Source organism: Mustela lutreola, chromosome 8 (assembly GCF_030435805.1).
Source record: "Mustela lutreola isolate mMusLut2 chromosome 8, mMusLut2.pri, whole genome shotgun sequence".
Lineage (NCBI taxonomy): Eukaryota > Metazoa > Chordata > Mammalia > Carnivora > Mustelidae > Mustela > Mustela lutreola.
Window position 1 is genome coordinate 87,913,626 of NC_081297.1, and position 576,716 is coordinate 88,490,341.

Consider the following 576,716-nt stretch of genomic DNA (forward strand, 5'->3'; position numbering starts at 1 on the left):
ATAAATTAAAAAAAAATCTGTTTAATTAAAAATAAAAGAAGTTTCACAGGTTATTCTAATGCCAGAAAGTGTCTTTTAGCCTACTAAGTATAAAAACTACAAGTTTTAGCATTCACTATAAAGCTGTTGTCATCTAACAAATAGAATATTCAAGTATTTGTTCTCATCCACTCTCCTCTTGTCCTAATTTTGGGGATGTGAAAGCTCTCTCTTGGTGAACCAAAAACAAACACACACAGACACACAAATATGCAACTGAGAAACAGCTGGTAAATTATCTGGTACAGATTCCATGTCTTCCAGGAACAGACAAATGAAATGAAGACACATCTTTTAAGTGGGCTTTGCTTTCTCAAGTAAATGTGTTTACTTAATCCACTTCCATGGTCCTAAAAGAAACAACACATTCCATAATATGTTGTTCGGCAATCATAGCTTGCAAATTCTAAAATATCTCTATTTCTCCAGCAGTATTTTAATGGAAGGTTGGAAGAAGATGCATCATGGGCTCCTAGCTGAATGCAATTTCAAATTATAAATTAATAAGGTCTGTGAAATATATGACTTAATACATGAATGACAGATGTCATGATAGTATAGTGGTTCTATCATACTAACTTCATGCTTGAGTTATGGGGGCCAAACTGGCTTAAAAGGTATTGGGCTTCTCTCCTTATTTAGTTTATTGATTTCTCTCCTCCCTTTTCCTCTCCATTCTTTAATCACTGGTTTTATTGAGTTATAATTACCAGAGCAAATATTTTTTCTTTTATTATATACTAACCACACTTCTCACTTTAAATTTGTATGGAACATGTGTCCTAATCTTCATCTCAAATGCACAGCTATATCCTAAGCAATGCGTGCTCTCATTCCTTTTCATTTACAGTCTGTTTATTGTTACAAATACACAGGTGATTCACTGTACCATCATAAGGGTGGGAGAACTATTAGTGAAAGACCAAGAACTGCTCAAAATACCATGCTACTAAATTCACACAATGTTGTTTGAAATACAACAACCTAATTTTTTTTCTCTCCCCTTACATATGTGTTTCATTGTCTGCTCTGGAAGAAGGTACAAAATACCCATCATTATTTAAGGATTCTAAGTTTGCTTCATTTGTATCTTTTCTTCCATTTTCTGATGCCTTGGTATCTTTTCCTTGATATATTTTCTTCATAGTGGAAATTAATACAGCAAATAAAATAAGTGCTAAGAATCTTAAGCTCTCCATCAAGCCCATGAAGGTATTTCTGTGAAAAGAGAAAAAAGTCAATTTTCATGTTGAAGTATTTAGAACAATTTATAGTGTTTCTCTCCAGTATGCAGAAGACCTTAAAAGAAAAAAAAATGATGTTTGAAATTATACATAATGATAGTAAGGCAGAAATTCTAGTGATTTTTTTTATTGACACAGATAGAAATTTTAAATTATTTTAAAAGGAATATTAAGCCACAGAAACTAAGGGTGATTAACAATCTACCCAAATGCTTTCCATAAAAGTAAGGGGTATTTCGGATGTTTAACTTTCTCAAAGGCAGATTAGTTCATGTGTAATGGAAATGGATTATAAAGGAATTGACTGTGAGATCACCAAAGTGAATCCATTTAGATAGGAACCAAAATTTAGTTTAGAGGCTAAATACAGTCCACAAGAGCTGTCACGTGGACTACTGGAAGTTCTAGTGAAACTATATTAAATTACCTAGCACACATGGTCAAGTCTTGCGATTCTTAGCTTAGATTGCACATTCAAATCATCCAAGGAGATTTAGAAATCCCATGCCCAGGGCCCACAGCCCTTGACCAATAAATAAAAATTTCTGAAGATGGACAAATTTCTGTGGTCATCTTCAGAAATTTGTATTTTTTAAGGCTCTTCAGGTGATTATAAAGAACAAGAAAGATTGATAACCACTGACCTAGTAGCTTAGGAAGCACTCACTGGCCTAATGACATTGTTAATTAAATGTAGAAAAGCTTTAGGCACAAAAACCTTGAAAAATTATTAGGTTTAATTGAAGGTAAATGGGATTATATCATTTTGAATTGATTAGGCTTAAATCTTTTAAAATGACAATATAATGTTGCAGTGTACCAAAAATAACAAAAGAAATATTTTAAAATATCAAATACATTTGTCTCATTTTGGGGTTATGTCAAGTAGTTCTACCCCAATGTTAAACTTTTCAGAGTTTCCATTGAAAATAGAAAAATTACTATGCACTTTTAGTTATGTGACTGTAGCTGAGAAAACTTGAATAAAGTGGGTTTAGATTTAGGATTGATGTCATAATGTAGGTTTCAATTCCTTGCAGTAGAAATTTATTATTATTTGTCTTTGTTAGATAAAATTAATGAACAGTTATCTGGTTATCACAAAATATTAAATCCAAAAAAATCATAAAGTGACTAACATTTTTGCTGTTTCTTCATTGGGGAATACATGGCTGTTTTTAAAAATTCCACTTCAGATGATCTTTAGGTAATTACTTGTAAAGTACTTTAGGCAATGAACACAACTGACCAAAAGGAACGGGGTAAGGGCCATAAGAGAACTTCAAAGTATTAAGAGTTCTAGGAGTGTTAGTTATTTGTAGCTGGTTAGAATGGTGCCAACTTTATGACAGAAAATCACCTAGTTGGAATCATACAATATATAGCTTTTTCAGACTGCCTTCTTTTACATAGCAATGTGCGTTTGAGATTCTGCCTTATCTTTCTGTAACTTGATACTCATTTCTTTTTATTGCTGAAAAGTATTCTGTTGTATGAATATATCACAGTTTGTTTTTCCATTTACCATGGAAGACCATCTTGGTTGCTTCATTTTTTCTTTTTTACAATGATGAATAAAGCTGCTATAAACATTCATGTGCAGATTTTTGAGTGGGCATGTTTTCAGCTTATTTGGGTAAACACGAAGAGCACAATTACTTGACCATATAACAAGCCTATGTTTAGCTTTATAACAAACTCAGACTCTTCCAAAGTGACTAAATCATTTTGCATTCCCACCAGCACTGAATATGATTTCCTGTTGTTCCACATCCTTGCCAGCATTGGTAATGTTTATTCTTTTTAAGAGCTCTTTATATATTCAGAACATTTGCCTTGTGTCTGGTTGTAAGTTACAAGTTCTTTTTCCAGTTTATCTTTTGTCTTCGAAATTTGCTTAAGTTTTGTGACACAGAGTTTTAAAAATATTTAATCATTTTTTTCTACTGTGGTTTTAGGGGTGTGGGTCTTACTGAGAAACACATTCCTACTTCCTAGATAATTAAATATATTTCTTCCACCATTTTTTTCATACTCATAGTTTCATATTATAAATTTGTGTGTTTGAATAATCTCTAATTAATTTTTTAAGGCTAAGGTACTTCTGTGACTATTTCTTTTCTTGATCCAGTTATTTCTCTATGAACAGAACAATATAGAAACTTTTTTTTTCTTTTCTTCCCATTGACATATTACCAGAGCCCCAGCATCAGTTTGTTTCTTCTTAGAGAAGCCAGAAGATCATTGAATATAGGTTTTTTTAGTATTAGGAGGGATTTTAGAAACAACAAAACAAATTTTAGTACGAATCCCAGACCTTTCTCTTATTAGCTGTATGATTTTGAACAAGTTACTCATTCTCTTTGAGTCTTTGTTTCTTCATATTTAAGGAAAAAGGAGAAAAACATTCATTTCCTGCAGTTTCCAACTATTAAAATGAGATACCATGTTGCCTGATAAAATACTGAATGCAAAATTCATTAAAGGGTGGCTGTAATTATTATTATACTGAAAACGACCTTTCATCGTTTGGGAACTAATATAATCAAAGGAAAAATCAATTAATAAAAATATTTATGACAACTTACCCATATAATGTGGAATCGTATATCCTGCAAGACCCTCGCTTCCCACAGCTGCTGGTTGACCACTTCATACATGCTCTATCAATCAGAGCCCCAAAATATATAGGAGCTGGAATTCCTCCTGCAACGTGAGATGAGAAAAGGCCAATCCAAGGAATGGTTTCAAACATAACTGGGTGATATTTCTCATTGATACATTTTAGATTAAGTAAAAGTTGAAAATTTTGGAGCATGCTTCCATTGTTTTGATGTAAATTTACTCAAGGATCGAGACTGTTAGGAATCTCAAAGTCTCAAATCACATATAATAGCATAGATATCTGCTATCTCCCTCACCCTGCCAACACACAGAGGGAAGAGAAGAGGGAACATTAAATGCCAATATGCTCTGCTCTTCTTATTATTACCAATTAACTTAAGCCTAACTGGCGAGAGGGAAAATGTTGTCAGCACAGAAGTTATGTTGGTTCATATATAATTTTCCTAGGCAAGGAGAGCTAAAAAGTGTGGGAGTAGAATTGTACCTTCTCATAGAAAGGAAAGACCTCTCAGTGCAACTATTGCAAAGTCAGGAGAGTTTTCAACCCCAGTTTTAAGAAAGCTAGCACTTCCCCCCCTTGAAAAGTACAGGCCCAGTTTCACAGTATACTGGGCTCTTGACATGTTGTCCTTCTTTCTTGGCTCAGAGCTCCACTTTGTCACAATCTTGCATTTTCTCTCCATTAATTGTATGCATTTTTAATACTTCACCAAAGCAGTATAGGCTGGCCAAGTTAAGGCCTGTGGCTGAATTTTGCTTCTGTTAATGTTCTGATCACAGTACCTGGGTGTCTGGTGGTCTGTGCCTAAGCCAATTTTTATCTGTAGTGAATGATTTTTCACAATGCAGGGCTTTTTTAGAAACACAGATGTTGTCTTACAGCAGAAGCACTCATCTGCTTACGGCTATTTTAATAAACTCTGAGATACACTCCTAGTTCTAAGTATTGCTAATTTGACCAAAATTTTAGAGACATGCTGGTAGAGATCTATATTCCATATGGTATATCTGAAGTGGTCATGATTTTACTTTGTTCTTTTTGTATTTTGATGAGTGACTTTCAATTTTTATTTTGTTACATAAAAATGGTAGTGATTCATATTTCAAAATTGTATTGATTCCATTTATTTCTAAATCTCATTTTTCTAAGAAAGATAAATCTGGGATGACAAAAGACTGGTGCCTTGGGCCAAACATATCTGAGAAAAACTGGTACTAAGAAAATGTGTAAGAAATTTATAGCTTTCTACAAACAGCCACCATTTTAAAAATGAAAAATACATGTCAATAATTTATTTCTCCCATATAATGCCACTGGTTTTAATGCCAAACTTTTCATTAAATGTTTTAGGTAGCCAGCTTGGTCTTTAGTCATTACTGGAATTTTGAAACTTCAAATAATCTATTTTCCAAATATCCTTTTCAGTTTAATATGCTCTATAGACCTCCCACAACTTACACATGTGTTGTATTAAAGACAGCTTTCTGTGAATTGAAGACTACTACTCAGGAAGTATTTTTTCCAAAAAGTATTTAGGTTCTACTGTGCCATATATTGGACATATCAAAACAGTAAGCTCCCATTTAGGATTGCAAAATTCCCTTTGTTCTCTTTTACGTCACTAGAAGAATTTCCACTAGGCTCATCTTATTTCTTCATCTAAAGGGGAGTCCTAGATTCCCACATTCTCCATTGGAGAGAGGTTTCTCCATTGGAGAGAGGTATCTCCATTGTATCTGGAGGCAGGAATCTGCCAGTGATGAGGGAGCAGGAGGCTGGCTGAGGACAAAGCAAAAGCTGGCGCCTTGCACCCCCTCTTCACCCGCTCCCCTCCATATGTGTAGCATTCCTCAGGCACCCCTGACTGCCATAAAATGATAAATAGTTAACTTGCAGAGATCACAGTCCTGCAAGGCAGGAGTCTCTCTTGGTTTACAAATGTCCTTGAGATTTACAACAAAGAAGTTACCTTATCAATAGCCCAATTTCCAAAGATACATAACTCAGTTCCTCAAGCTCTAATGTCACCCTCCCCTCCATAAAAAAAACTGAAGGAGACGGAGGTAGAAGGAAAAGTAAATAAAGTTAAATTTCTTTTAAGACCTAAATCTCACTAACAAGGACGTTTGATAGCAGGAATGTAACATTCCACCAGGAGACTCCCAATAGTCTTTATGTTAGTGCCTCATTAGAGGGAAAGTGGCCTTGGCTTGATAGTAACCAGGCCTTCAATATCCTGACAGTCTTCTTTACCCCAATAGCCCTTCTGAACACCCCTTTGTCCTCACCTACCCAACTCCTGTGTATATAACCAGACACTCCTCACAGGCCCTGGGCAGCCGCATCTCTGCCTGCCCACGGGTACTGTCTCCGTGCTCTAATAAACCACCTTTTTGCACCAGAGACATCTTAAGAATTCTTTCTTTAGCTGTCGGCTCCGAACCTCACCCCACCGAACCTCACCTAGGTTCAAGAACTTCATCACCAGGACAGACAGAAATGCAAGAGCAGAGAAGGATAGAACAGAAGGCTGGGATGAGAACTAAAGGTAATCCTGCAGCACCTCCATCTTCTCTCCAAGCCCTTTATATTTCCTCTTTTGACCTTTGAGGATCTATGGCCTTCTCCCCAAATACACTTCTTGGACAACTTCTCCATTGCACTTAGCCAGAGTTCTGCTTCTTTCTGTTGCTTGCAAGGATCCCAGGGACTGGCCCCTCCCACTTCCTTTTCCTTCTGCCTCTGCCATTGCCTCCAGGCCATGGCCAGTCTTCTATCCCAATCCCTAGATGAATGAGGCTCTTTTCCTACTTCCCAGGAGCAAGCATATTATTGTTAATACGTCTTAAAGGGGCACGCACAGGAGTGAGGTCAGAAATTGTAGAGCTAACAATAGAAATCTCTGTGGTGTAAATGGCAAGTTCATAGGGATAAGGGGAAAAAGGGTGATTTCCTAAATCTTATGTTAATCATCTCATTTGAAATCTAGAAATAGAATTCTTACCCCTGAAGTCTAAGGCTACTCTTAAACAATAAAAAGCACAATATCCTGGGCTTGCTTTCATTCAGAGCACTCCCTTAGTCCAAGATGCTCAGTCCTACGTACAAATTTAGTTCCCATTTCCTCTTGCATTTTTAACTTCTGATAAAGATCAGCTTCCCCAGACTTAGAGAAGTGGCAGTGGGAAGCAGAGCAACAAAAAGTCCTCTTAAATCATGCAATCCCGGCATGACTGGATTCCCAGGCTTTCCAAGCTGTTTTGGGCATTACCCTCCTTATGTGGAAGGCCCTCCACTCTGCCTATGGGAAGTAATATTAATAAGTCGGAAAGTAGAAAAACTTTGAAAAACACCTATATTTGTGTTAGAAGGAGTGTAAAACAAATATTATGACTTTTTGTTCTAGTTAAAGATAGACTTGGACTAGAATTAATGATCAACGTCTCTTTTAAGTTACTTAGATTTCCTCTGTCTCACTATTTTTTATCACCAAAAATAACAATTATTTTTAATTACACCTTTAAATTACACCTTTAATTACACCTTTAAAAATTTCTTGTGACTGGAAATTAATTACATCCAGTTGTGAGCTTTGATATGAAAATGTATATCTTAAATTTTTAATCTGTATATTTAACATACCTAATGCTCGTATAATTAGTGAATGGAAACCCACCGCAAGGGATTTCAGTTCAGGTTGAACAGTTCTGAAATAAGATAAAGGCAAAGGCACATTAAACATCTCCAAAATACCAAACCAAGTTCAGTATCAAAACATTTCTTAGCGGCATTGTTTTTTATAAACACTGATAGCCTTAAAAAAAATAATGCATAGGGGTGCCTGGGTGGCTCAGTGGGTTAAAGCCTCTGCCTTCGGCTCAGGCCATGATCTCAGGGTCCTGGGATCGAGCCCTGCATCGGGCTCTTCAGGCCCTTGCCACCTCCTACTTTGTGCCAGGTCATCTCCATTTTCATGTCCTCAGTTTTCTCACCATGCTCTCTCCGAGATATAATCATTCCTTTCATAGGCCCTGGACTTTCCTATTCTTCCCAAGCCTTACTGTCTCAGGCAAGCAAAAATGCTTTCATCCAACCCCCACCTTTTCTGCACCTATACCTAGAGAACTGCTGGCTGGAGGAAATCATTCAAATACTCTGACTATGCTCATTTGAAACACAAAACCTCAGGACCTCCAGTACAATCCTACTATATTTTACTAGTTCATCTTTCCAGTTTATTCTCCCAGCCTTTAAGATGACTAGTTCCCATTTCCTGATCTCATCTTAAGCCTCTTATTCCTCCTTCCTCTTAGCTGATTACCTTGCTTTTTATTTAACAGAAAAATTAGAAGCAATCAGAACAAAATTTCAATAGCTTTGCATGACTAAATCTATATGTCTATCATTTTATTTTTACCACATAGAAGACATCCCCTTCCTTTTTATTTTTTTTTTAAGATTTTATTTATTTATTTGACAGACAGATCACAAGTAGGCAGAGAGGCAGGAGAAAGAGAGGAGGCTTAACCCACTGAGCTACCCAGGCGCCAAGATACTCCTTTCTATTACAGAGTAAACTCTGTGTACTTGTTATATCTCTTTTAATTGTTCTGTCTTTAATTGTTCCCTCTCTTTTCTACACTATCACTCACCTTCCTCTCTATGGGATTATTCTCATCAGTGCATAAGCTTGCTATAATATCTAGTATAAACGGAAATCTTGAGGCCACACCCCTGCTAACTTACCATTCACTTTCTCTGCTTCTTTTTATAACACTACTCATAAAAATAATTTTCTTATTGGTTATCTACATTTCCCCTTCTTGCATTTTCTCTTGATCCTTTGCAAAGTAGCTTTCTCCCCCCCCACCCCATCTTTATGCATTTTTTTAAAGATTTTATTTATTCATTTGACAGACAGAGACCACAAGTACGCAGAGAGGCAGGCAGAGAGAGAGGAGGAAGCATGGTCTCCGAGGAGCAGAGAGCCTGATGCAGGGCTCGATCCCAGGACCCTGAGATCATGGCCTGAGCCGAAGGCAGAGGCTTTAACCCACTGAGCCACCCAGGCGCCCCTATGCATTATTTTTTTTAAGGCTATCAGTGACAAGCACAAAATGAAATCCAGTGATGTCTTCCTAACCCTTAACTTCCATGACTCACGCTCTTGGTTTTTCTCCAACCTCATGGGACCTCCTTCTCCGTTTTCTTCAATAGATTCTCCTCCTCTTCTCGGTTTCTGGAGATGGAGTGCCTGGACCTTGATTCTGAAATCTTGTTTCTATCTTTACTCAGTCCTTAGAAGATCTTAAAAGTGCCATAAATTTAAACAGCTTCTGTATGTTGCTGATTCCAAAATTTATGTCTCCACTTCTAATATTTCTCCATAGGCATCTCAGATTTACAGGGATAGAACAAAGTCTTACTTCTCCACTTTCTCCAAACTACCCTTCCCTAGTCTCACTAGTTTGTTCAACAGTACTACCATCTTCTCAAAGTCGGGCTAAAACCTTGGGATCATCCTTAAACTTTCTTTCTTACCTGCCACATTCAATCCATTAGCAAATCCTATTGACATTGCCTTAAAAACAGAACAAAGACTGAGATTCATAACACTTTCTATTTCCTTTACCATCCCAGTCCTCAAGCAAACTGCCATCCTTTGATGAAGTATCATAGCGTTCTCTCCTCTCTGTTTCCATTCTTACATACCAAAAACTTCTTCTCCACTCCAAAGCCAGAGTGATCTTCTAATTGGATAAGTCAGTTGTATAATTCTAATGCTCAAATGTCTCTGTTGGCTTTTCAGTACAATTAGAATAAACTCCAAAGTTGTTACCATGCCCCACAGGGTGTGTATTTTCTGGACCATGCTCTTCACCTGTCCCCACATCAGCATTGCTCGCATACTCATTTTTTTTCAGATCTCTTATCAAATCACTTCCAATGCTCAATATCTCAATTAGTACCATTTATTTATTTGACCCCCCTTATATTCTTAAGCTGATTTATTTTTCTTCCTAATCCTTAACTCTTCTATTTTACACACTTACTTGCTTATTTATTGTTTCTTCCCTTCTACCCTGACTAGTCCCTCATCCCTCACCACCCCTGGAAGCTAGTGAAAGCAAGGACTTCATCACTTTGCTCACACTGTTCTGTCCTTAGCACCTATAATTGTGCCTGGCACACAAAAAGAATAGATTGAATCAGTGACTATTATCACTAATGCTTAGTCTAATTTTAGTAACAGCCTTATGATACAAGCATTGGAAAATTATTAATAGGCTGAGGTTTATATTTTTATTCTACAGTCTGCTTCACAGAAGTTTTCTCCAATAAAATCAAAGGCTGGTGAGAAATTAGTATATGTTTTTGACAAGGGTAATGTTTAACGTAACCTAAGTAATGACATTATAAAAGACATTAATGAAACAATGATCTCTAAAACATATATGACATTATAAGTGTATAATGTCATTAAAAATAAATATTTGAAACAAGATGGGATTGGGAGGGAGACAAACCATATGTGACTCTTAATCTCACAAAACAAGCTGAGGATTGCTGGGGGGAGGGGGGGTTGGGGGAAGAGGGGTAGGGTTATGGACATTGGGGAGGGTATGTGCTATGGTGAGTGCTGTGAAGTGTGTAAACCTGGTGATTCACATACCTGTACCCCGGGGGATAAAAATATATTATATGTTTATAAAAAATAAAAAAGTAAAAATATTTATAAATGACATTAATGAAACAATGATCTGTAAAACCCTCTTTTGCCCTGCAAGAGATCCTAAATTGAAAAGCTAAGACTTACTAAGATAAAGAACAAAATACAAATTTGTGTTCCAAATATATTATGACATTATTAGGTGTATTGATAGTCTAATATAAATAAAAATGTTTTTAAAATGTCATACTTACTTAAAAATCAGCATGATAGTAGGGGTGCTTCCCATTGAAGAGAAAAAATAATTCACGACTTGCACCAATAAATAGATATAAAATTTTTTTGTACATTGACTGTCTCTTGGGCATTCACCCAAAGTCACTGAATTATTTTTGTTCTGAACACCAGTTACTTCCACACAACTACAGTTATAAAACACCTAAAAAATAGTTTTTGAAATATTGCAGAATATATTTAGAAGATATGGCTGGGCTATAAATACATTTCATTATATTTAAAGAAGTCTCATCTATTCAAGCTAAATTATTTACAATGCTTAAAGAAAGTATTCTGAAAATACAGTTGTTTAATAGTTGAAAGGCAAAAAGTTCCTGGATTCCTCTCTAAACAACATCAACAAAATATTCAATTCACTATTAACATTTAATTTATACCTAAATTAAAAATTAGGAAAAGATAGAAAAAAATTAATGTTTGAAACACTATATATAATTTCTCATTAATATATGTTTCTTTAAATAAATTTTTCTCCCTCTCATTTGTACTTTCTATAAAACACCTAGGTACTATTCTCAACAATGCTACTAAGTGTCAGGAGCAGGAAGAGAAGGGAAGGGAAGGATTACTAAAAAAATCCAGAAAATATAGTTTTGTGGGGGGCAAAATCTGGCAACAGAGCTACCCATTAGAATGGGTCCAAGCCCAGGACCCTGAGATCATGACCTGAGCCAAAGGCAGAGGCTTTAGCCCACTGAGCCACCCAGGTGCCCCAAGATATGAGTTTTTAAGTACGGTCCTTTGGTCACATTTGTGCAAATTCATGGCCTGGCTTCAAAGAATCCAGGTGCTTCATTCTTCAAAGTTCTCAGTGCCCTTCAACAATACAATTAGTAGCATTACGGACAAGAAAAAGATAGAAAAAGTTTGAAGATCAAAGACAGAACTGTGTGGTAGAGAGCAATGATCATAGCTGATTATACTAATGTTGGTGATAAGAAAATGGCCCAGGATATGGCTCCTCAATTTTGTGAGATACTCAATAGATTGGAAATGGAATAGAGAACACGATACCCAATCCCCAATTACTGGGAATAAACTCAGAGAATTAGGAAGAGCCTATAGTCTGCATAGAAGGAAATATTTTGAGTGAAGAAGGAAATGACATTTCTGTTGAAAATGTTAGGAATAGGTAGGCAAAAGCCCAAATTATCTAGGATAGAAGTGCCACCCTTGGAGAAATCAAAATTCGAAGCCAAGAATTGGACAAAGTGAGCATGAAGTCTTGATTAATTTTTTGGAAAGTGAAAGTGTAGTGAGCCTAAAGATAAACTTGTCAGAACTACATACAAAATGGCATATAGATTTTAGTCCTGGAAAGGAAGGGAGTACTAACAAGTGGTTGGATCAGAACTTTCCCCTAATTTCCGAAGGATAAAGTACCTCTAATTTAATCTAATTAGTAAAATGAGGTGCTTCCTAGGTGTCCTAAATGCATTTAAATTCCAGAAGGTCATGTTCTCATAAACTCAAGGAGGGAAAGTGGGAATAATCTCAAATGAGATTTAAGCAACAGGAAAACCTATCTGTGTTTTGAGCAGGATTTTACGTGAGGCTTTCATTTACACAACAGCACAGCCATCACAATGACAGACAATATTAGGAGTCTTTGTCCATTCTCTTTTTACTAGAGACCTTACTTACAGATTTGATAAGTAATTGTTAAATCAAATCTGCGATGCTGATCAAGGAGAGAAGAGAGAGTAAAAACAAATACTCACCATGGAATTTTTATAGCCACTTGAAGATTTGCATCCTGCTAGACAAGGTGACATGTAAGTTATTCCATTGTCTCCACAGACTGGTTCCCAGTGACTTTCATCACAATTGCAGTCTGAGTTGCAATAAGAAAGTGGTACATTTATATGAGATGCCACTGGATTATTTCTGGAAATATAAGGTAGACACATATCAAAAAGAGAGAGAGAGAAAGAAGAAGGAGGGAAGAGAGGAGAAGAGAGAAAGAGGATGGGAAAGGAGAGCCAAGAGAACGGAGGAAAAGGAGAAGGGCGTTGGGAAAGAGAGAGAGGAAGAGGGAGGCAGCGGGGAAGGTGAGAAACAAGGAAAACAATAGGACTTTAATGAGACTGAAATCTGATGAGTGATGATGTCAAAAAGGCATTTTTATATACTACTTATTAACTTAACACCTCCTATCCTACCCAGACATAAAGAGGTTCCATAAAATTTATATGAGAGGTCTTTGTGATTCTACTGAGAAATTACTCATTAAACAAGTCACTTCGTTTCTCTGAGACTCCGTTTTCTCTTCAATAAGGTGATAGACTAAAGTTCTTCCCAGCTTACTGTAAAGTCTCAGGAATCTGTGTTCTTTAGTTCAAATTTAAAAATCTATATTTCAACTACATAAGAATTTCAGAACCCCTAAGGATCAATTTTTTTAAAAATCAAGAATAATAAAATTAGTTGAGAAAGACTAGAAATACTCTATACACTTTTTAAATGAAATGACAACATACTTTATAATGATTATCTGTAAAACACGGTTATATTTGTAAAATGTAATCTTATAATATGGCTAAAGTTTAAAAAATGAATTATTTGTATAATTAATTTTCTGATTATAGATTAAAATTCATAAAAATTCATAAAAATCTTGATATAATTGAGAAATTGATAAATTATCTTTGAATAAGGAAGTATTTTACATGAAGAAGGAGATTCAGAAATTTGTAAAGTCTCTTACCAATAATTTTACTAAAATGCATCTAATACCTAATTCTGTTTGGGAACATACAACTGGGAGATGTTAAACATAAAGATTGGGGCACCTGGGTGGCTCAGTGGGTTAAGCTTCTGCCTTTGGCTCAGGTCATGATCCTGGGGTCCTGGGATCGAGCCCCGCATCGGGCTCTCTGCTCAGCAGAGAGCCTGCTTCCTCCCTCTCTCTCTGCCTGCCTCTCTGCCTACTTGTGATCTCTGTCTGTCAAATAAATAAATAAATCTTAAAAAAAAATAATGATTAATGACCAAATCCAGACATTGCCATGAGATATTCCTGAGCTCATATTAGTTCTGCCACTTCAGGGTGTTGTGACTACTCTTCCTAAAATCAGCTTTGCCATTTGTAAGTCATAGATAATATCACCAACCACTTGGGATATTGGGGGAAAAATTCATATGGCAGTTTTCAAACCTTTTGTTCTCAGTAGCCCTTCATACTCTTAAAAGTATTGGGGACCTCAAAGGTTTTTTTGTCCAAGTGGGTTATACATATTGACACTGATAGCTATATAATCAGAAGTTAATTCTAAAAAATTTTAATACAGGAGGTGTCTAGGTGGTGCACTCATTTAAGTGTCCAACTCTTGATTCCATCTCGGGTCATGATCTCCGGGTTGAGAGATTGAGCCCCGTGTTGGGCTCTGAGCTCAGAGGGAGTCTGCTTGAGATTCTCTCTCTCTCTCTGCCCCTCCCTACCCTGGTCATGCCCTTTATATCTCTCTCTCTCAAAAAAAAAAAAAATTTCTTTTGATACATGAGAATATGGGATGCCTGGGTAGATCAGTGGGTTAAAGTCTCTGCCTTCAGCTCAGGTCATGATCCCAGGGTCCTAGGATCAAGCCTCACATCGGGCTCTCTGCTCATCAGGGAGCCTGCCCCCCCCACCCCCCTGCGCCTCTTTGCCTGCCTCTACCTACTTGTGATCTGTCTAATAAATAAAATCTTTAAAAGAAAATACATGAGAATACACAAGCTCACATCATTAGAAAATATCACTATACACTCATGAGAAAAAAAGAATGAAAAAGGCAAATACCATCCTGGTATTATTATAAAAATAGATTAGATTATTATTAAAAATACAATTAGAATGTGCTTCAGTAAGGTCTCAGGAACCCCCATAGACCCTCAGATCACATTTTGAGAACCTCTGTACTAATTCATACTTCAAAAACTTACTCCTGTTACTAGTACTTCATAAATGTTAAATACATCAATTCTGTAATTTGCTATCATTAAACTATGAGTTTCATGAAGGCAGTGATCTTATTATAAATCTTTTTGACCTTTAATGAGGCACTTGGTAAAATTTTATTGAATGGAGAGAATCCCACACAACTCTAGTTGCTTTCTTTTGAAGAGATGGCCCGGTTACTAGACTTATTTTTAGGCAACTGGCTCTAAAGCCACTCTAAAGCATGTCTGACAGCTTGGGAGCCCTTGAAACTACTGATGTGATGCAGCATCAGTTTGGAGTCATTGTATGACTACAAGTAAGTCAGTTCCCCTGGTTCTCAACTAATAAATGAAGAGGATATAAGAGGTTTGGGGCGTCACGATCTTTAAGGTTCTTTTACCTCAAAAGTTCAATGTTCTAAAGTACTGTGTATTCGCTGGAGTGGATAATGGTGGATTAGAAGGAAACTGAGAGATAATTCAAGGCTAGTTTGACAGATCTCCAAGAATAGGATGGTGTTAAGGTAAAGAAATGTAAGGAAAATTGACAAGTTCAAACTGACATCTCATAAGATCCAGATTATAAATGCTCAGAGCCAATAATAAGCAGCAATTATAGTTACTCAACTGTTATCCAAAGATCTTTCCTTGTTGTCTGAATGTGAACCTTCCTAAGCTTAAATTATTGGCTATATTCAAGAGGTGATAAAAAAAAATCTATACCAGACTCCTGCCCCTAATATGGGGTAGAACTATAGTACTAGGAATACTTCAAAAACATGATAATAACACAAAGTAAAGGTTTTATATGGTCTGACATACAATTATGTATAGGATATTTGTTGACTCTACCGCTAATAGCAATATTACCAGAATAAATAGTATTAGCTTGCAGGAAAGGAGAATTCAGTACAATATAAGGACGTGCTTTCTTATAAATGTAGTTATTAACCATTAAAATTAATGGTAGATAAGAATTGCTCAGTCACTTTTTGGGAAATGTTATTTATATTCCTCTTACAATGCAGTCAAAATTGTAGTAGTCAAGACTTAAAGTTTTGTAGTCTAAACTCCCCAATTTAACTCAGAATCTTAACACTGTTAGTTAGGTAATCTGTGTTCTCTCTAAGCTCTGTTCTCCCTACCTATGAAACGGGAGTAAAAGTACCTATCTTCATTATAGCACCCCATAAAGGATAACTATCATTATTACAACTTTTGTAGGCTTTCTTCTAGAAATAAAAGGAAAATTTTTTGAGATCTTTGACATTTTAAGATTTTGTAAATTGAAATTTCTCAAAAGAAAGTTTAGCTAAGATTTCTATCTGCACTCTTTTCCTTATAGTCTTTTACATTGGATAGCTTATACATTTTGCAACTAATATATTGATATATACAAACCCATCATAGGTCAAAGTTAGGCCAGCAACTGATCTGTTTTCACAAATTAATGCAAAATTTAATAGCTGAAATGTGAAAGCCAATACACTGGTACAAAAGGAAAATTTGGCAATTCCAAGCAAGGTAAGTTTGAATTTTTTAATAATATATCCTCCTATAAATATTCCAGTTGCAACAGTTGGTAAGGTTATGGTTCCTAGAAATAAAGGAAGAGAAAAAGATTGTGATTATATAAATACGGTTATTCTGAAATATCTTTATAAAGGAAACACAGAGCGCATCAACCAAATTCATCCCATCTTATTCCGTAAGTAGAAAGCTGATAGCCCTGGGTGGAGGTAGACCAGTGTACTACTGCATAGGAGAAAGAGAAATAATTTCTTGATGCCAATGCTGAGGATCTGGGTTCCCCAATAGCAAAAGTGACTAGGATATTTGAATGTATTAATCAATGGTTTTTATGAGGGACTTTTTTTTATCCTGGAAAACAGCAACAAAATTATTATCTTCCTGCCTGTAAGTCTTGCATCCTACCATCTAAAATCCTTTACACGCTGAACACTATATCAAAAACTAGTGATGTACTATATGTTGGGTAATTGAACATAGTAAAAAAGTAAAAAAATAAAAAAACAAAACCCTTTACAGCTCCTCAAACAGCAACAACAAATTCAGGCTGGGAACATGACCTGGGAGTCAAACTTAACTCTTACAGTTTAAATTTTTATCTAAAGCTCAATAAAAGTATCCAACAAAATTATTATTTTCTTGCTTACTAATGACCTACTCACATACCACTTGATAAATTCAGTTCAATTTATCAAATATTTATTGAGTTTCTATAATGTGTTGAGTACTGTACAGGGTAACGTACTGCTCTCCCAAGAATCTCATACTGGGGGTGAGGAAAGAATGATGTAACAAAACCTTTTCTTATATGTCATTGGAAATAGATATTATAACAAAATAACTCCTAAAATATGATACTTATTTGAATTATATAGACATCAATGATGTGTTTAAGTTGATTTTTCTTTTGTCCCATTTTTTTGTATGTAGCTGAGTCCTGATTCAAAGTGCATGAATTATGAAATTATAATGATTAAATTACAAAAGGAATTGTCTCGGGATTTCAACCTTATAAAATCAGTTATGCAGATGCTATAGCTAAATATTCCACTCACACACAACTTTCTTTTAGGAATTTATCGTCTCAAAAATAACATGAGAGGCAGCCCCAAATGCAGAGAAATGATGATGTTACGAGATCAACAGATTTGATAAAACTTGCAAAAGAATAATTAGAAATTATATTTGCTAAAATATAAAATTACCTTCACAAAGAAATGTCACTTGACTCTCAATTACTTGGTAGTATTTAGCTTATCAAGTGAATATAAATAATGTGTCTTACCAAGTAAAATGTTAGCCTCAGATGCTGACTGACCATACTGTTGCTCTATATATTTGAAGACGTAAGTAATAGCACCAATATGGCTACTGGCTAGCAGTAATGACGAAAACTGTACTATAACATACAGAGGGTTGGTAAGGATGCTTTTCAAGGACTGGAAAAAACCTATAAAATATAAAAATAAGGTATTATAATACAGCTTAAATATAGGTTAATGTATTAATTTTATAAATGTAATAAAAGTTATAAAAGATTGAAAATTACCTAAACATGTAACATAGAAAGTCAGAGTACTCTACATTCCTAACTGTCAACCATTTTTTATATTTTCCTTCATTTTCCCATATGTATATTAATATCTACTCAGTTTATTTTACCCCAAAATGAAATCATGCATGCTTGCTCAGGTCACTTCATATTTATTCTTAGCACTCTACCATACAGCAGCATATTTCATTAATTCATTTATTCCTTCATTTAACAAATATTTGGTTTTCAACTGGGTCCCAGGCAATATGCTAGATGCTCAAGAAACCAAGGTGAATAGACATACAATGTCTCTTATTTGTTAGCACTTGATATTGTTATGTTAATAATAAATTTATTAAGTAAAAATTTACCTTAAAGACAGCATAATTCAAAGTTCACAAAAATGAGAAGACTAAAGTTAAAAAAATTATAAAGTTCAATTTAGTACCAGGACTCTGATCTGATTCCTAGTAGAGAACTTTTCTACTATAAAATACTGTATCAGTAAATCTGGTAGTATTATAAATCACTTTTCTTATGGTGCAAGAAGAGGAAGAGAATAATAATGTTGCATTTCAGGTGACATTATGACAATAATAGTACAGCAACTTGTGCCTACAAACAGGTGTGTAAGAAATTATAATTTCTGTTTGTGCTAAGAATTTTGTTATCTGGGTCTGTAATCAGAAGGTTAACCAACTGTAATAGAAGTTAAAAGTTGGAGGAATTTTTTAGAAAAAATAGTAGTATCAGAGTCTAGCAAGACAGAACCAGATGTAGTTATTTAGAGAGGGACGATATGGACTTTGAAACACCTGTCTCTATAGATCTCTAAAGGTTTCCATCAGATATTGTCAGAACTAAGCTTTCATTCCAATGGCAACAAAGAAATAGTTTCATCTACTTTCACTGAAATTAATAATTCCAAATTGATTATAAATGTGAAATACTTACCAGTAATATTTTCACTAACATGCTGCCCATGATTGGTCACGTTAGCCATTTGAGTCCTTTCTTCATTTGTTTTGAGCAAGTCCAAAGATGTTTCTTTCTGTGATTTATCCAGATTTTTGGGCAGGAAGAAGAACGGTATAGAAGACATAATAGATAATGTTCCAGCCACAAGGAAACCAAGCCACCAAGCACCAACCCAACGAGAGTCCTTAGGAGTTATTCTGATATTGCCTAGAATAAAGAATTAGAAGCAGCCAGGCAAAAAATCATTTTGCAATGCAATAAATTCTGAGCAATAATGATTGTTGTCCTTCAGAGATGAAAAAAGTAAACTATATTACATCAATTCAGAGATGCTATTTTTTTTTTTTATTTTGCTCACACTTCATACACAAATAGTTGACAAAGGGCTATTGAAAAAGTGAATCCAATATTTGGAAGAATGGTGCCCTGTACTTGAAGAACATTATTATGTTACCTTGTTCTGATTATACTTACTGAGATCTACATATCCAATATCCACATACATTTTAGCAAACAGAGATCCCTGGATAAAGCCAATGATTGGACCAACCATTGATAGTGCATGCAAGGTACCTGAAAATATTATAAAACAATTTTATCAGATGCCAAGAATACATGGTTCTTTTTCAATATTTTTTTGAAAGTAACATTATACGTGTCTAAAAGTATTTTTTTAGTAAGTAAAAGAATGAAGTTAGGAACACGATTATTTCAAGGGTAGACGCAGGGAAAGTAGTCATAAAGTCTAGTATTTTCTGTACATCACCTAAATAAAAAGAAGAATGTCCTTCTTCAGCAAAATCATCAATGTAAGAAATCCCCAACGGTGCTATGGGGGTTTCCCCAATTCCACGGAGCATATTACCCAGGAGTACATATATCCATATATATGACCCAGACTCCTTTTCACAACCTATGTAGACGAGATAGTGTTTTATTTTAAATATTAATTTTAGCATTCTTATTAGTAACTCAACTACTTTAATGCCTTTATTATTTCATTTAAGATTTTTTGCTCTTTTCTAATTGTAAGAAGGACTCATATTCATGTTATAAAATTTGAAAATACAGAAAAGCAAAAAGTAAACAAGTAAAAATAAAATTATCTATAAACCCACCAAACACAGAGTTGTTCCTTGTGTTTGTTATATCCTCCACATTTTTAGTTCACATATAAATATTTATGTATTTTGTATGTACATAATATTTATGTACATTATATACTTAAAAGTCCAGCTCATATTACAATGTACTTTTTTATACTTAACACCATATTGTGTCAATTTTCCCATGTTTGAAGATTTCTTTTATACCAGAATTTTAATCACTGTATGGCAGTATGCTGAATAAAAGTTTTGTAATTTATTTAATCAATCCCTTACTTTTTACTCATGAAATATTTTTCTTAAGATCTTATTTATTATTGGATAGAAAGAGAGCAAGCATGAGTGGGATGAGGGGCAGAGAGAGAAGCTGACTCCCTGCTGAGCAGGGACCCTGAGGAGGGACTAGATTCTAGGGACTCCAGGATCATGGCCTGAGCTGAAGGCAGAAGTTTAACTGACTGAACCATCCAGGCACCCCTCATGAAACATTTCTAAGTTTCCATTTTATTAAACAGGAACACCATGGCTATAATTATAAATAAATCCTTGTGTACATTCTTGATTATTTTCCTAAGTCAATAAAAGTAGAATTGCTGATTTAAGTATATTGCATATTTTTATTCTTCACTATATTGAAAATTATCTTTCAAAGAGTTAGAAACTTATCCAATCCCAGCAATGCATAAGATGTCTTTCCCTCTATGTCATTCCTTTTTATTTTTGATAAAAATAGGTAGAAAATTTTTTTATATTTAATGTTTTTCTAATAGAAACATCTAAAGGTAAAAAAAATTATGATCATAATTTGTATCTCAATAGGTAAAAAAATATTTAATTGGTATAATAACTAGTGTTTTTCATAAAATTATATTTTTTACATATTTATACCACTCCCCTAATTTAAATGCATATATTTTTTGCCAATTTCCTACTGAAATATTCTTCTTTTCTTATTACTTCTTAAAAGCTCTTTATATGTTAACATTGTTTTTTCTTATACACATAAGATGCAAATGTTCTTCCTATTTTTAATCACTTTTGCTTATAAATATCATAATCATTTTTACAGATGTAATTAAGTTGACCAGTTTTCAAATATTTATTAGTGACACTATCAATTCTTACCTTTTTCTGCTACCTCAGGTGATGTTCTATTGAGTAACAAATTTTGATCAAATGAACAAGTTGATAAGCTTGATGTTAAATTTTCTGATGGATGAATAAGAGTTTCTTTAGAATACCTGTAACTGTAAAATATCACCAGATTTAAAATTTTGCTTATCTACTGAATAGTTACACTTTCCCAGACATACAGAGGAATTTTGTCACTTTAATTGCACAATTTTCTTCTCTAAATTATCAGAATCCTTTTTGTCAATTTCCCAGCCTGAATTTTAGGGGAAGTGATGGGTAAAAATGAAATGGGAATGCCCACTAAGACATATTATTCAATACTTCCCAGGAAAGGTGGACTATCATTCTAGGAGTGCTTATAATCTGTTCAAGATATGAAATACCTTGATTTCAGGTTTTGTTTAAAAAACAAAACAAAACAAAAAACAACCCCGCTGTGTCTATCCATCCATGAATTATCTTCAAAAGTGTTGAAGATAAGTGGTAACTTTCTGTTACCACTTACTAAATTTTAGAATGGCATTTTATAAGTCAATCTACAAACATACCAATTCATCTACATTTTAAAAAATATTTTATTTATGTATTTTTTTTTGAGAGAGAGAGGGCACATAAGAGAGCACAAGCAGGGGTGGGGGAGAGAAGGAGAGTGGCAGAGGGAGAGGGAGAAGTGGACTCGCCACTGAGCAAGGAGCCTGACTGGGGAGGGGGTGCTTAATCCCAGGCCCCTGGGATCATAACCTGAGCCAAAGGCAGATGCTTAGCAGACTGAGCCTCCCAGGCACCCCTCATCTACATTTTTTTAAATCAATAACCTGTTTGGTCTTCTTTCATAGATATTCATGCCCTCCTCCTTCTCACATACACTCAACTTTCTGAGTCTACAAAACTCAGTTTTAAAAAATTTTTGTCCAGTTTGATGAGGAAGAACTTAATAACAACAGAGATGGAGCTAGAATAGGGACAAATGCTGATCCAAAGATGCTGAGGTGTCCTGTGACCCTCAAGGGCAACCTACTGTGAGCCAGGCATTATGCTCAGCTCCAGAGAACTAGAAATAAAACACACAGCTTTTGTACTCAGGGTATTTTTACTCTTTAAAATAAACATATATAATAAAACATGGGTAAGTTTAATATAACAAGTCCTGAGTTGTCACAAAGGCAAAGGGTATGATTAGCTTTCCTTGGAGGTGGGAGAGGCGGTGGATTATAGAATTCATGATGAGGATGACATGTGAAATAAATCTTAGTAATGGATAAGAGCAAAAAAAAAAAAAAAAAGAATGGATAGGAGTTAATTAGGTAGACAAAGGAGGAAAATCATTCACGGTTATAGAAACACCATGTGCAAAAATATAACATATTATGACACATTTGGAAAACCACAAACCTAGAGTGTGGTTCTCCACCGCGGAGAACAGAGTTAGATGAAGCTAGAAAGACAGTGAAAACATATGTAAATGTGTTTAGATATTACTCCATAGGCAAGAGGCATTCAATATTTTCAACTGTGACCAACAGTAAGAAATACATTTTTCATCACAACCACAACATATGCACACATATGCACACACAATCACAAATATATGTACAATCAAAATAAAAGTTTTGCAGAACAATGTTTGTTCTCACATTGTATACTCTTCTATTTTATTCTATCCTCTACTCTCAAAAATTGTTGATTTTGATAATCTGAATTGATTTATTGGTCTATTCACAGTTCAGAATCTGACACTTGAAAAACATTGCTATAGGAAATTGGAAGATGTAAGCAGGAGTAAAATAATTAGATTTGTGTTTTAAAATGAATATTTTAGTATAGAATATGAGTTAGAATGGAATTGAGACTAAAGGCAAAAAAATCAAGACCAGAGATGTGGGAAGCTTCAACAAAGTTAGGAACAATAGGGATGAAAGAAGGAAACAACTTTGACAGAGAGGAGGTAGAATAAGCAATATTTGGTGACCACTTGCCATGTGTATTGAAATAATGAAAGAATCTACAATGAGCCCCCTTGTCTTTGGTTTCAGTTCCTTGTGGCTAAATGGGTCATTTTTGAAAGAGTGAAAAATCTGAGCCAGTTTTGGCACAGTGATGAATTTGGTTTTGAAAATATAGATGGGAAATTCTTATTGGATGTTAGGCAAGAGATACCCATGAGGTGATTGATTATATGGACCTGAGTATAAGAAAAAGTCAATATATGTGATTGCTACATTTAATGCACATACTTCATACAAATAATCTAGAATGAAAAATGAAGAAGTTTGAAGAGAGAGCTTAGGCGATACTGACATTATGGTGTTAGCAGCAGAATAAAACAGTGGGCATGACAAAGCCACAAATATAGGAAATAAATCAAGAAACATAATACAATGAAAATAAAAAGAAGCAGTACCAGGAAGAAGAAAGTACTTATGAGGGTCAAATAAAGGGGGGTGAGGAGGGAATTACTGTTGGCTTTGGCAATGACTAAGTAATTAATATTTTTAGCAGAAACAGTTCATTGTCTCTCAATATCCATTATTCTCTCCTTCCATTGTAATAGAAGTTTGGATCTTTAGCTAGGAGCATGGCAATCTGGAATAAAGTCTAGTTATTACATTGTCTTGATATTTGAATGTGAGATGTAACAAAGTTCTGGTCAATGTGACGTTAGCAGTACTTCTGAAATACTGAAAATACTTCTTAAGCACCAGCCAGCATGCACTGTTTGTTCTTGTTCTTCTTCCCTTCTTTTATCTTGTTGCATGAAATAACATTGTTACAATTTGGAACATGAGGTTGAGGGCATGCAAGGCAGAGCAATACAATAAAAAGAAGCAGGAACCTATCATGCCTGGTCTGGCTACATTACTTTTTTATGTAGAAAATAAGCTTCTATCTTATTTAAGTCATCACCATTTTAGGTTTTCTGTCATTAGCATCTGACTCTAATCGTAAATAAACCATGACCTTAACAACAATACTCTCAACAGAAATGATAGTGGGTTAGGTGATAAACTTTTATTTTTTATTATTTTTTAAAGATTTTATTTATTTATTTAACAGACAGAGATCACAGGTAGGCAGAGAGGCAGAGAGAGACAGGAGGAAGCAGGCTCCCCGCGGAGCAGAGAGCCCAATGTGGGGCTCGATCCCACATCTCTGGGATCATGACCTGAGCCGAAGGCAGAGGCTTTAATCCACTGAGCCACCCAGGCACCCGGTGATGAACTTTTATTGAGTATAAATAAAATCTTATAGACAAAGACATGAAGTATATGTTATACCAAAAAGTCACAAAAATGCATTTATTTCCTAGGAAACTGTATATCTTCCTTTGTGCTATTCATATTTCAAAATCAGCAAAAGCTATGGCTGAAAAAGCAATAATTTAGTTATAACATAGAAAATATACTTCATTTCTACACATGTTTAGTGGGTATTCTTCTCAGAAGATGATTGCTTAATTTATAAGTAAATGATAATTAATGACATAGAGCTGTTTAACACTTACTATCCCATAAAGAAATGTGGTAAAGCAGTCAAAATACTTCCAGTTCCCATAATGAAGCAACCAATTCCAATTATCTTTGGTCTGTGTAGTTTGGATCCAAAGTAACTCACAAATACAATCACAAGCAAATTTCCTAAAAAGAGAATTAAATTATTTTGATATGATTCACTATCACAAACAATGCCAGTACAATTTTGTGTCCAAAAGAATGGAAAGCCCCAGAATGAATATGAATAGAGCGCAAGACATGGTGTTTTTCCCCAAAGATCATGTAATTTAATTCAGGAGATGAAAGTATTTACATTAAACTACTCACTGTAAATTTATATGATGTTAAGAAGAAGAAGAATGAAATTTAGATAGGAAATAAAGTACCTGAATAACTTGGTCTTATTAATGAAGCAAAATTTTATTAAAGAATTGGGAGTTGACTGAATTGTTTTTGACTGGAAATAAAAAAAGCAGAAAATCTTCCTGACCTGAGAGAAAGGTGTTCACTCAAACATTTATTAACTCACTCCTACCACTCTTTAAATTCCTAGTAAGTACCTGCCATAGAGCTAGTAGCTAGAAATATAAAGAAGGGAATAAACCATAGTTTTTGTCCTCCAGAAACTTACATAACAGTGATAAAAATAAGTAGATGAACAGAGGTGCTACTGGACAACAGAAAGGAAAAGGTAGGGGTTACAATAAAGTTTCCTGGAGGAGAAGCCACTTGAGATGTAATGTAGACATAAGTTATTTAGATTAAAAAGGAGAAGAAGAGCATTCCAAGTCAAGAAGTAATGACCTGACTCACCTGGAGCTACATGTATAATAACAAATAAACAACAACCAAGAATTACTGAACATTTGATGGAGGGAAAAAAGCATGTAATAACAGCACCAAAATGAACTGGCAGATAAAGTAATCCATGGAGAAACCATTAAATAAAGAAACTAAAAAGAGAAGAATCTGAAAAGAAGCTAGTTAGTCTCTCTAGAGGTAAAAGGGTAGGTTGCATCTATAAAATAAGAACTGGCAGACAAGAAATAAGAGAGCAATAAAGAACTTCTGTAAATTAAAAACACTATTAAACCATGTACATTTTGGGACTGGATAAGATGGAAGATGGTATCAGAGAAGACGGATGGAATGAACATAAGCAAAAAAGTAGGATTTTAGACAGAAAAAGTTAAAGGAACAAAATTGTTAGGAAATTTAATATTTATCTTATATATGCTTCAGAAGAAAACACATAAAAAAATGGGGGGGGGAACAAATTTAATAATAGAAAAAAAATTCCGTTAGTTAAAGAAAGACCTAAGCCTTCAGATACAAACTTCTATATTTCTCCTGCATTAAGTAATGTAAAATAAACAAACCTGATATATGTTGGTATAATTTCTGAAATTCAGGGATAAAGAGGAGGTGCGTGACAATGACATAGATAATGATTTCTTATATGTAACACTGAATATTATAAACCAGGTTAATGTTTTAAATGTTCTGAGGAAAAAAGATTTTAAAATTTTAATTCCAAAATCAGACAAGTTATTACTTGAATATAATGGTAAAGTAAATACATTTTCCAACAAGCAAGGGCTTGGAAAATATGTTTTTTCAATTCTTCCCATGCAAAAAATAACTACTTGAAGATACACTTCACAAAAACTAAAAAAAAACTAAAAACTAAGTTAAAAAAAAACAAAAACTAAAACTCTTATAACTTGAGATCTTAAGTTATAAGATTCAGTTAACAGTGGTAAGCAAAGAAAGTAGTAAAACCTAAAGCCATGCCAACATAATTGCTGTTAAATAGCACAAAGTTTAACAAAAATATTAAGAATCTGTTCCTCAATAAAAAGAGACACATACTGAATTAGAATTTAAAGCTAATTAATAGTTCAAAACTAAAACTTTAGGTGATTTCATTAAATCTCAGAGGTGGAAGAATAAAGGACATGCAGGGAATAGTAAACTCTTAGTCATAAAAAGACAGAATTCATTATAAAAAAAATAAATGGGTCTTCCTTTATACAATTATTTTTAAAAATATTCAATAGCTAATCTGTCTTAAAATAAGTTAAATGAACAGCAAACTCATTTGTAATTAATACAACAGACATAATTTTGAGTCCCTTTGAATCACTGAAGAGTCTAAAAAGGGCCTAAGATGGCAGCCGTCATGAAGAAGGGGGCTGAGAAAATATCAATGTTATTTTTGAAGATCAACAAAAGAAGAACAAATTTGCGCTGAATATAAACAGAGCTGAAGGAAGAAAGAAGTGAAAAAAAAAAAACAAACTCTAAAATTTAGAAGATGCTTATGAGGACGTCATGCTTGCAGATAATGACTGCTTAAAGATACCTGACAAAATTGATGATGTTTTCATTAGTCATTCTCAAGAAGAAATACAGGAAATGTTAAAAGAAACAGTGAAAAATTTGTAAAAAGAAACTGATGTCAGAGAATCCAGAGTGATATTAATTCAGGGGGTATTAGCAGACTCAGTTATATACAAAGTTTGGAAGCAACATAAACCTTGAAGCTGGTGAAAGTTAAACATTTTATAATACTTTTAAAAATTTATTTAACAAACTTGAATTTTATTTAAAAATTTAAAAAAATCTATGCAGGGGAGATGGCAAGGTAATGAGCTAACATTTCATAAAATAAGAGAAAAATAATATCCAATAATTACATAAAACCTCACTGTTATTAGAGAAATCCAGATTAAAGACAACAAAGCAATATATTCAATGTTCTAAAAAACAAAACAAAACACCTTTCATCCCAAATTTTATACCCAGTTAAACAATACAAACATAACAGAGGTTGCTTCAAAGCTGTTCCTCTCCCCTCAAACCATCAGAATCATAATCCTTTCTCCAACCTCTTTTTTTTTTTTTTTTGTACTAGGATATCTTGAGAGAGGGAAGGTACAGCCCTGCAAAGCATTAGTTTGCAAGCAATGAGTTGGTATAGATCAAGGTTTCTCAACCTCTGCATTATTGACATTCTGGGCCAGATAATTCTTTGTCAGGGGTGTTATCCTATGCACTGTAGGATGTTCAGTGGCATCCCCAGCCTCCACTATAAGATGCCTATAACAATTTCTCTCCCCTCAGTTATGACCATCGAAAATAATATCAGAAATCATCGAATTGTCCCTGGGGGGCAAATTTACTCCTGATTGAAAATCAGCGCTGTAGAGCTGTATGAACAGTTTTTACCTCTGTAGATCTTGTTGCTAATAATAAAAACAGAAATAAAAATTACCGATTTCAAAGCTTCCATCAATTAAGCCAACAACTGAAGATGATATGTCAAATCTCCTTTCTATTTGAGTGACGGAACTTTTCATAACGATTCCACCTAGTGCCTTACACATAAAGCTGAATGACAGGGCCACTAAAAACATCTAAGAAAAAGCAGAAAGAAAAGAGAAAATTATTACTAAAAAGACTACAGCACTTATATATGCATCGAATTAAAAATAACTTATCTTCTTTACTTAAAAAGATTATTTTTATCATTAAAATCATACTCAACTTTCTTCTATACCGATTGGTACTTCCTAGTCCTAGTCCTTTTAAGGTTATCATCACTATATGGATAAAGCATCATTTTCAAATTTGGTTACAACATGAGATAATTAGAGCAGAGCAGTCAAGGCTGTTATTTTTCATTTTACATTACTAATTGATTTTTGAGAAGCTAGCTAGATAATGACCTGAGATGGTGGTGATGATAAGCTATTCTTTATCCCCTCCCATGATCTTATAGGTTGTGCAGGGAGTGGCTAGACATTCTCAAAGATGGCATTTCCAAGAAGTCCGCTGGAAAATGGAACTTTTTAAAAAATTTATAAAACCTCGCTATTGGGCACCTGGGTGGCTCAGTTGGTTGAGCAACTGTCTTCAGCTCAGATCATGATCCTGGAGTCCCAGGATTGAGTCCTGAACTGGGCTTCCTGCTTAGCAGCGGATCTGCTTCTCCCTCTGACTTTCCCCCCCTCTCATGCTTGCTTGCTCTCACTCTTTATCTCTCTCAAATAAATAAAATCTTTAAAATATAAAAACAGAACAAAACCTCACTATTACTGGAGATGTCCAAATAAAAATGAAAACAACAAAGCAGTATATTCAACATTCTAAAAAAACAAAACAAAAAAACCCTTTAACTTTAGTGGTTATAGATATTTTCAAACTCATTTTAACAAAATGTGTTGATTCATCTTTTTTAAAGCCCACATTTATACCCATAAGTAAATTCCTTTTACATCTAACATTAAAAAATATTATTCTGCTATGGACTGTATGTTTGTGTTCCCACCAAATACACATGTTGAAACCCTAATCCCTAATGTGATGATATTTGGAAATAGGTCCTTTGGGAATTAGGTCATAAAGGCAGAGCCCTCATGATAGGATCACTGTCCTTAGAAAGGCTTATTTCTCTCTCCCTGCTCTGTGAAGACACAAGAAGATAGCTATCTGAAAATGAGGAAGAACTTTCTCACCAGAACTCAACTGTGCTGGTGCCCAGATCTCAAGACTTCCAGCCCCCAGAACCACAAGAAGTAAATTTCTGTTTAAGCAACCAAGTATGTGGTATTTTCTTATAGCATCCCAAACTGACCTTTCTCATTACCTCCTGTACCACCAGTAGTAGCCACCATCATGTCTAACCTGGATCATCACATTAGCCTCTTATTAGATCTTTCTCCTTCTCCTCTCATCCCTGCTACAGTCTCTTCTAACACAGTAACTACAAAATTATTTCAAAATAAAAATTAGATTATGCCACTGCTCCCTGTTTTCCAATCTCACTCTTAGTAAAATCTAGTCTAATAGCCAACAATGTTCTAAATGATCTGTCCTCCCCTGATTATTCCTTCCCTAAAAATATTCCATTTTACCTTTCTGATCTCATTTTCTGTTACTCTATTCTTGCTCTTTGCTCTCCATCCACAAGAGCCTTCTTGTTTTACCTTGAGCATTCCAGGCTTATTATTTTGCCACAGGTTCTTTGTCCTTGCTTTTCTTCTTGCAGGGAAAGCTCTTCCCCATAGTTGTTCCCCTATCACTCACTCCTTCACATCCTTGAGGATTTTCCTCAATATAACTTTCAGAGTGAGGCTTTCCTTATCCATCCCATTTAAAATTATACTACATTCCCCTCACGGTATTTTATGTATGTATGTAATATACATTGCCCTCACTATAACTTTCATCAGTGAAGGATTTATTTTGTCTGTTTTGCTCACTGCTATATTCCCAGGGCTTAGAATTTTTTTTTAAAGATTTTATTTATTTATTTATTTATTTGACAGTCAGAGATCAGAAATAGGCAGAGAGGCAGGCAGAGAGAGAGGAGGAAGCAGGCTCCCTGCTGAGCGGAGAGCACGATGCGGGGCTCGATACCAGGGCCCTGGGATCATGACCTGAGCTGAAGGCAGAGGCTTTAACTCACTGAGCCACCCAAATGCCCCTATCCCCAGGGCTTAGAACAGTGTCTGCTACAAAGATGCTAAAAAGCATGTTAAACTGTTGTCTAACTAGAACTTACTACATGAAGTGCTTGGAGAAGGAGATAAAAGGTCCAATACAGCCCTTTCATGGCTGGAAAAATGTGTATACTTTCCTTCTTGTATATGGAACTTGCAGTGAAGTTGAAAGAGCTTGAGAAAAGTTGTAAATATTACAACTTATTAGAAATAACTAAGAATTCTTATATAAAATATAGGAAGTCATCTAAGAATGAAACACCAAAGGTGGAAGGGTATCAAAGTCAGTTTTGCTAAGTTGGTAAAGGGAACAACAAGGCTCAGAGGCCAAAAATAATAAATTTGTCCAGAGAGGTTAGAAAAAATTATCAATATTTTCTTCATGGAAAGCCAATTTTGACATATTATAATATCATTTATTATCTTTATAAAACAGAAAGGAAAAATTTCCAGTTTTAATCATTTCAGAAGAATCATGTTATTGACACCAGAAATTAAGAAAGGGAGATGGGAGTGATGTCCACAAGATGATAAAATAGGAATCCTCAATCTTCCTTACCCTATGGATATATAAGCTTAACAATAACAAACTGAATATCTCTGTGAGAAATCCACAAATCATTTGAAATAATTCTGCATCCCACACAGTGTGAAGCCAACTGCACAAGTTCAGTAGGAAAATCTGTGACACTCTCAACTTTCTTGCCAGGGCCTTCCTCCAACCAAGCATCACTGACGTGACTGGGACAAAACGCCCAACTCCCATATTCTGTCTGGGGAGAGAAAGGAATAGAACTTACATCCAATGTTCTGGCTTATAAAGAGGTAGCATGAGGGACCAGTTTGTATTCAAGTACTGACAAAAGTGTATGGCCAGATTTGAGAAGCTTAAAATAGACAATGAACAATGAACCAGAATCTGTAGTACCAAGGACAGACACTAGGTGGAGTACCAGTATTGTAATTTATTAAATCAGGGAGGGTGCAGTATCTTTGACACTGGGCAGAAGTCCTAACTAGACACCAGCAAACTTCTCTAATAACCCAAGGAGAACAAACACCCAGAAAAAACTTGAGAGGTCTAGACAATCTCTAGCCTGGCTACATAGTGAAACTCATCCTGTACAAAAACACAGTCTGAGAGAAATGGCTGATCCTTCCAATGCCAAATTTCTAACAACAAAACTAGTAAGACATATAAAGAAACAGAAAACCATAACACATTCAAAGGAAGAAATTAAACCTCCAAAACTGACCCTAAAGAAATGGAGATACATGAATTGCAGGAAAAGAAATTCAAAATTATCATCATAAGGATATTCAATGAATTAAAACACAGAATAGATATACCTCTAAATGAAATCAGAAAAACAATACATAAACTAAGTGAGATTATTAATGATGCAACAGAAACTTGGAAGACGAATCAAACAGAAATTCTGGAACATTACCTGAATTGAAAACTTCACCAGAGGAGCTCAAAATTAAACTTAACCAGACAGAAAAAGAATCAACAAACTCAAAGACTGATTCAAGAGGGGGGGGGGAATGATTGAATAATAATGAAGAATGTAAGGACCTATGTAACACCACCATCAAGCAAAACAGTATTTGCATTATGAGAATACCAGAATAAGAAAGAGAAAGGGGCAGAAAAATTGATCAAAGACTATAGCTCCAAATTTCCCAAATCTAAGTAAAGAAATGTACGTGCACATTTGATAAATTCAAAGAAGCAAGTCTAGGATAAATGTAATGAGACTGACACCAAATACATTATAATTAAATTGTCAGAAGTCACAGACAAAATGAAAATCTTAAAAGCAGTAGGAGAAAAATGATTCATCACATACAAGGGAATTCCCATTAAATTATCATCAGATTTTTCAGCAAAAAACCTTGCAAACTAGCGGCACCTGGGAGGCTCAGTGGGTTAAAGCCTCTGCCTTCGGCTCAGGTCATGATCCCAGGATCCTGGGATCCAGCCCCGCATCGGGCTTTCTGCTCAGGAGGGAGACCGCTTCCCCCTCTCTCTGCCTACCTCTCTGCCTACTTGTGATCTCTCTCTCTGTCAAATAAATAAAGAAAATCTTAAAAAAAAAAAAAAAAGAAAAACTTTGCAAACTAGAAAGGAATAGAATAAAATATTCAAAGTACTAAAAGAAAAAGATTGCCAAGAAAGAATATTATATCTGTCAAAACTGTCCTTTTAAAAAAAATTTTTTTTCATTTATTTGACAGAGAGAGATCACAAGTAGGCAGAGAGGCAGTCAGAGAGAGATGGGGAAGCAGGCTCCCTGCTGAACAGAGAGCCTGATGCGGGGCTCAATCCCAGGACCCTGAGATCCTGACCTGAGCTGAAAGCACAGGATTAACCCACTGAGCCACCCAGGCACCCAGGCACCCCAAAACTGTCCTTTAAGAATAAGAAATAAAGGGGCACCTGGGTGGGTCAGTGGGTTAAAGCCTCTGCCTTCAGCTCAGGTCATGATCCCAGGATCTTGGGATCGAACCCCGCATAGGGCTCTCTGCTCAGAGGGGAGCCTGCTTCCCCCTTTCTCTCTGCCTGCCTCTCTGCCTACTTGTAATCTCTGTCTGTCAAATGAAAAAATAAAATCTTTAAATAAATAAATAAATAAAAATTAAGGAAAAAAAAGAATAAGAAATCAATATTTTCTCAGATAAGTCAAAGCTGAGGGAAGTCATAACCACTGGATCTGCCTTATAAGAAACACTGAAGTTTCTACAAGTTGAAGTGAAAGGATGATGAGTAGCAACACAAAAGCATACCAAATATCAAATTCCCTAGTAAAGGAAATATAAAATACAATATAATAATACAATTTATTAAAGGGAAATGAAAAAAATAAAAAAATACATCACTACAAAAAATATAAACATGAAGAGAAACATCAAGAGAGGAAAAGAGAACAAAAAATTTTAAGACAGAAAGAAAACAAATGAAAAAATGATAATTGTTCTTTGCTATTCATAATTACTTTAAATATAACTTGATTAAGTATATTATTTAAAAGACATGGATTTCCTGAGTTGATTTAAAAAATAAGATTCAACCATATGCTGTGTACAAGAGATTCACTTTAGATCTAGGACACTTGTGATCTCTGCCTGTCAAATAAATAAAATCTTTAAAATAGAAAAAAGAATAAGAGATCCAATACCCCCACTTATAACAGTGAATAGAACAACCAGATAGGAAATCTGAAACAGAAGATTTGAATAACACTGTAAACCAATTAAACCCACTTGGACCCAGACATTTGTAGAATACTCCATCTATCAGCAGAATATACACCGTTCTCAAGTATACATGAAACCTTTTCCAAAACAGACCATATGTTATGTCACAAAACAGTTCCTAACAAATTAAATAAAACCGAAATCATACAATGTATTCATTCTCACTGACCACAGAAAAATCCACAAATATGTGGAAATTAAACAATACAACTAATAAATCAAAGAAGAAATCGCAAGAGAATTTAGAAACTATCTGGAGACAAATGAAAATGAAAACACAACATACCAAAACATATGGGTCTCGTAAAAGCACTATTAAAAATGTGTAGTGATAGATAACATTGGAAAAATAGGTCTCAAATCAACAACCTATCCTTATACCTCAAGGGTCTAGAAAAAGAAGAAAAACAACTCAACCCAAAGTTATCAGAAGTAAGTAAATAATAAAGATTTTAGAATAGAGATCAATGAAAAAAGGATAGAAAAACAATAGAAAAAAATCAATGAAACTAAGAGTTAGGTTTTGAAGAAATCAACAAAATTTATAAACACTTAGATTAACTGAGAAAAAGAGAGGAGACACAAATAGCTAAAGTTAGAAATGAAAGAGGAGACATTACAAATAATGTCATGGAAATAAAATAAGTTATGACACTACTATGAACAATTATATGTCAAAAAATTGGATAACCTAAAAGAAATGGATAAATGATTAGAAATGAAACAACCTGCCAGGATTGAGTAATGAAGAAATTAAAACTCTGAACAGACCTGTATCTAGTGAGGAGATTGAAGCTGTAGTAAGAAACTTCCCAAAAAAGAAAGCCCAGGACAGAATAGCTACACTGGAGAATTCTACCAAACATTTAAATAATTAATGCTAATCCTTCTCAAACTTGAACTTGGAAAGAATTGAAGAGGAGAGGATACTCCCAGATTCATGAGGCCACACGATCTAATATCAAAGCCACACAAAGATATCACAAGGAACTACAGTCTAGAATCCCTGATTACTACTGTTGTAAATATTCTCAACAAAATATCAGCCAATAGTAATTAACAGTGCATAAAAAGGATCACACATCATAACCAAGTGGAATTTATAAGTGGAATGCAAGTCAGATTGTTGAAAATCTAACTTATGAAAATCAATCAGTATAATACATCACATTAACAAAATGGAGAATAAAACCACATAATTATCTCAACAGATGCAAAAAAACATTTCACAAAATTCAACAGTCTTATCTTAGAAGCACTCAGCAAACTAGGAATAGAAGGAAACTATCTCGGGGCACCTGGGTGGCTCAGTGGGTTAAGTCTCTACCTTCAGCTCAGGTCATGATCTCTAGGTTCTGGGATTGAGCCCCACATTGGGCTCTCTTCTCAGAGGGGAGCCTGCTTCCCCCTCTCTCTCTGCCTGCCTCTCCTCCTACTTGTGATCTTTCTCTCTGCCAAATAAATAAATTAAATCTTAAAAAAAAAAAAAAAGAAGGAAACTATCTCAACATGATAAAGGCCATATGTAAAAAGCCTATATCTAATATCATACTCAATGGGAAAATACTGAAAACTTTTCCTCTGAGATCAGGAACAAGGTAAGCATGCCCACTGTAGCCACTACTACTCAACACAGTACTGGAAGTTCCAGCCAGAGTAATTACACAAGAAAAAAAAATTAAAAGCATACAAACTGGAAAAGAAACAAAATTATATTTTTACTATATTATTTATTTATACTTTATGTTATTATTATTATTTGTTTATGGATGACATGATCTTAGTCATAGAAATCTGTAAGGATTCCACATATAAAAAGCTATTAGAACTACTAAACAAGTACAGCAAAGATACAGGATAAAAAAGTTAACACTCAAAAATCAGTTGTTTCTACACATTAAAAATAAGCAATCTGAAAAGGAAATTTAAAAAAGAATCCTGTTTACTATAGCATTGAAGGAATAAAATATTTAAGAATAAGGAGGTGAAAGACTTGTATCTTAAATACTACAAAACATTGTTAAAGAAATCAAAGAAGATCAAATAAATGGAAGACAACTGTGCTAGTAGATTATAAGATAAAATATTGTTAAAATGTCCATGCTACACAAAGTTAAAATGTTCACATTACTAAGTGGGGTATGTTGATGATCAGGAGAGGCCTGTTAAACAAGGAAAGATGCATGTTTTCACTTACTGAATGAGTGGGATACCCAACCAACCTCCTGTCAGTTTTCCCTGGGACCTCTCTTCTTCCTGTTATCAGTGTCTTTGCCTTTGATACACACTTGGAGCAACTTCTGTGCTTTATAGTTTTCTTCTCTTGTACCTGTCTTGGACTAGAATCTCTTTCTAGTTCTTCTTACTATTTACCTTTCAGAAAATCCTCATAGTTTCTGATTTACAGAATATATCCCTCCTTGTTTTCTAACAGAGTTATGAGTTGCTTTTAGTACCTTTTAGGTTATTTATTAAAATTGGAGGAAGATATGGCTTCTGCCTTGTGCTCAGTCTGCTATGAAGAATTGGAAGGCTTGGAGTTTTGACTGTCTTCTAATGAGTAAATAGAGAAAATGTTATCAGGCTCACCATCAAACTCAGATGCCTAATATGTAATGAGGAAAGACTAAATAAATATTTTTGGATTGTTGGATAAATTATTATTCCCCCAATTCAGATTGTAAATCTGGCACAGAGTCAATGTGCAGTTAAACCTCTCATTTTTTAGTTTTCTCAGTTTTCAGATGTAGATAATTTTAGTAAAGCTGTTAGGTGGATTAATTTAAATAATATATATAAAATTCTTGGCATAGTGCTAGCCATATAGTAAGCACAGATAAATGTATTTTTATAACCATTATGAGATACCAATCATCCAGTTTTTAACTTTAGGTTCATTCAGAGCAAAATTAGACTTATCATTTAGCTAAACACAATTTTATGCCATATACTATTATAGACAATGCAGAATCAGTAATGAGCATATTGACAATATGATTTATTGATTATTGAGGAAATAGAGAAGTGAACTCATCTAAATGCTGACCACCAAAGCACTCATTTGTGAAATTAAAGAGGAAAAAATTTCAGAAAGTAACAGAACATCTCATTAAAGCAGATATAAATATAATCGAATATAAACCCTGACCTATATGAGAAGAAATTTCTGAAAGTTCAGAGAAAGTTTTTTCACAGTTCATATATGCAATCTTAAAAGGCGTAACTTAAGATAAGAGATTCAAAAAAGTGGAACTCTCATAGTACAATTCTAAACTTCTTTAAAGAAAGGAAAACGTTCATTAAATTCCACCTCTGAAACCAATAGTACACTATATGCTAATTAATTGAATTTAAATTAATTAAAATAAAAAATAAATTAAAATTTAAAAAGGAAAAAGGTAATAGATGTAAACACATAGCCACAAAAGAATCTCTCCAATGAACTGGAATTACAGAGGGATATGAAATGAGTTAATATAGACAGATTTATAAATGTGTTTTCTTTTAATCTAACTATAACCCTATAAGGTGGGCATTTTTAACCCTATTCTTAATGTAGGACTGAAGTGCAGAGAAAGAATGATATGATGATTTTTCTCAGAACTTAAAAAAAAATCAAAAGGAATAATAACACCAAAATCTTTAGTGAAAAACATTAAAAGGAGATGCCATGAGGGAGAGAATTTAAGGCTGAAAGAGTTCAAAACAATTATCAAATGGATATTATCAATTATCAAATGGATATTAAAGTATCACAGGTAGAAGGTTACTGGTATTCAGCTAAGAGATAAAGTCATCTTTACCTGCAATCATGGCAAGTTAGTTCATTATATTTTTTGGCAAGAGTTCTGGGATTGAAGTCAGGAGACAGTTCCAAGTTTCTATTTTGCCAGAGGTACAGCTATGATTAACTAGGTTAACTCATTTGAACCTCAATTCATTTACTCAGCAAACATTTATTGAGCAATTCCAATCTAGCAATTACTCTGCTACATCTTTTAGTTGAGACAGGTACAGAGTAAGAAGGGCAGTAAAGCTAGACATAATAAATGCCCTTAAAGTATTAATAACTTCCTGGGGCAAAAGCAATAAATAATGCCAGCATAATAATGTAATAATATTATAAATTTATAAAGTCATGAGTACATAGGAAAGATGATTAATTCTGTCTATCCTGGTTAAATTTTCTATAGGTGTGGTGACATCTGAACTACGTCTTTAAGAGATAATAGAAACTCAGAAATTGAAGAAGAAATAAACATTTAAAACAAAATAGGAAATAGAGAAAAAGCCCAAATAGTGAAAGAACAAAGATAAATTGAAAAAAACAGAAAGATTATCTGTATAGATGGAACAGAAGGATAGAAATATGCCAAACATTGGGAGATGCAATTGTATTTTTAAATGTAGCATAAGGAAATTAAATTTTAGAGGGTTGATTCCAGTATCTATGTAAAAGATGGACTTAGTAACAAAGAAATTTGTTAGAAAGCTGATTTCAGGGGCATCTGGGTGGCTCAGATGGTTAAGCCTCTGTTCAGGTCATGATGCCAGGGTCCTGGAATCAAACCCCAGATCAGGCTCCCTGCTCAGTGAGGAGCCTGCTTCTCCCTCTCTCTCTCTGCTGTTTCCCTCCCCACTTGTGCGCTCTCTCTCTCTCTCTCTCTCCTTCTGACAAATAAATAAATAAAATTTTGAAAGAAAGAGAGAAACTAAGCAAGAGAGAGAGAAAGAAAAAAGAAAATTTCAAAAGAAGGAAAGAAAACAAAGAAGCAAGCAAGCTGATCTCAGAAAAAAAAAAAAAAAAAAGGAAAAAAAAGCCTAATAGCTGGAAAGAAGGAAACAAAAGATCACAGACACTCTTTGGAGAAGTTTAAGAGGAAAATCAACAAGATGGGGGAATAAGGGTAATGAGTTTTCTGATTTTATTTTCTAAGTTTCTAATTTGGATAAGCGTATGTACTAACATTATTATTTGAGATGAGAAGAAGAGAAGTCTTGGGGTTAAAAACAATGAAATCACCTTTTCAAAAGTCAAGTGTGAGATTTCTAAAAATAAACATGCATCGAGTAGACACAGATGGCAGGCTTAGTGCTCAAGAGAGAGTTTTGTCTGGAGACAATAGGGAACGGCTTTATCGTTAAGCAATTTTTAAATTTATTTTATTAAAAAAACCTCCTTCCCCACTGCACTTTCATTTTTCCACAACTCTCCTGTCCTTTCCAGTAAGTTGTTTGTATTTGCTTGAATCAAACCCTATTTTTTCAATCACTCAAGTATCCTGAGCAGGCTTATGTTATTCTCGCTTTTCAATTGTTTTTTTTTTTTTTTTTTTTTTTTTTCAGGGTTTTGTTTCAGACTCTCTTCTCTTTTTACTCTACATATCCCTTCTGGGAAAGCTCATCAACTGTCATTGTAGCCAGGGTGATCTTGAAATACGTATAACCATTTCCACCTCCAAAAGAGCTCAGTAAGTTCCCACGAAACGGATCCTCCAGCAAATAACAATTATAAAGTCTAAGGGGAAACCCAAAACCACCTGGAGGAAGACACGGGAACACAGCAAACAAAAGCAGTCAGACTCTGGTTGGGAGTCGACACTTAGACGAAAAGGTATAGGATTAGTTTCTCATTCTTAGGGCTTTGAGGTGAGGCCACAGCACCTTCAAAGCTAAAACTCTAGGGCAACTGGGTGGCTTGTCCATTAAGTGAACTACTCTTCCACTCAGGTCATGAACTCCAGGTCTTGAGATCAAGCCTGCTTAGGGTCCTTTGTCTCCTTCTCCCTCTGCTCCTGCTCCCTGAATTTGTGCACGTGCCTTTTCTCTCCTAGGGGCGTGGGGGTGGGGGCAAAAACAAAATCCCTGTAGTCCTTTTAGCCCAAAAAATGAAAAAGAGGAGTTTAGGTTAACCACAGCCACCTAAAATTTGCAGGGGGAGACTCTTATAAAGGAGAGGTCCAGAGAAAGGCAGCGGGGTGGGGCGGAGGTTGTTGAGGGCGGTGTGCAGCTGGGATGATAAGAAGTAAGGCAAAAGTCAGGCAAAATTGGAAAGTAGGGTGAGTATACACTAATTACATGTTTGCTGGAATTTAATGTGAGTATATTAATTACTAATTAAATGTTTGAATTTAAATTAAGAATAAAAATGGAAATAGTTCTGTTTCCATTTTTATTCTCTTATTTTAAAAAAAACTTATTTTTCATGTTAATAAAATGACATGGAGCACTGTTTTAGCTTGTTTTACTGAAATGCAAAATTTTCATAGTTGAATACTACAAATTATTATTTGATCTTTTTTTTTTTTGCTTTCAGATATCTCTTGAAAACTATATCTAATGTTTTTCCTGCCTTTTAGAAACAAGGTATAAGGTTTTTAAATTAATCTTAATTCAATATTTGTAATGTAAATTTATTATGCTATTTGCTTTACTGAAATAAACTGATTTTTTTTTCTCATCTTCAGATAGTACTGTTGCTCAGAAGAATTTCTAGTTAGAATGCTTTGAGAATGGAGAAGGTAACTGTGGATGTGGTAGAAACAGGAAGAGAACTGGAATTAGAAGTGGAACCTAAAGATTTGACTCTATTGTGGCAATCTCCTGATAAAACTTTAATGGAAGAGGAGTTGCTTCTTATGGACAAAGAAAATGTTTCTTGAGATGGAATCTACTCCTGGTGAAGATGCTATGAAGAATGTAAAATGATAATAAAGCATTTAGAATATTATATCAACTTAGCTTAATGCAGCAATAGGGGTTGGGAGGATTGACTCTAATTTTGAAAGAAATTCTACTGTGGGTGAAATGCTATCAAACAGATAGCTGTGAAAGGAAGAGCTGACTGGTGTGGCCAACTTCATGGCTGTCTTATTTCAAGACATTGCCAAACTTCAGCAACCACCATCCTGATCAGTCAGCAGTCATGAACTTTGAGGCAAGACCCTCCACTAGCCAAATGACTATCAATTTCTGAAAGCTCAGATGATGGTTAGCAGTTTTTAGCAATATTTTTAAAAATTAAGTTATGTACATTGCTTTAGGCATAATGTTATTGCACACTTAATAAACTACATCATAGTGAAGTATAACTTTTGTATGCACTGAGAAACAAACAAATAAAAAATTATTTGACTCCCTTTGCTGCAGTGTTTGCTTTGTTATGGTGGTCTGAAACCAAACCCAAAATATCTCTGAGGTATACTTCTACAAGACTAACAGAAAACAACACTGTAGCAATAGTAAGTCTTTTCTATCAATAATTACTTTAAATGTAAATAGATTAAACTTCCCCATCAAAAGACATAAAATGGTTGAACAGATAAAAAAAAAGAAAAAGAAGACTCAACTATGCCCTGTCTACAAGAAAATCACTTTAGATTTAAGGACACACATAGGCTGAAAGTGAAATGATGGAAAAAGATATTTGATGCAATTGGTAACCAAAGGAGAACAGGAGTGGTTGCACCGATATCAGACAAAAATAGAATTTACGTAAAAAAGTCACAAGAAACAAAAAATGAAATTATATAACAATAAAAGCATCAATTGACCAGTAAGATAGAAAAATTATAAATATATATTACATGTGTATACCCAACATCAGAGTGCCTAAATATATAGTCAACATTGACAAAACAGAAAGTATCTATGGCAATACAACAGGAACATTTTTTTTTTAAGATTTTATTTATTTATTTGACAGAGAGAAATCACAAGTAGTCGGAAAGGCAGGCAGAGAGAGAGAGAGGGAAGCAGGATCCCTGCTGAGCAGAGAGCCTGATGCGGGACTCGATCCCAGGACCCTGAGATCATGACCTGAGCCGAAGGCAGCAGCTTAACCCACTGAGCCACCCAGGCGCCCTACAATAGGAACATTTAATACCCCATTTTAAATAATGGATAGAACATCCAGATGGAATTTCAATTAAAAAAATGTAGAACTTGAACATTACTATATAAAGCAAACAAACCTAATAATACATATATAGAACATTTACCTAACAATAGCAAAATATACATTGCTCTTAAAGGTACACATATCCTTCTCCAAGATATATCTGATGTTAGGTCACAAAATAAAATCTTAACAAATTAGGGAGGATTGAAATCATATTAAGTACCTTTTCTCCCCATGATAGAATGAAACCAGAAATCAACAGAAAAAGGAAAACTAGAAAATTTACAACATGTGAAAACTAAACAACACATTCTTCAACAACAATGGGTCAAAGAAGAATTCAAGGAAATAATTAGAAAATACCTCAAGACAAAAATGAAAACACAACCTATAAAAAGTTATGGAATGCAGAAAAAACAATACTGAGAGAACTTCATAGCACCTACATTAAAAAATAAAGCTCTCAAATAAACCATCTAACTTTACATGTCAATGAGGTAGAAAAAGAAAAAAACTAAAACCAAAATTAGCAGAAGGAAGGAAATAACAAAAGTTAGAGCAGAAATGACAAATAAAATAGAAAAACAATAGGAAAAAACCAATAAAACTAAAAGTTGGTTACTTGAAAAGATTAAAAAATTGATAAATCTTTAGACTAAGAAAAAAGATAACATATTTAAATGAGTTTTTAAAAAGAGGCATTATAATTGATGCCACAGAAATAAAAAGGATTGGGCTCAGTTGATTAAGCATCTGACTCTTGGTTATGACTCAGGTCACAATCTCAGGGTTGTGAGATGAGCCCAAAGTCGGGCTCAGCCAGGAGTCAACTTAAGATTCTCCACCCTTCCGACATGCATGCATTCTTTCTTTCTCTCTCTCAAAAAAAAAAAAAAAAAGAAAAAGAAAAAGAAAAGAAAAGAAAAAAGAAAAAAAGAAAGAAAAAAAGAAAGAAAAAATAAAAAGGATCATTAGAGACTACTGTGAAAGACCACTTTTTAGAGACTACTACACCAACAAACTGGATAACTTAATAGAAATGGATAAATTACTAAAAACATACCAAGACAAAATATATAAAACATATGTAATAAACAAAGTGTATATATATACATATTTATACACATAGTATATTTTTTCACAAGTTTTGGAGATTAGGACCTGGACATCTCCCTTTGAGGGCTGCTATTCTGCCCATCTGTGAATTTATTAGGTAAATGGCAAGGAGGTATTAAGGTTGCAAATGGAGTTACTAATCAGATGACCTAAAGAGATTATCCTGAATTATCCTGGTTAACCCAATGGGATCACAAGGGTCCTTTAAATGTGGAAGGGGGAAGCATAAGAGTTAGTGTTCACCTGATGCAGTTTCAGACTTTTGAACTGACCACCAGCTCTGCATATGAAAGAAAGCCTTAAGCCGCAGACTTTGGGCAGCCTCCAGAAGCAGGAAAAGGCAAGGAAATGGACTGTTACCTAGAGCCTCCAGAAAGCAACACAGCCTTGTCAACACCTTGATTGTAGTACACTGTGACCCATTTCAGACTTCTGAACTTCAGGATTCTAAGATTATTACAGAACTCTAATAACTCTAGTTTTTTATGCCATTAAAGGCACACATGTGCGCGCACACATCTACATATCTGAGTTTGTATGTCAGTGTCCGCTGGTGATAAATGCTATGAAAAAAATAAATTTGATCAATGAGTTAAGAGTAGGAAAGGGTATTTCATATGGGGTAGTCAGGGATGAGGTAATGTTTAAACAGAGATGTGAATGAAATGAAGGAGCAAGGTATCTGGAAGTAGAACATTCCGAAGGGAAAACAGCAAGTAGAAACTTCTCCAAGTCAGAAGTTTGCTCAACATTTTGACAAATTAGCAAAAGTCTAATATGGCTGATGGCTAATATGGAAAGTGAGTCAGAGGAAACCAGCAGGAAATGAATATTACTGATGGTTACATAAGGGGTGGTTATTCTGATTGTTTTTGAAGGGGGAGTGCAATGAAGGCAAAAAGGGAGGACTTTTACTTCCACCTTATTATTTATGTTTTTTGATAATGATGCATTACCATTGCCTTAAGAATTTTTGTTACAACATAATGGTACAAGAAATCTGAAGCCAGAAATGACACATGTAAAGATGAAGAATGTATCAGCAGAGTTTATGTGATGTAGTTGGTTTAGTCCAAAACTTGAGGGAAAGTGGTAAGGAAAAAAATCAAACTATGCTAGTGTTATTTATTTAGCTTTTCAAATTTTATTTTATTTAAATTTAATTAATTAACATATTATGCTGTTGTTATTTTAAGAGGTCTATTATCTATTTACACTCTGATACATTTCTGAGTTTATACATGTTAATAATATCATGTGTACATGTTTGTGCCCATGCACCTAAACAGGTTTAAGAATCCTGTGGTTGCTTGATACTGAATTTGGTCTGAAGGTGAATTTTTTAAAAACACAGAATGAGGAAGATCACTGAATCCCTACCTACCAGAACATCTGAAGGGTACTAATATAGAAAACCATAGTTACTATAGCAATGTGGAGTAGAATTGAGAGCATGGGATTTGGAATCAGACTGCCTCAGTTCAGACCTTGGCTCCAGTACTTAACAGCTTTGGGACCAAGAAGAATTCATTTACCCTCTCTGTGTCTGTTTTTTCATCTGTAAAGGAGAGATACTAGCATCTGGCGGTGGAATCGTGGTAAGGAACAAAACCACTAAAGCATGGCTAGAACAAAGTCTGACATATAATAAGTGCTCAATAAATGTTAGTTAGCTTCTACTGTTATTCTAGCTCTCTGGTCCGGATCATTAGACTGCAATTAACATACTTTGTACATACTAACTTGCAAATATGCTACAAAGGACCATTCTGGCAATTTTAATTGTTTCAGCCAGATTGATGCACAAACGAGATCATTGTAACCCTCAATGTTTAAAAGCAGAAAGAACCCAGCATACCATATTACCCTTAGACTTGCATTCACCATTACCTTTTCTTGTGACTGCTATTCTGCTTAAATATTACTCAAATATTTCATCAGAATAGACCTTATCTGTAATCTCTGAAAACAAACAAACATGTTCTCTGGACAAAGTTAAAAGGGACCTAATATAACAATATATTGCAATTGAGTCTGATTCCTGTGGTCCTTATTCAGCAACTAAGACTACAACTTTGAGGAAAACACTTAAAATACTTTAAAAGACAGGCATATATTTTTTTAAATTTTTAAAATTTCTTCAAAACTTCCCTATGGGGGTTGAAAGGTTTTGACTTGGGTTTAAGGGTTTTCAGTTACAAGCTGGATGACATTAGGCAAATTTCTCAATTTCCCTGAGTCTTGGTTTCTTCAACATTGTACTCAGGGAATACTTTTTTCTGTCAATGAAAATTCTGATACAGTCTATATCCTCTAATGTCTTACAGTTGTAAGACAAAATCAAAACACAACATTATTACTTTTATTAACTTGCATATGAAAAAATTAAATGGCTTTCCTAAGAAAGTAGTTAGGTATTTGGTTCATGTTTTTTGATTGTTATTACAAATCTCTTTTCTACCAGCCTCTATTATTTAAATTATCAGAATAAAAAATGCTGTTCTTCAAAAGAAAAAATAATCAGTAGGTCAAGACCACAAAGTGATTCATAAAACTAATGAATCTGCTCTCTTTATAAGTCAGTTCCAATAATTCATTTTATATACTATTCAATATACAGTGACTTACTTTAATGAAATTTATAAATATCTTTTGGTCCATCAAAAACCAAAGAGAAGATATCAAAAGATTTCTAAATTTTTTTAACATTAGTAAACTTTCAGCCATCAGAATTATCATCGAAGAAATTCCTTTTTAAAGACTTATTTAAATCAAGATATAGATCATTCTGTTAATATTTTAAGATATTCTTTAGTTGGAAACTCTAATTTGAAATACAATGTTCTTTTCCAAAACTGGCTTAAACAATGACAACAAACCCCCCACTTATTTAGTTTGGAAGCATGAAACTATTCCTACCTTGAATCCATTGCAGCATCTAGTTTCCCTTTCCTTGGAAGGTGTTTCTTCCACTGTCTTTTTCAAATGCTGATTTGAGTCCATCACGGAACTACTGATAGCATGTGAGTGTTTCCAACTGTCCTTGCTGCTTGGTTTGAAATGATTACCTATTCAGGGAGGAAAAAGGAGAACTTATTTCACTTTAACAATATAGGATTCAAAAATAAGAAAAGCTGCAAGGTTGACCTCAATCAATAAACCCACTAATATTCATTCAGGGTCTTTAATGTCACGAGCAGTAGACTAGGTAAATGCTAAACACAAAGGGAGGGTAAACACACACACACAGTACTAGCTTTAGGGGGATTATATTTTAATTGGGAAGATAGATTTATAAAGAGAACTTGAAACAAGTAAATAGTATAGAGTCACACACTAGATGAGATAAAAATTTTAAACCACAAAAATTTTAAATATGTTTTACCTACCTACATTATACAATTTAGGAAGGCAAATACAAGTTTAATTCATCTTTATAGTTTTACAAAGTGCCAAAGAGTGTCTTGCACATAGTAGACAGTCAAAATGTGTAGAAAAATCATGTAATGAACTGTAATTACAGTGGCTGAGCCCAGAAGTTTTCAAGGAAGGGATACTTCAAGCACCAGGTTTGAAATGCAGGTTGGATTTGTTATAGAAAGCAGAACACACTCTAAGTACATCCCAGATAGACTCTAGCCATGCCTGACCTTACCACCATCACGATCCTACTTTATTTTAATTTTGTTCATTTATTTTTGAAGAGAAAATGTATACAGTTGAATATATGTAAAATATATGTAGTTGAAAGTACAAAATACCAAAAAGATATATATTAAAGATTCTTCCTCTAGCCCTTATCCACCAGAATCTAGTTTCTTATTCTGAAGACTAATGTCAGTTTTCAGTGAATATGATCTAGATATATGATATTTATTTTTAATTAAATACATAATGGTTTCCTTTTTAACACAAATGGCAGCATACCATTAACGCTGCTCTCAACCTTTTTATGCTACCTTATATACTTTATATTAATAAATGACTTCCTTAGTTTTCTTATGGTTGCAGATTATCCCATTATCCATAATATATCTAGCTAGTTACATATTGAAAACATTTAAGTTGTATCTAAGTATTTCACATTAGGACATTTTCTTAATATGTATGATAATATCTGTAGGACAAACTCTTACAAGTGGAATTTTGAGGTCAAAATGCAAGAGTAATTTTGTAAGTTATTAAGCCTCTATTTAAGTTTTAATTTTTATTTTTTTAAATTTATTCAAATTAGAGTTAGTTAACATACAGTGTACTATTAGTATCAGGTGTACAACAAAGTGATTTAACATTTCCATACAACACCCAGTGCTCATCACAAGGACACCCCTTAATCCCTGTCACCTATTTAACCCATCCCCCATCCACCTCCAAATATATCATCAGTTTGTTCTCTTTGGTAAAGAATCTGTTGCTTGGTTTGCTTCTCTCTCTTTTTTCCCTTTGCTCATTTGTTTTGTTTCCTAAATCCCACACAGGAGTGAAATCATATGGTATTTGCTTTCTCTGACTGACTTATTTCATTAAGCCTCTATATTAAAGAGTAGTAAAATGAGCAATTTGTTCCTTAGATTTGTTCGTTAATAGTAGGTTCTTCACTGAGGTTTAGAAAATGTATTCACATTCATACATATCTGAATAATACATACTTATATATCTAAGATATTTATATATAGAAACACAAATAACCATAGACAGATAATTAATAAGGCTGCATAATTACATTGATTCTTATTATTTGTAGTACCCATGTTCTATAAAGTTGCTGCAAACAGTGAAACCTGAACACTGTTTGTTCTCTATAGGGACCCTAACCCTATTTCTCATAGCATTTTTATCAAACAATCAATTTACAACCTTGTTTCTGTGTGCTTCTGTTTAAAGACATCTAATTAAAATATATTGTTGATCCATTAATTTTAAATTAATGCCTGAAGGAAGCTTCTGGTACTCATATATTCTTTCCATCATGTGCATTACAGCCTTCTTACACTTACGCACACCGACCAGCTCTTTACAGTACTCTTGGGAGCTGATTAAACAGCAAAATCATCCAAAAAAAAAAGCACAAAAATGAAAAAGATATGGCATTCTCATTTACAATATGAAAGATAAAACAAGGATGCAGAGCCACATCTTATCTGACCTCAGTGGGGACTATGTATGTTGGACAATTCTGATTTTTTGTCACTCTGTCAGGCATATAAATGACAAAAGAGCAACATTGATTGGTGGGTTAAAAATAAATTTTAATGCGAAAGCAACTTCACAAATACTGTATCCATGAATAATGAGAGTTAACTATATATTTTATGTGTCAATTTATTCAATAAGGATTCATTGAGTCCCTATTTTATAAATATATAAAGATGATGAATATATATAATACCAATTTAATGTACAATGCAGGATATAGAAATGATAAATATCTAAAGATATTATCACTTGTGTATATAAACATATGCATCAATGCAAAAATCCATATCTATGTACATCTAAGTAAATCCTAGTTATTCTACTTTTTTTTTTTAAGATTTTATTTATTTATTTGACAGAGAGAAATCACAAGTAGATGGAAAGGCAGACAGAGAGAGAGAGAGGGAAGCAGGCCCCCTACTGAGCAGAGAGCCCGATGCGGGACTCATCCCAGGACCCTGAGATCATGACCTGAGCCGAAGGCAGCGGCTTAACCCACTGAGCCACCCAGGAGCCCGTTATTCCACTTTTTTGCATGTGTTCCAAACATGCCTGTACCTATTCAGTTACTGAATGGAGTGGAGTGAGGAAGAAATTATTAGTTGGGTGGTCCCAACATCATAAGCAGTCCTTTGATAAGTTTCATGTTTGTTTGTTTTTTTCATGAATACCTCCTTCGGTATCCTTCCCCAGAATTTAAATGTTAGAAAGTCATTTTTTACCACTTAATTCTATTATTACAGATCTCTCTCTGAATCATTAACAAGGTGTGTATATGCCCTTTAGCTTTAGTTTTGCTTGCTTGGTTGGGTGGGTTTTTTTAGCTACTGAACAAGAACTCTTGAAGGCCATTACCTGACCAGTCTAGTCCTGTTTACTGCAACTGATTAAATGCTGATTATCCTTTCAGCCTTCTTCCTGTTTTATAACTATCATATCCACCTTCAGAATCTTTCAGAGTTCTCCTATAGTGTATAGAATAAAACTCACATTTCCTATTTGAGGTTATTTATGAATAAACACAGCCCTTGTTTTTAGTCTCATTTCCCAAGACACCCATAAGCTCCTTCAGCCTTGTGGAACCACCTCTCCCTAGAATACCTTGCCCTTCTATATTCCTTCTTAACCTGTAATGTTCTTCCTCATCTCTTGGTTGTAATTCTGCCCCAAATCACCCTTCCTAGGTATTTCTCCAGTTACTCCCAGCTGAAAAACACCTCTCCACACTTTTGCTCCACTAGAGGATATAACATGTAACAAAGTCATTAATTTTCCCTATTATTTCCACTACTTACCCAGACAGGTCAATATTCCATATCTCTCTCCTAGATAATTGAGAAAAAAATATGTTGACAAAAAGTGGGAAATGTAGGCACTTTCGTTTCTGAGAACAGCTAAATTATAATAGGTAACTCCAGAGTAATTACAAAGTTGGACTATCCATTTAGGTTTGGCTTTAAAACCCCACTTTCTACTTCATCATGACATTTTAAGCCTGACGAGGAGAATTTAACTTATTTTTCTCTGGACATATTTTTTTCCTTAGAGTCCCCCAAAACTGACATTTAAATAAATCTGGGAGAAATGATATGTTTATAAAACAGGACCACAGGCAGTGAGACAGGCACTGCAATTCTTCCTTCAACAGAAGAGCCCAGTTCTGCTTAGTTTGATTGGGCTGGAGAGGAGAGCTGGATCTCACCAGCCTCTCCTTACCTGCATCAAGATTTTACTGTTCGGAAGCCACTGAAAAATAGTACAAGCCACGTGACCCAGTTTGTACTATGCATCTATGGAACCAAGGAGGAAAAAAAGGAAAAACAAATTTACTAATTTGCTGACATTTTATGGGTGGACTTTCCCCCATTTTCTACCTCCTTTGACAATAACAACTGTCTTATAAGGTAGCCACCTTCCTGAATTGGAGAAGGAAAATAATATTTATTAAATTCTTGGTTTTTGCCAGAAACCATGCTGAGCAATTTTTTTTTTTCTCATTCGATCAAAGACAAAATTATCTAGAAAACTTCTTTTTTCTTACCTTGAATCAGTCAAACAAATTGAAACAGGAATGTAGAGGTAGGTAAATGACTTTGAGACACATCCCATTTCTTAATGTTTGCTAACTAACACTCTGCCTCATATTATCCAGTTAAGATGGACTCAAAAAAATAAGGAATAAATCTAATTATCCCATGTAGTTAGTGAAAATAATTGCCTTGTGGTATATTTTGAAAAGGTAACCAGAGATCCATTTTTTAAACTTGAAGTTCCACTTACCTAGAATGTAATAGGAAAAGGGTTTCAAACTTTATTTTTAAATTACAAATGTCTTATTTTCTGTATTTTATCTTTAAGAGTATATAAACCTGAGATTCACCTATCTCCAGAAGGAATAATTAATGAGCTTTAAGGGCTTAAACCTAAGTGTGTAGAAGACAGAAAGCATAAAATGTTTAATACTTATCATTTCCATCTGAAAATTTTTTCCCTTGAAATATGTGGCAGTTTCCCACATAGAAGAAACCCTGAAATTACAGAATGTCAAAGGTTCTTACCTGGACTTAGAATCTTACAGCGGCAGCTACAAGTCCATCCTTTATCTGTTGTTAAAGCCTCTCTTTAAATAGTTAGCTTTTTTTAAAAAAATCAGTTCAATGATGATTAACCATCTTACTAGGTCATTGTCCTAGGCAGATAAAAGAAAATTAACTAGCTATCCTAGCAGTCTGTTCCAGATTCTGGTATTTTTAAAGTTATATATTTTGTGCCAGTCTCAGTCTATTAACAACCAATGTTACAGTTGGACCCCTCTGGCTGGTTCTCATTATGATTTCAAGATATCCCTCAGCAATAACAATCAGGGAACTTTGAAAAAATAAAGGTTTATTTCTTATAGGACCTGGAATTTACACAGCACACATGGGGCCATGGAGCAAGGTCATGAGTAGAAGGAGAGAGTTCAAAGCCTGGGGCTCTGCTTTTATTGGGGTTGAGATTAGGGCCTTAGCCAGCTCCCTTTCATTGGTGAATTTCAAATGTAAGAGTGAAAGCATAAAACTCAGGAAAAGAAAAACAAAAATGACCCAAAAGGTCAGTTATTGAAGTCAACCAAGATTGCTAAAACAAAGATGCCTCAGTGCTGGGGACAGTGGCCTAGCTCTTCACCTAGTTGGTGGCTGGCAGTGTGTTTATTTGAGATAGCTCTCTTTGAAGTGGATGCCTCTTTGAAACGAATGCTTTGGTAATCAAAGTTTAAGCCAAACAATTCAATTAGAGAAAAAAAAAAGTCAGACTTTACACTATATTATATTAATAATTTCTCAGAATTTATAAATTATTTTTACATAGAAGTTTAATTATTAAGCTTTGTTTCTGAGAATAACATATTTGGTTGTGTTGGTTGCATAATATTTTTTTATTCAAAATTATAATGGATTATCCAAGATAGTTAAAACTCCTCCAAATAGAAAATAATTCAAAAATAGTTTTTAAAATGTGTCTACTGGTTCCTTTAGCATTTAAGATAAAATATGTTCTTTTGGGAGGCACCTGGGGGGCTCAGTCAGTTAAGCGTCTGCCTTCTGCTCAGATTCCCTGAGTCTAGGCTCCTGGAGCCTGCTTCTCCCTCTCCCTCTGCTGCTCCCCCTGCTTGTGCTCTCTCTGTCAAATAAATAAATAAATCTTTAAAAGTATAAATTTTTTTTACTTGATAGTTTGGTACAATTCTAATATGGTATTGATGAATACTAGCTATTACATAGCACTGTATGTGTGTGTGTCTATGTATATATATATACACACACACATATGCATATACAATAATGTGAGGAGGCATATATGCCTTAATTAAATCTTTAAATAAATAAATAGAATTCGGGGATATAGTTTTTTCTAACAGATCAAAATATATCCTAAATCTCATGCATGGCTATGTTCTAATCTCCAGCCTGATCATTCTTTACTCTTTTTTTCTTTCTTTTCAACCAACTTCTTATCAATTCCTTTTTAAGAATCTTTTTAAATTTTCATCTTTACAGTCATATTTCATCCCTTCATCATGTTTACCCTCATTTTTGTATATATGTAAGTTTTTCTTTCTTTAAAGTTTTGGGAGGCAGTTTCTTCTAATAGACCAAAAGACACCCAAAATCAAATGTGTGGCTCTGTTCTATTCACTAGGTATCTATATACTTATATAGATATGTGGATATATATGTATGTATATATTTTACTCCCCCCCCCCCTTTCTTCTTCCCCTGGTTTTGGTTCTCTTCCAATTTGGTTAGTGTATTTTTTTTCTGGGGTCATTGCTACGCTTTTAATATTTTGTTCTCTAATTCATCTATCCTTATCTGGATAAAATGACAAGGTTGAAAAACACAGCTCAGAAGAAAAAGAACAAAAGGCAATACTGATGGCTAGGTAACTAATCAATACATACATTAGTAAGGTGTCAGAACTAGAGCTCAGAATGATGATTATCAAGGTGCTAGCTAGGCTCAAAAAAAGCATGGAACATACTAGAGAATCCCTTCCTAGAGAAATAAAATTCCTTTCTGGAGAAATAAAAGAACTTATCACTAAGTGATAAGGTTTATTTACTTATTTACTTATTTATTACTTATTTATTATTTACTTTTATTTACTTATCACTAAAACTAACCAAGCTGAAGTCAAAAGAGCTATTAATGAGGTATAATTAAAAATGGAGGCTATTACTGCTAGGATAAATGAGGCAGAAGAGAGAATTAGTGATACAGAAGACCAAATGATGGAGAATAAAGAAGCTGAGAAACAGAGAGACAAACAACTACTGGACCATGAGGGGAGAATTTGAGAGATAAGTGACACCATAAGATGAAACAATATTAGAATAATTGGGATCCCAGAAGAAGAAGAAAGAGACACCGGGGCAGAAGGTATATTGGAGCAAATTATAGCAGAGAACTTCCCTAATTTGGTGAAGGGAACAGCATCAAAATCCAGGAGGCACAGACCCCCCCCCTCAAAATCGATAAAAATGGGTCAATACCCCATCATCTAACAGTAAAACTTACAAGTCTCAGTAACAAAGAGAAAATCCTGAAAGCAGCTTGGACAAGAGATCTGTAACATACAATAGTAGAAGTATTAGAGTGGGAGCAGACCTATCTGCAGAGACCTGGTAGGCCAGAAAGGACTGGCATGATATATTTAGAGCATTAAACAAGAAATATATGCAGCCAAGAATACTATATCCAGCTAGGCTGTCATTGAAAATAGAAGGAGAGATAAAAACTTCCAGGACAAACAAAAAAGATTTTGTGAATATCAGACCAACCCTACAGGAAATATGGAAAGGGGTCCTCTAAACAAAGAGAAAGCCTAAAAGTAGTAGATCAGAAAGGAACAGAGACAGTATACAGTAACAGTCACTTTACAGGGAGTACAATGGCATGAAATTCATATCTTTCAATAGTTACTCTGAATGTAAATGGGCTCAATGCTCCAGTCAAAAGACACAGGGCATCAGAATGGATTAAAAAAAAACAAGACCCATTGAAATGCTCTCTGCAAGAAACTCATTTTAGACCCAAAGATACCTCCAGATTGAACATGAGGTGGTGGAAAACAATTTACCATGCTAATGGACATTAAAAGAAAGCTGGGGTGGTGATTGTTCTATCAGATAAATTAGATTTTAAGCCAAAGACTATAATAAGAAATGAGGAAGGATACTATATCATATTCAAAGGGTCTGTCTAACAAGAAGTTCTAACAATTTTAAATATTTATGCCCCTAATATGGGAGCAGCAAATTAAATAAACAAATTAATAACAAAATCAAAGAAACACATTGACAATAATACAATAACAGTAGGGGACTTTAACAACCTCCCTCACTGAAATGGACAGATCATCTAAGTAGAAGATCAACAAGGAAATAAATGCTTTAAATGGCACACTGGACCAGATGGACATCACAGATATAATCAGAACATCAGAACATCCCATCCCAAAGCAACAGAATACACATTCCTCTCTAATGCACATGGAACATTCTCCAGAACAGATCACATCCTGGGTCACAAATCAGCTCTCAACCAATGTCAAAAGATTGGGATCCTTCCCTGCATATTTTCAGACAACAATGCTTTGAAACTAGAACTCAACCACAAGAGGAAAGTTGGAAAGAAATAAAATAACGGAGGCTAAAGAGCATCCTACTAAAGAATGAAGGGGTCAACCAGGAAATTAAAGAAGAATTGAAAAAATTATGGAAACAAATTAAAATGAAAACACAACTGTTCAGAATCTTTGGGACATAGTAAAGGTGGTCCTGAGAGGAAAGCATAGAACAGTACAACCCTTTCTCAAGAAACAAGAAAAGTCTCAAGTACACAACTTAACCCTACACCTAAAGGAGCAGGAGAAAGAACAGCAAAGAAAGCCTAAACCCAGCAGGAGAAGAGACCTAATAAAATCAGAGAAGAAATCAATGAAATAGAAACCAAAAAGACGATAGAACAAATCAACAAAACTAGGAGCTGGTTCTTTGAAAGAATTAATAAGAATGATAAACCCCTGGCCAGACTTATCAAAAAGAAAAAAGAAAGGACTCCAAAAAATAAAATCATGAATGAAAGAGGAGAGATCACAACCAACACCATAGAAATACAAACAATTATAAGAACATATTATGAACAACCATACACTAGCAAATTTGACAATCTGGAAGAAAGGGATGCATTCCTAAGGACATAAACTATCAAAACTGAACCAGAAATAAATAGAAAACCTGAGCAGACACATAACCAGTAAGGCGATTTAAGCCATAATAAAAAATCTCCCAAAAAACAAAGAGCCCAGGACCAGATGGCTTCCCAGGGGAATTCTACCAAACATTTAAAGAAGAATTACTTCTTTCTCTTCTCCTGAAACTGTTCTAAAAAAGAGAAAAGGAAGGAAAACTTCCAAACTTATCTTATGAGGCTAGCATTACCTTGATCCCAAAACCAGACAATGACCCCATCAAAAAGAATTACAGACCAATATCCTTGGTGAACATAGATGCAAAAATACTAGCCAATAGTATCCAACAGTACATTAAAAGGATTATTCACCACAACCAAGTGGGATTTATTCTTGGGTGGCAAGGTTGGTTCAACATCAGCAAATCAACCAATGTGACACAATACAGTAATAAAAGAAAGAACAGGAACCATATGATACTCTGAATAGATGCTGAAAAAATATTTGACAAAGCACAGCATCCTTTCTTGATCAAAACACTCTTCACAGTGTAGGGACAGAGGGTACATATCTCAATACCATAAAAGCCATCTAAGAAAAACACATAGTGGATATCATTTTCAATGGGGAAAAACTGAGAGTTTTTCCCCTACGATCAGGAACACGGCAGGGCTGTCCACTATCACTACTGCTATTCAATATAGTATTAGAAGGCCTAACCTCAGCAATCAGGCAACAAAAAGAAATTAAAGGCATCCTAATCAGCAAAGAAGTCCAACTCTCACTCTTTGTAGATGATATGATACTTTATGTGGAAAACTCAAAAGACTCTACCCCAAAACTGCTAGAACTCATACAGGAATTCAGTAAAGTATTCAGTATATAAAATCAATGCACAGAAATCAGTTGCATTTCTATATACCAACAGCAAGACAGAAGAAAGAAAAATTAAAGAGTCGATCCCATTTAAAATTGCACCCCAAACCATAAGCTACCTAGGAATAAACCTAACCAAAGAGACAAAGAATCTCTACTCAGAAAACTATAAGTACTCATGAAAGAAATTGAGGAAGACACAAAGAAATGGAAAAACGTTCCATTCTTGTGGATTGGAAGAACAAATACTGTGAAAATGTCTATGCTACCTAAAGCAATCTACATGTTTAATGCAATCCCTATCAAAATACCATCACTTTTTTTCAAAGAAATGGAACAAATAATCCTAAAATTTATATGGAACCAGAAAAGACCCTGAATGGCAAGAGGAATGTTGAAAAAGAAAACCAAAGTCAGTGGCATCACAATTGCAGACTTCAAATCCTATTATAAAGCTGTAATCATCAAGACAGTATGGTATTGGCACAAAAACAGACACATAGATCAATGGAACAGAATAGGGAGCCTAGAAATGAACCCTCAACTCTATTGTCAACTAATCTTTGACAAAGCAGGAAAGAATGTCCAATGGAAGAAAGACAGTCTTTTCAACAAATGGTGTTGGGAAACTTGGACAGCCACATGCAGAAGAATGAAACTGGACCATTTCCTTACACCACACACAAAAACAGACTCCAAATGGATGAAAGACCTCAATGTGAGAAAGGAACCCATCAAAATCCTTGAGGAGAACACAGCCAGCAACATCTTCGACATCAGCCCCAGCAACTTCTTCCTAGAAACATTGCCAAAGGCAAGGGAAGCAAGGGCAAAAAAGAACTATTGAAACTTCATCAAGATCAAAAGCTTTTGCACAGCAAAGGAAACAGTCAACAAAACCAAAAGACAAGTGACAGGATGAAAGAAGATATTTTCAAATGACATATCAGATAAAGGACTAGTGTCCAAAATGTATAAAGAACTTATGAAACTCAACACCCAAGGACAAATAATCTAATCAAGAAATGTGCAGAAGACATGAACAGACATTTCCACAAAGAAGACATCCAAATGGCTAACAGACACATGAAAAAGTGCTCAATATCACTCAGCATCAGTGAAATAGAAACCAAAACCACAGTGAGATACCATCTCACACTAGTCAGAATAGCTAAAATTAACAAGTCAGGAAACAACAGATGTTGGTCAGGATGCAGAGAAAGGGGCACTCTCCTACACCCCTTGTGGGAATGCAAACTGGTTTAGCCACTCTGGAAAACAGTATGGAGATTCTTAAAAAAGTTGAAAATAGAGCTACCCTACAACCCAGAAATTGCACTCCTGGATATTTATCCTAAAGATACATATGTAGTGATCTGAAGGAGGCACATACAAAATGTTTATAGCAGCAATGTCCACAATAGCCAAGCTATGGAAAGAGCCTAGATGTCCATAAACAGATGAAAGGATAAAGTAGATGTGGTGTATATATATGCAATGGAATATTTTGCAGCCATCAAAAAAACCCTGAAATCTTGTCATTTTCTTTTTTTTTTTTTTTTAAGATTTTTATTTATTTATTTGACAGAGAGAGATCACAAGTAGGCAGAGAGGCAGGCAGAGAGAGAGAGAGGAGGAAGCAGACTCCCTGCCGAGCAGAGAGCCCGATGCGGGACTCGATCCCAGGACCCTGAGATCATGACCTGAGCCGAAGGCAGCGGCTTAACCCACTGAGCCACCCAGGCGCCCAAATCTTGTCATTTTCAATGATGTGGATGGAACTAGAGGGTATTATGCTAAGAAAAATAAGTCCATAGGAGAAAGACAATTATCATATGATTTCTCTGATATGAGGAATTTGAGAGGCAGAGCAGGGGGGTATGGGGGATAGAGAGGGAAAAAAATGAAACAATATGGGATTGGGAAGGAGACAAACTAGAAGAGACTTTTAATCTCAGGAAACAAACTGAAGGTTGCTGGGGTATGGGGGCATGGGGAAGGATAGGGTGTCTGGGTTATGGACATTGGGGAGGATATGTGCTATTGTGAGTGCTGTGAACTGTGTAAGACTGATGATTTACAGACCTATACCCTTGAAGCAAATAATACATTATATGTTAATAAAAAAAATTATCATGCTAGCAGGCACCTGTGTGACTCAGTTGGTCAAGTGTCCAACTCTTGATTTTAGATCAGGTCATGATGTCAGGGTGGTGAGATTGAGTCCCACTTTGGGTTCTATAGTGAATGCAGAATCTGCTTGAAATGTTCCTTCTCCTTTTCTGTCTCTCCCCCTGCTCTCTAAATAAATAAATAATAAATAAATAAATAAATGAATAAATGATTTTTTTTTTTAAAGAATGATGCTAGCTGTAGGTTTCTGTATACACAGGCTAAAGAGGTTCCCTTCTATTTCTAGTTTTCTGAGATTTTAAAATTACCAATAGCTAAAAATCAATCAAGGTAATTGACTGCATTGATCGAGTAAAGAGGAAAATCCTCTAAATTTATATTATCATTTTAAAAGGTACAAAAAATGCATTTGATAAAATTCTTCATTACTCATTATAAAAACTTAGCAAACCATGACTAGAATTTCTTTAAAGTAATGCAGATTATCAGAGTACCTATATAATCACCATAGTTCATTATGTTTATTGGACATCAATGGATAAGGAGAAAATAGAGGGACCAATAAATTAAAAGTCCAATGAGGCAGGAAGAAGGGTATATGGAGAGTAAGTGAGGGAATGAGATGATGGGGGAAAGTAGAAATCTAATTTTATTATTTTGAAACAATTTCCCAGTGATAATAAATACCAGGTACAAGATGGGGTGATGGACATGAAATGGAATAGATCTTTCCCACGGCTCAAAAAGGCATAGAACTCACAGTTATTTATTTGTGTTGAGCCTTCAGAGCAGTGCTATGTAACAGCACTTCCTATGATGATGCAAATGTTCTATAAGTGTATTCTCAAATGTGGTAACAACTAGTTGTATGTGGTTAGGGAACACTTCAAATGTGGCTTGTGTGACCGAACAACTGAGTTTCTTATTTTCTTTAATTTAGATGTAAGTAGCCACATGTAACTACAGGGTCTGCCTTACTGGGCAGCATAACTTCAGGATTATCAGTCTGTATCATGGCTGAAATGCAGCAAAGGGAAAAATGCCCTTTTCCTACGAGGGTCACAGAATCTTACACCATTTTTAAGGCTTCCACCTTTAATCTAACTCTTTCTAAGGCCTGAAATACCAAATTATAGGTTGTTAGGAAACATAGGGAATAGGCAATGAATACCCTATTACTTCTATTTTCTTTTATTTTTTTTAATTTCTCTTTTCTTATAGTATTCCTCTCTTTTCCTTCTCTTTTCTCTTCCTTTATTTTCCTGCTGTCTCTCAAGATAAGGATCAAGCACAATGTCAGAAACATTGCAACTACTGAATATATGGTAACTATTATAATAGACCTTTTCTGATTAAACAATACTGTAAGGAATATATTTTTATGTAAATATTTAAACGTATCCATGATTATTTCTATGGTGTATATCCTAGAAACAAAATGACTAAATCAGAATATAAACTTTTCAAAGTTCACTTTTCAAGATTGCCTTCTAAAAGGATTAGTAACAGTGCCTCCAAATACATTGCACCTCTTAATTCTTACCCATCAAACATATATTCCTTCAATCTTGGACAATTAATTGCAAAATGAAATCCCACTGTTTCATTTTTGCACTTATTTGATCATAGACTATGTTCATGCTAATTCTGTAAGACTTTGTGACAGAGTGCTCTAATATATTTCAAATGATTCAAATCTTCCCCTCAATTCTTTCTAGGTCTCTTTGGCTCAAACTCAGAATAATATTTTTCACACTCAAATGGCAAAAAGTGTGTGTTCTCTTGAATAGCATAAGTATAACATTTGGTTTTCTGTAATAGAAATCCTAACTAACCCTGTTTTCTAAAAGATTCTTAACATTTCTGACAGTAAAATAAATATTTTGTTCTGGAAATCACAACTATCCTAGAGAATTTTCAAGCTGTTTGCTCTCACATGACATAACAAAGGCTAGTTACAATCCCCAAGACTGTCTTTGGAGCAACAGAATTCTCCTGTCCTCAGCAATGGCTAACCTCGGCCCCCTGAAATTCCAGTCATGCCCTTACCTCCTTTGATTATCTTGCTCCTTTTCCTCAGGGTCCTCTAAGTGTGTTCTGTATTCCACAGACTTCCTTCTGGATTCATATGTCCTCTGAGATACTTGGTTCTCTGTAGCTACCTAACAATTTTCATAAGACAGCACACTTGTTAGTGTAATCACCCACTCTGGAAGGCAGGACCAGAAAGAGCTGGTTAGTTTGGGAGTAAAGAAGGCCTAGTAGGCAAGAGTGGACCTTATGCCTTTAACTCAGAAACAAATACAAAAACCCAAGTAGAAATTACCTGTGTGGTCTTGATTGTGAAATTCTCCAGCCAGTAGATGGAAGCAGACTCCTATCTGTAAAGATGAATACTATCAACAGTTCACACATCCAAGTATTCATTTAGCCGTTTGCGGTAAAAGCAGCCATCATTCTCCAAAGATCAGCTCTTTCTTGGGCAATATTTATACAGTCACTAATCCCTATTCAAAGGAGATTAGGGGCCGTCCCAAATTTAACCCATGCCTAGGATATTAAATTTCCATGTAACCTTCAGGTTAGGTGAAGTAAAAGTAATAACTGAAGAAGAAAACTCCATCTGAGGTTTCTAATGCTAATAAACGAATCATGCTATTCATGTTATGTGTTTAAATGAATTCTACTCTTGCCCCGTCCTCTGACAAAGTCAGGCTACCTGGTTTAGGGTAAGGAAGGCAAGACTGGACAATGAAGGGCAAACTCACAGAAGCAAGAAAAGGAGTAAGGAGAAGGGTGTACATTATTTAATAAAGGGGATAATGTGACCTGTGAGTTCCACAGAGGCCGGACTATATCTATGGTGGGCTAACACAGTTCTGGATACCTAGTAGATATCCATCAAATATCTGTTGAATAAAACAGTGAGTGATTAAATAGAAGTTCAAATGGTGTCTTGGGATTTGCTATCTGAGCAATGCCCCTTGTGGAATTTATGTAATATATAAAAGAAATTTGAAAGGCAGTGGAGAATGATGACATGGGAAACTCAATGGTGGCCCCCAAAGATATCCAGTCCTCATCACTGGAACCTGTAAATGTTCACTTATGTGGCAAAAGAGACTGTGCAAATGTGATTAAGGATCTTAACATAGGGAGGGTATCCTGGACAATTTGGGTTGGTTCTAACTGCAATTGGAAGTATTCTTTAAGAAGGGAGTAGAGCCAGGTTGTAGTGTAGTGTAGTGTAGTCACACTCAGAGAAGAAGGTGATGCTGTGGTAGCACAGATGCAGCAACACATTTTGACATGGAGAAAGAGGCCAGAAGCCTCAGAATACAAGTTACTAGAAGCTGAGAAAATCCAGAAAACAGACTCTACTCTCAAAGTCTCCAAAGGAGCCAGCCCTGCCAATACCTTGATTTTATCCCAGTGAAACTGATTTCAGACTTGGGACTTCAACAGCCAGAAGAGAATAAATTTGTGCTAGGGCAAACCACTGATCTGTGATACTTTGTATAGTAGCAATAGGAAAAGAACACAGGTGGTAACTGCATTCTTATTAGTCTTATTAATTAATAATTAATCTTACTTTGTTATTTCCTTCAAATACATGTGAATCTTGAACATAATCTCATTCCTTTTCTTTATCATGCTCCACTTTAGAAATGATCCTAGTCTATACCATTGTCTACACTATTGACCATAGTTCCAATAGCCCATTCTCTTCCAAGAAGTTGAATCTGCTTCCACTCTCACCTCAGAATGAGACCCTACTCCATATTGGTCATGCCACCTTAAATATCATTCACTCGACCATAGATATTCTATTTTCCCCCCCAGACTCCAACTGATATTCTTTCCATTCTTAATCACTCTGGAGATAAATTTTGATGAAGCTCCTTGAAGGAGAAACTCATATTACCTTTGAGCTCACAGACTGAATACAGATTACCTAGGCTTCAAGTCTAGCTCTTCCACTTAGGAACACTGGGACCCAGTTAAGTTCCTAAACCATATCTCACTTTTTCTCATCTGTTAAATAATAATAATGCCTGCCTTATAAGTTGTTAGGAAGATTAAACACAAGAAATATTTGAAGTATTTTTTAAAAACAATTGTGGCCACAAAAGTTGACATTTTTTAATATTTCCAGTTATGTGAAAGCTCAGAATAGACAAATTCATCAAGACAAAAAAATAGATTAGTGGTTGACAGGGGCAGCAGCAGGAGAGAGTGTGAGGAGTGACTGCTAATGAGTGGGGTTTTTTTGGGGGGGTAGTGTTGTTCTAAAATGAACAGTGATGATGTTTGCATGGTTCTTTCAATATATTTAAAAACCCACTGAATTGAACACTTTAAAATAATGAATTTTATGGTATGTAAATTTTATCCCAATTTAAAAAACAATGTGGGCACATTGTGCTGCTGTTACTTTAAATTATTATTATGGTCAGTGTGTCTGGTCATTCACTCTTACATTAAAAAGAGGTGCTAAACTGAACTGTGTTGTCCCAAAATGCATATATTGAAGCCCTAACACTCAGTATAGCTGCTTTTGGAGATTATGTTCTTAGGAAGTAATAAAGGTTAAATGAGGTCATAAGGATGGGGCGCTAATCCAATAGGACTGGTGGTTGTATAGGAAAGGAAGATAGGAATGTCATCTAATTTTAAGAAAGCCACCAGAAGTTAGATTTGAACCCAGGGTTGGCTCTGTAGACTCTTATGACTTTGTGAAAATTAGTTAACTTCTTTAAGCCTCAGTGTCCCTCTCATCTTTAACACAGGAATCATTATTTACGTATCTTGATTGTTCAGATCATTAATTGAAGGTATATGTTTATAGGAACACAATGCCTATACTTAGCGATTGATGAAAAATAATATTCTATAGAATATTTTTGGGAACTAGGGTATAATAAAAGAAGGATAAAATAGTAACTAGAGGGAGCTGTAAGATCAAGAAGGAGTTGTTCTCTTTCTCCCATTTTTTTTGCTTTAATACTTGAGAAAAAGGAACTCACCATCTAGTGGAAGGCAATATAAGAAAAAGAAAAAAAAGCTGGATACTGAAGCAGAACTTTATTTAAGACACAGGTCTTTAATAAGCATCCTGTGTACAGAAGTCAAGTGCTTTAGCTATCTTGTTTCTCCAAGTTGGAGGAATCGGAAGCCCAGAAATAACCGGCAGGAGGAAGCATTCAGGAATAGGGCCACAAGAGCGGGTACTGATGCCTGTGGCTCTATGACAAATTCCTAGGGACTGTAGAATGTTCTGATGAAGGCAAAGAAGCAGGGCGCCCCTGAAGTGAGAGGGACTGCATTCCCTCAAGTATGGTGGGGTGGACAGGAGAGTAGGTGAGGTCATGTCCATGTACAGACACGGCATTTTGCCAGCTCCCAGGCAATCCAGACCCAGATACCTAATGGCAAAGACTCCGTTTACAAATGTACAATAAACACTCATCACATGAAGAATTGCAGGAGGAGAAATCCTTTCAAAATGGCCAGGGTTCTGGTGGGTTTGTTGTTTTTGTTATTGTTGTTGTTTTTAATATGCATTTCTGAATAAGGCAAAACAGATGCACTTGTTAGCCTCCTGAATACTTTTCTGTCTTGGAATTGGAATATTTTACTACTCTGGATTTTGCTTATGAAGCATGGAGTATGTTCCAATCACACTGGCCTTAGGCATGAAATAAATCAGTGCCTGAATTTTCAAAACATGGATTTAATCCAAGCCAGACCTGGCCTTAAGCACTGCATAACCTGAGATTGGGCCGTCAAGATGTGGGAAGCTGAATGTTAGAAAAAATGCAATCTGTTAGAAGCTCTTAAGTGTAGGTACGACCGAATAACCTCAGTAGTAAAGCCCAATTAGTTGTAAATAATACCTTAATTCTGTAAAAATTCATGTCAAAGTTTGGTTCGAGAGTTTGTTAGCTTCTGGTATGTGATATTTATTTACACATTTTTTTTAACGGACAAAATTTTTTTGTTTGTTTTTGTTTTGTTATTTAATGGAGAAGAAGACTTCTATTCTAACCTCTAGACACTTCTCTCAAATCTGGGATGTTTCAGTCTTTCAGTCACTGGGTACCCATTCTGTGCCAAGATAGTTACAGTGGGGGACAACTACTTCTTGACACATTGTGGAACTTGCAGGCAACAAATAAGTTAGCAAGAGGATATATATTGATATATTAAGGAGGAATAACTGCTGTAAAGAGACATAAGTAAGATTAATGGAATAGAAAGGGGTCACACATCCTATTCTAAATAGGGTTTTCATGGAAGTTCTCTAAGGGCCAATGTTTGAACAAAGAGAGAGTGAGGGGTCAAGTCATAGGGGCAAAATCTTCCAGAGAGGGCTCAGGAAATGCAGAGACCCTGATATAGAGGCTGCTTGATGTGCTGGAGGAACATGAGGGAGGCCTGAGTGGAGCAGAGTGAGAGGGGAAGAGAGGAGGAAATGAGAGTGAGAGGTAGCTGTGTTTAAGTTATGTAAGGCCTGGGAAGGCCATGGTCACATTTAAAAAAAAAAAAAAAAAATATATATATATATATATATATATATATATATATATATATATATATGTATAGCCAAAAATTATATGTTGGATCAGTGCGGGTGCTCTATTCACAAAGTTATCAGAGTTTCTTACACCAGTTTTTATCCTAGGTTAGTCTACCTTGAACTTCAGAGGCCTTGAATCTCAACTCAGGTTGGCCAATGACAGGTACTGGCGGTGAGTCAGGGCGCCGGCCTAGCAACCCCCCACAGTTAGTAGGTAACCTGACTTTGTGGACCACGAGAGCTTTTGCTTCTGTGGTCCTACCCTCCTATCTGTTAACTGATGACTTCTGAAACCACCCAGATTGCCGGCACTCTGATTACTATGGTAGTGCGTATTCTGCTTTCCTTGGTCAGCCCTACTACCATAATGAGTTCTCTGCAGTACGTGAAGCTCTAACCCCAGTATCCCAGAATGTGACAGTACTTGGAGATAGAACCTTCCAAGAGGTGACTAAGTTAAAATGAGGCCATTAGGGTGGGCTCAAATCTAATCTGGCTGATATCCTTATAAAAGCAGGATATTAGGATAGCGGAAGAGACACCAGGGATACACATGTACACAAAAAAAAAAACACACAAAGACCTGGAGAAGGCAGCTCTCTGCAAGCTAAAAGGGAGCCCTCCAGAGAAAGCAAACCTGATAACACTTTGATAATGGACTTCCAGTTCCCAGGACTGTGGGAAGATAAATGTCCATTGTTCAAGCCACGCAGTTGGTGGTATTTTATTGTGGCAGGTCTAGCAAACTAATTCCACCCCCAAATTAGAAAAAATATTACACACGGAACACATTCACAGTTAGTATTAATAACTACCAAGATAAATAATATTCAAGGCTGTGAACATAACCTATAAGAGATGTGACCAGTAGACATACGAGTTTTAACATACGAGTTTTAACACACTAGCAAAAAGAATAAAAATCAAAACACTGATATGCCATTTTTAATGTATAAAATTGACAACTTAGGGACGTTTTATTTTATTTTTTATTTTTTTTTAAAGATTTTATTAATTTATTTGACAGAGAGAAAGATCACAAGTAGGCGGAGAGTCAGGCAGAGAGAGAGGAGGAAGCAGGCTCCCGCCGAGCAAAGAGCCCGATGCGGGGCTCGATCCCAGGACACTGAGATCATGACCTGAGCCGAAGGCAGCGGCTTAATCCACTGAGCCACCCAGGCGCCCCCTTAGGGACGTTTTAAACAGCTAATTTATCAAATGCAGTTTGTGTGACGTTCTATTGTCTTTCCCTTTTGGAATGCCACTGGTTAGTATATTTAAAACCCTCTATCTCTAGGAATCTATTTTAAAGATATAAATACAGGCAAAAGGGTGTATGCTTTAAATTTTCCTTGTGGATTTGTTTATATAGCAAAGACAAGACACACAAAAGTAATTTATTAATAATTTACATCTTACATCTTTGATTACATTAGTAAAACAATCTTGGAATTGTGATGGGGAGAGGAGATAGAAAGTAAAGACAATTTTTTGTAGTTTTATTTTATTTATTTATTTTTAAATTTTTTATTTTTTATAAACATATATTTTTATCCCCAGGGGTACAGGTCCGTGAATCGCCAGGTCCACACATCCCACAGCACTCACCAAAGCACACCCCCCCCCAATGTCCATAACCCCACCCCCCTTCTCCCAAGCCCCCTCCCCCCAGCAACCCTCAGTTTGTTTTGTGAGATTAAGAGTCACTTATGGTTTGTCTCCCTCTGTAGTTTTATTTTTTAAATTGAAACAAGTGGTAGGTCTACCGAGGTAAAATTGACATATAAAATAGTAAGATATCCCAAATATACATAATGGTGATTGTTTGATATATATCTAAAGAATCCCTCATCTACTTAATTAACACAACCATAACCTCATTTTTGTGGGTGAGAACACTTAAGTTCTATTCTCTTAGCAATTTCAATTATACAATACAGTATCGATAATAATCACCACGTTTTATATTAGATCCTCAGATCTTTCTTCTTACCCTTTTAAAATCTGTAACCTTTTACCAACCTCTCTCAATCTTCCCCACCCTCTAACCCCTGGCAACCATTCTTCTACTCTCTGATTCTATGAATTTAATTTTTTTTTTGTTCAGGTTTCACACGTAAGTGATACCATATAGTATTTGTCTTTCTCTCTTTGGCTTATGTCAGTTAGCGTAATGCCCTCAAAGTCCATCCATGGTGTCACACAGGGCAAGGTCCTCTTCTTTCTCCTGGCTGAATTATATCCCATCATATATAGCAGGTGTATACCACATCTTCTTTATCCATTCATCCACTGATGGACACTTGGGTTGCTTCCAAATCTTATCTATATGAATAATGCTGTGATGAACATGAACATGGAAATATAGGTATCTTTTCAATATCCTGTTTTCATTTCCTTTGAATATATACCAGACATGGAACTGCTGAATCATATGGTGGTTGTATTTCAAAATTTTTGAGGAACCTCCACACTGTTTTCTGTCATGGCTGCATATATTTATATTCTCACCAATAGTTTACATGGGTTTCCTTTTCTCCACATCCCTGTCATGCCCGTTACCACTTGCCTTTTGATGATAGCCATTCTAACAAAGTGTGAAGAGATATCTCATTGTGGATTTGATTTTCATTTTCCTGATGATTAGTGATATTGAACATCTTTTCATTTTCTTGATGGAAATCTGTATGTCTTCCTTGGTAAAATTTCTGCTCAGTTCTTCTGCCCATTTTTTAATTGGATTGTTTATTTTGTTGCTGTGAGTTGTATGAATTCATTATATATTTTGACTATTAATCCCTTTATCAGATATATGATTTACAAATACATTCTCCCATTTTATAGGTTGCCTGTTCATTTTGTTGTGTTTTTCTTTTGCTGTGCAGAAGCACTCTAGTTTGATGTCATCCCACTTGCTTATCTTTGCTTAAGTTGCCTTTGCTTTTGGTGTCAAATCCAAAAAATTACTGTCGAGACTACTGTCAGGGCACCTGGGTGGCTCAGTGGGTTGAGCCTCTGCCTTCGGCTCAGGTCATGATCTTAGGGTCCTGGGATCAAGCCCCACATCAGGCTCTCCGCTCGGCAGGAAGCCTGCTTCCCTCCCTCTCTCTGCCTGCCTCTCTGCCTGCCTGTAATATCTCTCTCTCTCTCTCTCTCTCTCTCTCTCATTCTCTCTCTGTCAAATAAATAAATAAAATCTTTGGAAGAAAAAAAAAAGACTAGTGCCAAGGAGCTCTCCCCTTATGTTTTCTTCTAGTAGTTTTATGGTTTCAGGTCTTACATTCAAGACGTTTAAGGTTAACATTTTAAATGTTTAACCTCATACAAAGAGTCAATGGAAAGCATTACTTGATGTTTTGCATTTTTAAGAAGAGAAAAATAGTATTAATGCATATTTATATAATTTGGGGATAACTTTAGGATAACCAATTGTAAAATATTTTTCAAATTGCTAAAGGAGTGGTTATAACTTCCATGTTGTTAGTAAGAACAAAAAGCAAAAATATAGGGATGCCTGGGTGGCTCAGTTGGTTAAAAGTTTGCATTCAACTCAGGTCATGATCCCAGGGTCCTGGGAGGGAGCCTGCTTCTCCCTCTACCTGGTTCTCCCCCTGCTTGTGCTCTCTCTTTCTCTCTGACAAATAAACAACATCTTAAAAACAACAACAACAACAAAAAAACAAAATAAAAGCAAAAATATAGCACAGATAGCATATGGAAGAATAAAGGAAAACACAAGGAAGAAAACATAAAACAAAATGGAATAAATAATATAAAAGAAGGAAAATCAAACATCAAGTATGACAAATATATTTGCTAATAGAAAAAATTTTAGATAAAGTACAGAAAAAAATCCAATTTTATCCTGTTAATAAATTTCTAACCTTAAACAGGACACAAAAAAATTTAAAAAAAGTAAAGGCAGGGCCAAAAATATATCAAGTAAACATAACCAATATAGACAGCAGAAGTGGCAATATTATTATAATAAAATTCAAAAAAAATATTAACTACAATACATTTTTAAAAATCAAGTCTATATATCACAAATACATAATAGCTATAAAACACATTAAATTCTACAAATGAAAACTTTGGAAAAATTGGAAGCAATTCATAAAACTCATTCAATCATATGAAAAGATTTTAATATACGATTACTCTCAAGCTTTAAAAAACAGTAAAGAAAATAAGTGTCAAAATATGTGAATGGCATAATTAATTGGTCTGATTTGGTAAATATATATTTAATATAGTCTTACAATCAATGAACATACTTTATTTTCAAAACCTGTACTTAATATTCATAAATTGATTTCTTTGGTTTAAGTCCTCAATTAATTTCCAAAAGGATAAATTGAATAAGCTACATTCCCTCACTATAAATGTGATCAATCTGAAAAATAAAAGACAAATTTAAATTAAAATATCCAAACAGAGAAATTTTTTTTTTTTTAAAGATTTTATTTATTTATTTGTCAGAGAGAGAGCGAGTGAGAGCGAGCACAGGCAGACAGAGTGGAAGGCAGAGTCAGAGGGAGAAGCAGGCTCCCTGTGGAGCAAGGATCCCGATGTGGGACTCGATCCCAGGACGCTGGGATCATGACCTGAGCCGAAGGCAGCTGCCCAACCAACTGAGCCACCCAGGCGTCCCCAAACAGAGAAATTTTAAGTCATTTTCCTTTCAGAGCAAAGAGGATATTTGAATCTAATAGAAAATCCAGAGTGTATTTGTAAACAATTTGGAAACATCATTGGTACTGCAGCATGGCAAACCTTTTAATTATATACAAATTTTTACATTAAAAGATATTAATGTTTTCATTATTAAGCTAGAGCATGTAATTATAAGCTTACAAGTCAAGAATTTAGGTAAAGATTTTTTTTTAAGCATGCCTAAAGAAAGAAGGAAAGTAAGAAATAAATATTAATTAAAAATAAATAAATATTAAATAGGCGACTGAGAAACAGAATCCAAAAGCCATTTCTCCAAAAATTTCAGCCAAGTCTCTGTCAAGCAAAATCCACAAAAATGAAAAACCCGAGTATAAAACTAGGAATGAGAAAAGAATATAATCTAAGCTTACTTTCTCTAATTTTATATAATTAAAAAATCTTTAAACAAACTAGAAGATTTTTCTAGGAAAAAACATAAATTTTCAAAGTTGAATCACTAAGCAGATATTTTTAAAAAGTTAAAATAACCAATCAAAAACTTTTCAAAGTATTATTTCTTTAAAAGGCTAAAACATTCTTTCAAAGAAAGATCTGTTCCAGAACTTTAAAAACGAAATCGTTTTCTAGTTAACTTTACAAAACTGCGTAAGCTTGATACCAGAAGCTGACATATAGGATAAGAAAAATGTATAAAGGAGGAAGATAAAATTGTATTTTCCTAATACACTGCAAATAAAATTACCTAGGTCCAAGACTTGTTAATACAAAGTGGATTTAATGCCAAATAAGTCTGCCAAATAAAGTTACTCATCTTTTGAAGAGATCAGCAGCGTACACCATCACATTAGAGATCCTGCACTTGTGTGAGTTATCATTAACTCAGTATATTCTAAAATTATTGAAGCATGAAACTTTTAATTATACTCATTAATATTTAAATGTGTTAATGTGCCTTTAGTGCTTGATTCATAGGAGGTCCTCAATACATGTTTTTATTCCTTTTTCTTTTTTCCTAATTGTGAGATTTCATGGCTTCACCAGTAGATGGCATCGATCTTATAACCATTTAGGCTTTTCCTGATGGAATGTTCACAGAGCTGACCACATGTGTTATTCTTGACAATGTTAAAGTAAAGGCACAGGGAACAGAAAGGAGATGAGAGTTTGGAAACATCAAGTAGAGGGAGGAAGCTCTAGGGTCTTCATTTTGCAGGGTGGGGAAACACAATATGGTTTGTGTTTCTTAAATGAGAAATGGAGGTAGTAGGGGGATGTTTGAAGAACTCAGAATAGTGACCTCACTATATACTAATTACAGGAGAGGAGAGGCATTACTCCTAATCTATCAGAGTGGACAGTCAATAGATGTTGCCCAAAGTCGATGAGTCCATAAACAGTATTTGTATGTTATTTATAATTTTTTTAACTTTAATTTTTTATATTTTTAAGATTTCATTTATCCATTTTACAGAGAGAGAGAGAGATCACAAGTAGGCAGAGAGGCAGGAAGAGAGAGAAGGGGAAGCAGGCTCCCCGCTGAGCAAAGAGCCTGATGCTGGGCTGGATCCCAGGACCCTGAGATCATGACCTGAGCCGAAGGCAGCAGCTTAACCCACTGAGCCACCGAGGCTTCCCTGTATGTTATTTAAAAACAAAGAAGTGACCATCAGAAAAACCAACAACCCAAACTTGCAAGAAGTAATTGCCTTTGAGGAACAGAAGTGAAGTTAGGAGGCAGGACTGTTACTTTCCATTTTAAATCATTCTGCATCATTTGATTTTCTTTAACCATGTGCACATTTTGGTATGTTAAAACTTTTCCAAAGTAGATGTCCAAAACTTATTTTTAGCAAAAGTACTGGGAGATAATAATTTATGGTAAAGATTAATACAGGCATAATGTGGCTATCCAAATCTGATAAAACTCAATTTAAATCTTGCTCAACCAATTACTGAGACTTGTTAGCTTTGAGTAAGTTGCTAAACTCTCTAAATCTAGGTTTCTTCCTCTAAAGATATCACTAATTATACCCAGCACATAATATTATTTTGATATTGAAATTGAGGAAATGTATCTAAAGCTCTCAGCACACATAAGGAGAATAATTAATATTATTATACTTACTAGATGTTATAAAATTATTAAAAATGATTATTATTCTCAAGGATATGTTACAGTCACTGTATTCTATCAATCTCCATTTATGTATGATTGTATAAATCTGTCATATATAAGTGGAGATTTCTTAAATGCTAACGGTCATAAAAGTTCTTCTAGTTGTTTTTCAGAGTTTCAGAGGGCTTGTTTTTATTACCTGCTTCAGAGGCCTCATGATGGAAGAGAAGGAGCCAGCACTAGTTTATCCCCCTCCACCTTGGCTAAATCATTTTATCCAATTAAACTCACTCCATTTATAAAATGACATTGCTGGAGATTAACCTGTCTGAAAGTTACAGGGAATCAGATGGTCATTTGAGGTGCTGGTCAGTTCTAGAGGCTATAGCTGTGGAACAAGAGAAGAAAGTGGACCGCTGAATGTGGAGCAATTGTGGAGACCCACGTGTTGGTCAAGGCCTTACCTCTAAATGTCTGGCCCAGGAGCTCAGGGAATTTTTTTGACCTTTGAAATGAAGTCTGGCTTGTTAGAAAAAAAAAAAAAAAAGTTAATCATATGCTTTCTGAGGCATAAAAAGCCTGCTTACTTCTGTCAGATGAATTTACTCATCCAAAATATCAGGGTCCCCTTTAGTAAATTCAATTCCCCACTAAATGATACCTTTGTGTGCCATATTAGTGAGTTTAGTTTTTATAATTCCACTGTCAAATCAATGGTTATGCATAAAAAATGCTTCCTTTTCACCAACATCCAGTACTTTTATGAAAAAAGATCATTCAATCAGCCTTCATGCCAATTTTTACTTATTTTTCAAGTTACTCAAGAGTAAATTGGATAGGATTCCATTTAGAAATTTACTTGCAAAAGAGTTATTTTTCAGAATTTTGCTACAGAAAGGTTTGAAAAATAAAGAGGATGTGGGAGACAGGATGAGGATGATGAATTTTAATTTCATCCCTTCAAAGAAAATTCTTGACAAGCGTAGTCACTCACCAACTCGGCAAATATTTGTTCTGGGTAAGACTGATACTGAGACGACAAAAAGAATTCCTGCTCTCAAGTTAGCACAGCAGCAGCAGGTCTGATGGAGGCCTGCTGGAAACAAAACATGTCTATTTTTATTTTCAAAAATAGGACAATATGAGATGATCTCACATCACTAATTCAAACGAAAATGACAACGTTAATATACATTTAAAGGAAAAAGTCCTCTGCTCTCCATCCCCAAACTTTTCATCTTGTTTTTATCCCATTCGTATTTACAGGATTGGTATGTAATGGAAAAAGGAAAATACAGCAAACTATTTTGTTTGGACTATATGATCCTTCCACTGTTGAAGACTATTGGTTTTTGTTTGTTTGTTTGGTTGGTTTTTTGTTTTTGTTTTGGTTTTTGGTTTTTGGTTTTTTTTTGTTGTGTTTTTTTTTTTTTTTTTTTTTGACTATTGCATTTTTGAACTGGGCCTTCTTGTTGGACTTAGGCTCCTAGAAACCCCTCAAACAAACTTCTTGCTGGGAGCGTTCTGATTGCATGCTCTATTTGTTGTAAAGGCTACTAAGAATCATGGTACAATTTCAAGACTCCACTGCAGTGGCCTCTACTTTAAGTCTGCTTTCTTAAGAGACCCAGGCTCCTCTCACACAGCTAGTGGAGGAAGAAACATATAGGAAGTAATAGAGCTGATGATGGAGGACTGGTGAACCTACTATATCTCCTCAGAGAAGCTCCAGGAAGCCAGCAGAGAAGAAATGCCCCAAACGAAAGAGCTATCTGCAAAGCTACAGCCCCCTGCCCAGAAGCCCTTAGACCCCATGATGAGTGCCAGATAACGCACCCAAGAACCACACCATCACTCAACCCATCACCTCCGCATTCCTCTTACACCATCTAAGCTTACTGTAGACTTTCAGAAATTCAACTTTCAACTGCATTTTAGGAACACATCATGTGTGTACATCTGAAGGAGCTTACATACATTAAAATATGGGCAGAATTAACTGTACTTCTTAATACACTGAATTAATGGAAGGGCAATGAAGCATTTTTTTAAAAAAATTATTTTTTCAGTATTCCAAGATGCATTGTTTCTGTACCACAACCAGTGCTCCATGCAATACGTGCTCTCCTTAATACCCACCACCAGGCTCATCCCTCCCCCAAATCCCCTCCCCTCCAAAACCCTCAGTTTGTTTCTCAGAGTCCACAGTCTCTCATGGTTTCTGATTTTCCCCAACTCACTTCTCCTCTCCATCTCCCCATATCCTCCATGTTATTCCTTATGCTCCACAAGCAAGTGAAACCATATGATAATTGACTCTTTCTGTGTGACTTATTTTACTCAGCATAATCTCTTCCAGTTCCATTCATGTTGATACAAAAGTTGGGAATTCATCCTTGCTGATGGAGGCACAATACTCCATTGTATATATGGGCCATGTCTTCTTTATCCATTTGTCTATTGAATGGCATCTTGGCTCTTTCCATAGTTTGGCAATTATGGCCATTGCTATGAACATTGGGGTACAGATGGCCCTTCTTCTTACTACATCTGTATCTTTGGGGTAAACACCCAGTAGTGCAATTGCAGGATCATAGGGTAGCTCTATTTTGAATTTCTTAAGGAATCTTCACACTGTTTTCCAAAGTGGCTGCAACAACTTGCATTCCCAACAACAGTGTAAGAGGGTTCCCCTTTCTCCACATCCTCTCCAACACCTGTTGTTTACTGTCTTGTTAATTTTGGCCTGACAATGAAGCCTGCTAATAATAATTTTATACTTTACCATCATGGTCACTTCAGGTGTCACACACAATGCACATATAATGGATAGTTGAAGAGCTAATAATCCAAAATTTGAATCCTCCAAGATTATTTGCCACTATATATTTCTGTGCCAATTACTAAAGTCCAAAAGAAAGGAAGTGCTTAAAATGAAATCTTTCTCTACATATTCTGGCTCTATTCCAACATCTTCATTAAGGTCATATTTGAAGGAGGCCAAGATATAATTTAATTTTTTAACAGGACTCTCTTCCCCTTGACAAGTATTTCAGTTTAAAAATTACTCTATGTATAGCTATTAGACTATCAGAACAATTGTTCTAGCAATACAGCTAATAGATAACGGGCGCAAGGCAAAATTAAGCGGAATGAGTAAATAATATATGGAATTTATATAAATAATATAAGGAAGAAATAAAAGGTTTAGATTAGCTTTATTATCTGTATTTTCTGTAATATGTTTAATTTTATTTGTTATTAGGTACATTATCTCATACTTAGAGTCAAAGAAATATTTTGAAAGGAGAAAAAAAATGACACATTAAAAACCCCTTTGATTAAAATCTATTTGTTTGCAGAATTTCCAGAAATTAGAAAACATGGCTTCAAGTCGTCATTTTTCTAAAGCTGTGTTTCCTTGCCTGGCCAGCAGCTAGGTTGTAGCAAATGATCACTTGTAATACAATTTTCCTTCCTGATTCTTGTAGACACCATTGTTCCTTCTGTCTTGGTTCTGAAGCTTCTATGTTTTGAAACACAATTTTTCTTTAAAGTGAAAAGTACCGCAATACTTAGGAAAATGGACACTGTGCCCAGCATCACAGTAAGGCCCAGATATATACGTCTAAAAGAAGAGAGAAACTCAGTCATAATTATTGCAACTATCCAACTTTAAAATGGGCAAGGAAGGTAACAGTATCATTCAGTAGATAGCAATACCAAGAAAACCAATCTATCAATGAAACTGTCACAAGGATGTTTTTTCTTAAGAATGCAAATTCAGTGGCTAAAAAAGACCTTTCTATGAACATCTGGCAGACTATTGAAGGCAGTATGCTAACATAAAGTGACTTCTTAGAGGTGCCATAATTTTTAGTTACTACTAATTACATAATCAGTTCCATCCTCTCTGTAAATTATTCCCTTAGACCAGGTGACCATATGTCTATTTGCCCAGAACAGTCCTAGCTTATGCTGGTGTTGTCCCAGTGTACTTTTTAATAGTGCCCCTTTTCACTCTCAAAAGTGTCCAGGTTGAATGATAAATTATGTGGTTATCCTACCCTTGAAACTTGCCCAGATGCACTTCTACAAAAAAAAAAAAAAAAAAAAAAAAGGCTGCAAGAAGAAATGTCAAGGGAGAATCAAAGCTAAGTAGAGCAGAATGACTTAAGAATTAGCCAAAGGTTTAAATCACCTTCTTCAATAAGAAGCCTTTAGTTCTTCATTCTATCATAAAACAAGAAGGTATGGAAGGGCAGGTTGAATGATTTATTCTGGTCACCTTGTACACATAATCAGTCTCTGATTGAAATACATTGTCTTTACATTAAAGGAAATGCCGCCTTAGCAAATGTGAGCAAAGCACAAATTCTACTGAAAGGTCAAGTCCTTTTCAAAGACCAAAATAAATTTCTCACATAACATCAAAGCCTATTAATCAAACAAACTTATTTGAGATGGTTGGCTCAATTCACATCCAACTTCCAACTTACACAGTTTAGTACCAAGCTTATTCCTCCAGAAAATGCTCAGATTGTAAATCTAAAAAAAAAAAAAAAAAAAAAAAAAAAAAAAAACAACCTTCCTGCTTTTAAGCCATTGAAGCATTGCTTTCAGCAATAAGGGGCCTAAAGTTTGAAGAACTGAACTGAATGATACCACAGTGAAAAACCCATGCCCCTCAACCCCATGCACACTCATACACACAGAAAAAACCTTTTACTTTTATGCATCTCAAGTACTGGAATAATTGAACATCAGTTTGGCAATAAAAGCTGGACAGATTTAGAGCCAAATCCAACTCTTGCCCAGGGGGATTATATCTGACGTAAATGGGACAGTTTGGCTCGGTCTGAAAAAGAATAGAATTAAACCCAAAATGTGACCTAAATTTAAATGCTTCTGTGCTTCAGAGAATTACCCCCTTGTGTGCATCAACTTGCAAAAATTCTACTATATTCTGGAATCTTTTGTGAACTTTATTTAAGAAAAGATTACTCTTTTAAAATGGGAGTCAAGATTAGGAATGGGGAAAAACTGAAAGGTCCTCTAGCCAAATAAATAGCAATAAAATTATTCTATAAAATAGAATATGCTTCTTGGTTTGATGATCCTTGTGCAGTGAAACTCCATAAGGAATGATTATTGCTCATTTCATTGTTCAAACCTGGAATGTTGTAGTGGGGAGACGCAGTAATGAGTCTAATACGGTACCTGAAAGCATTTGAATCATAGAATCTACAGGAGCCTCTACTTCCACAGCTTTTAAATCCCCATTTGAGGCACGAAGTGTCAATCAAAATTCCAAAATACACAGGAGCTGGGATTCCTGCTGTGAGAAAAACACACAATTGCTACTAAAAATATATGCCCATCTTTTGATTACTCTATAATGAATGAGTCTCAGAACCACTTACTTTCAAACTAAAAAGAAAAAAACTGCTTTGGGGGAAATGGGTACCTGTAGAAGACCAGAATACACCACCTCATCCTATTTCTCTGGCATAAAGGTTATTTTGAGCAACAGAAGGCACAGAAACCCCTAAGACAGAGCAGAAGTTTCCTTTTTGTAAGGGAAGCAACATTTATAACGGAGATCTTCATTTGTAAGGGTGTCTACATCTCTGTACCCAGAAGAGGAGGATTCCTAATCCCAAGAGGCTTTAATCAAAGGAGAAGGAACCCACCCAAATCTCCCTAACAAATCTAACCCTTGTTTACCTTACTTTTCCTGGTCACCTTCCCATTATTTAAGAATGGGTTTTACTTATTTTATGTTACACTTTTCTATTGGGCAGATAATACTCACTTCTAATGATATTAACATAATCTCTCATTTGCTTTATTTTAAAATACATAATAGTTTCAACATAATGACACCAATGTTAGTATTAAAGATAAGACTACAAAATGTAGTGAAGTTATGTGGCTTTGGTAATGATTCTGTCCTTTTAAACCTGTTTATCTTTATGGTTATGCCTCTTATTTGATACACAACAAATTTCAGTTTGTTTCAAAAATGTCTTAGTTTTTTTGTTGTTGTTTTCAATTACATAAAAACTTTGCATAATTTCATTTTTTAAAAATGTCTTCTCCCAGGGATGCCTGGGTGGCTCAGTTGGTTGGACGACTGCCTTCGGCTCAGGTCATGATCCGGGACTCCCGGGATCAAGTCCCGCATCGGACTCCCAGCTCCATGGGGAGTCTGCTTCTGACTCTGACCTTCTCCTCGTTCATGCTCTCTCTCACTGTCTCTCTCTCAAGTAAATAAATAAAATCTTTTAAAAAAATGTCTTCTCCCAGTATTTTTTAAAAGATTTTATTTATTTATTAGATTTATTTATTTATTTATTTATTTATTTATTAGAGATCACAAGTAGGCAGAGAGGCAGGCAGAGAGAGAGGAGGAAGCAGGCTCCCGTTGAGCAGAGAGCCCGATGCAGGGCTCGATCCCAGGACCCTAAGATCATGACCTGAGCCAAAGTCAGAGGCTTAATCCACTGAGCTACCGAGGCACCCCACATAATTTCATTAAAAACAATTTACTTATGTATTTAAGAGAGATAGAGGAGACAGAGCACACAGGGGGTCCATGAGTGGTGGCAGGGGAGTGTGCGGGAGAGGGCAGAGAGAGAGGAAGAGAATCTTCAGTAGACTCTCTACTGTGAACAGAGCCCCACATGGGGCTCCATCCCAGGACACTGAGATCAAGACCTGAAAAAACTATGCATGATTTCAAATTAAAAATTAAACCAGAGTTACATTTACAAACTCTACTTTCCGGTCTGTCCTCTCTTACTTTTTTCCTTCCTTCCCTTATAGGTAACCACCACCACAACCACTACCATTACTATCATCATGATCATCATGATCATCATGATGTTTTTAGTTTATACTTCTGTTGTTTCTTTTTTAAATGTTAGCAAATACCTTTGCATATATTTATAATAATTCTACCTTTCCATACTTCTTACACCAAATGTATCATAATATGAACATTGTTCTACATTTTACTTCACTTAAGGGTATAGCCTGGAGATCCCTTGGTAGTATAGACTGCTGTGTCCCTCTGAAATTCATATGCTGGAGCCCTAACTCTAATATGACTGCCCTTGGACACAGAGTTATTTTTTTTAAAAAGATTTTATTTATTTATTTGACAGACAGAGATCACAAGTAGGCAGAGAGGCAGGCAGAGAGAGAGAGGAGGAAGCAGGCTCCCCGCTGAGCAGAGAGCCCGATGCGGGACTCGATCCCAGGACCCTGAGATCATGACCTGAGCCGAAGGCAGCGGCTTAACCCACTGAGCCACCCAGGCGCCCCGGACACAGAGTTATTAAGGAGATTATTAAGATTAAGTGAAGTCTTAAGGGACTTAATTTACTAGGACTAGTATCCTAATCAGAGGAGTAAAAGATACCAAAGCTCCCTTTCTCTCCATGTGTACACAGGGGAAATCCTTGTAAGGACACAGTGAGAAGGCAGCAGTCTACAAACCAGGATAAAGGGTCTCAGGGATCTCGCCAGATACCAGGTCTGTTGGTACCTTGATCTTGGGACTTCCCAGCCTTCAGAACTGTGAGACTATAAATTTTTGTTGTTTAAGTCTTTCAGTCTGTGGTATTTTTTTTATGGCAGCCAGAGCTGACTAATGAATTTGTTAAGATTACAGGGAGATTTTTTTCCCCCATTCATCCTTATAGCTGCATAGGATTCCATTATGTGGGTTGACTATAGTTTATTCAAATATGTCATATTGATGGACAACTAGATTGTTTACTGTCTTGCTATTATATGTAATGCCACAATAATTAGACATCCATAAAATTTTACTTATTTCATAGTTTTGCTAGCAAACTTTTGGTATCAACTTCTACAAGTGGGATTGCTGGATCAAAAGATAAATCTATACATAGTTTTGTTCGTTACTGTCACATAATCATGGGGAAATGGCACCATTTTTTCAACAGCAATATGTAAGCATATCTATTCTTCATGCATTGGGAACATTTGGTACTTTGCAAATCTGATAGCAAAAAACATTCAGTATAATTTTAATTTGTGCTCTCTTTATTATGAGTTTGACTATCTTTTCATATATTAAGAGCCATTTATATTTATTTTCCATGAGATGGCTATTCATATCTTTTTACCCATTTTTCCATATGGGTGTTGGTCTTTTTGTTCTCAATACTTAGGGGCTCTCTTTGTAGTAGGGATATTATAAATAGTCTGTTACATAATTTGCAAAAAATAATTGTTCCCAGTTTATCATTTGCCTTTTGGCTTGCTTGTGATATTTTTGCCATTTTCAAGTATATTTTTACTTTTATGGAATCAATTTTATGAATTTTTAATACTTTATTTTTCATTTTTAAAATAGGCTCCATGCCCAAGATGGGGCTTAAACTCACAACCCTGAGATAAAGAGTTATGTGTTCTACTGACAGAACCAGCCAGGTGCCCCAGTGAAACATTTCTTTTCCTCAAAATCTTTTTCACAGTGTAGATTATATCTTTATCTCCAAAAGAAGTAGATATAGAAACCAAATCTAGTCAGAGATTTCCTTCAGGCTCAAAAATCTGATGTTTTTCTAGGTAAGCTCTGTTGTAGAATTAGATTCAGCCATAATGGGATAAACTTCCATATTTGCTGCTTCCCCAGTTTCACTGGGATTATACCATATCTTCATATATACCCATTTTATATCAAGATTTCTTTATTTTCAGACTTTTTAAAGATCTGAGTTTGTTTTTCTCCCTTCAGTTCTTTTCTGTTAAATTACAGAAGAACATGTGTGATTGTTTTGCTTTCTCCCTTACAATATAAACTTTGCACAAACAGAAAACTTACGTGATTCATTAACTCTATTTTCTATGGGTTTTAACTAATGCATACTGAAAAATTTATTAGTCATAAAAGAACCATTCCAATTGCATTTAAAAATTGTCAGTTCAAAGCCATACTGTTTTGATTGTATGAAAGAGCTGATCTTTCTACAAAATGATATATCCCAGCATTGAGACTAGGTCAAAAGAATTCTTTCCATTTTAACAACTGAAAAAATTATATTAAGGCTCAGCCTTTCTTACTGACTCATTTCTTGCTTTTTTCCCAGAGGGCTCTTTCATAACAAGAATAAACTTTTTGACAATAGACCAATGCTGGAAGAGACAAGATTGTTAAACAAAAAAAGTCACTATTCTCACAACATCACTTTATTATACCACAAGCACAGCATGGGCTCTCAGTTTCTAAAACAAAGGAAGGGAGAAGTTGAGAGTCGGAGGGAAGGAATAAAGAAATAAGGGAAGAAATAAAATAAATAGGGACCTAACCGACTACATTATTTAGTTATGCATGGCAATTCTGTAAAAAAATATTTAGAAAAGTATTCAAAGCACATTTGACATGGCTACCATAATTAAAACATACATTATACTTACCAAGAACTCTTACTGCTAAGGTGTAGATACCCAGAGCAAAAGACTTAAGTTGTGGCTTAATGCACCTAAAAACAACAAAAGCACTATAAAGAAAATGTAGCCCATTAAAGCAAATAGTAATATTAGTGATAATCTGCTTAACATAAATAAAATAATCTTAGAATTCAAGTAGAATTCTATGGGAGAACCCATAGTGTCCGAGCATAGCGTGGGCAAATTATGTAGCTCCATGTGCTATTAGATGCAATGCGTCAGAGAGTTTACAGTTACTATTTCCAAAATGTAAATCCCCTCTCCATGATATATTCAAATGGTATTGGATAAAGTAAAATTGTCAGTTTAATCAGCAAAACAACAAAGACTTACAGACAAAAATTCTAAGAAATTTGAGGCAATAAGGGATCAATAACCTATAACCAATTTTTGTGGCTCTTGCTCTAAAAGCACAGGACTATATTGATCCAAGTTGATACAGTCACCATTGCTGTGGCATGCTAAGTGTTTCTGTTAAATAGTGGGGACCTGAATCTTGCAGCCAAGTATAAGAATACCTAAATAACAAGAGCATCCTTAATATGACTGTATAGCTTTAACTAATTGGCCTGTCAATTTTAATGATAATAATCATGATGATATTATAATAACTGAGTGTTAAGCACGGTACCAATTTCTTTGTATGTATAATATCACTTAATCTCTACTTTAAAGGAGGTAAAAATCACAACTTTTCTCCTTTAATCCAGGGACATCTCCTTCTGCCATCAAAACACAGCGTGGTTCATCTGAAAGGCTGTTGGTGAAGATAACTCTTCCTTAGGAGCCTGATTAAGCACTTGACCCAGTATAAGTTGTAGAAGAAACACCCACCCATGAAGAACAATTCTGGTTTGAGAACTCTGGTGCAATGCTCTCCATATCATGCTCCCATTTGAAAACACAGTATCGCATGTTTTCCTTAAGCTTTTTTGCGAAAAATGTATTTGTGGATGTTAGGTCCTATTTTCTGTTTATCTTTCCTGATCAATTTCCTTAATATACTGTGGGAAATCATAGATATATACTTTTGATGAGTTTCATTGTAGAATAATGTTATATTCATCCTTCAATTTGTACATCAAGTTAAAAATCAACTAATCATCTCCTAAAAGATGGGTTTCTGATAAAATTTGACTTTTTATGCTTAATAACTTTACCAAAATTTGTAATATTTTTAGATTCTTTTATCAATTGTATAATAGTAATATTTGCATGGCTATTTCCATTAGGAAGACAATTTTTTAAAAGATTTTATTTATTATTTATTTGACAGAGGGAGAGAGAGACCATAAGCAGACAGAGAGGCAGGCAGAGGGAGAGGGGGAAGCAGGCTCCCCCTCTCTCCCAAGCAGAGAACCCATGTGGGGCTTGATCCCAGGACCCTGAGATCATGATCTGAGCTGAAGGCAGAGACTCAACCTACTGAGCCACCCAGGTGCCCCTCATTAGAAAGAAAATATTATCACTGGCAATTATCCAATACCATTTGAATATAGTTATATATAGCTATATATAGTTATAACTATATATATAGTTATAAAACTACTATTTTAAAGTTTGAATTTATATACTTTTTTATAGAGATCTATGACAGGAGAGTCAATAAGTAATGTTCAAACATAAATTATATTACAATAGAAGAGAAGCCTATAGGAAAGTTGAATTAAGATATAAGTACAAGAAGAAAGAAATATGTAACATATTCACTGTAAAAGATTTTTTTGTGTGTAATTTTAAATTAGGTAATATTGGTTACGTAATCTGTTTTCTACATTCTCACTGATTACATTTAAAAGAGTGATCTACATTTAAAATTATTATATTTTTAAATGTAAATATTTATAATGTACTGGAAATCAATGTTTACTTACTATTAAACTTAAATTTTTAGATGTTCACTTAACAATATGCAAAAGGGGTACACAGTTTTAAAAATTCTTTTAGAGTTTTTAAGCAAACACACTTGGAATCATTAACATATATTCATAGATTAGAAAATGCAATTGATTTAAAGTTATGAATACCCCCACACCCATATATATAGATAATTCTAGTCAGAACAAGAAAAATAACCTATATACTAAAATAATAAATGTGAAATGTGATATTAGATGAATCTTTAAAACTATCTTAAAATTTTATCATCCATAATTTGGTGAAACCATGCTTAATCTAAAACACAACCTAGGGGCACCTGGCTAGCTCAGTTGGTAGAGCATGTGACACGTAATCTCTGGGTTGTAAGTTTGAGTCCCATGTTGGGTGTAGAGATTACTAAAAATTAATATCTTAAAAAATAATAAAAAGACATTTAGTCTACACTGTATAATATCATCCAGAAATAGCATATTATTATTGATAATAATAATAGGATAATTATTATATTATCTAGAAATAGCGTAGTGTATTTTTTGAGTGGCTACAGAGATGTAGGTACTATAGTGGTGTAGGCTCTCTAGACCAATGATTTGCAGAAAATTTTTAACTGGAAATACTTCTCTTCAACCATATTTTTGCATAAAAACCCAAAATGGGAAGAGTCTAAAAACTAGAACAAGGATATGGGTCAAGACCCCTGAGAGAGCAATAAGGAATCACAATCCTATGGAACAGATTTTGAAATCAATGTTCCAAACGATTGTAGTACATCTTTTATTAAAACTGGGTTAGGGAGAATCAGTGTTCACCTCAGAAGCAGTATGTATCCAGGTATGCCACCGAGAGATAAAGTATAGGACGTGATGACTGAAATGACAAGGAAATACAGAAACATTTTGGGACATCCATTATCTTTTTGACACCTGCCCACCATGCCTGAGGAATTTCCTGACTTTGAGGCTGCAATCCCCACACAGGTGCAGTTATAAAATATCTGTAACACAACAGAACAAAGTCCAATTATTGAGGTAACATTTAAGTAAAATTGAAAATATATATATTTTTAAATAGACTTCACAATATAGTACACATGCATTATATAAACAGTAAGGTAAATATTCTTTTATTTCTCTGTGTTAAGCTATAGTGAGCAAAGTGAAATCTATACAGATCATGTTTTTTTCATCCAAACAGCAGCTGTTCAAACTACTGACCCTACCAAACAATACTCAGTAAATCCTAGTGCATCCAAACATACTTCATCTTCTTCTCTGCCATTTCCAAGTCTAAGCCACCATTATTCCTCGCCTTGGTTATTGCAGTGATCTCTTTACGCTCAACTTATTTCCGCTCTTATCCACACAGTAACCAAAGTGAGCCTTTAAAAATGGCAGTCACTATTCTCAGCCTTCCAGTAGCTTCTTCTTATGGTTGTATAAAATCCAAAATCCTTGCAGAGGCATACATACTCTAATGGAGCTCCTGGATTTCCCTCTGATCTCACAGCTCAGTGATCTTCCCTCTCTCCCTCTGCTTCAGCGAGACACATGGGTTTCCACTGCGCCCTTGCCAATCTTCGAACATGGTGAGTTTACCCATGCCTCACAGCCTCGCTGTTCTCTCTGCTGGGTAGCTCTTCTAGATAGTAGGAAGGCTGGTGCATGTACCCCAGGTTTCTGCTTAGTTCATTAAAGAGGGCTTACATGACCACCCATTCAAAAAAATACCCCCATCTCTCCATCCTTTATCCTAACTCATCTTTTCCTTACAGTGCTTATCATTACTCATTAGAATACTATATATTCATTTGTTTTTAAACTATATATCCCACTAGAATGAAACCTCTAGCAGAAACCATCTACTTTCTCATCATCACATATGTAGAGCCTAAAAAGGGTCCTCTTTTTAGGCATTCAACAAAAAATCTGTTAAATAAATGGGCATAAATTGAGGATGTGACTTTGTAATGGTAACTGGAGGGAAATGTCCTGACTAATAAATTCAACTAAATCTTGGAGAGGCAACTTTAATAATTCCTCATTATTTTTATAAATTTCACAAAAGAGCTTGTGAATTTTTGGTTAAACAGTGAAATAAAGCTGGCATTTCCTTTCCAAGGAAGAGTAGAAATGTTGTTGTTGTTGTTTTTTTAACTGTCAGGTAAAAACTTTTGAACCTTGACCTTGCCTCTTACTAGATACATGAGTTTAGGCACCTCAGTGCCTCAGTTCTCACATGAGAAAAATAAGATAAGTAATACCCAATTACTCGAAGATCATGATAGTTAAGTCCCATTTTTTTTTAAGCACCTCTCTTAGTTCCTGGCATGAATGTTTTCTGTAAGTGGAAGTTCTAGGTAAGGAAAACTTTCAAGCAGTTTGGAGAAAAGAGTAGAGGCTGGAAGAAAAGAAAGGAGCAGGAGGAAGGGAAAGAAGAGGAAAGGAAGGGAAATGGAAGGGAAGGGAAAGGAAGGGGAAGAGAAAGAAAGAGGGATAAAGGGAGAAAGAAAAAGAAGAGGAAAGAAAAGAAATGAAAAGAGAAGAGAAGAAAAGAAGGAAGGAAGGAAGGGAGAAAAGAGGCAGGGAGGGAGGGAGGAAAGGAAGGAGGGAAGAGGGAAAGGGGGAGGGGCAGGGGAGAGGGAAAGGGGAATGGAGGGCAAAACTCAGTTTCGCTTGGGTAGGTAGTCCCGTTCATGGTTGCTGGAGGCTAACCCTTCCTACTCTGACTAAAAAATCCAAGTAACAACAAACAGAGAAAACCAAAATCAACATAAGCCTTTGCCTAAGCATTCTTATCTAGTTGATAAGTATATGTAAATAGATGTGTGAGTTAATTTTCAGCCCTCCCAGGACTGTCAAATACAGGCAGATTTCATCACCACAAATAGACAGCAGTCTGACTGCTAGCCATATAAACAGAGAGCACAAGAGAGAGTCTATGTTTGCGACAGAAATGTAAAGGTGTGACTACAGAAATGAGTCTTTAATGATTAAAGTACACAATATCCTTCACAACTAAATTTCTTACCTTTATTTCTAACCTCATCTCCATAATCCACCCTACAGAGCTCCTTCATTCCAGCATCTACTCTTTTCACACATGGGCTGGATTTCCCAGGCAGAATGTCTCGTGCTATCAATCTCCTCAAAATCAAGTTTGTGATCCCTGGGTTTAGACCTCTCAGGCTAGAGGTTCTAACACTGACCTCTATTTGTCCTGTCCCTAAAACCTCCAACTACCACTGGCCTTGGAGCCATAAGAATTGGATCCCAATGCAGATCTTATCACTGAGATTTTCTCAGTTGAGGCTAATATTCCTCACAAGCAAAATGAGAGAACTATATCACTGTGAGGCTCTTCTAGCATGTTTCATGATTCTAATTCTTACCCTAGTTCTTTCAACAAGCCTAGTCCACTAGCTCTCCATGTAAAAGAACAAGGGTAGGGCAAGATCCAGAGCGGCGACCAGTGTGGTCTACTTCTGGGTTGGTCCCTGAGCTCCCACAGAGCGTGTGGTTTATGTAGAAGGCACCACAGGCACACACATTGGGATTTCTTACAAGAGTTTTTCCACTCCTGGTGGAGGTTTGACAACCAGCAAGACATGCCGATGCATATGTAATTCCATTTTCACCACACATAGGTTCCCATTTTGTCTCTGAACATTTGCATCTTGAGTTGCAATCTGAAAAGAGAGCTCGTTCATGAGAAGAAACAGGTTTGGTTCTGAAAAGAAATGTAACAGTATAAAATATTACCTCTTAGCAGGCAGCACCCTAAAATCTTCAAAAATCAGTGTTCTTGAGTATATAAGTGGCACTGCCAATGGAGATTGCCTTTTGAAAACACAGTGGTCATCAGGAATGCTGGTTTCTGATTATTAAATGTGAGTCTACTATTAAAAAGCTTTCTCTTGAAAGTTATCTTTAGAGGTTTACACATTCACATAATATCCAGTTCTTGGCTTATGGTTTCTATAAAAATCGACGTTCTCTAGCATCTTCTAATGTATTTCTGTGCAAAGATGGAGGAAAATGGCTAACAAAGCAGAAAGATAGAGTAAACTTCTAGAGCAACTAATGACGTTTCTTAAATGCATTGCAGGCAGTGTGTGCATGCGTGTGTGTGCTTTTCTGTCATTTTCCTTCACAACTGTCCCAGCATCAATAAAATGGGCATTGCCGATGGTGCAGTAAAAGAAAAAAACAGTCAAGCAGTCAGCATTATGTCAACAGACTTCAGTTTGGAAGAACTACACATCCTATGTGAGTGTCTTACTAAAAAAAGCACTGGCAGTTCATCTAATTTTTCTCTCTCTCATAATCTCCCATTCTACATAGCTCTTCCATATCTTATGTTTTTCTTTCTGATTCTCTTGTACATGCTTTTCAATCACTTACCCATTCATTTGTTCATGTCAAAATTTTGTGGAAGCCTTCTAAGTGCTAGCTTTATGAATGAGATGATATTTGCCCTTAAAGAGCTATCTTTTTGTTCTAACTTGACATAATTTTGATATCTTCTCTCTTTTCTCTCCCTGTTATTCTGTCTTACCTTCTCCCCTTACCTCTCCCAGAATTCCTCCTCTTTCACCTCTATTTCTTCCCCTCAACTGAATGACCTCATTTTTCTTCTTTTATTCTCCTTGTTCTTTTCATATTCCTGTATTCTTCTAGGAGGTACTTGTGCAATGATATTTCTCTTCTACTTGCAACTTATTTTTCATCCATTAGCACTCCATAATTCTTTTTGTTTTGTTTTTTTCCCATTATTTTGAATTTATTTATTTGTTTATTCCCCCCCCTTTTTTTTTAAACAAAAGTGTTTGAGAGCCTAAAAACCAAATAACAACAAAACCCCCAAGGGCACTGTCATGTACACTCAGTATGGGCAGAACAGTTTCTTTTATTCACTCCTGTATCTCCAGCAGCAAGAACAATCTGGGACATACTAGGTTAAGAAACAAGATTTCTGGTAAGTCAATCAAACTAAAATGCTATTCTATTTTGGAGGGAAATAAATGTCATTTTGGCCCCTCCTTCTAAGAGGTAAACCCCATAATGACTGCAATTATAATTTCTTAATTGATGGAATATTCCATCTAGTAGAACTGCCATGCATTTTTGGTTACTGCAAACATAAAAAACAGAAACAAAAACAAAACAACAACAACAACAAAAACAGCCCCTGAGATGTTTCCAGACAGAATAAAAGGGTATAACTAGGCCTTCTGGGAAGTCATATAGTAATATTTCATCCTGTTCTCTTCCATAAGGCATTATTTGGTAAATTAACTGAAACTATTTTGTAGTATCTGAAAGTATAAATAAGTGCCTTTGAAAGCCTAGAATCAGGCCACTATAGGTAGTGTAGGACTGAGATCTCAGAAAGTTGGTGCAGAAAGAATTTTGGGGGAGATCTAGGCCAACTTCTCAGTTGGCAGATCAGGAAAGTCATGTCCAAAGTGGGCAAATTACTGGCTCAAATTCACAATGTTTATTAGAGACAAACTTCAAAATGAGAATTCTTCCAGGCCTTTGGATTCTAAATTCTTGTCTCGCATCAAACTTACTCTCATTATTGCAGAAGAAAGGTTTCTTCCACTACCATATCTAAAGTTGTTTACAGGGTTCCTGTTGAATGTCTAGAATTAAAACAGCCTTATAGAGGCGCCTGGGTGGCTCAGTGGGTTAAGCCGCTGCCTTCAGCTCAGGTCATGATCTCAGGGTCCTGGGATCGAGTCCTGCATCGGGCTCTCTGCTCAGCAGGGAGCCTGCTTCCTCCTCTCTCTCTCTCTCTCTCTGCCTACTTGTAATCTCTGTCAAATAAATAAATAAAATCTTAAAAAAAAACAAACAAACAGCCTTGTAGAACAAAACAACTCAGGATAATCCCTGGAGAGCATGTTGTATTCTATTCTATAAAGCCAATTATTTTCTATTACTAAAAGTAAGCTAAATTTATCATCTATGACTATCTTGAAGCAGAAATTAATTGCATGCATGTTTTACAAAGGATGTGTTGACAGAATTATTTAAAATTTTAAGATAACTTTTGTCAAATATATCAGAATGTTTATATTCAAATGGGATTTGCTTTCAAAAGAATCATGTTGGGATGCAAGAGCTTTTTCCAGGGATGTTGCCATTTCTTTGGCTGCTTCCAATAGCAAAGCTACTCTTAAAGGTTAAATCTTTGCCATTGTTGGGAATATTCTGAAAAACATGGAAGGCAATTTTAGTATATTTGCTGCCGAAGCGAGAACTGGAAAGCAATTTTAAAAGAGGAGATTTAGAATGTTTTAGACAATGATAGCATTATTGTAACGCGATTGTAGTCTTTTAAGGCAATTGCTTCAAGAGCTAGTACTTCGAGGGCTAGTACTCATGCAATGAATACGCTATCTTTTATTTGTTTAAAAATATCTAATCATTTATTGTGTGAGTATACTTTTAACGTGAACCTCAAAACATTGCCACTCTTTCCTGTTTATGCGCTTACTTTTGGCTTAGAAATGCCATGATGTTGTACAAAGAATATTATACTTTGAAGAGATAACTGACCTTTCTAAATTCAGTTTCTTTTAAAAGAGGGTAACAAAACTTACCTTATAAAGATGCTTTGAGGATACAAGTGAGAAAATGAAAGTCATGATGTTTTGTAAATTGCAAAATACAAAGAAGTTTACCACTGTCCATCTACCATTAGGATCATAGGGACAGTTGAAGTCAGTGTAGGGCTTCTACTCTCTCCAGAATCTTCTTGCAATTCCTGTTTACAGCTAACGTCCTTATTCTATATTGCTGACTGTTAGCAAGGCAATGCTACTACACTCAGTTAAGTCTAACATCACTCTGGTAACTCCCAGAAGCAACAGTATATAAACTTCACAGTCACTAGTTTTCTTGGACTTTTTAGATAGTGAAAAGTATAACTGATATTCACTTAAGAGCAGGAGAAACCAGATTAATGAGGGTGATGGAGATTGGACTATGGAGACAAGAAAGACAGGTAAGCATGGAAGGAAGCATGGGAAGAAGCCTGGAAAGCAAGCAGTAAATGAATAGCAGCTGAACTAACAGAAGACAGATCATTAGATCAGGAGCACTGGCCTTTGAGGCACAGGCAGAGTTTAGGCAGTGAGGTAGTGCAGTCAGGGTGGTAGGCCTGGCATACAGTAATAGCTCAATGTTTAATTTAAACAGATAATATATATTTGGGTGGAAGAATGAAGACACCTGTATCTGGGAACTCATGTTCAGAGGTAGAGTGATGGCAAGGACTCTTCAAAGGAAAGACAGGGTAGTTCCTTCAAGATGCAGCTTCGTATTAAGACTGACAGACGCTTGGGACGCCTGGGTGGCTCAGTTGGTTAAGCCACTGCCTTCAGCTCAGGTCATGATCTCAGGGTCCTGTGATCGAGTCCCACATCGCTCCTTGCTCAGCAGGGAGCCTGCTTCTTCCTCTGCCTCTGCCTGCCATTCTGTCTGCCTGTGCTCGCTCTCTCTCCCTCTCTCTCTCTGATAAATAAATAAAATCTTAAAAAAAAAAAAAAAAAAGACTGACAGACCCTGGAAACTAAGAAAAGTAGTCATCCCTCCCATACGAGATGGCACAGGTCTGAAAACATCAATAAATATTCTCTTGACCAACTGCTAAGAGCTAAACAGAGCTGTTGTGTGGTTCACCAGGTTGAGAAATAGCATTCTCTTCTGAAACTTCACATAATTTGAGTACAACAGAGACTACAAAAAGTAGCACAGAGAACTTTTCAGTTATCCAAGTGTTCAAAGAAAAAAAATACAATTATTTACAAATGGCACATCTCTTTTGTGCCAGGCAAGTACTAATCATTTCCATGTCTATTATCTTGCTTAAATCTTATAAAATTTTATAAGGTAGTTAGTATTCTTCTTCTTTTTTTTTAATGGAAAAATTTGGGGCACCTGGGTGGCTCAGTCAGTTAAAGCCTCTGTCTTCAGCTCAGGTCATGATCCCAGAGTCCTGGGATGGAGACTTGCATTGGGCTCTCTGCTCAGCAGGGAGCCTGCTTCCCTTCCTCTCTCTCTGCCTGCCTCTCTGTCTACTTGTGAGCTCTCTCTCTCTCTGTCAAATAAATTAATAAAATCTTTTTTAAAAATTTAGAAACTATAATGAAAAATTTGAGGTTTGATTAGATTAAATGACCTATGCAATGTCATTTCACTAATGATGAACAGAGGTGAAATTCAAGGTCTGTGTTTTCCATTGTCAGGTTGACCTATACAGGAAAATGTAGATTTAATATTTTTAATAATTTCTCTTAGGCAACCAAATTCAAAGGAGATGACAAATTTTGGTGATAATAAGATCTCCCATGTCAACGTACCATCGGCTATTCCATGATAAAACTATAATTCCTTTCTCATATTTATGATGTTTACAATAAAATTATCTTATTTTGAAGCTCTATCTATAATTAATCTGATTAAACAAGCCAATCTCCTCAGATTACTTAGTAAGTAAACCTACCCTTGGTAGGAGACAGTTATTCCTGCCACATCAGAATTTTCACAGCCCAGTGCAAACAGGGAAAGGAATAGGAGGTACCCAAGAACAGATGATCCCAAGTAGAGTTTTGCAGCTCCATACACACTGATCCTGAACTTTTTCATAACTATCCCCCCAGAGAATATTCCAAGGGCCACTGCAGGTATGTTGATGAGTCCTGAAGAACAAACAAACAAACAAAAAATATATATATATATATATAATATTGTGAATCTCTAAAAGAAATTTGAGTGTGCCGACATAAACTTTCTGAGAGATTATACAAAGCTATATAATATATTATATTATATAGCTGACAGGAAGTGTCAATTCCTGACAACTTATTAGACTGGTTGGTCATTTTAAGTTATAGAAATATTCACTTACTATTATTCACTGACATATCAAGAGATTTTTGAGTGTCTAGGTTATAGATTAAGGATAGCACAACTGAGAGTCTCAGAAGCCTGCCTAACACAATATCTAGCACAGAGTTTAAAATCAATAAACACTGAATTAATCAATGAGTCAATGTCTTTCTGGTCTAATCCCAGGATTAACAGGTACAATCAAGGGGCAGCTAGGTGAAAATTAATGTTCTTTAAGTTTGTGCATAATAGAATAATAGGTACATGGAATTCAGGGAACAAAAACACAGTTATGGTTCTTTTTTTCTGGCCCAAACCAAACTTATTTTATTTAGACTCTTAGTTGCTTAGTTTGGTATCCACCCTAACAACCACAACAACAAAACAATGTATTAGTTGACGACTTTTATATTTACTATTTGCTTATAATGTACCAGCCACTTGAATAAGCATTTGATGTATCTCTCACATTTATTCTTTACCATAACCTTAGCAGATAGCCGTATTGTTATTTTCACTTCTGACAGCAATTTATTCATGGTCATGGTTAGTAAGTGTTAAAACCAGTTTCGACAATACAGAGTCTGATGTCAAATCCAACAAAGTGGTTGAGAGCTTGGACTCTGGGGACTTAACTGCCTGGTTTGGCTCTCAGCCCCATACCTTCATGGCTTTGCAATGGCAGGTGATTTCTCTGAACTTCTATAAACCGGTCACCTTATCTATAATATGGAGCAAAAGCAGTACTGAGGTGTTAACATGAAAAGTTCCTAGCACAATATATGGCACATAAATATCATTCAATTAAGTTGTTACTTGCATTTCAATCTATTAGAGTCACAAAGATGAAAATATTGGGATGGGTGCGTGGAGTGGAACATTTCTGTGTTAGAAAAGGTGGGAAAAGAGGCTCTTTGGAGACTTCTTGTTTAGATTTTAAATTGGTAAATGTTAAAATAAAATGATCATATTAGAGATCATCCCATCTTGAAGGAGGCAAGATCGCAAAGCAGTTGGGAAAAAAAAAAAAAAAAGAGGTGCTAGTTTTTTCCTCCCCAACTAAGCTGAGGTTTGTGGCTATAGCAAGCGGTAGAGATAAATGTATCCTGGGCCCCTTAAGAGCCAAAGGTCAACTATGAGGAAACTGATTATTATTTATTTTTCCAAAGAGAGGATATAATGGAAAATAATATAACAAACTTGGTTTCTCATGACCCAAGTTAATAAATGCTAATATATTCTCCCAATTTTTCTGATTTTTAAATATGGAGATCTATAAAACAGATTCCTTCTCTGTTCCAGATTCCATCTTCCTTCTCAAGAATTAAGCATTGCCATGGAGGTGATGTGTGCCATTTAAGGCCCTATTTTTACATACACATATTCACAGTACTTGACTTCAAATCCCCCTCTCACAGACCCAAGACTTACACAAAAAGGGCAGAGTCCTATTCTCTCTTTCAATTCTATCTCCCAAAAGCAATTTATAAAAAACACATCTTCGGAAAACTAGCCTCTATATCGAAACCTTGAGAGAGTGTGCTTAGAATTTCATTTATTTTGTAAAATATCAATCCAAACTTGGGACATAAGGGTAGCACAAAGGATACCCTTTGATACTTTTTGTTGGTTCATGCTGTGTGGGTTTCCCTAACTTTTCCCCACCCTGATTTGGCCTAGAAGATCTTGAGAATCAAAATGGGGTGATTCTAAGGGCATTGCTCCCTCAGTACAGAATGTTAAAAATCAGAAATATCCTCTCCTGACTGATCTCCTCTTAGAGCCTGTGTTCTCCTAAAACTTCCAGAAAGTTTCCTGTACTCTCTTGCCTCCAGTCCTTTCTAGGCAAGATATTTGCTTCACCTGATCAACATCCTTTCAAACTGTGCTCACCATCATATATCCTGAGCTCCTTGTAGTTTTCCATAAAAATGTGCCAAATGGATAAACTTTAGTTTATCCACATACAACATTTCTCTTGGATATTTTACTTTCCTATTTTAAGAAATGAATTATAACATGATTCCATAAAAACAGTAGCAGTACATTTCAAATATACTGTCAGCTTGATTCCCCCTTTCAAATTCTCTAGGATCTGTAAGCTGTCTATGCTGGGCCAAGTTGAGTTGATAGCAGATTTCCTAAACATCAAATGAGATGTGCTGCTTGCCTCCAAAAGCTTCTCCTCTTTCATCTAAAGCATTTTAAGTCCCCTAATGAAGTAAAAATGTCACTGATTTCTTCATTACACACTTCTTTTCACTCACACCATAAAATGTGCTGATCTTAAAATGTTTACCATTTAAATACTCCAAATGGAAATACCAGCTGTAATTTATACCAGCATCCACAATTTGTTTCAATTTAATTTATGTATGTCTTTTGAATTTAATATATTTACTCAAATAACAGGAAAGCTAAGAGAAATTTAAGAATGAATATGTTGTTGTTACTTCCATATACTCATTCAAGCTGAAGAACTTATTCCTTGTTATTGTTCAAAACAAGAGTTATTAAATATAAATATTTATATGTTAAATATAAATATTTTAAGATCCACAGCAGAGTTACAATATAATTTGGGAACTCTGATTCCCATACAAATGTACAATAGCCTTAGCCATTAAAATAAAATGGTAATAGGTTATAGTAATAAAAGTACTTTGGGATGTTTTAGAGCTTTTCTCCCAGCAAAGTAAAATTCTGTAATATATAATGGACCTTCACAATGTTACACTGTTAGAAGATTTACATATATGGGACTTTTCACACTCATGTAGCCAATTCGGTGTAGACAAAGAAGTAAAATTAGCCATCTTTCTTGGGTATAATAATAGTAATTTTTTCCTCACAAACTAAGATTGTTTTCCATTATTTCTCAGATTTTTAATATAACCTGACCTAATTTTAGAACATATCATAACACATATTTAATTTGCTATGCTAGCTTAGCTACAAAAAATTAATGTTTTCTATTATAAGCAACTTTCCCCAAATAATTTTCATAACCTTCCCTTATTTGTCTGTGTATCATCTTCAAGAATGGAGAATAGATCCTGCTGTCAATGAGAATCAATGTCAATGTCAGTATCATGTCCACTAGGTATTATTTTATTTAATAAAAAAAACAAGAAATTAAGAAAAATGGCTAATAAATTGCAATCTGTGTATTAAGAAGGAAAACAAAACTTAAGATCATTTTCACATAACTTAACAGTGATAGGAGAATCTTTGAAAAAAGGAGAAAAATTAAGCTATCTATCTAAACTTCTTCCAGTGGAAACTGCAATGAGGGAAAAAAAAACCCCACACACTTGAAAAAGTAAGATCATTTTGCCATATACGTCCTAGACCCTGAATTTGAAACATTTTTGTTGCTTATTTTTCATTAATTTTCTTGGTAAAATTATATTTTAATAATAATTTTAATAATTAAAATTATATTTTAATATGTAGTTAACATGAGAAAATATTAATCTAAACTTTAGAAGTATGGCCAACATGGAAAAACACATACAGCAAAAATAAATCAACATTGTAACAACTGGCCCTTGAACACGAGGAAAATTTCTGTTTATTCTTTCTGCCATGTCATGTCAAATGCCTTCTCTGAGAGCAGAGAGGAAATGTGCTTTCTTTGTGCTTCTCCCTTATTTCATCACAGAAAGGATCATTCTTTATAATTTCCCCCAGCACACCCCCCCCAAACAAATGAAGGAGGAAAGAGAAGTATGATAGAAGAAGAGAAAGAAGGGAGAGAACAGTATTGACTGAATGACAGCTATATACATTTACAATGCATTTTCTGGGTCTTATTTAATCTCTCTTTTAACCTAATGAAGCATCTATTTTCACCATTCTAAAGATCATCAAAATAAGTATTATGGATGTTGACTCATTTTCCCACTTACCCTTACTCTGCTTTTTTTCCATACTTAATGTGAAACCCAGATACATTCAGAGAAGAATCCTAGCTATAAAGATTGAAATCATTAGACACTATTAGTTATCTCTCATAAAGTACTTGAATAATCCATAGACATGACATGATGGAAACTATGAAGAATCAGAATCTTAGGTAAACTTTGATAGATGAGTTAAAAAATTCTGATGATGAGCTTGGATCTCAGGGACCATATGAGTGTAGAGAGGATTATGGCTGAAAGAAATCAACTGTCTACAACTTAAAAAACAATTAGATTCTTCTTTTCAGTTTTCCAAAAATGATTATGTCCAGAGAAGAAATATAACTCAAGGGAAATAATTTTATTCCTGGCTACATTATAATGTATGTATGCAATTAGGTAGACCATTGAATCTCTCAGAATTTTAAGTTCTTTCATCTGTGCTAATTTTTCTTAAGAATAATTTTATAGCAAAAGTATTTCATTTATTATGTACCCAATAAAGGAATGAGATTACATACAATCTCAATTTCTATTATAAATATCTTTTCCCAAACAATGCTCTTAATTTTCCTTTATGAAATAAATGTTTTTAATTTGAAATAAAAAATGAATTTATCATTCTAGTGACACCAAAATCAAATGCCCTGAAACTTTAAGTGTTATGCACATGTTGAATAATAAGAAATGAACATACACTTAAAGATGTGGCACTTCAGTGCAATTATTGGGGAAAAGATGGCTTTTTCATTTTGATAAAAGAACCTTGTATTAAAAAAATTGAAATGTATTATAACCAGCAGCACCTGGGTAGTTCAATCAATTAAGCATTTGCCTTCCACTGGGGTCATGATCCCAGGGTGTTGGGATCAAACCCCACATCTGGCTCCCTGCTCAGCGGGGAATCTGCTTCTCCCTCTCCCTCTGCCTGTACCCCTGCTTGTGTTCTCTCTCTCTCAAATAAATAAATAAATAAAATCTTTAAGAACAATCCACTATCTGAAATGTATTATAACCTAAATGTGAAAGTTAAAACACTTAGGCTACTAGTAGAAATATTAGAAAAACATTTTCATGGCCTTCAGGTTTGAGAATTTCTTAAAACAGGCTAAAAATAGCACTAATGAGAAGAAAAAGACTGGAAAATGGACTTGTTTAAAAATATGAAATGGGTTGCCAGGTGTAGGGGGTTAGGGAGAGGGTGGTTGGCTTATGGACACTAGGGAGGGTACATGCTATGGTGAGTGATGTGACGTGCATAAACCTGGCGATTGACAGACCTGTACCCCTGGAGCTAATAATACATTATATGTTAATAAAAAAATATGAAGCTCACCACTAGGAGAGTAAAAAGAACTGAAGTCTGTGAGAAAATAGTTATAATACATATATTCAGTAAAGAACTTGTATCAAGAAAAAGTACCTATCCGTACAAATCAATAAGAGACAGACAGCGCAAGAGAAACAGGCAAACAATTTGAACAATATCGACAAAGAGAGAATGTTGGAATGACTAACAAGCTTGCAAAAAAGTGCTCAACATCATCAGTTACCAGTTACATGCAAATAAATTATAATAAGATATCTTCACACCTGTAAGAATGGTTACAATGAAAAGCACTGACAATAGTGAGTATGACAGGGATAAGAGAAACTGGAATGTTTTTATACTTCTCGTGTGAGTATAAATTTACACAACCCTATTGTAAATGTTTTGGTTATATTTAATGGGTCTAAACATATATACTTTCCATGACCAACAATTCTGCTCCAAGTTACAGCCAAGAAAAACATTGTGTATACACCCACTAAAATACATATAGAAGAATCAGGCAGTGTTATATTGATACTAGTTAACACCAGAAAGCACCCCTAATAGCTACCAACAATAAAATGAACAAACTGTGGTATATTCATGTGATAGGATATGACACAGCAATGAAAAAGATCAAACTGTTATACACAACATGAGTGAGTCTCATAGATTTTACTTTGACTGAAATAAGCTAGACACAAAAGACTACATAGCATACGATCCCATTTGTATAAGTTCAAAAACCATCTATGATGACAGGGTTCAGGCAGGGTTCAAGGTAATTATTAGCTCTGGGAAAGCATATGAAGTAGGACGAGGTTTGAGAGAGCCTTCCGTGATTCTGAAATCAGTCACTACACAGGTTTTGGTGTAAACATTTATCCAGCCGAGCTACACATTTAGGGGCCGTAGAGTTAACTAGTGCTTGTAAGTTATAGCTCAATAAACACAAAGGAGATTTTGAAATAAATTTTTAAAAATGTCTCCTAAGCTTTTATTTCTCTTCTATTCTTGTTAAAGTAAGTTTAAAGTACCGACTGGCACAGATGGGGTTTTGAGGGGAATAAAACCTAAATTGTTTTTTTCAGCTCCACCATTAAATCACACAATTAACTAAATTTGAACCCATCAATGTTGAAAGCAAAAGTTGAGTGGTATAGCTTTAATATTTATAATTTAGAAGAGTAGTCTGAACAGTCAATTAAATTAGCATCTGTTAAGTGCCCATTACCCAGGATTGTTACAGGATAATTACATATTCTGAAATAAGCTCAGAGGCCTCTTTCAGAGATAGATACACAGAAAATTTTAAAAACATTTTATGAAGAAGAAATGTTTTTAAATCATTGGAGTTTCCTACTACTAAGGAATTTGTCCAAAGGAATAAGATATATTTATGCCTTGAAACAGAACCATTAAATGATGTCTTCATGGACTAAGAGAGCTAATCCAAGTTTTAAAAGTATCCAATTACTAGGAGCATGATGTTCATGTATTTGCACATTCTGGTTCTTCTTCCTTCATTTCCTCATGCTTTTCTGTGCCCTTCAATAGCTTTTTCATCACTGACTGACCTGCTCTGCTAGAAACACAGCCCTTAAAAATAACCTGAATGCCAGGACTCAGAAAAGTCCTTTAACTCTGAGCAAAAACAAACTTTGTTTTGCAATGAGCACCTTTTAACCTCTCTGAATACTCACTTTTTTATAATCCCTAGAAACGGTTCAGGTTAAATGGCCACTGTTAGGAAGTTTTGGCTACACTTGAAAGACACATACCCAGTATCACAATCTCCTAATAAAATGCATATTCAGTGTATGTAATATTCTTAAGGTTACTCACTTACAGTTGTGAATAATTCTTGCTGCAAAGTTGTACCACCGACAACCTCAGTATTTTAACTGGATTTTTTTCATTCTGATACATTTGTTTTCACTCACTTTTTGACTTCACATCTAAAATGCCATAAATCATCTTTAGTCTAAACAGGAGAAGAGCTTTCTCTAAAATACCTAAGGGTTGGGCGCCTGGGTGGCACAGTGGGTTAAGCCGCTGCCTTCGGCTCGGGTCATGATCTCAGGGTCCTGGGATCGAGTCCCACATTGGGCTCTCTGCTCAGCAGGGAGCCTGCTTCTTCCTCTCTCTCTCTGCCTGCCTCTCTGCCTACTTGTGATCTCTCTTTGTGAAATAAATAAATAAAATCTTAAAAAAAAAATACCTAAGGGTTAACAAGATGCAGCTGATGGTGCCTACTGGTGAGTGGGAAGGACAGATGAGCATACCGATAACAAAGTTGGCTTTGGAAGATGACTGCCCATACTGCTGTTCAATGTACTTGGGTTTATAGGTCACCATTCCAAACAAAGAATTGAACTGAACTGTGCTGGCACACAAATACAGCAGGTACAGTGGATTTCCAAAGAGATTCTTCAGTGATGGAAGAAAGTCTGTAAGACAAAAGTAATGTGGGAGTAATTAAAGACCATGTCACACTCAGCAGAAGACACAGTCTTGCCACCCAGGCACAGCTGGCTGGGTCCCACTGCTACAGTTAGAAGGAGCGGTTCTAGCACAGTGCATACAGACACTATGGATATGAAGCACTGGCATAAGTCAAGGCTGAGATCTGTCGGGTTCATATGGAGACACAAGCACTTGCTTCTACAGGCATATAATCTAAATTATATTTTTATTATAAATACTTTTTATTATTTTATTTTATTTTTATTATAATGAAAATTTTATTATAATTAATCAATATAGTTATAATTTAATTAAAATTAAATTATAATTTTATTATAATTACTATTATAATTATTTTATTTTAATTTACTGTAATCTAAATTATATTTAGATTACAGTAAGAGGTAGAAGTCAGACAGGAACACGTTCCTCCCAATGACATGGGTAGAAGGAAAGAGAAACAAGAATACTTCCTCCCCACAGAGCTGAAAGTCATTGGTAGGACATCAAGAACTTCAGTCTTCTGGTCTCTCCTCTTTAAACTTGCATCATGGTCACAAAGAAATATGAACCTTATCTCCATTTAATTTAATGAACTTAATCTAAGAAATGAGCTTTAGCATTCTCCCTTCTTCCTATGATGTAGCTGAAAAGTTTGGAATGTGGACATTTTCTGTAAATACTGTTTGCTGGGCCCAACTGAGGAGGGCCCTTGGTCACTTCTTGGTCACTCTTTTTCCATGTGGAAGGAATTCACGTGAACATGTCTGGCCTTGTGTCCCCCCATCACACTCACTCCTTTGGTCAAGGGTGGGAAACAGGCACTAACACATTTGTCAGATGACTGAATCTCATCTGTTAAAAGGCCACAAGATCTGAAGATTCACTCTCTTCTGTCCACCCAGACTGATGGGAAGCAGCAATCCGGATAGGGGATCCATTGCTCGGTCTAACCTGAAGTATTGTAAGGGTGGGAATGTCAGCAATGAAGGTTACCCAAACTTTGGGTCATGTTCTTTAATCTATGCTCCAGTAATAAAGTTGACTTTGTAATCTTCAATTCTGTGTCCTGTATAGTTTCTGAAATTTTCTGAACAAACGATAGGGAGAGAAGGGCATTATATATAGATCCCCTACAGAGTCTCAACAGGAAAACTGAAAGTGCTTCAAAATCAAGGAGAGTCTGGCTCACCTCTTGCCATTTCCATTATTTTTGACTTCTCTCCAAGGGATGTTTGGTAGTCTGCATGATCGTCCATAATAAACTTGGATTTCTCAGAGACGGAATTGGAATCCTCTTTACTTCGGTGTCTTGGAAGACTTTTTGGTAAACACCAGAAAGGCAGAGCTGCGAGAAGACTTACAATTCCTGCTATTAGGTAACCCAGCCACCAGGCTCCTACCCACTGGGGATCCTTTGGAGTAATGGTTATGTGATCTGAAAGACAGAGAGGATGGCTAAATTGCATATACAGCAAAGCCAGTGAGTTGAAATAAGCCTCTTCTTTTTTTTTAAATCCTAGCATTAGCTCTATCACATTATAAGAATACCTAAAAATTCATGCATGATAACTGTCTAGTCTGAACATTATCATCTTCTTGCTTTTTGAAGGAAACATGCTGCTTTATTTCTGGAGCATGATGCTTTTCTTTATTTGATCCTTAGATTTAAAATATAGAGCCTAAATCCTGGGGGAGGGGGTCTTACTCTGGGGTTTTGCAGAGGAAACCCCTGGTCCATGACAGGAAGCAAGCACCCTATGAGGGAGAATTATGGGGGCTCCAAGCCTTCTGCCGGCTACCCCCCAACAGCAACCCTTGCATCTGGTCCACATATTGAATGTCTGTCCAAGATTTTTCTCAAAGAAAGACTGGTGCCAGTCTAGTCTAAACACTCAGTGTTACTCACTAAATGACTGTAATACTCCAGAGCTACTCTAGGTCTGAAGGCAAGATTTGTATATATAAATAAAATGTCAACATCTTATTCATCAGCAAAACTTTATTTTTGATACCATTTCTTATTTGACAAAAAGGTAAGTGGTGATGAAGTTTTGTTTTTTAACCAAATCAAATGGTTTTTTTTTTTCTATATAAGAACCATAAAACTTATGATAGATCTACCTCCACTATACTCCGTGAGAACAATGAACTAAACACATGTCCTATGACGACTAGGCTCAATTGCCACATTATACTTGGTAAAATGTTCACACTGGCTCATCATCGCATCTTCATTTCTTCCCCTTAACAACTTCCCTCTGCAACACTCATCACACCTATGCCTTCTTATCTGAATCAATCTCCATGAGTGGATTTCAAAACCTCGGGAAGTCAAGCACTCAACTACTATTGTATTCACCATTTTGTGGTAGAACAGCACCTGGGATAGAATAGATGCAAAATTAATGAGGTTAATGAATAAATAAATGAATGAATAAATAAAATTTTTGGAATGTATCTTGCAGTTTATTTGATAAAAAAGAAAAACTGGCGCAAGAGTTTTGCATTTAACTTTAACACATGTGGACCTCAAAATGCAGTTTCAGAATTTTAAAAAAATGAAACCTGTTTTCCTGTTTCTGCTTTCTTGAACTTCTTAAAAAAGGAAGAAAAGTGATGTAGTGATGTCCACATCTAGGAGGTACATCTCACAAGAAAGAAACACATTAATAGCATGGAAAGATGAGGTCCCCCATTTGTTCCCTCCACAAGCACTCTCCCAGAGAATAAGGTAGCCTTACTCTAATCTGCCTCCATCTGAAAAAGATCTGTATAGTAAAGAACATTATTTTGGTTGCCAGAAGACTTTCAATTCTTGGTCTGCCTGGCAAATCTACAAAATACATTATCAACTGATGTGACTGTCATGTTGCTACACCTGAACCAACAAGAGGCCACAGTTTTTAGTCTTAACTATGCTGGAATTCACTTGAAGTGGCAAACCAGAAGTGGAAAGGGATACATCTGAATAACAAACCATGGGTCATCCAGTTCTAACCACTGCCTATTTTTCATATTCCATTTATTAATGCATGCAGTGATTATATCAATGACCAATTTTCAGTGGATTATTTTCGTTTTATGAAAGATTGCCATCCTGTCACTTTATAAAAAGGGAATTTGATATTTTCTACACCATCCCCATTAAAAATGTTCAGTGACTAAAATAAATAAATAAATAAAAATAAACTTCCTTACCTAGGTTTACAAAGCCAATGTCAACATACAGTTTGGCGCATAGTGAGCCTAGCAGGAAGCCAAAGATCGGTCCTATAATTGCAACCGTCTGCACACACCCTGCATCCAAAAAAAAAAAAAAAAAAAAGAAAAGAAAAAGGAAGAGAAGTGGCATTTTTCCACTTTTGTAAATTAATAATTTTTTAAACAAGAAATAGGAGTGAGATCCAGTTAGTAGCTGAAAATATCTCATCAACTCTTCACTTAACTGTGCTTAATTTGTCCATTTTTCAACCTTATTGAATCATGAAATAAGTCCTTCTCAGCTTTGGAAGAAGAATGAACATGTGGAAGGCGTTAATTGCCTCTTAGTAAGGAAATAACACCAGGATTCTGAAGAAGTTAATTTCCCCCAAATGGAGAAAACTTTACTCCCTAGAATTAGATTTCCCCTACTGGTTTAAAAAAAAAAAAATCAGAATTATACTATTTTGACAGTCTTTCAAAAACTTTCTATGGTTGGTTAAGTGCTGAGTCCTTTTAACATTAAAATTGATTTTTTCCACCTTAGTGCAAAAGTGCATGCATTCAGAGAGTCTGTGGGACCGTCTGTGGGAACAGATCCATGAACACAACCAGTCAGACCTGGGAGTGCAGAGGGGTGCTCTTTGGAACAATCATGACCAGCCTGGGCTGCATTAATAGGAGATGGGAGCAGATTACTTGAAAAACACCATTTCTGGTTACCAGAAAGGTAGCTCTTCCTGGCAAAGTATGTCCCATCTGCCTTTCATGTCACCACAGAACTTCTCGCACACGTATCCCTGGCAGATTAATTTAAGAAAAAGAGTCAATGTCAATGAACAGATCCTTTCCCGAAGAGAAGAGAAGAATGAAGAGAGAGAGAGAGAGCAAGGAAGGGACACCTGGACACCTGCATGCATCTCTTGGCTTGCAATTTTTCTTCCAGTCCCCAGAGTAACTGTCTAGCCCATGTGATGGAGCTTCTGTGCCAGGTCCTGACTTACACTGCAGTGTTCCATTAGAGCAGGTAACCTGTTTTTAATTACAGCTCGCCTGACTGTAAGGAGAGCCCTCTGGAGTTCTGCACGCATGGCCAGGGCAGAAATGTACTGTAGGGCTGGTTGCAGTCCCTCTCAGTGAATTTAAATCTTGTCCTCTATGCCTTGAAGGCCAGGACCTCAAAAGATTAGAACCCCAAGAAATCAAGGCTGATATGTGAAATGGAGAAAAATTTAGTTTCCAAGACATAAGAGGCACTCAATAAATGCTGCTTAGATGCACCTGGCCTTGGAATTAGAGTTTGCTCTATTGTGTGTGTGTGCATATGTGTGTGTGCATGTGTGTGTGTGATTTTAGCTGCTAGTCTATCTACTGGCACCTGTTCCAGGCATGGGTTCGCCTCAGGCCTTGCTCTCATCCTTCCTGTGTTTTTATCCATTCATGCCTGCTATTGAGATCTCAAAATTCCTTGCCCATCCTAGGAAGAAAATGCTTTAAATAGGGTTTAAAAGATGGGAAGTAGTTCCTAGGGCTCTGGAAACAAAATAAAAAATGAATATAAATGATACCTAGGTAGTTCAGTAGTACAGTTAACCCAGTAAAAAAGAACCTATGAAATCTGAAGTTCATGAAAATATTTGCATGAAGTCATACATCATGGTAGTCCATCTTCCAGTTATTTCTTTTTAACCTGATATTCTTTCCCTAATGCAATAGGTCCTTCTAATTTGAGTTTCTTCATCATCCAAATCCTCAGTGTGGACCTCTGAACATGTGAACTCAGTAAAGGAACAGAATCTGAAGGATAAAACCTTCCATGCCCTATTTAGTTTGGAGCGGAGTCAAGAAAACTGGGTACTCTGCGTCCTCAGAAGATAAATGAGGTAGGTCTTACCAATATAGAAAGCAGAATTGTCTTCACTGGCAAAATCATCAAGGTAGGCGATGCCTAGAGGCTGAATCGGAGTTTCCCCAATTCCACGAAGAAGGTTCCCCAGGAAAACATAAACCCACATGGAAGAGCTGGCATCCATTTCACATTCTTGAAAGGAAAGCAAACAAGAGGAATGAAATTATATCAGTATTGAAGTTAAATATTTATTCTGCATTTCTACAAGCTGTAGTAAAATTGGATTAGGATGTAAAAGTGAAATTTTCAACAGACATAATTTGATAGGAGTCAAACCAAGATTGGAAAATATTTAAGCTTCAGTGTTTTAGGTAGGGTAAATCCCTCAGAGATTTTGATCAAGTAACTTCTTTGATTTTTCTTTCTGATGCCTTGTTTCTAATTTTCTCTTCTCTTTCTTATTTTTATTTACACTGAGTTCTTTGAATTCCTATGCTACTATAACATTCAATATCCTGTCTGGGACAAAACACACAATTTTGAATGAAGGGTTTTTTCTTCTTAATCTTTAAACTTTTCTATTTTTCAACAGAAATCACTTGCAATGTTACTGCTGACCAACTTGTACCTGCAATTCAAAATTTTATATGGGTAATACTTCAACTTCAGGCAGCATCACAACTGCTTGACAACAAATAATGATTTTTTAGGGCTCAGGTTTAGGAAATAAAATTCACATAAAATTTTAAAACCTTATATGCTTTAGTAACTATTCCAACATAAAGAACCTTTCATCAGTATTCTTAGAATGAAATTCAAAGCTAACAACTTTTAAATGCTTTTGTAGAAGACATGTCTTGATATAATCATGTGAAGCTGGAGAATTAAGTCCCATATCACAAATGAAATACACTTTGAAGAGTTTAATCACTTTAATAAAAGAGATAATACTTTCTATCTCTGACAATCACCACTTCTGAGTGCTATTTTTCTGTCAGACACTGGGCTAAGTGATTGGCAGGCATTTTTAAAGTTAAATTATCCTATAATCCTATGAGGTGAGAGTTATTTCCACTCTTCAGTAGCCCTTAAAGTAAATTTTGAAAGTAAAATATGGTTATTTAGAACTGAGGTGAATCCTTTCGTGCAGATGAGTCAGATTGTGTGACCGATAAAGCTACTGTGTAGTTTTGTTGCTTCTAACTCTGTCTCTTCTGAAAATGTAGCCAAGTGATGAAGCATTTCTTCTTTAATCTTCTGTGGATTTCCAGTCTACCCACCCCCTAAATATAATGTGAATTCCTTTTCTGGAAAAACTGATTCTACTTCAATTCTACCCTTAACATTTTTGTGATCCCAAGAAGCTTGTTTGTAGGGAAGTCTTATAGATAGGGGAAGACATCTTAGATCTATGCTTTCCAGTATAGTAACCACACAGCACATGTGGCTACTGAAGTGTAAATTAATTAAAGTTATAGAAAGTTAAAAATTCCATTCTTCAGTCACACTAGCTGTATTACAGTACTCAATAATGACAAGTGGCTAATGGCTGCTGTATCGAACAGCATAGATACAGAACGTTTCCACCGTTGCAGAGAGTTCTGTCAGACAGCTCTACTTTCCAGTATTGTGGGGAGATGGGAGTTGTAGGTGGAGCATTTTTGAGAAGAGCCCTATATTTACCCCACTATCATTTTTAGGATGAACTTTGTGTCCACTATGTCTGATGTCCACATAGGTCTATGGCTTTAAGGGAGCAAGACCTCATTTAAATGAAAGAAAGAGATGGAGTTGTGAGTCTTATATTATATACCTGTCTAATAACTTGTCTCTCTTCCCATTAAAAACATTTTAATTCTTGCCTTTAACCCTGTTTCTCTTAACATTAAAGGTTTAAATATTTCCTAAGTAGTTGAATTGCCATTTGTATCACATCTTCCATGATTATCAAAAACAAAAAATCTCTTCAGTGACTGTACACATGTAGAGATGAAAGTGCAAGTCCTCCTCTTAGACTCTCCTCCTTCCAGTGTGCTTTTCTGCTTCTTTTCATACAGCAGGATGGGGTAAACTTTTTCATGATTACATCTTCCATACTTTGTCCCCTCAAATTTCTAGATTTTCTTTAATCCTCTGGCCCTTCCCTTCATTCAAATAACAAGACCTCAAGTGTTCAGTGCTCAGGAAAAACACATCTAAAAAAGAAGCACTGGTCAGGATATCAGGGGAAACAAAAGGTTTAATGCTATAGATAAAAGATTGGCATGACTAGCAGGTAGACAAAAGAGAAGCTTCCCGCTGCCTATACAGAAATCAATCCGGAGGCTAGGCGCAGGGAAGGAGATTGGATTGATGAAGAGGAAGCATAGAGCATGTCAGTGCTGAAGGGCAGTAGAGAGAGGACACTGGAGCTCCTGCCTCATTAGCATCCTAGACACAGGGCAGACACCTGTGGGTAGATGGTGTGGACTCCATGAGCAGGGAGAACCTGTGCTACCATGGGCATATAGAGCCCAGGAAGGTATCAAGACCCCAAAGATGAGACAGTTGTACATTGTGGCTAAACACTCCTCAGAGGGTTTCTGGATGATTCCCATGTTCCCATGGGTGGCTCACAGAATGCATTGCTATAGAATATGCCATATGGAACTCTAGACATTCTAACAAAATTCCCTGCATCCTGTCTTGTGTGGAAAATAGAACTATTTCTGAGTTTCTAAGACTGTCGCCTCTGCATCAGAGAGAGTTGTGCTAAAAAGGACATAAAGGTAGACACGGGGTGGCACTAATGTGACATGTATGACCACATACTGTGGCCGGAGGGATTTTAAATATCTAAGTTGACAGGGGACTGATAACACCAAGAGGCCCCTCCCACGACCACCCCCTTTGCTATTATGTAAGCTCCCCAGAATGTAAGCCACCCCTGGGAAAAAGGGTGAAGTTAGGGACAAATTGAGATTAAATTTTTGTCATTCAGATGAAAAGGGGCTGCACACAGATTTTCTATTGAGATCTGGTGGAAAAATATATTTCTTTCGTAGTGGAGCAATGGACTGAGATCTGTCATGTGCCAAGTTAGTTTTATCCTGATTTGATGGCCCACCTTATTAAGAATTAATCGTTCCTAATTGGAAATAATCGTTCCTAATGAGCTTTTCTCAATCACTGGTAATTAATGGCCCTTTCCATAAGATTTGAATCTCTGCATATTCTTTTAGGATCTCATCATATACTGCCTTATATTCTAGGAATTTTTATGGCACTATAATATCGCGATTTAAATGATAAAGCTTTTAACAGAAAAAAAAAATCACAGAAATTTTTGTCCATCCTAAAGCACACAAAAAGTCTTTTTTTTTTTTTTTTTTTTTAGCTTTTTAGTCAAGTAAAAAAAAAAAAATCATCTTACCATCATTTCTTTTGGATTGTGGTTTTTCTATAACCGAGAGAGGTAATTGACTGTCTGACTCCAAGAGACATGGAGAGAGGCTGAGAGTAGAATTAGAGAAAGGAGAATACTTTTCATATCTGTACCTGTACAAAAAGAATATTTTCTTTACTACAGATTCACTTAACATCATATTAAAAATATTATATGGACACTATATGACTTATTAGGGCACCTGTTTGAGTTTGCAGCTACCTGAATCACTAAAACTGAAACAGCAATTAACAGCAGCGACCTGAAGAGATAGCCAGAAACTCTGCCAGGAAGTCTGGTTCACTGGTTATTTCAACTAGATCCAAACCAATTACCCGGTGTGGTAAAAGAAAATAAAAGAAGAATCATTTACAAAGGTTCCTTTTAATGTAAAAATAATGATCCTAAATCACCTGTACAATCCTGATGAAAAAAATATCCAACACTTGATAAAATCATGATTATCTTTAAGTTAGCATAAAAGAAATAATTTAAGAACTATTTAAGAACTAGGTCTTGCATAGTGGTTTTAGAGTTGTAAATTTAGTAGAACAACTGCATTGCTGATACTAGAGAATTGATGATGATATGCGGGGTTTGGGGATTTTTTATTTAAATCCCAGTTAGTTAATATGCAGTGCAATATTAGTATTGTATATCAAGTATACAATATAGTGATTCCACACTTACTGAAACATCAGGTGATTATCACAAGTGCACTCCTTAATCCCATCACCTGTGTTCGCCTCTAGGATTTTTCTGGTTTTAGATCTCACTCACATTTAGGTCTTTCATCCATTTTGAGTTTATTTTTGTGTATGGTGTAAGTCCAGTTTCTTTCTTTTGCATGTTGCTGTCCAGTTTTCCCAACACCATTTACTGAAGACATTGTCTTATTCTCATTGGATATTCCTTTCTGCTTTGTCAAACATTAGTTGGCCATATAGTTGTGGGTTCATTTCGGGGTTTTCAATTCCGTTTCATTGATCTGTCTATTTTTGTGCTGGTAACAATACTATCTTGATCACTATAGTTTCGTTATATATATATGTATACATATGTGTATACGTATATACACATATATATATATAAATAACTGACTCTTTGGGGTCATTTGTGGTCCCTTCAAATTTTAGGATTGTTTATTCTTGCTCTGTGAAAATTGCTGGTGGTATTTTGATAGGGACTGCATTAAATGTGTAGATTGCTTTGGGCAGTATAGATATTTTTAACAATTTGTTCTTCTAATCTATGAGGATGTAATGTCTTTTCATTTATTTGTGTCATATTTAATTTCTTTCATCAGTGTTTTATAATTTTTAGAGTATAGGTCTTTCACCTCTTTGGTTAGGTTTATTCCTACATATCTTACTATTTTTGGTGCAATTGTACATGGGATTGATTCCTTAAACTCTCTTACTGCCATTTTATTATTGATGAACAGAAATACAACAGATTTCTGTACATTTTTTATCCTGCCACTTTTTGTTTATTCATTTATTGGTTCTAGTAGGGTTTTTGTTTGTTTGTTTGTTGTTTTGTGTGTGTGTGTGTGTGTGTGTGTGTGTGTGTAGTCTTTCAGGCTTTCCATTTGGAGTGTCGTGTCATCTGCAAATAGCAGAAGTTTGACTTCCTCCTTGATGAGTTGCATGCTTTTTATTTTTATTATTGTTGTTGTCTGACTGATGTGGCTAGGAGTCCTAGTACCATAGTGAATAAAAGTGATGGGAAAGGATATCCCTGTCTTGTTCATGACCATAGAGGAAAGCCCTCAGTTTTTCTCCACTGAGGATTATATAAGCTGTGGATTTTTCACAGATGGCCTTTATTATGTTGAGGTATGTCCCCTCTAAACCTACTTTGCTGAGGATTTTTATCATGAATGGGTGTTACAATTTGACAAATGCTTTTTTTTTTTGCATCTGCTTAGTTTTCATCCCTTCTTTTATTAATGTGGTGTATCACACTGATTGATTTCTGAATATTGAATCACTCTTGAAACCCAGGAATAAATCCCACCTGATTGTGGTGAATAATTTTTTTAATGTATTGTTGGATTCTGATTGCTAGTATTCTATTGAGAATTTTTGCATCCATGTTCATTAGGGTTATTGGCCAGTAGTTCTCTTTTTTAGTGAAGTCTTGATCTGGTTGATATCAGGGAAATGCTAGCCTAATAGAATGAATTTGGACGTTTTCCTTCCTTTTCTGTTTTTTGGAACAGTTTGAGAAGAATAGGTATTAACTCTTCTTTAAATGTTCCTTAGAAATCCCCTGTGAAGCCATTTGGCCCTGGATTTTTGTTTGTTTAGTGGTTTTTGATTACTGATTCAGTATCTTAGCTGATCATAGGTCTATTCAAGTTTTCCATTTCTTATTGTTTCAGTTTTGGTGATTTATATGTTTCTAGGAATTTATCTACTTCTAGATTGTTCAATTTGTGGCATACAGTTTTTTATAATATTCTCTTGTAATTGTTTATATTTCTGTGGTGTTGGTTATTTCTCCTCTCTCTTTTGTGATTTTTAAAAAAAAATATATTTTATTTATTAGAGAGAGAGAGAGTTCACACACAAGTGAGAGGGAGAGGGAGGGGAAGAACCAGACTTCTTACTGACCAGGGAGCCCGATGCAGAGCTCGTTCCTAGGACCCTAAAGTCATGACCTGAGCCAAAGGCAGACACTTACCCACTTCACCAACTGAGCCACACAGGTGGCCCTCTCCTTTGTGATTTTATTTATTTGGGTCCTTTCTCTTTTCTACTTTGAGAAGTCTGGCTAGAGGTTTATTAATATTAATTCATTTTGTCAAAGAACCAGCTCCTGATTTCATTGATCTGTTGTATTGGTTTTTTTTTCCTTTTATTAGTTTCTGTATCATTTATTTCTGCTGTTATTTCCCTCATTCTTCTGGCATTAGGCTTCATTTATTGTTCTTTTTCTAGCTCCTTTAGGTATAAGGTTAGGTTGTTTGAGATTTTTCTTGCTTCTTGAGGTAGGGCTTTACTGCTCTATACTTCCATCTTAGAATAACTTTTGCCACACCCCAAAAGTTTTGGACAATTTTGTTTTCATTTTCATTTCTTTTGGTGCATTTTTCATTACTGTTTTGGTTTTCTGGTTGACCCATTCATTGTTTAGTAGTATGTCATTTAACCTCCATGTATTTTTGGTCTTTCCAGATTTTTTCTTGTGGTTGACCTCTAATTTCATAGTGTTGTGGTCAGAAAAGGTGCATGGAATGATTTCAATCTTTTTGTATTTGTTGAGGCCTAATTTGTGACAAATTATGTGATCTATTCTGAAAAATATTCTATTTGCACTTGGAAAGAATGTGTATTTTTTTGTTTTAGAATCAAATGTTCTGAATGTATTTGTTAAGTGCATCTGGTTCAGTGTGTCATTCAAAGTCATTGTTTCTGTATTTATTTTCTGTTTAGATGATCTGTCCATTGATGTAAGTGGAATGTCAAAGTCCCCTACTCTTATTGTATTATCATCAATTCCTTTATGTTTGTTATTGTTTTATGTATTTGGATGCTTCATGTTGAGCACATAAATTTTTACAATTATTAGATCTTCTTGTTGGATTGTCCCCTTTATTATGAGATAGTATCCTTTTTTTGTTACTTGTTATAGTCTTCATTTTAAAGTCTAGTTTGGGGTGCCTGGGTGGCTCAGTGGGTTAAGCCGCTGCCTTCGGCTCAGGTCATGATCTCAGAGTCCTGGGATCGAGTCCCACATCGGGCTCTCTGCTCAGCAGGGAGCCTGCTTCCCGCTCTCTCTCTCTCTCTGCCAGTCTCTCTACCTACCTGTGATCTCTCTCTGTCAAATAAATAAATAAAATCTTTAAAAAAAAATAAAAAAAATAAAATAAAGTCTAGTTTGTCTGATATAAGTATTGCTACTCTGGCTTTCTTTTTATATCAATTTGCATGATAAATGTTTCTCTATCCCTCACTTTTCAATCTGTGTCTATAGGTCTAAAATGAATCTATTAGAGGCAGCATATAGATGGATTTTTTAATATATTCTGACACCCTATGTATTTTTATTGCTTAGTACACTTACATTCAAAGTAATTATTGACAGATATCTGTTTATTGTCATTTTATCCTTGTTTTGTCATTGTTTCCAGACATTTCTTTGATCTTTTCTTGTCTTTGTTACTTTTGGTCTCCTTTGCACTAAAAGAGTCCCTAATATTCCTTGAAGGTCTGGTCATGAATTCTTTCAGTTCTTATTTATCTAGGAAACTTTATCTCACCTTCTATTCTGAATGATGGCGTTACTGGTTAGAGTACTCTTGGCTATAGATTTTTCCCATTCAGCACTTTGAATGTATCATGCCACTCTCTTCTGGCTTGCCAAGTTTCTGTTGAGAAATCTGCAACTAGCCTTATGGATCTTCCCTTGTAAGTTAAAGACTTGTTTTGTCTTTCTGCCTTTTTTTTTCTTTATCACTATATTTTGCAAATTTAATTGCAATAGGTCTCGGTGTTGGCCTGCTTTTGTTGATTCTGATGGGCATTCTCTGTGCCTCCTGGATCTAGATGTCTGTTTCCTTCTGCAAATTAGGGAAGTTTTCAGTTATTATTTCCTCAAATAAATTTTCTGCCCCCTTTCTCTCTCCTCTTCTTCAGAGACTCCTATAATATGAATGTTATGTTTGATGGAGTCCCCAAGTTCCCTAAGCATATTCTCATGTTCCATTCTTCTTCTTTCTCTCTTTTGTTCCACTTCATTATTTTCCATTGTCTTCTAGGTCACTAATCTGTTCCTCTGTTTCTTCCAGCCTGCTGTTCATTGCAAGAAGCCTGTTTCCAATTTTGTTTATTGCATTCTTCATCTCTGATTCTTTTTTAACTCTTTTATCTCTGTTGTAAGGGTCTTACTGATGTCTTCTATTCTTTTCTCAAGTCCAGTGAGTATCCTTATGATTCTTTTTTTACATTTTCCATCAGGTATATTACTTATATCTGTTTTACTTAGATCTCTTGTTTTTTCTTTTGCAATAAATGCTTCCTTCTTTGAATTTTTTCTAAGTCTCTGCCTTCTTCTCTGTGTTAGAAAAGCCAATTATGTTTTCTGCTCCTGAAAGTAATGGCCTCATGAATAAGAGATCATGTAGTGCCCAGGTCCTGGTTTCAGGGAGTATCTCATGTATATGCTGCATGTGTTCTGGTGTTGTCTTTTATCTAAGCTATCCTTCATGCCAGTCATCCTCAGAGGCTCTCCTTGCCTTCAGTGGATAGTATTTTATCCCTGGCTTGAATACGGTGAGTTTTAACCAGGTGTGCTTTGGTCTGCTTATGAAATGAAACTTGACACCACTTCCACCAGAACTCAAGCCCTGCAGAATTCTCTGCTTGGGAGATATATGGTATGAGTAGGGGTTTGTGCTGGTCTTTCTGAGGTAGGGGCCCACTGCACCGGGACTCTGAGGCAAGCTTAACTGAGAAGAGCAGTCCTGCCAGAGTAGGGCTTGGTATATGCAATTTAGGTAGCCAGTGTCTATAGGTTGCTCTGTGTTTATGCCAAGGGACAGTGGGGGTGGGGAATGGCCAGTCAGCTCCTTTGTTTCAGAGGTGTCTATGTGAGTGCTCTCTCTCAGAGACATGCTCCAAGAAGAGCAAATAATGTCCCTGTTGTGTGCCCTAGGCATTCTTCAGATCACTGTTTCCACGCTGTATGCCCCTCGATTGTTTGCCTGCCTTCTCTCCAGGAGCAGCACAGTACCTTCTGGGTTCTATCCCAGTGAAGCCTATTAACCTTTAAAACTCCAAACTTTATGCCCCACTGGTTGCAAGAACTCATGAAGTTCAGCCTCTCTCATTTTTCAAGCCAATGGCTTTGGGGAAATGTTCTCCTTGTGTTTCCCCACTCTGTGATTCTCTTTCTCTTGCCCTTCTCTGGGACTATAGCCCCCTCTCCTCTGCCACACCTGCAATTTGATCTGTCTCTTCCCTAAACCAAGTATCTACACGTCCTACCTTCTTCAGTGTGACTCTTCCCTCCCTTTAGCTGTGGAGTTTGTTCTTTCAGTCTTCAGGTCAATTTCTAGAGTAGTTAGGATGATTTGATAGTTATCAAGTTGTGCTCATGAGAATAGGCAAGCCTAGGGTCTTCCTACTCTGCCTCCAATTTCTTCTTCTCTGACATGTGGGGGTTTCGGACCATTTATCTGGATGGCATTGTTTTCTTCTACAGTTTATTGATCTGGCTCTTAGTTATTTCTAATTCCACCCTTTCCTCTGTTATAATAACAGCTGGACAGAAGAGCAAATGCTGAATGGTAGCACTACGATAATTCAATCTCAGTTCCCTAGCCACACTGCCTCTCAAATTATCCTTCATGAGCCAACTTTTCTGCTCTACTGCACCCTCAGGGAAGAGGTGCCTAGTAAGAGGAAATCACAACATCATCTTGATTTTCCTTTTGTTCAGGTACCATGTGACAAAAGACTAGTAATCAGAATAATATTTTTAAATATTAACAACCTACTCAACCATGTAAGGAAGAGATATACTGAATTATTAAAATATTCAGTCTGATAGATGGGTCACCTTATATCAGTTTTGCATAATCTACACCTCAACGATTCCAAGAAGTTCCCAAAAAAGAACATCTTTGTAGTATGTTAGTATTTAAGGAAAGAAGTTTATAGTTTTTGTTACATTTATCAAATGGTTCTCTGACAAAATAGGTTAAGAACCACTTAGTGAGGGGACGCCTGGGTGGCTCAGTTGGTTGGACGACTGCCTTCGGCTCAGGTCATGATCCTGGAGTCCCGGGATCGAGTCCCGCATCGGACTCCCAGCTCCATGGGGAGTCTGCTTCTCTCTCTGACCTTCTCCTCGTTCATGCTCTCTCTCACTGTTTCTCTCTCAAGTAAATAAATAAAATCTTTAAAAAAAAAAAAAAAAAAAAAAAAAGAACCACTTAGTGAGGATAATTGTTTTTCAATTCTTAGCTATACAGGACAACATGTAAATCATGATAAACATAATTTTCTTTCTTTAATAATTCCAGAGATACTAGATTGTTATAATGCCTCAAAGCTCTTAAAATGAGTATTCATAATGATTAAACAGTATTATGAAAATTTAAAATTATTTGAGCTTTCTAAATTCATTCTATCAAAATGCAACTGTGTAAACATAACCATTATTTATATTTTGAATAAATAAATAAATAAAATGAAATTTTATACAAGTGTCTCCTTTGTCACTAATTACTACATATGATACTCTAGAAAAATCAATCAACTTCTTCAACTTTCAATCTTCATAGTGGTAAAATGAGGGTATCCATGTAGTCTGTGCTTCTTTAGGCTCTGTTGGATAAGGACACAGAGAAGTAGCTGAACAGGGGACCAGTGGTTTAAGTGCTTTTAAATCAGGGATTTTAGATCTGACCTGATTCCAACTCGGACACAATCTTGACTCTGATACAATAGCCTCCAAAATAGTCTCCCTCCTTCCAAGTTTCCTCCATCAGACTTATTTTTCCAAGCAGCAGTCTGAATGACATTTAAAAAAATGTAATTGAGGTCATGTCATTCTGTTCAAAGCTCTCCACTGGCTTCCCACCTCATTCCGAAAAGAAGCTGAAGTCATCATAATTGTTTGCAACTTTACCACTCAAAGTGAAGTCTACAGACTAGCAGCATCAGCTGAAACCAAACCCTATGGGAGAGCTACTGAATCAGAATCTACAGTCTACAGAGAGCCTCAGGTGACACAAATGTCATCAAAGTTTGAGAAACAACCTTGATGGCTTCTCCTTTTCCCCTTTCATTCTCCCCTTGCTCGTCCTCTTTCTCCCCTTGCTACAGAGGCCTGGCCTTCCTGCAGCTCAAACACATGCCAGACTCCCTCTTGCTGCAGGAACTTTACATTTGTCATTCAGTCAGCACAAAATCTCTCTTCCCCAGGTATCTGCAGGGTTTCCCCTTCATCTCCTTCAGTCCTTCCCAAGTGTTGTCATCTTGGTGAGCCACCCTCTGACAACCCTACTTGAAACTGCAAACCTCCCTCCCCACAACATACTCCTTATGTGTCTTCAGGAAGTTAATTTTCTCTATAGCATTTAACATTATTTGGCATACTATATCATTATTTATTTATGATTTCTCTTCTCCTCCTAAAATCCATGAGATCTTAGGATCCATGTCTCTACTCTATCCTCATTACCTAAAACAATGGTCCACTACTTGTTAAATTCATGAATCAGGTGAGCTAATACATATAAAGTTAGTTGGGGTTAGGCCCTCAATAATTGATATCCATATTATGTTTTGTTGGACATCAAAGGTATTTCTCCTAGGCAGACAGAGTATAGTTGTCTTACAGAGATCAAAAATGACATTTTGGACAAGTACCCAATTCATGCTGTGAAAAGTTGAAAAGAAGTTATTATAATAACCCTCAGCAGACAGAAAACTTAATAGATAAAGAACTTGCATATATATTTATTTCACTTTTTTCCCACTGAACTAGTCCCAGTACATGGTGCAGTGCCAGGAAAATGGCAGACACTAAATAATGAACAAATATAACAAATATAACTTTAAACATATATAAAGATAGTATATAAGAATCTGTATTTGACTCTCTGGCATCCTTTGACAGCCCTACCTGGCTACCTGTCTGATCTTTTGACTTTCTTATACCAGCATTTTATATTTATCATTAGCTTGAAGTAACAAAACTACTAATCTGAAACCAACACCTTTAAGACAAACTATTGCTGGTATCTGGTTAAAACCAGGTGGCTTAATTATCTAAGGAGGACTGATAGCAAAACTTAGCAATAATGGCAAAACTACTAGTTATATCAGGAAACTTTATAAGCGTTATAGATGTGTCATCTAATATCTGCAATGCAATTATAAGCTAGGTATTATTTTTAATATCTATAATACCTATTTTTAGGATGCATCAACTGAGGCCTAGAGAGGTTGGGCAACATGCCCAAAGTCATACAGAAAAGCTACTGATCCACTGCAGAATGAGTTATATCAAGAGTCAAGGATTTATTTATCCTCTGCAACTACTTTCAGATTTTATTTTTTTTAGTAATGGAATTCTTTTAACCCCCTGGGCAAACTGTTGCATGAGGGCTCAGGGACTAGAACGGATAATAGTGGCACAGCTATTGATCAAGCAGGGATGAGGCAGAGTGAAGACCCACTGCCTCAGCCTTCTCCTTTGCTCCTCCTTATCCATTGGCTCTGTCTAGAACCTTTGCAGAAACTCAGCGATCTAAGGAAAACCTTTGTCCTGTGAAAGTAGGTTGGACAGGCATCCAAACAGCAGACAGAAGTTCTAAAATCTCTCTCCAAGTAAAAATAAAGGGGCCAGGGGAACCATCCTAATAGGTAGAAAAAATCCCACACAGGATTCTGTGTATTACTTGTATAGACTGATCACAAAGGTAAAAATCTGACTATATAAGTAACGTGGGATTCCCAGAAGAAGTTTGGACTATATCATACCTAAGTCTCTTCAACTCTAAAATGTCATGATATAATGATCTAGAGTGGGTAATAATCAAAGTATGATTTGATATATAACTTTTATAATTATCCTGCTTCAAAGCCTCTAGGTAGTCATTTCTCTAAGTTGGCAAAGGTAACCATGGACAAGGAAGGCAACACGGATATGCATGAATAAGTCAGAATACCTGTTTCCAGTTCTATCATTACAAGGCACCTAACCTTGAGAAAGTCAGATCCTTAAATAAAAAGTAGGCTCTTCTACCTCACAGGTAAAGGTAAGACGATATAATACTGATGGTAACCTTCGGAACTACCGAAGTTGTATGCAAATGCTAACAAAAGTATTAGCAAAAGTACCAAAAGTAGACTTTAGGGTTAAAGAATACACATATCCTACTTCTATTGAGAAAATGCTATGAGATGATATTTGGACACTAAATAGTTATTTGAATTGCTAATATATCCTTAAGTCAATGATCTGCCAGTCAAGTTATCCGGCACATTGTCAGCAGCATTCATTCATTACCCATTTGACAGCCATTTGACATTTATCACAATATGGTAATTTCTTACTTATTTTACCACCACAGATAAATTATTTGAATGAAGACATCTAATGAAAATGTCCCTTTAATTTTTGCTGACACTAATCGACAGTAGTCTATCAAAACAAGTTTTTATAGATTATTGAATTATAAATAAAAGTGTAAATATTTTGTAATTTTTCCCAAAGAAGATATAGCAAAAATGAGATATAATTATTACACTTTAAGCTGTGTGTCCTTTTCTTAAATTTAAATAATTAATGGCAATTATAAAAAGGGAGGGATACAATTGGTAAAAGCAAGAAAAAGATAATTGCTTTAGACTTACTGCTGCATGAAGAACTGAGGCAGTGCAATAAGCAATGTTCCAACTCCCATGATTAGACACCCTGTTCCGATTATTTTTGGTCTGTGAAGTTTGGCTCCAAAGTAGCTTACGAATGTTATAACTAAGAGATTCCCTTGGGGCAAAGAATAAAATGTTTATCAGTTAGTTAACTTAGAAAAAGTCATCAGCATAACTAAGTGAATATAACTAAATGAATGAATGTCCTTAGCAGGTCTGGCAATGTTTTGTTTTAACTGAACTATCTCCCCACCATCTTTCCCGTCCTTTGTCTTTCTTGGCTTTAATCTAAGATGACTGTTGAAATTGCCTGCAAACTCATTACTTCAATTATCTCATCCATTTATCAAAATACTTTAATTATGAATACTATTACCTCAATTTTATCCACCCTAATTATTTGTCCTTTTAAAGTGTTTTATCAGTAAATCAAATTGTAGAAGGATTCCTTTATTGCTCTCTTAACTTTTCCTTAGTGATTTTGAAGTGAACTTTATTACTATTTCTTCATTCATTTTCTATTAAAGCTTTTATCAGTTTCCCATTTGCTCTTGAAACATACATTACATATTCTTATTTTAGCAGATATTCCTCATAGAAAAAGTAAAACAAATACAACAGTACCTCACTTTGTTAATCAAATTACGAAATTCATGTTAATACTAAGATACTTTACAATTTGCTATGTGCTTTTTACAAAAAGACTCAAAACAGAGGTAAAAATTACTTCACATAAGCAAACTTCAGGAATATACCAGTTATATAGTCTCAATGTTTACTTATAATCCAAATTTTATGAAATACAAAATTTCCATAAAATGTACCCATCTTTTTAAAAAAATAATTGACAAAATTTTTTGAAGGTGGAAATTATGCTTTCATAAAATGTTTCTAGAGAAGCATAGAATAAATTAGTTTTAGTTGATGATGGTGATGAGTTACTAAATATGATTTAGGGAAAATATTTTGCTATATAGAAGAATACTACAAGGAGGTGGTAAGGGAAACAGAAACCTTAAAAATGTAAAATCTTGGAAGCTCCCAACAGTTTCTTATTTCATGGATCTAGGGGTAGGCCAAGAAATCTGCATTTTAATATTGCTCAAATGTGCTGATGGAGATGGTTCCAGGAACATGCTTTGATAAACACTGTTTAGGATCTTAGATTTCAAAGGGCTTTTAAAGTTTCAGCTCTTTGCACTTGGAATAGTTTTTTAAAAACTGCAGTGCTAGATAGAGTAATAACTTAGCAACTCCCCAGCAATTGATTGTGATGGCTGATGGGTAGTGTTGCTTTGAAGCTCTGCCTTCAATGTTTCCAATTTTCTAGCAAGAATATGTTTGCTTACATCTGTAAGCAATCATCTAATTTACTACTGTTTGTTCACATTGCCAGCTTTAGTCAAGTGCAAAAAGAGCAGCAATTTTTATAGCCTTGAGGACAATAATGACAGTGAGAAAATTAGCATGCACAGTGGCTCTAAGTTTTATGGCTCCAGAAAGAATTAAGCTTCTTTTTTCGTAGGAAAAAAAAACCCTTGAATATGAGATTTCTCATTTGATATTTAAGCATTTAGTAGAAGTAATTTTGTGTCATATTCGTGATAATTATGTCTATACTTTTGTTAATGTGTCACAGTTAATAAACTAAAGTACAGTGAAAGCTGACCTTTAGTTTATTAGATAACGTATCCCTGCACCTACCCTCCCCACCTCCCAAACCATCTAAGCCTCACAATAAAGGACTTATGTTTCAGGCTGTTTCTGTGTTACATTAGTGGGTATGCCAAAGACCACATAATACCACTTCAGTGTCTGTGATATCTACAGAATTTTGCTTTCTTTACTTAGTATCTCTTCTGAGTTCTCAGAAGATACACATAGGAAATTAATGGTGATGAGCTCTAAAAAATTAAATTGGATATCAAAAGTCACTTCTATTATCACTAGCCTCTGGAAAAGACAATACAACCACAGTGCTTTAAAACTGTTTTACCAAACTTTTAAGTAACCGATTCTCCCCCCTTCTCTTTCTTCCTCTCTCTCTCCCTCTCTCTCCACACACATAATTTAGATAACAGAAAAGAGAGCCACCCAACTTATCTCCTATGACTTATATACCTTGAAAACAAAAACTAGAGAAGGACAATGAAAGAAAAGACCAAATGCAATTTGTTCCAAAAGTGCAAGGATATCACCAAATAAGAGGAAAATAGCATAATTATTGTCTTAAATGATAAAAGGAGAAAAAAAATCCATGGTTATCTTAATAGATGTAGTAAAAACATCCAATATAATTAACCACCCACTTGTGAGAAGAAAAATATTTAAGCAAATTAACTTTTTTTTAGTTCTTTCTTATTATGTTCAGCTAGCCAATTAACATTTAAGCATATCTACCAAACTATAGAGCACACATATTACTTAATTTTGAAATTGTAAAAGCATTTTCATTAAGGTCAGATATGAGAAAAGAACACCCATTGTCACCGCTTCTACTTAACATAGTACTGAGGTCAATGCGATATGGCAAGAACAAGAAATAACAGATCTAGAATTGGAAAGAGTAATAAAATTGCCTTCTGTTTCAGACAATATGATTGTCTATTCAGAAAACTCTATAGCATCTATAATCAATTAAAATTGATAATCAATTAAAATTAACATTTATATTAATGCATAGAAAATCCTAGAGACTGCACAAAAAAACTACTAGAAGTAATAAATTTAGTAAAGTGGCAGGATACAAAATTAATATCCAGAAATCAGTTTTTCTATATACCCCAAATTTTTATATACCCAAAATTGATTAAAGACCTATACATGAGATCTGAAACCATAAAAGTCCTAGAAGAGAGCACAGGTAATAATTTCTTTGACATTGGCTGTAGCAAGATTTTTCTAGCTATGTCTCCTCACACAAGGAAAACAAAAGCTAAAATAAACGATTGGGACTATATCAAAGTAAAAAGCTTTTGCACAGCAAAGGAAACTATTAATGAAACAAAAAGAAAACCTGCTGACTGGGAGAAAGTATTTGCAAATGATATTACCTGATAAGGGTTAATATCTAAAATATATAAGGAATTTCTATAATTCAACACCAAAGCAAACAATCTGATTTAAAAATGGTGCATAAACAATGAATGCTGGAACACTGAAAAGAAATAAAATAAAATAAAATGGAAAAAAAATAATAAAAATGGGCAGAGGACCTGAATAGACATTTTCCAAAGAAGACATACAGATGGCCAACAGACACATGAAAACATGCTCAAATCACTAATCAGGGAAATGCAAATCAAAACCACAATGAGATATCACCTTATCCCGGTTAGAATGGCAAAAATCAAAATGGCAAAATATAACAAATGTTGCAAGGATGTGGAGAAAAAGAAACTGTTGGTGAGAAGGAGAACTGGTACAGCCCTGTTGGAAAACAGTATGGAGGTTCCTCAAAAAATTAAAAATTGAAATACTATATGATCCAATAATTTCATTATTGGGTATTTACTAAAAGAAAATGAAAACAGTAATTCAAAAAGATATATGTATCTCTGTGTTTACTGCAGCACTATTTATAATAGCCAAGATATTATACGGAAGCAACCCAAATATAACCCAAATATAAATACAACCCAAATATAAATCCAAATGTCCATTTTTAAATGAATGGTTAAAGAAGAGGAGGTATATACATATGTACATGGGCACGCATGTGCACGCGTGTGCACACGCATGCACACACAGAGAAATATTATGCTGCCATAAAAAGGGATGAGATCATGCCATTTGTGACAACATGGATAAATCTATCAATGAAATAAGTTAGACTAAGAAAGACAAATATCATACGATTCCACTTAAGAAAAGAAATGAATAAACAAAAACCAGATTCAGATTCAGACCTTTAAATACAGAGAACAAACTGAAGGTTGTCATTGGGTTGGGATGGTTGGGCAAAGAGGGTGAAGGAGAGAGGGGAGATACAGGCTTCCAAGTTATGGAATGAATAAGTCATGGGAATAAAAGGCACAGCATAAGGAATAGTTGATGATACTGGAATAGATGGTAACTACACTTGTGGTTAACATAGCATAAATCATGAACTTGTCAAATCACTAAGTTGAACATCTGAACTAATGTAACATTTTGTGTCAACTATACTTAAGTTAAAAAATATTAACATAAGTTCAGCAAGGTTGCTGCATACAGATAACATTCGATATTAATATGGTACAATATTCCAGGAATTACTAAATAGGAATTGTAACAAAAATCTATTACTATAAAAGCAATGATTAAAAGAAAACTCATTGCACTGAATGCATATATTTGGAAATAGTAAAAATCTAAAGTCAGTTTTCTAGGAAACTAGAAAGAGCCCATTAAATCTAAAGTAGGTAAAAGAAAAGACATAATAAAAGTAGAGCAGAAATAAATGAAATTGAAAACAGAAACTCAGAAGAGAAAATCAGCAAAACCAAAAGATGATTCTTCAAAAAGATAAATGAAATCAGTAAGCCTCTAGTCATGCTCACCAAGAAAGAGAGAGAGAGAGAGAGAGGGAGCGAGAAGATACTAATACTAATATCAGAAATGAAAGGGGAGACATCACTATAAATTTTATGGACATTAAAAGAATAATAATGGAGTACTATGAACAACTCTATACTTACAAATCCTATAATCTAAATAAAATGGACCAACTACTTAAAAGACACAATCTGCCAAATATCCCTAAGAACTAACAGGCAATATGAACAGGCCTGCATCTATTATAAAGTTTGAACCAATAATCTAATAGCCTTCTAATAGAGAAAGCACCAGGCCCAGAAAGATTCACTGGCAAATTTTACCCAGCAGTTAATGAAGAAATTATACCAATTCTCTATAATCTCTTTTGAAAAATAGAAACAAAGGAGAAATTTCCTAGATCGTTTCTATGGGGTCAGCATTACCCTAAGACCAAAACCAGATAAAAAAAAAAAATCCCTACAAATCTATATCTCTCATGAACATAGGTATAAAAATCCTCAAAAAAATATTAGCAAGTCAAATTCAACAGTATATAGAATATGTGACCAAGTGGGATTTATCCCAGGCATGCAGGCTAGTTAAACATTAGAAAATCAAATAATATAATCTAGCACATCAACAGGCTAAACAAGAAAAATCACATGCTCATATCAATAGATGTAGAAAAAGCATTTGACAAGAATCCAAAACCCATTCATGATAAAAACTCGGCAAATGCAGGAGAGACAAATTTCCTCAACTTGATAAAGAACCTCTACAAAAACATAGAATTGACATCATACCTAATGACGATAAACTCAAAGCTTCCCACTAAATCAGGTACAAAGCAAGAATGTCCCTTCTCACCATTACTTTACATTATTGTACTGGGAATCCTACTAAATACAATAGGACAAGGGGGCACTTGGGTCACTCAGAGGGTTAAGTCTCTGTCTTTGGCTCAGGTTATGATCTCAGGATCCTGGAATCGAGGCCTGCATCAGGCTCTCTGCTCAGTGGGGAGTCTGCTTCTCCCTCTCTCTCTTCTTGCCTCTCTGCCTACTTGTGATCTCTCTCTTGTCAAATAAAGAAATAAAATCTTTAAAAGTGAAAAAAAATATAATGGGACAAGAAAAACAAGTAAAGGTACGCAGACTGGGAAAGAAAAAATAAAACTGTCTTTGCTCCTAGAAGATATGATCATCTACCTAGAAAATCCAAAAGAACTGACAAAGGAACTCCCGAAATGAATAAATGATTATAGTAGGGTTATAAGATGCAAGGCTAATAGACAAAACTAAACTGCTTTTCTATAGGCCAGCAATGGACAAATGGGATTGGAAAAGCACTTACTTTATCACCCCCAAAATAAAATACTTAGGTATAAATCTAATAAAATATGTACAAGATCTACATGAAAAAAACCCATAAAACTCTGATGAAAGAAGTAAAAGAAAAACTATATAAATGGAGATACACCCCATGTTCATGACTAGGAAGACTCAGTATTATCAAGATGCCAGTTCTACCGAACTTGATCTGTAGATTCAATTCAAATCTCAGCCAAAATCACAGGGAGTTATTTTGTGGATACTGATAAAATGGTTTCTAAGCTGACAAATTGAGAGCCAAAAGACTGAGAATAACCAACACAATAATGAAGAAGAACAAAGTTAAAGGAATGACACCACTGAACTTCAAGACATACTGTAAAGCCACATTAATCAGGATAACGGTGGTGAAAGAATAGACTAATAGATCAGTGGAATAGCATATGAAGTCCAGAAACACACCTCCATAAATATAGTTAACTGCTCATCAACGAAGGAGCAAATGTAATGAGATAGAGCAAACATCATCTTTCCAACAAACAGTCCTGGGACAATTGGACAGCCACATGCAAAAAAGATGAATTTAGACAAAGTCCTTACACTCTTCACAAAAGTAAAGGCAAAAGAGACCACAGTCCTCTATAAAATGTGAAACTATAACACTTCTGGAAGATGACTTAGGAGAAAATCTAGATGACCTCAGCTTTGGGGAGGACTTTTTAGATGCAACACCAAAAAAATAAATAAATAAATAAATAAATAAATAAATAAATAAATAAATAAATAAAAGAAAAAGGAAAAAGGATAAGCTGGACTTCATTAAAATTAAAAATTTCTTCTCTGGGCCAGATAATGTCAAAAGGATGAAAAGAAAGCTACATCAGATAAAGGACAGTTATCAGTATTATACAAAGAACACTTAAAACTCAATGATAAGGGGGCACCTGGGTGGCTCAGTGGTTAAAGCCTCTGCTTTCGGCTCAGGTCATGATCCCAGGGTCCTGGGATCGAGCCCCGCATCAGGCTCTCTGCTCAGCGGGGAGCCTGCTTCCCCCTCTCTGCCTGCCTCTCTGCCTATTTGTGATCTCTGTCTGTCAAATAAATAAATAAAATCTTAAAAAAAAAAAACCTCAACGATAAGAACACAAACAATGAGATTTAAAAGTAGGCCAAATAACAGATAGGTCACCAAAAACGATATACAGATGGCAGATAAGCATATGAAAAGATGTTCGACATCACACGACATGAGGGAACCGGAAACTGAAATGACAATGAGACACCATTACACACTTATTAGAATGGTCTAAATCCAACATACTGAATGCTGGTGAGGGCACAGAGCAAAACGAAGGCTCATTCATTGTTAATGGGAATGTAAAATGGTACAATCTCTTTGGGAAACAATTTGGCAGTTTCTCACAAAACTAAACCTATTCTTCCCACATGATCCAGCAGTTATGCTCCTTGGTATTTACCCAAATGAGCTGAAAATGAAAATATGTCCACCCAAAAACCTGAACAGGGATGTTTACTGCAGCTTTCTTCATAATGGCCCACACTTTGAAACAATCAAGATGTCCTTCAGTGGGTGAGTGGATAAGTAAACGAAGGCCTATCCAGAAAATGGATTATTTTCTGGCATAAAAAGAAATGAGCTATCCAGCTATGAAAAGGCATGGAGGAATCCCAGATGCATATTACTAAGTAAAAGAAGCCAAACTGAAAAGGCTACATACTGTATGATTCCAACTACATGGCATTCTGAAAAAGGCAAAACTATGGAGATATTAAAAATATCAGTGGATGCCAGGGGTAAGGCAAAGTTTGGGTTAATAGGCAGAGCAGAGGAACTTTTAGGTCAGTGAAAGTAGAATGCATGATACTGGAGTAGTGGATACAAACCATTACATATTTGTTCAATCCCATAGAATATACAACACAAGGAGTGAACCTTAATGTTAACTATGGACCCTGAATGACAATAACGTATTGTAGGTCCATCATCTGTAACAAATGTCCCACTCTGGTGGGGGATGTTGATAACGAGAGGCTTTGCATTTGTGGGAACAGGGTATATATGAAAAATCTCTGTAACTTCCACTCAATTTTGCTGTGAACCCAAAACTACTCTAAATAACAAAATTTTTATGAAATCTATCTGAAGATGATTAAATACTAAAATATGAAAAGCAAAACTTTTCAATATTTATAAGAATATGTGGGAAAATATTTGAAAGAGAGTATTTGGAAATATTAGGAGGTCATGATATAGAAAACATTTGTTTTTAAATTTTCTTGGCAGCTCTGTTGTTGTTGGAGAAAGACTTCATTATGAAAAAATACATGGGAAAAAATGGGGTGTCCAGTATGTGGACATGAGATAATAATGCCAAATGATGTCAGAGGATAAATGAAATTTTTCTGTAAAGAAGAAGAAATGAGAGATAGTGACAAAGGTGGGAGTGGGTCCAGAATCCTAGAAGGGAGGAATGTGGAGAGATGCAAGAGGAGTAGATTAAGCTCATGGTCAGGAAACCCACCTTCCTGAAAAATTATGGATTGCAAATATCTAGAGCATACCTGGTGATGTTTGGAATAAAGGTTTGCAGTGTAAGTGAGAGAATCTTAAGACATTTTATTGTATCTAATTCAATAAATAAATTCCATCCTTAGAATGGTCTGGAAGAATTACTACGAACTTATTCTCAGGATCCTCTGTCACTTCCTGTGAAACAGTGGTACTCTCTATCAAATACAGAATCTCTCAAGTTGCATCAGGACCTAGGGACCCAAGAGAAATTTGGACCATATTGTAAGTCTCTTTGGCTCTAAAATGTTTCTATACCATAATCTAGAATTGGCTATAGTTAATAGTTGATATATAATTTTCTATCTGCTCATTTCTTGTTCTTTCTGTGTGATTTAATCTTTCCATCTGTAACAACTGCCTCTTCATACTCATTTCTTCCTGTGATTCAGTGTGTCACTCTTACCTTGATTCAGTTTACTTTCACTCAGTTTAGGTCTATAGATAGGACAGGCATTAAGGAGGAATACATCAACTATCAAAGCATATCTAAGGAATTTACACAAGGGAGTCAAATGATCATGCTTTAGAAATTTGCTACACAAAGTATGGCCCATTGACTCAACAGCATCACACCATATGAGAGCCTGTAGAAAGGCAGCCCTATTCCCCTTCCTAAAAAATGAGCATCTGCATTTTTACAAGACTGCCCAGTTATTTGTAGGCACATTAACTATTGATTAGTACTGAGCTACATAATCTCATTCTGGTAGGATGATGACAGACAGATTTGGGAAGAAAACCCTAAAGGTAAAATGTTGCCTATTCATTCTTTTTATTCTTTCTGTGATATTCAGGGTAAGAACTGAAACATACAGTACAAACTTAAAAAGTCATTGTTGCAGAGTTAAAAATATTTCTTCACTTTTTGAAAGTTTAAGTGAGCCAAACCTGGAAGCATTAGAGATTTTTCTATATAAAGTAAAGCATACATTTGAATCCCAACAGGGAGTAAGGACCCCAGAGCTATCATTCTGTTTACTTCAATGAAGAATTAAAACCTTGTAGTTTATTATTTCAGGAAGCTCTACCTGGGATTATACTCCTCAAAGTACTTCCAAAACAATAACTAAAATCACTTGGTTTTTTTCAAGTGCCAAGAAGAAGTCTATAGTCCAATGCTACCCAAAGATACATGAGAGCAGAATTTTTCTTGCCTGCCTTGCTCTACTGTTCTCATTAATAGGCTTCCTTTATCCTCTGTGTAGACCTCTGGGCAGAAACCCCTTTTACTGTTCACTTCTTAAATCATTACAATAAATTTTTGTAGAGCCCATTTGAATTCTTCCAAATTTTGATCCACAGGGCTGTTGGGATATAGGACTCTTTTTGTAAAAAATACCTCCCAAATACTTCAAACTTAAAATCCTAATAGAACCTTCCGCTCTCCTCCAAGAAAGTCTCTCACTCTGGTTGGAAACTCTAAATTGTGTGAATCATAAAGTAGTGAACACCTGGGGCAGGAAATTTATTGTTGGTTGCTTAGAAAGAACAAATTGCCTCTACTGTAACATAAGGTCCTAGCAAATTCTGTCTCAACAGGAATTTACAGATAGAGTCTAGCAGACAAGAGAATGCAGTGAGGATGTCATTTAGTCATGCCTAGAGGACATGTACAAGTAAAACCAGGCTTCTGCAATACCTACCAATTTCAAAACTACCATCAATAACTCCCACCAATGAAGAAGGGATATCAAATCTTCTCTCTATCTGAGTGATGGTGCTCTTCAGATAGCCTTCTGCCAATGCTTTAGCAAAGTAGACGAAAGACAGGGCACCCAAAAATACCTGGAAATTAGGAGAAATCACACTTAGTCTGACTCCAGCTTGACACACAACTGGAAACTTAACTCAATAAATAGACAAACAAAATGCAAACCAAGAGCAATGTAACAAGATTATCACTGAAGATTTCTCTCAAGCATGGGTACAGGCTTCCTTCAGTCTCAAGCTCAGGTAGATTGCTAAAAATACAAATTCTGAAGCAGATTTTGTTCAGAATTTATGTTGAATTCTGTTCTTTCCCTTCTTTTCCCTTCCTCCAAAGGACATCTGAAGGAGTCTTGGCTTTGAAAGGAAAATCCACTGTATGGTGAAGCCAAGAGTGGAAGGAGCCAGTCACAGGTAAGAAAACAAAAGAAGAACCATAATTCAAAGCTTTAATATATATTTTTTAAAAGTCTGATTATATTTCAATACAGACAGTTTTTTAATAGATTTTATTTATTTGACACAGAGAGAAAAGGAGAGAGAGAGATCATAGGCAGGCAGAGAGAGGTGGAAGCAGGCTTCCCGCTGAGCTGAGAGCCTGATGCGGGGCTCAATCCCAGGACCCTGAGATCATGACCTGACCCCAAGGCAGAGGCTTAATTCACTAAGCCAACCAGGCGCCCCCAAAGCTTTAATATTTTATCATAAGGCTCGTACTCATGACTTGGGTTTCACAGTGGTGACGCATATACCAGCAGGAGACACAACAGACCAAAAAAACTACTATCCTCATGTTTAAGTTCATATTCAAGGTAAATTCATGCATTTGAATATGAATTTTTTTTAATAGCTAGCTTATATATTTTGCTAGACTTGAGTCCCTGATGGAATATCCATAGAGGAGGTTAACATTTATGTGAAAAAGCACATATAGAGGGTGCTGGGGTTATGGACATTGGGGAAGGTATGTGCTATGGTGAATGCTGTGCTATAAACCTGGCAATTCACACACCTGTACCCCTGGGGCTAATAATACATTATATGTTAATTAAAAAATAAAACATTATATAAAAAAAGAAAAAGCACATGTATTTGCTGAGTGAATGTTGGGTACAAAGAACAGGAACTTGGGAGTCACACTAGACACCATTTAAAAAGTTTCCCTGCTCCTTGTTGTGTGGTGAGGAAAAACAAAATTTTCCTTTATAAAATGGGAATGATATGGATGTTTTATAGATTAAATATTATAACTATACTTAGTATAATATCAGGAACATGGTTGAAACGAAATAAATGTTAGTTTCTTTTCTCTCTTACTTCGGTTTAGTAGGGGCATTCAAATGAGCCCAGAAAGTAATATTTAGTAATTTAATCTACATGGTAGGAAGAGACGGCTTTCACTGCCTGGTAGAGTGTGTTTTAATAAATTGCACCTAAGTCCACTTTTCAAAAAGGGAAAAAAATTCTCGCTTCTAGCTACATATGGGAAATATGTAATTGTACAAAAATATCAATTATGAAATTGCATAGCACACATCTGAATGGAGAGTCAACAACATAGACTCCACCTAATCTGTGGGCTTTTTCCTCCCATCTAATTCTTTGTTACTCTTTCGTTCACTACTTACAGTTGTTTGTTTACCATTTAATTGTTTGTTACCTTCAGTTTGCCACAGCATTCTTGCTTCTCCTTTGAGGAAGAATATTCTGTTTTAAAAGAAGGTCGCCCAACAGGTTGCACTGAACTTTTACAGAACAACTGGATATTTTCTTTGGATGAAGTGTCCATTATGAAAATATTCCTTGACTCTGATCCTGTCAAAGTAGATTTCAATAGTAAAAAACCAGCCAACCAAACAAACAAACAAAACAAACAAAAAAAAACAAAAAACGAAACAAAAATTAATTCAACTCCACCATTTATTAAATAATGTTTTTATTTCACAGTAGATCACAATGCAGGGACGTGATTTGATATGAAGCTATCTTACTTTACCACAGTCAGCTGGCAAAGTTTTTCAATTAAAATTAACCAGTATATTTGATTAACTAATCCAGCTATCAGGACTCTCTAGCCAGCATTCTTTCCCAATCCCTTCATCTTAAGCCCCATTATTGCAAAGAAGAAATTTAAATGTTGCCTTTGGAATAAATAATGAGGCAGAATTTTGCTAACTTTGTGGTCTTGCCAGCTTAAACTAGAAGCAAGCAGAAAAGGAAGAGGAATTCAACAATTTGAATATTGATTCATGAAAATTAAGTCTTTAACGCTTTTAAATCTATCTTAACAGAATGGGTAGAAAATACTGATGCTCACTGTAGTTCCCTATGGCACACTGCAAGTCCTATAGGTCTGCAGCATCCGAAGAAAGGTATAAAATATGGCAAAAAAAGAAGAGGACCATTTATATATCATTTTACTTTGACAGATAAGGAAGCAGCATGATTTGTGCCTTAGGCTTACATTTAATTCAGGCAAAAATTACTTTAGCCAGCTTTGAAGTAAGAAAGATGGCCTCCCTTCCTATGCTTAATTTCCTATCCACCCATCCTTACCAAGCCCTGGACAGATCCATATACTCTGAACCTATTTTCTCCCTATTCATATCAGTATTTATATGTCCCATGCCTTACTTTAGAATTTCATATGGCTCAATGCCTGCCTGTAAAAGTAATGTATCTGAAGAAATTAGAAAACAAAATAACTTCTAGATCACCCTAATATTTATTAGATGATGCATTTGTACGTTAACAGAAATCTGTATATTCATCACACTAATTAAAGAAATAAGATACCGAGTAAAATTAAATGTACTGTGGTAATAAAACTGAGGCTTATTCTGTCTATGAGTATATTACCTTGACTTTATGTAATTCTTATTCTGTGTTTACTAAACCTCATCCTTCACAGTTTGAAGTTTGATAACTTCTCAAAACTGAAAAATAAATTTTATTTTGAAATATGTAATTAAATATGAAAAGAAAGACCTGACACAATTAGAAGTGGAGGAGTAGCAAATGAGTTGAGAAGGGTATGGCAAAGGCCTGTTTAAAAAAATTATTTGATTTTTAGATTATTTGATGCATAAATTTAACTTTTAAAAAAAAGATTTTATTTATTTATGAGAGAGAGACAAAGAATGGGAGAGAGAGAGAGCATGAGAGGAGAGAGGTCAGCGGGAGAAGCAGACTCCCTGCTGAGCAGGGAGCCCAATGCGGGACTCAATCCCAGGACTCCAGGACCATGACCTGAGCTGAAGGCAGTTGCTTAACCAACTGAGCCACCCAGGAAGCCCTAAAGTTAACTTTTAAAAAATGGGCAGGGGCGCCTGGGTGGCTCAGTGGGTTAAAGCCTCTGCCTTCAGCTCAGGTCATGTTCCCAGGGTCCTGGGATCGAGCCCCACATCGGCCTCTCTGCTTAGCAGGGAGCCTACTTCCTCCTCTCTCTCTTTAGGAAAAAAAAAAAAAAGGGCAAAGGAAAGTCGAATTAAACAGAAAAAAGATAAAAACCAAAGAACTAAAGTAAACAAAGAACAGAAAATGCTAAGCAAGATCAAAAGATAAGAACATGAGAATACAATATTAGTGAGTTCTAAACAAAGATGTTCAAAAGTATAAAACATAAAAATTATGCATAATATATAGAAATAACTTTAAAGTCTTGACCAAATAGATAATTTTCTAGCAAGAATTACCTGTATTAATATAAACCAGAAAAGAAAAAGAGCCAAGGAAGACACTACCAAAAATACTCTAAAACTATCCCCTAACCAAAACTAATAAGGATAGATGATGTAACAGGAGTGCTTTATCAAGGAATATCCTTCAAGGAGAAAATAGTATGTAACTGAAATAGATAATAAAAATCTCTATTCATTTTAAAAAGACATAATTATTTTGATAATAAAATCTCACTGAGATAGTACAAGAAAAAAAACATTAGTCTTGAAATGTTAACATTGTAAAATCTACAATACTTCTATTTACTGATTTTCAGTTTTGGGGAGGAATCCTCATAAAAACTTTAATTCAGAATTGTCCAGTATGTGATATAATGGCAAACAATGACAACTCTTCATTCAATTGTGAAATAATACAAAGTCATGGCTCAAAAAAACAAAAACAAACAAACAAAAAAAACCACTTCAGATGAAATTTAGAGATGTTAAAATTTTAAATAAAATACTAGAAAATCCAAATGAATTTATATTCTTTAATTAAGATCTAGTTAAAAAATTTAACAATTAATATTAGAAACTTTATTCACCTAAATCATCACATTAAAAATTCAGTATGTTATATAGGTATATCAAAACATCGCATTGTATGCCATGCATTTATACAATTTTTGTCAAACACATCTCAGTAAAGCTGGGAAAAAAAGGAATTCAAAGTAAAAAATAATAAAATCTCAGTAGATGCAAAACATCAGGTGATAAAATACAACATACATTCCTGATTTATAAAAAACCCAAATTCTAAGAAACTAAGGACATAGAAATTCTTCTTTACCATCTATCTGATACCAATGGCCAACTTTGTACATTCAGAGTCAACGAAACTAGTTGTTCAGAACAACATTTTGTCAGAACAATGAAAAGGAGTTTGAAAAACACTGGTTATGCAATATTAGATAGGTTTCACACTAAAAGACTACTGAGTACCTTTAATTAAACTGCCAGAGACACATAGCTATTAATAATAATAATAATAATAATAATTTGATAATAATAAATAATAATAAAAAGTCAAAACAACTAAATGACCTAATGTCCAAAAAATTATGGTCTATTCATACAGTGAAATCTTTTGAACCCATTAGAAATTAGTATAAGAAGTAAATATAACTATATAGAATATGTTCATTAGAGAACTGATTTTAAAAATCCATACTGAAAAATAATATATATAATACTCTATTTTACAGAAGAAGCACCCATTTTCACATGTGTATATGAAACAACAAAGTTTGAGAAAATCTTTAAAGAACAGGTTAACACATTATTTCTGGTTGGTGACAATGCAGATAATGTTTTAAAAAATGCTTTGTGTGTCTATATTTTCTAATTTTTCTATAATGAACATATAATAATATTTTAGATATTATAAGTATAAACATATCACCAAGCAAGAAATACACACCAGAAAAAATTTAATATCATTCAAATTGGCCTACTCTTTCAGGGGTTCAATATATTATTTCTAGCCAGTCATAATAAAGCCAGTGGACAAGAACAGGCAAATTAATCCTTTAATAATTAAATATACTATCACTACGCTAATCCAGAATGCTAATGCTAGAGAGAAAAACAATCATGTTGAAAATTATATTAAAAACTTGAGACACTAAAACACACTATCTTATTAAACTTGGGAGGTGATGACACAAAATCACTCTAACTAGAATCCAGAAGTGATAATAAAAACAAGAGAACTATGGTCATCCTAGACGATGTGGTGTTAGGGCAAAATAATATAAAACACTGACACTGCATATTGTTACAGAAAATATAATTTCATCTTGACGGCTAATTTGCATATCATCTCAAGGATAGTATGTTTCAAGGAGGCTATGTTTATGAACATTGAGCTTTTCATCCCTCTGTGAAAAGAAACGGAAGGCAAGGTCAAGGACCTGAACAGAAAGTTCCTCCAAATTCTCTCTCTCTCCATTCATTTGCAGTCGCAGAAGTAGAGCAAGAACACAGTTATTGAGAAGGATTTGCATTTGGCAAATCCCTAATTGTCCTCCCTCCTCTTGAACAGATTCCACCAGAAAAAGAGTCATGGCAAAGTTTTTATCCAACCTGGGTTGGAGTGTATCTTATTTTGGGGGCCAAAGAAAAAGAAGCCAACCATAGATAGCAGAATAGATTATTATTAATAGATATAAAATAATATATTAATAGATATAAAACAATAGAAAATCTCTATTCCTTTTTTAAAAAAAGGAATTCTCTGTTTACATGGGCTTGAAAATCAATCTCACAGTTTTTAAAGAGCACAGACAGCCTTGGCATGTTATGACTGAGTTATGCCCAGAACTTCTGTGCTATGATCCTGTGACATAAACTCCATCCACCGTCAAACCCTAAAGATTGCCAGAGAGCAAGTCAGAAAGAGCCACCCTCTTCTCCTAGTCACCCCACACGAGGAAATCCTCTGGACTAGCTGGTCTTCTGGGCACCAAGTAATCGCACGGTACTTGCAACAAGGAGTATGTGTTAAGAAGGCTGATCTCCCCCAACCCCCATACAGATAAGTGTTCGTGTCAGATTCAGATTGAAGTTGTGCCAGGTGAATGACAAACTTTTTGCTAATTCTAAAAACAACTCAACAAGGTAAGCATCAGAATACCCATTTTACAGAAAATGATACAACTCAGAGCCATTCAGTGGTCAAGAACTATCCAACTAATAAGTTCTCAGAGTCAAAATCTGAACCCAGATCTGAGGTGACCTAACTTTAACCAGTGTCCTTTTGCTATTTCTATCAACCTAACAAGGGCCCCAACAACTTTGACGGTGGATGTGGGTCAGACGCTGGTAGTGCAGAACTAAAGGGCTGATTAGCCTCTCTCCTATGAGAATCAGACGTGAGAGCCACAAAGCAGGAAAGTAGAGAACTAAATCTTACCTGGAGGTGGAGATCAAAGATGGCCAGCTCCTCTCAGCGTGCTCAGGGAGAGGCTGGACCCCACTTCACAGGCTGAGAGAGGAAACTGGGGTGAATTCTACAGCAGCTCTGAGCAGTTGTGCCAGGTGGGGAGAGCCTGGATGGGCACAGACAGAGCAAATTAGGGGAAAGAAAAGATGAAGGGCATGGTCTCACCCTTGGGCAATTTCGACTCTTCCCTCTTTCCTCCTGGCCTCTTTTCTCTGGCAGTCTGCAAAGAACAGGCCACGCTGACAAAGCCACTGACGTGCATCTCAGCTCCCAGGGCACAGAAAGAGCTGAAGCTTTGGAGCCATTTCTTTGCAGTTTGCTGCAAGTTTAAGGCCACACGTGATAAAGCTTTCTGTATGAGAGAGAGAGTGAAAAGAGAAAAGACTACTTGTGATCTTACTTGCTGATTCCCAGAAACACAACTCTGCAGGGGGCAGAGGGGAAAGGAACAGAAGCAGGAGGAGGGGCGGAAGTTTGTAACAAAGATCCCTCCTTCTCCTTCCAAGAAGTTTTTAAGCCAGCTGCTCCTTGAGGACATCACTGGGATCCTTCGGAGAAAAAAGGAAAAAAAAAAAAAAAGGGCTCATAAGCTAAATCTTTGTATGGGTTCTTTTCCCGTTGGGATTCGAGAATCTTAGGGACCACATACCAGGTCAGGATCAAGGCTCTGTTGAGAGCTCTCTCTAGAAAGGGCCAATTCTCAGACACACGATCAGTTGCTTGCATCCAATTTATAAGGGTCTGATAGAAAAAAAGAAAAACACTGAAATTTTGGCAGCCACTTGTTTATTCTATCTAAATTCCAAGGAGAGAGAACTCCTTGCACTGAAAAATTCTAAAATTATGATAAATTCTTTTTCCAAGAGTACCATTTTAGGAGATTCTGAGTAGTATTGGCTTGAATCTCGTCTATAGGAATAAACGAATCTGCTATCGGTACTACCCGAGATCCAGCATATTCTTAAACGGCTATGACTCTGGCCTGGTCACTAAACTTTACTGAATCTCAACTTCCTCTCCATAAAGCACAATTCTTATTACAGAAAACAAAACACATTCATAGGGCTGTTTTAAGGATTTAATGATACGATGTAGTCAAAAGTATGTCTCAAATAACAAAGCACTAAATGACTGGAAAGTATCAACATTACACGTATAATTTCAGTTCACACAATGGTAAGGATCATTAACCAATAATCAAATATGATTATAAGCACCTTTTCCTACCAAAGGGAAAAAGGGATACAAGGAAAATATAATAATATTTAATATTATTAAATAATAAAATAATAGATCTTACAGTGAAGCAACGGTGCATTCAGACTCTAAAGACCACATATTTTATTTTAGCAATCAAAACAGCCTTTGCTAGTGAGCAAGCATTGCCATAGGTCTTATACTTTTCAATGCATCTAACAGGTGGCCACTGGTGCATTTAGGGGAAAACAGTGTTTACTATCCTCATTGAGAAATGCAGTTCTCCCCTGCGAATGTAATTTGGCCTATCCCCAATTTGCTCAAGTTCACTCTCTACCATGGTTCCTCTCCTGACCACTTAAGTCCACAGTTCATGTTACAGTTCTGAATGTCCATAATGCTTACTTTACATAATATTCAGAGCTCCTCATGTATATAGTCTTGCATTGGACTGTATCCTACTTCCATACTATAGACCCGGCGTCAGCAAAATTTTCCTGCAAAGAGTCAAAGAGTAAGTCCTTTAGGTTTTGCAGGCCATATAATCTCTATCAAAACCACTCGACTCTGCCACTGTGTTGTGAAATTAACCATCAATGAATGAGTTTCCCAGTGCTGCAATTACAGAGTACCATAACCGGGGTGGCTTAAAGCAGAGGAACTTGATTATCTCAGTTCTGAATGCCAGAAGTCCAAACTCGAGGTGTCAGCAGAGCCATGCTCCCTCTGAAACCTGCAGAGATCCTTCCTTACCTCTTCCCCCTTCTTTGGTGACTGACAACTGTGGGCACTGCTTGGCTTGTGGATTTACTGCTTCAATCTCTGCCTCTATGGTCACATGACCATCTTCTCTTGTGTGTCTCTGTCTTCTGTTCTTGAAAGGACACCAGTCATAGTGAATGAGGTCCCATTTCAGTGACCTCATCTTAGCTTGATCAATCTGCAAAGATCCTACTTCCAAATAAGGTCACATTCAATGATACTGGAGGCTAGAATTTCAACATATTTGGGGGCGGGCGGCACAATTTAACCATAATATTCACATTGTCATTTCCCTCCTTACCTGAGTTGAGTTTCGTACAACTGTTTGAATCACTCACTTGCACAGTATGATGGTGCATTCCCTTGTCCATTGGTCAGTTTGTTGCTCTTCCTCGGCAAACCACAGCTGAGTTAAATTCAACTTCCCGTCCACTCTGTGTTTACACCCACATAGTTGAAGAAAACTCATTACCATGCCCTCAGGGCTCATCTTTAATTCATGACCACTAACCTCACTGGGTCTTAGAGGCACTGTTAAACATATCTTTTTATAACCTAATCAGTTTTCCTTTCTCCTGAATGACTTCTCCCAAACTTTGGTTTTCCCCCAACTTTCATTACCAGCCAATGATCTTGCTTAGGGAACTCACTGATGAAAATTTTAAAATCAGGAGAGAAATACTGTATTCTGCCCTCGCCAATTTACTCCCCCTCTGTATGTGTATTCATATTATTTGTCTTCTTTCTATTCCTATGGATGTATGGTTCATGTTGCTAAGCATACACTATCATCTATGTTCCTTATCTAAAATTCCTCTTCTAGGGACGCCTGGGTGGCTCAGTTGGTTGGACGACTGCCTTCGGCTCAGGTCATGATCCCGGAGTCCCGGGATCGAGTCCCGCATCGGGCTCCCAGCTGCATGGGGAGTCTGCTTCTCCCTCTGACCTTCTCCTCGCTCATGCTCTCTCTCACTGTCTCTCTCTCTCAAATAAATAAATAAATTAAAAAAATAAATAAATAAATAAAATTCCTCTTCTATATTTCTTGTCCCACCTGTTCTTTTTTTTGCTTCTACCACTTTACCATAGCTACTTTCATCAATAACATCAAAGACCTTCACATTAATAAATCCAGAGATCAATTTCCAGGCTTCATTTTAATTGATTAGCAGAATTGTATACCACTGATTGTGCCCTTTCCTTTGATCCTTTTTTTAAACCCAGTTTTTAGAACCCCCCTCACTCTTTCGGTTTTCCTCCTGCCTCAGTGGTCATTTTCCATTAACATTCATTGCCAAAACACTGCACAGTTCAGTCATTAGAATATCTTCTTTGCTCTATCTACACTTACTCCCTTATGACCTCACCCAGGCTCATCACTTAAAGTCTCATTGATAATTTAAGATGAATGAGGTTAAGAAAAACTTTGCAGTCCCGTGTTGGAACTAGGAGTTTTCAGTCTGAATAGTACATATGCCAGATCTCTGCACTGAAAAGGTCTAAAAACTCGCGCTGGTGGGAATGTAAAATGGTATACACATTTTGGAAGAGGGTTCGGTGGTTTCTCATAAAGCTGAGCATATTCTCATATGATCCAGTAATCACACTTCTTGGTATTTACCCAAAGGAGTTGAAAACTTATGTCTCCTCAGAAACCTGCACAGAGATGTTTATAACAGCTTTATTCATAAGTGCTGAAACTTGGAAGGAACTGCAATGTCCTTCAGTCAGTAAATAAATAAATAAATGGTGGTCCTATCCTACCCAGCCATGAAAAGACATGAAGGAAATTTATTATTTTTTAAAACATTTGTTTATTTATTTTAGAGAGACACAGAGAGAGAGAGCACAACGGGGAGGGGCAGAAGGAGAGGGAGAAAGAATCTCAAGCAGACTCCTCACTGAGTGCAGAGCCTGATGCCGGGCTGGATCCCAGGACCCTGAGATCATGACCGGAGCTGAAGCCAGAGTCAGATGTTTAATAATTGTGTCACCCAGGCACGCGGACTTGGAGGAGCTTTAAATGCAAATTACTAAGGAAGAGAAACTAATCTGAAAAGGATACATACGGTATGATTCCAACTCTAAGACATTCTGGAAAAGATAAAACTATAGAGACAGTGAAAGACCAGTGGTGGTCAAGGTTAGGGCTGTGGGGGATGAATAGGCAGAACACAGAGGATTTTTAAGGCAGTAAAAATACCCCATGTGATATTATAATGATGAATACATGTCATTATACATTTGTCCAAACCCTTAGAATGTACACCACCAAGAGTAAACCCTAAATAATGGACTTTGGGTGATTTATGACGTGTTCATAAATAGTTGATTAATGGTAACAACTATACCATTCTTATAGGAATATCGATACTGGGGGACGTTGGGTGTATGGGAGCAAGGGGTATATGGGAAATCTCTACACCTTCCCTTCAATTTCATTGTAGGCATGAGTTTCCATTATGTAGAATAACTGTGTGGCCCATACACCTTCTTTATCTCCACCTTGTTCCTTATCCTATTCATAATTTGTAGAAGATAGAATTATAGCCCCCAAAGATGTCTGCCCCATCATCCCCAGAAAATCGTAAATAATTTTCAAATGTAATTTAAGGTCTTAAAGTAGGGAGATCATCTTGGATTCTCTGGGCCCAATATAATCACCCGAGTCCTTAAAAGCAGAGAACGCTCTCTAGCTGGAGATGGAAAGGATGCAGCAGAAGTGAGAACGTTTCAAAGTGTAAGAAGGAATCATGTAACATTGCTGGTTTAAAGATGGGGCTGGTGAGAAAAGCAATGCATGAAGAAAGGAAATGGCCTGAAGAAGCTGAGAGAGGTTCCCAGTGGTCAGCTGGCAAGGAATGGGGGCCTCAGCCCTGTAACACAAGGAACTGCATTTTGCCAACAACCCAAGTGTGTTCAGAAGTGGATTCTAGATACTTCAGGGAAGAGCCAGGCTGGCAAACACTGGATTTTAATCTTGTGAGAGAGCAGAAGTTGTGAGCTAATAAGTTTGCACTGTTTGAAGTCACCAAATTTGTGTTAATTTATTACAGCAGAAATAGAAAACAAATACATAATCACTAGCTGCTTTGAAGTCTCTGAAGACCAGGCCTTCTATGAATTCACCTTTGCATCTGGCAGGGAAAATCAATCAGACTGACAATAGAGCAAGGAGCCACTGTACTGAGTGCTAATGACTAAGTATGAAGCAATGTGCACCACCATGCCCGGCCCAGCCCACCCAGCTCTGACGGGTCCCAGGAGGCCAAATGATCCGAGACAGTAGGGGCAGCTGGACAATTCCTCAAATCTGACAGATTTCAGCAGAACTGGACGTGGAGCTCCTTTCTTAAGCCAGAAATGGTGTCAGAAAAAATGATCAGGACATGAAGTATCTTCAGGATTAAAGAAGCTTAAATCTGTCCCAACAAGCAGAAGATTTTCTAATGATTTAAGAATGGATTTTCTTTCTTTCTTCTTTTCATTGGTTAGGGTATATGCATATCCCAAGCCTCACCTCATGCGGTTCAACGAGCGTAGGGGAGCTGACCCAGGACACACACTGAACTGATCTTTGAGGCTTTCTATTCCTGTCAGTGGCTGTGGCTATCCCTTTGCAATGGCCTGGATCTCAGGATCCATTAGAAGATACATATCATCACCTCTCTTATTGTACCATGGGAATTCACTTTTCCTTACCTAAAACAAGTTCGACAGCACCTAATTGCAGGAAGGAGATGAAGGTTCAGGTGGGAACAGCCAGATATGGCCTCCCTTCCACTGAGGCCCATAGCATCACTGTAAGAGGATAGCCCTGGGTGTCACATCTTGGGTGTCACATCACATAAGAGTCACATCTTGAGAAGATATTGGCAGTCTTGCTCCTTTGTGCTGTCTGTGGTTGGAAGAGGGTGTATGTACACAAAGGAAGAAAGAAAATACAAGTATACAGTGTGTGTAAATACTCCACTGATATACTTTGCCCAAGACATAGAAATATAAATGATAAATGGTTATTTATTTCGGTGGAGGATAGTTTTGGACCAGAGTGAAGAAAGATATGAATACACCAAACTTAGGAGCGGGATTTTTGTATAGGTAATGCGGAAATCTGTACATGTAGCTTACAGAATTAATTCCTTGAGAACTTTGGGTAGAAATCACATTTTGCTTTGGTTTCTGAGGACTATATATTTGAGTTAATTAAAATACTCTGAATGCCCTGAATCCTTCAGAGTCCTTGAAAGCTTTCAAATACACAGAACAAAAATAATTCTGAATCTTTACAATCAAATATTCCATGTATTGGGCATCATCAGACAATCTTTATAGGACAAATTGTAGTATTTATGGGATAAAGATCAGAACCTCTTATTTTATAGGACTCTGAAGCTAAATGCCAGAAATCCTGGGATCTTGGTTATGGTATTGACTATTTGTTTAGAGAAAGGACACAGCTTAGCTACAGCGAGATGAAGATTAACACAGATATGAATCCATTGGTGACAGGGAAGGGAATGTGACCATGGGAATAGAGGCCCCCAGGAGTCATTAGGAATTGTAAAGAATGGCTTGCTACAGTGTGCATAGTCCTGGCACAAGTCACTGCATTTGGAAATGCGAGGAAAGGGTGCCTTCAAAACTGGATGGGGGACTTGGATTGTACAAATAACTACATCAAACATAATACCACAGAGTTATATTTATATTATACACTGTTTTCACATTGTAACATCCACACTGATCACCTGTGACACAATTCTTATGATTTTGAGTATATGGTTACTGTAATATTTTTATATATATAATATATACATAAATATATGTATATTTATGTATATAAATATACATACACACATACACACACACGTGTGTGTGTGTGTGTGTATATAATCTATAAAGTCAAGAGGCACTTCCAGGAATTCTGGCAAACAAGGAACATCATTGTAGTGTCTAAGCTAAAGAACAATAAAAATAAGTACAATTTATTATTTTTTTCTGTACAGATTTTACTTTTTACAAAATACTTATCAGCACATTAACTAAATTACTTAACAAATAATTATGACAGGAAGATATTAAGTATTATTACGTATATTAAGTGCAAGACAGGTGAAAGGACAAGATTTCATTGCAAAATGATCACAAGTTCAATGCTTCACTCTTGGGTTTCTAAAAGTTGATAAATTTGGGGGGTTATTAATAAACATATTCAGTTGAAAGTGGTAAGAATTACCTTGTTAAAAACTGTCATGTGCAAAAGACATCCCCTATACTGTTGTTTTGGTTGGTACTTCTTTGAAAATATTGCTTTCTAGGAATACTAAATGAAGTTTATACTCTCTGGTTCCCAAGTACTCTATGAAGTTAAACATTTGGGACATGCTAATTTAAACTTTCCAATGGCAGTTTTTTTTGTTTCTTGGGTTTATTGGCCAAGAAAAGGGAGAAATAATGACAGTCAGAACAACTACTCAGTCAGGAATAACAAACCAATTTTAACACTAGAAACCAAATCAAATTAACCAAATTAACCCCAACCAAAAATACTCTAGATTCAAATTAAAGTTCTTTCAGTTGCACATCTTAATAGCATTATAGAAAGCTAGGGAGAATCGCATTTTCATTATTTTGCACTGAAAATTTCAGAACATTTATAAAAGCACCAATTTTCATTTTGTGATATACATGATAAATATCTTCAGGAAAAAATATCAGGGAGTGGGTGGATTCAGTGATAGTTATTTCTAGTGCTCATCAACTAACAAACTTGGAACAAAAATGGTATGTGTACTTCTGTGAGAATATATCAAGAAGTAAAGTGATACTCATAAATGGAAAACAAAAACAAAACAAATCCACCAGTTAAGAAAACATAATATGGTGAAAATCCCAAGCAAATATTTCAGAGTATTAAAAAACAATGATTTTTAAAAAAAAACTAATGAACAAATATATACTAAAAGTCAGGCCAATAAACTCCACTAACAGGTAAATACATAGATGTGCTGGGTTATTATTTAAAGATAGCAACACTATGGTACTGATTATGCTTATAACTAGCTAAAACAAAATATGTGGTAGGAGTGGCTTGAGCCGTAAAAATCAGTTAACTTTTAAAAGAAGCTTGATGGAAAATTCTAACACCAACAAGTTATATACACAAATAAAACATGTTTAAACAATTACTTTTAATTTTGCATGAAATCATCCAAATATTTTGCTATAATATAGGGAGTAAAATTACTAGATTAAAAAATAAATCCTTCCCTTCAAAAGGTAGTCAAGCAGCAATTTCCAAGCTCCAAAGGCGAATTTGTGTTCCAGAGCACGTGCAAGTGCTGACTGTTGCAAGGGATTTCAGGGTTGAACTATGGATCCATTCAGTCCCTTTATTCCAGAGTAACTGATAAATAACTAAATTGGTTTGTCACAAAGATGAAGAGGTGTCCCAGGGTGATCCTTCACATTTTATGTAGTGTTCACTCCCAATCTATAGCTCCGTTTTTGTTTTTGCTTTTTAGTACCAGGGGCTGTACAATGAAACCAGGCGTGGCAAGTTAGAACTTGGGGTGAAAAGCATTTTTTCTCCTCATTATGGCAGAGGAGAAGTTGATTTTTTTTGCTTTACTACTTTGAGCATGGAAAGTAAAATTGAAGAGAATCCCCACTTTTCTCCTATGAGTCTGACTTTTTGTTTTGTTTTGTTTTGCTTGTAAGAGGGAAGGGAGGATTTCCTGCTACAGTTTTTTTTACCTGAAAGAAGCACTTCTATTGACACTGAAATTTTAGTTAAGGCAGTAAAGTTTTAAAATAGTTTTTAAATTACTTTTCTATTAATGAATTACAAATTCCAACCTACCATTTGATCAGTCTTGGGAGATGAAGCAGTGGGTGTGGATTATTGCCTGGTCAGTGCTTCATCTGTGAAAGTCACGATTAATAAGATGTAATTTTTCTTAGTAATGAAGGTAAGTATTTGGCATTTTCACTGTGTCATAACTTAGCAAAATGTAATCTACATTAATAGACCACTTATTCTAAAAACAACCTAATCCAAGATAAATTGCTGGATAATAATACATTTTTTTTTTCCTTGGGAAAACCCAGAACAACTCAGGCCTATAATTTGTACACCTAATCTAATTAAACTATTGGGAATAAATTTATTTTTATCTATTTCATGTATTTCTTGGACCCTCCATAAAGCATTTGCCTCCCTGAGGCATGACATACATTAGAAAAAAAAGAATTAAATATTCTTTCCAGTTTTCTGTTACACAATAGTAGTTCTGATTATACTAATGTATTTAGCATCTCTATATCATGGAATGTCATTTTGTGAGTTTTTAGTTAAAAAAAAAAAAACCACAATTTTTTAAACAGCTTTGGTTCAAATGCTTAATCAAATTTAAATATTCTTGATAGTACTTACATAGGATGATTTAATATTACATCTCTTTGAAGCAGTTTTTGATTGAATTATTTGCATGACCAAACTGATGCGAAGCAATGAGGAAACCTTTCTGAACAGGGACATGTTCAGTATTTATCAAGAAGGCGGTGGCTTGACTTCTCTTTTCTGTTCCACCACTCCTCAGGGAAGCAGAAATCCTTGAATACCAATGCCTGTCAAAGCAATCAACCTCAGAAGTATAATATGAAGAACTAGCTGCCCTTAGATAGGGAATTCAGCTCTTTTTAGAGCTTGAAGCATATGCCAAAAACTAATTTTGTTTTCCATCTCTACATAATTCCATGTATAATCTTATTACACTTGAATAATTTATAGTGGATCAGTATTTTGAATCTCCAGATGTGAACACTGAGTTCCACCAAATTATAAAGCTTTAATGGTCAGTTTTGGATCTCCAAATGTATTTTGCAACAAAATACCCAATTCTTCTGGGTCATCATTGTTAACCTGCTGTTAGAATGATTTCGTAATATGAACATAAAGATCACTTCAGGTGAAATAAAAGCACCATTAGGTAAGGTAAAAGCAGCATCATTTTAACAAATTATTAATCTTGACTTTCACAGATGAAAGTCAAGATTGGTGATACACAAATGGCCTACCATCCATAGTCTATCATGGAGACTGAAAACCATGTTCTTGTCTCTGACCATGGGTCATCAGTGCTGAACACGGTAAATACCAGCTAACCTCAGGTTAAGTGATTCAATGCACTGTTTCCAGTTTCATTAACTCAAGGCTATAGTCTAGTTAATTCATCCCAAACTTGCTGTAAGAATTTGGGTATTCTAGAGAAACCACCTAATATGAATATAGGACCTAAGACTTGCATAATTTGCTCTGAGTAGATGTTCTGTGAGTAATTTTATTTTGGAATGCTCTTCACCTAAAATGGTTACTTGGTTTCCTAATCTTCAGGTAGAATTTCACTGAACAGACTAACAACATCAGCAAATTCAGTTTCCTTTCAGAACAATCACGAGAGAAAGGAATGACCTAAAACAATGATCATAAAGTATTTTGTTGCTTATTAGGAGAAAAGGTGAATAAAGGAAACTCAGTTTGGTTTCAAACTATATAGATATTTTAGCTCTTGGTGGTTTGTAGTTGAGCTATTGGCATTTGAAATTTTATTGACATTTTCTTTCCATATGCAGTAGCTGATACTCTCTAGAATGAGGGGAATCTTGATTTACCCCAGTCTATGAAAGTTTACAAAACTCTGTTTTACTGGAGTCTTCTGCCAGTCTGAAAAGAAAACAGTTTATTTCCAAAGAGGCATATGAGCTAGGAAAGGCATCAAATGGGGACTCAGCGTTAGGATAGAAGAGAGGATAGTAAGATCCTTACTTTGGTTTTCATTCTTATTTTACAAGTATTTTAAAAGGCGAGGAGAGTGGAGATCCCCATACTGACAGAGAACCACCAAAAAATACCTGCCAAAGTAGGATAGAAATGAGTTTTTGATTATTCACTTCTCATTATTCAGCAGTTGCTCATCACACAAATAGCTCACTTTTGTAAAACAGTCATTTCAAACTTGAGACTTTATTTACAATGATAATTTTCATATCTTTATTACTTAGAAAATAACTTATATTTTTCCACCATTTAAACAAAGAATAGGCCTGAGTCTCATGCCTTTTGCACAGCTTTTACCGTCAAAGAAAGTTCTCTGGGCACGTGACAGGGGACACTGGGAAATCGCAAATCAAGAGAGGCAGGGGACATGAGGAAATCACAATACATACATATAATATGAACAGTCTGCATGTTCTACAATCCCTTTCCTTTAGTTTTACTGGGAATGCCCTGATTAGGGTTTGTTCGGAATTCCATCAAAATGGAAGAGACAGAATTGGGTATTCTGCCTTTAGAAAATGAGTATTTTCTTAAATATGAGGACATTCCTTCACTTGTCAGATGAAGACCAACACAGATCTATCCAAAGCTGTCTTCATCTTCTACTGAGAGCAAAACTAAGTCTTATATAAAAGACAAAAATTACAATTTTATCACTTAGAAAAAAAAAACAAAGTGGTGTTTTCACCAGGATAAAGGTTGGCTTAGATGGACTAAAAGACAAGAATGTCTGAAAAGACATTCTATGAGCATGCTGGAGATGACACCAGTGATGCTCACAGGATACCTGGTCTTTTCCTTAACAGAAACCAACCCTTAGCATCAAGGTCACCAGTTCCCAATTTTCCCACCATTGGTTTTATGGCTATCTATACAACCATTCTTTTTCCTAAATGGTCTAGAAACTCCTTTATTTGAAAGACCTGAGTTTATCTAATGGCACCTATAAACAGGCTCATATAAAAATGTAGTAAATGGCCACAAATACGCTGGCACCACAGGGAGTAAGCTCCAGAGCTGGAAGGAAACATGGGAATATTGCTGTCACCAAGGCAGGGGAGAGTATCATCGGCTGAAACCGTCTTTTTATGCCCCTAGGCTTCCTTTGGGATGTAATGAATGTGTATGAAAGCCTCATACTTGATCTTCATTCCATTATTTTGATGGACTTTTAGTTTTAATAGACTGGCAATTTATTTTTGAAGAAAAAATGGTCAATCTGCCTGGACTGATGAACTTAATTCTGGAATGAAGAGGTTCTAAGTGCTTTGGCCACCAGTACTTCATGTACTTTAAAACAAAATAAATGAAACTAGGTAGTTTGCTAAGACCTCTACTCTGACAGCCAGGCTGGCCCCTAGTTGAGGCCTCCCAGCTTTGACCAAGCTACCCTCGTAGGCTTCTAGACTCTTAACTGCTAGGCTATCATCCCACTTGCTCCACACTCCCATTTTTCCTTGACTTAATGAGTGTTTTAGACATGTATGCCATTAGGAGAAAGGGAAAAGACTCGTTTTGTTAAGGAATTAAATGCAAGAGGTATATGGGCATAATTTTTTTTCCTCCTCTCTTATTGGTAAGGGCAGGAGAACAGTTAAAGTAACTGGGGAAGCAAATGCATCTGACTCACAGTAATTTTTGCAAACATGAGACATGTAGTTGAAACACTAAGAAAATGGAACACAACTCAGTACATCCTGAATAATGAAGACCTCAAGTGTTAAGTCAAAAAACAGGAAATTATTCTCATTATTTAAGTAAAGTCTGCAATCTACTTGAGTTTTTTCATATTTTCTTACTTAATGGGAAACTTGCTTTGAAACAGTGTTTGTTTTTAATTGAATTATCTTTGCCTTGTTTGGAAAATGCCACGGTTAATGTACAATCATTGCTTTGGGCGGGAAGAATATTCATTTATGAGAAACAAAGGAATCTTTAAAATGCAAATACTCTTTTCTATTATGTCAGAGGAAATAAAAGTTAGAAATCACCATCAAGGTCTACTTAGAAACTAAGATCGTTTCATTGGTGAGCAGTTCCATACATAGTATCAAAGGACTTATGATCAAAAAGTGTTGACAAGAAATGGACACCAATCATAAAAATTCGGTATTGGTTAAGAAAGTCCTTCCGTTCGGGAGACATGGACCCTAAAATTTCCCAACAGGTAGTAAAAATTCCTAGTGGAAAAAAAAAAAAAACACTTTTTTGTGGCATTCTCATTTAATTGGCACAAAGTAACTGTATCAGGTTATCATTTAAATTAGGATAGGCAGGTAAGTGGCTGTCCATAGACCTCCGTGCAAATGAATCATCCTCTTCTTACGGGGCTTAGAGATAGATACAATGTATACAAATGGTGATTAAAATATAACTTTATAAAAACGTTTCCCTTTTCCTTTTTTTTTTTTCTTAAAAAAGAGTTTACTATCTACAGAAACAAATCTTTATATTTACATCAAGATAACTATTCATGACAAATATAATAATATGAAATAAAATATTGAAAGTGAGTATCAACTTTTTAAATAGAGGTTTGGCTCACAGCATAAACAAGTGTAGATAAACAAATTAAAAAAAAAAAGACTTCCAATAATAGGCCCAGTCCCCCCAAATCCTTCCATAATCTCCCCTGCCCAAAGGAACATGACAAGGGGCCAGACTGCAGATCGAAGCCACCCCATCCCACAGCACGTGGACCACCACAACAGGCCCTCTGTGGAAACTTGGCCACCCAAAGCCAATCTTCAACAATTGCCAAGAATCGGTCTCTCACTCTGTCCACACACACCAAACCCCGAGTTGAAATTCCCCCCCCCCCTTTGCCTCTCAGTATATATCCTCCCATAGCAGGTTCTTCTTTTGCTTTTGTTCTTGCTTTTCTTCCTTCCTCTTCTACCACACATTTTGCAGCACATTAAGACCCTGGGAGATCCAATGTATTAGAGCAATTCCCCAGGTCTTCTCTGGCAATGTTTTAGAATGCTAACCTCATGAAAAGATCTGTCTCCAGCTCCTTCTTAAGTGTTTACGTATAAAGAAGGCCATCCCCTTACAAAGGTGATTCGATCTTCCGTGAGTGACCTACTCACAAACAGCTCCTATACATTCATTAGGCAAAGAGATTGGAAAATGCCTGTCTTCCAGGTTTCAGGCTGGCAATGGAGTGCCTCCAAGCGGAGCCTGGGCAGTAGTACCAGTCACGTGGCCCGCTCGCCAGCCTGTGACTACCCTCCCTCTGGGGAGGGGTTGTACTGGAGCTACATGGAGGAAGGCATTTAGCACGACTGCCTCTCAAAGACACTCCAGAGTGAACCACCTTCTCTTTGTTCAGATGCACAGAGTCATTTGCTGCAGCTACTCTATGAGCTACTAAAACCAAAAGAATCTCTGGTACATACAGACATACACACACACAGGCACACTTTCACGCCTCTCTCTCTCTCACACACACACACGCACACACACACACACACACACGGTGTTGGCAGGATGTGTAAGAACTCAAATAATGCTCTGGAACTTTCATCCGTCATTACTAAGAGCCAAAGCTCCTTAGTTGGGAACTGACATTCCCTGCACGGTTTCCCTGCTAAGCCGCACCATTTCCTTTGTGATTTGTTTTCCTTTATTTTTTTCCTTTATAACTTATTATATCACAGTGAGCACTATATATCTTAACATGAATGTTACTAAATGGTGGTGCCAGGAAGCCTGGCTTTCAGTGTGCATGTGCGTGTGCGTGTATGTGTGTGAATATGTTTTACATGTATCTACGTGCGAGCTTATATACATACACACATATATATGTCTTCCTTAAAAAAAATCCTTAGAAGCTGGTGTTGCAAATGTGAAAGCTTCTCTGAGCAAGAGTTTTTAACAATGTACCTCACTGTAAAAATAAACCCATAAAATGCGAAGAATCCCAAAATGCAATAGCTGTTTGCTCATCTTCTCGTATTTCTACAGTGTTGTGTCTAAGTGTTGTGCTGGCTTGAAAAGAGTCTGTGACAAGTCACTCTGCTGGGAAACACAGCTCATTGTATCCACTGTCACTGGTTTTGCTCTGGAGCCGGGATCTCCTCTCCTCTGGGCTTCCCTTTCTCTTCCTCTTCTTCCCTGATGGCCTGGATCTGTTCTGAGGGAGGCGGCTGGGCGGACGGGTCCAGGGATGGGTTCTCTATGCCCGCCAACCGCTGCTCCTCTTCAATGACTCTCTTCCACATCTTGTGGTTCTGCAGGAGGTGCTGAGTTATTTGGCAGTAGATCTTCCTCCTTTTGAAAGTTTTCTTTCCTGAGAAAACACCAAATTACTTATTTGTGTGCTCAGTTATCTCTTTTCACATTATTAATAGGAGCTAAGTACCAAGTGGATACGTGTCCCTGGATTTGTTTATCACAGTAACATTGCTGGTGAGAGTGGGGAAGGAAGAGGAAGATGGCAACAATCAGTCATAAATCATCGAGACATATAGTAAACAGCATTTTAAGATTCTGTAATGCTCAACACAGTTTTGCTTGCATCTTGGCGTTATTCTCCAGTCATATCCTCGAGACTGTTCACCTTAGACTACTGGAAGAACTTCTTGTTATGTCTTCCTTTACCTTGTCAACTAATTCAACTCGCACAAGTCTACAAGACTGGTTTCTTTAAAGCTGGTTTCAGTGTTATTGTTCTGCTTCATGGGGACTAAATAATTCATGTCAAACTCCTCTCAAAGTTCTCCCACAAGGTGGCACGAGCCCACGTTTGCAGTCTTCCTTCTTCTACAGCCTGGCTTCTGTCTCTACTTCACTGTTCTCTCTCCTGTACATACAGTGAAATCTTCTGCTTTCAAGTTGGTACTGCCCTCTTTCTCAAATGCTCTTCTCAGTCACTGAAAGTTCACACCCATTTATTATTTTAAGATTCAAATCAGATTTCACTGAATTCCTCCTCTAAGAAACAATCTCTCCCCCTCCCCATCTCCTCAACTCTCATTTTACTCCACATATGCGTGCCTTTTTTAGATCCAGATTGCTTTCCTTTTTTCCCCCCTTTCTCATTATCATTATCTCTTTTTCTGATCACCAAAGTCATTGAGTGGAAACTCTCATCCCTTTTTAAATTATGTAGTTCTAGAAAAGGTTTTCAAATTCTACTCCCCACCCCCCACACTTCTGACAAAATAGCTATGTCTCAGTGATGGGTCAAAGGGTACACACTGTGACCCAAATCAGGTCAGTTGGAGTCCTTCCCTAGGATTTTTTTTTTTCCCATGGCACAGAATGAAAATGAGTCAGGGACTGGGAATTGGGGATCTTTTCTCCTCTGTTTAGTTATCTGGAATGAAGGGAACACAGAGCTGGCTATAGTCCAGTCTCATGAAAAAAGCAAAGATGAAGATCAGGCTATCAGGCAGGAGACTCCGAGACAAGAGCAGATGCAAGTAAGCGTGGATACTAGACAACATCAGGTTTACCTAAACCAATCATTTTCCCTTTTGCATATGCTCACTTGATTGGAGTCTTGTCACTTGGAACTAAAACATCGTCCTCAATAATGTGCATCCTTTAGGACATTTATCTTGTTCTCCTATATTCTAGGCATTAGCCCCTCTATTAGACTATAGCTTCTTTGAGGAAGCCTTGTAAAGACCCATAAATACCTCAAACAGAAGCAGGCTCAGCAAATATGTATTTAATAAGTAAACAAATTACATTATCTTGGTGACCCAAACATTTCCTGTTTTCAACAAAGAAGTACTGAAGCCAGTTTTTAACAAATCACATCTCTTGGTTGGGGAAGTGTAGTAAAATCAATTTCAACAGAAGAAACATAAGATATTTTAAAGAATTTGAATTGATACCATAATTCACTGTTTAGTCTTCCATTTCCTTATCTACTTATTAAGCACCTAATATGTACCAAGTAGGCCAGATTCTGGTCGCTCACTGATAGACATAATGCTTACCAGCATGGAGTTTTTACTCTAGTGGGTAGAAAGTGGAAAATCAAGTGCAATCACACTGAGACTTACAAGATCTTTTAAAGGTGGCACAAAGAGAAAAAAAAGGACTCAGCAACATGATGATGATGCCTGGGGATAGAGTGAAGGTAATAGAAATGAAAAGAAGTCGGTAAGTGTGAGATATATTTGTGAGGTTTCATCAACAGGACTTTGGCAACTGATTAGATGTAGAGAAAAAAGAAGAGGGATGAACCAAGTTAAAAAACAGAGCTACCCTATGACCCAGCAAGTGGTATTTACCCAAAGGATACAGACATTGTGATTTGAAGGGGCACATGGACCCCACTGTTTAACGTTGTAATGTCCACAATAGCCAAAATATGGAAAGAGCCTGAATGTCCAGGGACAGATGAATGGATAAAGATGTGGTGTACATGTACTCATAAGGAATTCCATCACAAGGAATGAAGTCCTAACATGTGCAATGATGTGGATGGAACTAGAGTCAGTCAGTCAGAAAATGACAAATATTGCAAGATTTCACTCTTATGTGGAATTTAAGAAACAAAACAGATGAACATAGGGGAAGGGAGGGAAGCATAAGATGAAAAATGAGAGAAAGACAAACCGTAAAAGATGCTGAACTCTAGGAAACAAATTGAAGGTTGCTGGAGAGATCAGTGGGGCAATGGTGTAACTGGGCGCTGGCATTAAAGACAGCATGTGAGGTAACGAGTGCTGGGTGTTATATTCCACTGATGGATCACTAAATTCTACCTCTAAAACTAAGAAAAATCAAATCAAACCAAAACAAAACCAAAAAAACCAACCCTGAACTGTCTGGCCTGAGCCGTTGAGTAGTATTAAGATATAGTGAGAAAGGCAAATCTTGAGATTTGAGGGGGATGCTGAACATGTAATGTCTGGGAGACCTTCCAGGGCAGAGGTAAAGTTGGCAGCTCATCTTGAGCTTTGAAGAGGGTCTGTTCACAGTCACAATGTAACTCTTGGTACCTTTATCTGAGTGACCATTGTAGACTTAGGCCAAGAATTTAGAAAGTAGGCTAAGATCCCCTGTTAGGCTATAAAATTCCCTATGGGCAGAAACCTGTATCCTCTTTTTGTGTATATTCAAAACCTCCAGATGTTAGTAAGTATTCAGTAGTAAGAGTTTACTAGATGACTCATGTTCTCCCTACCTTCTGCTCCACAGTTGCAAGTAAATGATGAAGCGTTGGTAAGTCATAAAAATGACCATAATATGAAAAGGATATCTGATCTAATAGAGACTATGTTAAGAGGTAACAGTAATAGTACAAGTTTCCAGGATGGTCAGCAGGGATATGTGGGCTTACTTAATAAAGTAGCAATGATTCACAATGTATAATCAGGAGGAGGGGGGAAGAAGAAATAATAGAAGAAAAAAAGAATAACGATAGGAAAAAAAAATCCATTTGCTCTGCGGTGTACCAAAAGAACTAGATCTCTCGGAGGCCGTCCAGCAAAATTTTTGTGGAAGTACTAGTGATTCCTTCAACAGCTTTATTTTAAAATACCACAAAAATTTCTTGCATTTTACAGGATAAGATTGATTTAAAAATACAGATCAAATAAAAGGACCTTAAATTAAATCATCTTGAATTACTTTTGAACCATGCAGACACAAAACAAAATTATTAAGCTGAAATAATGCTGGGGGAAGGGATACAAGCAGAGTCATAAGCAAAAATTTATAAAACAATTTACTGTATTCATTATTTTATTTATGAGATAAACCCACCAATCAAACTTATATCGACCACTCATTAATTGGCAAGCAATTTTCTGGATGCTATGGACACAAAGACTGATTAGTCCAGAGCTTGCCTTAAGGGAGCTTACAGTTTATAGGGGAGAGGGCAAAGAAGACAAAAAATGAAACACACATGTTGTATTTGTGTTTTATGACAATGTATGCATATGATCAAGATGGGCTTAATGTTCCCCTCAGCTTGACTAAACTTTAGATTGGTTTCTTCCAGATTATAGGTCTCTGACTTCCCTTTTCTTATAGCATTTACTTGCTAAGAGTTGAAAGTGCAAATACCTTCTCTGCTCCTGTGTAATATAAATCTTCTCCCAGCTTCTACCTAGTTTTACAATCCAAGAACATGTCTCCCACGTACCTGGGTGTGATTCCTTTGAAATGAAATCATTGAAAAAAACAGGGTCCCTAATTCAAGTCTCCATGGGAGGGGAAGTGTCCAACTTCACCAAGTACCAATTAGCAAACACAGATGGCTCTATCATATTGACCAACATCCCTCTAAGGTCCTATCCTGGATTTTCACAAACTCACACTAGTGCTTAAATATCCTCCTGCCTTAGTTTCAATGGAGTTGAATTTAATCTCTCTTCCTTATTGCAATAATCTTGAATAAAGTCTTTTCTGACACTTTTAATAAGTGCGCAGTGCAATTTCTCTCTGACACATCAAACCACGGCAACACACGACTCAATCTGCGAGGGAACAGGTAAGATTTTTTCAAAGGATAGGACACTTGAGGTGAGATGTAAATTTTGAAAATTAAATACAGTAGGTGAAAAAGGTGTGGGCAGCATTCCAGGCAGAGTGAAGGGCATGCATACGGCAGAAGGTCATAGGGTCCTGGAGCATGACATCAATTTCTTCATTTGAAAGGTTCTTAATAAGCATATACACACACACACACATACACACGCATACACTAAATTTTAAAAAATCTGAGTTATTCCTATAAAAATCAGTAAGATATATTACTACTACATTAGGTTGTTGTTTTTTTTTTCTTTTCTTTTTCTTTTTCTTTTTTTAACTATTAAAGAGAGGGAAGGAGGGCCAGAAGGAGAGAGGGAATCGGGGCTCTATCCCACGACCCTGAATTCATGGTCTGTGCTAAAATCAAGAGTCAGGTGCTCAACCAACTGAGCCTCCCAGGCACCCCTACATTAGATTTTTAAAAGCACATTTATAAAATTACTCTTCTACCAAAGCCATCTACTTGCTTATTTCTACTTTGTTTTTATTGGAGTCAGGTACAAATCAGTTTCTGTTGAGAAATTTTTAAATGTTAATGTAGTTTTTAACCTATTCCTTTGAATCAAGAGAGTTACACGTGAGTACTGGCTGAAGGATAGATCTGAATCACAGTGATACGATTAACGCTACTGCCCAAGGTGGTCATTCCATCTGACTGCTGTACACATTCACGCAGTGTATTCATAGGGAAGAGGTAACAAAAGCTCAATTTTTCTCCTTTTCCTTTCAGGGCAGCCCCTATGAGAACAGCTGTTCTCTTATTAATGCTGTTAAACGTTAGCAATAAACCTCTCTGGAATTAAACTGAATAAGGTGACGTAGAAGAAAGTTTGTACCAAATAAATTTGCGTAGATTAGAGTCTGCAGGTGGTCTAAAGCATGCCTGTATTGGAAGCCAAATTGTTCAGCACTGGAACCTTTTGAAATGAGAACAAAGAGCCTTTCATTGCTCAAATTCTAAATGCAGCTTAGTACTTCATTAGAAACCTCTTAGTTCGCTGTAGGAATCTTTCAGATTTAATTATGAGGTTGGGAAAAAGCCTTCTTTCCCTAGGATACCATATTGAAACATTTAATTCTGTGTTTCCTGGGAGATCTCCAAGTTTTGCAAATTGCTGAAATTATCAGTGCATATTTAATCTAAATTTTTTCTGAAACCTAAGTTTCAGGCTAAATCAAGTTAACCATCTCAGTCAATATGATTACAGAATTAAAATTACTAGGATTCTACAGCAGTAGAGTTTGGAGGGCTTGGTCTGGAGAGCAGAATCTGGAAGTCAGTATGGCAACTGAACCCCACAGAACGGAAAAGTAATTGAATATCTGGTTGTCGCGTTTGTTGCTAAAGCCAATGTTGACAAGTTGAGCCTGTAAAATCTCTTGGCCTGTGTCCTTTGATTCCTGATGACTGTATTATGTGTGTGCTTTTTCGATGTGTTTGAGTTCAAATAGCAATCATTGAGTGCCCATGGGAACAAGGCTTTTCCAAGAGGCTAAGCTGACAACACTTTCTAATGTCACTCATTCAAAAAAAAAAAAAACCCAAACCCAAACCCAAAAAACCCCGTCCTTTCCTTAAACAGCAAACTACAGGTCTCTGAAATGAAAACAAGTTAAAAAAAAAAAAAGGGAAAAAGGGAAAAAGAAAACCAATACATGTTTATTAAATGAGCAAATGAAAAAATAAGCCATGAATCCCAATCTTGGTTCCAAACTCTGAATCTCAGGACTAGCCCCAAATTGCTAATGGAAACCTTTTTTATAAGCACCAGAGAAATAAAATATAATTACTTCAATAATAGAATATTGAAGGAAAACAACTTTTGACTTTTTCCTTATTCTGTACCAAAGTTAATATATAGGACACAGAACTTGGGCAAAAATTTGACCTAGAATCAAAACTGCAAAACCCTCATCAGTTTATACTTAATAAAGATCTCCCTATCTTGGTAAGCTTACAGCAGAGTACTTATGTGAGGGCAAATGGGTCACCACCCATGTTAAACTGCATTTACTGGATGGCTGAGATGAACTGAGACATGAATTTTCCTGACTGTGCTAAAAAATAGAAACAGATGATGAGAATATGTCTCTTTGGTAATATTTTGGATAAGTACTTCGAAAAAATATGACTGCACATTCTTTCTGAAGGCACATATATATCACATACTATGTTTTCGTGAATGCAAGAACAGTATTTGTGCAATAGCACTGTAAGAGTTATGGGCTTTACTAATTATGCTGTTTGGGTCTCCTCCCTATGACAGGAGAAATATCAAAGAATATTTCAAGATGAGAAGAAAAAAAAATCTCTTTTTACAGTCAGATAAACTCATGTAGCCATCATGTAAACTGGCTACATCATGTGCTCCAAATGAGAGACCAGATGGAAACACTTTTCATCATCATAAACACTACTGCTCTGTCCTGTTCAAAGCCACATTCCTTTCTCACTTGGATAATTTCAATAGCCTCTTAACTTATTACCCTTGTTCTACCCTAAACTCAAGGTATTCTCAGTACAGCAGCTGAGGAAACCCATTTAAAATGTAAGCTGAATCAGCTAACTGTTCTGCACAAAATCACAGACAGCTTCCCATCTTACTCAGAGTTAAGAGCCAAACTCCATACAGTGCCCTACAGAGCCCTACCCTCACGCCCTCCATCATCTGGCTCCCCACCGCCTCTCTCCTGCTGCTCCCTCACTACCTTTCCTCTCAGCCACCCCAGCCCAGCCCATGCTTCAACACCTAGCCAACGCCCACCTCAGGACCTTTACACAGTTTGCTTTTCTCTCTTTCTTGGCACACTTTTTCCTATACTTCCATGGATAATTCCCCCAAATCTCTCAGTCTTTTTTTTTTTTTTAATCATTTTTACTTAGCCCATCTGTGGCTACCTTATCTAAAATTTTAACCTTTCTCTGCAATATTTCATATCCCTCTTCCATTTTTTTTTTAAAGCTCTAGCATTTATCAGTATCTCACATGTCAAAGACTTACCAATTGGTCTTGCTTAGTGTTTACGTACTCCACTAAAAGTCATTTAAATGGGCAACAATTTATTTATATTTTGTCTGATCTGCTCATGGCTCTATCTTCAGTACTTGGAAGAATGCCTGGCACAAAGTAGATACTTAATAAATATTTGTTACATGAATGTGTGATAGCTAACTCTTACCACTTCACACGGCTTTCCTCCAACTAAACCAACATAAGTGTGTGGTTGCTCTATAGGGTATCTGAAACTCCTCTCATCTCTAAATCATTAAGATATTCTGAAGGACAGGCTCCAACTGTTTAATTTCTTTTTACTTCATAACAGAGGCTGTATCTTTATATGAATGCGGTATTATAATAGATTCCATAGTCTATAACTTCTATTATTATATTAGGGAAGGGAGGTTTTACACAATCAGATGAAGATGGTATCTGGACACAAACTATGTACTTCTCGAGAAGCTCAAGACTTATCTGAACCTATGTTAAAAAAAAGAAACTTAGAAAAAACACCCTAGAAATAGATTTCATAAAACTTACTTGGAGTTTCATTATTTTCACAGGTTTCCTCTTCGTTTGGTGCTTCCTCCTCCTCTTCTTCTTCTGGGTCATCAGTATCTCCTGACTCATCACTATCTTCCACCCATTTCCCTGGCATTAGTCCTGCTGAATCATAGGAGTTGCACAGAGGACCCACAATGTGAGAGATGAAGGATTCCTGAAGATTGGCCAACTGAGGAGCAGAACGGTCCATGAAGGGGCTTATTGGTAACCCAAGGCTGGCCTCTTCATCACCCTAGAAATAGGAATTTATCATGAAGGGTCAACCAAAAAGATACATGACATGGAAAGTTTAAAATACTAGTAGAGGGGCGCCTGGGTGGCTCAGTGGGTTAAGCCGCTGCCTTTGGCTCAGGTCATGATCTCAGGGTCCTGGGATCAAGTCCCACATCGGGCTTTCTGCTCGGCAGGGAGCCTACTTCCTCCTCTCTCTCTGCCTGCCTCTCTGCCTACTTGTGATCTCTGTCTGTCAAATAAATAAATAAAATCTTTTAAAAAAAATAAATAAATAAAAAATAAAATATAATAAAATAAAATACTAGTAGAGTCAGCATTCACTTGGCACCTAAAATCTGCAATTACGTAAGAACCCAGACACTCATGTGTGAACTCCCTCTTTTACTTGACTGCTAAAGGATTCTACCCAAATTGCTGAGATCCCTGTAGAAATGTTTTGTTGCCATTTACCACTTTTGTGATCTTGAGGTTTTGGCTTTTGATCAAGGGGCAACAGAAGAAATGGTCTAATGTCTTAGTACATGGTATTTCTTATCATGTCACGCCTTTTTCTATTAGGCTATAAATGTACTCAAAATGCAATGCTGGGAATAATTATGAAAAAAAAAAAAACATAATCTATCACTTTTGTTCCTTTTACCTTGGCTGCTAGTAAAGCTTAGAATAATTTATTGCTCAATTAAAGATACCACCTTATCTCAGCTTTTGGTTGAATTTTATCTTCTGTGATCACATGATTTCTGATAATCTGACTTGTCAACATGTTTAATAGTACTACTGTGTAAGTGTTTTTATTTTGAAATACTTCAAATCTTTCTGGAAAAAAATAACAGACTGTAAACCAGTAGTCACCTAGCAAAATTAACAAAGGAAATATACTGAAATACCAACAATCGTTATGTCTATGTAGTAGAATTATTATAACTGGGTTATCCTTTTCCTTTATTTTTTTTGCATTTTTAAATTTTCTTTATTTTTTATTTTAAGATTTTTATTTATTTATTAGAGAGAGAGAGGAGAAAAAAAAAAACAATGGGAGGAGGGGCAGAGGGAGAAGAAGTGGGCTCCCCACTGAGCAGGGAGCCCAACATGGACTGAATCCCAAGACCCTGGGATCATGACCTGAGCCGAAAGCAGACACTTAACTGACTAAGCCACCCAGGTGTGCCCCCCACTTTTTTTTTTTTTTTTTTGGTATTTCAGTACTTGGGGATTGATTCTGAGTTAATATCATTTCTAGAAAAGGCAATATATTATTTTCTAGGAAGTACAAACCTTTTAACCTATGTATGAGTCCTATCTATAAAACCCACAAAAGTTCTTTCTAATCCCTCTTCAAGTATATCCAGTGATAGTCAATTTATTATTTAAAAAGTCACCTCATCTTATTTCTGGATGCCTTTATAATACATATTTCTTTCTCACATTGTCTTGAAATCAATCCTTCTATAACTTGTATAGACTGGTTATATTTATACTCTTTTTAGGGAAGCAGAAAGAAATCTAATGTTTCTTATAAATCAAATCCTGTGCTAAGTGACATTTACTTTTATCTCTGCAACATATGATGCACTTAATCCTAAATTTGTATGTCAGTCTTTAAAGTATCTGAAGACAGTTACTGTGACACCTCCATTTTCCCCACCACACAGGGAAATGATCTTCACTTTTTTTTTTTTTAATTTTATTTAAATACAATTTAGTTAACATATACTGTATTATTAGTTTCAGGGGGAGAATTTCATGATTCATAAGTTGCATATAACACCCAGTGCTCATTACACCAAGTGCCCTCCTTAATGCCCATCACCCATTTAGCCCATCCCCCCACCCAACACCCCTCTAGCAACCCTCATCATGTCAAATTATGCTACTGATTCCTGTCCTTTACCCATTCTCCACCACTTCCGGAATCCTCTTAAGAGAACAGATCACAGTACTCAAAACAATGCTTCATATATAATCTGATCAGTGTTTCTGTGGAAGATTCTTCGGTAGAGTGTTTACTCTCACATTATCATCTCAAATAAAATGCCTATTTATAAAGATTTTTCAGACACTGCTGTTATTGAATATTAAAAGTCAATGAACTTAATCTGATGTACATTCATTTATATAAATGTAAATGAGCTTCAATTGTAATAAATTTATTTTTTAAAAAGAAACAATATGTCAATGATCTTCCTAATGTGTCCGGTCATTTCATTATTTCATCTTCTTCTGCCCTCACCTCCACTCCCTATAATACTTGCAAATAACTTTATCTTAGAGTTTTTAGTTTTCTGATGTTAATATGAATATAAAAGAGACTGATAACACTTTTACAGCTTTTGCAAGCTTTTGTGAATTCATGAGCAGCCTATTATAAATTAAGATAAACAATTGGTTACCTGTTCATAAAATTCATTGACAATACCCTCTGTCCACTGAAGATGGAGCTCTTTGCATTTAGCTGGCCCATTGATATCAGCCAACTTTATACACATTTGGCAAACCAGGAGGCGATCATTTTCATTGGTCCAATCTATTCCAACATCATCATTCACCTGTTTGAGGGGCAAAGGTAAAATGTGGTTTGCCTCAATGAAAGCAAAAGTTGGACAAAATAAACAATACAATATTTATTATATTAACATGTAGAGATCAGAATACCAAGAAAGGAGGAACTTCTTAGCTATTTAAAATGCTACTGGCTTACGTAATAGTAAAACAGCTCATCAGAAAAATAAAATTTTAAATGATGCATAAAGTGATTGCTAAATTATGGAACTGAAAATAAATGCTATTTAAAATTAGCATTTATTACCAATGATTAGTAAATCAATACAGCTACAAATGATAAGAAATTTTTTTAAGTTAACATTTGGGTATTTATGTTTGATGTATGAAATTTTGTTTCAGGGTTTTGACCTTTTCTACTTCCAGACAAATTATGTTAGTATACCACAGAGATGAGGGCAAATAAAATTGAACAAAAAACCCAATGACAGAGAGAATTTTACTTCTTTGCAGCACAAAGTATAATATATAGGTAGCACCTCAACATCTCAGATTTCTAGATTGGGACCAAGCCCCGTATATCTGCTTCTGGTTAAACATTCTATTGCATTTCATTTTCACAGTTGACATATAAGAGGTGAGAGCAGTAAGTTTTGTTCCACACTTTGATTCCATGACATCTTTCAATATGGTCATAAAATGAAGACTGGTACAAATCTAGTTACCTTGGCATTAAATTTGGCTACAAAATCAAAGTGTTTCTTCAGGTCAGTGGCCAGAATTGCTTCAATGACAAGAAAACGAAAATGCTTAAATTCCACATGGTCAAGATTAACTAAGAAGTTGTACTCTGGCCGGGACATGAAAAGATTCCATGCAGCAGCTGCGTGATGATTCTCCAAAACTGAACGATCGTTATAGAGCACCGCCTAGGCAAAGAGGGCGAAGACTGAATGGCTTAACTTTTAAATTAAAAACAAAAAACAAAAAAAACCCAAATCATAAAAATACATAAGAATAGGCAAAGCTTTCAGGATCCTCTTTTTTCACAGGACATAGAAATGTAATCTTGTGACTGTTGGTTATTAAGAATTCCATAACGTAATTACATTGGCTGTTGATTACTTTTCTTGGTTAAAATTTCCTTTCTTTGTAAGGTGAATTTCATTTCCTTGAAACTTTATTCCAAATTCTTGCAAATGAGGGGCTTAGAGTTAGCTTTTATCAGATTTGTCTGCACAGAAATTTAACTATTAAAAAAATCCAAATATATTAAAATCCCTCTGAGGTGACTCAGTTAATTTCTGCATCTAGAATAAGAATTACCTTTCCTTAAGCATGTATAACTAATAAATAGGAATGGATTCCCTGAGAGGCTCATAATTTAAAAATTCTCATCCCACAAATATCCATAGAAGATATCACCCTCCAACTAGGAAGTAAAGGTGTACAATAAATATCTATTTGCAGGAATTCTCTAATAATGCTGAGGGACACTATAAAAGAAGTTACCTAAACACTGCTTGAACACTAGTGTGGTAGACAGAAAATACAGGAAAAAAGAAGGCATAAGGATAAAAAGGAAAAACAAAGCACATGAAAATTTCAATTGTACTAAGTAAAAATGCATACATGTGAAGGAAAATATGAATGCTAAACGGTGCTGGCAAAAGGATTTGCCCACCTTTAAGAAAAATAATTCTGGAGTATGAAGGACATGCTGAAATAAGCTAAAGTAGATAGTTGGGGAAAAAATTCAGGATACTTTTATTGTATATAGATTAGAGGAAAATTCTAGTCTAGTCTATAAGACAGGTGGAAATGGATGGGAGTTTAGTAAAGACAAAAAGCAAATAAGAAAAAAAGTAAGTATGAGACCAGATTGGCTTCTAGATCCTCTAGAAAGAAAAACAGGATCTCAGAACACTTAGTAACAGAGACACAGCTAATTAAATCAAAGAGAAACTTACCTGGTTTAATTACATAGATGGAGATGCCAAGATACTCAGTGATTAATTTTTGACCTAAATTTAAGTATATATGAAAATGGACTTCTTTAAAGTTATTGTTTTTGGAATACTATGTTCAGGTAAAAAATAAAAAATCCCTCAAATGAATGAAGTAAGTTGATGTTTAAATCCTACTAGCCAAATGTCATAAGTATCATGGTTGTTATAATAAATGTATTTCAAAGGAATGGGTTTTATATACAATGACGACTTACATAATTAAAAGTCCAAGAAAGATCTGGTTCTCCAATCTTTTCAAAAAGGGACTTTTGTATAGGTTGGATTTTCTTTGTTGAGAAGGTTCATTAATATGGATTTAACTAGTTTTTCTTCTTTAGAAGAAAACTGAGATGGGATTCCCACGGGTAATAAAGTTGCAAGCCTGCCATTAATATCTTGGAACAAATATGATATCTTTTCAAAATTAGCTTGGTCTCCACAAATTCTATCCTAGGGCTAAATATAGTTGGGCTCATATTCATCTGTTCCTTATTATAAGTCAAACTTATAAAATTAATTACCTTTGGAAAAATCTCTCAAGCAAATTATTTCTTCACATCAAAATGGAAAGATTTACCTGAGGAGCACTAGTTGCAACCAGGAAAGCATTTGTCCTTCCTGGGTGATCATAATCATGCATGGCTGCAGCCACATACAATGCCATTAACTCTAAGGCAGGGATATTCCCAGACAGACATCCGTATTTATCATCAGGCACGTTATACATTTTTGAGAAGACATATCCCATATGTCCATGAGTAAATCCACTGTCAGAATCTGAGAAGAGAAAATAAAAGTAATAGAAAATTTTAAAAAGTATTAAACTGGTACTATCTGTCTTGACTTCCTTTATTAAGGAAAAGCTTCTCTCCACTCCCTACCCGCAACAAGGGAGCACAGATGCACTTAATACGCACCTGAATCACTTGCTGACCCGGGATCATTAATTACAGTGGAGTGGCCTGGAATTGGCTGGGTAGTAAGGTACCACACAGCATGTAACACATCAGTGGCATGGATTCTGTTATGATCTGTAACCAGTGCAAAGGAAGAACAGTCATTCATTGGTGAACTTTGGGGTCCAAGGACTAAGAGTGCCACCTACTGGATAAACAGTTTAGTCTTAACATTTGAATACCCCAGTGAAAGGCAGCCAAATGTTCTAGGACAAATACTCTTCGATTACTCTTCCAAGACTCCATAATAGCCATAGCAATGAGGGTTGGGGGGAAGCACACATTACATTGATTATGCATGCAGATGTCTGAAGTGGAAAAATCTGTGTCTGGAAGAAACCGAACATCTATAGAAAGCTCACTAAGTGCAATCACTGCAATGTTTACCGTCATATTTATTTCCATGCTCCTATATAAGATTATGCAGAGGACCAGAAAGATGCATGACATACTTCAATTAGGTCAGACCAATGGTCTGTACAACCTAATATTCATCTCTGCTAAGTAGCATACAAATATAATCTGAATAAAACAAAGTAGGATTCTTTTGCAAAAATTTAAAACACTGGTAAAAATTAACAATATATCTTCTGAATATAGGTTAAATTCACAAAGCAAAACTGAAAACCACAATCAATGATATTCTCTGATCTAAAAATTCTAATTTGGGAACACAGCTCTAGGAAATACCTGAAGAGAAAAATAAAAACTTTTTTGTATATTAATGTAGGGAGTTGAGTCATTTAGAAGAGCAAAATTTACGAGAAAACCAAATCCTCTAGTCTAGTCATTACCATGGAAAGGGGGTATATTCTATACCTGCAGTTCGGCATCTACTGAACCAAGACCAAAGGCATGGTGTGCTCTCAGCTCACCTTTTTCTGGTGCAGTTCTTCCAAGTTCTTCTCTTGTTTACTGGCCCTTCAGAATATTTCATTGATTGCTATACATTATCCTAAGTATGCTAACTTTACATACTCTATTTCTAATGACCAACCATAATACAGTATCATCCAATATAGTAGATCACATCTCTGAATAATACTCAACAGATAAAAGAGAAAAGAGAAGAGAACAGTAAGAATGATAATGGAAATTGGGGAAAACATCCGGACCCTGGTCAGAGAAGAAAGAAAAAAATGAACATTTTTTCTTTTTCTTTTATTTTTTTCTTTACCTTCTTTTTCTTTTAAAGATTTTATTTATTTGAGAAAGAGAGAGAAAGACAGCCCTCTCAGGAGCCCAAGTTGGTGGAGGGGCAAAAGGAGAGGGAAAAGCAGACTCCTTGCTGAGCAGGGAACCTGGAGCAGGACTTGATCCCAGGGCCCCAGGATCATGACCTGAGAAGGCAGACACGTAACTGAGCCATCCAGGTGCCCCAGAAAAAACTAACATTTTTGGCGTTCATGGCATACAGGGGGATGTAGGTAGATGGTGCTTATTTCCCTACATTTCCAGGAACTCTTAAGAGTCAATCTTTAAGTGATGATATGTAGCTAAATTTTATGTAAACCCCCAGCATTTCAGCAGAGGGGCCTTGTAAGGACTTGAGAGGATGTGCTTATAACAGACATCCAAGGCTCCAAAGGAGGAAATGGCAAACCCCATGCCCTGTCATTGCCAGAGGAGAATACTGATATTACCTAATCATCCAAAGAACAATTTCATTGAAATTGGAGTCTGTATCTCTGTGTATAGACTATCTCAAGTCATCCAAGACCAAACATTTTAGATCCATACCTGTGCCATTACCAAACTCGTCATGCTAAGTGTCTGGATTTAGGACAGATCTGAATTTGTCTCTGTTCTAAGATCTATTACCCATGTGAGCTCGAGTGAGCTGCTCACAACTCATCTTGTAATTTTAAAAATAAAGGCATATTAAAAAGTAGTGCCTTATTTCACAGTACATTTGTGAGAATTACAGAAGAAAACATATTTTTAAATTCCTGACACAGAGTAAGCTTGCAACTAATGTAAATATAATTCATGTAAAATGCATGCTGCTGGGTCGCCTGGGTGACTCACTTGGTTAACCATCTGCCTTGGGCTCAGGTCATGATCCCAGGGGTCCTGGGGTCCAGCTCTGTGCAGAGCTCTCTGCTCAGCAGGAAGCCTGCTTCTCCCTTTCCCCTCTGCTGCTCTCTCCCTTTCATGCTCAAGCAAGTGACCTCTCTTTCTCTCTCTCTCTCTCTCGAATAAATAAATAAAATCTTTAAAAAAAAAAAAGAAAAAAAAATGATTGTTTTTGGACAAGACAGTGAGTTAGCACAGATCACTGGTTTTCTTCCAAGATCAATGCTGGATTTGTTAAGAATTGAAGAGCTAAAATAAAAGGTATGCTAAACCCCTGGGGGAGGGAGAAGGCAGAGATGACCTGCTAGAGGAAGAAAATGCCGCCACTGCCACCATTAGGGGATAGGCTGGGGGAGAGCTTCTGAGTTGAGGTCTTTCCTCCTCCTTTGCAGAAAGCTGGGAAAATTACTGTGTGCAAGTAATTACCATCACTCATTCATGCCCTGTCTCATTCCCATAGCCTGCCCAGCTCCCCACCTCTGTCTCGATACACTTGTTTTTCTCAACTTTCTCCCTATCCCTCAAGCACAGAATTGAAGTGAGCTTCAATGGGAGTTATATGTAAAATGTATAGATTTTTAGACCTATAGATTTTCAATTGAAAATTCTTTCTATGCTTCTTTAGGAAAGTGTTAAAGAAGAAAAGTGACAATTTAAATATTTTTTTCCCTTTGGCTTATAGCAAATACTGTCATAGTTGTACCTTTCCAGCTTCTCCCACGCCCCCTCAGCATCTAGCTTTCACACTGGTGGGCACGTGACACACAGCTTAACTGAACTGAACTACACACAGACGGATCAAGATTATTCTCACGGCCGCCATTCTACCCACTTCTCCAGCTTCAATAACAAGAATGAGAGGTGTTAGGAAGAATGTACTTCAGTGATGAAGGTCTCTGAAAATGGAAAAAGCACCCTCAAAACTAACTTTGAATTCACGAATGGATAAGACCTAACAATTTCTCTTCTTTACTTGCCAGTATGCCCAACTGAAAGGGACTGTGAACAACAATGAACATTATTTATTTCTCTGTGCAACTGAGTATCAAGTATACCTTAATTTATCCTAACCTTTATTGAACAAATATATATTCAGCATCATAGTTCTATCAGTGAATTGCCTATATTTATACTTCGTCCACTGCTACTCCATGAAATATCTACCTACCTACCTGTGTCCATTTTTACATCTAGATTTCTCAAATTTTAGTAAGGGCTCTGCGTACGAATTTAAAAGTCTTTATCTCTTAAAAATTGTTAAAAGTGTGCTTAGAAGTTAATAAAATTTAGTTTCTAATATTTTAGGTCATTGTCCTATTAAAGTTAATCTAATCCCATTTTAGATACTCGGGATTTTCATTTACATATGGGTTTATTTAGATAGAGCTATTAGAAATATTATCCTCTAGGAGTAGATACTAAATTAAGGAGACATATAAGAAATATTTGTGTATGATAATTAAAATTAATGATAAATAACACTTTTAATAAATACCTATATTAGTCTAAATTTATAATACTACCACATGCAAGGAATTACTATTTAAAAGGGATTACCAGGGGCACCTGGGTGGCTCAGTGGGTTAAAGTGTCTGCTTTTGGCTCTGGTCATGATCCCAGGGTCCTGGGATCAAGCCTCACATCAGGCTCTCTGCTTAGCGGGAGGCCTGCTTCCTCCTTTCGCTGCCTACTTGTGATCTCTCTCTGTCAAATAAATAAATAAAATCTTTAAAAATAAAATAAAAGTGATCACCAGTCAAGCTAAAACTTCTGTAAATGAATTCCCTTTACAAAAAATGTCTAGGGTTCCTAATAGAACAAGCTTATTATGTTATAATAGAACAAGTTTATTATGCTATAATAAAAATAAAAAATAAAAAATAATTTGTTAAATTCTTTTCATATGAAATGAAGAAGCCACTATTTCAGAAAAAAGAAACATCTATTCAGTTGTAAAATGAGAAAATATAAACATAAGTAATAAAATAATAAAATTAATAACATAAAATTTAGAATCTGGAAACTTCTTTTTACACTTAAATACTGGTCGACTTTCCCTAAGATTTTATGACATACTGCCTAGAGAAAAGTTAGTAGTTACATCAACTGGTACTTAATAGACTTGGCTATAGCTGATTATGTCACTAAAATACATTTGGAAATAGAACAATTTGTAAATTTAGTCTGATGACTAGCTGTTGAAAACTCAGTAACACTTACATCAATCACTGGCATCTAACCAGGGTGTGCCCTGGGAAAATGGTATTAAGAAAGCAAGGCTTATCTTGAGATTCTTTCAAACTGCCCCTTTTTTGTCTCTATTTCCATGGCCCTACTGCCCAGACTTTCCCAAGGGACCCAGTGCTCTTAAGTTTCTCTCTTGTCTACACCCACCCTCTTGTCTTGTCTGCATTTTGGTCCCATAGTCTCCAACAAATTTAATTTCTAGATCCAATTCTTCATTATCTTCTCCTATCACATGCCATCAGCTGTGTATTTTCATTCCAATGTAGCAGATGGATGGCGTTTTGAAAAATAGTATGTTAATAATGGATCATTAGTTTAATATACTATCCCTTTCTGGAAATACCTCTACTTTATGTGTCTCCATAGAATTTTTATTTAACATCAGCTGTTTACTATTAGAAAAAGACATGGGGTTTTGAAGTCTAAGGTGTATAAAAGCAAATTTAAAACTTACAAGTTAAAGCATGATTCGAACGACGCATTTCTAAGGTATGCTTCAACCAATGTATGTCTGACTACTTCTCTTGCTATGCATTTATTTTCTAAAAGTACCACATGATTTCTGCACATTCTACAAACTTCTCTGACTGGATTTTTGGACATTTTCTTCAGTTCCATATATTCTGTAGCATATAGGATGATTCTACTCACGTGTTCAGGTGATACCAGAAATGCTCCATATTGAAAATTCAACATCTCCTCTCTGTTCCAATTTTGTATCATAAATGACAAAATTACCTTCACAGTCTTTTAAGTTCACTAATTGGAACCCTTGCTTGTGTCTCTTCCTTTGGTCTTCACATTTATCTGACTTTTAAAATACTTCTAGTAATTTCTTCGCAACCCCCTTTGAGGTGTCTCTTTTTTTCTATTCTATTAATTAGACCATCACCCTCCCATCCCTCCACCCCCAGCCAGGTCTTTCTTATACTGAAAAAACTTCCAAGCCTTCATGAATTAACTCTACAGATGCCAGAAGAAAGGTTAAACTCATCCAATAAAAGGAGTGTATTATAAAATGAGCAATAAATTTAACATTTAATTATTTATGGACCACACACTTAAACTGGCTTACTGTGAAGGAACTATTATCACTCCTTCAGATTTATAACCTCATGTTATCCTCATAACAATCCTACAAAGCTATTATAATCCTCAAAGATATTATGATCCCCATTTTACAGATTAAGAAATGAGGCATGTAGAGGTGAAGTAAGACCCACAGTCTTTGACAGCAGAGAGGTGAAGGGACCGGATCTCTGAAACAGGCTGTAATCTCCTGGTCGAGGTCACATCCAGTGTTTACCATGTATAGTTCTCTGGTATCTGCCAGTGGTTCAATATCCCACTACCCAGAGCAAATTTGGCAGATTCGAAAAGTATTATTTCACATATAACTTATACTTACAAGGAATTTCCCTGTATCCAATCTCCAAAGCATGAAAATAATTCATAAATTCCCTAACTGGAATTTTGAAAGCTTCAAAAAGGCCCATGTCTTCAAAAAGTCTGTATGATACCTATAAAGAGAAAGACAAAGCTTTATAAAAAAACATCCCTCGGTATGTACCAGACACAAAAGGAAAAAAAAAAATAATAAAACAAATAATTCCTGGCCAGCAGAGAACTTACAGGGAACAGTAAGTCAAGTAAGTACTGAAGAACTCTGTGTGTCTAGCCCCTGTAGCCCCTGACCTCAAGGGGTATTTAATCTGCTTTTAAAGGTGTGGACATTCAACCAAGAAAACAACCCAAACAACAGTATACACTACAGAAACATATCAAGGCACTCCACTGTGTGCTATCAACTGCTAGAAAATCCTTCTTAATTCCTCCTTGTATAGTGCATACTACAAGCACTAATAAATAAGGAAAAAGCCTTAGTTTGGTCCAATTTTTTCTTAAAGAAAAACGAAGAGGATAAAGGATTCAGAGTTGTACCTTACTGAATGAAGAGTAAAGGGAAAGAATTATGAGAGAGAGAAAAACAGTTACTTTGACTAACTATATAGAGAAAACTGATTTATTCTAATGCAGTATAAATAACAACATCTAAATTATTTTTTTCCTAGCTTATCTTCTCTTTCTCCTCCAAGTATACATTCTCGTCCAATTGCATTCACAGCTCTGGTGACCCAAATCCAGTGAACACCTACACCTATGATTGGCATATTTGATGAGCAAATGATGGAGAAAAAACTAATAAAGGCACAGAAGAAGGTACTAGGGAGAGAAAATACACATGTCAGAACAGAGTATAGCACCATGTCAAGTAGCTTACTCCATGTCACAAAGGCACAGTGTTGGCTCTACCTCAGGAAACTTTAAGAAATAGTCATCATTTTTATTATCTGCATCTCTTCTTAAAGTTGTCTTGAAATATTTCCTCTCCATCTTTGATCTGCCATTTCATAGCTAAATTCCTATCTTTTTTTACTGACTTTGAATCTATTTAAATTCAGTGATATTCCTTTAATTATGTACTCCGTGTTTATCACATATATCTATATATGCATGTAGACATATATACACCTATATAGAGAACTATAATGGAATTTCTATCTAAAATGAAATCAGAGGATATAAAACAAAATAATCTCACCATGTGTCCTCAGAAAAATAAAGCTCAAGGACCAAGAGACTGATTTCCTGTAAATGACTGATTTTTAGAGAAGTGATAACATTGGAATTTTCTTAAATGATAGGGGGTTGAAGAGGAGTTGCTTCATATCAACCTTGGGAAGTTGTATTTACACGGTTTCCAGAAGCATGAACAAGAAACCATCCAGATTGGGCTGGTCTTCCAAACTAAGCGGACTTGAGCTTTGTTTCTGGTTTTGTCTGCTCAGGGAAGTTCAAACCTGGTCTCCATTTGGTTTTGACTTTAACAGACTCTAACTGAACTATCCCTTCTTTACATTCCCTGCCCATAATTATAGCCAAACCCAAACCCTGAAGAGATTCACCATAGTTTGCACATCCTAAACTGCAGTTCTGCTATTCCTGAATAAACTCATCTTTTTACAAGTTTGAGTTTGCCTCATTATACCTATTTAGGCTGACATAACTACAAAGGAGAGTTACTCATTCAGCATACAACTTCTGAGTGCCTACCATGTTCCAGACACTGCTCTGTATGAGTCATATATACAGGGGAACAAAACAAAGATCTCTTCCTTCAGGGAGCTTAGAGTCTAGCAGGGGAGGGCAGTACATAACAGATGTAATAAGTAAGGTATATACTATAAAAGGAGTAGTAAGTACTATAGAAGAAGAAAAAGGGAGAACAGGCTAGAGGACTGGGAACACAGGGAAGCTATAGAATTTGCTTTTTTCTTTTTAAGTTTGGTGGATAGAGTAGGCATATCCAGGTGATATCTGAGCAACGAACTGAAGGAGATGTAGACTGAGGTACATGGCTATCTGAGAAAAGAGGTTTTCCATATGGAGAAAAAGGCCTATGCAAAAGGCCCTGAGGTATGTCTGCTATACTCAAGAAATAGCAAGAAGGCCAGTGTAGCTAAAACAGAATGAATGAGGACAGGAGTAGAATTTAAGTTTGCAATAACACAGTGGGATGGGGCAGGGTGCAATCTTGGGATCTGACAGCCAAATTGATCATTGTAAGACTTTTGCTCTAAGTAGGTAGGAAGCTGCTGAAGATATGGGAATAGGGAAGTAACTTTATCTTACTTTTTTTTTTCTTTTTAGAATTTTATTTATTTATTTGAAAGACAGAGAGAGAAAGGGAGCCTAAGTGGAGGGAGGGGCAGAGGCAGAGGGATAAGCAGACCCCCAGCTGAGCATGGAGCCCAATGCAGGGCTCCATTAGGCCCTAGGGTCATGGCCTGAGCCGAAGTCAGACGCTTTCCTACTGTACCACCCAGATGCCCTTATTTGACTTATGTTTTAAAAGGATCACCAGAGCTGCTAGGTTGGGAACAGATTATATACTATGTACATCGACTTCTGTATACTTTTCTCCATTCTGAATGGCAAGTTTCACCCTCTTTGTGTCTAACATACCATTCCCATATCCTCTCTTTAAAAATGCAACAGGGGCACCTGGGTGAGTCAGCTGGTTAAGCGTCTGACTCTTGATTTTGCCTCAGGTCATGATCTCAGGGTTATGAGACCCAGCCCAACATTGGGCTCATGCTGAGCATGAAGCCAGCTTAAGGTTCTCTCTCTTTCCCTCTCCCTCTCCTCCACAACCTCCCCTGTTTGCTCTCTCTCTCAAAAAAAAGTAGGGGGGCAACAGAAAGTGAAGTTTATGGTTTTTGTAATATTTTAAGCTATTTGCGGGGGGGGGGGGTTTCCTCTTTACTACTGCTTTGATCTATATTTGAATTCTTGTTTATAAATACCTAATGGATTTAACTATACTTGTAACTTCAGTGACTTGTCCAAGATCACACAACAAACGTTATCAGAACCAGAATTTAAGCCAAGCCTTTGGCTTCAGATTTTGTACTCTAAACTACTTCAAATCCTACCACAATTATTTGAAAAACAATGTTATTAGGATTGCAAATGACCTAAGTTTCTTACTATTCTCTTAAACATATGACAGATGAATGGAAAAATTAAGATGACAGAATATTTTAGAGTATGATTTTAAAACAGGAGTACTTTTACCAACATGCTGTTAAAAAAAAAATCAACCACCAATAATTTAAACTCACAAATAAAGATACCATTAACCAGGTAAATATTGGTAACCAGGAAAAGTAAGCACTATTCTGAAATCTGAACCATGTCTTTTTAAATTTGTTAAACATGATAATCATCAAAAAGGCAGTCAGTATACTGAGACTGAAAAGTCATTTCCATTGCACATATGTCTCTTTAAAAATCTTTTGAAGTGAGACTTTTTCTGTGTAGTTTCAGCCAGAAGGTGATTTCTCGGAATGTTCAAGTTAATTCATCTCAGCTGTCCCAAAGTCTTACTAAGGTGAAAAAAATACGCCTTTCACCCAGTGAAAATATGACTTTGTGCTTATAAACTCAAATCAAAGAGAAAAACCCATAAAGTTTTACTCAGCAAGACAAATAAAACTGCATTTTCTCAAAGTTCAATGTTTTGTAAACTGGAAAGATAAACAGTGAATGACTAAGGCTCATGTAGTTATGTATTTCTTTTTTGGAAGGTGTCTAGAAGAAAAACACATTAGTGCATTTTACTGCAACTTAATTGTTCATTATATCTAATCTTTCTCTTGTGTACTCAGGTCCAGGGCTCTTAGAAAACATTTTGCGAAACAGCCCATCAAGTTTCACAAGCCCACACCCCCCAGCTCCCAGAACTTCAAGGGAGGCTGGTAGAGGAACAGTATTCGCTACACTGTCACTAGGGCTAAAAGACTGACTGCTACAGTAACTACTTTCCCACCGAAACTGGTTCAGTGTTTGAAGACAGAATCAGGGAATATGTTTTACAGGGGCAGGGCCGGGGGTAGTGGAGAAAGAGCTGAGGGTAAATGAAGGACGAAAGTATGGATTTTCAATATGGCTATGTCTGCTCCGATATTTACTCTACCACTTCAGATGAACGGTATATGCTCTTTTAAGCCTCAGTTTCCTCTTCTGCAAAGCGGAGATTAAACTATCTGCATCCAAGTTACTGAGAAGCAAGTTGTAGGGTTTCCGGGAGTGTGTGACATACATATCTGATACAAAACAATGTGAACCTTTTCTCCTAGGAGCCACACTCTGCAGTGAAGGAAAAAGAAGGCTTCCCAGGGGTCTGTCACCTATTTTCCAGGCACCATTACAGGAGTATTTCCAGGTAAAATCACTCCCTCAGAGACATAGCCTGCAAGTGTTTTCAGAAAGTGGGATACAAAACCTTCCAGTTTTGTATCTAAGGCTAGGGTGGACTGGATAAAAACAGCTGTCCTTATATGTCGGAGTTAATGTAGAGCACAAAATCAGCCATAATACCTGTCTCGCTAAAATATAATAGAGGCCCCTGGAGGCGACAGAAGGTTTCGGGAAGGGCATGGGCCTTTGGAATGCTAAGGCCTACAGGAACCCCCTGCTGTTGGAAAGCCGCAGGGAGTTGCCTTCCTGAAGCTTTCTCAGCCCAAAACAGCCTCTCTGAGATCTGAGAGATGTAAGCATTGTCCCTTAGGCTGTGTTTAGCAGAACTCACAGAACATTCCGATTAGCATATCCTATCTCTCCCGTAGACAGATCTTCCCAGTTTCAGTAAGACCACTTCTCACATAGCACAGGCCTGAGAAACAGTAATGAGGATTTGTGATTATCCTGAAGGACCAATAAAAGTGGGAGCAAAGAAAGGCAAAGGGTCCTCATCTCTGATCATTGACACCTTTGCCTTCTCCTCTCTTTCACAGCGAAGTTTTGAAGTAGTCTTTCAGCCACAGGTACAGGGACTGCTGGCCATTCCCTGGCACTTACACCTGTCTTCAAGATCACCTAGGGTCCCTGGGTGGTGCAGTCGGTTAAGTGTCCAGCTCTTGCTCTTGGCTCAGGTCCTACAAGCTCAGCATACAGTCCGCTTGGGTTTCTCTCTCCCACTGCCTCTGTCCCTGCCCCCCATGCCCACTCACCCTCTCTAAAATAAATAAATAAGTCTTAAATATTAAGAAGTACTTAAAAAGGTCACCTAGCATAAAAGGTGCTGCTTAGCACCAAGGATAAGGAAAAAGAGGAAAAATGGGATCATTAACTCCTAGTACAAGTGCAAGCGTTGTCATCCCAGTCCTTTAGGAGTTCATGGACAGGAGAGTCTAGAAGAGGCAACTACATGTCATACAGACTTTGTAATTATTTTGAGCTTCATAATCCATAAATCATTTTAGCACACTGCTTTTGTAGGTAGCAAGTTGAATTGTCATTATTTTCACCTGTATTTAATATCTCTATTAGTCTCTTTAAGGCAGAGGGACATACTTTTCTTCTTGAAGATTAGACTAATACTTTGTGCAAATGAGAAACAGAGGAAAAGCCCCCTCCATCTTCCTCCTCCAAACCTTCACGGATCAGGAATCCTCACCCTGAAGCCCTACACTTAAATACTTGCTGGAACGTCTGAAGAAAGCCTGTCTCTGATGCATGGAGTAGAAATCAGTGTGACAGTGGTTTCTCTTCTAGTGTTTTCCAGGGAAGCGTTCGTGGCTCCACTTAACTCTGGGTCTTGAATTCTCACCTAAATCTTATGTTAGTTTGGCAGTCTTCAGCTACTCTGCAGTGATATTTATTCCATCTATGAAAACAACCCTGAAACATCTTTATATAAGCTGATATTACTGCATCTTCCCACATGTGTGTGTATTCTGATAGATGTCTGATGATAGAGCAAATCCAGTATTTTGTTTATTGAGAACAAACATGTTCAAATTTTTAATTTCTGTGTTTTCTTTCTCTCTCAGGTTAACAGTTTAAGTGTGGGAAGCCTTGAAAGTAGTTTAGCTGAAGGAAAAAATACAAAAAGTCTCTTTGAGTGGCAATAGTTTCCATTCTGTATTTCTTGTGATACAAAAAGGTATTTTCTACATTAAAACACAGAGAACTCTATTTGATATGTTTCTTACAGCAATAGAAGGAAATGTATTTCTGCACAGCATCTTACTTTTGGAAAGACCTAAACACCATACTATTCAAAAGTTTTAAAGGTGCCTGAGTGGCTCAGTTGGTTAAGTGTTTCACTCTTGATCTGGCGAATGTCATAATCTCAAGGTTATAAGATGGAGTCCCACCTTGGGCTCTGAACTGGGCATGGAGCCTGGTTAAGATTCTCTCTGCCTCGGGGTGCCTGGGTGGCTCAGTTGGTTGGACGACTGCCTTTGGCTCAGGTCATGATCCTGGAGTCCCAGGATCGAGTCCCATATCAGGCTCCCAGCTCCATGGGAAGTCTGCTTCTCCCTCTGACCTTCTCCTCGCTCATGTCCTCTCTCACTGTCTCTCTCTCAAATAAATAAATAAAATCTTTAAAAAAAAAAAAAAAAAAGATTCTGCCTCTCTTTTGGCCCTTCCCCCCCAAAAAAAAGTTTTAAAAAATAGTCATTGGAAAAAATTACACATAAGAAATTACTGCATACGATTTGGCAACTTTCTTCTTGTGAGGGCTTGTATCAGCTTTGCTTTTGCTGAATTCTATAAATTTCAGATGTATTTCTCCATCTTACTGGTGTATCCCTGCTCTCTTCCGATTTGTCTTAAAAATTACATATTTTAATTGAATACTATGGTATTCCACTCACTTCCAGATCCAACTTTCTTTGTTAACCCAACACGAAGGAATCTGGAGAACACTGGGTACTTAAAATAACCTTTCTCCACCCAGTACCCACATCAGTGTCAAGCATGGACACAGCTTGAACCAACCAAGGGATGTTTTTTTCCTACATTTCAAGTCAAACATATTGGGGTGCCTGGGTGGCTCTGTCCATTAAGTGTCTGCCTTTGGCTCAGGTCATGATCCCATGTCCTGGGATGGAATTCCGGGGGGGGCTCCTTGCTCAGTGCAGAGTCTGCTTTCTCTCTCCCCTTGCTGTTCCCTCTGCTTGTGTGCTCTCTCCCTCACTCACTAATAAATACATAAAATCAAACATATGAATAGAGTCAAACATATGAATAGATTCCTTACCTGACTAAGAATACGGCCACATTTTCTTCCTATTTTTTCCACCAAATCGAAAATTGGAAAATTCCAAGTATTTAGCTGCTCCATAATTGAGTCCAAGTTATCCATGACAAGAGGTTCAGGAGCAAGAATTGGCTTGTCCTGTGATGAACATGAAAATATTTTAAGAACAAGCAGTTTTTCTACAAAGCAATTTGTGCTTTGATAAGTTCAACTCAACAATTGAGGTTACAAAAATAAATGACTTAAAACTTCAGGGTAAATGAGTGATCCTTAAACAAACAAACAAACAAACAAACCAAGATGAACAAGACACTGATTGCACCATAAGGAGGAAAGGGCCTAATGCTGTTTCCTATCATGGCTTTTGCATATTAGGTGCCTGTCCATTGCTGGTTCATATATGCTACCAAAAAAAAAAAAAAAAAAAAAAAAAAAAAGATGTTTCTTTCATAAGTTTATGTATCTGCTATTTACCTACTGTGGGGTTCCTAAATAAAGATTCAAGGACTTCAGGACACTCTGAAATCTTATGTAAATTTATCTCTTTATGCATTTACATAAATTTTTCTGGGAGGGTTCCTGGCTTACACTGGACTCTCAAAAGAAACCCATGAGTGGGGAGAAGGAGTTAATCACTCCCGACTTTACTTGGCTGAATTAATATATATTATTGCTTCAAAATCAGCATTGATCCTGTGGGATGATAACTGCCACATTTAACTTAGATTTTAATTTAATTCATGTGATGTATGGTTTCCAAAGAATCATGTACTATATTAATGTAAAGACATTTTCTAATTGGTCCAAAATGAGGACATTCTTAAGAGTACCCTTACAAAAATAAATAAATAAATAAAGAAAGAAAGATAATGAGGATTAGGAAACATACAAATTTATCTGGCAATCTCTTTAGAAGTATAAATGGTAAGTCAGATAAATGAAGAATGATAATGGCAGCAATTGATAATTACATGAGAGCCAACTATTTTCTGTTTGCTGTCTCCCTGAAATTAACCTGACATAAATATACACTTTCATCCATTCAAATTGTTCTCTATAAACACACAAAGTCAGTTCTCATTAAAGGCTATTTTAATGGGTAGTGTGTCAGTATAAACCTAGTTTAATATAATAAGGAAAATAAGTACTGGCACACTTTCTAACTGAAGGAGGTACTAGAAAAAAAGATTGCAGATGCCCAAAGACAACTTTTGTCACTTTTGTTGATTGATACTTATAAAATATTGCTTCCCTGGATGAAATAAGTTTTTCCTAGACATACCTACAACACGTTCAGATTCTAGGATTAAGAAGCACCTGTAATCACTTCTGGAGATGAATACTTGCATTTTTTTAATCATTAAATAAGAGAACAATAAAGAGATCAAGAAAACTTGGATAAGGAAAAATTATATTGATACACAGGGGTATGGTTACAAGGCATGTATGATCCAAAAGAGAGAGATTTGTAAATCTATTCCTAAGTCAATTCTGTCATAGAAAACATGTCATAGAAGACATGCAATTTCTTAAGTAAAGGAATGAGCAAAGTGATATGGGACTACCAGGAATATCATGGCCTCAGGCGCGTAGGGAGCACAAGCAGAAGCTTTCCTCCGAGGCTCTCTCAGGCAGTCAGTCTCATCTTCATTCTGTACAATATCACTGCTGTCACTGTTGTTGTTGGTTTCATAATCAGAGGTAACTTGAGTAGTGTCATCTGTAATGGAAAGAGAGCAGCTTATTAGGAAACTTGCAAATGGACACAGGGGTCCCATTTGAGTGAATATTCCTAAAATGCACATGGCAAATACCATGCTTAGGGACATTGCTTTCATGAGCTTACACACCAAGAATGTAAGATCATAAGCTGGGAAAATGTACTTAAAAAAAAAAAAAAAAGATTTTTATTTATTTATTAGCAAAAGGAAAGGGAGAAGTAGGCTCCCCTCCAAGCAAGGAGCCCAACGTGGGGTTCAATCCAGGGACTCCATGATCATGACCTGAGCTGAAAAAACAGATGCTCAACCAATTGAGCCACCCAGGTGCCCAGAAAAGGTAAACATTTTGTAACCTAATGAAATAGATAGAATTATGATCTGTGATTTTAGGACATTCAATAATTCCTCCATAACAATGCTTAGATCAGCAGTTTATACTTCCATAACTTTGTATTTCTTTTTCCTTTATGCATTCACCCAACACACAAAGCCACCAAGTAGCTAAGTCTAGAATGGGCACATGGGAAGAAGTAGTAGACACCCAAGCACTAAGTGGTCTGTAGGACATGGCATAATAGCTAGCATGTACTTAAGGAACTAGGAGATCCCCTGTATCCAATCTTGATCCCTAGGAATCTGTGGCTTTCTTCCTTCCCTATGTCTTCCATTGTCTCCCATTTCAGTCAGCATTAAACTACACTAACTAGAGGCCCAGTCAGGTACTATCAAGTATCTGTAGAACAGGCTTTTGGGGCAATGACCTCAAAAAAAGTTTCTCATGGCTGAGTAAGTGCCTGAATGGTTCAGTAGGTGAATGCCATGTGCTGGATACCACCGAAAGCGCTTCATTTGTCTAACCCATTTAAAAGTACACAATCCTATGAGGCTGGTTATTATTGCACATCACCACGTTTCTGATGTCCTCACATGCAGAAAGGAAACTGAGGCACAGAAAGGATAAGTAAATTGTTGAAGGCATACAGCTAATAAATTTTGCCACATGAATTTGAACTCACGAAATAGGACTCTAGTTCCTACATTCTTTACTTTTGATAAAGTCAAGCTTTTTTTTTTTTTCCTATAGGGTTTTCACTAGGATTCCTATGCAATCTTTGCCTTCCCCTAAGGCACGAACCTATTTGCTTTCAGAAGCTTTACTGTTTTAGCTTTTACATTTAGGTCTATGCTCCATCAAGGATGATGTTTCATACGGTGTTAAGTAGGGGGTGAAATTCACTTTTTCCAACTCTACTGGAATGCTCTGGCATCTCTGTTGAAAATTGAATGGGGCTTTTTAATTTGGGGATTTCCATTCTATTCTATTGGATCTATCTGCTGATCCTCAAGCTTGCACCACACTATCTTGATTACTACAACTGAAGTCTTGAAGTCAGGTAATGGATTTCCTCTAACTTTGTTCTTCTTTCTCAGTTGCTCTGGGTATTTCTAGGACTATTGTATGTCCTCATACATTGACTATCCAATTTTTCTTAAGTTGCTAGTGAATAATGTCTTTTGTTATGTAGCCTAGTGCCATCAAGAGTATCTCGTAAAACTTTTCCAAAGACCCCTTTTTCTTCCAACTTTCTCGTGCAACTTGTTCTATGTAAGAATGAGACACAGTATGAAGATGAACTTGCCAAGTTTCAATCCCCGAATTTGTAGGAAAAAAAGTGAAGAACGCTCCAAGGCCATAGTTCCATGTGAAACAACAAAGGTGATAAAGAAATACTCCCCCTATTGTATCTGACTCAGAAGATTCAAAGATGACCAGGGACATAAGGAAGGGAATATTCTGAGTCTTCAGAATGCTACAATATCAGAAAAAATGTTCCTTTTGAGTCTTCCTTGCCCATGTCTCCTGACCTTTGTACATTGCCATTTTCATAGGCAAATAACCAAAATTTATTGAGTATATGTCAATAGATGCTGAATTACATAATTAAGAATTATTACATAGCTTTATCACCCTCAAGTCTGCAATCCAGAGAGGCCAGGTTTTTTCCTACCTTGTAATCTTTCAGCATTAACAAAATAAAGTCCCTACAGTTGCATCAATAAAAATAAAATACTAATCATCATAGTAATGGCAGCAAACATGAACTATTTACAGTGACCTAGATACTATAAGTCCTTAAGTGATTTTTAAAAATTGAAGTATAGTTGACATACAATATTATGTTAATTTCAGGCATACAACATAGTGATTCAACAATTATATATATTATGCAATACTTCCAGTAAGGGTAGCTAACATATAGTTATTACAATACTACTGACTATATTCCCTCTGCTCTTCCTTTCATCCCCATGACTTATTTATTTTATAACTGTAAGCCTGTACTTCTTAATTCCCTTCCTCTAACTGCACTTTTACAAGTTTGTTCCTGTTTGTTTGTTTTCTTGCCTTCACGTATAGATGAAATGATAGGGTATTCCTCTTTCTCTGTCTGACTTATTTCACTTAGTGTAAAGCCCTCTAGGCCCATCCGTGTTGTCACAGATGGCACGATTTCATTCTTTTTAATGGCTGAGTAATATTCCATCATGTATTAGGTATCGTCCATTATCTTGGCTCTAGTAAATAATGCTGCAGTAAACATATAAGTGCATCTATCTTTCAGAATTGGTGTTTTTGTTACATGTTCCAAATAATTTAGCTCTTACAATAATCCTGTTAGGGAGGTGCTATTATTATCCCCATCTACGTATGCAGGAACTGAGGCACAGAGATTATAAAGTAGTAGGTAGCTGAATAGGATAAAACCAGGATCCATTGCCTGTGTTCTTAACCTCACCATGATACTGCCTCAAGAAACAGCATTTTTGTATACTTATAGTGATCTCAACAGGGTATTTTCTCAGTCTGCAACAGAGACCTCCAGAGTATCCTAGAATGGACAAGCTTCCAGTGTCCAAGATAATAGTTCTATATAGTTCTATGAATAGAATAGAACCATATAGTTCTATGTATTATATAAAATGACATCTAATTTAAATATATATATATATATATATATATATATATATATATATATATTTGTGTATAGGTATTCAAATCAATTTTGAACAAAATCATATCCATGCTGAACTTAGGTAGTAGGATTAGGGATGATTTTGCTTTCCTTCACTGTCTTTTTACATTTGTCATCTAAAAACTCAGAAAAAGGAGCACCCTGGGTGGCTCAGTCAGTTGGGCATCAGCCTTTGGCTCAGGTCATGATACTGGAGTCCTGGGATTGAGTCCCACATGGGGCTCCCTGCTCAGCAGGGAGTCTCCTTCTCCCTCTGATCCTCTCATGCTCTCTCTCACATTCTCTCTCTCTCTCAAGTAAATAAGATCTTTAAAAATAAATAAATAAATCAGAAACATATGTTACCTTTTAGATCAGAGGGGTAAAAACACAAGTGATTTCCATGTTGAGGAACAGAATGCAAACAGAGAATTACCTGTTCTGCTTGGTGTCCGAATGGCTCCACTGCTCCCCTCCAGGGGCCCGTCTGCAGGATTCCCTTGGGGATACGGTCTGCCACAGCTGAGAAACAGTGCAACAGCTTTAAGTATATTCTCTCTTTTCAAAAAATCACAGGCACACACCGTATACATACACATGAAGACAGATAATCAAATATTTCTACTTTCCACTTATTTGATTTAAAAAAATTGCTTTGCTTTACACATAGATGCTGATAGACTGTTTCTTTTTAGCAAGAGTGTGATCATTCTAAAGGATCAGAAGCTTCACTCAACACCCATCCTCCTCCACAGTCTAGACCACATTTGAAACCACTTTTGTTAAACATTACTTAGAGACTCCTAGGACAATCTGCTACCTGCTCATAGTAGTGACTTTGGAGGTGCTGAGGCATATTTAGTCAAAAATATCTTCCCCAATGCATACCTTTTGCACCTGAATAAAAGCCTCATTAGTAGATTTATTTCTATGGGTTAAGACATTTTATGCCCAAAGAGCCCTTTAAGATTGCATATGTGGAGATAGAAAGACAGTATGCTAATTTTCTTTTCTGCCACAAAATAAAAATTAATTCCTTTTTTAAGACCGATCAGTCACCTGCTAAAGCCCAAAGGAAAGGAACAAAGTAGAGGTACATTGTGATAGAGAGGGAGTGGAAAATTGGCTGCACAAATGCTAGCTGAGAAAAACGGGCCAAGGGTGTACACTGTGAGTAATCTAGAAAAATGAGCATCTGCATAGTCCTGGCTCTTTAACAGAGGACAATGGAGAAGGTGGGATACTTCTGTTTTCTCAACAGTTTTGACTGCTTTAAAAATTAAAAAGTAACTCCACAAATAGCCTGGCAAGTTTCTTCTCTCACTTATCTTGTTCAGACTTTAATTCTGCCTTTTGCTCCAGGGTTCTTTTCTTCTGCCTAATATTACAAACGGTCTCAGAGGGTTTTTGTTTGTTATTTAACCACGAGTACTCACTCTAAAAGGAAAAGAGGAATGGTTTATAATTTACTAAAGGTCTCATCACTTTTATTTTCCCTCAATTGTGCTTATATATGTGTGTTGTAGATCTAAGCATCTGCCAGTTAGAGATTATTTTCATCCAAAGCAAATTTATTTTCAAGCCTTAAACATAAATAGGGAAGCATCCCATGCAAAAATATTTCTAATTATGAGACCCTATCACTTTGATTTAGGGAATCAAAAGAAAATGACAGACCAAAGAAAAAAGAAAGCAGATACAAATGATGGGCTTACATTCTTGGGTGACACTTGGTAAATGGAGGGTTTATTAGTTTTAAGAATTTTCATTGCAAGATAATGCTTAAAAGGAGCACTTAAATTAGTAGCTCAAATATACTACCTCTTATGCCAAAAAACCAGCTTGTTGCATAGACATTACAGCAGCCAAAAGACTGGGATTCAATGCCAAACCCTTCGAGTTCAGCAAGGGAAACCACAATAATTAGTCGTGTGTTTCTGGAGCTCTCTGTGCCTACATGGGTGGCTGCCTTGAAGGCAATAATAGAACGTGGTTTGAATTACAGATTTATAAAGCCCAAACAAATAAAAGACACACTACTGGATTTATAAACATTACCGAACAAGTCGGCAGTGAAATTCTCTTGTTTTTCTCCAAAACTTCTTTTATAAAAATCCATTACATTCTCTAAGAGTACAAAAAATAGACCATGAGGAGAAAAGCTATGCAAGTGATAGATCTTTTTGGAACATCTCTGCTTTCTTTAGGCGACTTATTTTCCACATGTTTGGAGCCCACAGTGGGAGAGTCTCCTTAGAAATGCTGGGAGCAGATGTCCTTGATGTCAATCACTCCATTGAGCTACATAACATGTAGCTCAAAAACATGTTTCCTAAAGATGGTCCACCATAGACTAGCTCCATGGGCAATTACTTTGTGTTAACCTAAATAAATTGGTTCTGTGGTCAGATAAATTCAGAAAAGGCTACCTGAGCCAAAAACCAAGAGGTTTGCTTTTTGCAGGACTTCTCAGAGCTTTTAATAAAGTGATGTGTGCTGTGAATCACCAAGGGAAATATGGTATGTGTTTTTTTTTTTTTTTTAATTTATTTTTTATTTTTTTTTTAAAGATTTTTATTTATTTATTTGAGAGAGAGACAGTGAGAGAGAACATGAGCGAGGAGAAGGTCAGAGGGAGAAGCAGACTTCCCATGCAGCTGGGAGCCTGATATGGGACTCGATCCCGAGACTCCAGGATCATGACCTGAGCCGAAGGCAGTCGTCCAACCAACTGAGCCACCCAGGCGCCCCTATGGTATGTGTTTTATAGCAGATCATGGTTTGTGTGTGTGGGGGGAAGGGGGAGATGGGATTAATATTCCACAGAAATTATTTTATTAAAAAAAGTCTCATAGAGAGGGTCACAGAGTAACTTTGGGATGGTAAATTAATTTTCTATTCCTAGACAAATAAACTAACAAAAATGATTTTCCCTTTTAAAATATCTGTAAAGAGAAAACAAGTATATATAAAGATTAGAAAAAAGAGCATTGATTTAGAGTTCATGACTAAATGATCTGAAAATGAAATCTGTGAAGTTTAAAACAGAATATAGTAATCAAATCTAGGTCTGAGAACTAATAGGTGATATTAGATGACCAGTATGTAAACTCATTACTCCAAATGGTTATCCTCATTAACCTCAGCAAAGAAATAGCATTTCGTTCAAGGCACTCTCACTACTACACTTAGCACAAAAGCACTTAACTCTTCGAATTAAAAGAATAGTGTAATACTATTGTATTATTGTAATTATTATTACTAGTTATTATTACTAGTTATATTACTAGTAATTATTATGTACTAGTATTATTGTAATACTAGTGTAATTCCATCCTTCAAGATGAAGCTATTACCAGAGAACAACAATACAGTAATCAGTAAGAGGAGGTAATTCCTTCTCCATGGCCATGTTGTCAAAATAATTATTCTTGCCATGTGAAGCTTTTTTTCTTATCTTCTGTGAAAAGACAATGCTTCCTATTTGCAATTCTATTTAAAAATGATAGAGCAGGGACGCCTGGGTGGCTCAGTTGGTTAAGCGGCTGCCTTCGGTTCAGGTCATGATCCCTGGGATCAAGTCCCACATCGGGCTCCTTGCTCCCCAGGGAGCCTGCTTCTCCCTCTGCCACTCTGTCTGCCTGTGCTCGCTTGCTCTCTCTCTCTTTCTCTCTGACAAATAAATAAATAAAATCTAAAAAAAAAATGATAGAGCAGTACAAGCCAATTGTTTAACTGCCTTCAGAGACCCATTTCAGTACAACCATAATGTGCCATGTGTTTGCTGAGCATTTTTATTTATGTATTCATTTATTTACTTATTTATTTTAAGATTTTTAAGTAATCTCTACACCCAACGTGGGGCTCGAACTCACAACCCTGAGATCAAGAGTTGCATGCTTTTCTGAGCCAGCCAGGCACCCCTATCTGCACATTTTTAAAGTGGGGATTGCAAACCGAATATACCCTTTAAATGGAGATAAAATCCTCCTTGAAGAGCAAGTAAAAAATATTCCAACATAATATATTAAATCACCTGATACGATTTTTTAATTATATGCTTTATTCATTCTCCATTAGTAAGCAGAGGAAATACACAACTACTTATTTTCTATCACCTCCAAGGTTAGCTGTATGGACTCTAGGGACTCTATTTCTATTCACAGGAAACCATGGAAAAATCAAGTTTCTGTTCAACAGAAACATTAACCTATCCTTACTCTCATGTCAACTTCTTTGGCAAACCTACACAGAACTGTGTGGACTGGTGAGGAACACTAATAAGAGTTTTCGGACGGGTGAACCTCCAGTTAACAATGTAAAAGCCTTACCTGCTACATATAACAGGTGGAGGGAGGATCTGAGGAGACAGGTCGGGGGCACTCTGAGTATAAGTTAATGCCCTGTGAGAACCCAGGCCCAGCCTGGCAGTTGTGTTGGCAGAATCTGGAAACCGCACTGCAGAAATTTTGCTGACTGGGCTGCTGGCAGGAGTCCCTTGGGGAGGTGAGGAACAGGGCGATGAAAGAGGTGAAATTTTAGCTAGGGCACCTAGAAAGAAAAAGAGTCTTTAAATCCCGAAATCAAAAATTTTTTTGAAATTAAAAATCGCAACTCTTAAACTCCACCTCATACCCCCAGTGACTCCACCAGGATCACGTAAGCACTCAGACTGGGGAGCTGGCCCTCTCTGACCCCATCTGGAGACAAGGTGTACAGTGGGGCGTCTCCACCGTGTGAAAGGCTAAGGATGAATCATCATTAAAAATTCAGTGGCAATGTTGGCAAATCCAGTTGAAGCCTTGGTGTCCTGGAATAACTTCAGGACAGAAGGATATTATTTTCTCCTCCCATTTTTGGTTCTTCTTGTCATTCGGACCTAATGATAATAATTAAAATTTCTTCATGTGTTTGTCTTCTCCTAGGTTGTGAAATTTTTAGCAGTCACAGGATCTGCTATTGTTTTAAACATTAACTTATCTGGAGCCGACTTTGGCAGGTATTTGATGCTTAGAATACACAAAGAAGACAGATTTTTTTGAAAGGCAATTAACTTTATGAGCCATTGACATTTTCAGTAAAACTACCTTATTTGTGTGGAACAGGACTCTGATCAGAGTCATTCCCAAAGAAAACATTGAAAAACCTAAGACGATCCGTTTCCGATTAAACAATAGGTCTCAAGCCCAAATTTTAAGTATTGGTGTCTGTGCCAAACTGTGTTTACTCTCAATTGTGAAAATTTTACAGAAAACTGGCTTAGATTTCAAAGTGCCGATCTTCTGAAGGACGAGATCTTCTGAAGTTCCACTCTCTCAAACACACAAGGCAGCCCGCCTTAAATCTGAGGAGAGCCCTATCTTCAGAATAGCCATCTGCTCACAGTTTTTCAGCACTGTGGGGGGGGGCACAACAACCTACTGTAAGGCAAATGGAATGAAATAATTCGTTGTTTTCTGTTTCTTGCCGCTGGGAAAGCACACAGCCAGCAGCTCCCCCATCACCGGATGATCCGTGTAGGGAACAGGCAGCTGGGTTTGCTTCCAACGTCCAGTTCTCTCACAAGTTTTATTTGTGACACCCAAAGATTTTCCGGTCCACGGAAAGGAATATGAAGCTTGCTGAAGGGCTTTTGCAATTTTTACATTTCTTGCTGACACCCTACTTTCTTTCATTTTGTTGCACCAGATGAGAAACCCTGCTCTTTCTTTGAGAAGTCTGGAGGTCGACAGCCCTCCTACTCCTGTTTGCTCAATATGTGTATTTTTGATTCCCGATGGCAAGACCAATCCCTTCTCTTCACTGGTAAAGGAAACAACTCAGACGCAGACGTTAAAGAACCTTCCCAGGGTCACAGCGCTAATAAGTGGGAGAATATGGAGTGAGCCCAGCTGTTCTTAGTGAAAGTTGTTTTAGGCCATACTGCTCTCAGAGACTGTCCAAGGAGGAAGAGAAGTCTATCATCTGCTAGGCAGCATTTGTACTGCACTTTGTAATGACACAGCTAATGGTTTTTTAAAAAATTTCTATTTCTATTGAAAAGATTTAGCTCTTTTACCAAAGATACTGACAAACCTGCATAGTACATAATGTCCTAAACAGCCCCCCCCAAAAAGCCCCCAAAGCAAAACAAACAAAATCCCACTAAATTCTAAACTCAGTTTTCCAAAGAACCTATTATTGTGTGTAACAAAGTGGGTTACAGGTGTCCTGTGAAGTACTAATGGTTATAACTTCTTTTGAATAAATATTTTATTTGGAAGCTTCAGGATAAATTTAATTTTTAATATTATTTCTAATATTTTATGATGAAATTTTATAATTTTACAAAATGAAGGAAATAAAATTTTCATCAAGCTTTAAATCCTTTCCCATCTCTCCACTGCCCTGTAACATTATTGCATTCATACATATCATTTCACAAATAACACAACATGCTCTGATGGAAAAAGGTTGGAAAGGGCTAGTTAAATTCAGACTGTTTGTTAGATTATGGCCAACTGAATTTTCAGATAATCTTAGGAAAGCAGAATAAACATTAAGGAGTAGGCCGGGGGTGCGATGTGGTATAAACAAAGTATCTGCACAGAGTCATGATCGGTTTGCTCAACAAACACTGACTGTGTGCCCCTTCTAGAGACTAAGGACGGCGTAGTGAAGAACAGCAACACATTCCCTGAAATCATGGAGCTTCCATTCTCTTGGAAGAGTCAGAAATTTTAAAAAGAGGTGTAAGAGGAGGAAAATGAAGAAAAAAGAGAAAGAAGGAGGAGAAGGAAGGATAAAAAGAAAGATGTCCAACGGAATATACCTCAGCCTTCAAAAAGGATGAATGCCCACCATTTGCATGGACCTGGATGGAACTGGAAGGGATTATGCTGAGTGAAATAGGTCAGGCAGAGAAGGACAATTACCATATGGTCTCATTCATGTGTGGAACATAAGGAATAGTGCAGAGGGCCATAGGGGAAGGCAGGGAGAACTGAATGGGAAGAAATCAGAAAGGGAGACAACCCATGAAACCCATGAGAGACTCTGGACTCCAGGAAACAAACTGAGGGTTGTGGCAAGGGAGGTGGGTGGGGGATGCGGTAACCGGGTGATGGGCCTTAAGGAGGCATGGAATGTGATGAGCACTGGATGTTATACGCAATCAATGAAGTATTGAACACTACATCTGAAACTAAGGATGTACTATATGTTGGCTAATTGAATATAAACTAAAAATAAAAAAGAAAGAAAAGAAACCCAGGTAGTTATAAGTGATCTAAAGAAAAATAATGTAGAGAATATAGAACAGAGAAACAGAGAGGCTCTAGGGGTAAAATTTGAGCAGAGGCCTGGTGAAGTAAGAAAGATATTTAGACAAGTATTGGAGGAAGCATGTTCCAGAAAGAGGGACCTACCTGGGGGGTGTTAGAGGGTTAGTTAGGAGGTCAGTGAGGGTGCAGCTTAGCAAAGGGGAAAGAGAGGGGCAGGGAATGTGGCCAGAGAAGCTGCTGGACAAGGCTGTAGAATGCTGATAGGCCAAGGCAAGACTTTAATTGTTGTTTATTTTGAAAAAGAAACTTCTGATAGGCATTGCTTTAGGCAGTTCTTTAATTACTTGGATAGCTGACTGAATTTTTTGAAGTTTTCTATCACCTTTTTAATATAGCAAAACCTATGAGAGCAGTACCTGTATCTGTTTTAACACAACATATTTTCTAAAGGCAATTTATGAGAGGAGTGATTTTTTTCATTGCTAATTCTTCATAGCTGCCAGCTGATATTCTCAGAGAGAAGCAATTCACCCTTAAATACAAATTTAAAAATCCCCTCGATGATTAGAGTTCTTGGAACTCATGGATTAACTAAATTTAAACAAATAGCAGACCTTAAGACTCCAAACTTAGTGCCTGGGATGAAAGTTAAAATAAACCTTGTAACGGAGGAAAAGCACTTTGCTTCTGTAATACTGTTCGTCTACTATTTTGAACTCTTTTAACAAGCACGAGTGTTGGCAACAGCTATAAAAAGAGGGGTATGTGCTCTCAATCACCAAGATGGCAACAAAGGATGTGCTCGGCTTAGCTCTCCCTCAGAGGAACAAAGAACAACTACTCAAGAACAAGACACACGGAGAGAGTCCTGAACGTGGGGGTGAGGCTGAAGCCCCTGCACCACAGAGACCAAGACCAATTGCATTAGAAGGGTAAGAGAAGAGACTCAACTTGACCCCACTCCTGCACCCCCAGCCAACACAACACTGTGTGGGGAAGTCTCTCCTGAGCCTCTGGTTTCTCCAGCAGGAAAAGAGAACCCAAGAGGATAACCAGCACCCTCTTTACCCCCTGCAGAACTGTGGGTTGCTTTGAAGGAGCCTCTATTGTGATCTGTGCCATGGGGATTACAGGGACATTTGCAAGGCTCCACCACTGGGAATCTGACCGTGATGGATAAAGGGGTAGGGGCTTGCAGCAACCAGGACACAGATCTTGGCAGATCAAGTTCACACCTGCAATGCCCAAATAGTAATCTCAACCAGCAGCATTGCTCATCTGCAGAACCAAGCTGGAGGCACACACTGAACACACTGATCAGTGAACTTGGTCGGTACAGATCTGTGTGATTCAGATTATTATTATTTTTTAAAGATTTTATTTATTTATTTGACAGAGATCACAAGTAGGCAGAGAGGCAGACAGAGAGAGTGAGAGGGAAGCAGGCCCCCTGCTGAGCAGAGAGCCCGATGCGGGACTCGATCCCAGGACCCTCAGATCATGACCTGAGCCGAAGGCAGCGGGCTAACCCACTGAGCCACCCAGGCGCCCCGTGATTCAGATTCTTAAGCGAGGAGTTTCGTCAGCCCTATATGCCTTTGCCCAGGCAAGGAGGTAAGTCATAGCCTCACCCACTGCGGAGAGTGTCTCCCAGCTCCATCTCACCAAAACGACTGGTGACAATTCCCAGAAGCAGTGAGGTCCAGGGACCCTTGAGCCAAGTGGTGGGTGGCAGCATGGAACACCCCGGAACAAAGCCAGTACGGGGTGTGGAGAGTCTCAGTGCTATGCACTAGCAGGGGGATTCATTCACAGCGAAGGCTGAGGGTAGCTCCCAGCCCCTGTCAACTGGAGAACCTATCTGGGAAACTCAAAGTGGCTGGAGTGACCCCTTCTCCTCCCCAAGCAGGGGGCAGAGACAGAACCCTGCCCAGGGCAGACTGTCTTCTAGCCCCAACTGACCAGCTCCCGGAAGCTGCATGGTCTAGCAGCACTGGAGCTGAACCATGGGCAGGTACAACTGACGGCTTTCAGAAAAAAGCCCGGTTTGGTCCCAGAGCTTGGGATGGGGACAGCTTGAATTAAGACAACAAACAACAAGCTCTGTTGGCTTTCCGGCTGCTTCTCCTGCTGTGCTCAGGCAGGGAATCTAATTTAGAGCCCTGCTCAGTACTGACACAACCTATAGTTTGACTGACCAGAGCACTGGGAAAACTGCATTAATAGCCTTTTGTACAATGGCACATGAACAGAGAGCACAGCCTGTGGGTTCTCTCGTCTTCAGAGCAAAACTGATGGCCTCAGAGAACCAGAGAATTCAATGCACACTCCAGCCTGATTCAGGTCCCTAAACAAGAAGCTGCACAGGTTTTGGGTCCCTGCCAGAGCAGGGATGGATTCATAACCCTGCTATTACTGAATACAGTACCAGTCCTGACCATTTGGTAAGCCTGACCAGAGAATCAAAGCACTGCGGAGCCGACCCTACAGTTTCACTTGGGTAGGGAACCAAGCCAGCAGTCCCGTCCAACTGTTCTCAGCCAGTGGCACATCTCCTCACTCCATCCTCAGAGTTCGACCATTTGCCTCATGCAAAAATAGACACAAGGGTGGGCCCTACTGCCTAAGGACATTATGAGGAGGCATGCGCAGAAACAAACTGAGCTGACTGGGGTTAGAAGGGTCTCTGCAAAGTCTGGAACAGAAACCTGGTTACTCAGATGCCTAGATACCAACATAAGATATCAAGATCACAAAAAAATCAGGTAAATATGATACCACCAGCAGGAACAAGACATCTACAGACCAACCAGAAAGCAATGAATAAAAATGTCATGAGAAAGTTCCCACCTCTCAATAAATGCTTTAAATGTAAACAGATTAAAATCTCCAATTAAAAGACACAGAATGGCTGAGAGGATTAAAAAAAAAAAAAAAAAAAAAGATCCAACAACATGCTGTTTTAAAGAGACTCACTTTAGGGGCACCTGGGTGGCTCAGTGGATTAAAGCCTCTGCCTTCAGCTCAGGTCATCATCTCAGGGTCCTGGGATGGAGCCCCACATTGGGCTCTCTGCTCGGTGGGGAGCCTGCCCCCCCCATCTGCCTCTCTGCCTACCTGTGATCTTTGTCTGTCAAATAAATAAATTTTAAAAAATAAATAAAGAGACTCACTTTAGCCTGAAAGACACAATAGACTGAAAGGGAAGAAAAAAGATATTTCAAGGAAATGTTAACCCAGAAAAAACAGGAGTAGCAATACTTCTAGGAAATAAAATAGACTTTAAACTAAAAATGATAAAAAGAACAAAGAATATCTACAATGAGAAAAGGATCATTATAGCAAGAAGATATAACAATTATGAATATTTATGCACCCCACAGTGGAACGCCTACATACATAAAGCAAAAAACTAACAGAGCTATAAGAAGAAATAAAAGGTAATGCGGTGATAGCTGGGGACTTAATTCCCCACTGTCCACAATAGATAAATGATCCAGAGAGAGAATCAATATGGACACAACAAATTTACACAACACTACAGAGCAAACGGACCCAAGAGACATATACAGAATAGTCTACCCAACAACAGCAGAATACACATTCATCTCAAGCACACAGAGAACATTTTCTAGGACAGACCATGAGAGGCCACAAAACGAGTCTTGGCAAATTCAAGAAGACTGAAATCATACCAAATATCTTCTCTGACCACAAGGACACAAACCTAGAAATCAGTAACAAGAGGAAAACTGGAAAATTCACAAACGCAGGACGATTAAACAATAGCTTCCTGAACAACCAATGGATCAAAGAAAAAAATGAGAAAGAAAATAAAAAAGTTTCTTTGGACAAAAGGAAACACAAGATAACAGAAATTGTGGACTACAGGAAAAGCAGTTCTGATGGGCAAGTTCACAGCACAAATGCCTACATTAAGAAAGATCCCAAATAAAAAAGCTAAATCTACATCTTAGGAACTAGATAAAGAACAAACTGAACTCAAAGTTAGCAAAATAAAGGAAATAATACAGAGCAGAAACAAATCAAGTAGAGAAAAGGAAAACTACAGAAAAGATTAATCAAACAGAGCTGGTTCTCTGAAAAGTTACACGGGTTTTGGTAATGATTTGTTGAACAGGACATTTAAAGTATAAGCAATACGATCAAAACATGAATAAGTGGAACTAGAAACTAAAAAGCTTCTGCACAGCAAACGAAGCAATCAATAAAGTGAAAAGAGAAACTATGGAATGGGAAAAAATATTTGCAAACCATACATCTAATAAGAGGCTATATCCAAAATATATGAGGAAATCATATAACTCATTAGCAAACAAACAAGTCAATTAAGAAATGGGTATTTGAATAAACATTTTAGCAAAGAAGATATATGAAAGGTCAATGGGTACATGAAAACACGTTCAACATCGCTAGGCATCAGGGAAATGCAATTCAAACCACGATGAGATAATCACCCCATGCCTGTTAGAATGGCCACCATTAAAAAGACATGAAAGAAGTGCTGGCATAGATGTGGAGAAAAGGGAACTCTAGTGCACTGTTGATGAGAATGTAAATTGGTGTAGCCACTGTGGAAAACAGTATGGGGGATCCTTAAAAAATTAAAAATAGAACTTCCATAATATCCAGCAATTCTACTTCTGGAAATATAGCTGAAGGAAATGAAAACATTAACTTAAAAAAAAAATGCCACATATTCGTTGCAGTATTATTTACAACAGCCAAGACATGGAAACAACCTAAGTGAACATCAATGGATGAGTGGATAAATAAGCTGTTTTATATGCACACATAGATTTTGTATACACACACACATCTATATAATGAAATATCAGTCAGCCACAAAAAAGAAGGAAATCCTAGCAATGGCAGCAACATGGTTGGACCTTGAACGCATATGCTAAGTGAAATAAGAGACAAACACTGTGTGTTCTCACTTATATGTAGAAGCTTTAAAACAAAAACAAAACACCAGACTCACAGAAAAACAGATCAGACTTGTGGTTACCAGAGGCATGGGGTGGGAAGACAGGGCATCAGAGGAAAGGAATCAAAAGACACCAACTTTCAGTTATAAGATAAAAAACAATTAGGGATATATGTCCAACATGATGACTGTAGCTAACACTGTTGGACGATATAAAGATTTGTTGAGAGTATAAACTGTGTGAGTGCCAATCACAAGAAGAACATTTTTTCTTTTTTCTTGTCTTTCTTTTCATTGTGTCTATAAAGAGAAGATGGATGTTGTTTCAACATATGGTGGTAATAATTTCACAATATATGGAAATCAAACCATCTTGTGGTATGCCTTAAACTTATATAGTGGTGTATATCAATCATTTCTCAATAAAACTGGGGGGGAGGAAGCAGGGATATTTTATAATATAAAATATTATAATATAATTTTATAATATAAAGGTCTAAGCATATAAATTCCCTTTTTCCCAAACCAAACTACAGTGTACATTATCTTAAAGTTTTTAAATGTGAGGGGCGCCTGGTGGCTCAGTGGGTTAAGCCTCTGCCTTCGGCTCAGGTCATGATCTCAGGGTCCTGGGATCCAGCCCCACAGCGGGCTCTCTGCTGAGCGGGGAGCCTGCTTCCCCCTATCTCTCTGCCTGCCTCTCTGCCTACTTGTGATCTCTCTCTCTCTCTCTCTGTGTCAAATAAATAAATAAAATCTTTAAAAGCAAAAACGTTTTTAAGTGAGAAAGTGTTAGGAATGCTACAGAAAATGGGTACATATTTACGTTGTTAGTCTTCAAGTAGAAAGAGAGATTTAAGTGCTGAAAATAACCAAATACTCTATTTCTAGAAAGGATATACTACAAATAAAATGATATCAGAAGCAGGAAAAGGATATTCCAAGGAAACGGGAGAAGTGCCCTCTTAGCAAGCCTCCAAGAACAAGTCATATTCTAGGTTGTTTTAAATGTAATCATGTATAAAGTTAGAAAGATTAACTTTATGAGCTTTGGAGTGTCATCCGATTTCATGTTGCACATTCACACATTTACACATGCACACGTGGTGGGGAGGATTCAAATAAATACATATTCTCTCAATTTTATTTATCACTTTATATCTGAGTAATTTTAAGAGACTCTAGGAAAAAGACATAGCTTATGAAATATAAATCTTTGAATGACTCAAACTGCCCTAATGTAAAATACTTAAAGCATTTAAAAATAAAAAAAATTTTAAATGTAACTTTAAAGTTCTAAAATACCAAATCCTTTGAATAATTCAGTCTTTAATTCCTTGCTTTTGAGAGCATGAGAAAATGTGTCAAGACACTAGGAACTTTGGACAATTAAAGGGAGATGATAAACAATACTGGAGGAAAATTATTTAAGTGAATCCATCTGTTTTGTTCTGTAAAACTCTCTCAGCTTAATTTTAACTGAAGAAAAAAGGAACCAGCATGTGTAATAAGTGCATGTCTCTTTTCTATGCCCTCAGTAAAATGGACAGCCCTAATATTTTTCCAAACAGACAATGTATCTACGTATGCAAAAAGAAATGCAAAACATCCCCCATACATACACTGTGCCATAATTAAAGTTCTCTCTCATTTCAAATTTTCTGCAGGAAAAATCCTGTCTAACTTGTAGGTGTAGAGAGATCTGTACTCACTGTAAGAGGACTGTAAGAATCTTATAAAAATTAAAAGAATCTGGGAAGGGTCTACAGCAAATGCAGTAAGTGTGAACTGAAGGAATTTTAAAAGCAGAATTACAAAGGCAGCTCTGCGTTGTCAGGGGCTCATAATAAAAAGGCAAGATTAAAAATGTAAATTATATTTAAATATCCTGTTTTTATGCTTTAATCAAAGGACTCCTATGTGATTTTACCCAATATTTTATATTTACAATTGCATAATAATTGGGTTTATTTCAACAATTTAAATTAATGCTGATTGAACTAAAAGATACACTGTTTTACTTGACTTGTGCAAAGAACAGAGTTCATGAGCTCCTGCTGGAAACAGGTCATTTACCTTTCAATGTTTATTCTCCACGCTTGCATCCCCCTACCTCTTTTGCCTATCGCTTCTTTCGCCTCCTCCAATTCCCTTCACACTTTATTTAGGTTCTGCTTCCTTATACTCTTTGCCACTTAAAGAGGCTTTCCCTGGCCCCCTTCCACAGAGGCAGCACAGAGAACTCATAAGACACAGCACACTTACTTAGCCTAATCAACATCAACACACCATTACTGCAGGAAAAACAAAGATTTCAGAACAGCAGAGCCCATCTGATCAAAAAGAACTGTAACTGACTTTCAGCTCTTTTCAGGGCACCTGGGTGGCTCAGTGGGTTAAGCATCTGCCTTCAGCTCAGGTCATGATCCCAGAGTCCTGGGATCAAGGCTTACATGGAGTGGGAGGGCGGGGTGTATCTGTGCTCAGCAGGGAACCTGCTTCTCCCTCTGCCTCTACTCTGCCTACATGTCTCTCCCTTTCTGTCTATCAAATAAATAAGAATTTCTACTCTGATTCTTTATGGGCTTTTTTTTCCCTTCCAACAGACTTTCAGGGAGTTGCTTAGTTGAATTCAGCATGCATAGGGTATAGGTTATTTTATAAACATTTAGTTCTCCTGTGACAGCACTCTAAATAGGTCACAATGCAAAATCCCCTCCCGAGTAATCATGATGGGGATACCTTATGTACTTAATGGTAAGGATGGAGTGAGGCTCTCACCATGCCTATTCTAATTTCTATCATCTGACCTTGGAGTATGTTACACAGACATTTTTTTTTCTTTTACAGTTCGTTCCTTCTTCTTGGCTATAGTTTATGAATTGAAGAGTAGGACACAGAAAAATGAGGTTATTCTTCATACTTGGTTCCATCACTTGCTCTGTTATTTCCAGGGAATGCACTAACTATAATTTTCAGATTTTTTCTAAATTGACATGTAATTGACATGCATGTTACTTTCAGGTATACAACATTTGCACACCGATTTTAGTATATGTGCTGCCACAACAAGCACAATTTTCAGCTTCTTAACTTTACCACGTTGATTATTTTAATAATTTAAGTTATCTTACTTAAATGAAGAAACTGAGAGACACAAAAGCAAAACCTTCCATTATCATGTACTTGCCCAAGGAAAGGACCAAAAAAAATCCTAATTTTAAGTTACTTCAGTTTGTTGTCCTCAGCTTTTTCTAGATAAAATCATTCGAACAAAAGAAAGGATTCAGGGGACGCCTGGGTGGCTCAGTTGGTTGGACGACTGACTGCCTTCGGCTCAGGTCATGATCCCGGAGTCCCGGGATCGAGTTCCACATAGGGCTCCCAGGTCCACGGGGAGTCTGCTTCTCTCTCTGACCTTCTCCTCGCTCATGTTCTCTCTCACTGTCTCTCTCTCTCTCAAATAAATAAATAAAATCTTAAAAAAAAAAAGAAAGGATTCAGGACTAACTGCGTGAGCTTGGGCAAGTTACTTTCTATGCCTGTTTCCTCAACTGAATCCTTTTTCCAAGCTACACAAGAACATAGAAAATTTAAATTCGTATTTCATCCCTTGAGTTACATATTATTTTTGTCTAATATTTTAATTCTGCCCTTAAAAATAAAAAAAAAAATACCAGGGCACCTATATGGCTCAGTCAGTTTAGCGTCTGACTCTTGCTTTCGGCTCAGGTCATAATCTCAAGGTCATGAGACTGAGCCCCACACTGGGGTCTACCACACTGGGCATGATTAAGATTCTCTCCCTCTCTCTCTCTCTCTGCCCCTCCCCTGCTCATACTCTCTTTCTCTCTAAAAAAAAAAAAAAAAAAAAAAAAAAAAAAAAAAAAAAAAATTTTAAATAAAAAAAGTAAAAAGCAAAAATTAAAAAAATACCTATGAATACAGAAATACAACGCTTTATGCATATAACGTTTTCCTGATAAACTCATGGTTTTCAAATTTATACTAGGTCTCAGACCTCTTCTCTGCTACTACTTTTCTTTCTCAAATATATCCACCATAAACTCCTTCAGTTAAGATTTGGCAGGTGGTAAAGTTTTGATTTTCTGAAAATGTCTTAGTTCATTCCCATATTATTGTGAAATAGTTGTGCTAGATATACAATTTTCGTCTGTTATATTCTCTCAGAACTTCGAGAAAGTGATTCTAGTGTGCTCTGATGCCCTTTAGACAGTTCTGCTCTCAGAATGACCTGTGTTCCCTGAAATTTCCTTTATCTTTGGCAGACTGTAATATAATATATATTATATTTAACATATATATGTAATATATATTATATATTATATTTATACATATATATTATATTAGGTATTGTGTAGTTTTGCTATTTGGTGTCTATGTATAAATTCTTTTTATTTTCCCCTTTACTATGTTTCTCCTCAGAGTTTATATACTCTATCCTCTACTAAAACATAATTATGTTACATTGGATATTTCTTATAGTCTTCTATTTTTAAAAATCTTTTACATCTTCCTGTTTCTCATGTATGCCACATCCTGGATAATTTCTTCACATTCTCTGCTTCCCAAGTTTACTATTCCTCCCTCTAGGAGTCCATTATTCCATTTAACCTATCCTATTTCCTTGATTACATTTCCAAAAGTTATATTTAGCTGCTCTGCAATCATTTCTTTTCTCATTGCTGTTACTTTTTATGACCTCATATTTTTCTTTAAATATTTGCATATTTTAATTCTAAAATATGCAAATATTTTGTCATTTAAATATCTCAACCCTTTTAGAGATCTGTAAAGTTGCTTTTGTTTGTTGTTTGTTTCTAACTCATGGTAGTTTGTGTGTTTAGTGATGTTGCTTGCAAGCTTCAGTTTGTTCGAACTTGATATAAAGTTTCATGGCCCTTAACTGGTGATGCTTTCTTCCAAAATTATTTGCATGTATTTTTTGTAGAGAGATAAGGGTTCTACTGACCTACTGACCTAGGACCACATTAGTGACCCTTTAAAGTCTCACATTTAATGTGGAATGCTCAAATTCATTTCCTCCACCTCAGTGGAGTCTCAGATGAGCCTCCAAATTACTGAGGTAACCTGCATTTGCCCTCAGGGCTTCACACATGTATTTGCACACATTGTTCTGTTCTTGACCCTGACTGAAAGCACAGTCTTACTTCTCTGGTCATTAGTAACTTCTAAGTTATAAGGCTTAAGGAACATCACCAAAGAGCAGAGAAGACCAGATAGGTCTTTGGAAAACCAAATTATTATTATTATTTTTTAAAGATTTTATTTATTTATTTGACAGAGCGAGATCACAAATAGGCAGAGAGAGAGAGAGAGAGAGGATGAAGCAGCCTCCCTGTCGAGCAGAGAGCCTGATGCGGGTCTCCCATCCCAGGATCCTGAGATCATGACCTGAGCCGAAGGCAGAGGCTTAACCCACTAAGCCACCCAGGCGCTCAAATCAAATTATTTTTAACGGTGTCTGTCAATGATGCAACCCTAATAATATCATACTTTCTGGAGGAAGTGTCTTCCCACACTAAACAGAGATTTAAGCAAAGTTAGCACTTAAATGACTCAAAGAAACAGTCACCAACATAAAGTCAATGATCAAAGGGAAAGGAAAGTACTGAATTTTTTTAGATGTGAGAAACAACAGAAGAGTTGTGCCTCTTTTAAAATGAAAAGTTTATATTTTAAGGTAATGTCCTGAAATATCAGTGGAATGAATATCAGTACCACATCTCTAACCCTCATAGACTCGTCGCCATTTTGAGGCGATGAGTTTCTGGCTGTGATGTGGTAGTTTGTAATAAATCCATGCTTCTTCAAGAAGAAAAAGAAAAATTGAATTTAAAAGGAAAAAAAAAAGTTTTCAAGGCAAAACAAGAGGGACTAGGTTCCCAGAGAGAACAGAAAGAAGATACCCCCAGAAGGGTGAGCCAAAGTCCTAGGAACTATTCTTCCCTTCACAGCATTATTTACTGACCATTAGCATGGAGCAAAAGGTTAAGAATCTAGGCAAAGGATGCAGCTATTAGGGAAGAAAGTCAGCAGAACGTTTAGCAATGTCATGAGGCTAATGACATGAAAACTGGAGTTTGGGACTGCCGCCATGGCACCGGAACATGAATATCTAACAGCCCAGTGAGAAGCGGGTGCTTTTTCCCTGGAGCCATTTGGAAAATTCTTAAGCTGCTATAAAGGCAGAAGATTAAGAACATAAGCAGGAAGCTACTGGAAATCTCTTTAGAGTTTTCTACAGAGATCAGAGATGAAAACTTCAAGTCAGAACATTCCAAGAAGAAGTCATAATAAATACCCCAGACTCTCAAGTGAGATTCTAGGAGGGGGCAATCTGGAAACAGAATCTGACGAAAACTATATTCCAGTTTTGAGTCAGTACAGATTCTGATTAAATGGCGTATTCTTTATCTTAATCATTCACTTTCCTACCTGAAACTTCACTGCTCTTATTTTATTTTTTAAAGATTTTATGTATTCACTTGACAGACAGAGATCACAAGTAGGCAGAGAGGCAGGCAGAGAGAGAGGAAGGGAAGCAGGCTCCCTGCTGAGCAGAGAGACCAGTGTGGGTCTCAAGCCCAGGACCCTGGGATCATGACCTGAGCCGAAGGCAGAAGCTTTAACACACTGAGCCATGCAGAAGCCCCTGCTCTTAATCTTGATAGCTAAACTCTTTGTCATAGATCTCTGGGCCTCACCTGCATATCTGTTTCCATCTCCCTTTATGCTTGCCAATTTTGCCACTCACTTAAAATCTTAAGTTCCTCAAGCTTTCTCTTAGTGTGCCGGATCTTGTATCTTTCTTCTCTTTCATTATTTAAAAGTCTTTCCTCTCTTCCTCATTACAGTCTTTAACATACTTTATGGTAATGGCCGCCGACCTGTTTGCATTCCCCACTAGAGTTAAGTGAGGATTCTGTGAAAGGAGGAAGTGGGTCTGGCTTAATCACTGCCATATTCCCAAAACTAGTTCAGGGTCTGAGATAGGGATTGGTTCACAAATATTTGTTGAATAAAGGATGCTAGAGGGAAGAGAGAAGCTGATGCTTAGAAGTATATGGGTGGCACTGACACTGAGGTAGAAAACTCTATGCAGTAGTCAGACTCCAGATCCCAGATGGGAGAAATCACCTCCAATTTCATTCTGTAACAGCCTTTAGGGGAAAGAAAACCTCCTGCCCACTGTACTGGTGGGTCTTTTGGTTGCTGACTTGTGGGCTCTTCCAAAGGGCTCTCAAATATCCTGAACCGTATTTTCTCCAAATTTAAATACCTTTTCCTTTAAGTGTGTGTGTGTGTGTGTGTGTGTGTGTGTGTGTATGGCATAGTTTCTTTGAAAAGATTATAAAACCTAAAGTAAATGAAGCATTCCTTTGAACGCCAATAAATACCATAGTCCTGAAAAATAATTTTAGTAAACGCTAAAAATAAAACTGAAATTTGGGAAGTACATCATTAGCTTTTATATTATAAGATGATGCTTCCAGAGATTATCCTCCATGGTGACACCGATTTCCTACTCATCCAGTAAGTTCAAGACAGGATATCTAGCATGGCAACCTGGAAAGAATCTGTATCATCCCATCAAGAGGAAATTTAAGGAGCTAATTGGTTATTGAGGCTCTGTCTCTTTAGAACAGTCAAACCGAACACATCTGGGTATGCACTCTCAGAATCTTGTTTCACCACTTAAGAGTTAACTCCATGACTGCACACTCAGTGAGTATGAACTCTTCTCCCAACAGAATACTAACCTGGCTTTTTTGAGTTTACATGGTTAGCTGCAGAAACAGCATAGGTTGAAGTGAAGGATCTGCTTTTGGTGAGGGTCATCATCACTGGGGTATTCCAAGAATCGGGACTAACAGCACTATGAAGACAGAGCAGAAAGAAAAATGAAGAAATTATTCGTCAATTACCGGGACAGATCTTGCTAGAATGCAGTCACCATTTCCATAATTGGCTTGCCAATCTGAGTCATGGTCTAGGTTCAGTGACAGGACCACTTTACTTCCAAATGAAATAATACATTATCTGAGCTCAGTTTCTGCTGCAGGGAGACAACATTGAGGCATTAAACATACTGGGTTGATAAAAGAGGAAAGAACTTTCCTACTTATCCAGTTAGTAGGAACCAGGCCCTTCTTACTGTACTACTGTAATCATGTTCCTCTTAGATCTTCTAAACATTGATAATTGCATTATTTAAGATGCAGGGAACCTACATTAGTTATGAATGCCACGATGCTCCTTTTATACTCTTTACTATTTATTATTATTTATTATGTATATGTGCATTATAATTTCCTGGCGTTTTAAAATATATTGCTTTCTGTGGTCATTGCAACAGTTTTCAGCTTTGTATTGACCTTCACCTTTTGGATTCCTGTTTAGATCTCATGAATATGTATGTAATAATTCAGGTTCATAGCCAAAAGTAGCTTAGGGAAACCTTTACTTGGTCACCTCATTCTGAAAAAGGGAAAATTTTCTATATATCTGCTGTGGAAGATCTCAATCCCCTTCCACAAAAGTAGATATGATAATCTTAGTTCTCCTGGTAACAACTTCATCCTATGTCTGAAAAGTCTTACCAGATCCCCTAAGTTTTTGCTTGTTGTTTGTTTTTCAACCAAGTTTACATCTTCCTTTCTGCCTATTATACAGAGAAAGGGCTCAGTTCCAAAGCTGAGTTGGAATGACTAGATTATGACTTATTTCAGACTTTTTGATTTATCTCAAGCCCCCCCCCCCTTTTTTTTTTGAAGCACCCACCGGTATGCTTCTACCTCTCCACTGTGCCACAGTTCCCCTCTCCTAAGGATTCCTTGCAGCAGGTTCAGAGGCTCAGACAAGGACCTGCTTCTCAGGACATACATCTCCAAATGGCAGGGCCAAGGTCCTTCTGATCCTTAGTCTAGTGTCCTTTCTACGTGGCTGTAGTTAAAACTACCCAGGAGTCAATCAGCCAGCTAAATACTAAAGGGCATGTAAGCTGAGGACTGTGCCTAATTTTCAATTCCCACTCTTGTTCTTTTGATCACTGCAGTCCTCAAAGTCCTCAACAGAAAGACACACAGGACGAAAGAAAGAAACAAAAGGGTTGAAGGAGAAAGAGACTACAAGAGCTAAACCTCTAATCAGTTTTGAAATCAACTAATAGTGTTACCAATCAGTCTCCTAAGTTTTAACTTTGGTTTACACTCAGGGCTGGAGACAATCTGTGGCTACCTTTCCACTGTTTTCCCCATGATTAAGGAGTCAACCAAAACCAGCTGTATTTAATGGTGGTACTATTGCCACTTACATATGGTTTTCCCTCCAAATCTCTTCAGAATGAATTTCATTTCTTCATAATGGTGAAAATTTGCATCATTTTCAGATTTTGTAACTAGGACATTTATAGGACTGTGAGATAAGGGAATAGTTAAATCAGACAGGGGAAAAATGTATACTCAGGCAAGACAGCTGTATTTCTTGGACAAAGAAAATGAGTGGGGTTAGATGCTCTTCCATATCTATTTTGAAAATATTTGATTATGAGTATTTATTTCATCAAGCAGGATGACAGGATCCCTGGGAGTTAAGCTCATAAAAGTTCTTGAAACTCTCCTCATGATAATTTCTATTACAGTCCCTAATGTCATTTAACTAAGAAGAAAAAAGTATGAGAAATGAAATTTGACCAGAAGTAACAAACCATTACAGAAAGAAAGGAGACATTTAGGCACAAATGGATTTTTTTGCAGAGTCACTGTATTTTAAGAAAATCATGGAGCACTAACTATATTCTATGACAGAAATCTTGGCAAGGTGTGTTGGTAAAACAGCCTCTCTAAAGATATATACTGAGGGGCGCCTGGGTGGCTCAGTGGGTTAAGCCACTGCCTTCGGCTCAGGTCATGATCTCAGGGTCCTGGGATCGAGTCCCACATCAGGCTCTCTGCTCAGCAGGGGGCCTGCCTCCCTCTCTCTCTCTCTCTGCCTGCCTCTCTGTCTACTTGTGATTTCTCTCTGTCAAATAAATAAATAAAATCTTTAAAAAAAAAAAAATAAAGATATATACTGAGAACAAAATTCATTTTCTTAAGGAACAAACATGTAATGAGGATCCACTATCACCTCTAAGTATTCACTGCTGTAGACACTGACCACAGCCAATATTTTCAGAGGAAAATATCCCTAAGGACCTATAATCTGACCTTCAGGAAATGTCCACAAAACAAATTAGGTAACCTCCTCCTGTGGTAGCATTTGAAGTTTTACGAAAACCCAGGTAATCAGTTGGAGTGGAATTACACTGATATGTTAAAGAAAGAATCATTTGAGTTTCCTTCTGATTCTAGAGGTTCATTAGCCTATCAATGTTATTATGGAAGACACCAGTTATACATATTTTTAAATGACAAAGAAAAGTTAGCAGTCATTAAACGCATGCTTGGGTTTAAATCAATCTCAAATGGTGCTTTATTTCTATTCAAGTCCAAGTTCAGGAGAAAACCACTTGTAATATTGCCATCATGGAGTTCAACAACGATATGGTTTATTTTTCAGTCATTTTCTTCAGGGTCATTAATAAAACTGATGCAAACGTTCAAAAACCTAAAATCATATAGGAAATGTTCTCAAAATTCATATAAAGCATGCTCTTTTTATTCTAAACAGAAAAGGACAAACACAATATTGTTTTCTTCAAAAGTCTTTCTAGATCTTAACACGACCTTTCCTTTAGCTTTGGTAATTCTGGCTTTGAAATCATTTTGTAAAATTGTAATTAATATGCTAAATAAAGTTTGTTCTATTTTTAAATGGAGATATAATTTATATGTTAGTTTCAGGTGTACAACATAGGGATTCGATATTTGTACATATTATGAAGTAATCACAAAATAAGTCTAGTTAGCATTCATCACCCCACAGTTAACAAAAATTTTTTTCTGGTGATGGGGACTTTTAAGATTACTCTTAGCAACTTTCAAATGTGCGATACAGCATGGTGATAATATAAAATAATGCTGTATTATTATTATTATTATATTATTAACTATAGTTACCATGCTGATGTTATATCCTCATGATAATTATTTAAAGCTGAAAGTTTGTACCTTTTAATCCCCTTTACCCATCTGGCATACTCCACCCCCCTCCCCCACCTGTTTCTGGCAGCTACCAGTTTGTGCTCTGTCTAACTAAACTTTAGATTACCAAATGTTTGAACATACAGGCGCTCTTAGGATAATGATCTACCTTCTGATCTGATCTTTTGCCTTTCATATAATGCTAGGATAACAGGTCTGGTGGGCTGGGGAAACTCTAACAGCAATTTACAAATGTCAGGTTGGATGCTTCCGATTTCAGAATCTCAGTATCAATCTCAGGCTAGGCAAAATCTAGCTTACCACTACTCTGAGCTTGCTCCCTCTTCCCTTCCTGTCACACTGGCAGGCATTGAAAGACCCGCGGATCCCCTTACCCAAGAATCCAACACTGCCACTGGATGCAATCAGCAAGAGGTTCTTTATTGTTACGCAGGCACCTGTGGGTGGTCAGCAGCTCCTGCTAGCTGAGCACACCCGGCTGGGGTGGTGCCGGGTTTTTATAGACAGGTACAAACAAGTTTTGGGTGGGGCGCAACTGATTGGTTGACAGTTAGAACTTTTGAAAAAGGCATACGTGGAGTTGCTGATTGGCTCTAAGGACCCGCGCGCGCGAAGAGAGAGGCGGGAAGGGGGAACAAGAAGGGGGAAGGTAGGAATGCCATCATGGCGTCCCTATTATTTCTATAAGCCAAGCAGTTACAGAAGGGCAAGAGAGCAATTAATCACGCAATTAATAACCTAATCTACGCCTAAAAGCCAGCGGTTCACAGAAAAGGAAACAAGCGGTTAGTTATCCTATCTATCTTCTAGGGGAGGGGTCTTTCAGCATTACCTCAAGTCACTGTTCCCATTTATATTTAAGACCAAGCAATACAATTTAAGCCTATTATCTGATGTTAATCTGTAGAGTCCTTTGCATTTAAACCATATACCTTCATTTTCAAAGCTGGCCTCCAGCCAAACATAAATTGTTGGGCCACTCTTCTTCTGTAATTTACAATTCTTTTATAAAGGGATTTATATACATAAAGGAATTTATGTATGTAATTCCTTTATAATGGAATTTATTAATGTAATACCTTTATAAAGGAATTTATGTATGTAATTCCTTTATAAAGGAATTTATTTACATAACTTCTCTAAGAGATGTGAAACCAACAGGAGCATTGCCTAACCTTGATGGAGATGCTTCCTGCAGTTTGATGCTAGCACTCCGGTCCCTCCGTACAGGCGCAGGCTCCAAAGTGGGGAGGCCTGTGGCTGAGGTGGTGGTTGTCCAAGTCGACGAAACTCGTCTCAACAAACCAGGAGGCAAACTCCTCCTCAGGCGCTAGAAAGAAGGAGTGATTTTATTACCAAGCATATTTTTGATCACTGACTTCTATATAATACAATGGGAGAAAATGGGTTTTTAATTGGAAGTGACTTTATTAAACTACAGTGGCTGAATGTTACCTATCTAAAAACTGGGAGCTCAGGAATTCAATAAAAGAATGAATATTATAAAATTAATGTTTGGGGATCTTTATTTAAATGCTGATTGTAATGTGGAATTCTAGGAATGAGAGTCATTTACCTTTGGGAAAACTTTACAGTTACCTCAGTGCAATAGGATATACACACTTATCATATATTGTATTAGTTATTTTGGGCAAAAGCCTTTTTCTCAAAAGTCATTTGTTTGGGGCATGGATTAATTTTTACCTTCTAGCAAGACAGTCTCCACACCAAAGTGTTTATTAATTTCATTTTAATTTCTTGACTTGCAAAAGCCTGGAGCTGAAGGTAAGAGCATAACTCACAAAACGCACCACTTTTCTTGGGACTAGCATGACTTAGACATCAGGCATAAGGGTAATACCATCAGTACCAACAGAAGAGTCTGTCAGTTGACCTGCAACCCTCTCATAACTACTTCTCCTGTGATATCCTAAACAGGGTATGTGGCATCAATGGCAGGGAGGCAAGAGTCTGAGCTTACCAGGATGAGTACCAGCACTCTGAAGAGGGCCTTCAACTTAAAAATTAAAAGGAAGGTAGTCTTCTAATACAACTACAACAATATAGTACTAATAGGTAGAAGCTTGACCCATTTTTAATTGTTACTAGTTACCCCCAAGAGACCAATCATTGAGCCATTCTCTTCAAAGATGAATCCTGGTTTCCTGAAGGTAACAAAAGCTTTTGAGAGGTATATGGCACCTTGAGATTCAAGAATAGCTCAGATACTAGTTTCCCATATTTCTTAAAGATCTGAATATGCATCTTTGAAGGTAATTCAAAAGGAAGAGAAAAGGTCAAGCCCTGTAAATACCAGGACTGATGCCTAAAAATCTCACTAACTTCATGTCTATTCTGACACTGAAAGGAATCAGTTAATCTCTATTCCTTGACTGTCACATCATGCTTAGCCATACCTTTCCCAGAGAAGATGTTCCAAGAAAATTATGTAAATACCTAATTGACTAAATTGTGTGCAACACACATTCCTGAGACAAGAGACTCACAAAAGCTAAGTCATGGGTGCTCCTGACTGACCACCAGCCTGAGAGGACAGATGCCTGTTTACCAAACACATAACCATGCAAGACATGCTGGAAAGGACTTAAATTCTGATTTTTTCAGTCTTTAAAATAACCCATTTTCAACTAACGCAAGGTCTAAGCTGGTTGTAGGATCCCATTTCCTACAGCTTACATTTGTAATACTCTTACATCTTACACATAAAAAGAAGGGATTTACAAATCACTAAGGCCATCTTTTACTTGAAGTCATCCAAAATCAATTAAAACAGTTTGCGTTCAAAACGTCTTGGATTTGGGAAACCCAGGAGGATACTGTGAACGTTATCACACAAAGGAATCATGAGCAGCCGATCTTGGGGTTTTCGAGGGCAAGGGATTTTAAATAGAACCACATGAGAGGGAGCAGGGACTTTTGCCTGTCTCCAACCCTCATGGCTACATTCCTGTCTCACAAAACAGAGTCTGGCATATGGAAGTAAAAACTTCTTCAGAGTCTGAATTTAAATAAAAAAAAAAAAAAAGAAAAAAGAAAAAAAGTTAAACTTTCATTTATAGAAAGCTATAAGGTATCAGGACACAAGTCTTTATGTTTAAATTTTTATTACATTGATGTCCACAATCAACATATCTTCACTGAGTCACTGAGATGAATCTGGATCTGGGGATGACAAGAAACAGACCTAGAAGGCAAAAGAAGACGTTTAACCTTTCTAGGGATAGGTCATTCACACTTACCTTGGGAATAGCCAGCTTGTCTTTTTCAGAGCTTTCCTCAGAATCAGAACAGGTGTAATTGTCACTGAAGGAAACAGCAGGATTCATGCGGGGCTTGTGAATCGCCTGGAAGGTGAGCTGGGTGCTGAGCAGGTTGCTCACTGCCCTCAAGGATGTGCAGACGTTGGGGGGCAGTGAAGGGTCTGCCAGGAGGTCAGTAATGAGGCCGTGAGCCTCCCCCATCACGGCAATATCCACAGTAATACTGGTTCCTGAGGACTGAGACACCAAACAGATTAACACTCAAGTGAGAAAAGGCCTGAAGCTGAAGGTGCACACACTAAAAGGGGGCTTTTTCCAAAAAATGGGCTGACTAACTCTTTCAAGTTGCAGTAAAGGAACATTCAAATCCCATTTCTGTTTCAAATTTTGCCAAAATTTGCCATGGCTTTTGCCATTTTGGCAGTCATAGCATGTTTTTTAATGTTGTAACTTTGGGAGGGGCGGGGCATATTTGAAGAAATTAAAAAGATAAACACTAGCTTTTAAAAGGCAAAAAGTTGAGGTGCCTGGGCAGCTCAGTCAGTTAAGCTTCCGAATCTTGGTTTCAGCTCAGGTTGTGATCTCAGGGTCCTGGGATCCAACCCTGCATTTGGCTCTGTGCTCAGCAGGGAGTCTGCTTGAGATTCTCTCTCCCTCTCCCTCTGCTCCTCCCACCCCTCACACTCTCTCCCCCTCCTTCATTCTAAAATAAATAAATCTTAAAAAAAGAAAAAAAAAAGCAATAAGTTTCAGTGAATTGGAAAAAACTTCCTATCAGCCATTCCTTGTAAAGAGCTCAGTATTTTAATGCATGTTATTTAGAAATTTCATTCTAAAAATAAAATTAGTATACTGCAAACTTTTAATTTTAGTAATATTTTAATGTGACAGTTAAGCCTGGTATATGGTATTTTTTTTTTAAGATTTTATTTATTCACCTGAGAGAGAGAGAGAGAGAGAGAGAGAGAAAGCGCACACACACGAAGAGGGGAGGGGCAGAAGGAGAGGGAGAAGCAGACTCCCTGCTGAGCAGGGAGCCCAATGTGGGGCTTGGTCCCAGGACCCTGATATCATTACTTGAGCCAAAGGCAGATGCTTAACTGACCGAGGCACCCAGGTGCCCCATGGAAGTTACTTAATTAATGTAACAGGCCCCAAAAGCCTTTGGCTTTTGATCAGATTCACATGTTATCCCTCTTCTTGTTGTTCGTAAGAACAGTAATTTTAGTTCTGGTATCCTGTGGCACCTCTATCCTATTTTCTAAAATGCCCATCAGACCAAGAGTCCTTACACTCTCTTTGCTGAAGAAAGGAAAGCATAAAAAACAGAGGGCAGGATTGTTCCCCACTCTACTGCTCGAGCCAGAATGCCAGCAGGAAGGCATGACAGCAAGGGAGAGTATGGGCAGAGACAAGGCCAAGAAGGTAGATGAAGCTTCAAGACCGCATACAGAAGACCACGAATACTGGAAGTTGCCACAGGAAGAGGCACAAGGAACCCACATAACTCCTCAATGCAATTAGCAATCAGGGTGCAACTTCTGGAGCTAGGCTACTTACGTCTAAATTCTGACTCCTAACCCTACCACTTTCCAGCTGCATGATCTCCGGCAAGTCACTAAGATCCCGTGCGGGGATTTCTGCATCTATAAAGTAGATACAGTCATAGCACCAGCTTCAGAAGGTAATTCTAAGAACAGGGATAATAAACGTAAAGCACTCAATACTGTGCTGGCAACTTTAAGTGCTCAATACTGATAAGAGTATAAAAATTGTAATTCTGGAGTTTTTCAATAAAAGACTATTAAAAGCTTGGCTATGTATTTGGAAGAAAAATTTAGTCATTTTTTCACAACAGACTTAAAGATAAACTTCAGAGAGATGAAAATTTAAACATATATGATTATAAGTTTATTAAAAGAAAGAGCAGGGCTTAAGTTATAATGCTGGAATGTTAAAAAATAATGTGACTTCAAACTTGAGGGTCTCCTCACTTTCTCAGGAAGATTCTCTCAAACAGATCCTGATTATTTGATGACTCTTTGATTTTCCCATGCCCAGTTCTTTGTTTTTTCCCTGAGAAAATAACACCAACATTACTTTGTGGACTTGCTGGAAGGACCAAATGCAATGCTGTATACATTCGAAAGGGAGCACCTTGCCTAGATCGCGGCTGACATATTCGGCTATATATACCCTCAACCACCTCTCACCAAAATGACTAGGAGGAGGAACACCCAACAAAGGAAAAATTCAGAGACTGTGCTCTCTGCCACAGAAGTATTGGATATGGACATAAACAGTATGTTGGAAAGGGAATTCATGGTAACAATTATCCAGGCAACGACTAGGTTGAAGAAGACCACTAGGGGCAACATAGACTCTTTAAGGGTAGAAATGAGGGCTGATCTGGCAGTACTAAAAAAATGCTATCAGTGAGATCCAATCTAATCTAAATACTCTCAACAGTTAGGGTAACCGAGGCAGAAGATCAAATTAGTGATCTAAAAGACAGACTCATAGAAAATAAGGATCAGGCAGAGGCCTGGAACAAACAGCTTAGAAGCCATGAAAACAGAATTAGTGAAATAAATGATGCCATGAAGTCTTCCCACATCAGAATTATTGGAATCTCTGAGAGGACAGAGAAAAAAAGGAGACTAGAAGATATAGTTGATCAAATTCTGAATAAAAATTTCCCTAATCTGGGGAATGGAACAAGTGTTCGTATCCTAGAGCCCGCTTCCCCCTCTCTACCTGCCTCTCTGCCTACTTGCGATGCCTCTCTCACATAAATAAATAAAAATCTTTAAAAAAAAAGAAGATATGGTTTATATATACCATGGAATATTATACCTACATCAGAAAGAATGACTACCCAACTTTTGTATCAACATGGACAGGACTGGACGAGATTATGTGAGCAAAATAAGCCAAGCAGAGAAAGTCAGTTATCATATGGTTTCACTTACTTGGGGTGCATAAGGAATAACGTGAGGAACATGAGGAGAAGTGAGCTGTGGAGAATCGGAGGGGGAGACAAACCATGAAAGATTATGGATTCTGAGAAACAAACTAAGAGTTTTGGAGGGGAGGGGTTCAGGGGAAGGATAAGCCTGGTGGTGGGTATTAAGGAAGGTATGTATTGCATGGAGCACTAGGTATTGTGCATAAACAATGAATCTTGGAACACTAAAAAAAAAAAAAAATTAAATTTTAAAAAATATGAATTCATAAACTGTCAGTGAAATATATGACAGTTTGGCAGATCTAAAGACATAAGCTTCTATGTAAGCAAATATACCATAAGCAAACAGAAAAAGCAACGAGAAAGTATTTGCCATACAGAGAAGACAAAACCTATCCAAATGAAGAGCTTCTAAAAAAAAAAAATCAATAAAAGACAAATTTTGGTAAAAGGAATAACCAAATAACCCAAACACAATGTAAATAATCAAATGTATAAATTTACTTGTCTGCCTAATATTTAAAATACAAATTAACATAATGAAAACTTTTACTCATCGAAGTGACAAAATAACAAAGGACTGAGAGCACCGAGTATTAGTTATAGTTTGGGCAAGTGAACAGTGAGTCAAAACAACCCAGTGTTTGTGGAAGGGCATTTTGCTGAATCTATCAATTTGTCACTTAAATGTATATATTTTATGATCCAGGAAAACAAGGTTGACAGACGTCTAAAGAAAAACTCCAAAGATGTAAAAATACGAGGACAAAGGCATAAAGTGATACAATATCTCTCTAACAACAACCAGAGAATGCAGCCATAAATGCATATTGATAGAAAAAAATGATACAAATAAAGTTGTAGTATAACAATGAGGTGGTATATAGTTTTTTTTATAAGATTTGGGTAGATCTATAAATACTTACTTGAAAAAAATACATCATTATTCACTGGTGGGGAAAAATGTCATCAAAAAAGCGAGTATGTATTATTTTTTATAATCAGAAAAATATAAAAATTATGAAAACATCCAGCATACATGAAGATATGTAATCCTGGACCAACTATAAGTAATGGATAAATTTATGACATAGAGCAGTTATGTCATATATTATTATTCCATAATATGTATTATTATGGAATAATAATAGTAACCATCATAATCATAGTGGCAGGTTACATTTGCTCAACACAAGTCTGCAAAGTACTTCATTTACTAACTTCATTTTTATTAGTAAAAGAGAACTTGCCAGAACCCTGATCAGATAGCTGGGACATGCATCATCAGACTGTAAACAAATACTCTGGTTCTAGAGCTTAGGAGCTAAACCAGTACTCCAAAATATATGTTGAACTTTTTAATCTGATGTTCCTAAATATATCTATCTGTAATTATTTAATGCTTTAGGTACTCACTGTGCCATGCTCTTCTGTTTGGATGCCTAAATACACATGACGGACCACATAAAAATTCAAGAGTAATGTTAATAGTTTTAGGATACATAATCATGCATCCTTCACATATGCACCTACACTGTCAACTTCAAAAACATTCATAAGATATGCCACCAAAGTAAATTAACATTCCCTTTCGGAAACACGTATTTTCAACTGTACCCCTAATTATGATGCTTCTAAAAAACTCACTCAGCATGACCTTCTGAAAGAATAATATTTATACCTATCCATGCTTTTCGTTTCTTTTTTTTTTTTAAGATTTTATTTATTTATTTGTCAGAGAGAGAGAGAGAGCGAGCACAGGCAGAGTGGAAGGCAGAGTCAGAGGGAGAAGCAGGCTCCCCGTGGAGCAAGGAGCCCGATGCGGGACTCGATCCCAGGACGCTGGGATCATGACCTGAGCCGAAGGCAGCTGCTCAACCAACTGAGCCACCCAGGCATCCCACCTATCCATGCTTTTCTAATAAACTTAAAATCAAAAGTCACTACACTATTTCCCTTTAAAGGAAATAAAAAATGAAAATTTAAGTCAAACTGTTTTAGGACATAATATTTTCAGACTTTCTGACAGTGAAATTAACAGTTTATGTTCCAGTAATTAATAATTAAAGAGCTTTTCTCAAAATGTTCTCACTAAACAAAATTTACAAACCTGAAGAAAAAGTAGAGCATGTTCACTGGTAACTCGAATTATAATTTTTAATGAACTATTGGTGAGAGAATAAGTTTTTTTTTTATAATTCTCTAATTTTATGACTTTTTAGTAATGTATTTTCTTTTTAAGTACTAGATACATTTCTGATATACTAAAAAAAACTTAAAAATTCTAAGGTAACTTTAAAATGCAAATAGAACTGAACTCATTCTCCTAAGCCATTGTTAGCATTAGATAAGAATTTAGAAAAGACATTCATTATGTTTTTAATGCCTTTTATGCCATAGCTTTGGTCAAAACAAGGGTCTTCAAGCAAAAACAAAGCAATATTCATGCCAGTGAGAAGTACATGATACATGCTGGAATTGGCTAAGAAACCAAAGTGGTCATTTTTACTCTTGAAAAAGTATACTTTAATGAAGTATATTTAATACACGAATGAAATCAGGTCTTTGCTACACCAGTTTTCTGATTCAAAAATAGAACTGTACAACAGTCAAAAGTTGCATCACACATAGAAGTTACCACCACTTTTTCGCTCAAGTAACTAAAGGTTTCAATGAGGCATAAAATCTAAAACCAACAATCAGATTTGCTTGCCACAAAATTGCCAAGACTAACCACACATGACAGATGGGCCTCTCTTTCAATAAGCAGAAGGCAAGTTATAAAGACACGGAAGAGTCCAAGGAATAACTATTAAGGAATTTTAGGAGAGAAGGGCTTTGGTTGATGGTAGTTTTTTCGTCCGATGATACAAAATATAAAAAAGAGTGACTCACACAGAGGGTATTGCCATACCCTATCCAACTTTGAAAATAATGTAACTAAATTTCTAGGTATATCAATAAATACTCAGAAATATTCCATTTAACTGGTGAAATCTTCGTGTTAATAAATAGTAAAGGTTAAGTTTATATGAAAGCTACTTTAAAAGGAAAGTCTTAAGTTAACAGCCTGAAATCATCTTTGAGTGCAGTAGGGAAATATAAAACCAGTTGAGTCTTTTTATGGTAGAGATAAAACAATTTTTTTTTAAAGTGACCAAGCAATATCAGACATTCTACTTTCCAAGTTCTCCTTATGATAGGAATAGTTATATATAACATTTAAGAAGATGCAAGTGTAATTCCCTGGACATTATTTAAATGAGAACTAGATTTGGATCACCACCTTTAAAAAGAAAATCCAGAATTTAAGTCTGATAAACAGCCGAGGAAAGTGTGGTTTTATATGTTAAAGTAAAAATAGCTGATTTTCCTGGTAAATCCACCACTTTTCAAAGCACCCAGTTTTTAAAATATTTTCCCTTGTCCCTGTTATCTCTGTCCAGTCTATTTTACTCCACTTTACTTTACTCTACTCCAGGATGTGAATACATAGATGCTTTGGTATATAATATGATCTAATTGCTTCAAAGTTACTTTATGCATCATAAACCAAAGGCCAGGAAAATCTGGAATTATACATAAGAAGTTAAAGAAACAACAACAAACACACCATTAAACATAACTCCTAGAATAGGCATGTATTAACAATTCAATTATAGGAAATTTGTTTTCACTCTTACAACTGCTGCACTAAAACTCTGAAATCACACTATTAGCATGATAAAAGGGAGAGCTCTGCTTACGTACAGCAGTCACAAAGGATATGCCCTCCATGCAGGGCACCCAAGTTTCTAAAATTACCCTAAGAGGCAAATTTTGAAAAATTCCAACAAATGAATTCAGGTGATCAAATAACTCACAGCATGTATGTAAAATAAAATTATATATCTTTAAGTAGCATACCAGATTATTTAATGTAGCACTGTGTTTGGGTTTCTGTAAAAATATTATTCAGAAATGGGGAATTTCTAAAAGGAATAATTGTTGAAGAGTTTTAGGAAATAACCATAGGAACAAGGTGAATGAAAACAAAGAAGCCAACAAACACCATTTCATTTAAAGAATGAGAAGCTGCCCACAGGAAAAATCAGAAAGGGACTGGGAACACTGAGGTCAACAACAATTTGCTGTTCAAAATGATCAGGGCGGCTATCTGGTATAGGAAATGGAGCGACGGTAATGCATCTAATTCCTGATGAATTCTGTTGGAGGCAGCACCAATTCCCTCCAACAGAAGGTATAGAAGTGAATAGTTCTTCCTCCTACATATTTTGAAGCAAAGATTAAACTGATAACTTAATCAAATTAAACTGATAATTTAATCAAATTTCATCCCTGTAACTAAGCATACATCCTTGCTTAGAACTGGAAGATACATAATAACTCTCAAGTCTTCTGAGTCAGTGAATTAGTGAATCATCTGATGAGTCATTTGCTTTGGAGATTAATTTGTTTTGACTGGGGAAAAAAAGAAGAATTAGAAGCAGTATAAAAATCTCTCTTCATAACTCTACATAAAACCCAAAGATAGGTTACAAATGCCAAAGAACCAGAATCAAGGCAATTACCTACATAACCTAGTTGAGATGCTGTATGCCTTGAATCAGACCGCCATGTTGTTTAATATTTTAACTCAGCATGGTTTCCAAAACTAATCAAAGGTTTACTCTAGGCAATATTGTATCCATTGGGGGTACACAGGCTCCTCCCACTTGCAAAATCAGAGAACTGGCTTAGATCTTCCTAAGATCCTTTTCAATTCTATAAATCTAAAGCATTTTGCATCTACACATAAACACATACATCAAAGAAGAAGGAAGGAAATGATTTTAGAACTTATTTCCTGGCATTAGCAGCATTTAAAATTTTTAAAGACAATTTAAAAAGTATTATGTAGACAGAAAATTCTTTGTTTCACATTGCTACCTTTAACTTATGATTGAGTCACTGATGCTGTCTCCTTTCTACATTAAAATGCATTGAGCAATCGGGGGTGGGGGTGGGGGGGTGGGGGGTAGAGGCTATTCCCTGGAACTTTTACATAATTCTTCTCCCAAGAGTTGAGCTGTACATTTGCCAAATATCAGTTTCCTTTGGTCCCACATCTGTTCAGGCCAGTTGTATTTTGTCACTATAAATTACCTAGGCTAATATAATATCCATAAACCAGTGATAATATGAGTAAGAAACCAAAAAGTTGCTTTAAAGACAAAGTTGAATAGCTTTAAAGACTTCATAAATACATTTCATCAAAGTGAGGTCCTAATATCGATTTCTGTTAAATTAGGTAGGGGAGGTATGACTGTAAACATGCAAAGGAAAATGATAACCTATCATTGGTTATCATTTGAACTCAAAATGCTTTCAAGTACCTAAGTCACTTCCAGCGAGAAATAATTTGAAACTAGCAGTTGTGTACAATGAAGTACCATGTGGTACATAGAAGAAAGAGAACTTTCCATTCCAACTGATATGGTGAACACGTGCTCAAAGAGAAACATTCTTGGCTCCTCATCCAAAAGATTTGTGAAAGCCTGCATATTTCTATGCAGTAAGTTAAGATATATTATGAGAGGTAAAATACAGGTCGAAGTTGTAGAATTCTCTGCTTTAAAACTTTTTAAAAAATGACAGACCAACAACAGCCCTGGTTCTGTTAAGAGAGCTCCACACCATTTTAAACCCAACACCCTTCACTTGAAAGTCCTTCAGTGAAAGGAACCATTTATAATAAATAGTTACATCATAGCTATTCATTACCACCCCTGAATCCAGAAGAGAAAATAAAGTTTGGTTTATGAATTAGCACACAGGGTGCGAAAATGAACATGTGCCTTTCTTCATCGTATATGTAATACAGAAGTCTGTCTATAGGAGAAGTTGGAAAGCAAAGTTACAAAGACCTGGGATAAAAAGAGAGGAAGTTGTACTCATTCATCAATACCAAATATTTATTTTATGAATTAGTACTTGGTGCCTTTGAGAGCAGAAGACCTAGAGTTGGTCTGCCAGTATCCAAATGTTGGATCTGCTGAGATTTTCAAAAAATTCATATATCTTCCTTATTCATTTTCTTATCTCTGAGCAAGGGGTAATAATAATATTGACTGTATAGTATTGTTGATGAGTAAATGAAGTCCAGCACATAAAGACCTCAGCAGAGGTGCTTGGCCCACAGGGCATGTTAGATAAATATTATATATTACCACCATTATTATTACTGCACTGAAAAAAACTGTGTGGTAAAGGCTGCACATGCACGTGTGTTTGTCTTCCTTATAAACTGGGCCAGGAGTTTGTTCACAAATGAATGCATCATAGACACAGCATTTCTTCATCAACAAAACCAAATCACCACAACACAAACCCAAATACTTTCACTTCTTATTCTAGGTAAAGCTAAAGCTCACACTCCCTCCTCCCATATACTATAAGACTTCTGAGATTAATTTTTGGCTCTCAGAAAGTAATTGTACAAAAGTCCTGGTTTCAGTTAATATGGTTGATTGCACTGGTATAATTTACAACACAGTATGTGAAAGGAATTCTAAAAGCAGGCATCTTAGCTCCATTGTTGGAAGTTGTTCCCCCCACCCTTCCTTTCTATTTAGTCATCCTGGGAGGCACCCTGGGAGGCAAACATAGCATGGGAAGAATATTCTCAGGGTGAAGAGGGAATTGGGAGAAAAGAGGAATAAACAGTGTAAGGAATGACACATAAAAGGAACAAGTCACTCGGCCGGTTCTTACCCAACTTTGGTCCTCAATGCTGGGAAAAGATGCCTGCTGGGTTTTTGGGAGGGGTCTCCCACATCCCTAAAGCACACTTTGCCACCCCAACACTCCACATATTTCTCTGAGAGGCTGGCTGTGGTACCAGGGAGTAGCAGCTTGGTCTCCAATGTACTAAATTCACTTAGAAGGTGAGCTGGATTGATAAATGGTCTTTGGTGTATTACTGGTTCTGACCTCCAAGCCAGCAAAATTGCATATGTGTTTATACTTTCATAGGATCCATTTATAATTTTAGACTTCAAGTTGGTTGGGAAATTTTTAAAAAATGAAATCATGTGAAAATTTTGCAGTAACTCATTGTAGGCTGGACTCTGGCTAAATGCCATCCTAAGGAAGCAGATGTTTGCTTATTTTAATTTTCTGGTAGGGAATATGAGTTTACATTTGGATTTTCCCCTTAAGATAATACATGCGTACAGTAGGAGGAAAACATACACGGCCTTTCACCAAACTGATTTCCAACATCTCTGCGGGCCGCCCTTATGTGAGAGGTAAGGCACAGCAAAATGCAGCAGTTATGAGAATTCTTAACTTCCTTCTCATTTGACGTTCAAAGAGCACTCCATGTTACCAAACAGGATATAGTATGTGGCCATGTGGCCTTAGAGATTTCCCTATACTCTATCTGTAATTAAGCCAAAAATTGTTAAAGCAGTCCCTCTGTTTTCTAAGTATCTTCCAGACGCTAGCAAATTTGCTCAACAGCTTCAAAAATAACAATTAACACAGAATATTGTTTTTGTATTTAGGAAATAAAACATACTTATTAAATCACTTACTCTAGTAAGCGCCCATATTGCTAAGATAACCTTAGCTGCCTTTGACTTCCAGACTGTTTCTTCTAATTAGAAAAAGATGAGGCGGCTGGTCAAAGTATGAGGAATTCAGGTAAGGAGCTGTTCTTGTGACTGCTCGTGGAAATGAAGGCAGGAAGGCTTGGAGAGTATAAATTGCTATGTAAATAGAAAGCATTATTATTTCTGTTCGTCGAAGAAACTGGGTTTTCTGACTGACCATGAGTTTAGAATATAGAAAAATTAAAAATCTCTGAAATGAGTATGTACTTATAAAAGCTGATTAATTTTGATGGTCCTTGATCTGTTAGATTGAGAAGTGCTCTTAAACTTGAACCTGAGGTTCTGTTTGCTTAGCCTAAATACAATTTCAGTGAACAACAGATGGCAGTATTCTGCCTTTTTAAGTAACCCTAATTGTTGGAAGATCTTTTTGAATGAGTGCTGCTCCCTCATTAACCAGCAGAGTTAAGTTTCTTTTTTCACAGGAAAAAAAACAAAAAATCTAAAAAAAAAACCACCTTAAAAAAAAAAAAAAAAAAAAACCAACAACTTCCATAAAACTATTGGTAGAAAGTAACACAAAATTATAAATTGTCTTTTATTTCTCAGGACCATTCATTGTTAAAGTGAAACTATAATTGCACCATTACTAATTCTTCTCAATTACGAGCATTTCAGTTCCGTCACTCTTTCCCATTTTCATAAGGTAAATAATGTAAAGATGATTCATTTTCAGATGCAATTTGATTTAAATTTTTTCCCACATGTAATTTTCCATTGTGATGAAAATATCCATAAAACAAAACAAAACAAAAATCAAAAGATGCATTCTAACACGTTTACTTTATCTGCCCTGTGTTATCTCTCACCAGATTCTCCTGCCTCCTGGGCACACAGTCAGCTCTGCTACTGATTTGCTCCTAATGCTGCCTAACCGGTGGGATCTCCCCTCTGATTCCTGCAGTAGCATACTGCCTGCTCACCACATGAGAGCCTGGACTTCATCTGCAGAAGCACCAAAACCAAAAACAAACAAATGAAAAATGCTGGAAACTGTAACTTCAGAAGAATCTTGCATCACTGACCGGCACTCACATGTATCCTTAGAACATTTCAGTCATAAGCACTTGTGACAATTTTCAATCCAACTTCTGATGTGTGATCTTAATAAGTCTGTCTCCCTCTTTGAGGCTCAGAGTGTTAGAGGACAAAGGCAGTGCTAGTTTTCATTCACCATCTTAACCCCAGACCCTAGGTTAGGGTTAGGGTCATTGTTAGGCACTCAGTGATACTAAAAATGAGAGAAGTCATAAGGAGCGTATTCTGAACCTTCAGAGAAGTACATTTCCTCTCTCTCAGTGCTATGCCTTGAAGAATCTGAAAGGACAGACACATTACAGTATCCAAGGTATTACCTAAAAACAAGTAACTGAATTTTCTGGAAGCCATTCTAAAACATTTAACCTTCTAGCACAATTTCATGTTCTGATTTTAACTTAAATAAAAATATTGAGATTTGTTACACTAAAATTCTGGAGTTATAACTAAAATTGGTATTTAACAAACTGATTCTGGAATAACTACTGGGCAGAAAACAGTGAAACTGCTGGGGAAAACAGTGCTGATCCAAAAAAGTGACTCTATGCCTTTTTCTATAATCTGGTGTGTATATGGGAAGAGCAAGCAGAGGATTCAGGTTCACAGATGAGTATTTTGGGGGAAAAGAGTTAAAAGGCCTGGAGGGAGGGAAAGAATGGCCTTTCTTTCTCACATGAAGGAGAGAGTGCTCCAGGTTGAAAAGGATGTGTCTGTGTATAGCACAGTGATTACAGTTAATAATAATTGTAGTATATATTTGAGAGTTGCCAGGAGAGTAGATCTTGAAAATTTTCATCATGAGAAAAAAATCGGTAACGATGGTGATGGATGTTAACGAGACTGTGGTGTTCGTTTTGCAATATACGTATATATATCGAATCACTATGTCGGACACCGGCAACTAATACAATGTTGTGTGTCAATTATATTCAAATTTAAAAACAGAATTAGAAGAAAAGGATGTGTCTGAAGAGGTTTGAGGGAATACATCATGACAGGAACATGAGCCAAATGCAAGAGCTTTGATTACTCCGAGTAATGAGAAACCCCTGCAGGGTAGTGACATCATCAATCAGTACATGTGGAGGAAGGAGTGGGGCTGACTTTCAGGCTTATGTCTTGGGCAGACTGAGAGCTAAGAACCCTTCCCTAAATTAGCTACCACAGGAGAAGGAATGAGTTTTGATGTGGATGCTGAGCTATTCATCTCTGAGTAAATATGTGCTATTCGCAGGATGGTTCAAAGCTGCACATCAAGAGAGACATTGGAACTGAGGATACACATCCGGGTATCACGGACACAGATATGGTCATTTCGGTAACACCGTAGATGGACGCGTATTAAGAAAAGGAAGAGTGGACCAAAGGCAGGGCCATGATCAATACCAATTTGCAAGCGTCAGGAAGAAGAGCAATCCACAAAGGAAAACGAGAAAGGACACCTGAAAATTAAGCGTGTAGGGTCGAATGGGTCAAGAAAATGCTTTTGTCAAGAGGAAAGGAGTGGCCAGTGGCAACCGGTGAGATCTAAGAGATTAATAAATTCTGAAAAATATCTGTTAGTTTAGTATCTGGCAGGTCGCTGGTAACACTAAAGGGAACAATTTTAGAGACATGCTAAGGCTCTTAAATCACACTGCAATAAATTGAGCAAAGAAAAGAAGGTATGAAAATGGAGATAATGGAGACAACTCTTTCCTGAAAATGAGCTGTAAAGTAGAAGGCTCAAGATATGTCCATATCCACAGAACAGGCTCTAAAGAGCTGGCGAGCAAGTGAGCAAGCGTAAATGTTAAAGGGGGAGATACCACGAGTACGAAGGAGGGCTTTCAAATGTAGCAAAAACAGTGGGAGTAAAAAAGAGATGAATGGCCAAGAGAGGAAAGTAGAGCATGACTAACCCTTCACAATGAGGGTAACTTTCCCATGGTTAACAGTGAGAAAAAAAGCTTAGATTTGCAGGCAAGAAGTTGGAGTTCCTATACTTTGGCTTTTATCTAACTCTGAAGGTCAGCCTTGAGCCCACTGTTGAGAAAGTGATGGAGGCAATGTTAGGTTCGAAGTAGAGAGGACAGGGTGCCTAAGTGGTTCAGTAGGTTAAGCGTTTGGCTTAGGTCATGATCCTGGGTCCTGGGATAGAGTCCTGCATCGGGTTCCTGGCTCACTGGGGAGCCTGCTTCTCCCTCTGCTGCTGCTCTCTTTCTCAGATAGATAAATAAAAACAATTTTTAAAAAAGTACAGAGGAGAATGAAGAACATTGAAAGAAGAGCAAGAAATAGCTGGCTAGATTCTCTGGCAACACTGCCTGTCCAGCCAAGGTTAGAGACTTCAGCTCCAATATGTCATCTGCGTGCCCTCCAGTGGTACTCGGCATGAATTTTTTTTTGTTTGTTTTGTTTTAAAGATTTTATTTATTTATTTGACAGCAGAGATCACAAGTAGGTAGAGAGGCAGGCAGAGAGAGAGAGGAGGAAGCAGGCTTGCTGCGGAGCAGACAGCCCGATGCGGGGCTCGATCCCAGGACACTGGGATTCTGACCTGAGCCGAAGGCAGAGGCTTTAACCCACTGAGCCACACAGGCGCCTCCTCGGCATGAAATTTTACAAAAAAAGGCAACAAAGTGAAAACAGGAGGGGTCTGCCAGATAGGAAAGAGAGAAGACTGAACCACTGGACCCAAGACCCTGAGGAAGTGGAAGAGCAGGCAGGAAACAGAACAGTCAAGCTGAAGGAGGTATGGAGTCAGAAGGCAGGAACAGGTGTCTGCACGAGAAAAACAAATGCAGGAATCCATTAGTAGACCAATCTCTCAGGCATGGAGCATTTCTGCTTCTTATTAGCAGAAAGTAAGGTTGAAAAGGAATATCAGATACCCATGAATGAAGACAAAGTTTTCTAGTTCTATTAGTCAGTAACAGAGTGATGAAAGATGACTGAGAAGGAAAATGATGTCATCGAACAGTGTACAGTGCCTGAGGAACACAAAGGTGTGGAGAGAAGATGACAGATTTGACCACGGCTGCCACAACAAGAAATGTGGGAAACTAGGATTCTTGCAGCATGAATGACCAGGGAGCGAAGAGTCAAAGTAACAGTAAGGACCCTCAACAGCCCTTGTAAAGTGATTCAGTCCTGAGACATGGAAAAAAACAAACAAACCCCAAAACAATGTATTTATTCCTGCAGTAATCCTCTTTTACTTTGTCCACAAAATTCCCAGTTCCTTCTCTTGAAAATCTCTTCAAGTGCTCCTGCCTTCACAAAATAAAATGTGAAGAGCTCACTTGTCGGTGTATAAGATCCACACTGGGTCTCAGCAACTCAGAAAATGTTCCTTTTTGATCACGGTAGTAGTCCTCCACAGTGTAAACACAGGGGGTGAACGGATACTCTTAATAGCCCCAAGCTGTTTTAATACAACACCCAATACTTCACAAATGTATTTTTTAAAACTCAGTAAACTCCAGTTTCTACAACTAAGGAAAAATACCATAATGTAACAAGGTTTCCAAACGTGTACATAGATCAAAATTTAAAATGCTTTCAGAGCAAAAATTTGGGGGGGGGGACTTAGAATGAATTTTTCTAGAAAACTAATACATATACAGTGATGAAATTCCTAGGCCAGCTCACAAAAGCTTATACAACCACTTAATAGGTACAATAGCATTTTTTTGGCCTACATTGCAAATGTACGCTATATTCATTACAGTGCGATCTTTTAAGACAAAACACATTTTATCAACGGTGTGATTCAAAAAGGAATACGCAGACACTGGGAAACATCCATTTCTGCACCACTGACTCAACAAATATTAACTAAGCATCTACTGGGTACCTACCGGGCACTGCCTGTACCCTAGGGCTATGGAGAAGAAGGAGTCTGGTTGCCCGCAAGAAGCCTGCAGCCTATTTGAAGATGCTCAGGGGACTAAAAGGGATCAGAGGACTAAAGAGGAAGCTGGGGGGACCCTGTGATGAATCACGGCCACCTCTGGTTACAAGGAAGGAAGGAAGTTGTTTCTCAAAATGCAAGTCTCCAAACACCTACCTCTAGCAGACTTTGAAAATGCCGCCATGAATTGAGTCACTATTATCATCCATACCTCCCCTCCAAGTAGGATGAAAATAAAAATCAACTCTTCAGGGAAGAGAAGCCTGAGAAGGGAGAGGGACTGGTTGCAAAGATATGCATGATTCAAATAGAGAAATGTCTGGTTTCTTGATGTTTCCTTCAAAATCTTCAGCCCCTAGACTTCTCAAAGCCCCAACACCCAAGTCTCAGCTTTGAAACTTGGATTTCAAGGCTCTCCAGTGTCCCATTCCCTCAGTAAAGAGTAGGGAACTTGACAGTCCCTGGCCTCCCAGAGCACATTAGGCTCTGTCTGCTTCTTCCCAACTGGTTTTAAGGGATGAGGGAAGCTGATCTGTGAACCATTTTGCATGCAGAGAAGATGTGAGTAAAATATTAAAAGTTAGTAATATCCTTTCTTGATTTTCCAGAAGGCAACTCACAGCTCTACAAATTTTAAAGGGACAGACTTTCAAAATTTGAAACTAAGGCACAAAAGGTTAAATAACTCGTCCAATATTACACAGATAGTAAGCCGCAGAGGTGGAACTACAACCCAGGCAGTCTGGACCTACACTATTAATCACAGCACGCAACTGTCAGTTTTTTAGGGTGACTGTTCCTATGTCTAGTCACTTGCCTTTGAGGAAGTAAAATAGCTTTGTCAATTTGCTACATACTTACTATTAGCTTTGAAAACTCTTCCTTCAGTTAATCTTTATCCATTTGGGCTCTCCTTATCAAGGGGAACTTACTAACATCATCAGTATACTCTGAGAATTCATGTTATACTCCCTTCTTTTACATTTCTTTTGAATATCAAATTAGACTCTTCCCAGAACTAACTTCTAGGGAAGTACCCACTACTCCCGTTTCTCCATCAAGAAAAATGCCATTTATTTTTTTCTCCCTATTTCCCATCCTTCAGCCAGATCACATACAATGTTTGCTCCTGGAAGGAAAAACTGGTGGCTCTTGTAGAGACTTTTGCTGCTAAAAGAAAAGCATTTGTCTTCGTTTTCCTTTTAGGTGGTAATGAAAATAAAACTTTATAATGCATCTGTCTACAAGACTGGTTTAATTACTTCAATTTAAGAAACTGGTTTCAGTTATAATCTTATTATATTCATAATGTCATGAGACACTCACATAATAGATATGATCATCTGCAGGTCAAGAGACCCCGGTAACTCACCAAGCTATCTAACAGGCAGACATGGAGCAGGATTATAAAGCTTCTGTACAAAAAGCATTTCAAAATGATACCCTACCCCTCATGTTTAGCAACAATGTGTTGCTGAGTGAAGAGGAAATCAGGCAAGAAAAGAAGTCATTTGGTCATAATGATGAGTCACTCAACATTTATGTCACAGTTTTGTTTTCTTCCTTGCGGACATAACTGTTAGGCTCGTCAATGCTCCAATATGCTGTGAGTATAGCAGTAATAGGAATATTGAAGGAATACAAATGGCCAACAATTTCTTGAGATTCAGCACAGGGTTCTAAAGACAAAGGTTGTAGATAACTGCAAAGAAGATACAGTGACTTCAGAAATTATCTTCTGGGCGCCTGGGTGGCTCAGTGGGTTAAGCCGTTGCCTTCGGCTCGGGTCATGATCTCAAGGTCCTGGGATAGAGTCCCACATCGGGCTCTCTGCTCAGCAGGGAGCCTGCTTCCCTCTCTCTCTCTCTGCCTGCCTCTCTGTCTACTTGTGATCTCCGTCTGTCAAATAAATAAAATCTTAAAAAAAAAAAAAAGAAATTATCTTCTAAGATTATAATCTTATAAGATTAGTAAAAATGCTGATTAAAGAGGGTTCCCTCTCCTTCCCCCCTACCACCAGGGATCAAAAGGAAGGATCCACGGCAAAGCTGGTAGTGATTTTCTCTTTTGCTATCATTTCAGTCTATTTTAGTTTCACCTTAAAATAAGAAGATATGAATGGGGGGTGCCTGGGTGCCTCAGTCAGTTAAGCATTTGCCTTTAGCTCAGGTCATGATCTCAAGGTCCTGGGACTGAGCCCCACATTGGGCTCTCTACTTAGGGGGGAGCCTGCTTCTCCCTCTCCCTCTACCCTGCTTGTGCTCTCTCTCAAGTAAATAGACTCTTTTTTAAAAAAAGAAGATATGAATGCAACTATAATACAAGAACCTAATTAAAATATCCCAGAGGGAAAAAAAAATAAGTAAAGCATGATTAAAACAAACACAGAACAGAAGCAATGAATGTTTTCACGTGGTGATTTTGATGGCAAAACTTAAGACTAAAATTAATAGAGAGGGAGATCTAACTAAAAATAGCTTCAAATTGTCTTTCCTGCTGGTTTCAATATTTCTAACAAAGAATCTAATCTTACTATCACATCTTTATCATTAGCCACCCTCTACACTGGCCCAAAAGATCAAACAAATTTTAAGATGCCCACCAAGGGAGTCTTGGAGCTGTTGATCAGTCAAAAGACTTGATTGTTACCACTGCAGCATTTTACCGAAGCAAATAGGTCCAGAGATGTGCCCCAGCTCTCAACTCTCTTCAAACTATACACAGTGGACGTTGTGACTGATTCTTTATACGAATCATGGTGATTCCACCCCTAAGGGCAGGAATTTGGTCAAGGATGGGTAGTTCTTAGTCACTGTGATTCAATGAGACATGAAGGGAACTTTGCTTAGTGCTTCTAGGAAAAAATTCTTCACCCTTCAGAAGGAAGCAATGCTGCTACCAGCAGCCATCTATGGTTTACAAGTGGTGGACTCAGCTTTAGGATGAAGCTAACAGTGTATGTTGTAGCCAAGTAGAGACAATAAAGAACCTATGTCTGTTACAATGTTATTAAGTCATGAATTCACTAACCCTGAAGCCTTCTTTCTTTGAGCCTTCTTATTATAAGAGATAACATAATAAGCGCATTTCAAATTATGTGCTACCACTAATTTTTTTTTAAAGATTTTATTTATTTATTTGACAGAGAGATCACACATAGGCAGAAAGGGAGGCAGAGAGAGAGGCGGAAGCAGGCTCCCCGCTGAGCAGAGAGTTCGACGTGGGGCTTGATTCCAGGACCCTGAGATCATGACCTCGGCCGAAGGCAGAAGTTTAACCCACTGAGCCACCCAGGTGCTCCTAATTTCTTTTTTTAAAGTGTTTATTCAAGGGGCACCTGGGTGCCTCAGTGGGTTAAGCATCTGCCTTTGGCTCAGGTCATGATCCCAGGGTCCTGGGACAAAGCCCTGTGTCTGGCTACCTGCTCAGTGGGGAGCCTGCTTCTCCCTCTCCCACTCCTCTGCTTGTGCTATCCTTCTGGTAACTCAATAAATAAAATCTTTTTTTTTTTTTAAAGGTTTTATTCAAATCCCAGTTAGTTAACACACAGTGTAATACTAATTTCAGGTGTACAATATAGCGATTCAACACTTACATACAAAGCCCAGTGCATCACAAGTGCCCCCCTTAATCCCCATCACCTATTTCCTCCATCCCCACACCCACCTTCTTTCTAGCAACCATCAGTTTGTTCTCTAGAGGTAAGAGTCTGTTTCTTGGTTTGTCTGTTTATATTTCTCTCTCTCCTTTTCCCTTTGCTTGTTAGCTTCTTAAATTCCGTGAGGGAATCATATGGTATTTGTCTTTCTCTGACTTATTTCACTTAGCATTATACTCCCTAGCTCCATCCATATCATTGCAAATGGCAAGATTTCATTTTATATATATATATATATATATAAAAATAATCACCTCTTTTTTATCCATTCATCAGTTGATGGACACTTGGGCTGTTTCCATGATTTGACTATTGTAGATAATGCTGTTGGAAACACTGGATGCATAAACATGATTATAGCATAAACATGTTATAGCAGCATTATGTACAAAGTTAATGACTTTAAAGAACTGGTTTCAGTTACTATATTCAGAATATTATGAGGCAATAAAAATATGATTATCAGAGGTTCAGGAAATCCTGATAGCCTGTTGGGAGCTATGAGAGCAGAGTAATGACTACTTTCACTCTCGCTAAGTGACTCACTTTTAACGCCAGCACCCACCACACTAGCCACATGGGTGTCCTAATTGCAAATTGTCATATTTGTAATTCATGGACCTTCAACATGACTTGCAATAATCAAAGTGCCATTCGTAAACTCTTCCTGTGCAAATGTACTCTACTATCATGTGTGGATTTCGTGATCTTCTTGAAGGTAAGATTCATTTTATATTTAGTTTCTACTCCCACAGTAACTTTAAGCATACTCAGCAAAAAGGTACCTAATTACTTTATTTTATTTTTAAAGATTTTATTTATTTATTTGACAGAGAGAGATCACAAGTAGACAAAGAGGCAGGGAGAGAGAGAGAGGAGGAAGCAGGCTCCCCACGGAGCAGAGAGCCCGATGCGGGGCTCGATCCCAGGACCCTGGGATCATGACCTGAGCTGAAGGCAGAGGCTTTAACCCACTGAGCCATCCAGGCACCCTGGTACCTAATTACTTTAAATGAATTACCTTACTCCAGTTCTTCTGGGCAGAAAATATACAAAATTTATCCAATCCTTCATTGAAATTTCTAATTTAGCTTTCCACACATTTCTAAATATAGGAGAAATGTGTAATTTTTAATTTCTTCCCTACTGTTTCAGTGAAATATTTTCTTTCCAGTCCCAGTCCCTCACCTCTGTAATTGTAATCTCATTCTTCTAACATGGAGATTGTGTTTCTCCTTTTGTGTTTTTTTTATTCACTCTCTTTTTTTCTTCCCCTTTCCTTCTTCTCAACCTTAGAACATTGTTAGCATTTCTCCTGTTAACAAAATTGTTCTTTGACCCCATCTAAGATGCTATTTATTCCTTTTAAATTCTAATCTACTTAAATCTCTGGAAAGAGAGCTCTGCTCTCTCTTAACACCCTTTTTACTTATTTTTTTAAAAGATTATTTGAGAGAGAGGAAGAGCACAAGCAGGGGGAGTGCTAGAGGGAGAGAGAGAAGCAGACGCCCCTGCTGGGCAGGGAACACGAGGTGGGGCTTGATCCCAGGACCCTGAGACCATGACGTGAGTCGAAGGCAGAGGCTTAACCGACTGAATCACCCAGGCACCTCATTTAAAGAGATTTTAATCTTTTTTTTTTTTTTTTAAAGTAAAAGATATATATATATTTAAAGATCTCTCTCTCTCTCTCTTTTTAGGACACTGAATCTTCTATTCATGGCAATCTGATTTATGCCTCTGATAAATCCACTATCAAGTTAATAGCTTAACTAAAATATCTAAATATCCTACTAACATGTCTCCTCCTTAGCTGTCCTAGATGATCTCCTCAATATGCTAGCACAATCGCATGCCTTTGCTTGTGGTGTTACTTCTGTCTACCACTTCATTTCTCTGATATCCTGGTATTAATGATCAAGACCCAACTTTAAAACACAAAACACTTCAGCCCCATTCCCACACTGACGCCAAATTCATCACTTCAGCCTCAAAGCCACTCTAGTATTCTGTCCCAACATCTACTATCATATTGTGCTATTGCTTAATTGTCTGTGAATATATATCTTGCCAGACTGTGGATTCGAGGGCAAGAATGATTTTTATCCATGTTTATAACCTAGGCACCCAGCTTATCGTAAGAACTCTCAAAACCTAATTATTACATGAATTCTGCCTCCTAGCACAATCTTTTATTCTTACAAATAGTTCTTAAAAGTTTGTAGACTCTCCATCATACTATTCACTCCAAAAAGTGAGCCTTCGCCTGGTCCTTATAGCCAAAACCATCACCTTCAAGTTCTCACAACCTCCTACCAAGTATCAAGTTGCTTAAGACAACTAATTCCCTGTAACAGACACACTCAACTGACTGGCAACCACAGGCTCCCAGGAGCCAGAAACAGAAAGGGGGTGTTGAAGAAAGGGGAGGCAGCATATTCGAATTCCCTTTGGATGTTCCTGCTTATTTGTTTCAGTCCTTGACGATGGGACCTACTGCTTGTATTCAGGGTCCCTTTTTATGACTAGCACTCCAGCATACATGCACACTTGACCGGAAGTGGCTTTCTTTGTTGTAATGACACATACACATTATTGGGAAATACGAGAACACAGAAGAGAAAGAATAAGAGTGAAAGGATTTTGAAGCATTGCTGAAATAGTAGTTTGGTACTATCAACTGTATACGACTATATACAATGTTTAAATTTCTTTATTTAGTGTGGGCTAATCCCCAGTCCCTCCCAAGAGGGAATTCTGGAGATCTACAGTTAATCCATCCACTTTCTCAAAACTAATACTAACTTTTGAGAGCCTTCCATTATAATCAACACATATCATCCCATATGCTCTTTGAAGATGACACTCTTTATTCCTTCAGACTCAGAAAGCTTTTTTTTTTTTTTTTTTAAAAGCCTCTTCAGCCAAATCTTTAAATAATAAGATTTACCACCTTTCCACAATCTGACCTACCTAAGATTGTCAATGATTGCCTTTCTGCTTCGGAGACATACTAGTATCTGTGCTGAGATTGTGGCCATAAACTTTAAATACTATGTTGAAAATTAGGTTGGTCATGAAGAATTTATTGTGGTAAATATTTTTTTGCTGATGAGCTACAATAGGGAATATTAGACAGCAGCAGCTGGGAAGCAAGAGATGGTTCCAATGCAACTCAAATATCCCTAACTGACCAACAAGTTTTCAAAAGAAGCTGGCAGAAAAAGCCCTGACATTGAGAAGGACACATGAAGCTGATGGCAAGAGGAAAGTCAACAATAGGATTATTTGTCTCTCTACTCTGAAAGTACACTTCCTAGGCCAACTTCTGAGACCAATGCCTTCTCAGCCTATATCGACTCCTTTTTGGAAACATTCCAGTCTCTCCCTTGCTACAACACCTCATACTCTTCTTTAAACCCATATTCTTCTCCTAATCTCCACACCCCCTTTTAACTAGCAATTTTTCTACCAAACTTTTTAAAGAACTGTTAGTATTCGCAGTCTTCATTTTCCTACTTTTCATTCAGATCCCAATCCACTGAGCCGGGCTTCTAGAACAAAGACTATAACTGCTCTTGCTAACCCAGTGGGGTTTTTTATTCCCCACGGTGGGTTTTAAACACTAAATTCAAAGGATATTTTTCTGGCTCTGCATTATTGGACTTCTTCATAGAAGTTTACAGTATTGGTGACAAGCATTTATTGAAAACCTCATTTCCTTCAACTCCCAAGATACCATGCCTTTCTGGCTGTCTTTTCCTACATCTCTGAACAATCTTCTGTCTTCCCCCTTCATTCCCCATCCCTCAATATTTTTTTTAAAGATTATTTATTTTAGTGAGGAGGGAGGGGCAAAGGGAGGGAAAACCTCAAGTGAACTCCCCACTGAGTGGGGAACCTGAGGTGGGGCTTGATCCCAGAACCCAGAGGTCACAACCCTAGCCAAATCAAGAGTCAGATGCCTAAATGACTGAGCCACCTAGGCACCCCAGATCCCTCAACCTTCTGAAAACTATTTCTATAGGTTTCCCCTCTTAGCCTACTGCTCTTCTCATTCTACAGATGCTCTCTAAATTTGTCCACACACTCTCATGAGACCTGTATCATCAGCTAACAACCCTTCAGCCATCTCTTGGCCAAACCTCTCTGCCCAGAGCCTCCACTGTTACTGGACTCCAGGGAGATGTGCATCATGGCCTCTCAGAGCACAGCACCCACAGCTCACCGTAGTGCTTTCCCAACTACTTGTCTGACTCTAGAGCCTCCCTCACTGCCTCAATTCCCACCAATTATCTACCCTTACCTACAAAGCCTTAACTAACTCCCCTTCCTCAGTTTCATTAAGCACTGGCATAGTGTTGACCTGCTACCTAGCTTATTACTGTATTTCACTGTTAAAAAGAGTATTCACTGTGTGTTAAGGCTCCAAAAACACTTAATTACCTATGTTTTCCACATGCTATTTTTTAATCATACATTGGTGAAGATAGTTACCCTGTCCTCCATTTCTCACCACCACTTTCCTTGGTTTATTCTCACTATTTCACTGCTACTTAATTCTTCCAAAAACACGGTTCTGACTCCCTATTCTACATCAGACTGGTGTAGATACCCATCATCTGTACTCCTTTAACACCCTAATTATATTCATTATATTTATATTCATTGCCCTGAAACTGGAATGCTTTGTTTGCTTATCTGTCTATACCACCAGGCTTTACCTTCCTTAACTCTTTTATTTCTAGTGCTTTAGCCCAGCATGTGTCACCCAGAAGGTACATACAACCTGCTTACCAAATTAAGAAATGTATTTATAATTCACTGCCTTATTTGCCTAGGTAGATTTCCCTAGTCTGCAAGCAGAATACAGAACAGCCACCATGTTATGATCTACTTGGCAATTGTATTTCTCAAGGAAAGAGAGGACACTAGCTCTCGGGTTTATTTATCAGCCCCTCATGAAATAAGCTAAAATTCACAAGTTCTTGAAATCTGGATTCTCTGGGCAAACTTAGTAACTTAGTAGAAAAATAACACCTCTACCAGCGCCTCGGCTATACTCACAGGACTCAGCCCACCCCAGGCTGCCTTCATCCCTGCCTCTGATCCCCAGCAAGCCGCAGATCTGGGCCATTTGCCTCAGGCACGGGAAGGTTCTATCTGTGTGTCAGAGCGAAGATGCTCCTGCTTCCTCTTAACGTGGAACTGTGTTTCGGGTTACAGCAGGAGGAATGAGACACCAGGCTCTAAAAACTGTATACTAACTGTCCGCGATTGAGAGATGATGTTACTAAAGAAAGATGAGATGGTGGTTTGACTCAAAGGTAGCTCAGTAATTGGCCATGCAGTTCTTTGCTATGACACTACCTTCAAAACAGTGACATCTATGTATGGTTTTATATTACCTTTTTTTTTTAAAGGTATTTGACAGATAGATCACAAGTAGACAGAGAAGCAGGCAGAGAGAGGAAGGGAAGCAGGCTCCCTGCTGAGCAGAGAGCCCAATGCGGGGCTCAATCCCAAGACCCTGGGACCATGACCTGAGCCGAAAGCAGAGGCTTTAACCCACTGAGCCACCCAGGTGCCCCAGTTTTATATTACTTTTGAATTACAGCACCGCCCAATATATACCACATAGCACATTATGGCCCCATTGAAAACTTATTTCATGATAAGGGGAGATAAGTTAACAGAACATTGTGTTTCTATAGCTGAGAAATGAATGAATCATAGGCTTGCCAATTCAAGACTCTGGGGACAAGTGCAATACTGCAAAAATGACTATCCACTGGAGTGATATTCAGGAACATATTCTTTCAATTCTGGTAATGCTCAGGCAAACTCCAGCAAGTTCAATAGGTGACAACGAATAAGGGCCATTGTGGTATCAACAATGGCAGTACTTGTACTTGATACAAGTGCTCCGCGCTTTCAGATTGGACGCGGAGCTGGGACATGCAAAGTAGAACACTGTTATTAACACTCCAGCCTTCCTAAAGGCTTATTCTTGGGGAAACATGAACACAGTGCATAATAAATCTACCAGAGCCTGTGTGCCCTTAAGATCCAGGCCTGAGTATACTTTGTGTGAAATATGTATTTGTGAATACATGTCTAATCTTGATTCTCTCTGCAAAACACCCAGGTACTGCCTAGGGCGGGGGCTGGTGATTTATAGTTATATCCCCTCTCTTTTTGATTCTCATCATCCTGCCCATTTTGGTTGTGTTCCTTGATACCATCTTTCTCCTAAGAGGTATCCTTTGACGTAGGTTTTATGTTCCCTGCTCCTGACCTCATGCCACCACTCAGCTCTGGATCTGCTTGGGAATACAAGACACCCATCATGCCACCACATGGGCCTGTGGCGGATGAGAGGGGGAAAGGAATCAGAGGAACCTGAAAGGCGCTATGTGAAACCTTCAAACTCTTCATCATCATCTCCTAAATCTCCCTAGACCCTAAGGCAGAACCAGAAAGTGAAATTAAAATAAGATGAACACACTCCCCACAACTGCACTCTTACTGTTCATATTTGAAAACTATTTCATGGCTGAGCATGAATATGCATTTGGAGCAATGAACAGAAACAGCAACCTTACTGGTTTCATTGGCTGCACAACATGGCACACAGGGAACGGCTTTGTTTGGCCCTCACTCAAGCCAGCAGTCTTCATGTCCGCACACCATGTATTGCCACTGACAACAGGGCCAAAGATTTTTGACCAAACTGAGATGATCAGTCCACTCTAAGTACTCTAGTATCACTGCCAATGTGGGCATGAGACTGACACCAGGGAATATAGGCTAGCCTCAAGCCTTTCTGGTTGCTCGCCTCCAATTCTCTTGAAATACTAGATGCTCTTCAGTTCAGCATAGCACAGAGACCCACTACCACCCAAACATTCTATCACATCATTACCTTCAGGTATGGAGGAAGAAGTGACCAGGGAAACACACTCAATGTTAAAAGAGCAAATCATTTTGGTATTTGTGGTAACAAGTAATGTGAGTTACAGGAATGATGACAAAGACCTTCTCTGGTATAAGTACCTTATCCCTTTCATCATTCTCAAAGTAGCTGTGGAAATCAGTTCATCCAATTACCTGTCCCAGATGGAAGTATTTAAAAATGTACTTGATAACCCAGTGGGTTAAAATTTTGAGAAATTCCAGTCCTTTCCATTTAGTAAAACATGAACATTGGGAAGCATTGAGTATGACCAGGACAGGTCAGCCTGGTTCAAGAGTGTGACCTGGATTCCATTCCTGAGAGTGGCCCGTGGCATTTCCAAGCTCCCTTCCTTCTTCTATGACTGGACCACAGATTTTCCTACCAGTTCGTTTTTTTCCTTGTCCCTCCCAGTGGTGTGGGGCTGACAGGCAGCATGGGGCAAGATGGCGACAGCCACGCTGTCTGTACACATGCGCAGGTCTGTTACACACGAGGTATTTTGCAGTTCGGGGATAAATATGCAGAACCTGTGTTTTCCTCTAGAGCTCACTGTCACCCTTTTAAATCCTTCAGGTGCTACTGAGTATGTTTCCAAAGCTGTCAGGACCCACAAAAGACCTTCTGCAGAGATTTTTGAATGATCACATTATAGCCCTAATTGAAGCTGAGTAGTTCATGGCCTTCTGAAGCGGACAGTGAAATACTCCATTCTCTGCGCATGGGTCCCTTATCAGAGCCACTTAGGGTAACAACATCCTACAAAAGGCTCTCTGCGTCTCTGAAGGTACAGAGCCCTCATTACTCCTACAGTTAGGGAAAGCTTTGGACCACTTCTGGGAATGCAAATGAATGAAACCCCATGTGACAGCTGTAATAAAAGGCTCCTGTCTTTTTGCAAAACATTCAAATGCCATCTGGCAATGTCGTTGACGTCAGCAGGCACAGAAAAACAGCTGCCCCCACTGCCTTCTTCATCATTCCCTTCCACCCCCAACGCTGTTCTCCCCTCCTCCCTGGCAAAAAGCTCCAACTTTTAGTAGTGGAGAAGGAGACGGGCAAAGTAGCCATTTTAAAAGATTTGCTCTATTTCTCGTCTGCCCCTTTCAAGAACCAGCTCTATCATCAGCACGACAGTGGTATTTGGCCCCAGCTCTCCAAATTCCAGTGAGAGCATCCTTTCATTAAAGAGACATTTTAAAGTCTTTCCTATGTGTGTTTTAGGACTTGAAGTACATTTATTCCGAGGCTAGAGGTGTTAAGGAAAAACTATGAATCTGACTTCTGATTCCACACATGCGCTCTGTGCTCCCTGTAAATAAACACCCAGGGTCACACGGAGAATACCTCGGCAGCCCAGGCTCAATATACTGGCTTGAGGTCTTACATGTCTGCATACATCTTTTAATAGTTCACTCGAAGCTTAGATGGACAGAGTTCTCTTTCAGTGTTAGAAATCACATGATACAGTTACCAAGCTATATTGCCCTACATAGAACTCCATGGAAAACAAATTTTTCTAAATTATCGAACAAAAAGCAAGTAAGTGAACTAAATATTTGTACCTCATCAAAGAAACACAATTATAGAAGAAACACCCTCCAATACAAATCCCTTCCAGAAGCCCTAATTAAAACAAAATTTAAAAAACCACTCATATTTATACATAGTATAAAAGAAGATAGACATTTTAAATTATTATCATTTATTATGGCTTTTTTGTTTACAGGGGAGAAGTTGGATACTCACAATACCTAGTCTGTTCCCAGAAATGGGCAAACACCATTAACTATAAAGAGTAAACTGGTCTCATTAAAAGCCAATTAATCAGCCCTTTTCAGGTTCCAAATACATGCCTTTGAAGGTAAAAGCATACACATCTGACTCAGGTACTTTTATCCATATCATGGATATATACTACTTACGTAGGCAGACCTATACCAAAGGTAAAAGATTTTGGAAAAACAATTTTATATTTTAAGGATAAGTCCATTAAGTAAGATTAACCAGTCTTGGTTTGCTTAGATATATTACTGTCAACCTAATACTTTACCTTTCCTAAAACTTTCACTTGTTAGTTTTTTAAAAAAATTTAAACATCTACTACTGAAAAGAACTTTTAGCATCACTTTTCCAATTATAATTTGTCATGAAAATCCATTCATCCTGTAACTTAGGTGAGTGATTATGAAGTACAGATAGGAGGACTATGAATGTTCTAGGCCTCTTATGTACTCAACTTTTACCCTGTTTCTACTCACTTGAGGAATAGGATACCATCGCATGAGTAGAAAGAGCAAAGTCAGTAAGGGACACATGGCAGTTGAGGTTAGCAGAGAAGAAATACTGGTAGGGATGTAGATTTTGAAAACATGCTCCCCCTAACTCTAAAAGGGAGTGTGGCATATCCAAACTGAGGCCTTGTAGGACTGCGCTCTTCTCTCCCCATCAGTTTTCTTGCCATTCTTTTTCTTTTTATAAAATATATGTGGTTTGTTCTCAACAGGCTGCCTTGTGCCTCTGGATTATGTTGTTTGCCCTATACAGAAGACCTATCTCTCGTCAAGTCTCCTGCTTATCTCTTCAGCTTTTAGTCCAGCAAGTCTGGTCCTCCACAAGGCCTTTGCTGACCCATGTCTGCTGTGTTCTACAAAGGCCCTTTGCACACATCCTCATTTTATTTTCCACATTTGATGGTGCTTGTCCATTGCCCATGAGAGTCAGAACCTCAGTAAAGTAGGAGGAGTCTTATTCCCCTTTGTGTCCTAGTGCCTAGCAAGTATTAAGTGTTCACTGGATGGCTATGGAAGGAGTCAAAGAAAGGAAAGAAGGCAAGACAAGCACAACAAAGAAAAAAAAAATCCAAAAGATAACTTTTTTATAGCTGAAGAAAAACACCTAGGATGTATTGAACATTTATTATGTGCTTGGTAAAGTGCTGGTATTTATACACATTATCCCATTTAGTAAGAAAACAAAAACCTGATTAAGTGGGAATTGTTACTACCATTTTCATAAAAAGAATCAGATGCAGAGAGATTTTGTGAACTCCTAAAGGCCCCTCAATGGGCAAACAGTGGTAGCCAAACGGAATGCAGGCCTGTGGACACTGTAGGCTTTACGAGGTATTTAATACCTTCTGTTGCTTTGCTGAAGACAGAAGGGGTAACAGAAAAGAGAAGGCAAGGAAATAAATAACCTATTATTAAAGTCGAAGTGAATCTTCAAAAGTCTAAGAATAAGTCCATGAGGGCACAAGATAAAACTCAACAAGGTACATTTGAAAAATACCAGCTCAGGGCTAAGCCTAAACTGTGCTTCAGTTCCAAGACTCCATCTGGATTTCTCACAGCTCCCTGGAACAAAAGGTCATTAGCAGCTGCTGATTTAGAGGTAACATCTTCACTGAACATATAAACTAAGCAAGTTTTTCAAAAGCACCCATCACTTGGTAACTATTGTTTTTTATGAGCTGTGTGTATTGGTTTAACGATGGAAAATTAGAAACTCAGGAGGTCCTGGCAGAATCAGGCAAAGGAAAATATCAATTTAGTAAATGGAGAAAGAATAAGATCAAGGAACAATTAGATTTGTACATTTAGGCTTTTAATAATGGGGAAAAGGTCTAATATGCTTTCTAGAAAGTAGTAAATAAAATATAGAAGCAAAGAAGTTTCTGTGTGCCTCACCTGATCATAACCGCCTTTAAGTGAAAACTACTTTTCCTCTAATAAAATAGCAGAGAAAACAAGAGAACAGACTCTGAAACTGTCCAGAAAACAGTTAACACGTTTAAAGAGTAAGGAAAGCAAGGACACAAAAATAAAAATCACCAGAAAAAGATATTCAAAATTTTAATAGCACACTTGAGACAGATCCATTAGACAGAACAAGCTTTGTCTTGTCTAAGACCTAGCCTCAGTTTGAGTCAACATAAAACATCTCATCCTCATTTGGGAGTCATTCCCAGGATTGTAATGTATGAAAGGACAAGAGAACTTGCACAACAGTCTCATAATCGGTTTTAAAAAAGAATATTTTCATCAAGAGTCTTGCATTATCACACCAAGTTAGGAATACTGGCTGCTACCAAGGAACAATCAGTATGTGTGAAGCCTGTCAAGGTGAAGTGAGAGGTCCTGGTATTGAGCAATGATGCCGCTAAACCTTATAGAGATGGGAACGTTCTAGAGATAGAAGAAATTTAAGGACAGCACATTCAGGTGGCAATAATTTTATGTTCCACTTCCTTTGACCAAAATTAGGGATTCACGTCATGCACTATCTAATATAGTTTCTTGGGCAACTGACCAAAATTGATCATCTCCTGACAACATTATTATGTGACTTTGAATTGATAACATTTTATCCCGCTCATATGTGAATCTCTGATGACTTACTATTCCAGAGTTTGATTTTATAGTTACCTCACAAAAAGAAATTCCAGAACCTGTAACATTGAGAGTCATACTTTGGACACAGGACACTGCACCCATCTGTGTGACTTTGCTAAACAGGAGCAACCGGTCTTTCTTGGGATCCTCTTCTGCTGAAAGCAACAAGGACTTCCTCACTTCACAAAGCAGGCTTGTTTCACACTGGAAGGCTGGAGTCATTAGAGGACTTTTCTGAACCTGGGCTGAGACTGGCCCTTGCTAGTCAGCCCTTGTTCTGTCCCCATCGGTCCAACGCCTTTCTGTATTCACAGCTCTCCACAGAAACTAAGTGGCTTTCCTGTTCTATATTATACTAAAATTAATGCGTATCTCATTCCGTCTGCATTTTCTCCTACTTGGAGACTATAAAAATGAGAGCTGATTTTTAAGAGCTTCTTAAAATAGTTTCATTGATCAATTTGAAAAAAGGCAAGCAAAAATAATACAGGGAAATTGAATAAAAATCAGCACTTACTGAGGACTTATTTTATGCCAGGGACTAATTTAACACTCAATATAAATTATGCCATTGAAGTCCTCCTATTACCCTGGCAAGAAGATACTAACATTATACACACTCTACAGAGGAGCTTGTAGAGTTAACATAACCTGCTCAAGGGCACATGTATAGTGAGTGATGGGGTAAGGGGTGATGCCAGGCAGTCTTGGGTTCGTTCCATAATGCTCTCTTTGCCATTATCCTCTCTGTACAGTTCTCCTTAGTGAAATCCAGCTTAAAGAGATTGTTACCAATCGTCTCATTCCAGGTGAAGTTACCCATGGGAGTGATGGTAAGGCAAATAAAGCATCTCCTTGAGGACAATCTAGAAATCACTAGAAAAATTACATATCTATACTTAGTGCTTCCTAAATTTACAATCATTTACCGAAATTACAGAAAATGTGGGAGATTAAAAAATATCTTCTATATTCAAGAATTTACACCATGCATGAGACAAGGTGGGGTAAGAAGAGTATTTCAGAATCTGAATTCGTTTGGATTGGAGAGATAATTCCAGCATTCTGGCAGAAGCTTGACTTGTTAAAATTTGAGTAGGTTACAAGCAAAAAGCAATTTCCAGACAATGAGGGGGGAAGAGAAAAGGGCATGAATAAGGAATAGGTCTGCAATTTTGAAATGGTTTTGCAGAATTCAAGAGTTCCTTGGGGGCAAGTTTTTTAAGAATAGTCTTAGTAGTTACTAAAATTGTCTTTTTTTTCCCCCTCTGCATATTAAGATTGTGGGAGAATATTATTTCTAAATGTACTTCATTTTATTCTATCACCTCTATATTCTATCCTGACTTCACTCTACAACAGTGCATTGTTCTCAGGTGTAAATGGGAATTATATCAGAGTAAATATCCCCACTTACAGACAGATAAGAGCAAACTCAAAAATGGAAAAAAAAAGTCAACGATCCCAAACTTATTGCTGTAATACACAATATCACATAATATCAATATATGCATTTGCAATGACTACTGTATCAGATTTATGTCTTGTACTATAGATCAGTGATAAACCATTCTAAGTGTAATCATTTATGATATAATGTATATATCTGTATCACTCTAATTCCATGACTTTGGTATTCTGAAGTATTTTAAACAATTTAACAACTAGGAATATTTCTGATTATTTACAAAATGACTTTAATTCTTTCCAACAAAAGAATTTGTTGGAAAAAAAATAATTTTCTTTTATATCCATTTTTTTAAAAGATTTTATTTATTTATTTGACAGAGATCACAAGTAGGCAGAGAGGCAGGCAGAGAGAGAGAGAGGAGGAAACAGGCTCCCTGCTGAGCAGAGAGCCCGATGCGGGACTCGATCCCAGGACCCTGAGATCATGACCTGAGCCGAAGGCAGCGGCTTAACCCACTGAGCCACCCAGGCGCCCTTTTATATCCATTTTTAAAGCAACAGATCAGAGAATGATATTTCCATTAGGTCTGAATTTAGAGGGCAATATCTTTTTGTAAAAAGGTGTGTCTAGAAGTTTCTGAATCAGAGAACAGAGACTTGCTAAGAGTATAAAAAATAAAAATTCACCAAACCAAATAATACGAAGAAAAAAATTTTAGAATGTAAAATGAAATCAAAGGAGCATCTCTCTTTAATCCTATTAGTCAATACAGCTGCACCCAATTGTAAAATTCTTGTATTTCCTAATTTCTCTACAGATTTTACATTTAGAAACACATATGCATGGATCTACCACATGCTCAATTCCAAAGTAAGAAAAATATTGCAAGCTCTAGTATGTTCCTCTGTTTGCAATGCCTATGAGTGTGTCTATTTTAACTAGTTTAGCAATAAAGTCTAACATGATTGGGAAAGCAATAGGTGACGTGGTAGTGGACATATCTGCTCTGAGCTATGAACATGTTCTCCTTAGTTCTTCATCTCTCTCTCATACAATGACCTGTATCAATATTAGTCACCTGTTGCTCAATGATTCCTTAGTAAAAGAAACTAGAATTTTACCTCAAAGTCCGAAGAGCCTGAAAATACCAGGCAAAAAGCATTCCATTTGACATTACATTTTTACCTGCTCTTCTAATTAAATGGAATGCACTTGTCATGGTGATAAACGATTGCTAGTTTGCCTTTATTCTGCCACTGATGAAGTTCAATATTCAGCGTGCCTTTCATAATTTTAAAAGGAAATTTAGAAAGAACCGTCCTCTGTTATTTTTTTCCCAAGCCTAAATTAGTTCATTGTAAGAAAGGTTGTTTGAAAATCTCAGTAATAAACCAACCTAGAGGCTATAATTTTCTTGATAGTGGAACCCTCCATTTGCTTCTGAAAGCAGTGGGAGGGCATGCCATTCTTCCTCCCATTTATTATTCATATTTCACCACTATCTTTTATGTGCTACAGTACTTTTGAAAATGACAGAACCAGATTCAGGAGGTTAATTTATACCATTAGCTGTCACTTTTAGGAAATGCCTGCATATTTGCATGTGTGTCAGGAAAGCAATGTGGGTATGTGGAGAGGGGCGGAGGAGCATTACTTTAATACCAGGCTGTGCATTTATGCCTCTGACTTAGCACACACTATTGCTCTTGGTGTCACGAAAAATGAACAGCAAAATATAATTTGCAGTAATCTGCCTAGCTCTGTGATCAATAGAAATAGAAACAGAAAAGAATCAGAAGGCCATTGCCTGTCAAAATGCACAGTGGTTCACTGAGGGCTAAAATCATAGCACGAACTTGACTAAACGCTTTTGGACCTTAGAATATTTTTAATATTACCAGTGTGGTTACAAAGTTGAATTCTGAAATGACCCTTTCTTCGCTCCCACCCCAATCATCATTTATTCTTCAACGCCAACAGCTTCTGTGAAATTATCCCTGAAGACTTCAGTCTCTACCAATTTTCCTCTGCTCCAATATTCACCCACTATGGCCGATATTACACCATTAAAACATCAAGTTGTTTTCTCAACTTTTACATGTACCTCACTGCTGTAATTCAGATTTTAAATTTTGAAGAAAGGAGTCTGTTTTTGAATCCCAGTAATCACTCAGGATCTCTGTGCTCCTTCCCCAGAATGCCCTTCCTCCGCATCATGAACTCACTAAAAGTGGTACAGAAGCCCCCCCAAAGTGGCTTACTACATGGTAAATAGAATGTGGCTGTTAGTGACTTAATCTGATTGAAGAGACAGCTCTTTAGCGCTAACAACACAATTTTAACTGGCTACATTTTGTTTTTGTATTAAATTTTGATCTAATATGCATGGCCCCACCACTCCATCCTCAACAATAACATTTCTTAAAGCTTTTATAATTTCTTCTATGAATGAATCAACTCTAAGCCAACCTTAAAAAAAAAAAAAATGTTTATTTGAGAGACTGAGAGAGTGTACGCACACGTGCGCCTAAACGGGCGTGGGGGGAGACCCTCAGGCAGATTCCTCACCGAGTGTGGAGCCCGAGACAAGGCTGCATCTCATGACTCGGAAATTTATGACCTGAGCCGACACCAACAAGAATCGGAGGCTTCACCGGCTGAGCCACCCAGGCACCGCTCTAAGCCAATCTTTTTTTAAGCATGTGTTTTTTCTTCTGGTCAAGAATACCTTCACCCACTCCAATTCTAATTGGCTCTTCAATTCCCTTCTCTACATTATAGAATGAGTCCAGGATCTTCAGTTTGAATTTTAACAAAGCATCACCTAAGGTACCAGTCTAAATTATGACATACACTGCTGATGGCAAAATAAAAAGCCATTCAGAAACTGGCAGATAAAAGTGGGATGTTGCTTGCTGTAAAAGGAAAAAAAAATTACTAATACATGAGGCAATAGGTTAGGGACCCGGTGGCAGATGGTGAGAAACCTGCCCTTAGAGGCTGGGAAGAGGCAGTCCATGCGATGCAGGAAAGGAACATACGGGAGCACAGCTGCCTCCAGGACCTCCAGAAGGTAGAAGATGCACCAAAAGAGCTTGTAGCTCCAGCAAAGAGACTGAAAAACAGGATGCAGCATGCATTGGTGACTGTGAGCTGTATTTGATAAATAGGACAAGAAAGGGAGGAGCTCAGAAAAAACTGGTCTCACTTGCAAGAAAGGAGAGGTAAGTGCTTTCCATTCACAAATGGCAAAAGAAAAAAAAAAATAATAAATAAATAAATAAATAAATAAATAAATAAATAAAAGAAGGACCCTGAGCTAAAGATGCCTGTTGGGAAAGATCACTCAGCATTGGGAAGCATCACTCCAGAACAGGGGCATCACAGCCATTGCTGAAACCACTGAATGGACCAGGCTGTCTTAGAAGAAAGCCAAATTAAGCTGCAGTACTCTACGTATCCTTCCAGTATGATAAAATAACTCAGAGAAAAGAGACTTAAGATGCTTTTTTGGTAGGGTCTCCCAATAAAGTCTGATAGTCTCATATTATCAGCATCTAAATTGGGAGTGAGAAGCATACAGTCTAAAGGAGAGAGAGACACAGCGCATCTAAGACATGTATACAGATACCAACTGTAGCTGTAACTAACAATACAAACCTGACTGCAATCAGTTTTAAAAGGAGCTATGTTGCTGACAGCGTAATGCTGGCAAAAGAATGATTTTTCAGGACTTAACATAACCCTTCAGCTCCTAACACTCTGTGGGTAGGAAGTGATCAAATAAAGGTGCCCGAACTCAAAGAAGGGCACGCTTCCCAATGCCCAATTTAAAGTGGTCCCAGAGTATAATCAGACCAGGAGAGCCTCTGAGGTTGGAGCCAGTGACACAGGGGCCTTCTCCCAGAAAGCAGAACCAAGATCTAACTAAAAAATGTATACTATCCCAAGATAAGGGTTTCCTAATAAGATTTTGGAACTATTCCAGACTAGTGATATTGCATGAGTTGTTTTCATTCCTTTCCAAATGAGTGTTTGTAATGCTGATTCTGTCCATCTTCCACCTGTGCACAATAGGTGAGCATGAAGTGCAGAGTGAAGTGGCTATTAACCTGTCTTTTACACTTAGAGGTCTCTGGATCAATAAAGCCACATCCACATCTGATACAGAAATCCCTATACATCACTCCCTCTTAATGGATTAAATTGTGTTCCCCAAAATTTATAAGTTGAAATATTACTGGGACCCCAGAGTGTGACATTTGGAGATGAGACCTTTAGTGTGACCCTCATACAATATGACTGTTAGCTTTGTAAAGAGGAGAATTTGAAGACAGACAGACACACACACACACACACACACAATGGCGAATGCCATGTAAAGACAAAAGCAGAGACTGGAGAGATGCTTTTTCAAGGTAAGGAACACCAGAGATGGCCCACCAACCACCAGAGTCTAGGTAAGAGGCCTAGAACAAACGGGACTCTCTCACAGTTCTCAAAAGGAACCAACCCTGTGGACGTTCTGATCTTGTACTCCAGAACTGTGAGACCATAAATTTCTTCTGTTTAAGCCACTCAAGTTAAACCACTTTGTCATGTCAGCCCCATGTTCCCTAATGAGGTAAGAATAGATCACGGGACACTAACTGGATGAAACTTTTTGGCTGTCTCCCTTGAGAAGGACATAGTGTGTGTGTATGTATGTATGTATGTATGGGTGTGTGTGTATGTGTGTAATTTTTTTTTAACCTCTGGGGAAAATATTTTTTCTTACCTAGTGATAACTAGAAAGGCAAACCAAGGTGGTGTTTGTAAAATATTCCCAACTCCCCTCTCTTTTGGACACGCTGGAGGGCTAACAACTGCCTGCTTCCTCTGCTTGAGTTGAGCCATGCCCCCTAGTTATGGTTAACAAGTTGAAGGAGAAGCCTGAAATGCTACTGTCAGGGCATGGCATTTAACTGCCCAAGAAAGAATGTCCTTCCCCTGCCTCTGACTGGCAATGCCTCAGAAGGCAGTTGCTCCCAGCTACCCAGTTTCTCCCTAGAACAAGTAAAAAGATGGGTAGAATTTTCACAGAACAGCTCCTCTCCCACTCTGATACACTTTTCAAACCTAAATCTGGTATTAGTTTCTAACTTCACATCTCCACTTTTGTCCCATGTTTTGAAAACGACTACTTCAGTAATCTTTACATTTTTTTCAGTAGCTTTCTCATGATCATAAAAGGAACCAAAGACTTTTTCCCCCCCTTATTTTTGGCAAATAAAATGACTGGACATTTTCAGTATATGTCAAATTCCATTTCCAGAGCACATAACACCACCACAAAATTGTAAAGCGAGAAGTGATGTTAGAGTTAATCCAGCCAACTTCGTGATTTTTTAAAATTAACAAGACTGGAACACAAAGAAGATATTTAAGGTCCCAAGTCATGGTAGTAGTTAGGAGCTAAGGCAGTTAGAATCCAAGGTCACATTCGGATTCCAGCCTCATGGAAGTTACAGAAAAACACGCACAAACATGGGGTACCTGGGTGGCTCAGTGGGTTAAAGCCTCTGCCTTCGGCTCAGGTTATGATCTCAGGGTCCTGGGATTGAGCCCCGCGTCGGGCTCTCTGCTCAGCAGGGAGCCTGCTTCCCTCTCTCTCTGCCTGCCTCTCTGCCTACTTTTGATCTCTGTCTCTCTAATAAATAGATAAAATCTTAAAAAAAAAACACACACACAAACGTGAATACACACTGATCTGAAAAACACAGAATGCAATGACATTGGGGGAGGAGGGGCAACTTAATGTAGCAAACCCTCCTTCCTTAAAATCCTTCAATGATTCTTAAATACCTACTGGTTAAATTCCAAACTCCTTAGTAGGGCAAACAAGGTGTGTCACAGTGGTTCAGTGGTTCCTCCCTCACCCACCTTTCCCACCACTAGACCCACAGGGATCATATGCCCTAGAAGGCTGCTGCACCATGCTGACCTATTACTCACTGGGCTCTCAAAGCACTGGAGTTTCATGCCCCCTCATGTAATTTGCTTCATCTAGCTCTTTAGAATGGAAAACCACTTCTATGATTCTTTGTTTGGGTAGTCCTTGTCCCAGTTTCTGCTTGGTACCTTGGGAAGATTTAATACTTTTCTCCTCTAATGCCTATTAGCAATTCTCCTGCACTTACGGCAGCCATGTTGTACCACAGGGAGGCCACCTCCTAATTCTTTCTTACTCTCTTTGGTCAACTTCATCTGCTTTAGTTCATAAACTTCCAAATCTTAAGAAAAAATTTCAAATCTACAATTCTAATCTCTTCCTTTCTCATGAATTTCACAAACATATGCACAATCGCATCTTAAGTGATGATCATTTCTAAAGGAAACCATCTCTACAGGTACAAAATTGAATCCATATTCTTCCTCCTCCAAATTTGCTTCTCCTCCTGCATTTCTTCTCTCAATGACTAGTTATGCCATATACCTAGTTGCCTACGTTAAAAAAAAAAAGACATCCCTTGTTTGTTCTTCACATATACTGATAACTATCAAACAGCTACTATGTACCAAATATTTTTCTGAGGTATTGGGAACACAACTGCAAACAAAGCATTTCTGGGTTCAGCCTGTCTAGTAGTGAGATAAATGAGTTTTTTTTTAAAAAGTATTATAAATTATAGTAAATATTATAAAGGAAAGAGAAGGCTGTGCTAGTAAATAATAGTGAAAAATGGTTAAGGGAATACCTAATTTAGAGGAGGTTGTAAAAGAAAACCTCTCTGAGGACAGGACATGACAAATGATATGACATAACCTTCCCCTAAAACTCGACAATAACATTGTTTAGCTTGTATTTTATCTTTATTACCATCAGAGTGTCCTAACTTGTGTCCTGGCTCAAATCTCTTACTTTCAATTCATCTGTTACCTGAGTGTTAACAGAATGACTTTGCAAAGTGTTGATCAATCCTTCTCCTATCTATGCTGTTATCAGAATAACCTCTCTAAATTACAGCTCTAATCATATTAGTTCCCAGTCCAAAGTCCTTCAAAAGTAAAGTATCATCTAAAAATACAATATTATTAAAATGTCCATAACACCCAAAGCAGGCTACAGATTCAATACAATCTCTGTTAAAATACCAACAACATTTTTCACAGAACTAGAGCAAATAATCCTAAAATTTGTATGGAACCACAAGAGGTCCTGACTAGACAAAGCAAGCTTGAAAAAGAAGAAAACTGGAGGTACTACAATCCCAGATTTCAAGATATACTACACAACTATAGTACTCAAAACAGTATGGTACTAGCACAAAAAAAGACACACAAATCAGCAGAAAAGAATAGAGACACCAGAAATAAACCCATGCTTGTATGGTCAATTAATCTACAACAAAGGAGGCAAAAACATACCATGGGGGGAAAAAAAAAACAACAGCCTCTTTAACAAATAGTATTGGGAAAACGGGACACCTCCATGCAAAAAGACCAAATGACCCCTTTCTTATACAATACACAAAAATAAACTCAAAATGGATTGAAGACCTAAATGTGAGACCTGAAACCAGGATACTCTTAGAGGAAAAACACAGGCAGTAATTTCTCTGACACTGGACGTAGAAACTCTTTCTAGATATTGTCTCCTCTGACAAGGGAAACAAAAGCAAAATTAAACCATGGGGACTATACCAAAATAAAAAGCTTCTGTACAGTGAGGGAGATCAAAAACAAGACAAAAAAGCAATCTATTGAACAGGAAAGGTTTTTGCAAATGATACATCTCATAAGAGGTTAGAATCCAAAGTGCCTAAAGAACTTCTACAATTTAAAACTAAAATAATAATAATAATAATCTAATTTAAAAAGTGGGCAGTGGACTTGAGTAGACATTTTTTTCTAAAGAAGACATACAGATGGCTGACAGACATATAAAAAGACACTCAATATCACTAATCATCAGGGAAATGCAAATTTAAACCATAATCAGATATCATGCTATACCTGACAGAATGGCTAAAATCAAAAACCACATGCCCCCAAATTGATTGCAGCATTACTTACAATAGCTAAATTATGGAAACAGCTCAAATGTCCACTGACAGATGAATGGACAAAGAAGGTGTGGTATGTATGTGTGTATGTGTAATGAAATATTATTCAGCCATAAAAAAGAAGGAAATTCTGCCAGTTGCAACAACATGGATGGATCTAGAGAGTATAATGCTAAGTGAAGTCAGTCAGAAAAAGACAAATGCCATATGATTTCACTCATGTGGAAGAAGCAAAACAAAACAAGCAAAAGGGAGAGAAAAAGGAGACTAACTTAAAAATAAGAACAGACTCTTAACTATAGAGAACAAACAGATGATTACCAGAGGTGGTGGAAGGATGGATGAAACACGTGATGGGAATTAAGAGTACATTTATCTTTATAAGCACTGAGTAATATACGGAATTGCTGAGTCATTATACTGTGCACCTGAAACTAACATAACACTGTATGTTAATTACACTTGAATTTAAAAAAAAAAAAAGGCAAGGATCAGCAAGATGTGGCCTCTGTTGGTCTTAAGCCACTTCCCAACCAGCATGATTTGCTCTATTTTACTGAGGTAACTATCTGCTAAGCTTTTATATACCTTGCCTTTGCATAAGAAGTCCTCCATACCCCTTCCCTGTTCAACTCCTAAACAACTCTCAAGAGTCAACTTAAAGGTCACCTCCTTTCTCTCAGGTATGCCCTATCTAGTGTATTTATCTCTTGCTTACTGGCTCTATCGTTCTCAGACCATACTGCCAACACAGGACCAACCACACCCCCTTGTCTCTGTTCCATCCATTACATTAGATCAAGACCAGGGAAGTTTTGTGTTTGTACTCCTATCTCTAATGCCTAAGACAGTGTCTGCCACTCAAAAGAGACACTACATTCAATGAATGATTTACTGAATTGATGGATGAGGTATAGCTGTTTTTTTTTTTTCTTTCAGGTATATAAGAATCATGCTTAATTATTCTCACATTTATAGCACTTAATACCAAATATATACTCAATATTTTCTTGGGCACCTGGGTGGCTCAGTTCATGATCCCAGAGTCCTGGAATTGAGTCCCATGTCAGGTTCCATGTTCAGTGGTGAATCTGCTTTTCCCTCCGTCCCTCTCCCTGCTTGTGTTCTCTTTCTCTCAAATAAATAGAATCTTTAAAAAAAGAAAATATCCTCTCAATGAACACTTACTGGAACAATATATAGTTGTGTGCCATAATTGTAATGTAAAAGACAAGCCTAACAAAAATTACAAATAACTGTAAACTTCTGTGTGATTCTGAAGCTTAAAGATCTAAAAGTAGAAACTGGGAAACAGACTTTCATTCCATTTTTATCAATTTATCCTTTAATTTTTATTCCTTTGTGTAATTTCATGTAACTGCTGAATCTTATATTCTAACAACTGGACATATTCCACTTGAAAAATTAGAAAGTCCATCTGTGCCTATAAAAGCGTATGACTTAGGAAGGACATGTAATATTTTCATTATCAATGTTTTTAGGTAACTGACAAGAAAACTGTTTTCTACTGACAAATTATAGATTTTTAAATTTCCAAAAATTGAACATATTTAAAATGAAAACTGTCTAATCTTATTTCCACTGATAAATGAGTGTTTATTGCTCAGAGTCAGCTCCTCTTTGCTTTTTATTGCTGGTAGAGGATTTAGTCCTTTCACATTATGCTAAGGCCAAAGCAATCCTTATTTTCTGCTTTCCAGATATCCTAACACTTCCCAAGATACTCATCCCTCTGTTTTTAATTAGTTTGCATATAGTCTGTCTTTATTTCAGGATGTTCACATCTTTATTTTTGTCATTTTTGCTATTTCCTGCTAATTTGACATTCAGTGGACAACGTAAAGATTATAACATATGAAATACTGCTCACAACTCAATATATATTTGAAACTAATTTTGTTCTCAAATTCCTGCCTCAGAATGGTAAGATATTTTACCCTCAAACCACATTTAGAAAACTTACAGACCAGTAATGCTAAAATTTAAGCAATTCTCTCAGTAACTAGTCACTTAAGAGATTAGTATATCATAATAAAAAGTTCAAATTAAGATGTGGCAATAGTTTTTAAGTATAAATTCTTTGATTTGTGAATATATGCAAATGTTGACCTAATTTCTATTAGTTTTATGCATTCGAGTGTACTTGTACATTTAAAAAAGATCTTTTCAGTCATCATGTGTGTACGAAACTATATGGTACTGTCATTGCAGTTTGTACTTAGAGCTTGTTTATCAGGTAAATTCAAGTACTTTGGGCTTTAAAAAGATACAAAGTGAAAGAAACAGCCTCTGAGTGAAAATTGCATAAACTGCTAATTTTAACACAATCTTGTAATATGATATAATTCAGAATAAAGCAGAAAAAGAATTTTATGTGAATGGAGGTCTGAAGATGATACCAAACAACCATAGAGCTTAATAAGTTATATATTAAATTATTTAATAAGTTTTATATATAGAGAGAAAATTCTCAGACACTTCCCATCTATGAGTCCACATTATTACCGGTGAACAGCATCAGGTGATTTTTAAAGTTGCTTAATCAGCTAATACCCAAAGTACACATCAAAACCAACTGGCATCGGTGCCTGGGTGGCTCAGTGGGTTAAGCCTCTGCCTTCAGCTCAGATCATGGTCATAGAGTCCTGGGTTCAAGCCCCGCCTTGGGCTCTCTGCTCAGCAGGGAGCCTGCTCCCCCCTCTATCTCTCTGCCTACTTGTGATCTCTGTCAAATAAATAAATAAAAATCTTAAAAAACAAACAAACAAACTGGCAGGGCTATCCAAATGCTTTATATGGTCAAAAAACAAAATAAAACAACTCTTCTTATGGTTAGGTTAAAAATCAGTTTTTGTAGTTATTTATCAGAACTTTCTTCTCCTTTCTGGCTTTGAATCATTTTTTTACAGCTTAATCTTAATTAGTTTTATAACTTAATCTTAAATAATATATTAGCCGTAATGAAATGGTTAGGTAACTTTTAAGAAAGTTGAAATTTACTTAATGTAAGCTTATATTTTGCTTCACATTCTAAGTAAACAAAAATATTAATTTAAAAAGTTAAAATCCTTGGGGCGCCTGGGTGGCTCAGTGGGTTAAGCCGCTGCCTTCGGCTCAGGTCATGATCTCAGGGTCCTGGGATCGAGTCCCGCATCGGGCTCTCTGCGCAGCAGGGAGCCTGCTTCCCTCTCTCTCTCTCTCTGCCTGCCTCTCCAACTACTTGTGATTTCTCTCTGTCAAATAAATAAATAAAATCTTTAAAAAAAAAAATAAAAAAATAAAAAGTTAAAATCCAAGTTTAACGAGGATAATTTAGCCTTAAATTTATTTTGCAATGTATAGAACATAAAAATTAACACTCTCATTGAAAATACCTGTGAAGTACTTTATGAATGATGATATAATTCATCCTCATAAATTACCTGAGAAGTGGGCATTCCAAGTAAGAGTTCATTGATCTTACCTCTGTCATCAGTGGTAATAAAATAAATAACATGTTAAATGACATTTATAGAAATTTGGAAGGAAGATCACTCCATTTTGGAGCTTGATTATAATACCATTTCTCATATACTAAAGAAATCTGTGTAATAATAAGCTTGAGCTAATCAGCTTTTCGGTGGAATGGTTCATGAGAGATCCTGCTGACTTTGGGAAAGAAACACAAGCAAAGAAAAATGCTTAATAGATATGGTCAGGGCATTTTGACAAATGTGACCCTATATAAGCTGGTTCTCTGAGGCCCAAGGGAAAATGAGTAGTATCTGTTGTGAGAGATCAGATGGGATGGAAGGCCTGGGTCCTTCGTGCCATACATCATGCTTGAACAATAAAAGAAAAAGGTGGGGGAAGTAGCAGATGCTGGTGAGATGTTTCAAACTACTATTTAAATGAGCATATTTATTCCAGATACTCTTTTTGATTTAATGCTTTATAATATACTGTATCCACAGAATAACCCTACAAAGTAGATATTATCTCATTTTCCAGATGAGAAAATTAGGACTTCCAGAAGCTAAATATTGTATTAAGATGACATACGTGTTTCATTGTGGAGTTGGGATCTTTATTACTTCAAAGATCATTCTCCATACCACCACACCAACCTGTTTTTCATTTCAGTTCGTGTGGAATTCTGCAGGACTATACTACTCTAAAATGTGTAGTTTCATAAAATGCCAAGGAAATTTAATGACAACCCTTTGCTTTGACAGATGTGTAGCTTTAAGAAGAGGAGGTATAGTAAATTTTACCTCCATGGGTAAATTAAAAATTGTAGCACTTTGAGAGGTCTTCCAAAGTTCCTATTTAGAGGTAATTTCTAGTCAATCATAAATAAACTAAGCTCTTTCACAGTCCTGCTGCACACGTGGTAAGATGGAAAGGTACGAGAGCGGCACAGGTTTGGAGCAAAACTTCTTCATGCACTGTACGTAATAAATCTAATTTATACAAGGCAGACTTGGCAGCAGAAAATGCAGTAGTGTATTTGTGTTGCCTCAAACCATCTTTTTTTGTCAGTAAAGCACTCTGAAATGTTTATTTCCTGCACATTTACAAGGTTGTTTGGAAAACCCAGTGCTCAGAGATTGACCGTGCAGTTATTTAAATTTCTGAGACTCTCAATTTATAACCTCCATCGCAACACAGGGCTCTGCTTTTAATTAAAATTAAGGTTTCACAATTCAATAAGAACAAGGTTATTTTAAAAGATGGTAATTAGCAGTGGTATGAAAAACCAATCTTTTTTTTTTTTTTTTTACCTTATCTGTAAAGTGTTTTTACTTTATCTGTAAACTGTAAAATCAGGTATCAAATATATCTCGGTGAAAAGGCAACACAGCAGAGTAGAGTCAAAAGCAGCACTCTGTTCAGACGTGGGTTTGAACACAATCTCATACCTTTCTAGCTCTGTGACTTCTGGCCAGTCATATAAACTGTTTAAGTCTTTCTCTTCAGGAGTACATGTGTAATTTAATCAAGAATTCTCGAATGTGAGCTTCCTAAGGAGCAAAATGCATCTGCCCTGTTTCCATGGAACTGCCTCCCCACTAGCACTAAACCCACACACAGAAGGTGCTCTAAAACCATTGCTAAATCACTAAGTTAACTGTGGCCTTCCAGAATTACTTTATCGATTAAAATACATCATGGGAATTAAGTACCTTGCCCAATCAGGCAAAAAAAAAAAAAAAAAAAAAAAAAAAGAAAGAAAAGAAAAGTGCAAAAGTACATATGAATGAATACTAGTTTCTTTTTCCTGCAGTTAACTCATGATATGTTTTTAATCTTTTATTTCAAATCGTTTCTCTTTTGTCACATGAAGCAATGAGAAACTATATTCTATTTTTATATTCTTCCATAAATGTTAACATTAGAACCTTAAAAATTCTAAATATGCAATCAATGCAGAAAGAAAATAGGGAAAATGGGCAGAAAAAAAGACACTCTCCATCTTTAGGTAAATGTAGATTACTGGATAAAGATTATACAACACTTTAATCTTTTACTTTTGGTTAGAGAGATTGGGCTTCTATTTGGGATGTTACTGAAGAGTTCTAAGCTAATAAAATACTCTAACATTCTAAGATAGTTTTGTTACAGTTTATAAATCATTCTAGAACTTTGGCTGTGAAGGTTTTTTGTTTGTTTGTTTGTTTTCTGGTTCCAGGTTATATATTTTTTAAAAAATTAACATTAAAATCAGCCTAATAATATACTTAAGAAACAAGTTGAACACATTCAACATAAATTTGATTTCCAATACTTTCTGTATTCCTTCTTAAAAGTTTTTCAGTTCTTCTCTACTGCAACTTCTATTGAAAGCCCTTACAGAATAAAAAAAGTTATTCAGACCTTTAAGGAGTAGGAGCTCTACAATTTGGTAAATATTGGCACCACCCATGATCGGTAATAAGATACTTTTTAAAGTTGAGAAACTGTTAGAACAATTCTCATTTCTTCAAAATATGCTTTTCCTGAGTACTAACTAAGACTCCAGTTCTCCTTCAAATCAAAGCAAGGCCACACTGGAGACAAATCATGACGCAGGTTAAATGACAGTTCTACGTGCTCAGATGATTTCACGCTGTTTGCCCCATTGACTCCTTCATGACTCAACATTCTTTGAACAACTTCTGAGTGGCAGTCACCACGGGAGATTCAAACCAGACCTAGTTCCTGAAAATGAGAAGTTTTCGTTTGGTGGGAAATTGTGCATAATATTCTAAGTTCTATGACAACTGCATGATGGATGAAAATGTCTTGTGGGAGCAAAGTTAATGCTTAAACAAATGTTGGTACTCAATGTTTCAACTGTACTGAAGGAGGATTTAAGAAGACAAAAAAAAAAAAAAGAGCGAGGGGGGGGGAAGCACTTATTACAGGCAGAGAAAATACAGTTATAAAAGCAGAGAGAAGTGAAATAACAACACCATCCAATGATTTAGGAAATCTGACTTATTTTAGAGAAAGAGCAAAGATGTTAGTGGAAAGCTAGGAGTCAGAAAGTAATAGGCTTTGTTGTCCTTTTCCTGAGAGTTAATTGGAAGGACACAATCAAGTTTAGGTTTTAAAATAATCATTTGGTTATGAGTGTAGAAATAGACTTAACAGGCATTAAGGGCCATATGCACAGCTGTTCATGCTGTACAGTGCACAGCTCGGAGGGGGGTGGGCATCACTCATGTAGATTACACCACGAACAATTCTTCTTGGAACTGTCAAATTATTATCCTAATACCTTAAGTTGGGGAAAGAGAAACCACTGTCAGCCATCCGTGTTGTTTCTGTCTTTCAACTCCAGTATCCGGTGCCTTCATTTCTTTGCCCTTATACCTTCCCTCATCAAACACTTCCGTTACGCTTCATTCATACTCATGAATAAATGACCAATACCACTACAAAATTTAAGCTTTCACAGTTTATAGATCAACCAGGAGGGAACAGTAAGAAATGTCACTCTAACTCTAGAATTTCAGGCAGGAGTGAGACAAAGATTAGCTTTGGCACTGAAATCCATTCACCATCCACTGTATCTCCTTTAAGTCAACGATGGAATACATGGGCACTCTTCACATCACCTGGGAAACATCTAAAAGGAAGGTTTCCTAGCTCCATCTAAAACCTCATCAATCAGTGATAAACTCCCTAGGCGACCCTGAATGGATATCACTAATCCTGGGCAATGACAGCTTTCAAACTGCTCCCCAACAGGAACTGATCATTGTATGTATGTACTCTGTTCAGAATACAGTCCAGATCTGAGCTCAAAACTTATGGTTTTTCCATCAAATGAAGAGCATAATAACAGGACTCTTTTCTGAGGCACACTAATTTATCTCGGACTATTCATCAATGATCAGAAACAATCAGGACACACACACTGATGAAGTCAACTCAAGGATTCTAATAGAAACCATCCTCCATAATAATCAAAACACCTTCATATTCAAGGACACTATTTATTACCTGATACTATTTCTAAGTTGATTTGAGTCTAAGTCAATTTCTAAGCCAGAGATGTCCTCCTCAGTTTCAATCAGAATCTGAATGCACTTGTACTCCCCTTCAATATCCTAACACTTCTGATGAGCCAGGAAAGCTCTTTTCTCCCACATTGTCTAAACACGATCATCTTCTGTGTGAGTGGATCAGCTTTTCAATCCCCTTCCTGAAATCTGGCATTTGGAATTGAATGCAACACTGCATCTGGCCAGTGCAGATTTTGTTAGATTAACGCTGCTCTGTATGCTGTTGCTAACCACTGCTAATGAAACCCAAGGTAGCACTTCCTGTTAGAAAAGCCATGGTTTGGGCTTGAAATTACCCAGATCTTGACGTCTTATTTTCTATTTCTTCGGTTCTTTATAAAAAGATGCAGGCACTTTCCATATTAGAATTTTATTAAAAATTTTAAGTGCAAAATTTTATTTCCTCCTCTTCAATTTAATCTCATTAGTTTAGTATTTTATTTATTTACTTATGGTGGGGAGAGCAGTGTGGAGGGAGAAGGAGAGAGAAACTTAAGCAGGCTCCAAGCCTGGCACAGAGCCCAAGGCAGGGCTCAGTCTCACAAACCTGATTATGACCTGAACAGAAATCAGATCAGAATCTTAAGTGACTGAGCAACCCAGATATCCCTATTACTTTAGTATTTTAACTGGAGTTTAATGAAAATGTACTCTGTCATTCACATATTAGCTATTATTTGTAACACCAAAATATGTATTCATTTTTTGTCTATGTTATCATTGATAAAAATGTTAAGTAGGGTGGTGTCTTAAAGGATTTTATAATTCTTTTATTTTTTGACCCTGTTCTGCAAAAACTATTTACTGTATATGCAAATAGGGCAGCCCTTGTAAGGTTTTGAAGAAAGAGATGAATATAGTATTTCTAAATAACTCCAACAAAAATAAACACACTTTTTTTGTTAAGATTTTATTTATTTATTTGACAGACAGAGATCACAAGTAGGCAGAGAGGCAGGCAGAAAGAGAGAGAGAGAGGGAAGCAGGCTTCCTGCGGAGCAGGGAGCCCGATGCGGGGCTCGATCCCAGGACCCTGAGATCATGACCTGAGCCGAAGGCAGCAGCCCAAACCACTGAGCCACCAAGGCGGCCCAATAAACACACTTTTAAGATAAAAATATATAAAACATCTTCATCTTTTAAGCCATTAAAATAACCATTAAATATTTATATACACGGCACAGAAAATAAGACTTTTAGATGACATTTCAGGGATAGATAATAACATCCACTTCCAATTTTATAGTTACTTTCCATAAAGTTGATTTTAAGAAGCTGGTCTGATGGGGGTGCCTGGGTGGCTCAGTGGGTTAAGCCTCTGCCTTCAGCTCAGGTCATGATCCCAGGGTCCTGGGATCGAGCCCTGCATCAGGCTCTCTGCTCCGTGGGGAGCCTGCTTCCTCCTCTCTCTCTCTGCCTGCCTCTCTGCCTGCTTGTAATCTCTGTCTGTCAAATAAATAAATAAAATCTTTAATAAAAAAAAAAAAAAGCTGGTCTGATGGATCCACACAGGGATGACTTTCTAAAATACGATTTAAAGAAATTTTAAGTCTAATTAGCAAAACTATTTAGAAGAAAATATTTAATGTTAATAAAATTTCTTATATTCTTTTCTTAATATCTCCATAGAGATAATTTTATTTTTAATATAGGGCATGCTTATGACTGCACTCATGCATTTACCTGTTAACGTGTTTCTGGATACATATTTGTTACTAGGTTGGTTATACACCACCAGCTTGTTCTAAATGGTGTTAAAGTACACAGTATTTGTATACATATTTATTAAAGTACTCTGCTTACATGCGAAAAACCCCAGCATCTTGCTTATCTTCTTAAAAAACTAATCTTTTCCATATTCTGTAATTCTTTTCCATATACTCCAAACTAATTTTTCCCATATCCTGTAAATTTCCACATGGTCAAGTATAGCAAAATAAATTTAATGAAATACAGATCTATTAATGAGAAAAAAAATGTACACATTATGAAAAAGCTTAATGAGACTACCTCTAAGCAATCATCAATGAATAAAATATTTCAATCAGATATAGCATAATGTTAATGTTTATTAAGTTTAAATGGTGAGCATTTGGTTCTTGTACACTGTTCACTGTACTTTGCTGCATGTTTGAGAGAGAATACAGAAAAAGGGAGAAAGTCTTCAACTCCTTGTTATTCAAAGTAATACAGCATCTCCTATGTGCTATGTACATGTACATTGTTCATTCTGGGAAGATTGTGCATCTACCAATTAAAATTTTCATGATCACGAGGGCCTAAAATGATGAAAACAGAACTTCCTTTAAACACCTGGAAGTCAGAGATTACTTTTATTCCTATTTTCCATTAATAGTATTTGGAATAAATTTACTTCAGATAAAAATAATTAATGTTTTAAAGTAGCTAAACATGTCCATCTTGACAATAAGTGTGCATTATCATTTTTAATAAAAGTAAATCTAAATGCTTTTCCTTTTTACTATAAAAATTTATGAAAAGGAATTAACATACATAATAAGATGAGAGGTTTCCCTTTCACAGAGGCACAGAAACTAGCTGAAATCTAATGGGACACATATAATATAATCTTAATGATGTATTTAAACCTATGTTTATTTAAAGATGTTATTAATACTATTTCTCTTTTCAAGCTTGCACTAAGTAACAGTGTGCACTGCATTAATGATAATTTAAAAAAAAAGAACAAATGCTTTTTAAGGAAATTTTAGTTTGGTAAGATTATTTATCATGTGAAGTTAAAATAATGCACTTTCCTCTCCTGTCTTTTTCCATAAACAAAAGCCACAGTGCCAAGACCAAAATATAAGAAATAGTAAAATTATATATTTTTCTTCTTTTTGAACAGAAATAGCAATGCCAAGTTCAGTTTGTTCCATTGGTTTAAAGCCAAATAAATGGCAAAAAATAATGAAAAGCTTGGTCATATCATGTGTCACAAGTTTCTATTAAAGTCCTTATGTAAATTTCAGATCTCTGCTTCATGAGACACGAGCACGCCTGCTCTCACAAACTCCATGTCACGAGAGCAAAGGGAGAAGCGGGGAGGGCCTTGAGAAGGACAGGAACACATGTTTCTATATGGGAAAGGATATATATATATTTTTTTAAGAGTTTTTTTTTTTTTTAAGATTTTATTTATTTATTTGTCAGAGAGAGAGAGAGGGAGAGCAAGCACAGGCAGATAGAGTGGCAGGCAGAGTCAGAGGGGAAGCAGGCTCCCTGCAGAGCAAAGAGCCCGATGTGGGACTCGATCCCAGTGCGCTGGGATCATGATCTGAGCGGAAGACAGCTGCTTAACCAACTGAGCCACCCAGGTGTCCCAAGGGAAAGGATATATTTAAATTCTATCTTCTCCTTAATTAAAATCAACATGACAAATTTCTCTCAGGTAATAATGGCCGTTTACAGTTCAAGTAATAAAATACCACCCTAAAACATGCATCACGGATATTAAAATGAGGGAATCTTAACTTACCTGGATGCTTTGAAATAAAGAAGCTGGAAGGCAGAGGAATAGCATAAGTAAAACAAAAGGTTTTTTGGTCTTAGGATTTATGCTTTAGAAATCATTTCAATAAATCCTAGGGGGTTGCTGTATTTTATTATGAATTAATAGAGATTTCTTCAAAGCACCCTGGTTTAAGAAAACCTACTTGAACAGATGAAACTCTAAGTTCATAAATTCTAATAAGGTTAACTTATTTTGGAAATATTCATTAAAAATCTACTATTTGGGGTGTTGGGTTGCCATACTCAGCATAAAATAAACCTGACTGCTGGGACGATACTACACTATTTACCAAAGCTTATTTAAAGTCATGCTGTTTTTCTATGTCAAAAAGAAATCAAAATTATTCTAGGACTAGAGTTCACAAATTGACTTAATGTGTTGAGATTTTTTTTTTTTAAACCATACAAGGCCTAAAAACTCAACAAATACATATCACATTGCTGCATTCTTGATGTACGAGAGAACTGCCAACAAGTTAGGGCAGTGAGTCACCGTAATCCTAACCAGTGATGATGAGTAATAAAAATGGGTTTAAAACCTGCCAAACCCACCCCCCACCGCCATCACAAATCATGATGCCCAGGATCAAAGGGCTCTTATGCATGTTTTTATGCATGTTCTCCTTCTCCACGCAGCTGCAATGGTCGTAGCCTTGTCTCAACTCATGAGTGATCGTTCCTCTATTTACTAACCCTTTTTCCCTTGGGTGTCTTTTGCATCATTTCTGATAGCTTCTTTCCATTCCTTTGCTTCAATCCTTAGACAACTAGAGCTTTTAAAATTTCTTTATCTTCTGATGATCACACTAGCTTAGCTTTTGAGATTTCTATTCCATCGGTTTGTCTCACTCACAATCTCCTTCTGAGAGTTTTTCTCCCAAACCTTTATTTTTAATTGCTCACTGAAGTGTGTATCACTGATGCTGTGTAAGCAACTTTCTGTACATCTGGGGTTAAAATGATTTGAAAAGAAGCATGGTTTCAAAATCCTAAATGGAAATCACTATAGAGATCCAAGGGTGAACAGTCATCCAGAAGTATTTAATCACTGGACCACAAAATTCAGGAAGCAAACTATTTTGATTCAAGTTTGAAAACCTGCAGATTCCCAGTAAGAATAAGCTTTGACTTGTATTACTGAGAGTTTTCCAGGAATGGGTCATTGCATAAGGCATCATCACAAAAACAAAATAATAAAAAGAACAAAACAAAACACCCTCTGATCTGGAAAAATCAAACTTGACAAGAACCTTCATTTTTGCAAATTTTGAGATAATTTCAGTTCACTAATATTTCTAATGTTGTGCCAGGATTTTGCTTTGTAATTATTAGCACGAGTTCCTTGGATTTACTTAATTTTACACAATGGCTGCCTTCTACACAAAATGGGACAATTACTTAAACTGCAAACAGAATTGTCAAGCAACCTCCATGTGTAAAATCTTATTAAAAAATATCAGTAGCTTTGATGACAATATAAAATCATGGGGCAGCACTCTTAAACAAACTTTTAGTTCATCCCCTACAATGGGAGTAAAGAAAAACTCCTATACCATGAATAAGATTGAAATATATATTTTTGCATACAACCTAGATGCATTACTAAGAAGTTAAATAAAAACACTCACTCTCTCCAAATTTCTATAAATTACACCTGCATCTTGGTGGATTTGTTGTTGTTGTTAGTGCACTAAAAGAGATGTCCATGTTTACTTATTTCTTAATCTCTGTTGCCTTAATTCACACCTTTTAGTTAACTGACCTTCTCTCTCTTCGGACTTTCTGCACTTCCCCTCACCTTCACCTCCTACTCTCGAGGGTGGTTTGTTCAGGTCAATACACCCTAGTCTTAGATTTTTATTTCCCATGAAAATCTAAAGATGCTCAGCTCAATCTTTTTTCCATCAGTTTTATCAAATAGGTAAAAATTTTTAAAAATCAACCCCTAATACTTTTAGAGTATGTTGCATAATTAAGGAGAACAAGAGCTTACTCTATGCCAGAGATGGCATAAAATCACTCAGTATGCAATAAAAATGACTTCCCTTGGTTGGGTATTGTGATTCAAAGACAAAAGGAACAGCTCTCCAGATAGCACATCTTTCTTCTATTATTCTAGCGAGTGGAGGGCAGTATTACTGTTTTTATTTTCTTTGAAGTATGCTTTTGTGACTTAGTAAATGGGATTTTGCTTAAGCTATTTAAGCTCCTGCAGATAAAACACCTGTCATCTATAGCTGCTTATTTCATGTCTCTATTGTGTTTCCTGAAACAAACATAAGGCAGTACATGTGTCATGTGAATATTGTCCACGGCCCCCAAATAAGAGGGTCATTCAATAAGCATTAAACAACAGGTCTACTGATCTATAAACATGGAAGCGGGAGAGCATAAATGCCAGAGGCAATTTTCTCTTTTATTTCTGTGGACTTGTTTAATTCCTGTTCATCGATACCTTTTTAGAGAGACCAGGGAGTTCAATAAAGAGTGATTTACTCAAGGTTATGCATTGGTTCACCAGAAACACATTCCATGCAACCACCACATGGACAGAGCCACATTCTGTCTGAGGCTGCTCCTTGGAAGCTCGTGAATGCTGAAATGTAGAAAGGGTGCACTTTCTCCTCCTTGTTTCTAGGAATGATTCTCCTGTAACTACCTCACCATAAAATGAATATGCTCTTCAAAACTGCTGAGTAGACTTAAAGATGGAACCTGAAAGCTTGAAAGGCTGTACACCTAACAAGTTATTTTCCAATTTTCCTATATGAAATAAATATTTATTATCATCTATATGCATGGCAAAGAGATGATTCTGTACTCTTGCTGGTTCACAACCAGAAGCAATCTTGCCTCCCTGACCATGTCTGGACACATTTTTCACTATCACATGAACTGTGGATGGGTGAGTTCACTACTGGTCCCTACTGGGAAGAGAGACCAGAGATGCTGGAGAAGTAACATACCACTGGATTCAGTGGTTAAACAGAAACACCATTTTCCTTTCTCAGAATAAAAATCCTCTTTGAATGCTGCAGACATTTTAAAAAACGTTCCTATCAGGGCAAATATCTAAGACTGTACCTTATAAAGCTTGCTGATGTAAATTAAAGACATAACAGTAAAACAAAACTAAATTAAAGCAATTTCCAGAATGTAAGGGAGAGACTGTCTAAAAGTTTAGATCTGACTAATGGATAATATTTAAAACAGAGGAAGATTTCATGGACAAGATAAGTATGAAACACCTATCTTGGTTTCATCTTTTAAATGCACCAAAAAGTTCTGATTTAACAAAGTAAAGGTAGTGTACATCTCATGTAAATGATGTCCACAGACCCAAGATAAGAGGTCATTAGTATTAAACAGTCAGGTCCTTTCTTGCCACCATTGTATGAGATGACAAGGCCATTCCCAAAACGTGTAGGGCTTAGGCAAATATAAATATTTGTCATTTCGTTCCGTACAAACAAAATTCAAACAAATTCATAATACAACAACAACAAAAATTCCCTTGGAGAATTGCCCCAAAAAAATGATAACAGTTGTTATATAAATACATGGAGGGGCGCCTGGGTGGCTCAGCGGGTTAAAGCTCTGCTTTCAGCTCAGGTCATGTCCCAAGGTCTTGGGGTCGAGCCCCACATTGGGCTCTTTGCTCAGCAGGGAGCCTGCTTTCTCCTCTTTCTCTGCCTGCCTCTCTGCCTACTTGAGATCTCTGTCAAGTAAATAAATAAAATCTTTAAAAATAAATGTTTAAATACATGGAAAAGTAAAAAAGGAAAAGAAAGTGCAAGTAAAAAACACTGTATTTGCAGAAAAAGTAATACTGACAGGCAGCTTCTCCTCGGGCATGAATTATTCCTTAGTGACACATCAGCAGTTTGGACAATGTAATAATGGACTCCCAATCTGCTCACATTGATCCCTTGGAATACATTCCTGAAAAATCTGGAGGGTTGTCTTTTTAAATATACTAAATGGAATTAACTTTAATAAAGTCATATGGCATTATTCCAGATAAGTCGGGGATAGCATTTAAATTACTATTTACACTCTAATCAAAACACAAATTAATCCAGAAAAGAACTGATTTGTCACTGAATTAGATCCCTAGGAGGCAAAAGCTTATGTTTATCAACTTTAGTTGATCTCTTATTAACAGATCATTTTCTTGAAGACCCAAGTGGACAGAACACTGAAGTATAGTAATTTGCCATTAAAATTCATCCTAAGACTTAAGAGAGTGCTGCAGAAGCTAGTTTATATAGGTACACAATCTTACTCTAGAAGTTTCACTGTTTGGAGCCTCCAGTATGTGACAAACTTAAAGCTATGCTGCAAAATACAACATAGATAATTTAGCATTTATTTTTAAAATTTTATTCAATTTATTTAAACTAAATTTAAGAAACCAATAAAACACAAAATACAAAAAACAGTTCACCTACTTCTCCTACCACCTACTCTTGTAACCATCAAGGTGTTCTCTGTATTTATGAGCTTTTTTTTTTTTTTCTTAAGATTCCACACAAAAGAGAGATCATGTGGTACTCTGTATGACTTATTTCACTTAGATTATGCCCTAGGGGTCCATCATGATTTTATTCTTATTTGTGGCTGAATAATATTCCACTGTAAGTATGTGCAGGTGTGTATATTTAATACATGTAAGAATTTCTTTATCCCTTCATCTATCAATGGACACTTAGTTTGTTTCCATATGTTGGTTATTGCAACAATGAAGATGGGGGTGCATATATCCTTTCAAACTGGTGTTTCAGTTTCTTCAGCCAGAAGTAGAGTTGCTGGATCCTATGATAGTTTTATTTTTTAATTTTTTGAGGAATCTTCCTACTGTTTTCCACACTAATGCACCAATTTACATTCTTATCAATGATGTATGAGTTCTCTTTGCTCCATACACTCACCAACACTTATTTCTTGTCTTTTGGATACTAACCACTCTGACAGGCATGAGCTTGATTTGTATTTCCCTGATAATTAAGGATGTGAGCATCTTTTCACATACTTGTGAGCCATCTTTATATCTTCTTTGGAAACATGTCTACTCAGATCCTTTGCCCCTTTTTTAATCAATTATGATTTTGCTATTGAGTTGTATAAGTTCTGTATATGCCTTGGATATTTGTCAATGTATGACTTGCAATTATTATCTCTCATTCAATAGGCTGCCTTTTCATTTTATTGATACAGTTTGGTGTGTATTTTTGCTTTGATTTTTTTCTCTTTGCTTTGGTTGTCAGATTTAAAAAAAAAAAAAATTACTGCCAATACCATGTCAAGGAGCTTACTGCCTAAGTTTCTACCAGGATTTTTATGGTTTCAGTTGTTACATTCAAATCTTCGATCTACTTAAAGTTATTTCTTGTGTATGATGTAAGACAGTAATCCAGTTTCTTTTGCGTGTGGCCGTCCAATTTTCCCAACACCACTTATTAAAGAGAGGTTGTCTGTCCTTTCCCCACTGTATATTCTTGGCTCTTTTGTCATAAATTAATTGGCCACATATGCGTAGGTTTATTTCTGGACTTTCCATTCTGTTTTAGTGATCCATGTGTCTGTTTTAATATAAAAACCATACTGCTTTAATTACTGTAACTTTGTAATACAGTTTGAAATCAGGGAGTATGATGCCCCCAACTTTGCTCTTTCTCAGCATTGCTTTGGCTGTGGGGGTGTGTGTGTGTGTGAGAGCGAGAGATAGTCTATGAAAATTTTAGGATTATTCTACTGCTGTGAAAAATGCCATTGGAATTTTGAAATGGATTACACTGTATTGCTTTGGGTAGTATGCATATTTATGCATATTTTAACAATATTAATTCTTTGAATCCATAAGCACAGAATATCTTTCCATTTATTTGTGTCTTCAAGTTCTTTCATTAATGTCTTGTAGTTTGCAATAGGCAGGACTTTTGCTTTCTTCATTAAATTGATTCTTTTGTATTGTATTATTTTTGGTGCAATTATAAATAGAATTGTTTTCTTAATTTCTCTTTCTGATAATTCATTATTAGTGTAAAGAAATATAGCAGATTTTTGCATGTTGAAATTATACCCCACAACTTTACTGAATCCATTTATTAGTGCTAAGAGTTTTTTTAATGGAGTCTTCAGGATTTTCTATATTTAATTTCAAGACATCTGCAAATGGCGATTTGGTTCTTCCTTTAGATGCCTTGTATTTTTTTCTTTTGCTTTTGCTGGCTAAGATTTCCAATACTCTGCTGAATAAAAGTGGTAAGCGTGAACAGATTCTTAATCCTAGAGGAATAGTTTTCCACTTTTCACTGTTGGATATGATATTAGCAATGGGCTAATGTATGGCCTTTATTATGTTGAGATACATTCTTTCTATACACACTTTGTTGGGAGTTTTTACCATAAATGGATGCTGAATTTTGTCACTTTATCTCCATCTACTGAGATAACTATATGATTTTTATCCTTTATGTTCATGTGGTATATCACATTGACTGATTTGTCAATGTTGGACCATCCTTGCATCCCTGGAATAAATTCCACTTTATCACAGTGTATGATCCTTTTAATGTATTGTTGATTTTGATTTGCTAACATTGTGCTGAGGATTTTTACATCTACGTTCATTAGAGATATTGTCCTTTAGTTTTCCTTTTGTATGCCATCCTTGTATGGTTTTGTTATCAGGGAAATGCTGGCCTCATAAAATGTGTTTGGAAGAGTTTCCCCTCTTTTATTTCTTTAAAGAGTTTGAGAAGAAATTCTTCTTTGAATATTTGGTAGAATTCCCCAGTGAAAATGTCTCATCCCAGGCTTTTGTTTGCTGAAACTTTTCTGATTACTGACTCAATCTCCCTGCTAGTAATTGGTCTATTCAGATTTTTTATTTCATCATGATTCAGCCTTAGTAGGTTGTATGTTTACAGGAATTTATCCACTTTTTGGGTTGTCCAATTTATTGGCATATAATTGTTCACAGCAGTCTCTTAGGATCCTTTGTATTTCTGTGGCATCAGTTCTAATATCTTCTCTTTCATCTCTGATTTTACCTATTTGAGTCCTCTTTCTTTGCTTGGTGAATTTAACTAAAGGCTGTTTTTTGTTTATCAGTTTTGTTTACCTTTTCAAAGATCTGGCTTCTAATTTAATTTTCTTCTTAGACTCTATCTCATTTATTTCTTCTCTGAAATTTGTAATTTTCTTCTACTAACCTTGGGCTTTGTTTTTTCTTTCTTTATTTTCTTGAGGTATAAAGTTAGATTGTTTGAGACTTTTCTTATTTCTTGAGATAGATTCTATCTTTATGAACTTTCCTCCTAAAACTGCTTTTGCAGCATCCCATAAATTTTGGTATGTTACATACCTATATTTGTTTTATTTTTAGGCAAAACAATATCTTAGTATATCTGATAACTTATTTTTCCTATCAGAATATTCCGCTATCTTCTTGTATTGAACATACAGTACTTCACTTATTTAGGAACATACAAACCAGAATTCCATTGTCTACAGAACTAGATAAGCCAATAAGTGGTCTTAAGTTTATTTGATAAAGGCTGGCTGGTAATCTGTAAGTCATCAATAATACACTAAATAACTAAAGAAACTGCTAGTCTCTAACTATGTATTAAAAGGAGCCTGCTGGTTCCGAGTACATTAAAATCTTAGCAAGTTCACAAATTCATAAACGGAAGGAATCTTTTCCCACAAGGCTCCTTGGAATCCACTCCAATCATTTTTAACCTTCTCAAAGGACAGTGATTATCTATTGCCCTTCTTCACTTCCCACTGGAAAACTTTTCTTTAAGAATTTAAAGAAAAATAAAAAACCAACTGCCTTCTGAGAATTTCATCCCTTCATTCGGTATTACTGGGAATGATGCCAAGTAAGAGTTCTGCTGCTGCTGCTGCTGCTGGAAGTCCATCATTTAGCATATTTCCTAATTTGGATGATCTACCATTTGAGAATATATACTTAAAAAACAACCAAGAGGAGGAGAGGGAGTGGAAGGAGGAGGAGGAGATGAAAAAGAATAAGAAGGAGAAGAAAAAAACGCCAGAAAGCTTTGAGTCGGCTGACAAATTACATCACACAATTATTGTGAGTAATAAATCAATTTAAATTAAATCATTGTCGAGTTTGCTTCCCTTCCTCTCTGTCTGCCTCTCTGTCTACTTGTGATCTCTGTCTGTCAAATAAATAAATAAAAAAAAAAAATAAAATAAAAAAAAAAAAAAAAAAAAGAGTTTGCAAAGTCGTATGCAATTAAGTGGAGTAATTTACTTGAAGCAATATATGCATTTTCCCCATCTGATAAATATTGGAAGGGCATACCTCTTTATTATCTGTGGCAGTGTACACATGATGTCGTTTGGAGGACCACATCAAATCTGAGAAAATCTCTTCGTAAGCATGTGGAGGGAAGGCCAGGAGAAGCTTAACTCTATCTCACAATGATTAACGCTCTCAGTACTAGTTGATTATTTTTTATCCTCTACCTAAGGCTGACTTTAAGTAAAACTGTACGTTTCTTGCAGGCCAGAGTTATTTAGTTCATTTTTGACCCCTTAGAGGCTTAGAAAAGTACCTGACATATATTGGTATTTTTTTGATTCAATAGAAAATAGGTTAAAATTTATCTTGCCAGTTACCCACACAGAGAAGGTGATAGATCTCTACTTTTATTAGGCATTTTTGATGCTCAAGCATCAAGCCAGTCCCCCTTTTTAGATATCCAGAAGGAATTTACTCCATTTTTTCCCTCCATTCAAAATCTTCAACTACTAACCACCAACTTTTTGCACCTTTTCTATACTAAGAGAACTGAAGTCATTAAGCTCACAGTACTTCTTTTATTTTATACTATCTGTCCCTATTCCTTATCCCTTATTCTAGATATCTCTTCTTTCTTTCCAAAGCTTCTTCATTTGTGCTTTTTGGTGAACCTCACTTGAGAACACGATCAATTTTCCTGACTAGGGTGAATGGTAGGATTTCGGGTAAGGATTGGTGGCACGTGAGAAAAACAGACAGATGCCAAAAGGGCCACTCTGGAAGAAAGTACATTCCCTTCCCTGAACCGTACCATTTTTTCATCCCTTAAATGAAGCCCGTGTTGAAAATTTTTCGTGATTTCTTCTCTACACTGATCCTTTTTTCTTTGCCATTAATAATTATTAAGACACACACCTCACGTCAGCATAAAAACACATTTCACTCATTTCTGCTGCCATCTCTCTTCTAAAGCAAAACTTCTCCAAGAGAACATTCTACTGAGACCTTATGCTAGTCATTTAATTTCTATATTCTGCTTTCTAGCACTTCTTGATCAAAATGGCATTCTCAAAGTTCACTAATGTCCTGCTTATTACTATATCAAACTGCATTTCCCATGTTTTTCATTTTCTTGAACCTTTGTTTGTGGTCTCAATCATCTTCCTAGTATAACTGGATATATACTCTTTTGATTCTGCATCATTTCTCCTTTAACTGCTCTCCAAGTGAGGACATGGGCATGCTTTAATTCTCTCCCCAGGCTCCTCCCAGCCCTTCCAATGAGTCTTCCTCAAGAATCAGTCTTTCTTCTGTTTTTTCCTTATAATATTCTTCTATAATCTATCTCCTGATGTAATTCAATTGTGATATGTATGATTAGCATTCCCAACTGACTACAGAACTCAGTCTGGCTCTAATCTGGCCACAGAGCACCAGAACAGTACTCAAGTACCTGTCTGAAATTTCCTTTCAGGACTGTCATTGTCACTTCTCACTTAACATTGTTAACACTGAATTCACTGTCTTCTCTGTAAACTAGTCTGTGAATGGCATGAATCATTCCTCAAAATACTGAATTTCAAAATTTTGACCCTCCTTACTTCTTTGCCATGTCTAATCAATAACATCAATGACATTCTCAGAATCCTTCCTTTGCAGTAGTTCCTATAACAATCCTTAGCCAATGTGTTTGGACAAAGCAGTTATAAAGAAAATTCACATATCCAAATATATCCTACACTCTGCCAGTTTAGACTCTTACTCCAGTTTTTCCCTTTTCCTCCCACTGCACTTCTAAAACCTTACCCGGGGTTCCTGGGGGGCTCAGTCAGTTAAGCATCTGCTTTCAGGGTCAGGTCATGATCCCAGAGTCCTGCTAAGGAGCCCTGCTTCTGGAGTCCTGCTCAGCGGTGACTCTGCTTCTCCCTTGGCCTCTTCTCTGTTCACACACTCTCTCTCCTCTCACTCTCTCTCTCCAATAAATAAAATCTTTAAAAAAAAATTTTTTTAATTAAAAAAAAAAAAAACAACCCACAAACCTCACCCAATGTTGAAGGTTCACCCCAGATAGCAACTCCAAGAAGTAGTTCTACTAAGGATACTCTGTCCCACCCAAACTCCTATCACATTTTGTTTATACACGTAATTTTACACTTACTAGACCTACCTTATATTCAGATGACATATTCAAGTATTGCCCCACCCAAACATAACTTGTGAGCTCTTGGAATGCAGTAACCTCGTCAACTCAGTTTCTCTTCGAACTTATATCTACTAAAATGCTGTACCCATAGTAAGAACTTAAAAACTTATTGTCTTCAATTAAACTAAACTGAGATGGGGTTTGAGGATCAGTAATTATTAAGAAATCTGTATTCGGACACAGTCTGTTTGAAGTTCCTTTGAAATGGCTAAAAGGCTTTAGACATATTCAAGGAAATAATAGCAAGATAAGGGATCAATGATCTAAAACATAAATACAGTGTCTTTTCACCCCCAGTAGGCAATTAAAATTAGATAAGAAGTTATTCCTAACACTTATCTGAAATTTCCATGGTTTTTGTTATATTTACTGTTTTTAGTTTTGGGGGTATGTTTTTACTTTTTACCTTGATAATTTTTATGAGTTGAGGAATCAACTCATTTTTTATGAGTTGAGGAATCAAAGTGAGACAAAGGCATAAGCATTGAATATACTTAGCTAGCTGAAAATTCTCAGACAGACCTTGATGTTGATAATGGTAGTTCATGCAAGAATGTTCTAATGCATTTGCCTTTCAAAAACCATCTCAGGCTTTCAAATGTGATCAAACTTTATGAATATATTTTGTGCATGTGGAATGTTGAAGTTTTCTGGCTATGTGCAGTATCTGGAATTCAAAATTTTTCACTCTGGGTTTTTTATGTTTAATACAAGCAATATTGAGCTTTTATAACTTTTTTTTCTAATTTATAATGACAGAGTGACCAATCCAAATGCAAAAATACATATACTCAAGTAGGTCATATGGGTTACAATGGCAAGATTTCATTCTTTTTTATGGCTAAGTAATATTCCATTCTGTGTATATATTTATTTCTGTAAGCATGTATGTGTATGTATGTATTTACATATATATAATACATATGATATGTGTATATAATGGCATGGATGGAGCTAGAGAGTATTATGCTAAGGGAAATAAGTTGGTTTGAGAAAGACAAATATATGATTTCATTTATATATGGAATTTAAGAAACAAAACAAACAAGCAAAGGAGGGTGGGGAAAGAAAGGGAGGCAAACCAAGAAACAGACTCTTAACTCTAGAGAACGAACTGATGGTTACCAGAGGGGAGATGGCAGGGCCGGGGTTGGGGGTTGTCAGCAAGTGGGGGGGGGGGGGGATGGGTGAAATGGGTGATGGAGACTGAGGGGGGCACTCGCTGTGATGAGCACCCACCAGCCGTCGTATGGAAGTGCTGAATCACTATCCTCTACCCCTGAAACCAATATTACTCTGTGTGTTAATTAACTGGAATTCAACTAAAAACTTGAAAAAAACCCAAATAGGTCGTATGAGTAAATAATACTTATTTTAAACAAACCTATAGAGCACTACCTTACTTTGTAGTCATGAAGTTACTCGGCACATTTTGAATAGCAAAATGTTTTTGGCGGCAATAATTGGGAACTATTGAATTCCTTACTTGTGCTCATCTTTAACTTTTAATTGGTTTGGAATCACATGGCGTTTACCATACATTCATCCTTTCATTCCCACTCTTGCAGCAAATTCTGATTTAAAATATTACTGGTGTGAATAGAAGGAGAGCTGACAGAGAAAACGGAGAAGGGAAATAAGAGTAAAGGAAGACAAGACATAAATTCTTTTGGATAACTAACTTCATTGGACTGGTTTATATTATTTACTAATCAAGTTGATAATGGATGAAAATAAAACCATGGCTATTGAAATCTCAACTTAAAACAACTGACTGACTGGGTCTTATTCTCCCAGTGACCGAAATTAAATAACTACCAGGCAAATGTAATGATAGCACAGGTCCATATCAGCTTTGTAAAAAAACTGGGAGAGTCTCACATTTGAAAATGAATTCTCATACACAGTATTGCATATTCAACTTGCTTTCTTTTAGCCATATTTTTTTAGGAGCAAATAGAAAGTGTGAGCAGGAGAGGTAAAAATGTCCCAAACAATTTTTACTTGGCCGTCTACAATCACATAAACACACAGTCTGCTAAGAGATAAAGGATTTTTCATCTTTCTTCACAAAATACCGCAGGAGGAGAGGGAATTTTCTTCGTGTAAAACTCAGCCCTCATTCTGTCAGGCAAAGTAATTATGGAAGCAAAACAAATCCACATTGTCTAATTAGGTTATTAAAAAGCATAAATGCGTCATGGAAGTTTTTCCCCTTGCCTAAGACATAAAGTAAGACAATGAAAACAATCTGGTAATATAGAAAGGTTCAGAATTTGTTTCTTTTCAAAAATAATAGGTCCTTTCATCTTTCTATTTCCCTAAGACGAAGACAGTTAATTTGGAGACAGAATCTGTAATTAGTTCAGGGTTTACTTTGATTATATTTCAAAATATTTAACCAAAAACAGGAAGGTAGAAAAAGAAAGAAAATACATAGAAAAATTATCAAAGGAAGTGAATAAAACCAAGAGAGTGGGTTGCTGATCAAAATGTATTGTGCAGAGACAAGATGAATATAAAATCTACATTCATATAAACACAACCAATCTGGGATACCAAAAAGCTCTCAGGAAGAATACACAGGCATCTGCCTTTGGGATCTGAAACCAGACTTTAATCACAGCTAACTTAAATAAAAACAAATGGCATGATTATTTGCCTCTTCCTCTACTTGTTATTGCTTGAGTTTTGCAAGACTCACAGCTCAGAATGTTAAGAAACAAAATGCAAAAATAAGGAAAGGAAAATGAACTTACCTGTGATCCTCTTGGCCCTCGTTTGTGATCCCATTCTGAATGACCCATGAGCTGTAATATAATAGAACAATTACCGTAAATTCAATGATACTTATTTTATGTGGAGAATATTTTTACTTTTTCTAAAGAATAATTACATTTTTGAAATCTATGTTTTAATATGAATGTATTAAGTAGCTATCACAAATAAATTAACATGCTTAAAGTAATAATAATTTCTGGTTTGATAGCTAACATTTCAACTGGCAGTTGTTTTGAAGATGTTTTAATATCACTATGTGATAGAGAGAGTCTACTAATCTACAGCTTTATGGTTCTTTGTCAGGAAAATCCTAGAAAGATGTTAACCCAGGTAAAACTTTTCACATGCCATTAAGCTTCTAGCTTATCAAGAAGATATGCTAGGGCCGCCTGGGTGGCTCAGTGGGTTAAAGCCTCTGCCTTCGGCTCAGGTCATGATCCCAGGGTTCTGGGATCGGGTCCCGCATCAGGCTCTCTGGTCAGCGGACGCCTGCTTCCCTCGCTCTCTCTGTCTGCCTCTCTGCCTACTTGTGATCTGTCTCTCTGTCAAACAAATAAACAAAATCTTTGAAAAAAAAATGCTAAACAAATCATTACTATAGCTTAATTTACTGTCATGCATGATAAAAATGAGAAGGCCAAAATATTTCAATCATTTTTAGTCCTGTTTTGATAATATCACAAAAATAGGAGAGTTCTAAAGAGTGAAATGATTTAAAGCAAAATATGCCTCCAAGGTCACAAAATACAGATTTTCATTAAAAAAAAAAAAAGAACTTTATAAAACATTATCAAGCTAGTCCCATAGTTGTAATAGCCCTGAGCTACTTGCTCACAAAGCATGATATTTAATTATTGAAAATAACATGTAACTAGAACACTAAGAAAATACAAGATATTGACTGAGAGGAATAAAATTCCATTCATCTGTCCAGTACGCTTGCTACTCATATGTACCAATGGAAGAACTGCCCATCACTAATAAGCTAGCACATGAACAGGACAGACTATTCAACATATGAATATACCTCATTGGCTTTTCTATACAACAGCAATGACACCTTAGTAGAGACAATAAAAAACTAGTATGTGTTTGAACAACATTACCAAGAAATGTTTTTAACCATTTGCAAAATGGTAAGACCTTATTGATGGCCATACAGTGTTCTGATTAAGAAGACCGAATTCTATAGAATTATCAAGTGCTCAGTTTTACCCACAAAAATGTACAGGTTTAACCCAATCTCAATCAAAAGCCACTCATATTTGTTTAGGAAACTGTAAAACACAACTACATACATTTTATCTGAGAAAATAAACTGATAAGAATCAGAAAATACTAGGAGAGTAATATCCTAGTGGGTTATAAAAATTATTAAAACATTATAACATTTAACCCAAATTATAGGACAATGATTTAACACTCAAAATGTAAATGAATGATACATAATAGACAATTGTGAAATGTCAAAATATGAAAAAGAAAATAAAAAAAATCAATGAATATCTAATGAATTAGTCCCCAAGTGGAGGGAAAAAAAGAGAGCAAGATAGAGAGAAAGAAACAGATTCTTCGGAAAAAACGAGAGCTGAATCTTATATACACAAATATAAATTATAGATAAAAAGACAAATTTAAAAAGCTGAAATGGTAAGTATAAAATAAAATCCAGGCAAATATTTAGACTACCTTGAAATATAAAGAGATTTTTCAAACTAAACAAAACAAAACACACACAGAGGATTATGATCCAGCTACATAAAACTTCAAATGTCTGTGCAAACGTCACAGCGGCAAAATATCTCTGTTAAATGCCAGGTAAAAAATAATATCTTCAGTACATTAAGAGCTCTACTAATCTGAAAGTAATGTAACCCCTGCAAATAATTAGAGGAGTGGATAAAGATAGTTCACAAAATTAATATCAACAATCAATACTGAGTAACAATTTTATTTGAAGTGAAAAAGTTCAGTAGAAACAGTAATAAGAGAAGACTATTACCCATTAAATTAGCACCATGATCATGCTGAATACTGGTTAGAAGTCAGAGAGCTAAGTATGCATATATATTGCTAGCACGTAGTGTACAGATTCACATATGTATATATTTACACATTTATAAATACACAGACACACATACAATATATATAGATCAATTTTAATACATATTGCATACTCTTAAAAATTCATACCCTTTCAACCAGAAAATAAAAATGTAAAAACTCAATAATTACAATGTATCAATCTCTGTGTTATCCAACAAAAGGGGAACTATCTGCTAAATTAGAGTATAAAAAGAATATAATATAGCATTTCAAATTTTGTTTTTAGGGCCTTTATACAAAATTACATATGAAATCTTCATGGTATAATAAATGAAAAATATAACAAAGTAATTTTAAATTACTCATCTTTAATAAGATGATCAGTTATTTTAAGCCTTGGAATTAGTGAAATGATTTAACTATAACTTTGCTAGCCCAGGTAATCATCATATAAAACTGCTTAGATGGCTGGTATTTCTTTAAAGCTTTTTTAAAAATTTCTATATTTAATGGCATTACATCTACTAGTAAATATTCATTAATACTCATTAACAGTTGATTATAAAAAAGTTAAACACTAATCAACTAATGAAATAGTCTGATTTAGTAACAGATAAATTAAGACCATTTAATCAGTTTTTCACTAGAACTATTGAAAACCATCTTGACACATTTCAATCACCTGCCTTAGTGAGACCTTGGGAATACCTTTTTGTCAATAACAGGAAGAAAAAAAATAACAGGAAGACAGGAAGCTTGTTTTGGCAACTTTAAACAGATGATAAACTTGAGTACTATGCTGTTAGAATAAAATAATTTAATATTTTTAAGTTTAAATTCAATTAATTAACATACAACATATTATTGGTTTCAAAGTTACAGACCATTGATTCATCAGTCTAGAGTAAAATAATTTATAAGCAGAAGGGTTATCTTCTCCTTTCCCTCACTGTTTTATCTAAGTCTTGGGAAAAATAACACTTTAAGAAGACTGTTATGCCTATTATTCTCTTGCTAATGAATTTCAACTAATAGGATAACTGAGTAAATTCTACTATCACGAGTATCACAGTAAAAAAAGAGGTCAATAAACCACAAACACAAGTTATAATCCACAATATATTGACTTGGAATATTTGATAATGACAGGTAGTAAATAAAAAAGATAACATTTCTCCAAGATCAGAACTAAAATAAGAAAAGCACAGATTTCACTGCCTTCCATCATTACCTATGTTTAAAAAAAAAAAAAAAAGATGATTTTTGTTTTTTAGTCTAATAGCAAAAGTTTTCAAAATGTAGTCTCATTTGGGGCATCACTTAGTACAGAACAAGAAGATAAACTTGATCATTATAAGCCAGAACTTAACAAACCTCCACAAGTTCACTAAATCTGACCTTTAATTTTGAAACATACCATAGTAAAATCAGCCACATGGATTATGTATCAGAGAGTTATTTCCTAGCATTATACAACAGACTACTAAGAGAAATTAAGGATAAAGGCAGGGGCACCTGGGTGGCTCAGTAGCTAAGCCTCTGCTTTCAGCTCAGGTTGTGACCCCAGCTGGGACTGAGCCCCATGTAGGGCTCCCTGATCAGCAGGAAGCCTGCTTCTCCCTCTCCTGTCTCCCACTCTTGCTGTGTTTCTCTGCCAAATATATAAATTTTTTTAAAATGGTAAAAGCATTCTATTTTAGTCTATTATTACATATTTCCATTATATATTATCATTATTCTATTTAAAATCTGAGTCGATCAGTTACGTGTTAATATGTCAAAATGTGTTTTTAAACACTATTACTAGCTTTCTCAAAGTATTGAAGAGTTCTAGAAATCTACATGCTAAGGAAAATACAATCTAAGAAGCAATAAACTGAAATGATAAACAAGATACTGTAATGTTCTCTATTCAAGGAAATTCAACAAGATTTTTTCCCCCTTTGGACTTGAGGAAATCATACAAAGGTTTTGTTTTTAATTAAAATAATCTGAATCAAACATCAACATTAATGATTTTAGTGCTGAATGTCTGAGGTTTGTTATAATATTCTCTGTAATTTGTTTTTTACGTGCAGAGAAAGAGGTGGTAGGGCTGCTGTCCCTCATGGCAGGGCCCTCCTGTCTCCGCAATTACAGCGTACCTGGAGCTGATGAGGATGACGTGGGGAGTGGGGAAGATAAGCACATGATAGCACATGAATATTTGTCTCATTTGCACATAGAATTCATTTTACAGTCATAATAGCACAGTCCTTAGATCATGGACCAATGACTGAAATAACCACAAGGTTTTCACTATCCTAAAAAAAAAAGAAAAAATCACCCATTGTGTGATAAACTGCCTGACTTAATCTTACAGATTATTTAAATTAAAATGAAGCATTTGGCCATAGGTTTCCTGTTAAGGCAGAAAGAGAGGGATAATGTTTTAGGAAGTCCCGAGACACCTCAGTAGCCTCACTCTCTTGACTAATGATTAGGAAAAAAACCAAAAAACTTGCTTAGCTATGATAAATAATGAAAAGGAGAGCTTGCACAATAAAGTCAGTTTATTTCACAATTAAGTGCAAACTGATGTTGTTGAGAAAGTCAAAACATCCTTTGACTCAAACAGGTAGGATTGGTATTAAGTTGCAGATGACAAGGGTAGGTATTTTGACATTTTCATGGGCTTAGATAAAAGACAGAAATGGGTCATGGACCATGAGGAACAGAAGTAGCAACAGCACAATTTTTCTTTTTGCAATTGAATTCATCTGGGCTAAACTTTCAAGACAAATGAATAGTAGCATGATACCTAGATAATTCTGGGAAAAGAGACAGAAAGTCCATTAACATGATATAATATTCTTTCTGGAGAAGGAACGTTTATAATTTTATTATTAGTTATATAAAGTTTCTAGAAATGTAAGAGAGATACTAAGACTAGAAAAATGAAAAAAAAAAAAGGATATTCAAATATATTCCAGTTGATAAAGAATACATGGCTGCTTAATTCAGGAAGAAAAAGGAATGTCTCTCACATATAAAAACTACCTTCTGCGTTATTTGACTGTGATTACTCCTCTGGGAAAAGGCATTTGAATAAGATGGTTTGGGAATATAGAGGTTACCAAGGTTATGACTACATACGCTGAACAAAAATCTTTCCATCTGAGGAAGGCATCCTCTTAAAACAAAACAAAACAAAACAAACAAACAAACAAGACCATCTTTCTTCTTTTCCAGCTCCCATTCACCAAGATAGGCAAAGTGGGAACCCTTAAAAATTTATTTCTCGGAAACAAAGCATACTTCCTTTAAAAGAAACACAATTATTTAAAGCATTTTGAAAATCCTAACTTCCCTGACATTGAGTCATTTTCATCCTTATGGAATAAATTCTTTTCTTTCTCTCTCTCTCTCTCTCTCTCTTTAATAATATATTACTACATCACAGTCTTCAGCTAACAGTATGTTACACAGTACTTAGTTCCAAGGAAAACAAAACTGCTGCCAAACACCAAATTTAAAAAGTTCACAGGAGAAAGCAAAGAAGTCAGCATGGAAACAAAATGGTTCTATCTAAGCAGAAGTATTTTTTAATAATAGCATGAGAAATGCAGATAGTTCAAAGTATATTTCTGTAGGTAAGAGACTTTCCTTTCTCATTTCTATGTTTTTCCCTGAGCTATAATCTATTACTTTCTGTTAGTTAGTGTAAAAAAGAATGCCTTTTAAGGGATTCTCGGGAAGAAAAATTTCGCCATAGCTATGAACTGAAAAGAGATGAAAGCTGCATGAGAACCAAGAGAAGTGTAAAGACAAATTCTCTGCATGTCCTTAAAGAGGGGAGAGTTTTAGACTGGAGAAAAGATAACAATGGAGAGCAACAGTAACATTGTCAGCTTCCCCTTCCTCTCCAGAAAACCATTCTTCTGTTTCACTTGTTGAAAATTACTAAAGCATATTTTTGAAAACATAAAAACAATATATATATACTGTTGTATGCACTATTACATAAATGTTCACTGTATATACTTACAGGTACTATGTATGGTGTAGATAAGGATGACAACGTTACTACATAATCCCCTTTGCACTGCATCATTTAGTCATTACACAAATCCTGACCACATATTTATTGTATGCCTGTTATGGTCAAGAAACTATTCTAGGCATAACCTACCCATCCATGAGCAAACCAAGATGCACCAGGAGTCACCTGGCTCTTACAATCCTAACGAAAGGAGATGGAACATAAATAAATAAACATACAAGGTGATGAGAAAGCTTTGCAGAAGCTGAGAGTAAAGGATGGAGAATCTGTGGCTAATGGCCCGTAGGGTCTGGAATAGAGCTGCTTTCAGATAAGCAGGGATCAGGGAAGTCCTTCTGAAAAAGTGACTTTTTTTTTTTTTTTTAATGAGAGAACTGGAAAAATGAGAGATGTACACACAAACATCTGGGGGACAGGCTCTCCAGATGGAGGAAATAGAACATACCAAGATCTTGAGACAGGAGCATTAGTGGTTAATTTGAGGAGGAGTACGGTGCTCTTAAGCTAAAATTTTTTTTAAAGGGCTGGATCTTTTTAACCACGGGTATAGATCTGGTATTTACTCCCTTTCTCTGGCATGGAATTATCTAAAAGTTAATCATTCGCTCTACTCTTTAAAAATTGCAAAGTACATTCTGTAGAGCAATAAGGGCCCAGGGATTCTCCCTTCCCCAAACTCTTCCTCAATTTTATTCAAATTCAACATGAATTTATGGAACAGATCCTACACTCCACAAAGGCATTGATTAGCCATATCACATGGCATAAATTTGTCATTCATCTACATGTTTTTCCAAGAGTCATAAGATACATAAAGAGCAGGGCTGCCTTTAACTCCATTTACTATGAGAGGCACTGAAATGTTTACTGATAAACAAATTAAAGCTTGTCTTTATCATTAGCATGTTCCCTTTGGATTCTTCCCTTGGCAAACTCTTTTTATAATCTCTTTATTACTTACTTAGGCTTTCTCTCTCCCAGATTCTAGGTGGGAGAGAGGGCCTGGACTGCTGATTCCCCCATCTGCAGAGTCTACCAGATGGCAGTGCCCAGCCTGGGAAGTCTACACAGGCTCAACCCCTGTCTAGTCCTTTTAGGGGAACCGCTCTCAGTCCTTCATATTCCTTTCCTTCTCCTCCTGTTATCGGTAGACTAAGAAGTTCACCATGACAGCGTGCTCTGCGGGAAAGGGACACCAAAATCTTGTACAGTGTATATACTTACTATACTTGGCCTTAGGCCAAGGGTGTTAAGAGAATCCCCGAGGCTCCCACATACTATTCCCAGCCCTGTGGGGGCTCTTCCCTAGGGTATGGGGCACAGAAAAGCCTACTGCAGGTGACACAAAGATTTACCCTCCTTTATAATTGAATGGACAAACTGGGAGGAGACTCGCTCTGCCTCCTTCCGGTAAACCAGATAGGGCTGTTGGAAATAATACCAAAGATTTTAGGGGGAGGCAGGGCATGGTTACATTACACAGGATACTGCAAAGAGCCACAAAATTATTCATCAGATACATCCAAGAGCATCATAAAGTTTTTGGGGGGTGGGCAGCTGTCACTATGGCTTGCCCTTGACTCTTAGTTGGGGGACAAGAGCAGTGAGTCTTTTTTAGCTTTCTAGTCCCAGGCTTTCATGCCTCAAGGATCTTAAGGAGCTTTCTCAGGATCTAAATATGTTTCTGGTTTTGTTTTGTTTTCCCAGAGTAATTCAGCTTTCTCCTGTTCTCCCCATCTTGAATCTTCAGACAAATTAGCAGGGGAAAAAAAAAAAAATTCTTTAGGCCCCTTAGCATGGAGAGCCTGGAAACAGTAAAGCACTAAATGACTGAAATTAAGGGATTTTTTTTTTTCACATTCGGTAATAACTACCTAAATTCCATCCACTTGGCACAGAATAAATCCCCGATCCTTACTCTTAGTGTTCCAACCTAGTATAAACATCAGAAACACGAGGGAATGAGAAGACTTCAAATAGAAATCCAAATATTCTGGAGTTTGAAACCCCAGCTCTCTTCTGCAAATCCTTCATCTATTTCTGGTAATTATGATGATATTCCCACACTCTGATTAAGAGTGTTTCCATAATTCTATTTCTGTCTCCGTTCTCAGAATGATAATCATTGCCCTAAACCTATGTGTGGCCACTGATGAATCAAACCTTCCATTATTTTTATGTATTAGATCCTGACAATCTTGATGACATCGATTTTGGCACTTTTACTGCTAATTTCCATTTTTGGTACTACTATTAATAATGGAATCACATCAGTCTTACGCTTAAAAAGTACAACAGTTCATGACGAAATAGCAATAAAGTAAAATAAGCTTGTGAAATCCTGCAAAATTCTGAGATAGTCTCAATATATACTAGCACTGTTAAAGTTTGAGGAAGTCTTAAACAAAGGAACATAATTCAACTAAACATTTCCAGAAGTATTTGATCATAGAACACCTTTGTTTCCAAAGGGGTTAAAATTTTCCCTTGAGGGGCACCTGGGTGGCTCAGTGGGTTAAGCCGCTGCCTTCGGCTCAGGTCATGATCTCAGGGTCCTGGGATCGAGTCCCACATCGGGCTCTCTGCTCAGCAGGGAGCCTGCTTCCTCCTCTCTCTGACTGCCTCTCTGTCTGTCTACTTGTGATGACTGTCTGTCAAATAAATAAATAAATAAATAAATCTTTAAAAAAGAAAAATTTCCCTTGAAACACATTCTGAGAAACTATTTTTTACAGCTTTCTAAGTGCTTTTCTTATACATTTTTTTCATACAATTTACATACTCACATATAATCCCACAATTTTTTCCTACTATATTACTTTTAACAATAAGGAATTACTGAGTCCAAACCAAATATCACATCCTGAGCAATGAAGTTTACTGGTAAGGAAAAAGAAAAAGACGTGGGAGTTGATTGGTCTTCATGGAATTCACAGTGGTAATTAATGTGATAGATTTATTTCTCTAACATCCATTTTTCCACTCTGTTGTCTCCACCTCATTTAAAAACTGTGGAACAAGAGGAAAACTGAATTTTTCAGACAACCCTATGAAAATACTATAAATTAATCATACTTTTATTTTTTTTCAAATTTTTATTTAAATTTTAGTTAACATATAGTATAATACTGGTTTCAGGAGTAGAATTTAGTGATTCATCATTTATACAGAACACCCAGTGCTCGATGGGTGATGGATATTAATCATATTTTTTAAAGTTGGCTATAGAATGACCTCAAAATGTATAGTAAATTATATATCAGAAGTTAAGTTATACCAAATTCTACCACATCGCTTTAGTACATGTAACTCATTGCTGCATTCACACACTCATTTATTCATTCTACACCCTTCCAACAAATATTTAACAGGTAGCCACAATAAATCTAAAGCCCTGTGCTCTAAGTAAACACAACTAATGTTGATATTGCCAACCCAGAGGCATCACAGGATCTTGATAAAGAGCAGCACAGGGGTTAAGTGCATAGGTTCTAGGGGGCTGCATGGCTGGTTCAAATCTCCCATCTGACATGACAGTCTTACTAGACACATGATCTTGGAAAATTTAGTCTAAGTTTCTGTGCCTTAGTTTCCTATCATTAGAATTCAGATAATAACATAATTCATGAATAATAATTCATGATTTAGGGGAGTATTAAATGACTCATTACATCAAGAAGGCTTAGTGTGTGTAAGGCTTAATGTGTACCTAGTATGAAGGAAGTACCACTCATTAAATGTTATTATTTCTATCACCATTAACAATTACGTAATATTATTTAGGTGTTATCACACTCTGATTCCTTTTAAAAAGTGTAAATGATGATGATCTATATGGCTGCTTTCTATTAAAGTAGAATGGAAGATACCCATCCCTTGACCCATGCCAACATACAATTTATAAAATCCCATCAAATTCATGAGTAAAATGAAACTTTGTGTACCATCACTCACAGTAATATAACACAGGTCCATGACCATGGAGTCTACTGCATTTACTGCATCCAATTCTGATTATTTTCTGTGTAACAGCTGGAAAGCCCAAACTCTGGCATTGCTACTTTACTAGGTCCCTTGGTGGTGCAAGCAGTAATGACAACTGGGACAGCTTACTCTTCTTGATGCATAGAGTGGCAAAATGCTGAGAACCACAAATAGCAAAGGCTTGAAAAGATCCGCTAGGCAAAAGCCATACTATGTTTTTCCAATTTGGAAAGAACTCCCACCTTCAGGTGTACCATCTATTAGTTGGAAACACAACCAAATTTCCAATGCAAATGATAGCTAATGCCTGGGGAGAGGGGAATGACAAGCAAACAAAACAAACCCCAAAAATCCATGCAAGTATTTCTAAAATAATCACAGTAAAAAAGCTTTTATGTTCTTAGCAACAAAACAAATGCATTTTTCTTGTAAAATAGTAAACAAGCATTCCAACTTCAAGTGATTAACTCTATCAACTCTACTTTAAGTGAAATGCTAATCTCTGAGCAGCCTTGAATGTGACTATAAATCTATACTTTACAGTTTGTATCATTTCTGCCAATTTGTGTAACCAAGTAAAAATCTTTGAAAATGGGGATCTCGTTTATTATTTTCAGCTCTTTATATGTTATTTTTAGACAAGATCATGTTACTATTTCTCAGTTTCCCCTATATATATTCAGATTCCATTTCTACAATGCCTCCTGAAAGGACTCATTCAAGAATATCCCCCCCGCCCCAAAATTATTAAAACTCAGTCAAATCCACCAGGACAACTTCATGAAACTAATCTATAAAACTGAACTTAGAAGAAAAATTTGGAAATCCCAGGGAAAATAGTAAAATCCAGAAAAAGTCTTAATTGTGGCAAAAGCTGCAACTCAAGATTCATTTGGATAGCTCTAAGATTTTTCCCCCTTTTTCTTAATCAGATATTCTTATGTATTGTATGTGGTGTAAACAACCTATAATTCCTTTAATGTAAAAGCATTAAAATTAACAGTGTGCTGAAAAGTGGGAAAATTACTTTGATCTCCAAATAGTTTAACATTTGTGAACCTATAAAAATATAGATATATTACTATTTAGTTGTTAAGGCCTTACATATCAACAAAAGAAACTAAATCTGAGGAAAATTTTCCACTTAAACCATCTCTTTTAGAAATGGTCTTAAAAGTCAATAGCATGACTTTTCAAAATAAATCGCAACAATTCATGTTGCTTAAAAGACTGAGCTCATTTTAAGTCTCATAAAGGACATAAAATACTGAATTAGTTTTTTACAATTTCTTCTCAATGTGAAAGTTACATTTTTCCAAAAATGCTTTTTGTGAATTTTTAAGTCTTATTCAATGCTAAGCCATGTTTCTCATTAGCGCCAAAAAACCTTAAGCAAAATGACATAATTCTCAACATTTTCCAGGCTACTTCCTCCTCATCAAACAGCTTCACTTTGGGGCTGGTAAGAAAAGAACAGATTCACTTAAGTGGCGGACAACAATATATGCCAACTCCATTACATGTATTACATGTCCCTTGGGGTTCTTCTTTTCCTCTGAGCTTGGTATTGCCAAAGTACTTTAGTTCAACTTTCTACAATTAGTAAGTTTGAACAAAACATGTCCATTGCATCCTCAAATCCTTAAACGTTGTTGGAAATAATTTATTATAAGGCCAGAAGATACTCTCTTAGCTCAAGCTTAAGGCAGAATATATATCCACATCCCCAAATTTGACTGAGCCCCTCAATTCTTTTTTATGACTCCAAGAACCATTTGATACGTTGAAAGTCATTTCATCTGTTTATACTGCAAGCAAAGTTCCTTTCATTAAAATAAGTTTTCTTGGAAATTTATTCCCTTTAGGGACATATTATATGGGTCACTAGGGATGAGGGAAAAGAAATTGGAATATAAGATGTTGTGGCAAGAAAAAGGGAAGGGAGGAAGAAAAAAAGTAGGAATATAGTACTATCTAAAGTTCTTTGTTGCAATGAACTCTTTGAATTTCAAACTTTATGAACTTTCGATTACAAACTTAATAAATACTTTGTATTGTATGAGGTGGATAGTATTACAGGTGCAAAAAGAACGGCCATGCTCTTCTCTCAGTTTTTACTTCAAGTACTAGGGTAGAGAAAACTTACTTGCCTTTTTTCTTTCTTTCTTTCTAAGCGTTACTATATGCCAAAGCCTGTGTTAAAGGCAAAACATAAAAAAAAAGGAAGAACTAAAAAAGTTAACTTGGAAGGAAGAAATACAAGGAAATAGATACACAGCTAACAATGGCTATTAAAAAAAAATCATTCTGGGTTGTAGAAGACCAATTCTGATTGTTGTATCAATTTACCACTGACCTTGTCAATTTGAATCAGTAATGTACAACAGATGAGATGCTGGTGCTTTAGACTCCTTAAGTAAATTGAAAACTCCCTGGATTTTTTGGGGGGAGAAGGGGACATCTTGAAGGAAGTATATAATATTTTTTTTTTTATTAAACACATTTTCTTTGCTTCCAATCATAACTGGGAGTACTAAAGATTTTACCAACAAACATGTTTCAATATAAATTGTGATTTAGAAATATGGGGAGGGATGGAATTTGACAAAATATTTGTACATCACTGCTACGTCAGAGCCAACCTTCTTTAATGAAATTGCCACAGAAAATTCTTTAGTTTCTAATTCTTTGTTGAGAAATTCAAGGATTAGAATTGTGGGATTCAAAAATGATCAGAAAGTCATACTTGAAAATTGAAAATTATTGTCATTTATGGGAATATTAGGGTGATTTTTCTGTTAGCCTATGTTTCTTCTTTTTGGGAAGTGGTCATTAGGGAATGACTGGTCCCCTGATGTTTCTGGCTGCAGGGTATGCACAAGATGCCCACGACAGTCTCCTTGGAAGGATAAACTCTGGAGTCAAATTTCTTGAAATGAAATTCCTATTCATTTTTCCTAGTTTCATCAATCTGAGTAAATTATTTTATCATTTCTAGTTCTAGTTTCTTCGTTTGTAAAATGGAGATGATAGTATTACCAACTTCACGTGATTTATATGAAGATGGGATAGTCAGTACAAAACCATGCAACTGGCTTCTCACTCACTTTAGAATTAAATCTAAACTCACTGCTATAACCTCAAGGCTTGAATATTATTTTCCATGCCTAGAATGAATTTTCCCATTTCATCTATCCATCCCTTCTCCTCCCTCCACCCATTCACCCAACATCAATAAATATGTATTTTGAGCACCTACTCTCGGCCAGGCTTGATACTGCGTCCTGGGGTTAGGGAGTAAACACAGGAGGCCAGCCTTGCTTTCACCTCCCCCCCTTACTCTTCAGCATGACTATTTGCTTCCTGTACTTACTGCAGTATGAAATTATCTTGTCTATTCATTTCATTACTTGTTCACTGTCTGTCTCCTGTTGTAGAAAGTGAGTTTGAGGATAGCAAAAACTTTTGATCTCATTTTCTATGTGCCCTGGGTCTGGTACCGCTTCAGGGACTTAATAAATATTTGTTTAAAGAATGACTGATTGAGTTGCCCAGAATCTGATCTTTCGTCACTTGCCTTATGTGACCAAAGCCCTCTAGTTGCTCATATCATATACATTGTATTCTTTTTTTTTTTTTTTTTTAAAGATTTTATTTATTTATTTGACAGAGAGAAATCACAAGTAGATGGAGAGGCAGGCAGAGAGAGAGAGAGGGAAGCAGGCTCCCTGCTGAGCAGAGAGCCCGATGCGGGACTCGATCCCAGGACCCTGAGATCATGACCTGAGCCGAAGGCAGCGGCTTAACCCACTGAGCCACCCAGGCGCCCCATATACATTGTATTCTTTTTCCTTCTTCACAGAACCCCAATTTTCATATGGATGGCAATGCGCCCCACTTAAAAACTACATTTCCTGACCTCCTCTCCTCTACACATTGGGCAGCCATGGGACAGTCTTGGCCAATGAGATATAAGCAGAAGTCACTGTGTGAAACTTCCAAGAAAATTCTTTAAAAGAAAAGACTTGGCTAGCTTGTCTCTTCTGCTCTTCTATCTTCCCATTCTTCCTCCTAGAGGGGGTGTAGGATTCTGGAAATGAAGCAATCATCATCTGACACAAAATGACCATGAGGAAAAGATAATTGCTTCTGCCCCCAACAACCTGAAGCCATGAAAATGTCATTATTGAGTCCTATTTGAGCAAACACATACAAATGCAACCTTCCTCTCCCCTTCTTTCTCTTTCTCTCTCTCTCCCCCACCTCCAGCTCTCACGAAGGAGCAGCAAAAATGAAAGGCAATCAATATATACCAAAAAAGGCCTTGGAAATGGAAAAGAAACAGATCCACACACATTAACTACCTTTGGATTTACTCCAAGGCAAAATCATAACATGCCAACTATAAGATGGGTACACAGGGAAATAATTGATGTCGTTAGTTTGATTTTCATTATGGATATGACACATATATCAAATGCAACTTTATGAATTAAACAAACACAGTAGAAGTAACTTGTGGGTGTCTCAGTTCTCTTTGTTCTCTTTGTTGCCATACGCCTGGATCTCGAATAAAAAAGGACTATCACTACTTTAAAAAAGAGAGACAGAGAGAGAGACATAGAAATGCCCATAATGCTGAGAACCGTGTAAAATCCAGTTTGGAGACCAGATTAAAACAATGTTTTTAGAGTATGTTTTGCAGAACATGCTGTTAACAGTTGTTTCAAATTAAAAAAAAATCATTAAAACAGATTTTAGAAATAGTGGGCTAGACACATGTTATTTTTAATAAAGAACTTCACATGTCATTTAATATTACGACCTCTAAGAAATCAAATGAATTTCTCAATATTTTCAATTTCCCAAATATGTTTCACCTCAGAAACTGAACTCATTTCTCATGCAGCATCCTATGTACCATTAGAGCACAGTTTGTGAAACAATGAAATGAAGAATTTTGTTCTTCAAAAGTTTATAGTTTCAATTAAAAAAGCTAAGAATTTCAGAGAAGAACAAGTACTTCTAGATGAGTCATGAAAATGAATATTAACTTTAAAATCCAGCTTTTAGAGTCATTTGTCTGATTTTTGTTTTTAAAAAATAAACATGCTCGGGGCACCTGGGTGGCTCAGTGGGTTAAAGCCTCTGCCTTCAGCTCGGGTCGTGTTCCCAGGGTCCTGGGATCGAGCCCCGCATTGGGCTCTCTGCTCAGTGGGGAGCCTGCTTCTCCCTCTCTCTCTCTGCCTGCCTCTCTGCCTACTATGATCTCTGTCTGTCAAATAAATAAATAAATAAATAAATAAATAAATAAATCTAAAAACAAAAACAAACAAAAAAAACCATGCTCAATACTTGTATCAAGAAGTGAAAAGACAATTCAAAGAATGGAAGAAAATATTTGTCAATCATAAATCTGATAGGGAATTCGTATCTAAAGTATTTGTATACAGAATACAGAACTACAAAACGAAATTAACCCAACTAAAAAGTGGGCAAAAATGCAGCAGACGTTACTTCAAAGAAGTTACCCAAATGTCCAGCAAACACATTAGGAAGATGTTCAACATCCTTAGCTTCTGGGGAAACACAAATCAAAACAACAATGAGATACCGCATTACACCGACTAGGATAGCTATAATATTTAATATACCCATGGAGGATACAATAAGTATTGGAGAAGATGTGAAGAAATGAGAACCCTCAGACTCTGGTGAAAATGTAAAACGGTGCATCCACTTTGAAAAACTATTGGCAGTTTCTCCAAATGTTAAACATGTAGTTATCGTATGATCCAGCACCTTAGCTCTTAGGTACATACCCAAGAGAAATGATAACCTAGATCCACACAAAAATTTGAATATGAATGTCCATAAGAACATTATTCATAATAGCTGAAAAGTGGAAATAATGCAAATGTCCATTAACCAGTGAACAAAATGCGGGATAGTCACGTGATGTATTTTTAAAAGACTTTATAGAGCGAGAGAGAGCACATGAGTGAGCAGGGGGAAGAACAGAGGGGAAGAGAGAGGAAGGGGGGTGGGGAATGAATCACAAGCAGACTCTGCCCTGAGCATGGAGCCCTACATGGACTTGGTCTCACAACCCTGAGATCATGACCTGGGCCTAAACCAAGAGTCAGGTGTTTAACCAACTGAACCACTCAGGCGCTCCACGATGCAATTCTGTCTGTCAATAAAAAGAGAGAAGTTCTGATATATGCTACTACGTGAATGATCTTTTAAGACATTATGCTAAGTGAAAGAGATCAATCACCAAAGACCAAAAACAATTGATTCCTTGTATAAGAAAAGTCTAGAATAAGCAAATCAAATTCATAGAGATGGAAAGTAAATTAGTAGTTGGCTGGGGCTGAAGGGGGTAGCCAAAGAAACAGAAATGGGAAGTGACTACTGATGGATATGGGATTTCTTACCCTCCACACCCCAAAGATTTTATTTGTTAGAGAGAGAGAGAGCACAAGCAAGGGAAGTGGCAGGCAGAGAGAGAAGAGGCTGCCCACTGAGCAGGGAGCCCTATGCAGGACTTGATCCCAGGACCCTGGGATCATGATTGAGCTGAAGGCAGATGCTTAAGCAACTGAGCCACCCTAGCATCTGGGATATGGGATTTCTTTGGTTGGGGGGGATGATGAAAAGGTTTGTGGTTAGACAGTGGTGATGGTTGTACATCTCCCATGAATATATAAAAACCAATGAATTACATACTTTAAGTGGGTACAATTTATGGAATGTGAATAATATCTTAATAAAAGTTTCTTAATAAGCATACATATTCCAAACTGAAGAAGCTCCTTAAAGAAAAATCATAAGCTTTAATCATCTCCATTTAAACTTGACATTTGCTGCTAAAAATACTGTGGAACAGAGTAGAGAAGTATAGTTAAGTTCCTGGTGTGTAAGATATTTTACCTGTATTGAACAGTAAATATAAGCCAATATATGTAAATATGTCTTATTTCTGATAGAAAATGGTTATGTGTATGCATGGTATTATTATTCCTATTAACAGCTACTCTGGAAACATTTAGGAACCTTTCCACTTATACTAGTTCTACCTGCAAAGCTTGAAGCAGAGGAAGATTTTGTAAGTACTTACAGTGTTTTTATTTCTAAATTGGCTCCAGGAGTAATTCTCCACTGAAGAGATACAATATCTGACATTTTGGGACTTGTTATTTTAAACTGCGGTTCACACAGTAGCTTTCGTTTTCCTTTTCTCTGTGAGCAAAACCTCTCTCTAAATATTTGAGTGTCAATTATAACATTAATATGGATATTCAAAACACTTTAATAATCTTTTAATTCTTCTCCAAAATTAATGTTTTGACCACTACCTTCCATATATATTAATATAAATAACCACAAAGGCTGATATCATATGCCAAGAACTGTTGGATACTTTGTGTACAATGAAGGTGGATGGAATTCTGGCCATCTCGTTCTAATAGAAGAGAGAGAAACACAAGCATAAGCACACACTTGTTTTTTCCCACTTGTGGTTGAGTCCTTACTGTGTGCCAGGCTCGCGTTATGTATCTTCTATGCATTATTTCTAAACTCCTCCAAATAGTCCCTCTGGAGTAGTATCATTTCCCCTCTCATAAACGATAGAACTGGGACATACAGAGAGCTCTTTATTACGTGGATTCTGCCAAAGGTCCCATAGCCAGCATGCATACACAGGAAGGTCTGCCTTTGAAACACTAGCTCTTACCCTCTACATTGTACTCCCTACATATCATGAATTAATCCCAAATATGGAAGCAACGAATTCCTCCCTGAGACGTAGGGGGCAACCATACGGGCTGAGCTAAAGAGAGGATGTGACATATGGATTGTTTTTTAAGCTAGGTATAGATGACTGCCAGGGATAGGGGAGAATTTTAGGTAGGTTGGGGTCAAGATACAGAGATCCTTGTACATAGGGTGAAAGGGTTCATAATATATTTTAAAGGCAAAAGGAAACATAACACACGTTCAAGAATTATATGAACTTATTTGTGCTTACACATCTATAAATGTAGTTGCAGACTGTGTGAGTGATATGGCAACTTGTGGGAAGAAGACTGATGGCAAGATCTCCTAGAAGACCCTACTGAACATGGAATTAATATAACATTTTGAAATTAAAGTTCATACTCATCCCCTTATTCCCACAAGGAAATGTCTAATCAATTCAAGATACATTTGAATTGAAATATGAGCGTTGCATCCTTTCACATTCAAACACTAAGGCCATAAAATATTCAGGATCCCATCAGTGTTTTCATCTGAGGTTGTAAATGTATCAACAGGTATAATTAAACAAAGAAAACTGAAGCTTAATAAATTAGAGACCCGGGGCGCCTGGGTGGCTCAGTGGGTTAGGCCGCTGCCTTCGGCTCGGGTCATGGTCTCAGGGTCCTGGGATCGAGTCCCGCATCCGGCTCTCTGCTCAGTAGGGAGCCTGCTTCCTCCTCTCTCTCTCTGCCTGCCTCTCTGTCTACTTGTAATCTCTGTCAGATAAATAAATAAAATCTTTAAAAAATAAATAAATAAATAAAATAAATTAGAGACCCAACAAAAGGAAATAGAGAATTAACAACTCGGAAGAAAAGTAGGGGGAGAATCTTACACTATTCTTCCTTTAAATAGGTAATTCAAAGCAACCACAGCTGAGCACATGAAAAGGGATCCTTGAGCCAGAAAAATATATCAAAAGGTCTAGAGTGGCTGATAAGCACTCGGATTTCCATTTCTTTAATTACAAATATCAGTCAGTATAAGGGTTTGTTCCATTCAGGACACTGCACTTAAAATATAAATGTAAATTTGAATAAGAAGATTCTAAAAAATTAATGACATGTATTACCCATTTAAGTAGATTATAACTTATCACTGGAGAGACCAAAAGGGTTAGTAGACCAGAGAAGAGCAAAAAATGGAAGCCTTCAGAAAGGCAAGGATACACATGCTTCAATGAATACATATTTACTATTCACTAATTGAACACTTATTGAGCATGTACTAACTGCCCGATGCTGCATTCTACCAGAGAGATCAAAAGCTCCGAGTCTGACTTGAGGGAACCCTCATTTTCTAGAGGAAAAGAAAACACACAAATGAAGAATTGAAATATACTACTACAAACCTTAAAACAGCTGTTGCTCAAAGACAAGAAAGGTTGCAGAAACCATTAAAGATGTGCTTGGAAGGCTGAAGGAGGTTGTGACAGAAAGAAAGAGAAGGAGGACAAGGGATTTAAAGGTTCATCCCTGGAGGATGGGTCACTGGCAAATGCTCAGAATCTGAAAGCACATGAATCATTCGTTCGGGGAAAAGAAGACTTATTCATTGATGGGCTCTATGTAGGATGCACTAAAAACGGGTGGCACATTTTGGAGAGTTTGGTAAGGCCAGCTAAGGACTTGGACTATTTATACCATGGGCTAATTCAGACGCGGTTTTGTCCAGATTTATTCTTTAGAAAGGTATCATCTACGACTGTATAATAGACTGGGGTCAGGAGAAGGTGGGAGCCTGTGTGAAGACCAGTTGAGAAACAATTCTATAATCTGAGCAAGAGAGAAGGGGCAACTGAGACAAGGCAGAGACAGCAGGAATGGGAGGAGATGGAGGGACTGGGAGAGAGACTGCTGAGGGAGAGTTCTACTGACTCAAAGACGACAAAATAAAGGCAGCTTCGGAGATAAGTAAATCTTAACAATCCACGTACTTCTCATACTGTACCACAGAAATTTATCTTAAAAAAGGCAAACTCCTTAAGTGCAGGCCTATTGGCCAAGAGCTGAGCCTAACACTGAGTGTCTCTGCCTGCTGAGATGCTCCAGAACTAACAGTTTGATTACTTAAATGCAGCAATATTAACATAATAATAGGACATGGATAAAGGGCAATAATCCAGAGAAAACAACAGTGTAGCTTGAATTCTAATATCCAGTTAATACCTTAGTGGTGTTATGTTTGCAAGTTTCCTCAATAACAGCACAGGACCCTTGATACATTCTTGTAGATTGATTTGAATAAGCTGTCCTAAAGAAACTATTACACAGAAACCTGATACCAGGTGCCTGCTCAGCCCAAATGTTTGTCTCCTGTCAGTACTGCTAATGTTCACATTAAATGCTAGTCATCTGACTGTCACATCCAACTTATATCAACGCTGTCAATCTTAATTTGTAAACTCAAGACTAAAGACTGACTTAATTCATTTTATACCCAAATAGCACTATTAGCTCTTAATAAATGCTGACTATGGCTATTTAAAATAATTTCCAAAATAAAATTCAAAAGAATTTTCAAATATCAAAATAATTTTCAAATATTCAAAATATTTTTCAAATACCGACTAGCTGTACTGTACTAAATACAAGTGTGACAAATGCCAAGCATTCCGATCTTCATTATCCATCCTACAGATTTTGCCAGAATTTACCCTTTTGTCCAAAGCATCTATCATTACTTTTATTAATAGCTTTTCTTTCTATGTATATACTTTTCTCTATAGCTTTGTTAAAGATGGACTCCAGATGTCATAATTAACTTGCGTTCAGAGAATAGACTAGTCAATAAGGATAAACTCATTAAAAACAAAATTCCTTCACATTTCCAATGTATTTGCTTCATATTTCACTGTTTGCTACTTACTTGTATCTCTGAGGGCAGCACAGGTGGGAACTTAAAGGAATAACTCTATTCATTTAGCAAGATTTTTAACAGAGGTATCAGACCTGAGATCAGGACATAGCCTTTTTTTTGTTTGTTTGTTTTAAAAGAAAGCTCTTATTTCACAGATGCTAAAACAGAATAAAACATAGAAGCCTAAGACACAGAATAAACAACTTAAAGATCATGCAGAATTTTTCCATATAAAACAAATCTTATAATAGTCTGAGGTTCAAGTAACTTAGGTATTTTAGGAAGTATTACTCTTGTCAAAATAGTCATATCATTTATTTAATAATGGCCTGATATCTTGATTGGTAACAATTCCCTAATAAGGATACACCATTCAAAGTTCAAATAGATCCTTAGAGGGCAATGTTTTTCTCAACAGAGCAAATTTCACGCTAAGGTTTAATCTTAAGCTCTATTATGTAAGCGACCTTCAGAAATGTATTTGACTTCAGTTTCTAAATGTATAAGCTTCAGTTTCTAAGTCAATGGAGACACTACTTGTCATACTCATCTCACAGGGATTTTATGATGGAACAAATGAGACAATGGACACAAAAGTGCTTTTTTATTTGATGTAATGATTGTGAGTAGGAGAAATCTCTTTAACTCTGTGAAGCTATTCCTAAAACTACTGATTATGAATTTTATAAATGTAACATGTGGTCAAGCATCGGGAAATACAGAATTATCTTTAAGATTATTCCTCCTCACATCAAATAAACATGATTTTGCTGTGTAACGATGGGGTAAAAAAGGTAATTGTTTATGATGTGTTATTAACCTGCAAGAACAAGTATGGGAAATGCACTCACATAGACAAAGGTCTTTTCCTTCTTCTTTTTTTAACACAAGGAGCACTGCTTTTGCTGAGGTTAGTAGAACAAATAATGGAACAATTTTGTTTTGGAATGTCAAAATAAATAGAAATTGGTCTAATAAGATGCAGCTAAGAGGAGAGTTGTGTGGGGGATCAGGAATATGTCCTGATAAGGAAAACCCCATTAGCCTCTGGGAACTTCATTTTGGGTGACATTTCGAAGGATTAGACCTCTAGATTATCATAAGAGTGCTTTTCTTGGCTGAAATCTGAACCAGACAATAAAAGATCTCTTTTCATGCTCAGGATTTCTAATTCTGATTTACTATAAAGTTTTAATTAAACCCAGTCAAAATTTGTATTGAATGAGGTATTTAAAAACACAGTCCCATATTAGAAAATGAACAAAGCATTACTCCAACTAATGCACACAGATGAGAAGGCCTAGGGGAGGGCTGGATAGATCCATGTTCCATTTTTTAATTTGTTGAGCTTAGTAAGGCATGCACATTTCTTTTTAATTTACTAATTAATTTTAATTTGAAAAGAAAGGGTGGGTTTTTAATAGGATTTCTCCATGATGCTAATTCTTAACAAAATGTATTTTACAGTCATTAATCTTGATTTATAGACTTATATTCAACCCTTGAAAAATTATAGCTGAATCTATTCTTTGGTGCTCACATTGGATTTAGGTCATGAAATACATACTCTGAGTCTTATTTCCACTTTCCGGAGAAGGGTGTGCCCATGAGATGTAGTACGGTCAACTTTAGCTGACCCTAACTCCTTGACTACTATCGGTTGCGACACATTTTGTAAACCATCATTTCAGTGTTCACCCTAAGTAAAAAAAAGGAACAGTAATCAGGGTGTTCAGATTTCATTGATCGACTGTGAGACATGAAAGAAATGGCTGAAGAACTTTTACCTCCTCAAGTTCAATTCTCCAATTTCAATAAATGAAATCTGAACCAGAAATAGTGTATTAGCTCTCAGGAACCTATAAAGGAAACAATTTGTGGACAAAGATAACTGAAAACAGGTAACAGTAAAATGGCAGTCCCTTACAACAATTCATTAAATATGACCCATTTACCTTTATAGGAAAGAAATGAAACTGTTTATTTCTAGAGGTAGGCACTGAGCACTATGGACTCAGACAGACTGGGCTACAGACTTGATCACCTCGTTAATTAATTCCCTATGAGACTATGACCAGTAATCTCTAATGATGCATTTGTTTACCAAGCCCATGGCAACAGCATACCACAAACTCAGCGGCTTTCAACAACAGAAATGTGCTATCTCGGAGTTCTGAGTGCAAGAAGTCTGAAATCAGCAGCGCCACTCTCCCCTTGAAACCAATAATGGGAGAAATCCTTCCCTCTTTCTTCCTAGTTCTGGTGGTTTCCTAGCAATTTTTCATGTTTCTTGGCTTCCAGATGGACCATGAAAGGAACATGAAAACCCTCCATTTTTATATAGTTATCTTTCCTCTGTGTGTGCCTGTCTCTGTGGCCAAATTCCCAATTTCTCTTTAATAAGGATCTATGCCATACTGGATAAGGGATCCCCTAAAGACCTCATTTTAACTTGATTACCCCTCTGAAGACCCTATTTCCAAATGAGGATCCATTCGGAGATATTGGGGGTTAGGATGTCAACATCGTTTTTCAGGAGACACAATTCAATCCATAACACATGGGTCTTAAGTCTTCTCAAATGTAGTTAGTAGACAGACTACCTACTGGGCCTCTCAACCATTTAAGGATGAAGCAATCTTCATTTTTTTTTTTTTTTTTTTTGAAAATAAAAAATATACTTCAGGAGTGGTATTGACAGCACCTGTTGAATGAAAGTTCCTGCTAAGTGCTGTACTACCTTCTGCACGTTCTAGAAAACCCTGAGTAGGTTCACCTATGTTTAGTGACTGACCATATGGTTCATCTGGTAGATCTGATTTAGAGATTGAGGACTCGTGGATTAGAAGATCTCCCAGACCTTTCTAGCTGGACTTTTCCATTTCAGAGCAGTTTTTAAACCTACATTTCTTATTCTATAGATGAAATCAACAAAAATAAGACAAACATATCTATCTTGTCCAAGGATTTTTAACCTGAAAACCTAAAAATAAGGAAAAAAATCATTCTCGTAACTCAGAGCACTTCCAATATTATTCTTACTGACACCTTTTCTAATGTTCAATATCCTTAAACTAGAGTCCATTCTCTGCATCCATTATATTGCTTCTGTAAATATGTAATTTTTTTAAAAAATTTTATTTATTTGACATAGAGAGAGCGAGCGAGTGAGAGAGGGAACACAAGCAGGGGGAGAGGGAGAAGCAGATTCCCCGCTGTGCAGGGAGCCCAATGCCTGGCTTGATCCCAGGATCCTGGGATCAAGACCCAAGCTGAAGGCAGACACTTAACGACGAGCCACCCAGGCACCCCCAATGTGTACTTCTTAACATGTGCTCACTTTGGTAAGTCAGAAGTGTCAACAAGCCCTATTTGCTAGGTTTACACTCCCAGCTCAGTCTGCCTCTGCTATAATGCATGCTCTGGGAAGATCACAGGCCTCTCCTCGCCTCCGTTTTCTCAGCTGTCAAGAGGGGATATTCATATAAAAACATTATCAGGTGCATATAGCGAGCATGCCTCACCTTAGCTTGTTACTAAATGAGTACAGATGCAATAAGGACTAGGAAGCTAATGACCACATCAAATATTCTGAGCATGATAAATGCCATCAAAGTTACAAAGAATCAGTCATCAAAGGAGATCAAGAATCCTAGGAGAAGCAGAACCTCTCATCCATTTACCTTGGCTAGCCGCTAGATGCAGCTTGTCTGTCCCTGTAAGTGTAATTCAAAGTGTCATCACGCCTCCTGGGGCAACGGCACATCTGTCACAATCCAAAAACTTCTCAATACATTATTCAAGGCCAGGGTGCTCATTTAGATCACAAAACACTGCCGTGCTCTACATAATGCTAGTAGCCAGGATTTCGGAGAGGGAATGAAATGCGAGCAGGGCGGCAAGGAAAAGACTGAGAAACAGCAAGTCAAATGAAAACCCATGCGACAACCTCCTGGGCTGCCAATCATGCCTGACCTCATTTTTTAGCAATTGAGAGTAACTACTCTCAACAGCAGTGACCAGAGGAAACTATCAAGGTTGCCAGGGCCTTCAAAGTCTGTGTGCCCTTTGATGGTCCCTTTTTTTTTTTTTTTTTTTTTTTAAAAGTAATCTCTACATCCAACATGGAGCTCAAACTCACAACCCTGAGATCAAGAGTTGCCTGCCTGGGGAGCTGGGGGGCTCAATCAGTTAAGCATCTGCCTTTGGCTCAGGTTGTGATCCTGGAGTCCTGGGATGGAGCCCTGCATTGGGCTCCCTGCTCAGAGGGGAGTCTGGGTGTTCTTTCTCTATCAGATAAATAAATAAAAATCTTAAAAAAAAAAAGGCCACATGCTCTACTGACTGAGCCAGCCAGAAGACCCTTTGATAGTCATTTTTTAACCCCACTCAGCAGACTTGGGTTCTGACAAACTCCCTCACTTTCCATTGGAGCCTGGTCCTCAGAGAATGGAGCACTCCCAGCTGGACAGGAAAAACCTGAGAAAGTTCTGTGGGGTTTGCTTTTTTTTTTTTTTTTTAAAGTTATACAGACACACATAAAATGTCTGCTTCTACATTTTAGTCACCTCAACATATGAAACCATGGGGTTTAAAAGTAAAATAACAATATAATGGGGGGGGGGGGAGTCTTGCCCCTGGCATCAGGTATTGTAAACATCAAGGAGCGCCAGTGTAAACCTTTATTCAAGAGACTGGGTTCTTTGTCAAGCAATGCCTTTCTTCCAAAACATTCTTCCTGCCATATGTCTGCACCCAGCCAGCTGCAGATCTAATAAGAAAGTTCTTATTCATGTTGTATAATGTTTTACAGGTTTGCCACGGGGGTCACTCGCTGTGAGTTCTTTACGTCAGAGTCAGAGCTCGAACAAACAGAGAGCGGAAAGATGCCAAGAAATGTAGGCTGGGAGGCGAGGAAGAGCCAGGAAAAAAAGAAAGGCAAAGGCGCATCCAGCTCAGGGCCTTTCTATTTATTTTGCACTCACTGAATGTCAGAAGCAAGGCTTTTATTATTAGGGAAGCAAAAGAGAGGAAAGGAGGCAACGATCAGGCTGTATAAACATTATCATCAAATATAAGATCAGAAATGTTTAACTCTCTCTTGACCATCTCATTTAGAAAGGGCAGATGGATTCATCTTTTCAGATGTTCAGTAGCTATTTTATGAAGTTGCTGCAGCCAGTGTACTCTTCATGTTAAAAAATACAAAGAAAAAAAAGATTTCCTAATGGCCCTAAAACATGAAAATCTTATTAGGTTCATAATTTACTTCACCGAGGGGCATGGATACATCACCTGTATATTCAGTATAAACCCATGTTGACATGAGATTTGGCAAGAAAAAAAGTAAGTTTAAGACTGTCATTAAATGTTTTCAGAAGTAAATGAGTGACAGCTTTTGGTATCGTCTCTGCTACTGCGAGGACCACATACTTGGTTAGCAACCATTACGTAGATTTGTAGATCATTCCTGAAACAGATCTCTGCTGTCAGATGCATAGAGGTTTAGAAGGCATGTTACATCTGCTCATAGTATCTTCTTTTCCTATGCTGACCTGCTTTAATTGCAACATTTTTTTTCTTTAGCAAATTTGATAGGAAAGCAAATTTCCAAGTGAATTTTTAGATCCTGGATACATTTTTAAAATGTCATCCCAAGTAAATGAGTTTCATTTAAAAACAGTACAATGCAATATCAATAAAAAGAAAGTCTTACTGGCCCCTTACAATACAGAACCTAAAACCCAAGAGACAAGTGCCTACAGAGTTGACAAGAAGTCAACTTGAAAATGTATCATTGGGGGGAAATAATTTTATGGGGGGAAACAGCACCAACTAAACAGAGGATTAGAAATTTTATAGGGTAGCTACACCAATGCGTAAAGACAATACAGGTATGTATCAATCACCAAAAATGTTCCTGTCCCAATAAAGTGCTCAGAGAATAACTTTTGCATGAACTGAGAGGAACAAGAAAAGTGACATCAAGACTTTGCAAATACCTTACTAGTAAATTTTATATTAGCATTCAAAGCCTCAGCAACTTCGAAACAAAGTCCTAGAGTAGAAGGTATTTTCTCTTACTTGTAAAATATATTGTTTTTCAATCCTATTTGTAAATACTCAGAGGAAAAGCAAAAATCTCCAAGTGGGAAATTTTTCTTTGACTCTCAATACTGATAAGATAGCAATTTTTAGTAACTCGTTTTCTTGTTTTATAGCTCTCTTTTGCCAACTCTCTCCTCTTGTCTCTCTTTTAATCACTTATCCTCTCATACTTTTAGAAGTACTTTAGTAAATTCAGCAGAGGGCCCAAAACCAAAAAAAACCCAAAGAGGTATTCTGCAAAGTCTGTCAAATTTTAATATCCCCCTTCCCTGTATCCAAATGCAATCAGCACTGTTATACAACAGAATGGCAAGGTCCTGCGAAGACAAAATCTTAGGGCCAGTCACTGGGGTTATATTCTGAAATAGTGACTCTCAAATTAAGAAGTCTTTGCTTAAGTAAACTTCTGTGTTGTCTGAATGGAAGCATCTTAGGAAAGTATTTTGGAAACACACAGTAATAAAGTGAAAGATGATATCAAAAAGGCCCAAGAGAAATCAGGATGTTTCCAGTCTGAAAGATTTTTTAAAAAGGATAATAAAATTATTACTCTTAAAACCAACCATTAGACTTTTACATTCCATCTTCTTGGCAACATGAAGTCTCTCAGACATAAAATTCAACATAACAATAATAACAAAAATAGGAAACAAATAATGTCTGCTGCACAGCATATTTTCTAAGCAGGCTACGTGGGCGAACTCATTTAGTCCTCACACTGACCCTCTGAGGTGGATAATATTATTATTCACTTTATACAATATGAAGGGGAAACCAAGACACAAAGATGTTACTGACATGCCCAAAGGTCCAGGGCAGAGGTGTCTGGGTTGTTCAGTTGGTTAAGGACCCAACTCTTGGTTTTGGCTCAGGACATGACCTCATGGGTCATGGGACTGAGCCCTAAACTGGGCTCCGTGCTCAGCAGAGAGTCTGCTTGAAGATTCTCTCCCTCTGAGCAACCCCCTCAAATAAATAAAGAACTTTAAAAAATAGGGCATCTATGTAGTTTCATACTCCTAACCTACACCACATGTTGGTACCTTGAGAAAAAAGGAAGGGGATAAGATAGATCAGGAATCCATAGGGACACTCCAAGATTCTGGAATGTTTGTTTCTTATGCTCAGTGACTAGTCCATGTGTGTCTGTTTTATACTTTATTAATTTTCTTATTATTTTAACTATATATATACACATATATAGTTTTAGATATATAGAAAAGCAATGTATATTTTAAAATAACAAAATATATTAAAATATATGTTACATATGCTCTTTTTAATGATATATTTCACAATTTAAAATCTAAAGAAAATAGCTCTTATAAAAATGTTCGCAAGCTGGCACAACTGGCATCCTGAGTAGGTTTGAGATGTAGACAATGAACATTACCATCTTTTAGTGAACATATATTATGATTTTGGTGATTTGGGGTCATATTCTAAAGGTCCTTGAAAATCTCCTCCTCTTCTAAGAAAAGGCCATGATTTCCTCACTCAAAAGAAAAAAAAATTAGAACGAACATCATTAAAATACTTTACGGCTTTGGAATTTTAGGGCTGTACAGATTCGAGTGAAACCACAAGTGCTAAGAAAACTTGTAACTCAAATCTAAACACCGTGAGCAGCCCAGGAATATGTTAAATCAGGAGCACTGATGAAGATTCATTTTAGTGAGTATGTTTCCTACGGTGCCCCCTCCACTCTTTCTAAGGGACTCCCCTGGGGCAGTGATGGGTAGTTCCACAAGTGAGCTTGCTACTGAAAGACCCAGGTTCAAGATTTGATTCCCCACTAAAGAAATAAGAGATCTTAGGTAAGGTCAAATAACTTTTCTACAAATCAAATCATATACTGATTTTCTTTCATAACTCAGATTTTAAAGACACTTTTCATTTTAACCAATACCCTCTGCCCCTCCACCGCAGAGGTATTATTTTCTAAAGGAAACCCCAAGAATCCTAGGCCCACATGGAAATTATAAATTTCATCGTTGCTTAGATCAGTAACTCAAGGCATTCAAATGATCACACCAGAAAACATCAAGTTCTAGAATGCCAAAAATCAGTATTTTATTTCAACATTAAGAAAAGCCTCTGTTAGGGACGCCTGGGTGGCTCAGTTGGTTAAGCAGCTGCCTTCAGCTCAGGTCATGATCCCAGCGTCCCGGGATCGAGTCCCACATCCGGCTCCTTGCTTGGCAGGGAGTCGGCTTCTCCCTCTGCCTCTGCCTGTGTTCGCTCTCTCTCCCTCTCTCTCTAATAAAAAATCTTAAAAAGAAAAGAAAAGAAAAGAAAAGCCTCTGTTAGGGTAGTACTAAATAAGCAAATTTCTAAAATGATCTAGGTACCATTAACTCACCAAAAACAACACCACCACCACAAACCAAAAACTTAATTTTTTCTAGCTGTCTGGACCAAAGAATTTTCCTGGTGAACATCAAGAAAGGCAAAACTGGAGAAAGAAGATTCAAGATGGCAACTGAGAAAAAAGAAAAGGGGCAGTTTTTTCTCTTAAGCAGGGTTTTATTTGCTGTATGTACGATCCCTAAGTTTCAAGAGGGGCCTGTAATGGACGGCTGAGGAAACTACTGACCCCCACAAACTGGGAAGGTACATATCATCTGTCCTTAGGACAAGAAGGCTTGGCCTGTGAGTCAAGAGGGATACTGTGGCACCAAGGAGACCCAACAAGAAAAGTGGCAAATCCAAGAAAAGCATAAAACTTAGGAGTGAGGAGGGATGCTGCCACTTTAACATATAAATGTCAAAATCAGTATAGCAAGATATCATTTTGCATTCATTACCTTTCACTATCTTTGACCTAGCCTTCTCCTCCATTGTTGGTCACCCCAGTACCTAGTCATCAGTCAGACAACTTTCCTCCTCTACATTCGTTCCCTTGGCAATCTCATTGTAGCTCCTTTCTTTAACACGTTTAGGATGATGACTCCCCAGTGAATATTTCCAGCCCCAACCTTCTCCCTTAAGGGCAGGCTCATAGATAACCTCACAGATGACCAACAGGCTTTCCAAAGGTAACATTTCTAAAATCTAATGTGTTATTCTTCCCCCCCAAACCTGCTTTACCCCACCCCTCCCCATTTTGTTGTTTCCCATCTTACTAAAAGGTATTGTTAGCCAATCATCAGCCACTTAGGCCAACAACTTTAGAGTCACCTGCACACTCTGACCATATTTCCAATTTATTCAACGGCAAATTCTGGAGTCGCTATCTTCAAAATACATCACAATCCCAACCATACACAAAATCACTAACATCTCTAACCTAGATTACTACAAAGACTGGCCCCCAAATATTTCCACTTGCTTCCTCACATCATTCAAATAAGAGGCTTTCAAAGAGGCCACCTCTGACCCGGCTATGTAAAACCTCACCTTGTGGCACCCTATCTCCTTTCCCTCCTTCATTTTCTTCACTCGACTCCGCATTTCCTGGTGCATTGAATCCTTTATCTGTCTTCTGCAGTAGTCGTCAAATCCTTCCAGTCCTCAGAAAGGCTTTTTGGAAAGACAGAGATGTCTGGACGTCACCCTTTGAGTTTCAGATTCAGTAGGTCCAACTGGGGCTTGATAGTCTGCACGTCTTAAAATTCCCAATAATGCTGATACTACAAGTCTGGGGATCACAACTTAAAAGACCTTGCCTTAGAGTATAAAAGCTCCTCAAGAGCAGGGCTGCTGTCTTTTTTTTTTTTTTTTTTTTAAAGAAAATTATTCATTCACAAGCTTTATACAGCTTATTAAAACAGAACGAAAACAAGACACGTTCAAAGTCCATGCCCTTCCAGCCTTCCAAATATAAGAGCTCTGCATGTCGTGGGAAGAACAAGACAAATTGGAAGAACACAAAATTATGAATGGAGCCACAACATCTCATGAGAGAGATCACCACCATATCCCCAGCACGTGGGAGGGCACATGCCTGTCACACATGGATGATACGCAATGACTTGAATGAGCAAATGGATGATTAATTATGGAGGAAACTCCATTGAATGTATTAGGCATTTCCATGGGCATCAGATTCTAAACAACTGATACCAAAATATTCTTAAGAACAAAATGTAGTATAAACAAACACATACATCACTTTTAAATAGGCTACTCATCAAGCTGGAAATCTGGGTATTACCAATCAGTATGAAATGAAATGCACTGATCATCAAGGCATTGATATGTGTTCAATGATCACTAATTCGCAATGGAATACTCAGTGTATTTAAACTCACATCTCAAAATGATTAGCTAAAATACCTGATTGCATTCCTATCATCTATGGTTTTCTAGACTTTTTAAAAAAAAATTTCCCTATGACATCATCACTCTTCTTTACTAATATAAATTCTTATCCCACAGCAGCTAGACTGTGCCACAGTTCCTGGCTCCAAAAGCTGTGTACAAATTTAAAAACTATGTCTGCCTGTTTCCTTCCTGTCCAGCCAGTCTATTTCTAGACACCTACAGCTTAATCTGATGTTTATAAGCCCAAGGAAAAAAGAAAGGTCCTAGAGAGACAGCCAGGAGTTGGGCAAAGAATATATTTGAAGCAGAAGGAATATAACAAACAGAAAGGAAAGGAAAATCATACCACTACATGAGGAACAAAGTATGTTTTCATCTACAGGAGAAACAGGGGCCATGCTTTAGTCTAAGTTGTGGTGGACATGAAGAACGTTCCATCAGGGAGGTGGGGAAGGGGACATGCCATGATTCAAAGTCTCCTCACCGGTTCCTCCCCTCAATCTCAGATCACTGGCCCCCTTTTCAGCTTGAGTCTCATGTGGGTTGCGGAGTACAAAGCAGAGAACTCCTCACTGCACAAAACTGATGCTAAAACCTCTTGGAGCAACTCTTGGCTCTGGTTTCTGCTTGCCTGCCTCTGACCCCATTCCTCACTTTTGCCACGGGGCTGAGAGCTAATGGTGGGTGCTTCTGAGCACATGAAGCCAGGAAACAGCAGAGGGATCCTCAAACCTTGAGTCAAATCCTAAAAATGATTTGGCAACTCGATCAGCTATCTGTTGTCCTGTTACTTTACATTTCCCAAAACATACATTAAAACAAACCAACAATCAAAAAGCACAACAGCACAAAAGCTTTCCATTCCACTGGCAGACGTGTGAAAAGCAATTATAATTAGTTCTTAAGTATCCACATGTGTCTCTTGGCTGACTATTCATGGTGAAGTTTTACTTCTCTGTTGGCTGATAGCCAGCAAGCACCAGAGTAGGACTCGACCACTTCTCAGCAACTGTGCATTCAGGAAATAATAAAGCCAATTCAAAAAAGAAATTCAAGTCAAACAATTAGCCAAGTCTGCTGTTGATCTTAGCTCCTGAATTTCCTTTGGAATCATGATGTCATTGCCTAGTCTAAAACTAACCCAACCAAGTCTCCATATAACTCACAGAAAAAAATTCCAATGTACTTACCACAGCATCAATGGTTTTTCATGATCTCATGCATTTACTCTGGCTCTTAAGTCACTCCTCTTTGTATCCTGTATTTCAGGAATACTACTCCTCAATTTTCCCAAACACGCTGGGTTGTTCATTACTGACACTAGTGACTTCTTAAGCCCAACGCCATGAATGGGACAGAGCTAGGTGCCAAAGGTTGGCATCCGCCCTAAAAACAAGGTTACCTGGGGCAAGATTCTTAAATTCTGAATCTTAGCTGCACTGTCACTAAAATAAGGATAAGGACACCTCCCTGGGAGAAGCATGGAGAGAACTGAAGTGAGATAATATTTCTCAAGCTCTTAGTGAAGTCCCTGGACCATAGCAGGCCTTATCTTCCTTACTCATCCCTACGCCTGTTCCCATTAAACTTTTAAAACCTGCCAACAAAGTCACTTTTTCGGTGCAGCCTCTTCTACCTTCATCCCCTCCATTTAGCTCTCAGCCAGACAAAAATCACTTTTTCCTTTGGTATTCAAAACTATGCCATGCACATACATCAACTATTAGTTTGTTTTTTAATAATGCAGCACATTTCCTTCCCATCTTCACTAATCAGTAGTAGATTCAGAAAGACACATAGTGTGTCTAAATTATCTTGGGAACTCCAAATACTTAAATTAAGACATGCTACAAAGTAAGGACTCTACACATGTAGGACAAATCAACAAATATAGAGCTCAAAAGGGACATTCACACAATGGGTTCTCTGAGCACAAAGATGATTTTTACATAGAAAATTAGTATCCTTCGTTACTGTAGACATTTCAAATTGAGATAATCATTGCTATTTTACCGGGACAAAGATTTATCATGAATTGACTGCATCCTAAACATGGTAGATTAAAAAAAAGAATAAAAATTCCCTCGAGCAGTAATAAATAAATCTTTAAAAAAGGGGAAAAAAAGGAATTCCCTTGAGATTTACAGGGCAGCTAGGGATGCTGCATACACAGTTCCAGGGGGCGTCTTGTGTAATGGATTTCCTGACTCACTCTACAACATCTGCTTGCTTGTCCTTCTTTAAAGAAGGACATTCGAAGTCCAGAGTCAGACGGCTTCCCAGGGGAATTCTACCAGATATTTATTTATTTATTTTAAAGATTGTATTTATTTATTTGACAGAGAGATAGAAAGCACAAGTAAGCAGAGCAGCAGGCAGAGGGAGAGAGAGATGTAGGCTCTCTGCTGAGCAGGGAGCCCGATACAGGGCTCAATCCCAGGACCCTGGAATCATTACCTGAGCTGAAGGCAGCCGCTTAACCAACTGAGCCACCCAGGCACCCCTCCACCAGATATTTAAAGAAGAGTTAATACCTATTCTTCTCAAACTGTTCCAAAAAACAGAGATGGATGGAAAACTTCCAAAGTCCTTCCACAAGGCATTACCTTGATTCCAAAACCAGAGAAAGATCCTAGTATAAAGGAGAATTACAGGCCAATATCCCTGATAAGGATGGATGCAAAAATTCTCAACAAGATACTAGCAAATCAAATCCAAGAGTATAGTAAAAGAATCACCCACCACGATCAAGTGGGGTTTATTCCTGGTCTGAAGAGGTGGTGCAATAATCACAAATAAATCAATGTGATACAGCACATAAATAAAAGAAAGGATAAGAACCATATGATCTTCTCCATAGATGCAGAAAAAGCATCTGACAGAACACAGCATCCTTTCTTGATAAAAAACCTCAACAAAGTAGGGATAGATGGAATATATATATATATATATATATATATATATATATATGCGCCATATATGAAAGATTCACAGTGAATATCATCCTCAATGGGGAAAAACTGAGAGCTTTCCCTCTATGGTCAGGGACAAGACAGGGATGTCCACTCTCACCATTACTATTTAACATAGGACTGCAAGTCCAGCCTTAGCAATGTCAACAAGAAGAAATAAAAAGCATCCAAAATGGCAAGGAAGAAGTCAAACTTTCACTATTTGCAGATATGATCCTTTATGTAGAAAACCCAAAAGACCCCACCAAAAATCTGCCAGAACTAATATATGAATTCAGCTAAGTCACAGGATATAAAATCAACATACAGAAATCTGTTGCATTTCTATACACTAATGATGAAGCAGCAGAAAAAGAAATCAAGGAATCGATCACAGAATCTATCCCATTTACAACTGCACCAAAAACCATAAGATACCTAGGAAAAAAGCTAAACAAAGAGGTTAAAAGATCTATACTCTGACAACTATAGCACACTTATGAAAGAAATTCAAGAGGACACAAAGAAATGGAAAAACATTCCATGCTCATGGATTGGAAGAACACTGTTAAAATGTCTATGCTACACAAAGCAATCTACAGGTCAGGTTTGATGCCATCCATATCAAAATGCCACAAGCATTTTTTACAGAGCTAGAACAGACAATGCTAAAATTTGTATGGAACCACAAAAGACCCTGAATAGCCAAAGAAATCCTGAAAAACCAAGTTGGAGGATTCTGATTCTGGATTTCAAACTTTGTTACAAAGCTGTAATCATCAAGAAAGTATGGTACTGGCACAAAAACATACACGTAGATCAATGGAACAGAATAGAAAACCCAGAAACAAACCCACAACTCTAGGGTCAATCAATCTTTGACAAAGCAAGAAACAATATCCAATGGGAAAAAAATGATAGTTTCTTCAACAAATGGTGTTGAGAAAACTCAACAGCAACATGCAGAAGAATGAAACTGGACCAGTATCTTACACCATACACAAAAATAAATTCAAAATGGGTAAAAAACCTAAATGTGAGGCAGGAGACCATCAAAATCCCAGAGTAGAACACAATCAGTAACCCCCTTTGATCTCGGTCAGAGCAACATCTTAATAGACACTTCCTGAGGCAAGGGCAATGAAAAGCAAAAAAGAAATATTGGGACTTCACCAAGATTAAAAAAACCTTCTGCACAGTGAAGGGAACAATCAATAAAACTAAAAGGCAGCCTATGGAATGGGGGAAAATATTTTCAAAGGACATATCTGATAAAGGGTAAGTATCCAAAAATCTATAAAGAACTTATCAAACTCAACACCCCAAAAAACAAACAATCCACTCAAGAAATGGGCAGAAGACATGAACAGACATTTTCCTAAAGAACACATACAAACGGCCAACAGACACATGAAAAGATGCTCGACATTACCCAACATTAAAGAAATACAAGTCAAAACCATAATGAGATACCACTAAACACCTGTCAGAATGGCTAAACTTGACACATAAAACAACATGTATTGTCAAGGATGAGGAGACGGGAAACTTATTACACTGTTGGTGGAAATGCAAACTGGTACATCTACTCTGGAAAACAGTATGGAGGTTCCTCAGAAAGTTAAAAATAGAACTACTCTTAGATCACCTGAGTGGCACAGTCAGTTGAATGAACAACTCTTGGTTTCAGTTTGGGTGGTGAAATCAAGCCCTATGTCAGGATCCACCCTCAGCATGGAATCTGCTTAAAGATTCTCTCTCCCTCTGCCTCCTCCCCACCACTCTGCTCTCATGTACACACACATGCTCCCTCTTTTTCTCTCCCTCAAATAAATAAATTTTCTTAAAAAGTAGAACTACCCTACAGTCCAGTAATTGCACTACTAGGTATTTACCCAAAGGATACAAAAATACAGATCTGAAGAGGTACATGCACCATGATGTTTATAGCAGCATTATCAATAGCAGCTGAACAATGGAAAGGGCCCAGTGCCCATCTTCTGAGGAATGGATAAAGAAGATGTAGTATGTGTGTGTGTGTGTGTGTGTGCGCGCGCACACACACACAGGAATATTACACAGCCATCAAAAAGAATGAAAGAATGAAATCTTGCCACTTGCAATGATGTGGATGGAGCTAGAATGTATTATGCTAAATGAAATAAGCCAGAGAATGAGAAATACCATATGATTTCACATATATGTGGAATTTAAGAAACAGAACACACCAACATATGAGGGAGGGAGAAAAAAGAGAGAGGGAATAAATCATAAGAGACTCTTACAGAGAACAAACTGAGGGTTGATGGAGGGAGGAGGAGGAGGGGGTGGGCTGAATGAGTGATGGGTATTAAGGAACGCACGTGTTATGATGTGCACTGAGTGCTGTAAGTAAGTGATGAATTACTGAATTCTACACCTGAAACCAATACTACACTGTATGTTAGCTAATTAGAATTTAAATAAAAAATAAAATTTAAAGAAATAAAATTTAAAAATAAATTTAAGGGAAATAAAGGAAGGAAGGACTTTCAAAATAAAAGCAGGGAGAGAAATAATAACCATCTCTTCAAGTCTGAGAAAGTCATAGGACTGCTCCATTAGAAGCCACCTTTACAAGTTATAGTGCTAAACATACATATAGCTTTCTACCTTCAAAAAGAATTACTACTCCTAGAGTCATGAAAAACCATATACTTTTTTCTAGAGTGACACAGTCCAATATAAATACATTAAATTAACCAATATGAAATTAAAAATTCAATTCCTCAGTTGTACTGGCTACATTTCATGCATTCAGTAGCCACATGGAGTTAGTGGCTTCCAGACTACGCAACGCAGACATAGAACATCTCAGTCATCACAGGAAATTCTACTGAATTGTGTTGCATCTAGAGAATTAGAATGAAAATCTGTTTTTTAAAAATCTGGCTATGCCTTTCTGTTCATGTAATCAATTATTAACTGGGTTATTGGTTGTTACCAAAAAAGAATTGGCCACCATTATCCTTTATATGAAAAAGGGGAAGAGGGAGCTGGAAGAAAAAAAAAACCCTTCAAGTTTTAAACATCTGTTAATCTAGGTTTACATACATGGAAACAGTCCAATCCAGTACTAGATTCTTCTTGATTAAAGAAGAATTGCTTACATTTTTAAAAGCAGTCCTCTATTCATGCTCTCTATTGCTTTTGAATATTGACAAGACTGCTCTTTCTAAGCAGTCTTTAATGAATGAACAACCAGTCCTTTATGAGATCTGAAACACTGAAGAATTCTGTTGGAATTTACCCCTTGTAAGGCAAATTGACTGCCATTACCAATTCTTAAGGGAGACAAATATTTAGATGCTCAAATAGTGTAAAGAGATAAGCTCCTGCCTGTCTTCAGAAAAGAATATGGCAGTCAGAGCTTCTCAAAATAGGGTCTTGAATCACCCATGTTAGAATCCAGGTTTATTAAGTCATAACCCTAAGGCTGGGACCAGGAACTCAGTATCTGACAAGTGAGCAAGAGGTTGTGTACACACTCCAGTTTGACAACCACTGTCACAGTGCTAATGCCAAGGCCCAAGGGAAAAGGACCCTGTATTATATATTCCTAACAGTATTACTAAGCTGGAAAGGAGCAGATCCTGGTATTTCAGAAACTGCAAAGGTTTAAACTAGTCCTGCAATTCCATTCTAGTGAATCTTATATATTATATATATGTATGTGTGTATATAAATAATATGTACATGTATACATATATATCATAGTATAAAACATATATAATATATATTGCATTATATATAATATATTTATAGAATATATTCTATATAAATTATATACAAACAAAATATTAATTATACTAATATATATTAATGTTGTATATAAATACTATAATCCTAACATTATATACTATATTAATCATATAGATCACATACCATATATATTTTAAATATACATAAGACATGCTATACTTATATACACAACATAAACACATATATATGTATATATATAAAACTTAAAAATATTCATAAAGATATCAGTATAATTAGGGTACCACCAATATACAATTTGCTGCATGAGGGAGCTATATGAAACACAGCAGAAAAGCAGTAAAAAAGCTGATTTAGGGGCGCCTGGGTGGCTCAGTGGGTTAAGCCGCTGCCTTTGGCTCAGGTCATGATCTCAGGGTCCTGGGATTGAGCCCCACATCAGGCTCTCTGCTCAGCAAGGAGCCTGCTTCCTCCTCTCTCTCTCTGCCTGCCTCTCTGCCTACTTGTGATCTCTCTCTGTCAAATAAATAATTAAAATCTTAAAAAAAAAAAAAGCTGATTTATGTCATTGTGGTACCTATTATAAAATTAAGAAAAGCATTCCAAATACAAGCTCTTGTAGTCACACAACATTTGAAAACCAAAGGATCCAAACATATTCCCAGGGAAGGCTTACCCCTGCCTCACAGTTCAATGAGCCACTGTAACCCCCAGCCTTCAACCCTTTCTTCATTGTACCAGTTGGCCAGGAAGCGGGGCCATGTCTTGTTTTGCTAACCATGTCTTGTCCTGTCTTATTCTTGGATTACTTCAGCTGGTAAATTAAACCATGTTGAGTGGGTGGATGCATGCTTGCATCAGTGATAACAAGACCAATAAATGGCACCTGATACTCTGAAGGACACTGAACAACTTTCAGAATCACTTATCCTTTCCATTCCATTTCCTTGTCATTGCTGTGGCCAAACTCACACCTTCGCCATATACTGAGACACTGAGTGGATCATGTGCTCTCTCTGGGGCTCTATTTCCCATCTATAAAGAGACGGGTGAGATAAGATGATTTTCTGGTTTTGAAATTCTATAATTTTATTAGAAGTAAAGGGTTCCCCATCCTAGCTGTAGCTTGCAGCTTTGCATAATAAAATAAATTCTCCTTTCAGCTAAATTTTTTTGAATAAAATTTATCTTGATGTAATTTGCTGTGGTGATTTTTTAAAAAATTCATTTAGCTTAACTATGTGAAGCAAAAGTGACAATTTCAAAAATAAAAAAATACGATTTTGTAAACGCCTTTACTATTAATCATGATGAAGACAACCTAAAAAGTTTAAAGAAAACTTAAATAAATTGAGAATCTCATATGCTGAAATAATTGATTCAGTATAAACCAGTAATTTTCCATACATGTAAAAATAACACTTTGGGTTCATAAAAATTTGACACATATTCTGAGGCCATGCATTCAGAAGCACATTTAACATGTTAGTAGACAGGTCTATCAAAATTATTATCAACAATCCTTTCCTGGGTATCTACTATGCACCAGTGTATTAGGCCCTTAATAAAAAAAAGATTACTGTCTTTTCAATGGAATGTTAGGAATTTCTAAAGATTCCTCTAGGGATTAAAAAAAAATGTGTATGTATATCTCTAACTGCTTTTGACTAAGCTATTTTACAACTCTAGGAATAGTCCTTAAATTAGGGAAAACTGGTAACAGTGCAAAGATTTTCTGTTCACAGCAATGCAAATGATTCCTGCTCATGATAACACAGACTAATTTTGTCTGGCTGAGAATATAAATTTATGAAATTCTAAATTCTCATTTGTACTGGGTTTAACATTTTATAGGTTCCTTCATTAATTAAATAAAATATCTGCATTATGTTCATTTTGTGTTTCTATTTTCCATGATTTTACCTTTGTGAAAATTATACTTTAACACATGAAAAATGGTCTCTAGAGTCTATAATTATGTTTTAGTGGGAATAAATAACAAAATGTATATATATCATGACTATTTGACATTTTATTTTAACTATACGATTACTAGAAAAATAAAGTCAGGTATCATTTCAGATTTCCTTTCTAGGTTTCTAGCTGATAGAAATTAAACTACAAAAATCAACTCTTTGAACATTTTTACTAACTCAGCCAACAGACCAAAGCAATTGACCTCATACAAGGATGGGCTAAAGAAAAACTCCAAAACTTTTCCAAGAAAGTTGATATTATCCTCAGCATTTTAAATTACTTTCTAAAGCTAGAAGATTCTCATCCTCCATTTTAAGCTTCAGATTTGTTGTTGGATGTCTTTATCCCTCCTAACTTTAGCTACGGTTCAAAATAAATCCACCATGTCCTCATGCTTCCATAACCACTCCCATCAAACTTTTCCCTTCTGTATTGTTTCTTGCACTTCCCTCTTAACCATCCAATCCCTAAGTTCACAAGTCGGATCCTTTCTACAGGTCCAACACTAGTCACCTCATCTGGACTCAGTAATTCTACCCCCATTCCACTCCAGAAGCCTCTCCCACAATTAGTCCCATGTGCTTTGCCAATTATGTTCCAATAGATTTTCCTGTCTCCAAACTCTCCACCTCAAATTTGTGGTCCTCACTGGTGAGAGAGCCAAAATGATCTATTAGATGAGAAATGCAATCTTGACGTTGGCGTAGCCTATTTCTCCCCAGTAGGATAAAAGATCCTGAACATGATAACCAAGACCATACACAATCTTGTCCTGTTTTCTTCTGCAGCTCACTTCCCATCACATGAATGCCACAGAAATAACAGGGAGCAATTTTCCTGCTTTGTCATTATTCCTTGCTTCTTGCTCTCTCAGCCTTGAGTATTTTCTTGTTCCTCCTCTCCACCCCCCCAACCTCCACCCTCCTGGCTACTTTTTTAAAAACACAGTTCAAAGCATTATCACTTTCACTTCCTTAAAACAGCCTTCTAGGGCCTCCCCTATTTCAAGGCTCAAACGCCATGTACTCCCTTTTATTACTGTGCTATAAAAAATTATCTATAATGGCCTGCTTAGGCACGGCACCCCTTGTGGAGCTGCAAGTTCCTTGAGGTCACATTTCAAAACCTCTAACAGGGCATAAATTGGTGCCTCCCTCAGGATCTAAAGGATGGTTCTCATTACGTCCCCATTTAATTCCACGATCTGGCTCCTCCACAAACCAGAAGGATCCTGAGGATAACAGCAGACTACAAGCCATTACCCCAGTTGTCTGTCAACTAGCAGTGTCCATGCCAGATGTTGTATCTTTGATTAATATCACCTAAGGTACACAGGTACACAACACTGGGCCTCTGGTTGAACAAACGAGTTTTCCTATCCCTATTAGAGAAGACAATCAGAGACAATTTGCATTCACCCATAATGTACAAAAGTATACATTCACAGCTTTGCCCTTGGGGCCATGTTAACTCTGTCTCCCTCTGTCATAACATAATCTGCAGTGTCCTAATGTCTGGAGATCCTGGAAAAGTGTCACACTAACCCACTGTATCATGCTAATGGAGACAATGTGTAAGAATTAGCTAACATGTGGGAAGTCTTGTTTAGATACAGGGGCTCCAGAGGGTGGGATATAAACTTTACTAAAAAAGAAATAAAAATTTATTATAAATTTTCAACATCCATTCCATATGTCTGGGTTCAGCTCAACTAAATACGTAAGCACACTTTTAAATAAGGCAAAGATTATATGGCTACATCTCTTTTAGACTCCTGTCTAGATACTCTACACCAAAATTCAGAAAGAAAAACTATCTACAAATGTATCTCTTAACATGCAAGATGCTCCTAGTGTAGTCTCTTGTGTGTCACTACTAAGTAACTCCTGGAAACAACTAGTAAATTGAAAATGGTATCTTAGAATCTTCCCCAATAACATTCATACCATCAGAGAGACACTGAGGTAGCAGAGTGAAAGAAGAAGAATTTTCGTAACTATTACTCAGATTTTTCTCTCAGTCTTCATGTTTTGTACTTTCTGTTGCCAATCTTTCCAAACACATATTAGATGCAATTTTAATTCACGCTGTCCCTCAAGTATTCCTAACATACTGTGTTTAGTTTACTGCTAAAATTGCATCAATTTGTGCTATAAATACAAATTAAAATATATATGCATTTGAAGACTATAAACATGGTTTGATGTTACGACACCAGGACCCACATTTTTCAATACATTAAATGGTATGATGTAAAACACGAAAGATCAAGAATCATTGCCCAAGAGCATCTGTCATGTTAAGGGGGAAATTAATAGGCAGGAGAGGAACAGCAACATCCTTCAGCAACATCCTTTGGTAAGGTGGAAATGACTCTATGTAATTAATTCCTCAAAAAGAACAAAACATATTTATTTTTTTTAAAAGCCCAAAGGACTAAGAACGAATAAAAAATCTGGTGCCTCCTACTGTGAATAATGCAACATTAATAAATGAATATATTTATATCATGATAGATGCTTCCAAAATAATGATAAACAAATATGCTCTACACAGAGTTTTTTCTCCCAGGGAATAGTTTCCTTGGAACGTGACACTTCCAAATCTGTCATCACTCTCAGAGTACCAAGTCACTGCTCAATGTACTGGAATTGAAATTTACCAAGCAAGATAATGGTAAATGGAGGCTTAACCTGCTCAGAAATTCTTGGATTGTCATTTTTTTTTTTTTTAGCTTAAAATGTGCTACATTGTTCTGCATAATGCATTCTTTAATTAAAAATAAACTCACTGAGGGATGTCTGGGGGGCTCCGTCCATTAAACACCTGCCTTTGGTTCAGGTCATGATCTCAGGGGCCTGGGATCAAGTCCCAAGTGGGGCTCCATGTTCAGCGAAAAGTCAGCTTCTCCCTCTCCCTCTGCCCTTCCACCCCGCTGTGCTCACAAGCTTGCTCTCTCAAATAAATAAATATCAAAATCTTAAAAAAATAAAAATAGAAAAAAATAAACTCACTGAAATGTTCTGGGAAAGGAAACTCCCTAAACCCCAAAACTAATGTTGTCAAGTAACAACAACTTCATTTGTTTCCTCTGTTGAAAGATAAGAAAGAAACACTAGACTGCACTCCATCCGCACACTGGGCTGTTGACAAAAGGATTCACTCAAAAAATCAAGTTAGCACGAATAGGATTTGCCTTTAGCTTTTGATATAAGAATGGCTTCATAGGGCGCCTGGGTGGCTCAGTTGGTTGGACGACTGCCTTTGGCTCGGGTCATGATCCTGGAGTCCCGGGATCGAGTCCCACATCGGGCTCCCAGCTCCATGGGGAGTCTGCTTCTCCCTCTGACCTTCTCCTCGCTCATGTTCTCTCTCACTGTCTCTCTCTCAAATAAATAAATAAAAAATCTTTAAAAAAAAAAAAAAAAAAAAAAAAAAAAAAGAATGGCTTCATAATTACCAAAGAGTACATGGTTTGTAGTATGGCTTTAAAGAAAGTTTAAAACAAATTTCATTTTAGAATAGTTTTTGATTTACAGAAAATTTGTAAGGAAAGCACAGAGTCAGGGGCGCCTGGGTGGCTCAGTAGGTTAAAGCCTCTGCCTTCAGCTCAGATCATGATCCCCAGGTCCTTGGATCCAGCCCTGCATCCATGGAGTTCTCTGCTCAGCAGGGAGCCTGCTTCCTCCTCTCTGCCTACTTGTGATCTCTGTCAAATAAATAAAATCTTAAAAAAAAAAAAAAAGGCACAGAGTCGAATGTCACCCCCACACCCCCCACAAACACACTTCTTCGCCATCATTAACATCTTACATAGTATGGTACATTCACGAAATTAATGAATCAATATTGATCTATTATTAATAACTACAGCCAATATATTATTCAGATATATTTAGTTATTTTTTTAATGTGTTTTTTTCTGTTCCAGGATTCCCTCCAGTATACCACTGTGCATTGAGTTGTCGTATTGCCTTAAATTCTTCTTGGCTATGACAGTTTTTCTGAATTTCTTTTTTTTTTTTTTAAGATTTTTAAAATTTATTTATTTGACAGACAGAGATCACAAGTAGGCAGAGAGGCAGGCAGAGAGAGAGGGGGAAGCTGAGCAGGGAGCCTGATGAAGGGGCTCAATTCCAGGACCCTGGGATCATGACCTGAGCTAAAGGCAGAGGCTTTAAACCCACTGAGTTACCCAGGTGCCCCTCTGAATTTCCTTTTGACTGTGACACTTTTGGAACTAGTCATGCATTTGTAGACTATCCCTCCATTGTCATCTGTCTGTTGTTTATCACATGATTAGACGGGAGTTAAAGGTTTTAAGGAGGAAGATCACATAAGTAAATGTATTCTCACATCATATTATGGCATGACATTGCTGTTGATGTTAAATTAACCTTGATCATCTGGCTGAGGCAGTTTTCAAGGCTGCTCCACCGTGAAGTCACCCTTTTCTCCACTTCCCATACTATATGCTTTTGAAGGAATCCCTTAGTGCCGCCCACACTTAAGCAGAGGGAAGTTGTGTTCTATGTCCTTGAAAGAGAAATATCTACATAAATTATTTGGAATCCTTTTGCATTGGGAGGTTCACCTATGCAGCCTATTTATGTAATCAATCATTTAGATCAGTGTGGGCTCAAGAATATTTATCATAGGCTTTACGTAATAATCCAACACCATGTTACTTGTTTTGTTTCTCAGATTGTTCCAGCTTTAGCCATTAGTGTTCTTTTGGTTGATTCCAATGTCTGATTGTCATTTCCCAAGTATCACTGTGTACACGTGTGGGGGGAGGGCTAAAAGACACTCCAGGCTTGTATTGTATATTCCTTACCCGAGTCCTAGGATAAACACTTCTGTAAGGAAACCCCATTCCTTATTGGAGATGGTATCAGAAACCAGACTCCGCTAATAGGGCATTGTCGCTCCTAGGCCCTCCCAGTAGACAGACCAAGGAAGTACTGTTCCTAACCCTGAACTATACACATAATGATAAATACTTCCATATGTATCTATCTGTATCCATATTAAGCCTTGTTTTATTTCTATGTCATTAACCAAACTGAAAATATCCTCTCCCCAAACTGACCATGCCCAGGTAAGGAGACTGGACTGCATCTGGAACAGATGGTACTTTGGATGTTGCAGCGCAGAGTTCATACAGTCTTTCTCCCCGTCTGACTCTCTTTTAAAGATTTTGTAAAAATTTCATTTATTTATTTGTTTGTTTGAGAATAAGACACAGAGAGAGAGAGGCAGAGCATGCACAAGCAGGAGAGAGGAGCAAGGGAGTGGAGCAGAAGGAGAAGCAGCCTCACCACTGAGCACAGAGCCTCACTTGGGTCTCGATCCCAAGACCCTGAGATTGTGACCTGAGCTGAAGGCAGGAAGTTAGCCAAGGGAGGCATCCAGGCACCAACTCTGTGAGACTTTCTGACTGACTCGTGACTGGAGTGATCTGACAGACTTCCCTGCACACTTCATTTTCAGTCACTCTTCCTGTCCTAACACAGGGCTTGACATATGGCAACATTCAATGAGTATCTGTTGAATGAATGTACGAAGAAATTCAGACATAAATGACATCTATAATCTTTCTCTTCCCTTTCAGCAGCATCCTTTCCTTCTTGTTTTGTAGAAATCATGAAAACTGCCTCCAGTTTAGGCGCCCTTTCCTACAAATGTACATGCATCACACATATCTGCATCACTTACTTTCTACTCAGCAGAACAGTCCATCTTCAGCTGACGTTAATAGGTCCATGAAAGGGTTAGATTCTCTCTTGCTGCCTCTCCAGACACCTAATCCCACCAATTCTTTGCCTGCATCTTTGAACCTCTCCATTTCCACCTTCTTTTTCCTCAACAAACACACTTGAGGCCAGACCTTTCACAAATGTAGATTTTTATCCCCAAAGCACTTTCTAGCTATTTTTCTCATTTTCTGTTTCTCTTAGTGGCCCAGCACCTTGAAAATATAATCTAAATTAAATTTTTCCATGTCTAGGGCACATGAGTGGCTCAGGCAACTGACTCTTGATTTTTGGGTCATGATCTCTGAATCCCGAAATGAAGCCCCACCCCGGGCTCTGAGCTCAGCTCTGATCTCAGCTCAGCTTGAGATCCTCTTTCTCCTTCTCCCTTTCCCTGGGCACCTCCCCCACTGTATGCATGCTCTCTCTAAAATAAACAAATAAAATCTTAAAAAAATTTTTTTCCATATCCTCACCTCGCATCTACTTCTCACCCACTATTACCTGGCTTCTATCACTAATGAAATATAACTTCTACCTAACTAGCTAATTCCAGTGAATTCTCTACCATTTATTTTAATTGATCTAACATATTATTAGCCAACACAAAAAATCATACACATTACTCAACTAAACCTGCTGACAAATATATACAGCAACTTAAAATATATACACAATCTGCTTATCTACATGCAAACTACCATTCATATAACTAAATCCCAAAGTATTCAAGAACTACATTTTAAATCACTTAAACCAACGAGTTTGAAGAAAATGCTGATGAAAGTTGTTGCTGTCTGAATGTGGGAAGGCTATTTAAAAAAAAAGTTTAAATAGAAGGATAATCTCCAAATGTAAAATGATAATTTGCATGTCAGATATACATAAATGTATAAGGCAAACAACACATTCGAAATGCTTTATCATACCATAAATAAGCAAATGTTAATATTTAAAATGTTAATGAGACGATAATTCACGAGAGAAAATACAAATGGCTAATAAACAAAATGCTGAGCTTCATAAGTAAAAAAAATATACATAGTAAATTAAGTAAATGAAATATTCTTTTTTCACCTATTCAGTTAGTAAGTAACTCAAATATATCTCCCAATTATAGTAAATGTGAATTAAGACCAGCAATAAAGTAATGGTTTGTAGAAAGGAGCAAACATACATATGATTCTTATTTTCCATTCTATTCATTTCTGGATTTTCAAAGCTGCACTAAGTAGAACAAAAGACATTTAACCATCAGAAGGGAAACATTAAGTGCCATCTACTAACAAAATAATCAGGAGACATAAAGTCGTAAGTTCAGGCATTATAAAATAATGAAGTGGGCAGAAATATCTATGGATTGTTCTGGTGCCAAAAAAGCCCTCTTGAAATACTTTTCCTACCTACTGATACACACCCATTTTTAATGGAAAAAAAAGACTTTATTTAGTTGAAAATTAAGCTATAAAAGCAAACACTTCCAGGATAAATAGTTCACACTAAGACATACATGACAGACTGCTTCTAGAAAGGAGATTTTAATGAGAGAAACAGAAAGTAATGCAGTAGGTACCCCCCAAAAGACAAAAAGACAAAGTGGACACTGTAAGGGGGGAAACAGATGGTACAGCAGAGGCCCAGGACACTGAAGACAGGCTTGCCTGATACCTAAAATTGTGTTTTGTGTATAGACTCTTCAAAAAGGGCCTTTGCCCAGAATATTATGCCACAGCTCTTGACTAAAAGGAAGCAGCTGTGGACACAGATGTGGTCTTGCTCTGTTATTCAAGCCCCAACTAGATAAAAGCAGGTTAATAGAGCTTTAACGGTGGCAGATTAGATATTTAGCCTGTTTGTTGGATGTAATTGAATCTGTGTTTTGGAGAACAGCTCTTGGTGACGCACAATGTCACAAATCCAACGTAAGAAAGGCAGTTTAAGATCTGGTGACCGAATGCATGTGTACTAACATGAAATGGATGGAAAACGCAGGGTATTACGAGAAGAAGATATATATAAATTATGACAGGGTTTTATGTTTTGATTTGGAGACCTAATTCCTTATTATGAACGAATGGCTTCTTCAGAAAAATAAAATAAATGTCCTCATTACCAGATTTTGGATGCTTAAGAAAAACAAATGGTGGGGTAAAAAATTTAAAAAAAAAAAAAAAAAAGATTTTTTTTTTTTTTGTTACCAACTCCATAGCTAAGTATTTTCAATTATTCATGTTGACAAAAGAATCAGGAAGCTGATGATCCCAATGAGTTTTTTATGTGGCCAAAGCAGGAATCAATCCCAGGTAGCCCAAATGCAAAGCTCCTACCATATCTTCACTGCTGAATCTCTGTCTGCTTCCCAGTTTTTTCCCAAACTGTAAACTGGCTGTCCAACTGCTCTTCTATCTAAACAGCTTCCTTTTAAATAAACAGTAGGGCATGAAATGTAAAAGACTCTAGGAATGCATTCTTCTGATCTGTTCACCTCATTCATTCTGTCAGTATTTATTGAGCATTTACTATGTGCCAGACACTGCTTTTAAATGCTTGGGGAATGTCGGTAAAGAAAACAGCCAACGACCACAAAAGTTGCTTCATCACTGTGGAGCTGAAATGCTAGAGAAGACAGAGAGTAAATAAGGAATGCAACCAATAAATTTTACTATGTATCCAAAGGTGACAGGTACTCCTGAAGGAAGAGTAAGATAGTAAGTATTGGTAGTAAAGGGGGCAAGGCTTCAATGTGAAGTGGAGGCTGGGGGCTTTCAGGAGAAACCCCAATGGGAAGGCAACATCAGCTTTAAGGCTTGAAAACACAGATGCAGAGGAAATTGAGCTTTGAGGATATTCAACAAGAAAGTGCTCCAGCCTGAGAAGACGGCCAGGGCAAACTGTCCACAGTGAGTCTGCTGGGCATGCACAAAGGGGAGGACAGATAAGCGTAGCCCAAGCAGAGTAAATGAAGAAAAAGGTGGTAAGAGATAAGGTAATGGCAAAGATGAAGGAGCTCAATTACATAGGGCCCTGTAGGGTCATCAAGTCTCTGACTTTTACTCTGATGTGACGAGTCCATGGATGGTTTCAAGCAGAGGAGTAACATTACTGAGGGATATATAGTCTTAAGTCACTCAGGCCATTCTGCTGTGAACAGACAGTAAGTGAGGAAGCAGAGAGAATTGTGGAGAGGTTTCTGTAGCACTCAAATGAGGCACGGTATTAGGTCTACTACACTAGTAACAGCCGAGGTGGTGACAAGTAGTCAGATTCCAGAGGATTCCGCAAGGAGAACAAACTAGACTTGCTGGTAGATTGGGTGTAATCAATAAGAGAACAAGAGAAGTCCAAGATGCCCCCAGGATCTTTGACAGAGCACCTTGAAGGCCCTAGTTGCCCTCAGCTGAAATGAGGAAGGCTGCATCTGGGCAGGTCTGAAGGCAATGGATGGAGGTTTCACTTGGGACACATGGAGTCAGATGTGTCAGGTGTCAAAGTCAAGAGGTCATTTATTGCAGCTGGCTATAGGAGTCTGGATTTCAAAAGAGGGGTCCAAGCAGGAGTCAGGAATTTAGAAGTCATCAGTCTGAAAGTGAATTTCTAGTTGAAAGAGCAAGAGAAGCAAAGCACCCGTTGATCACTTAACATAGGCCATGCCTTATACCGTAAACTCTCACATGCCTTATGTCATTTAATTCTTGTAACTCCCCTATTTTTCAGACTGGACCATTTTACAGGCTAGTAAATTAAATTGAGAACATCTAAGAAATTCCCTGAGGCTAACCAGCTTTCCTTATGGCAATGAATTTTGGAAGAGGCAGATCTTGGACTCATATGTAGGCTTTTCCATTAGCTATATAACCTCTCAAGGGCCCAATACAAATAGAAATGTAGCTCATATTCTGGCTGTGATAAATTAAAAAAGGAATCCAAAAAGCGGATGAAGAACAATAGACCTAGTATAATGAATGCCCTCAATGATGTTAAGTAAGTTTAAAATTGAGTTTAATAATTGTTTACAATGAATGGAAATTTAGTCTTTTAGGATTTGAATCAAAAGATTTGAAAACATTTTTGTTTTGTTGCTTAAGTAAACTGTCTTCTTGAAAAATCACCTGTTTCTCACAAGTCACTTACTTTATTTTGAGGGAACAATGTGAGACAAATTGCATACACATATGTGGAACATTAAATAACCTATTTCTCCAAAACAAGAAGCAAAAATAATGCCTTATTCATTTGATACTTTTTTTTTTTAAGATTTCTTAATTTTCTGAGAGCTCGGGAGCAAGAGTGAGTGAGCAGGGGAAGGAAGAGAGGGAGAGAATATCCAAGCAGACGCCTGCTGAGCAGGGAGCCCTACGTGAGGCTCGATCTCACAAGCCACGAGATCAGAACCCGAGCCAAATCCAAGAGTCAGATGTTTAACCAACCAAGCCACCCACGTGCCCCTGATACATATTTTTCAAAGAAAAATAGTAAAATTCTTTCTCTTCCCAGTCACTTGGCTTTCAAAGTTTCATATCTATTACTTGTTTCATACTTTTAAAATACTTAAAAATTAACTTAAGAATATTCAGATACAGAAGATATAGATCTTCTCAATTAGCTAGTTAAGAGTAGCAGACACCATTTCAGATGATGTTTACAAGCCAAATTAGAAATTCTACTGTAAGATTACAAACCCAACTATAAAAAAACAAAAAGAGAAACAAACAGAACCTTACTACAAACTAAACATGCTTCTCTGACAAAAACAGCTTCTAAATTTCCTCTGGTAAAATGATTAATGAAAATGTTTCATGTACTCATATATACATTAAATCTCCAAGACCCCGAGCTGTAGCATCATAACCTCTATTCTCTCTGTTCATGATGGGCAGATGCAGAAATTGAATTTTCAAAAGTATATAGATGTAATATTTTAAAATCATATATATATATATATATATACACACACACACACACACACAACATAGTAGCATATTATACTATAAACAATATATGTGTGTGTATATATATATATATATATATATATATATATAATGAATTTAAAATGTAACTTCCAAGAAAATAATTTGAAATGTAAATATTCACATGGGTTATGGTTTTATAGTAGGTTAACTCAGAGAACAAACATTGACTTAGCATTAGCATTTACAAAGTAAACTTTGTGGAGAACCGATTTATTTGAGCTGCTTTCCACACACATACACAGACACACACAGAGATCCCATAGCTTCTTGACCTGTACCTAGGATATATTCTCCTATACACTCTAGAGGTTACTGAATACAAGTACATGACCACTGTTCACTACAGCCCACCAGAGCTCCTGAGCAGACATGGGAACTTGTATTCATGGGGACACCAACCAACCAGAGCAACTCCACATGCATTGGCTTTGTAACTGGCAGCTCCATGTGATATTCGACAGCAAAGAGGCTTCTGCTGCTTACAAAATCACTTGGGAAACCACTGTCCTAGAGGTTTTTTAATTAAAAATATATTTAGACTTACTGAGGCATCAAAGTTTCACATTCATGTAAGAGCACTACAGGAAAAAAAAAAAATGTAACCATCGACAGATCAACAGACACTTAGATTAACATTACTTTTCCCAAAGAAACCAGGCAAAATAAATCTGCTTTGTATAATTTACCAGAAAGCTTAACATTCGAAGCAGCAGTAAGGAGTAGTTTTACAAAATGTTGAGTTATTTTCAGTAATGTGCTAAGATTCACCATGGTGGATGTTTACATCAAAGCAAATAAAACATTTTGGTACAGAAGAGCCCTTTAGTAAAACCTAGAGAAACACTAGAGAAAGAATACTTTCCTAATATAGGAAAGAGAGCTCTGGGCTTCGTAGAATATTTTTCATTGAGATCTCACTCATCCTGGAAGATGAGTCAGAGATTTAGCTATCATATGCAGTTTCTACATAAGCAAATGAAGTGCAGTGACAAAAAATTATTCACATGGGGTTGCAAAGCTAGCAACCAGAGAAGAGGATTCTCCTCAGTCCAGCTCAATGGAAATTACCATGGGCCACATACAACCCTGTTCCTGTGTGATGAACTAATGTGTTCTGAATTTACTGTGAACTTACTGGAACTTAAGTGATAGGCCATAGAGGGCTACAGAAAATAACTGCTGACTACACACTTGAAATCTAAACCTAAAGGACAGAGCTTTTTAAGCTAAAACCTCAGACAGTTTCAAGCACTTACACTTGCTAACCAAGAAGTAACTTCCCTGGGTAGCTACAAGGAAAAGACCTCTGATGCTTCAGCCACTGGCAGACCCTCAGTGGATGGACAGAAGGGACCCAGAGATGTTCCCGTCCTGATTTCCAGAAGCTGTGAGGATGTTACCTTCTACATGGCAAAAGCAACTTTGTAGATGTGATTAAGGACTTGGAGATAGGGAAATTATCCTGGATTACTGTCATTGTAAACACAGATCCTAATAAAAGAAAGGCAGAAGAATCAGTCGTAGGACTGATTAATGGGTTAATGGGTTAATGCCATTATGTTTCTGATAACTGGTTACAGCAGCAATTGAAAATTTGTACACTCACATTATAATGACATGTTTTCTTTATAAATGGAGAAGGATCTCAAAAGTCAGTCAAGAAACATTTACTGTACATTTAAGCTATGCAAGGCTCCAGGAGCTGTGACTGAATGAAAACCAAGATGCCCATTTTGCAGTCAGGAGTGAATCGTTTTTCCACGTAATGAACTAACTTATATGTACATGGGTCTGTGGGGACACAAATGTTTATCTGCAAGTGGAAGGTCAAGAGAGTAACTCACCAGAAGGAAGGATTTCAAAAGTCATCTTAAAATAACCACACAAATGAGAAAACTAGTTCAACTGGACATTCAGAAAGTTTAGTTTCCACTTTCTCAGATCCAACTCACACTTCTTTAGCTTCATAAAATAGAAGCAACTTGAAGTCTCCTATGGTTCTGGTACCAAAAGTCCTTAAGTTTCAAGTATGATCAGTCAACCCCAGATCATTCTGAAGACAATCACCTGCCATGTTATGCTCCTTTTGAACAAAAGTTCTCAAGTTAAGGAACCGCTTCATATTTTCTAATGGTAACAATAAATTATTACAGATCCCCGTACATCTGAAAAACTGAACTCTAAAGACAGTAAATCCCAGAATGGTCTATTCTTCTAATGAATACCAAACATGATGTCTATTTCAAAGTTAGAATCTGAAATAAGCAAACTCACCACACAGAAATGTATTAATAAAATAATTTTGACCCATTAAAAATATCATCTAAAAATTAGTTTCTTGATAGTATCAATTATTCTACCTGATTCAAGGTTCAAAAAACAGAATTTCAGGGGTGCCTAGGCAGTTCAGTCAGTTAAGCATCTCACTCTTGGTGTCAACTCAGGTCATGATCTCGGGGTCTTAAGATTGAGCTCTGCATCAGGTTCCACACTCAGTGTGGAGTCTTCTTACGTTTCTCTCCCTCTCCCTTGCATTCTCCTTCTTTCTCTCAAATAAATAAAAGTTTAAAAAAATTTTCAAATTAGACTCTAACATATTAAGAGAAAGAATGATCAATATGTATCTACGTAACTTACCCCTGTCTGGAACACTCCCCATGCCTTCTCTAGATTGGTTCCTGACTGACAGAAATTGTTCTATTTTAAATAGGATACTGACAAGAAAAAAATCAAAGATAGTTTTTTTCACAGAGTTTCAACCTCTATAACTAGATTTACATCCTACTTACGTCTAAAGTCTACTGCTGGTAAGAGAATAATCTTTCTGTGGAATACCTGTTACAGCCCCAGAAATCAGAAACACCAGATTGTTAAATATTTAAAATTAATCAGTATCAAAACCTAATACATAAACTATACTTCACCTTAATATCACTTAGTATTCTGAACAAGTGTTATCAACCTAGTAAACTTCATATATCGCCTCAGGTAATGATGAACTAACAAGCCCAACATAGATTAAGTTCGGAAAAAATACTGCAGTAATAATATAGGAAGGAATAGACTAACTACCTATGTGATTTACATGATAATGTCTAAATGGCAAGAATAATGACAACAGCCACAGTAGCTTGCTTCATAACAGGTTCTGTGCTACACTGTCTCATTTAATCTCCAGGATAATCCAAAAAGATACATATCATCTCCACTCACAGTTGATGAAAATGACTTACACGGATTAAAGTAACTTTCACAAGGTCACACAGCTAGTACATGGTAGAGTTAGGACTCAAACTTGGACCATGGCCAGGTCTGTAACATCAGTCCTTCCCCTTTCCTATACTGCCTCTCTTGAACAGGGGTAAAGGTCACAGACAGAAGTTCTGAATAGGAGTTCTGGTATTTCCTCAATTCTCACTTACGGAATATTGAGGAAATCAATGAACCAAACTTGGGCTTTATTCCCATTACACAAATCAGAAAGATAAGAGGATCTCAAAAGGTCTTCTTAGTTCTATAATTCATTCATTTTTTCACTCAGATATTCCACAGATTTATGCCAAACACCTTCTATTGGCCAGAACTGCTCTAGGTAATGACCATATCAAACAGCAGAAAAAGATCCTGTCTTATCTCAATTCCTCTAGTAAGATGAACATTCTTTGGGCATGTGACCTCAGGGAAGGTATTTCTGGTAGGAGATTTCTGAATTGTGACCTAAACAAAATGAGAACTTAAGTAATAAGCATATCCTAGGAAAAAGGCTTTCTAGCTGGGAAGACTCTTTCTAATGGCTCATTTAAAGTCTAACTGTGCTGGACATTCTTTTGACTAAATGCTTTTTTTTTTTTTTTTTCTGTATGATTGCTAGACTCACATTTAAAATAATAAATTTAAAATGACTTTTTTTTTTTTTTTAATTGGAAGTGTTTAGAACCATTCAGCTTTTTCTTACTGTTTCCTGGATCCTTTCAGCTATGAACTGAAAACCTAATATTTGAGAATGAAGAAAGTCATGTGATTCAGTAGAAAATACCAAACTGGTAATAATAGTTCCTACAAAAAATATATGGGGTATCTGCCTCACATACATCCTTGCAAGATTTTAGGAAGGATAATCTTTCAGATTAATATTATTTTATAAAGTATCATTTGCAAATGGTTGAACAATTATTTGTATTCCCCAGTGTTTTTAGAAAGTCAGTCCAGAAAGGTCAGAATGTTTAACAAGTACAGAGTTTATTGAAGTCAGAATAGAGGGCATAATCCTATAAGAGGATGAGCTGCACCAAGTTAGGTGAATTATTTAGCATAAAACTGGGATGACAGCTTAATGTGCTAAATTTGACACATCAAAAGCAATAATGTAGTCATTTCTATTGCCATTATGCTCTCAAAATCTAGCTTCCTTTTTCAATTTTATTACCATGGCATCAAACAAACTTGAATCTTGTAAAACAGTCTGGAGTGATCACTTAGAATATTTAAGATCACTACAAAATAGCTTCATTTTTATAAGTGCTCATTAGAGGAACAAAAAGCAACTCTTGTGGTATAATTTTCTAGGAAAAAAAAAGGATAACAAAATTCATCTACTTCATTCTATGAATAATTTCAAATCACTTCTACTGAACTAAACAGAAACTCTTGCTTCATTTAAACAATTGAAAAGGTTGATGGAAACAGGTTGTAGGAATAATTTTGTATCTATTTAGAGTAGTAAATATTGTTCATAACTGGTTAAAAGGCTTAAGGATTTATTTCTTCATTGATTTAATTTTAGAGATATTTACTTAGGACTTTCCAGGCAATGAACAAACTGACTTGGTACTGAGGATATACTGATCACAGTATTGTAGACACCTTTGAATAAAGAAAATACTACCTTTGACTCAATGAATAGCTTCTCTTTGCTGATTTAATTATCTTAGCTTACTGCTTCAGGATGTACATAAATCCAAAGGCAGAGAAAAATTAGCGCCAATTTCTTTCTCAAAGAATTGTCAGAACACAGCATGAAGGAGGGAATTCCTATGCTTGAACCTTAATTCCATGCTAATATTTTCTCTTTTACCTGTAACACTTGTAAATTCCCTACAGTAAAACAACCAAAGTCTTTTTTGCTTCAGTCACTTTAAAAAAATTAAAGAAAGCAATCCCTCTTAAATATAATTTACATATTTTTAAAAGAACATGAAGAAATTCATTTAAACAAATAACTCCATTATATTTTTCTGCTGAGCACACTGACTGAAGAACAGTCCAAATAACAAATAAGAAAAAAAAATCCTGAAAGAAGAGAAAAAAAGAATTTTAGATCATAGCAAACAGAAAAAAATATTTAAAATCTACATACATATTAGGGGATTAAGTATAGATTATAGATCCTTTTTCAGCAAAATAGGTAAACACTCTTTTCAAGACAGAAAGATTAACAATTTTTTTCTTTTAAACAACATATAAAAAATAGTTTGGTATTTATCAAAATGCCAGTCAAAAAGGACAAATTCCAAATAAGTCAAGCAGAGAAAGACAACTATCATATGATCTCCCTGATATGAGGAAGTGGTGATGCAACATGGAGGCTTAAGTGGGTAGAAGAATAAATGAAACAAGATGGGATTGGGAGGGAGACAAACCATAAGTGACTCTTAATCTCACAAAACAAACTGAGGGTTGCCGGGGGGAGGGGGTTGGGGAGAAGGGGGTGGGATTACGGACATTGGGGAGGGTATGTGATTTGGTGAGTGCTGTGAAGTGTGTAAACCTGGTGATTCACAGACCTGGGGATAAAAATATATGTTTATAAAAAATAAAAAATTAAAAAAAAAAAAAGAAAAAGGACAAATTCCAAATCAAAATGCACTGAATTCTAACTAGAATATTTTGCTCATGATGCTTTTCACTACACACACACACATATATACATAAACACACACATAATATAATATGGTTTTATATATATATATATATATAATGTGTGTGTATAATGTGGTTTCTACTTTCAAAAGCTTCCTTCATTTGCAGGAAAACTCTTTAATGTCCTTTATCTACTGGATCCCATTTTGATTTAAATATGTTCATGAGGGGCGCCTGGGTGGCTCAGTGGGTTGAGCCGCTGCCTTTGGCTCAGGTCATGATCTCAGGATCCTGGGATCGAGCCCCACATCGGGCTCTCTGCTCAGCGGGGAGCCTGCTTCCTCCTCTCTCTCTCTGCCTGCCTCTCTGCCTGCTTGTGATCTCTCTCTGTCAAATAAATAAATAAAATCTTAAAAAAAATATATGTTCATGAAACACACTGTCCTACATCTAAGAGAATTAGAATTTTAAATTATTTTAAGGTTAGGATAAATTTTCCATTGACAGAATATATATTTTATATATATATATATATGTATATATATATATATTTTTTTCAATAGAGACAACTTACACTTCCAGAACCAGCAGGTATAAAATACTCCAGCAACTGTATCAGTATTACATTAATTTTTTTTTAATCTTACACGGATGTTTCCTAAGTAAGTGCAGCTTTTTTAAGGAACTACTAATGGCAGTTTTCATTATAGTAAGTTGACAGACCTTTTGAGAAGAAGGAGCCAATAACTAGTTTCTATTACAGAAGAAATGCCCATCTTCATACCCAGTATAAAGCACCATGGTAAAACTGAAACAATCAAATATGCCAGCAGAATCCAAGCACAGTGCTTCTTCACAGGACTTCTCTTATGTATCCTGGGCCCATCCCCTTGTATGTGGCAAGCATGGTTCCGATGGCATAGCCAGCAACATGAACAATTCTCTTCTGGAACCCTTCTAACCTCTTGCTTTCATGTATGTGTGTCCTGTATTTAAGAAGTCCAGCAGGTCTGGTTGAAGACTTCTCCTTGAGTATACAGCCCAACTCAGTGAAGTGACAGACGTTCAGAACGAATACCTCTTTAGTTCAGTGTAGCAAAAGCAAATCAAAATCTCTAAAGAAGTATCTCCTTTAAGTCAGGCACTTAATTCTGGATAAATTCCAACATCCAAAAGTAAAGTTCTGATTGAGAAGAACCAAAATAAATTCTTTGTATGGCTCTGAAAGCACTTCGGTCCACAGGGTGGTACAGAAATAATGTGGCAAGCACCTAAAGATCTCTGAAGATTTGTTCTGCTTGCTTGCTTGTTTTTTGGGATCAGGAAGTGGTTCCATTAGAGTGACCTAGAAGGCCAAGAGGTTTCACTAAGCATTATCTTAACTGGCCAAACATGCCTTTATTTGGGGGTAGAGAGGTTTGCCTGACTACACCACAAATGGCAAAAGATGGCTCTGGGTTTGATTTGATTTGGTTTTTAAGATTTTATTTGTCAGAGAAAGAGAGCGCACACACACGTGCACAAGGGGTCAGGGGATCGGCAAGCAGAGGGAGAAGCAGTCTCAGCCATGGGACTTGATCCCAGGACCCCAGGATCATGACTTGAGCCAAAGGCAGATTTTTTTCTTTTTTTTTAATCTGTGTTTTAAATGTCAGCAGGCTGGTGTGTTTATCACATCATGACTCATTTACTCATCCTCTAATGCACGCATCTATCTATCCATTAAATATACTAAGTACTTACTGTCGGGCCTTCCGCTGTTCCCTCTCTTCCCACTTGACAAGTCCAGTCAATGCGGGTCAGCCCAGCACATGCTCTTCAGTGATCAAATCAGAATCACTTCCCACTTCTCTGCGCTGACCCCGGTCCAAAGAAAAGGGGTCAGAACCCTGGCACAGTATCTTTAACCTCTACTTACTGAAACTGACAATAAGAGTGCCAAGAGGGGGAAACACAAAGCAAATTCAAGGTATTATGAGCATAAAAATAATATAAAGAGGGTAAAAGCGATATAATTTAACATGCAGGATTCTTTGAGTGCACAGCAGAAATCCAGCAGACCAAAGCTTTCATCTTGACAGCAAAATGTCTGCAGAGTTATGCTCTCATCTTTGTTTTAATGACCAGCTCAATGCTGCCTGTTTGGCTTCTTATCAAAGAAAGCCAATTAAATACTTACCAGGCACTCTTCTACACTGCTAGTGAAAGTGCAAATTGGTACAACCTCCTTGGAAAGCACTTGGCAATATGTATGGGAAGTTCTCAAGTATTCATACCACTTGGCCCACTAAATCCTCTTCTAGGAATATTTCATAAGAAGATCTGCAACTTGAGATTTTTTTTTTAATACAGAATTTTTAAAATCTTTTTATTTGTGATAAAGAATATTAGGAAACAACCCAAATGTCTAAAAAGAGAGTAAGTTATATCATAGCCATAGACTAAATTGGCACATGGCCATTTAAAAAAAAAAGTTTTTGAGCACTTTTACAAGTACTCAAATACATTTTAAAAATGCTTATAAAATTGACATGTTTAAAAGGAATATTCAAGATTAAATACACTGCAGTGCTGAATCCAAGTAAAATGTATAAATGATGAAGATACAAAAAACATGAACTGCTGACCTCAGAGACATGACCTTGTATTTTTTTTTTCCCTGCTTTGTATTATCCTAACTCTCAAAACTCTGAGCCTGTGTTTATAAAATTCGGAAGTCCAAAATCTGATATTCTGAAAGCATTTCAAATTTAGTTGGACGTTACAGATAAAGTCTCAAGACCGAACTTGGAGACAAAGATTACCAGAGCATGTGTTAAAGACCACAAGATGAATGACAAAATGGGCAGGGCATCCAGGGAGAAGACAGCAGAATTGCCAGGAGGCACTGAATGAACCCTTTCCAGACAGGAGAGCCTGGACAAAAGATACCACATGGAAATTCATGAAATGTCCTCTTTTCTGCGGTCCACATGGAATAATTCTCAAAATTAATTCCCTTAGACCGGAGGTTTGTTAAAATCAATAAGTAATGCTGTAGAATTTGTTTCTTTACAATAATCTCAATTGTGCTAAATCACTTATTTGATGAAACCAATTAGCGTTATATCTAGGACATCATTGCCCCAATGCCAGCAAAACACAGTTTTATTACAGTACTGTTAAAAATGTTACTTGTTCCAATTCTTTTCCATTTATCTTTAATAAACACTTGGGGAAAACTTTCCTTTGCTCAGTCTCAATTCTCCTGTACAGTAAAATTCGTAACTATTTCAAGGCAGAATGACATATATTGCTATCCACCATAATTCTCACCAGATGAAGTCAACAAATGTCTCTTTTTCTCACCCTTGGTCAACTGAATTTTATAAAATGTACTCCATAGTAAAGCGAAAATTTCTTTCATAATTTGTCATGTAAGGAAAAAAAGCTCCAGGCCAAAACAATATACACAAAATCAAACATGCTCACAAGACATATTATTGCATTAAAAAATTTACAAACACAGCACAGGATTCCCATCAGTCACTCCTAATTGTGCTTTTCTCTGACCTCATTACAAGGAAATCAACTAGTTCTAAACTTTGTCCCCGAGTTTGTTTACAAAATTATTAGTATTTTGATAAAATACATAAAATCTAAGTGCACAGAATATTGTATTATCAAGAAAACATACTTTAAAAGCTATTCTTCAATAAAGTGAAAGATCATGGAAAAAAATCTATAAACCTTTTCTTTCTCTATAAAATTGATGGGGTGAGGAACTACAGAAATAAAAGGCTTCAGCCACTTCCTGAACAGTTGTACTAACGTCAATCATGTACATTGCTTCTCATCAGAGTAGCCTGAAGATGACTTAATCTACATGATTCAAAGTATAAAAAACTTAGTCTCTCAAACGCAAAATTAGGGGTTACAAGGTGAAATGCTACTACAGAATTGTACATTAATAGTGAAATATTCAAATAGTCCAAATCTCCATCTGAACAGAAAAGTTTAAATATATCATGGAATATCCATACCCATACCAGTGGAATACCCTGAAGCCAATAATGTCTGTGTGTGTGTACGTGTGTGTACGTGCGTGTGTGTGTGTGTGTGTGTAGAGAGAGAGAGAAGCGGGTGTGCATTTGTGTATGCTTGTGTAGTATATTGCATGTATATAAGTGTGCATGGGGGGGTTGTACAGAGAGAGACAGAAGAGATGAATGAGATATATGGCTAAAGTTAAAAAAAAAATCACATTTCTGAACAACGCTTATAAAATGAATTCATAAAGTAATACTGATACTATTAATATCTGCTGACCAATTCCCACACCAGGGTATTCACCTACACACATGGCACACAGCAACTCATTTAACTCTCATAAGAACTCTGTATTACTGATTCTATTATTCTCCCCACTGAACGGATAAGGAAACTCTGCCCCATCTATTCCTGCTCCTCTGCACTAAAGAGGCTGATTTCTACCAGTTCTACCACCTGGATTCCTGAGTCCAAGAATTCTCTTTGGATTCAGAGGGTGGGAGGGGCTCTCAGAGGATGGGGATGGGCAGAGAAAGGCAGTTGAAGTGGGGGTGTTTATAACCACTCCCGGTTGCCCTCCCCTCCCCAGCTCACAAGCATGCAGTCATCCAATGGTGGCTGCATCTCTCTAGCCACAATCACAGCTTCTGTCCAGTAACTCCTTTCCATTGATTACTACTCTCACCGAGTGTCTGGTAACAGCTCTCCTTCTCGTGCCTTTGGGCCTGAAGGTGAGGACTGCTTTCCTCTCTTGCTAAGGCAGCTGCCTTACCATTCCTTATTTTCCTTCACATCTCCATAACTCGAAGTATTCAGTGACTCCTTTGATTGGGTCATCTATTTGCTGCCAGGACCCTGACTCGTACAGAAGCAAAGATAGGACTCAGATCCATTGTCTTGTTCTAGAATCGATGCGATCTCTCAGCTTACCATGTAATATAACCTCCTCACTTTGCTGGTATATGTGGGGGGTTTTCTGTACTGAAAGACCATGCCCTAAATTGCTGATAGGAATTTTATCTGGGAAGTAGAATTATAGGAAGAAAATTAAACTTCTATATTTTATAGTTGTACAATATTCAAATTTCATATTTTTTTCTAATAAAAATTCAATGAAGGGGGTACCTGGATGGCTCAGTTGGTCAAGCGTCCAACCCTTGGTTTCAGCTCAGGTTCTGATCTCAGGGTCATGGGATCGAGCACTGTGTCAGGCTCTGTGCTCAGCAGGGAAGCTGTCTGAGATTCTCTCCCTCTGACCCTCTTGCCACTAGCTCACTTGCTTTAAAATAAATAAATGACTTTAAAAAATGCAATGAAGTATTATATATTCAACAGTGAGCTGGTAACAATGGGCATTGATAGCACTTACTATTATTGACTTCTCCCTTAAAGAAATTTGGTCTACCCTCTTGGGACAGACAACCCATTTTATTTTTAAATTGTTTTTAAGATTTTATTCATTTATTTGTCAGAAAGAGAGAGCGAGTACAAACAGGGGCAGTGGCATTCAGAACAAGAAGCAACAAAGGACTCGATTCCAGACACTGCTATGGTGACCTGAACTGAAGACTGATGCTTAACCCACTAAGCCACCCAGGTGTCTCTTTATTTTAAAATTTTAACCATGAGGCTTTCCTATACCTTATGGATAATCATCTTCTAACATAAAGGTCTGGACAAAGTGCTGTATATTGATACTCCTGGATTGAAAAAAAAAAATTCTTGGATAGGAAAATAGTAAAGAATTACTAAGTTATTATTCCTCCTATTGTTGACAATGTGCCAAAAAGATATTGGGTATTAGTTCTTCCAATGGGTTGAGAACCAAAAGAAAAGCACCTAATATTATACTGACAACAACATACTGCAGAGTTTAATAAAGACAGAATTTGATAGTTTCCTTTGGGACAATACTGTTGCACAGTAGAGTAGGTATGTTTCACAGTTCATCAAATCTGGATGATCAAACTATAGAAACAATATCTTAGGGGGAACTGGGTCTAAGCTACACCCCAACCTCATTATGCCTGCATTGCTTTGCTCAACGATGCAGACAAGCCTTACATTTCCTTTTTCCATACTGCAAACACAACATTTCTATACTACTTTTCCAATGCTCACGGTTTCCCACAGTATAACAGACTCTAGGAAGGAAACAGAATTCAATATTAACAATTTTCCCTCACTGCTAGACACTTTGGAATGCACCCTTTCCAAATATTCAAGGATAACTGCTATCATTTTCTGATAGTTAATAAAAAAAATTTCAAGATTCACTTTTAAGTAGTAATTGCTAACAGATCTATATCCCTGACAGCCATATAGCTCAGGCAGTGTTTTATATTAGCACCTAATATCAAATTAACCAATTCCGTTCAATGAAAAAAGTCATAAAAGCCTGGTCTTTCTCCTTCGATTCTTTGAATCTTTCAGTCCCTCTCCATGTGAAAAAAACTAATCAGTTGCACATGTGGTATTTCCTAAGAGCCAAATCTAGCTTACCGGGAGGGAAAACAAAAACAAAAACAAAAAACCCCAGCAAACTCCAAATTCCCCCACCTCCAGGTATAAAAAGCCTCCAGATGTCACTCGTATGCAACTCTCCTAACAAGGATTTACTAATGAATGACTGCCAACACTGAATACACCCACGGCCACAAGTCCTTCAGCCTCTGTGACGTCAAGACCTCAAACATGTGGGAAAAATCCAGGTCATTCATTATTGGAGCGTAAATGTTAACAATCAATGTCTCCAAGCCATAGACTAACCCATCTGTCATCAACATCTAAATCAGTGAACACTGTTTTCAGACTTGCTTTTACTACAATAAAACTATTTACTCTATAGGTAAGGGAAGAATGAGAATTAACTACAAATGTTAAACAAATGCTACATTTTATGATCACATACAATTTTACATGTAACAGTTGAGTTAAACATTAATCGAGTTAGGTACAAATCATTTCCCTTCATCTACAGCAATTGGTAGAAAGCTATACACTAACTTATCAATCTTGCATATAATTATATGGAGTACACATAGGACAAAACAAATGACTGCCTTATTTTCATATCTACAGTAGTTTACTTATGCCTAAAATAACATGTTTGGATCAAGATGGTAATAAGTCTCTGGCACAAGGACGGCCATCATTTCTCACACCCACATGCAGGCTTGCTCACACTGCGAGTGGCTGACTACCAAGCCTGCAGCTGTATACTCAGACTCTGTAAGTTACAGCCAGATGAAATTGTCAGTAAAATTTTTCTATACCCATTTCTAAAAAAGACATAAATGAATGCATTTTTATCCTCTCTTCCCTGGGCACTCAAATGAAAATGAAATACAAAAGTCCTTAATAAAGGAAAGAAATGACCAAAAGAAATAATCTGTTCTCAGGGCAAATAGAAATTAGTTCCTGTTTAGACAGCCACATTCAGATTCAGAGAATTTGGGATACTGTATTTGGACAAGATCGTCTTTGGTGGTTCCCAAAGAACGGATTAGTTCCTGAAGAAGTAGTTAAAAGTTTACCAAAATATAAAATATCACATCACCTGAACCCTAGATACTTTGAACAAATTAATGTGAAGAAGCACTGGGAATAACATTTTGCACTCAGTGCTAAAGAAGCTATTTCTCTTAAAAGTCTGCTCATTGAGAAAGAGGCATGTCACATGGGAATAACAAGGAAGATGGATTTTCCAAAAGACAAGTGAAGATCAGACTACTTTGGCAAGCATCTTTAACTAGCAGTTAAATAGAAGCTTTAAAGGAAAATGTTAAGAATTCTTGCTCGCCAACACTGAACAACACTCTTGCATTCATATCTCAGCAGTATGACTGGTACTACCAACTGAAGCAAGAAAAGTTCAGGCTCCAGAATCAGGATTAGACTGACCAGGTAAGTAGGTAGGCAGGGGTGGTGGGTGGGTGGGTGGTGTGTGTGTGTGTGTGTGTGTGTGTTGGCAGGGGAGGAGAAGCAGAGTATATATGAAAGAGAGAAAGGATGACTAGAAGAGGGAAGTGAAGGAGTGATACAGTGCCCCCCCCCAGAGTAAAGATAGGGTAAGGTAGGAGTGTTTTGTTTCATTTCTGCTTCCTTGTTTTTAAGTGTTTTTATGCACGTCATAATGATTACGAGTAACTGCGCAGATAGTAATGGCGTCAATTATATTTGTTTTGGGTGGAAAAATAAAAACACAATTTCAGTTGGTGAAAATATAAATATTAACATAAGCTACATGGAAAATTTGTGAAAGACTTTAAAATAGGCAAAAGCAAGACAGACTAAATGGGTGGGTGGACTCACTGGCTCACACTTCCCAGTTATCTCTGGCTTTTAAAGTCCTTGAGCTATTTTACAAGTCCATAAGTAACAAAGAACTGATAGCAATGCAAATTACTGTCAGAACATGGAGCCTCCCAAACACATGCCCCGTTCATGGGAATGCAACTGATTCTTGCATCTTTTTAAAAGTCATTTTATCATTCTCTACCTGACTATAAAAGTGTGATACTTTTATTTCTTTTGCATTAGTTGTAACATCAGTTCATTTATTAATCAGTTAAATAAATAAATATTTATACTCATTTTTATACTTGTATGAGTTATGACTTAAAGATTTTATTTATCTGAGAGACACAGAAAGCACAAGCAGAGGAGAGGGGCAGAGGTAGAAGGAGAAGCAGACTCCCCACATGTGGGGCTCCATCTCAGGACCCTGGGATCATGATCTGAGCCAAAGGTACATGGTACACACTTAACTGACTGAGTCACCCAGGCGCCCAATGACTTACTTTTCTTATTAAAAAAAAAAAAAAAAAAAAAAAAAAAATAGAACTTTGAGCTATACACATAGATATGTGCACACACACATGCTTATGGACAGATACAAAAATCAGTGAGATTTAAAATTATAACTGTAGCTGGACTGAAAGTACTTTTTCCCCTATACTGCTCTGCATTTTCTGAAATTCGTTTAATAATGAGTTACTTCAATACTTAGAAAGATTACTTTTAAAAAAGAAAAGGCTAAAATAATCCTATGAGAGTTTCTACACATATATCAAACTCCCAAACACACACATTTTTAAAAGCTGTCATCAGGTAAACCACTCAAAAGGAGCCAGTTTTTTGGTTTTGTGTTTTTTTTTTTTGTTTTGTTTTGTTTTTTTTTTGAGAGAGAGTGTGCATATGAGCAGGAGAGGGAGGTGGGCAGAGGGAGAGTGATAGAATCTTTTTTTTTTTTTTTTAAAAAGATTCTATTCACTTACTTAACAGAAAGAGAGAGAGAATGTGCACAAGCAGGGGGGGGGGGGGTGCCAGGCAGAGGGAGAAGCAGGCTCCCCAGTTAGCAGGGAGCCTGATGTGGGGCTCCATCCCAGGACCCTGGAATCATGACCTGAGCTGAAGGCAGATGTTTAACCCACTGAGTCACCCAGGTGCCCCTTACTTGCTTCCAAATTTTCCTCCTGAAATCCCTTTTTTTTTTTTTTTTTTGGCCATTGGGAGACAACATGGATGGACCTTAAGGATATTATACATTAATGAGAGAATCTTAAGCAGACTCGGTGCTGAGGGCAGAGCCAGACTCGGGCTCAATCTTACAACCCTGAGATTGTAACGTGAGCTTAAATCAAGAGTCAGATGCTTAACACACAGAGCTACCCAGATGCCCCAAAGAGCCAGTTTCCAAAATACCATAGCAATCCTATTCTCATTTTTAAATTTATGAGGAAACACTGAAATATCAATAAAACCGACAGCAGTAGTGTCTGAGTATTAGTGAGGTATTAGTCAATCGAGTTATTCAAGCCATAATCTCCTCAGCATTTCCAACGTGTGCATCTAAATTCCTTGAAAGTGCTTTGCTAACCTAGAAAGAAAAATAAATCTTTGAGTCTGTAGTCTGCCACATCATAACAGAATACCTGTCCTGAAATTACTATGGTAATAAGTAATAATACTTAAAGGCAAAGTAAGTAAGTTCATTAAGGGAGGTAAATACCACAGGTTATAAAAACACTAATTTCACTGCAAATGTAGATATGTGAAAACTAATATAAGGATTCATCTAACACCAGTATCAACACATAGATGACAGAAAATAGATGACTCCACTGTGTATCACTTTGAAATATCTACCCATTTTTTACTAAATAAATCAAACAATATATTTGAATGGACTCCACTATGTATCACTATGAAATATCTACCCATTTTTTTACTAAGTAAGTCAATATATTTGAATAGACTTTTTGTCTCATTCTGAGCATTCAGAACAAAAATAAAACATACTCTGAAAACATATTAAAAATTAATCACAAAGGAACAAGCCACTGTTTCAAGAACTGTCATGGGTTGAATTGTGTGTCTCCTCCCCCATAAGATATGGATGTCCTAATGCCCAGTCCCTGTGAATGTGACCTTATTTGAAAGAAAGGATCCTTGCAGATAACCAATTTAAGACGAGGTCATTAGTATGGGCCCTAATCCTGTATGATTACATCATTATAAAAAAGAGAAATTTGGACACAGAGACAGACATGTACAGAGCAAAGATGATGTGAAGACACAAGGAGAATGCCATCTACAAGCCAAGGAATGTCTTAAGGCCACCAGAACCTAAGAGACCAGCACAAAACAGATCCTTCCATGAAAACTCAGAAGTTTTCTTGATCTCAGACTTCCACCCTCCAGGACTGAGAGAGAGGAGTGCCTGGGTAGCCCAGTCGGTCACGTGACCGACTCTGGGTTCCGGCTCAGGTCATGATCTCCATGTGGTGAGATCAAGCCCCACACTGGGCTCTGTGCTCAACAAGGAAATCTGCTGGAGATCCTCTCTCTCTCTGCCCCTCCTCACATATGCATGAACACACTTTTTCTCAAAAACATAAACCTTAGAAAAGGAAAAAAAAGAACTGTGAGAGGATACGTTGTCTGTCGTTTAAGCCATTCAGTCTGTGGTACTTTGTGACAGCAGTCCCAGCAAATTAACCCAAGAATTGACATTTCATCATCTAATCTCAAATGCTACTTATTATCTCAATATAATATGCTGAATCTTTGCTATTCATTAATCAGGCTGACCAAGATATTTTCTTTACTCATTCCCTTCAACCCACCCTCTATCAACACACACACAGAGCAGCAAAAAGAGCAAAAATTAAGAAAGAACTTTTTGAAAGCAGCACAGTAGTTTGTTTTTTTTTTTTTTTTGTCTTTATTTATTTGACAGAGAGAGAGCACAAGCAGAGGGAGGGGCAGGCAGAAGGAGAAGCAGACTCCCCGCTGAGCAAGGATTCCCATTGTGGAACTTGATCCCAGTACCTGGGGATTATGACCTGAAACAAAGGCAGGTGCTTAACCAACTGAGCCACCCAGGAGCCCCATTACAGTAATTTTTAAAATACAAATTGTAATTGACTATCCTGGTCACCATACACCAATTATTACTGATGTTCAATTACACCAGTTGTCTCACGTTTTACTACCTTCTTTTAAATATCAAAAGTATTTCAAAATTTATGTTTTATCTTAGATATAAAAAATAAAAATGGGACAATGGCATAAGGAACCAAAGGTTAAACATAAGGCAAAGAGTTAAAACAAAATTAAATCAAAAGCTTTCTGAAATGTTTATTAAACTTAATGGAGTTCATTATCCATTAATAGATAATAATATTAAAGTGAGAAAGAACAAGCACACTGAATTATACAGAGAAACCCCTTTCTTGCAGAGATCAGAGGTAAGCTAAAAAATTTTCCCTCACCCTGAAAGATTAGAAACTACAAAGAAAAGTTTCATGAATTTGGGGGAATGTATAAGGCTATACCTCAGTTTATTATGACCAGGCTATTGCTTAATAAAAAAAAAATTTTCAATATAATACGATATAAAAATCAGAACAGACTTTGCTACTGAGTTCTAAAGTAGGCCACTTCCATTAAGCACAGGACACTTCCGAGAGATACAAAGCTTCCAGGTAATTGCAGTAACCAGCAGGTCATTGATTTAGGTCTGGGCAATAACTAGATAACTAAGAGTGCAGGGTAGGGGAGGACAAATTCACATATACTGCAGAATTGTGGCTGCATTGTTTACTATATAAAGAAATTAAGAAGTACGTAGGCAACATTTTATAAGACTCGAACACACACAAAGAGATCTTGGGAAACACTCCGTAAAGCAGACTTAGAGCAAAACTAGGAGTCAAGTGGATATGTAAAAGTGAAGAAACAGATAACCAAGGAGGTTTTATTCAACAGACCTATACATTCAGAGCTCTCTAGATAAGACCTACATGAAAGATTCAGCCTCACACATTTTGGAAATCCAGTTTTTCATATCTATCCAATACTCTGCACTCACAGTCCTATTGGGAAGATGAAAGGCTTTGAGAAGTAAAAGATGTTGAAACTCGAACAGTAGGCACTGTAACACTAATACCTTTCCTCCAAAATTTTTTCCAGGTTTGAAAAGAGATTGAATTGTACATAAAAGGATGAATTCTCCATAGCCATGGAGTCAGAAGAATTTTTCAATATTATAGGAGAAACAAAAAGAGTAATACAAGAAAATAGAGGAAGACGTGTGCTTCCCATTTTAATCCCATCAAACACATCAAGATGCAACTATCTGTGTGTACTGAAAAGTCACATTTCTAATGCAAGCAACAAATACACGATACTGGGTTACTTCAAAGCAGATAACATTTAAAATTAATGGGTGTCATTTTCCCCCTCATTTTCAGGTCATTTGCCAGAATCTGTTCTAGCTTACAATGTTTGGGGAATTTTGACATGAAGACTGATGACCGGGTGGGCAATCTCTATTCCTGTAATCTGAAAAGGACATCTACGAAAAGCAGTGCTGGAAAGATAAGAAATAACAACAACACAAAACAAAACAAAAACACAAAACCTCAGGCAGAAAATTTTATTTGCCTAATTCCTCCTTCATACTGTACTTTGCACTTTCTAGGAAAAATAAATCAAGCCTTTCCTGTCCACAGAACATGAAGCATTGCTTTTGAAAGACTGGAAGCAATGGACTAAAACTTAAGCAATTGTTGCCCAATTAAATCTGTAATACAGCTGCACCCATTTAAAAGAAGCAGCTGTTGAAGAAATAAAAGTAAATTCTCTACATCAAACTACAACACATTAAAAAACATAGTGACATTTGATTAAATGGATAGTTATTAGGGACAGCGCCATATGGTTTTTACACAGATTCTTTGACATAAACACCCGCTTCTCCTCTTACCCTCCAAGTGGAGAAGCCCTTATCTCTACAGCAGTCAGACCTTCTGAGCTCCAATTCTGTGTCCTTTGAGAAACAACTTTTATTTTAATGTGTATTATATCCAGGCCAGCTTGAGGATGTAGTACTGGGCTCTAATGATTTGCATTTGCCAACTTTGTGGGCCAGAATCTGATTCGCTTCTCCCAGAACTCCATTTTCTCGTCCTCACGTTGTGCTTGGTTTCTTCTTTCCCATAGGCTGCTTCCTGAGTATCTGGTCATGTAAGAAGATACATACCCAAAGAAATATAATTTCTCGGGCACCTGGGTGGCTCAGTGGGTTAAGCCGCTGCCTTCGGCTCAGGTCATGATCTCAGGGTCCTGGGATCGAGGCCTGCATGGGGCTCTCTGCTCAGCAGGGAGCCTGCTTCCCCTTCTCTCTCTGCCTGCCTCTCTGCCTGCTTGTGATCTCTGTCTGTCAAATAAATAAATAAAATCTTTAAAATATATATATATATATTTATATAATTTCTCTATGCCACAGATTTCTGGTCAGTTCTTTTAAGTGTTTCTGTATAGATGAGAAATATTCTTCTATACCATGTTTTTTTTTTCTTTTTCTTTTCTTTCTTTCTTTTTTTTGGAGTGCAGGAAAAAGAAGGTAGGTTTGTAATGTATATTTTTAGTCATGAAATTAACAAAATATTTTTCACCATCCAGTTAAATGATGAATTATGTAGCCTTAAGGGTCAACAACAAAAAGAAATAATGTTGTGCTTTTCATACTTGCCAGAGAAAAGTCATTTGGGAAGCTTATTAAAAATATATATTTACCAGGTCACTCCCTGCAGATTCTACATGAATTTTGGAAGCCAAGAGGCTGAGTAGAGTTTTAGGGACTTGAGAAGAGATGCTGCAAGCAGTAAGTGGGATTTATTTTAAGGTCTTAAAAAGATACAAGTAATGCTTAAAACGCTTCTTGTATTTATTTGGGGCAGGGGGCTGTTTCATGGCCTTTCTTCATATGCACTTCACAGATTAGGTCCCAGGATGTACCAGATTTGGTAACACTTAGATTTACTATGGCAAAAGTCTTCTTATCTAGACTTATCCTGGATAAGCCTTCTTACCCAGGACTGATAGTTGGTTAACAAAAAATTAGTAAATGCAACTGAGTCATATAAAGCAGAGAACCATTTAACTAAATTAAATGTATTCATATGTTGGGGTGCCTGGGTGGCTCAGTGGGTTAAAGCCTCTGCTTTCAGCTCAGGTCATGATCCAGGGAGTCTGCTTTCCTTCCTCTCTCTCTGCCTGCCTCTCTGCCTACTTGTGATCTCTGTCTGTCAAATAAATTTTAAAAAAATGTTTTTAATTAAAAAAAGATATTCATATGAAGTATTTCATTTTAACTTGAAATACTCATCATCTACTCATTCATTCACCAATCTTTCTAGGAAGGACAAGACCCTACAAGGTCTCCTACATGGTATTCCATGTCACTTTTAAAGGAAAGATAACCTAAACATCTGTAATACAGCAAGGTCATTGATCTTGACAGTTCTCCAAATATTTCCCAATTATAAATAACCTACAGGTAATTTAACATATGTTAAATACACTTGGCCTTCGTCAAGTCTTCCAAAGAAAAGCATTTAACCAAGTTTCCATAAAACAGAAACATTTGCTTTCTGTATATATTTAAATCAGCAGATATTTAAATTAAAAATATCTAAATAAATTAACTTTAATGGTTACAATAATAAGTGGGAACAAATACAATTGATGAAAAAGTATATGTAAGTTTCAGAACAAATACAACTGACAAACACCAGTTAGTGTTTTCAGTAGAGACTGGAAGCACTGGTCACTTAAGTAAGCTGGTTAGGAGGAAGTCAGTGAACACCAAACACAGAAATACTTCCCTAGATATGTAACCTCTGGCAAGGGAAAGAAAAGCAAAAATAAACTACTGGGACTACACCTAAATAAAAAGCTTTTGCACAGCAAAGGAAACCAACAAAAAAGCAAAAAGGCAACCTACTGAGTGGGAGAAGATGTTTGCCAATAATATACCTAATAAGGAGTTGATATTCAAAATATATAAAGAATTTATATAATTCAACACCAAAAAACTGCAGATAATCTAATTTGAAAATGGGGGAAGCACCTAAAGAGACACTTTTTTCAAAGAAGACATGCATATGGCCTAGAGACACATGAAAAGATGCTCAATGCAATTCATCATCGAAAAACGCAAATCAAACCTACAATGAGATACTATCTCATGTGTCAAAATGGCTAAAATAAAAAATGCAAGAGATAACATGTGTTGGTGGGGATGTAAAGGAAACAGGAACACTCATGCACTGTTAGTAGGAATGCAAACAGGTGCAGCCACTGCAGAAAACAGTATGGAGCTTCCTCAAAAAATTAAAAATAGAATTATCATATGATCCTACAATTCCACTACTCAGTATTTATCCAAAGAAAATAAAAACAATAGTTCAAACACCCCTATGCATATTGCACATTATTTTTAATAGCCAAGATACAGAAGTAATCCCAGTTTTCATCCACAGATGAAGCTGGTGTGTGTGTGTGTGTGTGTGTGTGTGTGTGTGTGTGTGTGAAATATAACTCAGCCACCAAAAAGAGAGAGAGAGAGAGAGAGAAAGATCTTTCCATTTTTTAACAACATGGATGGATCTATAGGGTATGATGCTAAGTGAAATAAGTCAGAGAAAGACAAATACCATATGATTTCACTCACATGTGGACTTTAACAAGCAAAACAAAAGAAAAGAGATAGACAAAAAACAGGCTCATAAGTACAGGGAACAAACTGGTAGTTGCCAGAAGGGAGGTGGATAGGGAGATAGGTAAAACAGATAATGGGGATTAAGAGGACACTTATCATGATGAGCACTGAGTAAGGTATAGAACTGTTAAATCACTATATTGTACACCTGAAACTAATATAGCACTTCATGTTAGCTATACTTAAATTAAAAAAAAAAAAAAAATAGTGGAAGTCAGTGAAGAGAATTTCTCCTATGGTTTCATTTCAGAATTTTAATGGCGCTCTGCCTTCACTGTCAGTGCTAATTTTGTTTGGTTAGTTTTGTTTGTTTGGTTTCTCCCTCTATAATTTATCTTTATGAGAACATAGTGAAAATGTTATTCACATGTATTTTTCTCTTTACTGTCCTCCTATGGTTTTAAGCTAGATGAAATAGCTTCTGGGCAAATGACTGTTTAAAAAAAAAAAAAAAAAAGGAGGGGAGGTTATATAATCCAAAGCAAACATTAAAGGAAAACTTATTTCCATGAGATGAAAATCATCAATAGACTACGTAAAGGAAATTTACCCCTAACACACTTGCAATTAATCAAGGCATTTCTTTAATAAGATCTCTCTTCATTTTGCAAATCCTTTTACTTCTTTGAGAAATAACACTTTCAGATGTAATTGATTATATGAAATTATACAATACCTAGTACATATAATGGCTCATCCATAATCAGAATAATTTTTAAATCATGTATGCTATTCTATGTGACTGATAAAGAAGAAAATAATTAAAAACACCTTGAAGGCAGAGGGCCTCTGCTATGGAGCCAATAATCATCATACAAGCAGGAAGATACTCTATCGCTTTGACTTGGAATTTTACCCTGTAATTTTTTATAATTGTGTCATTTTGTAGCAGTGACACTAACTGCCAAATCCCTCCTATTCCTTGGCCATGAACACACCCCCCCAAGAGGACACAAACTTTGTACATTCTCTTCAGAGATAGTGGGGAACTTGGCCTCACTGCTATTAAATAAGGCCAGCAGGCAAGAGTAAGAACTTATGGACAGATGAACTCCTCTTCATTGCCATCCCCATAGCCAGGAGACAAAGTCTCCTCAGATACTTGCTTTTGTCAACAGTGATGAAAAGGACAAAGAAAATGATGAACAAATCTTGACAGACTAAGCCTGGTGATCATTTAGGAACTTGAGGCTTAGATCGTCTACCTACTCAGTTTTTGATCTCTTGTATACCAGCCAACTTCTGTCCACTTAAAGTCGGCTGAAGATTTTATTATACAATGTTCAACTAATAACACGCAAAAAGATTGCAACTAATGGTGAGAAACTTCTAAGCAATTCAAGTTGCAGAAGTCTCTAATCCAAGTGTCCTCAGTGTAATTTGAATCACTTTCCAGCCACAGTTGTTGCCATGCTGGCCCCAGGAAAGAAAGCATTTTATAAATGTGCTTTGTGTTCGACCATAAGCTCAAAGGACGAAGATTTGGATAATATTATGAACTAAAATATTTTTCTGCAGTGAGACTCTTTTTCCTTAACATTCTTTTAACTCTGAACTCAGGGTAATTTTTAAATTCTGGCCCTCAGCAACAGAAATGGAGGATATGTCATGGTACATAGATCACAGGAGAATAAACCATAAGGAATTTATGTAGAGAGACATATGAACTTTGGCACTGATCAATAAGGAAGAGTGGTGAAAAGGTCTCCTGGTGACAATATGATCACATTATACCCACAAAGAGAGAGGAGTCCCTTAGTATCCATTTGAGATACCTCATATAAAGGACAAGTGATTTATTCACTGTTTTTCAACTTCTATCAACTAGGTCGCTTATCTTTTAAGAGTGACTAAAAGCACTGTGAGAGGGAAGAGTATTTCGAAGTGACAGATACCATAAGACAGCTGTTAACTCCTGAGAAGTATCACGGCACAACCTGAAAAATCGTCCGTCAGTCCCAACTAAGTGCTGTTTGTCTAAGCAAAAGTCTAGCTCACAAACCCAGCCTTAAGAAACTGGTTCAATAAATGCTGAAGATGCCACATATAAACATTTTCAAATTAGTGTACTTACTTCTGTTCTCTTATTAAGATGGAGAGGAAAATGTATGAGAAAATTCAGAAGGCTGGAAGACTTGCAACTGTCCAAAAATCAAGGCAAAAATGCATATGCCAAAATACTGACCTCAAAATAATTTCAGAATCATAGCAAAAGAGGCACTTTTTACATTAGTATTAATAATGTTGCACTGTGTTCCATAAAATCCTGGCATTTTTCTTGTGTTTATAAGGATTCTGGAAAACAAATACATATATATAAAATTATTCCACTAAAATTTGTTCTGATTACAGAGGAGGAGAAATGTCATTTAAATCATGGTTTTAAAAGAGGTAGTCAATTTGGATGAAAAGTATTACTTCCTGGGGGCCTCTGGGTGGCTCAGTGGGTTAAGCCTCTGCCTTCAGCTCAGGTCATGATCTCAGAGTCCTGGAATCGAGCCCCGCATCCGGCTTTCGGCTCAGTGGGGAGCCTGCTTCCCTCTCTCTCTCTGCCTGCCTCTCTGCCTACTTGTGATCTCTCTGTCAAATAAATAAATAAAATTAAAAAAAAAAAAAAGTAGTACTTCCTGGAAATTTTTCAGTTACAATACATATTTATGTAATTACATTTACAGGCAATTCTTAGTTTTGTGGATTACAGTCAATATTTATTGAGCTCATATTAAGTGTCAAGCACTGTGCTAGGCACTAAAGATTAAAAAAATTTAAAAAAGTAACAGTCATCAGGGGCTCACAGAAGGTAATATGCATAGTGGGTAGACTTAGGGACTCTGCACCCAGCACTTCTGATTTATGTGACATAAGTTAAGTGTTTTCACAAGTGTCATCTGATGAAGGTATATAAATTACAAATGGTTCCCTAGGGGGTTTGTCTGATTATAGCTACCACAATATTTCTTTTCAAAGTATCCTCTTTGGAATCTTTGCTCCTTTAAATTTAGAGGGTCCCTCCCAGCATGGCTTCCCTGTTTATTCCACACAGACTGGGCTGTCAATGGGAATAAACCATTCTTATTCCTAAGAGCACTTTAAAATAAAAATTTACAGGAACAACTCCTAAAGTTAATCATCCCTCTCTCACAGTTATTAGTATGAGCATTACAATCGCTAACAGACTATTTTGGAAGAATATGAGTCATCTACAGAACCTTAAAGCCTTACACATTTTATTTATTTGTTGTTAATTAATTATTTGAGAAACAAGTACTTCCGAGATTCCAAGGAGCCAAATTTGTGGCTTCTGGCAGAAGCTTCGATCTGGAGAGCACTGCTTACTCTGGTGGCAAAGGAGAAAGGCAAGCTGTTGGAGCCTATGAATCACGAAGAGACTTTTGAAGATCCATTTTTGGTTGTTATGAAGGAAAAGGGAGTGGGGGGCACTAACATGTTTTTCAGAAAGGATTTGGTTGCTGTTTAAGGGTCTCACACCCAACGCTAACATACTTAATGACAGAGAAAAAGAAATCTTACCAGATTTCTTCTTGTACAGAATGGTTTTTCTTAAAATTGAAACTATTTTAATTCCTTTAAAATGTATCAATCATTCACCCTCTTTAAAACTCTAGCATACTGAGTTCCATATGGAAAGATACATGATTCTCTATAGGTCTATAAATCATGATGGGTATATAGGTTTGAAGGTGGAACAGGCTTGAGCATGAAGAAATATGCATTCCCTACAAATACACCAAAAATATTCTCCGTGCCTGTTTGTTCTTGGCAAAATGTTTTTAAATGAGGCTTCTGGTTCACTCAATGGAGTATCTTTTCAGGTAGGATTTAGATGCTATGACTCTATTTGGCACCTTAATCCATAACACGCTCAAGAAACACAAATTCAATAATCGTAATAAACTATATATCATATATTAAGAACTAGACAAAAAAAAAAGAAAAAGGCTTCAAACGGTTTCAGAAGCCTCTTTGCTAGAATTCAATGAAACAAAGCTTACATGCTTACACATGAAATGAATTCCCTTGGTGGAAATTACACTGTTCCTCCTCTGCTTGAACCTCAGTGTCAAATAAAAGAAATGCTGGCAACAAAATTTAATGATCTTAAAAAGAGGCACTATTCTTTTTCCAGTTTTATAAATAGTGTTTCCCTTAGGAGTATTTATGGCTTAAAAAAGGGATATAAACTTAATAGTTATAATAGTTTAACTCATCAATCCTAATCTCAGATTTTGAACAGTTTCCAAAAACAGATATAGCTAATATCTTTACTCATTCATATATATACCAAATCAAGAGGGAACATTAAGATATTAGAAATGAGCATAATTCTGAATACATTTTATACTAGAAATAAGCCTTTTAAGAGATGATAATCAAGTTTTAACATTATAAATGATAATTTATTGATATTATAATATCAAATGCTTTAGTATTAGTATCTAATAAAAGAAATGGGTGCAAACTTGAGAATAGCACTGTTTCTACCTACATTTTATAAAAAACCCACAACTCGGGGCACCTGGGTGGCTCAGTGGGTTAAAGCCTCTGCCTTCAGCTCAGGTCGTGATTCCAGGGTCCTGGGACTAAGTCCCGTATCGGGCTCTCTGCTCAGCCGGAAGCCTGCTTCCCTTCCTCTCTCTCTCTCCTGCCTCTCTGCCTACTTGTGATCTCTGTCAAATGGATAAATGAAATCTTTAAAACAAACAAACAAAAAAACAAACAAAAAACCCACAAGTCAAAGTTCAGCACTCATAGATATGAATTCCAGCCTTGCTGTGTATCTGGGGCAACGATTTAACCTCTGCAAAACTCCATTTCCTTAATGAGGAACACAAAGGTAACAAAACAAATTTACAAGGTTGTTGTATCAAATTAAATAGCATACTTAAAGCACTTAGCGTGATAAAAATAATTGAAAGCTCTGATTAATTCAAGATAAAAACTGCCCTTTTCTGGCCAAACCTCAACTGCTTCTATTTTTTTGGCAGCTTTTTCTCCCTGTAAGTACTCTTGTTAGCCAAACGGCTTTGGGACTAGTTAAGTTTAAGACGTAACTACCGATAAACACACACTGAATTCTGCTTAATGATATGCATGCTGATAGATTTCAGAGACATGTACCCCCGTTTGCAACATACTTTGGAATATATCAAAAAACTCAAATGCACTGGTAGACTGATAAAGTGTTGGAGAGACGGACAAATAGTTGATTAAGAAAATAGTATAAATATTAAGCAGCCATCAGAAAGGATCAATACCCAACTTTTGCATCAACATGGAGGGGCCTGGAGGAGATTATGCTGAGTAAAGTAAGTCAAGCAGAGACAGTCAATTATCATATGGTTTCACTTACTTGTGGAGTATAAGGAATAACGCGAAGGACATTAGGAAAAGGAAAGGAAAAGTGAATTGGGGGAAATTGGAGGGGGAGATAAACCATGAGAGACTGTGGACTCTGACAAACTGAGAGTTTTAGAAGGGATAGGGATGGGGGGATGGGTGAGGCTGGTGGTGGGTATTAAGGAGGACACGTATTGCATGGAGAACTGGGTGTGGTGCATAAACAATGGTTTGGAACACTGAAAAAATAAAATTTTTAAAATAGTATAAAATGTTAATGGTAGAATCTAGCTGGTATATACATAGGTGTTCAATGTATATTTCTTTCAGCTTTTGAGCATGTTTGGCCTTCTCTGTATACAAAGTTGGGGAAAAAGTACCCAGCATGCCTCACTGAAACCTCTGAATCAAGAAATTCCAAAATTCAATTCCAGATAAGAGGGATGGTGAGGTGGGACGCCTGGGTGGCTCAGTTGGTTAAGCAGCTGCCTTCGGCTCAGGTCATGATCCCAGCGTCCTGGGATCGAGTCCCACATCGGGCTCCTTGCTCAGCAGGGAGCCTGCTTCTCCCTCTGCCTCTGCCTGCCATTCTGTGTGCCTGTGCTCGCTCTCCCCCCCCCTCTGATAAATAAATAAAGTCTTTAAAAAAAAAAAAAAAGAGGGATGGTAAGGAGAAATTTAACAGCTTTCTTCTTTGAATCAAAAATAATGATTCGAAGATGCTATGATAAGTGAGTTTTAACCAAAAAACAGGAAGCTTGAGTTGTTTGGCTAATGTATGAATCACACACATGAAATCAGTGATTTTTTTCCTCCTGATTATGTAATATACTATGTCAGTCAGGAAATTTCCTCCATCTTAAATTTCAGTGTGTTGAAGAACGGACCGATAATTGATGGCACTGGAAAGAATGTGTTATTCAGTGAATCTTTGTATATGATGTTTTAACTTTTAGGAAGGTCTGTGTCTATAACTCAAAATCATGCCTCCACGGCCGTCTGCCCTACACCTCCACCTCCACACCTAAGTCAGCAGGTAAATACCCTCCCTTGTTTAGTGTCTGAGATTTTAGCAGAAACTCAAGAGTTCCTTTCTTTTCACCACTCATTTATCTAGCTAGATACGAAATTATTCCTTTTAACTTGTGGCGTTATCAGCTAAAAGTGCTGTTCCTTATGACATGGTAAAAATAAAGTATTTGTTTAACAATGGAGCATGAGTACATTATTTCTGATCAGAAACTAGAAGACTGTAATGCCCTACTTGCAAACTGCATGATAATTAAGGTTATAAATTTGCTGGCACATAGTTTTCTTATTTTAATTGCTTTTTTTTTTTTTAAAGATTTTATTTATTTATTTGACAGAGAGAGATCACAGCAGGCAGAGAGGCAGGCAGAGAGAGGGGAAGGGAAGGAAGCAGGCCCCTACTGAACAGAGAGCCTGATGCGGGACTCGATCCCAGGACCCTGAGATCATGACCTGAGCCGAAGGCAGTGGCTTAACCCACTGAGCCGCCCAGGCACCCTTTTAATTGCTTTTTTATGGAGTTTTTTTGATATGGTACTTTTTAAAATGGAGAAAAGAGATACTGATGGTGAAATACGTAATTCATACATTTTTGGTAGCAGCCACAAATTTCACAGGCAATCCCTAGTCAAACGTATAGTATTTCTTTGCTCCAAAAGATTTCCCATAGACTTTGAAATTCTTGAAAACGTCAGAATCTGTTTTTCCTTTTTGAACTCTACTAGTGATTAATACTAAGTGTTCACTAAAGAGAAGAAGATCTTCAAAACGTAGCTTAGCAGCACTATATGCATGGAATGAAGGTCTGACTCACCTGTACTAAATTCTCTGACAATATTAGTTGGAAATAAGGCAATTTTTCTGTTTTTTGTTTTTATTTTTTACTCATAACTAATAGTGACCCTGTTACATCCAAAAAACAAACAAACAAACAAACAAAAACCTCAGCTGTCACTTCATTGCTAATGGCAGAAAGGAATATGGGACATTCAGCAATTATAGTCTTGATAATTTTCAGTGTGTACTTTAATAAGTACTGACATTTTTAGCCCACAGATTCAAAACAATTTGATGGAATTTGCCAAGGGTTATAATTTTGTTGACATATCTTTCTGCTCTTTAGGGAAGGACTTTTCATCTAAACCCTGAAGCACTGGTTTGAATCCCCACAGACCCAACCATATGTTCAAGAGACTCACAGTCTATTCTTCTTGGATGATTTAGATAATCACATGGAATGAATTATCCTTCAGTGTCAACTTTACTCTCCTATAGTAGGTTCACATGATCTATGATGCCACAAGGTAGAACAGGACAAGCAATGATCAAGACAGATTAGAGGCAGGAAATTTGCTTTAAGTTCTCATCATTAGAGCAGAGATACTACTGAATGACTGATTCCCTATACTCAGGTTTCCCTGAACGCTTTTTGAAAGTTTCCTATGTTTTTGTTTTTGTTTTACCCAAGCCCCTACAAACACATACAGGATCAAAAGTAGTTTCTCCTAAGTAATCAGTTTGCTTTCATTTAACAAACATTATGAATCAAACATTACGAATCAATCATCCACTGGATCTTGTTTCTCCTCGTAGCTACCAGGAAGTCTAGAGCAAATTTAGTCTACCCACCAAAAAATTAGAAGACTTTGATAATATTTGTTAATGTTGTTATTGTTTATAAGTCTCACTTCCGGCCCCACTTTCACACCTCTTCTTTTGCTTTAACACATACTTTAAACTTACATATTGCCTTATTATATATTTCACATATTTATATAAGCAGTAATACAGTTGCAAATGTTTTAACAATGGTTTCTCCAGAGGGAAGGGGTGTGTGTGTTTAGTATAATAACACGATATGGATATACAGAACAAAATTTGTAAAAAAATAATATTACTGCTATATATGAACCCACCAACTTTGTGTTTTAGATTTTGAAGAGTCAACTGATTTTTTTTTTAAGATTTTTATTTATTTACTTGAGATAAAGAGTACAAGCAGAGAAGAGGAAGAAACAGACCCCCAACGAGTGGAAGCCTGATGTGGGTGGGTCTGGATCCCAGGACCCTGGGATCATGATCTGAGCCAAAGGTAGACGCTTAACTAACTGAACCACCCAGGCTGCCCTCGAAGAGTTAATGGGTTCTTGAAGATTATTTTTGTTGATTTTTCCCTAACTTTTGTATCCTTAGCCAACTTCTGGTTGTTTTTATTTGTTTTATTAGCACACATCTTCCCTAAGCCCTCTAAGATTCAGCCTTTGTCATTGTTCCTTATACTGCACAATGCTTAACTCACTGCTGGGAACCTCCTAGGTAGACCTTGACAACTTAACAATGAATACAAATAAGTAAATTCAAGCTTTATATAAATATGTACTATATGATGGGTCAAAAATAGAGTTAGATTGCTTTTCCTTAATTTTATTCTCTTACCCACCCTCCACAACCCCTTGCCTTTGGCAACCACAAATTTGTTCCATGAGTCTTTCTGTATTCCTTTGGATTCCACATATGAGATCATATTGTGTTTGTCTTTTTCTGTCTGACTTATTTCACTTGGCATAAGCCCTCTGGGTCCATCCATGTTGTCAAAAATGGCAAGATTTCATTTCCTTTATAGCAGAATAATATTCCTTTGTACACATATACAACTTCTTCATCCATTCATCTATTGATAGAGACTTGAGTTGTTTCCATACCCTGGCTATTGTAAATAGTGCTGCAGTGAACACAGATGGCACAGATATCTTTTTAAGCTAGTGTTTTCATTTTCTTCAGATAAATAACCAGAAGTAGAACTGCTGGATCCTATGGCAGTCCTAAAATTTTTAGTATTTGGAGCAATCTCCATACTGTTTTCCATAATGGTTACACCAGTTTACATTCCCACCAACTACACACAAAAGTTCCATTTTGTCTATATCTTAATAAACACAATTCCTTGCCTTTTCTATAATAGTCATTCTAACAGGTGTGAGGTAGTATCTTGTTGTGGTTTTGATTTACATTTCCATGATAATTAAAAATGAACTTCTTTTTTATGTACCTGTTGGCCACTTGTAAATCTTCTTTGGAAAAAAATATATAATCAGACTTTCTGCCCATTTTTAAAATGAATTGTTTTTGCTTCTTGTTATTGAGTTGTATCAGTTCTTTAGATATTGGGAATATTAACCCCTTAGTAGATTTATAGTTTGCAAATATTTTCTACCCTTCAATAGAATGCCTTTACATTTTGTTGGTTTCTTTTGCTGTTCAGAGGCTTTTTAGTATGATACAGTCCCATTTATTTTTGCTTTTGCTGCTCTTGCTTTTTATCAGATTAAAAAAATCATCACCAAGATCCATGTCGAGAAGTTTATTTCCTCTGTTTTCTTCTAGTTTTATGGTTTCAGACCTAAGTTTTTAATCCATTTTGAGTTAGCTTTTGTGTATGATATAAGATAGTGGTCAAGTCTCTTTTGGCGGGTGGCTGTTGAGTTTTCCCAACACCATTTATCAAAGACACTGTCCTTTCCCCATTGTATATAATCTTTGTTCCTCTATTATAAGTTAACTGACCATATATGCATGGGTTTACTTTTGGGCTCTCTATTCTGTTCCATTGATCTATGTGTCTGTTTATATGCCAATACCATACTGCTTTAATTACTATACTTTTGTAATATAGTTTGAGATCAGGGACCATGATGACTCCAGTTTTGTTCTTCTTTCTCAAGATAACTTTGGCTATTTTGTGTGTGTATATGATTCCATACATATTTTAGAAATATCTGTTATTTCTATTCAGAGGCATCTTTATGGGGATTATAGTAACTCTACAGATTGCTTTGAATGTTTGGATATTTTAACAACAATGATTCTTCTAAAACACAAGCACAGAACATCTTTCCATTTGTGTCTTCTTTGATTTCTTTCATTAATGTCTGGTGATTTTCAGTATACAGATCTTTATCTCCTTTGTTAAATTTATTCCTACGTATTTTATTCTTTTTGGTGCAGCTGTAAATGCATTTTATTTCTCTGATAGTTCATTAGTAGTGCAAAGATATGCAACAGATTTTTGTGCACTGATTTTATATCATGCAACTTTACCAACTTTATTAGTTGTAACAGTTTTTTAATGGGCTCTTCAGGATTTTCTATATATAATATACTATCCACAAACAGTGACAGTTTTAGTTCCTCCTTTTCAATTTGGATGCCTTTTATTTTTTTTTCCTACCTAATTGATCAAAGACTCCCAATACTACGCTGAAAAAGAGTGGCAAGACTGGGCATCCTTGTCTTATTCTGATCTTAGAGGAAAGTTTTTCACCACTCAGTCTGATGTTTAGATGTGGACTTACTAGATATGGCTTTTAGAATGTTGAGGTATGCTTCCTCTATTCCCACTTTATTAAGAGTTTTTAATCACAAACAGATGCTGAGTTTTGTCAAATGCTTTTCCTGCTCTTCCACATAGAGGATTTACAGATGCTGAACCATCCTTGTATCCTTGAGTGATTTTTATACTCCAATCACAGAAGAGTTGATCTTATAAGGATCACAATATACTTCTAAGGATCACTTATATTTATAAGGATCACAATATCAAATCCATCTCACAGAAAGACAACTATCATATGATCTCCCTGATATGAGGAAGTGGAGATGCAACGTGGGGGTTTGGGGGGCAGGAAAAGAATAAATTAAACAAGATGGGATCAGGAGAGAGACAAACCATAAGAGACTCTTAATCTCACAAAACAAACTGAGGGTTGCGGGGGCGGGGTGTGGAGAGGGTGGTGGGGTTATGGACATTGGGAAGGGTATGTGCTATGGTGAGTGCTGTGAAGTGTGTAACCCTGGCAATTCACAGACCTGTACTCCTGGGCTAATAATACATTATATGTTAATTTTAAAAATAGGAAAAAAAATCCATCTCACAAAACTCAAATATCATAAAATCAAATATTATGTAACACAAAATATATGTGTCTTGTTTTCCCTTTACCATGTGGCATAGATATTACCAAGGTACAGATTTTTCTGAGTCTAAGGATATTATAGATTGATTATAAGTTTGTGACATTAGTATTTTACTTGTCAATAATAGCAATGCTATGCTACTATTTTTATAAATATTTCCACAATCAATCTTCAAAATAAGAAGTCAGAAGATCAAGAATAAGATCTTTAGTTTATATCTTAAAAAATAATAAGCTATATAAAATGTAAGTGATTAGTGCAAAAAAGACTTAAGAAAGCTACCTAATTTTAAACTCCATAACTTCTAGCATGAACTAAGATATAAACCGAATCACTGAAACAATTCTTCTTGGCTCTGACTCACTCCACGCCTGTTTCTACTTCCACCCTCATCTGGTACCAGCCTCTTGTATCCCACGATAGTTTCCAAAAAACACCTGCTTTTCAGTTTCTTCCTTTATTAGTTTAGCCTGTATCTTCAGCCCACTTAGGTTCTCATTTCCAGATACACAAAACCAAAATCACTTCTTTTGTTCATTATATACCAACCAAGCATAAAATTAATAAATCATTTAACTAAGCACAGAGACTGCATCCTTTTTCTCACTCTTTAGATCTTACCATAGGACAGAACTCATATGCAAAAGTATGAGCTCACTGAGGACACTGAGCCCAAGAATTTGGACATTTACTGATTTCAGCTTAGGAAAAAGAAGAGGAGCCCAGAAATTTGAAAAGATATGCAGGCATACTCATTTTACTGCACTTTGCTTTACTGTGCTACACAGATAGTTGTATTTTTTACAAACTGAAGGTTGGTGGTAGCTATGCATCAAGCAAGTCTATCTGTACTATTTTTCCAACAGCCTTTGCTCACTTTGAGTCTCCATGTCACATTTTCATAATTCTCACAGTATTTCAAACATCTTTACTAATATTATATTTGTTATGGTATCTGTGATCAGTAATTATAACTCACTGAAAGTCAGATGATAGCATTTTTAAGCAATGAAATGCTTTTAATTAAGGTATGTACTTTTTTAGACATAATGGTATTGCACACTTAATAGCCTACAGCATACCATAAACATAACTTTTGTATGTACTAGAAAACCTCAAAAATTCATTTGACTTGCTTTACTGTGATATTTGCTTTGGAACTGAACTCAAAATACCTCTGAGGGATGCCTGTGTCATACACATAGATCTACATTATAGTTTTCCCTACATTTAGCATAAAAGGTAGGTGATACGGAAAGGGGAACCTCCTCTCATCATTAAAGGACAGACTCTTTTGTCATTCATTTTTGATCAAAGCGATCTAAAGTGATTAAATAACAAATCATTCCGCTATTTTGACCTGTGAAGATTCAATAATCATAGCACCCTCCATCTACACCAGAAAGAAAGAAAGAGAAAGAAAGGAAAAGACAGACACAAGTTTATCTGCTGTGAATAATGGCCCCAAAATATATCCAAATCCCTGGAACCTGTGAATGTTACCCTATATGGCAATAGGGATTATGCAGATGTGATTAAGGATCCTGAGAAGGTGAGATTATCTGGATTATCTGGGCAGCCTTAATGTCATCACAGAGATCCTTATAAGAAGGAGTCAGAGAAAAATCTAAAAACAACAGAGGCAAAGGCAATATGAGGACTAAAACAAGACACTAAGCTGCTGGCTTCCGGGAGGGAGGAAGAGGCCAAGAGCCAAGGAATGCAAAGAATGCAAATCTAGAAGCTGGAAAAGGAAAGAAAAAGAATTTTCGCCTAGAATCTCTGGAGGGAGCAGGGCTTGCTGGAACCTTGACTTTGCACCACTGAAACTGATTTCATACTTCTGACCTTCAGGATCGTAGAAGAATAAATGTGTGTTGTTTTAAGCCCCTGAGTTTGTGATAATGTGTTTTTAGAAGCTAAAGGAAATGAATATACCTCCATTAAACTATAAAAAGTTTTGTCACCAAAATCATCTTAAAGAGAATGAAAATTCAAGAAAATACTAAGAGAAAAGATACCCACAATGTACATAATTGATAAAAGATATGTATCCAAAATATATAAAGAATTCTTATTTAATAACAAGAGCATAAACCCTTAATAACAAAGTGGGCAAAAACCACCAGAGGGCACTTCACAGATGACTCCTAAATATAGGAAAAGAGATTCAACTTCACTAGCAATCATTAACACTACAACTTAAAAAACCACAGTCAACTTCATTTCATACCCACCAGATTTGTTAGTATGCAGAACACCTAGAATATGTTGTTCTATCTACAGTTCGCTAGGGAAGACTGTCTACTGTTACATACAGCACATAAACTCATTCCATATACACAATTAATAAACACAATTAAAAGTGTTGACCTACAAAAGTTCAGTGATACAACTTTCCAGGACTGTCATAATAACAAAGTAGGTACTTCTAAGATCCACCTTCCTATTTGAATTATTCATTATTGATTGTTGAAAAAGTTATAGGTCTTACATGTAAGATCACATATAACAGGCTTGCACTGAGTGTAACTTAAAATGTTAGCTGTGGGGCACCTGGATGGCTCAGTTGGTTAAGCAACTGCCTTCGGCTCAGGTCATGATCTCGGAGCCCTGGGATCGAGTCCCACATTGGGCTCCCAGCTCCATGGCGAGTCTGCTTCTCCCTCTGACCCCCCTCACTCTCTCTCTCTCTCAAATAAATAAATAAAATATATAAAAAAATAAAATAAAATATGTTAGCTGCAACACATTTAAAAGATCTACCATGTTGGTACCTAATCATCTTAATTTATTAAAAACGTAAATCTGAAAATATACTCTTTAATATCTTTAGATAGTAAGCTGCTTATCTGCCCTAAAACTCTGCCCTTTAATCCAAGCCAAATTCAAAAATTCCTTCAAGCAGGATTAAAAACTACACATTCCAACATCTTAAGACTTTCAGAGGAAACCCTGATAAGATTTAGACATTAAACTCATCTTTATTTTTCTCAGGATGAAGAGAAGGTTAGCTACTTACTGGTTTTTTTCAGACCTAGTTCTTAAGATGAGTTGCAGCTGTGGTTATGTGGTCATTTTGATTAATCAAGCCCCAGAGGGATGACTAGATTGAGAGAGAGATTTAACAACTGAAGAGTGTATGATTTTCTATCTAACTGAACAGTTGCAACTTGAGGAGAAAGGGGAATTTAAAAAAAAAAAAAAAAAAAAAAAAAGTGGTCCCTCTCTCTTCCAGTTTCCAGAATTTCCTACTGCCTATTTCCAGTAGGCACGAAGGGAAGAACTGAAGCGGCTGCAAAGGGCAGAAACTATAACTCTCCCTAAAATTGGCCCCAAAGATGCCAACTATCAGGAGGCAGAGATTTTCCACTTAAAACCCTGAGAAAAGAGCAACACAGCACCAGCTCTGTTAGATGCTGAACTGCTTTATGCAACAACTGAAGAATCCCTTCCCAGTTGTCTTTCTCATTTATTCTCCCAGGAAATATGTTAAACATGCTGATTCCTGAACCCCAGTTCTGATCTACAGAACCAGAGTCTCTGAGGTGATACCCAAACATCAGTTACACTCAAATGTAGCTCTACAAGAAACAGCAACTCTCTCAAGGTAGTAGAGATGTCTTTTTCTTTAAGTTTACATATGGGGCCAATATTCCCTAGTCTGAATGAAGTGCTATTTAGGGATTACATCCTTTCTGACCAGTCATGTCAGGGCTACACTGGTAAAAATATATATATTCTAAATGTTACCTTCTCCCTTACATCTCAAGTGCCAAATATACGTGCTGACAGGCATGTAGAAGATATTCTGCAAAAATTTTTTGAACGAGAAGATCAGAAAAATGGACTTAAAAGGAACAGGTATCACATATCAAATATTATTTTGGTATAAAATCTACAATTTGTTACTTCTTTGAAATGTGTACTTTTGGATAAATGATACAATGCACTCAGGATCCATAAACCTAGAAAGTGCACATGCTTTCTACTTGCTGCATCCTGATCCTGGGATTTTAAGTGGTAATGAACTTGAGGCATTAAAAAAAGAAGGGTTTTGAAACTGTGGATTTGCCACTTATAAAATAATAACAATGAGGCTCTGAACGTGGAAGGGGAGAACCCAGGGAGAAGAGACAGATGATCAGACTCTAGCCCCAGAAACTGGGATTCACAGAGTGGAAACACAGAGGACAAGGGCATTAATCTAAACTCGTGGTTCTCTCCTTTAGCTGTATGTTCCTTTAGGCTGCCATAATAATAGACTGGAGGGCCTAAACAATGTCTCATAGTTTTTGGAAACTAGAAATCCAACACCAAGGTCATCAGCATGGTTGGTTTCTGGTGAGAGGTTTATTTTTGGTTGCAGATGGCTGTCCTTACACACTGGGGGGAGGGGTACCCTCATTCTATTCTCTAACACTACTTTCCAAAGGCCTCATTTGGGAGGTTGGGCTTCAACATATCAATTTGTTGGGGTCGGGGGTGGGGAGAATTCAATCCACAGAACTGGATCTCCAAAGTTTCAGAATTACTGTGATAACCAGCTGAGGCTCACACCTACAGATGCAGAAATCAGACATTATTGTTTGACTTAAGGAGAAAGGAGACCCCTCTCTACCTCTTCCATATTCACATACCTACACTGTCCCCAACTCCTATCTTAAAATACCTTCAGTGAAAAAGTATTATAAATTAGACCATACTTTCCTACTTCCTTATATTCTGTTGTGAGAGGCAATACAGATTAGCTATTTAATAATTTGAGCTTTGTAATCAGATGACTCTAGGTTCAAACCCCTAATAACAGTGGTCATACGTGATAGACCTGTATAGAGATAGACCTACAGACAAGGCCTGTAGGACACCACTCCCTCCCTAAACATGTGGCAACTCAGACATCATTCATTCTTATTAAGCCTCAGAGCCATTCTTTTTTTTTTTTTTTTTTTTTTTTAAGATTTTATTTGTTTATTTGACAGACAGAGATCATAAGTAGGCAGAGAGGCAGGCAGAGGGAGAGAGGGAAGCTCTCCCCGCTGAGCCGAAAACCCGATGCAGGGCTCAATCCCAGGACCCTGAGATTATGACCTAAACCGAAGACAGAGACTTAACCCACTGAGCCACCCAGGCGCCCCGCCTCAGAGCCATTCTTAACACAGCATTCATTCAACTCAAGATGAAACCTATTTTCCATCTCTACTCTAAAAACTTCCATCTTATCCCAGAAGGCCCATGAACATATTTCCTTCATTAGACAAAGCCTCAGTATACTTTTTTTAAAAGGCTAACACAAAGGTTAAGAAAAATAATGAATGATTTTCATCATACTGAATAATTACTGTTATGCCAGCCAGAAAAAACAATCCAAGTTTTCTTAACATATGTAGCAGAAACAGAACCAGAAAAGAGATTTTTCTGCAGTGTTGATATATAACTGAAGCATAATATTTTGTGAGTTTAAGATATACAACATGTTGATTTGATGCATATATACAGTGAAATGATTAGCATTAGTTAACACCTCCATTGCCTCATGTAAATATTTTTTTCTTTTTTGTGTTTTGAGACCATACAGATCTGCCCTCTTAGCAACTTTCAAGTATGTAACATGGTCCTGTTAACAATAATCACCATGCTGTACAGGAGGTCCCCAGATCTTACTCATCTTAGAACTGGAATTTTGTATCATTTGACCAACATCTCCCCAATTCCCCCACTCTCCAGGCCCCCACCATGCTATTCTCTCTCTGAGTTGAACTTTATTTTAGAGTCCAGATACAAATGATACCATATAGCATTTGTCTTTCTCTGTATGACTTACTTTACTGAGCAGAACGTCCGAAATACAACCATGCTGTCACAAACAGCAGGACGCCCTCCCTTCTCATGACTGAATAATATTCCACCATGTACATGTGTACACACACACCGCCCCCCATATGGCTTGGATATCAGGAATAATGCTGCAATTGCAATGAACACAGGAGTGCAGATCTCTCTTCAAGACTCTGATTTACTTCCTTTGGATGTACACAGAAATGTTATTGGTGAATTGGATGGTAGTTCTATTTTTAATTATCTGAATAACTTCCATACCATCTCCACTAGTAGCTTTACCAATTTAGATTCCCAACAGTAAACTGGGACCTTTTCTCCTCAGTTTTCCCAACTTCTCTTTTCCTTTGATGACAGCCATAGTTCACAGGTGTGAAGTTATTGCCTTAGGTTTTGATTTGCAATTCCCTGATGGTGAGTGATGCTGAGCACCTCTCCATGTACCTGTTCACCATCTACATGTCTCCTTTGGAAAAATGTCTACTCAATCCATCTGCTACTTTTTTAATTGTATTCTTTGGTTGGGAATTTTCTTGCTATGAGAGTTCTTTATATATTTTGGATATCAGCCCTTGTCAGATCTGATTTGCAAGTATTTTCTCCAATGCCATATATTGCTTTTTCATTTTCTTTTGCTACAAAGAAGCTTTTTTGTCTAATGTAGACCCACTTTTTTTATTTTTGCTTTTTTTTGCCTGTGCTTTTCGTGTCATATCCAAAAACTCACTGGCAAGAGAAAGAGATTAAATTCAAGATAGGATTTCCAAGAGGTGGAAAGGGAAGAAATTTAGAAGAGGACACAACTTTTCAGTCATTTCTGGCAAAGAATGTCATTTAGAGTTCCCTAAAAGCCCATAAAAGACCATTTCTGCCACAGGGATTTCTATCTTGTCTGCCTTAATTCTCCACACTGAACTTTAACTTCAGAATTTACATGTTACTTAGAATTACAATACTGCTGATAACCTGTGTTAAATAATTTACTGTTTTTAACTTCCCAAATAACCTATAATTTCTCTACTCCTCTCATATAATATTTCAGATGTCATCAAAACCTGTGTTGTGCCTGAAAAGATTATGCTTCTCTAGCTATTATTCAATATGTGATGTTTGATAAAGACATATAGAAGCACCTGTGTTTGCTGGAAGACAGTTTTAAGTGTTTTTAAACTAAAGTAGTTCCTAAGTAATTATCATCAACAACATAGCACTTGAACTAATTTATCAAATTCAGAAAGCGTCCATCAGTTTCTGTGGTGAGTAGGAATGCTGCAGATGTATGCTTCAGGGAAGTGACCGTAAGGCAATGTGGAAAACAGACTCTGGGGGTGAGAGGCTAGAAACAGAAGACCGTGACAGATGGCTGGGTGGGAGATGACGAAGATCGGCCAAGGTTGCAGGAATGGAGAGGAGTTGGCACTTAGAAAATCAACAGGACATCTCACCTTTTTATTTCTCAAATTCCACAGCTCAGCATTACAACATACTGAAAGGAAGAAATGAAGTTTGGAGGGCAGGCAAAACATGGATTCTGGATGCCACACCCAGGCAACTAGAAGGATACTTAGATTGTTGGGGTAGCTAGAAAGATGACATTCCAGTCACTCTGAGGCTTAAGAATGGCTTGGATGTCTTTCAAAGTTAAACATGAACAAAGAGGTCTCAAAATCTGCCAAAAAAATAAGTAACAATGAGAATGGTATGTAGTGATCTCTGCCTTCTCCTACTTCATGATTAATCATTTTCAAGGTTGCCATTCCTGGGTTCTGAAAGGCAGACGAGCGCCAATGAGCTCCAGGGTTTTGAACTTGACTTCCTAGTCCGGTGTGGAACTGCAAGGGCTCCAATAATTGGGGGACCTTAACGATACACTTGTTGACAAAGTGGCAGCCTCACAGTGTGCAAAATAAGCTTAGGTAACCTCTTCCCTAAAGTCACGTAACAAAATAACTCCTGCCAGGAAAGACATCTGAAACTCTGAAAGGGTGCTTCATGGTTCAACCATTCTTTGTGTAAAGAAGTCCTACAAAATCTAATTACGGTGCTTGCCAATCCACCATTAACATGTAGTGAACAAACTCTCCTTAAGTACTAGTTTCTAATTCCTCTCGATGGTAGTTGGGTTAAAAGTCATAACAACAATAGTGAAGTAATTCTCTTAAATCTGGCAGACTTGAAGCTGCGTGAGGGTTCAAGGGGAAATACAGGACAAGATTATCAGTGTAATCTGACACATCAGGCAAATCTTGCTGTCCGTATAATCAGACTTGCCTCTTCCTCCTACCTTAACTACTGTTAGGGCAAATTTCCTAAGTTTCTGACACCATGCCAGGCTTTCCACTCCACATTTGCAATCATTAGCATAGATTCATATTATCAGGGCAATTTTACAGATGACAAAATTAGATCTAAAGAATTAAATAACTTGCTCCAGACCAAAGGCTAGTACAGAACTTAACCATCTGCCTTTGCCACTTGCAGACAAAATACTAATGATAAGAAGCAACAGATATAAATGCAAAACACATAAAATGCAAAATGTTACTAAAATAAAGACTCTGCAACAGCTCAGACAGAGCATAAAAAAGAATACTCAGAAGCCACTTGCAAATGGAAAAATAATTACCATAATGAATTTATGAACAGAGCTCAATCCTGGTAGAACAATGTTGCTATTTTAAAATCTAAACGATAAAATATACTTTGCTTGCGCTTAAAGGATAAAATCACAAAGCTGACCATAAAAGATAGTCTTGCTATTAAATTAAATGAATGTTTCAAGAAAAGTTCATACCCACCGATCAACATTGCATTGTTAAATTAGCTCAAATATTCAAATTAAAGTGGATGCCCTAATAATACATAATGGAATAATGTCTAAAACCTAGTAAGAGATGCCAGAAAATGTATTTTAAATGTTTTTAAGCATGTATCACATACACAGAAGAGGTAATTTTTTAAAGAGCACGATATTTTAAATTTTCTTTTATATAACCAAGAGTAATGACTCATTTTTGTGAAGCATCTAATGCTGAAACATCCAGGGCTACAGGGTAATGGTAAGACTGCCAGGCAGGGACACATGAAAGCATCATGCAAAGCTTTGGGGGCCCAGGCATCTTTGCTGATTGACAAAGGGGCTGGACTAAGCTATTTTTATAATTTATTTCAAAATTAAGGATTCTCAGATACAAAAACAAGAGTGGCATCACACTGGTCTCCTTCCATTTATCCTTCCTCCTTAAAGAATTTCTTCCAGATACTTCACATATTTATCAGCTGTTGTTTTAACCAAATCTCTCTGCTATTTCTCAAATCAAATTTTTCTAGATGAAAACAACCAATAACTTAGAATTTATGCTTCACAGCTGTCTTCTTTTACTCCTAATTAGATAAAAATTGAGTGTACTTATTAAAATAATACACAGACCAAGTGGTTCCTCAACAAAGAAAAAACTTTGGACATTGGGGAGGGTATGTGCTTTGGTGAGTCCTGTGAAGTGTGTAAACCTGGTGATTCACAGACCTGTACCCCTGGGGATAAAAATATATGTTTATAAAAAAATAAAAAATTAAAAAAAAAAAGAAAGAAAGAAAAAAGAAAAAACTTTGGAAGGCATATTTAACCAAGGCTGCCCACCCAACAATGAGAAAAACAAAAAAAGTCTCCAAAAAGCTAATAAAATTTGTGCTATTTCTGCAAATTTTGAACTCTAGAGTTCAAAGGACTATTTTGTGTCCTTCTAACTGTAAGATGGTAAGCACATGTATAAGATCTCATTTTACCATTCAAACTAAAAAAACTGGTGATAGGGAAAGACAAGTCCCTAGAAGACTGGAGCACTCAGCTGTGGTTAAGGATGAGAAAGAGGAAGAAATCTTCTACCTTGAAATTCAAACTTCATCTGTCACACACATGGCCACAATCAGGCAATTACTAACAGATTAAGTGATTTCTATATTTAGATTGGATGTGTCTAGAACTTTACACAATAACAAAGCTAGAAACACAAAAACTGAGTAAATGTCTTACTGTGAGACATTTTAAAATAATGTACTAGTCATAATGTAGTCTTAAAGTAATTTTTTTAAGGCTAGCCTGAAATGCCTGTAAAAAGCACTCAGATTTAAATTATGACCCATGGCTATTAATTATATCACACTAAAATCATCTAAATACAACTCAGGATTCCCTAGATGATTCACCAATAGGCACCTGTTCATGTCTTCCAAACTCTTCATCTTATTAAACACAGGAGAATTCTTCTTTCCACTCATCCAGAATTCTTAATTTATTAGAGTTTGAAGGGGGAGGAAGGGTTGATATGTTTTATAATATTTAAACTAAAAAAGAATTAAAAACTCACTTGTTCATCTCATAAAAAAAGGTTTCATTCATAGATCCTAGCTGTCCGTAAAAAGTGTTGGTGCCTCACAGAAGCATCCTGTGTCTTTGCAAACTTCTAAGAGTACGGCTGTCAGGAATTGGAATGGGAACAATTTCCACATTGCATAACACAGTTCAGAGTACTGGACAAAGGGTGGGGCCTCAGGACTCCCAGTGACTATTTGGACAGATCTCCAGGGAGCATGCTTTTCAAGAGGCAGAAAAGAGAAAAATAAATGGGCCAGAGGGTCAGGTTTTAACCTGCTGACTTAGTTCATTGGCTCTTCATGCTCAGCCATGGCCTCTCCAACAGCTTCCATTTAAACATAATTTCCTATTGATTCAAAATCTCAAAAACAGAGACCTAAGATGAGTAATATTTTTGGCACATGTTTATGTTATTTATAATACTTTCTTCTTCTGGAACATTCCTCTAGATATAGTCTCTCAAATTCTAAGAAGTAAGAACCATTTGTCCTATCTGCTTGCCCCATTTTATCCATCTCCGGGACTTTCAACATTTTTAATTTTATGCAGGACACATTATCGTTTTTAAAAATTATAAATAAAAGTACTTAAAATATTTAACATTCTAGAACCTGCAAGTTACTCTGCTTGGAGAGCTGGTTCTAGCCAAGAATCAACAAGAGAATCACATGAGTGTTGTAGGCATGTGTAAGGCTACAACTTAATGACCTAGAATAAGGGCTACTCTGTTCTTGGAATACACACTGCAGAAACAGAAAACGTCACATTAATAAAGAGAAGAAACCAAAGAGCAATCTCCAATTTCACTGACTTTTATCCACAGAAAGGAAGGTTTGATGAACTAAGAAAAACACCCAGGATTTTCACAAGCTATATCTAACTTCAAATTTCTAGAAAATAAAAATAAATAAACAGGGTATCATGAACCTAAAAACACAAAAGTAACAGTTTCGTACAACAAACCTCTAAGTCATGGGTAAAGTTCTGATTTCCTTTAGGGCTGTTTTACACTTCTTACATGTTATTAGCTGCTTCTTAATTTATAAAAATGAGATTTGCTTAGTGGTACAAGTATGATATTTAATGCATTGATAACATGGCAACACGGTTTCCCTTAAAATATTTTATTTCTTCTCTGTAAGATAAGGTTTGATAGTGATTAGTGAGGTATGTCTGGAGAGCTTTGGATAACTTCCAAAGACTAGAACTTATTCACTAAGAAGCTAATTTCTGTGCCCATAAGCCTCCTTTCATTCAACTGATCAGTCATTTCTAGCCCTGCTGTCAATGTTCAAGGAGAAAGAAAATTTGCATCATACACTATCCTGCCATGGGCTTAGGGCCTGTACAAAAACAAATGAGCTTTGAAAATAATTATGATTCAACTCATGGTAAAACATATTACCGTCATAAACAACCAAAATAACATCTTACATATATATGGTATATCTCATGCACCCAGAATTACACACTGTCACTATAAGGTACAGAAGGGAAAATTATTATAAAAATTAGCTGATTAATAGACAAAATAATATACTCCCATATTATAGTTACAGACTTAAAAAGCAAAACTTGACAATACATTTCATGTATTGGTTTATCAACTGGCAGTGAACCCTGTTAAGTGAATGCATTACCCTCTTAAGTACCTATAATCCCTATCTGAAGGATGTATATTAAATTTGTGGCTCTACCAAAAAAATATTTAAAATATCACAAGCCTTACTTCAATAAATTAGTATGCAATTATATTTATGTATTTTTAATATAATGCCAATAAAGCCAAAAAATTTTTCATCATTTACACTGATTAACACAGGGCAGGCTTTTAGTAAATAGTCACTCCAAGAATAGAGCCATCTAGTGGCAAGTGCAGAACGATGACAATGACATCAAATAACCAATGAACATAAAACAGCAGGAGTGAAATCATTAACATCTAAACTGGGCAGAAACAAATTTAAAATCGTACTAATTTTCAGGGAAAAAAAAGGGAAACTCATATACAAATGTATATACTCTTTATGTAGTACGGTCTACATTTTATAAAATCCCAAAAGCCTCAAACAAAAACTACACACATGTTCATGCATACACAAATAGACACACAACAAACAAGATGGAAGGAATTATGACAGAATGTTAACTCTATCTAGGCCTGGGAGCGGAATGAAACATGATGCCTTGTCCCCTTCACGACGCTTTTCTACACTGTCCTCAGTGAAGACGTATTACTTTTGTAATTAGAAACTACAGTATTCCAAAATACTCTGGGTGAATAGTGAAACAACGGTGAAAGTAAAAGCAAGAGTAAAGCTAGAAATCTTTCAGAATACGTGGTGTTTCCCATTCCTTAACTGTGGATACAATGATATAAAAGAAATACTGCCCTCTGGATATACGAATCACAGGCTTAGCTGATTCTTCATCTAGGAACAAATTACAGCATGCTTAGATAGAAGGAATTTAACATTAGGAAAAGATCTGATTGAGCAAGAGATACAATTATGTGGAGTTTTAAAAATACATACAAATTACTTATCAACATGCCTGATACTGCAAGTAGCACACCGACATAAAAAAGGAAAAGATAATTATTTTCATTTTGTAGATGAAGAAACAGAGGTGTGGGCAGATCTGACATTTATCTCCAGCTCTGCCACTGATCACCCAGAAGTCTTCTGACTCCTGGTCTATTGCTCTTCCTACTGTAACAATTTAATGCCTGCAACTTAAATTACCCACAAAATATGTTCATACATATTCTCCAAAGTTCCGACTGAAGACAAGAGCAACTCTTTTTTTTTTTTTTTTTTTTTTTTTTTTTAAACAGAAAGAGAGAGATCACAAGGAGACAGAGAGGAAGGAAAGCAGGCTCCCCAGTGAGTAGAGAGCCCTATGCGGGGCTCGATCTCAGTACCCTGGGATCATGACCGGAGCTGAAGGCAGAGGCTTTAACCCACTGAGCCACCCAGGTGCCCAAGAGCAACTCTTAACTCAAATTTCCAGACGGACACCAACAACGTCCATAGCTCAAGGAAGTGATCTTGGGCATGATCAAGATACAGACGGTATTCTCTTAAAGTGTGTTGATACCTTACCAGAGCTTTTAACCTAAATAATACCAACTGCAAGCTTGAAGCTTGGAGGAAATGTTTTACTACTGTAAATCAAAAATGAAAGGAAATTTAGAATATTGAAAGTACTTTTTTTTTTTAAATCCAAACAAATTTAATAATGAACCAAACAAATCAGGGTGTTGTCTAGGGCAACCTGGAGGAGAAGGCCCAATTCTGAAAAGAAATCTAATCAACTAAACCTCATTCCTCATAAACTACACTGTTATTTAATTGTTCATCTTCCCTATATTGAAAATTGATTTGAAAATTTTGGGGTTAAGTACTTGTCAAAGATAATATTACTTACAGCATTATTATTATTATTATTTTTACCTAGAATGAGAAGTTACAGATGAGATCCACGACTGGCAGTAACCCTTGTTTGGTGGTGACATGGACCACCCACATAGAGGTAGCACCCACAGGAGAGAAACCCCACATGAAGGGGCAAAAGAAGTATTTCCTCACTTTTCTTGCGTCTAATGTTCTTTCGTTGTTGTTGTTAAGATTTGTTTATTTATTTGAGAGACAGAGTGTGCACATGAGAACAGGAGGAGGGGCAGAGTAGAAGGAGAAAAGCAGAGTCTCTGCAGATCTCAGAGCCCATTTCATGACCCTCAGCTGACAACCTGAGCCAAAATCAAGACTTAGATGCTTAACTGACAAAGCCAGCCAGGCACTGCCCTGACTATAACATTCTTTTTTATTCTCATTCTAATTGCTATCTTTCAAAAATCTTTGGATACTATCTATACCTCTATTATACTGTAGGTAGATACACCATTTTTGGAATAGGACCGGATATCATAAACTTGCAAATTGACATTCTGATAGGTATCTGTCTTTTGTTCATTTGGTGAACCAAGCGGTCAAAATGCTAATATTTGCTATAAAGTTATCTTAAGAGAAATTGTGGTTTTAAAAAAATCAGTAATTAACGATCATCATCCCTTTTAACTGCTGTGTTAAACCCAAAGTTTAATATAGATTACTCAGGGAAGAAAGCAGATAAAAATGATCATTGTAGTCTAACTTCCAGATAAGTCTTTCCTTTTATGCTTAATATCTTTATGGCCAAAGTAACTAGAAAGAAGGAAAAGATGGATGTAAATGTACTATATCGCAATGTTTCCAAAATTTATTCACATAGCTATCATCATCGTGATTTTACCATATTATGCACTAACCACCCATATAGTATAGTCCACTTAAATTGGAATTTTCTTCAATGAATTTATCTTTTTAAACTTTATATTACTACTTAAATTAAAACTCAGTAACACTTCATGTAAGTGGAAAGTTGCCATAAAATTAAATTCAGTGAGAAGCACTGCCATGCCATTATAACCTAACACGAGACTACTTCTTGACAAACACTCTTGAGACCAAGGCTTGCTCTCTTTTTCACAAAGGGAGATCAGTTAAGTGTTGGAAGGATGCAAAGGCAAACTATCACCCTGTTGAGATCTGATCCTTTCTGTTTAATCAGAAAGATTAGAACAGAACTGAAAAGCAATCAATATATATTAAACACATATATGACCCACAAGCATTTCTGGCTGCATACAAAACAATCTTTACTACTACCACTAATACGGACTCCACATTTAAGAAATAGTAAAGTACATACTAGGCACATATTATTTACATGAACAGTTAAAGTTGTATTTTATCAAGAATGATGGTGCCTGGGTGGCTTAGTTGGTTAAACATCTGCCTTCAGCTCAAGTCATGATCCCAGGGTCCCAGGATCGAGCCCTACATCTGGCTTCCTGCTCAGTGGGAAGTCTGTTTCCCTCTCTGCCCCTTCCCCTTACTCATGAGTGCTCTTTTTCTTAGATAAATAAATTCTTTTCATTTAAAAAATAAAAAGAATGATGGTGGCTAAACTAAAAACAAAATAGCATTCACCTGTTGATGAATTAACATTAATGCTATTGATGCTATTTGATGAATAGCATTCACCTATTCCTGAGTAACAGGAACGGCAGTGTCTGACTATGTGAATGGGAGCAGAGAGCTGAAACAACAGGGAGAAAGTAAAGAGCACCTTGGTGCTCAACCCCCATGTGCCTACTTAAACTGATACAGCCTTTACAATAACTGAGCCAAAGCCATCTTTTTTTTCTCATTTTTTTGATTTTTTAAATTTAGTTACTTGACATAAAGAGAGAGAGAGCGCAAGCTGTCAGGGTAGCAGGCAGAGGGAAAATGAGAAGCAGGCTCCCCGCTGCGTAAGGAATCTGACATGGGGCTCAATCCCAGGACCCTGGGATCATGACCTGAGCCTAAGGCAGTTGCTTAACCAACTTAGCAACTCAGGCACCCTGCCATCTTTTAAGTAGCAAATGTTTTAAAGAAGTATTGATAATAATCCTAAAAAGACTACTAAAATTATACACATATGGATAAAATAGTATTCTTCGTTGTAACAAATCAATTATGTGACTTCTACCACAACACTAACATAAACAATTTTCATGTTATTCCAAAAGCTTAAATGATCTCTGTCATTTACCAGGATTTAGATTTTTTCTATTGCATTCTTCTTATAAACTATGTATGAGGTGCTACAGAAAAGTCCATGTATCTTTCGTGCTAGCACCCCAAGTCTCCAACCATTCATTTCCTAGCGACACTATGCTTTCATAAATTATTCTGCCAATGGAGGCACCAGTTAGAAATTTGCAGGTGGTAAAAGAAAAAGTTATTATTTCTTTTTCTGTCTTTAATAGGAACAGCATCAGCAGCAGGTTCCTGGGAACCACTGCTAGTGTCTGGCATCCAGCCTCTCAATCTCAGAAATACTAGCAGTGCTGGCCTCTGGGAGCCAAGGACTCAGGATTGTTTCACCAGCAGCAACAGAAGCAGCAGCCCTTCCTTCCAGGAGCTCAGCATCAAATACATGTTCCTGGCCCCCCACCCTGGGGGGTGAATAGCATTCTGATTTGGGGGGCAGCAACTCTTTCTCCTTCTGGCACCAACAGTCCTTCTGTTGCCTTTGTAATTGCTTCCTTTCATTCAATCTCTTGCTGCTTATATTAAAATGAGTTTCACCTTTCTGAATGTGTACTGCCATGCAATAAAATCAATATAACTCAAAAACACCTCCTCTTCCTGTCATTTCTCGCATTTAATTGAAAGTTCTGATGTATATATTTCATGTTAATGCAGCAAAATCTTTGAATATATATAAAGATATAGATGAATATACATGTTATACACACCCAACACAAATACGAGCAAGGTACTTTCAAACGTTGAAATCTTGATGGTCAAATTATACCTGTTTTTTTCTTTATATATTATGTTACTAATAAGAAAACATATGGAAAGCTACACAAATTTTAAAAGACAGAAATAATGCTTATTTCAAAAAATTTTTTAAATGTTTTTTTTTTTTTTTAAGATTTTCCTTATTTATTTGAGAGAGAGAGACAGTGCGCGCACAAGCAAGGGGAGTGGGAGAGGGAGAAGCAGACCCTCTACCGAGAAGGGAGCCCAATGTAGGGCTCAATCCCAGGACCCTGGGATCATGACCCAAGCTGAAGGCAGATGCTTAACGACTGAGGCACCCAGGCACCCCTAAATGCTTTCTTTTTTAATTAACATAAATTATTTCTTGAACGGTACAGGTCTGTCATTCCTCAGTCTTACATATCACCCAGCTATAAGTACCTGTTAGTATATTTTCTACCTTTGAAGCTTTCTTATCAGGATGATTTTGTTTATAACAAGGTGTGACATTAAGAGCGCAGTGTTTGGGTCCGACAGATTGCGCTTTTACCTCAGTTTGACCATTTCTTTTTTTTGTTTGTTTTCCAACCATTTCTTAATCACATAATGTTGATAAAAGCCCACATCACAAGACTGTTGAGAATTTTACATGAGATTACATATGCTAAAAGTGAGGCACCCTTATCCTTTCCACCTATTGTCTTTTGTTTAAATAGCAACTTGGTGCACCTGAGCGGTAAAGTCCATCAAGCAGCCCACTCTTGGTTTTGGCTCAAGTCATGATCTCAGGGTCGTGAGAATGAACCCCGTGTAGGTCTCCATCCTCAGTGGGAAGTCCATTGAGATTCACTCTCTCCCTTACCTACTGCCTCTCTCTCCACTTGCTCATGCTCACTCGTTCTCTCTCACAAATAAATATTTAAAAATAAATATATTTAGCACCTTGATACATACTCAAAGTCAAAAAGTCACAAATAACAAATGCTTACTATAAAAGTTGAGAAGTACAAAGAAACATTAATTAGGGGAAAACGTCACCCTCAATTCCTCCATCTGACAAGGAAGCACTGTTCACATCTGACTTACTTCCTTCACTATTTAACTATGCACTTTTATTTGCATATTTTTTATTCCCTTACACACTTGTTTAAAAAAGTCACTGTTTTTCCCTTAAGATTTCACCATAAGCATTTTTCAAACACTCTCTGAAACACTGTGAATACCATACAATTTAACTATTATAAATGGGAAACATTTTGATGGTCTCAAAAGGCTGCATCCACACCATAAAATGGACAGCATCCTAACATGTCTTTCTTTTCTACAGCATGAATCTTGGGAACAACAGCTTGTCTTCCTATTTAAGTGCAGCAAAGCCAAGGGGACTGACTCCAAGTTTCATTTTAGTTCTAGCTAGTAAAAACATCTCCCAGATTCAGGCAATGGGCTGAATGTCAACCTGTCTCCCGTACACATCTCCTCCTTTGTTCCTAAAGGGCACACCAGTAGGGAAAGAAGAGAGAGAGGCTGACTACATGCCACTTCTAAACTAAATCTCAGTCCACTCTTAAACCAATACAAAGAGATTCTCCCAACATAACACAAGCATTCCAGGGACACCTATCTGGGTGGCCCAGGTCATTAAGCATCTGACTGGTGATTTGGCTTAGGTCATGATCTCATTGTCAAGAGCTTGAGCCTGGGGTCAGGCTCCCCACTCAGCATAGAGTCTTCCTGGGATTCTCTCTCTCCCTCTCCTTCTGCCCCTTCCTTAACTCATATGCTCTTGCTCTCTAATAAGTAGATAAATCTTAAGGAAAACGAGGTATTCCAAAATAGGTTTTTGAGTTAATATTTATATAAACTGATGAAATTCAGAATATAAGTGACAAAGTAAACAAATAAAAACAGTGACAACAAATTCAATATTATTCTGAAAAGAAATGGACATGGAAACTGGCATCTCTCCATGAGAAATAACCAACAGAAGGACAGTTAGGAAATCTATTAACCAGGCACTGTCCTTCCTACTTTTGTGACAGCACAGCTAACTCGTTTATAAATAACAAATCCATGGGAAGATGAGCACATACAGATAAAAACTCGCTAGTAGATTAACGTATCCAAGCTCCTGAAATCCAGGAGAAAAAAGAATCTGGAAATATTTTTGAAGAAAAAATGTCAAAGATCACATCCGTTAGTTAGGAAAGTTAATATCTAATAGAACCACCAGAATAACCATAATAACTAACCAAAGAACATCATGAAAACCTGTACAGAAGATAGGCTCAAGATACAGCAATTTTAGGGAAATGAGCATAGCTTTTCTAAATGGCAATTTATCTGACATGTTTATTAATTTTATCAGGACATTGTTTACAAGGTTTTTTTTTTTTTTAATTTTACAACATTGCCATATACCAACTATGACAATTATATTGCAAGTTATTCTTTAACAGACATAACAACTCAGATAAGAAACACTCTACCATCTAACTCCCAAAAGTGGATTAACCCTTATAATACCTTTGAATAGAGACATTGTATCCTTTTCTAACACTTGACTTCAGACTTTATGGAACCAATATTCTATTCTGGATCTACCACTTACTACAGAAGAAAATACTGTATTCTAGTCTGGATCTATCACTTACTACAGAGGACAATATTATATAATAATTTCTATGTAAAACATATACAGAATTACATTATGCATATACACAAAAATAAAACACATATGAGTTAAGGTATGTATATACATTCTTGACACATGTGTTGTGTGTCTTCATGTATATACACAAATTCATACTTATATACACACATACCCTTAATTCATACATGCCATGTTTTAGCTACAAGTGAAATAATATAAATATAATACTATTGAAAGTCCTATAAAAATTGACTATAGCTATATAAATCTAAGGTCTAAGTATAAATTTGTTAGCAAAAACAGAACAAACTGCCTGGGTGGCTCAGTCGGTTAAGTGTCTGCCTTTGGCTCAGGTCATGATCCCAGAGTCCTGGGACTGAGTCCCGCTTCGGGCTCTCTGCTCACTGGGGAGCCTACTTCTCCCTCTCCCACTCACCCTGCCTGTGCTCTCTGTCAAATAAATAAACAAACAAACAAACAGAACAAAAGGCATAAAAAAATGTTCCTTGCCTAGAATTAAAATTTAGAATCCTTTCTTTTTAGGGTTCTTCCTATTAGGAGGGTGATTACTTTCCCCATCAAGTCCTTTCTCAGAATTTGCCTGAGATTTTATCTTTATGTGAATTTCCAGGTTTGTTTTTCTGTTTTATGTGGGTTCTGTTGTTGGGTTTTGGGGGTTTTTTTGTTCTGTTTTGTTTTTTGTCTTTTGTTGTCAAGAGACACAACCCTGGGAATGAAATGACTGATTAGGCTTGAATAAAAGAAATTAAAGGATGTGCTGGGAAGGAGGCTTTGACATAAGTCAGGCAAAGCAAAAATTAAGGTAAACTGACAGAAGCGTCTCCATGCTCACAGAGTGAGAGCAGTTATTCTCAGAAAGGTCCTCAGTTGGAAAATAAACCCCAAAGCATAAGCTCTTCACTCGAATCTGCTGGGCAAAGTCAGAACCTTAATTCTTTCTAGCAGTGACTAACTGCTACTCCATAAAGAAAAAAGGGAACTATAAAAAGATTAGAACTTTATATTAATAAACTGAAATAACCAAAAATGAAACAAGAGGAAACCAGAGAGGGAGACAAACCATAAGAGACTCTTAATCTCAGGAAACAAACTGAGGGCTGCTGGAATGGAGGGGGTCAGAGGGATAGGGTGGCTGGGTGATGGACACTAGGGAGGGTATGTGCTATGGTGAATGCTGTGAATTGTCCAAGACTGATGAATCACAGACCTGTACCCCAGAAACAAATGCTACATTATATGTGAATTAAAAAGTAAAAATTTAAAATTAAAATTAAAATAAACTGAAATAACCAAATCACTAGTTGTTCAACTACGAGGTAATGCCTGGTCTCGTGGTTGAACCATATGAACACACAAACATTGAATTGGATTTCCAGCAAATTTTTGGTAAGGATTCTTTTTATCAGTATATCAACAGTATTGGCCAACTCTGCCATATTTTTAATTGCTCCTGTTATTTATAAATTTAGCTTCATAGCTATCAATTTAGGTTATGCAGGATTTGGGCCACCTGACAACACAAACAGATACATGTTTTCATCAACGCTTTTGGAAATACAAGCTTCTAAGAAGTCAGCTCTAAGATATAAATATTATGGTTCAAAGGTGAAATATTCCTATTTATTTTATTAAATCCTCACCCAGATTTACATATGTCTCTTCTTTGGGGCTGTGATATGCTCCATGAGCAAACACACTTGTCAGAGAACACACTACAAAATCCAGTGTTTTAAAAGTCTACCTGTTTCTCTACTTTAGGAAACAAATTACATCGCTCTCCATCACTTAGCAAATTTTTACAGGGCAGAACACAATAAATGCCTTCAATTCTCCACAGTAAATGCCTCTAATTCTCCCTGTTCTGGAATGTGGGTACGTGCGCTCACTCCCTCTCTCTCTCTCTCTCTCTCTCTCTCTCTACTGGAGTGCTGCTACAGAGGATAACGGTCCCTTCACATGGGAACCAAAACAGTTTGTCAAGATGTCCTGCACATAACTTTACACAGGCAGTTAATTTTTAACCCATAATTTTTTGTATTTTCCTTCATGCATTTTCCATCACAGGAAAAATACTGTACTTTGTGGTCAAGTGCCAATTTTTTTACTCTCGAAAATGTTACACTGACAGAAATATTAAGGGATCTCTGATGTTCTGCTTTAGAAAAGCTTTAGCTAAAGCAACAGTCCCTAAAATGTGCTCAGGCAGATTCAAGAGCTATTATCTAAATGGACTATTCTACTTCCTATTGCTTTGACCTTTTCCCAACATTGCTACACTCTTAAATGTCCGCCTGCCCCATATGCCACAAAAGAGAGAAACGGGAGAGCAACAATTGGTGAGGTGTTTACCTATATGTTGATAATTAGAAAGCTTACCAATTTTAGCATAAACATACAGAGATGACAGAGAGAGAATGCAAAGCAGCTTACCATTTCTTCATGAATGTTGACTGCCACAATGCACAAGAAAGCTTGCCCATGGATGCCTTCACTTCCGTGTATTTAGCAAGCAGCAGTCACATGCCTACTATGTGCCAGGAGCTCTGTTACAAGCACTGTTCTTAGCAGTGAACAAGATAAGCCAAGTCCTCGAGCTCGCGTTCCAGTCGGAGTTGAACAGTAGGAAATAACACAGGCCATGCGGTGATACAGACAATGCAGAAAAATACAGTCAGGTGAAGACAGAGTATAGTAAACGAAGTGCTTTCATGACAGTGACCTTAGATAACACCACTGACTGTGAGGAAAACTGGACCAAGAGACTGTAAACAAATGAGAGAAGAAACCACATGGGTATGGAACGGAAGTACATTCCAAGAAGAGGAAACAGTATGTGCAAAATCCCTGAGACAAGGACATGCTCCACAGGTTCACACAAGAGCAATGAGCTGATGTGACCAAAGGAGTAATAGGGAACAAGTTAGAAAATGAATGCAAAGACATAGCAGGTGAACAGGTCACAGTTGGGCTCATGGGCTATGTTAGGAATTTTAAATTTTATTCTGAAGGAGAGGTGAGACAATCACCAAGTTGCAGAGAAATGACAGCATTTGACTCAACATTCAAAGGACCAGCGCTAGTGCTGTGTGATAAGCAAACTATAGCGACTCAAGGGCAGAAGCAGAACTTGTTGCGAAGCCTAGTGCAATCATACGGGTGACAGACGATGGTACCAAGACTGGGACAGAAACTGTGTAGGTGGGAAGCAGTGAGACGCTAAACATATTCTGAAGCTGGGTGCAACAGGACGTATAGATCAAACAAATGTGGGATGTGAGGGTAACAGATCTGGAAGAATAATCTGTGCCTTACGCAACTGGAGAAGTGGAATGGGATAATCAATGTGTCCACAACATGATCTCCTGAATATCATCTCTATTTAAAATTTAAAACAAGGGCAAAAAGCATCTAACATTTTACAGGTTTTCTTCTCTGGCCTCTTTGACCAAAAAGTTGAACTTTCTATTTTACTTATTTCTTGAATTCTGACAAATTATGATTTTCTTTTTCCATAGTTTTGCTGCCATTTCTCTCACACACACCCCCCACAAATCTGGAAACCAAAAGTCCATAAGCCTGCCACCAAACATGCATGACGTTGGCTATGAAATCTCTTGAACCTATTGATTCAAACCATGTGGAGAGGCATTAAATTAAGAGTACTACAATGTTTTTTCTGAAGGTGCCCAAAGACAGAGGCCATTAACTCTTTAAAATCTTATTAAGACAGCATCAAGGAAAGCAGGCAATCTGCAGCACGGTGAGAAGAAATAGCATCTCTGGCAGTGAATAAGGTGTGCATTTTCCCATTCAGAGCCCCATCGCTTAGAGTAAAATGGTGCCAAATTGTGAAAAGGGCATGGTAGTCAGAGGTCACTCAGTGGCAAGGGTCTGGCATGCTTCCCTGACATGTGTTGGCTGTCTATGGCTTGTCATTAGGTTAAAACCAAATGATCTTCAGCCCGTGAAGAGAGGGCAGCTAGTGCCCCATCTCTGCCAGCATTTTCCCAGGTGAGTTCTACAGATCATTAACCACATCAGCTGCTCTGAGACCAAAAGGATTCTCTGACCAAATAAACACAGGGAATGTTCTAGCCTAGATTTCTCCTGGGAATGTTCACAGTGATCCTTCTCTAAAGGTTTTGTCAAACCCTGTGGTGATCAAACCACTAACTATTTAACCAGCATTTCCCAAATTTATTTTACCTACCAGCAAAGAAAACAAGGACCTTAATTAGGACAATGAGAAGATGACGACCGTTTGGTGATACAGTGAGAAGCAAACCTGTCAAAAGTTGGTGAATGATTTCACTAGTGGGTGAGGGAGAGGTAAATGTCAAAGATGACTTCAGTTCTAACACTGATGACCAGGAAGGGGGGAACTTCTATATTAAAACAACTGAGCTCCATTTCTTATAAAGATTTTATTTATTACTTATTTATTTATTTATTTGAGAGAAAGAGAGCAAGCAAGCAGTGGGAAGGGTGGAGGGAGAGGGAGAGAGAGAACCCCAAGGAGACAGCGACCTGAGCTCGGGAGCCTGAACCTGATGTAGGGCTCGATATCACTACCTCAAGATCATGACCTGAACCAAAACCAAGAGTCAGATGCTTAACTGACTGAGCCACCCAGGCATCTCAACTTCCAAATTTAAAGAAATATATGTATTTTGATTCCATTCTAACCAGAGGCATTTATTGACCACTATGTTTTGTGTACTAACGCAGACACCAAGAACATGAATACCGAACAACATAGAGATCATTCTTGCCTTTGCACAACTTCGTCTAAGTGAGTCACTACAACTCAGTGCGAGATACGAGAAGTCTGATGTGCACGGAAAAGAGCCACGATTCAGGAGCACCAACACTAGAGGCTGGGGATGCGGGAAGCATTCCAAAAGGAAGTAACATCTGAGCTGAGACTTAAAGGGAACAGCGCATATTAAGCAGGTGATGAGAGGGAGATCAGATTGTTTAAACAGAGGAACAAGATAGATTCAGTAGGTGAAAGGCCTGGTGAGTCAAGTCAGGTCAGAGCAATGTAACAAAAAGAAATTTAATAGGTGCAAGTGTCACACACAAGATGAGGGGATGAAACTAGCTTCAAAGTTTACGAAGTTAACTAGTTAAGTAGTTAAACAACTGTGCACTAGGGGTACCTGGGTGGCTCAGTCAGTCAAGCGTCTTTCTCCGGCTTAGGTCATGATCCCAGGGTCCCGGGGTAGTCCCACATCGGGCTCTCTGCTCAGCAGGGAGCCCGCTTCCCCTTCTCTCTCTGCCTGCCCCTCTGCCTACTTGTGATCTCTGTCAAATAAATAAATAAAATCTTTAAAAAAAAAAAAAAAGGTACTAGATTGAAACAGCAACCTTTATAAACACGAAACCCCTTTCCGCACGTCACTGGTCTTTTCACCAGCTCATCCCGCACACTCTCAGTTAAAATCTGTCGACTACCTTGAACATATTCTCAGACTTATCCCCTACCAAGACCTCATCAGCTCAAAATTTTGACATGCATCTTCCTCTAAATAAAAGTACATTTGATGTATTCATCAAAACACAAGCAGAAGCCCGCACTTGCCTGTCTCGTCTCTACCCCCCATGACTCCTCTGCAGAGCAGATCAGATGGTGCCACTCTTCGGAAATGTCATCTCTTCGCCGTCCAGGCCCCAGCACGGCCTGTGAGGGCCTCCGTGGTGCGTCCCACTGCTCCCTCTATGACCACTCGTCACATACTTCTCTTGCCTTTGCTCATCCGCTGTGCCCTCAGCTGTGAGAGTGCCGCTTGCCCTCTTCCCTGCGTGGAATGCATTTCCCCCAGCAAGTGCATGTCACCTACTCCCCAGAAAGAAGCAAATGCTCCTGTATCAGTTAAATCTTCCTCAGCTCACCTACATAAAACACAACACATCGCTCCATACCTACATACTGGTAGCACCCAGCCTGCTTGATTTCTCTTGACAGCACTTATTCCAGCTGAGATATTATCAATTAGAATGAAATTTAAAGAGAACAGATGTAGCTAACTGTTAACCAGTATTCTAAAGGCTTAAAACAGGCTGGCGCATAGTAGGCACTCTGATATTTACTCAGAGAATTAACAGTGCCTGAAAGCTACTAACAGACAGAGAAGAGAACAATGAGATGAATGAACTGGAGTCCGGGGCCCAAATTCAGTGACGACTACAAAGGCGTTGCCTCGGTTTCTCACACACCTTGCTCCAGCCTTACCCAAATATGAGATTATCTCTGGCCAGGAGCCCTCTGTGGAAGGACCGGATTCAAGATCACCGACGACCGGCAAAGCGAAGAGGCTGGAGGAGAACAGAGAGTAACATTCCCCGCCTCGTCGTCCCCTCTCAAAACTTGATCCGCTGTCCCTCCCTCGGGAGACACTCAATAATAAATGACTTGTCTGGAAGCGGGACCATTTTTACTGTACTGGAGAGGAGAGAGGAAAAAGGGAAAGGACATTTTCTCAGGATCTGAGCTGATTTGATTGGACAAGGGGAGAAGGCAGCAGACATTGCAGCCGGAGAGGGCTCCTCAAATTCTCACAAGACACAAATTCCTTGTTGTGCCTCGGATGGGAAGAGCTTCCTTTCAGGCATGTAGGGGAGAAAGGGTGGAGGGAAAAAATGCTCCGACGATGCTATTTTTGAACTATTTGTAAGAACGGCTATGCTCCCCTCCAATATTCTTGAACCACCCAAATGTCATGTTTCCACGCGCTGCTGTCTGGATGCTCTCAAAAGCATGGCTTCGAGGTGAGAGAGGGGGTCACGGGCTCATCTTCTCACATGCCGCTACTGCTGCTGATTTTTTTAAAAGCTTTGTGACCTAGAAAGGAGATGTACGGTATGAATGATGCACAGACTGCAGAAAGCGAGGGCGTCAGCAGTCTATTTATACCTCCAGGAAGGAAAAAAATGAGTCCAGGGCAATGACTCCATACTCCGAGGACTCAGTATGCGAAGATCGTCTGGAAAAAACAATCAACAACACAGCAGGGAATTCGTTTACGTCCTTAACTGAGGAGTAAAAGGTGAGGCCACATTCCCATTTTCCCGCCTCTCTCCAGAACTCTGATTGCTTTTGAAAGAATGTCAAGTTGATCCTTGATGTTTCCTACTACTGTGTAAAGCATCCCGAGTCTGAGTTTAAAGACACTGCCACCCACATTTTAAAAACTCGCTTCACTCCATATGTGCACACATACTCACATTTGGCTATAATCTGCAGCCGTTTGGACACGCTATGCATTTGGGGGGAAAGTTTTTCAGGCTTAACAAAGTATTTGGAAAAGCCTTACGGATACTTGTGTGACTTAACTCTGAAAAGGGGGAAGAAATGAGAAGATTTACACGGATTTGCACAAGATGGTAGAGAAACATTTTTCCAAAGGTATGTAGTTAGTTTCTCTTAAATGGTGATATATTTCCAAGACAAAGCAAGGGAAAGCACCCAGGCACAGCTGTTAACACTTATTCCTGCATCACTGGAGAATTTAATACCAGGCTTTACCTCTAGACTTCTGCTTGTTTCTAATCTAAGTAGTATAGTGTGCGGCGCAATGAAAATGATGGTGTGAGGGTCCCCCATCTTGCTCCTGTCACCCACGTATCTGGGTGATTTCTGCCGGCTTGCTTTGTTTTTGAAGTTATTTTGCTAGCCATGGGGATGGGTTTGCCCACAACTGGTCCAAGTATGAGGTGTTTCCTAAGGCTAGAGATGAGGTCTTTCCTAGTGCACAATTTACTGATCCACATGGGCTCCAACGTGGAGCCTGGGACTCCATCACAGAACACAAACTGACTTACTCTGAGTAAAGTAATAGAAGGTTCAAAATATAAACACCTCCCATTTCTTTCCCTAGCCAAGTCTTCTTATCATTTCTGAGGCAGATAATTTAAGGCATGCTTCACTCTTTTCCATCATTTGCTGAAATCACGTTTGGTTTTAATTCACCAAGTATACAGTCATCACATTCACATCTTCCACAGCCTGACCTATAAAGGGGGTGAGGCGCATCTCAAATTGTTCACATCAAGAGAATCAAGGGTTTAGTTCTTTAATTGTGAAAACTCACAAGGCAATATGTGAGCTTGTAACGGTCAGTATTTTGTTGTCAAGTGAATGCTATATATGTAAAACTGACCAATGGACAAAGTCTGTGAGTTCAGACAGAATAATAAACTTGATCTGACTGACGAGATTCCTCAGAGTGACACGGAGTGATCAAAACCAACATAACCAACTCATTTTGTTGGTTCTGTTTTTTGCATTAGCTTGTAAGTTTAAGAGGTATTGCTATGAAAGCCCATGAAAACCCTATATTCCTGACAGGTCGGGAGGAAAGGGACAGGAAGAGGAGGATAGAAATGAAAACTCAGCCATAGTTTAGTACCTTAAGCTAAGAAATACTTGGTAAACACTTGCAGGTCGACTATACAAAAGAAGCGAAAGGAATTATGGGATGTATCATCTTTAAAATCTCATCTACATGCACCGCACCACTGAGAACAGAATTTAACGTTCGAGGGCTCCAAATTTTAAAGCCCTCTTGTCCTTTAACTTTCTGCTACATACACCAATACCATGAGGTTCTCCCTCCTCCTTTTCCTTCTCACACACTGCCACAAAGAAGCTAACTGCATGATCTTGCCTTCCAATGGAAGTAGGCCTGGCATATGCAAATCAGCTCTTCTTTTGGTAGGTTATGGAAATACAAACCCTGGGGGAGGGGGGCCTTCTGAGCCATTGCGCACACTGTCTGAGAGGCAGGAGAATAATGTTTCCTAAGAAAAATTGCTAAATACAAAAAGACCAACAATTAATCCTTATTTCTCTTTTTTTTTTTAATTATTTTCATGGAATAGTTTATGATTTCCATATTTTATCTTTAATTTATGCTAATACATCTCTAGATAATTTTTAGCACAATTGCTGTGAGGCAAAAGCAGGCTAAGAGATCTACTCAGACATGTTTAACTTACATATAAGAAACGGAAGGAGATGCTCTTGTGCAATAAAAACAAAACACAGGAAAAAGCAATTACTGGTTAAGTTTTTTGGATCAGACAGATACTGCTTTTAGACTTCCTCTTTTGGTGTCTGTATACTTGATCATACTGACAGTCATTATTCATTCCAAAAAATGAGGTATTTCCTAAGAAGTTTTACCAGCAAGTAATTCTAGGGTAAGTATTTTCTTCATTTCTCCTCCCCTCCCATATCTCAGATATACCTACGTAGGTAGGTAGTCAAGCTCCTATATTCAAATTAGGAGTGAGGACCTGTGATATGGTTTAGCAATGTCCATACACAGAAGAGACTAAGATTTCTCTCCAACACTACATTATATTAAATGTCCCTGAAGTCAACTTCTATATAACTTCTCTTTGCAAAAGGCAATTAAAACACAGCAATCAGCGTTGACAAGTGCTAGTTGTTAATTAGTACTGACAAATGAAAATAAACCAAAAAAGAATATATAGTAAAAAAATGATTATGTATTTTTATAAAGCTCCAAACACCTACAGAGAAGCATTTCAATGTGAAATTTTGATTCATCCAAACTCTGCTCACTGCTTCTGATAAATTGTACATGACGACCATGGCTTCTCTCCCCCCAAAAAAGCATCCTTCAAGCACAATATATATCCAAGGATAACTCACCCTACTTGCTAGGACACTGTATTTTTCTTTCACGCTATTAGGGACCAAGATGACTTTAACACATGTCTTTGTACCCCAGCCATGAAGTGCTTACATTTCCCGAGTTAAGTTTAAGCACATACCACAAATTCAATGTTTTAAACCGACAATGATTTCACAAGACCCATCATCACGTCTTAAGGATTTGACCACATTTTTACAAACTGCTAATAAGCATACATTTCAAAAGAACTGGCTTTCAATTTCTAACCTTTCACACTCTGCAGTATTGTTGACTAAATATTTCCATTTGTCCCCTACTTTCCACCATATGATAGAACTGCACTTCCCTGTCTCCTTGACATTTAGTGAGGCCATGTGAAATCAGTGAAATGTCTTCACAAGTGGCAAGCATCACTACCAGGCAGAAGTGCTAAGAGCCAGTGTGTGATTTATGATGTTCTCAACTCCTGACCAGGTGACTGGGAAGCAAAGTGGCCAAGTGCAGCTTCCTCTGGAAGTGTGTGATAAGCACATTCCTCCTGCCAAAACACACAGAAGAGGGAAATGCTTTTTATTATAAGTCATTAGGGCTCTTGTGGTGGTTGTTACTGCAACCTAACCTTAGCCTATTCTGACTACTACACATACTGGCTTGTGATTCTCTGGGACACTAGATTGGGGAGGGGGGAAGGGCAATCCTACATTAAATAATTATAAAGGCCATTTCCTATGAAATATGTAGTGTCAATGGTTAAATTTCATTTTGATGCATGTACGGAAATAGGTTTTCAAATTTTATATGAGCTCAAGGATTAAGTGGTTCAGTATTTAACAATAAATGAGAATAGTACAAAAGGATGGGGGGGGCGGTCCACAGATGAGAAAGGGTCCTTCATGTAGAGGTACGAACCTAGGAAAAGTAGAGGAAAGAGAAGACAAGGAGATGTCAGAAAATGGAAATTAATTCCAAATGAAGGTACAGGCACTGGTAGGGCACTGGACACATGGGAAGGTTCAGGAAACCTAAGATACAGACCTCGGAACACTGTAAGATCAGATCTTCAAGTCGAAAGTTTTTGTCTATAATCTGAATGCAGCTTCAAAGAGAGGAGTGGGTGGTGACAGGAGGGTGAGAGGAGGCAAACTGAGAGGAACACATTCCTCATCTAGCTCAAACATACCCCAAGAGTGACTGGAGCTTCCAGAAGGAAATGTACATCATGCTCTTTTACCAAAGGTCCTCCAACCTCAGCGAAGAGAGGCTAGCAGGCAAAGCCCCAGTCTCTGACTTCAAGTTCAACTTCAGCCATGTACTAGTTATTACATCATGTCCTGATTTCTTTATCCATAAATTCACACTTCAGTGGCTCATCATAAAGATTTAAATAAGATAAAATATGTAAAATACTTAGTTTAGCAAGTGCCTGGCTTTGAGTAAAGGTTAACTAACCTACTGCATTTTATTACCCATAACATAAGTAGGCCATTTCCCTCAGTACCCTATTTTTTCATTCTTCCTCTACTAATGATGCTGCCTTTGACTGTGTCTTTTTCTTGGGCTCCACCCACCCAAATTCGACTCACCCTTCGGAATCCAGCTCATACCATTGTACTCCATGAAGACTGTTCTGAATGCCCCCAGAAAATCATCCCTTCCAATTCTGAACTATGACATATTTTCTAACTGCTTCCTGGCACTTAATTACAAAGTATCTGCTAGATAAAAGATAAATAAAGTGGTGTTTTTTTTTTTTTTTTTTCAATTCTATTTTCCTTTGGCCAGTATTACTTCTTATCCATCGGTGTATATTTCCAACAGTACTTAGCTGTCATGGCTTACATGTACTGATCCTCACTGTTAAAGAATTTAGAGAATTAGATCTAATTCTAACATATAACCTGATTAAATTTCTCAGTATAATATATATAAGTTTTGTTCATAAAGTTCAGAAACAACTATTTCACAAAACTGGTAATTTTCTCCTTCCTTTTACCTATAAATAATCCGCGATTAGACAGGTTAAGTACCTATTCTAAAATTGCAGGGCATGTCAATGACAAGTCTTAAGAGAAAATTTACAATCCCTGATAGGAAACACCCTCCCTCTCCCCACTCCCCCTTATATTCCAGAAGCCCAAAAGGGAAGAAAGTTAATCTTCCACAACTGGTCAGATAGCATTCTTCCCTCCCATAGCCATAAAGATGTCACCAGGCAGATAGGAATCCTTGTAAACAACCAGTATTGAAAAACAGTTTTTCTGCCAGATTCCACCAAAAAAATAAACGTAGTGTTCCTTGATACCCCTTTGTCTCCTCTGTAATAAACAAGCATGCAAGAAGTGTGTAAACAGTGGGGCTTACTGAGAAACAGATCTGTATTTGAAAAGCAATCAGCCCAGTAAGTCTCATCACTGCAACCTGAAAAATAAGGCTGGTGCAGGCCTCGTGGTTAAGTGATCCCATAAATTTCAAAGGGACTTAGGAACAGTTCTTGCTTCCCACCCTGATTACAACTTTCCTGAAACAGACTCTGACCTTTAATCTCTACTCCATGAAGTACATTTGAGCCAGCCCCGAGTAACCTACAGGATAAGGGAGCCATCCCGCCAACTTCTTTCCCATTATAAATTACTTTGGCATTTAAGTCTTTTTAAAATATTAAATCCTAACGAGTCCTTATAAAACATAAAAGCCAGGCAGTATCATGACTTTAACTTTTCACACCTCACTACAAATTATTGTAACTCTTTCAAACGTTTCTTATGAAGGCTTTCTCTCAACCTCAGAGTAAAAGCTTAACTTTCTTTGGCTCTTACACCACACTATGATTATTAAATCTTTTTTCTTATTTGTACTGAGTGCCCAAATAAGGACAAATGGAAACAACATAGGCAGAAAATTATTGATTTTGAAAGCTTGTCCAAATAGGTAGGAAAATTATAACTTATGCATGGTTCATTGAACAAAAACTGTTGTCACAAAGCAAAGCTCTCTTAGATAGTGCTAGCTGTCTGTCCCTATTTTTTCCAGACAGACTTATGCAACATCCTGATGTTTCAAACTATTCTGTCATGGAAAATCTGTCTCTAGGGTGGGGGGCAGGAAGAGAGTCCCATTTTCTTTTTAAAGTTATAATTCGAAACAGATAGTTAAACAATAGAGTAAACTCCTTGTACTTTGCAAACACTTTGAATTATGTATTGCGAGTCTACAAGGTAAAGACAGAAATGAGCATCTGAAAGGAAAAACTCAGCAGACGCCCTTTTGCCCACAGCATTTCCAATCCTATCAAATCAAAATACTTCCCTTTGCAAGATAAGCAGTCAACAATACAAATACAATAGTGATCAGAACATTTTCAAGGCCAATATTTCATATATCAAAGAGATTTTATTTTCTTCCGATGTTACTATAAACATTTAATGGTTATTATGAGGTGATGAAAATTTTCCCTTTCATGAATGTAAAGAATCAAAACCGTGAATATCCTAAAACCTCATTCATGCTTCTCCTTCTTCAATGGACTAGAAGACAAACTGATAGAAATAGATGCAATTCATACTGGACCTCTTACATGTATGTTGACACAAAAATAAATTTAAAGTGTTTTCCAACTTTGTCTTGGTCTCCCCAACATTTAAATCTTACTGCCATCAACCCCTTCCTTCCAAAAGAACCCGAGGACAGATACGGCTTTTAAAAGTCCTATTGTCATTCTATGGACGATTACAGAAAAACTGTATTTTGAAACAAAGATTTCAATTTTTTAACTTTTGAAGCTGACTTAAAGACAGGACATACTAAATGCCAAGAGAATCCAAGACCCAGGGGTCTGGCTCAGTGATTAGAAGCAGTTACTGGACTGGAAGCAAGGCACACCATCTCCGGATGCGCTGTAGGAAACGCGCTCACTCAGAATGCAGCACAGTTCCTATCCTCTGTTTTGAAGAGATTATGACAGAAAGCTAAATTATTCCAACATTTCCACATTACAGTCTGTGCCTGAATGTACAGAATATTTATCTGTACTATACTTTGCATTGCTTTTTAGATGAATGACTTTTGAACCATATTTTCTTACATAACTAAAGCATTAAGTGCAATGTCAACATCTGAAAATAATTATTTCTGTGTATTCACATAACCTTGGAATGCTGAGAAATGTATTTGGCTTAAGACACAGCATAACAGCCATGACAACTCCGCCTTAACATGATATACACAGCAGACTTCTTTAAGGGAGGAAGGACTCTGTGGTTAAAGCCTTAGAGCAAACACTCAAAAGCTGGAGGGGCTGAAGATAAATTGAAATTTTAGGAGGCTGAACACCTGGGGATCGTTAGGAGCTTCCTTAAAAGAGAAAGAGGAGGAACTTGGTGAACTGGGGAGAAAATGGAAGTAATTCTTTCTAGCAACGTTCTCTGCATCCGAGAATGGGAAGCCTTCTTTACAAGAGAGAATCCGCTACAGGAGAACTCCAGAAAAGTCTTAAAGTTAGCAATACACAGGCGTGGGTCTGCTATGGAAGACAGTAATGAGGAAATCAATACCTGCTTTGAGTGTTCATTTTATTGCAACAAAAAATTACTTTTTTTTTTAATATAAAAAGGTTAGCTAAAACTGCGGGGGTTTGGGGGGCTCTAAGATGAGTAACACGGTGCTAACCTAAATTCATTTCCTTTCAAATTCTGGAACTACGGGCTTCAGAGGGTATCTCTCACAACTATCTGTAAATTGTGAGAGTGAGAACAGGACTCTCCTTCCTGTGGGCAGCCTACCATCCACGGTATGACTGGCATAAAGTAGAGATCGTTGAATAAATAAATGAAGGCTGAGTCAGGTATAATCTTGGTGCCCAAATGCTGGCTGTGACAGAACTTCATGAATCTGTAGCAAAATTGGAAAAATAAGGCCTGAAATTTTGTCATGAACCATCTACTAATCTCTAGTATTAAAGCTGATTGACCCCATCTCACCCAACCCTCTCAGTTTGTGTTTACACAGTCCAGATGTGGAATCAATACTCCCAAAGGAATCACATAGCTCGTGGCTCAGAAAAGATCTTCAATTTTGCCAGGACCCTGCACCTCGGGCAGAAGGGAAAGGAAGGGGTGGGGGAGAAGCCAAGTTCCAACTATTACAATTACAGAGGATGGAAGATTTAAAAATGATTTTATCTAACCTGCAAAAAAAAAAAAGCGCCGTTTTAAGGAGGAAATCAGTTCAATTTTATTTAATCCTAAGCCTTGCTGAAGCTGGAAGTGAGGGTTAATTTGCAATCATACAGAAAAAGTTTAGGTATATATATAGACACATATATATGTATTGATACAGATAGATTTTTTTTCCCCCACAGAATACCTTAAGCCCCTGAGAATGTGTGTCTCATAGAACTCAGAACAGAGTAAAGCAGCATTTACTCACCATCCTCCAAGAGCTGAGGTGACTAGAAACCAGAATCCTAGAGATGCCATCATACATACTCCTGATAAATTCCTAGTTCTTCTAAATACTTCCCTCTCTAATCCCAGACACTAGAACTGTCAGTCATTTTTTGGTCTGTTATTCCAATATGAAAAGTCTGACTTAAGCACCAGAAAAGTCTTGGGAAAAAACCATTTTTGAACACTGGTGGGCTCAGGGGACTGATCATGGAATATGAACTTTTTGCCCCTGAATGGTTCCTTGGGAACAGAAAGCAGTGTATTTTTTAGTACAACCCCTCTGCGCCCCCCATTCTCCCAGGTGGTGCTAAACATCTAGCAGCTGCTGTCAGAGTATGTGAAACATCCTAAGAGCCTTCAGAACGATCAGGATAGATTTAGCAATCTGTCAACCCTAGTGCTTAAGAAAATTTGCATATGATCACCAGGGGATTTGGTAAAATGCAGATTTCAATTCAGTGATCTACAGTGGGGCCTCAGAGTCTACATTCCTAGCAGCTCCCAGGTAATACTGATGCTGCAGACCAATGAACTTACTCAAGGAAGAAGGATCTAATCCACCTTTACCTAGGTCATTTAATTTGAAGGGTATGACCAAAACTCCTCAGCACCAAAAATCTCAAACTTGCCCAATACCAGACAGTACACACATGCTCACAGGGTGGGAGAAAACTGCCAGTTTCCCTTATTTTACTTGCTTGTACAGATCCAACACTGTATTGTCCCAAAGCAGTTAGAGCACAGTTGTAGACTGAAGTCTGACCATTTTAGCTTTGTATGTATACTACGATATAAAAGCATGTGTGCATTTCTCATATAATCCTTAAAAACAGCTGTGAGCTGAGCAGAACAGATATAATTACTATTTCAGAAAAGGAGAAAACAGATTGACCAAGTTTAACAATTTACAAGGCACCTCGGTGGCTTAGTCTGTTAAGCGTCCAACTCTTGACTTTGGCTCAGGTCATGATCTCAGGGTTCTACAGTCAGCCGTGCACTGGGCTCTGCTTCAGTGGGGAGTCTCTGCTCCTCTCCCTCTGGCTCTCCCCATGCTCTCACATGTACTCTCTCTCTAAAATAAATAAATAGGGGGCTCCTGGGTGGCTCAGTGGGTTAAAGCCTCTGCCTTTGGCTCAGGTCATGATCCCAGGGTCCTAAGATCAAGCCCTGCATCAGGCTTTCTGCTCAGCCTCAGAGCCTGCTTCCCTTCCTCTCTCTCTGCCTGCTTCTCTGCCTACTTGTGATCTCTGTCAAATAAATAAATAAAAATCTTTTAAAAATAATAAATAAATAAATCTTAAAAAAAAAAAAAAAGTTAAGCAACTTACTCATGGTATCTCCTAACTCATGAGAATCATATTCAGGAATCATGCTCAATATTTGTAACACGTCCCCAACCCCAAATTTCAAGTCTAGAGTCTACCCATTATAAGAGTGTCTTCCGGGGCACGTGGGTGGCTCAGTGGGTTAAGCCTCTGCCTTCAGCTCCCGTCACAGTCTCAGAGTCCTGGGATCGAGCCCCACATTGGGTTCTCTGCTTAGCAGGGAGCCTGCTTCCCACCACCACCACTCCCTCCCTGCTCGCTGCCTGCCTCTCTGCCTACTTGTGCTCTGTCAAATAAATAAATAAAATCTTAAAAAAAAAAAAGAGTGTCTTCCACATCATGCATCTTCCTCTACCTCCCAGACATGTTTTCTTTGGTATTTATGACCTTATTTCCCCACAGTTGTATAACAAACCAAAAAAAGGACTATCAATGTCCTATGGGGTTGTCTGGGGTTCACTATTTCAAATTACGCTGCCTCCTAACTGAATGTTTTAACCTGGAGAAAAACCTAAATTCTGCTGGATAGAAGAAAAGAATTAAGATCCTCAATACTTGACTCAACAGTAGGGAGAGATTTTTGATCAACCTGAATACAAATGCTCATTACAGTTCATCAATATTGGTAACTGAGTGAAAATGCTCATAGTCAAGAACCTCACAGCGATGCCAATGCAACTAGGACTCCCCATGGCAGATTGAAAATTGAGAATTACGACCTGCCTTTCTGAGTTATCCTCAGAGAGAAGCTCTCTCTGGAGTGTAAGTCCAAGAATCCTTGGCCATTTCCGTTTTGTTTGCTGCAGTATCCCAGAACCCAGAAAAATGCCTGGTATTCAGAAGATGCTCCCTATTTTTTTTTTAAACAAAAAATGAAAGCTTGATTATAACAATCTACAATGTAATAAATGTTAAAGCCTGTGATACCAATAATTTGGGTTTAAAAGTAATACCCTCATTGCTTTTGTTAAAAGGAAACAACATCCAAAATGGAGTCACTTAGGTTAAGCTCCACCAAGACTTAATCCCTAACCTAACTGCAGGTCCAGCCTCTCTAGGAATTTCCTGATCACCAGTAAGCAAGGCAGTCTGCATGACAAGACAAGACCCCTGCCTAAAAGCAATCTGTGTGACAAGATCCCCTAAAGGAATGCGACCCTGCCTCAAACCATCCTTTCTTTTCTTTTGCTACTAACTTCCTGTCCACACCCATATCTGCCTATAAAAGCTTTCCATTTTGTATACCTCCTTGGATCACCTTTTGTGTGTTAGATGAGATGCTGTCCAGCTTGCCAAACACTGAATAAAAGCAACTAGATCTTCAAATGTACTTGATTGAATTTTTGTTATTCAACAGATTTGATGACGGCAGCAGAACTGAAGGAGACATCTGGCAGCTTTGGGGACAATGAGAAACACAAATGTGGTGGCTTTAAACCCTCTGAGTTCTTTCTCAGCATTTCCAAGAAACACAGGTAAGTTCCTCCCAGTTCTGAGCTCTGCTTCCTTTCCGTCCAGCTCCGGATCTGATCGGCTTTCCAGTTCCCTCACCTGTTTGGAGACCCCACCCCTTAGCTCCATCCACAGGTTCCCTCATTAGTTTGGAAATGAGTCTGCAGTCCCCATTTGGGGTGGAGGGTCTGCTGGTTCAAACCTTTCTCCAATCCCCAGATTCGACCTAAGGAATTGATGGTGGTTACCTGCCAGAGTAGCACCTGGTCCTACTTAAAAGCCAGACTGTGTCTGGGATTAAATTGGGCTGGGTGGGATCCCATGGGAGACCTTAGGTGAATATGAAATAATATTACCTAGTAGGTAATGGGAATCTTGGCAGTGAAAAAAGCCATACACATTGGTGGGAAGATATCAGGCATTTAACAGCGGTTAAGTGCTCACCGTCTCAAGAAGACTACTGGGATAGGCCCTTCTAGGTAACAGTTTAGCTCTGGGAAACCCCAAGCTCTGGCAAAAGAAATGAGATCTTTTATATCCAAAGGTTTGGTTGGGGTACCTTCTGGCACACATGCTTTTTTTATGTTCAAGAACCTTAGTCCCAGAAACTACAGATACCAAGCCATGTTAAATGGCATAATTTTACTAAAAATAACCTACAATTACAATGGCCATTACAGGGAATTTTCCAATTAGACAAGACGGCTCATTTAAGAAATGCACTTGAAAGCAAAAGATCCCAAGCTGAACAAACAGAATAGGATGGCTACTTTAATTTGTATGCGGAAACTTCCAAGATTCAAGCTTCAAGATTCTAAGCTTCAAAATTCTAAAATTCCTTCATTAAAAGCATTGTTATAAAAGGCAAATGAGAAATTAAAGGCACAAGAGGTACCTAACCCAAAGACAATAGAACTGACAGAACTCCTATTGCTCCCCTCTATCCTTCTTGAGTACCCATGCTTTACTAATTCTCAGTCTGAACTGCTGTTCCACTCTGAAAACACTATTAGGCAATCACCTTTCAAAATAAAGCTACCCAATGTTGCAGATGAACCTCCTCAGGCGTCCATTACCCTTTGGTCAAGGATTGAACTCAGGATCCTAGTTAAAAGAATTTCCTAAATCTAGGGAGGAACCAAAAAGTGCTGTGAAAAATTTAGTCATGACTGGAGCTTATGACCCAGGCTGCCAGATCTCTACCAGTTTGTACACACATCGGTAGGACCTGCTGACGCCCCAAAATGGAAGCAAGAAGCAAGATGGCAAAACCCTGAGGATGGTATTTTAAGCTCCTCAGTCTTCAACATCTCAGGGACTAGAAAAGAGAAAGCTTGCAAAATAGCAGCTGAACTTTTACAAACTATTCCTATAGTATTTCCTGCTTGGAATGATTAGTCCATTATACAGACTTGTCAACAGATGATTAATCTGGCAGAATTTAAAGCTCATATGGAAGCCCATTTTCCACAGGCATTCATGGTTCCATACAATAAATAAGGTCACCCAGCCTGGCTCCAGCTGCGTTCTATCTCCTGAGACCAGTGAATTGAAAGAAAGCCTCAGAATAGGCTCAGGGGGTGCCCGGGTGGCTCCGTTGGTTGGGTAACTGCCTTTGCCTCAGGTCATGATCCCAGAATCCTGGAATCCAGTCCGGATCAGGCTCCCAGCTCCATGAGGAGCCTACTTCTCCCTCTGACCTTCTCCCCTCTCATGCTCTCTCTCACTCTCTCTCGCAAATAAATAAATAAAATCTTTAAAAAAAAAAAAAAAAAAAAGGATAGGCTGGGAGGCCACCACCTAGACTGGACACATAACTATACCTGAGCATTTTGTTTTGGGGTGTTTTTTTTGCTTTTTGTTTTTTAGATTTATCTATTTACTTGAAAGAGAGTAAATGGAGGAAGGGGCTGAGGGAAAGAGAGAAGGAGAAACTCAAGACTCCCCGCTGAGTAGAGCCCACTGAGATCATGACTTGAACCAAAATCGAGAGTTGGATGCTTAGCCAACTGAGCCACCCATGTGCCCTAATTCCTGAGCATTTTGAAAGGACCCTGGAACAAGATTGCAAACAAAGACGTGCCAAGCTATTAGCTTTACAACTATAAAGGCTACAAAGCCAGAGACCCAAAACAACACCTAGGTCTTACACACTGCACCCCCTAGGAGTCCATCATCAAAATGGAGGTCCAAAGATGAATGTCTCAGCTGTAATCAACTGGGACACAGAAAAAGAGATTGTCCTCAAATGTCCCATGCAAATTCTTCTCAAATGCCCTCATACTTCCAAAGAAGGGAACCCCATCTGGGCCCTTCCTACAGTTGACAGAACTCCAAAGGGTTCTTCAGTAAACAATTATCAATAATTTCCTTAAACAGCCATGGAGAAACCAAAATTAAAATTAAAATTTTAACCAAAATTAAAATTAAAACAGCCATGGAGGAACCTTGCCATATTTTACTGGAGCTGCATTTTCTCCCTTAAACCTCACTTTCACAGGACAACAAAAACCTTGGAGCAAAAAGGAAGTTTCCATAGTAGGGGTATCTCATAAAGCTCAGAATTTTTATCTCAATCAGCACAAAAAACCCTGGGACATTTTATTAAAACACATTTGTTTTTTGCTATGTGATTCAGCCCCAACCAGTCAATCAGGTAAAGATTGCCTTTCTAAATTAAAAGGGCTAATACATTTTGCTGCAATGGAGACCTCACCTCAGAGTTTCTGACCAACCCAAACCTCATCTCATATGTTCCTTACAGTCTTCCTTTTCTTTTTCCTTACAGAAAAAGGAAAACTTCAACAAAAGTGCCCTAATTTTATCAAAGTACCCAAATACCTGTGGACTATTTCTAATCCGACATTAAAAGAATAAAGACTCAGATATAACTAAACCTAAATTACATCAATATCCACTCAAGCCTGAGGCCATGCAAAGTTTCAAGCCCAAGGGAGAAGACTTAATTGTCCAGGGCGAATCACTCCCTATTCTCATCCCTGTAACAAGATCATCTTGTCAGTCCAGAAACCTAATGAACGATGGTGATTTGTCCAGAATCTGAAAGCTATTAAGAAAAGAGTTATCCCCCATTTCCCAGTCATTCTGAACCTGAACATGTTTCCGTCACAGGGCCTACCCAACTCAAAATGGTTCACTGTTGCAGACCCTGGTTCAGTCTTTTTCAACATCCCCGTAGGTCCCAATACATAATATCTATTTACCTTTATTTGGAACAACTGACATTATACCTGGAGAGTCATACCTCCAGGGTTCACTGGGACCCCTTCTTATTTCTCTCCAGTACTTCACTGAGATTTTAAAACCCTCCAGTTTCCTAGAAAAATGACCCTTCTGCACTATGTAGATGACCTTTAGCTATGCTCAGTTACCAGAGGAGTTCATAAAAGATTCCATTTCTTTGCTACAAGACTTAGCTGAAAAGGGACATAAAGTCTCTAAGGAAAAATTATAATTATCTCTAGACACTGTTAATTACCTGGGTCATGATCTAAACGCTGAAGAAATTCAGCTGTTTCCAAAAAGAAGCTAATCCAAGAATTGCCTACTCCCACTACTAAGCAACAGCCTTATGGATTTCTAGGCTTGACTGGTTATTGCAGACTGTGGGTTCCCAACTATTCTCTATTAGCTTCCCCATTCTATGGACTTATTACTAAGATTTCCGTGTCTCGGGGCATCTGGGTGGCTCAGTGGGTTAAACCTCTGCCTTCGGCCCATGTCTTGGGATCAAGCCCCCCATCAGGCTCTCTGCTCAGCGGGGAGCCTGATTCCCATGCCACCACCCCCACCCCGCCTCTGTGCCTACTAGTGATCTCTCTGTGAAATAAATAAATAAATAAATAAAGATTTCCATGTCTCTGAATCCTTCTTTGGAAGACAAGCACAGGCACACTTTTGGAAGGCTAACACAAACACGGCAAGAACTGCTCCCCCGAGGGCTGCCTAACTATCCACAGCCTTTCTCTTTCTCAGTGCACGGAAGGGGTAAGAAAGAAGCCCTGAAAACAAGCTCACTCAAAACCATGGTCATAAATGCAGGCCTACTGCCTGTGATGGCATAGGACTTGATTTAGTTGCTTGTGCCTATCCCTCCCCTCCTAAGGTTACAGCCTCGGTTGCAAACTTAATGGAAGCTTCAGAAGATGTGACCCTAGGAAATGACATTGATTTGCAGACCCCACGCCCAGTCCAAAGTCTCTTCAACTCTGAACTCCCTCAGCATTTCTCTGCAAGTAGACTCACTTCCTAGGAAACCCTTTTGCTCTCACCGCATCATCATAATGTTGAAATGTCCTTAATCTTAAATGTCACAATGTCCTTAATTCTGCGAATTTACTACCCTTGCCTGACAAAGGCAAACATGACGAGGAGGTAATAATGTTCCACTTTGTCACACCAGTCCTGATTTACAAGACACTCCTTCAACTAATTCTGATCTAATCTTGTTTGCTTGATGGGTCATACTGTAGAAATGTAGAAAAACGGAACATCCGGAACATCCGAGCTGATAATACCATTACACCCCTGTGACCTACTGAAAAGAAGAGGCCTCCCACGAGGCCAACCCACCCAACAAGCAGAGCCCCACGCCCTCAGCGGAGCATGTCCGTTTATCAAAAAGACAAATGGTTAATACTTACATCCGAGCATGCGCTTCTCAGAAAGACCAGCTGCTTAAGCTGACGCCAACAGCCAGCATGCCTCTGGGGTCACCTACAATTCTGGGATGATATGGAAGCAAAGGGATTTTCTGCCGTCCTCTGGGACCCCAATCAAAAATGGGCAACAAGTAAACAACCTCTTTGCTGTTATCCTCTTACCTTCTGAAACTGCTGCCATCAGAAGTGAGGGACACTAGAAGGATGACACGACAGTATCAGGGAACTGCCCCAGTTGACTTTCAGGCAAGGGTAGTTAGTAACAGAAATCTAAAAAGGTTAGGTCACATGTGTATGAAGTCCATTCTGTGCCTATAAGAAAATGACCCCTGACTATCAGATTTTTGCCATCCTGATATCCTTGTAACACTAACAGTCTGCTCCTGAATTGGGGGAAATTTAGATACATAAACAATGGCTGTGAATTAAATGAAGAGTTGGATGCATGGGAAACCTAAAGTAGCCACTTGGTTCTTCCTGGCTCCCTGGAAAACTTCATTTTTTTTTTTTCATTTTTGCGTTCCTTCACCAAACATGGCATACTTACGACCACTCAAATTATGAACCCGCCTTGGTGGGCAGATGCCTATAAAATCTTGACAAAAGTCTATCAGCAATGTCTGACCCAGCTAGCACAGAAACCTGGAAAGACACTATTTGTCCAGGGGCTTCAGAACTCTTCCCTCTGTACCCTTTGAACACCTGCAGCTGGACTTGATTCAACCGCCATTTAGAACGGGTTAGCAATATGTTCTTGTTACTGTCTGTATGGTTTCTGGAGGGACTGAAGCCTTCCCCTGCTTTGAGGCTGATGTCCCTCACAGTAGTATACTTGGATATCAACTTCTATAATCTCCAGTGATCACTTCTGTGGGAAAATCATATAGGCCTTAGTGAAAATCCTGAAAACCTCTTCGAATTATTTCTGTCCCTAACAGCCTCAGTCATCACACAAGGTCAAGAGAACTAATCTAAAATCTCTAAACTTCCTGAACCACACTGGACTCCCTTTCCCAAGGTATTGTGTTTGGTCTCATGGACTATTTGTAGTACCCACTCTGGGAAACCTAAACTCACTCTACATGAAGTAGTCTTCAGGAGATCAGTGTCTATTGGTACACACCTTCTGTTGGTCCCTTGTTGTCTCATGCTAGTATAAACAGCTACTAGAAGTCTTTATCATCTCATCCTTAAGCATATCATCAACAGATTAAATAAAGAAGCTTTCCCAGATCCCAATTCAAGGACAGCCTAGAGCCTGGTGACTGGGTATCGTGGAGGCATCGACAAAGGAAGACCACCCTACAGTCTCACTGGAAAGGACTTTACCAAGTGCTCCTGATTATTGATACTGTTGCAAAAGTTGAAGGTATTGAGCATGGATACACATCTCACAACTCAAGAAGGGTCCACCTGTAGCTGGTGGACCAGCTACAGACACCAGAACCTCCGAATCACACTGATGAGGAAAACAAGTATCTGAATTGAAGTATACTGCTTCCTCCCAAGACGCCAGATGAAGACTTCATTATTTAACTCACCAAGAAACCCTTTCTCTCCTTCTTTTTCATTTCTTTATTCTGATACTGGCCTAGAAAGAAAAGGCCCTCATTTGTACCTCCCAGGCCACAGCTAAGGGGGGTACCTTTCAGACTGCTCTATTGGTCATGTTGCAAGAGACGCCCTGGTCCTTCTTGTGACCATTTCACTTCTTTTCCCAATGTCACTGCAAATTATGATCAACCCCTCCCCCCTTAGAAGTACATATTCAGACACATTTATTTATGTGAATCTTCATACATTTGCAACTCCCACATTCCCATGATTATCTAGACCAGATCTGCCCCCAGTAACTATGAGAACTCACCAGCAGCCCCCATCTTAGTAAGGTATTTTGGATGACTTTTTATCTCAGGGTAGGAGATTCTCTTCCCATACGTGCTAAAAATATGACTGACCCCTGGCTTAGGATTAAACACAAATGACAACATAATTAGAAATTTCTCCTTAGGGGCACCCGGGTGGCTCAGGCTCCCCGCCCCCTCCGCCTACTTGTGATCTCTCTCTGTCAAATAAATAAATTAAATTTAAAAAAAAAAAAAAATCTCTCCTTAACTCTTGGAGTCATTATAGATTCTGATGCTAAGATGCTAACTGCCCAGCAAATATTCTTTGACTTTCTGGATTTTTTTAAATGATATAGCAAAAGGGAAGAAGAAAAAAAATAACTTACTTTAAGAAATTTCCAAGCATCACAAATAATCCCAGAAACAGTGAAAATTTGATAGATGTGTGGAGAGTAAATTCTTCATTTTTATCATTGAGAAGAGTACCTAAGTATCTACTGAACTGGAAAACTGGATAGAACCATGTCCATGTGACTTTGGACAAATCATTTAACCACCTTACACCTTATGTGTAAGATTAGAAAAGATGTCTAAAAACATCTTTTCTAATTCAAATGTTTCATCAATACCGGCCGCTTTTTGCAAAAGATTTGTTTAAAAAAAGGAAATCATGTTCCTAACTGTGCATTTCAAAAGTGCTTACAGAATACTTGAAGTCAGATAACCAGGCCAATCAATTTCATTTGTCTTAGAACTTAAACTCTTAGCAAATAGAAACTCAGGAACTTTAGAGCAGTTGTGTGATGTATTATTAATTTAATGTACGAAATGAACACATTTTCTTTCAAAAGGTTTATAAACAACTAAAAAGATAAGGCACACAGATTATCTTTGATTTCATGATTTCTATCAGTTTCTTTTATACTCTTACACTGAACTTCAAAGAATTGAAATATAACCTAATATGGAAAATCTAGACATATTATACCTACATGTATGATCAAATAGCCATGTTGCTTTCTTTTGTTGTTCCCTTACCAGTCACTTCTGACAGGCACAGAGTCCCTTAACCCAACTGATTTAATATAATCCTCACAGATATTCCAATGTCCTTGTCTTAAGCATAAATAAATAGTTTCACAAGAGGTAAGTACTTTTTCTAAAGATATAGTTATTTGAGAGAGAGAGCACATGCAAGGAAAGGAACTTGGGAGAGAGAATCCTTGAGCAGACTTCCCGCTGAGCATGGAGCCCAATGAGAGGCTCAATCCCAGGACCCCAAAATCATGACCTGAACCGAAATCAAGAGTCAGTGGCCTAACTGACTGAGCCACCCAGGTGCCCCCCACACTTGATCTTAGCCAAAAGGCCCAGAAGCAATCCCAGGTGCCCCCCAGAGGGTAAGTAAATTACTTTCAGGTCATGAACCCAATAAAATCTTGCACCTCTATAATTACATTACATAGGGCATTCTCCTCTCAAATGGTAAGAACCTTTTCTTCCTCCAAACCAACATGGCAGAACTGCATTGGCAGTTCCTCCAATCCTACTATAAACCTTTATGAAGAAACTTTGCTCAGTAATTATAATAAAATTTTAGGCTCTTTCATTGTTGCTTGTATGAACCTGGTGCCTTACAATATATGCAAGAGCCAGATTTGGCTCTACACAGAATTTCCCTCCTCAGCCTCATCCCATTCTGCATCATTTACCTTCAAAACATAAAATCAACGTGTTTAGACAGAATTACAGAATGACAAACAAATATGCAAACTTTGTATCAGGAGGGTAATGAGGGTGGGCAGATAATGTTTTCTCCCACTAATAAGACAATCTGAGGGAGATATTACTACTGAGAACTAACAGGAGAGAGGTGTTAGGGAGAAAAAATCTTCCAATGAATCCAGAATATTTAAGTATTGTGGCAGTAACTGTGGCCCAGAAAATGCTTTGCTGGGGGCTGAGGAGTAGGTCAGCCGCAGTCCTGCACAAGAATGTGGATTTAAGGTAATTTTCCCACTAAATGTTTCCCTCTCCACAGAACAACAGAAAAGCCATAAATGTTACCCTCACTAAAGTACAATTCTTTTAAGTTTAGTGAAGTTGTGTTTATACATACTAAAAGTAGGGAATGTAGGTGCCCAGAGACCCAGACAGCAGCCAATGCTTATATATAATGACAGAGACCTATTTTTGTTCAAGCACCATACTTTAGAATAAAACGCTGAATTTCAATGCAGTCACCCATTTCAACTTTGCTCACTTCCATAGTTTTACACATCTTCCTTTCAGCATAGTGCCTTGCTTTAGGTCTCATGTAGTAAAGTAATGCAACCAGACCCCCCAAAACAAGGAATGAAAAAAAAATTGGATACTTCATCCCCAAAACAAAATGGACAGGTTTCATTCAGACAAAAGAAAAACTTGTTAAAATACAGACACTCATCTCAGGTGTAGCATTTATCAAGAAGTAGGGGATTATGTCAAATTATGAATATTAGCAAAAAATTTTGTTGATAAAAAAAATATCTTCCTCAAGGATACAGTTTGTGAATTTGCTACATCAAGAATCATGAAGGTTTCCTTCCTCCCTGGAAGAGGGAGGCACAAAATAAAGGCACAAAATAAAACAATGTGAAGCATTCATTGGATTCATTCAAAATTTTATTGAAGATAGACATCGTCTAGAGGTCTCTGCACACATGTGGTTAAACTCTGATATATTAAGAGAGGCAGCAAGAAACACAAAACATAAGAGAATCTTCTCACTAAAACATTTAAATTTTAGTCATGAAAGTCTTCACTTGTATTCTCTTTAGTCACAAATAGTTGGTATAAATACCATCTAAACTGTCAATATCCGTTTTTTTTTAAGATTTTATTTATTTATTTGAGAGAGAGAAATCACAAGTAGACAGAAAGGCAGGCAGAGAGAGAGGAAGGGAAGCAGGCTCCCTGCTGAGCAGAGAGCCCGATGCGGGACTCGATCCCATGACCCTGAGATCATGACCTGAGCCGAAGGCAGTGGCTTAACCCACTGAGCCACCCAGGTGCCCCCTGTCAATATCTTTTAAAGTAGTTTTTCCTAAAAGTTTTGCCCAAGGTAATAAATTAACCAAATTTTATCCATGTAGGGTTTACCTTCAGCTTATTTTCATGAGCATCAGGACAAGGAAGGGTTCCCAAACCCTCTCGTATTTTAAGAATCCCTTAAATCTAAATCCATATGCATTTTTAAACACCTTTTCAGATAATTTGCTCTTTTCATGAAGAAGAAATAGAAGTGGGTATGAAGAGTGCCTTGCTAGCAAACCACCCTTTGGATGAACAGACCCTGCTACCCGTCTAAGACAGACTGCAATGTCCACCAGGCCCATTAGAGGGAGCTACAGGGAACACGAGTTTCCTGACCAACAGTATTAAAATGAGCCACTGACAGAAAATATAAGCAACCTAAGAATATGAATGCAGGGTATGGAATGTCTCAAGCTACCAGGATCTTGACTCAAAAGCACCTGCAGATCACCATGCCCCTGCATGGCCAAGAGCTATCTGTGCCCTTTACTCTTTGTTAGAGCTTAGACACAGAGACTTTCAGGGCACCAGTCTCTATGACAGTGAGGCTGTAAATCACTCCCCAGGATTCAGAACACCTGGATATTCACTGACAGTTTCCTGGCAGCTCTGGAGGTTTCTCAGACTAAGCAGGATGATATTGCCAAGTGCATGAGATAACTTATACAAGTGTGCACAGAAGAAATCCAGAGTGATGCTGGAACGGGCAGCACCAATAACTAAAACCCTGACATACAGGAATACTAATTTTCTCCTCTATCGTTAAGTAGCCCACCCTGTGCAATGCTTAAGCATCTAGAAAACAGACTTCCTAACCCAGTAGCTTTTTAAAAATTTTTGTATCTGAAATGATTTAACAGGTTCTCCCTTCCAAGCCTCAAAATCAGATCTTGTGTGCAAGATTAAATGCTCACACCATCTTCCAAAGCGTCAGTACCTGCCCTTCACTGAAGACACAGAACTGGTGTCCCAGCAAAATATCATCTTCTAAAACAGAACATAAATTTTTCCATGTAGGGAAAAAACCCAGATTCTTGGTAATAGCCAAGGAGCTGTAAAAATTTCAAAATGAGTCATGCTATCACTTCTACCAAATGTTTTAGTCATTTTTATTGCTCTGTTTCCTCAGTTTTCTTGAAGGTGAAAGCTACCCTACTTAAAAATAAATAGCTGGCAGACTAATAAATTATCTATGGAGTTCTGATGATCATATTTGCCTCTGCTAAAATTACCCACAGGAAAACCCACACTAACCACATTTTGCGACTTATCACGTAAGCACAATCACAAATGCTATCCTTGAGTATCTTGAGTATTTTAGTCAGTAAGTTGGAGTCATAGATACTACTACTACTGATATTTGCTTCCCTAAGTTTTGGAATTTTAATTGTGCAGACTTTTTAACTGATGAAAAGATTAGACTTGGGGCACCTGGATGGCTCAGTCGGTTAAGCATCTGACTCTTGATTTCAGTTCAGGTCATGTTCCCAAAGTTGTGAGAATGAGCCTCGCATCAAGCTCTGTGTTCAACAGGGAGTCTGCCTCAGACTCTTTCCCCATCCCTCTCCCTTCCCTTCCGCCCACCCCCCGCCCCCACAATCACATGTGTGCATGTGCTCTCTCTCTCTTTAATAAAGAAATAAATAGGGGACGCCTAGGTGGCTCAGTTGGTTGGACGACTGCCTTCGGCTCAGGTCATGATCCCGGAGTCACGGGATCGAGTCCCGCATCGGGCTTCCAACTCCACGGGGAGTCTGCTTCTCTCTCTGACCTTCTCCTCACTCATGCTCTCTCTCACTGTCTCTCTCTCAAATGAATAAATAAAATCTTCAAAAAAAAAATTTAAAAAATAAAGAATAAACAAACAAACAAACAAAACTTTAGGAAAAAAGATCAGAGTTTGCAAACTTATTTCATTACTGCACACTGGGTATGATCACCAGATTACCGAGGAAAAGCACTGGACCAGAGAACTAGAAAAGCTGGGCTATGATCATGACTTGGCCACTGATTATCTATCTGTATGATTTGAAGCAAGTCTCCCAATTATTCTGTGACGAACATCTCTGATTTACAAATGGCATCGATAATCACCCTCTCGCTGTTTGCAGCTGTGTTTATGATTCAGCTAGCATGCCTAATGCTTCCCACAACTGCATTCTCAGAAGCCAGGATCGGAATAGTTAATATGTATTCACTGCATTATCAGAAGCCAGGATCGGAATAGTTAATATGTATTCCAATCTCAGGATTGTTGTTGCAGGGCGGACAGAACTGAAAAAGACTAAAGGCCTTTCTTTGTGAGAATATGGATGAGGTAAAAGATGGGAGCATTCAGGCAATGATTTTTCACAGTGAAAAAGGAACCAACAGCACAATTTATGGAAATCAATTTATACTCTATGAGGTCAGAAAATTCCTAATCCTAGATTTATGTTTGATTATATTTTCAAACCACATGCAATAGTTTTTTGTTTGTTTGTTTGTTTGTTTTAAAGTACAGGGTCGATACTGGTTGACCACAATGTAAACTGATTTGATGCTTCTCTGTTAGAGACAAATATCTCAGGATAAAATGAGAGGAAGATTATCTTGGCTTCAAAAATTTTAAATGCTTATTCATTCCCAAAGATCAGATACAATGAACCTTGAAATACAATGAAATAGTGTGCTAAGCCACATATATTTTCATTTTTAAACCATGTTTAAGCAGTAGGGTCACCTTAGAGAAGGTTCTCTTATTAAGCATACTGCTCTCTTGAAATACTTCTGTACAAATATGTTTACTTGAGAAAGTGACACTAGCAAACAGTTAAATACCATATGCTACAAGTCATGGAAAAAAGGAGTTTAACTACAGTTCATATAAAACTCAGACCTCAAAAGAAGGTTATTTTGAAAATGTACACAAATAAATTTTAAAAACATTCTGGAGTTCAAGCCTACAACCATGGGGCACAATGCATTAAATGCCAGCATTCGAGTGCTAGAAAAACAAAGAATCTGCTTCCAGGGATGCAACATGGATTAGATGCTTCAGTATTTGAAACAAAATGATGGAGATAAAAAACAAAACATCAAGGGTAACTATATTAAAAAAAAAGTAAGTATATTCTAATGGCCAAATCTAAATATATTAACTTCCTCTTTCACAATTCTGGTCTCCTAAAGAGTTCTACACATAGTAGGTGCTCAGTAGAGTGCTCAGAAACCCCTATCTCCTCCTTTAAGGTGAGCCCATTACATTACTTCGGATAGTCCTCCCACTCCCCACATGGTTAGATGGCTGAAAACTGCTCTCGACTTGGGAAAACGCTTCACAAACAAAGATGTGACCAACACAGTGTTTATAACTAAACAGTCTTACATTCAAAATGCTCTTCATCTCAGAAGACCCATAGTTGTATTTCCCCCAATTTTTAACCATTTAAAAAGAGGTTCGTCCATTGCAGCACTCTACCAGGGAACAATCTGAGAAAAGAATCATAAAAGAGAAAACAGCGAAAAAAGTAATTTCTTGAAGGCTAAAAAAGAAAGAAATCAGAAATCAAACCCATGTATGCTCTTTTTCTGGCCTATATTCATCAAAGGCAATAATAAGGAACAGAACTTTATTACACCCAAAACCATTATTCAGTGAAATGCTTAATGCACACTATCAATGAACATTATTCTCCTCAGAGGTCCTAATGGAGAATTTACTTAGCAGAATTATAACAAAAGGACAGAAGAGATAGAGGTTCATAACATCAATTTTTTTTTTTTTTAAAGATTTTATTTATTTATTTGTCAGAGAGAGAGTGAATGAGAGCGAGCACAGGCAGACAGAGTGGAAGGAAGAGTCAGAGGGAGAAGCAGGCTCCCTGCGGAGCAAGGAGCCCGATGTGGGACTCGATCCCAGGACGCTGGGATCATGACCTGAGCCGAAGGCAGCCGCTTAACCAACTGAGCCACCCAGGCGTCCTAACATCAATTTTTTTAAAAAAGATTTTATTTATTTATTTGACTGAGAAAGACACAGCGAGAGAGGGAACACAAGCACAGGGAGTAGGAGAAGGAGAAACAGGCTTCCCATTGAGCAGATAGCCTGATGCATGGCTTGATCCCAAGACTCTAGGATAATGACCTGGCTGAAGGCAGATGCCTAACGACTGAGCCACCCAGGCACCCCCTCCCCCGCCATGACATCAACGTTATTTAGAGCCAACATATTCCACAAATTCCAGTTACACATGACATTTCACTTCACAGATGACATTATGCTAATGTAGGGTTTTTTAAAGAACATACTCCAGTAATTAAACCTCTTTTGATGGCATTCATTCAACTAAGGAAATAATGTGCGACCTGAGCACTTGGTTGCACAGTAATATACCCTGTCCCACGCTCTGGAACACTAAAAAAGCCTCCAAAATTTAAGAATTATGTTATATGAGCATTACAATTATATATACTTTTCATCCTCTCATCTATATTTAAATGTTATCAAAAATTGAAATAAACATTCAAACACGCTGAACAGGGAGCCCAATGGAGAGCTCAATACCCAGACCCTGGGATCATGACCTGAGCCGAAGGCAGATGCTTAATCAACTGAGCCTCCCAGTTTGGGAGGATGACAGTACCTTCTAGATTATAACAAACTCATGTTATCTAATACCACAAAAGTTAAAAATACAAACGTGGCTTTTAATTCTTTATGTAATCTTTACTATTTCATCCTATGTGGATATGCATAAATTATAAGGTTAAATTTATTAAATAAAATTTTAAAATATCTGTCTTCTGTGAGAAAAATATAAAATTACTAAGTTTATTTTATTGCTTTTTCAAAGAAATTATAACAAGTCACTAAAACTGAAGATAATTTAATGTCTGCTTTTTGGCACTATTAATATAATAAAGGCAAATATTTTAACAAGATGAGTTTAGGAATTCTAAGATCTAGCACATACCTAACCCTAGGAAGAGCATATATCTGAAGACACAAGAATGAAATACCAAAAGAGAAACATGGCTACAAAACATACAGTCAGTTCCCAAGGTCGCACCATAGGTATCTTCTATTATTTTTCCAGTAAAGTACGTTCATCTTAATTCTTAAACAGAACCTTTAGTGTACTAGTATGCACCTCAAATACTGATCATATATAAAATTCAAACCACTCTTCTTAACATTTCCACCCGTCCAGAGATCAGAGACAAGGTCTCTGGTCAGATCCCAACATCATACAATATTGTTAGTTTTTTATCAAACTACTTTCATTGACATCCATAGAATGAATTCTTAATAACTTACTAAACCTAAGTCAGAAGACTTTGTTAAATTTAAGAAAAGACTGTATCATCAGTGTTCCTTGATCCAACCTTAAATAAGGTTTCAAAACCAGTCTGAATAAAAGTGAACAAATTACATATTTTACTAATTTCATTATGGGAAATATAGCCAATAGCACCATCAAATCTAATCTTAACCATCCATGCAGTCATATAACAGCCTTAAAATCTTAATGAATTTTCCAGAGACCTTCACTAGCCAATCCCAGTAAGGATACAAACACATAAACCTGATTTTGGTAAATGTGAATAATAGAATCTGATCTCTGACCATATACAGGAATTCTTACAGAACTCCTGCAAGACCCAGCATCGCTACCCATTATTGACAACAACAAACCACATTCATTACTGGACCCTCTGAAGGTTATAAAAATTTCCCCTTAATATTGAGTTAAAATATGCATGTTATTTTATTGCACTGATCCCACTTTTGCTTTCTAGGGCAGGACCAAAGCCTGCCTTTTTTTTTTTTTTTTTAAATGGCAACCTTATAAATAATTGGAGACAGGTGTTTTAGTTCTCGCTCGTTTTCTCTTCTCTTGGCTACACAGCCCGACTTCCTCTGTGACATGGTTTCCAGACTCCTGGCACTCCAGTTTGTCAATGCCTTGCCTAAAATTATGAGGTCTTGGACAGAACACAGTATTCCAACCTAGTGTTAAGTACGTCAAAGATATTACTTCCCATGATGTGGATACTATTTCTATTTCTACTGCCTAGGGAAGTCTTAAGGTTTTTGGTTTTCCTCTTTTTCTTTTTTTCCCTATCCTTCCTTTAAGCAGCAGCATCATACAGTTGGCTCATATTAAGTTTGTAGTCAAGTAAAACCTCCAGATGTTTTTCACAAATTGAAAATTTTCATATTCAGCTCACACTTGGAGCCAGGAACCACTTACCCCAGTAACAGGGAATTCACATGTGTAGCTGCCTAAAGCAGAGATGAGTATCTGGGATAACCCACTACATCTTGTTATTAAAATTTCTTCTGGTTGCCATTCTTAGTCCTTAAAATTTCAACAACAAAATTACATATTTTCCTTTGGGGAAATCTTGAATATTCAAATACATATTTATTTATATCATTACTTATGTTATATTTAATATGTGTTGGTCACTGCTATGAGTGCTTTAAGAACTTTTTTTTTTTGAGGGGGGGGAATGTGCGCACATCTTGGGGGAGGGGAGGGAGAAAGAATTTCAAGCAGGCTCCACGCTCATTGTGGTTCCCCACATGGCTCGATTCCACAACCCTGAGATCATCACCTGAGCAGAAATCAAGAGTCTGATGCTTAATCAACTGGGTCACCTAGGTGCCCCATAATATTAACTCATTTTATGTGGATAACAGCTATGAAGTAGGTACCATTATTATACACATTTAACAAACGAAGGAACTAAAGTGCAGACGATTTAAGTAACTTGCCTTAAATCACACAGCAGAGAGCCAGGATTCAAAACAAGGGAGTCTAGAACCAGATTGGGATTTCTAATCACTATATGATGCTGCCTCTCGATCCTAACTAAATACTTAGAAAAAGAAGTACTATGCAGGAAACTTGGAAAACAAACAAAATACAACATCCACATTATACTTCCATCTGCTTGTCTTAGTTCCATTAAAGAGATAACAGATAAATACAATCATGATAACCAACACAGAAATAGGTTATAGACATTGTGATCATAACTTTATACTAAATCCAATATATGAAGGTCACTTGCAGGGCTATTGAAGAGATTGTATAAATTAGCATCTGTAAAGTGCTTAGAATAATGTCTGGCTCAATGCAGGTGCTACCTCTTTAAATATCAATATTATAAATGTTTTCATACAAATATGCATAGATGTAAACTCATTTATAAATTACATAGTTCCTTACGGCAAAAAAACCCTTTTAATTAAATTGTTATGAGGCTTTGTTTTAAGAAGTGAAATAATCTCATAAACATAGAAGAGAAACAGTGAATAATGAAGTGGGCAGGATGATCAGAAATGCTGCATGATGAAAAAAAAAAAAAATCACACAACGTCATTAGCACCCATCTTCTAATGGAAAACTCCACTAACTTCACGTATGCCAATAGCTTGTCCAGGGATTAAGAATAAAAACTCTCACACTCATGTACTGCCACCACTCATTACAGGTCACCAGCCCATCCAGGACCTCTTTAAGTACTCAAAATTAATATCTTTGGCAACCCATGCGTGTTCTTCCTCACGTAAGGTTATCTAAAACATGTTCTCTTGTTCTTTCAGATGAATGATACAGGCATTTCACAGAGCACCATTTTTACCTAAAACTGAGAGCTATAGACCAGGAAAACCAGAAACATCTCGTCACTAGAATTTGCCCAGCACATGGAGTCTCATTTGGTTTTGAGCTGTGCTGGGCCAGCAAACAGAGCAGAACATGAAGACCACAAAGCACAGAATTCTGACACTACATACTAACGCACCATACTGAGATGGCTATTCTATTGTTGATATCTTTTAAATTATAATTATTAATACTTATCAAAGTTTGTGACTGGCTCTTTGGTTTGCTCTCCAATGTGAGTGAAGGAAACGTGCTTATCTTTTCTATGATTTTCTAATAAATAGATATTTGGATATAGATGCATAGCAGTTTTAATGTAAATCATCCATAAGGTAGCTGTAAACATTCCACACCAGCTCCCAAACAACTTTTGTTTTGCATGGATAGAAGCATTTCACTGTTGATTCATGTGTGAATTTATGTCAATAATTGGCAACGACAGGATTTTTAATAAACTCACAAGCATATGTCCAAATTCTTAGCTCAGAAAGTCAACTTATGGGAGACTGGGCCGCTCAGGTGGTTACACAACTGCCTTCGGCTCAGGTCATGATCCCAGTGTTCCGGGATCGAGTCCCATATTGGGCTCCCAGCTCTGCAGAGAGTCTGTTTTTCCCTCGGACCTTCTCCCCTTTCACACTTTCTCTGTCTCTCAAATAAATAAATAAGTAAAATCTTAAAAAAAGAAAGAAAGAAAGTCAGCTCATATACACTCCTCTACCACTAGTTGTACTTAGTGAATTATTATTCTACTCAAAAAAAAAATTGTAATTTAGGAGAAGTAACTGAAAGGGAAATGAGGAAAAAGAAAAAAAAAAAGATAGGCCTACTGTACTGACACAGAGCCCCCAACCCAAATATTAAAGGGATGATATGCTTTGTTCCAGCTCATGTCTCCATTAATCCCTATCTTTCCCTTTCTCATCTCCACACGTCTTAACAACAAAGGCCTGACCACCTTATTCTACAGCCATTCTATATTACAGCAAGGAAGAACGAAGGTGATTACTATAAAAGTACTAAGAATTTCAAGCAAAAAAGTATTTATCCTTTACAAGTTTTACTTCAGTTAATACTTCTTTTCTCATCATTTTAAACTTACGATTATGTCTTTTTCTTTTTTTTTTTTTTTTAAAGATTTTATTTATTTATTTGAGAGAGAGACAGTGAGAGCGAACATGAGCAAGGAGAAGGGCAGAGAGAGAAGCAGACTCCCCGTGGAGCTGGGAGCCTGATGCGGGACTCAATCCCAGGACTCCAGGATCATGACCTGAGCCGAAGGCAGTCGTCCAACCAACTGAGCCACCCAGGCATCCCGATTATGTCTTTTTCTTTTTAAAGATTTTATTTATTCATTTGAGAGAGAGCAGAGAGCACCAGCAGGGAGGGGGAAGGAGGGGCAGAGAGAGAGGGAGAAGCAGGCTCCCCGCTGAGCAGCCAACCGGATCCCAGGATCCTGGGATCATGACCTGAGCCAAAGGCAGACGCTTAACTGAGCCACCCAGGTGCCCTGATTTAATTTTTTAAAAAGGGCAAAAATCCAATACTTTCACCTTCTACTCTGTATCACCTCTCACTGAATTTCACCTCACTGAAGGACACTAAACTGAGTGATCCACACGCCCTACTGATTTTTCTCTCACCTACAGGTACTCTCTGTTCTTTCTACCTCTTCAGCACCCAAATGAATAAAAACCCCACCTTCCCTCCTACTCCCACCTTTACCATCACTAGCCTCACCTCAGGATGGGTGGGAGCAGAAGTACTTACTACCTCAGCGAGTGTGCCCCGCATCCCACCAGGAGGCTATAGGAGGCTGGCAGGCTGGCTACCAGAGGAGTCAAACTTTGAAGAGGAGACGCGGTCACGTGGGTGGCACAGGGAAGACGTAAACAAGGGAGATGCAAAATACACATCAGCCACTCACTAGCGCTAACGCCTTATGCATGAGAGTCCATCTAACCTTCATAATTACTTCTAACCCAGAAATTAATGATTCTGAAAGTCTGTTTTTGAAGGAACACCTTTGTTTGTCCAGGTGCATGAGGTTGTTTCCCTCGGCCACAGAAAAACACGTTCAAGGCATTATGAAAAGTTTGCACTTAAAAGAACACTTTAATCTCAGCTGTATGTGTGCTCTGAAACATTTCAGGATTAAAGTCTCAAGAATGAAGTCAACCAAAGCAGATATGGGCTCACGAGCGCACGTGTACAAGTGCACGCGCTGTGTTTATGGGAAAAAAACTGGGGGAAAAATCTGAGCTCCTAACAGAGATGTATTATCTAACTGCCATTATTCCTTGTAATTTTCATATCTATAATGACACAAACACTGGGCTCTATTTTAGAATGTGTATATATTTCCTCCACACTTTTTAAGTATATATAGTTTACCATAAATGTAATAAATACGTACAAATACATTTTGATAAATGAAAGGCCACATTTTTTTCCAGAGACCTAATATAAATATTGAGAATGGCGTTATAATTTGCTTGTATAAAACCAAACAACTAAAATCAACCCAGGCTATGCATTCCAGTGATTTCCAATACTCCAAGTCTAATTATCATGCAACTGAAACTATTACTGTGACATTATAACAAATTAGAAAAAGGTATCGGTATTATAAAATTATACTCTCTAAAAATGTGTTATAGTTTGATAGTCACAACTATAAAATAAAAATTTTAGAGGTAAACAACAGAATATTAAATCAGATTTCAAAAATCTACAGGAACTGAATAATCTTCAGGTTTAAGAACTATCTCCAAGACAAGAAAAAAATAAGCTAATAACTCAGATTGCCTTTTTTTTTTTTTTAAGATTTTTTTATTTTATTTGACAGAGAGAGAAAGATCACAAATAGGCAGAGAGGCAAGTGGTGGTGGGGGGGGTGGGGAAGAGGCTCCCCGCCAAGCAGAGAGCCTGATGTGGGGCTCGATCCCCGGACCCTGAGATCATGACCTAAAAGGAAGGCAGAGGCTTAACCTACTGAGCCACCCAGGTGCCCCCTCAGACTGCCTTTTAAAATTAATATATTCCTGAACATATAAAAATATCCATATGTATCTTCTGATTTGGGACCACTCAGCAAAATCTGCCAGTTTTTATTTTCTCAGGAAGAGATCATATAGCATTGGTAAACAGGATATTCTCTAGTGTTTACCTAAGACTGGATGGAGCCACTGTCATGGTCTTCTAAAAAAAAATGTATATTTTTAGAACATGACCTTGGTAGAAGTAAGTCTTTATTAATTATGTGAGTTTCTTTCTGACAGAGAGTATTTTCTAAAACAGGACACTGTATATATTATAATAAAAGGTTAACTGTTATTCAAAGGTATTAGTTCAATATATAACCAAAAATTTGTATTAGAATTCCTTTTTTTGATTCTACTTCTAACTATAAAAACAGGCACTTCAGGGGCTGGATTTTCATTTTAATACACTAGGCAGCAAGTTAGTGCTATCCTAACACTGAAAAATAAATATACAACAGCTCTATCTAAAAACTCAAGTAAGTTGAGATTTTCCAATTATTGCTATTTAGGAAATTTATACTATCATATTAGAAAAATGTCATAATCCAGGTTGGAAAGGAAAATACAGCCAAATTATCCTAGACTGGCTCTTCTCAGAGCTTGGGTTCTCCCAATATGTGCCCACTCCTGACTTTATGTTGCTCATTACCAGTCTATGTTTTCAGGACTTCAAAGGCCAGCTATTCCAAGAAGCAAGAAGCTAGACAGACATCAAAACGGAATGCCACTCACAGGAACACAGAGTGCTCTGGCCCAGCCACAAAACCAGGCCTCATTTCACTTCTCCCACTTCCTGCTAATAGCAAAGGTTAGAAACAGATTCTGTTCCCAAGCACAAAAGTCCGCATGTGGTTTTTTCTTTTCTTTTTTTTTTTTTTTTTGGTACCAATAAAACTCAGCAGCACACACAGGTACAAGTGTTTTATGCTATTTGCTTATTCTATACCAGCGTTATAAACCCTTAAGATACACAGCAGTATAATTGTTAAATTCTACAGATTAACTCGGCTGCAATTAAAGCAACAAACCTCATACGCAACAGAATATTCTCACAGTCTTGAATTGTTATCTGGTGTGAACACAGAATTAAGTCTGATAAAGACCTGTATAAAAATATTAACTAATCAAAAAAATATATTAACTAATTTGATTAAAATTAGATCTATTAGTAAATTTCCTAAAGCGCAACACATTAAAATTACATTTACACAAAATAAACAAATCTATGTGCCTAAGAATCAAGACCAGAATATCCTAAGGTGGGTAATTCATCACTCTGACAATTTCTGGACTAGTGGCACATACAAATTTATCTACTTTAACTATTCTGTTTCATTTATCTCACTATTATGACGTTACCATTTTAACATTCTCTGTTTTATCTCCACCAAACTGTATTTCCAGTCAAACACCTCTCATGATCAGAAAATACATTTATGGGGGGTCCTAATTCTACAACAGGGGACAATACTGAAGTTTATCACTCACACCTGCCCTTCTCCTATTCCTGTTAAAGTATAGTCCAATGCTTGTCAGATTTAGGACAGATGAATAAAGGGCAAGACATACCTACTTTTATTGCCTGATAACTTATCTGGCATCTGATAGCAAAGTGAAATGACCAAACCTTAACCCTGACGTATCCAGAAGTTTGTATTTCTAGAGACCCAATGCCTATCCAATGTAGGGGCTTGATTTAGCACACTATGTAGTCAGTCAATCAATCCTTCAGGAATTCTGCTCCATAGGACACGAAAAGTAGGGCTTGTGCAGAAGGTCCTGAAAACTCCCATAACCGAGCCTTCAAACTGAGGCCTCCTTGACCCTTGGGATACAAGCAAAATCTAGTGCCTTCAAATTCCACAGTTAAGTTTCCTAACCTTGCCTTCACACTTGGCCAAAATTCCTGCCACCTGGAATGATCACTGAGTTTTCACTCTTATTCGATGCTAGTTTATTTCAGGGCTAAGTCCACATCATGTCAACCTCGGCATCAAGCTCAGACCCTCTCCCATGTTAAGAATAATGTAAAACTTGCAAGCAAGCATTCACTGATGAGACTTCAGAGTTTGGAGAATGGAGAGATGGGAGATTGACAAGTAAAAGCCACATTGTAGTTGACTGCCAACACCCAGGACCCCAGACTTTCTCTTTCCCATTGGAATTTTTGCCAAGAAAATTCCAAAATATTCTGTGTCCCACAGTTATTCTCTCTCCTCTCAGAAGCCCTGGCTTCATCTAACACCAACACCCGTTGGGAATGGGTAGAATAAGAAGGGTGTGATACTCTCTCCATACTTCAACTATAGCTAAATATTTTTCCATATTTTTTCTAACAGAAATTTTGGTGATAGTTGTAAAGTCGGTAAATATTCTTCACCTGACTAAAAAAAAAAAGTTCCTAAAACCACCCTCATCCCACTCTCTATATTAATATTAAATTTGATTTTTTCTTTTATTCTTTTAAATTTTTTTGTATTGTCGTGCATTTATTTATTTTGTGATTTTATTTTATTTTTTTCTCAGTGTTGCAAGACTCATTGTTTATGCACCACACCCAGTGCTCCATGCAATACGTGCTCCTCCTTAATACCCACCACCAGGCTCACCCAACTCCCACCGCCCGCCCTCCAAAACTCTCGGTTTGTTTCTCAGAGTCCACAATTTGATCAGATATTGTAATTTTAAACAAATTACTTATTAAACATGTTATTTAGTGTATGTGCTCAAAATAGATACAATTTTATCTCATTATAAAATGAAACAAGAAGAAAAAAATAATGGACTATGAAAAACAATCTGAGGGGTTTGAAGTGGCGGGAGTGGGAGGTTGGGGAAACCAGATAGTGGGTATTAGAGAGGGCATGGATTGCATGGAGCACTGGGTGTGTTGCAAAAATAACAAATACTGTTATGCTGAAAATAAATAAATAAATAAATAAATAATAAAATAATATATAATTAAATATAATTATATTATATTATATTATATTATTATAATTAAATATAATTATAATATTATATTATATTAATATTATATCATAATTAAATATAATTATATATTATATATTATATATTATATTATATATTATATATTATTATTTAATATATAATATAAATAACATATAATTTTATAATATAAAATTAATAAAAATAAAATAAAATGAAACAAGAACATGTGATTTTTTTTCAAACCTGATATTCTGAAATTCAACCTTGTTATTAAATAAAAAATTTCACTTACTATCAGAAATGAAGTGACATGAAAAAGGTAACCTTCAGTGTATAGTTCTTCCCATTCAAAAGCAACCCCAAAGAGGTACAAAGCAGTTTAAAAACCCTCTGGAATTTTTAAAAGAAATTTTCTTCCAATTTTAATTTTTAGATTATAAACCAATCAAGTACAGAATACTTAGTTTCTTAATCCATAATCACATATACAGAAATGCATCTGGAAGAAATCATGAGAAATGCAAATAAAGATTTATACATTTACTTCAGTATGTATACTGACAAAACCCAGAGATAATCACAAGTCCAACAAGAGAGAAATGTTTTTAAAAAGGTCACACCCATACACAGACTGGTAAGAAGTCTACAAGTAATAAAAATACACAGCAGTAAGTTTTCATACTTTAAATGTTGTAGGAAATAATTGGAAAATACTGTTAATTAGAAAATACAGAAAAAAAATCAATATATACACTATAATCCTGATTATATAAACTATAAAGTACTGAAAAAAGTAACAGGAGAAATTGCTAAAATATTAAGGATGATGACAGTCTTTTTTATTACAGAAAGAATTTAAGCAAATGAATCTTTTTAAAAATGTAACTAAATTAAACAAAACTTAGATGAAATAGATGAGGCAGGTGGATTCTCAGAAAATAAGAGGAATGCCAAGGTGTGACATGAAGTGAGATTAGTTCCCAAAGCAGACCACCAAATTTGATCCCGTTAGCCACAGCTGAGTACCAACAGCCAATGCAATCAGGCATATAATGCATGGTCCTTCACGCAGCAGAAGCAGTTAACCTTTACTGAGTGCCTGTTATATGCCAAGCTCCTTGCTCATTAATTTACATGCATTATCTCATGTTATCCTCATAACAAATCTAGAGTTGGTATTGCTATCATCCCCATTTTAGAGAAGAAATTGAGAATGTGTAGTAGTTTGATGTAAACTCAATGGCTGGTGAGAGGTAGTCTGACAGCCTGATACGTGGTCATACGCCAACCTATATTCCGAAGGTCTGCTGTGGTTTTGGTTTGGTTTGACACAAACAGATGGTTCTCCAAAGAAGATATACAGATGGCCAACCGACACATAAAAAGATGCTCAACATCATTGATCATCAGGGAAATGCAAATCAAAATTACAATGAGATATGACCTCACACCTGTCAGAACAGCTAAAATAAAAAATTCAAGAATCAACAAGTGTTAACCAGGTTGTGGGTGAAAAGGAACCCTCGTGCACTACTGGTGAGGTTGCAAATTGGTACAACCCCTGTGGAAAATACTATGGAGTTTCCTCAAAATATTAAAAATATCTCAAAATATCATGTGACCCAGTAAGTCCAACGCAGAATATTTGCTCCCAAAATATAAAAATACTAATTCAAAAGGATATATGCACCCCTAGGTTGACTACAGCATTATTTACAATAGTCAAATTATGGAAGCATCCCAAGAATCCACCAATAGATGAATGGATAAAGAAGATGTGGTATACACACACACATGCGCACACACATCCACACACAACAGAACATTACTCAGCCATTAAAAAGAATGAAATCTTGCCGTTTGCAATGACACCAACAGAGCTTGAAAGTATAACACTAAGCAAAGTCAGTCAAAGAAGGACAAATACCATGTGATTTCACTCATACGTGAAATTTAAGAAACAAATGAACAAAGGGGGGATAAAAGAGAGACAAGCTGAGAAAAAGACTTTTTTTTTTTTAAAGATTTTATTTATTTATTTGACAGAGAGAGAGATATCACAAGTAGAGAAGCAGGCAGAGAGAGAGAGAGAGGAGGAAGAAGTCTCCCTGCTGAGCAGAGAGCCCGATGTGGGGCTCAATCCCAGGACCCCGGGATCATGACCTGAGCCGAAGGCAGAGGCTTAACCCACTGAGCCACCCAGGTGCCCCAAAAAAGACTCTTAATACAGAGAACAAACTGGTGGTTGCCTGAAGGGAGGTGGGTGGGGGATGCAGGAAGTAGGTGAAGGGGATTAAGGTGGGGACTCCTCAGGATGAGCACTGAGCGGTCCACAGAACCTCTGACTCACTATACTGCACACCTGAAACAAGTATGTCACACTGTATGCTAACTACACTGGGAGTAAAATTTAAAACTTTAAAAAGTAAATGAAAATGAAAAACATTGAAAAGGTCTGTTGGCAAAGGATCGCTTACAGGAAGGCCTTGGGGACCTTTCTGGACCTCCTGATTCTTTACATGTGAAAACCAGAAGAGCTCAAAAAGCAGAATGGATATAGAGGTCAGGCAGGAATTCAAATCAGGGCTCACCACCTATCACCTTTTTATAATTTATATTTTTTAAATTAATAAATGATGTAATTATTATAGGTGACACTTACACACAAGGCATATACATGTATTTTTGCTTAATTCACTTAATCTTTATAACAAAAATAAGACAGGATATAGGTAAGTTGCCTGGAATATAGCATTCTATAAATGTCAGCTTTCATTATCCTACATTTTTCATAGTAAATTGTTTTATAAACCTTAACTATTATTCCTCTTTATGACACTTGTGAGGTAAATGTATATTTTCAGACCTTTAGTAGGGTGATTACAATGTTTTAATTGCCTAAATGAGCCATATAACAATTTGAAAGCAGTTCTGGCTGCAACTGGGTAGATGGACACAGAACCTTCTAGACGTCTCTTCAAGTTTAAACAACCTTTGCAAGACAAAAGTCCATACTGTTAGCAAGTAATGCTAGAATCTTCATTCATGAATTGCTACCACAGGAAATTAAAAATAAGGTCAAGGTTTACTTCTCAAGCCTAATTACATCACATTTTTGGTACTATTCTTAAATATAGCAGTATCTGAAGATAAAATCTATGATTTATTAATAGTTTCCACACACAAAATTTAAAGTAAAACCAAAAATAAATTATATCATTCTTAAAATTTCTGTGTACTGCCGATTTTTTGAAAAAGTAAACTGGTTATGGGGCGCCTGGGTGGCTCAGTGGATTAAGCCGCTGCCTTCGGCTCAGGTCATGATCTCAGGGTCCTGGGATCGAGCCCCGCATCGGGCTCTCTGCTCAGCAGGGGGCCTGCTTCCTCCTCTCTTTCTCTCTCTGCCTGCCTCTCTGTCTACTTGTGATCTCTCTCTGTCAAATAAATAAATAAAATCTTTAAAAAAAAAAAAAAGAAAAAGAAAAAGTAAACTGGTTCTAAAACCTAAGGACTGCCACATAAATGTCTCATAAATAACTGATAGCCAATGACATATCAAGGACAGGGGAAAGATTAAATTAAATGTATTTACTCCTAGAGTATCAAAGTCCATTTCTACCACTAATTCTGGTCACAGAAACAAAGTTCCTCATCTTGTATCCATATTATGTACACTCTGGTGAAAGTTCCCGCTATCATTTATAAAATTTATATTTCTTTTAATAAAAATAACCATATTCTCGGGGCGTCTGGGTGGCTCAGTGGGTTAAGCCTTTGCCTTCAGTTCAGGTCATAATCTCAGGGTTCTGGGATCGCCCTGCATCGGGCTCTCAGCTCAGCGGGGAGCCTGCTTCCCCCTCTCTCTCTGTCTGCATCTCTGCCTACTTGTGATCTCTCTGTCAAATAAATAAAATCTTAAATAAGTAAGTAAAACCATATTCCCTTAATAAGGTACATTTATAAGGGAAAAAATCATAATGGTTTACCTTAAGTACTCTGTATATAAAATTAAGAGGGTATAGATATGAATTTAAACTTTTATAGCTTCAAAAAACATATCTATTCCTAAAGAAGTGCACTTTCTAAAATAAAAGTGACTAAGAATAGCCCACAGTTGTATATTCATACCCTATATGTATGAGGCACCTGAAAAAAGAAGAATTTTTGTATAATCTAAAAAAATTGTCTAGAAAATTTAAATTTAGAAATCAGATGTCTCTTCTGATTCTTTCATCATTTCTTGAGGGCTTGGAAGAAGCAAAGAAGGCATTAGAGAGAGACTAATAATCACGCAATTAACACACACAAGAGAGAATCCAGTTGTTTCATATAGTGTGTCAAGAGGACTCCTAAGTTTGGAGGAAAACCTGTGACTTTAGAAAATTTTCTTTTCTTTTTTTTTTTTTTTTTAAAGATTTTTTTTATTTATTTATTTTACAGAGAGAGATCACAGGCAGAGAGGCAGGCAGAGAGAGAGGGGGAAGCAGGCTCCTCGCCGAGCAAAGAGCCCGATGCGGGGCTCGATCCCAGGACCCTGAGATCATGACCTGAGCTGAAGGCAGAGGCTTAACCCACTGAGCCACCCAGGCGCCCCAGAAAATTTTATTTTCTAAATAAAATTTTATTTTAAAATTTTATTCCTGGTACACAGTGGCTGCTTAATAAATGTTCTTTTGAATGTTTAATGCTGGCCTTATTTTAAACTGTGACCATGTAGACACATACACGTGTGCACATGCATATGCGCACTTACAAAAAGGTGAGTTGTTTGCATTTGTCTTAAATTTATGCACTTAATGGAGGCCTTAAAAGTCATTTGTTATTTATTCATTGGCCCATTACTTAGTCTTCCTTTAATACCTAAAATGCATTAAGTAGCTCTCGGAAACAAGGATAATAAAGATAGCTCCTAAGAAAGCAACTAATCTAGTGGCCAATTATCCTGTACAGAAAAATGGGCCTAAAGGTAGCTTATTTAATATAATTTAGACCACTGGCTACCAGATCCTTTAACTCAAGAGTGCTAATGTTCACAAATAAGGATTTTAGTCTGTTTTAAGTCCTTTATTCCTTCCCTGTCCGCCCACGATTTCATGTACACCCACACATCAACTTGGGAAAGATCCTGACACAGAAGTTCCTATTGCACTGTGGATATCGTTGAGCCCCAGCCGCCTCTCTTACAATGAGCAACCTTGGTTTTATAACTCTGAATGAAACAGCAACAGGGCCCATCATGTGTTAGCTTCAAATCTACCAAAATGACACCTTTGGAGTCAGAGCTGCAAAAAGCAGGTAGTTATTACATAATTTTATACGCATGGAGGTTAAAACCCATAGAGATTAAATGTCACACATGCAGGATTACAAACTAGTTGTCTGAGTTTGGACAAAACCCCACTTCTGTCTAAACTGAAGCCCGGGGTGCCTGGGTGGCTCAGTGGGTTAAGTAAGCCTCTGCCTTCGGCTCAGGTCATGATCTCAGCATCCTGGGATGGAGCTCCACATCAGGCTCTCTGCTTGGCAGGGAGCCTGGTTCCCCCTCTCTCTCTGCCTGCCTCTCTGCCTACTTGTGATTTCTCTCTCTCTCTCTCTCTGTCAAATAAAATAAAATCTTAAAAAAAAAAAAAAAAAAAAAAACTGAAGCCGATTCTGCTTCTTTGTGTTCCCAACATGACTATCCCATGAGTTTTGTTGACACTGAATTGCAAAACCTAGGAGTCATCTGTTAGCATAAGGGATGAGGAATTAAATGAGGAGCCTGAAGACTTATTCAGAATGAACTGAATACTTTACCATAAAATGATTACCTAGTTTGGGAGTAAAATAAGCATAATCACCCCTGTGGGAAACACGATGGATTATAGTGTGGCCATAAATACAATTCAGACACGTGCTTAATCTGTCAAATTAAGGATCAATGCCAAGTGAGAGCCCAAAAAGGAGCGTGGGAAAGGCTGTGGGTTGGGGTAAGGGTTAGGGAAACAGCTGCTATGGGTATGATACAAAACGAACGAAAAAAATAGCAACAGAGAAATTAGCAATAAATAGAACATAACTATCTCTACATTCTGTGGTTTAAAAAGGTCCTTAAATAAAAGATATTTTGGAGGGTTAAAAATATATATATATATATGTAATTAACCTTATCAGCAATCCTGTGTAATTTGATCTTTAGGTCAAAAGGTAATGAGTATTTTATGATCAGAATTTTATCACATTTGACATACTTTTATGTCTAATAAGTTCATATTTCTTGTGAGACACAATTTTTTTTAAAAAATCCACCTTTTACTCTTAGAACTGTCAATTACTGCCCGTAGTTCAAACCAAAAGAAAAGATAGCTATCAGAAAGAAGTAACAGTAAGTCAACATAATTGTGTTTCTATTATGTGTAAATACTTGCCCAGAAGGAAAAAAAAGTGAGTCTCCATCTTTAGAGAATTTATAGTCCCAGAAATCTGCTCTCATTCATTCAGCAAATATCCGTATTTTTGCCCGGCACTATGTTTCTCTGGATTGAATGAATCATTAGACAGAAAACAGAAGCTGCCTACAGGGAACCCAGAACCTAGTCAAAGAGACCAATAAAGATTATGGGAGGAAGTACATGATCTTCTAAGCACACAGAAATGACAAGTTGAGCAACAAGGAAAACAACCTAGAGGCAATATCCAAGGAATTATCTTATTTGGTAATTTTTTATAAGCAGGGACAATGCAGGTATTTAAATGTAATTACATGAGAGATATCTTAAATTTTGCTACCACCAAAGGATAAACATAGGGGAAAAAAAAGTCTTGTACCCCCACAATTTATAATTCAATGCAGTTAAAATGCCAATAAAAGACTAAATTAGATTAAAATAAAACCTAGAGTAAAAAGGTAAACTTGGGAGACTTCTCATGCCATGTCTTACAGACAATTACTGAGTATAACAGGACTTCATTTGACTCATCTTTATTCTGACTAAGTCAGATTAGATGATGTGCAGGTATTTCTAGTTGTATGATTTTATATCTGTAGTCGTCAGTCCTAAATTCACTTCTGCTCTCTTGCTAGATATTTGTGTTCTCAACAGTGTTTCTTTTCTACAAACTCCCAAGAAACTGTGTCTGCTCCCAAGCCCTTACTGGCCATCTGTAGAGAGAGGATTCCAAAATGTGTACCTCTATCCCAGGTTTCTTTTTTTTTTTTTTTTTTTTTTTTTTTAGATTTATTTATTTATTTGTCAGAGAGAGAGCCAGCGAGAGCGAGCACAGGCAGACAGAGTGGAAGGCAGAGTCAGAGGGAGAAGCAGGCTCCCCGCAGAGCAAGGAGCCCGATATGGGACTCGATCCCAGGACGCTGGGATCATGACCCGAGCCGAAGGCAGCTGCTTAACCAACTGAGCCACCCAGGCGCCCCTATCCCAGGTTTCTGGTCTCAGCTACAGCCTACACCCCCATTATTTCCTGAACCCTTCCTTGGAGGTCTTATAGGTTTACCAGACACATAATAAATAATGTATATAAAAAACACTTTATCAAAGCCTTTCACCAACCCCACAGGCAAAATATAATTCCCCTGCTATTCTCTCCACAGCAGTGAATATTCTATACCCTTTTAATCATATTCATATTCTTGTAATTACTTAATATAGTCCTACTATAGTAAAATCCACAAAAGCAGAATAATGTTACCTTGTTCATCATTTTATTCCTAGTAGAGGACCCTACTGGTGTTTCAATGCATTCTTATGCATTCTGTACTATTAACTGCTTTATACCACATATGGGATATGAGATAATATATCTGAGTATCTGATTGAAATGAAAGCATTTGGCTAATAATGGGGTATACAAATAAACACACAGGGCAATGAGATAATTGCAAGAAAATCTAGATTTTTAAGCCCTCATAAATGAGGAAGATTGGGACTATCAAGTGGGAAAGTATATAGTTTTTAGCAAGAAGAGGCCATTCAGAGCCTCCATGTCCCAACCACCCATGGAGCTCTGTTTAAGATAGTCCTGCAGTCTATAACTAGATGAAAGCCATGTTTTTAAAGATCACTCACTGGGGCACCTGGGTGGCTCAGCTGGTCAAGTGTCTGCCTTCAGCTCAGGTCATGATCCTAGGGTCCTGGGATTGAGCCCTGCATCTGGCTGCCTGCTCAGTGGAAAGATGGTTTCTCCCTCTCCCTCTGCCATTCCCCCACCCATGTGTTTTCTCTTTCAAATAAATAAAATCTTTAAAAAATGAAATAAAGATCACTTATGCATTACAGACTACAGCTATAAGTAAGGAGAGACTCTTCAGAGAAATTACATTAAGACATTATTTCATTAATACAGGTACAGTGATAGAGGTTTAGAACCTTGACTGTCAAAGAAGGGATACAGAGAATAGAACACATAGAATAATGCATGTTAACATAAGAAATGCCAAAAATTCTGACACATGCTACAATGCAGATGAACTGGAGGACATTACATTGACATTATGCTAATTGAAATAAGCCAGCCACCAAAGGACAAGTGTACAACTCCACTTATGTGAGGTACTTAGAAGGAGTCAATTTCATAGATATAGAAAGTAGAATGGTGGTTACCAGGGGCCAGGACAAGGCGGGGAATGCAGTGGGGGGGCAGTGAGGATAATTCTTGTTTAATTGGTGTAACATATCAGCCTCCAAGGTGGAAAGAGCTGGAGATGAGATGGTGTTATTGGTTGTCCAACAATGTGAATACACTCAGTATCACTCAAGTGTACATTCAAACATGGTTGTTAAGATGGTAAGTTCCATGTTCCATTATACCACAGTTTAAAACAATTCTTTTTCAATGCCAAAACTTCATGTCAAAATGGAATTAAAGGAATAATGAGAAAAGAATTCCAAACCACTCTTAGACCACTAGCTTAGAAGAGGAGGGAATATTGTAACAGGGGATCCAGCCTGACAGAGAAGAAGAGTGTCAACTGTCAAACTTGTTTGATAGGAACATCTAAATGGATGTCACAGGCAGCTGGAGACAACAGATAAGAGCTCTGTGGATAGAACAGGAAATATGCTGGTTTTTATTTTAGTGTCACCATTTGGGGTGGGGAGATGGGGGAGTCCATCATCTTGTTCAACTCTGAACTCCAGATTTTAACAGAGATATTTTTAGAATATATTGTTATGTTTAACATAACTTTTCCCCACATTTTGATATCTCTGAATTATTTCAGTCAAAAGAGGAAGAGCATCTTTTGATGGAAAAGAAACAGTGGTAAAAACAGAGACTAACTTGAAATAGCTTAAGGCAGGCTTTTTCATAGAATGAGGGACAGGAATACAGTGCAGCCTCAGGGAAGAAGCAGAACTGAAGTCCTAAAAGCCCTGAGGCAATGAAGATCCCTTTCCCTTTTCCCCTACTCCCTGTATCTGCTTCATTCTTTCTGCAAATTGACTTTCTCTGCTCCTTAGCCCCACATGGGTTCAGGAAGGTACTTTTATATTTTGGAAAAGACTGACCTAAACTCACACTTGGGCCCAATACCAAATTTCCAATCAGAATTTCACTGCTCATCTTGGGTTCAATCTAGTACAGTCAGGTAAGAGGGTCAAGCCAAGCAAGTGTGTAAACAGTAAGTATAGCCCAAAAACCCCAATGGACCACATCTCCATGCCAGGAAAGAGGCAAGTTGCTAAGGTATGAAAATCAAGTCAAAAAGAAGAACAACTAAATTAAAGGGACATCTTTAGCCAGGGGAGAAGACATAAGATTCCTAAGAGGCGAATGAAAATGGTCACTATTTAGGGGTGCCTGGGTGGCTCAGTGGGTTAAGCCTCTGCCTTCGGCTTGGGTGGTGATCTCGGGGTCCTGGGATTGAGCCCCACATTGGGCTCTCTGCTCGGTGGGGAGCCTGCTTTCCCCTCTCTCTCTCTCTCTCTCTGCCTGCCTCTCTGCCTACTTGTGATCTGTGCCAAATAAATAAATAAATAAAATCTTAAAAAAAAAAAACGAAAATGGTCACTATTTAAGTTCATTACATTAAACAAAATAAATATGAGCTGGGGGAAGGGTAGAGGGAAGGGGAGAGAGGAGGAATTCAGGTGGAGATGATGGGGAAAGGCTGGTGCGCTGGGCCCACTTCCACTGCCTTCAAGAGCTTGGATTAAGCTGGTTTGTTTTCATCCATCCGTTCATGGGATTTGCACAGAATTTCACACAAGAAACAAATGTTCCATCTGAGGAAGAGGGAGAAACAGGAGGGAGGAACAGAAGGGAGAAGGAAGGAAAATACATCTCACTCTTCTAGAGCTTTCCAGACCCTTCATGCTCAATGGATTCCATCATTACACTCTGAGAAACTATGCAGCAGAAAGAATACACATACATACATAATTAATGTCATATAGATTTAAATTTTTCATGGCATTTAGAAAAGTCTTTTGAAAAACTTGAGAAATGTGTTTAATAAAAAGAAAACTATAAGAGAATGGCAATAAATTACATAATAATTCAGAATTATATTTTTCTTTGAAACTCCATTTGTATAGCTTACAGAACACAAACATGGAATATTTCAGAAGAAAAATATGAATAGGGAAAAATAAGAACAGATGTTACATTAAAATATTTATAAATTCATTTAATCTTTGAAATAAGAAGAATGACCCTTATGAAAAGAAACTCTTTAATGAAAGCTATCTGCAAATTAATGTCAGTATGAGCCAATTTTCTACAAAGAAAAATGTTGCCCTTAATAATGAGTGTTTTCTCACATCTATAGAGCCAACAGAAGGCCAGAATAATACAACATCATTAAGAATATAAATCTGTTAACTATCACATCAGTTTTCATTTAAGATAAGTAGGTCCTATACCAATTTTATGAAGGGGGATAGATACAGGTTTAAATTTTTAACTTCATTCATACTCTAAGATTTCTAAAATATTAAGTTACATATGTGACATTTATAAGGTAGTTTTACTTATAAGAAAATATTTTTTTACCATAACTCAGTACAAGTCATCTAAAGCAATGAAATTCCACAAAAAATAAAAATAATTTTCACATACAGTACTTGCTTTCCATCATACAATTATTTTAAGAATATGGATATAATGGTGAACACATGGGAAGGCCACTGAAAGTAATTTTTAAACAACTCTAAGACAAAAACTAACCTGAAACTCTAAACCTAAGTACTTTAAAATCAATCAAAACTTTAATTCCAAGCAACAGAATCTTTGAATTGTAAGGAATTGGGGCATACTACTCTATCTTCTTCCATCTATCCCATCTAACAAATTAGGCTCACTACCACCAATCCCTTTCCTTATCTGGGAACCTTGGTAACCAGTGACACTGTAACAACAGACCTCATGCTCCTAGATTTAGAGCTACCACCTTTTGGGAGAAAGAATAGGTACATGGAAGACATGACAAACTAATTCTATCTCCTGCCTTTCTAAAAATTCAGCCATTCAAATACAGTATAACTGCTAATTTGAAAAAAGTTTTTAGCGAATACCTATCCTTAACCCAACTGTGTATGTATGACGCAAAGGACATAATATTGAGGATCTGGTATATACCTGGCACTTTGGTAATGCCGTGAACAAATTATCTGTAAATTAAGCAATAACATTATGAGGTAGCAAATGTTATCCCCATTAAACAGATGAAGAAAAAGTCTCAGAGATGCTAAGTTAACTTCCTGTAAGTCACACAGCTGGCAGTCAACATCTGCATTGATCCCAAACTGTGTGTTATCCCACTACGACTCCTGATTCAATGAGGCTGAGAAGAAGCAAAGCACTGGGGGCAGGGGGTGGGGGGCAGTGATGTGGAGCTCATCTGACTCTGATTTGGGCTCAGGTCATGATCCCAGGGTTGTGAAACTGAGTTCCAGACTAGGTATGAAGCCTGCTTAAGATTCTCTCTCTCTCCCTCTGTCCCTCCCACCATGCATGTGCCTGCTCTCTCTCACTGTCTCCCTCAAATGAATGAATGAATGAATGAATGAATGGCTGAGAAGCCATTCAAGATAGAAGGTCTATAATGTGGTCATGGAAGTAAGACCATACAAAGAGTAAGGGAATGCCAAACTGTGAGGAGCTATGTAGGGGATTTCAAATAAATGAGAAATGAGAAAGAGCTGCACAGGTTTCAAAGGTTTTGTCAAAGAATGGTTCTGGAAACAGTGCGTGAAACAGAATTCTAGTAAATTGCAGAAGAGAAATGCGGTCATGCAGGACTGGAAGAGAAGGTGGCAAGGAACCTGGGGACTCACAGGAAATGGAGTAGTACTCATCAGAGTACAAAGGGGTGTGCACAAAGAAACCATAAGAGAGCTGGACAATCCTAGAAGTAGACCCTCACATAACAGAATCGACAAAATACATATTAACACAGATGGAGAGAAAATTGCTGAAGGGAACCTAAAGAATTGAGTAGTGGTTAAATACCATGGGTCACACTTCCCACTTCCCCCTTTTGCTCTGTCTCTTTCTTTCACACCAAATTCAAAGCTTGACACAGAAAAGCAGATTCATTCTCTGAATAAAACTGTTTGTCAGAATAAAAACTGAGGAGGAGAAAAAGGAAGCCAACAGAAAACTCCGTATTTGAATCACCAAGCAGTAGGGAACCATTAGTGCTTCTTAGCTAATGTCAGTAGATAATTGTGTATTTGAAAAAAGGATCTGGGCTAGTTCCTACCCCACTCCCAATGCAGATGAGTAATGATGTTTAGCAAGGAACCAACAGCTTGAGAAATAGAAATCATGGCTCATCAAGAAAATAATTTGAATATACACAAATAAGGTGATCTGAGGTTGACAGGTTGAAGAATTAAACCATTAAGAAATGGCTACTTCCATAATAGAAATATTAGATAAAGCCTAATTATAAGAGCAAAACTAGTAAAAGCTTCTAGGAATGGCTATTTCCATAAGAAAAATATTAGATAAAGCCAAACTGAGTTAGAATGGCTAGTACTATTCAATATCTTTATCTGGTAACCAATAAATCAGTTACAAATTTTTTGGTAAGTGTCCATCATGTACATAACATTTTGTTAGGTTCAATTCAGGGTAAGGAAAAAATTAAGAGACATGGTTCCTACCTCAAGGAACTTACAGTATTATATTTTTAACTTTGAAATTACCAAAGTTATCTTGTTCCTTTTCCATACCTACAATTATATGGCTTTCTATATAAGTGTGATTTTATTAAGTCCAAGACCCAATTAGTTTCTAGCAGGATATAGCTCCAAAATTATAACTAAGTCACTTTTGCCAAAACTTAACTCAGTAAAAAGATGGAAAAGTAATATTTCCCCTGAAATAAGGTTATAAACCTAATGAACTTATTAAACAAAAAAATAGTATTAAAATATTGATGAAGTTTAAAAAAATAACACATTACTATTAACACAGTATATGATTTCTGTATTTCAGTTTCTTCCAAATTCTAACATTAGAATGTTCAAACCCAACCTACATTCTTCTGTCTTTTAAATTATTCTTTTTCAGGAATCTGGCCAAATGATGTCACTTTAGATATGCAAACTTACCTGCCAAAAAGAGAAATTCCAGGGAAAGCCTTTGAAAGGATATAATTCATTAGGAAGTTTAAGTAGAAAGCTAAAGACTGAACTTTAACCAAATTGTTAAGTTTCAGAGTTAGAAAATTAAAATAAAAATAAGAATGCTTATCATGCATACATTCTCCCTTGAAATAGTTGTATCTAGATATCTAGAGCTACATATAGTCACATATATGTATACATAAGTGAAACTAAATTTAATTGCTCTGAAATATTAAAAAAGATAGTCCTCATATTTTGTTATTTAACACTCAGATTTGAAATAGCTTTAAAATAAAAATGATGGGACGCCTGGGCGTCTCAGTCCCTTAAGCAGCTCTCTTCAGCTCAGAACTTGATCTCAGGGTCCTGGGATAGGGCCCCTCAGCGGACCCCCTGCTCAGCAGGAAGCCTGCTTCTCCCTCTGCCTCTCCCATGGCACCTCCTCCCTGCTTGTCTGCTCTCTCTCAAATAAATAAAAACTTAAAAAAAAAATTGACAAGTGATATTTTTTGTCTTATAAAAAAGACAAAAATTTAGGATATCATACTTCTAAATCTCCCTATCCATCACAGACTACCATTTTGAGCATTCTGATGTTAAGTGTCTACTTCCTTTAAGAAGCAAATTCCGGGCGCCTGGGTGGCTCGGTGGGTTGGGCCGCTGCCTTCGGCTCAGGTCATGATCTCGGGGTCCTGGGATCGAGTCCCGCGTCGGGCTCTCTGCTCAGCGGGGAGCCTGCTTCCCTTCCTCTCTCTCTGCCTGCCTCTCTGCCTACTTGTGATCTCGCTCTGTCAAATGAATAAATAAAATCTTTAAAAAAAATATGTATCAAATGATAAATGTTTATTAAAAAAAAAAAAAAAAAAAAAGAAGCAAATTCCAACTCTTCCATTCAGAACACAGTTGTACATCTAGACCCTAAATGATAAATATAATTGTGGTCACAAATCCTAAATTCTGTGCCACAAAGGAAAGATGTACAGTCACCCTCAAGCCTCCCCCTACAGCTCACAGACAAAAACTGTGAATAAGGGGTGCCTGGGTGGCTCAGAGGGTTAAAGCCTCTGCCTTCAGCTCAGGTCATGATCCGAGGGTCCTGGGTTCGGCCCCGCATCGGGCTCTCTCCATGGTGGGGAGCCTGCTTCCTCCTCTCTCTCTCTGCCTGCCTCTCTGCCTACTTGTGATCTCTCTCTGTCAAATAAATAAATAAAATCTTTAAAAAACAAAAACAAAATCTGTGAATAAATAGGACTACTAACTATGAAAGCTTACAATCCTTCCTTGCATGCAGAATCAAAGGTATCTGCTAGACACTTTGGATAGCTAACTATAAAGGAGGGAAAAGAAGTTTAAAGAGGCACACGTTATAATGCAGAAGCATGGAAGGATGAGCCATTCAGCATCAGGAAAATATCTCTAAACATTTTAACGGTCTCTGAAGATGTTATTGTACTGTTGTATTTTAAAATAAGTCAAGTTGATAATGAAGACCTTGAACTAGTAAAAAAAAAAAAAATTAATTAAAATCAGTATGCACTACGAATACACCCACACACTAAAAAAAAAAAAAAAAAAGGAAAAAGGAGAAAGAAATTCAGTTACCAATTGAACCGCAACAATAAAAATCCATGTGCTGGCATTCCTTAAGAAGAGAGAAAAAGAAGACAAGGAAGAGTTACACATTTTTATTCTGTTACAACATTCTTTCAACAAATCATTCTCATTAAGACTTTTTTTTTAAATATAATCTTTACTGGCATCCAAAGTTGCGTCACTGGAAACCTGCTGCTGACCCAGAGTGCCACATCAGAAAGCATTTAACTCTGACAGCCCAGTGAGGACCATATAAACATAAACCTGTGCCTCTGAAAAGTTATTCTCTTACAATTACGACCGAGACCAACTTTTCAAACCAGAATCAGAAAGTCATTTAGACAATACTACAGAAATAAAGGAAAAAATCGAATTTCCATTTTATTAAAAAAAAAAAGTCTGAATGATCGGCTCAAAAAATTTTAATGTGTTATAATAGAAATCATAAATCTCTTAATAAATTTCTTCTATACATTTGGAACAATAAAATATTTTTCAAAATCACTACACTTAAAAATACCAATGTATGGAGGTGCCTGGGTGGCTCAGTTGGTCAAATGGCTGATTTTTGGTTGAAACCAAAATCTTCAGCTCAGCTCAAGATCTCAGGGTTGTGGGATCAAGCCCCATGTGGGGCTCATGTTCAGCAGGGAGCCTACCTGGGATTCTCACTCTCCCTCTCCCTCTGTGCTTCCCCCCCATCTGCACTCATGCTCTCACTCTCTCTCTCAAATAAAAATCTTTATTAAAAAATACCAATTTCTGGGTCCCACTTCAGACCAGTGGATCAGAATCTTTGGTGAGGTGGGGTGGGGAGGGAGGGCGGTTTGGGAAGTGATTTTGCATTTAATATCCCCGAAGATGAGTCTAAATGCAAAATTACTTACCAAAAGATGAGTCCAAGGTACAAACAGGGTTCAAAAGCCTTAACTGCCCTGGAGGTCCTTTTAGCTCCATACTCCTTAGCTTGGAGTCCCATCAAGCCCTTCTCCCAAGAGCAGAACTGCCTGCAAAACTCCAGCCATTTCCTGACCCCATCTCCATAAACCTGCAAATGCTATCCACAAAATAGAGATAAGTATGCAATCCTACACTATTGATGCCCCAATTTCATGAGGAAATGTACACTTAAGATATTCTCTGAATTTCCAAGCATGGTCTATATGTAAATTACTATAATACCTCATTTACTCAAAAACATTTGTTGACCATCTCCATAGCACTAAAAAAAGACAATATGGTACATGGGAAATGTAGGCCAAATATACACAGACGCCCCTCCCTATCAAAGACCTCTCTCTTACTTCTATTAAAAATAATTCACAGGGTGCCTGGGTGGCTCAGTGGGTTAAAGCCTCTGCCTTCCACTCAGGTCATGATCCCGGGGTCCTAGGATCGAGCCCCACATTGGGCTCTCTGCTCCGGGGGGAGCCTGCTTCCCCCCCCCTCTCTCTCTGCCTACTTGTGATCTCTGTCAAATAAAATCTTTTAAAAAAATAATAATTCACCAACTACAGTGAGAAATAGAAGTGCCATAAGGAAATAATAGAGCACTATGGAGATTCAGAGGAAGGATGCCAGTTTGGATGATCAGAAAGTACATCATGAAGCAGGTGGAAGATGGGTAAAGGATTTCATTTACATTTGTTAGATATCAGGGTACAGAGATGGGCATTAGAGGCAGGAGACAATACATGCAACAGACACAGGAAGCAAGGTTTATATAGAGACCTAGCTACCTAATGGGGGGAGAGGGTACGTGGAGGGACAGAGAGAGCAGGGAGCACAAACAAGACCTTGCTCTCTTGCTTCGACTTGTCGAAGCAAGAGAGCAAGCGCACTATAAGCCATTCAAACTAGCTAGGAAATTAACGAACAAGGGAAGAAGTTTGAAGAGGCTGGAGGGTAGGAAGCGCAAATGAGAGAGGGTCAAGAATCCCAAATTAAGAGGTATTCATTTATTTGAAAGGCAACTGAGAACTACAAAGTACTTTTTATCAAGGCATTGACAAGATGTTGTATTAGGGTTCAACAAAACCGTCACGATTATACTTGTTCAGGAAGGTATAATGTCGTAGTTCAAGGGGTGAGTTAATATTCAGAAACCATGAGCACAGGAAGATCAGCTGGGAAACCACCACACAATACAGACACACATTGCTGTACTGTGCTTAACTTTACTGCACAGATACTGTGTTGTTGTTGTTTTTTTAAGTGAAGGTTCATAGCAACCCCATGTCAAGCAAGTCTATGGGCACCATTTTTCCAACAGCCTTTGCTTACTTCATAGCTCTGTGTCCCATTTTGGTGATCATCACATTTCTAATTTTTTTCATTATTATATTTGTTACAGTCATCTGTGATCAGTGATTCTTAATGTTGTTATTTTTGTCATCATTTTGGGGTACCATGAACCTTGCCCAAATAAAATACTGAACTTAACAGATAAATGTTGTGTGTATCCTGAGTGTTCCTCCAACTAGCCATTGCCCCATGTCTCCCCCTCTCCTAAGGCCTCCCTATTCCCTGAGACACAACAATATTGAAATTAGGCCAATTAATAACCCTATAATGGCCTCTTAAGTGTTCAAGTGAAGAGAAGAGTCACACATCTCTCACCTTAAACCGAAAGCTAGAAATAATTAAACTTAGTAAGTAAGGCATGTCAAAAGCTGAGACAGGCCAAAAGTAGGCCATTTTGTACCAAACAGCTAAGTTGTGAAAGCAAAGCAAACATTCTTGAAGGAAATCAAAAGATCAAGGAGTAATTCAACTTTCAAGTCATATTACTTTAAAAACACATTTTGTAAGGCTGCCATAGGTGGATATGGGCAAAATAAAGGATTTTTGGAAAGGATTCACCATTCCAGATGCCATTTAAGAATATTTGTGATACATGGGAAAAGATCAAAATATCAACATGAACAGGAGGGTTGATTCCAACCCTCAGGGATCACTTTGAGGGTTCAAGACTTAAGTGGAGGAAGTAACTACAGATGTGGAAATGGCAAGAAAACCAGAATTAGAAGTGGAGCCTGAAGATGGGACTGAATTGCTGCAATCTCTTGTTAGAACGTCAATAAATGAGAGGCTGCTTCTTATGGATGAGCAAAGAAAGTGGCTTCTTGAGATGGAATCAATTCCTGGTGAAGCTGCTGTGAAGACTGTGGGAAAAGGATTTGGAATATTACATCAACTTCGTTGATAAAGCAGCCACAATCTTTGAGAGGATTGACTCCAATTTTGAAAGAAGTTCTTCTTTGGGTAAAATACATCAAGCAGCATTGTATGCTACAGAGAAATTGCTCATAAGAGGACACGACAATTGATGTGGCAAACTTCACTACTGTCTTATTCTAAGTAATGGCCACAGATGACCTTCAGCAACCATCACCCTGATTAGTCAGTGGCCATCCACCTGGAGGCAAGACCCTCTACTAGCAAAAAAGAGATTATGACCTGCTAAAAGTTCAGATAATGCCTAGCATTTTTTAGCAGTAATTTTTAATGAAGGTATGTACATTGTATTTTTTAAAACATAATGCTATTATGCACTTAACAGACCAGTATAGTGTACACATAACTTTTATATGCACTAGGAAACCAAAACACACACTTGACTCATTTTATTGAGACACTCGCTTTATGGCAGTGCCTGGAACCAAACCTGAAATACTCTGAGGTATGCTTATAGTCCACTCAGGCATCATGTGACTAGGCCATAAACTGGGACAGTAAGAGCAGAAAAGGAAGGGAAGAACCTGACGTAATGATTATCACTTTGAAGAAAGTTATATCCTGTGAATTCCGGCAATGCTTTTGCCGTCCAGTGCAATGGGGACAGGAAGCCTTCCGAGCCAGGTACACCTGGACTCAAATCCAGGCTCTGCCTTGGATAAACAAGGAGATCTTGGGTAGCTGATCCTCCGCGGGCTTCAGGCACTAATGACACGGACAGTTCAGGTCTTCAGGAGAATTAGTTGGGAAGGAAAATGCTCAACATATTGAGGAAAAATTAGTAATGGGGAAAAGAGCCAACTAGCAAGAGGAATAAAAATATTAACAATGTGAAGGAGTCAAAATGGGCTTTTATAACAAAGAACTCAGCTATGATACTCCACATTCAGCAGCGTCAGGCTGAGTCGCCCCTTCAGATAGCAGGAGTCTCAAGGCTGTTCACTCTCCAGCAGCTCTCTGGCTTCAGGTAACAACTCCTTATTTTAAAAATAGAGCTCAGTTGGATGTGCACCCGAACAGAGGAACAGACCACCAGAAGGTGAAAGACACCTGGAGCCCTGGCTCCTGATCTCATACGTGCTTGGGAAAAGCATCTAGTCAGGGATGGCTCAAAGCAGCAGTGGACACGACAGGACTGAGGGAGGGCTGTGCAGACACTGTAAGCAGGACCTGACAAAGCTGCTAAGCTGGAAAGATTAATGTGCCCTTCCCTCTGTCCAATTCAGTCATTCCTAAACAAAATTTTGCTCCATTTGGAATGACTAAGTTGAAAACTAATATGAATATACAATGGAGTGTTTAAAACGATATTCAGAAAAATTTGTAAAAGGGGCGCCTGGGTGGCTCAGTCCGTTAAGTGTCTGTCTTTGGCTCAGGTCATGATCTCAGCATCCTGGGATTGAGCCCCATGTCAGGCTCCCTGCTCAGCAGGGGCATCTGCTTCACCCTCTCCCTCTTCTGCTTAAGTACACTCTCTATCAAATAAATAAAATCTTCAAAAAAATTTGTAAAAGATTTGCTGAATATGTTTCAACTATCCTTACAATAATTATGAACTCAGAATACTGGTATACTTGTTCTACAGGTGAAAGAAATAACTTTTTCCTTGTTGAAAAAAAAAAAGTGAAAATCAAAACAATGAATGCGGGGGACGCCTGGGTGGCTCAGTTGGTTGGACGACTGCCTTCGGCTCAGGTCATGATCCTGAAGTCCCAGGATCGAGTCCCGCATCAGGCTCCCAGCTCCATGGGGAGTCTGCTTCTCTCTCTGACCTTCTCCTCGTTCATGCTCTCTCTCAAGTAAATAAATAAAATCTTTAAAAAAAAAAAAAAAAAAAAAAAAAAAACAATGAATGCGGGGCGCCTGGGTGGCTCAGTGGGTTAAAGCCTCTGCCTTCGGCTCAGGTCATGATCCCAGGGTCCTGTGATCGAGCATCGGGCTCTCTGCTCAGCGGGGATCCTGCTTCCTCCTCTCTCTCTCTCTGCCTCTCTGCCTATTTGTGATCTCTGTCTGTCAAATAAATATATAAATAAAATCTTTAAAAAAAAAAAAAAACATTGAATGCTCTTCAATTTATTTCTGTCCATAGTTTGGTTATTTGTTGAGAGGTATCTCTGTTAGACCACTCCATAAGAAAATAACTAAAATCACAGTATTTTTCAGCTTTTCTAATCCATTCAATAATCTGAATCCTAAATGTAATGACCAGCCAAGCAATCAAATTTCCATTTTAACCCGAAATTTACAACAGGTCCTAATTAATGTTTGCCCAAACTATCTCACACGGGCCTTTTAATCTCTTCCTACAATCTTTCACCTTTCTATGAGGATATAGTTGTTTAGAATCAGTTTGGGTAAAGTCACCTTGTTAAGTAAATGCAGCCAATTTACCCACATTTGCAACAGCTCCTTTTTGACTTCATGGTTTTATATAAAAAGTTTCTATTACTGCCATTGTTAAGTAATACAAAAATCTTATTTGTGCATGTGTTTTCACAGCAGCATTATTCATAACAGGCAAAAAGTGAAAGCCACCCAAGTATCCTTCAATAGATAAACAAAATGTGAGGTACACAGTGAAATACTGTGTAGCCTTAAAGAAGGAATTCTGACGCTACAGCACAGAAGACCAGATGCTAAGAAAGGCCACAAAGGAATGTAAAACATATGACACTGTCATGACGTGTGTCACACGCTTGGCACTGTAGATGTGTAAAATCTGAAGCTGGCAGAATACACAGGGACATTAATTTTGCTGTGCCTCAGTTTCCACAGCTTTAAAATGTGAATAATGATACCATCCTCAAAGAGTACTGCTGAGCATTAAAAGATATAAGACCTGAAACCACAGAATTCCTAGAAGAAAGCATAGGTCTTGGTGATGATTTTTTTAATCTGACACCAAAGTTAAAGCAACAAAAGTGAAACCAAACAAGTGGAACTAAATCAAACTAAAAGGCTTTTGCACAGCCAAGGAAACCATCAACAAAATATAAAGGAAATTTACTGAATGGAAGAAAATGTTTGCAAATTACATATCTGATAAGGGTTCATATCTAAAATATACAAAGTACTCCTACGACTCAATAACAAAACAAACAAACTCAAAAAATTCCATTTTAAAATGGCCAGCAGATTTGAATAGACATTTTTCCAAAGAAGACACACAAACAGCCAACAGGTACAGGAAAAGATGCCCAATGTCAGTAATCATCAAGGGACTGCAAATCAAAACCACAGTGAGGTATCACCTCACACCCAGTAGAATGGCCATTACCAAAAAGACAAAAAATTGCAAGCGTTGGGAAGGAAGCTGAGAAGGGGGAACCTTGTGAACTGCTGGTGGATCTGTAACTTGGTACCGCCACTATGGAAAACAGTACAGAAGATCCTCCAAAAATTAAAAATGGAACTATAGATTCTACTTCTGGGTATTTATCTGAAGAAAACAAAAACATAATAAAAGATATATGCACTCCATGTCCATTGCAGCACTGCTTACAACATATGGAAACAACCTAAGTCTTCATCAATAGCTAAATGGATAAAGAAAATGTGGCATCTATTTACACACACATACACACACAGAATACACACACTGAGCTATAAAAAAGAATGAAATCTTGGGGCGCCTGGGTGGCTCAGGTCATGATCTCAGGGTCCAGGGATCAAGCCCCGCATTAGGCTCTCTGCTTAGAGGGGAGCCTGCTTCCCCCTCTCTCTCTGCCTGCTTGTGATCTCTGTCAAATAAATAAATAAAATCTTTTAAAAAATTAAAAAGACAACTACCCAACGATATCACTTATATGTGAAATAGAATAGGAAAAAAAAAAAAAGGAAAAGAAAAGAGAAAACAGGGAGGAGAGAGAAGAGAAAAAAGAGAAAAGAGGAAAAAATGGGGAAAGAGGAAAAGAAAAAACCTCATAGAGACACAGAACAGACTGTTGGTTCTCAGAGGCAGGAAAAAGATGGGGAGTCGGAAGAGAAGGGGGTGCAAAGGGTGTAAAAATTAAAAAAGCATTCATAAATGTCAAGTTCTTGAAAATTCTTAGAATTTAGCCTGGCTTAGAGTAAACAATACATAGTTTCAATAATAGTTATTAGCGTCATCATCATCATTTTAGTCAGCCCCTAAAACATCTCTATGGGATACTTAAACAAAATTACATAACAAAACCTAAATTTTAGATTAATTTCTAAGGCCTAATCACATTATAATTTACTTAAGGCCACACAGAGTTAACACACGACAAAGCGGGTATTTGACTAATTCTAGGCTTTCTGACCATTTTATAGTGGTCAGTATTCCCTTTAAAATATGGCAAGCAGGGGCGCCTGGGTAGCTAAGTGGGTTAAGCCGCTGCCTTCGGCTCAGGTCATGATCTCAGGGTCCTGGGATCAAGCCCCACCCACATCAGGCTCTCTGCTCGGCAGGCTGCCTACTTCCCTTCCTCTCTCTCTGCCAGTCTCTCTGCCTACTTGTGATCTCTGTCAAATAAATAAATAAAATCTTTAAAAATATATATATATGGCAAGCAGAACTGGTCACAAAGCTACAAACCCAGGAGTAGAATTCTGGAAATTATGCTGCCCAAACCAACTCTAGTAACACAGCTAATAGGAGGGAATCAACTCACTGAACTCGTATCCATCCAATCCTTAGTATTTATTCTTTGCTTAAACAGCAATTAGATAAGTCTCCAAATTCTCAAATCATGAAATTATATAATCATTTCTAAAACAAAACTTACAGAATTTACATTTTCTCCCATTAAACTTAACATCCTTAGTCTTTGCCCACTGTTCAAGTCTATGCACAATGAAATTTTTATTCTAATCATTCAATTATCTATGCCTTCCAGGTTTTGACAGTTAGACTTTTTTTTTTTTTTTTTGAAAGATTTTATTTATTGAGAGAGGGAAGAAGAAGGAGCAGGACAGCAGGGGAAGGGCAGAGGGAAAAACAGACTCCCCGCTGAGCAGGGAGACCCCATGTGAGGCTCAATTCCTGGCCCCTGGAATCATGACCTGAGCCAAAGGACCAACTAAGCCATCCAGGTGCGCGTTGGCATGTGGACATTTAATAATTATGCTTCCTATGTTTTTATTCAAGTATTTAATAAGCTTCTGAAGAGAAGCTAAGCAAGCAAAGTGTCCTGACTTTGGAGATTCAAGTTATAAATTCTCCCGTGTTCTTCTTCACTCCCTACCCAAGCCCAATTTCGGTGGCTTCAGTGACAGCACCACATGCCAAATGGAAGATAAAGGCATCCATATGACCAGCTTTATCATGACAGTAAAATTTTAATGGGTCCACAGCTTAACCACTTTCAGAAAGGTGACTAAAGAGGGAAACCAACTAATGGAGATAAACCAGCAAAAGGCTTACTATAAATTAGAAAACGGATGGTTTAACTTGTGTCATAATCCTCAACACACTGAGAAACTATGAGAGTCTGTTATTGTACCATCTGTTTTTTTCTATTGCAAAAGGAATATATTTTTTGAAAAACATTTCAACAATAGAGAAGACCATAAAATTACCAATAAAAAAAAAGACCTTTTTAACAAACCTCATTGCTTCCTTAAGAATAACATGCTTCCTTAAATTACAGAAAAATCCTTATGACTCATTCAAGAAATTCACCTCTACTGATAGCATTTCTACCATCTCATTCCCTATATAACCATATAAATCCTACACTACTAATCCCAAATTGCATTCTACAATAACAGTAGCTACCATTTATTGAACGTGTAAGACTTTCTAGGTTGCAAACATCATTTAACTTATGAAAACAAGCCTATAAGGTAGTATTTACTCGCCACCTTGTATAAATGGATATATTCAGTCCCAGAGGGATTAATCACTTTACCCAAGGCCAGACGGCTAATGAACGACTGGCGTAAAGATCGGAACCCAAGCTGATATCAAAAACTATGTCTTAATTACTGCCCTACTTGAATTCCTCTGTCAATAGATCCTGCTCCTGCTATTTTCACACTTAGAATAAGAAATAATTCAATTTCCATTTACTTCACCTTCCTGTCCATAGAGAGTAATAAAAATAAATTCACAATACTCTAAAATGTTTCTCAGTCTTAGCACTACTGACCTTTTTTGGCAGATAGTTCTTTAGGGGGATGCCCTATGCAGTTACAGGATGTTTAACAGCATTCCTGGCTTCTACCTAGGAGATGCATGTTGGTATCACCCCTCAAATCCTAATAACTGAAAGTATTTTTTATTTTTGCCAAAAGTATCCTGGGGGTAAAAACTGGGACTGCAGTTGATAAGCAATACAATACTCTAAAACTTTAGAAACAAAGAATAAGAATAACTAACTCGAGTTCTGATACATTTACATTTTAATGTCGAACGTTCTATGAAGATTACAATTATAGAATTTGGCACTTCTAGAAGAATATGTGGAGTTCTACACAATTACAATGTTTTTCTGATACCTAATGTGTTATACAAATAAATATTTAAATTAGATAAAAACATTTCAGATACAATTCTTTAGTTTAGCAGTCTGCATCACTCAACATTAAATAAAGTAAACCACTAACTGTCCAAGGTGTGACAAAGAGGTTTTGATTTATCTCAACTCCGGAAAAAGTAATTCATACCAGCTTTAAAGAAGAGATGCCTTTTTAGAACTTCTGGTACTCAGAGTACACCTAAGTGACTCAGTCATTAGGCATCAGCCTTTGGCTCAGGTTATGCTCTCCAGGTCTTGGGATCCAGTCCCATGTCGGGCTTTGTGATTGGGGGGGGGGGGGGGGGGTCTGCTTCTCCCTCTCCCTCTGCATACCACTCTCCCTGCTCCTATTCTCTGTCTCTCTCAAATAAATTTTAAAAATCTTCTAAAAAAAAATAGCTCATCTTTATTAAAAATAAAAAAAGAAAGAAAACTTGCGATGCCCAAGCTATGCCTCATTTTCTATGATTTCCCTCTAAGTTACAAGCATGAACTCATAAGCTATAGAAAATAAATGATGAAGCAGAACCTTATGGGGAAAAAAAAAAACATGAAACAGTCTGCCATCCAAGTTTAGAAAATCAGTAATTAAAATCAAAAATAAAATCTTAATAACCTATAAAAATGAAGACAAATACAGACTCTTGCGAGACTATTTTACTGATGTCAAATGAAACTCCTGAAAAGGCCCTTCCTCTAAACTCTATTTATGTAAATACCTCCTTTTTTTTTTTTTTTAAAGATTTTATTTATTTATTTGACAGAGAGAAATCACAAGTAGATGGAGAAGCAGGCAGAGAGAGAGAGAGAGAGGGAAGCAGGCTCCCTGCTGAGCAGAGAGCCCGATGTGGGACTCGATCCCAGGACCCCGAGATCATGACCCGAGCCGAAGGCAGTGGCTTAACCCACTGAGCCACCCAGGCGCCCCTGTAAATACCTCCTTACAGGAACTTTGTACAGGAAAGTAAATGCTCACTTGGTCCACAAATTAGGTTCATGCGCTTCCTGGATCAAATTTATAGAGCTATGATTTGCAAGCTTTCCCCCCCTCATTTCCACATACCTGATGTCTATGACATGGTGGGGGGGGGGGGTGTCTCCCTAGAGAGAACATGTCATACATAGTCAAGGGAAGGTCAGAGTTTGAAAAGCCTACGTGATCATCACCTTCACAGGAGACCAAGAGGCATTGTTATTGCCATCTCAAAGAGCTCCACCGAGGATAAAAAGTCATTTTGCCATTCAAAGTGCCATCTTATGCTGATAATATTTCCAAGGGCACCCATAATTTGGTGCATCAAAGCTCATGCTACATTTTAGATCTATATAGCATGATTAAATTTGTCAAGCTTTTTTAAACAACTGTATTAAGTACGATGTACAAAATCGTGGACAAAATGTCGTGTTTCCATACTGGCTCCGAACCAATGAGAACCTAGGGCATTATTAAACTTGCTTCAGATCTCTATCATGTTAAAGGTCTGCTCTGAATGAAGAGAAAGCAGGTAAATGCAATTATTTTAAATCCCTAAAACTTGGCCAAGTTTCACATACACAGTGTTACTTCCTCTCACTTTTCATTATTCTAACCACACATAAATCACCAGAAAATACTCAATATGGCAGAAACCTTGACCATCTTCCTCTTTTCATCTGAATCAAACAAAAGCAGAAGGTCCAAAGTACCAAAGACATAATACGGAGTTTAGTGTTAACCCAGGTGAAGGTCTTTGAAGTTTTAGCTGACTAAAAATTAGAAACACATCTGTAGATTATTTGGCTAACCAAAAAAAAAAAAAAAAGCAAATATAGGGACGCCTGGTGGCTCAGTTGGTTGGGCTGCTGCCTTCAGCTCAGGTCATGATCCCAGGGTCCTGGGATCGAGTCCCACATCGGGCTCCTTGCTCATCAGGGAGCCTGCTTCTCTCTCTGCCTCTGCCTGTCGCTCTGCCTGCTTGTGCTCGCTCTCTCTCTCTCTCTCTCTCTGACAAATAAATAAATAAATAAAGTCTTTTAAAAAAAAAAGGCAAATTTAGTCTTGGTGTATATTAAAGATCTTTCTCTTGAGATGAGTGGTTTGTTTTGGGGCATGTTACAGATCACACATCTTCTTACCTATCCACCCGTATTTTGATAGAGTTGAGGCCTAGGATTGGTGCTTGGGCAAATATGTGTTAAGCAAAGGTCTAGATTATTTTGATATGAAAAAGGAGACAGCCACACAGTACTTTGTTCCAATTAGACCACATTTAAACTACTGTACCAGGTTCTAGACTTCTCAATTTCAAAAGACCACGATTTTCAAAAAGACAAACAAAGGGCAGGGAGAGGAAGAGCAGAAATGCTATGGAAGGGAACTTAGTTCCCCACCATGGTAGCGATCAAGCAAAAGCTTCAAGAGGATAATTTCTTAGGAATTTTATAAATTTGGCTCTCCTTTTAATTTCCGTCTAACTCAAGGATATAACAGCAGTGACGCTTTCTAGGAAAAGGAACACATACACGAACAGGAAAAAAGATCTCCAAAAATCCACTATGATACATAAAAACCAGTTCAGAAGAACACCGAGAGCAATGAAGTGTTTTACCAGGTGAGGAAGTTTACTAAGTGGACAACAAATAGAAGTCACCCTGCACGTAAGAAACTTGACCTACAGTGTGTCGCCTAATGTGTTCTACATACATGTAATATATATTTACAAAGACAAAGCATTTATCTAAAGACAAATCATTGTAAGCATTTAGAAATACCAAGAAATACAAGAAATACAAGAAAAATACCAAAGTGGAACTCAACCTAATTTTCCAAGGTTAACAGCTCGAGACTACCTAGATTATCTCAACTGGCAAGATAATTTTTAACTAATTACACCACTGGGCATTTGAGGATAAGAAGCTTGACCATGTACTTTTAGAGTGCAATCAGGGGTTAGCACGTAAATCACCCAAGAATCTCAGAGAATTGCACTAGAGCTACAGTCTGTATTGAGCTCAATGAGTCTGTATTGACTCATCGGTAAAATCAACACCAAGAATACAATGTTGTCTGCCCTGCAAGATTTAGGACCAATTTAAAAACTAATCTTACATACAGTGATCGTCATTGTACTTCTTACAATGACCAAAGCCTATAACCTTTCTGTGTTTGCAGTTATAAACTGGACACAAGAGGCTTCTGGTTCTTTTTAAAAAGTGTGTACATACTGGGCAAGGGAACACAGTGAGCAAATGTAACTCAGGTATTAAAATAGCTTTTGTGAACAAATGAAATGGGGCCCCTTCAAACAAACAAGGGCACATGAGGTTGCAAAAGTAACCTACATCCATTATGTCCAAATCTCTCTTTCTCTCTCTCTCTCTCTCTCTCTCTCACACACACACACACACTCATTTTCCCTTCCTCGCTCTGAATGTAAAAACAAACACACGTCAACCTTCCGATGCTTCTTCTCCCCAAAAAGGGCATCACAGTATTTCCAGTTTCCCAGATCCACAAACTAAAGGATCTTTCATGTATCTTGTTACAATTTCCACCATCAATCACTGACTAATCCTGCCAATCCTTTGTTTTTTTCTTAAACCACCTCTCCTTCCCAATCACAGCTCTTCTAATAAGCCCCACTGTCCCTAACCATAACTCGTACAATAGCCTCTCACATGTCTCCCCAAAAACGTCAGTTTATCTGTCATCTGATCCACTGCCATCGAAACTGTGTTTCATCCATTGGCAACACTCTCTGGTTAAAAAAAACTTAATAACTTTCAGGGCAGACAAAATAATGTTCCTATTCGTTGGCCTAATCTTGAAACACTCCATTATTCATTCCCCTATCTCCATCCCTCTCTATCTTATCTCTTAGAAATTTCCCACCATCCCACCTCTCCTCCATCAGCAAAGGCTAGGCTATCTGTTTGGTTTCTTTTTTAATTTTTTTTCTTTTTTCTTTTTTTTTTTATGAACATAAAATGTATTATTCATTTCAGGGGTACAGGTCTGTGACTCCTCAGTCTTACACAATCCACAGCATGCACCAGAGCACATACCCTCCCCAGTGTCCATCACCCAGCCAGCCCATCCCTCCCATACTTCCCCTCCCACCCCCCCACCTCCCCAACCCTCCCACCTCCCCACCCCGCTCCAGCAACCAAGGCAGAGGATCGAAGGGGAAAAAAGGGGAAAATGAAACCAGAGAGAGACAAATCTTAAGAGACTCTTAATCTCAGGAAACAAACTGAGGGTTGTTGCAGGCTATCTGTGCTATCATTTCCAGAAAGCAACTTCACTCCACACCTGGCCTCCAGTCTCACAAGTGCTGCCTTTTCTCTCCCTCCTTCACTCTGGACTTCATGTCCACAGGGGAGATACAGTCAAACAGCCCTGCAGTGACATTGCTGTAATGATACGCTGGGCTTTTCCCTTCTTTTTTAGATAGCTTCTTTCCATTATACAAGAGTTGACACCAATCAGCTTTTTATTCCTATAAACACTAGAAAAGGTGGAAAATAAATCCAGAAGAGTAGTCAAGAGAGGAAGGGAAGACAGAATTTTACCAGAAATCCATGTTAAGAAGGTGATGGTATTTGAGCATTAAATTTAGCTCTGACCTTTTGGTAGTGCAACGTTCTCATGACTTTGTGTATTTCAAAGTATGCATCACTTTGCACTGCAATCCTTTCTTACTGTTGTATCCTCACTATATGTGGGAGGGGTGGCAAGGGTAGTCCTCTCTGAAACTTCCACCCTCTCTGGCATGTTCTGGGCACTCTTCAAACATTCCAAAATCTTTTTAAAAATTTTTTTTTAATTTTTAAAAATTAAACAAACAAACAAAAAAAAAAAAAAAAAAACCAAACCATGACCAGGGTAAGTTTTCCAAGGAAAATCTGCACCAGCCAGGGATCCATAGTTACAGTCTAGGAACTAACTAGGCTAAAGGTGACTTTCCCAGAAGGAACCTGAAGCTTCCTTACTTCACCAGTAAGTACTAGTATTCTGATCTCCCTTACAATTAAATTCTCCCATATAAATTAATAACCTGACATCCTGATTCATGAGCTGTAATTTTATTAGTGTGCCTTAGCAATGAATAACCTCTGGTTCTATAGAAAAAGGGCATCTCTGCCCCACAACACTGATATCTGGATTCTAGCCAAATGCTAACCTCAGTGCCAAAACCAACACCCCTTCCCCCACCCTTAACACACACACACACACACACACACACACACACACACACACACAGGACCAGTCTCTGTCATCTTAACTCAGCCATCTCAAATATAGTCAGCTCATGCTAATCTCCTTACTCTCTATGGATAGAACATTAAAAAGAAGATGGAATGCTTGAGTCAGGTTTTTTGCCCTTTTTCTTTTCTTTTCTTTTTCTTCTTTTTTTTTTTTTCCTGTGTAAACACCATCTCTGACTCTATCATATTTATTTCTGCAGATTTTTTTTGGAGGTGGACAGCGGTCTGAGACCACACTGTATTTTTAAGGTAGTTATAAAACTGGTTTAATATTCCTAAGCTTAGTTTCACATAAATTTACAGTTCTCCAAATGAGAAAGCCTGGTAATAATCCAAGTGGCGGAAGTAATTTTAAAATATTACATACACACTGCTTTTCCCCCTTTCTTCATTTATTTTAGCAAATAATAACAAATGAAAATATATAAAGTTCCCTTGTCGTATGCAGGAACTGCAAAGAATAGTCAACAAAATCTCGATAAGCAAAATTGAAATTAATCAGTATTATACACAGTGTAACTCAGAGGCAGAAAAAGCAAAGTATAAAAACATTTCTGCATACAAGTGATGAATACAATTTTTAAGTATTATAAAATAAAAAGGCTTATATTTATAGACTACACATAAACTACCAGGAAAATTATACTGTGTATTTAATAAACACTTTGGTACATGGAATTCTTTTAGGCAAACTTTTTTTTTTTTTTTTAAGGTTCATTACTTTGAAAAACAATCATTATGAAGTTGATTTTTATTTGCAACTGTACTGGCCTGATAATGAAGTAGGCTCAGTACTGTCCTTATGTATGTTTTACAAAGAATTTTTTCTCCTTAGTAGAACATGATTTGTTCTCATGTTCATCTCAACATATACAGAATTAGTTTTCTTGCCACCTTTTACCCTAAAATAGGCCTTTGTAAAAAATGAAGCCCATTTCCAAATATATACACATATCTCAGTGCACATGTATATTTTTCCAGAAAACTATACTTCCAGGCCAAGTTACAAAAATTGTGTATATGTCAATCTAGAGCTTCAGGGACCCACTGTGGGGGACCACAGACCAGCTGAACATCCAGTCTTCTAAGAAACCTTCAGTTTCTTCAGCCATCTGGGTCAAGAATCAGGAATGTAAAGTTGCACATCACAGTTTTATTAAAGGCCACATGACCACTCAGTAAAGCATTTGGAGTTCTTATTTTCCTGCCTGTAAGTCCAACAACTAATAGGCAAGAGGCCCCCAAAATGGTCTGTGATCACATGGAGAGGAACGATGTCAAATGACTACATTTCTTTACAGAGTTTTATTTTTCTGATTGTAAAATATGTGTTCAGGGTTAAAAACTTAAAAAAATACAGAAAACAGAAAAATAAAGAAAAATCACCCAGGATACCCTCATGCAAACAACAATAACTACTTTGACACCCATCCTTTCTATTATGCATTTTGTTGGTACAAGGGATAGTGTGCCATACCCTCAGTTTTGTTTCCCAGTTTCCCTCCCTACTCATCAAAATATGTTTCCATGTGATTAAAACTCTCCATTTCGCATGTTATTTTACAATTCCCATCTTTTATTGCTCCCAAGCAGTATGTAAAATATTTCATAATCAGATATTAATCACCGTGTAGAGTTAGCAAACTCTGAAAAGTTGCAGGGCAATCAGGCTATCATAACTTAAATATTTATATAGCACCTATCACTGAAGTGCTCTGGAGGTTGACAAATAGTCTGAGTTAATATGAAAACAAAATAGAAGTATTTCCTCTATAGGAAGGTGTGGGATGAATTGGCAACATGCCTTTAGATAAGATGGGATCTGCCACACTATCCAAAGACTAATAAGAAGAGAAAGACTTGAATTTTCTTTAAACAGTCCAACGTTTTTGCTCTATTAGAGGTTAAGATGTTAAGGCATCCACAAACACAGCTGTTTAGGAGAGAGAGCATGAGAAGGATGCGTTATTAAAAATTTACTTTACAATAAAAAGACATTTATAGAAGAGTAAAATTTCAAAACCAAACTTTATCATACTGAATGTTATAACACCCTAACCAACTAATAACTTTTGAAGAGATCAAGATACTTGATTGGAATTTGTTCAATGTAAAGAAATCTGACAGTTTTCCTTAATGTTGGATTTATGATTTGTACATCCTCTGAAAAGCAAGGACAGAACGTAAACTGGGAAAGGAAAAAAATCGAACCAATCAGATTTTTTAAAGAGAAATGAAGATAAATAGATAGCTAGATAGCTAGATAGATAAATATTCCCTTAATATTAGGCTGTTGAATACAAAAGAAAAACATTAAAGGAACTCTCTTCCTACCCTCAAAGAGAAGTTCAGCCAGTCAATACCAATCTTGGTGGTATTGCCTTCAATATACATTTCCCACTAACACTACCTGTTGGTCTAATTCCCAGTCCTACCTGGATTATTACAATAGCCTTCTCCCTTCTTCCATCCTAAAACCTATTCACACTCAACACAGAAAGCCTGAGAGATCCTATTCATCACAGATCTGATTACATCCTTTCTCTACTGAAGGCCTTTCATTGACTTCCCACTCTGCTTGGTCCAACAGCTTTGTAAGGACTCCCTGTGGCCTACTGATCCACTGGCCCTCTCCCATCTCCTCTCTGACATCTCCTCCTCCACCATGGAAGAGAATATCAGAGAATGTTCAGTGACCAAGTTGGGGGGAAGAAATGACTACCAACACAAAGAATTTCTGAATTGAAGCCAACGATGGTACAGTAAGATGATGTGGGACCCTTGCTCTTACCAAGGTCAAACAAAAATAAACGTGAAAGATCATTGAAAGATCATTCAATATGTGGGAAAATCTGGAAGAAAAGTGGTCTGAGTGTTGAGGCCCAGAGTTGAGTCCTGCGGGAGCTGGTAAAAAGAGACAGCATCTAGAGGATTATTTTCAAGTGATAAAGTAAACAACTGGTACCTTCCACCAAGGGCCATTGCTGAGCCTGCACTGTCCTAGCTACTTTGCAGAGATTATAGGCAGGAAGTCCCTGTTGAGAATAATAGTACCCTTGGTAAGTTATGGGAGAAAGGAAAGGTATGACTGGAATTCTAGCATGAAAAAATGAAGCAATAAATTCTGAGAAATCTGTTTTTCATAACAAAATACAGGTTAAGACAGCAGCTAGTGGACAAGTTTCTGATGCAATTATAAGACACATGATCCCAAGTTTGATACTCAACAGCATCATCAGCCATTTTTGCCAACATGACCAAAAAGACCAATTTTCCTAAATATCTTCCTTCATCTTTTTCATTCAAATCATGTTCTTCAGAAGTACCTGTCACCATCTTTGTCAGATTTTCCTCTTTCCGCTGTTAATATGTCTGGCTCCGCAGGCTCTTCATTTGTTGATGGCTGTGATCATGATATAAGCAAGTCTCATATTTTAATTAACTTCCAAAAACCCTCCATGTTTCGTAAGACTTACAAATCTGTTTTTTTAATCAAATGTAAATTTATATTTCCTGATATAAGCCCACAACCTTCAATGACATGGTCCTAATAGGTAGGTAGGAACACCGATCTTGTTCAGTTGGGAGGGCTATCAGACAAGAACCAATGTCCATTATTTCCACTAATTTTATCTTCATACCTTAAAAAATAGGCTGTATTATTTCCATCGTATGATAGGATTATTAAAGTTCAGAAAGTTGAAGAAACTTGTACACACTACAAAGCCTTGGCTTGTCTTAGTGCGTATACTCTTTCTACCTAATATTTTTACAGCAACTGATTTTTTTTTTTTTTTTTTTTTTTTTTTTTTTTAAAGATTTTATTTATTTACTTGAGAGAGAGACAGTGAGAGAGAGCATTAACGAGGAGAAGGTCAGAGAGAGAAGCAGACTCCCCATGGAGCTGGGAGCCCGATGCGGGACTCGATCCCGGGACTCCAGGATCATGACCTGAGCTGAAGGCAGTCGTCCAACCAACTGAGCCACCCAGGCGCCCCTACAGCAACTGATTTTTATTTCAGCTTTATAACAGCCACATGAAACAGGTAGAAAATTTGTTATTCCTATCTTATAGAAGAAGAAATTGATATGTAGAGTGGTCAAATAATTCCTAAGGTATCCTCAATGGGGAAATCAAAATGAAAGTTTTATGAATGTCATGGGTTCATGAACTATAATCTGCATGTTATGTATAGACAAAGGTTTTCCCACAATGCTAAATCAATCACTTTTTAACTATCTGTTTAGTCAGACTGCAAAAGTCAGGACTTTCTGTCTAGTTTTGGGGAGAAATAAATTTATAGTCCCATGTCTCTCCACTGAGGTGACTAGAGTGCACCTTAAAACCTTAGGTTTCTGGACCCCGCTCTATACATAACTAAATCAGAGTATCTGACCATGGGACCTAGGAATTATCATTTTAGTAGGCTTCTTAGCTAATTTTTATTCACACAAAATTTGAGAACTATAACATGCAGCTAGATTTAGAAAGTACCAGATGATGCAGAGGTCAGGCCATCTCCTCACAGATTTTTAAGGCATCTGAAGGAACCCTAAAAATCTATGAATCAGAAACATGGAAGGTTGGAATTCATAAAATAGTCATTAACATGGCATTATAATTATATGAAATTAATTAACACCAGAGAAAGAGAAGCTAAGAATCTAGGCTTCTTGAGATACCTAGAATGTAACAAATAATCAATGTGAAATAAAGAGAGGCCTGGATGTTCAATAAAATACACTTGTTTGCTGACCTTTTTAATCAATCTGGTCACGTAAGAGGTAAAAATTCATACAAGATTGCCATAAGGGTACATTTGTAAATCACAGAGATAAATGCACTGAAGAAGAAAAGAGATGTTTCAAAAGGTAATAATGTCAGGAAAGTTCATGAACAGCATTAGGGCTTCTGAAAAATAATCAAGGTGCTTCTGGTCTAAAGACAGATTCCAAGCCAATGCATGGCTGGACTACCTGCCCAGTGTCCAGGAGTTACTTTCTCGGGGTCTTCTCCTCTTTCAATGCACGAGAAGTTCTAGATTTTCAGTACACCAGTGTTCTGTCCCCAGAAGACAATAATATCTTTTTTAGCAAGAATTATTGTTTTGATTTTGATCCAAACTTCTTTCTGCTCAAATGCTAGCCTTAATTTCGTCCACTCAGTCACCGTACTCATTCAGTGCCACTTCTGAGTGGCACTTTATTTTTAAGATAACTTACTTAATCGGTGTTCATTTATATCCGTACCCAACATTTCCAACCAAATTCTCACACTTTTCATTTAGAACTACTTAATTCCTTACAGAACTTCCACTGAAAACATTTTAATAGCTCTAGTTGTCATTCTCCAAAGGGGTTAAGAAGAACGGATCCAATTATTAAAGTAAAAAATAAATAAATAAAGAGAAACAGACAAAATGAGGCTACTGCCTTCAAAACTGTGCTATAATTTAGGCCCTGTTTATCTGACAAAAACAATTCCAATTACAGCAAAAATAAATCATGAAGAGTATAAACAGACACTCTTCAAGATGGTACAGACACACACAGCTAGCTTCCTGTTCCAAAATTAAAAAGACCTGTTTCCGGGCGCCTGGGTGGCTCAGTGGGTTAAGCTGCTGCCTTGGCTCAGGTCATGATCTCAGGGTCCTGGGATTGAGTCCCGCATCGGGCTCTCTGCTCAGCAGCGAGCCTGCTTCCTCCTCTCTCTCTCTGCCTGCCTCTCTGCCTACTTGTAATCTCTCTGTCAAATAAATAAATAAAATCTTAAAAAAAAAAAAAAAAAAGACCTGTTTCCAAATTTTTTATTAATATGTCAAATTTAAAATGGCTTGTTCACAAAAATATATTTTATTTCAAAATATGAATTAATTTATAACTAAATTCTTAGTTTGTCATCTGTTTTTCAAATGGAAATGTTTAGATTTTTAAAAAATAACATACTCAAATCTCAAACTCGGATAGTTTTCAGTAACAGCAACTTAAAATAAAAACCTACTGTGAGACCATTGGACATCCACAAAGTAAAAGACACTTGCCTCTATAAAATATAGTTGGTAATAACTTTTTTCCCCCTAAACCTTGTACTTCTAGTTTATCTAAAGGCATGATAACCTGCCTACCTTAGTCAAAAGAGAGGCTTCTTTTTTTTTTAGTGAAAGGCTTTGACAATATCTCTATATTAAGCATTAAAACTACAGCAATGAAATATTATTTGTCTTAAAACTTTCTATTTTAGTAAGTCAAGTTCTATCAAACACTTGAATGAATAATCGAAAACTTATTTCCATAAGACCCTTGTGCAGATTTTTCAGTTCATCTGGACTCCAAAATTGTGCTACCAAACTTCTAGATTCTTTAGCACAACTGGATGAGCACTGCAGTTGGGTGATATTTTAAATAAGCTTATTTCATAAAGCCATGTCTGGAAGCAACGGGCTCGAACCAGATTCTGTAATGGAGCACAATTAAAAGACAAAATAGAGATAGATTTACTTTACGTTAGCCATTTCAGTATATACGGCTATTTGATAGGACACTCTAACAAAATACAGACTACTGGTGTAAAAGGAGGCGGAAGAACACCTGGGCAGAAAGTGATGGGAACAAATAAAGTCAATGTTGATTTTTTCTCAATTACTTTGTAGGGTGAACATGAAAGAGATTTCCATTGTTATTTTTCTAAAAAAAATGCACCTAATTTCAAAGCTCATTTTAAACTTTACACTGCAATGATCTTGGTGGTAGCTTTGGTTATTTTCAGTTAGGAATGAGCTAAAAATAAGTATCTAGGACTCATGCTGAAAGTGGGATTTCCTCCCAGTAAGTGCACAGGCGAATTCAGCCCCTTATCTGACACATGCAAGAGAATATTTTTTAGAGGAATAAAAATACAAATACATTAAAAAAAAATCTAAGATCGCAGACTAGCTGATGAACTCTTTCTTTTCTTCTCCCCATAAAAATTCACTTAAACCAGTTCAATCACCAGCTCCATCTCAGCAGATTAGGGAGATAAGTATTTCAGATTAAAAGTCATTTATTTCTCTGCCAGCCAGCACCCACAATGAGCAAGGCACTGGGCCAGAATTTTCTAAAGGGAGTCTTTTATGGCTGAGAAGAGCAGGCTTAAAAGTGTGATTCTTTTATAATGAAAACTGTTGTGATCAAGATTTGACTTTAGTTCCTCAGCCTAGAAAGCACATTTTGAAGGCAGCCTCGGCAACTCAACAGATTCTTGATTTCCAAACTTCCCAAGAGACTGCTGCGGGGTCAGGACCGCAAAATACAAACCTCCCAACAAGAAGATGCTTTAAATCCCACTGCCTCCTTGAGAAGCATGCCCTACGTGGACCTGTTAACTTGATCATATGGAACACTTAGTTTAAAAAGACCTATTTCTTGTATTTGCATTCAGGCTAGTTGAACAATGTCCTTACAATGCTGACTGCACATGAGCAGCCACAAAATGAAGCATCACTTCCCCACCCCCTGCAAATAATATTTCTAATGACTTCAAACTTCCATTAGGTTGATTTAAGTGGATTATACCTGGAGAGGGGGAAACACTTGCCACAGACATAGCATAAATATTCAGTTATTTAAACTTACTTCAGAAGATGGAAAATTTTTATCAAAATCCTATTAAATCAAAACCACAAATTTCTTGCACAAAATTATTTCAAAATTCTGACAAGGTACAGTGGGGTATGGGATAGAAAGGCATTCTATAAATTTTCAACACACTTTGAGGGAGAAGAATCTGCTAGGTTAGAAACATGAAATAAAAGGTATTTCTTTGAAAAATTATATATATACATACAAACACACATATATACACACACACTGACAGAAAAGAGGACTGGCAAAAAAAAAAAAAATTGACAAGACCATCTACATTAATTTAAAGCAATTTCAAAATTAGCCTGGGCAAATAACTAGTTACATTTAAATACAAACTCTTTCAAGTAACAGTTATGATTATTATGGCATTTATTCTCCTGCTAGCTACTTCAAGAAGGCTAAATTTAGCCAACTTCACCAGGAGTAAGCCTGAGTCCACATTATTTTATTGCGCTAAATGTGCTTCTTTGTATATCATGATTATACTATCTTCTGTTCTTTTTTAGATTTCCTAAGCAATATGTGAAAAATCTATGTATCTCATTATTTTATTCTGGAATGCAAAGATAAATAATGGGCTTTTAAAGATGGGGAAATTTGGGGCACCTGTTTGACTCAGTGGGTTAAAGCCTCTGTCTTTGGCTCAGGTCATGATCCCAGAGTCCTAGGATCAAGCCCTGCATCAGGCTCTCTGCTCAGCAGGGAGCCTGCTTCGCTCGAGCTCACGCTCTCTCTCGCTCTCTCTCTCTCTCTCTCTGCCTGCCTCTCTGCCTACTTGTGATCTGTCAAATAAATAAATAAAATCTTTTAAAAGATGGGGGAATTTATAAAGCAAAGGTCCCCACAAACATCAAACACAGATATGAACCATTATACATTAAATAAATGCATTCACTTAAAAAAAAAAAAAAAACCCTTATATGTATCTAAGTATATATAAAGGAACGTGCCTTATAGAAAAGCTAAGTTTCTCATTAATTCTCAATATAATAGTGGAACAATGCCTAGAGTTAATGAACTTACAGAGTTAGGGGAGAGGAAAAAGAAGAAAGGTGACATTCAAAAATCACTGTCTTTCTCAAAATCTGTATCTTTTTCGGAGTTCACCCTGCAGCTTGACATCACACAGAACTCCAAAGCCAACGCCTCTCAATTCCTAGTCTCGAAATGCCATACTACCAAAATCCCCAACCCTTTCTATACACAGAAATGGAACTGTTTTCATCTCGTTTTGTATACTCCATGAAAGCGGTGCTTACATACGCCCTGGTGAGAAGTCATCAGCCCTTTCCAGACACTGTTACACTTTTCATCCATTAAAACTCCAGACAGGTCTGTCACTTGAGTTTCCTAAGTTACCAAGATAACAACGGCACTATAAACATGAACACTCTCATTTCTAAAGAGACATTAGATAACCCAATTATACACTAATCACCAGGAACGTGACTAATCACATGTTCACACCGAACACATACACAATCCCTATTACCAATCAAACTCTGAACAGCAAAATCAAAACTAAGTGGCTATCTTGATACTATGTTATAAATCAGGTTAACGTAAAGGTTCCTTACTCACGAAGTCTGTGAAACCACCCTTCCAATTAAAATAATATTTTTAAATATGTGCAATAACGTGAAATGAAGAAAAAGGGTAAAACAGACTTGCCAACTACAAGCGTAGTAGTTAGTGATACACAAAAGAGTCACCAATGCTCACATATAAATTTGAACAATTGTATATCAAGTGCCAGCCTTAAATACATGGGTTTGCCATTATAATTAAAGAGCTGACATTAATATTCAAGTGTTTCATCTCTTTAAAAATAACAGCTGTGCTGTCCAAAGAGGTGCCGTTAGTCACAGGTTTGAACTGAGTACTTGAAATGTGGCTACATCAAATTGAGAAGGGCTGTGAGTGTAAAACATACACCAAATATTTCAAATTATAACAAAAAAACAGCAGGCAAAATAACTTGCTTTCTTTTTATATTGACTTTATGTTCTTATGCCATCATGGATTACTTTAAATATAACTATCGTGGATTTCACCTGTTTCTTTTTATTCTTCTATGTGGCTATTAGAAAATGGAAAATTAAGTACGGGGCTCATGATAGGTTTCTATTGGGCAGTGCTTATCTATAATGTTTACAGGCCTGTTTTCATCAAAGCCACTGGGTGACACTGTTTCTCCACTAAACTGATACAACCAAAGCAATTGCCTGGCAGAGGAAAAAATCTCACATACCCAGACTCCCACACATGTGCACACGTGTGTACACACACACACACCAATAGACATAATGTACTCTTTAAAACTATTCACAGGATGAAACTTTCTTAAGATAAAAAACAGAAGTACATTCAAGTAACTTTATTACTATCTCAGGTTGGAAGAACATGAATGCATTTAACTAATTTTATTACTATCTAAGCAAGTCAGCTATACTTAAAAATCTTTAATGGTCATTCTGATTCCTTGATAACAAATGACAGCTCTAATCAAATCAAACAGGGAGAAGTTGTTTAGTTTGTGAGTTTTCCCAGCTAGCTTCCCACCTTATAAATGCTAATGTTCTTCAGGACCTCCTCTAATATTACATCCTATTTACTTACATTTTAATGGATTCCTGAGGAAACCATGCAAAATAACTTAGGTGAACAAAAACCACCAGCTGTTTTTGCTAACAAAGAAATGCTTTACTGATGTGCAGATTACTTTTTGCCTTGAATTTTGAAAGCCTGAACATTTTGAAAAAGATTAAAAAACTAAAACGAAAACAAAAATCAATAGTCAAGCCACCAAAGCACACTCATCTTTAATGAGATAAAGACTCCATAGGGCGCCTGGGTTGGCTCAGTGGGTTAAGCCGCTGCCTTCGGCTCAGGTCATGATCTCAGGGTCCTGGGATCGAGTCCCGCATCGGGCTCTCTGCTCGGCAGGGAGCCTGCTTCCCTCTCTCTCTCTCTCTGCCTGCCTCTCCATCTACTTGTGATTTCTCTCTGTCAAATAAATAAATAAAATCTTTAAAAAAAAAAAAAGACTCCACAAAGTTAGACTTTGCAATGCAATTGATATTCATTCACGGGACAAAGTCCTAAATGATACATTCCAGAGGCTGCCTGGTACTACTATTTGATAACCAGAAAATTCACTCTAAGGGCTCAGAAGAGTTTTGCGTTATCTGTCCATTCAACAGGTTTTACTCAGTTTTCTAATTCTGAATGAAAATTTAGAGTCCGTTTCATGTGTAAAACCACAAAAGATTCTCAGGCTTAAAATCACCAGCCTGACTCCTTTGCTACTCTCCTTCCCCAGCAGCATATTCAGGTCCAAGAGAAAAATGGATAAAAGCCAACATTTTGCCTCAGGCCGGCTACATACATTTTGGTGAGTCTCCCTCAGTTTCCTTCTCTCTAAAATCAGACTAATTTTAGTCTCTTAACTACAGCCTGCACAGAATTGAACATTCTGAGATCTCACTGCTACCAGTTACTGGAAGCCAGAAACTACCTCAGGATGTGAAAACAATCATTGTACTATTATATTGAAGTATATAACTTCCTCAATCCTGCAATTTTTTTTACCTGTATTTCAGAAGTACTATAAAGGTATATTAACCTTTATTTCCATTTCAAATAAGAAATTCTGTCACCAAAATGTAAAGTGGCTCAAAATCTAAAAACATTTATTTTAACCAGTATGTGTTGAGGAAGTTATTAAAATCTATGAAACTAAAGACTTTTACCCCAGAAAAATGAACAGATGAAGAAATGAATGTTCTGGATCTAGATTTAAAACCTACTCTAAGCTCTCATACACATTCCTTCAACTATTATCTAAGAGGCCCTTTAAGCTATTTTACTGATTTCCCCTTTCCTCATGCTGACCTCTCAACACCCTAACTAGCTTCAAGCTCTGGAGAGGTGAGAGCTATCCTCTATCTGCATCATTTTTAGCATGAGGCCTAATACATAGATAAAATGTGTCCATATGACATTTAATAGTTTCACTGACCAAAGACCTTTATGGATAACATTAGTTAAGTGTAGCATCGTTTTAAGAAGACAGTAGTATACTTTAATGGTGAACACATATGGCCAACTAGTATTTTTGACAATTATTATCCAATAGATCTTTCTCTGAACTACAAGTTATACACATCCTCAAGATATTTTTCTTCCAAAGAGCAAAGCTATGTATTTAATGTTGACAACAGCACAAATATATTCCCAGATTCAAGTTAAGACAACTCCCTAGGAACCTTTGGATAGTGGGGGGAGAAGGGGCTCCTTTAAAAAAATACTACCAAGAGTAAAAGTATATATAAGTAATTACTAAAAGAATTTAAATTCCCACATCAAGGAGATAACATTCATTTGAATACTAATAAAGCACATCTTTAGGTATAAGAATATGGACATGTCTGAACCGTCTGAGTTCATTCTGAACTCCTTAATAGAGCTTCATTAAAAACACGAATGTAAAAAGCAAATATAAATTGAGTTGTCAATCTCATGTACCTTGAGGGCTATTTAGAGGGTGCAACTAAAATTATCACACAGAAGAGAAAGAGGAAGAAGAAGACTCTGTTGGGATAAAGACAAAAGGCCAGCTAAAGAAACAATTCACCGCAAACAGGTAGGGTTATGCGTCATTTCAAGAAGCCAAAGAAACTTGTGCTATGCAAAGGCCCTGCGTCCACATGTCAAAATCTCTTAGGAGACCACATGTTACAACAGTTGCATTGATCACCCTCATACATCCATGAGATTACACCTCACAATAGCAATATTTCCTGAAAAATACAACTCCTGCCCTAAATCCAAGATAAACTCATTCTTTCAATAGATTGTGTAATACAAGCTTTCGATGAAGTCTATGCAGACTCTGTGGGGATGTTATTGGCACCAACCCTATTAACTGAAATCTTATAATATACAGAAGTATTTCTAACTCAGAGGTTCATAAACAACCCGCTTCCATCCTATTTAAGTGAGAAGTGAAATTAAATTTGGCAAAGCCTTTATTCAACCAGAGTCCTGCAAAGATTATTCTTCTCAAGAGTTTTATTTCCTAATAGAATACAACAAATTCACACAAATGTCACCACAGATACAATGAATGCTTTTTCATGCCAGTGTCACTCACCCTAGCCTGCCCGCACCCCCTGCCCAGGATTTTCAAAATGTATTTCATACACAGAGTCACTGTTCTGGTTGTTTATTTAATTAACATGACAGCCCGGCATACACAGCATTTCTTTCAGTTCTACAGTTTTAACTTTTTACACTTTAGACTCAATACAGAAAGAGTAAAATTACTGTTTGAGTCCTTCCAACCTCTGTAAATTTATATAGATTCACTGACTATTTCTGTCAGTTAAAACAGTTTTTCAGTATGCTTTAAAAATCTATATATACAAAGTAAAAAAATCACAGTTTTGTCCCCACACACACAAAAAAATTATTTTCCCTTACCATCCCCAAGGGGTAAGAAAAATTTTTCTTCTTAGTGTTTTCAGAAGTTGACATTAATTCATTTTAATTCTGTTAGCCAGTCATATATAATCAATATTATCCTTTGTATCACCCTAAACGGAGTTACACTACTGAAATGTGATAGAATTAAAAATCTGTAATTGTTTTTGAAATGTATTCAATTTGAGAAACACAGTAGGTTATACTGAAATGTACTTAGGAACTTAAGGGACAACAGATTATTTTCAAAAGAAATACTTCTGTATTTTATATCCATGGTATAAATATAAGTTATAGCTATTCAGATAGAAAACATAACAAGCCCTGTCATGTGTCTACCATCAAAAGGCATTTCTATTTCTCATATTTTTGTTATAGTGTTATTGTTTTCTCATTTGAAAATATCTTTCTTACATCAATGATGAAAAATTTGATTCTATTTTTGATAACCAACCATCAGACTCCTTTACATTCCTACAAAAATCTATTGTTGCTAAAGATGTTTAATTAAAAGTGTTAGGGAAATACTCATGGAAAACATTTTGATTTTTAATTACACAGGATAAAGCATATAGCTATATAGTTCTGACAGATATTGTGTCCGTCAGAAAGAATTTTGTCATGAAGTGCAACAAACACATTAATGGAGAGAGACCTATACCTTGTGTTTACTTCATGTGAAACCATAGACAAAACTATGACATTCTTAGCATGTAATTAAAGTAAAATGGCACTGGCGTGGAATGTTTCAAAGATGAATGTGCAAGGTGGTTCACAGTAATTAGTGAAGAATAACGAGCCAATCACACTCTTCGATGTACAAAGAGAATAGAAACATCCCTTCAAATACAATATCCAAATGGTAAAAACTGCGTAATTAAAATATTGAGTTAAAAAATAATGTATCTATTAGTCATACAAAATATCTAATAATTCAAGAAACTCTAAGTAGCTCTGTATAGTGCAGTATTTCGATGATACAGTAATGGACAAGTCTGTCCACCAAAACAGTACAGTTTGACACAATGATCTACAAAGTCAGCCTGAGTCTCGAGAATATTGGACCGGTACTACTCAACTAAAAGCCTACAAATGCTACAAATGCTACAAACTTTTCTTTCCTAAGAGTGAAGATACGTTCACTTATATTCACAGACAGACCCAGCATCAGATGAATTCTGTGACTGAAGACTAGACCTATTTCTCATTTCTTTGCTGAAAGCCATCCTTGCCATCCACACTGCAAAGTTCATTTCATATGCAATATCCAATCCAGAGACTTAACTGCGGTTTAGGAAGGAAGGAAAAAAGGGAGGCAAATATCTCTGTCAGTTGCTTTCTCTCATGAGAATTTTATCACCCATTCTCCTTTAACCTTTTAGAATGGAGTCATTGAGGAGAGGTAGTTTATAAGTGGCAACTACTGTTCACACAGAGGAGAAAAGGCTGAAATTCTCTCACCTTTAAACCTCACAATGAGCAAGGTCCAAATAAGTTCTCAAGGGGCCTTTCCCAGGCTTTCTGTGCTTTAGGTCTTTACACCTCTATTTAAAATTCACTTGTTGCCTGAGTATTGTCTTGAATTGAAAGTAGTCATTCTTTCAGAAAAGAATTTCTAATCAGGTAGCATTCAGGGCAGGGTTATAGATGTGTTTTATAAGTATTTTGATTCTTGACTTCATAAAGTCTGCAGATAACAGTGTATACTTTGCACTCTTAACCAGAAGTTTGCTTCCTTATGATAAAACAGATAAGACATTTACTATATAGCTCCTGAACTGTTCACACAGTTAGGCTAACGTATGAGACATTGCCCTATCTTACAAGAGACTATTCCAAGTTACTTCCCACCCACCCCCCCACGCAATTACACTCAGCAACAATTTTAATGGGCCACATATAAAAAACCGGTCTTGAGTAACACACACACACACACACACACACACACACACACACACTAACCGGGGCCCTCATTAAAACTTCAAGGATCTAAATTTCTGCTAAATGCAACCTTGTTTTTCCATCAACCATAAGAGATACAGTCTCTCACTTTAGAACATTCTTTATAAACACAGCCTTTAAAAAAAAGTGACCAAAGAAAATGACCAAAATAGATTACAAATGTCCAGTTCCAACAGCACTAATCAGCAAAACATTTAAAAATGCAATGTTCAGTTATTTTCTTACAAATCTGCAGATTATCTGAATTCTCCATTTATCAATCCAAACCAGAGAAAACCAATAAAAATCTGCAGATTAACTAACACTGCTGGTGAACTCACCTAAATCACCTTATCTTAAATCCACCTTTAACTTCTTCTAAATGTTACATGGTATTTCGGAAATTTAAGAGGCTAAATGACATTAATTTGAAGTTATTTATGATTAAATCACAGATTTGCCTTACAAATTATGGTTCAATTCTGTAGTGATCACATCACATTCCTCTTTAAGTTAAAGAAAAGTTGTCTAAATATAATTAAACTAGCAATGTTTTCATTTAAAAAGACATTCTCTCTTGACACTTTGAAAAGAAGTTAAACTGTGTTTTCCCCCTTATCAGTTTACCCTTCAATATATATCTTTATTATAGTGATTTCCAAACTTCTAACAAAACTCAGTGTCCTGTTTTTAACTTCACTTAGAGTAAGCTTATACCCAAGAAATATTTGCTTTATCTAAACAAAAAGCTAAATAAGTACATTAGTTTTAAAACAAACATTGAGACCATGATGCTGTCATTCATTCTGCTAAATCATGTCAAACAACTACATTCTGTGTAATCAACTCCATTTCAAAAACAAACTAACCACCACACCATATGGTGACTGCTATCTAAAGGATTCTCCACAGAATAACCTATTAAAAAAAAAAAAAAAAAAAGCTTACTACATCTTAGGACATTCTCCCACTCACTAAAGTTGTCATAATAGGGCCACAGGTAGGCATAAATTTAAGTGGGAAAAGTGTAAATTTCCACTTGCTGAACATAATCAGCTCTCTACAACCCCCACACGCAAGTGTCACATCTGTCTGGAGTAGAGAAGCAGACACTTAAGAACACCTTTTCAGAAACAATTTGTATTTAAAATTGGGATTTGTACTTTTATGCCCTTTATAGCAACTATATTCCATGGCCTTAAAACGCTTACTGATGATAAGGAGATTCATCCCCAAAATTCATTAAACTTTTTTCTAGGACAACTTCACTCATAATTCTAGATTCCTCCTCTCCTTCCTGAGAGATTTACAGCACCAGCAATGTTGGAATATTCTCCTGAATTAATATTTCCTGTGTAATCTGTAGAAATCCACTAAATTTCTCAACATTCACTTATGTACTCAAAAGAATTTTTTCTTTTTTTAGCTGACACCAACAGCGCAGTTCAAGACTTTGACAAATTCTGCAGTTCAGACATATTGTTCCCTAAATAGAAGCTGATTATCAGGATACAGGACACATTAGCATGTAATAACCTATGTCCCCCAAAACAAACTGGGCACCACCAAACGCAGCCTCTTCCAGAAAGTGTGTATCAAGCCCTCACCTGCAAGCATTCCTTCTTTTTACTTCCGAATCTTTTTAATGACTTCCATAAACGCTGACTTGTCACTTTAGAAGAAAGTTTATCAAAAGTATTGAAGTTTATCAAAAGTATTAAAGTATTAAAAGTAAAATCCACGTGTTGAAACATCACCCACTGCTTAAAAAAAAAAAAAAAAAAATCTAAACTGGAGGATTTCTGCTTAAGAAGACTAGGAAGGGACCCAAGCGTAGGGAAGGTCCTACGCCAGGTGTAGCAGATCTAAAAAGTGGGCCCAGGTGTGGAAGACCCTGCAAATGCTCTCTAGTTTTGTTCCTTATTGTTCCTGTTGTTCAGATTAGAAAATACTGTGCGAGACGGGGAGAGTAAGTCTCTCATTTACTACTGAGTCTGAAGTTACACCACTTTTTTTAGACTATCTTCCCTTCAGTTCCCAGTACTCGGATTCCCTCCACTTTGTGGCGAACCCCCAGCGGTTCAAGTCCTCCAGAGAGGCGAGTTCGAGAAGCTTGCCAGGGCTTACCTGTTCCCTCGGTATGCAGGGCAGGGAGGTCCTACGATGCGACTTGCTGCTGCAGCCGGACATCTCCGCGGACACCACGGAGCTGGACCGCCTCCTCCTCTTAAACACGGGGGTATCTTCCCTGGTCCCAGCAATGAGCTGGGACCCGAAATGCTCCCTCGGAGCCGCCCCCGTGGACTGCGGCAAGATTTGCTCCACGTACCTGGCCAGGAGCAGCCCCAGCACACCGGCCAAGTACGCCAGGTACGGTCTCCAGGCGACCTTGAACCTCTCTAAGGAAATGAGGGACACGGTCCTGACCGCGCTAGTCCAGGCGATCATGAGGACGCCCAGCCTCAGCCTCAGCACCAGCCATGTCGCGGCGGCCAAGCAGCTGAGCACCACCCCCGCGGCCGGCAGCGACAGTAAGTGATCCTCCCCGACGCCCAGCCCAATCTGGACGAGCGCTTCCCCTCCGCAGCAGGCGGCCAGCAGGGCGACGGCCAGAGGCAGGCGCACCCCGGCGCGCAGGAGGCACAAGCCCATCCAGAAGAAGGCACACACGAGACTGAAGAGCAGCGCCAAGGGCTGCAGCCAGGGGCTGAGCGGCGCGCCGCCCCCAGGAGCACCTCCCCGCAGCCCCGGGACGACGCCCCCTTCTGCGCCCGGGGCCGCTTCCTCCGCCGCCTCCCAGCGCGCCGGCTCGGGGCTGATCTCTCCGCGCGCCAGCCTCACCAGCAGGGCCAGCAGAAAAGACAGGGAGCCCGCGCACAGCGCCGAGGAAAGTTTCCGGGAACGCCCGAGCGGCCGCAGCACCAGGTCTCCCCAGCGGCGGCCGGAGTCCCGCGACCGTACGAGGCCGGTGCCACCAGCGGGACTGTCCGGGCCCACCGCGGGGACTCGGGGTTCCCCACCGCGGCCGGGCTGGTCCCCGACCCGCGCGGCGTCGCGGAGCGCTGCCATTGTGAGCCCTCCTCGCGGAATCCCCCGGGTTCCCTGGACGCCCCCACCCCGACACGTGCCCGCGCGCACCCTCGGCCTAATCCCCCGTCGGACCCCCTCCTTCTCCCCCGGCCCCCAAGCCACCGCGAGTGTCAGCTTTCCAGTAACTCCTGGAGAATGCTGGATGCTCCAAAGAGACGCCTTCAAGTTAAAAGCTAGCACAGGCAGAAACGATCAGACTTCCTCCTTTTCGCTCTTGGAAAAACTCTTAAAAATTGTGCTCCACCCCCACCCCCGATTTCTATCCTCCGGGGTCTCTGCCTACTTCAGGATGTTAAAGCTTGCCCCACGCGCGGGGCGCCCGGGGGCTGCAGACGCCGGAGGAGCCGGGGGCGCAGGGCGAGCTCGGGGCCATGTCGGGCGCCGCTGGCGCTGCGCTGCTGCGCGCCGGGCCGCGGCCGACGGCGGTGCCCCTTCTCTTCCTTCCTGCGGCGCTTTCTCTATCACTCTTTCTCTCTCCTCGGCCGATCCTCCCCGGCACGGGCCCAGGAAGCCAGCCGCCATTCCCCGGGGCAGACAGCAAAGCCTCCCCTGCGTCTGTCAGTCCAGCTCATGGCAAAGGGTGGAAACAAAATGGAAATTGGGCTGAGAAATCACCGAGAAGTTGCTAAGTCCCGTCGGAAAGAGGCACGGTCGGAGAGGCTAGCGGCAGCCGCTAGGAGGGAGGGAGGGCGAGCGAGCTGGAGAGGAAGGGAGGGTGAGAGGAGAGGAGGGTGAGAAGGGAGAATGGGAATTACTTTTTCCCCCTTCTTTTTGGTGCGACGTAGGTGGTGATTTGCAGTTTTGCAACAGGGAAACGAGTGGAGAGGACAGCTTAAAACTCTAAAGAAGCAGGCAACTGGAGTGATCCGCAATTCCGCTTGCTTGCTTTCTTTAAGGCAACTCCCTAGGAAAGCTTTCCCAGCCCAGCTCCCGCCCCGGAGGAGGCGCTGCTCTCAGCTCCTCGCTCCATCCCCGAGATCGGGTCCCGCGCTTCCAGCTCGCGGGAGAAAGGTTTAGGGAGGCCGGTCCTCTACCCAGCTTCCCGAAGCCTGGGGTCGCGGGGGCCTGTGGCTGAACCTCAGGCTGAGCTCCTAGGACGCTAGGAAAAAAACACTGTCCTTGGCTACATGGCAGGTGGTGGAAACCGACATACTTCCTCCTGTCATTAAAAATGACAGCCACAATTCAAAGATGCTTCTTAGCTCCCAAGTCAGTTACAAAAGCAAACCAATTTTAGGTGCCACTGTAATGCTTTGGCCGCTCCTACTGTAAGGTCTGTTTGAAACAGAGAACACAAGACTTTCCCATTGTTCCAAATGCTGGAAAAAATCTCAACAAGTTACCAAAACCCTAATAGCATTATTAAATAAGGCTGGGGGAGCATTCCTCGTTTACAAATAGTTACTTAAAAAGTCTAGGGTCTGAGAGTTATTAGGTAACAGCTGTTGAGAGTGGATGGTAAATACACGGAGATTAAGTGACCCTACCTCAAGAAGGTTTACCAGATTAAGCCTAAATAGCCAGTCAGAAAGGAAATAAATATCAAGGGGGAAGTGAGGCCCGGTGGGTTAACACGAGGAAAGCACTGAGAAGCCCTGTCCGGTTGTGAAATAGTGCGTCTACGTAAAAAAAAAAGCTTGTGAGAAAAAAATCAGGACCATAGCTAGGAATGTTTACAAGATGCACCATCCATGCACTGTAGTAATGTAGTATCTGAGAAACTAAAGAAAAAATTTTAAACTATTTTTTTGGCAGTATACGAAAAATAATTTCATATCTGTTCAATGGGCTTTTAAAAATCCATCAATGTTGCGAGCTAGTTCCTTTTTTCACTTAGAACATAAGAGTATGACAGTCCACTCTCATACATGTTTAATACGGGTACTTTAGAAGTCATTTGTCTTCACTAATAATATTAATAATAATCCAATTTTGTCTTAATTATCTTGACATTCCAGGTTAAAGTGTGTTTCTAGCCTGGAGTATTTGGATAATTGGTTCAGTATGCCATGGTATTTTGTGTGTAGAGATGAAGTAATATAAAGAAAATCCAAAGGAGATATTTGAGATAAAATTAATTTGTGGGGGCATGGAGGCAGATAGCTGAAGCCTTAAACTTAGCTTCATGGGAAACAGCCTGCTCTCCTTAGAGGCAGGTATTAATATTAATTTATGATACAAATGGATATGAGGAGCCATGATGATACAACTCTCCATCAGATGTCCAAACTGTACTATCAAAGGGAGCACAAGTTGGGCAGGCAGTCAATGGTGCTGGGTACCATCTGTTTAATAATTAAGGAAGGAGAAGCAGCAGTGTCTTTGCCAAAGACAAATGAGCCCCCTAGCATGCACACATACTTTTCTGAGTTTCCTTTTTAGATATATGATTCATATGCCAGAGCCTACCTGGAACAGTTCAGAGTGAAAAACCCGGATTGGAAAATCACGCTACTATCTGTCAGCATCAAAAATAGCATCTTAAAATGAAAACTATGGCATGTATCAAGGTTGGAAAGCAAGGCATAGTGAGGGAAATATTAGAATATTTCACTTTCTCTATCCCTTACCCCCACAATAATCTCAGTTCTTCAGAAAGAAAAATAACAAATCATCATAAAAACTGAATATGTAAAAGATAAAATGTAGATTTTTTACAAAATTGTCAACAGGAAAAAATAAGAATAGCATTTGTTCACGCAGTAAAGCAAGAATACTAGGTCTGCTGTTAAACGGACACTCTTGAGGTGTTCAATGATGTCGCAGAGGTGATGTCCTGGCATCTGGCTTTCTCCCCATTCTCAACAAAAACCACAACCAGAAGGCTATTTTTCCCACACAAAGGAAAGAAGGTAGATGCAGTCACTCCCTTCACCCTCACGGCTACGTCTACGTAGCAGTGGAAGCAGATGATCGAAAATAACAAATACTCTTATTAGAAGAGAGATGCAGAAAGCTACAGCACCATAGTGAAAGAAGTGACAAAGATCATGCAGATTATATTAAATGAAGACCCAATATATAACGTGGACATTGAGTACTCACCAAGAAATAAAACTGCTCATTTTCTATACCCAGCAATGAATCCTAATTCAAGAAAGTGACAATGCAGCCAAAGGATGAAAAAAAAAAAAAAAAAAAAAGCACACACAGGAAATTAGCATCCAAGTCTTTCTGACCATATGTTGGTGTGTTCTCTATCACATCAGTTTTTCTTATTGATAATATCAGTAACTCTATGTATATGAAGATTCCTAAGTGAAAAGCATGCTGATTCCACATATGCAAAACAATTTATCATTATTTGGGAGACTAATGAAATATACATATACACACATATGTATTTGTATCCTTATATAATAATTTCAATTCCCAGAAAATGGAAAGAAAAATTCAAGTTTGACTTGGTAAAGCTCTCTACTTAGCCGAATCTAGCAACAGTGTTTTCATTACTACTTTGTGAAGAGGATCTAGAAGTCAACCCCATGTTATATCATTTGCCAAATATAGTTATGCTCAAGGGAATTCTGTTAAATTTTGAAAGTTTATCCTCTGTAGCAGGGGTTTGCCCATTCCCCACTACCTACCTGACCTCTCTGCATATACATCAAATGGGTATCTGGAATATAATATATCCAGAACAAAATTCTTGCCATCCTACTCCGTCCCTGCCCTTCCACCAAGCCCCAAGTACCCGAACTATTTCTCCTCAGTCCTCCCACCCACAGGAAAAAGCATAAACACCCATCTAGTTGCTTGGGCCCCAAGGGGGCACTGCTCTCAATTCCTTCTTTTATTTACCTTACTTTACTCCCAATCTATTAGCAAGTCTTTTTGATTCTGCCTCTAAAATATATCTTGAATCTATTATCTGCTTTTCACCATCTCATAATAACCAACCAAAGACATTTGATTAAATGCCTGATTTTTTTTTTTTTTTTTTAATCTAGACATCTCTGGCCAGGACATAGCAGCCAGAGTAGGAATTTTAAAATGTTAAGTCAAATGATGCCACTCCCTGTTTAAAACCATCCAGAGACTTCTCATTGAACTTGCAGTTCTCATAGCCACCTATAGGGACCTTCATGATCTTTGCAAAACCACGATTCTGTGCCCTCTCCTATTCTAATTCTCCTGCTTCACTAGTGCAACCCTGTCCGTCAGAACGTTCTTCAGTGCAGAGAACATACTCTGTCCAATATGGTAGCCACTAGTCACAGGAGGCTTTTGAGTGCTTGAAACACAGTGCCACAGAAGAACTGAGTTTTTATACCTTTTTTTAATGCATTTTTAAAAATTTTTTAAATTTTTTATTTTTTTCTATTTTTTATAAACATATATTTTTATCCCCAGGGGTACAGGTTTGTGAATCATTAGGTTTACACACTTCACAGCACTCACCATAGCACATACCCTCCCCAATGTCCATACCTTTTTAATTAATTTAAAATTTAATAGCCTTGCGTGGCTAGTGACTTCTCATGGGGGGTCCATCTCTTGCCCCTCAAGCCATCGTTCTGTTCTTTATCATGTCAAATTGAAAATCCTACTTAGGACCATAATATTGACAAACTTCACTTAGCTGCCTCTTTCTGCTCCATCAGTTCTCATCTTAAACATTATCATTTTAGGAAGGCTTTTCTCCTAAACATCTTATCAAAAAGTCTTGGATCTCTATGTGCATAAATACATTTTGTCATTCACCACCACACAACCCTGTTGCATTCTATTTATAGCACTTACCACTATACAAAATGGTCTTGCTCAGTTATTTGTTTTCTTGTTTATCATGTATCTCCCTTCACTAGGGTGTAAGTGTTATGTGAACAAAGGCCACAAACGTCTTTGTCTTCTTTGCTGTGTACCACTAATGACCAGGAGTGTGCCCAGCATGTGGTAGGAGCTCCATACATACTTGCTGAATACAGTCTTGATGAATGACAAAGTCAATGAATAAAGGATGAGAGAATAAAAGGAACAGATATCTTATCATCTTATGAAGTCCTAAGTTAAAGACAAACTTCGTATGTTTATACAACTAATTACACAAGTAGACAGATCCCTCAAAATCTTCACTGAAGATTCTGCAGCCTGGACTGGACTGATAGGCAGAATCATGCAACAACACTTTTTATGGAATGTTGATCTAAAAAAAAAAAAACATTATATAAGTTACTCATTTATAAGAGAAATAGGTAATAATCAAGGTTTTGAAAACTTTGTATGGATTCTCAGAGGAAATATCCATAATCCACAGCAGTTTTTCTGGTAGGAACAGAGTTAAAAAAAAAAAACAATTTAACCGTATGCATTTGGGTAGCAAATTTCAGCTGAGAAAGGAGGAGTAGGGGATATCTAAATAAAAATTACTAAAGAGTCATATCTTACATCATGATTTATGGCATATCTCCCACTCTTCCAATTAACACTACTTTAGGAGTTGAAATCAATCTAAAAAAATTAAACATTTTGCCAAGATAGACCTTACTAAACCTCATTATCCCACACCTAGTCAGGGGGGAAAAAAAAAGCATAGAAAGCTTGTATCTGTTAATGTAACATCCCCCTCCTTCTGTGGAGTGCTGCCCCTGTTTAATTTCCAAACAATTTAAGTAATAGCTTTGGAAATACAATTGCGAACTTGCATAGAAAGATAAGATGGGGCCTGGGTGGCTCAGTCAGTTAAGGGTCTGCCTTCAGCTCAGGTCCTGATTCCAGCATCCTTGGATCCAGTCCTGCACTGGGCTCCCTGCTGAGCAGGGAGCCTGCTTCTCCTTCTCCCCCTGTCCCTCCCTGCAGTACTGCTTTCTCTCTCTCTCCAACACATAAATAAAATCTTAAAAAAAAAAAAAAAAAAAAAAAGGAAAGGAAAGAAACTTTATAAGAAAAAAAGCAAGGGATGAGAACAGATAGCCCCGACACAACTGTTACTAACAGAACATCAGGCTGTCCACTGTACAAATCACCAGGACAGCTGCCTTTACTTTCCGTGCCCTCTAGATCCACGTGGTCTGACACAGAGTTGGTGTTTTCTACAACACGCTTTGGGTGCTGTTAATTCCTGGCCCCACCTTTCTAAACAAATTGTCAAGGAAATCAGAGTGCTGCCCAACCTTGTTCACTTTGTGGCACATGCAGAAAATAATAATATTTGTCACAATGGATTTAAGGGACAAAGCCTTTTGTAGACAAAGGCTTCAGGCACAGGGCCTGAGGAGATCATAATCTCAGACACAGCACAGCTCCAGTCAGTGGCACTTTATCTGGGAATTTTTGAAACAGCTAGTAGCTGATTCACTAATAAAATATAACTCGTTCTTCTGAAGGCTGTTACCGTAAACACTGGATGAATCTCAAGGTCTCAGTCGCTTGCTGACTACCATACTCATCTTTCTTAGCCCTTCCTTCCACTCATTTCCCCATAATTTTCCTCAGTTGGTCTCCAACACAAATGCATGATTTTTTTTTAATTTTTAAAAAAAATTTTTTATAAACATATAATGTATTTTTATCCCCAGGGTACAGGTCTGTGAATCGCCAGGTTTACACACTTCACAACACTCACCATAGCACATACCCTCCCCATGTCCATAACCCCACCACTCTCTCCCGATCCCCCTCCCCCCGGCAATTCTCAGTTTGTTTTGTGAGATTAAGAGTCTCTTATGATTTTCTCCCTCCCGATCCCATCTTGTTTCATTTATTCTTTTCCTATCCCCCAAACCCCCCACATTGCCTCTCCACTTCCTCATATCACGGAGATCATATGATAGTTGTCTTTCTCTGATTGACTTATTTCACTAAGCATAATACCCTCTAGTTCCACCCATGTCATCACAAATGGCAAGATTTCATTTCTTTTGATGGCTGCATAGTATTCCATTGTATATATATACCACCTCTTCTTTATCCATTCATCTGTTGATGGACATCTAGGTTCTTTCTGTAGTTTGGCTATTGTGGACATAATGCATGATTTTTTTTATCTAGTTCTAAAATTTGGAAATGAGACATATTAGGTATGATTTGTAGAATAGATATGATCCTGGGGCACCTGAGTGGCTCAATGGGTTAAACCTCTGCCTTCAGCTCAGGTCATGATCTCGGGTCCTCGTCAGGCTCTCTGCTCAGCAGGGAGTCGCCTTTCCCTTCTCCCTCTCTGCCTGCCTCTCTGCCTACTTGTGATCTCTGTCTGTCAAATAAATAAATAAAATCTTAAAAAAAAAAAAAAAAAAAAGAATAGATATGATCCTGGCCAGGCCTAGAATCCAAATCTTTCCTCCCAAACAGTGATGTGCCCCCCATCCCATCAGTTCTTCTCATTGATAACATTAGTAACACATCAGTAAGACCAGTAATTTCAGTAACTCCTCTAGACCTGTAATTCTTCAAAAAGTGATTATGTAAGGATACAAATATATATTTTGTTTGTCTCCCAAATAATGACAAATTGTTTTGTGTATGTGAAATCAGCCTGCTTTTCACTTAAGAGTCTCATATACATAAACATCTAAAGGTGATGCTCTGTATAGAAGTGAAGACTAATCACTTTCCTTTCTTGAATTCTTGATACCATCCATGTCTCAACCTCAGGGGACAAGGGTATTAAGGAGGAAGAAAATCACAAGTCATGAGAGCAGGGCAGAGTAACTGAGTCAAACAGAAGAGCTGGGAATGCGTCTATTGTACATCTATTTCTATACAAATAGCAAAATACTATAAAGAGTATGAGTAGTAAGAGCTGTAAAACTGCTTATATTGCTATTTTAAAGAAGTTTTTGTTTTTGTTTTAATAAATTGTTCCACTTCTCTGCTTTCACACCATCCATGTGACAGTCTTAAATGAATCTTTCTGGGATGATTCAAAATCTTGTAGTTTCTCAGACCCATCATTATGAATAGCAATTTTCAATTGTGTCTGGAGAAGTAAAGTAAATGGTAGTAGAAAAACGGGCGTTGGACTGAGAGTGAACTGATTTCTGTTCGGTAATAATTACTTTAAAAATAACCCTGATCTCAAAATACATGCAGTATGTTGGCTAAAGCCTGGAAGTAATAAGGATTTACTCTTGTGCCTTATTCTTCAAGACCATTCACTTTAATTTCAAAACAAAGCGAAAATTCTCTTCCAGGAGAATCCGGATAAAGCCACAAAATATAAGATATAAGGCAATCAAAGAAACTAAATATTTTGTTGTTGGGACAAAGGTGGGTAGAGGGCATGTAAGAGGGGAAGAATTGCAGGGATTTTCAGTAACATCAACTTAATGAACAAATTGCAACCCATATTTACTAAAGTCTGCGATAACGGGCTTCTCTATTAAAGGGACACCTCAAGTGCTTTTATAAAGAGGAATGAATTTCACCAAAATTTAAAAGGAATACATGATAGCATGAAATAAAAATCTACTTTGGTGGAAGAAGTAGAAGAAAGTACAGTGCCCACCAAATAAATTATCAATAAATTGTCTGAGATTGAGACAAATACTGCCTCCTGAACAAATACCACCATTCTACCGCTGCTACTGATGTACAGAGCATTTTAAAATGTTGGAATTTAAGGATCATTTGTGTTTTCAATTAGAGCATACTTACAGGGAAAAATTCATTGGTTACTTGATAGAAAAAATATATATATAGGTATAGACTATTTCTTTTGATATTCCAACACCACTGAATTTTAAAGTTATTTTTTTACTAAGTTACAACAGCACCCAAACTTTTTTGTGCATGTCCTAGCAAAATGCCAGGAAAAAATTGTGCATAGCTTTGGTCTATAAATTTAATCCCCTTTTATATGAAACCTATTAGTGTGTTGAAAGATTAGTAAAGTGTTTTTACCCTTCCTTATCATTTTGGAGGAAATCATAATCAGCCAAATGTCTATACATATTATATCTCAATAAAACTGGGGTGGCGGGAAGCTTCCCCTTTCATTGATGTAAAATCTGCCTCTTCTCAAATGTATTTACCAGTTCTGCTTTAGGGGAAATATAAAATAAGACTTTGTTAGTTTCCATATATAGCAGCATTCAAAATATTTGAAATCTTTGTGAAGCCTTATTTTCCTCAAGAAAGAAATTCCCCATTTGTAGAACTATTTATCGGACAACATGGATTTTGGCCCTCCAATATTTCCATAGTCTTCATACCTGCTTATCAGCAGCATTCTGGAATGCTCTAGGCCAGATTTTGCTGATAAAGAAGAGAACAAAACACTTGTATTACTTCTCATGATCATAGATACATGTGTTTATAGGACTATAACTTAAAAATATGTCAACTGTGTTTTCCAGCTATATTCATCTTGTTATTGCTCATAGTTCATTTAAACTACCAGAATTTCAAAAGTAAATTGCAGCAAGAAATAGCCCTCTCATTACGTGTTATTAATTCTTCCACTGTGCACTTTACTCAAAAACAAGGGTTCCCTAGGTAAAGCAGAATTCCCAGTGAGGTGTGTTTAGAGCTTAAAAAGGATATTTCTCAGAATACTACTCAGTAATTAAAAACAACAAACTATTGATACACACAAAAACTTAGATTAATCTCCAGGGACTTGTGCTGAGCAAAAAAAGCCAACCACCCAATGTTACATATTGTATGATCCCACTTATATAACATTCTTAAAATTAAAAAAAAAAAAAAAAAGTATGCCCTTAATGATTGGCAGATGTCAGGTGGGGGTTGAATAGTTAGGAAATATGTACAGGCTATAAACGTTCAGCTGGCCCAATCATGGTGATGCTGAATCTGTTTTGTATCTTGATTATATCGATGCTTATATCCTGCTTGTGAGATTGTACTATAGTTTTTCAAGATGTTACCATTGGGGGAAACTGGGTAAAGGGTATGTGAATTTCTAAATTATTTCTCACAACTACATGTGAATCTATGTTATAAGAAGAAAAAAATTAGGAGTGCCTTCATGGCTCAGTTGGTTAAGCATCTGTCTTTGTTTCGGGTTGTGATCCCAGTGGCCTGGGATCCAGTCCCACATGGCTCCTTGCTCAATGAGGAGCCCACTTCTCCCTCTCCCTCTGCTGTTCCCCCTGCTTGTGGTCCCTCTCTCTGTCAAATGAATAAATAAAATCTTCTAAAAATTTTAAAAAAGAAAAAGAAAAAATTATATTTTGCATGGTCTCTGATACTACTAAAAAAAGAATCATTGTTACTTCTGCCTATGCTTAGGCATGTCATTTTTATTTATTTATTTATTTTTTTTTTTAAGATTCATTCATTTGAGAGAGAGAGAGAGAGAGAAAACATGAGCAGACAGGGGCAGAGGAAGAGAATCTTAAGCAGCCTCCACACCTAGCACAGAGCCCAATGTTGGGCTCCATACAGCACCTCTGAAATCACAACCTAAGCTGAAGTCTAGAGTCATGTCAGATCCTTAATGGACTAAGCCACCCAGGCACCGCATGGCATGCTGTTTTTACAAATGTGCTGGTTTTCTCTGTACTGCTCACACACTGGAATTCTTTGGATGTTTGGTTAATTTGTTATGAAATAATTGCTCAATAACATATAAGTGAAATTTAAAAAATTAAAAATACAAAGATTTCGTCTTTGGCCATTATAAAGCAGTTTATCCTAAAAAGAAATACAAGCTCAGGTTTCTACTGCAATCTGAAGGGAGAGTATATCTATCAAAAATTTTGTAAGCCAAAATGGAGTAAAGCAAAGAAGCAATTATCATTGATCTACTGGAAAAATTCTGAATACTCCCAGGTCTCCAAAATCACCCCTCTTATGCTTTTCTAATACCTTCAGAAACATTTCACTAACGGATGGACGAATACATTGAGATAAAGTACATATGCTCCCAGACACAGGTCAAGGTTGTGGTGGCTTAATGCTGAGACACTAAACAAGAGTCGGCGGGAAGGAGCTCACCAGTGCTGCTCCCTGCTCCGGGCACACACTACCTCTGTTAACCGCTTGGCTCACAGACACAGACACTGAACGTTATTTGCACTTCTTGCTTTTTCATAAAAATGAAAATCCTCTGCGGATGTCATTCAATTAGTGAAAACAGGGACTCGTGTGGGTCTTTTGGAGAAACAAAGTGGTGTATCACGAACTTCAGGGGACACTTGTATTTAAATATAGTTTCAGTCTTTGCTTCCGAAGATGATTTATTAACATTGATCACACAAAATATCTGAAATGGGTAGAGAGGATAATAGCATCCTAACCAGGTAAACATAAAGAGAGACACAGATATTTCAGGTGGTTTGATTAAGGTGCCCCACAATTCGGTCTGGATTCCTGGTCTGTTGATGCCATGATCCAGCAATTTGTGTATTTGGCAACTCCACGTAAATGTAGCAGAAGAGCACTGGCACTTGACCGGTTCTCCTACACTCTTCATATTTACATGTTATTTGTGTTTGTAGCTGCACTGGATCCTACAGAATCTAAGGCTATTTATTATTGTATTACACTATCTCTTATATTTTTGTACCCCTCAAAGCATTAGCCCCAATGGGCAATCCCATTTATGATGATAGCATGTCTGGTTGGCTCTCACACAAGAAGTGTAGCAGAAAAAAGTGTAAAAATACCGCATTTAAAAAGAACTACCTGTAGAAACTATAGGAAAGGAGTAATCAGTGTGCAGAGATGACTATTATTTACTCACAAAGAGACTTAAGGAAAGAAAGCAATATGCTCCTCTACTATTTCTTCCCTTAATATGGAGTTCAGAAAATAAAACATCTGGGCTTCTCAGCATAATCAATATCTTACATTCAGAGGCCACGAGGGAAGTGCTGTATTAGTTAATCTGAGTTGATGTCTGCCTGAAACGGTGAGGCATTTTTTTCATTCTACTGGAACCACAACGCTATGGTAACTTTCCACAGAAATGGCAAATTACATACGGAGCTTAGGCTCAATGATTTTCTTTAACCAAAATCTAGAAACAGGGTATTTTGAGCTCCATAAGAATAGTAAGTGATGCATGGAAGAAAGCAATGTGGTTCTCGCCCCATTCCAAAAACGAGAGACACTAAATAAATCTAGGAATGTATAAGTTCCCTCTGATAATCACTCTCCTTTTGACCTAATCTTTGTATTGATTTCTTTCTTTCTTTCTTTTTACCTTAGTCCACTTCTTATTAAGAATAAATTTGACATTCTTGCTCTGATTTTTGTAATCATAACTAATGTATTACATATAAAGTTATAGGTGACACAGTTAAGAGTTCTGGGAGTTATAGATGACACAGAGCTAAACAAGGTCAGGAAAAGCTTTCAGATTATTCTAAATCAAAACAGTTACCATTCATGACATATCTTTTTCCATTCACTATTCCAAATAACAGTTATTCAAGGGACTGAAAAAAAGCCCAGAAAATACCTCAAAATACAAGTCATTTCATCACCTTATACAAATACTGGAGTGGTTCCTTAAATTAGCCCTTCTCATATAAATGTATCAAGAAAGGGGATCTATCTCTTATCTACAAACGCATTGACACCTCAATGAGAAAGTGATTCAAACAGGTGTTCTGTTTTGCTACTCTGTAAAATGAGAGTTCAGGGTAAAATTTGGAGTCAATCTGTCTGGATTTTCTCCTTTAGGAATGTTAATCAACCTCCCAAAATTTCCGCATCTTCTTTTTTCTAGACTTTCCTAAGATTGTCGAACACAAGGATACATCCTTAACCTTATAAAAGTGCCCTGGAATTTTTAATGAGCAGAAGTGGTCAGAATCTCGGTCTTCCATCCCATCCAACGGATGATTCTTCTGCAGCACAGGGCTCCGTAACCCAGGGCTGGGAGCTGGCTGCCGACCACCTTGGGATGGAAGAGGGCCACCTACTGAATCATGGCCACCACATCCTGCAACGTCTTCCATCCAAGTCTTCCCTGGGCCCACCCCTGCTGAGCTCCTGAGGTCTGAAGAGATCAGAGCTTTAGAGCAATTCATTACAAATTTTAAATTTCCAGTCTCTGGTTTTCGTATTGCATTTCAAGATCAACATCCTTATTAGGAGTAGTATATTTTTTACTTTAAAATTTTATAACACCTTTTCCACTGACAAATTCAAAGCAGGCTACTGAACTTCATTACCACACAGGCAGAAATCCTCAGGGCACCTCTATGAAAGAGGTGTTAAATGGGAGAGAGGAGGGTGAGGGAGAGGGAGAGGGAGAGGAGAGGTCACCATCACCTCCTCTTACAAAAGCCCAATCCTTAATAATTAATGAATGAAAAGACATCTTGAATCTAGCGGTCACTGGGAGTAATGGCCATGTATTTTCTCAGCTGCCTCTAAATTAAAATGGTAATAATTTAACCAGTATATTTGGGCCGACGGCTAAAATAAGTTCCCTCTTGCACCCAAGCAGCAGAACTAAGTGGGGTCTGAACAGACTACTCTCTGTTACCACTTGACTGCGGAAAACTCACACGTTGTACTCAGTGACTGAGTACTTCAAGTCCAGCTCTCTTGTACAGTCGTCATTCACTGTCCTTATGGAAGAGGTCCTGAAAATTGGAGGACATGGGTTGTTTGTTTTGCTTTATTCCCTTTTCTCTGTCCCCAGGCCTTCCTTATGTAAAGATCTTTGATGCCCAAATGCTAATATAAAATAAAGGATAAAATAAAATAAGGGACACTTTGAGTGATAAAAGATCTATTGTCCAGCTATCAAGATGCAATTATGTACCTAAATGTATCTTCCTAGCATAGCCAGCAGTTTCCCCCTCCTATCTAATGCCCCTCCAGCGTGAGTCCCCCCCCCCCACAACCAAGGAGGCCGTTCTCAGACTCCAGATGGGTGTCTACAGTTCAACTCAATTCTGAAACTCTCCAGCCAGAGATAGCATCAGATCCCACAGGCTAAGGGCTGAGTCTTGTAAGAGTTTCCTCTTCCCCCAGCCTTCAGACAACAGTTGGAAGCCCAGCTTGTCACCTGCGTTTCTAGCACATCAGATATAGATTAGAGGTTCCAATGATCCCCTCCTCGAGTTCAATTAGTTTGCTGGAGCAACCCACAGAACTCAGGAAAGCACTACTTATTAGGTTACCAGTTCGCTGTAAAAGAACATAACATAGGAACAGCCAGATGGCAGAGATGCCTAGGGCAAGGTATGGGGAAAGGGGGCAGAGCTCCCAAGTTCTCTCTGAGCTCGCCACTCTCCCTGAACCTCTGCGTGTTCACCAACCTGGAAGCTCTCCAAACCCTCTCCTTTTGAGTTTCTGTGGCATCTTTTTTACAAAGGCCTGATTCATTAAATCATTGACCTTTGGTGATTAATTCAACCCCCAGACCCTCTCTGCTCCCCAGAGGTGAGGGATGGGTCTGAAAGCTCCAACCCACTAAGCACCTGGTAGGTTCTCCCAGCAACCAGCCCCACTCAGAGGGACTTTCCGCAAGTCACCTCATTAACATAACAAAAGACATCTTTATAGCCCTCTTCATTTTGAAAGTTCCAGGAGTTTCAGGAGTTCTGTTTGAGAACAAATGCATCTCTCTATTATAAGATAAGAAATCTCCAATTGCAGTCCCCTTTTCTAACAAATACTTCCTAGCATCAGCATAGCAGATGCTGATTCTTACTGGTTGCAGAAGAGTGCCTATCTCACCCACTGTGGTAGGCCAGGAGACACTAGTTGAAAAGAATGGAGAATGACTTCACAAGGGTGTAGACAACAGGGGAAGGGGCAGGGGTGGGTAGGGGGCACAGACAAGATTTCAGACACTTGGATCTTTGACTGCTGCCCAGACATATAGGGTGTAAGGGCCTATTCAGCCAGAGCCGCCCCATCCTGGTTGAACTGCCATTTTGTTGTAAAACTTAAAATGAACCCCCCCCCACCCCAGCCCCAGGGGAACTTGCTTAAAAACAAGTGCCAGAAATCCCAAGTAACAAAGTCCAAGTAAAAAGGGTGGGTCAGGCCAGGTGGAGACATTCAATCAGTGGGGGTGCTGTACTGTCTCCTAGCTATCAAGGAGTATGGGTCCTGCCCTTTGGGCAAATTTAGGGTGCCAATTCTGACCAAGGTGATAGGCTGGTTGAAATGTCTACTAGGGTAAATTGTAATTCATTTGGTCACCTAGCATGACTGTGCAGCTTTCTCTGTGTGTTACAATTTCACTGGCCACCTGTGTGTGGCCAGGCCCAACCACATGGCCTTTGCTCTATAAAAGTTAGTCTGTGAAACAGAGAGAGGTCGCCCTCTCTGTAAGGGGAGGCCCCGACCGGTCTGTTTGACGGTTGGTTTAATTCTTGATGCTTGGCGCAAAATAAAGCTTTGTTTGACCTTCACTTTGTATCAGTCTTGCTCCTTTAATCACGGACCCGTTATTGGGGGACCCATTATTGGGGGACCCAACATGGGCATCCCATGCGCCAACAGCTGAGCAGGCAGAGAAGCTACAATACTGATTTTCATGAGCTGACAGGGTTGTGCCTTGTAATGGGAGCATGGAGGAACATGGATGAAACTCGTGAAATTCACCAAGGCCCCTCTTGGTGCTTTCCATCTCAGGGGACAATCTGACACGATCAAGATGAGGCACATGGCTCAGAACCCTCACAGGTCTAGGTCCGTATTCCCCTACCAAGCGGGAGGCTTAGGCCAGCACGAGGGCTAGCCTGAAGTGAGGAGATTCTAAAATGGGTAATAGAAGTAGTTTTGCTTCAGAAATTGTGTGTGTGTCTGTGTGTGAGATAGAGAGAGAGAATTGCCAGCACTTTGGAGAATCACTAACAAAACAGATTAATTCCAAGCAGTGCATAAGTGGATGTGGGAGGCGTTAGGGGTGGCCTAGAGCAGACATTGTTAGTGTCCCACTTATCAGCACTTGCCCTAAAATTGCCTACAAACACCTCTTTGTATTCATGTTGTGTCCCTCTGCCTGGGGTCTTTCTTTAGCCCCAGATACATGCTTGATCCACACTTGAAACAGGCCAGACGTGCTAGGCAGCCAGAGTCCCAGCCAGTAGCCCCCAGTCAATGACAAGTGGAAATGGATCAATTACCACTCTAGCTTCCTCTACCTCAGGTGCCATAGTTGAGAGATGGTGCTCTGCACCGGCTCACAGAAGCTTCCAAAAAGACCTTACATTGGGGGCTCACTGAGGCTCACCTGCTTTTAAATCCACCTGCTCTCCTTCCCCTCCTCTTTTGTTTCACTTCCATACTCTCTCGCCAGTGCATCCTGGGGATGGCTTCTCAAATAAACTGTGTGCATTCAAATCCTTGCTCACGGTCTGCTTCTTATGGATCCTAACCTAAAACAGTCACTTTTACTGTACTAAAATAAAATTCACTAATAATGTCACCTACCCGGGGCACGTGGGTGTCTCGATGGGTTAAGGCTCTGCTTTCAGCTCAGGTCATGATCTCAGGGTCCTGGGAAAAAGCCCCACATCGGGATCTCTGCTCAGCAGGGAGCCTGCTTTCCCCCTCTCTGCCTTCCAGTCTGCCTACTTGTGATCTCTCTCTCTCTGTCAAATAAAAAAATAAAATATTTTTTAAAAAATAATATCACCTACCCACCTAGATAATTTATAATCTCCCAGTTTTAAGAAAAAGGAGATATCTCAAACCTGTTATGACAGCTACTATTAAGAAGACAAGATAACAAACGCTGGCAAGACCATGGCGAAAAGGGAATGCCTGTGCACTGTTGATGGGACTGTAAGCTGGTATAGACATTACAGAAAATGGTATGAAGTCTCCTCAAGAAATTAAAAATAAAACTACCTTATGATTCAGGAATTCCATTTCTGATGATCTATCCAAAGGAAATGAAACCATTATCTCAAAGAGATATGTACTCATGTTTATTGTAACATTTGTCTTTTTGGAAAAAGAATTCTGCAGCTTATTTGTGGCTCTTATTCATAATAGCCAAGGTATGGGAACAACCAAAATGTTTGTTGTCAAGAAGAATAAATAAAGGAAATGTCACACCCGGACACACGCAGAGGAGACTTTTTCAGCCTTAAGATGAAAATTTTGTCATTTGCAACAACATGGATGAATACGAAGTGAAATAAGAGAAAAACAAATACATTGTGGTATCACTTGTATGGGGAATCTACAAAAAAGAAATGCTGAACTCAGAAACAGAGGAGAGAATGGATCTTGCCAAGGGGCGGGAGTACGTGGAAAATAGGGGGTAGACTGGTCAAGGGTATAAACTTGCAGTTACAAGATGAATATGTTTTGAGGATCTCATGTATAATATGATAACTAAGGATGATATAACACTAAGTTGTATATTTAAAATGTGTCAAGAGAGTACAATGTAAATGTTCTCACAGTTGGCCTGTGAGCTGGGCCCAGGCATGTAGAGGTTCCCCATCTCTCCCCTGTCCTCAGAATATACGTTCTGCCCACAGTTCCCACACTACGAGACACTTGAAGAATGAAGCCTTGAGAGAGTACTATGTTACGGAGACCATCTGGATGGGACGCAGGACTGCACCCGGTTAGGTCCTACATATAAACACAAGATTCTGAGTGGGCAGGTGCCGTCATCTATGTGTTCTGCAGTGACTCCCCACAAGCCTTATACATAAGTGCCCTCCTGCTCACTGAACCCACCTACCAGTCTGGAGTGGTCTGCCTCTTTCTTCCGTTCCTCCTGGCCCCCTGTTTGTAAGAGTCAGTCTCAAACACGACCCAGGAATTCCCAGGGTCATGAATCAACAGTCTGACAAGGTGTGATTTATTAGCTGCTCAAAGAGCATGAAGCAGTTTCTTGAAATGGTGGAAAATTTGATAAATACATGAAGCAAACCATAATGTTCCCTGACTATGCACTTTCGTTGCAGTGAAACTGGGCTAAAAAGGGAGAAAAAATTTTATTAGTCTACCAACCAAGGAAAACTAAAGGGTTCAGATCGTAGACAACAGCATAGCAAATCTGCTGCTTGGGCCTGATCCCCAGGCCTCAAGCAGCTGTGCGCTGGAGCAGGCTGGTACTGGCTTCCAGGAGCCAGTGATATGCAGCACTCTGTAGCTCATTTAGAGACATCGTGTTGATAGCTAGAAATTGGCTGTGTAGGAGTACTTACCCCATGAAAATCTGCAAACACTACAAATCTGTTTTCTTCCTGCAAACTGCCAGCTGTTAAACATTTGTCAGCACACCACTGGCCGTCAGGCTTGCTAACTTGGACAGATACTAGGTAAAGAAAAAGTCTCATTGCAGGGATTGTGGGAGAAAGGAGACAAAGTAGAGCAAGACGGTCACACACAGGGTTCTATTCTTCTTCTCAATTTCTGGCTGAGCTTTAAAATGGACTGAGAATGAACGTGAATGTCAGTGATAGGGAAGCTTCAGGCTCCTCCATGTAGCAATGGGGAGCTTCAGGTCCCAAGGAAGATGACAGGCTTCACCTTAGAGTCATACCAAACATTGCTTAGAAAAGATACTCTAGAGGCCCTTGTGGATATTGGGGATATCTGCCAAGTGGAGGCCATTTTCCTGGTTTCCCTTGGCTGTATTTTGTGTTTAAAGACCCCACTGGTTCCCACGTGCCCCAGTGAGAGGCTGCAGCTGTGCTAACAGCATCGCTAGATGACCAGAGACCTGACATTAAATTAAAGAGGTTGCCATGGTGGGTTGTTCCACAATGGGGAGAAAATGGCCAGGCCTGTGGGCTGCGTGTTGAGTGCTTTCATATTTGCCTGAAATACTATATGGGACCATTTATCCCTCAAAATTCTCAAGGCCAACAGGTAGACCAGGTGGCACTTCCACATTAGAGACCAGGTAATCTGGAGGATATCATACAAATAGGAGGCACCCTCTTCCCTGATGACAGGAAAATATAGTAAGCTGGCTTCATATTCTCAGATACCATGTTGGGAGAACAAAGCAGCAGGAGCAAAACCTGAAAGACTAAGCAGTGACCTAGGGTAAACAAAATGTTTTGTTAAAACCACCCATGAAAGGGAGGTGAAATTCGGAAATAATGAATATTCTGCTTTGAATGGAAAGAGACAGAACTATCATCCATTGGTAAGTCTACAGTGTCCACACTGTCTGGAATTTGTGTACGTGCGTGTAGTGGGCAGGTATTACTGACTCCAATGCAGCTGTTGGTATAGTAAATAAACTACATATTTTTGGGGCATCTGGTGGCTCAGTCATTAAGCATCTGCCTTCGGCTCAGGTCATGATCCCAGGATCCTGGGATCTAGTCCTGCGTCAGGCTCCCTGCTCAGTGTCTGGAGCCTGCTTCTCCCTCTCTTGCTCCCGATGCTGTGTTCCCTCTCTCTCTCTGTCAAATAAATAAAAATCTTAAAAAGACAAAGACAAAACACTACATATTATTTTAGAATCATACTGTGAAGTACATGCTTTTGTGACCTGGCTACAGAGGGGAGAAATTTCTAACAAAACCGTTAGAAAATGAAATGATCAACCACTTTTGGGAATTAGTGATGTTCCTTCACTAGAGGTGTTTCAGAGGAGGACAATCACTTAGATCTACCAATGAACCAGGAAATGCGAGAAGTAGAAAGTGGGGCTGAAGTTCTCACGTAAATGCAACACAGAGAGAAGCATCCGGCAGATGAAAGAAAGGTTAAAATAAAGGAATGAAGGGTTGATTCAGTATTGATCCAAGCTGAATTCAATGGACAGAGCAGCTTACACCCAAAGTCAAGTCTAAGGAAGCGCCTAATCTCTAAATAGTGGAAAGGATAGTAAAATACTGCTTATATAGTTTGTGTAGGTCTGGAATAGCTGTTAGAGACTTCTTGTCATAAGAAGCCCACGGTCATAGACAATCCTTGCGTGCTTGTAGACCTCTGTGCTTCTGAATCTCTCTTGGACCCCGTTGGACTCCTTTACGTCTGCTGGTTCCATTCTTCAATCAACGCTTCCATCTTTGCTCCTTCCCACTGCGATGCTTCAGTCAATAAAATATTTTACCTAATATTTTGGATCTTGATCTTCTTATAATGTTTGGCCATTTGGTCACCTGCCTCCTCCCATTGCTGGGTACTATCTTCACTTGGGTTTCAGCAGCAAAAATACCACAGACTGGATGGTTGAGATAACAAGCATCTATTTCTCACAGCTCTAGAGGCTGGAAGTCCAAAATCAAAATACCAGATGATTTGGTATCCGGCGAGAACCTACTTCCTGGTGGCGGATAACCGCCTTCTCCCCGTGTCCTCACGCACAGAGGAGTGAAGGCAGCTCCCTACAGTCTCTCTGGGGTCCCATTTATGAGCACTCCACCCTCCCGAAGGTCCTGCCTCCTAATGCTATCACATCGGGAGTCAGGATTCCACATAGGAATTTTGGGGAAACACATGTATTTAGTCCATAAAAGGCACCAATAATCAAATGAGAGGTCGCCAACACAGCCTTGTGACTCTTTTACTCACATGCTAACTCAGCAACACTCTTCTCTGGGCCCCAGAAAGGCTGACCTAGATAATGACTGTTGAAATTATATAAATGATATTTTTGAAACCAAAAAAACTTTATTTCTATTTGTTCTCAGAGTTACAGTGGAAGGGCCTAAGTTTACCACAGATTTCATCATCTCCAGCTACCCTGGAGGAGGATTGGCTAGGATTGTATTTTTGAAAGGTGTAATCAACCTTATAAGACTGGCAATGGCAGAATGCACTGGGTTCCTAAATTTCATTTTTTAACAGCATTTAGGCAAAAAATGGTGCACTCTTTACCTCTCAGGGACTATGTAAATTTGAAAAAGAAAGCAAGCCCATGCCTGGTAGGACTCTTTTTGAATTTCAGTTGGAATACACTGGGAACGAGAGGGGAAGAGAGAAGCAAAATAATATGTCACACAAATTGTCTTCTGGAACAGTGCTTGGGAAACCGGTGCCAGACTCTTGAGGGAAAGGAGGCTGTAAGAGACTAAATCAGTAAATCAAATAGAGGGGGGAAAATGCTACTGTGGGAGAAGAAGGAACACATCTGTACAGTTGAATCGTGAGAAGGTGCTTCTCTTTCTTTTACTCCAAGGACCATGGAAACTGAAATCAAGGTGAGGCTGTGTCATGGCATGAGTGATGTCAACAGGGGACTGTCCACATGGGAGTTGTGGTGCACTGAGCAAGACAGACAGAAATGAGATGAGGCAGTTGCTAGGAAATACATTTTTATGATAATTATTTTGCCCTGTATTCATTGAGGCTTCCAGGCCCATGTGTCCTGGGAAAGCCAGATTATAAATAATGAACTTTAAAAGGTTTCCTTTACCTTTTTTTCACTTCCATTTTAACTATCAGCATATCGCCAAATCTTTATGTCCTGTCCACCCACCCCCCAGTTAGTACCTGCCTCCAAAGGAAGAAATTGAATAAAATACTAACAATGACCATGTAGAAATGTCAGGCAAGCATCTAAATGCATAAATTGTAAACATTGCAAGGTAGAATACATAAGACTTAGCAGAAAATTTTCAGTTATAGAAGTCAAACTTTTTTTTAAAGTAACATGACTTCCAAAATAGAAGTTTTTTAAAAAGAAATCTACAGAATTACTCAAATTACTTGAAGAAATATTCATCAGAATAACAATGGTAGGTTTAGTCCATACATAACTGTGCCAAAGTAAGTAAAGGACTCTACTTTGCCAGAGAGGAATTACCCCAAAATGATCTGAAGATTTCAAACAGGCTAGAAACAAAGCATTCTCTAATTATCAATCTGAAATATTAAACTCACTAATTGCCACTAACATTTTATTTTTAATCCTATTTCTCTGATCCTAAATCAAGCCTTCTTAGGAAAGATCTTTTAGATATTCCAGAAGAAATGAACAATTCTTCACCTGAGTGTTTACTTCTTTTTTCTTGGACCATGGCCTGAATTTGGTTTGGGAAAGAGGCACAGTTCAGATTTTTCCACAGGCCTCCTTGACCTACACAAGCCGGTTTGCAATAAGCCAAACCCCCGCAGTTTCCTACCCTGGCAAAGCTGGGAAAGCCATAAATATTTTTGGCAAAGCAGACCCTAAAATAAGACAAGGTTTTTTATTTCGAGATCACATAACATTGGTCAAAGTGGCATACTGAGGCAAACAGATAAAACATATTTTTAAAGCAAATATGCGGTGATATAGAAATATTTCTCACACTAATCCATGTCAGCGATCTAGCTGGAGTTTCAGAACACCAGGCTGTGTAGGTGTTGTTTCAGGGGGAGACTGTAAATGGCACCGGACTCTGTTAGATGCAAGGAAAGGGGCTGATGGGCATTAGCCTCTCAAGAACCAGGCTACTATCTCCGCAGTTTTGAAGTCCCAGAGGCTTCATTCAGCATATCCTTGACTAATGGCTTAGTCAACTTCAGGACCAACTGGACAGCTTGGCAGGATCTCAGCTCCCAACTTCTAATTCCCTGGGTACAAAGACAGGCCCCCATATTTGTATTTTTAAAAGATTTTATTTATTTATTTGACAGAGAGGGACAGAGCACAAGCAAGGGAAGTAGTAGAGGGAGAGGGAAGTTCCCCGCTCAGCAGGGAGCCTGATGCGGGGTTCCATCCCAGGACCCTCAGATCACGACCTGAGCTGAAGGCAGACGCTTAACCATCTGAGCTACCCAGGCACTCCCAAATTTCGCACAAATTCCCAGATACTGCTGACTCTGCCCTCTCCTGGACCACACTTTGAGAACGGTTGCATTACACTGACTTTGCTGTCACAGGAACACTTTGGGGGGAAGAGAACTCACATCCACATCAATACTGCAATTTCATATAATGTTTACATGTGCTAAGTCCTCGAAAATTTTGCAGAAAGTACTTTGTTGAGGAATAATCACTTGTGTCACCCAAGCTCAGATTTTGAAATAAGTCAGAGTAAAGATCAAGTCACAAACCTAAGACTCCTTTTTATTTTTCCCTTGCCATGGGTTTAGTTACCACCCCAACATGTCCTAAATTGGAAAGAACCACAGCTGATAATGAGTTTGCATCGAAAAAATTTGGTTCTTATTGACATTCTTTTTTTCTCGGAGCAGACCCATATTCTCAGCTTCTCTACTGAGTTTGCTGTAAATGTAGCTATAAAATGCTACAGTATATTTTTTAAGGGTCTTATTATTTTACCAAAGAAAAATCAAGCAACATAATGTACTATAAGGCAACATCATTTAAGTTTTAAAGCACCTGGGCAGTGAGTACCCCTCTAGATTTTATTGTTTCCTCGGAGTCATTCTTTCTTATGACAGAATTATGACAGTCATCTACTTTCTCTTCTGAGACTGGCTCATTTCCTACCACATTAACACTTCCCTGGTCACATGTTGACTTGCTTTGGTCAACAGAATGTGAGCAGAAGTGACCTATACAGGGCATGGGTTCAACCAATACCTTTCCTTTGCCATCCAACTGACATTTCCTGGAGGGAGAGGATGCTCCCTCCAGCCTGTTCTTTTTTTTTTTTTTTTTTTTTTTTGACAGAGAGAGATCACAAGTAGGCAGAGAGAGGAAGGGGGAAGCAGGCTCCCTGCTGAGCAGAGAGCCAGATGTGGGGCTCGATCCCAGGACCCTGGGACCATGACCTGAGCCAAAAGCAGAGGCCTTAACCCACTGAGCCATCCAGGCGCCCCCCTCCAGCCCCTTCTTGAATGAGAATGATCCTTGGAGCAGAGAGCCAGCTGGCATGTAGCAGCTGTAAGAAATAAACCTCTCTTTCTCCAAGGCACAGAGATTTGGAGTTGATTTGCTACAATGCACTAACCTGGCAAAGTAGAACATGAATATATATGATATGTAAAATAAAAGAGACCATTTAATGACCTCTTTTAGTGAGAAAGTGTCAGAGACCTTTGCCTAAGGTCACACACTTAGTAAATAGACATCATTTTCAAGAAAATGGAAAAGGAATAATAATAATTGAGTACCATGTTCTAGGCAATGTGCCAGTGGGTAGAACCCACTGAAGTTTAACAGTGCAACAGTAGAGTTTTGTGTTAGCATTCTAAAATGAATCTCTGCTGGAAACTGGCTGCCTTGGATGTAAAACTGAGTTTGCTTAACCAGCTAGAATTTTATTTTAGCTGGTTAACAGGGGTGGCACCTAGGCCCACTAACGTCTAGATCCGCTAACAACATTCAATCCATGTGAAGATAACACAACAGGTTGCCACCACATAATGTTTGAACCACATAACACTTGTAACCAAGAGTTCTAAGCTATAACCTCGTACATTAACAAAGTTGGCATTTTTCAGACTCTTGAGAGTTTAGAAAGTGCCAGTTAGCCATCCTGACACTCACAGTCTCTGGGTGACTGACAAGCTTATGTAAACTGAGCAAGGTAAATACCACTTCTGAGGCTCATTAACAAAAACAGCCAGCTGTTTTTCTCTCTTAATTCCAAGGTTATTAAGCACCCAACGTTGCCCTGTCTTTTTTTTTTAAATGTGTAAAGATTATTGGGTAGCTTTATTCTGTTGTTTCACTTTAGAGAAGAGCTCACAAGAAGAAATTCCTATATTCACAATATTTGAGATTTTTAAGCAAATTCACAAATAATTAGTGAACAAATACCCTTGCCCAGCCAGGTGTTTGTGTATTGTATCCCGGTAAGAATGAGTTTTCCTACAGTGATCTTCTGCGAAGGGTGCTGCCCTGGTATGTTCCACGTAGGGGCTAGAATCTTGTGCCCAAGCAGCTAGGTTCGGATTTCTACCATTAATGATACCTAGAGGGTTGCTTTATTGCAAGGCTCTGGGAAGAAAAGCATTAAATAAGAATAGTGATAGAGTTTCCCTCCATTTAAGGATATGTATACATAACAAACTAGAAATATTGAGTAGCCTTTGCAAATTCTTTTTCCAATTCTGTATTATTAGCTCAGTGGGATTAGCCAAGTCTCTTTCTCTCTCTCTCTTTCTCTCTCTATTCAGGTAGAACACATACGAATTTTCTTTTATCTGTTGTCAACTTATCATTCATATTTTCTTTACATTCCTTGCTCTTGGATACTGGTTTATCACCTCATTGTATCAAATCCCTTATTAGGAACAGTAGCAATCTCCTAGTTTCTATCTCTGCTTGCTTTTCATATTTCAATCCAGCATCTCTGCAAACCATATGTAGTTTTAATCTGCAGGCTGTTTCACTCCTTGCTGTCAGCTAACTGGCCACTGCTTGTATTTATCATACAGGGACTGGCTTCTGTCTCTCTTTGAGCAGTCGGGCAACTTTCTGTCTTCTCTGAGTGCTCTTTGTCTGCCACGTCTGTGTCCTGCCAGCGCTGAGCACTTACAAGGACTGGGTGTATATTCGACTGCTTTTGGCCAGGAGAATAAATTCCAGCATGGGTCCAAGATGAAAATGAATCCCCCGCCAGGCAAAAATATGGATTCTGGTATAATTCCTGTGCACCCCATTAAAAACTCCTCTGGCTGCGGCAGCCTGGAGTTTTACAGTGGAACCATTTCACGCTGAATAACATGTCCTACACTAGGCATTGTGGGAAGGAAAAAGGCACGAGGCCATGCTTCTCACATGGTGAAGTGCAAACTCCTGCATGGGAGACAAGATTTATTCATGCACAGAAACACACACACACACACACACACACATGCACACACCTTGAAACGAATACAGCATAGTATGTAGATGAGTGAAAAATTCATGATGCTGATTTTTTTTTAATTGGGGAGAAAAATCAAGGTCATTTTAATTAGTTGCAAAGACCTCATGGAGAAAGCTAACTTTGAGCATGGCTTTGGGGGCAAGGGGACACTCAGAAAGTTGGGGGTAGCCAAAGGAAAGATTTTAAGTTGAATCCTCATATCAATTTAGTTGAAAACCGAGGTCCAGCAATTGCCCGTCATAATGTAGGCCACATGTGTATACGCTGAATTCTTCCCCCTTGTAATTGCTTATTTTGGCCCCGCAAAGCGATAGCCTATATCTTTCCGGCTTTCATTTGGTGCTGTCTAAACATGTTTCTAAGATTACCTTTGTTGAAATCTAACAGAACAGTGGCACGTATTTTAAACTTGATTGTCCTTGTGTAAAAAACCACTATACTTTGTAACAGCTTCAAAAATATTCCATGTTTAAGAATCATCAACTGAGCAAGTCTATCCATTTTCTAAGTGAATCCGTAAGGGTACAGTTTTCTTGGTTTATTAACGGATCTGTTTGTTAGAGGCATTTATTATAAATCCAGTCATTCTGAAAATATTTCTCTAATGCATTTAAAATAAATAAAACCCAAACTTTGCCTTTAAGCACCAATAAAATCAGGAATGCATCAAAGCAAGAAATTCAAAGTACAGCTCGATGTGGCCAAGCGGGAGCTGCCCTTAAAGGCAAGGTTCACAGGCATTGGAAAATGATGCTGGAAAGGTATAATATTTATATGTCAAGTCTATCTTACCACAGCCTTAGATACTCAGGGAAAACAAAACAAAACAAACAAACAAAAAAACCAAAAAACCAACTTTCCAAAAAGTTGCCACTGATTTTTTGGAATATGCTTATTCACTTTATTTGTTCCTTGGGCTTATTTATAAACATATTCTGCATCATACTAGGTCACTTTCAAAAGTGAGAGCCTCTCAAGGGTTTGTTTTATAGTAGTACAAATAAACACCATCTATACAGTTTACTTAAATAGAAGTATTCTACTTGTAAGTTCTAAAAGCAGTACTTCATACTTTGTGATTTTAACACAGCAGCTTGATCTTACTTGGCCAAATGCCTATATTAAAAAACAGCACAGTGGGAGGGGTTAAAGGTGAACTTGCTGCTCACTGAATCTAGAAACGACTAATTATTCATCACACTGTAGGAAACCTCCCACGCGTCTATAATATAAATTTATTTAGTACTCATTTCACCATCAGCCTCTTCCTCCTTTCTCATGGATGCAAAACTGTGAGTCATGGTAAGATGCTTCCTATGAGAAGAATTATTTTTTCTCAGTAAGTATGTCCAAGTATAGCCTGTGCTTTCCTTCTGAAGTTCACAAAGCTTTTAACTAAGCTACTCTTACTGAATAAGTTACTGTTCATCGACTCTAATTTAAGACATTTGTTTTTTTAAAACATACTTTCCAGAAAACATCTGGTATATTACTGCCTGCATCTAATAACAGAATAGAAAGTTTTAGAAACAAGGCAAAGCAAATTGAACTATCTTTCTTTTCCTTTCACAGTTACGGCATCACTGAAAAGAATTTATAATAATATTGTGTGTTTAATTAGAGATTATTTTTAGCAAACTAACCTGCCACTTTTGGATACTGATTAGCCTTCAAACGCATAAACCTTTCTATGTTTTATCATTGCAGTTCATCATAACCTGTGACAGTCTGAAACAAATGGAGCAAAGTGTTTATGTAAAACTTCATTCAGAATGTGGGGCCCCTCACAATTGCTAAGTATAATCCATTGTGTAATAGATCCAGATATCTTTCAGAAATACATAACAATATACGATTCAAGTCAATTGATAGACCCATTCTTTTAAAAAAATAAATAAATAAATAAAAAGAGACACCTGGGTGGCTCAGTGGTTAAGCATCTGACGTCTGCTTTCGGCTCTGAACTTGACCCCAAGGTCCTGGGATGGAGCCTCACATGGGCTTCCTCTCATCAGGGAACCTGCTTCCCCCTCTCCCTCTGCCCTTCCTCCAGCTTGTGCTCTTTCTTGCTCGCTCACTCTCTCTCAAATAAAGAAAGAAATAATGAACACTAAAGGAAAAAACCTGCAACTACAATTTTTCTACTTCAAGATGGTGTGAAAGGATGTGCATTCAATAAAAACTGTACCTGAATTCTGAATCTGATCTTTTCCTGAGCTGGGGATATGTAGTGCGATACTCTCTCTCAATGCTGGGCAGTGGGTGCAAACCCAAGCTCTTAATCAGCCCTATAATCATGGAGATAAATAACGGATACACCCATCGTATACCCATACAAGAGTTATGCTTTTCACATTCAGTACAGTATTCGATAAGTTACATGAGATATTCAACACTCCTTAAAAGAGGCTTTGTCTTAGATGATTTTGCCCAATGGTAGGATAAAGCATTCTGTCATTTGAAGAAGATAAAAATAACTTCATACGATCAATTTGAGGGAGATTTCCTTCACAATGATGAAGCGTTCTGAGCACATATCAGGTTGGCTAGGCTAAGTAATGATGTTCAGGAGTTTCAGAATATTAAATGCACTTTTGATTTAATGATATTTTTAACTTATGATGGGCTTATGGGGACATAGTCTCATTGTGAGTCAATAAAGATCTATACTTAATGATAAAGTTGATGGCAAACAACAGTGTTTATATAATAATTATAAAATCAAATGCAATTACAAAGTTTGCTGTAATGATTGAATATTGGTACTGATACCAATTGTTGTAAATTATAAGATGGAGTGTAACAAAGGGATAGCTTCATGAATGATTCCATTCATGTTCTCAGGAACATGGGCAGTTCAGATCAACGTTTTTATGTCTCTGGATTCTCAGTCAGTAAGCCCACCTACTCATGGCTTTCCTTCATTTAGGGAAAGCTCATGGCAATCATTCTTGTGTTACTTTCACTAAATGCACGTACTTAATATTATCCCCTTACAAAAAAAAAGTACATATAAAGTTATTGGAATTGAGACAAATCTTTCCCTATATTCTATAAGGTAATAGCCTAAAACTTCACTTGCAACCATAATGCCTTTTCCACTCAACTATACTCCTTCCTTCCTAGGAGACTTTTCAATTATTTAAAGACCAAGCTTCTTGTGACCTTGTCTAAGTCTATTTCTGTGTACTGATGAACCACCAGAGTAAATTACTTAAAACAAATACTGTTAAAGGACCTATTATTTTTAAATAGTCATACACATACAAATATAAAATGAACACAAATCAGGGGCGCCTGGGTGGCTCAGTGCGTTAAAGCCTCTGCTTTCGGCTCAGGTCATGGTCTCAGGGTCCTGGGATCTAGCCCCACATCGGGCTCTCTGCTCAGCAGGGAGCCTGCTTCCTCCTCTCTCTCTGCCTGCCTCTCTGCCTACTTGTGATCTCTGTCAAATAAATAAAATCTTGAAAAAAAAATGAACACAAATCAAATATTTTATTTAATTCATTATTTAATGAGGAAACCAGAAAGATGTCACAATAAATTCAAAGGAAAGTTTAAAGAACCATACATATGTATGCAAAGGGAATGTTAAAATGAATTACAGACACAAAAGTAGTCTATCCATGGGGCACCAATCAGTTGCATTGTAGCAGACACATTTCACTCATATTTCTATGGATAAGCATTGATAGCATTGTTATTAGTGCTCTAAAACTTACAGAATTATAAAATAATTCAAAAACAATAAAAGGTGGTGATAACCAGGAAGGGTGGTTTAAATAGAACACCGATGGTGATAGGCAGAATTCTAAGATGGCTCTCATGATTTCCACCCCCTTGGGGTTATTCCTATGATCATGTAATGTTACCTGGCAGCCAGGTTTTTGTAGATGTAATTAAGGTTACTAATAAATTGATTTTAAGATAGGAAGAGTATCCAGATGGGCCTAACCTAATCACATGAAGCCTTTTAATTGCAGAACTTTTTCCTCCAGCTAGCAGCAGAAGGGGAGGTCCAGAGATTTAAAGTATAAGAAGGATTTGGCATGCCATTAGTGACTTAAAGATGAATGGGGCCATGTGAAAAGGATTTGAATATGTCCTCTAGTTGCTGAAAGTGATCTCCAACCAATAGCCAGAAAGAAAATGGGAACCTCAGTCATGCACCATGAGGAACTAGATCCTGCCCACAACCCCAGATGAGCTTGGAAGAGAATTTTTTTCTCCCAAGCTTTCAGATGAGTACTCGGCCCAACTGACACACTGAATTTAGCTTTGTGATGCCCTAACCAGAGAATTCAGTCACACTGTGCTGGACTTCAGATCTACAAGCTGTGCAATAATAAATTAATGCTGTATTAAGCCACAAAGTCTGTGATAATTTATTACACAGCAAGAGAAAACTAATATACATGTGAATCTTTGCCCATCTCACAAACACCGTAATATTAGTAAGTATTATTAAGTATATAAAAAAAAAAAAAAGAAAGGCCCATCACTTGAAGATTTTCCCCCCTGAAGCTGGCATGAAGTCTTCCTATCAGAAAGCTTAAAAGATTTGGGGACAGAAGGTCATATAAGAGAGAGCAGTTGAAAGTGGAAGAACGTGTGACTTGATGAGATGTAGTATATAAGGAATCCACAAGGGAAGCCATGCCCGGAGTCCTCTTTACTCCCTGATTGTGGTTTAAAACTTAATAAACACTGCTTTTGAGAGTAGCTGACTACCAGCTTTTCAAAACACTGCCCTGCGTTGATAAATACTTTTCTTTCTAAAAGAGAAGCACGTGTGAACATATTGACTGTAGTCGTCTCCTGGAGAGAAGGCAGCTTACTTTCTATCACCTGCAGAGGCCCTGGAATGAAAGCATAATCATTTGTATTGAGATTCCCAATCACATGTGCCAGGTTTGAGGGTTTGCACCCTGGATTGGCTGGCCTTTGGGAGCAGGCAAACAGAAAGAGGAAATGTCCGTGTTTGCGCTGGCGTGTGCCAAGCAATCTCCATCCAGCACTGACAAGTCCCTGCTGTTGGAAACCTGCAGCAGTGGTGCAGTTGGTCTGTGGATATTACTGGAGGCCAAGTATGCTCTATGCATGGGAAATATTAAAGAACTAGAGAAGGGTGAAAATTTACCAATACATGCAGACACATTCTTAAAAATCAATGCCTCTCATTCTGATTGCTCTAGGACATATTTTTGTCTGTTTCTTTTTTTTTAATTTTTAAATTTTTTAATAAACATATAATGTATTTTTAGCCCCAGAGGTCCAAGTCTGTGAATCACCAGGTTTACACACTTCACAGCACTCATCACAGCACATCCCTCCCCCCAGTGCTCTAGGACATATTTTAAAAAATCAGGTGGATGTTTATGTTGATCTTCAGATTTTTGTTATTATATTGTAATAAGTTGGGGGTATTATGCAGCATCTTTTTCTTTTTTTAAAAGATTTTATTTATTTATTTATTTTTAAAGATTTTATTTATTTGACAAACAGAGATCTCAAGTAGGCAGAGAGGCAGGCAGAAAGAGAGGGGGAAGCAGGCTCCTCGCTGAGCAAGAAGCCTGATGAAGGGGCTCAATCCCAGGACCCTGGGATCATGACCTGAGCCGAAGGCAGAGGCTTTAACCTACTGAGCCACCCAGGCGCCCCAAGATTTTATTTATTTTTGAGAGAGAATGTGTGAAAGGAAGATAGAGCATGAGCAGGGGTGGGGGAGGGGCAGAGGGAGATGCAGACTCCCCTCTGGGCAGGGAGCCCAATGTAGGACTCCATCAAGGGGCCCTGGGATCAGGACTGAGCTGAAGGCAGCCACTTAACTGACTAGAGCCATCCAGGTACTCTATGCAGGATCTTTTAAAGAGGATTGCCTGTTTTATTTCCTTTTAGACAATTAAATGAAGGCAAAACTCATTTTACTGATAGATGAAAGCTTCTCTTTCTTTCTTTCTTTCTTTCTTTCTTTCTTTCTTTCTTTCTTTCTTTCTTTTAGGTCTGGAAACATCATTTTCAATTTCTTCCAATGAGTATCTAACAATGTGCACAAGACAGAAGTAATTATGAGTAAGCATTTGATACATCAACACAGCAGTTTTAGCCTTCTGAAACAAAGTCAACACAAGGAAGAGCTTTACTTTTTAAATAGCATGTTTTTAAATGCATGCACCATGGTTGATGTATGGAAACATGCCCAGTAACAGACACTGTATACACACAGATGCTCCTCACTTTGTGCAACAACTGTGCTTGAGAAAAGCTGTGTAGATAAATCACATATTTATAAAATCAAAACATTTAGAAATGCACTAGGGGAGGTTTCTACTTCAAGAAACCCTGTATTGATTTATTTTACACAAATAATCATTCCCAGAAATTACTTTTGAAAGCACTGTACCTTGAATATAGTAAGTATTAAATCAGCAGAGAAAGGCACAATTTAATTTAAAAAAAAAAAGGACTTCAAAAGCAGAGAGAAGCTTCAGCTATTTTTTTTTAAAGACATGTTTAGGAAAAATTCCACTCAATAATATTAGCATAATGTACCCATCCTTCCATTCCAAAATGTCCAATTTAAAATTTGTAATCTTTAACAGCTACTAGTCCTTGCCAGCTATAATAATGCCGAGTTGAAAGATAAGCAAGGAAGAGGGTATGATGTATTTATCTAGGTCTAACCTCAGAGTTAAGGCAGAAAAATTTCTAAATTGCTGATGTGACGAATACCAACATTAACTGTTTTTGAAAAGTATATGGAACGTTTATTTATATGTTGAATTATATTTTTCCATTTTTAATTTCAGAAATTTTCTTTGCCTGAAAAAGAAAGAAAAAAGTAAATCAGACCAATTTGTATTAGTTACCTATCGCTGCTATAATAAATTACCACAAATTTAGTGGCATAAGACAAATTTATTATCTTACAGTTCTGGATGTCAGAAATCCAATATCATTCACACTGAGCTAAAGTCAAGATGTTAGCAGGGCTGGTTCCTTCTCAAGTCTCTAGGAAAAAATACCTTTCCAGGTCTTTTCCAGCTTCTGGAGGCTGTCTGCAGCTCCTTTCAGCCATCACTTCTGTCCAACCTCTGCTTCTTCCCTCAACACGTGTCCTTCTCTTCACTCTGACCCTTCTGGCTCCCTCTTGTAAGGACCCTTAAGATTTCATTGGGCCCAGCTGTCTAATTCAGGCAATTTTCCCATCTTGGAATTTTTTTGTTTTTAAGATTTTATTTAATTTGAAAGAAAGAGGGAACAGAGGGAGAATGTGAGGAAGAAGCATGCTCCCCAAGCAGGGCTCCATCCCAGGACCCTGAGATCATGACCTGAGCCAAAGGCAGATGCTTAAAGGACTGAGGCACTCAGTACCCACCTCCCCCCAACCACCAAATCCCCACCTCAAGTTTCTTAATCACATCTGCAAATTCCCTTTGATGTGTAAGATAATATACTTACAATTCTGGGAATTAGGACCTGGATATCTTTGGGGGTGGGGGGCTCGCATTATTCTGTCTACCACACTGTTCGAAGCTCATTTAGATACTAACCTCAAATTTGTTATTCTGTCTCTCCTTCTCAATTCATAATTAAATGATTTACTTTCTCACCTTCGGAGTGAAAATTAGTCAATAAGAATATTTACCTGGCATTTATTGAACCCCTTCTATCTATCAAGTACAATGTCAAGTGCTTTGTATCTACATATTTAATCTTTACAACAAACCTATACTATTCATTTTATTGCATCATACACATAAAGAGATTGTAACACAGAGTGTTAAATTAGTTGCTCAAGATTCTAAATCCAGCAACTGACAGTGCCAGGGGTTGCCAGAGCTCCTCCTCACCCTTTTTATTTTTTTTGCCCTCTGAAGAAATTAGCAAACGATTTACATATGATTCTCATATCAAATTAAAAGCATGCTTAAATACATTAAACTACACTTGCTAAGATGTGACCACACAGCCAAGGCACTGGAGTGAAGGCCAGGCTCCCTCTTAGAAAGCTGATGGTATCTATTTGCAACTGAGAGAACACAGCAGGAGTTATTAAATCACCTCCCTGCAATTTAAATAGAGCACTAATATATGAAAAGCCACTTTTGCATTTATTCACGGTGCTGTGCTGGAGGTACATCAGTAGGACTTCAATACTTGAATATTATTTAGTCTGATCAGATTGCCTTTTCCCCTAATACTACAAATTGGGTAGAGTTCTGGGGGAAGTAAAAAAGAGATTTCCCTTTACCAGGATGCACCTAAGGGCAGTAATACTCTTAGGGAGTACTGTAAAGTATCTCTCATTCAACACACTTTAGATTCCTCAGAACCTCATTAGCAAAAACCATTTCTTCTCTTTTTTTATCAACATAATTAAATAATTTAAATGGATAAATAAGTAATTAATTCTTATTTCCTATGTGTCCTTTGGTAGAGTCTTAGAGCTCTGTGGAAACCAGAATCATATCTGTCTTATTCCCCACTTTAGGATAGCGACAAATAGAGTGTATAACTCATAGTCTGTGCTATTTATCGAGAGATGGAAACAAGGAAGGAAGAAAGGGAGGAAAGAAGAAAGGGGGAATAAAGAAGGTCCAGTCACTAGTTTAGGCCTAGAGGAGAAATAGTGATGCATGCGTGTGCCTGAAAACTAAAACTGAGACAAGCAATCAGGATGCCTCCCCCGTTCAGAGCAGAGCAAGGCTGAGAAGGCAAAAACACCCACTGATTTAACTTCCTTTATACAGAACCTGGCTTATCCCGTTCCGAGTGGGGCTGATTCATAAAGGATATCAAAACATGTTACTGGCCTTGTAAGTTTTTGAAATGGAGCATTGGAGTAAAGAAGGCATGCGGAGGATGGGTGAAGGAAGCGGGGAACAGCACTGACTCAACATTTGAAAAGCCTCCTTTTTGATATAACTGTTAGGGTAATTGTTCAGTTTTCTCCCACATTGACCAGTAGCAGCAGGCATATTAGGAGCATAGATTGTGTCTTTTATCTTTGAAATTCAGCATTTAATAACTATTTAACAAATGAATCATGGTGAAAATGGATGAAGGCCGGGGTGGAAATAAACCAGTCAACATGGCCACAGAACTGGGAGGAGTTTATGTCCCCCCCCCACCCCCAGCACTGCCCTGAGGTCATCAGAGTAATCGTTACCATCATCAGCAAGAATCTTGGCGCAAGCCTTGCCGGAAAAGCTTTTTCAGGCCAAGAAGGAGGAAGGAGTGTTCTTTTCACGTGAAATAGGCTGTGCAAAGGAGGGAAGGCTTGATAGAACGTCGGGTACTCTGAGAACCGCATGTAACTTAGTGTGGAGGCAGTGGAGGTTGGGCTGGTAAGGAGTGACTAGGAAGAGGTTGGGGCTGAGCGAGGTTTTGAGTCTTATGCTAAAATCAGGGGAGTATTTAAGGTTACCTAGGCAGCCAACATGACTGGATCGCTTCTCTCAGCTGTGTAGCAATTAAATTGTAAGGAGTCAGCGATGGGAATTCTTTTAGATCAAGAGAAAGGTAATTGCAACAGTTTTGGCAAAACATCATGAGCACCCGAGCCAATGAACTGTCATCGAGAATTTAGAGCAGAGGATGATGGTTACATAGAAAGTTCACAGCCACTGACGTCTCCCAGGGTCATAGGCTGGAGTGTCTAGGTGATGCCATTCACCAGGTTAGGTGAGAAAAAGCGGAAAGAGATTAGAGAAGCGAGGGGATGAGAAGGAGTCTAGTTCAGATCAACTGAGCTCGAGGCGCTGCTGGAAAATTATAACAAATAGCATTATTAACTGCTAGCTCTGTGCCAGGCATTCCTCTCAGTGTGTCACACGTGATCGTGAACTCCAAATGACACGATGTATATAAACACTTCTGGGGAAAGCATAAAGTACATTAATGTGTGGATTAGATTTTATGTCCTCTTTTCTATTTTTGCCGTATTTAGGAGAGTAAGTCACCGTGGGTTTTTTTTTTTTTTTTCTTTCCCCCTCTAAGCCAAGAAAATCACATTGTAAAAAAGCTGGAGAAGATAATAAACCAACAAAAAGGCCATTTGTTACTCTTTTTATAAAATGACTTAATAGGACTATATCTGTAAATGCTTCTAAAATAATACATTTCTAGGGCGCCTGGGTGGCTCAGTGGGTTAAGCCGCTGCCTTCGGCTCAGGTCATGATCTCAGAGTCCTGGGATCGAGTCCCACATGGGGTTCTCTGCTCAGCAGGGGGCCTGCTTCCCTTCCTCTCTATCTGCCTGCCTCTGTCTACTTGTGTTCTCTGTCTGCCAAATAAATAAATAAATAAAATAATACATTTCTATGTATCCAGTCTCATAAATTGAAAATGTGTTGTTTAGGGGTACCTGGGTGGCTTAATCGATTAAGCCACTGACTCCTGCTTTCAGCTCAAGTCATGACCTCAGGGTCCTGGGATCTAGCCCAACCTCAGGCTCAGTGCTCTGCGGGTAGTCTGCTTGAGGATTCTCTCTCCCTCTGCTCTTCTCCCTGCTTGCATTCTCTCTCTCTCTCTCTCTCTGTCTCAAATAAATAAAAAGGAAATGTGTTGTTTAAAAATATTTCATTATTGGGGCTCCTAGGTGGCTCAGTGAGTTAAGTGTCTGCCTTTAGCTTGGGTCATGATCCTGGGGGTTCTGGGAGGGAGCCACACATCCAGCCCAGAACCTGCCTGCTTCTCTTCCCCCTGTTCATGCTCTCTCTTGCTCTCCTCTCTCTCTCTCAAATAAATAAATAAATAAATAAATAAATAAAATAAAGATACTTCATTATTTCCATACATACAATATTTGCAGACAAAATTTTAAATTACCACCTCTTACTTTTGCTCAGTTTTCTTAAGCATGAGGTGACTAAGAGCAGCCTGACCCCATTAGCTACTCCAGATGTTGCCCTACTCTGAAAATCAGGGTCTTTGTGTAGCATAAATATTCGTCATTTCACCAGCTCACATTTGAAGTTCTTATGCTTTTCAGTCCATACCATAGGACATATGCTTCAGGAGGATGTATTTTTCTAGAACTGCCGTGTTTCACATTCTCCTGATACCCTTATTGGAGTTAAATGGGTTTATTGGGTAAACTGCTTACCATTGAAGAGAGGCTTTGCAGTAGGAAAAAACCCTATTCAATTATAAATGAGATACTGAATATGAGAAATAATGAATTCTACATTTTTGTCATCTGAGGGCAAAGGCCATGAACGTCCACTAATGGCACAAATGAAATTATCTTGTGCAATCTGGTCCTTAGGAATGAAAACAACGGAAGAAAAGGCCAATTATAAGTATTTAAGAATTAAGACACTGCAGATTAGAGCCAATTAAACATATTATTATTTGGGCAGGTTAGAGTAGTGGAAAGAATTCTAAATTTAGAATCAAGGATCTAGGTTTGAGTACTGCTCTGTTGCTGGTATGAATTTGGGCATCTGCACAATCCTGAACTTTGATGGCGTTTATATTTTGCACACATTTAATACACATTTTAAAGTTACTGTGAATACTAAAAAATTAGTATGATGTATATCATATTTAAAAAATTACTCATCTAGGATGAACTCTAGGTTAATATTTTTTATTAAAAATGACAAAAATAATAGCATGTTTTCCAAATGCATCAGTGAACTCTCAAAAGACACTTGTCACCACTCTAATTATTATCAGAATAATAGCAATGGTGTACCAAATGCAAACTCTTACTTCATAACAATAAATTTTAAGGAAATAGGATGAAAATGGCATCGACACTTTGCATTTGCTAAGTTCTGTTTATCCTGTGAGCCACCTTGGGGAAAAAAATCATCTTACCAGACAAGACTTCTTTGGCCATCTTAAATAGGAACCGAGCATTCTCTCTTCCAAATTATTTTCATTCTAATCAATTTTCACTACCTCAAACATTATACTTATTTGTACATTTTCCGTCCCTCTCTGCTAGAGTACAAACTCCAGGAGAACAGGGACTTTAATTCAATAGGATGTCCCCAGTATCTAGACCAGTGACTGGCACAGAGGAGTCCTCAATAAATATTTGTTGGATTAACGAATTTCTTTCTGGTAGATATTGTGTTATTTTAATGTGTGTTTTCTTACTTCTTATATTTACCCTTTGAATTAGATAACCATAGTAGAAAAATACTTAATACTTCCTAGATGCCAGGCAATATTCTTAGGACTTCACTCAAACATATTAACTTCATTCTTTGAGAACCTATAAAGTATCCTTGTTTTACAGATATGGCAATGGAGGCCCAGATAAATTAAATGACTTGCCCAGGGTCATTAATCTAGAGTGGTAGAACCCAGCTTTTCACTCAGTTTCCTGAGTGAAAGTGAAAGTGAAGTGACAATCACTTCCTCATAGGCCTTCCCATTTGTATCTTACGTGTGGGACAGCTGAGGCTGGAATCACTGGATGGAAACTACCATTTCCTCAGGTATGTTTTATATTCGTGTTGTATTCATGTGTGTCACTAAAAAATGATTTTCCAGGGTACCTGAGTGGCTCAGTCATTTAAGTCTCCAACTCTTGATTTCAGCTCAGGTTATGATCTCAGGGTCATGGGTCAGCCACGTCAGGCTGCACGCTGAGCGCGGAGTCTGTGTAAGATTCCTGCTCTCCCTCGCCTGCTGCACCTCCTCCACTCACATTCTCTCTATAACTAACTGAATAAAATCTTAAAAAAAAATTTTTTTTTAATTTATTTGACAGACAGAGATCACAGGTAGCCAGAGAGGCAGGCAGAGAGAGAGGAGGAAGCAGGCTCCCTGCTGAGCAGAGAGACCGATGCGGGCCTCGATCCCAAGACCCTGGGATCATGACCTGAGCTGAAAGCAGAGGCTTTAGCCCACTCAGCCACCCAGGCACCCCATGAATAAAATATTTTTAAAGAAGTCTTTTCACAGTCAGAGACTTCTAGGATTTAATAAAAAAATGAATATAGGAATATATATTGCAGAACGTGTTCAAAACTAACCATATGTAGAGTTCTTTAATTGCAGAGCATTAGAGCAAAAAGAGACCTTAAATGTTACTTAATTTCAAGTTTGTCATTTTACAAATGAGAAACTGAGGCTCAGACAGGGATGCTGATGCTCAGTGGTGATCTAGGACGTGAGTTACCATTATAGCTGGAGCATCTTTCTCTGGGACAGAAAGCTTTCCATTGAGCATTTCAGGGCCTAATTTTTCAACTCCAGCCTTTCCTGCCTGCCCTTTACTAAGGAGGCAGAGATGCTATGGTGACAAGCACTAGACAAATAACAAATGGAACAGAAAATAAATCATACAGAAGGGAGGAGGACAATGGTCTCTTCACCTCCATGTGTTTAATGATTAAGCTGTGGATCCTTGGAGCGGCTTTTCAGAAATGATGCCAGAACGTATTTCACCAGTGCCTGTCAATATATGTTTCTTAGGTTTTAAGACTACTGAACTTTATATATTAGCTACTGCTGTACTATTTATTTGAATAAAGAAACCCTACCCGGAGGAATAATTCTCTCTCTCTTTTTTCTTACTTTTTCTGTGGTTTAGTTTGAACTAGATGACAAAAGTAGACTTTGCCCAAACACTGAATATCCATGTGTCAGATTTTATAGCGGGCATGCTTGTTGCATTTGTTCATTCCACAGGTACTTGTCCTGCTAATGCTAAGTACCATTCCATGTACTGAATACAGAGTGATGAATAAGTCAGACAAAAATATATATAGCACACTGTCAGGAAGTAAGAGCTATCAGGGAAAAGGAAACAGGATTGAGGGAATAGAGAAAGTCCTTTAAAATTTTTTTAATTCAATATAGTTGACACACAATGTCATATGGGTGTCAAATGTGTAGCATAATGATTCAATTTCTCTATATATTACACTCCGCTCACCACAAGTGTAGCTGCCATCTGTCACCATATGACACTACTACAGTATCATTGACTATATTCTCTATGCTGTACCTTTTATTCTCATGACTTATTCCTTCTATTACTGGAAGGCTGTAAATCTCACATCCCTTCACCCATTTTGTCTATTCTTCCTTTCTGGCCATCATTGGTTTATTATCTGTATATATAGATCTGATTTTGCTTTTTGTTTGTTTATTCCTCTGTTTTGTTTTTTAGATTCTACATATGAGTGAAATCATTTGGTATTTGTCTTTCTCAATCTCACTTATTTCTCTTAGTATAATACCTTCTAGATCCATCCATGTTGTTACAAATGGCAAGAGCTTATCTTTTTTATGGCTGCATAGTATTCCATCACACAAGCATGTGTACACACACACACACACACACACACACACACATCAATACTTTTGACAGGGTGGTCTGAGCTGGCCTACAACAGAGAGTTGGATGGATTAAGGGACTGGACTGTAAGAACATCTGAGGAAACAGTAGGGGGTATATTGGAGATGTGAATAAGCTTGCCAAGTTAGAGAAATGGCAGGAGGGCCAGTTTGACAGAAGGGACCAAGGGAATAGGAAAATGAAGGGAGACAGTCGCTAAGGTGCCCAGGAGACATACTGCAGAGATGCTTGCAGGCCACTGTAAGAACTTAGGAGTCTGTTTTAAAATGGGACTGGTCCAGGTTGGTCCAATAGCAGACAGAGTTGGATGAACCTTGCTTCAGATTTTGCAAATGTGTATAATGTACAAGAAAGGCTCCCATTGGCAGACCAGAAATGATGACGAATTCCTGAAGGCAGGAGACAAAAATACTGCTGATTGATAAAGAAACCTGAAAAGGCAAAATTATTGAGATCTCCCAGATGAAGACAGCAGAAAAGAAAAACAAAGAAAGAAAAGAGTTCAAATATTTGGAGCCAGAGCAGTTATGTGGGAGCCGAAATGGGGCTCCCATCTCAGAATCAACAAATGCAGAATAGATCCTAGAAATTAATTAACTGCTTTTAGGTCATCTGGGGGAACTGCATCTCCCTACCCTCTGTGGGCAGCGTAGCTGGCACTGCTTCTCAGTCAGGCTAAAATGTCAAGAACATCTCTCTGATTACAACTCCTAGACTCTGGTCAGAAAGAAATGCAGGGGAGATCTTAGGGTATGTTGGAGCTGCCCCTAGAGAGTGGGGGATGGGGGAGAGGCACCTAGGCATAAAATAGCTTAAACTCTCCACTGCCCACATCAAGCCCTCCTTTCTAGAACATCAAAAGGTCATTAGCCAAGCCGCCTCCTTCCTGCCCATTTATTCTTAAGGGTGTCTTGATTTTTGACATATATCATCTATTTACACAAGGCTCTCAGTCAGTTTTCTACCCATAATTCTGAAAGGATGGACGGTGGGGGACCAAAAAGCATTAAAATGAATTTCAGAGGAAAAAAAAAACAATAAAGAATGAGAATTAAATTAACATCAGACTTCTCATCAGCCATCCTTTCTGCTGGAAGATAATGCAATGATGTCTTCCAGACTGTGATGGAAAAATTATTACGAGTCTACTTTCCCATTCCCAACCAAAGTACCAGTTACTGGTTAAGACAAAATAAAGGCCTTTTGTTTATATGTGAGGGTTGGGAAAAAAAAGATTCATTTACTTACTCTACTTAAAAAAAATTAAGACGAGAGTCAGTCAAGCTGAAAAATAAAGGATTTTTTTTTTTTAAAGATTTTATTTATTTACTTGACAGAGATCACAAGTAGTCAGAGAGGCAGTCAGAGAGAGGAGGAAGCAGGCTCCCCGCCGAGCAGAGAGTCCCATGGGGGGCTCCATCCCAGGACCGCCAGGATCATGACCTGAGCCGTAGGCAGAGGCTTTAACCCATTGAGTCACCCAGGTGTCCCCAAAATAAGGGATCTTAAGAAAGAAAAGATACAGGTTATAAGGAGATTGACACGTGTGTATGTCCAGAAAAATTCAAGGTGGCAGGAAAAAACCCATAAAAAAAGGGTTTTGATGATACCATTTTTTAAATGCCCCAGGTTTAAAGAGATGGGGTTCTATTTCCTTTTCTCTGAGTCTAATCATAGTAATAAATTCTGCTGTGAACCTATATAATCATAATACTATCATGATATTTAATGACTTAGCGTTCAGAGTCAACTTACCGGAAAATGTAGGAAAATAATTATAATTACTAAACTGAATTACTACACTAAGTTTACAAACTTTTATCGTAACATAATAATTGAATATAAATCAGCAGGTGAAAGAAATGTCAAACAGAATTTTTTATCATTCATCATAGGGATTTAAATAAGGTATTAAAATTGATCGATCAAAAAAGAAATGTTATAAAAATAAGATAAACAAATAAATATCATATATTGTTGATAATGTTAACCTCTGACAAGGTTAACCAGAAAAAGGGTAGGATGTTAAGCAACACTTTTATGTGTCATATTTTACCCTTCAGTAGTATTTGTATGTTATTATGTACATTCACTACATTTATAAAATTTAAAAACTATTTTTAGGGCCCCTGGATGGCTCAGTGGGTTAAGCGTCTGCCTTTGGCTCAGGTCACAATCCCAGGGTCCTGGGATCGAGCCCAGGATCGGGCTCTCTGCTCAGCTGGGAGTCTGCTCCTCGTTCTGCCCTGTATACCTCCCCACTGCTTGAGCACGCCTGTGCCCTCTTTCTGAAATACATACAAATCTTTAAAAATAAATCTTACTTTAAATAGCTTTTCTAATTAACAGGCAATTTCTCACTTGGAAAAAGCCCATCTTTCACAAGTATTTGGGAACCACCAAATATTTGGTCATATTTGACCACACAATGTAAAAGCAAGCTTTGTTTTCTTGGGAAGCATTTTCATTAACAAAAGAAAGTTATTGAAAAGAGTAAAAGTATTGTGCTGACTTTCATATATCCTGGCTAATTTTCACCTATTGAAAACCATACCTGCTAGGCACTAGGTGCAGATAAACCTGGATTCCTGGCCTCAGTCCTCCTCTTACTAACCACCGTGCCTCGGGTGACAATCTACATTGATCTATGCCTCAGCTTCCTTATCCATAAAAATGAGAATGAAATATTAATGGGACTTCTGTCTTAATGAGTGTGGCAAGGATTAACTGAGCTGGTGCTCACCGAGGTCCTAGCCTAATGTTCAAGACCCGTCATGGTAATACCAAATTAATGATTCTGAGAAAGGTCATGTTGTCCAATCTCAATCCTTTTGGCTTTGAACAGGCTATCAAGTGTGAATTGTCAAAATTATGTGAGTGTTATCAAGCATCATGGAATTTGTTTTATACAAAAGCATTTCTAAGTTTCTTGGTTCGCCAGAGGCAGATTTAACACTCAAGTGGAGAATTCCAGTAATAGTGGGGAACTCTAGTATTGTGTAATAGAGTACAAATATATAAAGAACCAGGGGGAAAAAAGGAAATAGCAGAAACAGCAAACAGAGGTTGGCATCATACAATAAAAACAGGGTTGGTGACTTCTCTGTTGCATAACGGAGGCCAAAATTTAACAACAGTGCAATTTCTCTCCATTTTATCATTCTGGCAGAAAAGTGGTTGAGAGAGCAAACCTACATACCAGTAAACCTCATGGATATTCAGTAAATGGCCTGGATATTTCAATGACATGATAATAGACACTGGAATCATTAGTAATATCCAGATGTTTGAACTGACTTCCAGACACAGATATGCTGTGTGAAAGAAATGGAAAAAACAGTGGACATGGGCAAGAACACAGAGAAGACAAAACATCCAAATTATCCAAATCTACATGCATAAATATCAGTCACAAGCTTTCAGTTTTGCTTTCTCCTTATTTTTGTTGAAACTAATCATTTTTAAGATGAAGGGAGTACGCTAAATAGTGACATTATTAGAGGCACTCTTCTTAAAGACTTTTAAGTGTTTTAAAATCTCATTAGCCATGTCTTTGGGTAGAGATGCTACATTTGCTTCTGAATGACATTTTGCACAACAAAAGTAATAAGAGTCACTCTAGTGTTTGCTCATTTTCCACACTGTTGTGTTTTGAAAAAACATATTTTGAGTTTATTCAGCAAAATGTTATTGTTAGCATTAAAACAATGTAATTATCTGGGTTGTATTCAATGATGAAACTGTACCCCACCCTGGGAATATTTCTCTCTTTCGGATCTGAATAGTCCTTGAGTGGGGCATAAAGATCATTATAATCCCTTTGTGAATAATTTACTCACCCCTAGAAGCATTTTGATGATGCCAAGATGCCAAGTTATTATTTGTACTCAGTGCTAAGCATGGGTTATAAAGGTGAAGCTCCCTAATTTATTAGACACATTGAAACAAAGACCATTTAAGAATACCAGTTGAGGTATCAAAAGATCTGAATTGCAGCTCTGGCTCTAGTGTTCAATACTGTGTGACCTTAGCAAGATGCTTACTTCTATAGACCTTAGTTTTCTCAGTAATGATGTGATAGTTTATTTTTATTTTTTGAAGTTTTTATTTAAATTCTAGTTAGTTAATATGCAGTGGAATATTAGTTTCAGGTGTACAACATAGTGACTGTACACTTTCATAGGACACCAGTACTCATTGCAAGTGCACTCCTTAATCCCCATCACCTATTTCACCCATCCCCCCATACCTCTCCCCTCTGGTAACCTTCAGTTTGTTCCTTATAGTTAAGAGTCTATTTCTTGGTCTATCTCTCTTTTATTCCCTTTGCTCATCTGTTTTGTTTCTTAAATTCTACATATATGCAAAATCATATGGTATTTATCTTTCTCTGACTTATGTCGCCTAGAAAAATATTCTCTAGCTCTAACCACATTGTTGCATATGGCAAGACTTCATTCTTTTATAGCTAATATGTTATTGTATATATATACACCACTTTTTCTTTATCCTCTTATCAATTGATGGACACTTGGCTATTTCCATAATTTGGCTATTGTAGATAATGCTGCTATAAACATCAGGGTGCATGTATCCTTTCAAATTAGGATTTTTGTATTCTTTGGGTAAATACCCAGTAGTGCAATTGCTGGATCATAGCATCATTCTATTTTTCACTTTTTAAGAAATCTCCATCCTGCTTTTCACAATGGCTGCACCAGTTTGTATTCCCACCAGCAGCGCAAGAGCATTCCCCTTTCCCTACATACTCACCAATGCCTATGGTTTCTTGTGCTGTTGATTTTAGTCATTCTGACTAGTGAGAGGTGTTTTGACTTGCAGTTCCCTGATTATCAGTTATATTGAACATCTTTTCATGTGTCTGTTGGCCATCTGGATGTCTTCTTTGGAAAAATGTCTATTCCTGTCTTCTGCCCATTTTAATTGGATTATTTACTTTTGGGGTGGTGAGTTGTATAAGTCCTTTATATATTTTGGATACCAGCGATTTATCAGATATGTAATTTGCAAATATCTTCTTCCATTCTGTAGGCTGCCTTTTAGTTTTGTTGATCATTTCCTTCACTATGCAGAAGTTTTTTTATTTTGATGAAGGCCCAACAGTTTATTTTTTTGTTTCCCTTACCCCAGGAGACACATCTAGAAGGAAGTTGCTGTGGTTGAAGTTGAGGAAGGTATCGCTTGTGTTCTCCTCTAGGATTTTTATGGTTTCAGGTCTCATAGTTAGGTATCTCATCTATTTTGAGTTATTTTTTGGTGTGGTATAAGAAAGTGGTCCAGTTTCATTCTTCTGCATGTAGCTATCCAGCTTTCCTAACACCATTTGTTGAAGAAACTGTATTTTTCTTACTGGACATTCTTTCCTGCTTTGTTGAAGAGTAATTGACCATATGGTTGTGGTTTTGACATGAGAGTTTTTTAATAAAAAATGATTTTTCAAGAAATGTACAATGATTAAATTTTTGATACTAAGAGAATGTCAATTATTTTCAACATGGTTGAAATTGTACATTGCAAATACATAATGAACAAAAGAACGTAAGCTGACATCCCTAAAACTAGGTTATTTTCTTGAAAAGTTATTATTCTTGTTTGTAATTCTAACTTGAAAGGACAGAGTTACCTTGAGGGGACAGCAAATGAGGACGGTTTTCATCGAGCTATAGAACCTCCATCATTTGGGGCACCTGGGTGGCTCAGTGGTTTGGGCTGCTGCCTTCGGCTCGGGTCATGATCTCAGGGTCCTGGGATCGAGCCCTGCATCGGGCTCTCTGCTCCGCAGGAAGCCTGCTTCCCCCCCCCACCTCTCTCTTTCTCTGCCTGCCTCTCTGCCTACTTGTGATCTCGGTCTGTCAAATAAATAAATAAAATCTTAAAAAAAAAAAAAAAAAAAGAAAGAACCTTCATCATTTAAAATAGTGAACTTGGGGCACCTGGCGGACTCACTCAGAAGAGCATGTGACTCTTAGTCTCAGGGCCATGGGTTTGAGCACCATATCAGATGCAGAGATTACTAAAAAATTTTTAAAAAACCTAAAATAAATAAAATAGTGAATGGAGCAGAGATTATAGTTAAAAGAACTACAGAATCCTTACCCACTTCAAAAATTTACTAACTATTCTTGTTTACTGACATAGGAGAGCAAAATTTTTGCTCTCAGTGCATTTTATCTTCTGCATTAACAGGTCATAGAGAACTCCCTGGGAGTCCCAGGCACAGACCAAACGAGACCCCAGCAGTGAGGAACAAGTTGACCCACGGAGGATCAATAACCTTCTTGTGCCTCAAGACGAGGCTTTAAAGATACCATTTTAAACTGCATGTCCCTGCCTTCAGTAGGTTTTGAAATAAACTTCCTGGGTTACAGCCAGAATCTGAAGATGAAATAGGAATTAAATAGAATAAAATATTACTACATATAGTAAGAGTATTTTTAATATTGCAGAACATCTTTTCAAATAAGTTTGTATGAATATATATATGATGACCATACTTCTTACTGTGGACCTTAGTCAAAACACTCTGAAAAAAACTTTTCCAAATGATCAAATGGCCCAGAGCCTATTTGAGTGTGTGGCTAAGTGAATACAAGATCTGCTAGGATCTAATTCATGATGGTTAGTTTGAGCCCAATAGTAAGCCAGAAACTCCTTCTCACAAACACAGTAACTTGCAGTAAAGGGGTTGGCTTTGTTGAGACCTGAAAGGGACACTGATTCTCTTATGAGGCTTAACGTGGACCATGTAGCAACCTGGTTGTCAGAGACTCACATGCCCTTGTCCTTGTTGTCTCATACAGATCCAATTATCATGCGTATTGCCAGGCTGGCTAATGGAGAGTCTTCCTTGCCCTGAGCACCACTGAAAGCTGGCAGCTTTTCAGGCCACCTGGTAAAAGGGTCAAAGCAGGACACCAAATGTAGTTGAAATTGCCTCTAGACTCCAAAGGTCCTCGCTGATAAAGTTTCCTTCTTCCAGTTTTTGTGTACCCTTATGTTGTAAGTGAGCCCCTTATAAACAGTGTATCAGTGAAATTTTAATAATCTATTCTAATAATTGCTTTCTTCCAAAAGGCAAATTTATGTTTGTGTACATGTGCATATTTCGATTACTTTTACCTTCTTATTTTTTATGCACTTATTGAATTTTATTTTCATTTGCCAATCAGTATTGAATGAAATCTGTCTTAGGCTACCCAGGAAATTATCAGAATCAGGGTTTTCTGGCAAGTGTTTCATTATTGGCAAATGTGACCTGATCTGAAGTTATATTTTTTCATGCTTGGCTGGGTACCATAGAATTTCATTTCCATATATATTCCTGAGATCTTTCCTAATATAAACTCTTTTATAAACTCTAATATAGACTCTTTTAATAGGCGTTCTACAGTTCTTTTGTGTGGGCATTTCTCCTCCAGGATGTAAATTTGATTTGATTCCTGAGGGCATGCTGAGATATGCATTTATTAGGCTTTGATAAAATGGGAGGTAGGACTGGCTTCCTTTGGGAAGGCAGTGATCTCAGGTAAGAGAGTGATAGTGTCTTGATGCTAGCTAGATAGGAGTTGGCTGGTGAAGCAAAGGAGAGAAAGCCGCAGCGGCAGAAGTTGCCCCTTCTGAGGTAGGGAAGAATCAGAAGGTAATGAATTTCAGAGTTCTCGAGTTAGTCTTCTGATTTTCTTCTACATCCTCATTTTTATTCTCAGGACCTTAGTCATGCCAGATCAATTGCCTGTTATGTAGGGAATCTGTCCCAGTAAACCCTGAGCTTGATTTTGAGATTTTTTTGCTCTTTACTCCTAAGAGTTAAGAAATTCTTTCACGATAACAGTAGAAATTCTTCTCGATGTATATCTTCTTTTTCTGGCACTATAGAGGGTTAGCTGACTGAGGTTATACTTCCAGTATGGAACAGCAAAAAGTCTAGATCAATGATATGTGCATGTGTCTGCACGCACATGCGCATACCCACACACACGCTTACTCACCTTTCTGTAGGCATGCATAAGCTAGTTGGAAAATAAGCTGAATATTTAGATACAAGATAATAGGTATTTGCCATTGGGGCATCTCCACATTTTTGGTGGGATAGGGCTTGAATTTTAAATATCCTATGTGACAGGAAAGAGACAAAACTAGGGGTACTCTCAATGTCTAAAGTCAGAACAGAGACACCATTGTATAAACTGAGGGCCCAAAAGCAATCCCGTCAATGGTTTAACTAACAACATTCTTGCTGGAAAAAAAAAAAAAAAAAACTTTGCCTGCTTCTGCCTTCATTTGGGATGGTGGTGGGTGAAGGCGGGTAGGGAGGTAACGGGTGGTTCCTAATCATAAGCCAGTCATCACATGGGTTTAGGGCAGAATATTTGATGGATTCAAAAAGCCTTAAGCTGAATGTTTAAAGTTATACAGCTACTGCCCTCAAGTGCGTAAAAACAAAAACAAACAAACAACAACATTAATTGACTTCAACCTCAGACCTCAAAGAATTCCAATAGATAAAGGTCCAAGAAATATAACCGTATGACTAAGAGATCACAAAGTAACCAAAGAAGCAAGCTACTTGGAGAAAATCATCTGAAATGAAAATTTCCAGAATCTCAAACATGCAAGAAATTTATAGAATTATCATATAGGAACATAAACATGTTTAATATGTTCAAAAAGTGTGTCAAACTATAATAAAAAACCAAACAACTAAAAAAATGACAAGGAGCATTTGAAAAACTGCATAGAATTTCTAGAAAATAGGAACTATTATAACATATATTAGGAATTCAGAATGTGTCAAATTCAATAAATTTGCTAAGAATTCAATGATGTGTCAAATATCACATTAGATACAAGTAAAAATTGAATAATCAGGGAAAGAGACTAAAGATTACACAGAATATACCATAGAGAATTGACAAAATAAAAAATATGAGGTAAACATTTTTTTAAGTTTTTATTTTAATTCCAGTTAGTTAATATACAGTGTTACATTAGTTTCTGGTATACGATATAATGATTCAACAATTCCATACCTCACCCTGTGCTCACCACCTATTTCTGCCATCCCCACCCACCTTCCCTCTGGTAACCATCAGTTTGTTCTCTAGAGTCAAGAGTTTGTTTCTTGGTTTGCCTCTCTGATTTTTTTTTTTCCCCTCCTGTTCTCATTTGTTTCTTAAATGCCACATATGAGTGAAATCATATGGTACTTATCCTCCTCTGACTGATTTATTTTGCTTAGCATTATATTCTCTAGCACTATCCATGAAAGTGAGGTTAACATTTATGGGAATATAGTAACCTAGTCTGGTATATACCTTATTGGAGTTTCAGAACAAGAGATTGGAGAGAATGGTAGAAAGATATATATTCAAAGATGCTAAGGCTGAGAATTTTCAGTATTAATGAAAGACAACAGAATTCAGTCCTAGAAAACCCAGTGCATCCCAAGAAGAATAAACAAAAAATTTTTTTTCATTGTATTATAAAATTTCAGATACCAAGAACAAAAAGATCTTAAAAGCATCCAGAAAAAAAATTACAGATTGACTATTAAATAATAAGTATTAGAACTAATTGCTAATTTCTACGCAGCAACAAATAAGACAGAAGATAAAGAAGTAATGTCTTTAAATGCTAAGAGGAAGTAACTACCATTCTAGAATCATATGCCCACTGGAACACTTTTCCAAGTTTGAGAATGATATAAAGACAATATTATGCAAACAAGAACTGAGAATTTTAATACTAACATACATTGCTAAGGATGTACATTAGAACTATAGAAATAGTTCTAATATAGAAATATAGAATTTTAATACTAACATACATTCTAAAGGATGTACATTAGAACTATAGAAAATTATTTCAGACAAAAGATAGGAGTTGGAAAAACTAGTGAACAAAGAAAATGGGATCATGTGGGTAAACCTGACCAAACACTGAATAAACACTAAGGAGAATAGTAATAATATCCAATTTGTGGTTAGACATAAAACAGAATTTAAAAAAATACTGTAGGGATGTAAATATGGGATAACTGGACCAAATAAGAACTACAAATATATTATCTTGAAATGGGAATAGACTAAAATTTCCAGAGAAAAGCAAAGATAAGCAGGATGGATTTAAATATCAAGCTATTTTGTTTCATTTAATGTAACATGCCACTGAATTAGGGGTGCATTATTTTACAGCCTACTAAAAAGAAAAATGAAACTACCAATTAAACTGTGACACCGTATTTTAAAGTTAATCCTGTGTGATGAAAGTTCTTTATACCTTAGGAATTAGTCAGACTAGCCTTTCTTTGAAATATTTTTCTTTTATACTGAAAGATTTGGAGTTGTTTCCACCTTCAGTTGTACTTTTTGATATAATATACAATCCTTTTGCATGTATCTAAGAAACCACACATAACAGGTTTAACTACTTGTTAAGTATCTGTCTGAAGTCACTTCCTACTGATAAAAGATTTGATGTCTCAAGATATAATTCTAAACTGGTGTGTGTCTAATACTGTATTTTCAAAATACACAAAAGAAGAAATAAATTTACTATCATATTAGAAGGGTAAGGTAACTACCTCAATAACTGATAAATCAAAAAAGAAAGTAATAGGGACTGAAATGATATAAAAGTACAACGATGAAATAATTATAAAGTTTGTGCAAATGGATATATATATAATTGTACCCCCAAACTGCAGAATATATGGTCTTCCAAAGATACATGGAATATTTGTAAGAATTCACCAAATGATATAGAATAGAGCAAATATCAACAAATTTCAAATAATCAATATCTTGGAGAGCATATTGTTTTAAAAAATGCTCTTAATACAATAACAAGATAATTTTTAAAGTCATTCAGATGCAAATTAAAAATATACCACTTTCTAACTCTTAGGTTAAAAAAAAAATAAAAACAAGAAAACATTCAATATCAAAGAATAATGATTCTTACCTATCATTACCATATATGTGTCTAACAACAGAGCATGAAACTATATCAGGCAAAAACTGGTAGAAATGTAATAATCTGCTATCATAGTTGGAGAATTCAAAAATCCCCCTTTCAGAAATGGACAGTTCCAGCAAGCAGAAAATCAGTAATGACATGGTTGAATTTAATGCCATAAATCAACTGGATATAACTGACATGTATGGATTACTTCATCTAATGACAGCAGGATACACATTCTTCTCATGCTCACATGGAACATGTACTAAGATAGACAACATTCTGGGCCATTAAACACAGCTTAACAACTTTAAAGGAATAGGAATCATATAATGTCTGCTCTTAGACCACAGAAATCAGTAACAAAAAGATACCTGGAGAATCCCCAAATACCTAGAGATTGAAAAAGGCACTTCCAAATAATACATAGGTCAAAGAAGAAATAGCCAGAGAACTATTTTGAACTGAATGAAAATGAAAATGCAATTTATCTGAGGTTGTAGGAGATAGTTAAAGCAGTGCTCATGGGAAATTTGTAATAGTGAATGCATATATTTAAAAAGAAGAAAGATCTAAAATCAGTAATCGAAGCTAGGATACTGAAAGATGATAAACTTAATTAAAAAAATGATTGTAATAAAAGAAATAAAAATTAGAGTAGGAATTAATGAAACTCTAAATAGAAAATCTATAGAGAAAAATCACCAAAACAAAAGCTGGTTCTTTGGAAAGATCAGTAAGACTGGTAAGCCTCTAGTGAGGCTAACTAAGGAAAAAAGAGAAAAGACACAAATTACTAATATCAGAAAAGACACAAATTACTAATATCAGAAATTACTAATCTGATATCATCAGATATCCCACAGACATTAAAAGGACAATAAAAAAAAAGTTACAAAGAACTCCATGCCCACAAATTTGATAACCTAGATGACACAGACCAATTACCTGAAAGACACCATCTGTCAAAATTCACACAAGAATAAACAGATATCAGAAAAGGCCTATATTGTTAATGAATTGAATCAATAATGAATAATCTTCCAAAACAAAAAGCATGGGGTCACTGGTGAATTATACCAAAATATAAGGAACAAATTATACCAATCCTCTACAATTTTTTCCAGAAGATAGAAGCAGAGAGAATACATTCGAACTCATTTTATGAGGCCAGAATTACTTTCACACTAAAACCTGATAAATACAAGAAAAGAAAATTGCAGACCAATATCTCTCATGATCATAGAGGCACAGAAAAGTGTTAGGCCAGTAAAAGTAGTCTATATGATATTATGATAGATATATGCCATCTGACATTTGTCCAAACCTTCAGAATGTGTAACACCAAGGGTGAACCCTAATGCAAACTATAGACTTTGGATGATTATAATATATCAATGTAAGGATCATCAATTTTAACAAATGTACCACTGAGGTGGGGGATATTGATAATGGGGGAAGTTATATCTGTGTGGGAACACGTAGTACATGGGCAATCTCTGTACCTTCCTTTCAATTTTCCTGTGAACCTTACAATGCTCAAAAAAAATTAAGATCTTATAATAAAGATCTTATATATCAAAGCTTCAAGAATAGAACTAAAGTAGTATTAAATGGAAATATATATCCTTAAATATTTATATGAGGGGGAAATATAATTCATTCATTATCTAAATATTTTTTAAAAAACTATAATTTCACAGAGATCAGAAGTATAAAGATAAAAGTAAATCAAGGCAGATATTATAGGTAGAAAGATCAACAAACCCCAAAGATAATTTTCTGAGATGATTACATCTAATAAATCTGAAAATATTTATCAATAAAAAATAGAGGGCATAAATAAATACTAGTAGGAATGAAAAATAGAATTTAATACATATGAACTAGATATTAGAATGATTAGAAAGAATTTTATGGACAATTTTTTGTTAGTAATGTTGAAAATTTGGTTAAAAGGAAATAACTTTAGAAAAAGAATACCGGGGCACCTGGGTGGCTCAGTGCTTTAAGGCTCTGCCTTGGGCTCAGGTCAGGATCTCAGGGATGGAGCCCTGCATCAGACTCTCTGCTTAGCAGGGAGCCTGCTTCCCCCTCTCTCTCTGCCTGCCTCTCTGCCTACCTGTGATCTCTCTCTGTCTGTCTCAAATAAATAAAATCTCAAAAAAAAAAAAAGAAAAAGAACACCTGCCAAAACATTAATTTTCTAATAACAAAATCCTTCTTATGAATAAATTATCAGTCTCAGATGATTTTATAGGTGAGTTCTATCAAACATATGAAAAACAAATAATGTATATTAAAACAAGTCTTTAGGGGCACCTGCGTTGTTCAGTGGGTTAAGCCTCTGCCTTTGGTTCAGGTCATGATCTCAGGGTCCTGGTATCAAGCTTCACATCAGGCTCTCTGCTCAGAGGGCAGCCTGCTTCCCCTCTCTGCCTGCTTCTCTGCCTCCCCACTGCCTGCCTCTCTGCCTACTTGTGATCTCTGTCAAATAAATAAATAAAATCTTAAAAAATAAAAATAAAAAAAATCCAGTCTTTAGAAGAGGCCACTTGCCAACTCAATTGATGAAGATGGTATAATATTGGCATGAATACTAAATAAAGAATATAAAAATAGGATGGTCACTGGATTTCACTGCACCTTACTCTTAACCAAGTCAAACTCCTCACATTTCTGTAAGCTTTTTAAAAAACCTACATATATATATTTTTTTTTTTTTTGATTTTTATTTACTTTGTTATCTTAAAAGATTTTATTTATTTATTTAAGAGAAAATGAGCAGTAGAGAGGTGGGGGGTGGAGGGAGAAAAGAGAAAAGCAGACTCCCCAGGGAGCAGGAAGCCAATGCAGGACTCTAGATCCCAGGACCCCAGGATTATGACCTAAGCAGAAAGCAGACGCTTACCTGACTGAGCCACCTACGCGCCCCTTATTTACTTATTTTGAGAATGAGAGTGAGTGTAGTGAGCAGGGGTAGGGGCAGGGAGAGAGGGAAAGAGAAATTAAGCAGACCCCTACAGTGAATTTGGAGCCTGACGTGGAGGCTCAATCCTAGGAAATTGAGATCACAACCTGAGCGGAAACCAGGAGTCAGATGCTTAACCACCCAAGCCACCCAGGTGCCCCTAAAAAACTTACTCTTAAATATCAATCTCCATATCATTCAGTGTTCTAACTAACTGGACAGAATTTTACTTACTTAAATATGCCGATCCTTGTTAACTGTGTCAAGATATCCTAGGAATATAACTATGTATTTTTAAAAGATGTTAGATACCACTATCTTTCAAAGCCCTAAAAGAAATCTTAGAAATAGGCCCTGGTAGAAACAGAGAGATTAGAAGATCATAAACAACTATAAATACACATCTGCCAAAGTGAAAGACTATTAAACACGGTCGACCAATTTAAAAGCCCTTGGAGATTTCTGTCCTAATTGACTTGCTGCGACACCCTGATTAGACTGTAATCCACAATCAATGTGGCAGCCATGTCTTCCTGCAGTTACGTTTTGAAAACAGAAGTGGCCAGCCATGGCTGGAAACAGACCATTATTTTAAACAGTGAAAGGAAAGACTAAGGGTAATTCATTTAGGTTAGACAGCGAATGGAGCATCTTAATGTTACTTGAAAACAGATACAACTTCAGTTAACAACTGAGTGTAATTTTTTTTTTCCTTAATATCGATCACAGGAAAACTAGTGAGGAGACTGAATCAGTGGCATACTGTTTTCTCTCTCTCTCTCTGGGGGACCAGAAGGATCTTTCTAATTCCAGTATCCTCTGTTGTCTGGGAGCTACTGGACACTGCCTTTCTCAGACAAATCCCGATGACCGCCCTGTAGCACTGGTTTCAAGGAACTGTTCCTTCCCTCTGGACAGGTGCACACACAATTAGCCTGAATCAATTAAAGATTAAGAGGAACAGCTTTTGGAAAGGGAACAGAAGAAAGAAATAATCATTGCAAGTAAGTGAAACCTGTTGAAAGACTAAAGTAAAGTCCTTCTCAGTCTGAAGTTCATTAGTATTTGTCATTTTAGTTTCAGAGTATAGGGCCATGTGAAACCTTTTAATATTGTAAATAAACAAAAATAAAGTATTGCCGAAGCAGCTGCTATAATCATTTCTAGTCATTCTGTCTGAAGAACCGAAAACACCTGTCACTCAGCTGCTCACTGGGGATATTTTCCGAGATGATCTTAGGGTACGAATGTATGTCTGTCCCAGTGTTTGGTGGTAGTATTTAGTTGTACTTTGAGAGGAATCAGCTCTTCTACTGTACTTGGCATAAAAAAAAAAAAAAAATTGTGTAAACCTTATTTAGCTATGAATACCACTGTATTAAATCCTCAGTCTAGTACATTTATCTCATAGCAATGGACATGGAAAACTCTCGATACTTAAGCAAGCAGTTCTTATTCCTGAATGGGCTATGCTTTCCGAGCTTTTTAACATCTCCGGAGAGTACAGCCTTCTCTTTTTTTTTTGTTCTTCATCTAGCTAAGATTCAACTTACTGCATGTCAGAAACTAGCAGTTAGCAAAATGCCTTCTATCCACCACCTCCATTAGTTTCTGAGTAACATTCTGAGGTGAGCTCACCCTCCTCCTAATAGTGGAGCAAACGAAAGCCTCTGGGGGTTAACTTGTCGCGTGGCTAATAAAGGGCACTGCGTCACAAAACTGATTGGATTCACCTGGACTACAGCTGTGACTGTGGAAGTAAGAGTGAGAGGCCTCAACTTCAAAGACATTTCTCTGGTACAACTGACAAGATTCAGTAATCATTTGGATCTGGGACTGAGAGGCAGGGAGTCATCAAGGATGATTGGAGGCTTCTGACATGATTACACCAATAACTAAGCCCAAGAGGAGCCCCTAAAGCCAATTTGGTAAGAAAGTTAGTTCAGGGTGGACGAGCAGAGATCTCAGTGTCTCGCGGACATGCACGTGGAGCCCACTTAAGAGTTCAACAAGATCGTACTGTGGTTCTGTAAAAAGAATATAATGGAAACATGAAGAAGGAATTTAGGGTGTAAGGGGCAAAAAAATTTCAGGGTAAAAAAATACTCTTTTGGCTCTAAAAATAGTCTAACAATGTATGTGCATATATAGTAATGAATAATTTAACCATATAAAATAAATATGCCTAGGCTTCTAATCAGAAGCAAAAAAGTTCATATGATAACAAAAAATCTTAAATTTAGTTAGCTTAATGACTTGATTTCACGTTTTGTAAAAATCCAATAGCCCGAAGACGCACAACTTAATTTGGAAAGCAAGTACTATATTAATCTATGACTGGAATGAAGTAGAGTTTGTCTGGCTAGGAAAGGTTTCCATAATTTGGGTTTGTTTCGCAATTCTGAAGTTACAACCAAGTCTCTATCGATTCAGAAATTTTGAGCGAATGCTGCAACCGCTCTCAAAGATAAGGAAAAATTAAACAGGAATTCAGGAGTTGTTATCAATTTCCATCTCTCAGTTTTAAGTGCCTATCATTGAATTTAGTTCTGGATATTTTTTTAAGATGGTGTTTTTGTTTTTGTTTTTAGTAGGAGGGCTATCCATAAAAGATTATATGAGATTTTAGATTTACAAAGATCTACCCTTTTTATCTCACACACATTTGGAGAAAGAGGGAGAAAGAGGGAAAAAGAAAACAAAAATAAAATCTGAGCTACTTTAAGCTCTAGCTAAACTTACAAAACTACAGGCATTAAATATGGTTATTAAATAAAAACGTTAAAACTTCTTGACTTATGCCACTATGCCATATGAGCTAATCTCTTTTAATTGTCCCCAGGCAGACATCAATTTTTTTAAAAGGGAGTTAGAAAAAAAAAGAATGGAAAATTCTTAACAAGGCTAGGTAATAACCTGCTTGCAAACTCCTCATTTATGTCACCAAAGGGAAAGGGGAGCTCACATTAATACTCAATGCTAATATGCTTCCTCTAGCTTATTCCACATACTTTACCCCAAATTGCCCATATTGCTCCATAGAAATGTCACAGAATGTCTGTGTAAGCTAATTTTTATGAATTGGCATGAAAAACTTGAGAAACACAGCCAGAAAATAGTCCTCCTATCACACTCACTCACTGGATTACTTTCAGAACTCCTTGGCTGTAAAAGAAAAACCGTATCATGAGCTTTGAAAAATCCAATTGCCAACTCTGGCTGTTTGTTGACTAGAGTAAAAGGTACCAGGTGGTCTTGAGCCTCAGATAGATAAGTGATCTAACAAAGAAGCTTTCTGTTGTAAACGGAGTCACTCAGATTTAAAATACATTTCTCCTAATGACCAGGATATTTATGTAAGACACACTCAAAACAACAACTGAAGCCCATAATCTGTCCATTAAATGCCTGGGCCAGATTCAGGGTTCACTAGTACTTAGTGAATTTGTTTCCTAGAGTCTAAGTTCCACAAGAATATTTTCTGTTTACTTACTTATTTATGGAAGAGAGAGAGAGACAGCCCAAGAACCCAAGGTGGGGGGGGAGGGGCAGGAGAGGACGAGAGATAGCCTTAAGCCACAACACAGGGCTTCATCTCAGAACCCGAACCAAAGAGAGGAGCTGGACGCTTAACTGGCTGAGACTCCATGTGCCCTATCACAAGACAATTTAAAGATCTAGTTCAACCACATTTCATAGATGACAAAAACTGAGGCCAGTGAAGGGCACTAACTTACCCTTGGTCCTGTAGACCACTTCCACAGCCAGTACTACCATCACGGGAGTCTCTCTGGGGAGCTGCTTCTCTCCCCTTCTCTGCATATGCGTTTGCCCCAAGCACAGAAGGTTTTTATCAGGAGCTATGGTAATGGGAATGGCAGCAGCTGCAGGAGTATTCAGCACAAACCAAGTGTTAAGGAGAGTAAGTGGATTCCTTCAAAACGATGTTTTTCGCAGGAATAACAGAGCTTATCTTTGGGAGTTTCCAAAAGGAAACTTTCAATAGTACATTATTGATTGATTGCCTTAGTGGATTTTATTTCTGGAGATGCTAGATTTGTGGAGCCTGAATTTGAGCCTCATTCTGTAGTAATTCTTTGAACATAAATTAATATCCCAGAGAAAATGTATTTTGTTGGGGTGCCTGGGTGGCTCAGTCGTTAAGTGGCTGCCTTCTGCTCAGGTCATGATCCCAGGACCCTGGGATGGAGCCCCACAGGAGCTCCCTGCTTGGCGGGAAGCCTGCTTCTCCCTCTCCCTCTGCTGTTCTCCTGCATGTGTTCCCTCTCTCGCTGTCTCTCTCTGTCAAATAAGTAAATAAAATCTTTAAAAAAAGAAAAGAAAATGTGTTTTGTCTTATTTTTACAAAGGCCATGGAGTTTTTTCAAGAGCTGAGTAGTTTAGAAGTCTTTTGAGCACAGAAATTAGTATTTAAATTATGCTAAAAGATTTGAAAGTATATTTCTTCTGTAACAGAGATGTTACCCCTCTAATTATAAACCAGTTGCCTTTGATGAAAATATGTTGTCAAAGTTAAGTGCTGCGCTCAACATAATTATTTAGTATATAGAAACAAAATACTTTTTTTTTTTTTTAAAGCCCAATTCAGGGATTCAATTCATTTGGAAGAAGACTTTGGAACTGGTTATCATCATCACCCATAAGAGACTTTTTTGGACAACTACCCTGCAAAGGACATTCTGTGAAGGGTTGCTTATAAAAAATTATACAGGACATTGTTTGCTCAAGAACTTTCTAACCCTATTGAGAGTCATGAGGTCAAACTTAGTGCTCAAGATCACTTATCATTGAGGAAATGCAAATCAAAACCACACTGAGATATCACTTTTACTTTTCAGGAATGGCTAAAATGAAAAACACAAGAAATAACAAGTGTTGGTGAGTGAGGATGTAGAGCAAGGGGAACCCTCATGCACTGTTGGTTGGAATGCAAACTGGTGCAACCACTGTGGAAAATACTATGGAGGTTCCTTAAAAAATTAAAAATAGAATTACCATATGATCCAGTAATTCCACCACTGAATATTTGTCCCCTCAAAAGCCCCAAAACACTAATTTGAAAAGATTATGCACCCTTATGTTTATTGCAGTTTTATTTACAATAGTCAAGTTATGGAAGCAACCCAAGTATCCATAGATAGATAAATGGATAAAGAAGATGTGGTAACACACACACACACACACACACACACATACATATAAGGTATCTTACTCAGCCATGAAAAAAAATGAAATCTTCCATCTACAACAACGTGGATGGACTTAGAGGGCATAATGTTAAGTGAAATAAGTCAGTCAGCGAAAGACAGATACCATTTGATTTTACTCATATGTGGAATTTAAGAAACAAGACAAATGAAAAAGAAAAAAATTGACAAAAAACCCAGATGCTTAAATATAGAGAACGGGTGGTTGCCAGAAAGGAGGGGGTTTGGAGGATGGGTGAAATAGGTGACAGGGATTAAGAGTACCATTGTCATGATGAGCACTGAGTAATGTATACAAGTTTAAGTTATTATATTGTATATCTGTGACTAATATAACACTGTACATTAATTATACTTGAATAAAAAAATAACCAGAAGACAGAGAGATCCTTCTGGTGTAAAACCTGGTCTTTTCAACTGAAATTACCATCTCACTTGGTTTGTTTATTGTTGGTTAAGTTTAACCGTATACACACACACACATACACACAATCAACAGGGTTAGAGCTTCTTTTTTTTTTTTAAATTTATTTGACAGAGAGACATCACAAGTAGGCAGAGAAGCAGGCAGAGAGAGAGAGAGGAGGAAGCAGGCTCCCTGCTGAGCAGAGAGCCCGATGTGGGACTCGATCCCAGGACCCTGAGATCATAACCTGAGCCGAAGGCAGTGGCTTAACCCACTGAGCCACCCAGGCGCCCAGGGTTAGAGCTTCTTAAGCAAACTATGTCTTATATGATTTTTTAAATCAGTTCGGTAGATTTAAAAAATCATATAAGACATAGTTTGCTTAAGAAGCTCTAGCCCTGTTGATAGTGTATGTGTGTGTGCGTATATATATATATACACACAGTTAAACTTAACCAACAATAAACAAACCAAGTGAGATGGTAATTTCAGTTGAAAAGACCAGGTTTTACACCAGAAGGATCTCTCTGTCTTCTGGTTTAAAGAACTTGAGCAGGGGCGCCTGGGCGGCTCAGTTGGTTAAGTGCCTTTGGCTCAGGTCATAATCCCAGGGTCCTGGGATTGAGTTCCACATCAGGCTCCCTGCTCAGCCAGGGAGCCTGCTTCTCCTTCTCCCTCTGCCCTCCTCCTGCTTATGCTCTGTGTGTGTGTGTGTGTCTCTCTCTCAAGGAAAAAAAAAATCATTAGTAATAATAATAATAATAATAAAGAACTTGGGCAGATTGCTCAATCTCACTTGATCTTTATTTTCTCAACTGCAAAATGGGGTTATTGACACACCACCAGGATTTTTGCAGATACAAAAAATGTGGTTTTGGATATGAAAGTATTTTGTAAATTGCCAGATTCATACAATGGCAAATTTTATTTAAAGATAACATAGGCTAGTACGACAAATACAGTTTAAACAATAAATGATACAGCAGTTCATAGGAGGAAGCAAATAGCTTGTAAAGGCAAAACATGTTTTCAATGAAGTATACTTAAGGTTCATTTAAACCTGAAATTAAGTTAGGCAAATTATGGAAAAGCACTGCTTTGATTATGCTTATGAACAAAGTCCCTTTCTCACCAAGTTAACAGTGTAGCTTTTTTTTTCTTTACATTTGTGCTAACTGAAACCATGTCTACGTTTGAAAACCTAGTTTAAAATTCAGCATGATTTAAAATGGATTTTCCTTGCTAGAGATCTCTTCGTTAATTTCAGCAGGAAATGTGGTACACACACGTGATCAGCAGAGTGATGGAGAGTGTGACCAGCAACTGATTGGATTGGAGCCCAAGAACAACAATCAGATATTAACCACTTTGAGTCACAATTTTCAGTGCATAGAATGCATTTAAATGGATCATTTCATTTCCTGTGACATCCAGTCTCTTTGTTGTCTTATAGGGAAAGACTGTTTAAGTTCTCTTCTGTTTTGTAAAGTTCTTGACTGAAGCATCTAAATTTAGAACTGAAATGGTTAAATTGACAGATCCAAAATGGATTTTCTATTATCATGTCTCCCTGCAATTCAATCATCAATCTCATTTAGAATTTTATCATTTATATGTTTTAATTTTCTTGCAAGCAACTTTTTTCTGTGCAATTATTATCCCTTATAAAATAGAAATGAATTTTTTTCCTGTTATGAGAAGCAAGGTTGTATTTTTCTTTCATTTTGTGGGTATACTCTTCGATGAAAAGAAAGATGACATATAGCTTTCACAAATCCCTTACTTTTTCAAAGAGGCACTTTGTAGAATATTTAATTTTTAATTTTTAATTTATTTGAGGGACAGAGAAAGAGTTCACTTGAGTAAGCACGTGGGGAGGAGCAGAGGGAGAGGGAGAGAATTTCAAGCAGACTAGACTCTGTGCTGAGCACCCACTTGAGGCTCTATCTTGTGACCCAAGATCATGACCCTGAGTTGAAACCAAGAGCCAGATGGTTAACCCACTGTGCCACCCAGGTGTCCTACAGAATATTTTAATCTGATATTCAAAGGTGGATGTTGAATCATCTAAGATTAAAGAATAAAGATGGTAAAAAGTTAATCAACGTATCTCCATTTTTCAGAGTCTCTCTTAACTACAGTAGCTGTGGTAGTAACACACATGAGTAGCCTAGTCTTATTTTGGCTGAAGCACTCTTATTTTAGTTCTCTCATGTAGTCAAAATAAGTAAAAGTTCTGGAATCTGACAGACCTGGATTTGAATCCCATTACCACTGTATACTATTTATGTATTCTTGAATAATTACTTAATCCCTGTAAGCATCGTTTTCCTTACATAGAAAATGGAGATACTCATGAACACCTTGTGAAGATTAAAATGAGAAAATACATGTAAAAGTCATGGCTGGCCATCTACGACATATTCTGTACCCAAGAGTGATAAACTCTCTGACTCCTTTTTTGGAATAAATAAATCTTTGTTATTAGAAGTCATTACGATTGGGAGATCAGTTACTGAAGCATAACCCAGCTTATTCTGACTAGTTTTGGACTTTGTACCTAGAAATGGAATGATGTGGACCAAATAAACTATTACATATGTCCCTGGAGAGAAGATGATAGCGAGAGAATTGACATTTCAAGATAGATGGGTTCCAATCTATGCTATACACTATTGAAGTAGCTTAGAAGGTAGGCAAGGTGGCTGATGAGCTCATAGCTCTAGAAGAGGCTGGAGAACAGAATGTGAGTGCCCTTATTAGTTGCTGCATATGACAAGATACAAGAAACACATTACTTCTAAAATAGCAGACTGATTTGTGAATAAGAATGAAAGGATATGGAGGCCACAACTTTAGGGTCCTATATAAATGGAAGACACAACCATTTCTCAAGCCTAAACAGTAAAAGAATAAAATCAAGAAATGCTCTGATAAAAACCTGGTCTTGTGGTAAAAAGCAAAACAAGGAGATACTTGTCTCACTCGTTGGAAAACCCCCTGAAGAGATTAAGGTAGTGTCCAAGAAATTCTTAAAATTGGACAGAATGACTCAGCGCACAGATACCAGAGTTTTAGCTCTCCCAAAAGTCAAATATTTCTGAGGTAATCACAATAAATCAAGAGAGAGAAGCATGAGAAAGAAGAAGCAAAAATTAAAACAAATACATGTATTTATATATATGTATGTATACATGCACACATATATGCTTCTTGGATTTATTTTATGTACTAATACATATGTAAAATTCTAAGAAGTACGTGTAGAAAAGAACAAAGAATTATGGTTTATTAGTACATAGAGGTAACTGGACTTCAACTGATAAGAAACCCATCATTTTAAGAGAGTTTATGGATATAGATACAAGGGGTCTAGGCTAAGAAAGTCGTCTTCAAAATCAAAAATTATCCTTTGGTACCTCTCTTTCTATAGGCAGATAATAGGCTCAGAAAGTGTAGCCTCCAAGAAGGGCCTATTTTCCAATGACCACATCACATGGAGCCAAGGAAGATAATGAGAAAAACCAACCAACCAATAAACAAAAACAGAAGAAAGAAAGGCCACCAGAGCCCTTCCCAGAGAGTAGAACTGGGCAAAATCAAGGAATATTCCTATCTTAGGGCTTAGAAGGATTTCAGACAGTAGCATATACAGGTATAAAAAGTTTTCAGATAGCTTTATTTTCTGATTCTAAACCATCAAAACAGGTATAAGTAGCATAAATGACCATATTTTGCCTATAAACCTGTCTGCATTACATTCTGATTGCACTTGTAGAATCTTTAAGAAAATGCAAATTTTGATTCCTCTTCAGACAGATATTCCCCATCACGACCCACACAATGATGCAGCCACAAAATGGTGCGCATGACCATGATAGGTGGTCCATAAAATCATATTCTCTATGCAGTGCCTGGGTTGCTCAGTGGGTTAAAGCCTCTGCCTGCAGCTCAGGTCATGATCCCAGAGTCCTGGGATCGAGGCCCATGTCAGGCTCTCTGATCAGCAGCGAGCCTGCTTCCCCCTTTCTCTCTCTGCCTGCCTCTCTGCCAACTTGTGATCTCTGTCAAATAAAATCTTAAAAAAAAAATCATATTCTCTAGCCTTCTAACCATTCAGTTAGTAATGGTTTAAGAAATGAATGTTGGCTATACTGAATACCTACACTTCAAAAACAAATAGATGAAACATGCTTCAGTCTAGGCTTCTGATAACTGAAATTTGACTTGCTGAAACATCACATGCTTTGCCATTTCCTTTTCTGCTGATTTTCTTAAGGTTCAACTTTAATCACGTGGCTTCCCTACTCATAATCTTTCCATGGCTCCTCATTACCTTCCAAATAATGGACAAACTCCTCAATCTGGCATTCCAGGTCCTTCCTTATGACACCCTCTCTAATCTTTCCAGCTTTATGTCTTACCACTAGCGTAACTGCACATGTGTGCAAGTGGAGTAGGCGGTGCTTTCTGCCCCAGAGGAGAGAGCAATTTCATCCACCGGGAGCTAGAACTGAAGGTTTGTATGCCACAAATACTCTTTGGGCTCTCAGAAATAACAACGCCCCCTGCCTTACACTGTCAAAACAATTTGACCCGCATAGATCCTCTCTTCTGCCTAATCAGTCTTTATTTTAAATCTTGTCCCTGATGGTGCTCACCCAGAGCTTTCAAACCCAGCTGGGCTACTGGACTTTTGCCCTTGGAAACTTGCCCTGCCCCTGTGTTGACACCATGGCATCCATCCATTTCTGGCTACTGGTCTTTGCTCTCAGATTTCCTTTTGGCAATTGTGTTGTTCCTTCGGCTTGGGCCGGTTCTGACATCAGTCTTCATGCGACTTTGCCCCATCTGTCATTCAGTCATTCTCTACGCCCTTCTTGGCTTCAGCTGCCGCTGACCAGGCTCATGCCTTCAGGTGGGGGTTGGAAACACCCTCCTCTTCGAGTTGGCAGCCAGTCCTCACACGACACCATATGCTGCAGCCAAACTAGCCTAGTCATCCATTCTGGTGGCTGCCTAGAATTTCCTTCCTCCTGCGAGTGTTTTGAAGGATGGGAAGATACTATCTGTCCTTTGAGATCTGCCCTAAAAGCCATCTCTTGTTTGAAGCTTTCTTTATCTGCGTCCCCTGGACAAAATCAGGCAGTTCTCCTTCTGCATGCCCACAGCACTCTTTGTTTGGTCAAATTTGTATTAATCTCATCACTTCATGATTCCAAACCAAGCAAATGCTTCATCTGCTGTTATGGCCCAGCTCAAATGCCACTCTCTGGATCCCTCTTTGATTTTCTCCCCACCCATAGCAGAAAAAAAAACAATTCCTCTTCCTGTTTCCTTGACATTCAGGACAGATCTAAGTTCCTTAATGGCAGGAATGTATTTTATTCTTCTTTGTATTCTCTCTGCCCAGCTCAGGGTATTGTCAATGGGTTTCTGTAAAACCTCACTGTCAACAGGGACTTTTGCCTATGTGATTTCATTTGATCTTCAAATGACAAATAAGGAAAAAAGAACAGTTATTATCCTCATGAGAAGAAATCGAGGCTCCAAGTCATTAATAAATGTAGTCCAATCTCACATAGTTATAACTGGAGCCAGGTCTTAAAGGGACTTTAAATCTAAGTAACTTCGTACTCTTCATTCATTCATTCATTCATTCATTCATTATTTGCATGCTGGAATTTTAAGGGTAGATAAAATAGGATCTTACCTAAAGGTGACAATGTAAACAAACAAACAAATATATAATACAGTTTGATACATGCTTTGATAGAAAAAAGTCCAGAATTGTATCAGATCACATCCATGGAGATACATACATACATACATACATATCTTAAAGGACAAGTAACAGATAATCAAATGAATACATGGGAGCAAGAAATTTCTAGACATGAAGAAAGCATGTGCAAAGCCATGGAATTGTGAGAGGACACAGCCCTTCTGGGGAGGTGCAAGCATATTAGAATGGCTGTGTGCCATTCTATGTGTGCCGAGTATGAGGAATGGGCTGGCAGAGAGGTGACATGCTTCTTGGAAAAGACGTGGACACAGAACAAAGATAGTGTTAAAGTAGAATTACTCAACTCTCATTTGGCTTTCCTGTTCTCCCTGAAAGGGCAATGACTTAAAAAAAAGCAAAACCACCTTAGACATCATCAAGATTTCTAAGACTGAAAGTAAGGGACATCTGAGTGGCTCAGTCAGTGAAGCAACTGCCTTCAGCTCACGTCATGATCCTAGGATCCTGGGATCCAGCCCCATATCAGGCTGCTTGTTCAGCGGGGAGTCTGTTTCTTTCTCTGCCTCTGCCTGCAGCTCTTGCTACTTGTGCTCTCTCTTTTTCTGTCAGATAAACAAACAAAATCTTAAAAACAAAAACAAACTGAAAGGAAGCATGGTAGGAGCAGAGGAGATCCTACACACTGGTTACTTCATGTGACTAAAGGCCTCAGATCCAGTCAGATGGCTGAGGTAATGAATTGAACTCAAAGAGGGCACTTCCCCAGAACTGTCCTCCCACCACCAACTACTACATAAAGTGTGTGGAGTCACCACCACAATGTATTTTGAAGGGAATTACATGGCCTTCCTCTCCATTCTTCTCAGGGGACTCTTGTTAGAGAAGACTTAAATTAGGAAAGACTCATTTGTTAGTTTTAGGAATTATTAGGATTGTGTGGTAGGCAGAATAATAGCCCCTCAAAGATGTCCATGACCTCATGTTCAGAACCTGTGACCATGTAAACTTACATGGTGAAAGGGATTTTAAACATATGATCACATGAAAGATTTTAAAATGGGGAGATGTTCCTGGAATTTGGGGGTGGACCAGTAGGTAGACCATGCTGGAAGCAAGAAATGCATTTGCTAGCTTTCAAGATGGAAGAAGCCCATGAACTAAGAAATAGAGGCAGCCTCAAGGAAAAGGATTTTCCCCTAAAGCCTCCAAAATGATACTGTGCTCCCAACACCTTGATTTTTAGCTCAATGAGAATTGTTTTAGATAATTAATCTTCATAACTATCAGGTAATACATTTTTGTTGATTTAAGCTGCAAAGTTTTTGGTAATTTGTTATAGTGGCAATAGAAAATTCAAACACCAGCCATCAGGTTTAAAAATGCCCTTAATTTTCCAATGACTCTCATTATTATTATATCTCTAGTTTCTAGCACAATGCCAGGAATAAAATAGACACATAATAAAAATATTTAGATTTAAACTTAATTGATTAGATCATTCATTCATTCATTCTCAGGAGCTTAAACTTCAGACATAAGACAGGAGATTGGATCATTCTGAAGTCTGCCAAATCATTCTGGTAGCCTTTTCAACATTATTCTATAAGTCACCAATGTGAAATGTAATGTATTTTTATGACAAAAGAGTAACTAGATATTTGAATATATTTTTAAGCAAAACTTTCAATGAAATATAAAATACATAAAGTGCACAAATCTTGAATGAATAACTTAATTAATTTGTAAAAGGGAGCATATCAATGTAACCACTGTCCAGATCAACAAATAGAACATTGTTACCCTGAAGAGTCCCTCTTGCTTCATCCAGTGACTGATTCCTTACAAGTTACTAATCAGGACTTCTAAAACCACAGATTAGTTTTGCCTGTTTTCCAAATGTATCTAAGCAGAAACATACAACATGCACTATTTTGTGTCTGGCTTACTTCAGTCAACAGTTTTTGGGTGTCATTTTCTCACCTGTTTCTACTCTCACTTCTGATACCAAATGTAGGGGTTTTATTCCCCACCTGAACCAATTTTTCCACATTCTGGACACCAACTGGGTGTCCTACAATTTAATTAAGACACTGTCTGAAATTAATGCAGACCCACAGATTAACAGCTTAATCCCACAAGACTGCCCCTGCTTCAGAGTCAGTCACAATTCCTTGACTTCCTTTACTTCTGACTGGCTCTAAATTGGGGGATTCCCATGATCCCTGTCAGGGTTTGATAATTTGCTAGAATAGCTCACAGATACTCAGTAGTTTATAATAAACTCAATAGGTTACTATAAAGGACACAACTCAGGAACAGCCAAATGGAAGGGATGCATAGGGCAAGGTATAGGGGAAGTGATGCAGAGTTTCTGTGGTCCCTCCAAATGTATCACTCTCCCAGCATCTTGATGTGTTCATCAACTTGGAAACTCTCTGAATTCCATTGTTTAGTGATTTTCATGGAGGTTTCATTATCCAGGTGCTTTTGGAGGTTGGAAAATTCAAGATTGAGATGCTTGCAGATTTAGCATCTGGTGAGAGTCTGCCTCCTGTTCTCTAGACAGCTCTCTTGCTGTGTCCTCACATGACAGAAGGGCAAAAGAATTCTCTAGCTACTTTTTTTAAAGAAAAGACTGTATTTATTTATTTATTTGTTTGTCAGAGAGAGAGAGAAAACACAAGCAGGGAGAGGGGCAGAGGCAGAGGGAGAAGCAGACTCCCTGCCAAGCAAGGAGCCCGATGCAGGACTTGATTCCAGGACCCTGAGATCATAACCTGAGCTGAAGGCAGATGCTTAACAGACTGAGACACCCAGTCCCTTTCTAAGTAGTTTTATAAGGCCATTAACACCATTCTTGAGGGTTCCATTCTTGTGACATAGTCACTTCCCCAAGGACCTCGCACCTTGGGGACTGGAATTTCAACATATGAATTTTGTTTATTGAATTTAGTTTATTGCAGTAAGCATGTTTAATAAATCTTTGGCCATTGGTGATTAACTTAGTCTCCAACTCTTCTGTCCCTATTCAAACCAGAGGTCAGAGGATGAACCTAATAGTTCCAGTCATCTAATCATTGTTGTTCCTCTGGAAACCAGCCCCACCTGAAGCTATCTAGAGGCCCACCAAAGATCATCTCACTAGCATGAACTCAGGTATGGGTGAAAGGGCCTTATTACAAGTAACAAAGGATACTCCTTTCAATCCTACCTACTGGGATATTCCAAGAGTTTTAGAAGCTCTTGTGCCAGGAATCTGGACAGAGAAAGATTAAGTATATATTTCTTATTATTAGATCCAATATCACATATTTACATGGTGTGTAGAAGTCTATTCATTTTCATTACTGGATTCTATTTTATGAACATATTAAAATTTATTTACTTATCCTTTATATTTTTAAGGGACATATGGGTTGTGTCCAGTATATAAAATAATGCCTGATGAACACTCTTTACTTACATTTTTGATAGTTCTATATCCATTAGTAGAACTCCTCGCTCACAGGGTGTTCTTATGTTCAAACTGTATAGATACTACCAAACAACTTTTCAAAATGTTTCTACCAAAGTATAGTCTCAATGTTCATGAATGATACTTTTTCTATATTAATTGATGCATGTCTATACCAGCACTTAGGTTTGTGTGTTTTTTGGGTTTTTTTTTTTTTTTGTAATTTTAGCAGTTCCGGTAGGTTTATAGTATAGCATATCATGCTATTAATTCTTATTAGTCTGATACATAATTAAATTGAGGGACTTTTCATATATTTTAGGCCTCTTTTATAGCATTTTTTGAACATTTTTCTATTAGATTGTCTATTTTTTTCTTACTGATTTTCACGAGTTCTTTATATATTCTGGATGTCATGGATATGAAATCTTGATTGGATATATGTATTAAAAATGCTGTCACTCTTTCTATGGCTTGTTTTTACTCTTTAATCGATGTCTTCTGATGAACAGAGTAGCAGTCCAATTTATTGACTCGTTTTATATTCATGGTTTTCTATTTTAAAAATGTCAAATATTCCAAATCCATGACGATTTTCACCATTTTCCTTCTAAAAACTATGATTTCACTATCCAAATATATAAATATTATAACACATCTCAATAAAATTTTATCTATACAAGTAATGGTTCCAACACCAGTCATTTAAAAAAAAAAATTCCCCTTACCTTCTGCAATAAAGATTCTTTTTATCATAAAACAAGAGATTGTTGGTGCACCTGGGTGACCCAATCAGCATGATCTCTGGATTAAGGGATCAAGCCCAACAATGGGCTCTGTTCTGGGCATTATGGATCCTGCTTCAGATTTTCTCTCTCCCTTTCCCTCTATCCCTCTCCTACCTCCTGCCCGCATGCATGCAGGCATGTATTCTCTCTAACGAACACACAAAAGAAACAAAACAAACAAGAGATTGTATATGGTCGCTTTATTTCTAAATGATTTCCCCTTTTTTCCTTCCTATCTTTTTATGTATTTGTGTATTCCTCATATAAATACCACATAGTCTTAATTACCATAGCTTTTTTTTTTTCTTAAGATTTTATTTATTTATTTGACAGACAGAGATCACAAGTAGGCAGAGAGGCAGGCAGAGAGAGAGGAGGAAGCAGGCTCCCTGCTGAGCAGAGAGCCCGATGTGGGACTCGATCCCAGGACCCGGAGATCATGACCTGAGCTGACGGCAGAGGCTTTAACCCACTGAGCCACCCATGTGCCCCACCATAGCTTTTTTGTTTTGTTTTGTTTTTTAATTTATTTGACAGAGAGAGAGAGAGAGAGAGGTCACAAGTAGGCAGGGGAGGGGGAAGCAGGCTCCCCAATGCAGGGCTCTATTTCAGGACCTGGGGTCATGACCGGAGCAGAGTCTTTAACCCACTGAGGCACCCAGGTGCCCCTACCGTAGCTTTTTCAAAATAAGTGTTAATATCTGGTTGTGTAAGTACTTCAGCTTCATTCCTCTTTCTCAAGATCGTTTTGGAAAAACTTGGCTTTCAATTTTACATGGTAAAACTTTTCATCATATTCCCTATTTATCTTACGTTATTTGTTGTATTTGTCATTTTTTTGCTGTTGTAACTTGTTTTTATTTTTTTAAAAGATTTTATGTATTTATTTGAGAGAGAGAGAGGAGGGGGAGGAGCAAAGGGGGAGGGACAAGCAGACTCCATGCTGAGCCCAAAACTGGACAGGGGGCTCAGTCTCACCACCTTGAAGTCATGATCTGAGCTGAAACCAAGAGCTGGATGCTTATCCCACGTCACCCAGGTACCCTTGTTCCCCATGTTTTAGCCAAATACATTTTACAGTCTTGTCCTTGTGAACTAAACCTCTATTTTATTTGTTGTGTTAAATCTGATACTAGAGTCATTCTTCGAGTTTGGAATGCAATTAAAAAAAATCTACTATTCTCATTTGATTCTTTTAAAAACTGAACCACAACATTAGTAAAATTCTCTACCTTTTCAATTATTTCTTGAATGTGGTACTCACAATTATAGTCCATTTCTCATTAACTCCAGTAAGTCATGTTATGATGATATCTTTTGCCAAGAAGGGCCCGCCATTACCTGTAGACAGAGAAAGTGGGAATAGGGCATCTTCATCTAGTTTGGGACTGACCTGACACACACAGGATGCAGTTTTTATAAAGTGTTGTCTTCTTCATAGGTTCCCACCAAGAGTTTCAACTTGGCTGTCCCAAACAATTTGTTTCTTCATTTATCACTGAACGACTACTGTAAATTTTCTTCTGCTTTAAAACAACTACCAATGTTCGGGGCACCTGGGTGACTCAGTGGGTTAAGCCTCTGCTTTCAGCTCAGGTCGTGATCTCAGGGTCCTGGAATCCAAGCCCACATTGGGCTCTCTGCTCAGTGGGGAGTCTGCTTCCCCTCTCTCTCTGCCTGCCTCTCTGCCTACTTGTGATCTCTCTCTCTGTCAAATTAAAAAACAAAAAACAGAAATACTACCAATTGGTCATGCCGACTTCTCTGCACTTCCCTTCTTACTAGAATCTATCCCCTTCAATTTCTACCTTCCTAGCATCCTAGAATTACTTTTTTTTCTTCACCATTTGGAACACTGGAAAATTGCAGAAAACTCCAACGGCTTCAATTCATCTTACTGGCGGCCCTCTGTTACAATTCCTGACACTTTACCAAGTAAGTAGTTGACAAATGCCCTGAAGAAAAGATATTTATGCTTGCAGCCTTATCTCTTCGCCATTTTGTGCTTTGTGGTTTCCTCCTCTCTGAGATCACATATGTATCGTATATATCATGGTATGTGATATATAGGTCTCTTTTTGAGTTTGCTCTTCGCAGGAACATTGTTCTGCTATAAAACAACTCCACTGTAACTGAAAGAGGAAGTTGTTATCTGAAAGATATTTCATATCAATAAATGCAGTGAATAAACAAAAATAACTTAGCTGAGTGACATTCTTACATGAAATTATTCGAAGGAATTTACACGTTCCTTTCTGTCCTATCTCCACAGAATTATAAAAAAGAGGTAGTAGTTACTTGAATATAGGAAGTATTCTTCTAGTAGTTAGAAAGAGCATAAAAAAATACTTCCTCAAAATGCAGACCATTGAGCTTTCATTTCAGTCCTCTTTAAAATTCTCGTATGGATTATAAAATGCTCTCCTACTCTTGTAAAAGGTAAGGCCTAGAATTCAACCTAAGTTAACTAAGAACAAGCTATGTCACAGAGAACTCCTTTGCTTTTTAATAGCCTGACCACACAGGTAGAAAATAGAAGTTCTCTGGTCATGCTCTAGACTTAGGATATCCAGATTAAATCCAAACAATTCTCATAATGACTTTTTGAACATGTATGATATAATTAACTATAAAATAATTTGTCCTCATTGAATTCTAGCCAGAGTGTGGATTAACAGAGCTGAATAGCAACCTATCCTGTAGTGTCCAGAGACACGACTTTGCCCAGTCCTGTTCAATACGTTTGTCAGTTCCTTTACCACAGCTCAGAAGGCATGTTCACTACATTTTTCAGTGATGTGAAACTTAGAAATCTGGTTAATTCAGTGTGAGAAAATCAGGATTCTAAATGTCTTCTAAAGAATATAAACAGCAAGACATAAACTTACAAAGAATAAAAATAAAAATGTGAACCTACATATAAAAAATAATTGAGTATGTATTTTTATAAGAATAAGAATTTCAGGGAGCCTGGGTGACTCAGTGGATTAAGCCTCTGCCTTCGGCTCAGGTAATGATCTCAGGGTCCTGGGATCGAGCCCAGCTTTGGGCTCTCTGCTCAGCAGGGAGCCTGCCTCCCTCTCTCTCTGCCTGCCTCTCTGCCTGCTTGTGATCTCTCTCTCTTTCTCTCTCTGTCAAATAAATAAAAATAAATAAAATCTTAAAAAAAAAAGAATAAGCATTACATTTTTTATCAGAGAAGTCCAAAATAATTTAGAACACAGTGGTGCAATGATCATGTCAGAGCAGGACAATGAGAGTTCTGTGTCATATTTGCCAGCCCTCACCTGCTCTGATGCAGATGTCAGATTCTAATAGAAACACTAGCAAAGTGTGATACATCTAGAAAAGAATGACAGGGATCGTGGTCAGAAATCATTAAACAATTGGGGACTTTTTTTCTCAGAGATTATTTGGAATTATAAATCCTTTTCTCCCATCTGACAGTGTTTCTATATGGAAAGTGAGAGAAAATAGAACTGTTATGAGAAAGGAAATAGACTTATAAAGAGCCAAATCTGACAGGAAAAAGAGTTCACAGAATGCATATTTTAGCTTGCTGTAAGGTACAACTTTTTACTAAATACAGACATTGAAAACTGAATGTGCTGTCTTGTGATGGTGAGCATTTATTCCTTCATTACTAATTCGCTTACAATTCAATAGCTACTGAATGCTTATGCTGTGTCAAGTTTGTGTGAATATAGAGAAAAGTACTAGAAATTCTACCTTCTCCCCACAAGCTTATCACTTAGTAGGAATGGAGTGGGTGTGGGAGATAAAATGATAGAAAAATAATTATAATAGAATGTAAAAGATGCTATAGTAATCAGCAGGCCACATGAGTAGATTGAATTAGCAATTCTATCCCAGGAATAAGGGAATATCTAGGAAGGGTTCATTACAATAAAAAAATGTATTAGCTAAGACTGGTTAGCTTTTTTTCTTTTTGAAGTTCTGTAACAAAAGCTTTGCGCATGTTATCTGATCTAATCTTCAAGACCATCCTGGATTCTATTAGTTTTCTATTAGTTTTCTCATTTTGTAGATTAGGAAACTGATGATAGTAAGGCTTTGTAACTTTGCCAGGGTTACCCAAGTACTAAATGGTAGAGTCAAATCATAAACTGAGGAAATTTCATTCCAGGAACAAGATTCTCTTTTTTTTCCCATCTATTTTAACGTCTATATATTTGGTAAGCAGAACTTTAGAAATCAAGTTGATAATGACCTCACAGATTACTAAAGAATGTTCTGAGTATATGTTACATTTCATTACAGTGTGTCACCCCTTTAATAGTGGTATGTGTATCAGTTTATCTCACCAACTTGAATATAAATCTATTTCTTTTTCCTTAAATTTTTATTTTAATTCCAGTTAGTTAACACATTTTGTTATGTTACTTTCAGGCATATAATATCAGCACTTTCATACATCGCCCTGGCTCATCACAAGTTCATTCCTTAATCCCCATCCCCTATTTAACCCATTTCCACCCACTTCCCCTCTGGTAACCATCAGTTTGTTCCCTAGAGTTAAGAATCTGTTTCTTGGTTTGCCTCTCTCACTTTTCCCCCCACTGTGCTCATTTCTTTTGTTTCTTAAATCTCACATATGAGTGAAATCATATGGTATTTGTCTTTGACTTATTTCGCTTCACATTGTTCTCTCTAGATCCATCCATGTTGTTGCAATTGGCAGGATCTCATTCTTTTTATGGCCAAATAATATAATTGTATATAATATATAACAACATATATAATATGTAATATAATTATATATATAATGGAATATGTCATCAGACGATGGACGCTTGGGCTATTTTCATACCTTGGCTATTATAGATAATGTCACTATAAACATCAGGGTGCATGTATCCCTTTGATTAAATGTTCTTACATAATTTGGGTAAATATCCAGTAGTGCAATTTCTGAATCATAAGGTAATTCTATTTTTAACATCTTGATGTTAATATTCTTAACCAACGTTTTCCAAACTTTGTTACAACCAGTTTGTGAACTATATTATATTATACATAGTAAGGGTAAATATTTTTAAGAAACTCATGCTGTAGCTATACCAGTGTGTGTATCAGTCTCTGTAGGTGTATACATGCACGCTAAGTTACAATATAACTGGTCACAGGCTGTTGGACTGAAGCCATAATTCCTTACACATGGTTGGCCGGAGGCCTCCAGCTTCTTGCCACATGGGCCTCTCCGCAGAGCACCTCCCAACATGGCAACTTGCTTCGCGGAGCCAGCTTCAGAATAAGAGGGCAAGGGAGAGCTTCAGCACTATAGAGAGCTTGTAAGATGGAAGTCATAGTCTTTTGAAAATTCATCACAGAAGTGACATCCTACTACTATTGTTATATTCTATTTGTGAGAAAGTGGCTACTAGGTCCAGCCCCCCTTCAGGACAGAGGATTGCACACAGGCATGAATTCCAGGAGGAGAGTATCATTGAAAGTCTTTCCAGAAGCTGACTAACAAAGCAGGCTGTGTCAGTAAGTATCATGTACCTTGTTTCCCTTAGGCTTGCATGTCTGAAGGAGCTGTGTGGAAGTCACTTCTGATGAGGGGGTGTGGGTTCAAAAGTCAGGACTGAGAGTCTTCACTATCCTCTTCTTCTAAAGTCTTAAAATCTGGATCCTTTCCTCACAGGTTTGGTAACGATCACTGCCAGTTCTAACATGGAATCATAGTATATACAACATGGCAGGCACTGTTCTAAATGCCCCACAAATACCTTAGCTCATTCAATCTTTTATAAGTGCCCTATGGCTTAGGTCGTGTTACGATGATCTTCTTCTTGTGGATGAAGAAACTGACACATGGAGCAGACACAGAGTTACGGAGCAGTGAGATGGGGCTTGAACTTCATAAGTAGCTGATTCCAGAGACAAGGCTCTTGGTCACCGTGTGTGTTATGAGGTCTCCCACTGACTCTCCTAGGCCCACTGCCTCTTCTCCATCTCCTTTCACCTTTCTGCAATATTTGTTCTACAGACAATCCAGCTTTTCTTGGCATTGTCATTTCTCCTGGCTTTCAGAACACTACAATATCATGACTACAGATCAGACAATTCCGTCCACTGATAGCAAATCATGATCGAATCATGGCCTGTGTGCAGGCCACGTCTCCTCGATTAGATTTTAAGCCATTGACAGGTTGGCATCAGTTAAAACAATCTGTGCTGTCGGTAGAGTGAGTGCATGGTAATAAATGGCTGACTAACTTTAGAAACATTCAGTTTGCACAGATCGTAGGAATTACGCTTCTGTGTATTCACTCAGCAAAAGGTTAAGCAGCTCCCCTGTGTCAGGCACTGTTCTAAGTGCTGGGTAAAGAGTAAAGAACAAACGAGACAAAACTGAGCTCTTGTGGAACTTACATTCTACTCAGATGAGTTTAAAGATAAGTGAATGCCGTATAAGAAATGGATTCTGACTAGCTCACCTAAATGTACATCCAAACCCTAGGAAGCAATACATGCAAATCACCAAAGAGACGGTTGTCAGAGGAAATTGGAGCAGAATCTTTTCATCTTTACATTTAAAATCATAAAATCCATTCCCCAATGAAGTACTGAGCCTCTATGAAATGTTCAGAAATGCTCTAGACATTTAACAGACACCAAAAAGGAAAAGGAAAGGCCTCTCGTTTTATCCTTGGTTAAAAGTGCTTCTATTGCTGACCTTTTCAAGGACTAAAAGATAGAGCTTAACGTAATAATTTCCTTTCCAGAAGAATTCAGAGCCTGTTTTCATATTCAGGCTCTCCCTTTCTCAGCTTTCCTGACTTTCCCCCATGCAACACTTAGCATCTGGACAATCCATGTTTTCCCCTGCCCACACTCCCCCAACTCCCCTTTTTTTATTTCACTAATTCTTAAGGCCACCCTGTTGCCTCACTCAGCTACTCTTAGTTTCAACAACCACAGCACATTCTGGAATGATCTCATTATAATTGTCCAGAAATATGCCATAAATTAGAATTGTATTGTGGTGTAATAATTAAGGGCCACCGTGGAAAGAATTTCACACCAGATGAAGGAAGGCCTTTTGATCCTGCCTGGGGTGGAGTTGTGGGTGGGAGGGACTTTTCTTATTCATTTGCAAATTTCCCAGTTCTTTAAGAAAGGTAGTTCTAAAGCCTACAGTGACTAGTCTCTGCAGCTAACTGGGGTCATCATGAGGCTGCAATTAACTTTAAGTGATTTGTTTCTCATCATAATCCTTGCCAAGTAATACTTCTGGGACAGGAGAAGTACCAAAGGTACCCAGTTCCTTTTTCACTTGGGAAAGAGTCTATGTTGTCCCCCACCCACTGCTTTGTGAGTGTGGCTTTCATGAGTTTTTCAAATGAAATTTACTCCCAAAGATGCAAAGATCTGTCTCCTGTTTTGGATGACAAATGCTTCCTTAGGCACTGGGGAGGTCAGAGCTGAGACAGTCATTGTTTAGTTGTTTTTTTTTCCCACCCATTCAAACAATTGAATGTATTACAAGGGAGAGAGGAACATTTAAATGAGAGTTGTACTCTTTTTAGAGCAATGAACAAAATGTTTACATTGTGTATATGTGGGAAAAAAAGCAAATTATGAGATTTGCTTTTCTAGATTTACACACACACACAAAGATCTGCAGTATTTGAAATATTTAAAAAGATATTAGATATTAGAATTATTTTTTAGATATATCTGCTCTCTTTTTATGTTTATGTTCAGTGACTTTTTCATAGGTGGATATTTCTCTATGAAGGCAGATTTATATTTAACATTTTAATCTTGAATATTTTCTAACTTGAACAGTAAGTATTGAATTCACACTCCCATGATGTTTTTTTTCTTTTTGATTAATGTTTTTATTTTCCCATGATGTTTTTAATTTGTCAAATATGTTTTAGTTATCACAAGTTCACTTGAATTCAGTCAACAGTATAAATTACAAACTTATATCTGTATAAATATGAAACCCATTGGTAACATGTATATATTTTTAGAAACTATTTTATTCCTGAGAACAACAACAAAACAACTGTTATAAGCATAGATGAAGTTAATGAGAAGCCATGGTTTAGTCTCGTATAATCACTTTTCTTAACCCTTAAAATCTCTTCACCTACAATTTGGACAAGTTAACTCCACTGAAAAAGAAGACCTTGAAATCACGCAGCATTAAAAGAAGAAACACAGATATGTCTGGGTGGCTCAGTCCTTTAAGCATCTGCCTTCGGCTTAGGTCATGATCCCAGGGTCCTGGGATCAAGTCCTGCATTGGGCTCCTTGCTCTGCAGAGAGCCTTCTTCTCCCTCTGTCTGCTCTTTCTCTCTCTGACAAATAAATAAATAAATAAAATCTTAAAAAAAAAATAAGAGAGGAAACAAAGATTTTGATGGAGTATTATAAAAATATTTTCCTATTTATTTGGCTCAAAATACCATACCCTTTTCAAAGATGCATAATAAAAAATGGATTTTATGAATTTATATAAACATATGTTCTTTGGTTATCTATATCAGACCTTTATTTCAAACATATATCAGAGCATATGCAAATAAATCTGGTCCAATGTTCTTTGATGATAGCAAGTCAATCTGAATCCTCTTCCCTTTCAAGTTTCCGTGTTATTAGTTTTCTTGGTGTTCCCTGCTACTCCTCAAGACTCTGCCTTGGACAATCTGCCACCTTTTTTCTTAACAGAAGTAGGCAATATCTTCCAGAACAGAGATTTATGGTCCAGAAGATTCTAGATTTTTATGATTATAGGAATCTTTCCCTCTTTTTCTCAGGGTCCCACTGTTAGTGGTGTCCAGACAGCGCAGTATTAAGAGAAACTAGGGAAGAGAAAGAATGTTTCTGGATTGGTTTCAGAAAAATGTTCTTTGATTTCATTTTTCCTTTTATTTGCTGTGGTCTGGAAACAGGACTATTGGTTTTTGGTACGTTTCAAATTGTAATTGTTGCTTCCCTAACATTAAAAGTCTTTCCATATATCAAGTAAACCGAAACAAGAAGCTAAGGAAGCTGTCACAGCTCAAGAACTAACCCAAAATAAACTAGCCAGCTGCCTGAGGAGGTACCTCACAATTAGGCAGTATCTGATGGTGTCATCACTACACACAATCTTGGCTGAAGCTTTAATAGTTACACAGAGTGGATCAGGATTTGGAAGAACAGACTCATAGTAACCAAACCCCAAATAGATCGATTTATAAACAAAAGACCAATTAACTAATTTAGAGTAGGAATATGGAGAGAAAGGGTCAGTTTTTCCACCCTCTTTATCTTGTCAAGATGAAGTTCCTATACTTCTCTTTAAAAGTGATATATGAACGGGCACCTGGGTGGCTCAGTGGGTTAAAGCCTCTGCCTTCATGAAGCTCAGGTCATGATCTCAGGGTCCTGGGATCGAGCCCCACATCGGGCTCTCTGCTTAGCAGGGAGCCTGCTTCCCCCTCTCTCTCTGCTTCCCCTTCTCTCTCTGCCTGCCTCTCTACCTCTCTGCCTCGTACCTTGGAATGTGACTGTATAGTATTTAGAGACTGTCTTTAAGAGGTAATTAATTTAAAATGAGATAATTTTGGTGGGCACTCATCCAATATGACTGGTATCCTTATAAGAAGAGAAAATTTGGACACAGACCATTTGGACACAACAGGAAGAAAACAGCCGTCCATAAGCCAAAAACAGAGACCTTAAAAGAAACCAACTGCCCACTCCTCAGTCTCAGGCCTCTGACCTCCAGAACTGTGAGAAAACATATTTCTGTTGCTTAAGCCAATCAGTTTGTGTCATTTTGTTAGAGTAGCCCTAGCAAATGGATTCAACTGTGGGGGGAGAGGGGAAACTCAGAAACAAACAAACAAACAAACAAACAAACAAAATGAAGAAAACATGTAATTACCTAAATAAGCTGTGGTTACAATATTCATGTATATACCTTTATATACTTTTTGGTGCATATATATGGCTGCTTTTAAAACAAAAATGTAATTCTCCTAGATATAATTTAAGACTTATTTTTCTACTATTTCTATGTCTATAGAATGCCTTTAAGAGTGAGATAATACTGCATTGTATGATTTTTATCTTTTGTTACTTAGCCAAGCCTCTGCCATTGAACAGTTAGGTTGTTTTTAACATTTTCACTCTTATATAAACAGTCTTTGGTTGAAAGCCTAGTTCTACAACTTTATGACTATGTGAGTTTAGACAATTAATGATAAATTTGGGGGAAAAGAAGCTCATTAAAAAGCTAGGACTATCAGTCCTGAAATATATGGATGAAATTACAAAATTTCGTTTAGTATTTTTCTCTTAGAAATATTTTCTTTTTGGCTGATTAAAATCTTTAGCACCGTATTATGCATCTGGGTCACATTACCAAAGCCTGATTGCTTGCACATTATTTTAGGATTTATATCCTAGTTTGTATTTCAGAGTTCTCATCACTCAAAAATTTAAAACAGGCAGCTGATAAATTATTAATTCCATTTTTCAGTTTAGGCTTAATCTAAACATTTTCCTTGGGGCCAACATTCTAATAATATATGAGCACTCATACAGCTTAACCTTTACATTTAGTCTGGGATCACAGGCATCTACTTTGACATAAATTAAATATGTTCAAGTTCTTTTCAACATTAGCAAAGAGAAGATTGGCCAATTAAGGAGAGAATGAGAAATCAAGAAAAATTACTTGTATCTGAAATACTCATTGTTAGGCTTGTATTTAAAACTGTCATTATAAAAAAAAATAAAACTGTCATTATATGCTTAAGTAGCTTTAGCTCAGTTATTAGAAAATTGAAAAGTTTTTTTCATTTTACCTTATTTCACATTTGGAGATTACTTGAAGTCAAATGGCATTTTGTCTCCTTCTCTTAGAGCAAAACTATACTTTAGTTATCTCTTTAGTACCTAGAAAAGGGGGGAAAAACAACAGTATATTTTTGTGGTCTATACAGAAGACATATAATTTATCTTTTTTTTTCCTCTCTTTTTTCTGAGAATAAAGTAAGTTTTGTTTTTTTTTTAAAATTCCAGCATAGTTAACATACCATGTTATATTAGTGTCAGGTGTGCAATATAGTCATTCAACAATTCTGTTCATTACTTAGGGCTCATGATAAGACGTGTACTCTTTTTTTTTTTCTTAATTTTTATTTATTTTCACCGTAACAGTATTCATTGTTTTTTGCACCACACCCAGTGCTCCATGCAATCTGTGCCCTCCCCAATACCCACCACCTGGTTCCCCCAACCTCTCATCCCCCGCCCCTTCAAAACCCTCAGATTGTTTTTCAGAGTCCATAGTCTCTCATGGTTCACCTCCCCTTCCAATTTCCCTCAACTCCCTTCTCCTCTCCATCTCCCCTTGTCCTCCATGTTATTTGTTATGCTCCACAAATAAGTGAAACCATATGATAATTGAATCTTTCTGCTTGACTTATTTCACTCAGCATAATCTCTTCCAGTCCCATCCATGTTGCTACAAAAGTTGGGTATCCATCATTTCTGATGGAGACATAATACTCCATAGTGTATATGAACCACATCTTCCTTATCCATTCGTCCGTTGAAGGGCATCTTGGTCCTTTCCACAGTTTGGCGACTGTGGTCATTGCTGCTATAAACATTGGGGTACAGAGGGCCCTTCTTTTCATTACATCTGTATCTTGGGGGTAAATATCCAGTAGTGCAATTGCAGGGTCATAAGGAAGCTCTATTTTTAATTTCTTGAGGAATCTCCACACTGTTTTCCAAAGTGGCTGCACCAACTTGCATTCCCACCAACAGTGTAAGAGGGTTCCCCTTTCTCCACATCCTCTCCAACACGTGTTGTTTCCTGTCTTGCTAATTTTGGCCATTCTAACTAGTGTAAGGTGGTATCTTAAAGTGGTTTTAATTTGAATCTCCCTGATGGTTAGTGATGATGACCTTTTTTTCATGTGTAATAAGTGTACTCTTAATCCCCTCACCTATTTCACCCAACCCCCCACCCCCACACTTCTGGTAACATTTGTTTATTCTCCATATAGAATAAAGTACATTTAAATTAAATTAAGCAATAAAAATTTAAATTGTAATACTGTAAAGCAAGGCAACTTCAATGCTCATCACTCAGTACAAACAAAATTAATGCAAATATTATTTTGGGGGCCACCCTACTCACAAGAGAAGCATTAGGAAGTATTTTTGACTTAAGGAATTAACCTGGAATTTGCAAATATAAGTGGAAGCTACTCTACTTTTTCTTTCTTATTTAATAAAACTACAGTCTTATTTGAAAGGGATAAAAGCAAGCATTAGAGAGCTCACCTTTCTCAGCCACTGAGGAAGGGCCTGATGTTTGACATTACATTGAGAGCAAGGAATCCCCTAGAAGGGTGAATGTTCCCTTCCAGAAATTAAGTTTGAAAGTTCCGTATCAACTGCAAGGTAAATTGTGGTATGTGCTTCTGACTTCAGCACCAGAGCTTTGATCTATCTTGAAAAATCAGAGAAACAAGTGCACAAGACAGAATTCTCCCCAATACATTTCATATAAATGATAATTATTTAATAGAACATATTTTGACTGATTTCTGGTTTCTACATAGGAAAACATACCATGCAAATCAGAGCAAGTTTTCCATAGTCTAATACAAAGAGTCAAGTTAATCACCTGGTCACTAGACACTAGACATCACTTATCACAAAGAGCTTTGCTTTGCTCCTGCCTGCTGAAATGCAGTAGGATTTTTAGATGCTCTTTCTAGTCTTGATAGATGCTCATTGTTTAAAAAATAAAAAGCAAGCAGTTCAAAAATGGGAAGAAGTGAAAATTCTGAAAATCCTACCACCAGAGGTAACCTCTACTCACACACTGGGGGGAATCTTTCTATCCATTAACGTAAATACAGATATAAGCATGTAATCTTACATGAATGGGATATAGCATAGGAGTTAAGAATAAACAAGTTTTGCAGGAGTACCCACTTTATAGGGTAGTGTAAGAAATGAATGAATTAATAAACAAAGAGTTGTGCCTGGAACATAGTAAATGCTCCAAAATATTTGCTATTATCATGTATAGATACACAGGGGGTTGGTTAGGGGGTTAAGAGTCTGGTGCTGGTCCCCGCCCCCCTCTCTCTCTCCACCACACACACACAAATATGATTTAAACTGATTTGTTAGCAAATATGAGTATGATTCAAGATAATATTTACCTGAGTCAAAGGAGGAAAGTTTGGTAAGAAGAATCATCTAGATACACATAGGTCAAGGTGTCAGGTTTGTTTTTGGAGGATACATGGTTGGGTGCTTATTCTATTACAAAAATTACACACATTAAATTTAAAAAGAAAACACTGCTTGCATGCTGGCTTTAGGGTCTGTGTTTTAAATCTACCACTACACTATCAATGGTAGTTATGATGGTGACCCATAAAACAATGATAGTTAAAATCATTAATAGGTAATACTACTTGCTACCTTACCCTGAAGCAGGTACTGTCCAAGCACATTACATGTATTAACTAATTTAATTCTCACAAGAGCCTCATGAAATAGAAACTATTATCTCCACATTAAAAATGAGGAAACTCTAGCATGCTTTCAGGAAGAGCTTTGCAGACCACTCCCCACTGAAAATTATGTAAGCTACAACCATTTAAAGCCTCTGGAAATGGTCCTTAAAGATATAGCAAATGAATAAATATTTATTCAAGAAAATCTATAAAATTCTAGGAGAAAAATAAGAGTCTGTGGTATGTGAACCAAGACCATTCCCTCCTGCCTACCTTCCAGCACAGCAAGGCAAAGACTCCACTCACTGGTGAAGCCAAGAGCACAGGGCTCCTCCCATTGGAGGGTTCGCTTTCAGAGAGGAGCAGGATGTCAGGACTCATGGGGCTCCTGGCTGCTTGTCCTTGAGGTTAAGTTCCGGGTGAGGGTTGTGTTGCAGTGGAAATTGCCTTCCCCTGCCTGGCCCCTGTTCATGGAATGGAGACTCTGCTCTGGGTTCATTGTCACTGAGAATACTGGGTTCTTGTCAGCCATGCTTGGCCCATGAGGTGGTGGTTCCCTGACAGAGGAAGGAAGTTGAGAAGGCCTCAGGCTACTGCCTCTTTTCGGCCTATCAATCAGCAACAGAAATGAGCATGTCTGTCAGTCAGGGAGAATTTTGCCATTGCCTCCACCCCCCAGATTCAGAGCCCTGGCTCAGAGATTTTGCCTTAGAGAGAAGTAAGCTATAAAACAGAAAGCACCTAATCTCTTCCCAAAGGAACTTTCTTCATTTGCAACAATTTGAAAATAAAATTAAGAAAACAATTCCATATATAGTAACATCATAAGGAGTAAAATACTTAGATCAAATTTAACAAAAGAAATGCAAAACATATCCTCTAAAAATAAAAAAAAAAGGTTGAAAAATTAAACACTATCTAAATAAGTGTGGGGGGAACACCTTATATTCACGAGTTGGAATGTTTAGTATTGTAATAATTTAGCAAAAGATTCTTAGATATACCAAAACCAGGATCAGAAACAAACAAAAAAATAATTTGGATTTCATCAAAATGTTACATGTTTGTGTTTCAAAGGACACCATCAAGAAAGTGAAAAAACTACCCAAGGAATGGCAGAAAATATTTGCAAATCATATATTTGATAAAGGGCTTGTATACAGAATATATGAAGAACTCTTACAATTCAATAATGAAAAGACAAATAACCCAACTCAAAAATGAGAAAAGAATCTGAATAGACATTTCAAGAAAGATACACAGATGACTAATAAGCACCTAAAAAGATGCTCAACATTATTAGTAACCAGGGAAATGCAAATCAAAACCAGAAGGAGAGATACCATCTCACACCCACAAAAGTGGCTAAAATCAAAGAATCAGAAAGTAACGAGTATTAACAAGGACATGGAGAAACTAGAGCCTTCATACACTGCTCATGAGAATGTAAAATGGTATAGTCTGGCAGTTCCTTGAATGAGTACATACAGAGTTACTATATGACCCACAATTTTCCTTGGTATATGTTCCAAAGAAGTAAAAATACACAGAATGTGATATTTTCATGCATCATCATTATGATCAGAATGTTGGTAGGATTCTCCAACAAGGCAGAGGTGCTCTCATAGGACACGGAGAGATTAGAGGCTTGTAGCTTATACATTAAATGGCCTTTTGAGTGATGGTACCTGATTTCAAAAAAATAATTTTTCAAGAGGTCACTCCTTTGTAGAAGGTTACACTTTCAGCTGTTTTATTTTTGTTTTGATGCATCCGTCTGCTGAGATTAAAAACCTAACAGGTTATGATTTTGAGTAATGGACCTGAGCTTTAACAAAGGGTTTTTGTGTCATTGCCATTGTCCTCTCAGGTGCCTTTGCCTTTCTTTTCCTGAATTCCTCTTACATTTTTTGATAGGCAAGACTTCCAGATAAAACGAATTTGCCTGTAGTTGTGCAGGATTGATCAGCTGATGTTTTCAGGTAGAGAGCCTCACAAGGTAGCATTCCCTTGCCACAGGAATTCCAGGGCAGAGGCTAGTTTTACACATACTTTAACTCTGGTTTTGGTCTCTTAAAGGCATTGACTCTTTGGGGGAACTCACTGATATTAACCAAATCCTTAAATGCCTGATCAAATTATTTCCTACATTTATTTAATACATTATACAGAATACTGCAGTACAAAAGGTAATATTGTACTCATGGGAGATGCAATGCCCTCCTGAAAGTCACAGAACAGAGAAAAAGATCTTGATTTATGTGTCTATGAAATATAACTTTATAGCAACCAGTATATTGCTTTACAGGGCTCCCAGGATCAGGGTAAGTAAAAACCAAATAATTATTCAGAAAGTATTTTGGTGTTCACTGAATCAGGGAAACACAATCTCTATAGTCTTCTGGGGCTCATTTATCCAGACTGAAACTTATCCTCATATTTCTTCTTTCTAGAAATAATAAAATGATAGGATGTCCTATACGTATTCTTTTACTTACCTACTCATTTGCTCATTAATTTACTCAACATATGTTGATGTACAATTTGTATAACATCCAAAGGTACTAAGACAAGGGACAATTAGGGTCTGAAATTTGGCCTGTGCTCTATTCACCCTATGCTGCTCCCAGTCAGATGGCCAGCCATTAGCCGGGTACCTTATTCTGATCCATCTCTCCAGAGAGAATGCCTTTTAAAAATCTGCTTACTAGATGTACCAATACTTGAGATGTTCTTTCTCTCCTTTATATGATGTAAAATAAACCCTGAGAAGTCTGTCCTAGTTCAGCTCCCTTTTGTTCAGCATTCCTTATCAATTATCAAAAGATTGCCATTCCCATGAACTCATTAATTTTAATAGGCTGCAGATAGATGATGATTTGTTTGATCTGACTTCTATTCTACACTGATGTTTTAAGGTGATTTATACTTTTCGCTGAGCCTTCTGGGAGAGGTCATAATCAGTGACATTTCTAAATAATTTAACACTGGGGATCACTTCTCAGAAGGCAGAAGTGTAATGTGGACTTCAACTTCAGAAGGATGCAGTGGACCCAAATCGTGGAATCTATTTGAGGCTGCTAGCTTCCTAGGCCTTGACAAACATCACGTTTCACCTCAAATGCCCCATAAGAGGGGAAATGATAGGTTTTCGGCAACATCTCTGTTGACTGACTGTTAGCTGCTATAATAATTCCTTTTGTGGAAAATTTCACTTTTAGAAGCAAACCGTTCCATCTTTTAAACACTCCCTTAGGATTTCTCCCCCGTTAAATATGTCATGATCTGCTTGTCGTGTCTTGGACCTATTTCATGGGCTATGAGCGGCACAGGTCTAAGGGCAAATCATCTTGAAATGCCTCCAAGTGACTGAAGATTTGGAATATACCCTTATACATATGCTTTCCCCCAAACTTCTCTTCTTTCAATAGATATTAAAATTAATAGGTGATTTAAAAAAATATTAGCTTTAGAGAATATTCCATTAGGTCTTATGAATTAAATATACACCTATTTCTTAAGAAGAGGCATTTCAATAATTTGAACTATTAGTAAGAAAGGTAATAGGAGGGGCACTTGGGTGGCTCAGTTAAGTGTCCTACTCTTGATTTCAGCTCAGGTTATGTCCTCAGGGTCATGAGATCAAGCTCTGTAATGGGGGTCTGTGCTGGGTATGGAGCCTGCTTAATACTCTCACCTCTCTCTCTCCCTCTCTCTTTCAAAAAAAAAAAAAAAAAAAAAAAAGGAAAAGGAGAATCAACAAGCTTCTATCTAAGACATTAAAATTATAAGAATATAAATTATAAAATCAGTTATATAAATCAGCTCTACACATATACATAAGATGTTATTCACTGGATCACTATAAACAAAGGAATAAAAGATAACACAAATTCTTGTACTGAATACCTGTATTAAAATACAAGGCTCAGATAGACAGTTAATAGCATATTTGACACTTTGTTTCTTCTCTATTAATTAGCAATTAATGTACACCCCTCAGAGAGAGAGAGAAAATTTCTTTTTTTAAAAAATTCTTCAATTTAAGAAGCTTTCTCAATTTCCATTATTGGGAAATTTTGCTTCTTTTATCTGTAGAACTCTATATGTCTGTGCTTCTCATCTTGTGATACTGCTGAGAGAAATGACCCAAATCACATATTATCCTTCAAAATAATTACACAAAATGCAACATTCGTGGTTTGTATCGAACTATGTACTTATACTTTCATTGACATAACACATTTAACACATTGTCAATACTACTGGGAAATCATGTGAACAGTATCTTGGCTTACGGGGTAAATCTGCATAAAGACATTTGACTTTATTATCAACATTTCAGGGGCACCTGTGTGGCTCAATTTGTTAAGCATCTGCCTTTGGCTCAGGTCATGATTTCAGGGTCTTGGAATCAAGCCCTGTATCAGGCTCCCTGCTCAGTGGGGAACCTGCTTCTCCCTCTCCCCCCTGTTTGTGCTCTCTCTTTCTCTCAAATAAATAAATAAAATTTTTGAAAAAAATTTCCTAGTCAGTTATTAACACAAATCACACCAAATGGGATTCATGCCAATTCTTCAATCTCATTCCTTCTGTAGATTAGCAGAATTTAGCAGCACACTAGAGTCCTTCAGGAAGAAGAACCTTCTACACTTATCTCTATTTGACAATGAGAAACACGCTGGAAGAGAAGATGCAACTGAACTATTTTTCACTGTAAAACATTTCTTTTTGTTACAAAGATAGATTGTATAATGCAAAAGCAAGGAGGTAATATATTCTGATTATGAATTCTTCAGTTATTTGGTATCATTTGTTAAGATTATTGTTAAATGACTATGTACATAAAAAGATGTTGCAAATAAATCTGCCTCTGTAGTCATGCTCCCAAGTGGAAAGTTACACCTTTTTTTTTTTTTAACTTTTTTTTTTTTTTCCCACTAAAACTTTGGCTCAATGTGTATAAATATTTGGGAATGTTTTTCTGTTGCACCTTTCAAGCCAAGCTTGAAATCACCACCATATTAAAATAATTAATCACCAAAGCCTATAAAGTTGCTAAAACCCTTTTGGATAGCCAAAAGCAGTTCTCTGGGATATAGTTATCATTTAAATTCCGAAAGTCCCGGTTCCCACTTACAGTGCTCTGAGTATCACAAATCCAGAAAGTTAGTTTTCATGTACTCTGTGGTCTTGTAGCAGGAGCAAATAAATTCTGCCTTCTTTAGCGTAACTGTGCCTTTGGTCACGTAAAGCCTGTGGGAGATTGTTACCAGAGGCATGATGTTTTAGGGTCTAGTTCTTCTGTCTTTGGAAGGAGGAATCAAATATTTATGTTGGATGATGTGACATATTCTAGCAGATGCTGTCTTCTTCCTTCTTCAGATGCTTCTGATTTAATTCATGTATTGGGATAAGCCTATATTTGCTGCTTTAATGGTGGCGATGAAAGAAATTCTTTCTGAAGTTAGGAGATGAAAGCCTGAAAGAATGGTTTTAATCTCCAGGTTTGTTTACAGGAGGAGGATATTACAAGAAAATACATTCTGTTTATCATCTTCACACCCTATATATTCTCAGGAAGTGGACTAAGAAAACACTCTCCATCTCGCTAATACCCTAATTCTATTCTTAGATGTTAACAAGCAAGATGTGGAATATAAATTCCATGGCAGAACTGTGAACAAAAACAGGGTCGAGGTCCTTAACAGCAAGGGAGTGACTGGAACAAAGCTCTGTTAACCATGTTTATTCCGCTCTGGAGTCTTCCAGTGGTCAGATAGCACCTTCTTGGGGGGTCATGTGCAGCCCAGAGGCTGGAGCAGTGAACATCTCAGCAATATCAGCCCCTGGGACTCTAGCAAACTCTCCGATATGTGAAGCCTGAGTGATGTTGCTGTTTTCCACCTTAACGAGCCAGAGTTATGAGGAGAACACCTTTGGTCGCAGAACAAGATTTTCTATGGGAAGAGGAGATGGAGATAGGATGGGGAAAAGAGGTGAGTCGTGCGAGGGACAGGAAAGTGATTGACAGCTGCTTATCCATCTCTCTGTCCAGTCTACAGCTATGATTTAAAGGCAGAACTGGGGCACCTGGGGGACTCAGTCAGTTGAGCATCTGACTCTTGATCTCACCTCAGGTCCTGGTCTCAGGGCCATGAGATCAAGCCCTGATAGATAAATAAGGGCAGAATTGGGCTGAATGTGCACAAGTAGATGTAGACTGACTATGTGGTTTTGCTGCTCACTGTCTATGTAACCTTAGGAAAGTCACTCAACTCCACAAAGCCTGAGGATCCCCATTTCCATTCTTAAAATTTAGAAATACGTATTTTAAAATCAATATATTCTAATGGAAAAAATACCTATAAGCACATAAAATAAAATAACAAAGTCCAGCAGTGTCCACAGACACCTGTACACCTAACACATTTCTAAAAGGTAATTACTGCTAGGATTGGTTATATCCTTTTGTCTCTTCATGTATAAGTTGGAGACAAAAATAAATGTACCATAGGATTAGTGAGATTAAAAAGGAGATAAAATACATAAAATGGCTTAGACCACTGGGAAGTTTTATCTTTCCTCCTCCTTGCTCTCTCCTTCCAACTTTCTAACTTTACTCATTTTACTTAATCTGATGCTTGTTCACGTTCAGATCCATTTTTAAGCCCATGTTATTGTGCTAGTCAGATGATGCCAAAAACAGCCCAGTATTTCCGAGTCCTCGTACCACAAACATTTATTACTAACCCGTGGTCCGTGGTTGATTTTTTTGTTCAAGGCTCGACAGGTTGGCTGGGCTTGGCGGTTTCAGACTGCAGCTGGGTCAAGTTTCAAACCTCTACATCTTATTGATTGTGGATGCAGGCTAAGTAGTGACAGCTACAGCACCAGGGGCATTTCCTCTCGCAGGGGAGGACTGAAGAGTAAGGGGGCAAGGGAAAACATGTGATGCCAAATTTTGAGAAAGATAAAGATACATAGCCAGATTTTTAAGTAAGTTCTGTTGCACTGTGGAAGGTCCCCCTCTTTCCCTCCATGCTTCCCAAGAAAATGTGAGGTACTCTATCTCACTGTTGTATGATGTGTGTTCCTGGATTTTTTTTTTTTTTTTAGAGAGAAAATAGAAGTATTAGGATCTATTCCAAGACTGATGTCAATGAAGAACAGAAGCTGCCCTGGAAGCCAAGCAGCCACTAAATTAAGTATGAAAATGAGTAAGATGGTGTCAAGGATGACAGGGAGGTTTCTAATGGGAGAGGACTGCCACTAGGTGAAATAAGAGATAGAGAGGAGAGTGGGTGTTTGGGGGAAAGAGAGTGATTTAGGGCCGGCAGTAGGGATATAGTGGTCCCCAACAATGCAGGAATGAGGAGGGCAGGGTAATAAGGAGACATATGCTAACCAAGGGAAGAGGAGGTAGCTTGGATTGCTCAAGCTAGTCTTGGTTATTTTTCTTTGCAACTTCAAAAAGAAAACAAAACAGAAGGGATGGGAGAATAAATGATATTATGTACGGATGATCAAAAGGAGAGGATTAGATATTTTTAAAACTTGTATTGGATCACCATGTCCCAATTTTAAGAACAGTGTTGTCTGTTATATCATTTATATTCCATGCTTATAGAGAAACGAGCCAGGTAAAAGAGCATGGCCTCTTCCACTAGCTGACTTCACAGCCACCATTATTCAAAAGGAAGTTTCTCAGCTGTGTGACCAAGAGAGTAACTATGGTAATCTTTTCTTCCCCCTCCAATTGTCAAAATAATGGCAAAAATCCCCACCCCTAAATATCTCACCTAAAATATGCCTTTCCCCCCCTTATTTGACCACTTTGTAATAGCCTGGGAAAATCAGTTTCAGCTTGGGATATTTTATGTAATGAATAGTCCATGAACGATATTTCAAAATAGCCTAGTTTGAATTGCATTGTTTTCAATAATTCTAGATCTATGTTATAAACACACACACACACACACACACACACACACACACAGAGCTTGTCCTTAAATTTGCAAAAGTGTAAAAATAATAAATTGGACATTAGATAGCTGTTCTCTTCCAGAATAACATTAACTTCAAAGTTAATAACAATAACTTCAAAGATATCTGAGGGGCACCTGGGTGGCTCCAACTCTTGATCTCGGCTCAGGTCTTGATCTCAGATTTGTGAGTTCAAGCTCCACATTGGGCTCCATGCTGAGTATGGAAACTACTTAAAAAAAAAATCTGCATCATTCTTGGTTCTACAATTGGGTTTATTCTAGCTCAGTTGACAATCTTCTATTGTATTATGAAGGGCTGCCTTATTTAAGATATTTCTTCTAGAATTATACATTTCCTGGAGTTTTCTCTAATTCTTTCCTTTTCTTTTCATCTCAGTTTCTAGCATTAGGCAGGTAATCTTAATAATTTCAGTCAGGGTTAGCTTAAAAAAAGATCTCCCACTGAAAAGGTAAAAGAATCATTTGCTTTCTCTTAGTTTTTTATACACATCACATCTATAGAAATGACCACAGCGCTTGTAAAACTGCCCTAAAGAAAACATTTTTTGTGTGGTTTAAAAATCTCCATAGGAGAATTTTTAAGTATATAAATGACAGAATGGGAAAAGTGAAGTGGCTCTCTCTAGGGTAGGAAAACTTAAATCTTTATTCATTTTACTCATCTTATTTCCATTTAAAACAACTTTGATTGTCAACCTAGTTGAAAGACAAATTTAAGATTCAGCACTATAAAAAATACAGTTTTCAAAGGATGTATATCCCATTCCACTTCTTTAGATGAAAGGAATTTCAGAGGTGGCTGTATGAAGGGAGGGAAAGTCATAAATATTTGTCAGATTTAATGATTTCAAACCCAATTTTGCATTCTTACTTACAGAGAACACCTTTAAAATAGACTTGTACTCAATTTTCACCTAGACCACTGGAAGTTGCAGTTTTTCACCAAATTAGAAGCAACTTTTAGGACTAATTTAGTATGTTTTGTAATCAACTTTAGAGCTTACTATCAGTAAGTAGTGAATATTGCACAGGCATTCAGAAAGATGGTGTCTATCATTCCCAACAGTAGGAGGGGAAAATATAATCCGTTAGTTCATCTTTAAATTAAGGTAAACTGTTAGGCTAAAACTCTAAGTAAGTAGGTCTTGTGAGTATGACTGATGAAAACAAGAAACAATATTCATCATTTTGATTAGAAAAAGAATAGCATCATTTCAGGAACAAGACTGAGTTATTTCTTTCCACTGGTATTAATCAAGAACACTAAGTAATTTTTCTCCAGGGTATTCACCGTTATATACATTGAGTTATGCTCAAAAAAACATCCAGTATTACAAAATAAAGATAAAATACTCCCAGGTTTTTAGAGTTATTGAAATATCAGAAATAATAAATAATGCATTGTTTCTATAATGTTACAGCTTTTAAAAGGTCTCACATACATTATTTCACTTTAACCCTTTAAAGGATCTCTTTCAGGTAAAATTATTATTAACTTCTGCTAAGAAAGGTGCACTGTTTATCCAGATAATAACTAGCAAGCCTTGTTTGATTCTAGGACTCTGGGTTTCAAAACTTGTGCTAGTTCTGATTTATCACTTTGCATTCCTGATTTTATGAACAGACTTTCCCATCAACCACAATAGTAGGTTAAAAAAGATAGCCATAATACAGGATAATTTATATGTGGTAATTTTTTGTATCCTTGATGCTCAGCAACAAACAAAAAGTTGACCTATCCTTAAGTCCTATTTCTGTGATTTTTTGAAAAATCATGAAGGTCAATTTTTTTGTAGATAACCACAGTTCAAGCTATTAAATATGTAGTGAGGCAGGATAACCAAATGTTAGAAAATGCCATTCATTTATCCATTTAACACACATACATTTCTCACAACCTGTTCAATAATCTGTGTTTTAAATACTGGGGATGTAGAGTGCATTCAGAAATAATTCCTTTTTCTAAGGAGCTTATAGTCTTCTGAAACCAATGCATGGAAATCAAAGAAAGGTGGATTAGGGCTCATGGAGATGGTCACTGTGTCACTGGTGCACCAAAAAAAATTGATACATTGTACTAAAATCCAGACTTACTAAGAAGTTGCCGTGTGGGATAAGCTATTTAAGATCGAAAGGGGAGCCTGGGTGGCTCAGTGGGTTAAAACCTCTGCCTTCGGCTCAGGTCTTGATCCCAGCATCCTGGGATTGAGCCCCGCATTGGGTTCTCTGCTCAGTGGGGAGCCTGCTTCCCTTCCTCTCTCTGCCTGCCTTTCTGCCTACTTGTGATCTCTGTCTAATTTAAAAAAAAAAAAAAAAAAAAGGACTGAAAAAGGGCAGAGTGATTAGTAGGGAGGCCTAAAGCAGAAAGTTTCCCCCTATACCCCACACCCCCACTGGCTCACTTGGATCAGGTAATCTGACATTGGACATAGCTCCTTTAAGAATCAGCCATTAGGGCCTCTGAGGACAAAGAGGGATTGAGTTAAAAAGATGGAAAACAGAGAGGCCAGTGAGGAGAAGCTGGGAGCACAGTATTCATTTGGACAGAACTTCCTTCCCTTCTGCTTTGGGAAAGGGAAGGAAAAATTGTCCGTAACTTCTGAGAGAAGAGAAGGTTGTTGAAAAGAGGCTCCGAGGGATCCTTTGTAAGGATTAGGGCTGCTTGACCAGAGAGACAGGCATCTTAATGGCTGCCTGGACATGTGTGTCGGTCATGGACTTACTGATGTTCCCACCTGTGCCTCCTTGAAAACAAGAGCAGGAGGACTGGAGGAAGAGGTTCCGGCCCCAGGGACAGGAGCATAGGAAGTATGGAACAGCCTTTGAGCATAAGAATGTGCACTGCTTGCAGACAAGTGAGATACTGCAGACGTGGCTCGGGCCAGTCTTTTAGTGCCAGACAAACAGAGCAAAATGGCGGGCAGGGGCAGCTCATCAGCAAGAGGCTGGTGATGTCCCAATACCAACACTACCCAGAAGCGGGTGCAAGAGGCTCAGTGGAGCTGGCTGTCTCCCACCTGTGAACGGCCAAGTTAGATGCCACCCACCCATGCCCCAGGCCTGCGGATGGGATTAAGTATTTGGATTTCAGCAGCAGAAGGGCCCCATGACCTGTCCCTGTTGCCAGGGAAGCAGCGACCATTAACAGAAAACTAAAAAGGGTCCATGAGGAAGAGATTGGTTTATCTTCCTACCTGCCCCAGCACAGCACGGAGAGTTGGAACCCAGTAAAGGGAGTCAAAGGAAGGGTCCCAGAGGCACAACCAATGACCCAATGTTTCCTCTTTCCATTTGAAGGTTAGTGAGGAGTAAAAGAGCAAATTACAGTCCTTCAAGCACAAGTGATGGGCCCTAGAGGAAGGAAGTAAATAAGATGTAAAAGACAAACTCTAACTTCTATAGCAGAGAGATTTTAAGCAGTCAAGAGTAGTAAGGAGGTCAGTAAACTAATATTTTGTAATTTTCTATCCAGTGGGGATGGGGAAGTCTGACACAGTGTCCTTGAAGAGGGTGATTGAAGAAGGCAAAATCCTGTTCATGTGATGCCTCTGCTAAGCAGTTAACAATGAGCTAATTGCAGAAGGGTGGCGGGGGTGGGGGGGTGCAGAGGGAGGTAAGCAGGGCTTAGGACAATGTGGGCTATAATGCGCTAACCAAAGAGAACTTTGGAATGAAGCCATGGGGAGCCACTGAAAGGTTCTAAACAAGGAAGTCATATAATGAGTGTAAAAAGTACCCATTGGCAGCAAAGGAAACATTCTGCAGGAAAGCCAGGCTCATCTATCTAGGTGGGCAATGACAATAAGTAAAACACCATTAAAGAGTCCAGTATAATTAACATACATTAGTTTCAGATGAACACTATAATGAGCCAAAGATTCCCAAGGACACTGGACACCCAGTGCTCATCACAGCAGGTGCCTTCCTTCATCCCCGTCACCTATTTCCCCCAATCCTCCCCACCTCCCCTCTGGTAACCATCAGTTTGTTCTCTAGAGTTAAGATTCTGTTTTTCTGGTTTGTCTCTTTTCTTTGTTTGTAAAATACCATTTTTGTTAAGGAATGCCTAGGTCATTCTTGGCAACTGTATCAACACGTTACAATATTTTCTTCTCAATGTACAACAATCAGCACAAACCTAATGGCAAAATAGTTTCCTATGTCTTTAAGATTTGTTCAAAGCTACATGAAGATGCTTTTAGAATCTTTAAAGCAATTTAGAATGCTAAACTGCATTAATCTCTCTAAATCCCATCTTTTACCCCACCACTGACCTGGAAGTATTCAGTAGAATGTCATACTTTAGAGAGAAAATTCCCCAAAGGTGCTTCCAAACATTCATTAACAGTATGGTCATAGTTAAAAATGTTCTTGAAAATCAAATGCCAAGTAGAAAAACATTTCTAATTAACATTGCTGAACATGGACATTTTTACCTCATTAGCTAGTCAATGGAAGCTAAAAACTGAACCCCATTCCAATTTTTTTACTTTAGGGAAAATAGAATATGTTGGTGAAAGTTTGACCGAAAAAAATGGGAGATTTTTTGACCTGGTACATTTAGGAAAATATATGACTGACTGTGTTATATGTAATATGTGTCATTAAAACTGCCTTATGTTAGGACACAGGAGAGGAAGAGGAAGACTACCCAGGCCAGCAACTGATGGTTTCATTTACAATCTCCTGTCTTTACCTGGGGTTCCTGTGGTAAAGGAAAGTGAGTCAAACTTATCTTTCTTTTCATCTAACTCTAGAATATTACGTCATTTACTTGTTTTTGTAAATTTCAGTTTAGCAGGCCAAAAAAAAAAAAAAAAAAAAAAAATCATCAGGGCACCTGGGTGGCTCAGTGGGTTAAGCCTCTGCCTTCAGCTCAGGTCATGATCTCAGGGTCCTGGGATCGAGCCCCACGTTGGGCCCTCTGCTCAGCAGGGTGCCTTCTTTCCCCTCCCTCTCTGCCTGCCTCTCTGCCTGTTTGTGATCTCTGTCAGATAAATAAATAAAATCTTAAAAAAAAATCATCAAGGAATAAATATCTAAAATTTAATTAGACAGAACATGTTTTAGTTATGAAGCATAGTCAAGAAATAAAGGTATTTCTTTTTATAAGGTTAAAATATAGTAGGAAGTCCAAGATTAAAACAATTTGGGAGTGCAAATTAAATCACTGTTTAAAAAAAAAAAAAAAGCCAAAATTCTTAGAACTCAAAGGGCAGTCTTCAACCAACAACATCATTAGAATCACCTGGAAGTTTATTACAACCAGAAACTCTCAGGCCTCACCCAAGAATTGCTGAATTAGAATCCATTTTAACAAGATCCCTAAAAAATTCTTATATACCCTGAATTTTGAAAAGTTATAGAAAGTCCTGTTGAATGCCCTAGATAATTCTAATGAATGGTTTCTACCCCAGGCCTTACAACGTTAGCCTAAACCTGTTATCAAGTAGGGACACATTCTTTTTTCCTTTTGGATAGCTAAAACAAGCCTAAATTTGTTTTGTACATACTTAATTCTTTCTCAGATTTCCAATACATTAATATCTCTATTTGTGGGAATGAATTTCATTTTGCCAAATAAAAGGAGTCCAATCAGCTGATTTGAGGGAAAGGATTTCTAGAAATAAGCACTGTGGTTTGAAAAGCACCCTCATAAATTAAAAGTTCCATTTTCATTATTGAGAGCTAGTCCTGGCATGTTATAATGAAAGAGGGTTTTCTTTCTGTCAACTGTGCCTTTTTTTTTTTTTTTTTTGGGCCGAGTTTGAACAAGAACCATTCAGTAGCTTTTATTATTCCTTACCCTCTTTTTCTTGTAACAATCGTGAGCAACCCCTACCTCAGGCAACACCTCTGAGAGTATAAAGTCCGGGAGGTGGGGATAGTCCATTTACACTCTGTAATTTCAAAGACCTAAGACAAATGTTAAGAAAAATCATGGAGGAGAGACATGATCATGAAGATAAAGAAGAAAGAATGGGACAAGAAATGTCACCGATGGCATATTATGAATAAGCTCAATTGCATAAATCTGCTTAAAAAATAAAGCTGTTTTCCTAGGTGATGTGTGCTATATCATCTTATAAGTTTTACTGGACAACTTTCATGCTGAATGGTTGTTCTGTGGTCATAAAATTATGAAGCAAAACTTGCATTGTAGTCTTTGTTTACAAAAATAATATAGCAACTTTAGCTTTGAAAATGCCAAATGTTATTATTCACTATGGTTTATTCATTTGGTCCTATATTCATTCATTCAGTAAATCTTCACTGTGTAAACTATGTTCCAGGAACCATTCTAGATGCTCAGAATAAATCAGTAAGTCAAAGACCGCTGTCCTTGAGGGGCTTGTGTTCTGATGGGAGAAAGAGAGAAATAAAAATAACCTGTAAGCAAAATATATAAATAGGTGCTAGAGGATTCCATTATCAACTAAACTGGCAATCCACTTCCTTTCGATTCCACGTGCATTGAGAATAAGGGTGTGTAAACAGTGAAGGGAGGAAAGTGGACAGAATGAGACAATGGAGAAACCAGGAATTGCTCTTAAAGAACAGTAACTAAGTGAAGGGGAAACAGCAGGAACACAAGTAAATATTATAAAAGGCAGATTCTATCAAGTGGTTAAAAAAAAAAAAAAGCATTATAAAGGGTTTCAGAGGACTCAGGGGAAGGAATTTTTTATTTAAATAAATGAAAGGACAAGAAATGAGGAAATGGAATATTCCATCAGAGAAAGGAAGTGCTAATTTTAAAGCACTTAAATAATAGATGTGACAAGTTGTGCTTTAAGAAAATATTTCAACTGTGTAATAATAATAAAAAAAAAATTTCCCAAGCTGAAAAATATATTTTAAAAATCTGGCTGATTTCAAACATCAAAGAAGGAGGGCTCTGAGCTTTGGCGAATCCAATAGGAATATTTATGTGAGGTTTTATAAATGGCCAGTATCCTCGTTTTGAGATGGTTTCCTTTTGGTTCTGTACCTTCTGTGTTCACGGTTGGTATCCCTCAGCTACTGTGTTTTTGTGAAGTCTAAATTCAAATTCAAATTTAATTTTCTTAGTTGGCTTAGAAGTTGTTTCATTTATTAGTGAAATCACTTTTGCAATACAGGGCACTGTTAGATAAAGGTGGAGATTGTAGCGGTTTTAAGCTGCCAATCAAATAGAAAACCAAGGGCTAAGAGGATAAGTCATCAGGAAAACACCCAGCAATAAAGGCTTCCATTGTTAGGCTGGTGTTTTCTTAGGGGCTCCAAGAAACGATGAATTCACTCTGATTCTCTTAAGAAGTGGGGCTTACCTGATTCTTTTCTTTTCTTTTTTTTCTTTATTTCCCCCTAAGCAACAGACGGTGAAACAAGGAAAGTCAGTGTTGGGACCATGGAGAAAACTAAATGTGCACAGGAAGAGTATAGAAAGACTTTCTGAATTCCAAGAGGCAATGAATAAAGCAATAAATATTAGCCCAATATAAAAATGGTATTGAGTAGGGGGCGCCTGGCTGGCTCTGTCGGTATATGTGACTCTTAATCTCAGGGTCATGAGTTCAAGCCCCATGTTGGGTGTGGAGCCTCCTTAAAACAAAAAATGGCATTGTGTATAAACAGTTAACTTTTATATGGTGCTTCACAGTTTACAAATGTTTTTCACATGCCATAAGGTATTTAAATCAAAACAACTCTACTTTCATCAATCATTAATTATCTCCTAGTCACTATTATTCATAAAATAGGCTCAATTTAATTCCACCGTCGCCTGTGGCTAATGCCTGAACTGTGGTTGTTTTGAGTTCTTTCTTGGGATGGAAGGATGGAAAGAAATCTGTGAACTGCCTCATTCATAAAATCTGATTCCATGCAATAATCTGGAGGCGCAGAGAAACAAATGGATATGCAAAGTTTCTTTCAATTGCAGAAAACCTAGCCCAAACTGACTTCCACCAAGAGGCCTCCTGCTTGCTGGTCCATTTAAGGCTAAGTCCAGAACTGCGTTGAATTATCTGGTCTCCCTGCGTTGGGTCATGGTTCCCTTGAGAACCAAGAGCTATAGCCAGCAAAGGACCCCAAATGCCTTAAATTGTCTAGGCTAAACCCAGATCAAATGCTGCATCCCTGGAGTTCAAGTAGAAGACACAGGAGTAGAGTTCACATTCTGTTGCTGTTGAGAATGGAGGATAGCTAGCACAAGCAATACACAAGCTACTATAACCAAGGAGCAAAACGTTGCAAAGATGAGGGTTTCATATCCTGCTACTGTGTTCTTTCCAGGGGGAGTCTGTGCCCTCTCTAATCCCCAAAGCTCCCTGTTCTTTATGAAACAAATGTCTCACTTCTTAGCCTCATGTTTTAGGTTCTTCCTAACCTGGTCATGTCAGTTTACAAGACTATTTCTATCTCCAGCCCAACAGAACCACTCTAGGCTTTTGTTTCTGCTGCTTTCTTTGTAAAATGTTTTTGTCTTTGCATTTCTGCCTGTCTTAAGTATATTGAGCACAGACTAATTGAGGCAAGTGCCACGTGTTTCTATAAAGCTGAAAGTCTGCCTTCCTTTCAATACCCCAAACTGTAAATCTCTCACAGACTACCTACTTTATTCTACCCGAGTAACAGTTATTTCTGGATCTATCTACCAGAATCTCTATTCCTCACTGAAGGTGAAGGTTTAGCTCTTAAACATCTTTGCTACCTGTGATACAACAAAGTACCTTACACTCAATAATATGGATGTTTTTTAAAAATAATATGGATGCTTTGAAGATTTTAAAAAATAAATAAATAAACATGGAATGTTCAGGAAAAAAGCAACTCATCCTAGGTCTTCCTGATTTAGGCAGTTTTTTTTTTTTTGTTTTTTGTTTTTTTTTTTTTTTTTTACATTGGAAACAAAGTTTTAGCAAATCAATAATTGATTTATTCATTCAGCCTTTGACTTGTTCAGCCTTTGACCACTGCAAACTCTGCAAGGTGATAGAGATGTGAAATAAATGGTTTCTTTCTCATCCTTAAGGAACTCAATGGCTTACATGGAAAGACACACAAGTCATTACAGTACAATGGGATAAGACCATGTGGGAACACATAAAAATTCTTATGAATCTTCACAGAAAAAGAAACATTTGAGTTGGAAAGAAAGGGGCAGGAGAAGAGCAGGCATAAATAAAATCAAAGAAACAAGTTGTAGCTTAGAAATTGTGACAGTGTATCGTAATCAGTGTCTAGTCGATTTAGGGTACAAAGGAAAATGAGGTTGGGAACATTTACCAAAGCCAGCTAATAGAAAGCTGTCTGTTATATTCCAAGGAGTATGTGTTTCATTATGTAGGTAATTGACTATTAGCCAAAATTTGAGGCTGGGGATTGGTATCAGATTTACACTCTAGAAGGTGATACATAAGAGTAGATCAGAGGTGGGAAAGAGACCCTGGATGATGGTTAGAAGGTGAGTACAACTTTGAAGATTCTAGGCTGGAAAACAGGATACATTTTAATGTCACTGTCATTCATTGGGGCAGAGAATATAAAAAATAACAGATTTGGTGGAAAGGAAGAAAATGATCATATTGAATTTGAGGTTCATGAAACCTTTAGGTGGAGGTATCTGACAGATGAAATACACAACTAGAAGTCATTACCATTTTACCTGTTTACTGGTTATGGGATTAATAAAAATCAAAGTGTTTTAAGGGTAAAGCATAGAAGTATTCAGTATTATATACAGTAAAAAATAGTGCACAATAAAAATTATTCTTGCACACTGTCAAGATAGATAAACATATATTTTGTTGTTTGGCTTGTTTGGTTTACATTTTACAAATGAGGAAGGAGATTAATCAACTGATGACTAAGTGAGTAACATTTCGTGTAAGTTTGATCCAACTACTGAACGTGTAGCTTTTTGTGTAAGTTTGATCCAAGTTGTTTAGGATAGTGACTTCAGATTCCTGGTCTAGACTCTCACCCAGTTGGTGAAGTTCAGAGGGGCTCATACTTTGCAAAACATTTTCCAGTCTTTTCTGCTGAGACTTTACTGTGTTTTTCTTTGCCTTTACTCTCTGGAATATTATCCCAACTACTGTCACCTTCTGTGCACCATAAAAATCTACTCAGTAGTTTGGCTATTTAAAAGAGTTACATTAGTGTTAAGATATGTTGAGTTATTTTGTCAGAAACCAGTGAATCCACAAGAAGAGATAAGCCAAAAGATTTCTTTGGGTTTCCCTGAAAAGTTGTATTAATCTCAAACAATATGGCAAGAAAGTTTTATATGCAGGTTAAACTTCAGTCACCTTTAAACTTAGAATGAGAAGCTCTCTTTGAATGCTTACACACATGGGAAAATCATTTTCTTACATGCTAAAATTCACTCCTGAAAACTTTAACCATTGACAAACATTGACAACTGGGCTCACAACTGTTCAAGACTTCTCTGAGGACATTGTGACAGCAGCCAGAGATGAAGTCTAATGTAGATATTACTGAGTTTACCAACTAATTAAATTCAAACAAAAAAATTCTGAGATAGAATCCACCCTCCAGGACATTATACTCACTTGTAATAGTTATTTATTTAGCCTTGTAATATTTAATTAAATATGATGTAAGTTTAAGAATATAAAAAGACAAGCCACAAACTGGGAGAAAATATTTGTGAATCACCTATTTGATAAAGACTTCTATGGACATATACAACAGTAAGATAACAGCCCGATTAAAAAGTGGGCAAAAAATCTGAACACACACTTCACCAAAGAAGATACACAGATGACAATAAACATATGAAAAGATGCTCAATATTATGACATTAAGGAATTGCAAATTAGAACAGTGTGATACCACTGCACACCTGATACAATGGCTAAAATCTAAAACACCAACAGCAAATGCTGGTAAAGATACAAAGTAACAGGAACTCTTACTCCTTACTGGTGGGAATGCAAAATGATAGAGCCCTTTTGGAAAACATCTTGGCAGTTTCTTATAAAACTAAACACACTCTCACCCCATAATCCAGCAATCACACTCCTAGGTATTTACCCAAGTGAGTCGAAAGCTTATGTCTATATAACAACCTGCACATGGGTGTTTATAGTAACTTTATTCATAATTGCCCAAACTTGGAATCAACCAAGATATCCTTCAATGGATACACACTGAACAACAAATAAGCTGAATGGATAAACAAAGGGGTATGGCCATACAATAGAATATTATTTAGTGAGGAGAAGAAATGAGCTATTAGGGCACAAAAAGGAATCTTAAATGCATATTGCCAAGTGAAAAAAGCCAATCTCAATGGGCTATATGCTATATAATTCCAACTATATGATATTCTGTATAAAGCAAGACAGAGCGGGAAGGAAGGTTGCAGGAGTTGGGGAGAGACGAAGAGCTAAAACAGGCGGAGCACCAAGAATTTGGGGGATAGTGAAACTGTCTGTATGATACTATAATAGTGAATACATATAATAGTGAATATAATGTATTTGGCAATACCCATAGAACTGTCCAAAACAAAAAATGAAACCTAATGTAAGCTATGGACATTAGTTAATAATAATGTAACAACATTGGTTCATCAGTTGTAATAAATATATCACACCAATACAAGAAGTTAACAGTAAGGGGAATAGTCCCCCCCACCCCCCACTGAGGGTAGCAGAGGTAAAGTATTAGGAAGCCTCTGTACTTTCTCTTCAATTTTTCTATAAGCCTAAAAATGCTCTAAAAAAAATAAAACCTATTAAAAACAATGATACAAGGGACTACATTATTTGTCCACTAAGAAACGAACAAATGGTATGAGAATGTTGGTGAATTCCCTAAGAATTATAACTAATGGTGTCCATGAAGACTTCATAGAGGTAGTGAGCTTCTTTTTTTAAGGGGAAAATGGGCAGAGGGAGAGAGAATCCCAAGCCAACTCTATGCTGAGCAGGGAGTCCAATGCAGGGTTCGTTATCACAACCTGAGATCATGACCTGAGCTGAAATAAAGAGTCAGATGCTTAACCCACGGACCCACCCAGGTGCCCCAAGGTAGTGAGCTTGAAGTTTTGGATGACAAATTAAATTTAATGAGAACCATTAAAGCAAATAAGACATATTGTATCAGGTAGCACTTAATAAACAGAATTTTGTGTGAAAGATAGTCATTTAGACCATATTGTGTTATATACTATGTTGACAGGGAAAGGTAGCGTAGCAGAGAATGATAAAAAAGTATTATCTTTCTTATATAATTTATTCCAATGTAATTATATTTATCCTTATTTAAAAGTCTTGGAGCTGGCTCAATTTCAAGAATTACTTCAATGGTCTCTTTTGTCTCAAACTCAAAGATCTTTCTTCTACTCTCTCTCTCTCTCTTTTTTTTATTGGCACTTTTTGAGTTCTTACCCCTATTGACCACACCCATTTTTCTTCAAAGTTTCTCTATTCCCAGATTTCAAACATACGGGATTCCTCTCCTCTGATTCTAGACTGAGTATTCTGGTGATAATACCTGGATGGATACAGTACCCTCCTCCCATTACCAGAGTGCTGTGCTCTGAGTGTACAAGTATGGATATGATCTGGTGGAACTCAAGACCACATGGCCTATCTGCTGAAAGAAGAGACATAAAGCACTATGGGAACTGATGCTGGCTTAATAAATATGTGTGGGTAGGGATCGGGGAAAGCAAATGCAAAAGCATGGTAATAATAACTCAATATATCAGATACTGGCTGAGAAGTTCTGCAAGTTCAGAGTTTAAAAGTAGATACAAAGGTGAAGATCAAGAGAGCTGTAAAGCAGATTGAGGACTAAGTTGTAGAAGATCTTACTCATTATGCTAAGTTCTTGCCTTGTAACTAATAGAACATAATCAGTGCTCAATAACTATTACTTAAGTACTGATTCAAAGAATCAATCTATAGACCACTTAGGATGTATTAAATATTTGAAGGCAAAAATAAGGAATGGTCTCTGATTATGAGAAATTTATTACTGGGTACCTGGGTGGCTCAGTTGGTTAAGTGTCTGTCTTGAGCTCAGGCCATGATCCCAGGGTCCTGAGATTGAGCCTCACATCGGGCTCTCTGCTCAATGGCAAATCTGCTTCTGCCTCTCCCTTTCCCTCTGTGATCTCTGGGCTCTCACTCTCTCTCAAATAAGTAAATAAAATCTTTAAAAAAATAAATTTATTATCTAATTGTAGGAAGCAGACATTTATAGAATAAGAGTACATAAAATAATACTAAATTATATGGGGCATTGAATAAGTGTGGGAGAAATGAATAATAATTCATATGTTGATAGTCAAGATGTCTTGACTCTCTGAAGTAAATGATTTAGACTTGAATTAGGTAGACCTTGAAAGTTGAGCAGAATTTGGTTAGAGTCTGAACAGAAAGGAGAGCATTTTGGAAAACCTCCAAGGCGTGGAGCTGTAAACTGATCACAGGTGGAATGCAAAGAATCCTAGCCTCTGGCCCATATGAATACTAGAGTGTGCTGGGAAACGAGATAGTCATTAATGGGTGTGGTACCATTAATCACATGGGGCCCCACAAGATCCTCTTCTGATATTTAACAGCAAGCTGCAAAAAAAAAAAAAAAAAAAAAAAAAAAAAAAAAAAAAGGGAGATAAGTTGCAAAAACTTTGATAAGAATTACAACATATGGTAGTGAAGACAGGAGGAATGAGCTAAGTATAAGATTCCATCAGTAGAATAGAAAGAAATGAAGCAAAATATAGGATTGTTTAGAATAAAACTGAAGTCATTTTAATATATAAAAGTTCTAATGCCTCATTTAGAGCTTTTGTAATAGCCTAAGGGCAAAATACTGGCAGATATAGGTCTTCCCTGTGTGTCTTGTTAACCTCTCTGAATTAGTCTCTTACTAACTTGCCTTTTGTGTCACTATGGCATGCTTTAGTCTGGATGATTTTTTTTCTTCCACCTGCCTGTTCTACTTTGTATGTCATTCTGCCCCAGGAATACCCTGTCTCCTACTCTATGTCTATTCACGTCCTGACCGTTTTAAAAAATCTATTATTTATTTTACAGAGGGAGAGAGAGAGAGAGCACAAGCAGGAGGGACAGAGGGAGAGGGAGAATCTCAAGCAGTCTCCACGCTGTGCATGGGGCCTGACATGGGGCTTGGTCCCAGGACCCTGAGATCATGACCTGACCAGAGTCAGATGCTTAACCGACTGCACCACCCAGGCATCCTCAAGTCCTGACTATTTTCATGGCCCAAATGAAATCATGCTCTCATTTACCTTAACCAACAACTTCTCAGAAGTCTTAGTGTAAATTAGAAAAGTTCCCTTCTAAGTCAGTGAAGCGCTTCTTTTGGCTACCAGAGGAAAAACCTTCCTACCCAAAGTCGTTTTATTTGGTATTATTAAATTGTTCTTCCAGCCCTAAAGACAAAAACAAACAAACAAACACAAAACCAAAGCAAAATCTAGGTAGAGATATCCGTATATTTCTTAAGGACTTTTCTCAGTTCCTTTTCTTTCTTTCTTTATCTTTCCTTCTAGAAACATTTCCATTATTTATAGTTCTTTTACCACTCCAAGGTCCAACATCCTCTAGTGTATATAGAGGAATAAGACAGTTTACACACATTCCCTCTTGACTTCTAGACTCGATTTGGAAGCTACGCTAAGGTGTTTCACCCAGTGATTCTCCCTGTTCCTGGGCCAACTTCTCTAGGGAATGCTGCTTCCTTCCTACAAACTATAGCTGAAGCATGATTAAGGGATTGGCCATAATTTCTCATTCTGTTTTTCTCTAGCCTCTACAATACCACATAAAGCTATATATACATACCAGAGTTCTCTAAAGGTGAGATAATTTAATTACAGTTGTGAGAAGTATACCTAAAGATGTATGCTTTATGCACATTTCCATTTAAAAGATTCTGCGAAATCACACACTTTGCAGGAAATGTCCTAGTGAATACATCCTCCTTCCTGGCATTTCTTTCTTTCCTTAGACTTATTTGTAAACAACCTCTTGATTCAAATCTCCTGATAGCAGATTATGTCCGCAGTCTGGACAATTCCATGTAGAACAATAAGCATACTACACCCACTAACCATGGGTGGCTACTGAGCACTTTTAATGTAGCTAGTCTAGCTAACAAGATTTAAGTGAAAGATATCTACCAAATATCAAAGACTCAGCATGTGCACACAGACATGAGTATAAAGTAACTGATCATTTATACATTAATAGCATAGTGAAATGATATTCTGGATACACTGGATTGAATAAACTATATCATTAAAATTGATTTTACTGGTTTCTTTTTACTTTTTTAAATGTGGTTATTAACAATCTAATGTGTCTTGTTATAATGCTATATATAATTTTTTTTTAAAGATTTTATTTATTTATTTGACAGACAGAGATCAGAGGTAGGCAGAGAGGCAGGCAGAGAGAGAGGAAGGGAAGGAGTCTCCCTGTGGAGCAGAGAGTCTAATGCGGGGCTTGATCCCAGGACCCTGGGATCATGACCTGAGCCGAAGGCAGAGGCTTTACCCCACTGAGCCACCCAGGCGCCCCGCTATATATACATAATTCTGTTGGACATCGCTGATCTTGAATACTGGAGAGGGTCGTTTTGCTAAGTGGGGTTGGGGATAAGCTGTAGGGAGAGGGGGAAAAAAGCCTCAGTAGTAGAGTTGTGGTGATTTTAAAGTTCTAATTACAGCAGAGAAGTCTGGGGTAGATTTTGTCATATGACAGTTAAGTTGAACGCCCGGGCATTCTAAGGCTCATGCTTTTATGGGGGTATACGTTCCCTGTGTGAATCCCAGAATTTTTAAAACCTCTCCCTATGGTTATGACTGAGTCATAACCACACACATGCTGAGCTCCAAAACTTAAATTTTACTGCCCCAGAACAATGTTTTCTAAATTGGACTGTATATTCAATGTGTGTAGGGGTTAGCATAGTAACTTCAATGAGTCAGGGAGACCAGGTGAGCTGTGTGGGAAACCAGAAAACACATTTGCATGAAGAAGGGCGGTGGATGCTCGCTCGCTCCAGGCAATCGTTACTATGTGGAAATGTCAGCCCTGGGTCGCCAGAGCTTCTGATATTTTTAGAAAAACTAGAAATCCCAGATTTTCATGTGACCTTTCCTTACTTAGTCTTTTAAGTAATACTGGGTACAGTATACAATCCGTATCGGAGCCATTTATACTTTGGGTTAAAAATCTGTAATTGGTGGCCTAAATTTAGAGAGAAAGAATAGTTTTCTGAGTAGTCCCATAATTTTGTGGATTTACAACAAAGTTATAATGAAGTCAGAATTTCACATAGGGGTGCAGAGTGTGTGACTATCATTCACCTTCTTTATCTCCCTTAGGAAACTTCAAGGACAGGTAGGCAGCAAGAAGGGGCTGTTTCTTATAGTCACATATTCTTTATTAATTTTTATAGATGAACTAATTTCAGGCAGTCAACAAAATTAGACAAGACAATATAATGCATGATTAGACTTATTACCCAGTATAAGACATAAATTTGACAAATGCGTAAATTGGTACTACCTCTATGGAGGCCATTTGGCAATTCTTATGAAAATTAAAATGTGTCTGTCCACACTGTATTCCTCTCCTCCATAATATTGAATTATACCAATTACTGCCTCTGCCCCAAGCTATTACTATCCTGAACTTGGTGTTTATAATTCTCAGACTATGCAGTTATACTTCTGAGATATATTCATAAATGATATAGTATTATTTATTAATGTTTTAATATTTAATATAGTATCTCATGATGAAAATTTCTTCTGAAGCGTACTGTTTTTCCTTTTTAAAAAAATTTTTTAAAAGATTTTATGTATTTATTTGACAGACAGAGATCACAAGTAGGCAGAGAGGGACAGAGAGAGGGGAAGAAGCAGACTCCCTGCTGAGCAGAGAGCCTGATGTGGGGCTTGATTCCAGGACCCTGGGATCATGACCTGAGCCGAAGGCAGAGGATTTAACCTACTGAGCCACCCAGGCACCCCTGAAACTTACTGTTTTTCCTGAATGCCCTTCATCTTTTCTCCTCTGTGTTCTTTTATTTTTTTTTTAAGATCTTATTTATCTGAGAGAGAGAGAGCAAGCAAGAGAGAGAAAGCAGAGAGTGGGAGGGACAGAGAGAGGGGAAGGGGAAGAAAGAAGCAAACTCCCTACTGAGCAGGAATTCCGGCCCCCACCCAGCTCCCTAATGCCAGCAGATCCCTGGACCTCATGATCTGAGCTTAAGACAGCCATTTAACAGACCAAGCCACCCAGGCACCTCTCTCTTCTGTGTTCTATGTGCCCCTTCTGCACCCACTTCCCCTACGAAGACCAAACCATGATCCCTGTTGTTTTTGGTCCTCCTTATGTTTCATGAAATTCACCCATTTGATGAATGTATCTAATTCATTTAGCTGTAGAAAATTCTAGTCAGAATAACACAATATAATGTCATTCTTCGTGAAGAAACTTTAAGTTTCTTTCTTTTTTTTTAGTATATGTGCTGCCGAAGTGAGCACAAGGTTTTCCCAATTCTTTACCACAATTCTGAGACATTCTTGTACAGGCTAAATTCCTTCTGCATACGTGGCAGGTGTTTTAGGGCAGTGATACTCAAAGTGTGTCCCTAGGCCAGCAACACCGGCACTACCCAGTTACTTGTTAGGAATGCAAATTCTTGGGTCCTACTCTCACGGAATTGGCAATTCTAGGAGGAGAGTTTAGCAGTCTATCAGAAGAAGCCCTGCATAAGGTTCTGTTGCACACCAAAATTTAAAGACCACAACATTAAGGTATAAGCCTAGGAGTTGTATTGCTGCTCATGGACTATGCCCATCATTTCTCTGTTATAGATTTTAAAAGTTATTTCCAAAATGCTTAAAGCAATGTATAGGCAGGAGGCTTTGATACCTGATAGAGCAAGTAGAAGATAAATGATACCACTGTGTTTTAGTAGTTAAAACAGCACAGTTTTATCATATAATAACATAAAGAACAATGGTACGAAATCAAAAGAACAGAAATAAAGCCAAAAACATTTGTAAGTGTAGGTAAGAATATGGGGGCATTTTAGAAAAGATTAATTTTCCACTGAATTCTGTTTAGACAACTGGGAAGACATGTGGAGCAAGATAAATTGCGGTCCAGTTCTAGGTAAATTCCAAATCAATAAATTCAGGAGCTAGACATACAGGTTGTACATGTGTGTTGTGTGTACATGTGTGTGTGTAACCAAAACAGTGTAGGAGAAAAGAACACATGGAGAATCTTGCCCTCAGAATGAAGAAGGCCTTTCTCTCTATGACATAAAATCCAGAAGCCATAAAATAGAATTCAGTTTAAAGAAAAGAAAAACACCTTAAAAGTGAAAAAAAAAAAAAAAAAAAGACAAGGTGAAAATATTCAAATTACACACCTGGGAAAAATGTAATTCATATAACAGAGAATGGGCAATTTACTCTATGGAAAAATGGACAAAGGATATGAAAAAAAAAAAAAAAGCTTCTTCTAGAATAAAACACAAGTATCTCTCCAACATATGAAAAGATACCCAAATGTGTCTGTATTAAGAAAAACAAATTCAAACAACAGTGACACAAAATTTGCACCTACTTGATAGGCTAAAATCCAAAATATGCTATGTTGACAAAGCTGTTGGAAAATAGTAACTTTCATGAATTAATGAGAGTCAATTGGTACAACCATTAGAGAGACTATTTAGCAGGATTTATCAAAATTAAAATGTATATACTCTTTGGCATGATAGTTCTATTCCTAGGGTTTTATCCTAAATGTATATTATTATATGTATGAAAGTCCTATGTACATGTCTATTGTTGTGAAATTATTTATAGTAGTAAAAGAGAAAACAACCAAAGATCCATTAGTACAGGGCTGATTACATAAATCATGGTATATTCACACAATGGCATATTTTGCAACTGCTAAAAAATTTTAAAAAAAAACAGGAAATACTTTATAAATGGATTAATATGGATTAACTTGGAAAGAACTTAAAGATGCAAAAGAACATAAGGGTTTATGCTACAAGAAGGGCATAGAAAATTCATTCCAGGTATATTTTTATATTTTTATGTTTGAAGTATGTGAATATGTTACCAATTCAAAATCATATGTGTCTATGTATATTTGAATGGATTTGCTCAGATTCTGTATTACAGAAATCAACTATACTACATTCTATTAATATGGTATAATATTTAGTTGGTGATGTCTAACAAAAGGGTTTTTATGTTGATAGTATAACTACCATATTCCACTTTCTAAAACTGATTTGAGAATATACTTCCTTTTCTGCATGACATTCTTTTTTTACTGAAGTAGAATTGACATTCAATGTTACATTAGTTTCAGATGTATCTGCATATTTGTAGTGATTTTTTTTTTCTGATGCTATATTACATGAAATATATTCCCAAATACTATTTGTCTACTGGGAATTTTTTATAAAACCCTTCTGCCATCAGGGAATGATCTCTCTTACAGAATATTTTTATAAGTTGATTTATTTCAATTTATTCTTAAATATTACTTCTGATTAAAACCAGGGCTTTGACTTGGAGGCCCCATTTTCCCCTTCCAAGTTCAAAAAAATTTTCCATATTCCCAAATCATAGTTCCCCTTGGACCTCTCCCCTTTCTACTATTCTTTGCTACCAGACAGCTAGATTTCCCATTAATACACACTGAGAGATTTATTAAGATTTTATAAATTTCTGATATTGAATTCTGATTAAATTATGAGCCAAAGTAAAATGTGTAAACATCTATTTTAAAAATTTGTGATTTTATCCAGAATTCTCAATGACTAACCTCAGTTTCATCTACTTACTTTAAAGCAAGCCCATGGATGGTTTAGATCTAACAACTGACTTTCAACCCTTCCATTCTTGCTGGCTTCCACTTCTCTCAAGGACTAGATCGATGCAGGAACATTAACAAGTTTTTCTGTGGCTTCCAGGAGTCTACCCGTACATCTGTCAGGACAGTATTCTGTGATATTCTGTGATGCTTCCTCTCAGATATTTGTTCTAATGTTAATTTCTGAGGGATACATGCCTCCCTCATCCTTTTCAAAACTGGTACTCTGGAATCACAAATCTTCCTTATCTTTTATATAGAGGATTGTGTGTGTGTGTTCATTCTTGTATGTTATATTAAAAATTTTAAATTTATAATGGAAATATTTTCATGTAAAGATATAGATACACCCATTTACCAGATAGAAGCTTCATGGGATTAAGATTTTTTTTCTTCACTTTTGTTCACTGCTTTATCTCCAAGTATCTAGAACAATGTCTGGTACAAGAAGGCATTCAATGAACACTTGTTGAATGAAGAAAATGTAATTTTTCATGGAACCCAAGAAACCTTAGGATCTCAAGTTGTAAATCCAACTAGAATACATCTTCAGATGTAATTTAAAAATGGAGCTAAACTCTCTAACTGGGCCAGCCTGGGAAAAGTCCAAAGAAAAGAGGAACCCTGGAGGAAAGCAAGGTGAAAATCAACAACAACAGAATTGTAAATGAACATCCAAAGCTTTATAGGGTTATTATCAACAACAATAATGCCAATGTATGATAAGTACTTTTGTTACAATTTCATTTTTCTAAATGTTCTCATCTGGATAAAAATATACTCATGTGCCTACTGACTGAATATACTATCACTTTTTTTTTTTTTCAGTTTTAGCTGGAGATATTTGAGGGGGGAAACACTCCCAGCATGTCTGAAGACATTGTTGCAGGATATCCTCCTCTAGAATCTTGAACCACTTGGTTAAGAGAGTTTCAGACATTTCTGTTCTGGGTTGTAACTAAAGTTAATGAAAGCTAGATATCCTTGTGAGGATTTGCTAAATTCCCTCTGGCCAGATGGCTTCTATATCCTCAGTTTCCTTCCTATGCTGATCTTTGATGGTCCTCAGCTGTGTGGCTCCCCTGCTATTTAACTTTGCCTCATCACGCTGTCATCCTGCTACAGGCGATTCTCTACAGATCAACCCCTACATAAATCTCCTTTACATAATTGCATCCAGAAATAATACTGAAATACTATATGTGAAAAAAATATGGAGCAAAATAACTTCATGAAATAGAATCATAAACAATGTACACTTTTCATGGCAATCTTTTTTTTAAGAGTGTCCGATCAAAATCTTAACTCTTGTGAGTAACGATTACTAGTGCTGTGTGTAGAGTTGTAGAATGTGTGGCAAAGTGCTTGGCTTATAGTTCTTATTTTTAATATTGTGTCTCACTAAGGAAAATTTTTAAAAATCTGGCTCAGTTTATACATATATATGCATAATTAATGAATACAAACTTTCTAAAAACAAGTGCAATTAACACAGTTAATGAATGCTTGTTGACTGACAGAATGAATAGTTATGTTATAAAGTTGGCTTTTTTTTTTTTTTTTTTCTTATTAGAACCCAGTTGTCTCTGCCTCAGCTTTCAGGAGTCATCCTTCATTTTACCATAAAATAGCATCATCCTCGACAACTGAGTATTTGGTCTTGGAAGACTTTCTCCTCAGTATTTCTAGAATCATCAAGGAATGTTTACAGGCTCCAGAATTATTCCAGTTATAA

At 37.3% G+C, this 576,716-nt stretch overlaps 3 protein-coding genes and 1 pseudogene across 5 annotated transcripts; 1 reads left to right on the plus strand and 3 right to left on the minus strand.

Annotated features, from left to right (window-relative positions):
- Positions 1-250: 250 nt before the first annotated feature.
- Positions 251-50,181, minus strand: SLCO1B3 (solute carrier organic anion transporter family member 1B3). Of its 2 annotated transcripts, XM_059185911.1 has the most exons (16): positions 50,109-50,165; positions 48,846-48,875; positions 45,274-45,422; positions 27,848-27,989; positions 24,582-24,714; positions 21,071-21,192; positions 19,606-19,752; positions 19,314-19,412; positions 18,816-19,046; positions 17,613-17,777; positions 16,199-16,394; positions 12,598-12,763; positions 10,834-11,018; positions 7,552-7,616; positions 3,872-3,989; positions 251-1,257 (listed from the first exon to the last, which is right to left on the minus strand). In XM_059185911.1, the coding sequence occupies exons 3-16, from the start codon at positions 45,355-45,357 to the stop codon at positions 1,044-1,046; spliced, it is 2,067 nt and encodes a 688-aa protein (XP_059041894.1). In that variant the 5' UTR covers positions 45,358-45,422; positions 48,846-48,875; positions 50,109-50,165; the 3' UTR covers positions 251-1,043. The 2 variants fall into 2 exon arrangements, with proteins under 2 accessions (XP_059041894.1, XP_059041895.1); XM_059185912.1 differs by lacking the exon at positions 48,846-48,875 and having other exon boundaries at positions 50,109-50,181.
- Positions 26,741-27,130, plus strand: LOC131838981 (prefoldin subunit 4-like; annotated as a pseudogene).
- A 23,697-nt stretch (positions 50,182-73,878) lies between the features above and the next one.
- SLCO1C1 (solute carrier organic anion transporter family member 1C1) lies at positions 73,879-134,655 on the minus strand. 2 transcript variants are annotated; one of them, XM_059185915.1, is made up of 15 exons: positions 134,271-134,655; positions 129,295-129,449; positions 127,571-127,712; positions 117,468-117,600; positions 107,080-107,159; positions 103,713-103,859; positions 101,816-101,914; positions 99,807-100,052; positions 98,434-98,598; positions 90,546-90,741; positions 85,595-85,760; positions 82,844-83,028; positions 80,121-80,185; positions 75,888-76,005; positions 73,879-74,295 (listed from the first exon to the last, which is right to left on the minus strand). In XM_059185915.1, the coding sequence occupies exons 2-15, from the start codon at positions 129,421-129,423 to the stop codon at positions 74,073-74,075; spliced, it is 2,094 nt and encodes a 697-aa protein (XP_059041898.1). In that variant the 5' UTR covers positions 129,424-129,449; positions 134,271-134,655; the 3' UTR covers positions 73,879-74,072. The 2 variants fall into 2 exon arrangements, with proteins under 2 accessions (XP_059041898.1, XP_059041896.1); XM_059185913.1 differs by having other exon boundaries at positions 107,080-107,204.
- Positions 134,656-145,267: 10,612 nt separating this feature from the next.
- PDE3A (phosphodiesterase 3A) lies at positions 145,268-464,144 on the minus strand. Its single transcript, XM_059185916.1, has 16 exons — positions 463,102-464,144; positions 271,536-271,586; positions 207,166-207,423; positions 205,081-205,235; positions 200,561-200,676; positions 184,874-185,093; positions 180,979-181,064; positions 177,373-177,527; positions 175,808-175,945; positions 168,602-168,713; positions 162,832-162,945; positions 162,492-162,691; positions 160,631-160,834; positions 159,797-159,952; positions 157,149-157,404; positions 145,268-149,395 (listed from the first exon to the last, which is right to left on the minus strand). The coding sequence occupies exons 1-16, from the start codon at positions 464,041-464,043 to the stop codon at positions 149,154-149,156; spliced, it is 3,405 nt and encodes a 1,134-aa protein (XP_059041899.1). The 5' UTR covers positions 464,044-464,144; the 3' UTR covers positions 145,268-149,153.
- Positions 464,145-576,716: the final 112,572 nt, after the last annotated feature.

Excerpts from the sequence above, each read along its gene's own strand:
- SLCO1C1 (XM_059185913.1), bottom strand. The coding sequence starts at position 129,423 with ATGGACACTTCATCCAAAGAAAATATCCAGTTGTTCTGTAAAAGTTCA. Across the intron at positions 107,205-117,467 it reads CCTCAGTTCTTCATGCAGCA|GTACAGATATGAAAAGTATT; the intron begins GTAAGTCTAAAG and ends CTTTTTGTACAG. Across the intron at positions 98,599-99,806 it reads AATAATGGAAATGGCAAGAG|ACTTTCTTCCATCACTGAAG; the intron begins GTGAGCCAGACT and ends TTTGTCTTACAG.
- PDE3A (XM_059185916.1), bottom strand. The coding sequence starts at position 464,043 with ATGGCAGCGCTCCGCGACGCCGCGCGGGTCGGGGACCAGCCCGGCCGC. Across the intron at positions 177,528-180,978 it reads TCGGACACCAAGCAGAACAG|ATGACACTACTCAAGTTACC; the intron begins GTAATTCTCTGT and ends TTTCCATTACAG. Across the intron at positions 168,714-175,807 it reads GTGGCCGTATTCTTAGTCAG|GTATCATACAGACTTTTTGA; the intron begins GTAAGGAATCTA and ends TTCTCTTTATAG.
- SLCO1B3 (XM_059185912.1), bottom strand. The coding sequence starts at position 45,357 with ATGGACTCAAATCAGCATTTGAAAAAGACAGTGGAAGAAACACCTTCC. Across the intron at positions 19,413-19,605 it reads ACATTCTTCTTTTTATTTAG|GTACCTTGCATGCACTATCA; the intron begins GTGATGTACAGA and ends TAATATTTTCAG. Across the intron at positions 7,617-10,833 it reads ACTATCATGCTGATTTTTAA|AACTGTTCAACCTGAACTGA; the intron begins GTAAGTATGACA and ends ATCTTATTTCAG.